General features: G+C 42.5%; 12 protein-coding genes and 1 long non-coding RNA gene across 42 annotated transcripts; 8 read left to right on the top strand and 5 right to left on the bottom strand.

Moving 5' to 3' along the window:
* The first annotated feature begins 1,451 nt into the window (after positions 1-1,451).
* LOC129202636 (uncharacterized) lies at positions 1,452-7,500 on the top strand. The gene is made up of 2 exons (XR_008575776.1): positions 1,452-1,586; positions 7,234-7,500. It is a non-coding gene; the product is annotated as an uncharacterized LOC129202636 (long non-coding RNA).
* IMPG2 (interphotoreceptor matrix proteoglycan 2) lies at positions 2,889-64,814 on the bottom strand. Its single transcript, XM_054815613.1, has 20 exons — positions 63,227-64,814; positions 61,833-62,096; positions 51,664-51,830; positions 41,226-41,257; positions 41,108-41,131; positions 31,680-31,732; positions 31,122-31,213; positions 26,919-27,080; positions 23,930-23,988; positions 22,536-22,553; positions 20,254-20,498; positions 19,592-19,674; positions 15,470-15,794; positions 12,054-13,792; positions 10,943-11,162; positions 9,544-9,754; positions 7,190-7,378; positions 6,804-7,002; positions 5,913-5,992; positions 2,889-5,037 (listed from the first exon to the last, which is right to left on the bottom strand). The coding sequence occupies exons 1-20, from the start codon at positions 63,303-63,305 to the stop codon at positions 5,025-5,027; spliced, it is 4,254 nt and encodes a 1,417-aa protein (XP_054671588.1). The 5' UTR covers positions 63,306-64,814; the 3' UTR covers positions 2,889-5,024.
* A 1,974-nt stretch (positions 64,815-66,788) lies between these two features.
* SENP7 (SUMO specific peptidase 7) lies at positions 66,789-115,271 on the bottom strand. Of its 12 annotated transcripts, none has more exons than XM_054815636.1 (24): positions 115,151-115,271; positions 113,678-113,724; positions 111,014-111,121; positions 108,634-108,728; positions 99,240-99,437; positions 95,982-96,179; positions 92,592-92,704; positions 91,667-91,836; positions 90,352-90,712; positions 89,612-89,769; positions 88,499-88,645; positions 86,994-87,027; positions 85,990-86,163; positions 83,810-84,072; positions 82,611-82,744; positions 81,274-81,390; positions 79,640-79,759; positions 77,327-77,419; positions 76,291-76,499; positions 75,805-75,857; positions 75,426-75,463; positions 75,129-75,197; positions 73,632-73,782; positions 66,789-70,028 (listed from the first exon to the last, which is right to left on the bottom strand). In XM_054815636.1, the coding sequence occupies exons 2-24, from the start codon at positions 113,711-113,713 to the stop codon at positions 69,891-69,893; spliced, it is 3,177 nt and encodes a 1,058-aa protein (XP_054671611.1). In that variant the 5' UTR covers positions 113,714-113,724; positions 115,151-115,271; the 3' UTR covers positions 66,789-69,890. The 12 variants fall into 12 exon arrangements, with proteins under 12 accessions (XP_054671611.1, XP_054671621.1, XP_054671630.1 ...); XM_054815646.1 differs by having other exon boundaries at positions 113,678-113,721; positions 115,151-115,223; XM_054815655.1 differs by lacking the exon at positions 115,151-115,271 and adding an exon at positions 114,970-115,088 and having other exon boundaries at positions 90,382-90,712.
* Positions 115,272-116,351: 1,080 nt separating this feature from the next.
* Positions 116,352-118,523, top strand: LOC129202630 (putative protein FAM172B). The gene is made up of 2 exons (XM_054815819.1): positions 116,352-116,405; positions 117,462-118,523. Exons 1-2 carry the CDS (start codon positions 116,373-116,375, stop codon positions 118,521-118,523), a joined length of 1,095 nt encoding a protein of 364 aa, XP_054671794.1. The 5' UTR covers positions 116,352-116,372.
* Positions 118,524-119,840: 1,317 nt separating this feature from the next.
* Positions 119,841-121,707, bottom strand: TXNL4B (thioredoxin like 4B). The gene is made up of 4 exons (XM_054815832.1): positions 121,566-121,707; positions 121,144-121,309; positions 120,654-120,805; positions 119,841-120,211 (listed from the first exon to the last, which is right to left on the bottom strand). Exons 2-4 carry the CDS (start codon positions 121,273-121,275, stop codon positions 120,046-120,048), a joined length of 450 nt encoding a protein of 149 aa, XP_054671807.1. The 5' UTR covers positions 121,276-121,309; positions 121,566-121,707; the 3' UTR covers positions 119,841-120,045.
* Positions 121,708-121,712: 5 nt separating this feature from the next.
* TRMT10C (tRNA methyltransferase 10C, mitochondrial RNase P subunit) lies at positions 121,713-126,078 on the top strand. Of its 7 annotated transcripts, none has more exons than XM_054815805.1 (3): positions 121,782-121,908; positions 122,549-122,619; positions 124,185-126,078. In XM_054815805.1, the coding sequence occupies exon 3, from the start codon at positions 124,210-124,212 to the stop codon at positions 125,455-125,457; it is 1,248 nt and encodes a 415-aa protein (XP_054671780.1). In that variant the 5' UTR covers positions 121,782-121,908; positions 122,549-122,619; positions 124,185-124,209; the 3' UTR covers positions 125,458-126,078. The 7 variants fall into 7 exon arrangements, with proteins under 7 accessions (XP_054671740.1, XP_054671780.1, XP_054671770.1 ...); XM_054815795.1 differs by having other exon boundaries at positions 121,793-121,940; XM_054815765.1 differs by lacking the exon at positions 122,549-122,619 and having other exon boundaries at positions 121,713-121,788.
* A 931-nt stretch (positions 126,079-127,009) lies between these two features.
* PCNP (PEST proteolytic signal containing nuclear protein) lies at positions 127,010-139,455 on the top strand. The gene is made up of 5 exons (XM_054812641.1): positions 127,010-127,107; positions 130,637-130,857; positions 132,842-132,916; positions 133,423-133,478; positions 134,406-139,455. Exons 1-5 carry the CDS (start codon positions 127,053-127,055, stop codon positions 134,533-134,535), a joined length of 537 nt encoding a protein of 178 aa, XP_054668616.1. The 5' UTR covers positions 127,010-127,052; the 3' UTR covers positions 134,536-139,455.
* A 52-nt stretch (positions 139,456-139,507) lies between these two features.
* Positions 139,508-159,904, bottom strand: ZBTB11 (zinc finger and BTB domain containing 11). Its single transcript, XM_054812638.1, has 11 exons — positions 159,040-159,904; positions 156,431-156,666; positions 155,499-155,730; positions 153,524-154,338; positions 150,942-151,121; positions 150,192-150,428; positions 149,657-149,801; positions 148,465-148,582; positions 145,654-145,812; positions 144,994-145,169; positions 139,508-143,633 (listed from the first exon to the last, which is right to left on the bottom strand). Exons 1-11 carry the CDS (start codon positions 159,347-159,349, stop codon positions 143,107-143,109), a joined length of 3,135 nt encoding a protein of 1,044 aa, XP_054668613.1. The 5' UTR covers positions 159,350-159,904; the 3' UTR covers positions 139,508-143,106.
* A 2,983-nt stretch (positions 159,905-162,887) lies between these two features.
* Positions 162,888-167,033, bottom strand: RPL24 (ribosomal protein L24). The gene is made up of 6 exons (XM_054812642.1): positions 166,804-167,033; positions 166,604-166,679; positions 165,209-165,319; positions 164,058-164,194; positions 163,589-163,652; positions 162,888-163,018 (listed from the first exon to the last, which is right to left on the bottom strand). Exons 1-6 carry the CDS (start codon positions 166,806-166,808, stop codon positions 162,938-162,940), a joined length of 474 nt encoding a protein of 157 aa, XP_054668617.1. The 5' UTR covers positions 166,809-167,033; the 3' UTR covers positions 162,888-162,937.
* An 18-nt stretch (positions 167,034-167,051) lies between these two features.
* CEP97 (centrosomal protein 97) lies at positions 167,052-187,184 on the top strand. Of its 2 annotated transcripts, none has more exons than XM_054812640.1 (11): positions 167,052-167,233; positions 170,671-170,813; positions 172,152-172,310; positions 172,716-172,817; positions 173,391-173,504; positions 174,477-174,643; positions 175,909-176,073; positions 177,865-177,998; positions 178,514-179,252; positions 180,321-180,396; positions 181,127-187,184. In XM_054812640.1, the coding sequence occupies exons 1-11, from the start codon at positions 167,179-167,181 to the stop codon at positions 181,835-181,837; spliced, it is 2,565 nt and encodes an 854-aa protein (XP_054668615.1). In that variant the 5' UTR covers positions 167,052-167,178; the 3' UTR covers positions 181,838-187,184. The 2 variants fall into 2 exon arrangements, with proteins under 2 accessions (XP_054668615.1, XP_054668614.1); XM_054812639.1 differs by lacking the exon at positions 167,052-167,233 and adding an exon at positions 168,342-168,934.
* A 2,571-nt stretch (positions 187,185-189,755) lies between these two features.
* Positions 189,756-222,793, top strand: NXPE3 (neurexophilin and PC-esterase domain family member 3). 3 transcript variants are annotated; one of them, XM_054801657.1, is made up of 8 exons: positions 189,756-189,836; positions 191,211-191,262; positions 194,231-194,443; positions 202,745-202,825; positions 205,621-206,381; positions 208,687-208,760; positions 218,157-218,363; positions 219,292-222,793. In XM_054801657.1, the coding sequence occupies exons 3-8, from the start codon at positions 194,351-194,353 to the stop codon at positions 219,840-219,842; spliced, it is 1,767 nt and encodes a 588-aa protein (XP_054657632.1). In that variant the 5' UTR covers positions 189,756-189,836; positions 191,211-191,262; positions 194,231-194,350; the 3' UTR covers positions 219,843-222,793. The 3 variants fall into 3 exon arrangements, with proteins under 3 accessions (XP_054657632.1, XP_054657651.1, XP_054657641.1); XM_054801676.1 differs by lacking the exon at positions 218,157-218,363; XM_054801666.1 differs by lacking the exon at positions 202,745-202,825.
* Positions 222,794-230,636: 7,843 nt separating this feature from the next.
* On the top strand, positions 230,637-248,621 carry NFKBIZ (NFKB inhibitor zeta). 6 transcript variants are annotated; one of them, XM_054810871.1, is made up of 12 exons: positions 240,198-240,543; positions 241,002-241,141; positions 242,036-242,072; positions 242,166-242,269; positions 242,399-243,162; positions 243,607-243,712; positions 244,012-244,158; positions 244,511-244,574; positions 245,222-245,391; positions 246,033-246,143; positions 246,260-246,427; positions 247,085-248,621. In XM_054810871.1, the coding sequence occupies exons 1-12, from the start codon at positions 240,312-240,314 to the stop codon at positions 247,136-247,138; spliced, it is 2,097 nt and encodes a 698-aa protein (XP_054666846.1). In that variant the 5' UTR covers positions 240,198-240,311; the 3' UTR covers positions 247,139-248,621. The 6 variants fall into 6 exon arrangements, with proteins under 6 accessions (XP_054666860.1, XP_054666846.1, XP_054666841.1 ...); XM_054810866.1 differs by having other exon boundaries at positions 240,209-240,543; positions 242,163-242,269; XM_054810885.1 differs by lacking the exon at positions 240,198-240,543 and adding an exon at positions 230,637-230,705 and having other exon boundaries at positions 242,163-242,269; positions 246,260-248,621.
* A 73,851-nt stretch (positions 248,622-322,472) lies between these two features.
* ZPLD1 (zona pellucida like domain containing 1) lies at positions 322,473-427,706 on the top strand. Of its 5 annotated transcripts, none has more exons than XM_054813602.1 (12): positions 322,473-322,562; positions 394,358-394,471; positions 405,216-405,329; positions 410,506-410,726; positions 414,088-414,269; positions 414,956-415,028; positions 418,314-418,411; positions 419,052-419,132; positions 419,953-420,124; positions 421,515-421,623; positions 424,607-424,636; positions 425,845-427,706. In XM_054813602.1, exons 3-12 carry the CDS (start codon positions 405,224-405,226, stop codon positions 426,018-426,020), a joined length of 1,248 nt encoding a protein of 415 aa, XP_054669577.1. In that variant the 5' UTR covers positions 322,473-322,562; positions 394,358-394,471; positions 405,216-405,223; the 3' UTR covers positions 426,021-427,706. The 5 variants fall into 5 exon arrangements, with proteins under 5 accessions (XP_054669577.1, XP_054669576.1, XP_054669574.1 ...); XM_054813601.1 differs by lacking the exon at positions 322,473-322,562 and adding an exon at positions 324,443-324,520; XM_054813599.1 differs by lacking the exon at positions 322,473-322,562 and adding an exon at positions 327,030-327,197.
* Positions 427,707-576,716: the final 149,010 nt, after the last annotated feature.

Genomic DNA, 576,716 nt, shown 5'->3' on the forward strand with positions numbered 1-576,716 from the left:
TCTGAAAAGAGGGACAGGAACAACAGCCACTCCCTTACTGAGCAGATGACTGGAAATGTGAACAGTGACCTGTATCCAGCAGTTACCTGTACGTCATGCTAGGAGACTCGAGCTCTGCGCTGGTGCTAGAAGTGCTTTGCATCCCCCTCCCTTTATGGGATGAGAGATGGTGTAATCACTGTGTAATCCCCTTTAGGCAGAGCTGAGTGAATTTCCTTGTAGCTGTCTCCTGTGAGTAGAGGTCTTTCACTCTTGGGACTGCTTGTATGCTCACCACCGAGAGTCTGCCTCTTCCCTTGTCCTCTTTTATCCAGCCACATGCCTGCATTACTGCGTGAAGTTTTGATGTATGGCCATATCCATTATTGTTCCTGCTTTCATTTCTGTTCAAGCTATGTCAGCCTTTCCAGAAAGGCATAGTTTCCCCATCTGGTAATCAGCTGTGGAGATGCAATCACAACGCCAGTTAACGCTAACTCTTATTTGTGTTTAATATGAGACTTTTGAATAACATTTCAACCTCCAATGATTCAAGACAGATAGTATTTTTTTTGTCATTTTGGTTGTGTAAATGAGAGCTGGGGGGGGGGTGGGGTGAGCCTTATAAAAGGTCAGGCTTTAAGTGTAGTTTACTCCAACTTACATACTTAATCCATAAACATAGTCCTTAGATGTGCCGATGGCAGAGCTGATTAAAAAAAAAAAAAAATCAGCATGCGTCCCACAGAATTCCAGTACTGAGGGTATTTTTCATCCTGAAGCAAAGAGTCAAAATCTGGTTTTGTGTTGAATTGGAAACACAAGAAAGCTAAAAGGACAGGTTTTGAGGTACTGTTCAGCTGGCTCCTCCCGAATGGCTGTAGCGCCTCAGGCAAGCTGTCATTTTAGTCCTGCCACCTGCTGTCATCCTCCAAGCAGAGCTGCCTGCCCTGAGTGTGCTAAGTGCAGTGGATGACCCAGCAGGAAGGGTGAGAGGCAGCATGGCCCAGAGTCCAAGAGGACAGGAACTCAACTAAAATTCCTGGGGATCATTAATAATCTGGAGTAGGAGACCCAGCTCATGTTGAATGTGGCAAAAAAAAAAAAAAAAAAAAATTTCCTGCTTAGACTGAGAAATGAAAAAAATTGCCTTTTCTGATCCAGAAATAGCTTTGGATTTTTTTTTTTTCAGTTGAGAAATGAAAGCAAATGGAGGGATGTTATGTAGAATATAAAGCATCTGTTCCCATACTGGACAGGTGAGACAGAAGTGCTGCTGGTGCTATAGTACACTCCAGTAAAAAGTGCCATGAAATTTCTGTTTGCTTTCTACTAATATTTAAATAGTAGCAATGCCCCATGACATTTCCTATGCTGTAGAAGGTCAGCCTGCGTCTGTCGGACAGTGCTGACAGATAAATTGGTGTTGGTGAATATTTTTGCTTTGTGTTTTAATACGATGAGATGACTGTCCCTGCTCTGGAGCTCTAGCACCTTGGCATGCCTGCTCTCCACGGACTTCGTGTGGAAGAGTGCTCAGGGTCTTCCCGTGCTCCTTTTGCAGCCTTTCACAACAAGGACTGATTCCAGCAGGTCTGATGAGGCATGTGAGTGAAATTCTTGATTGTTAAATGCTTTTTCCATTTTAGCAATTAAGCTGTAAGTTCTTAAAAATCTAAACTTTATCCATGCTTCCTTATTTTGGAGGAGATGATAGGAGAAAATTACAGTTTCAGGTGTCTCTGAGGACCTGAAGAAATCTGATGTCTGGAACCAAATTGTTACCCAGTGGTACCTGAAGCCCACAGACTGGACCTTAACAGAATAGCTAAAAGATATGGAATAACTGAGTATTTTTTTTGCTGTGTAAGGCTCTATCCTTCACTAAAAAGCTACCACAAAAAGGCAAGCGCACAGTTCCTGAAAAGCTGTCAGTCTTGCAGCTCTGAATGCTTGTTCTCTGTTGGAATTGCCAGCCATGGTGGAATTCTACCACTGTGGACTGGTGCCTTGAGGTGTAAAAGGGAAAAAAAAAAGCCTTGAAAGACCCCAAAAATATTATAGGCAGAACTTAACCTGTGGTTTTTGCAGTACATGGCAGTGTGGTCCGAAACAGATTGCTGTATGTTTGAGATACTCTGTTAAGGGGGCAGCTGACAGTGTCATGCAGGGCCTCTTTTCTGCAGTGTTTCAAGCCTCCAGGGCTGATAGGCCTGTCAGTGTTCAGTAAACAATAACGGCTTTTGTCCATGTTCTTAAAGTCATTCAAACCTGCACTTGTTACTTTTAGCAAGTGAAAACCTGCATGTTAACTGATAACAAGTAGTGGTAGATTAGTACACAGAGCTGGTGTGGGTTGTTTTTTGTGGGTTTTTTTTTTTTGGTTTGGTTTTTTTGGTAGGATATTTAGAGTTCTTTGCTTTGGATTGGGAAAGTATCAAAGAAAGTAAGTTCATTAAGTCCTTCTTGGCATGCTGTCACATGTATCATCAAACAGTTTAGATGAAGAGGTTTGAAGGAGAGGGGGTGTTTGCTTTTGTGTTTAAGACTTCAAGATCACCTAAGTAAGTAACAACATATTTTGCCTCTTTGATTAGAGCCTAAACATCTTCAAAATGGGCAAAGAGCTTAACTGAAAGCAGAGCACTCAATTATGTACTTCTCAGCATGAATTTTCAGAATATCACCTTGCAAGTGATAATGAATCACATTTGGCACTTTTGTTAGCAAAGGAGTTTAACAGCTTAACCAATTCTGTTTAAAAAAAACAAACAAAACAACAAACTTTCTGATCCTACATGCACAAGTCATCACAGCTAAGATCCCTTCTCTCTTCATATCAAACTCATTGTCTCTACATGAACTTTATAGAAAAAATATTTTGGAAATAATTTTTTATTGTAGTGAAATTAAGATACCATTATGTTCATATGTATACACACACACAAAAAGAAAAGATTCACCATATATACACTGAAATACTTCATACCCAGTGTAACCAAGACTCTCCTCAGCTTGTGCACAGCAAATACAAGAATACCTTTAAACCATGCCTGATCCCAGCCACCACCCACAGCTGCACTTAGCAGGAGCAGCACTGAAGCTGGCTCCCAGGGCTAGCAGCCCAGCTGCACAGAAAGAAGTCACAAGGTGATGCCAACCCTGAGCCCAGTACTCCTCTATGCTGTGTAGTTACCGTGATCACAAGGCCTTGGTGTAGCAGGATGGCTCAGCCGTGCTGCTGCAAGGGCAGGAGGGAGTGGGCTGTGCCTCAGACCCTCTGGACCAGCTGCTCTGAGAGCCCGTAACATCTGGTCACAGCAGTGTTCAGCAGCACCATATTACTTCCTGCTGGCTTGCATTATTTGGGCTTACAGTGGTTTATCTAAGCATTTGACAGCTGTGTGGCTCTGGTACCCATTCCCTGCCACTCAAGGCAAGAAGATGCTACGCAAGCAATCCAGTGAGGTTCTCCAGAACACAAAGAGGAATTGCGTTGAAATCTTCACTTGTTTAGCTAAGCTGCCTATGGACAAGTAAGTAATTCTTACTATCACTTAACTCTAAAAAGTATCAGGTGGCTGTTGGCACATGTGGGCCAAGAACTACAGACGTTGTAGAAATAACAAATGACTTGGCCTTGTTTGCTAGCAGAAGCTAATGTGAGACTATCAGTGCCCTAACCCTGACAGCCAGGTTAATGCCTTAAACAAGAGACACTGGGTGACTGAACAGAGCTCCGACACACCTCAACACGTAGTCAGAACTCTCTTCCTAACTTCAAGATAAAACTCCATTTCTGTACCAAGGGAGGTCCCCACCTCAATTTAGCTACTTTAAAATGTCTCAGGCTGATGACTTCTGTTTAAAGACTTCTACACTGACTTCCACTAAGCCAAGGATAATCTCTTTTCTTCCCTTCCCCATAGGAAATTGCTGCCATCCCAAATATGCACGCACTGAAATAGCACAGCCTGATTTTGAAACAGAGCTCTTGGCAGGCTATTGCCAAGTTCAGTAAAGAAAAGTCAAATGTTAGTTGGCTGAATTCAACATTGAGTAAACACTAAATACCTTTTTAAAAAGGATGGGCACAAATGCCACTGTAGTATTTCATCATTAACCTATTCATCTTTCAACAGTTAAATCTATTATGAAAAATAAGCTGGTAGGGAAATACACAACAAATAAATAATACATATTAACTTGTAAAATATCAAACCATTTGTCTACATACAAAAAAGTCAATGTTAGTCACTTCAGCTTCACAGAACATTGGTGTGATAGAAGCCCTTCTGTGCCCCAGCTGGTGTGTCTGTCAGGAGAAGCTGGCTTTAAAACCAGGGTGCTGTACTGCAGCAGCACTGCCCTGCCTTGCTGAGGCTCCCGGTGGGGTCACTGACAGGCGCCGGGGAGAGCCTTTCGGAGGCCAGCATGCTCGGTGCTGTGTCCTGTTTTGCTAGTGCCAGGTGACAAAATGTACATCGGGCATCTGTACAAAAGAACAATTTTTCCAGCGAGGTTATGTTTGTGTTTATAGTGGGAATGCTCTAAAATAATGCTAATGTCATTCTAGCACAATAGTTCTCCCCTACAAATTGTTCCTGTGCAAACCAAATATTTCTTTCCACTAGTGCTTTATACCTGTGAAATCGCTACAGTAGTCTCCAGTAAGGGGATAACTGCCAGACGGGGGTTTTAAATGTGCCTTTTATTTTGGTTGTGCATATATCTTCTCTTACCCAAGGAGATTTTTTGCCTCAGTATACAAACTTACACTGTCCATTTCAGAGTTAAAGAAAAATGAACTCTCATAACCTCTGCCACTTCAGATCACCTCTTAAAAATGTCACTTTACACAGAAAAGCCAGAAGTAATTGAGATAAACAGACATCTGTACATTCTAGCCATTCATTTAGAAAACATCTGTATCCGTCCATGCAATGTTAAGACTATAAGTAACTTTGTAGTTACATCTGAGCCCATTGCTATGGCAACAAGGTAGTCTTTATCTCCCACGTGCATTCTACTGATTTCTTTTTTTCTTAAAGCAGCTTCCTGAAATGAAAAACAGAGAAGCAATGATTAAGTTAGTCACTTTCAAACATTGGATTTGAGGCTTATATAAGGCAGCCCTTACTACTTTCCAGCTGTGGAAAATTTAGACGCTGATCCTTTTCAAGATGAAAAATGAACAACTGACATGGAAAAAAGTGAACTGCTGTTATTTTCAATTAAAAAAAAGTATAGTTGATGATCTTGGAGCACAAGATTTTTGCTACTGTAGCTATTTTTAATAGGATCCCAAGGACTTGTGTTACGGTATCTTTCAAACTAACACAGCTAGCTGTAATTTGCTGCTTGCTACAGCGAGAGTACAGTTCATAAGAACATGTATGCGAATAATTAATTCCTTGATGGCCTTTTTCATGGTTAGCTCTCATCAAAGCAGACAGCTCAGCTTGGTTAATTGTTTGGAAGTGTAAGCTTTCTATTATGGTAGGTGCTAACCATACCAGACTGGATTGTGCAAGTGAGCTGTTGGTTTTTGGTTAGTTGCCAAGTCTTAAGAACTCAAGATAAACTAACATGCTTTTAAAATTCCTATTTTAAATAGAACACCAGGCAATAGTAAGTACACTAGAAGAGTTAAGGTTCTTTCAAGGACCTAAATTGGTGTCAGTGCTTCTCTGACACCCATTAACTTTGGGATTCCTCTTCACTGTTTTTAACATACCTTCTGGGGCTATCTACTTTTGACACTGATTATTTTAAGTACTTTAAAAGGGTTGAGCCTCTTCAGAAATAATGTTGAAATCTTAACTTCTAATGTCCCAGCAGTTCTAGACCCTTTATATGAAAAATACAGTAATGCAGTCAAGGCCACATGAGAAAACATCAAAGAAGTTATCCAGACAAGACATTTCACTCACATTTGATGCTGCCTAACAAATTCTGCAAACTGACGGTCTTTAGCGTAGAGCTCTATAATTCGAATTCTGTCCTGAATTTCCTAGAAGACAAGAAACACAATTGTAAGTACATAATAGAAATTAGAATACTACTGAAATAACTGTTTTCTGTTTTTGAAAATTAAGCTCCTATGCTTTGCCATTTCAAGAAGTAGAGCTTGAAATTGGGCACTCCAATACTAAAATTCTTCTTTACTGCGGGGTTTTTTTTTTTTTTTTTTTTGAAGTGAAGCAGTTCATTGGAATTCAGTAATACTTTACTTTTAAATACACATACTTTGCCTACAAGCCCAGCTACAGGCTGGATTCGCACCTCTCACAGTTGCTTAAGGATCTGTGGTTACTTCCTGGATGTAAATCCCTTCTCTTTAGCCTTCTAGAGTAAATCCGGGATATTGTGTATACAGGAAGAAAGGAGAAAAATGTGATCTAACCTGCAGGTTACAGAAAGATCTAAACTTTAAAAAAAAATCCCAAACCTGTAAAAAGGCCTGGATGCGCCAGCTTTTCACTGCATAACTACTCTTACAGAAGGTAGTTGGCATTAAAAGCTCAAGGCTGTGTCGAGCAGTACAGCAGCAAACCTCTCCAGCTCCCGTGAAGTTGCTTAAGCAGTCAGCTCCTCTATTGTGTGACATTCATTACAGGTCAGAACACACCCATTCCTTTCTCTATACCTAATAGCCAGCAGGGAAAGAAATCTTTTCTCTCTTCTCTCCAGTAGTTGCAACTTGTGTATCTAGAGCACAGACATGGGGGACAGGTTTGGCCCAGCTCTCAGGTTACAAGTGTGTAATAAGCTTATTGTTCACGTGATCTTTTCCATGCCGCTATGAAAACAAGGTAATTTACCTCCTTAGTAAGCTCACTGTTTTCATAAATGTGCCTGATCTCTTCACTGCTGTAGTCTGTGGATGTCTCTGCACTGGTAGAACTGTAGGACGTTAGCTGAGGGTATCTCCGGTAATAATGGCTGTAGCCAGTCGTATCACTTTCATACATGGGGTTGTATTTAACTGCGTTCTCAATGGATGAGAGGCTGTCACCCTGCCTGGGGGAGCAATAAACAAACTGTGAGCTTCTCTGCAGCCTGGAAGGGCGGCAAATAGATTAAGGAAGCCTGGCAGTTGGAGGCACCTGTACATCCTGTTGCTTCTCAACTGTGTGATATAAGACTTACAACAGAATTATCCTTATTGTAGAAGATGTGTTTTAAAATATTAGATGGTGTCACTTACCCCTGTGAGTCCTCGGTGTCACTCTTTGTGTACTGGTCTCGAAGGGTCCTGGCCAAGAAGAAGATGACAGCAGATGCCACAAGAAGGAATCCTGCCACAGAAGCAATTGCAATACCCACAACCAGCGGCTCGGAGACATATTCTTCACAGTGCTCCCCTCTGTACCACCAGTTCTCCCCCACACGACACCTGCGACAAAGAAATGGGGAAATTGAACACCAGCAAAAGCTTTGCTTAATGTAAATGTATTTAACTTCCTGGGATGACATATCCTCAGTTAACTCACCTCAATAAATACCTTTGCATGTTCAAGCACCAACTTTATTATTATTATTATTATTGTGAACAGCCTTTTTGGTATAGAATCATGGAATGGTTTGGGTTGGAGGGGCCCTTTAAAGGTCATCTGTCATCTGGTCCATCCCCCCTGCAATGAGCAGGGACATCTTCAACTAGATTAGGCTCTGAGACAGCCCCATCCAACTTGACCTTGGATGCTTCCAGGGATGAGGCATGTACCACCTCTCTGGGCAACCTGCTCCAGTGCCTCACCACCCTCATTGTCAAAAATGTCTTCCTTTAACTAGTCTGAATCTACCCTCTTTATAGTTTAAAACCATTACCCCTTGTCCTAGCACAACAGGCCCTGCTAAAAAGCCTGTCCCCATCTTTCTTATAAGCCCCCTTTAAGTATTGAAAGGCCACAATAAGGTCTGGCCAGAGCCTTCTCTTCTCCAAGCTGAATGGCCCCAGTTACTGAATTGAGCGAAGATAGGTAAAATAATGAAAGGATAATGCATTTGTGATGGAAAAAGCCTGTGGGTTTTGCAATTTAGAGTATCCTCTCTAGACTGGAAGGTGCCTAGACTTAAGTAAAAAGTTACGCCTTGATTGAGCCTTGCACGTGACATAGCAAACACTGTAAAGGTAGTAAGCAGTTGTCTTAATCACCTTGTAATGTAAATACAAATGAAGGTGTCTTAAATGAGCAGAAAGTTTCTAGTATAGTGAACTCCACAATGGTTAGTTAAATACTTAAAATAAATTACTAGAAAGAAGTGTGCGTTCAAGATGTAGCATTGAAATGGTTGCCCAAACCAGCAGTCAGTATTTCTGCCTTGCTGTGGTTTTGAACATAAGAACTTTAATGTTAATACTGACTTTAAATATACCAGTAAAAATAATATATTTGCACTATGTATGTTTGGGAGTTTTTGCTGTAAAAACTCAAGGAATTGTAAGGTATTATGAGCACTCACAGTAATGAACCTCATTAATAAGAAACATCAGTAAAATAAGTCTTCTAACTATCTCAAATCGTTTCTGAAAGTAGTAAGCAATACTTTTAAGTTTTTCAACAATTTCTTAATAAATACTGGCTGGAGCATGCCTGAGTTCAGATGCTTACCTATTTCTAATTAACACCATTACACGACTATGATAAAATGTATACTGCATCTGTGATAGTACCCATTTTGGTAGCTTTAAAAACATTTTTTTTTCTCCGGTTAACTGCTAGGACTTTCAGATTGACTTTAGAGACATTCTAGGTAAGCTTTTAAAAAAAAAAAAAAATCACCTGAAGTAACATAAATAATAACCACTAGTAGTAATATTCTTTTTTCAATGTCTCCTGTTGATAGGTATGTTTTGTTTTTAAAAATAGACTTGTTACATTGCTTGAAAAGGAAAGAATTAAGTGCAATGTCAGAGGGAGCATCAATTTGTCTACATCTTGTAGTAAGTCTTTTCCATTACCTGTAAAATAGAGAGATCCTGTTCAAATGCATCTGTATCTTTTTAAAAGCAAATATTTGAGCCAGGAGGCCTGTGCCTTGATCGTTTTATGAACCACACATGATTTTGCCCAAATGGCCAATTATTTACTTTTATGACTTTTTTTTTTTAACCAAGAGCACTATTTTTAATAGATTTATGCTTTATGAATATGCCTTTCAGATACAAATTTTTGGGATGTAATTAACTCTCTATGTGTTATGGCATTATCAACCAACACTTTGCTAATTGAGAAAACCTCTGGAGATAAATTCTGTCCCCAAAGGTCAATGAGGGTGATTTGAACTACTGAGTACGTTCCATTACTACCGTTTTTCCTAGTTCATTTTATTTCCTGATGTTTCTATTCTATTAAAGAAATTTGTTTCCTATAGGAGGACTAACGTTAATATTGGGACCTCCATCCGGCAGCATAACATGAGTGATAATCATTACCATCTCACTTGTTACACATTATCTTACTGAATTCTGCACAAATCTTGTCAAATGCTACAACAGAGGAGACAATAAGGGTTGCCATACAGGAAGCACATACTTCAAACAGCAGGATGACCTACCTACAGATGGCCCCTTGCCCAGGGCTTATGTCGCACTTCCCGTCATTCAGGCAAAAGTTTGGTTGCAGATCACAAATGCTATTGCATGGCAGCCCGTCGATGCTTAGGTAGCCAGGATTGCAGACGCACTCAGCTTCCCCACTCCAGCGATTTACTAAGCACTCAGAGAACTCATTGCAGGCCTGGAACTTGCAGGGATCTGCTTGCTCACCTGAGAATGCACAAAGCAGAAAATATGAACAATAGAGGAGAACCTTAACTGAGGCAAAGCGCTGTCTGTCTGTCTGCTGCCATTTTCTCTAACAGTCTCTTAGTTAAAATAATCCACAAAAAAGCCAGCATGCATTTTTCCTGAGTAACAAAAGGTTCTGCTAAGGTGAACAAGCAGCGGGACGTGTTCCTCTGCCTGCACAGTGCATGTCAATGGTATGACTAAGACCGCCCAACAAGCCAATCAAAAAAGCAAGTATAAAATGTTCTTTTTCTTACTGGAATGTGCAGTACCTCAGATGTTCTGTGTCTGATGGAACTATATTTTGCAAATGAGTAAAACACTGCTGATCTCCAGTATTTCTTGTTACAGAGAACCTACGCAGTACACAGGGAACGGCAAGGGAACTTTGGGCACTCAGCAACTACCGTGAGGTGATTTGCCTTTGTCTGCAAGGAACACAAGCATGTAATATTTGAGGTAGCTCACTTGTATCAAGCTTAAGAGGGCTGACATACAGTTAAACAATCAATAGCAGAAGATTTGTCATGCTAATTAGACCATCTTTATAAGAGCTACCTCAGAAGAACAGCTACCATTTACCAACAGGTCAGCACTGTTGTTTTTCCTCTAACCTTAAAACAGGAAACATTTACAAGTTGCTTATGTGGTAAACTACTGTCTAACCTGGACAGGGAAAAGACTTCCTCCCTGGATCAGAGCAGTGAACTCAGAGGGCCTGTAACTTTTTAGTGCAACCAAGACCTTCCCAGAAGAGTGAGGCAGCAGCTGCCACCTATGCAGATGCCTACGTGGCAGCTAACCTGGCTGCCACCTCTGGGAATAACCATATGGAATAGGTTCAAACCACGCATGAAACTAAGCGTGGGAGAGAGCTGGGCGCCGCTGTTCTTGCTGACCAGCCTTCCCCCTCACTCCTGAGTGACCGTGCAGTGGCATTACATGGAGTATTACAGGAGTCGGTTTTGTCCCCAATACAGTTTGCTTAGTCTGGGTCCCCCTTTGATTTTCATCTCTTTAGTCCCTTAACAGATTTTTATTCATTTGTTTGAACTCTGTCTTTCTAAAGCCCAGCCTGTGAAAAGCCCCTGGGATCCTTAATAAGTTCTTAAAGTAGAAGTTGCTCTAAATCCCTTGCTCCCAACCGTGTTTCCCTGCCACCTTTACCAGATTCCACATCCAGGGAGTATTTATCGATGGCCAGGTTCATGGTGTGGTATGCAGTGTTGCAGAAGTCTTCCAGGATCATGTACACAGCGTTGGTGACGTTCCGAGGCACAGGTTTGGCAAACTTCATTCGACTGTTCACCACGATGCTGCCATTTCTGAAGTTGAGGATTTCCAGATTCTGGAAGCCTGTCAGGTTTGACTGAAGGTAGGGCACCAGCTGCAACGCAGGGGTGTGACAGAAAAGCTGAATCTTTGAATCTCTACTCAAGCCGGCTGCACTGTTATTGCATCAAACAGCAGGACTCAATTATTTTATCCAAATCCCACAGCAAGGGTATTAAAACTTTACCCAACAGAGGCTCATGCTGGCAGCTTGCCAGGAGTCCGCATACTTCAGACAGTTCTCAAGCATATACCGATTTGCAGATGCTTTCCAAAAATCTACGATTGAGAAATACAATTCTCGGGACATACATGGTGCTCTCCCTTGATCTGAGCACCAGGTATACTCATAGCTTCACAGGGTATTTCCTTCGGGCTTGTCCTCCTTCCCTCTCTCTCCTTTGCTCCCTCCATCTCCCACAGCAAAATGTTGATTACAGTCAGGAGAGGGGAATTTCCAGGTTAAAATTTGGCAGTTGTTGCTGTATTACACCTGCGACGCTTTGCTGGCCACCAGTCAGTTTAAGAACAGCTTAGTTCCCTAAACTACCTCTGAGGAGGAGTTGAACGTGTGTTGCAGAAAAGTTACCTCCCCACAGCACCAGCTTCCTTGTTTCTCTCTCCCTATAGACTAAATACAGAGCAGTGTGGAAGCAAGTAAGGTAAGCGTTGTAGTGACTTGAGCTACACCACTACATCTGTTGACATCAGCAGAGCATCTGGCCCATAGCGCTAAAAGGTTACACCTTAGAGGGACTACTGACTGAATAAAAACTGAACACCACACCCCACCCATTTCCAGACAGAATATTCCCATGGAGGGACACAAATAATATCTGTAAACACCAGTCTTGAGTTGCTCTCTGCAAGAGAGCCGACAAACTATTATTTACCAACAATTTTTGTCTATCTGGTAATGGATAGTCAGCACAGAAGTGATTCTTACCAGTTCCAAGAATCGTTGCTCCAACGCTTTGTATTCAGGGGAGTTTTTATTAAACAGGTCCTCTGAAAACATCATGTTGGTAACGCGAAGGCTGAAAAACACGACCAGAGCTCGCGATGAGACAGGTGTGCTGTTGCGATTTTCGTGTGTGGCCCAAGCCACACTGGCCATCTCTGTGGATTGGAGACGAGTCGTTAGCTCCACGTGACTTTCAGTCATGCTCCTTCCCTCCTCAGTTGGCTCAGGAGAAAAGCGAACAGTGCTCACACGATCCAGGTCTGCTGAAACATCCGGGACTCTCGTTATTTCATCTCCCAGCTTTGTTGAGGTAGCCACAGATGATGACATCGTGGATCCCACAGTAGGGAGATGGGATGGAAGCTCAACAGCGCTTGTTGTTACAGTCACCGTTACGTAAGAGTTCGTAACAGTGCTGAAGCTCATGGAAACATGCGCGTCGTCGTCTGTACCACCCTGTCCAGTGAAGCCCTCTAGAACAGTGGTCTGATCTATTACAGAAGGAACTGCAGCTGAAACTTGAGTGGCAGTTGGCATTGCTGATTGCACTGTCTGATCTAATGAGTTTTCTAGTGCTTTGTCAGTAGGCCAGACATCAGCTGGTTTCTTCACTGCTGATCCAGTAGTGTCTTGGCCTGCCAGCGATGAATCTAAGGTTTGCTGCTCTTCTGTGGAAGCATCAGGGTTTACTGTGGAAGGATCTGCAGTCAGAATAGTTTCTGAAGAGCTTGTGTCCAAGTGGCCAATTGTAGCAGCTTCAGTTACATCTGACACTGTGAATAGTTCTACCACCATTGTCCTGTCTTCATTTTGGTGTTCAACTGCTTCAGAAATGATGTTCTGACCTACACCGGACTCTTTGGGTTGGTCCATACTGACAGTCCCTGCAGATGTAAGGAGACTATCTTCCACAGACAGGCCTGTGTTGTGCAGTGGGACAGGGGCCTCTCCAGTTGGCATGTCTACAAAGGAACGGTCCACTGAAGGCTCCAAAACTAAGGATGGTCTAACAAAAGGATCATACATGCCCAATGTTTCTGTCTGTGTAGATGGTTCCACAGATGATGGCTCTTCTGTCTGTAACAGAGGTACCTGCTGAGTTGTAGTCTCTGGAAATACAAATATTTCAGATTCATCCAGGAAATCTTCTTTTACATTGGCCATAGCTTCATTCTCATCTTTGGAAGGATCATCTAATTTATTCCCAGAGTTAAGAATATAGTCTAAGATGATGCCTTCAGGAATATCCTCAGTTCTGATTAACAAAGACTCATTGTCATCTTCAAGCCAGCTATCAGGACCAGGGTAGAAAATTGGTTCCAGTGTTGCTTCGTCCCAAGGCCAAATACTTGATTCCATTTCTTTTCCCGAACCATCAAGAGCTGACCCAGACCCATCATCATATATAACTCTATCACCAAGATATATATCAGTTTCATCTTCCATAGGGTGTACTTCTAAGGGAAAATTAAGTTCTTCTACAGACTCATGCAACACAGAGTCTGCATTGTTACTGCCTGCAGTACCCTGAGTTACTTCTTCCTTCTCCACAGATACTGTTTCTTTAATATCAGTCTCTATGACTGATGAAGAGGCCACTGTTGGTGCAGAAAGCAGAGGAACTGCATGATCATCTGTAGACGGAGGTTCTTTAGGCACAAGGTGAGGAAGAGGACTTGAAGGCAAAGGAAGGTCTTCAGATAGTCCAGTATCTTCAAACGCTAAAAATAAAAATAAATTTCCAATTAGAATCATAGAATTGTTTTTGTTAGAAAAGACCTTTAAGATCGAGTCCAACCGTTAACCAAGCACTGCCAAGTCCACCACTAAACCACGTCCCTAAGCACCACATCTACGCGTCTTTTAAATACCTGCAGGGATGGTGACTCAACCACGTCCCTGGGCAGGCTGTTCCAGTGCTTGACAACCCTTTTGGTGAAGAAATTTTTCCTAATATCCAATCTAAACCTCCCCTGGCACAACTTGAGGCCATTTCCTCATGTCCTAGTGCTTGTTACTTGGGAGAAGAGACCAACACCCACCTGGCTACAACCTCCTGTCAGGGAGTTGCAGGGAGTGATTAGGTCTCCCCTCAGCCTCCTTTTCTCCAGGCACTAAACAACCCCGGTTCCCTCAGCCATTCCTCATAAGACTTGTGCTCTAGACCCTTCACCAGCTTCGCTGCCCTTCTTTGGACACGCTCCAGCACCTCAATGTCTTTCTTGTCACGAGGGGCCCAAAACCAAACAGTGTTCAAGGTGCGGCCTCCCCAGTGCCGAGTAAAGGGGACAATCACTTCCCTCGTCCTGCCGGCTATGCTAGTTCTGATACCAGCCAGGTGCTCTTGGCCTTCTTGGCCACCTGGGCACACTGTCAGCTCATGTTCAGCCAGCTGTCGACCAACACCCTCAGGTCCTTTACCGCCGGGCAGCTTTCCAGCCACTCTCCCTTGAGCCTGTAGCGTTGCACAAGGTTGTTGTGACCCAAGTGCAGGACCTGGCACTTGGCCTTGTTGAACCTCAGGCACTTGGTCCCGGCCTATCGATCCAGCCTGTCCAGATCCCTCTGTAGACCCTTCCTACCCTCAAGCCCATCAACACTCCCGCACAACTTGGTGTCATTTGCAAACTGACTGAGGGTGCACTCGATCCCCTTGTCCAGATCATTGGTAAAGATATTATAGAGCACTGGCCCCAGTACAGAGCCCTGGGGAACACCACTTGTGACTGGCCGCCAACTGGATTTAACTCCATTCACCACAACTCTTTGGGCCCAGCCATCCAGCCAGATTTTTACCCAGTGAAAAGTACGCCCGTCCAAGCTGTGAGCAGCCAGTTTCTCCAGAAGAATGCTGTGGGAGTTGTTGTTTATAATAAAAAGTGTCAAAGTCCATGCATTTTATTGTCTACAGATCTCTGTTCAGCATGTTCCCATGATATATCCTGGCCTTTGTATGCCGAAGTCAGAAGGACCCCTGCTCGCTTCTCCCACTTTTCATTCAGATACTCTATGGGCCAAGTCATGACTGCAGAGTAAGCAATAAAGGCAGTAACTGTGCGGCACGTCCTTAGGCTAGTCAGTCTACTTCAGAGATCAGTTATCTCTGGCATCAACTAAACAAGCCCTATACGAAAATACTTCTGTGCAATTAAGCAAGTATCAAGGGCATACATTTCCTGAAGGTACAAACAGTCATTATTAGCTGTTACAAACATTTAACCTTAGCATATTGTTCTTGGATACATGCATACAGGAAAGGTAAAAACTATCAGAGAAAGATATCCAATTTTTTAGACCTTTCTGAAAAGTAATTTAGGTGAACTACACCTTTGGTGAGTATCAGGAAGCACTGGCATCCAAATTTAAGCTTCAGTCAATGGCTTAATCAATTAACTTACCATCTAAAGAACTGGGGGCTGAAAGCCATTCCAGAGAGTCCACAGAATCACGCCCTAACACTGGCGCAGTGACCAAATGAGGAGTCTGATTCTCATCCTCTAAATTCAGCCCATCAGGCAAAGAAGTGATGTCAGCCTCTGAGGAGAGCGGAGCTTCAGGTGCCAAACTGGCCTCAGGGTCCAGGTTTTCTGGTCTTGGCCAGATTTCATTGTCATTGGACTGTTCACTATCTGAAGCGGAATCTGGTTTGGCGAAATCAAAGGGCAAGGTATTGCTGACAGTTGATTCATCTGCTGAAGGCCGTTCAGCTAAAAAGGTGCTGTCCTGGAACATAAACCCACTATTAATATTTCCACTATTACAGGGGAAGCATTGGCTGTCCACGTCGGGCTGAACACATAGAGGGTGTTAACAGCAGCCAACAGCAAAATCTGGTACTACTGCCTCTGTGAGAAAGTAACACACAGCAGCAGGAGGGGCCAAACTGGGAGGACTGGCAAATATATACCCTTTGCTAATCATGTGCAATGTACACGTAAAGTGCACATCCTTGTGACATGCATTTCATGTCCAGTCGTGACCACTACAAAGGGAAACAAGCCATTCAGATTGTTTGGAGTGCAGCTTCAGTTCTGATATTAAGAGATTTACCATCTATACCCATCCCATCTCCTCTCCTTTTCTTTACTGAAAAAATGGATCGGTCTGTTTCTAATTAAAACAAAGCTAAATGCGCACAGTACTGTCTGCCTTCCTAAAGCATGAAGAGGTCTTACCAGCTATTATTCATCACCTACATAATCAATACAGTAATTATAATATTATAGTCACTATGATACATAAAAGTTTAGAAACTGAACTAGTATGCATGTCCTGTGGTCATTTCTTGCTATCTTTCAGTATGTGGGTCTGAGAACCCAGGAGGGAAACAAAGACCATAATGTAAAGAAGAGTGTTTAGAACCTGGAATAATTTTAGTCTCAAAGCCGAGGTGCAGAAAAAAAAGAAATCTATCAGCGGTAGTGATGAACAACAAAGAGTATGCACAATGAATTTGTGAATTGTTTGAAATATGAAAAAAGAATGTGTTTTTAAATCTCCAATTTTCACACTGCTTACTTCTCCATACCCCAATCGTTGTTTGGTTTACAGTTAAAATACTTAGCACATTTCATCTCTGAATATTAATCTACTACCTCAGTGTTTCATGAGATAATTATATTGAATGAAAAGATTAAGTTATTTGGTCAAGGCTACAAAAGCACACTGACTGCTAAACCTCAGGAATTTCACATGGATACCTGCGCACACATCAATGCTGTGCAATAGTCTGATATGGGCAAAAAAAACCCCTTGGGGTACGAAAAACTGCCAAACAATTTCAAGAAGCAGCAATTTACTAAGAACTAACCAGTTGCTGATGGTGACTAGTGAAGTTAAGTGGGCAGTGGACACAGGCTTCTGTAATACATATTACAGTTCAAAATCATTTTAACCATTTCTGTAGCTCACCATTCCTGACTCATCTCTTTCTTTTACTTGATCAGCATGAATAACAGAAAGAGTCCAAATACTTTTCAATTGGAAATATTACTCCTGGTTGAAACATCAGTGAACTAAATTTTCAACTTCATTCAAACTGCATTTGAGCGCTTTGGAAACAAGCCAGTTCAGGTATTTCTATTAAATTATTTGTCTACTTGTATTGATCACATTTTTATAGCCAGTTGTTATGCCACCACAGTCTCGTCACATTTTTTATTTTATACAGTAACAATCAGTTGAAAAGTATATATACCGTATAGACATGTGCTCCAGCAATTGTCTTTTTTGGCAAAATTGACCACTATAAATAAAGCTGTAAAAAAAGTTACTGTGCAAGATTAGAAACAAATTATACATATAAATTCCACAAAGAAAGAATAAGGACTACCAGCAATAGCTTCTCAATACATTTCTTTTTTATGTGAGCATTTAGTTGCCAGGGATTGCACTTCATTTATTTGAATGTGGATAGATGTTCCTATGACAACTAACATTATTCAAAGATTCTTGTTACAGTGCAATATATTATATTAACAAGTTTAATATCACATTGGCAAGTTCTGCTTTTCGCTAATGTCTTTTGAAAGGCTTACAAATATGACAGATGACTGCAAACACAGAATCCCCTCCCTCATTTTCCATTTGCTCCTGCCAGAAAGGCATTGTATTCAGAAAGCCAGAGCATTCTACCTGTTACAACTCAACAGAAATAACAAGAAAATACAGATTTCAAAAACTAGACTTGATTTTTTCTTCACTTTTTAAGAGTGCTGTAGAACTCAAACAAAAGAATTAATGATTTGTTGGTACCATCTGCTTCCAATTAGATGGTGAAGTCATGATAGTCCTACATTATGTCATGAGTATGTATGATAATACAAATCCAACTTATTCTCAAATCAGCTAAGAAAAATAACAGCAAAATTCTTTTTCATAGGCAACAGTTCTACTTAACAGTATCTACTTGAATCATAAAGGTTTGATATCTGTGGAAGTAATTGACTAATTGTTTCAGCCTTGTTTACTGTTCAAGCATGTTTATGATTTCTTTCAATTTATCTGAAGTTACTTCCTAAATTTTCTGTGTATTGCAGATTGTACACAGCTGATTTTTGGGTATACTCAGTATCTTTTACATAATTAGAGTTTTTGATGGAAGACATAGATGACATTATTAATATTCATAGTCCATGATTAGAAAAATGTAACTTCCAGAAATTTTTCTTGTACATACTATTCCCTAAACATGGCTTAAAATTTATTATTGCAAAGCTACCTCTACTTTAAAATCTTCTTGCCTGCACATCTGTCAGAGTATCCACAGACAGAATGTAAAGATGGCAGAATTCTTTGTCTTACTAAAATAAAAAAAAAAATCTGCAATATTTTAATCTAGTTAGGTAGCTCTAGTAAAGAGAAAGCCCTTTCCTGAAAGTTAACTTAAATTCATGTTTATCCACACCATATTTAAGCCATTTATGGCAAATCCACATGAATTTGCATTTTAGACATCAATGATTAGTTTTTAAAATTCAGGGAAAACTGGCATGAAATTAAGGATATAATTTTTATACCTGTGACCACTGTAGCAAGAATATTTCAGTTCTGTGAAGTGACTATGAATTTTGCTTCCCTAAAGATTAGAAGTTGGCCTGAAATTAAATGTGTCTGTGTTCACAATATTATCTCACAATGAACTTAGTGAGAACCTACCATCAAGCATAGGTGGACCGGGATTTTGTGGCACAAACTGAGCTCATTTCTTCTTGGAAGGTGCATCGGTGGTACACAACAGACTGCAGAGCAGAAACCTACTGGATAAATCCTTAAGCCTAGACAACGCTCCACTATTGAGAAATTCTAGCTGTCAGCAGAACTAATTGACTTGATCTCAGTGTTGCTGGCACCTGACTTGGCATCTCTGCTTAAAGCCCCTTTGTATTGTACAGACATGGTCGGGGATACTACATCTCCTGTCCAATGGGGAACTTCAGTCCATGTCCTGGGTTGTTCCAGAGGTAATCAGAGGAGATAATTATGATTTTGAGGGAAAAAAAAAAAAAAAGAAACCGCTAGCTATTATTTCTGTGTGTTTCCTTTGCTGGCATTAAGGAGATGGGCATCATTTTAAAACTGAACTGAGGACTTTCAGTGAAAGCAATACGGTAACAAAAGGAGCATACGAAACTTACCATTTTATCTCTTCTAGCAGCCAGCTTTAGTGCTTACATCTATTTCTCACTTTCCAAAGATAGATAGTATTGTGGGAAGAATAATTTCTTTAGAGCAATTTACAGTCTAAACGTTATGAAAAAACAGACAAAGGAAGCCTAAGAAGCAAGGCCTGGCTGTACAGCCAGGAACACGGTACTACCATTAACAGAAGATGATCACAGAAAACTGTTGTGCAACAGATATCAAATTATCAGATGAGAGATTTCACCAGGTGTGCCTTCATTACTACTTATTCTGCATGAACAACAGGACAGAGAAGGTCTGGCTGCTGGCTGCAATTTTGCCTTGCTGAGTTAAGTGTTAAAATGTGTCCAAAGGCCACCACTCAGAACCATACTCACATCGAACTCCGGGTGCTCCAGCACAACTGGATGCTCAGTAATCCAGGCTAGGTCTTCTGGTGTAGGGTGCAGTATTTCTTTCACTGCGGAAATATAAATACTTGGGATCTAAAGGCTGCAGTAGCAGTGTGAGGAAGTTGTTTTTGAGGACTCACTGAAAAACCCTCCCTCATCTCAGATTTACGAGTAAAACCTTTTCGAAAAGTTTGCCAGATTTTGTTTCTGGAAATGCCCCTAGATCTCTGACAGGAAGTACAGAGGAAAGATGAGAACAGAGGGGTGGACAGCACTCCTCCGCCACCTCCAGCAGGATCACTGAATATTCAGCAATAAACCAGGTATTTCCTTTGTGCGGCTCAAGGCCAACACAGGGCTACTAAGCTGAAGGTCGTCTTGGTGCAACGTGCATCATGTCTACCACATTCCCCCTCAATTCCTGTTAATTTTGGGAAGTATTACTGAAATTGCATACCACAAACCTCGGTGTCAAAAAAAGAGGCTAATCTAATGGATTAAGAATTGGATACTACTGTTAATGACTTGCCCTGGTTAAGATCAGAGCAAAACAAGCTACAACACAGCTGAATAATTCACTCATCTGAGATTTATTTTTATAAAACTTCAGATGTGTGGCCCACCAATGCATCGTAAGTAATACCCACCATTAGTAAGTTGGAGAGAGTTAGGGTCTAAAGATAAGGAAGTGTTTTCAAGCAAGGCATTTTTCTGGAGGATTTCAGCAATATAATCCCGGAAATCACTGATGGTGTACACAACTGTTGGATTATCCTCAATGCCCATAAAGGAGTTGTCCTCCACCTTGTTGGAATGAAGGTTAATCAGGTCCCAGGTGGCATTGCTGATGGCTTTTCCATCAAATGTAACAGCATAGTGAACTTCCACCCCACTTCAGTTGTACAAAGAAAAAGAGAATACAGATGAGAGACGCAACGTTTTCCAATGTGTAGCAAACACTATGATTCTTTTTCCCCAAGAACTTGTGTCAATAACCTTTTTTAATATAAAAATATATTGCTTTAAAGGATTCTAAATAAAAACAATTTAATTCTTTTCACACTCTTGTCTGCCTGCCTGTGCTTTCCACCACTGCAAAGTTCTTGAGGAAAAGGCTACCAGAACCTGACATCTGGTCTGGTCCCAGCCCTGTATTTCTACTAGCGAATGGCAGACAGACCACAACCAGACCAAAACATTGGCTTTCTGTCAGCATTATGAATGGGCCCACCAGCATGCAGTGATGTGAGCGATGATTTTAAGATCATGCCAATGATGGGAATGGCTCTGAGGTATGAAAACAGCAAGGAAAACCAGGCTGTATATAGTAGCAATCAACAGTAGCAAGAGGGAGCCCTGATCACTCACCGTGCAGTGTCAATCTGCTTGAAATAATGTCTTTAATAGCAATAAAATAGTATTTAATACAGCTTATAATTGGCATAATTTTTGAGACTCATTTGATCACTTCTTCTTGAACTAAGATTTGTCTGTGTGTGCAGCTTAGCTTTTTTCATATTAACTCTCCTCCATGTTCTTAATTTTCTTTTCCTGAATGCACGTGGATGTCCTTTCCCACATGACAGCATAGGCAGCAATCAGATTTACCATACACTGGGCATAAGCACAAGGGAGCTTTAGAAAATATAACATATTTTGGCTGTACACAGGGCACAGCAAAAAAATGAAGTAATCTATGAAGTGTTAGAAAAATGTGCTCCAAAGACAGGTTTTCCTCATTCCACAGAGGTGAACTGGATTGCTAAAGTAATGCTTCTGTTCAGAGAAGTCTCTAAAGACCCAGATACAGCAGAGACATAATCAGCAAAGACACTGACCAAAACCAGGAGCCTGCGGAAGTTTTGCTGCTGGCTCTATCATTGAAATGAGCCCGCCATAGGCTCACCATGGGCACTGACGGTCAGCACAGGAAATAAAAAAGGGCAGCAGTAGTGAAAAGGCACAGCAAAGATGGAATACAGTATGCTCCTCAAAAGTAACATTTAGATTTAATACAACTGTGCTGTCAGTTGCAGTTAATAATTCCTAACTAATAACTATGACACCATCATCTGTCCGGGAAGGGCTAAAACATCTGGCGCTTGGAACATAGTCTTTGTGAATAGTTGCATGCATCTTAGCCTGCAGAAGTGCAGAAGAGTAGAGGATGGCTTTAAGTCGCTATTGTTTGTGAAGAGATTTGTGTTTTCTAACCTTTATTCTAAAATTAAAATGCTCATTCTCTGTAAAACTGTTTGTGGAAACTGGTTACACCTTTGCTGAGAAATACACAAAAGAAAATAATACATCTAGTATGTAAAAGGCTGCAGTTCATTTTCTGTCTTGTGAAATTCTTAAAATACTAAAGGAGGAAAATTTTGGATGCTTAACCTGCATATGTCTGATGAAAACCAAGTCCAGACTGATCCCATCTTCTGCTAAGGAATGTTTATAAAACTACTACTAAGATGTGCAGCACCTCTGGCCTTGAAGTAGCTAAGCCAACTGCTTTGCTGGACAACTGTAGTTTTCCTTATGTACTTCAGTTTCTATAATAATCATCCTGTATCTATTCAAGACTTTGCTGCAAAGTATAAAGACCTTGAGTCATCATCAAGCAATCTTGTTTTCTTCACAAAAGAGACCCCTATACCCAAGTTAGCCCTGTAGCTGACTTGTGTTTAGAACATTTTCCCCACGTAATTTTTTTATGATTAGGACTTAAATAAGCAAATAAGGTTTATCCATACATAATCCAAACAGAGTTTGAGTTACTTGCAGTTTCTGGTAGAATCCCCTCACATAATATTTATGCTGGATAACTATCTTGCTCTGGTGCCAACACTACAAATCCCCAAAACAGTGTCCTCCAGCTAAACATGTTTTTCCATCTGTATTATGACAATAGCTATAAAAAAGTTGTCTTTACCTGTCCTCCTCAGGAGAGCTGAATATAGAAACAAAACAAAACACAACAAAACCTGTTAAATCAATGTTATAATTTCCTTTAAGTCTTCTATCTTTAGCAAATCTGCTTTGGTATTCTAGAGGGCACACAAATTTGAAAAAGCATAAAGCAAAACGGTTATAAGTCGCATAGGTATTCTGCTACATCATAAACTGTTCTGCTTTGACTGAACTGAGATATTTCCTATTAATTGCAAGGAATTAGCAGAGCAGAGCCATCTCACCTTATTGCAAATAATGCAGTCAAATTGCTGTCAGCACCAAGAAAATCAAGGCTCACTAATTCTACCTAAACGTTTAGTTTACAAACACGTTTTTTGTCATGCACAGCAGAGCACAGAGCTCTGGTGCTTTGTCAGAAATATCGACCTTTTATCTGTCTTCTCAAATCAACCAAGAGCTTGCAAACGTATTAGAGTGCAGATACCAAGATGGAAGGTTTTGCTACCTTCCAGGCTGGAAACTGAACACAGGCCAGGGTTCAACCATAAAACCTTTCTCACCATAGCTGCTTTGTTACCTGCATGTATTCTAGCTACAATACTACAGCCAATAAATTCTAAGAAACACAGCTTACAAAGTCTCAAAGAAAACACAATTTAAATTAACTCATGAACAGCCTCATTAGATTCTGAAAGTTATATTGTAATCTGTCATCCATGTACCCCCAAACTCAGATATCAGGTGTTCAACGAATAATGCACAGGATACCCTTTTCCCTCAAATTAATTTAAAATGTCATTCCGAAGCACAAATTGATCTGAGGAAACTAGTCTTTAAAAAAAATATTTGTAAGAATAGAGTTAAAACATTGCATATCATTTATCAAACTATTCACCCACCTTTGCTTAGATCAAAGGGAGAAAGACCTTTACATATCTCAAACATCAACCTTTAGAGTAATCCCAAATTAACATTAAGTAGTTTAAAAAAATTTAAATACACCACGTTTTTCCAAAAAGGTTTCTGTGCTCTTCCTCGTTTAATACTAGGACATGTCAACATTACTGAACAAGTATCAGATACTAATTTTGAATTAGAAAAGATCTCTCTTAATTTTAGGATAGAATCTTGAGTAAGAATGCCTTGTCTTAAAATCAAGGCAAGCATATCATGTGAGATTCTCTGGTGGATGCCAGGAGCCAAGAAGAGATGATTACATTTACATACAGTTCTGTATTTCTATTTCAACCTCTCTATATAGAGAGATACCAAATATGAAAGAACTTGTGCTTTGGTTAACACATCCTAGGAACTCCCACACACGCCTGACATTCTTCCAAGTATGGTGCTAGCACATCGCACCATCGTACATGATCGGTTTCAATCACCACGTATGCATCACTATCTTTTTACCTGTAATCCAGGACATGGATGCTTTTGTATCCAGGTAGTCCTTCAAATACACTTTCGATCTATTTTGAGGAGAAAACAAAAAATTAACACAGATTTCCTTCACCCTATTCATTTAGTGAAAAAATCAGGAAGAATTTTCAACATTTTCTAAAAATGTATCTGAGCTGTTATATCTAATAGGAGAAAAATGGTTGAATATTCTCTCTCTTTATGGAAGAAGAGTTTTGGTGACATTGTTTCATTATTAGAAAAGAAAAAGTATGAAGAACAACATCCAGCGTTCCCCAAGAACTGTAAGAAACATTCAAAGGAGGGGAAATTGAAACAGACTCTGCAGAGATCTGCACTGCCCTTAGCAGACTACATTCTTTCTCCTATTTATGCAGCACAAACCCTACTCTACCCAAAAGGTTTCCATTACCTCCCAAACCTCTTTGGATTAAAAAGAATTCAGGAAAATGCTTTGTACCTTAGCAACTTAAAGAAGAGGAGCAGCAGACACTGGAGGAACAGGAACCTCTTAGACTTCAAAGAGGCGCAAATGCATTACATAGTGCAAAACATGGCTCATCTCCACTGCTCTAAACATACAAAGGGCTCAGGAGTGACTGGCAGTGCTACTCACAAAAGACAAGTGTGGGCAGCAAAATGGCAGGACATCCAGGCCTAATTCAATAGTCAACTGCGTTACACGAGACAAAACCAAGAAATAATAGTATTGACAGTTCGTGCTGGTTTGTTGCATTTTTTTCCTCCCAGAAGATCCTTGCCAGCTGAGGATTATTTTTTACTCCTCAAATTCTTCTTCCCTTCCCCAATCTCCCTATTTTTAAACTGTCTCTGGTGAGACTTAAACAATCGAAGTGCTGCCGACTTTCTTTTTTTCAAGAGCTTCTTTGTCCAAGCACAGAGAAAACCAGGCAAGGGATCAAAGGAGTGGAACATCCGTGTGCCAGGTGGACTCTGTCCCATCTGACATTTCTTCCACACACACAGTATGGCCTTGCTACTTGGCCACACAACTAGGAAAATTAAGATGTCTAGCCTACGCTAGCAACTTGTGACAGTTGTGGTGATGCTTTTTGGCTGCAGTGAAGGGTACATCTCTTTCCCACCTGGCCCAGGATCTGGCACAGGCTTAACCCCAGTAAAAGGGGCTGAACAGAAAACCCCAACTAAATGGGACTAAGAAGGAAGCAAAGCTGGAGAAAAGATAAGCCTCATGATGCGCTGCTGTATGGTACCCTAGATGCCTCTCCCAAGAGAAAGGAAAGACAAACTCCCTGCTCCAAGAAAATGATGGTAATAAAATTACCATCATTATAGAAAAAAAAAAAAAATTTGGAAACAATAGGGAGAGGAAAGTTAGGAGATAGCAGTATGATCATATTTTAAATATGCATTTGTATATTGGTGGGCCAGTAACTTTATTTGTAGCATACAAATGAAAACATTAAATTTTAATTAAAATTAAATTAACTTGAAATCAAGTTTTAATAAATCATGCATATATGTGTATTTGTATATATTTATATGTATACACACATATGTATATTTTCTTTGAAGTAGCTGCCTAACAGCCTAAATCATGGTTCGTTCCCACTGACGCCAATGGAATTTAAGCACGTGTTTAAGAACTGGCTGGAGGGTTTTAAAATGTGCTCACATGCACTGCCGATCCTGGGCATGAATGAGAAGCAGGAGTTCTCTCAGCAGCCTAGATTTCGGAGAGTATCTTACTGCAGTGCACAATGATTCATTTGAAGACATGTTGCTCCTGAGCAGAAATAATGAGTGAGTTCTGCTATTTGCGACTTCTTCTGATTTCCTCATCTATCACCTACTCTGTATAGACAGATTCTCTAGATTGATGCCAGAGTTTCTTCTGCACTCCAAAATCTGGACATTGTGTAATCATGGGGATATCCTATATCCCATTTCAGTGCTCAGCTTCTGTATGAGACCCAGAGCATGCCTACATAGGCAGATGCTGATGGACCTGTACGCCTTCTGCCTGCACTCCACGTTAATGCGGTGCTACACCTGAATTACTCGAGCTGAACTTCCAGCACTGCCTCAGCACAGGTTGATGGTTCTGACCTGCAGTTGATTCATGTCCTGCCATTTGAGAGTGTGGGCAGGGTGGTTTGCTAAGACCCTCAAACTGCATTTTTCACTCCCCAGTTTCAAACCAACTACATTGCAGAAGAACTTGAACTGGACAACAAGATTAGAAAGCACTGAAATAAACTCCAGGCAGACTGGTCACTAGAGAGATGTTAAATGTATCTTTAAAATTTAAGATTTTCAAGTCCTAATATTTTAAGAACTAATGAAGTTGCATCAAGAGGCAAACAAGAATCTTGTCACTTCTCTGTGAGTTTAAAAGCTCTACTGCAGTAACACTGACAGGGAGACGTACTGAAAATTCTGAAAGGATTGTAAGGCCAAAGTTAGCCCTGGTAGAAATAGGTCCACTAAAATAAGTGGAAATGTTTTTCATTTATTAGTAACATCTGGCTCAGTTTCTTTTGCTAACACGAGGCAAAGTAAATTAAGAAAATCAGAAAATGGGGGAGAGAGAGCGAACAGTCCCTCAGAAGGGTCCTATTTAGAGTATGTCCCCATTCAGGTGTTCAGCATAATTTTCTGATCCTCCCAAAAGCATACTTTTACCTGTTTTGCCTGCAAAAATGACAGCAGTCTATTTTATGAGAAACACAAAAAGAAAACTAGAGTAATTGGTTTTTGGCAACTGGTATGCTACACACAACATATGGCACTCTGCTACTTCAAAAAGGCAGCATGTCAGACAGAACGGTGTACTCTCATAGTGGGGGAATATTTTCCAGCCTGCCTCAGGCAACAAAAGCCCTAAGCTGGATCTGCAGAGCCCATGAGAAAAAGGCAGTCCTAACACAGGTTCTGTGTGCTGCTATTGCTTTGCAGAGCCAGCAAAAAGAAAAAGGAAGCCAGGGAAGGAAATTACCTGAGAAATGAATTGTTCCGAGAGCAGTTGACGCTTCACAGCGGCTGGGTCCCTCAGCTCCTCACTGTACTTTTCACCAACAATCAAAATGCTGAACTCAATCATCTGTTCAGTTACAGGTCTCACTAGCTTCTCATCCTGCTTCTTTATCTCATTATTGATCTGGAAGGGAAGGAAGAAGGGATAAAACAAGAGGTGATTTAACGCCTTTTTTTGTTTTGCCAGTTGTTTTTTTCCAAGAAATAAATCCTCGTTACTCACCACAGACCAGATTCCTACCTATCCTGGATTTACTCCATGTAAAAAGCATCCCTAGATATGTATACGTACATACGGTCTGGCATCTGTCAACAGCACATGACATTCCTAAGCTTGGGTCCAAACATCTTTCTCATGTGGGCCAGAAACTTCCCCAGCTGCTGCAAACCTGGAGGTTTCTCTGGCTTGCGAAGGAGCAGAAAGCCTAAGCCCTCTCCATAAATGCTGTATGGACAGGAATACCTCGGGGCACTATTGGTGAGCCACACTGATGGTCACGGATATACTTAATGACATGTGAGAACCGCAGTCCAAAGCACAGCATGCTTACTTGAGCCATCAGCATACCTGCTTGCCTTGCACTGTAACGGGGTGCTCATGAAGCCTCAGGGACGGAAGTGGCAACTAATCAGGCAATCTAAGCAAGAACATTTTTTGAGAATTCTTGTTTTGCAGATAATTCTATTTTCCATTTGCACATCTTTACTCTAGTGCAAGGCCATCTAGTTGACCTCAGCTACAAAAAGAAATCCAGTTGTGTGGAACGTTCCTGAGGCAATTTAAAGTGCAACTATGGATATATGAACAGCTCACTTGAGCCCAGTCAGCAATAGGCTGATTTACCCCAAATTTACTCATTTATCACAAGGCTCCTACTTACTATTCCACCTGGAAGACAAGTTACCTTTGCCAAGTTCTACATTCAGAACAACACCCTGTATTGTTCAGCCTCAGTAAGTGAAGGATCCCCCCAGATACACAATGGGCATTGGGAGATCTGCATGGACCTCTGCTGAGCTAAAGTGGTGGGCTTCAACTGGTAGGTCTACAGTTGCCCAAGAAGCCCCACAGCAGTGGCTGTGCAATGCATCAGGGACATGTGTAGCTATCATGGCTGCCAGGGGCAGCAGTGAATTCCAAGTTTTAATCTAATTTGAATGACTGAGCAACACAGGAAGAACACTTTCTGCTTAGTTCTCTAGTATTTTACAACAAGCATATTATTCCTTGTGATATACTGAAAGACATGAGAAAAAACAGATATTGTTTTACTAGTTTGTTCTAAAACAAAAAATTGAGATTTGTAGGGGAGGGAAGGGAAGGCTGGCTTAAGTTAACTTTAGCCAAATAGCCAAATGTCTTCAGCTATTTACACGCAGTTGTTGCTTTTTCCCCCATTAAAAAGGAAAAAAGAGAGCCAACAAAACAGACCTTTTCAGCAACACTGCAGCCTGTGTTATGTATGGTGCAGGAAATGGAAAAACCTTTCTCCAGAAAGTTTAGCTGTCACCAGTGAGCAACTTATACATTGTTTAGGGACCCTCTAAAAATTTTTAGTTAAATTCTCTTCCTCCTCCCATCCCTTTTTTAGTAAATAACTTTGTTAAGGACCATAATGACTGGTACACTGCTTAAAGGTAGTTAGCATTTGAGAGATACATACCTAGCAGGTATATATGTGCTGCTACTATATGGCTGTTTGCAACGTCATGTAGTTTCAATCGTTTATCAGTCCCTCAAAACCAAAAGTGCAGTCAACATATGAGTGCAGAAGATGAGCTTTGCTGACTCTTGGTCTTGTAATCTGCAATGCATTTTGGCTGCACAGAGCAATGATGAGGTGTGATGTAACTGTATAGAGTGAAAACACTGTAGCAGCAGCAGCAATCTAATTCTGGTTTCTTTCTGATTTACTGAGTGGTCCTATTCCCTGCTCAGACAGAAATACTTCAGGCAGTTGTGTCTCAAAAAAGAATAATGGTATACATGGGACCAAACCACAAGTCTTCATACGTAATATAAAGTCAGACCCTGGACTTGAGTCAGAAGCTGTCTGCCTGTTTCATATTCAGTATTTATTCTTGGAAGCACAGTATCAGAGCTCCACAGTCAGCCTTGAAAGCTCTAGAAGAAAGCACAGTTTGGCCCAGCTTTGTTTCATGGCCATACTAGGTTACAGAACAGCGCAGTTAAACCCAGTACCATAAATCAGTTTCTACTTATATGCAGCATGTGCAACTTTGTAAGCTTCTCAGTAAATCCACTGAGAGTTTCACATTTATAAGAAAACAAAAGCCAGCTGATTCATATCACTGGTTTGCAAAATTTTCTTCAGTCATGTAAGCCCATGAATACTGCATTTGGAATCTAGAGTTTAGGCTTACATTTTAACGCAGAGGAGCTGTTTCCTGGAAGTGAATACTTCCCTGGGACCTATGTGGTGGTCGGCACTTCTGAAAGCCAGCTCACTTCTACAGAGACGTTTTAGATACTTGATGTAGGATTCCCTGTGTTGGGAGTTTTGTTTCAGTATTGAGGTCGGGTGACTGTAAGATGATAAATAAAAGTTCAGGAAAAGGAGCAGAGAATTGGAAGGCATCTTCAAGGCTATCTAGGCCATCTCTCTGCTGTCCTACACAATTGTACCACATGGACCCTTGAATTTAAGCAATTTAAGGTTGTATTGGGTTTGCGTGGCAAGGTTTTGGTAGTGGAGGGTGGCTTCTGTGAGAAGCCGCTAGAAGCTCCCCCCATGTCCGACAGAACCAGTTCCAGCTGGCTCCAAGACAGACCCACCGCTGGCCAAGGCCGAGCCCATCAGCCACAGGGGTAGCACCTCTGGGATAACAGAGTTAAGAAGGGGAAAAAGTTGCTGCGCAATGGCAATTGCAGCCAGAGAGAGGAGTGAGAATATGTGAGAGAAACAACTCTGCAGACACCAAAATCAGTGAAGGAGGGGAGGAGGTGCTCCAGGCACAGGAGCAGAGATTCCCCTGCAGCCCATGGAGAAGACCATGGTGAGGCAGGCTGTCCCCCTGCAGCTCATGGAGGTCCATGGTGGATCAGATATCCACCTGCAGCCCATGGAGGACCCCACGCCAGAGCAGGTGGATGCCCAAAGGAGGCTGTGACCCTGTGGGAAGCCTGTGCTGGAGCAAGCTCCTGGCAGGACCTGTGGCCCCATGGAGAGAGGAGCCCAGGCTGGAGCAGGTTTGCTGGCAGGACTTGTGACCACGTGGGGGACCCACACTGGAGCAGTCTGGTCCTGAGGGACTGCACTCAGTGAAAGGGACCCATGCTGGAGCAGTTCATGAAGAACTGCAGCCCGTTGGAAGGACTCAGACTGGAGAAGTTCGTGGAGGACTGTCTCCCGTGGGAGGGACCCCATGTTGGAGCAGGGGCAGAGGGTGAAGAGTCTTCCTCCTGAGGAGGAAGAGCGGCAGAGACAACACGTGATAAACTGACTGCAACCCCTGTTCTCTGTCCCTCTGTGCCGCTTGGCAGGAGGAAGTAGAGAAAACTGGGAGAAGAGTTAAGCCCAGGAAGAAGGGAGAGGTGGGGGGGAAGTGTTTTTAAGATTTAGTTTTTATTTCTCATTATCGTTCTCTGATTTGATTGGTAATGAATTAAACTAATTTCCCCAAGTCTAGTCTGTTTTGCCCATGACACTAATCGGTGAGTGATCTCTCCCCTTGTCCTTATCTCAACCCACGAGCCTTTCGTTACATTTCCTCTCCCCTGTCCAGCTGAGGAGGGGAGTGATAGAGCAGCTTCGGTGGGCACCTGGCCTCCTGCCAGGGTCAACCCACCACAAAGATGTATTGTGTTTCCATAGGAATAATAATGCTCCATATTCTTCTTGGAGGTCTCAGAAGCCCTAGGCATTCCCTGTCCAGTCCTATGTCACCAGCAAAATCCTTACCTGATAGCTCAACTGACCCATTCTCTCCCACTGTGGGAGAAGCGGCATTGCAAATCCTCTGCAAATGAAAAAAATACCTGCCCAGGAAATTATTTTAAAACTTTCTAAAGTTCATGCCCTGTTTTTATGAAATCTTAATTTGCTAACAACTTTAAGTACTAGGAAATGCAAATGACCACAACAATATTATTTAGAAAAGGCAACAGAATGCTGAACCAAATGAAAAAAAACCCAACACTCACAGTAGTGTCTGCATCTTCAATCTCATGGATGGTACCACCCGCAGGACTCTCAACAGAGATCTCATGAGCGGGAGGAACATTGGCAGCCGCATCTGAGATTGAAAAAGAGCAGTATTATTTTAAGGTTTTTTATACCCACGTACACGTAGATACACATAGCAGTAGATCAACAAGCATAAAGCAAGAGTAACATTTGATTCCTATTCCTATCATCATGACAGAAACAACACAGGAAACACCTGAAGAGCTTGAGGAAAAGTATCAAATACGCTAATCAGAATAAAATGCTAATGTTCTGTCTAAGCAGATGTATTTTTGGGAACATTAAGTTAAGTGCAATAAAAAGTACACAGAACTAATTTCTCAATAGGATTTTCATGATTCATACAATAACAAAATAACGTCAGCATATAACATGATCTCCAGATCACAAACAGCATTATTTGAGATACAAAAATTCATAGCTCTTTTGCTCTTTCTCAAATCCAACCACCACCGAATTTCTCAATTTTCTAGTAATTCAGAATCAGCCTTGACAGGAATTAGATGAAAACTGACCTCTCAATGTGGTAACATAAGCATCCGAAGCTGGAGTTGGAGTCTCACTACTGCTAAATAAAAATAAAATCAGAAATTAAAGTTGGACACGGTGAGATAGATTTATTAGTTTTTGATTTATCTGTGATTCTGCTGCCACACCAAAAAGCATGTTCGCAGAATAAATTTGTTATAGTACTACTATGCTGGTAACTTCATAAAAATTAGGCTTTGCAATATTTCAGTTATCTTTTGCAACCCAGACATTGGGTCACTTGCATCACACAACACACCATATGCCTCTCTGGGTTGCTAACCTCCTTATATTCCAACTGACTTGGAGTGCCCCCCCCCCAATACATTTTGCATTCTAGCAGTTCTGTAAAGGAAGCAAATGCAAAGACCAGAGATAAAACACAAAGATAACGTGTAATATTCTATAAAATGGTCAGTTTTTAAAATACTCTCCAGTGCACTAAAACATTGTAACTGTACTGAAATCACTGCAAGAAGATGGGTTCTTCTCATCATGACTTTTACCCTGCTTATTTGGAAATCATATCTTCAGATCAAAATCATATCTTCAAAAGGCATCAGTTTCCAAATCCAATTATTGTATTCACACACACATAAAACAACTCTAGGCCAAATATGGAAAAGAAAAACATTTCAGATAAAAATCACATGAAGACTGTCAGCCTCGAAGAAAAACTAACAGCTTTGACATGGCTCTTACAGTAAACCCAGGCTCCTTGGGGCCAATCCTGTTAGCCCTGAGCAACTGACAAGTTACCAAGAGTGGGAGACATGCTCTGACAGAAACAAGTCTTTCTTGAATGAAGAAAAAAATATTTTTCAGGTTTGTCATTATTTTTAATATATTCAGCCCAATCTGTAAGATTGGAAGTTTAAGTGCTGGAGAGAAACTGAACTGCAGACTTCAGAAAATCATTGAAGTCAATTGCATTGACATATTTCTCTCACTTCTAAAGGAATTCATTTTGTATTGGTGTCGTACTTGTGCCATAAAATAAGCATTGCAGCAAAGAGCCTTCACTGTAATATACACAAGTGCTGATATTACGTGAGCCATGCTTCCTAGCCTTGCCAGGTCTGATTTTTGATTCACATTACTGGTCTTGCAGACTGTCCTCAAGCAAAACTCCAGTCAAAGTTGATGGATATTTTGCTTCCTTCAGGACTTCAAATCAGTCTCTGCATCACTCCAAAAATCAAAGGCTTCCAGTACCACCCAGACAACCAGATCCAAAGTTACATACTAAAGTTACCAGGGCACAAGCATACAATCAAAGATATGACAGTTTCACTGAGTTAACATCCCAAACCCTGTTTCTCCCCCTGCCTCTCACAGGCACATAACACTTGCCAATAAACAGACCTGAAGAGAAATTTGATGAATTTTCTATTTAAGCCAAGAATCTTTTCACTCATGTTTCCCTCAGAGGCACAGGCTAGTCCTGCACATAATGATTAACTATACCAAAATATAGTAAGTTCAGGGAATGTTAAACTGACAGACTGAGATCTACATAACAATTATAAAATATTAATGAAAAATAAAATAATCTCCAGATGAACAAAGCAGAAAATACTTATTCAAGAGTTTAAACAAAACCTTCATGTATTTTCCTGAACAACTAAAGCCGATGAGCTATATGCAAGCTTTGAAATGTACAGTTATTTGTGTCTGCTTCCATCTCGTGGACACTGGTACCTGTCTTCAGCCAGCACAGTGCAAGGTAACTCTCTACCAATTCTTTGACAACCTCAGTAAATCTTGCAATGATTTCCAAGACTGGAAAGCCACATTTTTACTAGCAAGCATAATTTCGACAAGATATCCTCTTTTATCCTCTCTGCCACTGTCATCACATGTACAAAGAGTTCCAAGTTACTCATTCAAAAAACACCAACTTCTTTCTGCTACAAACCCCCCAAAAATTTCCATATTAAAAGCATTTAGATTTTTTTAAGAATGCTGGTTATATTTTAGAGGTATTCAGTTTCCTTACTTGTTTATGATCTTAGAACTGAAATTAAAACTATTGCTTAATTATTAATTAGTCAGATGAAATATTTTCCAATTAAATTCACTTAACTCCAAGGATGGATTCCTCTTACCCATTTCAATAGGCATTAGATTACATCTATACCAGAGCCTCACCAAATTACAGCATCCAGAAATAAAGCATCATATCTAATGACGGTATGTTCAGAAGCTAATATGATTCTACTTTTCAGGAGAGGTGAAACAATCTGGGATTTTACTTATTACAAACTGTTTAGTGTAACTAAGGTCAGAATAAAAACTCAACAAAAGCAAAGCAATGTGCTGTGAAACAGCTCTGCTACAGGATTTGTTTGAACTGAAGTGCTCAAACTCATACAATAAACATTAGCTAAGCCCTGTATCAACCCCCTTTTCTTGAGAAGGCAACAGCAAGAAATGTGATTTGCTTTAGTAGAATAATTTAGGCTCTGAGCTCAACCTGAGACTCACAGGACTCGGCCCAGCTACCCACGGGTCAAAGCCCAGTATACTTCAAGGGGCCTCAAGGCACTCCTGACCTCCAGCTGCTGCCCTGGAAGGCACTGGCCACCCATGGATCCCACGTCATCCCTGCCAGCCTTCTGCAGATGTCTGCTGTAACTTAAGGCATCTCAAAAGGACCTAAAAGGCTATCTGACCACCTGAGCAGTGGGTTAGCCTTGCCTAAAGCCCAGATGCCCACCCAGCTGCTCTCTCGCTCCTCCTTCTCAATGAGCCAGGGGAGAAAATACAACAAAAAAGTTCATGGGTTGAGATAAAGACAGGAAGATTGCTTACCAATAACCTCCATGGGCAAAACAGACTCACCTTGGGGAAAGTTAAGTTATCGCATGTAAATAGATTTGGGTAGTGAGAAACAAACACTAAAACACCACCTTTCCTCCACCCTTTCCCAGGCTCAGCTTCACTCCTGACTCCTCTACCTGGTGTGGGCTCTGCGGGGGCGGCAGTTCCTTCGGGAAATATCTACCTGCTCCAGCATGACTCCTCCACAGCCTGCAGGGAATACCTGCTCCGCCACGGAGCCTCTCCTCCTCTGACCTGGGTGTTCCCTATGCTGCCATTTCTCATTCTTTCCGTTCCCTCCTCTTCTCTCTGTGAAGTGTTTTTGCCTTTGTTAAACATGTTTTCCCTGAGGTACCACTAGCTCGGCTGCGGGGCTCAGCCACGCCCTGCGGCGGGTCTCTCAGAGCCGGCTGGAACCGGCTGTGTCCGGCGTGGGGCAGCCCCGGCCGCTCCTCACAGGGCCCGCACTGCAGCTCCCCCGCCAGCGCCTGGGCACCCACACCCAGTACCACAAGATCAATTTTAACTAAGTTGCTTCAGTTTTTAAAGGAAAAATCCTCAAAGTAGGCAAGAAAAAACAAGGAGAATGCTATGGTGTGGTATAAATCACACTTTTAAAAGAGGAGCAGTGTACAAATGGAAAAGTCTAAAGTTAGTTTTCCAGAGTAGAGTACTACTTCTAGATTAGATCACTGGTTATAGACGTTCAAAATAAAATTCTCCAATTTTTCAAACGTCCCGAAGCACTCTCACTGTCACTGACTTGTCCGACAGGGCGCTTTGGTTGGTAACAACAACTTCGGCATGGGGTTAGCCACCTGGTGCCAACCACAGACCAAACCACGCCACGGGGCAACTGTGTGAGTGCTGAAAAGCAAGGTGAGAATAAGGCCGTTGTCGTTTACAGCACAGCAAACCCATCACCTTAAGCACTAACAGGCTTGTCAAGGCCGGATAATACGTTCTTACTGGTACTGAGAAGCTTTTAAATACAAGGCCCCAAGAGCTAGCCAATTTTCTGACAAAATTCTGGCTCACAGCTGGCTGAAAATTAAAAGCCAAGGGCTTAAATAACACCTAGTAAAACCCTAATCAATCTAACAAAGCAAGACCAGTCAAGTACCGAATTTGGCCAAATTAACAGTTACCAGTTTTTCTCAGGAGGATAAAAATACTGTTTTAAGAAAGTGTGCTATAAGTGACCTCACTTTGTGCACAACATTGTTTTTTCATTACTTTACTGGAACGGTGAGGTTTGCTTTCTTTTTGCATCCATTTCTTTTTGCCTTCTACTTCCCCTTAGCATTTTAATTTTTCAAATGCCCACTTTATTAATCTCCTAAAAAAGCAGCAATAGTACTAGGTATCTCTAAAGAAGCCACTCAAAATGCACATGACAATGCATATACTGATTTGCCTGAACACATTGATCTTCAAGGTAAATACAGATTCCCCTTCAGTGACACCATTTAAAATATCGGGGATCCTTTTTTTGCCCCAGGCTTAATCCAGGGCCCAGGCTTTATTTTTAACTATACCTACACAAGCAAGCCATTCCAGGTGAAGGGACTATATTCCAGCAAGAGCTTATTGTGAATTTGAGACACGTACACATGAAACGTAATTTCTATTGTCCTACCTGCATGAGTGATGCCCTGGACCACCTTGGCTGAGCAGTAAGCAAAATATAAAAACATACACATATGTATGGAGAGGCAGGAAGGAATTTGCACAAGCAGATGTCTACGCAGCAGAATGAACAACACTGCACTGTGTTTCCTTGGCGGAAACAACCGGTTTCAGATCACACAGCTCTGTTAGACACAGGGATCCAGGCAGGTGCAAGGGAAGACCCATAAGGGCCTCAGAAGTTGATCTGAAGCAAAAAGTGCTTATAGAGAGCCTATATATATTATACAGCAAACACAGCTCACAAATACAGCCTATATTCCTGTTTTTCAAGCCCCATGGTAAGTACTTCTGTGTGACATCAGTCATGTCAGGAAAAGACTCGATAGGTTCCAGTCCACCAAAGCACAGAGTGTCCCATTGACTCAGGGGCAACTGTAGAGCCTAAACAAGTTCTTTACGTGCAACCATACTGTGTTATTAAGGAAAAATACCACTCTGGATCTGGCAATGTGGTATCGGTGATACCATTTCACCCCCCGCTATGACCTTTTCAAAGGTATTAGTTACATTCTTCTCTACATAACTCCTCAAGGTTTAACACCAACTTAAGTCTGTGGTTGAAGAAGGTAACATCTTCAGATTTGTACTACATGTTCTGGACATCCATCAGTTTGTTTATCAATTTGAATGTCCTAAACTCTAATTTGCTATGTCAAGCATTTATTGTTCTTCAACATTATTATTTCAATGCTTATATTGCACAATCATTTTATGGTCTGATTTTCTCCTTTTGAAATGTTTTAATCACATGTCCTTGAGCTAAGTATGTGATTTCAGAAGTATTTTTATCCAAATACAGAATGCGAAACTGAGCCTTGTATTCAGATTCTTTTCCTTTTAAATTGGAATTGCATTTATCTTAATTTTCATTTAGGTAATTCTTGAATTTTGATCTCTTTTGGTTTTAATTAAAGCAGGACACACCTTTCATACCTGACTGTAGGGACCACAAAAGAAAATATACAACTGAAGAGGAGCAGCGTGGAACTCTTCACATGGGGTAAAGCTGTGCAGATGCTCAAAAATTTCTGAAACGAGCAATATCGTTGCCAAGTCCACATGCAGACAATAAAGGAACTCAGGTATGTTTCTACTTCATTGCAGGCAGAACTGCTGAACTGTTGAAATGATCCCAACATGGAAGACAAATTCTTTTTCTTTCATAACGCACATTTAGATAAATGGTACAAAATTTGAGTTGATACATCATCAACCCTTGCTGCCACCACTGATGAAATGTGGATCCTAAATTTGCCAATGCATTTCAAAGCAGAGAACATGGACAGAACAAAGGAGGTCCAGACATGATTTATTGCAACTAATTTCAGTAAGCCCAGAATCAGCAAGTACCACTCAGAAAAGACACATGCTTCTATTTCATTTGACATTAATAGCCACTTCTGAAGAAGTGAAAAAGTAGTGCACTATAGTTATCCTTTTCACCTATCCCATTCTCCTTTTCTTTTCTTCAGTATGTTATTGTGTATACAGCATTCAAGCAAGGCTCTGACATAAAAGGTATATTTTTCTATTGCAGCAGTTTTGTGCTACTCGTTTGCTTTATGTTGATTCTCAAGATCTGGCTTTTGACTCCCCCACAGGAATTAGACAAAACAACTGTCCTATTGTCATGAGACATACTCCAAAATTAAGAGAGCAAAATTCATTATGCAAAGTCCCAATAACCTAAGGTTTAAAGCTATTATTAAAAGTCTTGAGCTGATGTAGTGCTCCCACACTTCCCACTGGGGCTAAAAGTCCACGATATCCACTGGGCTGCTCTATACACATCTAGATTGTGTCCCATATATTACTTTTCCTTTGAGGTTTTCTCCTCAGTGGTACTTAATTTAATCCCTCCGTTCCTTAAAAGGCCAGGCTAGCTAAGCATTTAACCTACGTGAATGCATGCACTAGCCTTAGAGGAACAAACTTTCATCCTGCTGTTACGCAATTGACAGTAATGCCGGATTGTGAGTTATTCTGGGAAGTAAATTACACAAGTACAAGCCACCTTTCTGTAGGCTACACTAAAACTATCCTAGCGTTTAACTAGCTGAAGCCAGCTTTTTCCAGCTGGAGACACAATATTGACATCTAGGTGGGATTATGAGACGTATTCAATGATTTAAATCACAGCTTCAATTCTACAGCTCTTTATAGCTTTCAGCACAGTTTTGCTTTAATCTAGAAAGGTAGCATGGTTAAAATGACCAACAGATATCCAGGGTCTGTCTTCTGTGCCAGATCAGCCCCAAAATAAGGAAACGGACCCCCAACTGTCTCACAGAAAAAACAGATTGGTCGAAGCTCATAAAAAGAAAACATTCTTTTAGTTTCTTGTGCCTGGGCTATGCTCTAGAAAACAAACCTACTGCAAAAATTCCTATGTCCTCATCAGTGGGAAAACGGACTTAGAAATATGCCTAATGCTAGGCCTCCAAACTGAAATGACTGCTTCTGCACAGTCATCAGAGAAACTGGAGCTCCTCAGAGGACAAATCAGAACACCTCTGTTAGACCCTTGCTTCGAGGCATTCTCTGGAGAAGCCTGTCCTTCCCGGGCAATGTGAGAGCCTCACCCAAACATCTCAGCTAGGTACCCAACGCAGGTGCTTTAGGATAGTCCTGCCATCCCTTGAGACATGAAACCAGGTCAATTCCCCATTCTGACACAGATGGCACAGCCAGGTGGCAATACAGCCATGCTCAAATCACTGCATTGCCCTGCACTGGACCAGCCTCTCTCTGCACATGTGGGTCAGCTGGTGGCTACAGCACTGCTCAGGAAATGCCAGAAGCACACTCACATCTCCTCCTGTGCAGGAGGGACTTGACGCTGGATTTCCCACACTGTGCCCTAAGGACTTGAGGTGATCCTGGTTTAGGTCCTTACACCGATTTCTTACAGAACATTTTTGAAAGGTCTTAATTTTATTCTGATGTGTAGTGGGAAGTCTGGTGTATTTTTTCAGGAAATAATAATGTTGGCTGTTGGCAATACTGAGATGGCTCGCTCACTCTTGATGTAGGATGTCTGAAGTTAGCTAAGACATATTCTACCCATGACAGCCAATGTTTTTACATGACCCTGGCTTTCAAACTTCACTGCTTAAACTTTGTGGTGCAGAGATGCCCAGAACACTCTTAGAATAAGGGTTGTGTGGGGGGGTTAATTTTGCAAAAATAAATTATTTTAATTTCTTCCCAATGCTTCATTATCCAGAGCAAATCTACTTGTGTCTATCTCTCTGCTTCAGTCTTGTATCACTCTCTTTATGCACTATCATATCCAAGCACAAAACAAACAATAACTTTTAGAGGAAAAGACATAGTAAACCCAAAGTTTAAACTGACGGTCATAACAAAGATCCCATCCTAAAGGTAGAAACACTCTGAAATAATATATACTGGGATAAAAGCAATGTGGTTTTGCGAGCAATGCAGTAAAGGCCCACAGTGAATTCAGTTGGGTAAAGCTTGTCATTTGTCTACTGGAGCCCCTTTAATGCCTGTCACAAAACACTTGATAAGATGGCTTTTGTACGAGTACAACATTAATCACTCTGATCCACCTTTCAATCAAATGTTGGGCTTTTTGCATTGTTAGGTTGCTTAGCCCAGTGCACGTAGGGAGTCTAGATTAATTAGTGTTGACTCTAATTCCTCTCATCTATCTCCACATTTACTAGATTTCCGGAATCATGTAGAGGGATACAGTAGGTTTTCAAACGCAAACAACTTCAGAAAGATGAATTGTTTTCAGAGTTGTCAACATTCAAACGGAGATAACTGTATCTCTGAATTCACATTTTCTGATAAATAAGATGTGGTTGCATTCGCATAAAGAGCCAGTCTAGAGAATGACTGATGCTAATGAGAAAGAATTGGACCCACAGAGTTGACAAGATTATTTTTTTTTTTTAATTTATTTTCTCTTGAAAAGTTTGGTCAATGTTGCATTCTCAACAGAGAAAGTTCTGAACAGATGTACGCTACCCAATTGACCTGGAGGCTTCAGGGAGTGCTCGTGTCAGAGGAGCGTTCAGCTCAACAGGACAGAGAGTAACCAGTTTCTTAGGAATCGCTTTTGTCCTTATCATCTCATGTTATTAATTTTAATATATAAAGTTGTGGTTATGAAATCATGATGAGGATACCTAATTTGAGAAGCTGGGCTTTTTTTAAAGACTGTTAATACCATTCCCAGTAAACAAATTACTCATTTATTGTAGCTTTATACGGCCAGTAAAGCAGGGAATTGAACCTGCCAATTTTTCAGATAAGTTCAGCACCAGGTTGTTTGAGTTTGAATTGCTCTAAAAGTAACAGCTTAAAGTTCTAAGTAGGAATGGAGTAATAATAATTTGAACAGATTTTCCTTTCAGTTTGAAAAAGACATGAAAATAACAGGTCAAGTTCAGGTTTGCTTTGGTAAAAAGCAGCCACAATTCAGACTAGCTTTCATTTTTATTGCCTTGTTAAAAGTGTGAGGAGCCCAAGCAGCCAATTCCCTTGTAACTGTTTTTAGAGCACATCTCTTAAAAGTGGGGTGTTTTTTTAAAGCATTTCAGAAACATTCCACTTTTTTTTTTTTGCTTTTTGTAATGATGACCAGGACTACGTTAAAGCCTTTGGGAAATGTTCTCAGGGTAACCGGAACTCTAACACAAGTAACTAAGGTCACATCTCTTTCCCAAAGTACATTTCCCCCCACTAAACCTCTTCAGGTAAATAGCCTGCATCTGTGCCCAAAGGCCAACAAGGTGATGACATACTTAAGCAGAAGTACAAACCCCAGATTGGCTAAGGTATTTTGAGCATGCCGAGCGTGCCAGGACAGCCAGCCAGTGCTTCGCGTGGGAGAACCACAAGGCTTTAAAAAGGGAAAATTACTTACCCACACGACCAATCAGTGCAGGAACTGACAAGAAAAAGAGAGAAAAGGTTACAAAATGTCACAACTCAGCCCTGCTGTTATTTCCAGAGTAAAATAAAAGGTAAACACAGGTACTCACCCGCCCATTGCTTCCTTTATATAGGACAGTTTCTGGAAAACAAACAAACAAACCCTAAGTATATTTGAGTATCATAATTTGAAAGGAACTGAAATGCAGTTTATACCACTTTGTTTCCTCCCTTGTGCCAAAATAATTCTCTTTTCTTTGTTCTGTGTTCATTTTTTAAGTTCAAAATTTATTAACAAAGTCCCCGCTGAAAAGAAAACAAGTCTTACATTTCCAAAATACAACTGAAACTGAACAACAGATACTGTAAGGAGCACTAGATTTGTCAGAAGATGCACTGCATTTCTGCATTGTTCTGCAGGAACAACGTTCCCTCACCTTAGAGGAGGCTAGCAATAAGACCACTTGCTTAAAAGGATCTTAAGATTGACACTCTTACTTCCGCTACTTGCCTATAGATTTAAAACCGTCTTTTTGAAAGTACAGTTACAGCTTAAAAATAAGGTAGTAGGATTAGTCTGATGACTTTGTTTAGGGTTATACAAGTGACAAGGATGACATTTTTTTCATTATTGGTGTATGAAGACTAAGGCAGAGCTACACAGTTCATGATTTTTCATCAAAATTCTCCTGGTGTTAGTGACATTGGTTCTACAGGGGAGTCACAGGAGTGTCTGTGGGGAACCCCACAAGAAGTGGAGGAGATGCTGAGCAGTTTGCAGCGTGATAGCTGTTGAAGAATAATGCTGTTTCCTGCTGCTGTACCAACGTGAACAGAATACAAAGTACTTACAGAAGTTTATTGTCCAGCCATGTATTTTCTGTTTGCCTCTGGTTTTAGGGGAAAGGGTATTGTTTGGTGGTTTGTTTATTGGGCTGGCTTTCTTTACATAATCAGTGCAGATACATTTTCCAGTAAAAACTCAACCCAAAGTGGATCAACTCAAATAGCTACTTTAAAGTTAAATTACAATGAACTTAACACATAGTATTTCCACTTTGAAAACTTCCCTACAAAACACCCATATGTATTTAGTGACCTAAGGACTGACACTCCAAGCTAGACTGATGATTCTTTTTGTGAAGGAGGAGTGGAAAGGCAAAAGAGACTTTTTGAACAGGTTAGCCTGCTCATTCTCTTCACCTGTGTTTCTAAGGAAGTCTAGAACTTCAGGTTTTATTGATTCGGAGCCACACCAGTGACTACCTTTCTCTTCTTTCCAGGACATCTGTGGACAGTAAGTGTGATCACAGCTAGAATGGCAGGCAGCCTGGATATCAGCCTGAGGAGGGCTTGCCAAAATACTAATTTCAGTCAGTTTGCTTTTCAGCATGTCCTTTGGCCAACCTTTATTGTACAAGTCCATTAAATTAAGTATTTGGAGATACTAAAGTATGAAAAAATTAAGACACAGCTAGACCAGTTTTAAGTGACAAACCAAGACACTAGGAAGACTAGGTAGTCTAAAGTGAAAAGTCTAACTTGGGGCCAAGAAAACTGTACTGGACTTTGGGTATTTTTTTTTAAGGGGTCATTATGCTGCTCTATACAGTGTTTGTACTCAGCTTTAGTGTACTGGGATCTGCAAGGAATAGAGAAACAGATTCCTTCTCTACAAGCTTTTAGGAAGTTATATGTAAGTAGTAGCCCTTTTAGTAAAAGGTGTTTGTTCATTAGAAAGAGAGACTTTCTTCCATAGTCAGTCAGTCAAGGCAGTTTGTAGGTGCTATTGAAACCAAACCTGGTTATTAGGGGCCCCACACATTTTTTTATACCACCTGGTAGTCTGTACCCAGCAGCTTTACTCACTAGTCCGCAAAGGCCATTGACAGCAGAGGTCAGTATAGCCCTGATCATTTCATAGAGCAAGGAAACAGAGATGCCCCAATGAGGGGCGCCTTGGCCAAAGCTCTGTTGCAGGACAGCCCGAGGAGCTGGTGGCACCCAGCTTTCCTGAGTCTGGGTCCCAGGACTTGACTAAGATGTCTTGTTATTTCCAAGTCTTCTATTCAATAAATTATAAAAAGAACTTGTAAGAACCACTTGAAATGCCAAATTATTATTTTACTGGCCAAGATCTAGAATAACAAACATGACACGCTATCTCTACATCTACCTTTTAAAAGAGGCATAAAATTACTAAGTTGTCATAAATTATTGAGTTGTCATCTAATTTTGTAGTAAACTAGCAAAGCCTAATACTGTGTGATTGGCTTTCAATGACAGCCTCTGCATGGGGCAGCTGGATTATGCCTTAATTCACCTAGTTCAAGACAGAATATTCTCTTTTCATTGTGAATCACATCTTTTGTGAAATAAAATAACTTTAAAGAATTATATGCTTTAAATGACTGTTTAAATGAGCTGATTTTTCACAAATCTTTCTCAGACAAAATATCCCCCTAGATTCAATGGTAGCTTTGAGAAATAACGATAAAGACTGTCACCCTTACATTTGGTTGCTATATAATGCTGTGAAGCCATCGTGAAAACAACAACAAAAAATGCATGAACTGTAAATTACAAATGAGTTGATAAAAGAATTATCAGTCATCCATTAAAACCCATCTGCCAATGCAAAGCTTGCACAGAGATTATTATCCTCTTGCAGCTTTATGTCACAGGTAAAATCTCAGGGTTTACAGGAAATTCAAAAGGAAAGTATGATCTCAATACCCAGTCTTCAGTTTCTTACAGTCTACAGAGGGCTGAAAAACAGATTCACACATTTTTGGATCAGTCCTACAGACTGAAATATAAGACTTTTTTTTTATTATATTAAATGTGGTTTGGGTTTTTTGCAACTGAGGATGTGAAAATGAAGCATCCACCATTGCTAAGCTGGCATGGTCTGCAATAGTTTGTAGTGCGATTGCCTTCCTCTCTCTTAAATGTCTAACTTGCGTTCCAGTCTGGGATGTGGGCAAGCACTGACATATTTTAGTTTCATGGCAAACAGGGACCTTCACCCCCTAATTAGAAGCCAAGGGCTCTAGAGTTCTAATACTGGCTTGGTTTCTCCTTCAGTACAGAATAGCATTTGCCAAATCACCTCACCTCTCTGGCTTAGTTTCTTCATTTAAAAGATGGAGTTATAAACATACCTACCACACAAGGATCTGCAAGGATTAATTAACATCTTTACCCTTTGAATACTTGAAGTGATCTATAAATAGTTCTACATAGCAGCAGCAGCCACACCAAGGCTTGAGGGGACAGCTTTTACTCAGTGAAGCTACCTCTGAGAGATGCTTTGTATAAAATTAGTTCTCTTGAAGCAAGACCTTCATAACATTATTATACTAATTCTTCTAAAGCTGGGAGCTGAGTTTTGTGTCAGTTGCACTAGTGCTTCCCTTTCTCAACAGGCCACAGGTAGTTTATCTAATGCAAAATTATCATGAATTAATAAAAGTCCATAGAATTAAATACCGGCTACCACAATACGACGAATCACATACAGTACCGACTGGATGGATGAGCTGTCAACTCGTGAACTTACAGAAAAGCAGTTACACAGGATAGTCTTGTCCGATCCTAAGAGACGATTGTTAGGCACAGAAGACAAAATATCTCAGAGAGAATTCCAGGCAGGAGAAAAAGGTAGAAGCAATGTCAAGGAGATCTTAAATAATCTCATATTAGTTAATCCCATCTGTGCAGGACTGTACCAAGCACGTTTGATTTAACCCACCTGAACACATAATTTGCAACAGGAAAGTAATACCAAGAAATGATTCTCTCTTTGCCTGTCCTGATTCCCCACCACAGTGCGTGGCAGAACCACGCTGTCGTGGAGGCAAGGCCAAAGCACTGGAGGGAATCCAAGGAGATGGATGACAATGTTCAGAACTGAAGCTGGAGGGAAAGGCCAGGATGGAGAGCAGTGCCCTGAAGCACAGCCCTGACAGGTAAGGTGAAAATATGGTTTACAGTGAGCAAGAGGAGAGACAGCAGGGAAAACTTAGTGGAACAGAAATTGTTTTAGCCATGTTCAACTTGAAGGCTGGAGATCCATGGTAAGGTGACAGAAACAAGCCAAGGGTCCAGTCTGCCCAGGAGGAGTCAGTTCCATAGCAGAGGGGAACTCTCAACATAGAAGCGATTCTTCAGCGTGTGTTAGGCAGTGCTATCTAGAAATGAGGTGAAAAACAGGGAAAACAAGGAAGAACTACAGATTTGCAGAGTAAAGGAACTGATCAGACAAGGATGACGAGGATGAAGTATCGGTTCTGAGCTCAGGCTTCCTGGCTGACAGTTTCTGTGCTGTGCCAGGTGTCAGAGAGACTGAAAAGGAAGATTTAGGCTGGAACTGGAGGAGAGTGACCAAAGAGAGAATTAACACAGAAAGAGCTTAAGAGATGAAAGGGAGATAAGGCAAGATCTGGAGAAGCAACTGGAGCTACTTAATCTATTTGCATATATGTGGTGAAGGTTTGGGGGTTTTCTTTTTAAGTTAGAGGAGGCTAAAACTTGCAATGCAAAAAGAAAGAGCCAGTCAATAGGAGAATAGTAAGTGTGGGGATAAGAACGGGGGTGAAGGAATCTGACATAATGGCTCAAAGGAGGACAACAGAAGACAATTTTTTTGCATCTGTAAGAGGAGGTAGAGGGTGTGAAAGAGCAGATGAAATCTGCTTTTTTCCAGATTTAGAAGAAACTGGAGATGTTCTATGCAAAGAAAAATATGTTAAAGTATCTAAGACAGCAATCAAAAAGATACTGGAAACTGTGAATAGGACATTTGATTAAATAAAGACAATGGTTAGCAAGGAAGATCACAGAACAGGAAAAGGAGAAACAGCAGAAGAGGTCTTTCTGCCTCAGAGGAACTTTAGGAAGACAAAATCATCTACTGCATGAGGTGATCAGAAGCTACAGCACTGAGACTAAGTGGTTACAAACAACTCACACCATTGGGGTGCTACATCCCACCTTTGAACACAGCTCAGAATTCAGGAGAAATCATGTATTTTACATTGCTGAGTGCCCGTTTCAGCATGCTAAGAAGGTGTTTTGTTATGCTATGCCATTAAGACATCCCAAGGTGGGGCTGCCTTCTGCCCCTGTCACCCTAGTCTCCTTCACTGGGCAGTTAGTCTGTGCTCCAAACACACTGAAATAGAGCGAGCTGCTGATGGGCTTAAAAGTCAATACTAAACAAAAGTACTGCTGAGCAAACACAATTGCAGGTTTTGTTTCTTGGCCCAGGAGCTTTTTGAGTTGACTTTTGGTAGGTGAGCACCTCCTGTGACTGTTTTGGGGATTCCTGGGGAAACTCTCTGCTTTTGGTTCTCAAAGCTGTACTACAAACTCCTTTCCACGGCTACCTCTCAGCTTAACTCTTGGATCTCGGCCCCACCAAAAGGTGCACACAAGACAAATCTCCCTCTCACCAGCATCCAGAAATCACACAGCCCTGCTTCCTTTGGAAAGGATTCATGACCTAATCCATACTGTCACGTGTCTCATTTGCCCAACACTGTTCAGATATGCTTTGTTATACCTTGTTTTCTGTGATACAATGTCAGGCTAATGAAAAAATTGAAAAGTAAAAAAAATTATAAGCATGACTTGGTAAAGATTGCTTTTTATTCACTAGGCAGGAATTGTAATTTTTCCATCCTCTTCTAATCACAGTACATTTATGAATTATATTCATAACAAGGCCTGACATTGTTTCTTGCTATATAAGCACATATATTACTAGTCAATGTGAAATCACCTGAGGCTCCATCAAAAAATGTAAACAATCAAGGTATCTGCAGGGTAAAAGGGACTCCCCAGTATCTTTTAACAGAAACTGAGTTTTTACAGTGTATCCTGCACATTGTGGTTTCGGTTTTGATTTCAAAGAACCACAAACTATATAAGGATGTGCTTGATTTCACATCTACTTTTTTCAACCTCTTAAAAAAAATCTTTGTTCTTACTAGCACTGCACATTTTTCACACCTTCAGTTCTTTTAACTTTGTTCTTTCACACTTGAATATTCAGTGCAGCATCTTCTGATGCAATTTGTACAAAAGATTGCTTGTAACTTCTTATATTAATTGCTCTGTTTATGCTACAGATTGGTGAGCCTCAAGGTGTGCAAGATTTTGTTTAGGCACCACAAAGCCACCAATTTTCTGAACTTTCCTCATCTCTTCAACAAAAAAAGGCTTTGGAAGAGCATCTGGTTGGTGTGGTACACTTTTTCCAGTTGCATTCTGGCTGAAACAGCAGCAAAGCTTTGTGTTGTTGAAACTAGAAGGATTAAAAAAGGGGGGAAAAAAAAGAAAAGGAAAAAAACCTGACATGAGTTGAGGCTTTAGTTCACCTAGCTTGATTTCTTCCTAATCACTGTCAGGAGCAGATGCCTCTATGGAAGTTGTATGAATCTCCAAAGACTGGACAGGAACCTTATGATATCTCTCAGCATGCTAAGGAGACATGGTAGACAATCAGTCTACAAAAAAGTTCCTTTGACTGTTACAGTATTTGATTCTCAATGTGAAATAAGTCCATTGTCTAGAAATACTACAAATAGAAGAGAAAACCACAAACTCTGTCCCCAAAACCATTGCTCAGCCCCAACAGGTTGCAGGGGAAGCAGAAGTTTGTATTGCTCTGATGAAGCTCTTGGATGCAAGGATGAAGAACTGGTGGTCTAGCTTGGGAGCTCACCAAATACCCAAACCACCTCCTGACCGCATGCCTGGTGAGCGGGTCCCAGCAGTTCAAGGAAGAAACAAGGGAAACACTGGCAACTGATTCTCCTTTAATCTTCTTATTTACTATAAGAACAGGCTGCATATGAAAATGTTATACTTCCCTGAGACACAGCAACACAGTAAAGAACACAAGCAGAGTTAATTTATATGAAGGAAGGTTTATGTGAAGAAATATACTGCAAACAAAACTTCCCTTTAGATTAGAATTACCTTCTCCTTTTCCAGTTCTGCCAAGATTTCAAAAGAGATGGAGGGATAACATAATCCCACACTTTGCAAATCTACTTAATATCCAGAGAAATTAGTCAGGCTTATAATCATCCTATGTAAAGTACTTTAACATGATCACACAGAAAGTAAAATGAAAGAATTTGAGGAAAAGAAAAAGAATATTTTAAATAATTTTTTAAGCTTGGCATAAATCTGTAAAGCTGTTCATCTGCTCCTTCTGAAAATCTGTCAGGTGAATTGCTTTAAGAACCTGACGAAAACATAGTGTATATATATAATATATTATTGTATAACTTGTATATATACACACACGTGTGTATCGGCAATCGCACAGAGTCAGGCCTCGATTCTCCAAGACAACACATGGCACATAGCTTGCTTATTAAAGAGCAGCACCAGCAGTGCCTTCTGGGGCACACCTCCCCACCAGTAGAAGCCATCTGATGGCAAAAGAGCAAATTCCAGCTACGTATGCTTTCACCTCCACCAAATTAGTCAAGTCTTCTTGACAGACTATTAGGGACTGAACAACATTTTTCCTGAAGGAAAAAGTGTGAAAACTGGGACCAGAGCTCGTCTAAGCTCCAGCTGACAGTCAGTAAGAAAGCGTGTCGAAAGCAAGAGAAATAGAATTTTCCTGTACGTGAACTAAGCCACACTGGAGCAGACATTGCAACATCTGTAGTTGTGTGACAGTGATTACCAGTGATTAGAGGAAAGGGTAAGAAATAAAACCAGGAAGGAAGGCTAATAAAGTGTCATTTAACTACACTGCTCAAAACAGAAACTCCACAGCAAAAATAGCATGAAAGCAATAATTTTGCTGAATTATTGTTTGCTCAGAGCAAACCCCACAGATTTATTTTGCCTGATTTTCAGATATGCTGAACTCCTTTTGAGAGAGAGAGGGAAGAGTCATGGCATGCAGCACTTCTAAAAACTGAATTTCACATTGCCATTTAGCAAAAAGTAATACAGAAAGACACTTTAAGACTACCAGAAACTGCCAACATGAACAATACAAAAGAGGAAGCAGATCAATGCTATGGCAGTAATAGCCAATATATACCAAAAGAAAAGCAGAAAAATTTTGATCAGCTGCAGACTCTAAACTAAACTCTTGAAATTAACCACAGATGATTCACAGACACTGGAGAGCAGAGGAAGATTAGAAACAAGTGGTATTTAATGAGGCATGTGATGGCTGAAGAAATACCACCAACCACATATGCTGCTTTTCTACAGTGCTGGGCAGAAGTTAGTCTTCCTTTCAAGCAGTTGAGAGTGTGGACTATTCACATGTATCACGCGTGCACACTACAGACTACTGTGCATGCTGTGAAATAATGGCGGCCCTTTGGTGAGAAGTGCTCAGCACTTTATCCATCGAACCTCAGGAATGAAATAGAAATATATTACAACAGCTGACCATGAACAAACGAATGAACATGCTGTAACGAGAGAAAAAAAATCCCACAAGTAAGGGAAAGGCTTAGCCTTGCAACTTGGTCAACTTAGCTGGTGAAAGTGGAAAGAACGAGATGGTAGGACACAGTGCTTTAGTAAGTACGCTTGGTCCCACAGGCTGAGCCCCAGCTCTTACCACCACATTAGACTGGAGCAAGCAACTAGCAGGAGAAAGGATGCTCTTAAAAGCAGAGTCGTAACTGCTGCATCTGTTTGGACTTAAAGAGGTTTCACACTCTGACAAGCATTTTGTGCATGAGCCCATCTGAGAACGAGTGAGTCGGTACTAGAGTTAGTAATTAAATCCACACTCTGACCTATGTGTTCAAAAATACACCATCAGACCTTTTGAAGCTGGCTGATCAGAGATAGGATAGAGTGCTCTCACCTTCAGTCTTTGGTTCAAGTTTAAATTGAGTTCAGGCTTTTATTTTAAAAAAGTCACCTGATAGATTCATGACATTCTATGTGAAACACAGTGGTGACAGGACTCAATCCCCCTTCAAGCAGACCAGTCTCCCATCAAATCAGCCCAAAACCCGTCACCTTCTAACAACTGTGCTGAAAGCAAATAGAAAGATGAACAGTCCTTTTCCAGAATATTGCAATGCTGAAGAGAATATATCCATCTACAGGAGAAAGAAAACCTAAATTACACATAAACCATCTGAATAAATCAAACACAGAGCACTTTATCTGACTACGCTGTAATGCTGAAGGGCCGTACCCCAAAAAGTACAGCAGCAGCTGAGAAGTTAGATGCATCATCCTGCTTCCAAGAATCATCCCGATTTCTTTTAATAAGCTCCCACTACAGATCATCTCATTACCAAAATCTTCCATAAAGCAATGATACATTCACTATGCACAGAAAAGGTTCACATGAATTCTATTTGTCTCCATCTTTTTGCAAAGTCTTCTAAGGACAACAGTACCATCAGACGTTGCAGAAGCAAACTTGGGCTAGCATCTACCTGTGAAGACTAACATGCAGGCTCAGAAAAAACCCCTCTCTCCATTATCCACAACTGTTTTCATATTCACATTCCCTAGTGCACATTCCTAGCATAGGAGTCCATAAAAAAGCAGAAAGGAAAAATGTCAGCACATTCATATTAGCAAAATATTACTGATTCTATGAGACCATACATTTAAGTTTCATAAAACTACTCATCCATTAGATTGCAAAAATAGAAGAAATTGTAATCTTAAAGATCCACAAACCACCATACATTTTAAGACAGCCTTTTACCCAGAGAAATTAAGGTATCTACTGTATCTTAGATGCGTACAAAGTTAAGCACTTAATTCTGTAGTAAGGACTTAATTTTAAAATTCACAAACTCCTGAATAGACATCTTCATATTTCATTTGAGATAGGCTGCTTTAGTTTGGCTTAATACTCCTTTTATTTGCTTTAAACTAAAATAAGCTTGCTTCAACTGAAATAGCAGACTATACCAAGATATTCAGCAATTTTTAATTAAATTGTTTTACACTCGTACTCTGATTTTAACCTCTGCAACTTCCCATGGTGACAATGTCATCAATTGCCATCATAGGACACCAAAGCTTTTTATATTTATAGCCACGCTCATTTCAGTCAGGCTGCAGTGCAGAGATGTCAGAAACCTACAGCAATGCAGAACATCAAACAGGTAATTTTGCCATACGTCTCGGCATCATCAGAAACACAGCTCAGAACTTGCCGGTTCAAAGTGCTTTTTGAACTGAAGTTCAGTCCAGAGCAGGAAGGCTGCTACACGCCACAGTGGGTAATGTGCCACAGCCTGCCCCATGTCATGCTGCCTTTTCGGACAAGAGGTCTAGACATCATCCACTTGTCAGGAACATTACCTATCGAAGACAACATTCTCTTCACTATTGTTGCTTTCTCCTCCATCAAATCAGATACAACTTTACTTTTGGAACTATGGATCCAAGAGCTGGGATACTCAAGCCTGTCCATTTATGTGCTCCGCATGTTACCACCTGCCACATACCAAGCTGCATGTTGCAGCGGGACATTATGCCCTTGCTTATGAGAAAACACCAACCAGGAGCTGCACCCACCTTCACAATCAGACTCCGGTGCTCCTCAGACTGACTGAAGTTCATGCCCATTTCAAAGATACTCATTGTTCCTTCCTCACACAGGCTCATCCAGGTGTGATATTCTTCACGCTCTGGCAGTCTATCCCAGAATGTCTTGAAGACCTCCCAGACTGTTTCCTGACACACTGAAGGCACAAGAAAGGTCTAGTGTTAGTACAACAAGAGTGCTTCCATGGCATGGGTGGCCAGGATGGTATTGTCCAAATGCTATATGCTTTTCAGTATATTAATATATAGAATACAGTGACTGTACACCTACATGTAAATGTGTAAGGTGTTAGAGGTTCTGACAAGGAAGATCTGGTGGATCTTCCACACTCATGCTACTTCCCTCCCTGATTTTTTTTACTGAAGTAATTAATTACTTCACTAAAGAAAAAGAAGCAAGAGAGAGCACACTTGTCTCCTAACAACCATCAAGAAAAACAGTATTTTCACTGAGTGAAGCTGCCCTTGATCAATGGGTCAAATTTTTAGAAAATTTAGAACACCAGAACAGTATGGCAAATGTCCTCACAGAAAGTAGAGGTGGAGCTTAATTTGCAAGAATGATAGTTGCACTGATCAAAGCTGTAGAGGCTCAATTAGTAACAATTCCTTTCGACTCATCTTTACATGGAATTTAAAATAAGTTTCAGAAATTATAATTGCATTAATAATTTGAAAAACAAGGCAGGATGATGACACAATAACACAGTATGCTAAGAAATAAGTCAACCTCTAACCCTACTGCATGTATGCACTGCGAAAGAACCAGGCATCTCTAACTGAATGGTCCGTGAAGTAAGGGTTAAATTATCTTGTACCACACCAGCTGCTTTAACCTCCCTATCTCTCAGTGTGCTCTTTGCCCATCAGAGCAGTTGGTCACATAACGCTCAAGCAAAAACCTCTCTGTGACCCAGGATAACTGGAAGAGAGGAAGATTTATAAGATGTTCCTTGTGTCCTGGAAGAGAACAACATTAGAAGGAGAACAACTCTAAAAATCACTTGCAGCAGATGCCAGCTTGGAGTAGTAGCAGACAAACCTGCTTTTTGGTCTTAATCGGATTTCACTACTTATATATACCCACTTCAGCAGAGGAATGCTTTGCATTCAGGGAAAGTCTTGACATCATAAGCAAGACCCTACAGGACACTGACAATGAATCTATCTTCGGAAAGTCATTTTCTTCAATCAGCTTAAAAATACACTCCAGGCTGCCAAAACCAGTACCTTACTGCTATTTCTTCTTGATACTCTGTATTCTGAATTCCAAAATCGATTACATGTACTTGTGTAAAACTTAACACATAGATCACATATGGAAGCATACCTTCATTCAACCAAGAGATGGACATTTTTCTTAAATGCAAAGGCTTTATAAATAACAACCTTAAGAAGCTGTTTCACATACAGTAGCCCCCTTAAAGCTTAGCTGATTCTGTCACCCTGGATGGCAACATGCAGAAAAGCTCTTTTCTGCACCCCAAATTTCAGTTTATCAGAGCAGTTGAGAACATTTCTCCATTGCGGAACTCTACAGATACACAGATATCTCTCATTTCCATGCCACATTCCTGACAGCTTTCCTACATGGCGATTAGCCTTGTAGCTCATTTGACATGTATGACTGGAGAGGAATACAGTCTTCAAACTCTGCATTATTAACTGTCAGTAGTATATTACTGCTCTAGCACCCCTTCAGCTGCTAGGTAGCTACCTTTCTATGTAAGACACAGTAATTAGGTAAGGACTATTTGAGATGCTTCCAATCAGTTTTGCTTATGCATCTTTATTATTCAGAAATAAATAGCCAAATTTACAAGCATCTACGCACCCACTCACACTCCCCCTCAAGATAAGCTTGTTTCCTCAGTTGCTGAGGAAGCAAGCTCTTTGAGGCAGGGACCACATTTCTGTATGACCGCTACACAGACCTCAGGCAATGAAGCCATAATCCTGCTCTGGGATTTCTGGATCCTGCTGGAGTACTAATAAGCTTCCTGAAGCACAATGACATCTGTAGTATCCTCTCTGCCATCTGACTCCTAAGAGCTGGTCATCCAGGAGAAGACCAAGGTCAAATTTCAAATCCAGAAGCCTACACTAAGGAATCCTGCACTCTCTGGTTTCTTTGGTAGGTATTTGTATCCTGCATTCTGACTAATGGATCTTTCATTCCAGGTGCAACATTGTACAGCAACAATCCTGCAATGAGATCATTCCCCGTGGCCAGGATAAATCTTCAGCAGGCTATCAGTAAGAGTTGGAGCTATGGCAATAGCTTGCAGATACATTGCAGTGGCACTGTCTAAGTCCTACAGCTTTCAAATGGCAACAGGCAAAGGACTGGCTTTCCAGTTGCAAGTAATAATTGGCAGTAATAATTTAAGGCAGTTTTCCTTAATAGTCTTAAATAAGTTTAATCTCTTTTTTAAAATAAAGGTGATGAAGACAGTGCCTTGCCTGAATACAAGCTGCTGCTGCATGAACAGTTGTCCCGATCAGCTCCCAACAGATTAAGGATTTGTTCTGTGTCCTTTCATTTGGAATTAGACACCTCACTGAATTCCAGTCCCAAAGGCTTTGTGCCATCTGTGGGCTCTGAGCCCATTAATCAGACCTAAGCTGTCAGAACAGGGTCATATTTTCCGTGGAAAAAAGAAAGGGGATGCGGATAAGGAGCTACATTCTGTCCTCTCTAGCCTGTTTCCTATCTAGCCATTTCCACTGCGGCGAACAGTAACAAGTTGGACCACATGGCAGCAATGGTTTCCATATTCAGAAGGAAAAGGCTGGCCCATTTCTTCCTCCTGAGTAGTCTGAGAGTTTGTTAGTTCTGACACACAGGGAGGAATTAAAAACCCCAGGCAAACATCTACTACAAATGCCATTTCAACACTTCTGTTAGCCTTGCCCAGGAAACTGCATCCTCACCCACGGTGAGCTGCTTGCCACACACAGTCTCCTCGCAACCTTGCTGACATGCAGTCCATCTTGTCATTGTCCTGTTTATTCCCACCGGCCAGTTTGTAAAGCAGGGAATTGCTTTGCAGGATAACACATCCAGGCCGTAAGGGCTCAACCCAAGACCCAGCCCCTGGCACGCTTACCTATATGGTGTTCAAGAGCAAATCTGTAGCCTGGCTAAGAAAAGGAACAATTTTATTTCAGTCTGCCTTTCTCATACACTTTTTTCAATGCTTTGTAGTTAGATGAGAGTTGTCACTCCAAGCACAGAAAAAGAACAGCACAGTTTCTTCAAGGTGGTTCAAATCATGCTCATGTAAAGAAAGAAACAAGCATGATTCTATCTCCCATCTCGTTCAGGTATGTCAAAGAAGGAGCCAGTTCTTATCATGGCTTCATTGACGTGGCCACCCAGGGAACTGAAGAGACACCACCCTCACAGCGCATTCCATTAACCTTCTTTTAACTTGAAGGTGGAGCCCATCCCTGGGGTGAGTTTTTGACTATCTCCTGGCAAGGGAGGCTTTTCAAAATTTCTTATCAACAAATTCTTGAGAACTCCCTTATAAGAAACCCATGTTTTTCATAACTAGGTTATAAGCATTCTGAGATATTATAGACAAAACTTGGAGACATAAAAAGGTAAACAAAGTTAAATAGGGCTTGACTGGAAGCTTCAGTAAATAACTATATTTTACTCTATAAAAATAATTCACTATATTCCCTTTCTGACCTTCCAGCAACTTGCCAGTGTCTGTGCTACATAGACTATCTACATATGCTGACAATAAATGAAGCAACTTTTGACTGATATTTAAAACAGCATCTCCTTGAAACCAAAATAGAAAATAAAAGAAAATGAGAGTCAGGAAAATAAAAGAAAACGAGAGTCAGAGGCCTGATGGCAACCCCAACAGATTTACCAGTAAGCTTTTTGACTAGCAATGTAACTTTGAATTTTAATTATAAAACATTTAAAGCAAATAAAGAATGGAAAATAATTTCAGCATCAGAGCTTACAATAAATTGACAGGAGCCCAACAGTTCAGTGCTATGACTGAAGCTGTTTGCTTAATACAATATGATATGTTAACATACCCCAACTATTAAATAAAATAAATGTGCTGCACAGGCTTTGAGTTATGATCTTTCCAGGCATTAGGTTTCCAAGACTAGCTGCAAAACCCTTAAAAACCAACCGACCAAGCAGCCAGCCCTGCCAGGATCAGGAAGGAACTGCTGAGCCGACCCAGCAGTGCTGCCACATGCCACCTGAAGAGCATATCAGCGCTCGAGGCATGTGAGAAGAGCCAGTCTTTATGGCTAGATCTCATGCCAAACTTTCACTAGCCTGCTACCGGGATAGCCACAGGCATAGATATGTGGGACAGCATTAGCAACACCAGGCCCTGGAGGAGACAGGATTTGCAATGAGGCCTCTAATCCCTAGCAAACAATACTGATTAAAAGCATCAGAAAATCGAGATCAATCTTTTAAGGCAGTGAGCTAAGAGCCTTGAAGCTACACGTGGGTGGGAAGGTAAGCTTCTCTAGAAAATTACTTCCTTCATCCCACGGGTGCGGTAATAAATAACTTGTATTTTAGTGTTAACTGATCTTTCGGGTACTTTGCAATTTTCCTCTGAAGAATTCAAATGCTAAAAAAATGAAGACTTGTGAGACAGACAAAGGCTCCCTGCCACAGAGATGTGATCACACCAGCTGTCTACAAGGAAGGAAGCAAGTATGCAGAAGACGTGTAACTGATTGACATGACAAACCAGAATTCAAACCAAGAATGTAAACCAAACTGCTTGTTCTGCGATTTTTCTCCAAAGTACATTTTGCACGCACATACTACATTTTGCCTGTAGTCCATCCTGAAATGCCTCAGAAATTCAAGTCCCTTAACTCATTACTGAGATAATCATCTTCAATGTGAGAGAGAGCACCAAGGCAGTAACAATGGAAAGGACAGCATGTCCGGCCCATGCCCTTGTGCAAACTTCCATTTGAGCAAAGTGTCATAGGCACTTAAAGTAGGCAAAGCCTTGACATTTAAAGGCTGTAACAGGTTTCAAAGGCTGCTTCAGAAAGCCAGACATATCGTAAGACCATGTGAATCCTAGCATATCTACTCCGGCAGCCAAAAAGCCCAGCCCTTGGGAGCTTATCTGCTTCAAATGCAGTGTTTACGCTCAAGTAATACTTACAAATAATAGAGAATATCCTGAAAAGCTTAAGATAAATTGTGTTTCAGCCAAAAAAATTCCACATAGTCAGGCACAACCTCTTTTCAATCCTATAAATCTGTAGGAAGGGGTGGAAAAAAGTCTATTTGAAGTTTCCTTTGCTAAAGACTTTTATCGTTCTTTTAAAAACCTCCAGCTAAGATCTGTGATGAGATGATCTCTCTCTCTGAAATTGCTACCTCTCATGCACCTGGGTAGGATACATCATCTCTATGGCTCCAGCTTTACCATTCAGGATGCATTTATCTCTCAAATGAGAGACCATTAGCCTATTACACTCAGTTTGTGCTCAGGGATTTCTGAGGTTAACAGAAGGGGCACCACATGACAGCACTGGGCACCTAGTAGGGGGCAGGGTGGCTTTCTGGCCATTTGTGTAAGTGGGCAGTGCTGGAGTTAAATCCCAGTTAAATCCCATTAGTGCTTCTTAAGAGTTGAATCATGTACAGTGGCTAGGAGCACCGAATCAGGCTGAATATTCTATTTTGAGGCAACATGAGGCCAACTCCTCCTCTCTAACAATTGCTGCACAACTGAATGGCTTAATTTCGGTGGGTTTGGATAAGGACTACAGTGACAGGGAGACTGACAGACACCTCCTAAGACATCTTTCCTGCAAAGACTTAGCACTCGCTAAACAAATTAATATACACACATGCAGAGAAATCACTTCATCTGTTGCTGAAATACTGCTGTGTATGGCCTATAACCTAGCAACCCTTAAACAATATACACAACAAACCAGGATTTTAAATGAAAATAGTTGAACGTGAATTAGCTAATCCACACAAAAGATTTTTTTCTTTGAATGCTAACATACTAAACTCCGGCACAGAAATTATTCTCATCAGTAATATTTCAGTAACTACAAAGGATTGTCTTTCATGGGAAAAGGCAAGCTTTTTAGAAGCATATGTTGACATCTAATAATTCAAATGTAGAGAGAGACAGAACTACACCTTCTACAAATAAACTTCAGAAATTTATTGGCTGAGCATGAGCTATGCATAATACGGGCCAGGGATGAGGGGGAAACAAGGAGAAAAGGCTGACTCAGCCAGACACTTTATTTAACATCTTTGTTGGCAACATGGACAGTGGCATTGAGTACAGCCTCAGCAAGTTTCCCAAGAAAGGGGAAAAATGAGAACGCTCAGTGCTATGCCCAAGATTACAAATCTAGGGATTATAATAATGCATAGAACTTCATTCCTGATAAATATCTTTTATTCTTTCCAAAGGACCAAAATGTCCTTGTCTCTCATCAGCTGTGACACACTAGAATATCAACTGCTTCCTTCTTTGGTCAGTATCTTTAAACACTATCTTTCGATTTTCAGCTTTATCTGAAGCTCTGGCTGACAAAAATGGTTCTGGCAGAGAGACTCTCTGATCTACTCTTGTGAAAATAAGACGTACTCACTCACAAGCATACACTGAACTGTTTAAAACAGTGGATTACAGTAGGAAAAAATGCAAACAGAATTCAGGAGAGGTAGCCACCACAGTAATTATCTCTCAGAGGTGGCAAAGAGCAGCAGTATTAACCCTGAACCTTGGAGTCAAAATCCAGCAGCCTTTGTTTTACCCAGTTAACAGGCATAGGATAGGGAAAACAGTGCAAGCCATGCTCCCTTGCAAACCTTATCTTGTTTCTGTTTTACTGGGTAATTCAGCTTCCAAGTCTATTGTGATCCTCAGGTATCTACTGGCAATTTACACCAAAGGAAATGGACAGATTCGCTGAATTGTCTACGTAAGGTGACTGGTCATGACAGACTTTTGGTCTGAGCAGGTATGGCTATTTTTCATATAAGAATTTTTATTTAACAGGGGCTTGGGCTACCATCTCCCTGTCAGCAGTAAAGAACATCATTATTCATAATCAACATTACCATATACAGTGCACACTATCTGAAATCACGCTATTAGATTTCCACAAAATCTGTTTTGTGAAACCTCCAGTTGCCCATTGGACACACTTTGTGTTCATCACGACAGTCCAGCTATGAACCAGCACTAGGTTTATGTGACTCTTCCACCAGCAACCGTAACATTACTACCATTTAAAAGGACATGTGTTAAAAATACTCTGTAAGACCCAACCCATAGGCCTACACTATCCAATCTGTAAGCATCTATGACTGATTTCCGTCTTTATATTCTAAGAAATGAAATACAAAGCCAGCCAACAGCAGCGACCTCCATATACAGCTGCAAGAGATGCATAGACTGTATCATACTGGGGAGCACAGAGACAATCATCATCCAAGATTCATCTCAAAAGAGACTGAAAATAATATCTTCTGCTAATACAAAACTCTGTTCTGCAATGTGATGGACTGTAGGAATAAATCAGCACTTGAGAAATCTGTTTTCTAGACTGCAGGTGTAGAGAAACAAGTACAAAACCACCCCTATTCTTGGCTGGTGCTTCTGACTACTACAGTAATAACAACCACCACCAGTGAACAATCATATCATTACTTAGACTTTCATATGCTGAAGGGTGCTACTGCTGTTTTAGAAAATACTGATTTTTCTCCAGATCCCTGTATTTTGCCATCCTTTGATTTTTTTAATGATTTATAATATGTTTGCCATATCTCTTTATCTTGTATCTTTTTAAGGCTGAAAAAATCCAGATGTTTTAGTCTGGGAAAAAAACTGCCAAACCCACCAAAAAACCAAAACCCCACCAACGCTGTATACTGTTAAGCCTACAGCTATATGACATAAGCACTTGCTTAAAGCCTATGGTGGAAATGTTCGTCAGTCAGTCTCTGACACTAATAGAGGCTTTAGCAAGCTAGCAAAAGTAAATAAAGCTTGGGGCTACAGACAGATAATTATATTCCCACCTGTTTCCTTCTAAAGTAGGTATAGATTGAACAAACGTAACCTGGATAATCAGCACATGCAAAAGTTTTCTTTTTTTTCTAACAAGGTCTTATATCAAAACAACAATCAACCTTTCCTTCCATGGTAGTGGCACTGTAATGTAAAACCAAAGGAAAGACTTGACTGTATTGAAATCATCCTTTCCAGAGAAAGTATGGGATATTAAAGTCATTCCTTACTTCAACAGATACAGAATACAAAGAAGATTCTAAAAATGCAAAGATTGAAAAATCAGCAGACTCTGCGTACCTTCATATTTATTCCCTTGTGGGGTGTTATTTTTCTAATCACTGACAGTACCTGGTCTCCAAGTGCTAAACAGTGACCACGTTCTTTCCTAGGACTATTTTGTTGACAGTGCAGACAAGAAAGTCCATCTCACTATTTTATCACTGCACTGATTCAGCTAGCTAGTGAAAACATGGTTTCAAGAAAAAGCTGGTATATAACTCAGTAACATTCAAGGGACAGCTTTACTATGAATGAAAGTAACAGCATCATCAACTCTCATTTACCTCGGGTGCATTTACTCAGGATGTGATTAACTAGACATCACCAAGTACTTGTGATGCAGCACATTGCTGCTAAATTGCTTGAACCAGACCTTGCTTGACTTGCTGCTAAAAAGTCACCTCTGCTTCTTGCAGAGATCTTTTGAAAAAGTTTTAAGCTAAATGTGCTAAGGGTGGTCATAGCAACTCTGCTCAAGAAGTCCTTGTGGATTGTGAAAGCCCTAAGTCCAGTAGGAAAGCAGATGGACTAGGTGGATTTTTGATTTAACCTGGGACTGTTAAGTTCTAAATAAGCTTTTACAACCTAATTTACAGATTTTGCTTCTTTATTATCACTCACACTTTTGCTTACTTGCTATTGCCCTTACATACCCCTATCACAGATAATTGAGAGGCGACTGCAGTTAAAGCACATGGTATGGATTCATTTTGAGCAAAACAAAGAACAGTTGACTCTAACTGGGTGGACACAAACAAGAAGCTTGCAAAGCCTGTCAAACTCTGTGTGGTCATCGGTGTTGACATCCCTTGCAAGCTGGGCACAATTCATATTTGAATGAGGCTCTGATCCTGTATAATTCCAGTTTGTTCTCCAAATACATTCTTTATGTTTACTTTTCGGCAGACACTCAGCAGCTCCCAGTTTGAATTGTTTTTCACTGCTCTAAGTGAATAAATCGAGTTACCAGTGGGACTCTCTTCTAGAGGCAATCAAAAAAGTCTCATTAAACATGCGTCTGTGACAGCAGCTCTTTCCCATTTCACCAATTACATGCAAACATGTTAAGACATTATGAATTGTTTCAATGCTACAATACAGACACGCACAAATACCAGAAAGCACTGAATGACCTTGACACCCCATTCCAACGTTGTCAGACAGAAGGGTTTAAAATACATCATATCGCTGTAATATTTCATCACATGAAAGAAGCTGTTACTGGGAGTATTTCAGCTTTTCAGAGAAAGCTCTGTCACACCAACTTCTACATCTTAAAAGAAAGGCTTCATCTCTGTTATACTACAACCTGATACACAGAGATTGGCTTTCTAGACAAGAGAATATACTACACTTTGCACAACCAGCCACCATCAAAGGTGACATGGCTGAGACACTGATGTCTCAGACTTGACTCTTTTCCGAAAGATCCCTCAGTGAATTCTACTAGCACTTAAAGAACAGTAAATAAAACCAACGAGCTCTGCCATTTAGCTAACCTGTACATAATGTCTATTTTTTCTTAGCATTCAAATTGTTCTATGAGAAAGGATGAGTAATTATTAAACATTAAGTGTGGTTTCAGGGACTGAGGTTTTATGAGTATAACCAAAAGGTGTTTTTTAGCTCAGAACAGCTCTCAAAGAAAATTATCACAGAAAACTAAGATTCTTGGGTAGCAGTGTATTTCTTATTGCATGGTATTTATGATGTTTAAAAGCTTCATGTATTATTTTTTTATAAGTAAATGTTCTTCATCAATTACCCATGAGACATATAATCACTTACCTCTGAGCCTGAAGTATTTCAGATGGTTGGCAATAGCCTGCTCAACAGATTCATCAGGGCAGATCTTCACTCCACTGGGAAACAGAATGGACCGCTTCCTTCGTAACAGCAAATGCTTGTTGACCTGTTCAGCCTCCACAATGCCATTAAGCTTTTTCAACTCAGGAGGCCGAGAAGGGTTTGCCAACTGCCAGCCACTGAGCTGAGGGGCTGGTGAACCATCTTTAGCCTGTCCTCCTCCTCCTGTAGCTGAATAACTTTCTGCTGTAAAATTAAAATCACACACGAATTTCTCAGATGAGGTAGTGATGCAGTCGTATGTATCTTAATGCCATTGTTCTGGTCTCTCAAGGTCATAACTGCTTTTTTCTGTTAACAAAACCTGTCTGTATGACCGCACTGTTATAAATAACCGTAAGCTCTTTACAAGCATCCCATCAAATGATAATGTAACTTAAAGGCCTAACCTTTGAATACTAATGTTTTGTGTCTAACTTCCCTTCTGTGATTTGGCTTAAGTCAATGGGACTATATTTGTGAACAAACATTTACTTAGAAGCTTTCAGGACCAGGAACGAAATAATGAAATAATTAACAAGCGTCCTTATTCCCTACTTTCTTTCCACAAGAAACATTTATATCCCTTGCCTCAAGAAAGCTGTCTATTTGGTTTTAGTCTGACAGTCTAATTCTCTGTCCTCCACAGTCAGCTGATCTGAATTAGTTAATTCAACTTTCTTCTTTCACTTTTTCCCCAGAAAACATGACTGAAGAAGAATCACAATGAATCCTTTATTAGAGAAAGAACAGTAATGAGCGTATAGCATTTTTCATCCCACAGATTATGAGCTTATTCTGCACCTTCAAAGTCAATAGCACCTTTGACTTGATGGCTGAAAGATGAAGAATGTGGTTATTTTGATGATATATTAACAGTCAGCTCCAGTGCAGAACACCACCATCAGATAGTACCTCAGAGAGAGAAGGGAACATCAAAAAAGGTCACTAAGGCAAAAGCCCAGTCTTCACCCAAACTGACACATCTTTCGTGTGCATAAGCAGAAGAGAACCTCACTTTTTAAAATTTAATACAAAATTATTAAAGAAAAAAGGACCAAGTAAAACATCAGTATTTAATGTCTCTCAAAGTTGGAAAAACTTACCTCCTGTAGCTATATTCTACACTCAAACCAACTCAAATGTACAGTAACACCTCCTGGAAATCACTCTAGTTATTCTATATTTACACTGATATCATGGCATAGATTTGATCAAACAGTTCTCCTTTAACATAGTCGCCTTTGTTATAATTAAAGCAGAGAGGTATTTTTATTTCTACACACTGCCATAGGTAGACTTTGAAAACAAGAATATGAATAAGATTTCTGCATTACCTGCAACTATTTGAAGATCACCTTTAATCATTCCCAAAAATGGAAGGCAAAGAAAGATTTTCCAAATGATGCCAAACATACTTATTTGTGTCAAAAAAAAAAAAAAAAAAAAAGGAAAAAAAAATCCCTTTTAGCAAAAGAGCTGTTGTCTTTAATGTATCCTTGAACTAACCAAGAGCATTTCCCTTCTTGAAAATGTCTTGACGTCACTTATAATTATCTTTGGAAAAAACATTAGGTAAAAAAAGTCAACCAAGACATCCTGGGAATATTCTTTTCAATGACAGTATTCCGCTTTAGTGAAGAAACAAGAAAAGGTGACGGAAGTAAACTCCTTGGAGCTAGCAGATGGACTGAGACAATTTTTTAATTTTAATCTGGCCAGCTAAGCTCTTTACCAGAGCTTGTCATACCATTAACAGACAGTCCAAACAAGGACAGCACCTTTCACATTTAATTAACCACGTTTTTTCACTGGCCCTTCAATTTCTGCCCTTTTTTAAAATCATGCTGACCACAAAACATCAGAGGGAGCACATTCGTCTTCAGCGGAAGGTCTCAGTGTGCTTTGTGATCTGCTTGTACAAATATATGCATCTAAAAATGCACTGACGCGCTTAAATGCTGATGCATGCATAGATAACACCGAAGCAATCCTTCTGAAGGACTGCTTCTTCTGGTGACAGAGCTAACGCAGCCCTGCTGCCCCAGTCTGCACTAAAGCAGAAAACGTTGTGATGCTACACCTCTGTCCCTTGCATCCCAGAAGAGGTTTTTCCCCCAAAGATAACACCAGGGCAAGCTGTGATTCTGTCATCTCTGTTCAGGTATTATCTGACATGAGCAGCAGGAACAAATTAGCACAGATACCTGAAGAGATGATCAGCTAAGAACTGCAGAAAGGACAGAGTGCAGGACACCAGCAGCAATCTCAGCTCCCCTCCTGTCCAGGGGCAGCTCATTGTGGAAACGTGTATGGAAGCAGTCCTGCAATGGCAGACGGCATTCGGACCACTAGAAAAACCCCGTCAGAGCTGTCTCTGGGTGGCGTTAACTCAGGGCTTGCTGGTTACTGCGTTCAGATCAATCTGAGCAAACTGCTGGTTTCTCCGAAATGACTATTTTTGGTAGTGGTTTTGCATAAATATTTCAAAGCTTCCCAGATGACAATCTGCAGAGCATTTACACAGAGCTCCTTAGGTATACAGTGCTGGCTCTCTTCTAGCTGCTCTACTGAACTCCAATAATTCAGATAACACTGATAATTCCTGATATTACACACAGGACACTCACAGGAATCAAATAAATCCACCTTTGTTTTTAGGCTCTGTCTTCTGACATCTAACAGACTCTTGTAGATATTTTTCAAAAGAACAACGTATTTGCCTTGATTTTTTCCACAAAACTACTAAATTGCTACTACTGACTTTAAGTTAAACCACTGAGCTGCTCTAATACTCCCAAACAGTTTTCTTAGAATCAGACATTTTGGATCTATCAAACCAGCACTGTTCACCTAGGCTCGCTCTGCCAGGCTAACTACAATACTGACAGCAGCACCAAGTGCAATACACCACACTGGAGCTGTAAATTGAACGGTCCCGATGATACGAGGCACAGGAGCATTGCACTGGTGCTCACAAACTGTTTCAAAGTCCTTTTCAGCATCTCTAGGTAGACAGGGCAATTTTTGAGGCTGACTTGGGTACCTTTATTACAATCCTGGATTCAACAACACAGACCAGATTTTTTTTTAATCTCCTGCAGAGACTGGTGCTTTCAATGTCATGACTGCTTTTGCTTGCATTACCCTGCAAAAATGCGACTGAATCAAGATTACAAATACTATACATGCCTATAAAGGCAAAGGCTAACTTACCTCAAGAATGCATGACAACTAATCCTTTTAGAGAAAATTCTCAGAATACACGTGCTTCAGTAACAGTATGAAACTCAATTAAAAGTCTTCCTGGAGAATCTTCAGATTTACAGCATTGCTGTTTTTTCACCAGCAAAGTACGCAAAGGCACTCAGAATATAAATACTATAAAAACTACCCACTTTATATCTGCAAAAATTTGTTTTCTATAGTATGGCTATGTCAGCTTCTGTGTGACAAAATATTTTAAATATTTAAATTCCATTTTATTAATATTAGTTCAAGCTATCAATTTTAAATTCAACACTGAGTTCAGCACCAAAATTCAGATTTGCAGCAGCTGAAAGTCTCCTACATTTATGATAGCAAAAGGCATAACTAAAAGCATAATCATCATTTAAAATTTCTTAAAACAAGCAAAACAACTCTGGCAACAGAATGCCAAAATAACCATGGAAAATTAACTCCTCCCTTGATCTGACTAAAGCCTTTACAGTAATCATTGAATCACAGAATGGCTTGAAGAGCAGAAGATGCATAATTCTTCATTTCCAGCAGCCAAACTGTACCTGTTGAAAAGTATATTCTTGCTGGGGGTGGGGGGAAGTATAAACCTGGTGATGTAACACACTGAGGTCACATCAGTACCCCCAAAAATAAAAAGACAATTTTCTGACAATTTGTATTTCTGAAAAGAAAGGACATGCACTTTCATATAGCAGATGTGCTTAGCTGAATTACAGTTCTCTACAAGGTAATGGTCACTGAAATTCTGCTACTGTGCACATACTGTTCTAAATAATTTAATTGTTTTTCAAAACCAATTTATTAAAAAAGCTTAGTCCACTCTTCTGTAGCTAAATATTGCAAAATAGAGGTATACCTTAATGGAAATACCTCTACTGAAGAGCCATATGATGACAGACACTCCTTATCTCCAAGCTCACACAGCTTTATACCAAGATTATAAATTGTCTCCTGTGACTGGACTACAGCAACTGATTTTATGGCATTTGACAGGATTCACCAACAAAATTCCCCATCAGTTTAAATGAGAAAATTAGATCAGACAAAACCTTTTCACTTGTTCAGTTTCTGTGGTTGCTGTTGCCAAGCATTTTGCCATTACCACTTTTTGCTTCAGCTCCTGGAGAGTTCTCTGGTGAACTCTGTCTCAAGAATAAGCAAGGTGTAAGGCTGTTTAGCCTTCCAGCTGACCAAATTCAGCCCACCACAGCCTGTCGTACCACCACCTCTTCCATCACATAGTACTGTAAAGTATTTGGAGCAGAAAAATCAGGAAGTGAGGTCAACCAAATTAATCTAACACTTCACTGATCTACATTGTCCTTGTAATGTAAGCCTATTCTCAGCACTCCTCTTTTCCTGAACTGTTGATCAGGTAAGTATCTCTTACCTTGCTCAACAGTCAAAGATGATCCAGGTGCCTGTGCTTCATCTTTGAACAGTGTTTCCAACTTCAGTTTGGACAGAATTATTGCTGTTGGTCTTGGTTTTATTCAACCATTAATGGAAACATTTTCAATCCTGAGACCTTTCAAGTGTCATTCTACAATTCCTGCTTTTCCATCTAGAAACCAGTCTTTTTTTTGGGGGGGGGTTGCCAGAAGCAACGTTCTGCTTCCCTGTCATAATCAAGATAAAAGTGTTACTACTCTGGCTTTTAAGTCTTTATTATTTTGTAAGGTGTAGTACTTACTGAGTACTGCAAGCTCATTTCAGGGTCAAATTCTAGGAGGTGAGTCCCAGAAAGTACAGATGGAGTCCAATGAAATCTATGCCTGCAATTTCAGAGGAAAAACAGCAGTCCACAGATACTTTTCTGAAAAGCACACTTGCAGTTTCATCATTCACTTCTTCAGCTCTTGATGAAAACTATGGGGGATTTTATGTTTTCCCAGAAGATTTACTTCCTACAAGTTACTTCTCTTCCACCTTGTTTCTTGTGTCATGCTTGCCAAGAGTACCTTAAACAGATCTCCATGACTCAGATTTCTTCATGGAAACCAGAATGTAGCTGTTTCTCTTACAGAAAATATACCTACATTTAACACTTTGAGGACAATTCCTTGTCTTGAAATCAAAATTACACAGTGTAGTTAAAGAGCCTCGCAAAGATTGGTTTGCTTTGAAGTATCACGCCACTCCCTCATTTCAGTTAAACAGGGATTAATACAGGAAATGGAGATGCAGGAAATGAGCAAAAAGGTCCCTGAGTGACACTGGTGTCTTATACGTGCTAAAAGTTATCTTTAGGAAGTTCTAGCAACTAAAAAGGAAAGAGAAAAGTACCTGGAGTGTAACTTTTTCCACAGACACTTCCTCGCATTCACCATGTATCTGTTACACGCAAATGGCTGGAATGGGGTGGGTTGCGGCTGGGGGACCCGGGCATTTCCCAGGCTAGCCATTCAGGCTGTCAAGACTGTTAGCCTAACTACAGAAAACTACTGTAAGGCTCTTGAGTCAAAAAGCAGCCTTGCTTGCCACAAGAAGCTGTGAACTAGCTGCATGTCTTTATAAAGACTGAAGATCAAATAATCGCTGTGATACAAATTGAGTTAAGATACACATATCGTGTATATACCCTAAAAGCAGTCAGATGGCCTAGCTTATGCTTAGGCTCATTGGCTATTTGTGGCAGCTAGGAAAAGAATGGTAACAATCACATTCAGCAACTTCTGGAGATAATTTTAATATCAAATGTATTGGCATTCTCATAGCACATATCTAACAAAACTACAAAGGCAATCCTTTAACGTTATAAAACCAATTTAGAAAAATGTATACATCACTTTTGCTTTTAAATAGCTATAAACCAGTTAATCTAAAAAAGAACAAATTACTTTATGATAAAAACTAACTTTACCATAAGAAAAAGCCCAAACTATTTGTCATAAGGGAACACTGAAAATATGCATCAATTAAAAAGCTGTAGAGAAAGGGCACATATTTTTGCATTTTATCCTTTATCTGCCTTACAATAAATACACAGATTATCCCTGTAAGTAATGCCGACGTTGTGATTTAGGTGATGAAAGCCAAAAAGCTCTGGGATGAGGGGGACAGATGTTGGTGGACGGTAGTGACAAACTACAGAATTAAAGTAGAAACAAAGACAAAAATCACACAGTAATTGCACTAGGCTGCTCACAGCTATACAGAAGGTAACTGCGCTCAGCAAATTATTTTGTTTTAAAATTGCCTCTCTTCTCCAGAAAGAATGCTTCCTGGTTTGAGAAACAATGGTGGGGGATTTTTTTGGATGACTGTACAGAACCTGAAGTAATAACTGGATTTTCCAAATGCTAGGTTTCAGAGTTGTCTTGAGGGAAAGGGCCCTGAGAATTCTGCAATGCCACAAAAATGTTCACATCTTTGGGTTGCCCTCCATTTTTATTTTAACTCTCTAGCTTACTTCCAGCTTTAAAAGCTCTGGTTTTGCAGATACTTTTGAGACACAGGTTATTTTGGTGGTTATCTGACACATGGTGCTTCCGATGAGTGAGATGACACTTAAGTTTACTTACAGTGGGGAACAGGAGAAAGCATCCTCTTAAAACAGCCACCTTCTATCATGCAGTAACTACAGAAAAAGTGTGCACATGTCAAAATATTATTGAAGTTTTATGTGATCACTGTTTGAGGAAAAACTACATAAACATATTAAGACAAGAATCAACTTATGCTAGTTTATCAAATCAATTCTGAGTTGAAACACTCGGATATTCGGACATCTTTACTCAATTCTCCTGAGCAAAGTATAAATCCTGTTTGTCTTATATGTAAAGTACATATCTTAAAGAGGTATATGACATAATGACTATTTGAATGAAAATGGCCTTATTTTTCAGTAAACACCTCAAACCTTTGAGGTTCTTGAGCCACAACCTGCTTGCCTTTCTAATGCAAGTGATGCCATAAGATTTGCAGGTATAACTCCCAAAAATAAGGCAAATAGGATTAAAAAATCTACTGCCTACATGTATTGTATTGGCATGTACTTTGAGAGTAAGATTTCTTCTAAAATCTGATAAGAAAAAAAATTCATAAAAAATACTTAAAAAAATCCACTCTTGACTTTAAGAGATTTCAATGACCAACTCTCAAGTAAATGTCTTCCACTCATGGAAATAAATTTTTATGAGGAAAATTCTAGGGAGGGAAAAAAATAAAAATAAAATCAAAACTCAGCAGCCTCAAATCTTGGCAGAATTTTCTGACACGTGCAGACTACTTCTGTATAGAATCTGAAACAAAACAAAAGATACATCTCTAAAAAGAGTCAATATTAGATCCTTAAATTAAAACAATATATAGTATTCATTCTACATGTATGAGCTGCAAAATCAAGAGAGACACAGTATAGGGTCAAAATCCTCTCTTCAGGCTTGACTCCTAAATGATCACCCATGTTTATACAGAATTGTAAAGAATAGGCTCCAAATGATGAAAATATTTTACATCCTTGTGGTACATACCTGTACACAGCTTTCATATTGCAAGCAAAGAATCAATTAGCAATCCATTTACACTTTTATCTACAACCTTCTCCTTTCCCCCCCACGACTGCATTCTGACAACACAACCCAAATGAAAAGAAAATATTTAAATAAATACACACTGAACAGACAAAATACTTCTTGTGGTTCTTTGTTATTTTTTTTCTTCCTAGCAAGGCAGAAAGAGCCCAAGTGCTGATAAGCAGAGTTCCAGTTACTTTATACAGCAATGTTCTTTGCTGGGTTTGGCTTATTAGATTTATTAGCTGCTGCTGCCACTATGCTGTTGAAAGTGCAGTTGCAAGATCAGGTCTCGAATTTCTTCTCTTTTGCTTCTGATCAGCTGGCGAGGGAACCACTTCTCCAGATGCAGTGGCTGTTCAAAGTTAACTATGGGATTCTGGTAACAAAAAAAGGAGTATTTACAGCATGAATTTCCTAAAGCAACCTTCAGAAAGAATTTCAAACCCTTCCATTACTGCTGAGACCAAGAAGGCACAAACAAGTTTCCCTAAGACAGTGGCAGGCCTCAAAGTCAAATTCCAGTTCCTCTGTGGTAATGACATATATACAGACCCTTACCACAAGCTACTCATGGTAAACACCAAACAGGTTATCACCACTTAGAATCACAGAATGGTTTGGGTTGGAAGGGACCTCAAAGCCCATCTAGTTCCAACCCCCCTGCCATGGGCAGGGACACCCTCCACTAGACCACGTTGCCCAAAGCCCCATCCAACCTGGCCTTGAACACTGCCAGGGAGGAGGCAACCACAACTTCTCTTAAAGATACATCAGTATAAGCACATATTCAAGGCAGATTCCACGTACTATGATACAATTAGGCATACTCTTGATATCTAACGGGACAGACACACTTTGGTCACAGAACACACATGTACAATCACACTATAGGGAAGGATCAAACATACAGCAGTTAAGCATGATGAGGTTTTGTTGCCTCAGGCATATGTTTTTCTGTCATGACATGGTCAGTCTGATGGAAGACAGCAAAGAAGCAAGAACACTGCTAGCAATTTTAGCAGGACATGAGAGGAGGAGAATTCGGAACAAAAGAGGATAGCAAATTGAAATGGCTGAGAGACACTGGTAGGTTCAGCAGTAAGACCACACCACCACATCTGATCTGTGAAAGTCAATTTTTTTTTTCCTCTTTCCCTCTTCATTCTTTTGCCATACTTATATTTCACCTTCTCCTTCCTTCGAATAAAGTAGTATGTGATAAATTGAAAAAGCAAAGTGAAAAACACATCATGATTTGCTGTCTAAGAGCCCTGGTATGTTTAGGACAAATTACAACCACCTTGTCCTGGCCTTGCTTCTGCACGCAGAACATGACCCCACTGTTAAGAGAATAGGCAGTTCAAAAGCATTGGTAAAGAATTTCATTTTACACCTACACAAGAGCTCAACTCATCTATCGCAGAATGGTTGAGGATTGAAGGAACTTCTGGAGGTCATCTGGTCCAACCTCCCTGCTCAAGCCAGGCCACCTAGAGACGGTTGCCAGGACCATGTCCAGATGACTTTTGAGTATCTCCAAGGACAGAGACTCCACAACTTCTCTGGGCAAACCAGAGCACTTGGTCACCCTCACAGTAAAAAAGAGCATTTCTTCACATTCAGAGGGAACCTCCTGTGTTTCAGTTTGCATCCATTGCCTCTTGTCCTGTCACTGGGCACCACTGAAAAGAGATGGCTCTGTCCAATTTGCACCCTGCCTTCAGATATTTGTACACATTGATAGGATCCCCCCGAGCCTTCTCTGAGTCACAGCTCTCTCAACCTTTCCTCACAGGAGAGATGCTCCAGTACCTTAATCATCTTTGTGACCCTTAACTGGACTTGCTCCAATAGCACCATCTCTCTCTTGTACTGGGGAGACCAGAACTGGACACAACACTGAGGAGAGGGGAAGGATCCTCCCTCCAACTGCTGGCAACATTCCTCCTAACATAGACCAGGATACCGCTATCCTTCTTCACTGCAAGGACACACTGCTGGCACATGTTCAACTTGGTGTCCACCAGAACCCTTAGGTCCTTTTCAGCAAAGCTTCTTTCCAGCTGGGTGACCCCCAGGATATAGTGGTGCCTGAGGTTGTTACTCCCTGGGCACAGGACTCTACACTTCTTGTTGAGCTTCATGAGATTCCTGTCAGCCCATTCTCCAGCACTTTGAGATCCCTCTGGATGGCAGCACAATGCGCTAGTGCTATCAGCCACTCCTCCCAGTTTTGTGTCATCTGTGAACTTGCTGAGGGTGCACTATGCCCCAACATCCAGATCATTAATGAAGATGTTAAGCAGGACTTGACCCAGTATTGACTCCTGGGGTACAGTGCTAATTACTGGCCTCCAATTAGACCGCCTGCCACTGATCACCACCCTTGGGATCTATCCAGTCAGCCAGTTTTCAATCAAACTCACTGTCTGCTCATCCAGCCCATACTCCATCAGCTTCTCTATGAGGATCTTATGGGAGACAGTATCAAAGGCCTCACTGAAGACCAGGTCGACAATATCCACTGCTCTCCCCTCATCTTCCCTACTCTTCCTTTTGCTGCTTACACAATTATAGAAGCCCTTCTTGTTGCCTTTGATGTCCCTCACCAGATTAAACTCCAGTTGGGTTTGGCTTTCCGGATTAAGTCTCTGCATGCTTGGACAGTGTCTCTATATTCCTCTCAGGTTACTTGTCCCTGCTTCTGTCTTCTGTATGCTTCCTTTCTGAGTTTTGCTAGGAGCTGGTCTCCTCCATCCATGGATGCCTGCTGGTATCTTTGCTTGACTTCCTGCTTGTTTGGACGAACTTGGAGGTGAAGGAGCTGCTTTACTTGGGTCATCTGCCATTGATGCTCTCCAGGAACCTCCCGGATTGCTTATATCCTTCTGTGTTGTCCCTCCAGCAGATGTCAGGGTGGTTAAAGTCCCCCACAGGGACCAGGGCTTGTGAATGTGAAGCTGCTTCTAGTTGTCTGTAGAAGGCCTGATCCACCTGTTCTTCCTAATCAGGTAGCATACAGCAGATGCCCACTACTACATCACCCAGATTAGTCTGCTCTTTAATCACTACCCATGAGTTCTCAGTTGGCTCCTTATCCAACCCTAGGCAGAGCTCCATGCATTCCAGATGCTCTCTCACATAAAGGGCAACTCTACCTCCTCGTCTTCTCAGCCTGTCCTTCCTAAAGAGCCTGTATCCATCTATCACAGCACTCCAGTTATGTGAGCTATCCTACAACATCCCCATGATCTGGCAATCTGTTCTACTACAGAAGAAAAAACTGTCGACTGGCCAAGGCCCCACACAAGGCTTTCCATGCACAGGACTCTCAGACAGAATGTGGACCACATGTTTAAGTATCAAACAAGCAGAGCCATTCAAAGGATGGAGCAAGAGGGGAGTGCACTGATCAGAGGGAGGAAGAGTTGAGGACACCCTAAAAGACAGTGCCTGAAGCTCAGCATCTGCAGATGTTTAAAGGTATGCGCTGAACAGGAAAGAGAGGATCCCTTAGCTCTCTGCTTTCCTTTTTAAGGATTCCTCCCTCCCTCTCTCTGCAGAAGCTGCTGCCTGCAGAGCCACTCAAAGGCCACTGCACAAGCTTACCAAAGTTTTAGAGGCTACAAAAAGAGATTGACAGTAAAGATGCCATCTGTAGGTCAGAAATGTGTAAACTAAATAGACTCCAAATACACCCAAATAGTTTGGGATATTGAATGTGTCAATGTAAAAGCAACATTAAACTAGAAGGTCAGAAATGTTTGCAACATACACAGATGAGAAACTGTCCGTGCTCCAGACACAAAGACCCCAGCCATTACTTGAAGAATGGGTTTTATTGCCTCTTCCTCAAATAGCTTTGACACTCTTGATGCTGAGCATCACAGGCTTTTGTGTCTGGCTATTTCGTGCAGAAATAGGTTTTGGGGGTTTAAGGTGATTTTGGTAGAAAGGGGAAGGTAGTTTCTATTTGTACCTGGAAGAAGCTTTCCACATATTGCAGCAAATAGACCCCACAATCACTGCTGTTATCTTGTTTAGGCACTCTGGGACACAGGTCAATCATAGTTGATTTATTGAATTCTCGATGTGTTTTTCGTTTAGCTTCCCATTCCACTTCAAGGTACCTACAAAAGAAAGCAAACAGATTAAATACTTGAGAAATAACTCCCAAGCTCAATGCATTTTTGGGATACTACTCAATATTGTTCTGGAGCTGGCCAAAATCTAAAATAGCTTTAACCAATTTCTTTCACAGAATCTGTCAAAGAAATTCACACAAGGAACAGCACAATTTCCACTATCCAATATTCTATCACACTCAGAGGCATCTCTACCATATAATATACAATATACGAAACAGAAAGATGCATGACATTATTTAAAAACAAACAGGAGATTTTTAAACCTTTACTAAAGGAAGAACTCAAGCCACTTTTCCTGGCTATCACACAGGGTATCCTGGGTTCATCCTAAGAGGCCAGCAGTGGTTTTCTAACCTAAGCTAACTATTTTAAAAAACCTTAGAATTCACTTATAAACAACTTCAGTTACAATTACACCAATATAACCCTTGCAACCCGCTAGTGTACAAGGTATATAAAGACTTGTTTAAAATGTTAAGGTAGCACTTCTTCAATGATTATGACTTATTTGTTATCAGGCTTTTCTAGTGTTCTTGTGCTTCAGTAGCAACTCACTGACCCCACATTCTGGGCAGGCCACTGATTTTGAAGATGAGATTGAAAGCATAAGGGTCTGATTTTCAAAGGCTAGAGTTATCTATACTTTTCTGCTGACTTTAGTCAGAGTTGCAAAGGCTCAGGGCCTGTGAAAATCAAACATAAGGTCTGACTTTAGGGAATAAAAAAAATATATACATTAAGTCAGAACATGTGCTTGATTTCAAAAAGTCCCAAGTCCTTGCAATTCTGAGAATAAAAACAAATAATAGCATTCCAATATAATTATACTGACACATCAAGCTTTTAGACAGCTTCAGTCTAGTTTCTATTTTTTGGCAAATAGATAGGAGTGGACTTAACACTATAATTCTGTAAGCTCTATCCAAAAAAATGAAGATAAGCCCTTTGGAAAAATAATAATTTAAACTGCAAAGTATTCATTTTAAAGAATCTGTTTTTTCTACCATTAAAACCACTCTCCATTAATGAACTGGAGGGGATTAAAAAAAACAAACAACAAACTCCTCTCTACTTTTAGTTGGTTGGTTTTTTTTTTTCAATTTCAAAAAGACTGTCCACTTTACAACTTTTTCATTACATGTGCGCTGCAGAACAGACAGGCTTTTCACACAAGCCTCTGTATCGCTATTAAAATTTTATTTATTGTGGCTCTTTGTGTTTTTTCCTTTAGCATTAGAAATGTACACTTTTATAGAGAAAAGGATTTTGAACTTAGAAATATTACCAGCAGCATCTCTTTCTAATAAATAGAAACTGCAGTTACTTACTCTCTCAAAACCTGAACTGTTTTCTGCACGGAACCAGCTTTCAAAGAATCTAAGATGAGTATACAAGGCCTGTACACAACAGAAATAAGCAAAAATGATTGTAGTCTTTCATTACCAACACTACTGAAACAAATATTTCCTTTGAATACAGCTTAACAAAAGCATCAATATCTGAACAAACACAGAAAAAAATGGACAAGTTCCTACAGTTGTGGCTTTATGACAAATAACTGAATGACTGTAGAATTTCTTAATATAATGTAATGCTACAATATTAGTGTGAAAACAGAAACGTACCTTTTACAAATCTGCCTTTTGGAGTTACTTAAGGAGATCTGGGAGAAGAGAAAATAAAAACAACCTTAAAAAAACTACAACAATTATAAACTCTATACAATGTCTTCACAGATCTAAAGGTAAAGCCAGAGATGCTCCCATTTCAGAAAGGGAGAAACTGACAGATAATTTTTAAAACCACGTGAAACCATAGCATAGGCAACAAAGGTAGGCAAAGGAGGACTGTAGGCTAATTCAAAGTGCCTTGCACATGCTGCAGGCCATGCAAACAGCAACAGCTGCTGCAAAAAAAGATGATGCAACATCACTTGGTCCAGTCTCAGAGCTTTCAGAAATAGAGTAATACGTGTTTCCTCTGTCAGCACACAAAGGCACTTACCTTAGAAATACCTGAATCCAGGACTGAAGAAGCAGCAGCAATTTCACTGCCACCTAGTACAAAATAACAAATTTAAAAGTCTTAAGAAAATATTTCCTAAATGAAATATTTTAATTTTCAAATTCATGATTATTAGTATTAAAAATACCATAGTGAAGCATAAACTAATTTTGCTTCCCTTCCAAATGTTCAAATAGCAGAGTTACTGAGGGGCTTCCCTCCTGATAAAATTGCTACTGAAATCCAAGAACTTTCCACTCATGATGGGATCTGAGCCACTGATTTTACATGTCCCTTCCAGTATTTTCTAGAGTTGGGGACAAGAAGAATACACTGCAGTCCTTGCTATGCATGGTAATACAAAAATCATATTATATCAATCTTGACATGAAAGATACTTTTTAAGACATCGTATCTCTCCTTCAAGGATTAAGACACTATTAGAATTGTATATGGCTTGACATAATTTTCTTCTAGATTACCTACCTTTTGAGAATAAACTTCTGTTAGCATCCATTTCTTCATCCTTGCAGTTACTGGGAAAGGCCAGCTCTGAACCAGTTTTAGTGTTCTCACTCTCTGACCGAAGTGGAGACTGTTGAGGCTGGTGATATAATGAATTCTGATGGTGACACTCCTCATACACAGCTTCTTCTAACCAAGGAAAACAGATAACTGCAATGTACCAATGAGACCTGCCCAGCAGTGGGGAGAGGGGGGAAAATCCGTCAAAACTGTATAACATTTGGTTCTGAAAAGGATATGAATAGTTTTTATAACATTGAGAGCTCATGGACAACTGTTCTGTGATGCATCACCATCATTGCCGTGTTCCTCCATGGCACCTCATACTAATCCTCTCATTTTTTTACTTTGCATTGTTGGCATAACAACAAAAATAAGTATTAATTCCTTTTAAAAATCCCAGCAAACCCACCACAGCAATTTATCAGTGCCTCACCACCCATCCCACATTGTAAAAAAAAAAAAAATTAAAAAAAAAAATCTGTGATTGTGATCCCAGTTTTGAATATAGCTAAGGGTATGGCATGCCTGTAGCCTTATCTCTTTCTGCAGCTGTTTTGCACATGTAACTCTCAATGACTATTCAGTTTTACTGGAGTTTCCATGTGCAGGTCAGTTATTCAATGAGGCCAAGGCACAGACCATGCAAATACGATTCCTGATCCATTAACAGTCTGAGTTGCTGTGATTTCTTTACAGAAATACTACTTAAGTGCATATGTACCATCATAATGACACAAAAACTATTTTGAAAAATACGTAAAAGCAATTTTCAGTAAAACAAAAAATAAAGATGCAAAGATTACTGAAGACAATAAAAAGTTTAACTTTTGAGGAGACTTCAGAATTACTCATTCCACACCTGTTACTTCTTCAAAATTTAATGTGTTCATTTCCAATGATCCAAGCTTACAGCCATAAATCTTTTTATCCCCATAACATTCAAATATTTAAATCTTTAAATACCAGAAAAGGTGTCTAAAACACATAGACTTACTCCTCGTTCACAGGCACAAAGATATAATCTTTACTGAAGATGTTTATATGACGAGTCCATGTTCTTACTCTTCTATGTCTTCTCTGTGCCGCTCTGCAGAAACCAAATGACAATTGCTGTTCAGATTTGTTCTTTCTACTTCAAGCAAGGTATAGGGATTAATACTCCTACATCTTCCCAATCTCCCTCAATGCGTTTTTCATTTACTCTTGAAATTTCCCCGACAGAGAAAAAGTAAATCAGCACACCATTAAGCCCAAGTGACTAACAAGCCATTTCCAAGCCATCTTAAACTCTTCTGGAAAAAAGTCATCTATAGATTTCAAAGGATTTCTTGCAGTTATTTATCTAGTAATTATTATTTACTACACTAAATGCAAAAGTCTTATCTAAACACCAGCCAGTGTAAAAACAGATCTACAGCCATTTACAAATGTCCATGAATTAAACTTCGCAATACCACTTTTAAAGGCCTGTCTAAAAAACCTTATCTTTTGAAGAAAAAGGCTAAATGCCTTGCATAGGGTCACGCAACACACTTGTAGCAAAGCCAGAACTGAAATAGATTCCCTCCAGTCCTGAGTTTTAATTTCTGGAGCACATTTCATTTTTAGTCCTACAGACATAAAGCATGAGGGCAGGATACTACAAGAATAGGAAAAATTTGAGAAGAAACTTAAATTTAGATTTTCAACTGTCTTAGTTTGCACAAGTTGAAATAGAAACCAATGGTTCATAGAACTTTGCTCCAATATGATCTGAAAGCAAAATTCAGTCTGCTCAGGAGACATCCCTACTACCACTCTGGTTCCTTCCTGATCTGTGATCGAGAAACGTAACTTCAGTGTAGGAGGAATGGAAAAACAAGCTGCTGTGGGACTCTGCATGGGCCAGCATTCAGTGAAGACTTGCTGCAAACTTGCTCTGCTATACGACTCCAGAAGCACTGGGAACTTAAGAGGAACGCATGTTTGCAGCCTGGGAAAGCTCCTATAGAAGGAGCTTTCTCAGTCTACTGCCTAAGCAGTGTAAAGAAAGAGAAGCAATGGGTCTTGAAGTTCAGTAGCTACATCAGTTGAGATTAATTTAATTTACAACAGTACAGAGCCAAATTTTCCACTATCCATTTATCAAAAAAAAACCCCCCACAGAAACAAAACCCAAACTACCTGTAATCACCAGGTAAGCATCCAAGCCCAAACCCAAAAGTAGAATTTCTAAAGCTATCTCCTGATCTGGAGCAGCTACAGTCCTTGAAATATGGTGAATTAAGAGTGCTATTCTAGTTCCTCAAGAAGGTTATGGACAGTCAAGCCTTGCAAAAAGGAATCAGATCAAGGCACAACAGCATTCTTAACGTGGATAATTTTGTCTCCACGTCAGAACATTCAGGGTCAGTAAAATGATGGAAGAAATTCTCTCAAGCACAGCTCCTTGAATTTTTGAGACATCTTTAAAAATATTACAGGAGTTGCTTTTTTTCCCTTTAATATAGCTTTAACCCAGCAGTGACCATAACACAATAAAGATGGCACACCTCTTTGTGCAGGTGGCCTCGTTTCCCAGAATGAAAAACCTGGGGACTTCATGGATAACAGAAGAAAAACACACTTCAGAGAAACAGAAAAAACCCTTTAAATAAGCTGAATGATGAAAACAGAAAAAAAGTTGCTGGCAGATCATCACTGTAAGTGGCAGGGCAAGCTCCACTCTCAAACATCAGTGTTGAAAGGGAACAGAAAGTGTGGTAGAGAGGGATGGTCCTACCCTTTATACAGTCTTAGCTGGAAACACAAAGTGATACAGAGTTCTTGAGCTCTTAATGATACCTTTTTGTGAAACTCTCCAATTCCAGAGTGCTTCAGTGTTAAAAACAAAATGTATAAACTTGGTGTGTAAGAAAATTTTCTTACTAAAAATCTGGACAATAATTTATTACCAATATGTAAAATGAAATGTGGTAAATCTAAAAATATTTTGAGAAGTGAAATTTCTTAAAATGATGCATACCTTGCAAAAGTCTGAATTTATAATAAAAAGATCAATATACACAAATAAATGTCTGAAGTAAAGATTCAGATAAAGTTGGAGAAAGGTGATAACATTTTCATTCATATTCAGTATGAATCACATGTAGGTTTTAATGAAAAACACCAGTATGCTTAAATTGCGAGATACAACGTTTAACTATGAATTCTTCGGAGAACACTGATTACTATTTTATGTGCTAATTAGGAGATAATCTGCAGAACTTCCAAGTGGCATCAATAGATAGCTTATTTCTGGTCACAATGGCATCTAAAATGAACTTACGAAACTTTGAGATCCCCTTCAGAGTTTTTTTCTGTCCTGGTCAGGCACTTATAGAAGAAACTGCTAAAAACGTGTGTACGATCAGCAAGATGTTTTGGCACCTTCTCCAACAACAGATATCTACCGAAGAAAAAAGGAAGTTATTAAATTCTTTTTCTAGAAAGTACCATTACCGCTAAAGAAGGACAACTATTTTAATGACTTGTCATACTCAGGTTACACTTGCTATCAGTTGTCTTCACAGCTGCTAATCACGTCAAACTTTTCTCTATTTTCAATATGCACATGGGTGGACATCATGAGTGTGTAACAGCCAAGCAACTACTAAGAATACAGGTTTTTTTAATCTCAGATTTGCGGTCTGGTATTAATGCTTCTGAATTTATTTTTAGAGTTAGGTTTCTAGCCCTTGCAATTAAGACAGGCTTGAAAACCTAGCCAAGTATAAGCCCGTGGAGTGTTATACTCCTGCATATACAAAAAGCATAGAACAGTTCAGCACTATAAATTGTCCATTTTGCTTCTACAGGTTATGCATGTGAAAGTTAAGACAAATATTCTACAGGTACTCATTCTGTATGATTTTACTGTTGATCATTTTACTATAAACATCAGTTTGAGTGTTTATTCTGTCATCTTAGAAGGCCAAAGCTCTCATGATTGCAGTCATCCTAGACAAGGCACCTTCAGCTTCACTCAGTGACGTGGGCAACACAGTCATACATGACACAGCTTGCAACACAACAAAAACTGAGAATGTGGGAAGTCTAACAAATTTTAAAAGCAGAGTGGTTTCTGCAATGATTGCATTAAATTCCTTTATTCAAATCTTCCTCTTCTGGCGAGATGAAGCTACAGCTATTGAGAGGACCACACTGTATGATTTATTTCTAGTTTATAGCAAAATACAGGTGGCTTTGCTGCAAAACCATGCTGAAACACTCTGGTACACATTTCCTTTCCCACTCCTCTAGACAAGAAGTTTTAACTGGCTTCCTATTGCTCACAGTTACCGCAGCCATGCTGGATGCCAAGCAAAATGGAATTCTTGCAGGTAACCTTCAAAAAAGCCAGAATTCTGCTTAGGTTTAAGTCAGCACAGGGAAAATAAACCTCACCTTTAGGGAATGGTGGCCCACAATGCTGGTTCTGGAAAGCTTGCTTTCACAAGCAACTTTAGCAGGATGGTATGAAGCAGGTAAGACAAGCACAACTTCCTCAAGAAATGTTAGCTGTGTTCCTTTGTGTAGGAGCTGCGCATCAGAAGAATTCCTAAACTCTTGCACTGAATAGCAGAGGATGCTCCACTTCATGCAAACTTAGTAAATAAACTACCTAGTACAGACTGCCTACTTTGTTCAACTGCCGGTTTAAAACAGCACTTTCTGTTCTGTGAGGTTGCCAAGAGGTTTTTTTCCCCCCAGTTATTCTGTCTGGATTACATCACAGCCCTTTAGAGGGACATTAAACTGCTGAGAACACATAAAAGCTTTAAAAAAAGCCCAACTTACATATTCATCATACTGTTACTTCTAAAATTGTTGTATCGTATTTAGTGACCAACATTTACAGTAACATTCAAGTCCAGATCAGGTCCCAGAAAGAAGGGTACAATTAAGGCTGTGATTACTTACTTAAGATAGAAATCAATGATGACATCATTAAGAAACTCTCCATATTCTAAGCACTCTAGGTCTTCTCTAGTAACTCCCAGTCCTCCTTTTGCAGGTGGGGGTGGATAAACAATTAAACTAGAAAACACAAATCACATTGTAACAGTGACAAACTATGGTTTACATGACATTCTTTTTAGTATGGCTGTTCCACATGTAGAAGATTTTCTAGAAAACCTGTTAAAAGAGGTAGTTCTCAAAACTATTGACTAACTCAAAAATCCTTTACCATTTCTTCCTCAATAGTTGTGTTACAAAGGAAATATGCACCCCACTGCACACTGAGATTTTGAGAAAACTTTTGAAAAGGAGATTATTTTTTACTTTCATCTTGTTTTTCTATTTTTGATAAAAGTAATTGACAAAAAGCTATATAAAATGGGAATAAATACTAGAGGGCATATTCTCAAATGGTATGAATGAACTGCGATTTTTTATTCATTAAAACTCCCACAAGGACTCCCACATTTTCAAGCAGGAAACTTGAGTTTACGCACCATGTAGCATATGTACTGTAAGTGGTTTGAAACTGCCGAAGTTACTTCTAACGCTAGTATTTAAAGTATGTTTTAAAAGCTCTAGATTAACAACCATATTACTTAACTGGAACCATGAACTGAGCGGTTTTTGCTGTTGCAGAAACAAAACCAACTGCTATGCTGTCAGTAAAAACAGTGACGGTAAAGGACAAGAGTTCTTAAGAGCAATTTACTTCACTAATGTTTACCATACTAGAAGTATGAGGACTAACAGGCTAGCGCAGACAAAACTGAGGCATGTCAGCGCTCTCATAGTATCTTGCTGCATTACACATTTGTGTGTTCTCATTTTCTAACATCTTCTGTTAACCAAGCGCCTGTGCCAACTAGTAAACTGTATGACAAACTAGTTATAAATAGATTGTGAGAGAACAATGAAATAAAACATTGTTCAGATGAAAAAAAAAAAAGGCTCAGCTTAGGTTAGCAATAGTTTTGCTGTGATAAGGACTTAGATGGACACTCAGAGAGGTCGTGAGGTCCCTACCCTCCTATTGATGCATCCATGACATGATCTTGTCGTCACAATTCAGATATTCTCTAATTTCTGTGAGATTTTCTGTCATCCTGTAACACATCCATTTTGTCTGTTAATTATTGGGATGAAAACAGGAGTAACTACATTCATACTTGGTGATATTTTAGATTTCTAGAGCATCTTTCACATAACACTTCCAAATTAACTAGAGAATGCTTTTATTCCAGCAATTTGTTTATTCAGTTTATTTTCACCTTCTCACTTACATGAAATATACTTACTTTTTAACTGATCCAGTTTCTCTTACTTCTTTCCATTCTTCATTCAGCGCAGAGGACAGAGAGATAGAATAGCAACCACTGTTCTGCTTATTTGCAAGGGCATAACTGGGCCTGGCCACTTTTGGGGTTGATTCCTACCAGAAAAAATCCAAACAATAATAATAGTAAAAAGCATTACACAGCTTGATATGTAAAACAGAACATACAAAAACCAAGCCTGAAGCCTGCAAGAATACCCTGTATCACTGAAGAGGAATCTTGCTGGAAAGCAGAAGTGTAAACATCAGTATTTAGGCAAATGTGCCACTGCTCAGACAGTAAAAAAAGTTATGTCCCTTTTAAAATGATGACAGGTCTTCATCTGTTCATAACCTCTCTCTAAAACTGTTTAAGCATTATTCAGCCAACTGACGCAGAATTGGTTTTGGAGAAGAAACAGGACCTGAAAGGATGGAGACAAGTATCAGACTAGGAGCTGTGTATGCTTGGAAGGTTTGAAAATCTAGTTCTTAACAATTTGCCTAAAAATGATACAGATTTTAACTGGTTGGCTCAATTTTTAAGTTCCCAGTTTCATAGCCAGATTGATCTGTTGTCTCTGTGCTTCCTAGTGATGAGAACAAACATATGTAATTTCTGAAGTGACAATGATGTGAAGTTGGGTTGAGACACATACTCCTCAGAGGGAGGTGTATTAACACATTAACTTGCACAGCCCCATGTCCCCAGGAGCCTTAGGAATCATTCAGCATTTCAAGCTGTGGAACCCCCCCAAAAATGTCTAGAGGTGTCTGGAATGAGCAAGATACACAGCTACTCCTGTGCTGCACCCCTTCACTTCCAAATCAACTGAGAAATGGCTCCATCACTCATTACTTGATTAAATCCCAACTTGCTGCTCTGGAGACACCACAAGGGCAGGAAATCCCTGTGGTTTTAGGCATACGCAACCATGAGTCTACCTAAAGCTTCAGCATTTGCCACTTACTGATGAGGTCTATACACTATCCCTCCGTGGGCAGAATCTAGTTTACTGCAAATCTTGTCCCACTGTGAGAGAGAAATAACAAACTTGACTGATTTTTTTTGAGCTATGGATTAAGAAAGAATTTATTTTCTGCAACTGGCTGATCTAAAATTTACTAGAATATGTGGATGCCAACAGGTGGTGACAAATCAAGCAACAGCTACTCACTAACCTGAACTGCTGGCTCATGAGCATCTGAGGTATTGTCTTCTGGCATACATTGCTTTAGTAGATCCTTACTGTAACTCATAAAAGCACTCTCTTCAGGAGAAAGATCCTTAAACAAGGGTAATGCTTGCTTCAAAGACAAAAAGTCAGGGAGATCTGGTGCTCTGTTCTTCCTGCTCACATTTGTAATCAGTTCAGTCAGTCTGTCTTCTTCCCATTCTGTGAGTGCTTGGGACAGTTCAAGAAATACGAATCTAGTAGACTTGGCTGGAAAAAGGAGAGAATCGATAATATTAACTATTAGGTTACGTGATAAAAACTTGTCTGCACACCCACAAAGGAGCATAGAGAGACAATGGTGGGGGGGAGCCCAAACAATACCCTGCCACCATCAGCCCACCAAAGGCCCACCTCCACAAGCCCAGAGGAGCACAGGGGCCCAATGGCAGGCAGGAAACTGAATTAAGGACTGGGAGGAAGGGACACCTGGTCTGGGCCCTTCCCAAGGCTGTTCCAGGAGAGCCTCAGCCCCAGGGTCTAGACCTGAAACCCATCAAGATGAGTCAAGGCCAGAGCACCTTTTGGACTGCTGAAGTGTATGGCACGCATGATGGGATGCAAAGGAAGAGCATTTTGGGGTTGCACAGGACTATTTATGGGATGTTTAGGGGAAGAACCAAAGGCAGGAAAAGGGAGGTGTTTAGGTGATTTGGGGAGGAACAAGTGTGGGAAAACAGAGAGCTAATGGCATTAAAAGGACCAGTCCCATCTAAATACTTTGCTGGTCAGTACACTTGTCTGGCCATGCCCTGTGCATTGATCAGTGTAGTCTGTCCTGTTGTCTTATTAAATTCTTTTCTAACTCTCTCCTGGGTGAGGGACTCTCTATTCAACATGTGTGCATGGCGGTCTGAGCTCAGCAAGTGGAGTGAGTGCGCATGTGCAAGTGAGCATGTGATTGCTAGTGAAGATCAAGCCAAACTAGGTGAAGAGGTGAAGTGCCCTGGGAGCCAGAGGGCTGAGCAGGTCCCTAAGGGACAGCTCTGGCTGTGAGACTGCCTGTGTATCTCTAAGAATGAGAGAGGGGGGTTAGCTATTGGGAGGTCAGCAGGCGGTCAGCTACTGGGACCAGGGGAGTCCTGGCCAGCTGGCCTGTGGGCGCATGACGGTCTCTACCAGCAACTGGCAGTTGTATGTCCAGCAACTGAGTATCTGAGCCCAGCTGACAGAAGGAGCCACTTTGTACATATGTGTGTATGTACAGATATGTATTTTCTTAGTAGTGGGCCTCCATCCTGCTCAGCCAGACAGGGGAGCAGGATGAGGCTGTCGGGGCTGTGTTCATGTGAGTGCTGTGTGTCCGTTATCTGTGTGGCCAGGTATGTATATATGTGGTGTCTGTGTGTGCTCTACCTATTAGGAATACATCTTCAGCCTTGCTACTGGTTGGACCTGGGGACATGGAGCTGCAGCAGCCTCACGCCTCTCAGATCTGGCATGATACATTTTCCTCTAATATTAATACACTAAGAAGGCAGAGCAGAATCATAGCAACCATTTCCACAATCTGTAAAACCACCACTGATTTGTTTCAACAGTCTCTACACACATTTCAAAATATTTACACTACTACATATTTAATCTTGTGTGATTGTGTCACTCTGAATATTCCCTCAAAAGTTACATTCAGTTTTACAGAGCTTCATGCTAGAAAAACAAATAGAGCCAGTCCATAAGACATACAGACTAAATAGTCCATTTGGCCTTTAGTGGAAATTTTCTTCAGTAATAATGCAATGGCCCAACACAGTCTTGTCAAAATCAACCTTCATCTGCCAAGTCTTTCATCTAGCATATACATTACTCAAGACAGTAATTAATTTTAAAGAGAGAGGTACTTTATACACAAGCCTAGTTTCAGAAGGCCTCCCTCACACAGATTACAATTGACCTGTGTTACAAGGTCCTTTTAATAAGTAGCAGTGGTTTTGAATCACATTTTGTTAGAATTTTCTTCCAAATACAAGTATAGCGAGGCATTTTAGAAAGCAAAACTGATCAACTTATCTTTAAAAAGCTATAGGCTTTCCTCTGTATTCCAGAAGCACAACTGTAAAATAACTGCTTTATTGACATGCCACATATTAGACCCTTTCATTGCATTTAAGGGAAGAGATTACTCACATGGCTTACTGATAACTAACTTTCCTAATTGGGTTTCAATTTTTTCTACATAATCCACAGACAACCAAAGGAAAATGATCATTGTTGAAGAACAGCCACCATCACTTCTCCACAAGCCAAACCTTCTCAGATCCAGAGTGTCCACTGTCAGCTTAATATTCTTATTAAGAGCCACTGTAGAAATAGAATTTAAAATAGTCGTATCTTTCACAGCCATGGCTAATTATAAAGTCATACATGTTATAGTAATTACATACTAAGATGTAAGTATGATCAGAGTGTATTAAAACAGTACTGGTACATTTTATTCCTGGCATTGCATAAAACGTGTTGAGAATTTAATACTTAAATCAGTTATATCAAACTATGTAAAACAAAGTTACCAAACTGTAAAACCGAAAGCTAAACATCTGCATGCAGGATTCTTCAAGAAAAAGTTGTATTTTTGCTCAGAATAACCACAGTTATCTACAAATATAGAAAAAATATTGCAAATATTTTTCCTCCTATTTGCTTTTAGCCAATCCAATTCAAAAGTGCTCACAAACCTTCTCCTATAACATACAGAAACCATGCATCATCATTGGAAAATGGAATGAATGCAAATTTACAGTTATATTCCTCTTAGCTTAAGTCAACTCATATATTTTTCTTTAATAAACCTAAGGGTCTAAAATCCTAATCTGAAAAGATTAATGTTTCACCTCAAAAGCACACATAGTCATATTTACTATAGTTCAACACTTAATATAGGCAGGAATGCGGGAGGCAAGGCCATTAAAACTACAAGTTCAACTTAAAAGTGTAAGAAGCTGCTAAGTTATTAATGCTTACACTACAGACACTGATACTTTTATTTATTGAAAAATGTAAATTTAAAAAATTATTTAATGTCTTTGCGAAAGCAAACAAGATTATAAATTATTCAGAATATATACCGAGTATTTTAATGCAATACTTTAAAGATATAGTTAAGAGAAGGCTAAAGAAAAAAAATCTCTTACCCTGAATTGGGATCGTAATATACTTGATTGTAAACTGAAATAAGATTAAAAAAAATAAATTAGTTTGCTTTTTACAAATTGATTACAACAAAGTAAGATTTTTTTTTTTAATTGCCTGCACATCTTTGCTTATAGCCAAATAAATTGAAAATAATATCATAGAATCATTTAGGTTGGAAAAGACCCCTAAGATCACAGAGTCCAACCATTAACCTAATTTGAGACTTAATATTGCCTATTTCACCTAAAACAACACTTCTAAATACATATTGCAGAATCTAAATGACAGCAAACTGACTTCCAGAGGTGCTCAGCACTGAGAAATAGGCAGAAAGTTCCAGAGCTGCCTACAGGCTCTTTAAGAAGAAAAAAAAAAATTATGAACACTTGGGACAAAAGGAGCTTCTTTGTAAGCACCCCATGATAAAGGCTGTCAGCTGCACTATTTGAATTAAGGACACTATATAAACGGTCCAACACTGGGGTATTACTTTGCTGTTTACATTAACCTTTGAATTAAAGTTTCCACTTACACTGCTGCTATGCTAAAAAGACTCAGCTAACTTAAGAATCCTTTATTGTCCCTTTGACAGAAGGTTGTCATATACATTGAGTGAAGACGTTTCTCTTATGTTACCACAGTAAGCACAAAGTCGTTTTTTCCAAAGAAAAATTTCACTGTCCGCTTAAAAGTATTGATTCTAAAAATATTTCAACTCATCCCTCAAATGATTTTGGCCTATTATTCAGGAAATTTCCATGAAATGTTTTTATTACTGCATGAGAACTGCTGCACAAAACTGTTTTGTGAAAAGTTGAAATTATTACTACAGTCCAAGATTTCAAAACATCTTACTGTCAGCAAAAAGAGATGTACATGTTCAAACATTTATTTTTCAATTCCAATATAAAGAATGAGCCTGGTCAAAGACCTCTTTAACCTCCTACAGCTGGTATTACTCCATTTGAAGTACACCTTCACTTATATTTCTATACACTGTGAATAGCATATGCCTATGCGCTAATGCTTATAGTGTTATTTTTATGCTCTTTAAAACTATAAACCAAGCAATTTTCTGTTTAAAAGGAAAGATTAGCACATAGTATATATCTGAACTCTGATCACTATGGATTACTTTATTCTAATATCTGTACTATTTCTGAGAAAAGTGGTGTTTATTTCAAGTGACATTAACTCTAACGTGGCCGTTATTTTCTGTTAGGATTCATTAAAAGCTTCCTTAGTATGATTTCTGTTCCAGTACAGAATTTATACAGAACCTTTACCTCTCAAAACTGGTGCCGCAGAAAATCCCAGTTAGCTTTTCTACCGAAAACAATACAAACATACAAGGTAATGGACTACACACTCCATTGTTTAGCCAAAGCAATTTGATGAACAATAATCAAAACTCAGTGCTTCTACACTAAGTACCAGTAGCTTTGCTTAACCAGAATTTTAATTTTTAAATATTCTCAAAATATCACATAGTAAACCAACTTACCCTAGCAGGGCCTGTTGATAACCATTTAAATTTCCCAATGTATAGACAATTAAATTCAACGTCCAGTGCCGGGTTCATCTGTTTTCTAGGTCTGCTTCCTGAAGGTAAGCTGATGGGACATTTATCTTCAATTGACTCTGTTAAAAACTGGGAGAAAAAGTATATTTACTACAGGGATTTAAATGAGATACTTCCCTCCTGTAACCGTAGGAATTTTCTCTATGTTTGTAAGACTTTATTCTCAAAGCCAACTTCCATATAAGAACTCCATATTAAAAAGCTGTAAATGTTATTACAATCATTACAATGTCCTTAAGGACAGTATCTTACTCCACCTCTAAAGTTCCCATTGCCAAGACATAACCTGTGCTCTTTACTAATCTAGAGCCAAGAAAAACCTCAAACAAAAGAGCAACAAAAAAATACTCTTCTGATATCAAAGGTACAGAATCCAATTCAAGGCTTATGATCAAAATGATACATCTGTGAGAAGAGGCAGCAATGGCTCTTCTGACTTGTTTCAGGATTACAGAGATAACCCAAATCCAGGTCAGAGCAAGCAGCACAAGGCTAATCAAGTCCAAAACGGGGCAACAACCTTTATGGCTAGTTTTAGATTCAAATTCCACTGCTAGCCACACAGGAAACGGAACTTTACCCTATCTCCCTCTGCTTTCTACAAAAATCCTTGATCTCCTCCATGCACTGAATTACAACAGAGGACTGGATGACAAGAAGAAACTACTGACTTGAACTATGATCAGTATAAAACATTGTGTGAAAAAACACTTTTCACAGATGTACCTTCATCATGTTCACCTTTAGTTCAGATAACTATTTGATCCTTCCTGTTTGTAATATTAAACATTTCCAAATATTTCTTTTCAAAATGTGAAATACACTGTATGTTGCAAAAACACTCAAGCTTCGGAGTCAGAGAACTTCTCTGAAGACTGTACAGAATTCTATCTGTGAAATAAATTACTGCAGCTATGGCTTGTTGCTGGGACTAATCATATCTGCTCTAAGCATTTCACTTTTGTTCTAACATGCAAGAAAAAATAAACATTGGAGAAATAAATTAAAGGGTTGGCATAACAAAAACTGGACCACCTGCTCTGTGTGACTTTCCGTCTTATCTTCCAATTGCTTTGCTAAGAAACCTAAGTCAGACTGTTGATCTGTTTCTTTATTGTCAGTGATTTTATCGTGCAGCAGCTCTGTGTGTTTTGGTTCAGAAGGTTCATCTTCATCGTCACTGGAAAGGACAACTAAAGAGGAAAAAAGAAGTATACATTTACTACAAGATGCAGACTTGAGAATGTTTCATTCATTGTGGATTTCAGATGAGCAAAGAATTCTCTCTTGCAGTATGTAACATCAAAGTACATTGCCCAAACCAGTCAAGGTCTATGTGCATGAAAGTGTACACAACAAGTACTGCTCTGTATCTTTATTAATACTTTTTACCCAAGATCCTCAAACTTATTTGACTATTAAAGGAAACAGGCCACAACATAGCTGCTTCAAAGAAGAGAGAATATTTTTTCTCAGTTTAAGCATCATTGAAAAGTACAAGCTTGATTTTCCATAGCCACAAAATCAGCTGCAAAATAAGGATTGGAATTTGAAAATCCTGCTGTCTATCCTGTTTCTCAAGTATAAGACCCTCTACACTCCAGTAGAGGACACTGGCACTACGCACTGTTCTCTAACCTGCACAATGCATTACAAACAGCATAATCTCTGTCTTCAATCTTTTGTTCCATATGTTTCAACTAGTCAGTCATGCACGACTTCTCCTAGGACCTCAGCATACCAATAATGGTCAGCAGCACAGATACAGTACATACTTGGGTCAACTGAAACAAGTTGCCGATTACCCCTGCAGATTCTGTTCCGCAGCTTGCTCAGGTACTCTGATGTGTCCATCTTTAATTTCCTGATGGTGCTAACTCGTGGTGAAATCACGTCCTCACTGGTGGCAGAAAGCTGTTTCTCTGACAAATTTCTGGGAGGAGACTCTGAGCCAGGTTCCTCTGTGCAGCTGTGAGCAGGCCTTACGTGGTTGTGGGTGGAAGTGTCTTTATAGTCTCTCTCTAATGGCTGCGGAATACAATCTGGCACCAGAATTGTATTAGATCTGCGACTTTGTCCACCCTCACAGGGTGTTCTGCGGCCAGGAGACTGAGTTGAACTCAATCTTTTCTCTTGCTAGAAAACAGGAGTCAGAGACAGGATATATGTTTATTTCTTGACATTTCTATGATGGTTCAGATCAGTGATCACTGAGACTTAGCTATGTGCTAAACAAATAATTATAGCTTAATGCAGCTGCATTTAGAGCTCAAGTCAGGGTAATTTCTCCCTCCTCCTATTCCAAAGGTTATTACATAAAGGTATGAGGGACAACCTTTTAAAAGTCTAGTATGAACCCCATTCAAACTGAACAAGAAACCATTTCTGAATTTTAGCAGTTCTCTGACTGACACTGAAAGACCAAGCACCGGTCACGTTCGTTACTTTGCAAATGTGTGGCTTAGTCAACTGGGTGAACAGGACTCAGCAACTACCTACTTCTGTGGGGTTTTAATCAGAAGATTACAGAGATGCCTTTATTATATTCAAATGCTTGAATATAATATCACAGTTTGTACTTGACTGACTGATTCCCTCAGTCTTTTTTCTTTTTTTTTCTCCAAATCTTAATGACAGATAAGAATAAAACTTGAGGGAAGGGTACGATAGACTGAGGAGGATGGAGAAACATGACATCTGCAAGATTTCAATAACCCCAGGTATACTTTGTAATTTTTGTATCTAAGTCCCTAATTAGTTCTATGCCATTTGTGAAAGAAGCTTCACTTAAGTAGCTAGATGCGTTATTTCCAAAATTGTTTTACTCCATGCTCCTGTCTGAAGGAAACACTTGTCATTCATCTCTCACACACTTTCTGCTACAGCAAGCATATTCTGATGTAGATAGAAATACATATACTCACCCTTCTTGATGTATCACTGAACTACTTTCCCTCAACAGGTGTAACAGTATCCCTAGATATCTTACTTATTAGGATAAATCTTTTATTTTGGATGTTGCTACTGCTGCTACTGCAGTGTGTGCATGTGTGTACACAAACACATACATTAAAATTAAGTCCAACTTACAGACAGTAGAAGTGATTTTTCTGGAATGTGTGCATTACAATCATCAGATGTATGGCCACTAGATCTTCTTTTCCTTTTCTCAGAATCAATAGAGCCCGATTCCTTCTGATTAAGAGTGGTGCTATTCATGTTTCTGCTTCTCTTTTCCTGTTCAGTATAGTTCTTATTTTCTGTGTCAGAAAAAAAAAATGAATGATTTAATGGGTTATCCTTAAAAACCTATGTATTTCTTCACATCTGTTATGTCTTAAATAAAATGCATGGAAGCAGATAACTTCCACAATAGTTCTTTCCTTTTTCAATTATGTGTGGCTGCCAGAATATATTCCCTAAAATAATTAAGGAAAGATTATTATTGCACAATTAGTTAAGATAAGGGTATAACCAAATTCAGAGCTCCCTTCCAAGTAAGAATTAGCACTCCATATTCCACAGTCTTTCTTTTACGTTCTGCTGGATACAATATTCTCCACTTCCTGCTCTAATCTGCAAATATTACTAACCAGTATTAAAAAGATAGTACATTCTCCCTGGAGACTCAGAACAGAGCTTATCGTTTTTCAGCAGTAAATACAAATATTGTCATATAATATAAACATTTTAGCAGGTTTCATAAACCATTTGAGCATTCTTAATGTATTACATTCTTGAGAATAAAAGACTTTTTATAAAATCAGGATTATTATGGTGCAGTGAGGCTTCTCTCAGTTTCCTTTTTTTCCCCCCACAGATTTGATTCACCATTCCTACTTAAAAATAGCTATTTGATATATTTTACCATATCTGTAAAATAACGCATTTTGAGGAAACACATATACTGTGTGCAATGCCTATTTTATTTCTGTGCTCCCCTCATAACACTAGACTAAAAAAAGAAAATTTCCAAAATTCATATTTAAATGCCAGGTTGTTGCTCACTACAAACCTTTCTTCTGCAGCTCCCGTCTTCTAAAAGTGAAGACATTTTTTTCTGGTTCCTTAGCAGCCTTGGTCAATTTACACAGATCATCATTTGTCTTTCTCAGGCAACGCTCAGACCTGTAAAGAGTATTAACTATGACTTATCTTTAATTTTGAAAGAATACTGAATAAAAATCCCAACAGAAAAAAGGAGTTGGTTAGACCACAAACTTCTGCTTCTCTCGTAAGCATGTGGAGCTTGGCAAATGAAACACACACTAATTCAGTTCCCGTTATGGAAATACACAGATATTCTGACATTGTTAATGAAATGGATGCTTCTAAAAGGTGCAAAGAATGGAAATCTGACATGCTTGACACCAGACACTGAAATATTATTTTGCTGTAACGCATGACTGTAACAAGAACACATAACAAGAAAAAAACCCAAAGAACAACAGTCAGTTCTGTGTATTCTTGCCTTTGTCATGAATGCGGTGGGAATGAGGCAAGGTAGTATATTTTTAATTTACATTTAGAACTCCTAATAGAATCCACTGAGTAAGTTCCTGCAACGAGAAAAGATTTGCAATAGAACATCCTGCTCAAAAGGGCCTGAAACATTAACTTTGAAGGAGGTGGTGGGGACAGAACACATGAATGAGGGAGAAACAGAAAAGAAACAGAAAAGGATTACGGTAAGAGAAACTAGGCAACCTACAGATGTTCAAATGAGTTTGTAGTTTCATTCTAAAAAGAAGGACATGCAAGAAATGGTTTCTTGACATCTCTAACTAGATAGTCAAAACTGTTGGACACTTTCTAAACAGATGCCTGTTCTTCAGTGCCATATCTGTAGACTGGAGTATCGCTGCTCTTTGGGAATACTGCAAAAACAAATAAAGATTTCCAGACTGCTCTGATACTACAGTGGTGAACATTATATAAGCACTATGAAGAAGTTACTGATTATCTTTCCATTCACAAAGAATCATTAATTGGATCATATACAGAAAAAGTGTTCGGAAAGTGCTATTATTCATTCTGTGTATTGAACAAGAAAGAGTCTTCCACAGATCAGGCAGCTCTAGTTCTGGAATAACCTCACTACAGAAAACTTGATTTTGGAACCCACATCTGTCTCTCAAATATTTATATGCATAACAGCTATATAGATTCAACTGCCTTAGAAGACCATACAAAACCATTAAGTGTTTTTTTAGCATTTGTTCTACGCCAACATCACAATTCAGGCATTTCAACAATAGGAAACATTTCAATAGGAATGTTTCAGCTAACAGACTTCCCTAAATATATTTGCTCTATACACAAATTCCGCACATTTTATTTTCACTTCCAATCTTCGCTGATAACTCAGTTTAAAATGCACCTCTTAACAGCTATATATAGACTAAGAAGCTATGGCAGTATATATTTAAGTGTTCTCAAGAGCCATGAGAAACAAGTAGGAAACACACTGAAACCCTAAGTTTCTTTACATTTAAAACCTACCTCAAATTTGTTAATGATACTGACAGGTCAGTGGTGACTTAAGCAAATGCATTTCACGCTGGGTTGCAGTGAACAGGCAATGCAAAATCCCTTAATTCTGTAATACCAACAGCAAGAAAGGAAAAGGGAACTCGCAGCAAGTTCTAGCTGATAGAGAAAGGTTAACTTATTACTACCCTGTTCTGATCACACACAATTCTTTGACTTAATCTGAAATTTCCATACTACAAAACTGGCACAATTTTCAGTAAAACAGAGCATGCATTCTAGCCACTCTGACAATACAAAAGAATCTCTGTATGGCCATGTGCGCATATGCACCTAACCAGTATAAGGGGGGAGCTTTTACTCTCCTCTGAAAGAAGAGACCCCATAAGAATCAGTGCCAAGTGTATCTTATGCACAGATATTAGTTACAGAGAGGTGACCAGGATCAAACCACATCTTTGTTGAAATAATTCCTAAATTCTCCATTTCCCATGTGATATCTATTACAACTTGCACTAATGTGCTAGTTACTGTGGAGGGTTGGAAAATCCTCCTAATGTTGGTTCCTGCTAACAATGAGCCTTTTACTTAATACATTAGATATCACAGGAACAGAATATTAATCCTTCAAGCAACGAAATGCTCCAAATCTAAAGCAAGTTGTGTACACCAACTACTAAAAAACTTGATTAGTTCAAACCATTCTTATGCTTAACACAAAACTCAACAGCCACCCTTCAGATATGAGCTTGAAAAAATATGCAAGATGTTTCCTCAGATTTAGAGTTACATACAAGACTTCATGTTTTCCTCTCTATGAACCCACTACCTTCCATCATCCAAAACAAGACCAAGTGGAAAAATCGGATACTAAAAATTATAGATCTTAAATATTTTGTAGTAAAGCAAAACAACAACAATAAAAAAAGAACTCTAACAATCCAAACAAAGTCCCCACACTTTAGTCAGCATAAAGTTATGGAAAATTACTAGCAACAAATGTAATATTTCTAAAATGAGAAAGTCTAATAAACTGTTGTAAATTTCTAATTTAAATTGCAGCTTTGTCAGATTAATTGAAGCAGCAATAGGAATCTCAACAGAAAAAGAGAAAGGAATTACTAATTTAGGTTCTCTAAGATGTTCATGTATCAGAATGAGGACTATAACTTACTTTTTTTCAAGAATTTTTAAGATTTCTTTAACCTGGGAACTGTTGATTATTCCTACCCTCACAAGTCATTCTTCTCTTCCTTCCTCTTTCTATTTTCTTCCCCCAAATTTCTTGCTATTTGTTCCTGTGGATACTTTGCTGTTCAGCAAATAGGTGGCCATAAAAGACAAGAGGAAACAGCTTACTCTGAACTCAACTGCCATTTTAGACTAAAACAAATGTTATATAATTCTAATATCAGATTTCTGCTAGTTTTATATGTCAAGTGTTAGTGTGATGCTCAGTCAACCTAAACGTAGGAAGAGGAAAAGTAGATGTTAAGCAATGAGAGGACACACATACAGTCCTTAAACAATGGCACTCTTTTGGAATTGAGACTACTGGTGGATTAATGTGAAAAGAAATGAACTATCACAATGAGGAATTTGGAGAAATGTTGCAAAAGAAGTTACTTGAAATCATGCTAGAACACATTAACATCAACAGGAAAGCAAGATTTTGGTTCTGGACACAAAGCCAACTTAAATGTGTTTGAATTAGCCTATTAACATCAGGTACAGCAAATCAGAATAAATGCAATATTAAAATGGCTCATTGGAGCAGTGTGTTAGTTTGCACTCAGGAAATTGATCTCCTGTTTCAACACAAGAGTATAACAAAAATTGTTTCAGGGAAATTCTTTTCCATTGTGAAGTTATGTCATTTCAGGAAGACTGGCAAAATCAGCTGTAAGTAACATACCTTTCAGACAGAAAAGAACTTTCATGATGAGAACTTAATATTTGACATGTCTGTAGGCTGGCAACAGATGATGAGGGTAGTTGACCCGACTGTAATTTGTCAGCATCAGATAAATTTGCATCAATCATTATGTGGCTGTCTATGTATTTTCTTCCAATTTTCGTCCTCAGGACATTCGTCAAGATAACTTTGGGTTGCCTGCCATATATATAACAGTAAATCACAAATACTGCACTGAAATCTAGAGAAAGAAACTTTTTGTTAAATTCATGTATCTTGGAGATTTGATAATCACCAAACATTGTTACTTTCAGTCCCTTAGAGACAAAACAAAATGTTAAGGAACTTAAAAACAAAGGTAAGCAGATAAACACAAAAGAGCAACAAGACACTAGGGTAAGAAACGCTAGCTATCTAATTTCACCTTAGCGAGACACAACTCACACTGCATTACCTCTAACGTCATCTAAGTATCGGTTAAAAACTGGTAAATGTTTATCTCTAAATAGTTTTCATGCAATATCTGTACACGTTTCTCAGAACTATGGAGCGAACAATCTTGATTTTCCTGTGAACAAGAAGCCTCCAGTAAAATAGACTGAATTTTCTCAAGCACTTAATCAACAGGTAGAAAAGTAGCAAATACACAAAGAGGCAGCATTAGATTTTGTTCCCCTCCTCAACTTCCAGGTGGCAGTCTATAGAATAGCAATAACACGGTTCAGAAAAACATCTGCAAGCATTAGAAGAGACAAGCATCCAAAATAAGCTAACTGTAAATATGAAGATGCAACTGCCCACTTGAACACAGATGTGTAAGAGCAGCACAATTTATTTCATACAATGCCACTGCAGCCAGCTTGGTGTATAGCCCTTGTTTTACCCACTTAGTTTCTCAAACTGGGATTTAAATTATACTGCTTTCATTGCAATTTATTTTGGATTAGGATGTAATGTCATAGCCTTTTTTGAATCTGTTATGAACAACGTTGTCTTTTGGGTATCGACTGCATAATTCTCCTGTTACATTCATCCACAAAGCACACTCCAGCACAGACTGCACAATGTCTGGGGAGCACTCAAATCTCTTCTTGCACTGAGATGTAAATTTGCTTTTAATCAGGAGACTATCTTACAGACAAGATGCTGCAGAGGCACACAGTTGATAAGCAATGAGAATGTGATTTAGAGGAAAAGTCTGATACAGAAGAACACTGTAGTCTGGATGTAACCTCCAATAAAGCAAGTCCCTAAGCTGTTCATCATCAGAAGCTCAGAGAAAAAAGCATTCACTTTAGTCATGTTTTTCCTTGAGTATCTGCAACTGACCACTGCTTGGGGAGGGAGGAGGATACTGGACTTAATATGCTTTTCTTCTGACCCTTTATTATTTTTCAACAGTCTTGGGAATCTGGAGAGATCCCAGTTGACTGGAAGCTGGCAAACGTTGTTCCAATCTTCAGAAAGGGCAAGAAAGAAGACCCTGGTAATTACAGGCCTGTCAGTCTCACTTCAGCACCTGGTAAAATTATGGAGAAAATTATGCTGGGAGTTATTGAAAAACACCTGAAGGACAAACGCAGTTGTTGGTCACAGCCAACATGGGTTCATGAGAGGAAGGGCCTGTTTAACAAACTTAGTTTCCTTTTATTGACAAGGTCACCCCTCTAGTTGACCAAGGGAAACCAGTTGATGTCATTTTTTCAGATTTCAGTAAAGCTTTTGATACTGTCTCTCACAGTATCCTTCTGGACAAAACGTCCAGCATACAGTTTGACAAAAACATAGTGCGATAGGTAAGCAACTGGCTGATGGGTTGGGCCCAAAGAGTTATGGTAAATGGAGTTACATTAGGCTGGTGGCCAGTCACTAGTGGGATTCCCCAGGGCTCCATTTTAGGGCCAGTTCTTTTTAAAGTTTTCATAAATGACTTGGATGTAGGACTAGAAAGTGTTGTGAGCAAGTTTGCAGATGACACCAAATTGGGAGGAGCTATTGATTCCGTCGAGGGTGGAGAGGCCTTGCAGAGAGATCCGGACAGATTGGAGAACTGGGCAATCACCAACCACATGAGGTTTAACAAGGGCAAGTGCCAGATTCTGCACCTGGGAGGGGGCAACCTTGGCTATACATACAGACTGGGCGATGAGATGCTGGAGACCAGCCACGCTGAAAGGGACTTGGGGGTCTTGGTCAACAGCAAGTTGAACATGAGCCAACAGTGTGCCCAGGCTGCCAGGAAGGCCAACCATATCCTGGGGTGCATCAAGCATGGCATTGCTAGCCGGTCTAGGGGAGTGATTGTCCCACTCTACACTGCGTTTGTGCAGCCTCACCTCAAGTATTGCATGCAGTTTTGGGTGCCACAGTTCAAAAAGGACATAAAACTATTGGAGAGTGTCCAAAGGACGGCAACAAAGGCAGTGAAGGGTCCAGAGGGGAAGATGTATGAGGAGAGGCTGAAGTCCCTTGGTTTGTTCAGCCTAGAGAAGAGGAGACTGAGGGGAGACCTCATGGGGGCCTACAGCTTCCTTATGAGGGGGAGCAAAGGGCCAGGCACTGATCTCCTCCCTCTGGTGACCAGTGATAGAACCCAAGAGAACAGAATGAAGCTGTGACAGGAGAAGTTTAGGTTGGATATTAGGAAAAGGTTCTTCACCGAGAGGGTGGTTGGGCACTGGAACAGGCTCCCCAGGGAAGTGGTCACAGCAGCGAGCTTGACCGAGTTCAAGAAGCATCTGACAACGCTCTCAGGCGTATGGTCTGATTCAGCTAGTCCCGTGTGGAGCCAGGAGTTGCACTCTATGATCCTTATGGGTCCCTTCCAACTCAGGATATTCTACAATTCTATGATTTATTCCAGTTCCTATATTTTCATGAGTAGTCTGAAATGGCAGCAGTGAAAATACATCTTGATACCTCCTTTGAGAAAAGAGGGCAGTTAAATACAAGTGTACTCTTCACAAGAATAAAACTCAAACATTTTGATTGTTCAGTGACTGAATCAGAATTAATTGGTCCTGTCACTACAGGACCATCTAGAAGCCATCTGATCAGAAAACATACCACAGCATGCCTGGCACCATCTCTCTATGATTATCAAAAGGAACCAGGTACAAAGGAATTCAATCAAGTCAGATGACATGAGAATGAGACATTTCATGAACAAGACAGCTGTGGTACACAAAGAATACTTTGTTAGGAAAAAACAACTGAAAGGAAAATTTTGTTTAGTAACATGAGGCAAAGACAACATACCTTTTAGACAGAAAAAGGCTTTGGAGAGTAGGGTTTAAAATTTGCCATATCTTTAGGCTGGCAGCAGATGATGAGGGTGGTTGATCTGACTGCAGCTTGCCAGCATCAGAAAAAATAGCACCAGTTTCAGGTTGTGCCTGTGTGTATTTTCTTCCTATTTTCGTCCTCAGGACATTCGTCAAAATAACTTTGGGTTGCCTGCCATACATACAATAATAAATTAATAATAGGGTGCTGAGAACTTCTTAAATTACATGAATTCAACAAAGCTTTTCTATGAGCTTACTGTCTCTGCATTATACCTTATATCTTCAGTAGAATTAAGTTCATTTCCCTGACAATTTACAAAGCAGTTTTCTTTGGAAAAGAGGAATCACAAACACATCTCTTGATTAGGACAGCCTTTCAAGGTTTATTCTTCTGGCATCAGTGACTAACACATCCATATGTGATTCTGAAAAGGTAAACTTTCAGTGCCGAAGCATGGAAGCTTTGGTGCAACTTTTTATTGCAAAATGTTGGGAGTGGTGTCGCTGTGGCCTTACAAGCTATTCTGAAAGTGTGCACTTAAGCACTTATGTTGTAACATTTTATTTTAGAACCATTAATATTATTGGTTCCCATATCACAAATTAGATTATGATCTTGCTAGAGAAAAAAAATTAAGCTAGTACAATCTCTGTTTTGAAGCTCCAACTGATTTCTATTCGATTTCACTAAAGAAATTACCTACAATTATGAATTATAAAGTTAGTAAAAATTCCCTATTGAAGTTCTTTAAACAAGTATCTATACTGATTCTGCTAGATTGGTATGGAAGTCTTCACACAGAATTAATTCTGCAGCATGGTCAGTAATTTGGACAGTTTCCTTATCAGCTTAGAAGTACTATATATCATAGATGATCTGTCAGGATTGACTTTATTTTCAAACAGATGAGAATCGGACTTGTTTTCCCAGGGCTGGTCCTAACAGGACACTAAAGTTTAGGCTCATTTGTTGGTTTTAAAAGATTACAGAGGCAAGAATTCCTTTTTCTATTGCATATATTGTGTAACAAACTGAATTGTCCACATTGTAGAGCAAGAATCCTTCTTTTTAGCTACAGAAAACTACTTGCATAGATGTTACATGCATGCTGCAGTGACATTTAAGCAAACGGGTTCTGCTCCTCAGTGGGTTGACAACTGCACAAACAACTTTTAGGAAATTACACTCTTCCCATTGACATGCTGCATTCAGCAGGTTACATGGTACCTAGTGGTAAACAGATCTAGGCATGGCATGAAAACTACTAAGGAATAAATATGCTTGAACCTAAAAAAAAAAAAATTACTTGGAACTGCCATGCCAGTGAAACACATGAAACTTTCACATAATCCCTATATTTTGCTACTATTTTCAGTAGTTGCTGCATGTAGCAGCAACTGGTTACTTACCATGTTAACGAGACACATGACCCCTTACTGAACCTGAAGACAGTAAGGTTCCTATGCACAGCTTTGAGAACCTGCACATAAGCTAAGACGACCGGTCAATCTTATCAGATTTCTGCAACACTGAATGCCATAATGTGGATGCAATGAGCTGCTTTCTCTTACAAACTGCTATGCATTTCCCAGACCACTCATCTCCAAACTACTTTTGATCATGCACCCCATCAATAGAAGTATTCTGAGCATGCACCCTCAACATATTTAATTATAATTTATATAGATGTACTAATATATGTACATCATAAAACACAAATAGAAATTTAAAAAAGGATGCAATAAAGAAGAAATAAATAAAAGTTTAGTTGTACAAAAAATATTTCCTTCTTGCACCCCAATGGATTGTCTTGCACACACCACACCTTGGAGACCACTATCTAGACAGACAATAAACCTAAACGGCTCCCATTCAAAGCTAAGTAAGGAAGTTCAAGTGAAGGTACTTTCCTCCACTCTCTGGGCTTCTCTTAGAAGTTTCCCAAAGAAAAACTAAGTGGCAAAGAGCTAAAGCTTTGTCTCAAAAATAAAATATGCTGAGGGATTAGAAAAAATCCTGAATTAAAGCACTCTAATGCCAAGAATCAGGACAGAGGGGAAGAGCATTATGTAACAGATGGATGCTAACTAGCAGTTGGAAAAACAATCCAGGGTTTCTGAAGTGAGAGATTGACTATGTGAAGGCAATGAGAAGTCATATGTACAGAGACGGCCTCATCAGAAGACTGACCTAAACCACAGGAGTGCTCCAGAATGTTTTGGGCAGAGTCAGGAAGAGGTAGGTATACATTTGTTCTTTTACCTAGACCTGTATACACTCTGACTACTAGTGCAAAGAACTGTTGTTTTTAAGAACCTATTTCAGAGTCTGAGCATGCTCTTTGAATACTGGACACAAAAAAAAGAGGTTTGTTCTACACTCCAAGGATCCAGAGACTGGAGTTTCATTTAAAGATATGCTTTAACTACTGAAAAGCTTGGAAAATTAATACAGGCCATGAGGGACAGTTTAGTAACACTGTCTTACATGGTGGAGCCCAACTGTAGCAGCCTAGCAAGCATATATCAAGCCTGCACAGTGTTCTTGATCTAGCATAGGAAGCAAGAGACTTTTTTCCCCCCTATGGAAGTCCCCACTAAGTCAGAAGTTCTAGCTTTTTTCTGGGCTTCTCAAATGTTCAGAGTTGATACATTAACCATAGTTTAATAAGTCAGAAGAGCTTACAGTGACTGGACTTCATTTGTTGTTTGTCCAACTGTAAGATATATTAGAAATAAGGAATATATAAGCAACATCTAAGGAAATAAAGATTATACATTTAAGAAATGTGAGGAAGATTCAAAGATTCAGCTACACAAGAACCTATTGGACTGTAAAAAAAATTTATAACTACTAAAGCTGTTAAAGGCAATTTCAAGGTAAAAGTCATCAAGCAATTCATGCAAATTCATCTTACAGACCCACACATTTATTCCTGTGCTTTAACCTCCTCCTTAATAAGGGAGACTCAAACTACTTCAGAGGTCCAGTTACTAAAGAACTGTAACAGAAAGACATTTAATCTTTTGGGGTGCCAGAAGTGATGAAGCAATGAAAGACTAAGCCAGATACTTCCCCTCTTCCCTTAGCGGGACTTGAAATTACAAATCAAACCCTGAAGTATCTAAATGGCATTCTTCCTACAAATACAAAAACAGTTGCAGAAGTGGGCCCTAGCAATATGAAGATGTGAATCAGAAATTGTTTCTCCTTAAAAAAGTAAATACTGTAGAGCACCATGAGACAACATAAACGTGTTATTCTCTACGGAACACTTCAGTTCTCCTGACTAGAATCATGCGAAACTTAAATCTATTTCCCAGATCTAAATTTTTTCTGTTTTCATTGTTCTACCTTGTAGAAATGCCAGGGTTGTTTTTTTTTTTTTCTATTTGTCAAGTGCAAGATACCATAATGAAATTTTACTAAATTTAGCCTGAACTTGCAAGGTTAGTCCAGTGGGAACATACATGGTCACTGAGTCTTTTAGTTGTATGATCAGGATTTGTAAAGATAACAGAAAAGATTCCAACCTTTAGGGTCCTTAACAATACCATCATGACAGAGAAAGCCCACAGCAGGAGGTAAAGGACTGAGAAGCAGAATTTCCAGTGAAACTGGATTTCATATACCTATAGTTTGCTGGCCACCTTATAAACTCAGATCAGACATCCTTTGTTCACATTCATGTCAGGATAAAACTTTAGAGACTCCAGGTCTCTCCGTGATTTGGTTTACTGCTATTAGGTACAGCATTTGCAATGTTTCCCACTCTATTTTAATGATGTTTTTAAATTTTAAGTGAATATCTTTGCAAAAATGATACAAGTTAAAGCACACACACCTGTTCAACTAGCTTTGCACTGGAAAGCTGTGCAAAGGAGAATAACCTCCAAACAAGGAAAAAGAAAACAGTATACATGTGGCTATTCTTAAAAATGTTAGTGCCAGGCTAACGCATCACTTCTTATGTGGCACCAGTTTTTGACTGAAGACCTTGATAGGACAGCTGGTTCTGACCTGATCTTCAGAGCTGTACAGTGGCTTCAGAGCTTTCAGTGGCTTCCCTTTCTAAAGGAAGAATGGCATCTGGCAGCATTTCTTAAAAAAAAAATCTTAAAAAATGTTAACAACACTGAGCATAAAACAGATTCAGGAGAAGCATCTACACTTAAACCAGCCTTTATATCTGTAAACAATAGTTGGGATACACATCCCTAAATTACCTGTTAAATTGTCCACAGAATAAAGCAAGCAAGTCATGCAAAAGATATTTCAAAAGATAAAAATTAATGTCAAGCAGGAAAAAAGTAAGCAAAGTATACATTAAAAGCAAGTCCCACCAGCAGACCCAGCAAGTAACCTGCACAACAGTAAGACTGGAGGCATCTTGGTGAAGGAAAACCAAAGCCAATTATTTTTTTCTAAAGCAAGCACCTATCGTACTCCCTCTTCTCCATCTCCACAAAAGAGAAAATATACATAAGCAAAGGTAACAAAAACATACTTACACATGTAAGGATGGAACAGACAAAATATGTATTATGAAAAATTATGTTAGCTGCTCCTGACAAATCTCAAATCACTTTTCACAGGCAAAAAGGGATTATCCTACCTTACAAAGTGCAGGACCAAAGCTACTAATTGTTTGTACCCCTTTGGATAAAATGTTTGACCTCTAGTTGACTCAATTGTCAGAGCTGCTAGATCCAGCTCCTTTATCAATTATTATAATTTGTGTACACACCAGTGTTGTAACCACTGGCTCAAATTTTTCCAAATTTGTATTACAAAGTGTGATCAAAATGAGACCTGGAGGCTACAAACTCCTTTTGGAGTAAATTATTATTAATTGTCTACACCACCATCTTCATTCCTACATTATTCTACTAGTAAACTCAAGTTCTGGGGAATAAATATTTTGACAGTGGGATGCCACATACCATGCAAGGGTCACCCTCTCAGTTCCCATAAAAGTTGAACACTTGTCCTGGGTTTACAGAATAAAGCCACTGACAGATTTGATGTGTATTCATCTACCCAGGCTTCTGTAGCATGTTCACAGCTCAGGAGGTCCTTGGCCTTTCAGAGCCCAAAAGAATAACATGATGCACTATCATTAACAGGAAACTCCAGTTGCCACATTCATTGACTACACCCTGGTAAGAAAGCCTCTATCTGTTCTTCTCCTTGGCCGTGACCTCTCATGAACTGATCAGAAGTCAATGTTTTAACAGCAAACGGGAACATCCCTACTAACCTCCTTGCTTTGCTGGATCAGGAAGTTACTACTGCCAAAATGCGCTTGTCAGGGCAAGGGGAACCAGTACGTAAATGACTGCCACAAAAACCTGACTGCTATGGGGTCAGTACTTCATAGAGTACCAGGTTGGCAGAGACCTCAAGGACCATCTGATCCAACCTTTCTTGGTAAAAGTTCTATCTAGACAAGATGGCCCAGGATCCTGTCCAGCTGAATCTTAACAGTGTCCAATGTTGGGGAATCCACCACTTCCCTGGGGAGATTATTCCAAAGGCTGATTGTTCTCATTGGGAAAAATTTTCCTCTAGAGTCCAATCAGAATCTCCCCAGGAATAACTTGCACCCGTTACCCCTTGTCTTTTCCACGCGACTCCTTGTAAGAAGGGAGTCTCCATCTTCTTCATAGCCACCCTTCAAGTACTGGAACATGGTGATGAGGTCTCCACTAGGCCTTCTTTTCTCAAGGCTGAACAAACCCAATTCTCCCAGCCTTTCCTCATATGACAGGCTTCCCAGTCCTTTGACCATCCCGGTGGCCCTTCTATGGACCCTCTCCAGCCTGTCCACATCTTTCTTGTATAGTGAGGACCAAAACTGAACCCAGTATTCCAGGTGTGGCCTAGCAAGCACTGAGTAGAGTGGGATAATGACTTATCTCTACAGGTGATGCCCTTGTTGATGCAACCCAGTATCCTGTTGGCTTTCTTTGCCACTGCAGCACACTGGTCACTCATATTGAGCTTGCTGTCCACCAGGATCCCCAGGTCCCTCTCCACAGAGCTGCTCTCCAGCCAGGTGGATCCCAGTCTGTGTCACACTCCTGGATTATGTTTTCCCAGGTGCAAGACCTTACACTTGTCCTTGTTGAACTTCATATGATTCTTGTTAGCCCACTCTTCCAGCCTATCCAGGTCTTCCTGCAGGGTGGCTCTCCCTTCTGAAGTGTCTGCTTCCCCACTCTGGTATCATCCACCAACTTCATCAGGGTGCACTTGATCCCATCATCCAGATCACTTATGAAGTTATTAAGCAGTGTTGGCCTCACTTGTGACAGGTTGCCAGTTTGAAAAAGAGCTATTTACCACCGCCCTTTGGGTGCAACCTAGCAGCTTCACCCCCCACCCACCGCACAGACCACTTGTCTAGACCATAATGCATCCACTTCTGTAGGAGGAGGCTGTAGGGAACCATATCAAAAGCCTTGGAGAAATCCAGGTAGACAGCATCCACTGCTCGTCCCACATCAACCAAGCAGGTTACTTTGTCAAGCATGATTTGCCCTTGGTGAATCCATGCTGGCTTTTCCCAATCATGTGCTTCACTTGACTTGTGATAGCCCCCAGGAGGATTAGTTCCATAACTTTTCCAGGGACTGAAGTAAGACTGATGGGCCTATAATTTCCTGGATCCTCCTTTAAGCCCTTCTTGTAAGGGCTTGATTCAGCCATGACAAGTATTTCAATTAACATTTAAAATACTGAGCTGAAATAATCACACACCTTACTGAAAGTACTCCTCCCTCCTGTAGAAAACTTGACAGACCAGGATGAGAAGCTTAAATTTCAAAACAGTGTTCTATTTTGTTTCTATTTCCCTCTTGGGAGAATGCAGGAGTAATACAGCTGAAGTAAGTGGATGCCTTTAAGCTCTATGTCCAGGTGGTGGTAGCCACCCTTGAAATAGCATTATCTGCTTTGACAAAAAAGTTTCATAAGTGGGATACAAAACATTGACCAATTACATATAATACAATACCTAACTTGCTGTAATAACACTAATAAATTGCACTATTCACATTTTATGACAGTTCTAATCTGTTTTGTGACACAATCATAGGAACATGTAAGAGACCTCCAGTGTATGAGGACTAGAGAAGTAACCTGCCCTGAGCACCCTGTCTGGGATGGCAAACAAGTGACCTGACAGTGACCTTTCACAAGGCTATGAGCAGAGGTGTTAAAGTGAGAGCAGCTGCGACTGCTGCTTCCAGCCCCTGTGGTCTCACATCACAGCAGGACTGAGAAGCAATCAATTACCACGTTGTGTAATTCAGAACTTCAGTTAAAAACACAAGTAAAGGTGGGTTTTTGCTAAAACATCCACTTTGTCCTTTCTGACTAAATTAAGTGGCAATAACAGCGCTTAAGCAACACTTTACACGAAAGCATTTTTAGATACAGCTCCCTAAATATTTGAGTTTACCTCCTATCAATAAAGTGGTTTTAAAACATCAGGAGCTAACAGGAGTTTGTCATTAAGATTTATTTCCTGCTTCTCAATGCAAATGAAAAATTCATTATCAGGAAAAAGAAACAGAAAATCTTTTGCATTAGAAAGATTCTCAACATGCCATTTCACACTTTCTTCTTCCGAGTTTTGTCAGTTCTCAGACTTCTCAAACACCACCTCTTCAGAACCTGTGTGCTCTTTCTACTTATTATGCAATGAAGTCAGTGTGTTGATTTTGACTTACTGATAAACACTGGGTATCCAAGTGGAATATCTGGAACAAACTTTATTGCAGTCAGTAGATTAAGTTTATTTTACAGAGAGCCTCCAGCTAGTCTCTAGACACACTTCTTTGAGGGAGTGAAAAATGCACGGGTTTAATATCTGAATATTTACTATATCTTTACAATTTAAATCATGTCTTACTAATGTGCTGGTAAGAATTTTGGTAAAAATGTTGGAACACCTACAAATGCCACTTGAAAGTCTCTCACATAAAATTAACGTATGTAACAGATCCAAAGATCCGTGGTGTTTTATTTTTTTAAAGCTCGTCAACACTGAAAGGTCAGTTCAAAGCTTACTGAAAGACCTTTAGATATTGGTATCAGATATCAGCCATTTCACAGCATAATTAAAACTAAGGAAACTGCAATTGACATAGCTTTTAAATTCTGCCAGGTTGACCCTGTGAGCCACTCCCTCAAAGTTACTGAGAGAAGCATTTTGAGGTAACTACATGTAAACTGACAGCTATGCCTCTGAGGAGGTATGAAAAATAAATTAAAAATCTCTTATAAGTTCAGCTCTTCCCTGCAACAGTTTGAAGCAGTCTGAACATAAAGACCAGGCTAAATGATAACTATTCATAGGTGACAAAACCACTGAATTAAGTGTCAAAATCACCTGCTGTCATTAAGCACTTTCATTACCTGTGCACTTTGTTTTTAAGAGCCTCTTCTGACAAGAAATCACTTATGGTCAAGTTAAATTCCAGCTAGAAAATGGGGCAGAGAATGCATACTCTTATTTGTTTAGACTTGAAGGATTTGTGGAATAACAATTGCTTCATTAAGATAAATATAATTCATCTTGAAGTCATTATGCTTCCTAGCTGCTGTTAATGAATCTAATTCTACATTTTCATTTCCATTTGTCAACTATGGTTCTTACAGCTTCAAAATTTTCTTGGATAAACAATTATCTAGCTGACAGCTTCACAGAAGCTGATTTTAAATAATTTGCCACAATCTCAAAGAAACCAAGATTATGCTTTGTTGCCAAAAGCAAATAAGAAGTGGCACATTGGCAGTCTTATTTACTCACTTAGGTGCCTTGACTGCAACATAACAAATATTACTTAACTATAACAAAAACTTCTAGGTTTTTTACTGCCTTCCCATACTAATCATCATATTGCTTGGGTTTTGAGGTTTGTTGTTGTTGTTGTTGTTAAGAGCTGATAAAGCCAGCTTAATGATCGCTGACTACTGAGCAAAAAGCAACAAGCAAAAGATAAGAGAAACTTCTCAAATATCTAAAATATCTAGAGCTAGAATGATAATTTACACTTAAATAATGAACACCTTTCAGTCTTCCAAGCAGGTCAACAAGCAGTAATTCCTCTAGTAAGTCTGATGTCACAGTCTTGTGTTGTGTTAAAACAAAGAAAGTTACAATTGCTTCATAATTCCCAAAGCCCTTAAATCACTTGAAACATGATTCTCTGAAGGTGAGCTACGTCACAGCTTGAAAGTCATCTCTGCATGACACAAATAATTAGCTAGAGACCAGAGATACTTGTCTTCAAGAAAGATTATGAAACTCTGCATACACAAACACAGAAGAAGTAATTTTGAGATGACTTCTTACCCAACTGATCCTTCATCATTAGAGCTGTGTCTGTCACAGACTTTTTGCCTTTTTCCTTTTGTGGAAGGCTCTCTGTTGTTGGCACTTAATTTCCACTGAAATAAAACAAATAAAATAGGCAGATTTCAAAAGATTTAATGATGCCATAATGGGTATTACGCTAAAAAAGGAAACAATGCCAGACATTGAAACAACGCAACTGATCAAACAAAGCAGAGCCACAGAGTACATACAACAATTTTGCAAAGAACAAATCTGCTTAATTTAAAGCACCCATGTACCACCTGATCTTGAATGGAATTTTTTTTTCTCCTAAAGTGTGACAATACAGCACAATTCAATTATTTCCCTATTTAATGGAGGACTATCCCAAACAGAGACTTAAATATCAGGCCTGTTTTACATAATCTCTACTTTATTTCACTGCATGCATTTAACCAAATTACATTCCACCCAAAGATATAAAATTCTGAGAAGGAAAAAGAATTTGATGGTTTTGTATTCAGGTAGCAAACCCCACAACAGCAAAACTTCATTTTTTCCAAATTCTCTTACCTTACCAGAATGCACTTTTATTTTCAAATTAAATAAATGAAGCCCCACCAAAACATATAATTTCAGAAATTCATCTCCCTCTGCCATTACCTCCTCCTAATCTCTCCTCACTTTTTTTTTTAATGTAAAAGATAATACACCAAATATATGTTTGATAATTATGCCAGTCAGGCTGAAAACAGACAAACTTATCTTCATTTCTGTTTAAGTGTGGAGTGAAAGGGCATCTGAAAAATTCATACCCATGCATATTGTGTACTTCAGTGAAGTCTGAATTTACACCTCAAGTCAATCTTTTCCCTGCCACAGGGGTCAATTCTGTAATGGAAAATACCCTCATTTTTAAAAAAGCTGGCAGCAAGAAACTGCCTTGAAGGTGCTCTCCCCTCAAACATCATCCAGTTCACCTCATAGCACTGGTCTGCAAGCATGTTAGATACCTATATGCCCACATTACTGAAAGCTGCACAAAATTTCTCAAACAACATGGAGCAAACTCTGGCAACACTAAATACAACCCGGACAGACCTTTGTATGGATAAACCAGTAACATTTCTTTTAATTATGATACCTTATAAGCAATCTTTTCTTTTAAAGTAAAATATAAAGACTAGTCAGTGTTTAAAACATACAAAACCCTCTACCACATGGAAAAGCCTGAAATATATAGACACAGGTAAGAAAAATAAGAAATGGAAAATTAGACAATATACAGGAAATAACAAGGAATAAAGAAAGATTTTTCAATTCCATCAGTCTAATCATCATTTTTATAGAGGCAGAGAGAAAGACAGGAAGAATTCCATACAAGCCCTGTCTGGCTTTGCCTAAAAGACTGCTGCTTGTAACCACAGGAGACATTACTTCTGACTTTAAAACCTGACTGTAACCGAATGCTCTGCTCACATTAAGTATTAACAGTATAGAACACAACCACACAGTGAGTTTGTATTGCAGCATGCTCAAATGACCAGGCCTACCAGGAGACCTGGGTCACATTATCACCACTACTGCAAGTCAAAAAAAGTTTCTAACTTCCCTCACTAGGTTTTTAAAACTCCTCTGTGGAGGAGCCTCTTTGTCTAGTCCCATGATTCTGAAATCACTAAAACCAGCAACAAACTCTCAATGCTGAGCTGAAGGAGTTGAGAGTAGCAGAATATGTTTCTAAAACTTGGCATTTTAAAAATGCTTACTGAATTTTAAACAGATTTATAGAAGCCAGTAGTTGCTTCTGTATGTGACTGAGATGATCAAGACAGTCATTTATGATAAATGCCATATGAGTACTCTTACAATCTTTTGGTCTTAATACTGAAAACAGTTATTTCTGTATTAGCACCTAAAATTCTGTCAAAAGTCATACAGTACTTAATATATTCTCTTAAAGTTTAAGCTCTTGGATATAATTGAACTAACGGACTAATTGAAAACTCAATGTAAAAATTATTTCCATGTCATAACAAAAAGTTTGGTAAGTGGCCTGAATATAAAACTTCATGAATCAGAAGATAATTAACTAAAAATAATATTATATTTGCATTTAAATGAATTATTTTCAAGATAATATCAAACTACACCCGAAGACCAACTCTGCTTTTAAGTTATTTAGACTGGCAACATAGCATTGAGATTTCCATTTCTGTAACTGTATGCTTGTAGGTAGATTTCAGACCTACACACTCATTTCTTTCCAAGACAATCTGAGCCAGATATTGGTCACAAGGCAGCACTCAGTACTGAAAAAATCCAGCCTCCAAAACAAAATCAAAACCCCACATAACATTCTCCTATGCACTTTACACTCCGAAGAACTTCTCTTTACCTCTTTTAAAGGGTAGTCCCAATGGTGGGAGCCTGGGAGCCTTGCCAAAGGGGACTGAACTTGGACATCCTCTGACTTGGTGTTTGTTTTCTTCTTTGGTATATGAAACTGAAAATAGATGATGTTACACACATAATAAAACTAAATGATCCGCCCATGCTGTGAGCTGACATACTGCCACTTACAAAGTTTTCTTAATTGCCAGACAAAATAACAAAGTTGCAAGGGAAGCACTGACCTGTGACTTTAATTTAAATGCATTCCTCACTGATGCTTGATCCTAATTCATGTGTCATACCACATATGAACTGTCTCAAAAAGCAAGGAAAAGCTCTATTTCATTAACTTTACAACAACTTCAAACATGTACCCAAAAGTGAGAACCAATCTAATGGCACTTAGTTTTCTTACTTCCCTGCAATTTGTTTACACCCTAGTTTAATTATCCCCTTTTAGAGAATGATAAAGGGCAAACAAAACAGCTGGGTGCATTATGAATGCCACACCAGGTTTGTGTGCTCTCAAAAAAATCAGGATTAAGAGCAATTATATCTTAGAATAGTAAGTATTTTGGTATGATAATTTAGCATCAATACGCTATAATGTACTGAAAGCAGTATCAGCTATTGTCTTTGCCAACCTTTGCAAAAATGGAACCAGCATTTAAAAAGTAATCATTGAAAGATAAAGCGGTTAGTAATTCATAGAAATTTGCTAATTCAGAAAATTATGTAGGAAATAATGTTTATTCATTGAAATTCAAACCAAAAATGGTCAAACTAAACTCCTATCAGTTCATCAAGACAAGGAAAGAAGGTGACATTTCCTATCAGTTAATTAAACCAGTTAAAATAATATCAAATGAAAGAATAAAAGTGCAAGTCTTGGCATTTCTCCAGGTATCCTGAGAAGCAAAAGCTTATACTGCAAATATGGTCAGATTAGAATACAGAGAGAGAATGCAACATTTACATCATTCAGACAACTGAGCCTTTCTCATCCAGGAAAAATCCAAAGCTACTCTATATGATGGCTACTGTCAAGTGCATTATTAACTTAATTTGCAAGCTGCCAGATGCCCTACCTTGTAGCATGAAATTACAAGCAAGGACTTTAGAACAGCAATGCTAACAATAATTAACACAGAAACTGCATTCATTAGCTCTGTAGGTAGTCCTTCAGACAGACCACAACTGAAGTATACTGTAACATAATGAGATAATCCTTCAATTCTTCCTTCTGAATTGTGAGCGCTCTTATTCCTTCTCTACGTTTCTTTGAAACAAAGATCTATTTTTTTAGTAATTAGACTTGAATTTCTATACAGTACCTCAAACTGCTTTTGCTGGTCAAACATTGTAATAACAAATATGATGCCTTTAATAACATATTCCTCAAGTTATAAAGGATGTAAATGTTACACACAGGCAACAACTTCTAATATAAGTACTTCCCTTATCTTTCAATCAACATTTAAGGATTGAAATAAACATTTTCTTATTCAAGAACATCTGCAATTAGATTGATTTTTTTAATTTCTTTTTGAGAAGTGGCCTACAAATACAGTTTATCAGTCAGAAGGCATTTTTCTGATCTGCACCTTAATGGCCAGGTACAAATTTCTTATTTCAGAACTCCACCTGCTGCCTGACCAGTGGTTTCTGTTATGAGCTTCCTAAGAATACATATTTAAATGCATATTCAAATTTTAGATAAAGTTACAGAGGTTCAGATAAACTCTGTAAAAATATAACAGATAACATTGAGAACAGGTAAAGTCAGACTCAGAAAACAGAAAGAGACAGATGGACAGACAGAAAGGGATAAAAAGCAGAAGATACATTCATCAGCAAAATTTCCACCTCACAGTAGAATAACTTCCCAATGCTTGCATTCATTAAGATGATATTGGTTTGTAGTGCCCACAATCAACTCCCAGAACAAGCGCAAACTCAAGAGGTAACCAACAGGAGCCCGTATCTACAGTGCAATGTATGTAGTTGCCTCAGCTTTTCTCTAATAGTGACTAACTCAACACATACATGTGCATACGCACTTAGCAGAATCCTCATCTAAACAAGCAGTACTTTTCTGAAGGTTCCCACCTGTAGAAGCAACTGTCAGAGAAGGTGCATAAACAAGGTGCTGGAAACAGCTTATTTTAAAACACTAGACAGTCCAGATGTTACCAGATCAAACCAGCAACTGTGGCTACGATTTGTTTTCACCAGTACTTCCATTGCTAGAAACTACTATTAATAGGGATAATTTAGAAGAAATAAACACTAGCATAAGTAGTTTCTGAACACATCTCTGCAGATAACTAAATATTATGCAGTTACACAGTTGCTCTACTTACTTCAGCTTTACTCTTAACATTTTAGACGTTAACTTAGATCTTAACATATCCTTGAAAACACGCTGTTTATGTGAAATTAAATAAGCCTATCATGTATTAATACACATTGAACAGCAGACATTACTATTGACTGCTATCAGAATAAACTGTTTCTCAGGAAAGTGTGTTCCAACATAGCGAAAGGTGGACCACTGGAGAACAAACGTGGACCACTGGAGAACAAACGTGGATGTGCAAATACATCAGAACACCCTAGGATACCCACAACCTCAAAATAAATTGTTGCATATTGTAGGAAGACTTACACTGCCATGACTTGAAAATGATGTTCTTCCTTCCATTATTTTCTCTGCTGAAAAAAAAGATACAAAATAAGCTTAGCAATTTGGATGTTATTTATTCAGAGGGAAGCAGAACCACTGCAGTAGATACTGAATAAGAAAATAATTTTTGAGCAAGCCAGCACAAATAAAACACATTCATTGCATGGTTTGGGTTGGAAGGGACCTTTAAAGATCATCTAATCCACCCCCCCCCACCATGGGCAGGGACACCCTCCACTAGACCAGGTTGCCCAAAGCCCCATCCAATCTGGCCTTGAACAATTCTAGGGAGGGGGCACCCACAACCTTTCTGGGCACCCTGTTCCAGTGCCTCACCACCCTCACTATAAAGAATTTCTTCCTTATATCCAACCTAATCTTTCAGTTTAAAAGAATTGCCCCTTGTCCTGTCACTACAGGCCTTGGCAAAAAGTCATTGACAGCAACATCAGAAGAGATGCATGCTTGTGCACCTTGCTGGGTTGTCAGCATGGACAGAACTGTTAAAGTTTTCACTAGAATTTATCCTTAGTGATGGCACTTACTGCTTAACTGCACCCCCTTGCAAGCAACAACTAATAAGCAATTCAGGCTTTGATTATAAAGTGAAAAAAGGAATCACAGAAGACATCTGTAAGACTACAGGCTCTTCAAGAATAAATAAAGTTCAAGGATTCCTGTTAACAGATAAACTTCTTCCTCAGTGGAAGATCAGAGCTTCCAGCATTCAAATGGATTTATTCTCTTTAGAAATACTTTGTATGAGTCTGGTGTCAGACCTTCAAACTTTACAGCTAGTTTGAAGTCTCTCAAAAAGACCTTTAAGGTCATGCACTTTCATTTAGCTCGCTAGTTTTTCAACTTACAGCCCCAGTTCCCTGGTGTGGGGAACGGCAACATCTATAGGAAAGCCGAACTACTATCTATCCCGGCGCCTGCCCAGAGGAAAAGCTGACAGACGACGGCTGTCAAAAGGCAGCTCTGGGGGGGAAAGAGAGGCACCTCCCAGGGGTGGCACCGCAGAAGCCCGCCCCTGCCACGCCGGTGACCGCTGCCAAGCAGGGCGGCGGGGCAGAGCAGGGTCGCCCCGCACCCCCAGCTCCTAACCCAGCCGCCGGCTCCTCTCACTAGGAAGGGAGCGGGCTTCTCACTGACAAACGGACAAGTGCGTAGGGTCAGCAATTCCGCATTCCCAAACTCTCCTTAGCCTCCTCGTAACGGAGCAACAACGCCGCTGACACCACCTCTCCCTCCCCCGGTGTCCGGCCGCTTACCCATCCTCCCCTACCGGCTTCACTCCTGGCAATAGATACTCCATCCAGCACAGAGCAGACAACAACTACACGGAACCCACCGGGGCACTGTCAGCCAGCTTTATCTCAGCTTTAGTCCCCTCTTCAGGGCTAAAAGGCGGGGGAAGCGAAGGGGGAACAAACGCTACCCCACAACACTCACCGCCACAACTGCGCTGCCGCCGCTGTTATTGTTTACTGAGGCCCCACCGCCGTCTTGCGCGGCTTCCCCAGGTACTTCCGGGATTGGCACCGCCTCTGCCCGGCCCGGGAGGGCCGCCCGCGCCCCGCCCCGTAACGGCGGTAACCGTTTCTCCGCCCTCTCTCTCGCGTGCCCCGCCGCCCCGTCCCCGAGGCGCTGCCTCGCAACTGCGCGCGCTCCCCTCAGCCCCGCCGCTGTGTCCCGCGGGCTCCCCCTCCCCAACCGCGTACCGCCTGCGCGAGCGTCAGCCCCCCAAACCGGCCCCTCCGGATTTTAACTTCCTTGCGATTAGCCTCATACTGAACCGCTGAGGGGAAAAAACCGTAAATGGTGTAGAGCAAATGATAGTGTCACAGGTGTGACAGCTTACAGGTTGCGTAGCTGCGCCTGACAAACTGACGAGTAGAAACAAAATTAGTAGTTCTGCGAACGCACTAAAATATAGTTAAAGGAAGCACAGGCTAGCAAACGTCAAGAAAACGGGAGAAATATTAAAATTTGTGGAAGGACTCAAGAAAACCTCGGCATTTAAGTACCACACAACCCAACCGAATCAGGTTTAAATTGTACCCGGCTACTGGCATTTTCCTCGCTGAGTTGAGCCCTCGCCTCGGTCAGCGCCCAGAGGATGGGTTAACCCCCCCTCTCCCCGCGGCGGGCAGCTCACAGGTACAGCGCGCTGCTGCCCAGGCCGGGGGGAGCTTGGGCCGCCCAGCGCCCTCACAGCCCCTGCCGTCGCCGCGGTTGTCAGCCGGTGGCCTCGGGAAATCTCCCGCAGCCGAGTGGAGACAAAGATTTGGTTGTTGGTTTTCGGGGTTTTGCTGTTCAGGGCAGCTTCAGAATTGTAGGTTTTGTGTGTAGCTTTTCTGTTTTGTCCTCTTGTAGTGCCTTTATATCAAGTAACGGGAAGCTGTGCAACACTAGTTGTGACAACTTTTTAGTTTCACACCGAAGACGCTTAGCTTTAACTTATGGTCAGGTGTAAATTACAACCATGAGATGTTGGCTTGTAACTTGGAACTATCAAACATTTTAGTTGGCCTTAACTATCAGCAACTGATCCATTTTATAGATATGCCCCAGAGTAAAGTACATAAAGTAATGAAACCTGAACTAAGATGGATTTATTTTCTTTCATGCAGAGAAATTGTCTACAGTCCCAGAGTGAAAAAGATTTTCATCTATGATGATGACAGATTTTACAGGAGAGCATATGGTAATGTTGGGCTTTATTAAAAGACACTGGTTTTAAATGGAAAATCTGATAAAGAGAAATGCTTATACTGTAGTAGTGTTTCAAATATGCCACCTGCTGTAATGACCTCAGCTAGTGTTTACAGCTGAAGAATCTTATAATCCAAACAGAAAAGCGGGAGGAAGGGAAAGAGGAATTTCCCCCTTCTCCCTCCAACAGTAACTTTTTAAAATCAAAATAGCAATTGTAAAGGCTTCCAGAATAAACACCCTTGTAGAGTGAGTTTTAACATAGAATGTGATTTCCTGTGTTCTAAAAACCTCCATTAGTTCAGCAAGAAGAACTTAAAGGTATACAGTAGCTTGTACCAATGTATTTGCCAAATATAACTTCATTTAAACCATTTGCCAAAACAAAATTACTGTGTTAAGATGATAAATTCATTTTAAAAATACTAATAATTGTGGGAATTTAATGCTTGCAAATCTCTACTGTTAGGACAAGAATCCTATAAAAGCAGGCTTCTAACCACACCAAAGATTACCCCCATATTTACCATTCTACAGTCAGTGACAATCAGTAGTAGACTGAAGAGTTATTAGGAAAATAGAAGGTTATGATAAGTTTAACTTTTCAGTTGCATGGAAGCCACTTCCTGGGATAATTCTTATCAGTTGATCAGTCATAATCAGTTGAGAAATGATCTTAGCTGAAACTGGAGGCCTCAATCTAATCTCATGAAAGTTTGCTGCATGGACTTTCTTTTCTCCTGTTCCTGGGTCACAGTGGCTAGCTTATTCTGTCATCCATTCCACAATTTCCATGTGGCAAGTGCTTGTAAGGATGGACAAATAACTGGAGATACTACGATTAGTGTAGTGCTGTTGGAATTTAGCAACTGAAATCTGTGAGAGGCTTTACAAGCAGCTGGTGTACTACAAACCACCAAGAGATAGTCTGTATCAAGGAGTATTTTGTAACCACTTTTAAAACTGAATTCTAATACAGTAAGTTTTATTTAAGTAGGTGTTGTATGGAGGTCTATCACTGTATTTACATAATCTTCTTAATTTGTAGTGGTTACAAATAGAGCACGAACTAAGCTTGAGGAAACTACTAGAGGGTTCAGAGTATCAAGAGCAACTGAAGTACGACTTCAATATAAAAGGGGAACTGAGGCATCTGGATACAAATGAGTCCTTTGTTTTCAACTATTTCAAGAATGCACACGAGCAGAATCATAAACGCTATCAAGTTTTGGGACATTTGATTACCCAATATGTTTATGAGCTCCTGGAAAGAGTCTGCATGCTGCAGAAAGTTTATATTCCTACTGATGCTACAGAGGATGAACCAAGAAGTTTCTTTTTCATGAGTGAGAATGCACTAACGAGTTCCTCTAGCCTAATTGTCCTTCTTCAAGACCGTGGAGTTTTCCGTGCCGGACAGTGGGGGCAAAGGACGATTGTCAGCGAGGGCCTGGGCCATGGAACACAAATACCATTCATCAAAATGGCCCTTCAGAGCCACGGGGGAGTGATTGTACTGAATCCCAATGACAACTTCGTTGATCTGAAGACTGAAAAGGAGAGGTTAAGCTTTTATACTGGGGAAGAAGCACTGACTTCTGTGCAGTCTGTCTGGTGGATCCCCAAGAGGAGCAGCAGCAGCCCCGAGGAGCATACCATATATGTATGGGATCATTTCATTTCAAAGAGTGCAGCCAAGAATGTGGCCTTCATCGCCCATGGCTACGGTGGCTTGGTGTTCGTTGATCTGCTGGTGCAGAGAAAATGGGAGGTAATGAATAAAGTGTACGCTGTGGCATTCATCGACTCCATGCACAACACACAGCACCAGGCTAGAAGCGATCCACAAATACAAGAATGGATACAGAAATACTGCCGTGAATGGGTGTCAAACAGTAAGCCTCTAGATAAAGCTGTGGGTTCTCCCATGAACGTGAATTGTCCTACTGTCTCTGCTGGAACAGAGAAGTACAGTTTAGCACCTTCCTGCTGCTTATGTGCCATCTTTAAGTACCTGAAGAGCACACTGAAAGCCAAGACCACAACAGCCTTTAGGCATTCACCTGTTGCAACCAGAAGCAGCACAAGTAAGAAGAGAGGCAATAAATAAAGGAATACTGATTCGGTCTTGATAGTGGTCTATTCCTTTCATAACTGTCCCTGCACCTTTCAGTCATCTAAGGACCTTTCTCTCACTGTGGAGCAACTTACAGTTCTAAGTTTGAAGCTCGTTTGTTTGTTTTTGAGAAACCGACAAATGTAAGTTAACTATTAGGAAAGTGCATTGTTGAAAGCTTTAAGCCACAACCCTTCAGCTATCTGTGAAATTTAAAGTTGCACAAAATAAAGATATTAAGGTGTATCAACTCTCATCTGTATAATTTTTTAAATAAACATTCTGCAGTTATGGCTCTATAATCAGACTAAACTATCACGAAAACAATCGCTTAAGTGCATAGCTTTCATTAAAAGGACAAATCTGGAATACAAAAAGCATGTAAGGGATCTATTTCCTCCTCACTATACACCACATAGTGTTTAAAATCTTTCAAAGCTGGAACATCTACCTTCCTCCTTGAAATGTTTACTGTTCAGTTGAACAATACTTCAGGGAATACATACTACTACCTTCCCTCCAGTCAGACAGGGTATGCCCCAAACATGATGCAGTGAGCTAAAGTAGTTTCCATTTTAAAGCCAACTAAACCATGAGATTACTGGGCATGAGCTGCTATATAAATACAAATACTCTAGGAACCTGCAATTACCAAACTGATGCAAAAGAATGATGTTGCTGTTTTCTCTCAGCTGTTTAATTTTAGACAGAGGTGGGAAATAGAGACAATTTTTAAATGTCCATACTCAAGGTTTGCAATTTATACAAGCAGAAGGTCAAATAACCTTTAATAAACAAAATGGTTATTCTGAATTTCCAGTTTAATCATGTGACAATTAAAAGTGCTCAGTGGCTGCAAAAGACCTTTGGGGATGACAAAACCTTGTCCTACACCTTCGGTTCTTATCTCAGTCAAAAAAATTGTTGAACAGTAAAACTGGCTACCAGAGAAAAGAGGGTGTCAATTTCCCTTTTGTGTTTGTATCCATTTCAGAATTCAGTAATCTCTAATACTGTTTGAAAAAACTTTTGTCCTGTTACCCAGTAATGGGCAAAAGTGTAAAATTCCATTGGAAAGGCACGATCAGTTCAATGCTCTTGAGAGTAAGCATAGCTTTTTATATAGAGATAGGTTTACTGTTATTACAGATGAATGAAAGTGGTACTAAATAGTCAATTAATAGACTATATGGTGCTTTAGTTCACTTCAGAAAGTTGCACTAGAGATGTCATCGTTGAGGATGCATACAACCTGCCTGTTTCGTCAGTGCTGGTCAGCATGCAACTCAAAGAACAGTCACTTGCATGAATTGTACGCATGAAAATGTAGCTTTATTTATAAGAGAAGTACAAGGTGACAGAATGTCTGTCTTCAGAAGGAGACCAATATGATCCTTCAACATAAATGCTCAAACTGTCCCACGGTGTCAGAGGCAGCTAAAAATACTTAAAGAAAAAAAAAGGGATCTAGAACATTGGACATTGGCCATTTCCGTAACTATCTCAGGTCAACGCATTAAATGCCTTGGTAGAGAAGGTCATATTTAGGAATGTTATTGGGATCAATAGGACTTCTCACAATGAGCTTTCCACGCATTGCTCCACGGTAAATCACTTCAATCAGATCTATAAAGTCTTGCTTTGTTTTGAAGCTTCCTACAAATTTGGTATGATCTGGCGACCTAAATATAAGATAAAGGTAGAATTGTAATGTTAAAGTGTTCAAAGCACAAACACATAAAGACAAGAAAAGATGTGCAATGACATTATGGGTTCTCATTTGGTCATTCTGAAAGAATGAACTGCAATGGTAACGGCACAACTGAGTCAGGAATATGCTGTGACCTCCGAAGTTCAAAAAGGCGTAGTGTCACGTCTAAGACTTCAACCATGCTATTTTTTGCAGAGTCAGGCATGTTTCACCTGACACCTACTTATTGCATCAGAGCATATTTCAAAATACTTCTTAATTTTACGTCCTTCTGGCTTCCTACAGAGTTCTCCATGCAGATGCTGGTAACAACATTATAGTTTTCAAACGTTACCTCCCCCAGACATGGTAACATAGAGAAAGACTGCTAATTCTTACAGAAATTATAGATAATGCCAGGTAGGATGACATACCCATAATCAACCTTCATGTGTTGTCCATTGAAGAAAAATACCGTAGAGGGAATATAACTGATGTCAAAATACTGGGTGTACACTGGAACCTTGTTCACATCCACTAGGTAAATGACTGCCATTTTACTTAGGTCATGAGCTGTCTTTGCAAGCTGAAAAGAGTGAGAAATATGGATGACAAATGGATTGAGACACAAGAGGAAAAAAGGTGGCAAGCTTTATAAAGCTCATTTCCCTTATGTCTTATCGGTTTAAGCAGGGCTAAAATATAATGTTTTATCTACTTCAAGCACTTTGTACACCCACTACAATAACATAAACATTTTGCTTAATTTTCAAACTATATTTTATGAATATAGTATTATTTCATTTTACATTTAATTTTCACCAAAGTTTTCATGAGACACCATATTATCCAAAGGCAACATATGACATGCAACATGTATAGGAGTAGAGTTTATTAAAAAAAAAGAAAAAAAATTGCTCTTACAATATCATCGAGCTGCAGACAAACAGCATCGTTATCTCTTCCAAATCGGAGAACCAAAACCTTCTCGGCCACGCTTTTTATTGCCTGATCCACTTCCCTCTTACAGGTCAGTTTGGGCAGCAGAAAACTCATCCCGACAGACCACGGCTTCCACTACAATCCCTACCTGACAGTTAGGAAAAAAAAACCCTGCGTCAAAAAGCAGCGAAACTTCTCCATGCTATTTAAAAAAAAAAAAAAAGAGAGAGAAAGAAATCACCCGCCACCACACCGGGCTGACAAACCCCTCAGGCTCCAGCGCCTGCCTCACGCCCCAGCCCAGCAGGGCGGCAGGGCCCAGGCGCAACCGCCCCCCGTCACCCGTAATGGCCCTCCCCCCCCCGCAGGGCCTCGGTCCGCACAGGGCAGCAGCAGGGCCTCACCGACAAGCCGCCTCAGGGCCCGGAGACTCCCCGCGGGGCCCCGGAGCAGACCACCGCCACGGCCTGGGCTTGCCCCGGGGGGATCACCGTACCCCGCAGGGCCTTGCGGTGTCGGGAGAAGAGGGAGCCGGAACCTTCGCCGTGCAGCCGCGGCACCCAGGGGACAGCCAACGAGCGCCGCGCCGCACCCCTCCCTGCGCATGCGCAGGCCGCTCCCTCTGAGGTGAGCTCGGGGTGTCGGCCGCGTTGGTGCTGCTGTAGGGCAGTTCTTAGCTGCGTCCATCGCCCACAGCTGTCTCCCTGCCTGCCTGCCTTCCCCCTTCCCGGGTGGGATGAAACGGAGGTCAGGCGGGCTGGAGCGCGGCCGGAGCTCGGGCAAGTGTGGGCACAGCCGCTGGAGAGGGAGGCCTCTCCCGTCCCGTGTTTCCCGCCATTGGGGGCTACCGGCGAGAGACTCGCCCGCGGGCCTGGGGCGCCTGAGCTGTCCCGTCGCGCTCCCTTCCTCGTCCCGCCGGTGGCTCCCGGTGACCTTGGGAGCGCCTTTCGCCTCCCTGCCGTGCCGCTCAGCCCGGCTTTTCTCGGCGGGCGCGGGTCGGGCCTGCGGCGCGGTGCTCCAGAGGCCGCGCTGCCCCGCCGGTCCCCGCCGCAGCAGCGGGGAGCGAGGCGCGCTAGTATTCCCGGGAGGGCTGTGGGGCACAGCGCGGTGCTTTGAGGTGTTACCTAGTTTGTCGCGGCTCGGTTCAGTTGTGGGCCGCTTTAAAAGTTGTTAAGGAGCGCGTAGTGCCGGTCTCTCGGGAAGAGCCGCATCGCTGCTTGCCCTGGTCTGGTGCGCCCCCCGCCCCCCCCCTCCGCACGGCCTTTCGGCCCCCATCGCTGCATAGAGGGCAGGCCTGCGGACAGCCGTGTGTAGGCTTCTGTGCCGGGGGAAGGAACGACTTACTCGGTCTCTGAAATATCAGTGAAGGGCTTTTCTGTTCCTTTAGGTTCTTCAAAGAGACTTAGAGTAATTCTTGCAGTAATGACGTGGTAGAGTGCATGGTGGACACATTGAGAGGTAATTTGGCTTTTATCGGAAGCTGTCATCAAGTATTCAGATTGTGTAAATCTGCCTTTCAGCTATTGACTCAGTTGGAACTCCAGTAGTGTAAGTTAACTGAGGAACTGATCCCTTGATTTCTCCAAGCTGGACAACATACTTTTTTGCTTATTACTTTTGTCAGTATCTATACCACTTAAATGTAGAATTATGAACATCTCTATTGTAACACTTAGGAATTTTCTCTTAACTTCACACTATTAGGTTGTGGGGTTTTTTGTTTATTTTATCTTAATAACAAAAAATGCAAGTTCAGTCACCAACTTGCCCAGTTACAGTATTGTAAAATGCATGCCAGTTTATATAATGTTTCCTAATAATATGCTGCTCTTTCTGTGGCTTTTTGTCTGGGCAGGTGTATATATAACCCCAAAAATTAGATTTAACTCATTCTTGTGAATATCAAATTATTTTCCGGTGGTAAGATATTAGGGAGATTATGAATTTTGCTTTTAAAATTTGGAGCTAACTTTTATGTTTTGGTCAAATCATGTTTTCTCAAACACAAACTTCACTGATTTTTACTTCAGTGAGTTTGCATAGGACAAGGAAAATACTAAACATTCTTTGTTTTTTCTTTTTGTAGACTATTTATATTTAAATACAGATGCATATGAAATTAATGGGACTGCAAGTTTCACGCCCTTAGCTTTATGTGCCAGCATCAACTTCACAGGCATTTAGCAAAAAGAAGAAAAATGGTCTTTTCCTCTACTAATTCTTCCATCTCCTCTTTATAAGAGGTGGCCAGTGAATCTGACATGGCAGCTTATTTGGGTGGGATGCTAACTAGCTTTTTTTCCTTTCTCCACCTCCTTGTTAGCTGCTTAGCTGTCCCTGAGATCAGTTCTCTGATAGTGCAGCCATCTGAATTCTTGGACTGCTGACAGAGCAGGAACAAGGGGCTCAGGGGACATAGGAGTGCCTTCATTGGCAGTAGTTTTGGGTTAGCAAAACTATAGCATTGGTAGTTTGAGTAGTTCCAGTGACCTGCAACGTGGAAATGCATAGAAGAGGAAAAACTTCAGTACTAAAGTTTGCCAATAGAGCTTTCCCAAAATATAGTGGTAAAAGCAAAAATGTGATCATCTGTGATAGAGTTGCACAAGATGTTGAAGCATCCTGTCCATTTTGATGTTATAGGTAAATTAGGTATGTGTATAGAAATATTTTTGGTCCCATGCAGCGTTTTGCTTGCTTTGGTTGTGAAGGTTCTTATCTGTCATATGATACAGATAATTTAAATAGATCTCAGACAATACTTAAAGGTTGTTTGACCACATTTTGAATTGCAGTAAGTATAGCTGTTTTAAGCAGCAGAGCTAACCATGTCTATTCACAGCAGTGCCACATATGCTGTTTTTATTTAGAAAACAGTAGAAAAGTAATAGTGGAAACAGGAATTTCTAGTGTTCTCCAACAAGTAAGTTATTGTCTGTCAGTGTTACTAAGGATGAACATTTGTGTGTGTTTTCTTTGTGATTTCTGACAAGTTTTTTTCCACTCTAATTGGTGTTTTGCAGATAAGTGTTTGAACACAGCACAAGTATGCAGTCTGCTAATGTACTTCTGAAAAAAATTGTAAGAAGTTCTGTCCTTCCGTTTGCTGCACAGCATGGGATGAAAAAGGACTTGTTTCCACTCAGTAGAACTCTGAGTTTATCACTTTGCCTGAAGCAGGACAATTCATGCAATCCCCCCAAAAAACTAGATTTAGATGCATGGAAAAAGGTAATGAAGTCAGGGTTGCAAGAAGAAGTCAGTGAGACTGTCTCTGAGTGTAAGGAGCTTTCCACTTTGGCTGCTGCACGTGAGCTTTTGGAGATGTGGAGACTAGCTGGCAGATTGGTTCCAGAAAATATCAGTGATGAACAGCTAAAAACCTTTCTGGAATGTCCTTCCAAGTCAGCCAAAAAGAAGTATTTAAGATATTTGCATCTCAAAGAACTGTACAAGAAAAACGACAAAAGAAAGATGGATGAGAAAAGGGAAAGGAGGTTGGAATCACAAGAGCAAGCTTCAAAAACTGATGAGAACAAAAGGAATTCATTTATATGTTTGTGGGCCAACTGTATGGATAGAGCATACAGTTGGAGGGTTGCTCAGTCTATGATCTTTGGCCAACCTCTAATATTTGACATGTCTTACGAAAAAGATATGTCCGTCCGAGAAGTTGCAAATACAGTGCGACAGATAGTGTTAAGCGAAGGCTGCAATCGAAGATCTGTGGATCCGTTCCACATCCACTTCTGTAACTTCAAAGATGACAGCCTCTATCATAAGGAATTTATCAAGCATTATAGAGAGGCATGGGGCAAATTGCTTATCACTGTGACAGACCAGTGCTACACAGATGTCTTTCCGAAGGATAAGCTTATCTATCTGACTGCTGATTCTCCCAAAGTAATGAAAACATTCGATCATGATAAAATCTATATTGTTGGGTCAATGGTTGACAGGAGCATAAAAACAGGAGTCTCTTTAGCACGGGCAAAGCGATTGGGGTTGGAGACTGCAGCCCTTCCGTTGGAGAAGTACCTGCTTTGGAATACTGGTGCTAAAAATCTCACGCTGGATCAAATGATGCAAATTTTATTAACCTTGAAAGATACTGGAGACTGGAAGAAGGCTCTGGAATTTGTTCCAAAAAGGAAATACTGTGGCTTTGTAAGCAAGCCTGTACGTCAACTGCAAAAAACCTTAAACCTCATCAACACGCTTAAACTTGGAAAGAGACAGGAAGAAGTACAAAAGCAATTTGCCAAGAGCTACTCTAGGAAGCTAACACAAAAGTAGAGTGACGGGGAAGAGAATGATTTATCACGGGCAAGATGTGCCCTTGAATGCTCCAGTTTCTTGGGACTTCTAGAACTGTATTCAGCTATTTATCCCTAAAAATGCCTTGTTGGTCAAGTTTGAAAGGACTGTTGTTAGGGATTTTTAAAAAAAATTACCTTAGTATTCCAGCTGCTTGAACTTATTCACACATTATTGAAATTATGTAAGAGAAATGTGACAATCTGTTTTTAAAATTACTCTGTACAAAGAATACAAAACTGTTCAGTTGAATTGTGCTGGGACGAGGGTGACTGTAACTGAATGCAAAGGTTGCTCTTCAGAGAATGCCTCAGTGCTTTGAGTTTGCAAGGGGTGGAGGCCATCTTACTCTAAAAGGTTAGGTAAGGCAAAATAGAAGAGACCTTTCCCCGTTACTTCTCTCTTTTGATGTGTAGATGAATTGGCTTTTGATAACTGAACTAAAACCACATGGTTAAAACCTAGCATGAGTTTGGGGAGTTGCATGGTTTGTTTCTGGGTGTTCTATCTGGCACGAATCGACTCCCTGTTTGGAAGGAATAATTCAAATTTTCTTGACCCTGCCAAAAATACACCTTATGTACTTTTGTGTAAGACTTATCCCTGAGTGCCTGTTTTTTCAATCTGTGTAATGTAGATTTCCTAAAGTGCTGGAACTTTGATAAATAGTCCTGTTAGTAAATACTTAGAGGAGCACAGAGCCTTTCAGTATTTCTCAGAGCTGACAATGTATAGATCAGTCCCTCTGTGGAAGCCTGTGTTCAGGCTGCAGAGCTACCAGCGATGCGTTAAGTACAGTTCTTTCTGCTGTCTGTAGGATGAGGAGGGATTTCTTGGTGCCTTTATGGGTGCTTACATCTTTTTGATTTAATCATGTTGACTACCCCAGTGCTTAAACTCGATGGGGGGGGTTTGTCCTGGAAATTCAAAAACTAGGAGTGGGGAATGTAATTCCGAAGAGTAAGGCTCATTTACACTGGGGGCTGGTGGTGATCTGTTCCCTGTCTTGCCTTCTACTGCACGCCGTTGTGAGGAGGGGTTGGAGGACAGGGGACGCGCTGCCCCAACGCTGCCCTTCGCTGCCGGTGAAGCACCGGGGCCTCTGGGCAGGGAGATCCCCTGGCTTGGAGAACGACTTGCTTCTTTTCAGCTGCCTGTGCTTGGGTAGCACGCAAAACTTCACCCTAGGGCAGTGCTTTTGTGCGTGGATGTGGTTCTTCTGGACGCCAGTGATGTGAGAGTTCTGCGTGTGAGGTTGAGCCTCAAGGCTCCCCAGCGAGGGCAGGAAGGCGTCCCCTGGTGCTCAGCGCCGCGTCGTTTGCCCTTCGCGCTCGGGCCTATCCGCCGGAAGCGCGTTAGAGTAGCGTCACTCGAAGCTTTCCCGCCCTCCTAGCCGGCTCTGAGAACAAAGCTTCCTGCTGCGTCATTCCCGCTGCGCCGTTGAAGGCGGGGCCGGCCCGGCCGCTCTGGCCTCCGCCCGCGCTTTCTCTATGGTGGGGGGAAGGCCGAGGGGGGTGGAAGAGCCGCGGCGGGGCGGCGCGCATGCGTGGCGCGGGAGGCGGAGGCGGGGGAAAATGGCGGACGGCAGAGCTGAGGGGGAGAAGGCGAAGCGGCCGCAGCCCGGAGGAGGTGAACATGTAGCGCCTCTCGCCGCGTAGCTGTGGGGTGGGCAGGGGGCCTGGGCCGGTCCCCCAGGGGTTGAGGGGGTCCGGGAGTATCGCTTCCGGCCGGGTAGGCTGGGGCCGGGCCGAGAGATGCCCGGCCCTGCGGGGAGTGGGGGCGGTCCGGGCCTGAGGGGGCTGCGCTGGAAGAGAGGCCCAGGTCTGGGCCCGCTGCCCTCACGCCTGAGGGTTAGCCTCAGCCTTAGAGGAGTTTGTTTTTTTTTTTAAATCCAACAGCTTCTCCTTGTTCATGTAAATGCGTTATTTCTCTCTCTCTAAAAAGAATACGGAATAGTTCTGCCGTGTATTGAGAGAAATTTGACTGTTGCTGTTGGCAAGGATGAAGAAAACACCTTAAAGATTAGCTTTTAACAGCTGTGCTACCTTTTCAAGAATGGGTACTGTGAATATTCCTTATCTGCTGTTTTAATCATCCTGGGTTTTTTGCTTGACAGCAATTTGCTAGTTTTTTGTTTGGTTTTATATTATTTATATTATGACTTGGACATTCCTGTCATCTTCTGTACTACTTAATATCAGTTCTCCTAAATTTTTTAATCCTGTGTTTCTTTTCTTTTTTTTTCCTCCTGACTTAAATTTGAGATGATAGTGTCTTTGCAAATACAAAGCTTCCCTTTCCTGGTTTGGTTGGTTTTGGTTGGTTTTTTGGTTTTTTGTGGGGTTTTTTTTTTGTTTAAGTTTATCTATAGGCAGAGGGCGTTTATTTGATCTGTTGAAAGATTAAATCAAGCTTGTAAACCAGTTAGAATAACCTCAACGGTGAATGTTATTTCTGACAATCACTAAAATATGAACAGTAGTACATGATTTTATGTAGTTCCTTGACTCTTAGTTCTCTGTTGGTTTTGTTGGATTTTTGAGGTTGGGGTTTTTTTTAATTAGTAATACAGTAACTGGACAGCATCAGTATGTCAGTTATCCATACCGTCTTGTGTACTGGAACGTGATCTTAATGAGTTATGGTACATTGGCCCTAAGGAAGGTAATTAATCCCTGATGATTTTTGACAGCAATTTGGTCTTTAGCTTTTGCCAAGATCGGCGGGGCTTACCTTAAAGTTAACTTAGTTGTGAATGGTTTGTTCACACCACCACCGCCAATGGTCACGCCCCCATGGGCAAGAGATCCTGAAATGCTGTACAATTAGCACTGTCAGTCTCGTCATTTAAACCAACTAGTAGTGGAGGTTGTTCACTTATGTAGCTTATTGATACTCATGAGAAAAACTCATCTGGGAAGTAGGACAGCTTTTTATTACTATGATCCATGAAAAGAGCACTGGTCAGGCTAATTTTCAAAGTTGTATTGGTGCTTTCTGTAAGTGAAGTATGACCTCCTTAAGATCTCTGGGAAATAATAAAGAAGCCTTAATATCTTGAAAAATATATAAGCATTGGCATGGGAGATGGGACAGACCTGTTTAATGGATAATATATGTCTGTATTTCTAACTATTTCCTGCAGAAATAGAACAGCACAATGGCTCCCTCCCCATCTAGCCCAGTTGTCCTATGCCCTTTATAGCTCCTTCAGCAAGTGAGAGTATTTCTTTCAGCAGTCTACAGTTCATCCTAAGTGGAGCCTAGTAGAAGTAACATTCAGAATGCAGTGGTGATAGGAACTAATATTGAGAGAGAAGCTATTGAATATTTTGGTGAGAAAACAGATGTGGGTAGATTGTGTTAGGCTTCATCTTGTGCTTAGTCTAGAATAGACTAGAATTTGCAGTCAAAGAAGCAAGCTGTAGTGCAATTAGCTTCGAGCTAGCATTAGCTTAGGAACCTGGACTGGTCCAGCGTGCCCTGAGATTTGGGCTGCTGTGGATTTTGTATCTAATGAAAAAGATGACTTCAGGCCTACAGTTCCAATACTTCTAAGGCCAATGAATTTCCTACTTACCCTCGAACCACCTCAGAGTCTATAGTGTACCTAAACTGGACTTGAAATTGAATATTCTGCTTAATGTCATTTCATGAACTAGCTGTAAAGAGCTTCTCATAGCCTTGAAGACAGCTGTTTGGAAAACTGTGCTAAGACAGCAACCAGTACCCAAGGTCACTTGTGTAAATTTTGCTTGTTTCTCTTTCCTCCTTTATTTGTCACTCTTGTATCTATACTTTCTGGGTCAAATTTCTAGTAGTGCAGTTTAGTACCATTTTTTAATAGAGTGAAATTGATTAAAGTTATTAATTTTTTTTTTGTGATCTGCCATGTTTCCAAAGGTGAATAATAAATCCATTTTTATTCCAATCACTTCTTATCTTGATAGCTAGAAGAGTGGGGTAGAAAGGGTATGTTCTGCTGTTCATGATTTGGGAAATAGCAGAAAAATATATATAGATGGTGTCCCTAGTTTTTCTTTCTCCTGATGTTGTTCGCTTCCTTTTTTTTCTCAGAGCTACAATCTTGTTGACCTCCAGTTCAGACTAGCTTCTCTCCCACTGCTCTATTTTACTTAATAGCTTTTTTCTGTTAGAGAGCAGTGCAAAGAGGTTTCTTCCCTGATGGTCTGAATTTGCTGTGCATGGAGGATCCTGTTCTCCACTTGATATAATGAGGAACTGGTGCTAGCTCCAGTTTTTCTTAGACTGATAGTATAAGCACTTTCCTGTCCACTCTCCAATGCATGAGGTTTGTTGTCTGGGTTTTTTTTTTTTTTTCTCTCTGTTGCTGCAGTGATTTGCTTATTGCAGCAGCAGAGAAATGTATTTTTGCTGAAACATTTACTATGCTCAGTATGAGTTTTCCAAGGACACCTTTGTCTCTTGGTGTAGCTGAAGAAGCCGAGTGTATAGGAATGAAAATGTGATTTGAGTGGTTTTTCTCTGTGGATCATTGTTTGGCTGCTGTGTTTTCCATGACTTTATACAAAACCAGAAAATATGAAATTTATATATATGTTTTTCTAGTGCTGATTTCTTCCTCAAGCAGAGCTTGGCAGATTTATTACAGATGAGATGCGGACAAGCAGTGACTTGAAACGTGATTGAGACAGCTGTCCTCACTGTAGTCACTTCCATGATTTTAGAGTTGTGCCAGACAAGCCTAGAGACTGGCATGGACATGTTTTTATAGAAATTTAGTAGAATTAATTTTAACTTAGATTATCTACTCTAGATTTGGAATTGGGATTCCAATTATGAAAGCTTATCTATGGCAATTTAAACCCTAAAAAGATGTAGTGATCTACATTTAATTTACTACATGAACTTTGACTTCCATACTAAATAAAGAGATGGTGCTTCAAGATTGTTTTCCTGGCTCATACACAAGAAGTTCTTTACAAGTAGTGGAGTGCTTGCAGTTTCTTCTCCTCTTTGTGTTTTGCTGTCCACTAAACGTACATTGGTGGAAACTGCTGTCACTAAAAACACCTTACCTATTGCACCCAAAGTATAATGCTTTTTGAGGTTGCTGCTCCCATCAATCTGCTCAGTAAAAATAGCTCATCTTGGTAAGTTGTTTCGACTTCACCAGGACCTGAAGAAGAGGCAGAAAAACCTGTGAAAACTAAGACTGTTTCTTCCAGTAATGGAGGAGAAAGTTCGAGTCGCAGCGCAGAGAAACGGGCAGCTAATGAAGAAGCTGAAGACTTCACCACAAAGCCTGCTCCTGCCAAAATGTCCAAGTTTGGATTTTCCATAGGCAGTCAGACAGCAAAGAAGGCATCTGCAATATCCATCAAACTAGGAGCAAATGTAAGTTGTCTGAGGGCTTTTAATTTTAAGGAAAGTGAGGCAAAGGGGAAGTACTTTGGGGAGGTTTCCGTGCAGAAGGAAAACCTTGAATTAGATGTGGGGAACTTGGATAAAGTTTAAGAAAGCATTGCAGGGCCAGCTAGTCATGCAAGTCTAAGTACTTCAAGGTGATTAATACTAGGTCAATTGTCTCAGGAAGCACAAGACTCAATTGAAATGAGCTGTAGATCTTTGAACATACAGAATAATTTTGTAATGAGATTTGATAAGTCTGGAGTAATTTCCTGAGGGAAATGAGCAGACTTGTTAAACTGTTCAGGCTACTTTGAAATGAATGCTGGGAGCTTCATTGCATAGGATGCTTAAAGCTACAAAAAAGCAAGTACTCTCCTAGATGGCTTGATGGGTCGTCTTCCACTCCAAAGATCTTGTTTTAGCACAGGGAACTATAGTTTATTTTTCAGTGACTTTGCCTGTTCTTTGCAAGGTCGGTATGACTCATTTATACTATATGCTTTGTTACACAGGTTACTAAGAATTTTGATCCCCTTTATTGTCCAGTACAAGGTATCCTTGTGCTTGTTCAGATGTGAATCTGATGCTTCTCTTTACTACCAAAGTAATCCTCTACTAGCTTGGGCAAGGACAAGCTAGATGCTGCCTCTCTATTTAATGGGGTTCATTTACACTTCCCACTTCCCACTGTGGTGGATACATTATAAGTCCTTGTCTGGTTTAAATTCAAACTGTAATCATGAAAGGCTTGCACCTGCAATGCCAGCATTTTACAAATCTGCAGAAGATGAGAAGAGCGCTCTGTTATTTTGAGATTGGAGGGAGATGTGGGTTGGCAGCATTCTAGGGTATAAATGCAATCAAGTCAGCTCAGACTTTGGAAAAATTGACAAAGCTGCCTTCTCTGAGCCACTAGCAAGCCCCGATTTCTCATGTAGAAAGATACTTCCAGTGGCAATAAATTTGGCACAGGATTTCTGGCTCACTGAATTTAGTGGGTGACTGATAGTGTTCCAGATTGGACAGTGCTGCATCTTACCCTGTTTCTTTTTAGTCATTTTTACTCCCTTAGTATGTTACCTGTTCCTGTGGAGCTGATGCTTCAAAAAATGGCACAATATTTATACGTTGTACGCTATTGGTGAGAAATAGCTGTAGGCAATCACATAAAGACTCTGCTGCAGCATCAGCTTCAAAAACTATGAGTGTCTATGAAATAATCATCGATAAAGTCAAAATGGATGGAGCACTGTATACAATTGATTTAGATAATTGGTAGTACTGTAGAAGCAAACTGTTACTGCTGACTCAATGCTTTCTTAGTGGTCTTGACATTACTTTTGATATGTCTGCTGTATTACATGTAACAATCATGACTTTGATATCTTCTTATGCTTTAAATAGAGGAAGGTATTTATTGGAAATCAGAATAATACCTTTTAAAGGAGCCTGATATTAGTCAGACTGTGTCATGCACACTGATGCTAGTTATAAAGTATTGAATTATTTTAAGCCAGAGAGCTGTTATGCTGTTAAAAGACAAGAAAATAGATGGACTCATCTTCCTGGCACTGATGGATAAGAATACTCCAAAAAAAAAAAAAAAAAAAAAAAAAGGAAACAGTGACATAGTAAAATTTTGAATACAACTTATTCAGGTTCTGATTTAATTGTTCATTATGGCTGCATACCCCTGCAGTGTGCTAGAAAGTTAAGACTTGCTTGTGGGGAATTGTAATATGAGAGGGCTCAGCTTGCTTTTCAGTGTCTCTAGCGCAAATGAGCAGCCATTTCCGTTTTCATTAGAGAGAAACCTTTATCTGCTTGATTCAACCAAACCCACTTTTACCCCTTGTTGCCCATTTCGGTGAAGATCTTTGACTTCATTTTACTAAAATATTTAAAATATCAAGGGTAGCTTTTTTTGAGTTAGTAGACTTACCTTACTTGTCCATTTGGTCTTTTTCAGAAGCCTAAAGAGCCTGTTCCAACCCTTGCTCCAAAAACTCTTTCCGTAGCAGCAGCTTTCAATGAAGATGAAGATGTGAGTAATAAGCTAGCAATCAACATGACTTAAAGTACCATTGCGGGTTAGAATTAGGTAGAGTGGGTCGTTTAAGGTTCTTTATATAATGTCAGGATTTTTCAACCTAGAAACATCTCTTGTGTTTCTGTATCAGAATGTATAACTTTGTAGCTTTGTGTTGGTTCAAGAGATCATTGAAGTGTTGACAAATTTCCCTGAAAATGAGATGCACAACATAATTTAAATTAATGATTGTTTTCTCTGGGCTTGATAAAGGAGAGGCGAAGAAAAGTTGTGCTTCTTCCAGTTTGCTAAATATTTAATTGTTGTGTTGTTACTGCTCCATCTTACACAGAGGTGAACAAAGGAATTTGTATTTCTTTCTATAACCTTGTAGAACCTCTGTTTTGCCCTAAGTCACTTTGCTTTCCTGTAGGGCTGTAGTCCATACTATTTCAAATGCCTGACAAGATATATTCAAAAGATAGCAGCCAGCCATACTCTAACCTCCTTTCTTACTGTAGAGTGAACCAGAAGAAATGCCTCCAGAAGCCAAGATGCGCATGAAGAACATTGGAAGGTAGGTCAGCTTTTAACTATGGTTTGGAGAAGGGTGAGTGCATGAGAATACCTTCTCAAGCACAGGTCAGATCTTGCAGATGGTTTAGAAATATAGGAATATAGAATAGGTTCAAAAAGTTTTTCTCCTGAAACAAGAAAATTTTAATATATTTTCTAATGTTTCAGCTGTTCATTAATAATTCTTTTGCATTTTGAATCTTATTTTGCCACCTTCTGAGGAAGAAATTGATTCTATGTGAAACAGAAGCTAGCTAGCTTTTTCAGAACGTAGTAAGTGGGAGTTCCTGCTTGCTGCTAAACTCTCTTTCTAGTTCTCCATTTTATAAATTGCCCTGAAGTAGGGTAGTCTGCTCAGATTTTTAAACTTCCATGCAAGGGGAAGATGAGACAAAGAATAGCTTATTTACTTTTAAAACAAATACATGTAATTCTTTTGCTTGACACAAATTTGAGTATTGGGCCAATCCTGAAATAAATAGGGACATTTTCAAAGGAGGCTTCACTTAAGTTAGGGATCAGTTTTGAGCATATATATTTTAAAGATGTTTATCATGATAGACTGCTTTTAAAGTCAGTCCCCTGGAAGCTCCTTACTGTTCAGTGCAGTTTTTTCTCCAGTAGCAAATTTGAATCCTCAATTTTGTAGCCATTGCAACAAATTCTTCACAGCCAGCAGCTGTTACTGTCACTCCCACCTCCTCTGCTGCCCCAGCTCATGGCTCTGTCTTGACCTGCTGCGGAGACATCAGTTCTGTGGCCAACTTTCATTTGCAAATAGTGAGGACTCCTGATGTCATGGAAAGAAAAAAAGCGTGGTAGTTTCTGGCGATGTGTTGGACTTGAAATTGATGTTTTCAGTGTCATGTTGCACAAACTACTACAGTTGAACTGATTTTCTCAACTGATCTTGTTTTACTTTTCACAGGGATACACCAACCTCAGCAGGACCAAATTCCTTCAATAAAGGAAAGCATGGTTTTTCTGACAACCAGAAGCTCTGGGAACGAAATATAAAATCTCATCTTGGAAATGTCCATGACCAAGAAAATAACTAAATGATGTGGATTGAGAGTTGGGTGTTTGGGGGGAGGGGAGGGTGTAACGTTAAAGGAACAGTTTCCTTTTTTAAGAATGGTGTAAGACTATCTTTGGAGCCACTTTTTTAAGATTTTGAGTGGTACACTAATAACTGAGTTTGAAATTAGAGGTAATTTATGTTTTGTATACAGATTTCAAGGCATTTGCTAATTTTGTAGTTCCATGTGATTAGTTTCAAAAGGTTACAGATAATAAAGAAATTGGAGTGGTACCTTTTTAAGATTTTTTTTTTTTGGTCAGTGATTAATTAAGGTGGATGAAAAAGGTTACTGTCTCTTTAATCAGGTTAACATTGAATGCTCTCGCATTCTCACTTCTGGCTCCCTCTGTGTAACAGGAGAAACAGTTGACTCCTAGGAATACTGCTAAAGAAAATGAGCATTGTCTTGTGCTAGAAGTGTGACTGGACTATTCATTTGAATATAAACTTATGCAGGAAATAATAAGAACCTGGATATTTTTTTTTTCTCCCTGCAGTCATGTTTTGTTAAGTCTCTGCAAACTAGGAATTACACTGCTCTGAGTGGCTCTGGTAACTTAGCTCTGATTTTGTTTAAAACTTCATGTAGGATGTGTAACCTTCTGTGGCCTGTTTCATCCTAAGGAAATGGGCCTTGTCTGTATATTAGATACAGTCTGTAAAGAATATTCACTACAAAGGTAAATCAATATTTTCAGTGTGCTCCTCTTAAATCATTAGCCTTGAGTAGTGCTTGTTAGCATTTCCTTGTGGTACACAAAAGCCACCACCAAAAAGACAAGCTGATGTACATTAAGCTTCACATTTGGTTGAAATACTTTTCTTTACTATGCCTAGAAGGAATAAAAGCCACACCAAAAATCGGTAACTCACTGCTTAAGTGTGAAAAATGTAAGATGCACTTTCCCTGTCTTGTCATTTAAAACAAAATGCCTTGATGCCTGTGACCTCAGTGGACACTATCAGGTTAAAGAAGAATCCTATATTTTCAGTCCTAATGCTTCTAACAAGAGTCAACTTCAGAAATAAAACTCGACCTTTTCTTACCTGTCTGCCTCTTGCTGTAATTTTCAGCAAGGACATTAGTCAGGTCAGTTTAATTTCCTCACTTTCATACTGCAGAACAGTGCTGTAGGATTTCAAACCTAGTAAGGACTGTTTAAATTTCAGTCTAATTCAGATTGTATATTTTTAAAAGATTTTACTAGCAGAACTGGTTAAACAAAAAGTTATCATCAACAGTAACACACACCCCACACACCCTCAGACCAAACATAAGGTTCTTTTTAAACTCAGATACCTGATAGTGTCAACCACTAAATTAACTTCAGCCTGGAACAGGTTGTAGAATTCAGTATGTTAATTGTTTTCATCCTGCCTCTAAAACCTTTCTTTATGCTAAAGTTGAACCTGCAAGTGCAGAAAGGAAAGTGCATCTTTAAGTGTTTTTTTTTATTATTTTATTTTAGGAAAGCTCTGACCACTTAGACTTTTGAGTTTGTAAGTTCTAAGAAATATTTTTTTGTATTTTTGTATTGTATGTGTAATCTTTTTTCTTTTGAAGTCTGATGCAGTTGAATACCTGTAACTATTTTCTTTCAAAGCCTTGTTATAAACATAACATAAAAATGTATACATTATTTTTTTTCCATAGCAGAAATCTTTGGGTTATTTAAAACAAAACACACTTTCAAAACAGACATTCAGGACTTCCAAAACTGATTTGGGCATTACTGGAACTAGGCAAGGCAAAATGAAGCATTTACTTTTCACTTATTTTCATCACATGTGGTTATGTTTCTTGAAATAAATCCCTTTAAGATAGTGGTAATTCACAGTGAATAACTATTTTATCTTGCTCCTTAGTAGTTGATACTATCTTGGTCATTTGTATTAAGAAGAAGCAAAAGGGAACTTGGAGTAAGAGGATGACTTTGAGACCTATTCTTTTTTAGTTAACCTGCCACCAGCAATGTCTTCCACATCTTTGGCTCAAGTAGACAATCATTTCAACAGGATTTCCTGGTACTTGAAAATCCTTTAGGAAATTGCTAGGCAGAACAGCAGACACACTAGGATTTACCCTCCATGCAAGTCAGAGAGCAGAAGTTGTATTTCTCTAACACCTGTGGTCAGTAAATATAATCCTAGCTGTTATGAGAGACTGCAGCAGCTTCTAGCTCTCAGCTGAAGGTGAGCAGAGATCCTGCCTCACGAGATGTACGAGTTCTGTTCCTTCTCAGTGCTTCACAGAAGAAAATTGATCAGGATGGCCTAAATCCTCTCGGGACTGAGTGCCTAACAGGCTTGATCTTGTAGCTGCAAGGGTGTCTGCTGGTGTTTAGTGTCGCTTACAGGAAAGATCTGAAAAGCATCATCAAGGCAAATTGTATTGGGTCTGGCTGAGGCGGAGTTAATTTCCCCACAGCAGCCCTCGCAGCGCTGTGCTGCGTACGGGCACCAGCAAGGTGTTGGTAACACACCGGTGTTTTGGGTGCTGCCGAGCAGTGCTGGCACAGCACCACGGCTGTGTCTCTGCAACAGCCCCCTCACCAGCAGGCTGGGGGTGGACAAGGTCTTGGGAGGGGACACAGCCAGGAGAGCTGACCCCAGCTGACCACAGGGATATTCCATACCATAGGATGTCTGCTTAGCAATAAAAAGCTGAGAGGAAGGAAGAGGAAGTGGGGGTGTTTGTTATTTATGATGTTTGTCTTATGGGAAGTGGCTGGACATTGCCTACTGATGGGAAGTAGAGAATAAATATTTTGTTTTTCTTTGCTTCTGTGCACAACCTTTGCTTTTGCTTTATTAAACTGCCTTTACCTTGACCCATGAGGTTTTTTCCATCTTATTTTCTCCCCCTCCCTGTCCAGCTGAGGAGGTGAGCAGTAGAGCAGCCTGGTGGGCACCTGGTGTCCAGCCAGGGTCAACCCACCACAGAAATGTTAGCTGGAACTTCACTTGACGTTTTAGGCTTTTGTTAGAATAGTCATTGTCTTTGCTTGAAGGTAGTCCTGGTGTGTGTGTGTGTTATTTTTTTGTTCTTTTTCAGGAATCCTAAAGCTCCTGGTAAACTACCTGATTTAGCAATCTTAAGTGCTTCCAGGATATATGCTGAGACCTTTAGCTGCTTAGTATAGCAAGGTATGTATACCTATCAGTGCTTGGAATGTATCCATGTAACTCATGCAGTTTTATCTCAGAAGGCTTATGCTTGCTTAGCAGCAAAGCTTTACTTAGCATCTGAGCAGCCTGCAAAACATTCAAGACATTAGGTGAAGATGTAACTAGTTACCCCGTAACCTTCTCCGTGCCACGCTGCAGCTAGGCCCCTTTTGAGCCTGTTGGTTGTGAATGGATCCAAACTCATCTAATACTAACTATAGTCATAGTTAATATAAATATAAAATAGAAATAATTAAAAAGCCCCAAACAAACAAACAGCAAAACAGTCAGTTACTGGTGGAAGTGATTCAAGCACCACTGGTGTAGCCCCTTTCACACCTAATTCCATTCTATTAAAAGCATAGGCGGTGCGCTGTGCAAATGCACTGTGCAAATGCTCAGAATCTATTTTATCAGCAGCAAGAAGCAGCCTGTCTGTGAGGTAACTGATGGATGCTACTTTAAGTTCATGGGCTTACTCCCATGACCTAACTACAGTATTCAGCCAACTTTGACAAAACCTACTACTGTGTCCTAACGTGACTGCCACGGCAGGAGCCACAGCTGCATTCAGGCCTAATCTCTGTGTCTGCCAGAATTGTTGAGCACCTCCTTGTCAGAACTCGCGTGACTATGCCGACTTCTGTCTGCTGGGGGTGACTTTACCAAAGCTTTTGTGCTGAGACTTGGAGGAAAAGTCAGCTTGTGAGAAAACGGCTGCTTCTGCTTCTTGAAGAGACAAACTGAGGCTTTAAACTATTGGAAATCACAGGTGTAACTAGAACTTTTTCTAGGCTGCCATAAGATAAGAAATCTGTTTGGAGAAGCAACAGAACTTCAAGAAGGCTTTTTCTCTGTCTAGTTAGTAGCTTTAAAAGGTGTTCTGCAAAATGAGGTTGGGTTTTTTTAAATTCACTATAAAATTATAAATTGAGGAATGCTGAGTAGTTCTGCCCTTAAGCTACAGAAGGGAAGGTTACATTCTAAAGTCATCATGATCTGTCTAGTTCCTCTGCCAAGAGACACTGGAACACCATAAAAATTGGACAATTAACAATTTGCTTTTTACTTTATCCTGTTGATACCTTCATTATTTCTTTTGCTTTTATTAACAAAGGGATCTCCTACTGTTCTCTAATTTTGATATATTGGCATCTTAAAAGCTGCGTAGTGCTTACTTAGGAAAGCTGCTTGTGTTTAATGATGGGGAGCCATTGCCTCAGGGTAGATGCGTACTTATCCATTGACTTAAAAGCATGAAACGTGAACTGTTACACTTGAACTCTGTATAGAGCGTGTTAAATTTCTGTTTATGGACTTCCATTTATAAGTCTGGAGCGGTGGGAGTCCAAGTAAGATTTAGTTACCAAAGCAAGCCTTTAAACTCTACAGTGCACACTTTTTGTGGTGTAGATAGATACATGCCAGCTACCCTTTAGGCATGGTAGAGTAGGTAGGAGTGGCGGTGACTGTCACAGCGTGCAGGTAGAGTGTATATTTCTTCATCCAGTGGTATAGAGCAAGATCTTAAAAACCTTTGCTGATCTTGTGACTTAGTTCTTAAATGTGGTTTTTGGGATTGGGTTTCGTGATGAGACAGATGTGCAAATTGTGGTTCTGTAGCAGGAGCTCTACTGAAACTTCACGTCATGAGCCTATGCTTGTAGTACAAGTGTATTAACTTAAGGTAATGTAAGTCATAATAAAAATGTAATTATCTCTCCTTTTCTCCCCCAGTTTTCCGTAATTTGTAAACATAGCAGTTGCATATAAAGTGTTGGCTGATGCTCAGTAACTTGTTATAAAATTATAATTCTGCCTTTGTTTTTGTGAAAGAAGCAGACCTGTGGTAGCCCTTCATGTTTGTATGTACACCAGCCTCTGCTATATAGAATTGCAGGCACCAAATACAGCAGCGTAAAGAGAAATTGTGAAACTAGCAAGTATCATAGGCTGTGCTTTATTTTTGTTACTCAGATGTTTGTTTAACAGGGTCTTGTTCACATGTTAAATTTAAGGCCGACAAGAAGAACTTGGGCTACTACACATCTAAAAGCACTAAGTTAATGCTGATGTTACCACCTGTAAGGCAGGGCACTTTACCTAAGGCAAGAAACACTGCCCTCAGGACAAAACTTTTCTCAGGGGTGCAAGACAAACTTCCATTGTGAAAAGTCCCTGTGAAGCCACCCTAGACTTGTAAGCATATTGCCCTGCAGCTGGCAATGGGAGCTGGGGCCTCTCACCTTCAGTAGCTGGGACTCTTCTGCATGAGAACAGGTCTCAAAAGAACTGCTTGAGAGGTGCTAGGTTCCCACTGCCTTGTCAGCAGCAGCACCTGAATGTTGTTATATTAAATGTATACACAGTTGCAGTACTGTGTATACCTTGAGGGTCTGCGTGGGTGCCCCATCCACCCAGAGGTCTTGCAGCCAAAGTGATTTCAGTATAAATATACACTGTCCTTTGTTAATGTTGTACTCTTGTATCACAATGCTCTGACACAACTTAGGAGGGCAGGGGATTTCCTGTCCTCATACAAGTTAGTTTTTTGAGCCTTAAGCAAACATTAAAAAGTAGGCATTGTTAGAACAGATCAGACATCTGTCTATAAATTCATGGCAAAGCTCAGTTTATTTAATGACAGAAATAACCATAACTTTATACATCAAACACTAAATAAAAACAGCAGAATGTACAGATCAAATTCATTATGTACAGGAATTCACTAGGAATACTTTATAAATGGACACTTCTCATTAACTTTATTTAAAAAAAATCAAATTAAATAATATCAACTGCATATTTGCAGTCTGACTTCAAATAGATTGCAGAAGGGTAGCGAACGTCTTAATTTAAGAGCTGACATCTAAAGAAAAACATAAGGCAACTTCACGTATATGGGAACAGCAAAGCTAAGAGCGACGCTCCCTACTTACCTCATGTACACTACCCTTCTGAAAAGGTAAGGCACACTATGTTAGGAGAGGGGTGCCACAACATTCAGCTTTGACATTCCTGGCCGAGTCTCGTTTAGGAAACAACCTTTTGTGACTTTTTTGTTTGTCCGGTTGGTTGGTTTTTGTTTTTAAATGGCAGGCCATCAAGTCAGTTGAAGTGGTTTTACAGTGAGTAACATGGCTCTGAAATTCAGATTCACTTCTGTCTCTTCCATAGGCTGGGCAAATAAATAAATGCACCGAAGATTAAACTAAGGTGCTGGTAATATTCTTTTTGTAAGGTAACACACTAAATATACAAATAATGTTCTAGCACTATTTACAGCTATTTGCCTTGAACATTTCCTCACTTTAGCAATACATAATTAGTTGTAAGATACAAACATTGATGTAAATTTTAAAGTTCACCTAGCACTCTTTTAAATCTTTTCTGATCATAATGGTAGTACTTTAATTTTAAGCAGGATGGCTATCTCCAGATTCTTGACCATACAAAAATTCAAGAGTTACAGCTAGCAGTATTTATTTTTTAAGTATTCATTTTAGTTTTACTCCATTTGGTAATTAGAAAAGAATACAACTGTAAAGGGCTGCAGGGATATATAAATAAACTACATGACTTCTCTGCAGGAAGACCTTGACCTTTGAAATAGTCATCTACAGATTAATTCCCATCCAAGGCAGGAACTCAAACTACACATTGCTTAAAAAATTTTCAATGACCGCTTATCTACATGCTTGCCAAGTATAAAAAGAACAGTCCATTCTGTAGCTTAGCAGACAGATACTCAAACAGTTAAATAAGATAAAAGGTAGAAATATTCAAATCAGGCAGTTACTTTGTCACAGATTTTGCTTCAGTTTTGTTCAGTGGATTGGTTTCACAGGTAGCAGAGTTACAGGCATGTAACTTTATTGATGAAGTTTAGCCTGCAGTATTATAGGCTTTTGGCTCCTTGGATACCAAAGTTGGGAAATATTTGATAATACTATAGATTGAGAACAATGTAAAGAATACAGGTCTCATCATTGTTCCTGGGCATAGCACATTCAGTTATCCATTGGTAGACGTTTCTTGCTTAAAAAAACCCAACCAGCAATGAAAGAACCCACCTTGGACAGATAAAGACGTGCAGTGTTCATGGTGTTAAATCACAGGCATTTAAACTTGGGCCAAGCACGGCTGTGATTGATGCTTACCGCAGAAAAACCTAGTAAACATTTTTCCATCTATGTGGTGTAATGCCAGGAATTAGCTTGCCCTAGAAGTATTTTCTTACAGCAGCAGTAATAACGTCTTCTGAAGACTCCGGTATTTTGAGAGAAATTTAATTTTTGCCCCATACTAAGATTTTCATAGTTCTCTATTCTGACATTGCTTTGTGTCCCATTTGGGAATTAGCAGGGCTCCTCCTTTCAACAGGATACAAGACAAGATCAGATCGTAACTAGTTGGACTTCTTCAGTCCGCTTATATTCCTAGAGAAGCATGCCATTTGAGAGTTTCTACATCAAATGTAATGCAAAATTGGTAGCATCCATCATTGGATTGCCTGCTTTGGATACATACAACAATGCAGGCGGTAGCTTCCTTTACGCAACCATTGTTAAACGAAACATGGTTGCACGCAGAGGCTGAAGCGCAAGCTCCTCACTTACAGATAAAAAGTGGTTTACGTCTCTAAACAGTCTCCCTGCAGTGGGCTATCCTCTGGTCAACTTAAATTCAGAATCCGTCTCGGAGAATCACTTCCTCAGACTTCTGTGGACCCCCACCCGTTATCTGTAAAACATTTTACAGTGTTTTGCTGAACCTTGGACTTGCCACCCACCAACCTGGAATTTACATAAGTTCTTCAAAACTGGGATAAGCTATCTGCTGATAGTGTGTCTACCCGAAGAAAAAAGCCTCAGATTTTCTGTAGGTTGCAAGAAGCCCACGCTGCACGAAGCATTCTACCATCCCCTTGTTTTGGGGAGTAAACAGACAGAATATAGCACAGGTAATTTGTTCACAAATTTGATGAAATGCACATAAAAACAAAAGTCAAATAATGCTACTGATACCTGTACATTTCTAGTTTTTAGTGCAGCCTCTCTATATTTTTTCTTTTTGTTTTTCAGAAGTTACAGCATGATACTTACTCCATGACACAGAAAACATTATTCTTCCGACTTTTTTTTTTTTCCCCTCAGTTATGGTCAGTGCAGAAGTCTTTGCCTTCAAAGCCTTGGCCCACACTGAAGCATCTTAACTTTTTCCCCCTAATGCATGGTGCAGTATTTTCTCACCAAGACATTCAGTACTGGGGATTAACTGTTTGAAAATAGTTATTACTGTAAGCCTCAGATACCCAGTTAAATACCAGGCCCTCACAGATCGTAAGACCTCACCCTTCTTGCTCTCCTGTATACTATGTTCACTCTGTCTTTGTAACATGGGCCACTTCTACTTCTACAGTTTCAATGGCCTGTGCCACTTCAGCCATTTTCTGTCCTTGCTGTTGTGCCAATACATAATTTACCACCTGCATGATGCTTTGGTCAGAAAGAGTAGAGACTGATGTACATTCCTCAGTAGCTGCAACTGCTTCGATGGCTTCAAGCGTCTCTCCTGTCACTACCACAGTCTCAATCTCACCACCGCCAACGCTAATCTCTGTTTCTTGTTCCTGCACGTCTGCTGCTAAAATGCTGATGGCATGTTCCACCTGTGTCCCCTGGTTATGAAACTGAAGAGTATCTTTTTCCAGCATGATTTTGCAGGGTACGTAGTCCCTATGAAACTTGGTCATGTGCTTCCGTAGTGTCCGGGCATCTATGTAAGCTTCATTGCACACAGGACAGACATACGGTCGTTCACCAGTATGTGTCCTCACATGACGCTTCAATGAACGCGCATCGGCCCAGGCTACTCCGCAAGTTAGACATTCAAATGGCTTCACACCTGTTCTCAAAGGGAAGGCAAGGAAAAGGTGACTGTCAGCATTCATAAATACGCACAAGCAATGACGAGAAGTGACAGCGAAAACAGCAGTATAAAAGAACAAAAGAAATACTATAATTTTTGCCATGTAAGAAAGAGACCACCTTTACCATTTCTTTACTACAATATAATGCAAGCATAACACAATCAATGGTAAGACTGTCCACAAATGCTCTGCCCAATCTAATATTTTTTTTTTCAAAATTCCTTTAAATGCAGTTTCTCCCCTATTTTAAGAACGTGCTGCTTAATAAAATTCAAATTATTTTTTGCTGGTGATGCCTTTCTGAAACCATGCTTTACTTAATAGAATTTGTTGCTTACATTCTTAGTCACACTTTGTTTCTGTAAATCTTACTGTACACATCTCATCAAATCAGCACTTATTCTAGCTGAGCTTGTAACGCCATCTACAGCTTTTTCCCTCCTCCTCCACACCACAGGTGTTCAAATGCTGCATCTGCTGTTTGTATAATCTTATTCTCCCCTACAATGTCTGAGTTCTGCAGCCTCTAGTACCCAATGGGGCGTATGGGTGGCAACAAACACTATTTCAATACCGGCTTTTCCTCCGTAACAGTTACTGTAAGTTTAGGCTAGATACCTATTACAGGGCACGTTCTCTGTTTAGAAACAAACACAAAATCTCTATTTCAATAGTTATATTTAGTCATAACAGTTCTTTAAAAGAAGGCACGTTTCAAAGAAGTGTTTTTTTGCCCCGAGATAGAAGCATATATAGACTTCCAAGATAACTGGAACAACCAAATACTCAAAAATCAATATCATACTTCATGTCTAAAGTAAAAATGCACAGACCTTTTTTTTATTATTATAAAATATTTTCATATTTTCCTGAAACATCATATAATTTACTGCTTGTTACAAATCATGAGGTTGACCAATTTGCAGCAGTGGTCCTTTTTTTTAAATTCAGGCCAATCAGTCTCCTGGTTGAAGAGTATTTTGTTAACCGTGTGCACCTTTCAAACCGGAGAATGTTTGACATCCAATTCTTTGCCAGATATACATATTTTCATCACTTCTAAAAAAGTCCCTCTTCCATTAAAGTTCTGAGAAGCACAAACTGCCACTGTCCCTGTGTGTGACTGCTGTTTTAGAAAGATCCCAACAGCCGCTTCTGGGAAGGACTGGAAGGAAGTTAAACCAGAACTGGCATAAAACTAACTGGAGAGAATATGTAAGACCTTCTGTGCATCTTGCAACACAGGACATACACAGACTCAAAGAAACAATTACTCCTTTGTCCATCATGTTTTTAGGGGTTGAGGGACATCATGACTACTTGTGTTCTACATACCTTCATGATTGTTCATGTGTCTCCTGTATTCCCGGAGTTGTGTGAATTTTCTTCCGCAATGCTCACAAACTCGTTCCAGATTTTGTTTTGCTCTTCCTTTTTTACCATGTGTGGCTTTCTGCACATGTCTTCTGTACAAAGCTTTCTCATAAAATTCTTTACCACATATATTACACCTAAAAAGTGTTGAGAAATCTATTGAAACCACTATGCTACGCTTATGTTATGCTTTTCAAACCAAAATGCACTTTAATTAGAGCAGGCAAACTTTACTGGGAATACTGTCTCATATGACAAGTAGTTCCATAATTAGAAATAATATTCCTGGACTGAGCTATGTTTTCTCTTATTCACAGCCACAAATCTTCCACTTACCATTCTAGAGAAGTGAGATCACATACAAAGCATTTCTAACTTCATCAATTATATTTATCCTCTTAGAACTTTGTACGTATTAGTTGCAGGATTGCGCCAGCAGGTGAACAGTTGGACCACACTATCTGAAGTCATCCATCCATTCTTAAAAACTCAAGACCCCAGACAACATCGATCAATTGGTACTTCAACAATGGACTAAGCAGTTCCTTGGTGTCTGGCTGTGGATCTGCATAACCTCATATTGATAAGTACAGTTCAGTTGTTAAAGGAATTTCCTCTTACCTATAAGGATCTGTGACAGAATGAGACTTTACATGAGAATACCAGTCTTTCTTCCAACTGTAACATTTTCCACAGAACTGACATTGAAATGGCTTCACACCTAAATGTTTATTCATATGCTGCCGAAGATCTCGAGCTTCATAGAAACTCTTTTCACACCTGCAACGGTAAAGGTTTTAGCATCCTATATAAGAAAGATCTTGGTGATCCTGATTTCAAAGGCACTAGAACCCTCCCCTTTAATGGCAACTTGAGACTTTGAGAAGACAACACCTATTGTGCATCAATATCTATATAAAGCACAATCCCTTTGCAAAGTAGGGAAAATTAAAAGGAACAGCAGCTTATCTGAAAGTCTGGAATATAACTTGAGGACCTCTGACACACTTTTGTCTGTTATGGGTAACTATTCTTTCTGTTATTATTTGGGGGGAATAATCAAAGGCAAACTGACTGCAAGACATCAGAAATTTGTATTATACCATGTGAACTTATGAGGATAGTAACAACTGTTTCTTCCCTTACCCAAAGAGGATTCATTATTGATACAAAGATAACTGGGACTTGTTGTTTGTAATGCTCAAATGTTATTTTTTTAGAAATTAAAAAAATAAATTCAGAATCCTAAAAGAAAGCATCTGAAAGTAGTGATAGTCATTCCTTAGCTTGCTGTTTGTATATCTCTAAAACCAGGCAAATTCCTAGTTTTCCTTCATTTATACCTTGCCATAGTATGACTATGTAAAATTACAAATCACTAGCTCCTCTTGGTATGAAAACTACAGAGGTTAGTCTAATCAAAGACATGCTTTCTCCCTTTGAAACAAATTCTGCTCTTCAGACATATTTGCTTGATCATCTGCATCTCTTCCTCATGTAACATCATAACCTGTATGACTCAAGAAAGGACAGAGGCAGAGAAATGCCAGCAAGCAAACGTGGAAGATTCACGTTCTACAGCTGATCTACCTCTTGAATGAGGGAATGTCAGAATTCCCAACCTCCAGGGGAATCTGAAAAGAAAAAAGCTTCCATACAGGAACAAAACTTTTAATATTATATTTCCTGGAGAATGGGCATTCTGGAGAGGAAAAAGGCCTTCTTCACTTTCAAGAAGGGGGGGGGGGGGGCGGGGGGCGGGAAGTTAAAAAAAAAATAAAAAGGTGATGGTCCCTGAGCCACCCAAACAACCTCTTCCTCCTAGGCTGGAAAACCTGACAGCTCCAGTTCCAATGGGGCTCTCAAGGATCTTGGTTTGCAGATCCACATCAAAAAGTATCACAAAGACCCCTGAGGGTCTTGAATGGCGTTGGCACTTGGTGCTCTCCCCTCAAGGCCTGCATATTTGGAAAAGCCATTAGAGAAGTAAAAAACTCAAGCAACCACCACCACCCTCTGACACACTCACACTACTGCAATTTAATCCAACACCTACTTCACTGGAAACTTCCACGATCATTTTAGGAAAAAAAATCATCTTAAGCTTCGCTCAACTGGGCCAGAAGCTCAAACTGAAGCCTAGCAGGGAGATTTACATACCAACCCAGCAAACTAGGAAACTGAAGTCTGATTATTGCTTAGTGAAGCTCTCTAAACCATTTGTGACAACATGAATTATACTCTTAGTAGAGATCTTCACTGTAGAAGAAACAAGGACTGTGTCTGTTTTGAAGGAGCTGGGGAATCAAAATATCTTCTCTGTCAAGGTAATATTTTGCATCCATGACTGTACTGCCTTGAGTAAAAATAATTTATTTTAAAAATATATTTTTCTGTCAAAACCAAAATTGCCTTTCCTAGTATGTTTCATTAAACAGTTTGGTCCCCGTTAAGGACCCTGTTAGCTCTATTTGTTGTTTTTCTAAGATCACTATTTTTAGCATTACAAAGCATTAAATAAAAACATTGGTGACAGAATTAAAGTGAGTATTCAGCAGTTAGAAAGTATTATTTTTGCTAGCATGCAGCACACACTACCAGGGATACTTTAAATAATACTTTAGATGAAAACTTTCATTAAAACTATGAACTGCATACAGGCAATCATATAAACTGTACAACCCCTCTTAATACCTGAGAGAGTTTTCTAGAGACCTAACTGACAGTTTGGAAATTAAGTACCATTTGTGCTTTTGCAGGTCACTTGAAAAGTTCTCCTATAGGCTGCTCGGTCATGGAAAAAGTATCCATGTTTTGCTAACACACTAGGAGACACCCTCTTTCCAGTTACAGAGTTTCTGCTAAACTCAAGTCCATAATGCAAAGATACTTAGGTGGTCATGTAAGTTTTATAATCAAGTTAACTGCAATAGTCAGTGAATCTTAATTTATGATGTTCCTGCAGAGCTGTTTGCTAAACATAGTGTATACTGCAGCGCACACAAGTACATGACATCATAGACTGTATAGGAAATTTTCACCTTAAACTGAAATCGACTATCACAGTAAAAGAGGGCAAGAACAGGCTGAAGGCCCTTGGCTTCTGACAAGTTCACCACTCTTCTATCTGTCCTACAAGGGAGCTTTAAAACCACATTTAAAAACTACTGACTGCAGCTACAAGCGCACACACGCTCATTTAAAAACAACTGTATGAAACTAGAGCTAGGTAACAGTTAAAAATCAAGCTTTTGCTCTCCAATGCAGGTATTGACAAAAGTGCAATTTTACTTTTAAAGTGTAAATGTCTAATTCCAGGCCAGTGAACAGTTTTACACTACAATAAGGAGCTACTTTTAATCTTTAAAATTACTAAGACTATTAGTGTTAAGAGAAAAAGCCCACCAAAAAACTCCCCACCAACCAACTTACTGAGTGCACTGATATCCGCGAACTTCAGGCTTTGGCTGGTGTTTCTTTATGTGTTTACTGAGTCCTGATGCCCTATGGAAAGATTTTCCACAGATGGAGCAAAGATATTTGGATTCTCCTGGCAAAAAAAGAAAACAAAACATTACAAAGCCAGGCTTCTGCATCTCTAGAGTGCTTTGTGAGAGTGTTTTTTTTTCTTCTCATTTAATTTCTCTTAAGTAATCAGAGCAGCGGTACAAAGAGAAGTTGGTTTAATTACACACAGATGGAATTTTTAAGTGTATTTTGTATGTTCCAATGTAATGATACGCAGAGGGGGGAACAGCAACTCTAAATTACTTTATTGCATGTTTTCAAACACAGGTACAACATTGCAGCTACTAATTGGTCATGAAATGTAAACAGTCTAAAAAAAATTCACCTCTTGTGTGAGAAAAACCCAAACCAACCACAATTGCTTGTGTTCATATAATATGCAACTTCTCTAGCAATGCAGTATTGCTTATGGATGACTTAAATCTTGAATTTGTGGAATAACACCTTAAAATAAGTTTTCTGCTTGAATTCATCAATTTAGGAGTGCTGAGTACTAATATAAATTCCTTCATTTCTAGAACAAATTGTCTTAACAAAAACAGTCTCTTTACTTTTGATTCCGCCCAACTCAGGAAACAAGAAATAGACAATTTCTACACATTACAATTTTAAATCTCTGCTTGTATTAAATTATTGTCATCTTTCACATGCTAAGATCTTTAAAGATACCGAGTTTTATAAAATTTTAGTATTAGTACAGCAAGTCTTGTAAAACATATGCAGAGATTCTCAGAGATTTAACTTAGCACGGTTTCCTCTGAAAAGACAGGCTGGAAGTGTAAGTGCTCCAGAACCTGTTGCCTATCTTTGTTGAATTGATATGATACAGGCATAAATATGTACGTAAAAACATAGGAACAGACCAACCATGATTCCCTGTTCTTGTATAGAACATTTGGATAATAACATTAAACTACTGTAAAGTAAGCCCAGAAAATAAATGTAAAATGACTACCCACAGCTACATGATCAGTAGAACAAAAAGGAGAAACTACTATTTTTTTAAACAGTTCCTTTGATACTGAAGAACAATGTTAAAGTTCAGCAGCATACAACAACCAACCAAAGTAAAAGGAGTCTCTTTCTCATCACTTACCTGTATGAATGCTCATATGTTCCTGAAGACTTCTTTTTGTGACAAAAGACTTTTCACACAAGTCACACTTGAACTGTTTCTGTACTTCATGGAGAGCTAAGTGCATTTTTAATCCATGCTTATACGTAAAGGTCTTTCCACAAACCTAAAAAAATCCATATCCAGTGGAATAGGACAAATAAAACTCATTATGTAATAGGTGTTTAACTTCAAATAGAACAAAACCACCTGTATTTCTTGGGAACCCGGATGGCCAAGCCTGTGATTTTGCACCAGTGGCAGAACTGGTCTGTTAAAAAAAGAATATTCAAGGGGAAGGCATTCTTCTAGACACAGGAATATGAACTTTCATGATTCAACTTCATTCTAGTTTTCTCAGTCTTGGACTACAAGAATTTTCATCAGGAATGTTACAGTAGTTTTCCCCATTCTGAAGTGACCTAAATTAACCTGAATTTTAAGACAGAGTGTCAATACTAAAATATCAAGAAAACATTAATAATTTAATTACAGAGTAAAAGGACTTTCTCTTTACCTTGCATGCATGCGGTTTTACACCTGTATGTTTCAGCATATGTATTCTGAGAGAATAGAGCTTAGGTAGAGTTCTCCCGCATATATCACATATAAATTCCCGTTTAGTTCTCCCTTTCACTGACGATGTGCCTGTCTCTTCTACACCAGAGGCTGCAGCGTTCACTTCCGTCTTCCGAGTGTGCCGGACGAGATGGGCTCGCAGGGAGGCACCATACTGGAATTCTTTTTTACACAACTGGGAAAGGAAATATTACAACTTTACTTTGCATTTAATGCTCCAAAATTATTTAAAAAAAAAAAAAAAAAGGTAATCAAAGGTTTTAAGTATAGCAATATGATTAGCTGGGTCTATAGCCTGACTCCAATAGGCATTTTATCTCAGGTTAATTAATAGTTGTAAATTTTGAATTTTACAGCTACCAACAGAACCACTGATCACTTCCCAATGAGGCTAACTTCCAGGCTAATCTGAACGCAGTTGCAAATTTACTGTTAAGGTTAGAAGTAAAGCCCACTCCAGCACTGTCCTGAGCAGCAAGCACACTCCCATGTCACACGGTGCTGTCAGACCATGTGGCTTCACCACGTTTTACCCCACCCCATCCAGATCAGGGCTGCATCCGTCTCTGAAATCCGTAAGGAAAGTAAATACACGCATGGAAAGAGGCAAGAAAAATAATTACGAATGTAATTACTGAATGAATTTTCCTAAAGAGGGAGGTTTATGGATGAAGAAAACCAAACTTACTGGGCATTTATAATCTTTCGACCTTTCATGTTTCAGTGTGTGCATTATAAGTGCATAGCGCCGCTGGAACACCATTCCACACTCGGTGCATTTGTGCTGAGGTTCTACTTCATTATTTTCCGTGGTTTCTCTTTTGGGCTGTTTCATTTTTTTCCCTCTTTGTACCAGCTTCATGGCAACCTAAGTTGGAAAAACATAACCCTTGCATGAACTTTACTACACTGTGTATTTCCTTTGCAAGTTAGTACTAAAAGCTGATGCTTCTGTGTGTTACTATACCACCTAATTTTGCTCGGTTTACTCAGCTGCTAGAAAGTTACCCCCTTTCAGTTCACTGCAAAACTACCGATCTCATAGTGGGTGAAAAATTGGTCTTGTTTTAAAACCATAAACTGATTATCATTATAGGCAGACAATGACTTACCAGTTCAGAGACAACTAACTACTCAAACCTGAGTAACTGCCTAAGTGAGAGCTAAGGGATAGTTACAGAGGAACCACAAGGTACTGCCAGTCACAATTTCTATCAACTGTTTCCAACCCTTTCCTAGGCTCCAACTTCCCTTTTCAGGATTTACATTTGCTTTACTACAAAAGTCATCAGACTAAAAACAAACAAACAAAAAGCGGCCCAGTTAATTTTTACCAGCCAGCAAAAACTGAGTTATTAATAACCTGTGAAAAAATTTACAGTATTTAAGCAAAGTTCTTTCTGGTTAGGAGCATTCCAGCTTTACTACTGGTTTTTTTGTTAGGCGTTAATGTTTTCTGTTAGGCAGTATTGGCAGCACTACCTGGAGCTGATAATCTTGTTTTCCTTTGTAGAAATTTGCTGTCAAATTCTTTAAAAGCCAAGTTGTAAGTGATCAGGCTGAAATTCCCTGTATCAGGTATCTCCCCTTCAGGCTTCTGAGAATAAGGCAAGTGAAAAAAGTACAAGCATCCTCATTTCTTCTTCCTGTTCTCTCAAGTGAGGTATCTAACAGTTTTTGAAGACATGCTAGCCCTTCCATGTCTCTCAAAAACAAACTGAAACTCAACACAGGGACAATATTTTTTTTTTTTTAATTTTGCTGTTGTTCTGAAAACTTATGCAAACTTGGCTAAACTGTGAAGGCACAAAAATAATTTTGTTCAGTAGATGATTAGTAAGAGCTTGGAAAATAATCCATTCATACAAAGCACGCCTCATCCCTAATATCTCCGTGTCAGCTGCAATTACTGCAATTCCAAAGTCAGCAGCATTTTTCTTGCAACCTCTCTTTCCTGTTATTCTTCCAGCATCAAAACTGGGAACTCAGGAAGGAGCGTCCCCTTCCCAATGCTTATACAAAATCCAGTACCATGGCAGGGAGTTGAGGGATGCATGAGACAAAAATGCTAAAAGCTATGAAGCAAGTTAGGAAAGCAGAAACTTATTCCTGAGTCAAATTCTGAGCAATTATCTATACTAATTTCTTTTTTCCCCATAGGTGGCCACTGTCTATAGACCTCATCCGTCAAGGGACCAGATGTACAAACTGCAAAATAAAGTTAACAGGGGCTCTTCCTGAAGGTAGATATTCCCCCCTCCCAAAACAGAACAAAAACATGTCATTTTCCAACCATCATAAATAGGTTGCTCAAATATTTTGATTGTGCTAGTTTTAGCAACTGGGCTTGAATTTGTCCCTCTGTAAAAGGCGACTAATGCTACAATTTCTATCTACAATGGTGTTGTAATGATGACAAATTATCCCCGTCTGGGGGACTGGTGGCTCTAGTATGTAAACATCTCACGGAATGCTTCTGGAAATTAACAGTTCTTCATAAGATTTAGCCAACATACAATGAGCAAGGCAAAGTGTACTGTGTCACAAAAATGGATGTATTTATGCTCAGGGAGGTGAATGTCAGCTATCCACAGGCACTAAAAGAGCAAAGGCTCCTGAAGGGGAAAGAGTAGGAAGACTGTTTCATTAAAAAAAAAAAAAAAATTGAAACAACTAGTTCAATTACTAAACATTTAATATGTCCGAGTGCTAGAGTTTTTAATACCAGTTCTCTTTGAACCTTTTTTTTTCTAACTGACCCCAATCTGAAGGTAGTAGGACTGCATTATTGTAACTTATGACTGTATCTTAAGATCTACATCGGATGTCAAATTTTTCATCCCCAATGCTTTGTTTTCAAGTCTTAACAAATGTAGGGTCTCGCTTCTCTAACAGATAAATACATTTGTCTATGACTGACATACACACATGCTAGTTAAGCATTAAATTCCCAGATCATTAAGAATTTTAGGGAGAAGATACACCTTCTGTCCAACCATAAGAAGCTGTGAGAAGATACTCAAGCTGGGCTAAGGTCACCGAACATTCTAAATTTCTTCAATATGGAAGGAATTTTGACGCCAATGGTTGGGGTTTTTTTGCACCACAACTGTCACAACTCAGACGTTACTTTGGTTTGCAGTAATGTTAATCACTCAAAAAAAGAAAAACATTTGCCAGACAGTGCTTGGAATCGGGAAACAGTCTTTTCAGATTGGTCTCGAAACACTGGGCGATTACTGACAACAGGCCTAAAGACAGATAGAATACCTGCTGTATCGCAGATTTAGGATTTGTCTTTCTATTTTGCAGTTTTTTTTCAATTCCTTTATGCAATCTGATATATCCCCCTTCACTAACAGAACGCTGGCGAAGCTTGCTTTTGTAAGTATCATCTTGGCTGGAAGCTAAGCTTTCCGGTTGTGAAACTGAAACGCTCTGTTCTTTACTTTGCCTGCCACGCTTTTGCTTGAGCGTTTCTGAGGAGTCTTCAGAAGCAGTGTCCACATTTGCTTTACCACTTTCATTTTGGTCTGTCTTAATTTCCATTTTACTTTGCATGTCCATGGCTTCCACCGCCGACGGCTCAGCTTCTATGACAGACACAGAGCTATTTGAAACGCTCTCTAGCAGCTGCATCTTGATGTAATTTTCAGCTGTTTCACACTGTTCTGAAGGCTTCGAAAGATCATCTGGAGCAATGTCCATAGGCTCTGGAGGCAGGAGTTCAGGCTGGAGTGCTGCTGCTTCCTCTGGCCCAGCAGAGGAAGGAGCTCCATTCACAGCTACTGGCGCTTCGCTGGCTGCCAGCTCAGGTTGCTCAGTACCATCCACGGGCTGCGTCTCAACTTCAGTCTGCTCTGTTAAATTTTGTGTTGACTCTACTGTTTGAATATCTCCCTTTTGGTACACCGTAATTTGTTTCTCTTCCATCTGTTTGTGCACGTTTTCACAGATTTCAAGGACCTCTGACATGAAGAGATGCCGGGCAAGCATGGCCACTTCTGCCATACTACAGAAGTCAAAAGTTAATTCTGAAGTATAAGCAAATTCCAATAGAGGCAGGAAACTGGACTTGCAGAACCCTACCAGGAATAAAACAAGAGATTAGACCAAACACTGATGACCCCAAATTACAGCAAAATATCCCATGTGGGACACAACAGTTCACCTTTGACATAGTTAAGTCTGAAATTTAGAGCAAAACAACACACTTGCAAGAAACACTGAAGCCCCTCTGCTGGACTCAAATTAATTGTCATTTATGCAAAAGTGTCCTCATGTATTTTCTACATTGACGTAAGCTCAGACACCGTTTCCAATAAGTAAGGAAGGTATTTTCACAATGAAATTCTCTAGAAGAATGTTTCAAGATACTGGGAGAGTCACAATATTTTTGAAGCAGATTAACCAAAGTCTTTCTGGACCTGCTACAGTCAGAAAGTAGCCAGGACTTAAGTAACAACTGACGTGGCATAAAAATATGACAAGAAAGTGGCTAATGAAAAAAATAAAGGTACAGATATATAGATAGAAATGCTTAAAAAGAAGCATTTGGTATAATTTTCCACAGTTCTGTAAATCACAAATCAAATATTTAATTCAGGGGACCTTCTGGACCATCATACTAGAAATCTATTGTTCATGCATTTCTATTGTTCATGCAGAGACAGACACAGTTAAGAAACTCATGAGAAAGCAATGCAGTAGGCATATGTTCTGTACAATATTCTTCATCACTACAAAGCTATTTTTAGAACACTTATTTTAGGATTGTCTCCTATCTTTAAGGTACCAGAAGGTTTGAGAAATAAGTAGAAACACATATAACAGTGTTTCACAGACATAAGAAACAATTTAGGTTTTGTTCAGCAAAACAGCTCTCTGAGAAGCTAGTCAATATCCCCTCTTGATGTATTCAAGTATTTGATTATGTTCCCTTTTTTTATCCTTGTGATTAACACAAGGATAAAACATGCCTAAGCAAGGTAAAAATCAATCCAAAGCTTCTCAGAAATTTTAAGATGAAATCTGATAGTCCATTCAATATGGAAGAACAGATTATGCAAAACCAGAGCAATCACTTTAGCATTAAAATGCACACAAAATAATTTTAGATGAAAAGAGAGAAAAAAGCAAGATAAAATATGCAGTTGTCTTGAACACTCAAAAAAGACTGAATCAAATACTGTACACCTTACTTAGGATATTATGATTTCTAGCTTTGAAACCCACAACAATTCACCTGACAGATCCACTACAGCTTCATGACTAGACACAGCTCCCTTTTCAATGAAGAGCTCTCGGAAGTACTCGCTGTTGGCTGCCAAGACAGATTTGTGAGCTTTGTACTCCTCTCCTTCAATCAGCAGAGTCACATCACAGAACTGATTGGAAAGCCTCTGCTGATTCAGTTGGTTTAAGACTGACAGACAATGTTTGGAAGATGACTGCTTCACAAGGCCCTTACTGTCAACCTGTCATAAACAACATTACGAGAACTTCATTACATTTAGACTGTGCCTTTTTAAGCATTCACACTGAAACACAGAAAAGGATTATTTTCTGCAACCGTACAATCAGTTCAAGCCTGTATAATAATAAATAAGCTTAACTTCATTTATAATAATAAAGGTTAACTTTACTATTGGTTTCTTTCTTTAAATACATCAACTCTCACCCTCCCTTGAAACACAGTTAAAACAGACAACTGGAAAAATGGGAAGACATGGGTATTCAAACAGTTCCTTGAACGTATTTTTCAATGTTACAGTCTGAAACGGTTTCTAGATTCAAAAGTCTTTACACGCATACAAGCCTGCAGTTATCATCAATAATTTTATATATAAATATAGCATCATTTATTAAGGAACAGATGTAGATTCCATGAGAATCTTGTATGTGATGCTTTACTACTTATACTTTTGCCATTCATTTTCCCTTGGGTCCTATATACACAAAGAGGAATCAGAGTGATTTTACTTTCCAAATATGACGTACTATAGTTAATTTCATGTCATATACACCAGTAACCCATTTCCACATATTGAATATCTTTGGCAAAATTTATGTCGTCTTATTATTGCAAGACTATCACAACAATGGAAAATAAGTATGTGACTAAGGACACATTAACAAACATCTTAAATACATTCAGATGTAAACAATGGTACTTACAAATACAAGCTCATGCTTCGCTATTGGCTTCTTCTTCACAGGCTTTGGGGATGCAGCTGGGATTGATGTTGTATTACTCAATTCATCATCTGTTTCATTACCATCTTCGTGAGATTTTGCATCCAGTCCTAGTTCCTCCAGCATTTCAGAAGGATCTGTCAGAGATCTAGAGCGATCTAGCTTTTCCTGGCACTTGCTGCATTCTTTAATGTAATCTTTAACCTGCTTAAGAATACCTAAGAAAAATTAAAGGAGCTTAATTAGACTTCTAATCTTCACTCAATTTACCTTAAACATGTAATTAAATATGTAGGTGATTAGCAAAACAATATTACACGCTTATGGAGAAAAATGAAGTTGGTCACCTATACTTTCCTTCTCCGACTTCTTTTTACCAGTTTTGCTTCTCTCACACTATTGTATGATACTGTATGTCACTACTGTAATCCATCATTAATTTGAGATGGAACATTTAGAACATCACTATATCAAGCAGACCCTCCCAGAAAGATTTTTTAAGGCTAGAAAAAAATATTTGTATTTGTACATTCACCCTAAGAATGCCAAGACAAGGAAAGCTGTAACCTGATCCTGCATTTAGCACATGCAAGTGGATCTCTGCTTGTCCATACTGAGGGGGATGAGAATTGGAAGGCTCACCTAAGGGCTTTTTCAAAATCGGGATCAACTCTCTTATATGCCATGATGCTGATATGTATTATTAACACAGATTTAAATCAATTGCCTATGATTTTGGAATTTAAAGAAATTAATTTCCCACCATTACTTTAACCGGTGTAAGTAAATAGTTTTAGATACTCAACGGTTCCTAAGCTCAGGGTCCTCCTCTAGGTACCAAGGCATTTTCAGTGTATGGCTTTCAATAGAATTTCATTTTCTTCACTAGGACAATATAAAAGCATACATAACAACAGCCGTGTCTCTGTAGTTCAAAATCTAGCACAGATCAGAAACTTGTCTGACATAGATTTGCGCCGCTCACCCCTTTTCAGAGCACGAGATGCACTATCACAGCATACATATCTCTGTAAGGATGAGGAAAACACGGACTTCAGGCAACCCAAGACACTCTAACCCAGGACATTCATGCCCATTTCAAACATTTTTATGCTTCCTTGATTTCATGGCTGGTTCTCAGGACAGAAGATTTCTGGTCTTCAGATCCCATCTCTAACACCCTTCCTGGCTACTGGGCCACACTCCAGCCCATTGCTTCCCAGTTACAAAGCAGCAGACACAACAGACTGGCACCCATCTCAGGATGGTGACTGGGTCAAAGCTGCTGTCCACTAGCAGCAGAAGAGTATTATTATGGCAAGGGAAAACAATGTTTTCAAGGAGACACAGATATGAAATGAAATACTTGAACTGAAAGCAGGGCATGAGTTTTAGTATTCTCAGTGCAAGAGAAATAAGATAATATAGGTTGTGCAAATAAAGGTAACCAATAAGACCCAAAGATGCAGAATATAGAATGATCTCTTCTGATGAAGAGAAGATATACTGAGGTCCATTAAGGAAGTTTCCAGCATAGGATGACAGTAGATGCTAGAACAGTCCAATATTGGGTAGATGATGAGAACTCAGATAAAGGCAAGATGACCATCATCCAGAATGGATATATCAACTTTGAGACATCAAATTCTTTTTCGCATCAAAGATCTTCAAGTCAATGAGATCTGGACTGCAGCTAGACAAAAAAGCCTCCAAATTAAACTATGGAAAACTAAAGCTGAAATGACAGACGTGCTGACTGATGGACCAAAAAAGCAGAAGAGGAGAAAAAGTACAAACAGAAGGTGGGCCCTGGGCAACTGAAAAGCAGGATATTTGTTTAATGGATATGTAAAAGTAGAACACCAAATCCAAAGGGAACACAGATACCAAGCCACTCGCTCAGCCAAAAGAAGGCCCCGATTGGGAATTACTGCTGTTCATACACTACCATTTCTAACGGCTATGACATCACTCAGGACCCAACTGAGAATTAGTTTGGTCTTTACGGCTTCTCATTGGAAGAAAGAGACAAATATAACAATGAGTGCAAGGACTACGAACCATCACTGGCAGCTCTACTATTACGTGAACACCATCTACAGGATAGTTGGAAAAGGTATTATGAGGTTAAACGCTGAACTAGGTCATATGGATCGGATTATCGCCCTGTACAAAGTGTAGAAGTTGAGAAATTGCTACCTTAAGCAGGCTGCAAGCTACACTTGGGTGGGGATAGTGATGCTCTGTGTTTCTATACATGCAAGACAGCGCTACCCAACAAGAAGACACAGGACAATCTGCTGACTGAGGTGCAACCCGCGCAGCGAGGCCTGCCTCTTAAGGACTGACCCAGAGTCGCAGCCTACAGACCATGCGCGTTGAGAGGCAGCGTTTCAAGGCAGCAGTCAGTCAGCGAGCGACAGTCGCCTCCCGCTTTCTCCCGGCAGGGTACACAGCCACCTTCCTCACAAACCCGGACACTGACCCAGCGCCGCAGGGGTTGTAACCGCGGAGCGGCCTTCTACCCCCCAGCCCCCAGCTCGGTGGGGTTTCTCCCGCTGCCCGGCCGGACCCCCCCCGCCACGGCTCACCTCGCCACCAGTACTTCTGCGAGAGCCCCTGCCAGGTCTGCAGCCGGGTGCGGTGGGCGCCGTCGGGCGCCAGGTGGGCGGCGCGGATGAGGCGGGCGCGGCGCTCGGCCTGCAGCACCACCTCGAGCTCGGCGAAGCGCTGCTGGTCCCGTTGCCGCCGCTGGTAGTAGAGGGTGCCGCCGCGCACCACGTAGCAGGCGGCAGCTTTGCGGATCTTTCGCTTGGCGTTGCCTTCCGTCCCCGGCGCGTAAGGCTCCCGCTCGTTGGTCAGGTAGCGCAGGATGGCCAGGTAGCTCTCCTCGCTGGACATGGCGGGGCGGGGGGCAGAGGGGCAGGAGGAGAACGAGGGGGGGTGGGGATGAAGGGGCGGCCTCCGCGCGGCTCCCGCGAGCCCTCAGAGCCACGCCGGGCTTGCTCCCTCGCCGGCGGGCAAGGGCACGGTGCTGGGCACGCCGCTGTCGGAGGGCGGGCGGAAGGGGAGGAGGGTCAGGCTCTCGCCCCCGGGGCAGAGGCGGCTGCGGGGCAGCGTCTCCGCGCGGGACGGGGCCCGCCCGGGCCAGTCACATGCGGCGGGACCGTGGGGGGAGAGGCGCCCCGACCCTCGCCGCCGGGGTCCGTGGGGCTGCGGAGGCGCCTCCTGGGGCAGGGAAAGCATGCGCTGTCGAGGGAAGGAGGACCGGGGCCTCCCGCGCCTCCGCCGGCCCCTCGGCCGGGCGCGGGGAGCCTGGAGAGCGCGGGTGGCGGGTCCGGCGGGAGCCAGGCCCGGGGGGGAACTGGAGTTTCGCAGCCAGCGGCGGCGGGTGGGAGGGAGAAGCTCGGGCAGCAGCAGCAACGGAAAGACAAAATGGCTGCTACACAAGAGGAAGTGAGGTCAGAAGCCCGCGCGCATGGGAGGGGCGTCTGCTCAGGGAGGGCGCAGCTCATCGGAGGAGCAAAGCCGCCATCTTGGAGTCGGGCAAAGGAGAGGCCGGGCGGAAGGCTAGACGCGGCCATCTTAGAGCCGGTCAAAGCCTGTGAGGGCGGGCACAGCCATGGCGCTGGGAAGAGGGAACGCTCCTAAATCAGTACTTCTATAGCCCTACCTCCGAAACGAGCAGCCTCCGCTTCAAAATTGCCTCGGGAGTAGGAGCTACGAGGAAATTGGAAGTACGATTTCATGTTGCAGTGTGAGCATACCTATCAGGAGCAGCACAACTGGTGACAGCTGCACCAGCACGGACGGGGGGACATTGAGGCTACATCTGGGTGTGTTGAGTATGCTCTTTTTCGTTTATAAAAGGAAAGAAAGAAAATATTTTAAACGCCAACTTCTGTTTTATCTTGTCCAAGTTCTGACCTGATTTTTACACCCGTAACAGAGACATGAAACGTAGGAGCCCAGGGAGGAGCATAGCCAGCAGTGACCCTTCCTTTGTGCTTAGTACTTTCAAGACAGCGTCTGGAGTACCATCATCCCCCCAAATGCAGATACAGACTGGATGGAGCAAGTCTGGCAGAAGGCCACAAAGATGGTAATGGCTCACAGCATGAAGGGTGAAGCTGAGACAGGCGTTTTCAGCCTTAAAAAGGTGAAGGTTTTGTGAGGACCTTCTTGTCCACACCTACCTCACCAGAGGACACAGAGAAGATGGAGGCAAGCTCCCTCAGGGTTGCATAGCAATAGGCAACAGCCACAGGTTAGAACGCAGGAAATCCTAGTTACATATAAGGATTTTTAAATTTTTTTTTAAGCCATGGTGGTAGTCAAATACTGGAACTTAGGCTGTCCTAAGAGGTTATGGAACCTCTGTCTTTGGAGTTGTTTCAGACTCACCTGGATACACCTCTGAGCAACCTGATCTAAATAGACATGCTTTGGACTAGATGACTACTGGAAGTCCTTTTCAACCTAAATTATTCTATGGGTCTATGAAAAACTTAAGTGCTCTATTTTTAGTGATACTTATAAGGATCAATTATGTTGTATTAGGTAAACACAAGGACTTGAATTTATTAATTTCCATGTTAATTCATTGCATAATATCTTTGAGCTGAATAGCACATAATTACACCAGGTTAAGGCCCTGCTTTGAACAGCCTACCTCACTCACTTGAAGCATACCTTGTGAGAGGAGTAACCTGATGGGTTGTTACTCTACTCCATCTCACCGCATCAGTCAGAACTCATGAATAAACAGCAAGAGTAATCTTAAAGCATTTCTGTGCACCTCTGCTGTAACACCAGGCAGCCAAAGCCTGCAAACTTCAAAGCATTAACAAATATTGACTAATTAGTCATATCTGACAATCAATTCCTATATATAATTAACAGTATTTTAAGCAAATTTTAAATGCTCACCTTCACTTTCAGCTGTTTAGCTGAAAACTTTCACAAGCATGCATGCAGTGTACCAGATGCTTTCTACAAGACACTGATATAATCAGGATTTTATGTAGTCATCACTAGCATAGGTAACTTTCAGTGGTGTTTTCAGCCTTCAGTTTTAAATTATTAAAAATTCCTTTCCCTGTAGCAATAAGCAGTTTTCCTTCCCCTCTTTCCCCCTCTAGTTTCTGGCTCCTTTTTCAAGTGCGTTGACCAGTTTAAAAGCCTTCAATTTAATTCTAAACATGACTACCTCCTATGCTTTTTAACAGCAAAAAGCATAATTGTTTGGAAGATAATGGTGCAAATTCCCCTAATGTCATCAAGCTAGACCTATTTTAAATGGGTTGCAACCTTCATCCAGACCTGTATCTATTTTATTAATAAACCCAAACCAAAGTATGATATAATTCAAAATATAACCCAATTGCCTGTTACAGCCATAGTGTTTTTGAAGTCCAAAAGAACTGCAGGAAGCAAAACTGTGAAAAGACAGCTGCTTCTTGACTAGTGTAGAAGATAAAGCAAGCCCTCAAAACAAACAGGTATGAAGATGTGGCATCAATAAATTGAGAAGTATCTGATCCAGAAAATAGAAAAGGTTCGTATTCTGCTATGCTTCTAGTAAGTCAGAGGACAGTCTACACAGTATAATTACTGTGTAATTATTACTGAAGTAGCCAGATGAATACTTAACATAATTTAACAAATGGCCACTCCCTCTAGGGATGGGAAGGTGGGGAATTACTAAGGGAACCCCTATCTGCATTCCGGAAGTTAAATAGGAACCTAAATGGGCTTGAAGTAATTGTATACCATCAGCTGCATTTGAGGCTCATTCAACTTGTTACCAGCATTGCAAGTGCTGCTAACTGGATCGTAATTGCAGAAGAATGGCCATAGTGGGTCAAGAAATCCATTTAGCTTACTGAATGAGTGCAAGGCAGGACCTTTACAGCCATCCTTTTCCTGACAACAGCTTCCAGCAATCCATGGTTTTGTTACTTCCTGACCCAGGAGCTGCATTGAACCTTTGCGTGTAACAGCCATGCGATACATGAAGCCATCCGTTCCCTTTTTTCAACCTTTTATCCTCTCCAACAGTGCATTCCACAACACAAGTAGTGCATCATCCTTTTTAAGTGTCTTAGAGGGTACTGCTTCACGCACCCCTTTAATTTGCATCTCTGAACTTAGAAGCCTCTTTTTATGCCACCTGACATAAATGCAGAATAAACTTGTACTTGTGTGCTGTTTTGTCCTTCAGGAAAGAACAGCTTCTCAAACATCAGCTCCATCTTCCCTGCCACCTGGGTCATTCCTTAAAGACTTAGGAAATGTGTGCTAATACAGCAGATTATCTAAGAAACCAAATGTTTCATGGCAAGATGATGTTTATCAGTCTGCAAAACCAGACATGGTTATTTCATAGATTAACTCTCTTCAGTATATCTCCCAACAGTTGAAGAGAATATGGCACAAGTTATGGATATTAGTCAGATGTTTATTCAGCATGACTAACAGTTTTGAAAGTTAGCGCTTTCCACCAACACGGGGAGCAGAAACCTTCACTGGTTTCACAATCTTCTGCTTAGGTGCTGCTTTTGTAGGAGCCTGTGGAGAAATAATAAAGTATGAGCAAAGAGAAGCAATTTATCTGCAGTCCTGAAAGTGTCTATGTATTTAAGATTCTTGACAGAAATTGGGCAATTTAAATCAATTAGATTAGAATTACAATCTATCAGATTAGAATCATGTTAATAGATTCTTACACACATACCACTGTAAGCCTACAGCATGTATGACACCAACAGATGGGATTAATTCATAAGTAATAATTAAATAGATGCTAGCATTCATCAGTACATTGTTACCAAGTTCCTAGATAGTGAAGATGTCACATCCAGACAAGTTTTTAGTGATTAAGAGTCTCTGACATAAGGCCAGAAAGTTGTTTACTGTAATACTTATTTCTTCTGTAAAAAAAGGTTCATTCTATTCAGCTGTTTGGGTGCGTTTAGCTTTTGTACTAAAGTTTGGTCAAGGTGCTTCTAGATCAAAATAGATAAGCAAATGCTTCTTCCAAACACAAATGGGAATTTCCAATTAAGCGCTGCAATAGAATGTTGTCTTGCAACACTGTATATTCCATTTCATGATTTTTGTCCACCTATTGCAGCTTACCTTTGCAGCAGAAACAGCCGTTTTCTTGGTTGCCTGCTTAGCCTTCTTGGCTTCTTTTGCAGCCCTGTTAATTCACAGAAAAAGAGGAACAGTTATTTGTGTCTGCCATTCACTGTTTCTTTGTCTTGGCACTGTAAGAGCTCCCTAAGATCAAGAAAGGAATGTATTTCAGGTTTATCCTCTGCATTCAGTACCTTCTAGAGAGACTACGACAGAGACAGCAAAACTGTGTGCGACAAAAATGGAATTTTCACAAAGGGAGAGGGCAAGAAGAGACCCTTCTCTGCTGCTACTATCTCTTGCTCAGATTACTCAGTATTACCTCCAAATATACTGATTAAAAAAAACAAAGCACCAACAAAAAAGCTTATAAAACACAGAGCTCATCTAGAATTTAAGCTCGTGTATGAAAAGCATTATTAAACTTTGAAAAGCCTAGGATAGCTCCGTTTTATCTCTGATTTCTCACCTAATAGCTTGTTCCCTCTGCGCCTTTCGTACTTCGGGCTTCTGATTTCGTTTAGCCATAATCTCAGCTAAAGATGCGCCAGTGATAGCTCTCTGAAACTTAACAGCACGACGCGTGCGCTTCTTTTGTATCTCTTCCTAAAATGGCAGGAGATGGAGACAATTAGTATCACAAGACATTAAATAAAAGGCTAAAGACAATTATAGAAACAGGCTGCTATTAAGATTGAAGCTATTATAGAACTGTATGTAGAAGTAGAATTTTGCTCCTCACTTTGGAGGTACCTGATTTCCTGATTTGCCAAAGCAGATGAATAGCTAAAAAAGAACAATGTATTCTCCTTTGCAAAGCATAAAAAAAAATTTTGTAAGAATGTCAGAAGTTCAGCCTTCTGTAACTCCCAGAAAAAAAATGAGGGAGGGATAAAGTCTGCTTTGATGGAACATTCTGAAAGAAAGACACTTCCCAGCTGTTTCAAGCTGGATCATGGTGCTGGGCAGCAGTGTAAGCCATTGAGCATCAACTTTCCTTCTCCAAACTGGTAAAAACATTGACTTATAACAGATCTGTAAGCCTTTCTAAATGTTCTTTTGCTCTTTAAGTTTAAGCAAGAGCACTGAAAATACCTCATGCTATATTCCTTATTATCTTTTTCATGCAATGACAACTACATAGGAAAGACCTACTAAGTTACACCTCAAAGTTTTCAAGAAGGGTATATTAAAAGTTCCCCCACCCTTTAACGCCCAAATCATCTGTTTGGAACTATGACCCACTATATTTTCAGCTCTCTATGCTGTCATCATTCAGGAAGTTCACAAGTCTAAACTTTTAGAAAGTCTATATATTAAAGAGCATTACCCACTGTCTGTAAAACTAGTTTTTTAAAACATATGCTATTCACACAAGCATTGAAATCAACTGAACCTACTGTGATTCTGAGTGAACCCTCAAAGAAGTGATATAATACAAACGCAATGCTTTTGCTGAACTGGTTAGCTTTCAGACATAAAGCAACATTGGCCAGTCATCATCCTGGTTACATGGGTCATGCTTCTGTTAAGCACCAGCATACTGAAGTCACCTCTATTCTAACAGACTTTATCTTTTGATGGAAAACTTCAGAGCAGTGTTATTTGGTATATACTTACTGACTGCCCTTTCTTGTGTTTGCGCCTATACAGAACAGTCCAGTTGATTTGACGGGGGTTTCTCTTGGAAAGGAATGCAGACTCACATTTTGCATTCAAGAACTGAAAAACCTGGGAAGGTAAATTATTTTGTGTAAGCTTTGTTTCTATGAAAGGCATTATTACAGTTTACATTAACATACCAAGTAATTATTTGATTCAGTGTTTTTCAACAGTGATGCTTTTGTATTTCTTTACACAGCTCTGACAACCCAAAATCTTAGAACATAATTTATAAAATTTAAAGTTTGGAATTTTGTTCCATCAATTAAACTGATGTCTTGCAAGGCATTCCATTATAAGAAATTTTCCAGGCCTACTTTAGTTCTCTCACAATAAAGCCTACTGTTACAGTTTTTGTTTTCATAATACAACTAAGCAGCTTATTTTTACTGAGGAAAGCTCAAAGTACCACTTGCATCCACTGCTGCACTGCATTCTAGGTGCAGCATGAACAGCCATATCTAGCACCGTACTTTTCAAGTAACTACGTGCTTCCTGTAAGCGTGAGTCAAAAATTGGCATAAGGAACACACCAATATTCCACCCAACTCCTTCTTGTATAGTTACGCTAACCTTCTTGCCTAGAATAACAGGCAGAATTAGCAGGCTGATTTATTAAGAGCCATACAATTACATTTGAAGTATAAACAAATTCCCAGGAGAGCAACCGAGGATTCAGTCAGTCCATTTACTTTGCTATTATTTCACAGGAGATTCTGTACAGGAAGACTACTGTACTGGGATATCCAAAACCCAAACCCACTTTTTGTAGACAGCAATAGTGTATTTCTGACAGTCCTACCTGTTTGAGATATGACAGCCTGAAAAGGCTCCCCTCCCTATTTTATCCCAATGATCCATACACAAATTATTTGCAAATCCAGATGTTTGCTTGAGCAAATCCAAGCATTAGATACAGTATGTCTAAATAGTATTTTCTACACAACTTTGGTACTTTAGACCAGATGCTTTATGACACCCTTCCCAAATTACAACCTAAAACCCGACTCAAAATCCCAAAGCTACAGCGCAAGCACAGTTCTCCCGGGGACCGGGTCTGACGGTAGTCGCGACATCTGCACACCGACGGAAGCACCGCGATGCTATTCCCATACCGCTCAATAGGAACTGTTCAGGCAGACACTACCGCAACGCCACCGGAGACCCCGGGCAACACCGAGTTCCCCTCCGCGCCTCCAGTGCGAGGCCTTCGCTCCCCCCAGCGCCGCGCCAGCCTCTCTCTCAGGCCTACCGCCCCCTCCCTTCTGCAAGGCCCCCTCCTGCTCGTCCCTGCCGCTCAGCACCGCGGCTGCCCCCGCCCCGTTGAACTCGCCCTGGCCTCCCCGGCCTCACCTTGCCGTCGGTGCGGGCGTAGCGGCGCCCATGGCCCGGGTAGATCTTGTACCCGCTGAAGCTGCACAGCTCGACCCTGCGCGAGAGAGAAGAATTAGGGAAGAGAGCGCGTTAGCGAAGGAGGAAGGCGCGGCCCTCCGGCGGCATCCCCACAGCGGATGGCCCCGGATGAAGCGGCGGGGAGCCCCCAAGGCTCTTACTTCATGATGGCGGCAGCTCCGAAGCGGGCGGCGGCCGGGGTGAAGAGGAAGAGAGGATGACGGGAAACGGCGTTCTGTGCGCCGCGCGCAGCATGCCGGGACGGCTCCTCCCGCGCTGTGCCTGACGGGAGGGGATCGAGGCGGGGAGGGGAGCACAGCACAGCAGCTCCCCGGGTGGAAGGGTCTGCGGGGTCCCTGTGGGAGCGCTCACGCCGGCCGCGTTTTTCACTATTCGGTTAACATCCTACCGGGCGGTACCATATGTGGGACTTTCCTTCCTATCGGGAATAAAAGACACAATTTTCCCGTAGCGGAGCAAGGCAGCCAATCGGCGTTCGGCGCTTGGTTGCCTGGTGGCGACGGCAAGCGGGAAGCATGGCGGCGACGGGGGTTGCGGCTAGGACCGAGGCCGTCTCGCCGGCTGGAGGGGGTAAGGGGAGCACCGAAGGCCACGAGCCTACCAGGGGCTGCGCGGCCGGGTTGCAGGTGTTGGGGGCCGGCTGGGCGTTGCGCCGGCGGGGGTTTGTTTGGGTTTCCGCTGAGTGCCGGTGAGAGGCGAGGGCGCGCAGTGCACTGTGGGGGCTGTAGTACCCGGCCAGCTGTGTTCTTCCCGCGCCTGCGGGGTTCGGACTACAAGTCCCGAAAGCCCGTGCGGCCCTTGAGTGGGGCGCGGGGGTGCTCGGCTGAGGGGGCGCTGCGGCGGTGGGGGGGGGGGGGCGCAGGGTCGCGCCCCCTCCTTTTGAGGGCTCGGGGGCGGCTTGGCTGCTCCCCTCTTCGCACTCTGTGCTCTCCTCCTCGCCTGCGGCCGGCACCTGGGGTCCCCAAGCGGGGGTGGAAGCTGTCAGGATAACAGGGGGCGAGGAGAGCGTTGTCGATGCGGCTTCCCGCTCTGGGGCAGCCTGCCCTGAGGAGCGGGGGTCGCCGCCCAGCAGCGGGTTTGGCTCTGGGCATGGGAGGGAGGAAGGGGGCGCGGAGAGGGGTTGTCCATCCTGCTGAGGCCCGAGGCCCTAAGGAAGGATTTGCCCACTGCCTTGTAGAAGGTAGGGCAGGAGTTGAAGTAAGGCCTCTTTTTTCCAACAGTGGAGGGCAGAGAGGTCTTGGAAGGCAGGGCCCCCTCTGAGGGTGCACTTTCTTGCTTCCTGCCTCCGTCCAAAAGGATGGTGCGTTATAATAATGCAAGTCTGGCTTTGAAGGCTTAAGGGCCCAGTGAGTGAGCAGAGGCCTGAGCAAAAATTGTGAGCTTCTGAGGTCTAATAACGTACATAGCTGCCAAACGAGTAATCAGCAATTCTGAAACATTTTCCTGGGTACTGAGAGCCTGTTAGGAAAATCTCATTCCCAAAGTATTACACCAATGAGTCTTTATAGTATGAAATCATATTAACTTTGTTAAGATACATATATATAGTTCACGCTGTATACTGAATAGTCATGCTTAAGCAAGAAAACTAAAGTACCCCAGCTCATCACAAGGAGGAGAAGGACAGACCCCCTTGAAATAGGGACATTTGCTTCACTGAATCTTAAAGCTGCCCACAAAGGATAAAGGATAGCCCCAGATAACCAAGGTAGCGTCAGCATCCTAGTTTCTCTAACACCGCTGTGAAACCATCCCATTTTCTGGAATTGTAGATAAGTATCAAGACTGACTCCAGGGATGTCTAGGCCCATAGAGAAGCAGGTGGATGATGATGCCATAGAAATATAGTTTCTTTGTAAATGGTAGTGTGTGTGTGTGTTTTAAGTAGCAAATCACGTTGTACCTGAATGCTTGAAAAGTATAAGAACCGTGTGTAAAACCACATTCCAGGTGCCTCAGTTTGAATGAGACGCCTCATGTGCATGCATAAAAGGATTACTTTTGTAATTCTGTACTGTGGGTCCTAGCCTCCCTCCTTGGTCAGTGTGGGCTGTAACAAGCCCTTGCATAAATGGGCCGATGCAAAATTTCTCTGTTTAGTTAAAGTAACCAAGTGGTTGCAGAGGTGGTTACTTAAGTGAGAAACATGCAGTATCTTTTCCCTGAACATGCAAAGACAGGAGTTTGACAATTTCTGGTACTGCTGGCTCTGCATTGCCACTCTTCAGAGCTCTTCAGGTGGCTGTGGATTTGAGAAGCAATGGAAATGTAGTAAGTGACATCAGAGATGCTTCTTAGAAAAGCATATTGTCTTGTTGACAACATGGTACACAAAAAATGTTTGTCTCCATCCTTAGCATAACTACAGCCTAAAAACCTGCAAACTCTAAGAATATTAATACATAGTGCATGTTGGGGTAAGAATACTCTCCTGGAACATGCAGCTGAAAAAGGCAGCATTATTTACTGAGCAGATAGTAAGAGAAGAGGAAACACTAGAATGGTGTATGTATGTAAAACACACAGCAGAGGCTTAATGTCTGAACATTATTATTAGCAGGTGTCACAGTGAGTACCCAATGATTCAAGTTCCCTGTAGATGGCAAGTGTTTTCCTTTAAACTTTATATAATAACAGTTTTTGCATGAAACATTTTAGTTGTGTGTTCTATTAATTAAATGATATGCTAGGCTATTTACAATTTGCTCCTGCCCAAATGTCAGCAGTACTATAGTATGGCAATATGAATGGGTTCTTTGTTCTGACTTTTCACTAGGTACTTTGTTGGAGTATGGGACACTTAGCCTGTCAATACAGTTTGGGGACACCAGCACCAAAATCCCAAGGCAAGATGTACTCGGGGATTTGGCCAGTGAAGTCCTGGAGTGGAATCTTTGGCTCTGAATTAGACACATGCCCTACCCAATAAGTTAAGACAGTTAAATACTTAAGATTAGGTTTTGCAGTGGCCAAACTGCTAAAAGGGAGTATGTCTTAAAATATCTGAGGAAGTTTTGAAGGGAGGGTTGAATCTTAAGTTTGTTTCTTCTCTGAAATTTAAGCATCCAACTGCTGACAACAGAGAGGTGTCAGTTTTGGTTTCACAGGCTGAAACCGCTGCTTCAAGTTTGCACCTGGAGTGCACTTTTAAAAAAAAAAAAAGTGTACGCTAATAATATTTTTCCTTTGAAAAACAGAGAGGGAAAAAGGAAGAAAACTGCAGGCTTTTATTCAACGGTCTAGCTTTTTGAAGACTTGTTCATGATAAGGCTGTTTATTTTCCTCTGACTGAGGACTAATCACATGGGTATTTCACATTTGCGAGTTAAGTGCCCTAATCTTCAAGTACTGTAGTAAGGTGTTTGATGGAGCTCTACAGGAAGGTAAAGTTTGTAGGTTTGCATCATCAGGTTTCCCACACAAGGAAGGATGTTGCTTATCCTTTTTCCAGACTCCTCCCCTCTTTAAATTGTTTTTTAGTGACAGGTATGGTTGCTGTGAGTGTATAGAGTGTGATTCTACAGATGTGTGCTAGGCATGTTCTGGGTTTGTCTACACGCAGGAATTTAGATAGAGTGCCTACACATAGGTAGTTGTCAAGCTGCTCAAAACTTGAAATCTTTGAAGAATTTAAAAATTTAGGGGCTTTTGAAATTTGGGGTTTTGAGGATCACACCTTTAAATTTAGCTACTGATATTTTGCCCTGCTGCCCACTTCAGAGGCTCTGTTACTGACTTTACCAGAATTCTACCAGAATTCTTTATAGGATGGGGTCTGGAATCCTTATCTTCCAGTAACTGGATCAGTTACTCTAATGTGTTTGGTCTGAAGCAATGTGCTTCAGTTTTGCATGGAAAAGAAAGTTAATTTGTATTTGCAAATTAGCTGCATGCATTATAAAACAAATGTGTTTATCTTGCTTTGCTTTTTCAGTATATGTTCTCATATAGAAATTGTTGACTTGGGACTTTTTTTTCCCTTTTTTTCTTCTCCTTTTTCTTCTAAGGTTTGGTAGTGAACTGGTCAGGTCAAGGATTGCAAAAACTGGGTCCGACCTTACCCTGTGATGCTGATACTCACACTCTGATACTGGACAAAAACCAGATAATTAAATTGGAACACTTGGAGAAATGCAGGAATCTGATGCAGGTCAGTGTTACCTGACTTGAATTTGCTATGAAATAATGGTACTGTGATGCCAGTTAAAATACTTCTGCTTTAAGGCCATAGTATGTTATTGAAGTAAGTTAGCACTTACTGTCTTCACAGGAAGATAAGCAATGGCTAACTAAAATAGAAGGCTTTGTTTTCAGTGTAGCTCTACAGCTGACAGTGGGAGAGGCTGTTTTGCTGGTTACCTAGGTAACTAAAAATTAACTAAATAAATTCTAATGGAGGAAGGGGAGATCATAAGAACACTTAGAAAAGTCACTGGTAAGCCAAATTTTGATACTTGATAGCTTTTGAATTCTTGAGCTTTGTAACCTTAAAATTAACTTTGTTTTACCTTTCCTCTGTGTGATTGTAAACATGCAGACTTACATACGGGACTCTAGTCTCCATTTGGGTTTCAGAACTCTTCACAGAGGAAGCGGATTAGTAGCCTTAATTTACAAGAACAAAAAAAAGAAAGCCATGTGGATTAGCTTAAAATAGAAATAGCAGATAAAAAAAAAGTTAAGTGGGAGGGATCTATGTAGTCTTGTTAACATATCAATTCATGGAGGCCCTGATGGTGCTAGTGCTTATCCTTAATTTTAATACTAGCAGCAGTCCATTTAAGTTCATGAGGGTATTAGTGATAACAATGTTAAGCCTATGCATGGTGCTTGCAAAAATCAGAGTATTAATGCCTCCAGGACAAAGCTGTACAAGTCCATGTTAATTACTGCTGAAAGTGCCTCCAGATAGACTTGAAGTCACCAAATAGCTTCTAGAGACAGGCTAAACTGTGGCAGAAGAACTTGTTTCTACAACAAACCTTCACCAGTCTGCCAGCTTGGTAGTCATGTTATTAATGTGTATGTCTAATCAGGATTTATCCTTTAAAAAGCTTGTGACTTATGGGCCTGTTAGCATTGGACCTTTCTGAGAATTGTGAAATATATTTTGTCCTCTGCCATATTGATAGTAAGTATGATTTTTACACCAGGAATGGTGCAACAATTTGCACAATGATTTGGCAATTCTGATTTTAAAATCTTACTTTCATATGACACGATTCCTCATTCATTATCCTTTATTTAGCTGTTGCTAGGAGGATTTCCTCTTAAGTTTGCAGAGTGAGTTGTGAAGACTACTTTCTTTGATCAGTAACTTATTTCCTGGCTCTTGCAGTTTTTTGTGTCTGTGTTATTTGCTTGGAAATGGAATATGTAGATTGAAGAAGTTCCTGTTGGATTAGATTTTTAACCACTAAAAATAAAAGCCTATTATGTCTGTACAGTGTAATAGTTAAAACTGTTTCTTTTGTATGTCAATCTGCAGCTCTCTGTAGCCAACAATCGTTTGGTGCGAATGATGGGTGTAGCAAAACTGACTAAGCTCCGGGTGCTAAACTTGCCTCATAATAGTATTGGTTATGTGGAAGGGCTGAAGGATTTGGTGCACCTGGAATGGCTGAACTTGGCAGGAAATAACCTTAAGGTAAAGCATTTAGTCTTCATAAAATTTCCGGAATCTAGTGTTGTAGAAATTTGGAAAATGCTGCAAAGAAATCTGAATATGTTTCTGGTTTTGATTGGAACAAATGCTGAAGTTTTGCATCTACTGGTTTGTGAAATAGAAGAGGGCAATTCTTCTGGACAAGAATTTTCTAGGAAAAAAATAAAAGGTTTGATATCAAAATGTAACAACAATTGGGAAATAGTCCCCAAAATAGGAAAAGAATTATCATCTTTAAAATGAAACTGTGTAAAAACATGGGCTTTGTTTTGGGTTACTTATCCAGTGTTTTTTAGCTTTCAAAACAATTTATAATCATTGATACCTAGTTTTATTTAATGACTAAGGAAGAGTTACTGTGAGTAATTGACTTCTTTATTTTTGTAGGCCATTGAACAAATCAATTCCTGTCTATCTCTTCAGCATCTTGATTTGTCAGACAATAACATAGCTCAATTAGGCGATCTCTCCAAGCTTACGTCGCTGAAGGTAGATGCTATTTTATCTCTGGTTTTGTTACATTCTTTGCATAAAGAAATTTGCTTTGAAAATTGCTGCCTTTTAAAGCATTCATTATTCATACACTAGCTCTTAAAGTATTTTAATTAATCACTATAATTTCTGGAGGAAAACATGTAAGAATTCTTTTCCTTGTTTTCAAGTTGTAGGAACTGAGGCAGTGATTTTTCCATAACCATTCTAATGAGTTTGATAAAGATAACATGGTGAGATCTTGTTCATAGCTCTTGATTCTCTTGTCTCATGTCATGAATCAAAACAAAATATAGTGTTAACTCTTTCAGCATGAACACTGCAGAGAAAAGAATGTTTCTAAATATGTTTTTTCTAACCATGACTACAGTTCTGCATTTTAAAATGCAAAGATTTTGCTCTAAAATATAAAAATTAGTTTTCCCTTCTGCAATAAACAAAAATAATTTTGATGATATCAGAAAGCCTCAATTGTAGTTCTTTTGTGTATATTGTGCAGGTATTGCCTGAACAAAAAATATGAGGGTTTTGATCAAACGTACATTTCATCACTCTATTTTTATTTTATAGACTCTCTTGCTACATGGAAATATTATAACTTCACTTCGCACTGCCCCTGTTTGCCTACCTCAGAATCTGACTGTTTTTTCTTTGGCAGAAAATGAAATCAGAGACTTAAATGAGGTAAGATATAGAAGATACATCACCTTGTCTTTAGGTAGACTGAAAGCAGCTAATGGGATAATTCTTTTGAGGATGTGACTGAAAATGGGCTCTCTTCTTTAAAACAACCCATGTTGATAGAAGTAACTTTTAATAGTTTATATGTTATACCTATACTTGCATTAGTTGCACATGCTAGGTGATACCTTTTACAATTTGTCCTTGAAGGAAACTTTGCCTTTTTTATTTTATGTTTTTATATTATTCAAGGATGTCAGAAGTATACTTTAAGGACTAAAATTCATAGAGAGCTTTTCATGATTGAAGGTTGAAAGCTGAGCTGATTAGCTGCTGCAGAGGGCTTCTGCAGCTGCTGTGTTTAGAACAGAGGTTTGAATTGTGCTTCTTGTAACTAAACGCTTTTGGGCCCGTATCTTATTTTATCTATTTCTCAAATGATATATGAAAGAAATAAATATTCTACCTGTGACTTTTGTCTCTATTTTTGGTGTGGTTTTGTTTTGGGTTTTTTTTTTTTTTTTAGTATAAGTAGCAGCCAAAACTATCTGTTTGACTTCCATGTTGGAAGGAAAATCTTATTTTGGTAATACATTTTTCTTCAAAGCAGGACAGTGTTTCTCCAGCTTTTTGGCTTGCCTTTTTCTTTTTTTTTTTGGTCAAAATCTCAAAGCTTGTTGTAGTGAACTGGAATCTTAGAAATACCATACTTTTCTGTACGTAAAGCCTCATTCCCAGATTTCAAGAGAAGGTAATACTTTCTAAGGGCTGTAGTTCTTACAGGAGAATTAATGGGAAAATGGCAGCTGTTGATAGATCTTTTGCAGATGCTCATGTTCAAAAAACGAATGTGATTTTCATTGTACTTGTAATTATTTGTGTGAGATGTCTATCTGTAACTAGGAGAAATGTGGTACATTCTGTAAGCATTTAATGGGTTCTGTTCAGTTAACAAATATATCTTGTTTTCTCGAGGTTTCTTTCCTGGCCTCTCTTTGTCAATTGGAACAGTTGTCCATTATGAACAATCCTTGTGTGATGGCCACACCTTCCATCCCTGGCTTTGACTACAGGCCATATATTGTCAGCTGGTGTCTGAACCTTAAAGTTCTTGACGGATATGTGATTTCTCAGAAGGAGAGGTGACATAATAGTATTAAATCTCTGAAATTATTAAATAAAGTTTGGCTAAGCTGAAATTGCATTTTTATATAATAAAAAAATGGAAAAGTGTTAATGATCTGAAATTCTCTTTGTCTTGCTAATGGCCATATGAGATAGAGGCCAATTAACAGTGTTACTTTTGCTAAATTTTTCATCTGCTACACTGGAATTATTATGTAAGATCACAAGTTTATTTAAGTAGAAGTATAAAGTTAAGTTTCTGTTTTGTTACTCAACTCACAGTAGCACTTCTACAAAGCAAGACTGTGGTAGCAATTTATCAATCGTCTGTTATCCCTTCCAAGCTTACAGCCCGTTTGACTTTGCAGAATGAGACAATCGGCAGATATTAAAGCTATTGTCTTTGGGAAAGCTCAAACGTGCCCTTTTATAAAGGGCTTGACTTGCATGTGCATTTCTAGATCTGGCATTTTTTTGTATCAATTAGTCAAATATTATTTTGGTCAAATCACTTGTATCATTGTGGTCATTATATCACTATGATATCTGTATGACAGTAGAGATGTCTTCTTAAAGTACTTTATATCAGAGCAGTCCAAGCATAAATATTATCCAGTATAAACGCATTCTAGTCCAATATGTTAACATATTCCAGGACATTAATGCCTTTTTTTCCCTGTTACTAAAATAAAAAGCTGCCTTTTTGGTTAAAGGTAAACCAATCCTGTTTTCATTTCATCACAACATATTATGACTTTCCCAAAAAGTTGCCTGTAAGAATTCTAGATATTTTTTTTTCATGACGAATGGGTTTTTCTCTATTAACTGTATTATTATATATACACACATTATATTAAATATTCTCAGGTTGAAGATAATTTCATTTAAAAACAGATTTCCATTGTTGAATACTTTCAGCAAGATTAGCTCCCTATGGCTATTCTGCATGTTTGTGTGAACTTTTCTGTTTCTGTGAAAACTTTGCTGATAATTTCATTGACACAAATGTGTTTTCAGTGGTCAAAGACTACATGCAGATAAAGCAGAGACTGCACAGTGTTGGTCAGAGGTTTTTTTGTTTCATTGATGCTTATGTGACAGAATACTTTATTCATTATCCTGGTAATGAAATGCCCAGTTCCTCTGGGCACTGCTCATGTTCCAAGTTTTGATTAGATTTATAGATTAACTCTTAGGTACCCATTAGAACAACAGTAATCGAAGGAGAATTAGGGGGTTTATGCCATGCATTAATGGTGACCATTTTCCCCCTTCCTAACAGTTTGAAAGCAGAATGGCTCTACAGTCAAGGTAAAGGAAGATCGTATCGACCTGGGCAGCATGTTCAGCTGGTCCAGTACTTGGCTACTGTTTGTCCTCTTATATCTACATACGGTCTCCAGACTGAAGAGGATGCCAAACTAGAAAAAATACTGAGTAAGCAAAGGTGAGAACTTCTTGTTTCTCTGTTGTTAGAGAATGTGATTGAGAACATAATGATATATTGTCTTATGTGTTAGATATAATAACGTTTCCTTTTAAGTATTGCTAAGCAACAGTGAGTGCTGGAGATAGGAAGAGTCGTGGAGGTACAGGATGTGTTCTAGAGGGGAACGAGAGGCAAAACAGCAGCAGGAGTGTTTTCCTGCTTGCTGGGCCACCTAGGTGCAAATTTTCTGTATTTTTCAGTCTATGCTCTGTAGGACATTGAAGGTGATTTGTGTTAGGATTGTGATTAAAATAAACTACCCACTGAGATTTTTTTGCCACAGAGAAAGTGAGGAAAACCTCAAAAAGGAGCTTAGATTAACTTTTGTTCTAATTGTAAATGAAGAATATTGTGGTACACTGAATTAGCCACTGTGGTACAGTGAATTAGCCACTTTTTTTGTTGTTAGCGTGTCCTTTCTTGGCTTTAAAGTTAAGGTTGTCCTTTGAGGTACACTGTTCCCAGTGATGCACTTGGTGATCTCTGTATCTGGCACCTTGGGTCTGTCAGCAGAGGCCTCTGTAGAGCCTGCTGGTTCTGCCAGGGGTAGCCGGTTTGCTAAGTTCTATGCAAATAGATCAGGAGAGTTACTGTGGTGCACTTTCCTCCCATGAAAAGCTGAACTAATTGGGATTAAAAGCCAGAAAACGTTACAATACAGGTATTCCTGTTCCCCAGGACTTACTGACAAACTTTTTTTGCAGAAAGATCAGAGCAGAAGACTCAGCTCAAAGGAACAGGCTATGTTAGTGGCATAGTGTGGGTAGAAAGTTGGGCAACAAAAGCCTTGTGGTAAGCAGAAGGACGGCATCTCATCAAAAGGGATGGAAACCTGGGAGCATCTGGAAGGAGCTACTGTATACTTTGTCAGTGTAGGTTGATCTGCAGGAGGAAATTACAGAAATGTTAGGGCCATTTCAGAGGAGAAGGTACAATAAAAGCATATTGACATTGGAATTTCCAGCTAAGTGCTCTGACATTCACGTGATGTTTCTGGGGAAAATTCAGGAAGTTGGCTTGCAAAACATAACTCTTTAAAAATTAAAAAAAAAAAACAAACCCGAACCAACAAACAAAACAAAACCTCACCAAAAAAAAGACCCCACCCATATATATACACACACGCACATATATAGATGATTTTTAAGGCAGTTTGACTTTCTGATGTCTACTTGATGATCTTTGAATTTAGCTGGGCTGAAACAACCTGTGTGTTTTCTCAGTTTGTAAAGGATGATTTTACATTTGTGACAATGTTTGTTGATTTGTATTAGGATTTTGTCCCTTTAGTAACACGGATACCTTTTCCTTGATTCAGTCATTTTCAAGTATAAAAGACACTCCCTCCATTCCTCAAACTCCTCTGTGCATACAAACATAATGTATCCTGCAGCAGACACTTAAGACATCTGCAGTCCTTCTTTGTGTGTAGAAATTCTTCATGGTTTTCAGTCTATAGGCAGAATTGCATGTTGGATTTTTTCCTTTTCTTTTTTTTTTTTTATACATGTACATGTAATGAAGAAAAAGAGGCAGGAGGAAGGGGAACAGGAGCAGTCTGTGCAATCCCCTACTTTGTGAGTAGTCCTGTTAGTGTCTTGTAGGTGTAGGGGTCTGCAGAACTAGGCTCTTGTTTTAGAATGGTTTGATCACTTTGATTACTTGAAAGTAGTTTATAGTTTCTTTTAGATGCCTTCTGTACCAAAAAAGCTTAAAAGAAATATAAAATCTGTTGAACTTTGTGCTTAGGCTCCACCAGAGGCAGTTGATGCATCAAAACCAAAACGAAGGACCACCTACATCTTCTACTCCCAACAAAATGCTGCCAGTTACTTATGAACACAGCAGTCCAGCCCAGCCACCGCAGATAGTTCTTGAAAGTGGTAAGAAGCTAATCTGCACCTGTGATCTACCCTGTGGAAATAAGTATATATTTTTTTTAACATGTTATCTTTGTGGAGAGAATTTCAGAACAAAGCTCTGTTATTATTTTATTCTATTGATTTATTTTGTTTTGTTTTTTGAGATTTACAACTGAAGTTATACTTTGTTTTCTAGAAATACATTCCATGCTTGTTCATGTCTTGAAATGCTAGTAAGATTGTTAGGTGAAAAGCACAGTCCAACAAACTGAAGAGTTATCTGATAAAAGTGTAACTTCTCCAAGAAGGGGCAGTTTGTGCAATTTACTGTACCCAGTATTTGCCAAGTTTGTGGATGTTACTGTGATGAGTAGTTATTGTTCTTATTGTTATATAGAAGTAATGCTTATCATTACTGGCATTTTAGATCTTCTTACACACCCAGGTTCTAACTATCTAAACCAAATTGTGAAATAAAAGAAGATACGTTACTGAAATATTATGACACTTTTGAATATGGCTTTCTGCCTGTCTAGAACCTATCATCCAGAAGAATTCTTGGGTTGGACCAAGTACAAACGATGATCATTCCTATGCAGTAAAGAACACTTTTCTTCTTGAAAGAAGTTTTCGCAAGGAGCTATACCTTGAAGATATACAGACAGATGAAGACAAACTAAACAGCAGCCTTTTATCCTCAGAGTCTACTTTCATGCCAGTTGCTTCAGGATTGTCTCCAGTGTCTCCTACTTCAGACCTGAAGCTACATGGAATCAATTTGGGCCTAGAAGATGATGATACAGTGATTGAATGTGTAAGCGATATTAATAGCAGAGAAACAGCTAACAAGCAAGAAGCTTCATGTATTACAGGAGAGCACTCCAGCAGAAGAGTGGGAAGCATGGAATCTCAAGAGGATATGCTGTTGACCTCTGATCCAGTAACAGCGAGCCTGATGGCTAATAATAGCAACTCTTCAGCATCTTCTGACGACCAAGTTCTGCATAGTCACCCCAGCACCTCAGTAGGTGCTGAATCGGGAGTTACAACTCTCTGTCTTGACCAGAGGGCAGGAGAAAGTTCTGATGCATTAGCTGTTGCTGATCAAGGCGCAGGTGAACTACAAAGAATGACTAAAGCAGCTACCAAGCTTCAAGCCTGCTGGAGAGGATTTTATACGAGGAACTACCATCCCAGAGCCAAGGAAGTGCGGTATGAAATTCGGCTAAACAGAATGCAGGAGCATATAATTTGCTTAACTGATGAAATAGAAAAGTAAGTTCAGGTCATGCTGCCTATTTTAAAATCTGAATGAATATAACTAGATATAACTGGGTCTTGATATAACTACTCACTGTAGAACCTAGCATCGGTAATAGAAAACTGTGATTACAGTAGAGGATTGCTTCCTTTAAGATAAGCACAGTTATGCACATCGCTGTTCATGTTCTCAAAGTGCCTTCTATGAGTGGGTTGGATTAGAATAAATTTTTCTGTTCCTTTATTAGCAGGACTTGCATGTTTCACTGCATAACCAAAATAGAAATTGCTAAGTGTGATATTTTTTTTTCGCTTGTCTCCTAGCAGTTACAGAGTCTGAAAATGAAGCGTCTGTATTGAGAGTCATTCCTCTGTTATTGATTTATTGATGAAAAGAAGGATTCTCTCTCTGTCTTGCATGATACAATTTTAAAATGCAGTTCTGTGCTTGATTCTGGGTTTTTGATCCTATGAATCCACGTTTTGGGGGAGATCATTATCAAAGTCTCTCAATTTGTAAGATATAGATTGCAGAGTTAGTTAATACCTTTCAGGATCAGCCTGGGAACTGGTGGTCTGACAGGCTCTTTTCTGTCACTATCACAAGTGACAAAAGTTCTGTGAATCAAGTTGAGCCCTCAGTGAACCCCTAGAAATTCTCAATTCTTACACATCTTGCCCGCATCCAAGTGATATCAGCGGGGAGAGCATAATTTGAAATGAAGAAGCACTATTTTGGGGTTTGCTTTTTTTTTGTGTGTGTGTGCAGGAAAAAGAAGCACATCTACTTAAAATGAAGAGCTCAGGTTCAGCTTACAAAAAGACACTTAAAGTATTAGCAAGTCAATAAATGTGCTGCAGCAAAAGGAAGAAGAATCTTTAATGTAACTCTGAAAAAGAAACTTGAAGTCAGCAGCTGGATATTGATCGCAAGCCAGACTGCAGTAATGTCTTAACATTAGGCTCTGTTGTATCTTTCAAGAGTGCTGCTATATAAATAGGCATTTTTATGTATTCTTGTTGATCTTGTTACCCAAATGTTCCTTATTTAAGCTGCATAAATTTGGATGTGTGTTCTTGCAGACTAAGAAAAGAAAGAGAGGAAGATAAGATTCAGAGGCTTGTACAGGAGGAAGCTGTCAGATTTCTTTGGAACCAGGTAAATAGTTTTAATTCTCTTATTTTTCTGCTTACATATGAATGTGAAAGGCATTATTTCATACTGTAGATCCTGAAGAGGTAGTCAATATGGTTCACTTTTTCCAATGATGATTTAGGTGGCTTATTAGAATCTGATTGCCATCTAGTTTGCTATGCTGGTATTCTGGTGGAAAGTAACATTCAGAAGTATTAGCACAATAACACTGGTTTTGTTACCAAAGGCTAAATTATGGGCTGATGAGAGAAGGAGGGCAAAATGCAAGGGAAGCTAAATAAATATAGCAGAAGTGCGAAACATGATGTGACAGCTTGACACCATTTCATTTGCCCTGAGCATCTCGCAGTGTTGCTTGTGAGCAACTCATTTCTAAAGCAGAAAAGTTTTATTAATACATCTTCTAATAAGGTATTCTTCAAAAACATAAGACCGATTGTTTTCTGAAGCGTAAGATAAAGGTTCCGTATCCTTTCTATTTTCAAGAGCAGGTTCCTTTTTCTTCAGGTATTTGAACTGGGAGGCTTGTGTGCTCTGTCAGTGTTGGGCATCTAGGTTTAAAACCCATTATTTAACAGTGGGAAGAACATATTTTCCCTAAAGGTATAGCAAACCTTTTGTTAGTTCACTTGGTCTTAAGTTTTATACTAAATTTTTGTTGCAAGAAATACTCTAGAAACCAAAGTACTTTCTTAATTGCATTTCATAATGAAATCCTCTCTATACTTTACAGGTTAAATCCCTTCAACAATGGCAGCTTTCAGTGACACAAAATGTAGGTGCCACTTGGCAACCTGGGATCCCTTCAGCTGGTACTTTCTGTCCATCCGAGCCATCTACTCGATCATCCGCGCTTGAGCAAGAAACCCCACCAGCTGTTAGTTCTGCTTGGTTAGTTCCAGCTAGTGATGTTCTTCAGGAAAAGTCTTTGTTGCAGTTCCCAGATTCTGGTTTTCATTCTTCCATGGCTGATCAGACTCATGCCAGTGACTTTTGTAGCTCTGAAAAGAGTTTAACAGAAGGGACTGAGAGCTCTCTTTCAATGGAAACTGTCAAACAATGTGGCCATTCTGTTTCATCATATTCCTCAGATGTAGAGGATGGCTGTGGGGAATGTGGGCAAAGTAAAGAGAGTAATGAGCAGGACAACGGACTAATACAGCAGTATTTGGAATCTGTTCAGCAGCTGGAAGAGGCTGATGAAGGAACACATTGCAATGATGAAACAGACGGTAGCTGGCCGCCGATCGCTGTTTCAGCAGAAAGCCAAGATTCTTCATTTGACGCTGTCTCTGTAGACCTCCCTCAAGATACATCTTCCCCTGCCCGCAGTGAAATCAGTCAGGCACCAGAAAGCTGCAAACTGAATTCAGGAATGGTAGAAGGGAAGCAAACGGACTGCGATTCTTCATTTCAGATGCTGCATGTTGGGATAGCTGTATAGTAGGCTCAGTTTCACAAAGGCCTAGGGATTCCATTTCACTTTCCTTTCTCTTTCTTTTTTCCATTTGTATAAAACTGATTTTTCATGTGTGCTGTTTTAGACTTTGACTCATGTTACCAATTATTGTTTTCATTATTATTTTATTGATGTTGCTGAGAACTGACACTAACTATGCTAATTTGAAATCAGCAAAATTCTCAGTGACAGTCATTATGCACTTTATTTTCAAACATAAAACCGATATCCTAATACCTGGCTTCCATTAAATTAATTCTGAAGATTGGGCATGTTGTTGGGGAGCATGTTTGCTGTAAATTCACTGTGGTGAATGTGTTAGTAAGTCTTTGAATTTTTTTCTAAAAAGCAGGATTGAGTTCTTACTTTGCAAAGAGAAGGAAACAATATGGGAAGAAACGGGGTCAATATAGGCAGCGTGTGCGTGTATGGATACAACCTAATGAGAAAGATGAAAGTAGTTGCCTTTCGGACTTCTTTTGACTTTAACAAGAGTAGTTTGGTTAGTGTTTCAAAGCTGCATTCCATGAAACCAGTGTCCAAGTCAGTAACTTCTTTTTGTCATTTACTTGAAGCTACTGGCTAGGAATTAGGTCATTTATATACACACTGAAACAAGGACTTACAGGATTCAGACCTTAGGGAGCTTCAAACAAACTTTGACCTTTGTTTGCCCTGGGGTTGAATTTCCCTGCTTTCTCAGGTAAGACTCAAAGTGTAACCAGTAGCAGCCTTTACTAAATAAGAATTTCAAAAGGGCATGTGAAATTCTTCAGCAGCAAACTTGGTGACGTGTGTTTTGCCTCCAAAAGGATGGTAATGTCATTTTGGGATTTGGATCTGCATGGCTTTCAAGACATTAGTGCGTTTGATGGATCACAACTACTTCTATCTACAGGTATAAATATTAAAAGCAAATGCCATGACTTAAAACTATTTCTTGACATCTCTGTTGGGTTTTTTGTTTATTTTTATTTTTTTCTCTGTATGCCTAGTATTTGACATTCTAATTAGATGTGGATAAAAAGCTGTATTTCTTCCCTGTTGGCAAATGTGCTAATTTACCTAGGCTATGCTTTCCACTTAAACACTGGGTAAGCAGTAGGGTTTCTATCTTGCCTAGCCGTCGCCATACTGGTTTTTTTAATGGAAAAAGATCAGGTATCTTAGTGTACTGCAAAAGTGGCAAGGGAAATCTGTTTTGCCATGTGATTTGTGATGGACACTAGTAAAATAAAAGTTGATGTTGTGACTTCTAGGGGTCAGTTCAGTTTGCTAATACTGCATTTTGCAATGTGTACTGGAAGGCCAGTGTTTCACTAGTTTGCTAATATTAATTTCTCAAATATAAAGACACATGCATATTATAATTCTGTGTAGCCATAGGTTAACTTCTGGTGCTATGGTGTCATTAAAATCAACTAGTACTGTTTTAAAGTGACTCTTATGGCCCTATTACCATGTAAAATAATTTAAATTTTGTAAACGCTTTGGTTGCTTGTCTACTTTTAGGTTCTGAGCTGAAATTTACCACTACTCAGGAGTTTGGCATGAGGCCAGTATCCGCTTGAGGCCTCAAAATAGCCTTTATTTAGGACATAAATGGTGTATTGGCCTTGTACCAGACATCTGCCCAGTGGTGAAGTTCACCTTGGAAGAATAAAGCTTGCCTCTGTGTAAAGAGTAGCCATCATCTCTTTTTCCCCACCCCCCAAAAGAATAAGTTCTAGGGCACTAACTTCTCCAAAGTGCCGTCATTGCAGTCAAGCTGACATTTGACTGTGCCTTGCATACATGACAGTGTTTTAAAAAAAAAAACCAAAACCAAACCAAAAAACAATGGAGGCGGTAGATTCTTAATGTGCTATCTTTCTAACTCAGTCTACTTACAGCATGTTTGTAGCATAACCATATTCATAATTAGATCTTAGAGCATGAGTGTGCTTGGGTATTGAAAGTGGTACAGGCGTATTAATGTATCACAGCATCTAATTAACTGTGCAAAGAAATGTGTAGTCTACGTGATCATACCCTTGTCATCTGAAGGTTCTCAACTTGGATTTAAATCTGCCATGCTTGGAGATCTCTGCAGTTCATAGGATTTGACGGTCAATCTGTTATAAAAAAAGATCTTGTGTAAACCTTTAAAGAGACTTTCTTTGAGGTTTGAGAGAGAAATTATTTCTGTCTGTGAAACAGTTGTTGGACTGTACACTCTGGAGGCAGTGGTTAGGTGTAATAAAACAATAAGTTCTCTTTTGTGGCAGGGTGCTGTATTAACGTACTTACTGAAGACACCGAGGGATCATATATATTTTGCTATTTTCTATTACTGTCACTTTTACTGCAGAATTAGAGGAGAAACAACTTTAATTTTGGAGGTGTCAAAGGGGGAAAACCTGGTGAAACTTTTTCATGGAAACCCTAGGTGTTTCTTGACATTTCCCCTGTTATTAGGGCTTGCAAACAGAAACACAAGATGACTTATTTTAACTAATGCCTAGGTTAATTGTTGGCTTTTTTAAACTTGTATATCCAAGAGTGATTTCATGAAGGTACAGCAAAGTGTGTACTGACACATAATCAGCTTTAACTTACTCTTTTGAGGAAGCTGAGAAATATGAAAGACTTTTTTTCTGATGTTCTGAAAAGTATCTTGCATGTGTAGAAGATGAGTTGCCTAAATATACAGAAATCATAAAGAATGGTGAAGTTTTGGATTAGTTTTTACAGGGTTAAATGTAATTAGTTTGTATATACACAAAATATTTTCATCCTGACTATTAAAATACATACAGAGAAAGACATAATGGGAGATAGAGTGGAAAAATAACAAATCAAACTGGATGCATATTTTAAAATGGTTTCTTTCAGTCTGTTTTGAGCTTTCAAAGAATCATGATATGGAAATACCGTAGTTTAATATATGGCTTAACATTTACTCTTCTTTGTGTAAGTTTTCTTAATCTAGGTATGTAATATTGTTTTCCCCAGATAGGGATGCACAGCTCCCTTCGGAGATGATGGGAATTTCATAAAGGAATCTGAAAGCCTAATATATGAAAATCCATGTCTGAAATTTTCCTGTATTAATATTTTATGTCTTACAGCATTTTCCTTTTGCAAGGCTTCATATTCACCAGAAGAATGTACTTTGCAGAAGGAAAAGCTTGCCTGTTGTATTTTATCCTGGACTGATCCTCCAGTGTTGATGGAAGAGATTACTAATGGTTATTTGTCAGGCAATGTTGTCAGCTCTGCCGTGAGTACAGTTTAAGTGCTTCTTTAATTTGCTTTAGCAAAATCAGTTAAATATAGCTCAGACTAACTATTTAAACTATGCCACACAGCTAGTTTTGCCCCAAATGAGATGGTTGGCACATGCAAACCTCTTTCAGCCAGTCTCTGGCAGAAATCATCCTTTTCCTCCTTTTCTGAAGATAGGGTACAAGGGGGAAGGTGGGAATGCATTTATCTGTGTTTTCAGGTTTGGTCTGTGATAGCAATCAGAAAAGAGTTGGTGTTACCACTTCAATTTTTTTCCAGTTGTTTCTATAGTTTACATGCTTCAATCTTTCATGTACTCAAGAATGTAATTTTTCTACTGTGTGTAATATTTGATAGACACTGTTCTAGATGGTATTTCGAAAGGGAGAATATCCTGAAAGCAGTCCTGTTCATATTTTATATTTCAAGGGGTTTTTTAAGATACTTGGATTGCGTTGATTTCTCTCTGTTAGATAACTTCTTTATAAAAGAAAACCACAAGGCAATGCCTCATTAATGAAAGTAAGTACACTTCTCTTTCTGCCACCTTCTATGAACTGACCTAATGGTCACAACTCTTTAGTACCTAAAGCTGTAATTTAAATGAATGGCAGATTTAGCTGCTGAGTGAAAGCAGCAACTCTAATGTGGGTTTTTTTGTGGTGACTATTCCTGTGTGGTGCTATTTCGTAAAAAAGGATGTGTTGCAAGGATGGAATTTTTAAAACGTGCTGAACATTGGCCTCACTCTGCTTTCACTTCCTTAAAAGAAGCAGGGTCATGCTTAAGTTGAGTCCTTGTGAACTGGCTGTCTAAATTGGGATTTTATCGTATTTACACCTCCAGAAGTGTTCTTATTGCCACAAAGCGAGAAGGCATTAAGACAGCAAATTTTATTTTGTTGCTTCTAAAACACAGATATCTTTCAGCAAATACTTGAGAAAGTCTTTGTTAAACTAAATTGCAGAAGCTTAACCATTTGTTTATAGTTAAGTTCCTTAAACTACCATAGATTCTACTATTTGCATGCAGCAAATTAAATAATGCACTTAGCAGCCAGTCTATCTGTATATAAAAACCAAGTTTGGTTCTTTTTCTGAATAATGTTGTATGTCATTGAGCTTGCAAATTGTTTCTGTTTTTTATGAATTTGTATATATTGTCTGAAGAACGCTAATCTTAATTTCTACTTGTAGTAGGTTGTTTGATGAACAAAAATGGAAGATAAATTCCTTTGAGACTACCTGGGTACTTTTTACTGGACTTGAAGTTACAGTGTGTCTCATACAGATACACTTTTTCCTGAGAGGATAGAAATGTAGCATTTAGTGGAGACTGACTGTACGACAATAAGAACTGGTCAGTTCCCCTGCTTTTAGCTACTGGAAAAGAGACTTTTTTTCTGTTGTATTAACTCCTCCCCCCCCCCCCCCCCCCCCCCCCCGAGGACTGTGCCACCCAAATAAGTAAGCATCAAATACACATGAAGTCTTTTAAAAAGTTTTCTTTCCTAGTTACTGTTTGGGTTTTTTTTCCCCCCAGTTTGGCTTTCTAGGACAAGTTACTGAAAGACACTTGCTTTCTATATGTCTGCTAAACAGTTGGGACTTTCTGTCTATTTTTAAATGCTTTCTTTATGTCAGCAATGCAAAAAAACACAGGATCCTTTTCTTGCAAAAGCATAAAACAGTATTTATCAAGAAAGGTGCTTTATCTCTTGGAAAGTGCCATGCCAAATTTTATTGTATAAAAGCTCTCAATAACAAACTTCTTTTCTGGCTTCATTACATTTATAAGTATATGGGCCAAATTAACTTGTAGCATAATTCTACTGAACTAAATTTTGTTGAGGCTTTCACAGTAATATTCTACCTCTAAACTAGAATTTGAAAAAAAAAACAAAACCAAAACCCAACAATTAGGCATTGATGTATCTTTCTACTTCTCACTATTTTCTGTGAAAAATGGTGGGTGGTTAAATTGGTACAGTTCGTATATTTTCTATAAGTGTTGACATTTCTGGATTTATTGTTTCTTAAATATTTTGTTTGTACCTCTGAGTTTTGACTTTTAAATAAATGATTTGTACATTTATTGAAAATGTTAATTTGTACTTGATCCTTCATCTTACAGCTAATAGTCATTGTCATACCATTGGAGGGCTATTTTGGAGATGAAAAGTTTAGCAATACAAAACAGTGATGGCAAGCTAACCATTTGCATTGATGACTTGGTACAGCTGAGGCATCTAATGGCCCGCTGTTTCAGTGGTAAAGACAGTAGGAGTGTGGTAGGGTACTCGAAACCTATGTACCAATTGATTAGTAGATGCCACTGAAATTGGTATTCATGCCCTGAATACCTTTGTTTCTGTCATTGGTCCTCACTTTCATGTTCTTAATTTCCTACTGTGTTTAAATTTAAAAGATGTGGCAGTATTCTGTACAGAGCTTTTGAGAAAGAGAATTAAGGCTATGGGCTTATCAAGAGAAACACAATTGCAAAGCATGTTGGTCCCTCTCCTACTATTTTGGTTTGGTCAGATACCTGCTGTGTGCTTAAATAAATGGAGACTAATTAAACATTTTTCAGGCTTTAACAGACAAACAGTTTAGGAGCTCAGACATACCTGAAAGTCATGTTTTACTGCAGAACAGTCATCCCAAAGGTAAAAAAACAAACCCCCCAAAACCCCAAATAACTTTGTTTTCCTTAACTCTCATTTGACACATGGAGGTTAATGGCATTTTTTAACTCTGTGTTTCCACTTTGTTACACTGAAGAAATTAGCTGAGGTTTATAAGTGCGACTCCTCCTCTTCTATGAAGATATTTGAAAGATGGAAATGGGCATAGCTAAAGTGACTTCACATCAAGTCTTAGAGAAGAGTAGTGCTATTTTCTCCTGGAGTAGTGAAGACATTAAAACTGTACTATTAAGTTTAAATGTTGTGTATTGTAGGGATAGTAACCATAACACTTCAGGAGCTCAGGTTGAAGGTCCCTCTTGTCCCTGTTTTTGATTCATATTTATATGGAGATCAGACATTAAAATATTTGGCTAGAGTTGGAAAATAAAGGGATAAACATATTTAGTGGATGAACCCACTTTTGTTCAAATGGAAATAGTTAGTATGAGTTCTATGGGCTGAAATCCTTACATATGCTAGGAGCTGAGTTTCTTTTGCATATGACAGCGTGGTTTGAAAAAGTCCTGTAAATTCTATATAACATTCCATCCAGATGGTAGGTGAGGCATTTTTCCCCTTCACTCAGGTGTTATGGTATGAAAACAATTTTTTCTCTACTGTATTAATACAGTTGCAAAAGCACAACCCACTATGTCCCAGTAGAGCTTGCATCAGTGCATCATTGATTTCAAGCCATAGTACTGCGTTTGTGAAGGATCTGTGGCAATATAAAGCATCAGTTTGGGGTCTAGGTAGAAGGAAGTATTACTTTGGCCTACATGGGACAGCACATGGAGATCTTGACAGACGTGGGCTTCTTCAACTTGATCCCTGCCGCTAATGGAGCTCATTCTCATTTTCTATAGCTCAGCACAGGTTTTGCCTATACATAAGGATATTTTCAGACCTTGTGACACTCCATCATAACTTCTTGTGGGTCTGGGAAGGTGCATGGGACTGCCACGAGTCCTGCAAGTGATCCAGCATGTTCCTTGGTTCTAGGAGCATCAAGACCAATGGCGTTAACATGCTACCCTGGGCAATTGTGCCTGTTGTCCCAGTGGGGAGTTCTTGAGGGTTGCTAGGACCTTTTCAGGTACAGCCCAAGTTGTTTCTGGCAGAATTTGTGAATGCAAGGGCTTTGGGATTGCTCAAGTCTATCCCCTTTTTCCTTGCCAAGATCCCATTTGCCTGCTCTTTCTGATATGTGCAAGACAACGTTAAACAAGGGAATAAATAGCAGGAACTGGTGTACAGGATGCTCGAATGAAACCAGTCACAGCCTTTGACTTCCAAGCCTTTTTAGTTTGTCAGTGAAAACTGGGAGGCCCATGATCATGAAGGATGCCCTGGAAAATGTAAAATCTGTGCACATTGTGTTGAAATTTTTCATGTGTGGGGCTGAAAGCAATAAACTGTTAAAAAGCCTAAACAATTCTTAAACAATGTGGGATTGTGAAAAACAGCAGTCTAACAGCTGGGGCAGTTTTGTTAGCATTGTGCTGAACTGCATTCATGCAGCAGCCTTGTTATTGCCTCTTCCTGTCCATTTTTGTTACACCAGCCGAAGTTCTCCAGTCCCTTGAGAACCTGCAGCACGTTTTCTGGTGTGGGAAGCGCATGGAAAATGGGCTGAGGAGGTTATCGCTGCTGTAGATAGAGGCTGTGGGACCTGAGGAGAAACAGGAGACACCGAGAAGCTCTACAGCCTGAACTCCCTCTTCTTTCCATCGTACAGCCCCCATGTGCCCCATGTCGGGGAATCCACCGTTTCCCTGGGGAGATTATTCCGATGGCTGATTGTTCTCATTGTGAAAAATTTTCCTCGTGTCGAACGGGAGCAAGCAGCCGCTGGAGGTGGCCGGGGGCGGTCGGTGGAGGCGGGACCGGGAGGCGGTACGATAGCCGCTGCCGTTCGTGTCGGGGCGGGGAGGAAGGAGGGGCGGCCGGGCCCATAGATATACGGCGAGCCGCCTCCGGGCCGGGGGTGACGCCGCTACCTGGCCCGGGGGAACGGCTGGGGCTGCGGTGAGGGGACGCGGGGTTCCCGCGGCTGCGGCGTGCGGGGCTTGTGTGAGGAGGTGGGGGGGAAACTCTGGCAGGGGAAGCCGGAGCGGCGCTGGGGAGGAGCGGCAGCGGGGCCGCGGCCGTTGTAGGGAGGCCCGGCGGCCTCGGGAGCGGGGCGCCGCTGCGGGGGCGGGTGCCCGGCTGAGGTGAGGGCTCCCGGGCGGGGCGGGTGTCCTGCTTAGGTGCCCCCCCATCCCCCAGGCTGCTGCGCCCCGCTGCCGGGCCCGCCTGCCTGCGTCGCTCGGGTTTTATCTCGGCGGCGGCTGAAGATGCTTCCTGCCGGTGCAGGGGCTGCCGAGTTTCCCCGGCAGCCTCTTGTGCCGCTCCCCCGAGGGGTGCGAGCCGCCGTGACAGCCGGAGGCCGGCCGGCTCCGCGGCGTGTGCCCGGGCTGCTGCGTGGGGCTGCCGAGCCGCGGGCGAGCGTGTGCTTCGGGTCGGAAGAGCGCGATAAAAAAAGTACCTTCGAAGCAGTGAAATACCGCTTTGCAATTTACATTGCTGGTGGCAGTGCTTCCTGCTTGCTTCCCCTCCCTCGTCCCTTACCTGTGGGCGCATATTCCTTCGCCGTGGAGTTAGGCAGCGCTCGTACCGCCGTGTGGGAGCGGGCTTGTTTTCCCAGAGCAGGGCTGCTGCAGGGAGCTGCAGCAAAGCCCAGCAGCTCCTGCGAGTGGTCTGTGCCGACCTCGGAATGTCAGCCTGCCGTAGGGGCTGTTATCCCCGCTCTTTTAGGGAGCGAGGCTGAATTTGGAAAAAAATGGTAGCAAATCTGATTTTCTGTGACTGCAGCAACGCGAACGTCTAGCCTACAAACGTCGTGCCTCAATGACATGGGTTTGTCATCACCGGAGTTAGGGGTTTGTCTGCCTTAGCGATTTGCCTGACGGTTCTCTGAAGCAGTTGCACCGATACGTGCTTTTGTAATGCTACTAAGACTTAAAAAACCCCAAACCAAACAAAAACCTAATCCTGTAATTAAGCATGACAGAACTTTAAGACTGCTTGTAAAAATGTAATTGTCTTTGTTTTTAACCTTGGGCAAAATTAGGCCTGTCACAACACGCAACAAAGCTGAGAGGAGTAATACTTCACAATAGATAGCAGAAAATTCAAAAGTATAGGACTGAAGTTACGAAAAAAACCTCCAAACAACCTTTAAAAAATCCCTGGATTACTGTAGATACAAAATTAATTTTATGGGTAAGGAGTCTTAACTCTCATGTCATTTTCTGTCACTGCAAGCAAACCACCAATATATGAAATTTTATTTAAAAATATTTGGGTGTATATATGTGTGTGTATATATATATAATTTTTTTCCCCTGTATTGTTTCCAAGGTTATTTTCGGCCTTTCGCGTGGACAGCTTCAGAGAATGCTCCAAGAATAGGGTAAGAATCTAAGGCTTTTTGGCATACTTATGTGCTTCCATTATATAAAAAATGAACTAGATCGATTATTCAGGGATGGTGAAACTGGAAGTATGTTAAGGCCTTTAGTATAAAGAAAGCTCTAAAACCGTACGTTTGAATGTTTTAGAACATGTGACATTTATAGAAATACAGAAACTTTTGAACAAAAATACATGGGAGTAGCCTCTGTGGCCTTTTTAGGTGTATGAAATTACATTCTATTCCTTTTCAGTGTGTCATGTTTTTCGGTGATATGAAGAGAATTCTCAGCAACAAAATTGGAAATTCCCTTCTTCTCTAATGTATTTGTTTCTGTTCCTCAAATCATCACATATGGCCTTAAATTAGCATTTTAATGTATTTAGGTGTATTCATTATCAGTTACCATTATACAAATTTAATACTTTATATTAGCACAGAACTGTTCCAACAAAGCTGCATTTTTGTTGCATTTTGTCAGTCTGATACTTTTACTTTAAGGGATGTCTTGTTCTTTCAATGCTTGTTCATCAGTCAGAAATACAATCTGTAATTCTCAGCAAAGCATTTGAAGTTATAATCCTTATAATTCTTGTAAAGCAATTTCATGTGCAGTCTATTTTGAGACTGCCCTGGTTATACCAATAATACATTTCAGTTTTCAAGTCTATATTCATTTAATGAATGATTTAATTAGCTAATTTTGATATTTAATGTATCATTATAACTTTTCTGTTATACTATTTATAGGAAGCTATACAAAATTTATCTAATCATTTGATGATGTTGTTGCACTTGGTGGATGGTTGTATGAGTAACGCTGCTTTCAGAAGATTAGGTTTGAAGAGACTGGTGTCTTTTGACTGTCTCTCCTTGCCATCTGTTATCTGTTTCCAAGTTTAGAGCTTCTCCTTCTGCAAGAATGGCACCCTTTTTGCTTGCAAAATGACTGTCTCAAAATTGTCCCTTTGAAAAAGAAGGAATGTAGAAGAGTCAAACTGAACAAGCATTAAGCTGTGAGAACTGTTTATCAACAGCTGTTAAGTCTGTGATTTTATAACGGATCAACTATCAAGCAACCTCAAAGAAACAATATATTTCATGAAAGTTAAGTTTTATTAAAAACATGACTATTATTATATTTTATTTAAAAAAAAATCACAACAAAACCACCCCCCCCCAAAATCACAACAAATCCAAAACCCAACACCTTGCATTCTTCTCGGAAGTTTACTTTTTTTACCATTAGAGCTGCATAAGGGTACACAATGTAAAAGGAATGATTAAAAAAAAAAAACACAACAGGGAGGATGTAGTCTAATGTTATAGAAGATTTTTGAAGTTCAATTTTAGTGCATTCAACCCTGTTAGATATCTCCTGTTTAACCGATAGGTGTTAAAGCTAATTTTTTCCCCTGCCCCCAGCAGAAAACTGAAGAAAGTATATTTTATCTTGCTTATCCAGACTTGTTTCAGACCTTAGGCTTTAATAAGACCTTATTGGAATCTCTAATCAGGTAAACAGGTGTGGTGGGTTGACCCTGTCTGGAGGCCAGGTGCCCACCAGAGCTGCTCTATCACTCCCCTTCCTTCAGTAGACAGGGGAGAGGAAATGTAACGAAGGAGATAAGGACAGGGAGAATCACTCACCAATTAGTGTCATGGGCAAAACAGACTCAACTTAAAGAAAAAGTTCATCTAATTTATTACCAAGCAAAATAGAGTAGAGCAATGAGAAATAAAATCAAATCTTAAAATGCTTCCCCCCCACCCCTCCCATCTTCCTGGGCTCAACTTCACTCCCGGCTTCAACCTTCCCCCCCTCAGCGGCACAGGGGGACGGGGAGTGGGGGTTACGGTCAGTTCATCTCACGGTGTTTCTGCTGCTTCTTCATCCTCAGGGGGAGGACTCCTCTCATCGTTCCCCTGCTCCAGCATGGAGCCCCTCTCACGGGGTGCAGACCTTCAGGAGCAAACTGCTCCAGCATGGGGTCCCCCACGGGGTCACAAGTCCTGCCAGCAAACCTGCCCTGGCGTGGGCTCCTCTCTCCACGGGGCCACAGGTCCTGCCAGGAACTTGCTCCAGCATGGGCTTACCACAGGGTCACAGCCTCTTTCGGGTGCCTCCACCTGCTCCGGCATGGGGTCCTCCACGGGCTGCAGGTGGAATCTCTGCACCCCCTCATCCTTCCTCCATGGGCTGCAGGGGGACAGCCTGCTTCACCATGGCCTTCACCACAGGCTGCAGGGGGATCTCTGCTCCGGCGCCTGGAGCTTCTCCTCCCCCTCCATCTGCACTGACCTTGGTGTCTGCAGAGTTTCTTACATCTTCTCACTCCTCTCTCCGGCTGAAAAAGCTCTCTCTAACTTGTTTTTTCCTTCTTAAATATGTTATCACAGAGCTGCTGATTGGCTTGGCCTTGGCCAGCGGCGGGTCCGTCTTGGAGCCGGCTGGCATTGGCTCTGTCAGACACAGGGGGAGCTTCTAGCAGCTTCTCACAGAAGCCACCCCTGTAGCCCCCCGCCCCCCGCTACCAAAACCTTGCCACGCAAACCCAATACAATAGGGAGATGTCTAAAACCACAAGGTTTTGCTAGAAGTCCTGGGCTCGTGATGGCTGGATGGTGATAGTGTGGCCTAATGGATGAATAGGGTAGTGGTTGTTTGTTTTGGTTTTTTGGTTGTAAGAAGGAAATCTTGCACTCTTCTTTTGGGTTTTTTTGGGGTTTTTTTTGGTATCAAATACGAGTGAGACTGGCTTTATGACAAGGTTTTTGCATTGACATGCCTGAGAGAATTAAGTAGCGTAATAGACAGTACTGATCAGATTAATGCCACAAAAATCTGTCTTAATGGTTCTATTGTATCAGTTGTTGCCGTGTGAGGTTCCACCATTTATATACTTTCAGTGTTAACTTGTAATAATACTGTGGTGTCTTAATATAATTTTTGTAAATGCATTTGCAGGAATGAAGTGGAAGTCAACTGAATTCTCTTGTGCACTACTGAGACGAAATGACATTCATGTTTATGGTGAATGGAAGTCATGGCAGCATCTAACATGGGCGGGAAAGACATGAATGGACAATGTGGCGTGACTCGTTCAGATTGCAAATCTTCTGCCTGCTTATGGCAGGACTGGCTATCGTGGTGCTGGTCCATAATTTTTTTCAGTTAGAGGTAAGTGGAGCCTGTTTCTTCTCCAAGATGGCTTGAGGAACACTATTCCTCTTTGAGCATAAGGTTAGAATTGTGACTGATAGCATTTAGCTACAACTTGGAATCACAGAAAATGCAGGCTGGAAGGGATGATTGAAGGTATTTAATCCAACACCCCCCTCAAAGGGCTTACTTCAAAGTTAGCTTGGGTGGCACAGGGTATTGTTGAGTTGAGTTTTGACAGTCTTAAGGACAGTCAGGTTTCACCACCTGCCTGGACAGCCTGTTGCAGTGCTGCACCCCTCTCGTAGGGAAGAATGTTTCTCTTATGTGCAGGTGGAAGAGTTGCCTCTTGTCCTTTTAGTGGGTACTTCTGACTCCAGTTCCTCTGTAACTCCCCTTTAGGTAGTGAAAGACTGCAGTTAGATCCCCTCTTGGTCTTCTCCAGACTTTTTTTCTTTTTTTTTAAAGAAAAAAAAAAAAAGTCCGGTTCCCATAGTGTCTCCTTTTGGTCATGTACTCCAGTCCCCTAATCATCTCGGGGTTCTTGCTGGTCTCTGCAGTCTGACACAGACACAGTATTCTAGATATGACTTCACCAAGGTCAAGTTGAGGAGAATTACCACCTCACTCAGTTCGCTGGTTATGCTCTTGTTAATTCATTGCCACAGTGCTATGCTGTTGACATGCAGTCGGTTTGCTGTCCACTGGAATCCCCAGGTCTCTTTCTGCAGAGCTGTTAGCTAGCTGGTTGATCTCCAGCCTGCACTTTGCCTTTTCCTTTTTCCCTCTGCTGTGCCTGACTTGCATATTTCTTCATTTTACTCACCGCTTTAGTGCAGAGGTACTATCAAACTGCATTAGTCCGTAACCCCAGTCTAAAGTCAAGACAGATCAAATCACTGAGGAGCCGTTCCAGGCAGCCTTGGAGGCTGAGCCTGACCGCTGGCTGCCTGCCTGGCCAGGCCATCCAGTGCGGCATTTGGTGGCTGAGCATAATAATGCTTAGCGTAATACCTCGTTAAATTCTAGCTATCTTGTGTGCATGTTAGCCAATCAATAATTGCTTTATGCTTGTGAGTTGGGTGTATCCTGCTTGCAGAGTGGTTGTGGGGTTTTGTTTTTTTTTTTTTCTCCTGGCTAGTGATACCCGAGTGAAATGGTCCAAAAGAGGGGCTGTAAAATCCCCTCTCACCCCCAAAAAGATATAGTTGAATTGGAAGAGGTTCAGATAAGGAAGATGTTCGAGTGTGGCGCAGGATCAATAACTAAAGAATGAATGTTTATTACCTATTCCAGTACTAGTGGAGACATTAAATTTAAACTGCAGATGCCGAATTCAAAGGAAGTAGGGGTGGTTTTTTATGGATTGCAGCAAAGCTGCAGAAGTCCTTGCAGTAAGACTGTGTAGCTGCTAAAACATATATTCAAAAAGTCTGGATGAATTCATAGAAGAAATATCCATTAGGGGATACTAGATCTTAAATATTTCAACTCTAGTGTTTAAGAAGCCTTTAAGCCATAAAGGGCTAGAAACTGGATTAAATCTTCAGGAGGAGGTGTCACAACTTGTTTGGCTTATATTCTTTTCCCACATACCTGGTGGTGGAAACTACTGGAAATCAACATATTGTGTTTGATGGACCTTTGGTTTGAGTTAGCATGATCATTTTTATGTAATGTAGAAGGTAGCTTTTTTTTTCTTGTCTCTTTCTGTGTTTTTTGGCCTAGGATGTTGCATGAAGAACAGTTTTGGTATTTTGAATCTTAGACTGTTTTCTTTCTTTTTTTTTTAAATTACTTTTCTTAGAGAAAAGGGCTCTGACAGATGAGAGTGAAATGAAAAATGCAGTATGAGTGTTCACTCTGGGCTTTTTCTTGCCACAATTCATGACAAGTGACTATGTGGCTTTGTTGACCTTTACATATCTGATATTCCAAACTCGTAAATGCATCAGACATGCTTCTCATCCTGAAATCATCCAATCTAGCTGACTAAAGCTAAAGAGCTAAGGCAGTTATCAGCTAGCTCCCAGCTAGCCTCCTTACTTTTTCTTTTTAGAATTTTATACTTTTTCATGTTGGAATCTTCCCTCTTGAATTCTTAAGCTACTGATGATACCCTCTCAACAGTCCTACCCATGTTGGAATTTTACTTTTCTTACTTTGTGTTTAAAAAAAAAAAAGAAATAATTAAAATAATCAAGCTGTCCGCAAAACATTTGATAGCCTGCTTATTGTTTAATTTGCTTTTTAGTACAGAGTCACTCCTCCCTTGAGGTCCACAGCTGCATTATAGTACCAGAAGAAATGTATTTTTCTTTTCCTTTTTTTTTTTTTTTTTTTTTTTGCAAACACAGGAACACAGAAAAAATGTTCAATAATTTTCCACAAAGTACCAGGTTGTTGCCAAGAAGCACCATCATGCCTTTAGGATACAAGAGAGTTTTGTGTGTGTGTACCAATTGCCTTTAGAGCGACAGAACCACTTCAGGATTGGTTGTGAGCATTCTTTTATTTAAAAGCACTTAGAAAAGAGAGTGTGTGGGGAGAAGGGAAGTTGCTTGCAAGGATGAAGGAATGGTATGTGGAATCAAACGGCTGAAATTGAACAAAAGACCAATGCAAAAAATTTTTTTATTCTCGCTGCTAAATTGCAGATGCCTACAAAAGATAACTGCATCATCTTATTTGGATTATTGCTGGAACATTTCTCTGTCAGGTGACGGCTTTTTAGGATTGGCTTTGACGTTTAGAGTAACTCAGTGCTGTGAGACAGTAAAGACAGGGAACTGATCTCACATCTGTGTTAGACAACAAATAGGGGTAAAGTACCTGGAGCGTAGAATTACTGAAAATAAGGCGACTGACCTTTCAGTAATTGGTATTTGTTCAGTTTCAAATATCTTCTGCTGCATAAGTTAAGACTTTCTATTGGGCAAACTGGAACTTGTTTTCCCCTCCACGCCTGTCACCTGGGAATCTCCTGTGATGTTTCCTGCTCTGATGTTAGTGACATGTGCAGGTTTACAGCAATTGTTCTGAATGTACTTGGCCAACCAAGCTCAGAAGTACAGCTGGTGGAAGATATTGGACTTTGAGATGGAGTCCCACCTTTTCAGCAGCAATTGAAATACTCAGAGGGGTTTTTTTGGCCACCAACATTATTGTGTTTAACTGAGGACAGGTGTTCGTTGCAGGTCTAACCAAGTACCCTGTGAACCCCTCTAGAATATCTTTATGAGCATGATTGCCTGGGTGGGGCTGTATCTAACCTTTGCTTAGTTGGTGGTGAGAATGCTTTTTTCCTTTTTACGACATCTCTCATGAACCAGGAACAGCTTGTATATTTGTTTGTTCGTGCTTAATTGACATGTAATCTGTTCTGTCCTGCCTGTGTTACTTGGCAGCCACCTATTAAACGGGTGAGTGAGCCAACTAGGGAAGACGCCCCGCTGGACCTGTTGTTTGTGACCAGAGGAGGACTTGTAGGTGATGTGGCAGTCGGAGGCCATCTTGGGCTGTTAATATACTTCTATTGGTATTTCTTAGAAATATTGCTTTGGTTTTGTCTAAGCTTAACAAGCAGTTTAGGAATATGACCCAGGCTCTGTGAGAATATACCAGACATGCTAGAACTCCAGTACGAACTGGAGCCAAAGGCAGCCAAGCGCTACGCCACAACTGATATCACGAATGCGTTTTTCTCAATCCCTTTGGTGGCAGAGCGCAGGCCACAGTTTGCTTTCACTTGGAGGGGCACCCAGTACACCTGGAATCGACTGCCCCAGGGGCGGAAACAGCCCCACCATTTGCCATGGACTGATCCAAACTGCACTGGAACAGGGTGAAACTCCTGAACACCTAAGTGTATTGATGACATCATTGGGTGGGGCAACACAGTGGAGGAAATGTTTGAGAAAGGAAGAAGAATAATCCAAATTCTTTTGAAAGTTGGTTTTGCTATAAAGCATAGTCAAGTCAAAGGACCTGCACAGGAGATCAAGGTTTTTGGAAAAAAATGGCAAGATTGGTGTCGTCATATCCTAATGGATGTGGTCAACAAAATAAGAGCTGTGTCTCCACCAGCTAACAAAAAACCCCCACAAGCTTTCTTAGGTGTTGCAGGGTTTTGGAGAATGCATATTCCAGGTTGAAGTCTTATCATAAGCCTTCTCTATCAGGTGACCTGGAAGCAGAATGATTTCAAACAGGCCCTGAGCAACGACAAGCCTTTGAACAAATTAAACAGGAAATAGTCCATGCAGTGGCCCTTGGGCCAGTCCGGGCAGGAGCAGATGTGAAAAATGTGCTCTACACCACAGCCGGGGATAACGGCACCACACGGAGCCTCTGGCAGAAAGTGCCTGGAGAGATTCAAGGCGACGCCTGGGGTTTTGGAGTAGGGGATATAGAGTATCTGAAGGTCATTGCACTCCAACTGAAAAAGAGATATTGGCAGCACGTGAAGGGGTTCGAGCTGCTTTGGAAGTGATTGGTGCTGAAGCACAGCTCCTCCTGGCACCCCAACTGCCGGTGCTGGCCTGGAGGTTCAAAGGGGGAGGGTCCCCTCTACACACCACGCAATGGATGCTACGTGGAGTAAGCGTGTCGCGCTGATCACGCAGCGGGCTCCAGTAGGAAACCCCGGTCACCCGGGAATCTTGGAAGTGATCACGGACTGGCCAGAAGGCAAAGATTTCGGAATGATGCCAGAGGAGGAGGTGACACCTGCTGAAGAGGCCCTACCATGTAAGAAACTGCCAGACAATGAGAAGCCATATGCCCCGTTCACTGACGGGTCCTGTCGCATCGTGGGAAAGCATCAGAGGTGGAAGGCTGCCCTATGGAGTCCTGCATGACAAGTCGCAGAAGCTGCTGAAGGAGAAGGTGAATCGAGCCAGTCTGCAGAGGTGAAAGCCATCCAGCTTTAGACATTGCTGAAGGAGAAAAGCGGCCGATGCTCTGTCTCTGGACTGACAGAGATGGACGGTGGCCAATGTCCTGTGGGGTGGTTACAGCAATGGCAGCAGAGCAACTGGCAGCGCAGAGGCAAACCCATCTGGGCTGCCCCAGTGTGGCAAGATACTGCTGCCCGGCTAGAGAAGCTGGTTGTAAAAGGACGTCACGTAGGTGCCCACGTACCCAAGAGTCGGCCACATCAAAACAACCAGCAGGTGGACCAGGCTTCTAGGACTGAAGTTGCTTGAGTGGATGTGGACTGGCAACAGAAGGGTGATTTATTTTAGCTGACTGGGCCCATGACACATGAGGGAAGGGATGCAACATGCAAATGGACTCGTGATGGACGGGTGGACCTCACCATGGACACTATTGCACAGGTTATCCATGAATGTGAAAGATGCGCTGAAGTCAAGCAAGCCAAGTGGTTAAAGTCTCTGTGGTGTGGAGGATGGTGGCTGAAATATCAATATGGGGAGGCCTGGCAGATTGATTACATCACAATCCCACAAACCCGCCAAGGCAAGTGCCATGTGCTTAGAATGGTGGAGGCAACCACCGGATGGCTGGAAACATGTCCCATGCCCCATGCCACCACCCGGAACACTATCCTGGGCTTTGAAAAGCAAGTCCTGTGGTGACATGGCACCCCAGAAAGAACTGAGTCAGACAATGGGACTCATTTCTGAAACAACCTCATAGACACCTGGGCCAAAGAGCATGGCATGGAGTGGTGTATCACATCCCCTGTCATGCACCAGCCTCTGGGAAAATCGAACGATACAATGGACTGCTAAAGACTGCACTGAGAGCAGTGGGTGGTGGGACTCTCAAACATTGGGATACACATTTAGCAAAGGTCACCTGGCTAGTTTAACACCAGGGGATCTACTAATTGATCTGGCCCAATAAAAACCACTGCACGCTGTGGAAGGAGATAAGATCCTCATAGTACATATAAGGAACTTGCTGGGAAAAACAGTCTGGGTTATTCCTTCCTTGGGTAAGGGTAAACCTATTCATGGGTTTGTTTTTGCTCAAGGACCTGGGTGTGCTTGGTGGGTAATGCAGAAGGATGGTGGAGTCCAATGTGTATGTCAAGGGGATTTAATCCTGGGTGAAAATAACCCATGGTTTGAGTTGCATGTTCTGGGAATTACTTTAGCAGGAACACCTTGTGGCTAACCAGGCTAGGAGCAAGGGGAGGAGTTCATTGCAATGGTAAACCCTACAACCTGGCCCAAAGGGACCAAGGGTGGAGATTGTAATGGAAATACCTTGAAATTGTTTTAACCCGGGATTTGAGTTCCGTTTTATAGAAATTACTATAGTAGGAACCTTCTGAACCAATGGAGGACAAACCTTACAAGAAGCAGTGCAAGTGCAGCAGTGACCTGACCTGAGCTGGCTTTGGTGCCCAGTAACTCTACACAACACACCACTTCTGTCCTGAGTGACCACCATAACAGATGGAGCCCAGAGTCATGGGCTAAATAAATTCAATGGACTTTTCATGGACATTTACGGATGTTTTACAGACATTTCACAGGAGTGGTCCATAGACTAAGGGAATGATATCTCTGTAATCTGTCAAAGGATGGGAAGGGTGGTGGGGGTTAATGAGGATGTATTGGATAGTGTGGGACCTGAGCATGATGTAAATGGTATGGAATAAGGGGTGGAGAATGTGCTGGTTTTGGCTGGAGTGGAGTTAATTTTCTTCATAGTAGCTAGTATGGAGCTATGGTTTGTATTTGTGCTGGAAACAGTGTTGATAACACAGAGATGTTTTTGTTACTGTTGAGCGGTGCTTACACAGAGCCAAGGCCTTTGCTGCTTCTCACATCACCCCACCAGCAAGGGGGCTGGGGGTGCACAAGCAGTTGGGAGGGGATGCAGCTGGCACAGCTGATTCCCACTGACCAAAGGGATATTCCATACCATATGACGTCATGCTCAGTGTATGCTCAGCTGGGAGAAGAAGAAGGAGGAAGCGGGGGGGGATGTTTGGAGTGATGGCGTTTGTCTTCCCAAGTAACCGTTACACGTGATGGAGCCCTGCTGTCCTGGAGATGGCTGAACACCTGCCTGCCCCTGGGCAGTGGGGAATGAATTCCTTGCTTTGCTTGTGCGTGTGGCTTTTGCTTTACCTGTTAAACTGTCTGTATCTCAACCCATGAGTTTTCCCACTTTTACTCTTCTGATTCACTCCCCCATCCTGCGGGGCGGGGGGGGCGGTGAGCGAGCAGCTGCCAGTGGGGCTGAGCTGCCAGCTGGGGTAAAACCATGACAAAGAAGAGTACTCTGGAGAGATCTTGAGAAATGCTCTTTATCTGCCTTACTTAAAGGAAATTTTATTTTATTTTGGCTGCTAGCTAGAGTAGAGAGCCTGCAGTTCTGCACGGTCTCAGTATGACTTCTTAATGTACAGGAGCCAGAGAGATTTAGAAATGCCAGTGAAAGAGAGAGTAGGGAATAGAGTGGGGACAGACTAAGCTATTAATCTGCCTCAGGGCAAGCCATGTGTATCCATAGGGGTAGGAGAGCTTGAGCACTTTTTTGGAGATGAGCCTGGGAAGCACTTAAAGGGAGATGGTTTGGAAAGCTTTTCTATTCCAGTCAAGGATCTTTGGTATATGAATTGACTCTGAAGCTTTCCCTGCCTTAACTGGAAAATGGAACCTCTGTGATATTTTCTCCTGTGAATAGCATACATGGTGTAGTTTACTTTCACACGTAAGCTTATAATTCTGCAATAATACATGGTCCTGTTTGGGGTTGGGAGAGGGCTGTAAAGATGAACAAGGATGTGACAGAAAGAATGGTCCTTCAGGACGTTGAAGAAGCTCTGGTTTTACCTTCATAGAGGTCGTTTGTTTTTTTTCCCCCTTGAAGATTGACTGAGGAAACATTTGTAGTATGATCTATTCTGCTTAATGGGTCATAACCTAGAGATGCTGGCGTTGAAGTGACAGTGCTTGTCCAGGACTTGAGCTGCATACAAGTGAAGAGCTTTGACCTGGGCCTTTGCTAAAAAGGCTGCGTAGGTGGACTGCTTTAGAGACATTGAACTATGTTCTCTGCTCTGTTTTCTGAAGGTATGAGTTTGTTGGCTTAGTGTTCTCTACACCCTTTTCCACAGAAATATATAGGTATGTCCTTGGAAAGACTTCAGCAAGGCTAGCTAGGCCATAAACGACATCATCTAGATCTCTGACAAAAAGACTGGGTTAAGAACCCTGAAGAAATTTATAGAAGGTTAAAAATAGTGATGGGTCTGTTTTTAAGTCCTTAGATAGCCATCTCTCTTCTTTATTTGAAAGAATTTTTTTTTTCCATGCACCCCTCCCCACCTTGAAGTACCAACCATTGAAGAACCAACTGAAATACAGAAACTTGATCTTGGGAGCTGACACTGAACACAAGAGTGTTCAAACACAGGTACTCTCCCTCTCCACCCCTCCTTAGGAAAATGCTTAAATATTTTTACTGACTGAGACGTAGTTACCAGCTTGTTGGATTCATCAAAATACATAGCTATCTTTTAAAAATGTTTCCATGCAGTATTTTCTGTGTTATATATATATATATATATATGCATGAGCAAGTGAAAGGAAGAAGTTGTGAAAGTATCCAAAAATAGAAACTTGGCTTAATTCCAGAATGCACGTAAGCAAGATTTAAACTAGAACTGTGCCTGAGATTCATTCTCAGCTTTGCCTGAAATTTATTGGATTAATAAAAGCAACATGCAGCGATGTTTGCATTTTTGCCTGCTGTGATGGGAAATAGAAATAATTACGAATTACCTCAGATGGCCTTCAGGGAAAATTTGTTAAATCCTGGGTGGAAATGTAAAAGAGAAGCAAAAACTTCTGTTGTGATAATAACATTTTCTGTATCTGTGGATACCTGTAATTTACATTTTATGGTTAAAATGTAACAATTTACAGTTTCAGATTTTATAGTTAACATGGATATCAAAGAGAAGATTCTGCGTATCCATCCTACATCCTAGTGTGCTCATTATCCTCTTACTCTTAAGCTGATCAAAACCAACTTCTTATGTAACAGCCTTCAAAAGCCTGTGTGTTTCAATTGCTTGTTAGCTTTACCTTTCTTCGAAAAAAACCTATACTGAATCTCTGTGTTGTTCAAATGACTGTAATATACTGGCAAATTAAAATAAAATGTAGCGGGGGCGGGGGGAACTACTTGGTATGTACATGTACTCTAGGTGATATTTCAATGAACTAAGAAAGGTTTATAACAATAAGTAAGGCTTTAATGTAAGTGCTGGGAATTTTAGTACATTACTGGGCAGTTAATTATGGAGGAAGTGAACAGAAAACACTAGGATATTGGTAAATACAATGATCTTTTAGCAAATGTCAAATAGCGTGACGCGCGGAAAACAGACTCCACAACCTGTGAAGTTGTAAAGTAGGTATGTTTATTCAGCGCTGGGCAGCACGGGGGGTCGTCCCACCAAAATCGTGCGCGCCTTGCAGCACTTCCCTTTGAATTTTATACGATAGAATGTTACATATTCAAAAAGCACCTATACATATTCATGATCTTTCCGCGGAAAGTTGGTCTTATTACAATGAGTTCATTTCCATTGTCTCCGCCTTTAACTCCTCTCAGCTGCACACGCGCACTGCCTCTTGGTGGTCGTGGGCCGGGGTCTCGGGGATGAAGGCCGTATGTCTTCCTCACTGTGCACTTTTCACCTTCACCACAAAACTTACTCAGACCGGTTCCTAATTAGCAGAGAATCCTCCGTGTTCATTCCCTTCTGATTTACTACCTCCTTATCTTGTGATTGGTTACAAAAATGCAAGCAGAGCGAAGGGTCATCTTGACCCTTCCTTACACTAGTTCTTGTTAAAACATCTTTTACGTAAGGGTTAAGATTACTAGATATGTGGCTTAAGCTAGTTAATGATCCTGCCATTTCCTTTAAGTGTTAGTTCTCTCTATCAAGCGTAGTTTTAATTTTTTAGCAATCTTTCAAATCTAAGCTAGCATATTCTCTGATGCCATGTGAATGGTACATTGTATAATTTTAATCTTTGCTTAAAAAATGATTTGACGTATTTTGCTTCTCTATGAAATACAAGTATGGATAAGTTCTACTATATACACCTGATAATTAAGTACTCATTAACTGCTTATTTTGTGCCTATTAGAGGTGTAAGTTTGGATTTGCTGATTAGGAATCTCACAGGTAGCTCTGGGGTCTTAGACTGTGCTATTTTTTAAATTTCCCTAATGCAATCCTGCAAAATTGTGCTATCTCATGAAGAAGATGGTATCTCTGTGGTCATTTGCATAAAAATACAGTGTTGGGCAGACTCAAATCACAACAGAAGCCCCCTCTCTAGCACTGTATTTAACTGTTTGAATTTTTAAACTCTTGTGTGGATTAGGGGATGCTTTGCTTGTGTTTCATTTGGCTCTAGAAGAAGCTGCATATAGATTTTAAAATCTTAAAAGTAAAGAGATTTTTTTTTTTGCCTGTTTAGTCTTAGCTTGTCCTAGACTATTTTACTTGCCCACCAGTTCATAAATTCATTGCCCTTCCAAAGCATTCAAATGCAAAGGAAACATTCCTTCCTTCTCCTCCATTTCTTTCATCTGTACATTACAGAGAAACCCACATTTCAGGTAATTAGATAAGAAGCAACGTGAGTGCGACCAGATACATGACTGCAGCTGCTACATGCAGCAGACTTCTCCAGAAAGCACATGCAGGTGGTACATCAGATCCATCTGCAGTGTAATGTCTCAAAGAAACCCATTTTTCTTGCATTATGTCGGACAGCTACTAGACTTGATTGTGCTCGAAGACTAAAATGTTCCTACAGTAAGAAAATTAATCAGGAGTTACAATTTACTGTGTAACCATACGACCTTTTGTAATTATTTTTTTTTCACATTGCTGATATTTGCAGAATAAACTGGTAGCCAGAATACTGCCATAGAAAATATTTGGCCTGCTTTATATAAAAGCTTTGCCAGAGCAGGGTAACCACAGGTTCCTTACGTGTCTCCTTAGGAAGTCCACAATCAAGGTAATAGACTTGTGTCTTCTGGTGAAGTTGCTTCATTTGGTCAGCTTCATAACTGTGTAAAGCAAAACCCAGTTCTTGGGATCATTTCCTGACAAAGCATCTGTTATTCATAGTGTGTCATTTAATAGCATGGTTTCAGGTAATCTTTTTCCTCCCCAGCACCTGGATGATGACACAATTTCGGGATCAAATTGGATAACAGAAAACAATGTCCAGCATTCTCTATCCCAGACAACCAAAACTACCAGGAAGCCTTACTGCAGTTACAAGCAGCAGACTTTGTCCAAAAGAGAACAAGCAGAACAGGAATCGTTGCTTGCTGCAATACTGTGGCCAAAACCCCCTGATGGCAAAATTGCCTTCGTAGAAAGCACTGATCCTGCACATAGTGACTTTGTGATTGTGAAACCCAGCAGGTTCTTCAAGGTGGGGGATGAGTTAGAGGTGCTTGTTCGCGTGAAGGATTTCCAAGGCAAACCCAAGCAGTATGGTGGAGACTATCTACAGGCACGAATTCACTCTCCTCTGCTGAAAGCTGGAGCAACAGGAAGGATTGTAGATTGCCGTAACGGCCTTTACAAAGTCTTCTTTACCTTGCTTTGGCCAGGAGAGGTCAAAGTTTCTGTGTCACTTGTCCATCCGAGTGAAGCAATCCAAGTCCTCCTGCGTTTACGAGAAGAAAAGCCGGACAGGGTCTATTTCAAAAGCTCGTTCAAGTCTGGGAGGTATTCGGAAACTACCGAGTGCAATGTTTGCTTGCCTGGAGATCTCCCGGTCTGTAACTTCACAGATCTTTACACGGGTGAGCCATGGTTTTGTTACAAGCCTCGAAAACTGTCCTGTGCCAGCCGAATCAGCCATGCCAAGGGTGGATATCAAAAAGGGCTTCTGACACAAGAGGAAAGCCTCTTTTTCCAAAGGTATGTATGTTGTTGAATTTATATCTACTCAGTTCAGGGTTGGGTTTTTTTTGTTTTTTTTTTGTTTTTTTTAAACCTCACAAGCTCTGGGTTATTGGTGAAATATGATAGATTGCCTTACCGAAGGTGTGTATCTGCAGGAGCAGGTGTTTGATGTGAGTTGTTGAATATTCTCTTCCCCTCCTTTCAGCCATGCAAGAACACAGTCATCTTAAACTAAAGAAACTTAGAGTGTAGTTCTCTGTGCTCTGAATTCAACCCTGGTACACCTGCTAAATTTCACAAGACCGTGCTGTCTAAATCTGGTGGCTTTTTATTGCTGAGCAGACGTGATATGGTATGGAATATCCCTGTGGTCAGCTGGGGTCAGCTGTCCCGGCTGTGTCCCCTCCCAAGACCTTGTCCACCCCCAGCCTGCTGGTGAGGGGGCTGTTGGAGAGACACAGCCGTGGTGCTGTGCCAGCGCTGCTCGGCAGCACCCAAAACACCGGTGTGTTACCACCACCTTGCTGGTGCCCGTACGCAGCACAGCACTGTGAGGAAAATTAACTCCACCTCAGCCAGACCCAATGCAGGTGTTAGTCTGGGGACTGTTTCCTTATTTTTTGTTTCCACACCTACGCTTGCAATACCAGTAACAATGCTTTGAGATGTAGTTTTGGCCAAGTCTGAACTACCTAAGAAAGGTCTAGGTTTTAGACTTATTTTTACGCAAAATACCAATTGCTTTTATCCTCAGCAAAAGTCATCTTACATGTAATGCAATGTGTTCCTTGTTGCTCAGTATGACTTTCAAATCTTAGGAATAATTTTAAGTCATTCATGAAGAAAACACCTGGTACAACAAACTGCTGAGCAATACCTGTGCAAGTGGAAATCATCTGTGCATGTTATATAAGTGTCAAGTTAAATTAGTTTCACAGTCATCTTTTTCTTCTGCATTCAGCATTTTAAAAAGATACATCTCTTAGTGGATGGCTAAATGTGACAGGACTGCTTCTGTGTGTGCCCTCAGCTGAAATTAGACAAAGTTAGCTACTGTGTAGTGTCAGAACTACAGTAGTTGTAGGCTACTGCCTTGCTCTCCAAAAAAGGTGCTGAAGGAAAGTGTTTTAGCAGTATGTCCACTTGAGGCTTAAATTGGGAAAGATTTTAGAGCAGCAGCTCCAGATATTTAATTAGGAAAGTATGTATGCATGTTTGTAAGTGAAGACCAGAAATCAAAATCAGCGGCGTTGTTTTTTTGCTATTCCTTATCAAGTTTGTAAGTAGGTCTTTTGACTTTCTGTGCCTCGGGCAGTTCATCTGTAAAATATGGCTGATACTGATTGATGATGTTTCCAAATGGGAGTGGGAATTTTTTTTCAGCTTGTTTTGTTTGTTTCGTTCAGCTCTGAGATTCTTGACTGAAATGGCTTATAGAAATTCCAAATAATTTATCTCTTAAATAGAGAAAAACATTAGAGAGGGATTCTCATTAAAACAGCAACAAAAGACAGAACAAGAACCTAGTATGAAATCTCCTCACCTGTCACAGCTGTACCACAGTGATGTGTCCAACACAACATGATCAGAATTCATTGCGGTCCACAAACGCATGCTTCTGAAGTTTGTTGGTGTTTAGGGGGACGAGCTTTGTTTCCGTATTCAGCAAATCGCTGCCCTACTGGCAGACTTTATTCCTAGGGATCTCTGAAGTTGGTTGGACGTTGGCTGGTGCTACCGTCTGCCCCAGAGGCAGGACAGACCTCTGCTCTAGTCTAGAGCTGGAACTGCAGGCGGTGGTGATGCTGGACCGCCACAAGCTCCGCGGTCTGCTGGGGACCAGGCTGTGGGATTACGGGGGCTGAAAGCGTTAATTACCTCGACAGAGGGATTCACTGCGGGAAGCGCCTATGGAAGAGACCTGGGAGCTGCTGCTGCTGCAGCACGCCCCTTCGGTGGCTTGTCTCCTGGCAGTGGTATACGTACCGCGAGCTGGGAACTTCCCATCCTTGTAGTAAATCCCCCAAACTTTCTTGCAGACCTCTGATAGCTTGATCTAGGTTTGTGCTAGTGAAAACGTGCACGAGATTTGTGTCCTAGTGCTATGAAATTTTGAATTCTGATTCAGAATAGTGATAGCGGTCTCGAGGAAATGAATACAGAATGAATTCAGCTATCGGAAGCAGACTAAACTTAAAGTAAAAAATTCTTAGTGTGAGTCCTATGTGCTTATTTGAAGTGGATTAAGAAAAAATGAGATTAATACTACCTTCAAATTTTATGGTAAATTTTACAACTATTATTATTGTTTTTGTTCAAGTGATGTGAATATCAAAAGGCCAATACTCTCCAGTGGACCCGATTCAGTGATTGTAAAGCCCAAGGCATTTACAGGTAAAGTGAACTTTAAAAGATTCTTGTTTGTAATTCATAATTAAATTTATAAAAAGAACACCAGGCATGAGACAGTAACTGATTTGTTTTCATAGCATGCAATAGAAATTAACTTTTAAATTCATATTGAGAACATGAAGGCTTTTAGGTATCACTGTAATATGTTCAGTGCAAATAACAAAATTTTCTAAAATTATATACATAAATGGGATTTTTAGCAAAAAGAATTTAAAAAAAAAAGTTTGTTCGCTTGCCAGAAGTATCTTTTTTCTAGCATTTACTCAGAGATATAAAATGTCTTACAGTAACTGCTCACCAAACTCTCAAGTTGATCTAGCAAAAGCAGCTGTGTGGTGTTTCTTAATTCCTGGCTTTGTTAAGAATTTTATCTAACAGATTTTGACAATTTGCATTTAAGTATTACTACCGTTTGTGTTACCACAGGATGTCAGAACCTACAGTTGTGGACCAGAACGTAATTGTTCTGTACCTTGTCTAAAAACAGAACAAAGGGACTGTCCGTACTAAGTTGAACTTAGAGGTTTTATCTCACTCATATCCATGTGCATGCTTTTTATGCCTCTAAAAAGCCTGCATAAAATGTGATACACAGTGAATTACTTCTTAATTCAAAGCTGACGTGGTTTAGCCCCAGCCGGCAGCTGAGCACCACGCAGCTGCTCGCTCACTCCTCGCCCCCAGCGGGATGGGGAGGAGAATGGGAAGGAAAAGGTAAAACCCATGGTTTGGGATAAGGACAGTTTACTAGGACAGCAAAGGGAGAGGGAAATAACAACAACAATACTTAAAATATATAATGTGGGTGATACACAATGCAATTTGCTCACTGCCTGGAACCCAATGCCCAGCCTGTCCCCAACTCCTCCCTGGCCAGCTCCCCACTTTATATGCTGAGCATGACATCACATGGTATGGAATATCCCTTTGGCCAGTTTGGGTCAGCTGTCCTGGCTGTGTCCCCTCACAGCTTCTGGTGAAAATTAACTCTATCCCAGATGAAAAGCAGGACAAAAGCTTTTCAGATTATTTTTTTTTTTTAATAAGGTTGTAGGAGACAATAAGGGTAGAGTTCCTTACCTGAGCGTTAAAGTCTTAACAGAAAACAGCCTACTGCATTTTTTGCTTTTAGTTTTGCTGTTCACTAAAAGAACCAGAGTGCTGCTATTAGGCCAGCAGCACTTTCTCCCCTTCCTTTCCTTCCTTTCCTTCCTTTCCTTCCTTTCCTTCCTTTCCTTCCTTTCCTTCCTTTCCTTCCTTTCCTTCCTTTCCTTCCTTTCCTTCCTTTCCTTCCTTTCCTTCCTTTCCTTCCTTTCCTTCCTTTCCTTCCTTTCCTTCCTTTCCTTCCTTTCCTTCCTTTCCTTCCTTTCCTTCCTTTCCTTCTTTCTTTAGATCCTTTAGATGACATGTTTTTGGTTGCTTTTTTAATCTTATATATTTCCTCACAGAAACTGCTGGAAATCTGATTATATTGCCCATCTTTCAGGAGTTACAGATGATCAAAGCTTGTCTACATGTCCTGACGATTAATGCTGGGTTAGAAAGGGTCGATAGGAGTAGCAAGGTATTCCTCAGGGAAATTCCTTCTAATAAGAATAGTCTCTGAATAAACAAACTTAATACATTGGTATAATGATCATGGATGTTTAGATTTGTTAGGATTGACAGCACACTTAAATTACTGTTCTGCTGTTGTTGTTTTTGCACATACCTTTCTGTTTGGGGCTAAATGTAGATCAAGTTGGTTTAAAAAACTTTACTTTTCTGAAATACAAGCTTTTATTTCTATTGGTTTGTAACTATTCAGATTGGAGCTTTTACTCTCTTCTATAAAATCCAAGAGTAATAGTTTTCAGAATTCAGGAGCAAAAACTGGTATGATACTATACACAGATTTGAAATGCTGGTGTTGTAGTGTGAGGTACCAAAAAGTTGTTCTAGTACCATTTTTTAATATATATATATATATATATAAATGTGTAGTGTAAGAATCAATTCTAAAGGTAAAAAATGGAAATGTTTTTACATCAAAACTTAAGAAAAATGATCTGAAGTTATGAATTCATATTATGAATTAGTCTTTAATTATACGAGCATATGAAGAGGGTTTTTTTCCTTTTCTTTTAGGATTCCTGTTTCATATGTATTAGATGAGTCAACATTACTAGTTGGGTTTTTATTCTCTTCCTTCATTGTCCCTGTTGTCTGATTTAAAGAATCATCCAAAGATAAAATTTTTTAATGGCTTTTCTTCTGTGGTACTCATGATTATAGTTTTTGTATTATTGTCGTGGTTTAACCTGGCAGGTAGCTAAAACAACCACACATCTGTTTGCTCGCTCCCCTCCCTCCCCAGTGGGAGGGGGGAGAGAATTGAAAAGGGAAAAAAAAAAGATAAAACTCGTGGGCTGAGATAAAGACAGCTTAATAGGACAGAAAAGGAAGTTAATAATAACGATAAAAGAATATACAAAACAAGTGATGCGCAGCACAATTGCTCACCACCCAAAGCCGATTGCTCAGCTAGTTCCTGAGCTGCGCCGCCTCCTGGCCCACCCCCCTCCCCCCAGTTATATACGGAGCATGACATCGTATGGTATGGAATATCCCTTTGGCCAGTTTGGGTCAGCTGTCCTGGCTGTGTCCCCTCTGAGCTTCTTGGGCACCCCCAGCCTTCTTGTTGGCAGGCAGTATGAGAAGCTGAAAAGTCCTTGACTGCTTGGCAACAACTACAGTATCAGTGTGTTATCAACATTATTCTCACCCTAAATCCAAAACACAGCACTACACCAGCTGCTAGGAAGAAAATTAACTCGATCTCAGCAGAAACCAGGACAGTATCCACCTCTTATTCTATACCATCTACGTCATGCCCGGGTCCCACACCTTGCAATACATTGCAATTAATCACCACCACTTTTCCTGTCTTTTGTTATATACACACAGAATGTCATTCCCTTAGTCAATGGACCACTGCTTTGAAATGTCTGTAAAATGGTCATAAATGTCCACGAAACATCCATTGGGTTCCTTTAGTCCATGACTTTGGCCTCCATCTGTTGTAACAGTCTCTCAGGGTGGGGGAGATGCTATGTGGTGTATTGTTGCACGCTGCATCTGGAGCTTGTAGCTGATGTATCTGACGTGGCCCATGCTCACAGTCTATGGGTCGAAGATGTCAATTTTGAGGAAGTTGCTGGGCACCAGTTGCTGAAGCCAGTTTTGGTTTCATCATTGCTGCACTTTGCTCGGTTTCATCAAAGTTCATTCTTCATTAATATGGGTGATTCTTACTGTAATACTGTTGTTATGGCATATAGCAATCAAAGTAGTGATGACATGCATTATTATGTAGCAATTAACGTCATACAATTTAAATCATTGACTATTCTCACTCAAAATCAAATCCCCTTGAGGTATATATTGGACTGCCTCATCCTTTCGCATCACCCACCAAATGCATCCAGGCCCTTGAGCAAAAGCAATCCTGCAGATGGGTTTACTTTTGCATGAAGCATGAGTAACCTAGACTGGCTTCATGTGCACTGCAGGGACATTATCCGTTCCTACAGTATGTAAAAGTCGTGATTGGGTAGGGCCAGCTCAATTGGCATACCCCCTGGTGTTAACTAGCCAGGTGGCCTTTGCTAAATGTGTATCCCAATGCTTGAGGGTCCCACCACCCACTGCTCTCAGTGTAGTCTTTAGCAGTCCATTGTATTGTTCGATTTTTCTGGAGGCTGGTGCGTGACAGGGGATGTGATACACCACTCCATGCCATGCTCTTTGGCCCAGGTGTCTATGAGGTCCTCCACATCACAGAGGCTTTAACCACTTGGCTTGCTTGACTTCAGCGCATCTTTCACATTCATGGATAACCTGTGCAATAGTGTCCATGGTGAGGTCCACCCGTCCATCACGAGTCCATTTGCATGTTTCATCCCTTCCTTGATGGCCTTATGTGTCCTGGGCCCAGCGAGCTATAAATAAATCACCCTTATGTTGCCAGTCCAGATCAACTCAAGCCACTTCAGTTCTAGAAGCCTGGTCCACCTGCTGGTTGTTTTGATGTAGCCGACTCTTGGGTACGTGGGCACCTACGTGACGTCCTTTTACAACCAGCTTCTCTAGCCGGGCAGCAGTATCTTGCCACACTGGGGCAGCCCAGATGGGTTTGCCTCTGCGCTGCCAGTTGCTCTGCTGCCATTGCTGTAACCACCCCACAGGACATTGGCCACCGTCCATCTCTGTCAGTCCAGAGACAGAGCATCGGCCGCTTTTCTCCTTCAGCAATGTCTAAAGCTGGATGGCTTTCACCTCTGCAGACTGGCTCGATTCACCTTCTCCTTCAGCAGCTTCTGCGACTTGTCATGCAGGACTCCATAGGGCAGCCTTCCACCTCTGATGCTTTCCCACGATGCGACAGGACCCGTCAGTGAACGGGGCATATGGCTTCTCATTGTCTGGCAGTTTCTTACATGGTGGGGCCTCTTCAGCAGGTGTCACCTCCTCCTCTGGCATCATTCCGAAATCTTTGCCTTCTGGCCAGTCCGTGATCACTTCCAAGATTCCCGGGTGAACGGGGTTTCCTACTGGAGCCCGCTGCGTGATCAGCGCGACACGCTTACTCCACGTAGCATCCATTGTGTGGTGTGTAGAGGGGACCCTCCCTTTGAACCTCCAGGCCAGCACCGGCAGTTGGGGTGCCAGGAGGAGCTGTGCTTCAGCACCAATCACTTCCAAAGCAGCTCGAACCCCTTCACGTGCTGCCAATATCTCTTTTTCAGTTGGAGCGTAGCGGCCTTGGATCCTCAGTATTCTCGACCTCAAGTCTTCCCTGGTACTTTCTACCAGGGACTCCAGCTAGGGCCATTCTCCCTGGCTACAGTGTAGAGCACGTTCTTTACATCTGCTCCTGCCTGGACTGGCCCAAGGGCCACTGCATGGACTATTTCCTGTTTAATTTGTTCAAAGGCTTGTCGTTGCTCAGGGCCCTGTTTGAAATCGTTCTGCTTCCAGGTCACCTGATAGAGAGGGCTTACAATCAGACTGTAATTGGAGACACGCATCCTCCAGAATCCAACAACACCCAAGAAAGCTTGTGTTTCCTTTTTGCGAGTCGGCGGAGACATGGCTGCTATTTTATTGATCACATCCACTGGGATCTGTCGACACCAATCTTGCCATTTTTTTTCCTAAAAACTGAATCTCCTGTGCAGGTCCCTTGACCTTACTTAGATTTATGGCAAAACCTGCTTTCAGAAGGATTTGGACTATTGTCTTCCCTTTCTCAGAAACAACTTCTGCTGTGTTGCCCCATATAATGGTGTCATCGATGTATCACAGGTGCTCTGAGCTTCACCCTGTTCCAGCGCAGTCTGGATCAGTCCATGGCAAATGGTGGGGCTGTTTCTGCCCCTGGGGCAGTCGATTCCAGGTGTACTGGGTGCCCCTCCAAGTGAAAGCAAACTGTGGCCTGTGCTCTGCCACCAAAGGGATTGAGAAAAAACGCATTCCTGATATCAGTTGTGGCGTAGCGCTTGGCTGCCTTTGGCTCCAGTTCGTATTGAAGTTCTAGCATGTCCGGCACGGCAGCGCTCAGCGGTGGCATGACTTCATTCAGGCCACGATAGTCTACCGTCAGTCTCCACTCCCCATTCTGCACTGGCCACAGGGGAGCGTTAAAGGGTGAGCGGGTTCTGCTCATCACTCCCTGGCTCTCCAGCTGACGAACCAGCTTATGGATGGGAATCGGGGAGTCTTGGTTGGTGTGATAGTGCCACTGGTGCACCATCGTGGTAGCGATTGGCACCTGTTGGTCTTGGACCCTCAGTAACCCCACACCAGAAGGGTCCTCTGAGAGACTGGGCAAGGTAGACAGCTGTTCAGTTTCCTCTGTCTCCAAGGCAGCTATGCCAAGAGCCCACCGGTACCCTTTTGGGTCCCTGAAATACCCTCTCTGGAGGCAGTCTGTGCCCGGGATGCGTGGAGCCTCTGGGCCAGTCACAATGCGGGGCTTTTGCCACTCATTCCCGGTTAGACTCACTTTGGCCTCCAGCAGTACAGTCAGCTGTTGGGATCCCCCTGTCGCTCCAGAAATACAGGTGGGTTCTGCCCCTTCATGGCTGGATGGCGTTAGGGTACACTGTGCAGCGGTGCCCACTAGAGCCTTATACTCCTGTGGATCTGACGTGCCAGGCCATCGAATCCACACAGTCCTGGTTGTCCTTTTCCTCTGCCTGACAAGAGTTGCCTCCAGAGGCTGAGGGCTTGTGTCTTTTTTCTGAATCGCCCTTGTCAACGCCCCCTTCCCTGGACAGGGATCCCAGCTGCTTGGCTTCCCTGCCCTCTAATTCCAGGCTACTGGCCCCGTTATCCCAGCATCGGAGCAGCCAGATGACAATGTGCTCGCCTGGAGGGCAGCTGAAATCGTTTCTCATGTCTCGCAGCTCACTCAGGGAGAGGGATCGGGTGATTACCTCTGGCTCTGCCTCCTCCTCCTGTTCTTGTGATGGTCCTGGTTCATCGTCATCCCCTACTAAGGGAACTGATTTTTTTGTGTATTTCTTCTTGTGTATAGGGTGACTGATAGTGGCATGGGTGGGTTCTCTGGTTCAGCTGCAGTGGTTGTTGCTGGGGTTGGAATGTCTGCAGTGCCTGTCATTTTGTCCTCAGATCCAGAGACCTTCTCTTCCCTCTGAGGGTACTGGATAGTGTTGAACAGAGCTCGGTAGGCATGGGCCAGGCCCCAGCACATTGCAGTGATTTGTGTCTCTCTAGAATTGCCAGGGTGACAGTATACTTCTTCCAAATATTCTATTAGCTTTTCAGGATTCTGCACTTGCTCAGGGGTGAAGTTCCAAAGCAGTGGAGGTGCCTACTGTCCTAGGCATTTGCCCATGCTATCCCACATACCCTGCCACTCAGAACTATCCAGCCTCGGGGCAGATCTCTGGGCAATACTTTTAAATAGTTGTTGAACCCTAAAGAAGACTTGAAACACATTCAGGAGACATAGCAATAGCAGCGTGCTGGTCTGAACATCCTAAGGATATTCAACATTCTCAAGAGCTGTTGTAACCACCCTGAAGGAAAAAGGGGAGGTGAAGCTGAAAGTATTTCCACGGTCTCCCCCGTAGATTGGTTCTCTGGGGAAATAAAGGTAGAGAGTGTGATTATTAATAATTCCCAGGAGATGGCGCCCGAGGTACGGAAATGACAGCAATGCTGTCTACACAGACCAAATCATTCTCATGGTCAATAACATTATCATAAGCGAGTAGCACACAGTGCAGCAAAAGGAAAGTTCTCATCCAGCTCCCAGAGGTGATAAGCAGCACCATAGGGAATACATAACGCAAGTAAGGAATTACTTTACACAACCATATAAACAAATAATACAACATTGTGACCAGTGACTATTAAACTAATGTAACGAATGCTTATAAGGAATTTGTTTTAACACGCTCTGGTCAGATCTGTCATTATCTCAACCCTTTGTGCCCCATCTTGGGTGCCAAAAGATCTGTCGGGGTTTAACCGAGCTGGCAGCTAAGCCAACCACACAGCCATTCGCTCACTCCCCCTCACCCCACTGGGATGGGGGAAGAGAATTGAAAAGAAAAAAAAGGTAGAACCTGTGGGCTGAGATAAAGACAGTTTAATAGGACAGAAAAGGAAGTTAATAATGACGATAAAAGAATATACAAAACAAGTGATGCACAGCACAATTGCTCACCACCCAAAGCCGATTGCTCAGCTAGTTCCTGAGCTGCGCCGCCTCCTGGCCCACCCCCCTCCCCCCAGTTATATACGGAGCATGACATCGTATGGTATGGAATATCCCTTTGGCCAGTTTGGGTCAGCTGTCCTGGCTGTGTCCCCTCTGAGCTTCTTGGGCACCCCCAGCCTTCTTGTTGGCAGGCAGTATGAGAAGCTGAAAAGTCCTTGACTGCTTGGCAACAACTACAGTATCAGTGTGTTATCAACATTATTCTCATCCTAAATCCAAACCACAGCACTACACCAGCTGCTAGGAAGAAAATTAACTTGATCTCAGTTGAAACCAGGACAGTTATACAAACATAATAGTAGTTTGCTTTTTACAGTGTCTCTGTGAGGTCTAGGGAGGTTAACATCTACTAATGCAAGACACAGAGAATATTGTATAGAAACAGAGAGACCAAAAATGCCTGTTAGGAATGGGTGTTTGTAGATGCTTATAGTCTGATTTTTTTGAGTGTTTAGAGTTTGGCTATACCTGTGTTATAATGAAGCATCTACCAGAGGATGCTTCTGGGCCTTGGAATTCCACTGCCTGTACTTTTACATAGTTAGAATGGTCCCTGACATGATTTTGGCCATGGCAATGTGTGCTTTCGCAAACAGCTGCAAGTTAGGACAGGGCAGGGGCTGTTCTTAACAGGTAGTCTCCACGCCAAGGTCGGTAAAAGTGTTTAAACAGCTGGATGTGTCTGCGCCACGCAGCTGGTGTTTGTGCCAGGGAGCAGCTCCATGCTTGTTTAGTTTAGGTATTTGAATATGCATGTGGTAAAGGAGGAACCTGTAATGACCTCATGGAAGTTCAATGTACTAGTATCACACTGGATACTAAGAGAAATATGGCAACATTTGACTGATGTAACCATGAGATGGCAGCTTCTCTTCCTGTAATCGCTGGCCCTTGCTTGCAAGGTGTCATCCAACTTCTGCAAGTGAAATGGGCATCCTACTGGACAAAGCTCTCCTGGTGTAGTCCAGTTACTCCTCAGGAGGCCACCTGTCCCAGGCAGTAAAAGGGGAAAGGGGCTAGATGGCAGAGAGAAAGAATGAAATCCGTGGAATTAGAGTCTCATAATTCATACGTGCAAAGGGCACAGGCAAGACTCTTGGTCACTAGAGGGGAGCAGTGCGCTTTGGCACAGGGGCTGCAGGTGTCCCCAGCCAAGGGACAGTGGGACTGGGCGTTCTGGCACCTGGCCCAGGCTGGGAGAAGAAGGTGTTCTGCTGATCTTTCTGCCTGTGCTCTTCTGTACCCTTTGCAAGCATCCACGATTGAGCACTTCGGTCTAAGTGTGAAAGATGTCAGACACTTACTATTTTTGACTTATCATCAGAGATACCATTTAATTTAAACCAAGTTAAACTGTAATTGTTCAACCAACTCTGTCAGTAATTGCAGGTTTTGCTGCAGAAATAGGGGGTGAAATACTTGCGCTTACAGAAGTGTGATGCATCGAGCTTTTTAATCTACACAGTACATCATACTATTTGGCTTTAAACTAGGGAAGATGTTCATCCATCACTGGCTATATGTCCACAAAGGCTATGGTGGCTAGTTTTGTTGTATGTTAATTTCGAAGATTTTTTCTCTTCCAGATGCCAGCAGTATGGACAAAGCTGAAGATCCCACAGTTTCTCCTTCTGGGTTTTATTATGAAGACCAGTGGAGGTCCAGAACACACTGGATCCATCATTTTAACAAGTCAGATGATATAACCAAGTGCTTACAAGGAAAAGTAATCCACTTGTTTGGCGACTCTACAATAAGGCAGTGGTTTGAATATCTGACAGCATTTGTTCCAGGTTATTTTTTTTTAATTTAGTTTTGTCCTTAAAGACCTCTGCAAAGCCTTATTTCTTGCATCTCAGATACAGAGTCAATCTTACTGAATGACAATGACAAAACAAAGGAAAGAGGAAAGTCAAAACATCATCACAAGTTCTGGCAGAAAGGCAGTTAGTCAAATGCTTGGGCAGACACAGGAAATATGCAGGCCTTGGAAATGGGGCCACAAGGTGTCTGCAAAATTGCCCTTGTAAAACATTTCACCAATGAGGACTGATGCTGTGGCTGTGAGTTAAGGTGGCCACCCGGGGGGCATGGCAGAAGTCACTTAGGGCACCTGCGTAAGGCCTTGCAGCATCCCAGTCGCACCAGTGACTTTGGAATGAAGTAGCCAATTACTTCCATTACTGTAGATTGGGTTTGGGCCCTTTCTTGTATTTCCCTTATTTTAACTTAAATAACAGAATTTCAGTAGCCAATTAGATATTCCTCCCTCACCCCTTACCCTCAAAGCAGCTAAGTTGTGTTGGAGCACAGACTTTGAGGCTCCTTAATGCCTACAAGTTGAAGTCATCTTTAAATTTAATGGAGTCCTAAAGTTGCCAGAAGGGTTCCCATGAGCACTGGATTCATAGGGCAACAATGACTGAAGGAGTCTATTTGGAAAATGTCCTTTATGAGAGAGAGAAGAAAATAGTTTGGGAAACTTGGAAAAGGCATTGACAGCCTTGGAAGTTGAAATGTGCTGTCCTGCAAATTTCAACACCCAGAAACTCCACTCTGAAATATGCTGCTAGCACATGTATGACATTCATCTTCTGTTTCATTTTAGAGTTCTTAGAATTATGTTCAGATTTCCTTATCTCCTGCTATTTTTGCCCTGTGGTCCTAGCATCTTGTTGATCTTATGCCGTCTCTCACTAATGCTTGTTCTTGGGTTTTCAGATCTAGTGGAATTTAACCTGGGGAGTCCTAAGAACGTGGGCCCTTTCATGTCTGTGGACCTGAAGCACAATATCCTACTGAAGTTCCGCTGTCACGGGCCACCCATTCGCTTTTCAACAGTCTTTAGCAGTGAACTGCGCTACATTGCCAATGAACTGAATGGCATAGTGGGTGGGAGAAACACGGTGATAGCCATCACTATATGGTCCCACTTCAGCACTTTCCCTGTGGAAGTGTATATCCGGCGGCTGAGGAACATTCGGAGATCAATTATTCAACTGCTGGATCGCAGCCCCAAGACTTTAATCGTCATCAGAACCGCTAACGTTCAGGAGCTTGGACCGGAAGTGAGCCTCTTTAACAGTGACTGGTATTCCTTTCAGCTTGATTCTGTCATGAGGAAAATGTTCTCAGGAATTGCTGTGCACTTTGTGGATGCTTGGGAGATGTCTCTGGCTCATTACTTGCCACATAACTTGCACCCAAAAGAAGTCATTGTTAAGAATCAAATAGATGCGTTTTTATCTTACGTGTGCCCTCTGCAAACTTAGCACAAGTGGGTATCCCTATGTCATCTTTTGCTATAGCCGAAGTAAAGTTGCTCTTTGCTGGAGCTATCGAACGATGTTGGATGGTATGGAAGAACTCTGGTTATTGTACTTGCATGCAGTACAAGCGGGGTGGCCTTAACTCTGGGTAGCTGTGAAGGGTGGTAAAGAGGAGTCGACTGTTCTTCCTGCAAGGTTGATTCCTTTCAACCTTATCAGTCATATCTGAGATTATTAGAGAGCACCTTAAATTAAATTGACAGGATTCAATACGAAATTATGTGGGTTATTAGCTTTACTAGTTGTCTGCACCGTATGCTTGATTTAATCCATATGATACTGATTCCGTTGCCAGGGTCTTGCTGCTCAGAACTGTGTGTGAAACCTGGGAAGGATTTTGGGAGGGGTCTTTCCCTCAGTGTTCTGGAGTTAGAGGGACATCCCCTCCAGTTGTATGTCAGAGAAGCACAGTGTCTATTCTTGTTTCAAAGTCCTGATTAGCAACATGAAGGGAGTGTACCAAAATCGCTAATATCAATCAAGGAAGCACAATCAAAATATCTGTAGTAATAAGTTACCAAGAATTTGCTGAAATTTAATAGAGCACACTAGTTAGGCACCCTTGGTGTTTACAGATGGCTGCTAAATAATGCAAATAGCCAGTATTTTAGTTTGGTTTCCTGTACTACTGAGTCTCTTCTGAGCTTTGATACACTGTCTACTTCTTCATTTATCTGTAATGAAGAAATGCATATATTATGACCTCAATGAAGACACCGTCTCAGGCAGTTTCTGCAAGTTCAAGTTGCAGGCTCGCCTACTTGAAGCTTGAAGCATTTGCTACTTAAAAGTGTTTCCCTTCCCTGTAAGACAAAGCTATTCCGTTATGCTCCTGCAAAGCTGGACTTCTGGTAATTACTCTTGTACATCATTTATACGTTGTGCCTGCATGGAGAAGCCAAGTGACCTGAATGCACTTGACGATGTTTGGCAATGGGTAACAGTAACTGGCACTCACTGGTGTCAAGGCCATGCGATGATGCCCCTTCTGTGTTTGGCAGTTTTATCATTTATTCATGAGCTTCACTGCTGCCAGTATGAAAGGCCAAAAAACCCACACCCAAAAGCCAAACACACAGAGGGTTGCCCTTCAAACAGATGCTTGGTAGGTATTTGCGGTTTTGCTGATGTGAAAGCTGGTGGCTCTCGGGCCTCTGGGCGTGGTGTTTGCTGCTGCCGATTTGACTGAGCCCGTGTATAGTTTTAACAAGTAGCGTTTTGTAAAGAAAGTTTTGATTAAATTCTACCCCCAAATTAAACAGCAGTGTTCCATGTTTCTGGTCCCAGTCAGGCCAGAGGTAGTCTCTACCAGCGGCCTCACTGAGAAAGGACATGAGGAAATGGCCTCAAGTTGCACCAGGGGAGGTTTAGGTTGGATATTAGGAAAAATTTCTTCACCGAAAGGGTTGTCAAGCACTGGAACAGGCTGCCCAGGGAAGTGGTTGAGTCGCCATCCCTGGAGATATTTGAGACACGTAGACGTGGCACTTAGGGACATGGTTTAGTGGTGGACTTGGCAGTGCTTGGTTAACGGTTGGACTTGATGATCATAAAGGTCTTTTCCAACCAAAAGAATTCTCTATGTCTCAAAACAGTAGTGGAGTGCTTCTGAAGCAGCTCATCATGCTTAAGTAGAATATGAAAGTTGAGTCTTTGTGAGCTAACTGACAAGATTAGTAAGGCAAATTGGTAGGTTGCAGAGAGTGGAATGATTGAAATATCTTCGTATTAGAGATGTTTTACTCTTTGCCAGGTTTGCTGCTATGTTAGGAAGATTGTACTCTTACTGCTGGAGCCCCAAGAGAGCTAATGCTACCAGCTACAGGAACGGTATTTTTGTTTTCTTCATTTTAAAAGACAACTGAGAACTGTTTTAAAAACATGTAAATGCTTTTAGCATGTAAAAGTTGTCAGTAGCATCCATCTATACACATACCAATTTTAAAATGTTTTAAAATGACTGGAGGAGTGGCATACACTGGAATAGCATTTATTTATTTCAAATCAGAATTAAGGAGGTCCAATTTGCCGGTTCCTATCGACAACCGCCTGACATAGCATCTGTCCATACATTAGCTTTAGGTAACTATTTCTTACTTTAATATGTTAATGGCAATTTATTCTCTGCTAAAAAGAGATCAGACCAATTCAGGTCTGGGAAAGTAAACCACCACAATGCAAAATGACCTTTCATCTTTTCCAGGTATGTTTTTTTAAAATAGGTAGAGTATAAGGCTTTCATCCTGAATAACAAATCTATCCAAATAATGTTAATGAAAATAAGACTTCAGACTTTTACTTTGAAGGAAACTACTTAATTTGTGGACTAACCATTTGGTTTTCCTCATAAAGTCATATCATGTGTGAAAGTGTTGTGGTGGCATGTTTCTTCTCCAAATGTTGTAGTGCTCACCACTGCCCTTTCTTCCACAGCAACTTTATATCGCTTTTAGCAGCCAAGAACAGATAGAGAAGAGCATATTTTTTTTAATGTTTTGACAATTGAGGGAAAGAGAACAAGACTGCTATTAGCAAAGATGTTTAATCACGTTCTAGTAGAACCTCTCCCTTTTAGATTAATTAGATTAATTTTTTAGTAACAGATTAACTTTTAGGCAATGAACTTGAGGGAAATTGCCAGTTGATTTGGAATGAGGACCAATATTTCGTTTCTTTGGGCTCTGGAATAGACAGGAAGGAGAAAGGGGGAAACTAAGGATTTACTCATATTTTAAGATGAAGTCTGGGGACACTATGTTTTTATATGTCATTCAGTTGAACTATAAATGATTTTTCATTTCTAGTCTTGTCTTTTTACCAGTTGCAGCAGTTGTGTATGTACTGTATATGGAAACATAGAAGCAATAAAATATTTTTAATTTGGTTTCTTTAAACCTTTAAGCCTCTAAATGTATTTTAATAAGGACTTAGGTTAAGAGGTTGGTTATTTTGCAAGATACTTAATATGAAACAGAACTGGAAAGGAATTTCTCAGTTATCAGTTAAGTATCTTCCTTTACACGTAGAGATTTATTTCATGAGATTTTTCAAAGCCCTGTCTTCCTTTTCTTTCTATTTTCTTCACTTGAAGGGAAGAAATTATATTATTTTTGATATTTTCATTCTTGTTCTGAGTCTTTTAATTGTTAATCTTTCAATACAGATTTTTTTTCCTTTTTAATTTCTTTATTCAAAATCTAGCTCACTCAAATCCCAGTGAAGACTGTATTTTTATGGTGTTTATCAGAAGATTTCAGAGCAGTTTATTTATAAAATAAGTAAACTCCATTTTACATATTAGACTGTTACATGGTGATTTTCTGCACCTGATATTTTAAGAATCTTGTGTCTCATATGTATCATGCTAGGCTGATTTCTTCATTCTAGAAATTTAGTAGAAATGTTAGTTGAATTGTTGATGAAAAGAGAGAATAAAAAGCAGAAGTTTTCCCTTTTTTCAAGTTTTCAATTGCTTCTAATTTCATCTGCTATGCAGCCCTATTGCAGCTCAGCTTTACAAGATTCAAATCATCGTTTTTTATTGTTTTACTTGTTAGAGGTAAGCATTTAAAAATGGCAACTTTGCTTACGACTGTAAGGGTCTGCACGACATTTAATGTACTACAGGTGACAATTCCATGTATGCATTACAAAAACAAAGATTTGACGTTGTCTCCTGGGAAGGGTTGAGGGTACTGGTGTTTTGCGTTGTTTTGGTTGCAGAAGTGTTGGTTGAAACATTTTTCCATTCATGACAGTTCAAGTAACAGCAAAAAACTTCAATCACAAAAGCGTATTTAATTTATAAAGCACTTGCTCAGTCCAGATCACTTCATGCTTAGGTTCTACTCATATATATTTCGACTATTTGGAAGACTCTTGTTATCTGTTGGTAGAAGCGAAGGACTCGGTATCTCTGTGTTAGAGGAAGAACTTGTTTTCAAAGAGGGTTTTTTCCTATTACATGTGTATCATTGAAATGCTTACAATACAAAGAAGGCTCTAATGTCTTTTATTTCCTGTGATCAGAAAAACAATTTTAATAGCCAAAAAACTCAAAGAATAAAAAGTTCCTAATAAAGAGGGCAAGTTTACTTAAACTGTTTCATCTGATTTTAGTCTCAGTTTATCTCGTTTGCCGTAACCCCACATACTTTATATTTTTATAGTTGCGTAGTAGTTCCCTTAGTTTTACCTATTATGTTTTTGTGCTGTGTGTCGGGTAGAAGTTTCATGCTATGGTTTATAGCTTAAAATCTCTTTAAAAAGTTTTTTTTCTGATGATGTGTATTTGGAGGGGAGCGATCTGTGCAAGCAGCACGAGCCTGACATGAGATCTAGCGCTGCCGCACACTGATGTTTCCTGTTGTCAGTGTATCAGGCCTGACACATAATAAAAGCTTGTACAGAGTCCAGGCTTCTTTCTTTGGGGGCTTTTGCAACCCAACAAGCCAACAGGCTTCTGTAAGCTACTTCATTTAAAAAAGCAGTGTGAAGAACAGAGGAGATGGCAGTGTGGTCATTGCTTCTCTAGCTTATAAACAGTTTTTACTTTAAGTAATGGAAGAAAAATCGAGGTGAGATCTGTCCTGTAAGTCAGTCAGTGCGTTCGAGGGCCGTGGGGCATCCTATGCTGCCCAGCTGCCATGGGAACCCAAGAGCCGTGTTGGCAGGGCCGTGGCGGGAGGGAGAGAGTGGCTGCGCGGCACAGGCCGGGGAGCCTCCGGGGTGGCTGGAGAGCCAGCGTGGAGGAGTTGGGGGACGGCTACAGGGTTGTCTCAGCGTTAGTTTGCAGCCAGGATTCACAGCTGGAAAAGAAGTAAGCAGGATGCGTTGCCCTGTTTGCTGATTTCCTACCCATATAGCCAAAAATAGCCTGTTTGACTGGGAAAAATCCCTGAACTACAAATTCCTGGAAACTAGAAGAGAGTACATTGAGGCAGCGTGGCTAAGTGTTTGCTCTGTTTCTCTGCTCCCCCTCTCGTTTGATGGTGACCACTGAAGGAGGCAGGGTAGGGGGCAATGGCCGGTGGAGTGATCTAGGGTGCTGCTCTTACATTCCTCCAAAACAAAGAGCTGGTTCCCGCCCCAGCCTGCTCTCGCCGATGCCACCCAACAGCCACTACCTAACAGGGCAAAGGCAAAGTACCTTATTCCCAGCGTTTTGCTCTGGAAACTCAAAGTGAAGTGTACTGCCATCATGTGCCACCTATGTCAGCCTTCGCTTAGCCAAAAGTGGAGGAGAAGGGCTGCAAAAGATGAGCTGCTCTTCAGTGGGGTGTGAGGTCAGGCCCCAGGCACGCTTAGAGGGGAAATGGGAGTGAGGGGTAGGAAAGAGACAGGGAGCAAAAAGGGTAGGGTGGGACGGAAGGAAGGACAGTGTGTAAAGGTCTTGCTCTGTGACACCGAGGAGAGGAAGAAGGTTGGGGATTCGGTCATGTGGAGGTTTCCAAAGGCAATATCAATTCTGTGGGACAAAGTCACTCCTCTGATACAGCAGACTGATATATACGTACATGTATTTCTCCAAATGTGTCAAAAAAGGAGCAGTTCTTCCCACCCAGGCTGCTCACCCATGTCTTCCTCTACTCCCTCCGGACAGCAAGGTCACAGCAATCGTATGTTAGGTACTGTTCCAAACATTCTGCTTACCGTTGGTTTGAACCCATGTATATTGGGTTTTCACATGTGTATAGATGTGACAGATATCATAGGTGGGGAACTTTTTAAAACAAAACCAAAGCATTTATAACCAGAATGAGGAGTGCACAGGCAGGCTTTCGTCGTATGTTGTGTGCTCTTCAGAGCCTGTGGTGAGTCAGGGAAGACATGTAACTCTCCTGAGATGGCACAGGTGCTTGGCAGGGAAGGGGCTTGAGCATCATACCACGAGACAGAGGGATGGGAGGCTCACTGGGGCTGGCAAAGAGCCGAGACCACATGGCTTCTGATCTGGCTGGGATGGGGCTTGACACCTGGACCTGAACTCTCACATAAGGTAACCTAGCTCGTATCTGGGCAGTGACTCCCAAATCATAGAATCACAGAATGGTTTGGGTTGGAAGGGACCTTAAAGATCATCTAGTTCCAACCCCCCTGCTGTGGACAGGGACACCCTCCACTAGACCACGTTGCCCAAAGCCCCATCCAACCTGGTCTTAAACACTTCCAGGGATGGGGCCTCCACAACCTCTCTGGGCAACCTGTTCCAGTACCTCACCACTCTAACAGCAAAGAATTTCTTTCTAACATCTAAATCGACCCTCCTTCAGCTTAAACCCATTACCCCTTGTCCTGTCACTACACTCCCTGATAAACAGTCCCTCACCAGCTTTCCTGTAGGTCCCTTCAGGTACTGGAAAGCCACAATTAGATCTCCCTGGAGCCTTCTCTTCCCCAGGCTGAACCCCAACTCTCTCAGCCTGTCCTCATAGGAGAGGTGCTCCAGCCCTCTGATCAGCTTCGTGGCCCTCCTCTGGACTCGCTCCAACAGCTCCATGTCCCTCCTGTACTGGGGCCCCCACAGCTGGATGCAGTACTCCAGGTGGGGTCTCACAAGAGCCGAGTAGAGGGGCAGGATCACCTCCCCCGACCTGCTGGTCACACCTCTTTTGATGCAGCCCAGGACACGGGTGGCTTTCTGGGCTGCAAGCGCACACTGCCGGCTCATGCTGAGCTTCCCATCAATCAATACCCCCAAGTCCTTCTCCTCAGGGCTGCTTTCAATCCATTCTTTGCCCAGCCTGTAGTCGTGCTTGGGGTTGCGCCAACCCACGTGCAGGACCTTGCACTTGGCCTTGTTGAACTTCATGCAGTTTGCATGGGCCCACCTCTCCAGCCTGTCAAGGTCCCTCTGGATGGCATCCCTTCCCTCCAGCGTGTTGACCACACCACACAGCTTGGTGTCGTCGGCAAACTTGCTGAGGGTGCACTCGATCCCGTTGTTCATGTTGCCAACAAAGATGTTGAACAGTGCCGGTCCCAGTACCGACCCCTGAGGAATGCCACTCGTCACTGATCTCCACTTGGACATTGAGCTGTTGACCACAACTCTTTGAGTGTGACCATCCAGCCAAATCCTGTCCAAATTACTGTGTCCTCCTTCACTGTTGGTGTTACTAGCCTCTTGTGGCCATATTCAATAGCCTTTTGGGGTGCAATAAACTGGTCTGCTCTGTGGGTCTGTCATGGTGAATTGCACTGGAGCTTCTCTGTCTGGAATGGGAGAGAGGGATTTTGTGGGAGGACGCTAGATAATTAAGAGCATGTGAGTTATTTTGTATGAGCCCCAGACATGGAGTGAGCACATGGCTAAACCCAAGTGAAAGTACAACGTGCCCTCCCCCACATCCTGACTGTCAGCTGGCGTGGGTTTAGTAGATTAGTGAATTCTTAATGAATGTGGCCAGAAGAGGGCTTTGAGGCACTGAAAAACAGCCTGGGATGACTCTCAAATGAAGAACATAAGCCACAATATAATAGTCTTCATGGTGGTTTGTTTTCTAACTCCTGGGTAGTTATGTTTTGAAAACAAATGGCACAAACACCACTGGATGAAGCTCTTTTACTTGGAGTTCATTTTCGAATGAAATTCAGTTGATGGCATAGAAGTTGTAACTCTTAAATTGGCTTACGACTGTCATTCAGAGGATGATTTTTTTCACCCTAAATATTCTCTTAAATCTGATTTTTTTTTTCCCTAAGTCACAAAAGGATCCAGAGGAGTAAACTTTACTGGGATAGAACAGTCCATCCCAAGTCAGTTCTTCCTGCAACATGGAAGATTTAACAGACTGTGTGATCGGACAGCAAGCCCAGGCTATGGCAGTCAGCATTCCCTGGTTCAGCCATCCATTAAAGATTTTGTCCTGCCCCTCTTCTTGGTCTTCTCTCCCTTCCCTGGCCAGCTCTGAAAATAGACAACTGCTTTTCACCCTTGGGCCCTCTGTATGGACCTGTTATTTTTTGGTTCAGCTTGATACGAGGCTCTCGCTTTTCACTCTAAATCTCTGCTGCAGGTTGTTTGCGACGATCAGGACTAGGTACATGACGAGCTCTCTGCTGCGGCATGGCAGCCCGCTCTGAAAGCTCTCTCACAAAAGAGCTTCCAGGTGGGACGTGCCTGTTGGAGTTCAGCAGGTGAGAGGCACGGCAAAAGTACCTGCGGTGAAAGAACCATGACAAATTCACTGGGTTTTTTTTTTTTTTTTTCCCTCTCGCCATCCTGTGCTCAGTTCTTTCCACTCCTTCCTACCCTCTGGTTTTCCCTGGGCTGGTGAGTCACGCTTTCCAGTCCTGCCTGCCCTCTCTCTCTGCCTGAATCCGCTTCTCTCAGGGAATTGTCGCTTGCCTCTGGCAAGGCAGCTATTTCTGTCTTTAGCTGTTTCTTCCTTCTGATGGTTTCTTCTCTTTCTGGTCCACCTTTATGATTGTCGCCTTGTGTATTTGTGTTATTATTATTTGCTTCTGCTGCGTCTGGGTTTTGCCTTTGCTTTGATAAGGTAAAATAGAAAAAAATAGTTACTTTACAGAAAAAAGTTACTGTCTTAAAAATCCAATGAAAAAAAACTTCAAGGTCTCCAGTAACAAGCAGATATTACAATTATTTTACATTGTTGTAAAATGTGTCCAATACATGTGTATCTTCTAATCCCAACAATTTAATATCCATTGTTTGAAACGCAGGTTCTCTACACGAACAAATTTCTTTCTGACGTCCCGTTGTCCCCATTCTTTTGTGCAACAAGTACTGCTACAATTAAGGCTGATAATGAGTGTCCACCATGGCTTTAGGAGCTAGAGCACGTTGAGCTGCCCTGATTCAAGAGGCAGTGAACCTGGGGAGAAAGGGATGGAGAAGCTGGATGAACTCAGTGGTGCTCCGGGTGCTGCTCCTTCCTCCCACGATACTGGACCATCCATCCCCCCCTGGGGCTGCAGCCTCCCCTCTTTGCAAAGAGAGATCCTGGTACCTTCTGAAGGCACCCAGAGGCCTCTCAGGTCCCCGACGGCAGGACGCTTTGCTCCCCAGCTGCTGCGGGAGAGAGCAGGGCAAGGGTCTGGCTGGGGCAATGCCCCGCCATGCATTACACAAGGCTGAGGGCACCGTGGGCCGTCTGTCGGAGAGCAAACAAATACCAGTCCTGGCTGGAACAAACTGCCCTTATTTCAAAGAAAAATATTGAGCCCATCAAGATTATCAGTTGAACATGTTCCAGTGATATAATACATCTGCGAACAGGAAGATGGAGCCCACGCAGCGTTTCCTGCCTGCAGGGGGAAGGTTTCAAAATTATCACCTTTGGGAAGGAGAAGTTCTCTCCTACCTCCCTCCTGCAGCTTGCTGAGGCAGGGCAAAGTCTGAGGGGGTTTTTTGGTTGGTTGGTTTGAACATCTACGTTCCAGTGCAGGAGGCACTGGGGATGCAACGGGCAGGGGATGAGTGGTTCAGTGCTTTTACCTTGTTGGTGCCAGCTGCCGGGAGTTGTATGTGTTAACTGCGCTTGGGAAGGGGTAATGAAGGGCATTGAAGCCAGGGCGTGTTTGCTCTGAGAAGATTTGGGTGTCCTGTCCTTACTCGCCATGTTTGATAAGCGTGGTGAATCCTGACCTGCGCCACTGCTGAAAGGAGAAGAGCAGGCAGCATGATTCAGATGGACCCGCTCACCTTTTAGGAAAATCCTGGAAAACTTCTTCCATGCTGAATGTTGTTGTATGTACTGGAGCAGGTGACTCTCTTACATCTGATACATCTGTGACGAAGGGGAGTACATTTTTCTTGGGTGGTTTTTTTGTTTGTTTTTTTTTTACAGCCCGTCCATTTTAATCAGGCTTCTGGCTCTATGGAGCTTCCCCGCTAAGTGACACTAGTCTCCGTGAAACTCATCCCGACCTTTCTGAGGGCAAAATCCCGCTGAAACCCAGGCAGTCGCCAAGGAGAGGTGTTTGCCCTGCTCTACCTCCCAAAGGCTGGAGCTGTTTTTTTTATCTGCGGGACACTGCATCTCTCTCGCTTCCTATACGACCGCTACGCAGGCACCTGCTTGTCCAGGTTACCCTGCAGTGCCAAGGCGGGGAAGGGCTACGAGACGCAGCTTGACTGCTTGCGGTCGTACAGGCAGCGGTGCGGGCAGGAGGTGGGCAAGGAGGAGAACCTGACCCTGTCAGGAAAGAAACCCCGGCATGTTGCACGCTGCAGGTTTCTCTTCGCCCCTTTGTTGTACAGCCCTTTTTTCATTGTTCTTGTCGTGAAATTTGCATCTTCTAGACCCTTTTTTGGCAGTGTTACGCCAGCCCGGGGTTTCCTGCCAGCCTCTTTGGCAGGGGAATGTCCCCGTCAGGGCTTACCCCGCCTGGGAAATTCCGACGCGCAGAAAAAGTCCAGGGAGCCACGCTCACACCGCCCTCCTCCTCCACCCTGCTGCTTCCTCTCACATGTCATAGCATCCCCCCGGGTTAACCAGGGCTCAAAGATAAGTGGTGTGTGATCCACTGCAATAAAAAAAGCCCCATGGGTACTCAGCCTGGAGCTGTAATAAACTTGGGGGGTGTGTTTACGGTGTCTTTTTTTTTTTTTTTCAATATTTTTTTTTCTGTGACCAGAAAGCCAGAGTAAGCAGGACTTTTTTGGGGGGGGGGGGAAGTTTCCTTGTTGCTGCTTCTCTGTTTCATACCGTTAAACCTCAGAGGAACTTTTCAATCATTCACACAGACGTGGCCATAAGGGACGATCAGCTGCCAGTGGGGTACAAAGAACTGGCTTGTTTTCCGTAGAGTTAATTCTAACTTCACTCCTCCGACATGAAGGTACACTATTATTATTTTATTTGCTTTATTGTTTAAAACCTGTAATTGATTGGAACAATATTGGCTTCTCGTTATTTTTTTACTTCTAATAGACTTGCACATGGCTGGTGCTATAATTATTCCTGTGTGTTTTGGGGTCAGGTATGGAAGAATGGCTGGCTTTTGGGAAGGTAATGGGTAATAACCAATATCAAAGAAACCACAATAAATGGTGGGATTTTTGAGAGCCCACAGTGGAGCTATGAGCAAAATACCCCTAAATAACTTAGATGTTTGGGGAAATTCTCTCTGAAACAATCTTTTTTTCAGAGAGGATGTAGTAGCTTTTCCGGGGATGGATGGATGGATGGATGGATGGGTGGATGAATGGGAAGTTAAGCTCTGAGGGCAATGAATGGAAGAAACATTGTTAGTGGGAGCAAGTATTTTGTATAATCTTGATTACAGTGTTTTTCCTGGCAGCTCATCAGTAATTTTGGAATAGCAGAGCATCATCAGCATACAAGCCTGCCAGCATCAGTAGGACAGGAGTAAACCATCATGGTACAGTGTGAGACAACACAGGGAAACATATATAAAAATTGGGATCTATGCTTACTTTCTTATAATTTAGCAAAAAATCTGTAGGAATGAAAAGAAGTAAGTTTAATGAACTTAAACTTCGCTTTAAATTTTGTTACGCTAAGGTGTTTATTAAACCAAACCATAAACTTCTTTTCATCACCTGGTGAGGGTTTCTGTAGCTTACCACATGAGGTGGATTGCACAGCACCCCAGGCCATTACCCGTCCTGTATCTGGCAGGCAGGGAAGGCAGCTCAGCACTAAGCTTCCTGCAGAGGATGAAATGAGGTCTGGATTTTAGACCCTCAAAATTTGGAGGCATGTTTGTACCGTGGTGTCATCGGAGTCTCGCGTGTGGCTGGGGACGGGTAGCTTGCAAGTACTGTAGATGGAAGCCAGGTATTTTCATCTGGGACATCGTGGTTTGCCTGGAGGCACACAGGGGGCAGAGGAAGGGGGATACCCTGGGCTCTCCCTCAGCCAGTCCGGGTGACCATCGGTCAGGGACAAATGGGAAGAAGGTGACATTTCTGCTCCAAACAAAACGCCAGCGTCAGCTTTGTTCCTGAGGCGAGTGGTTTCTTTTTGGCTATTTAGACCTTTTATTGACTTTCTTTACAGCAAGCCACGTGTTTCCCGTTGCGTTTAATGGCAGTGGATAGGAGGAGGGGGCGTGTGGGGAGGAAGTGCCCTCTTCCTCCGGCAGAGCCCAGGGCTGCCTGGGGCAGCCGAGCAGCCGAGCAGCCGCAGCCCTGCCCCCTGCCTCTGCCAGAGCCCCGCTGCCGCCCCGGAGGCAATGGTTGGGGTACCACCACCACCAGCAGCAACCAGCTGCTGGAAATGGGCTTCCAGCAGCTCTCCTGGGCGCTGGGAAGCGTCCCTTCCCGCCCCGGGCTGCCCGGAGCAGCGGTGTGGCGGGCACAGCCCCATCCCTCCCTTCGGCTCTGCCTCCCGCCGCAGCCGGGGCGGCCTGACCTGGCTTCGCTTCCACCCCCGGCCTTCCAGGAGCAGCAGAACTCAATCCCGACGGTGCTGCTGAGAAACCCCTGTGCGATTTTGGGTTTTTTTTTTTTTTTTTCATGTTCCCAGTCACAAGCTCCTGAGATGAAATGTGCAAGGTAGAAACAAGAGCTGCCTTTACTCTTCCTTTCTTGTTAAGAAATTGGCAGGAAATTAAAAGGAAACTTAAACATCCATGAGCTAGCTTCTGTGAAGAGCAGCGTCCTGTAAGACAGGATGTGTCTGGCTTTGGTCGGTGTCTTTTCCCAGCTGAGAATCGGAGGAGGGAGCCAACGCCTGGGAACAGAGCTTTGCACCGTGCCCCACCAAATCAAAGGGTTTATTTCCAACTTTCTTGGTGTTTTATGCTAACTCGAGCACGATTTACATATTACTGTAAATTTGTCATTACTGCCATGGATTTCTAAATATGTAGCAACTGGCTATTAAGTCAGCGGAAGCAAGAAAGAATGTGGTATTAGTATCCTTTTCCACGATATTAATTTATCAGATATAGGACACCTATGGTTCAGACATATGTGGCAGCAAATTCTGACCCACAGGTGGAGCGACCTTGTTCCAGATGAAGATGACTGCACACATTTAACTAAAGATAAAACCTACCCTAGTATATGCAATTCTTCCCAAGCACCAACAAAGTTTTTATACCGCTGCTTGGAAGCAACCTAAGATTTTCCCTACCATAATAAAATTTTATTTGGCTGCCTTGTTTTAGGCGCTTTTTTAAATGAGAAAATTTCCTGTTTATTGAATTTTTGTCTGACTAATGGAGAAGAGCTCTACAGCTGAGTTTCAGGACTTTCCCAAGGTCAGATAGCCATTTGTTTTGAAAGCTGGGATTTCTCTAGTGAATGGAAGTCTGAACAGAAGGCATTCATAAGCTGGAAAACACAGTGAAATAAGATCAGGACATAAGAGGATTGATGATCTTTGCAGTGTTAACATGCTACAAGTCTCTTTCTTTTACTGGGATGGTCTTGTTTCTGCCTGGGCTTTCCTCCACGCTGATGTGCACCCTAGAGCTGAGGGTATGCTCACGGGCTGTGTAGGATTGTGCAAATCAGTGCTGAGGCTTCCTGCAGGTGTTGATCCTGCCACGCAACCGCAGCACGCCTGATCTGCACGCATGCTGCCAGTGTGCCTGGGATTTCTGGACTGATCAGCCTGGTTGGATCTGCTGTCCAGTAGATGTGACTGGTTTGCCATGTCCAAGAAGTGGGTAAATTTTCAAAATCTGCCTGGACAACGTTTTTGAGTGGAAAAACACGTGTTTGGGAAGCCTGGATGTATGGCAACCTTAACCTTAGAGAGGTTACCCATTGCTACACATAAATTAGAGATTAGACAAGTGGGGCCCTGGGTAGATTGCAGTTTGAAAAAATCATATTTTTCTGGGTTAGTCTGACTGAGATACAGCAGCTTTTCCTCCTGTTCCTGTACGAAAGAGTTGAATGGCGATGCTGCATTGGGACAGCTCCGCAGTCCCTGCTAGAAAGTGATTTTGGTTTACAGGTGGTTGAAGTGGTCCTTGTTTGTGGAAGGTAAGAAGACTGAAACGGAAGTCCACCAGAGCCTAACACACCTGCTGTGGTTACAGCACAGGCTCCTGCATCTGAGAGCAGAAAATAAAATTGATACGGGCTCAGAATGACAGGTTTTGGCCCAGGTTGGTTGCACAAGTTAAGAGGAAAAAGGTCTTCAGCATGAGTCACGAGGAAAACTGATGCTTACTCCTTTAGACCTATGCTGAGAGTCCTTCACAGCACTGAGAAACTGCGCTAACCTCCCTTTCTAAACCGGAATATCATAACGAGCGAAATAATTTGAGACAAGAACATGCACTACTTACCTCATCTAGGTATACACAGCATCCTTTACGGGTTGCCCTTTGCTATGGGGAAATGGCCTTCTGCTCCTTGTTTACACGCTGTGACATCAGTTGTGCGTGTCTTTTTTAGCCATGCATTCCTACTGCAAGGTGCTAATGAACTAATGAGATACGTAAGCTTACGAGAAAACATGACTAACCAGGGCAGTGAGTACGTTGAGAGGAATGTCTACAAACACAAGGTGTATGTACAGGGAAACTGTTTACTTGTACAGAAATCAGATCCACTTAGCCAGCTTCGTAACACTTGCTAGGTTTGGGCTTTCTTTTCCTCCATACTGATTTCAGCTGCTTTATATAGCCAGTGTGAAAGGATCTACTTAAGAGCAACCCAATTTTTTTATTCTTTTTTCTTTTTAAATATCAAACAACCTGCGAGAAAAAAGCAGAATTGAGGGCATTCTTCGGATCAAAGGAGCAAGCCCCAAAAGACCTATGTTAAATAAATAGTCTGAGTTTTCCTTTAATATGAAGAATTATACATGTCCCCTTTTGAAGTTCAGGCTAATCCCAGAATGTCAGTCTTGGAGACCAACGTCTAGGAAAAATGTGGCAATACAAGTATAGCAAAGAAGGAGGAAACACTGACTCCTGTGTACTGGCTTTTAGAGGAAAATCATGTCACGGACCATTTCCAACCTGCTGACATGTGGTCTCCTAAACCGTTAAAGCAAACACACGTATCGATCCTGAATGGTCTCTAGGAGGGGAATAGTAACTAAGCTTTTACCTCTGGTTTTCTTGATGCTATTCTGAAAGCAAACGGAGCGTTACGCTGGATGGCTTGGGGCTTGCGCGCTGTGTGGAAATGCTGCAAGCATACAGAGGCGTGGTGGTGGTGGTGTTCGCACGTCTCCGCTCACAGTCTGCAGCAGGAGGCTAATTGGAAAATAAGGAGCATTTGACATCCATATAACAAATATTCGCTTGCATTAAGCAACTGGATTGTGAACTACCAGTTTGATTTCCAGTTTAAAAATGCCACAAAGGTTATACTGCTCCAGAAACGTGTTGCAAAACCGAGTTCTTGTTACCAGTAGTTTGTGCCCTGCCACTTTACTGGAGGCTGACCCTTGTCCTGCGCTGCTGCTTAGGAGACGGTCCAAAGAGAGATGTTTATTCTGCTCCCATGCCCGCTGAACCATGGGCTGCTCTGAAAGCTGGCACGCTCCTCCCTCGCAGTCGGGAGGGACTGCGTGCCTGGCAGAGCGACTATGTGCTGCTCTACAGGGAAGGCAAAGCTCCACTTTCTGGGCTTGGTTTATTTCTTTATGTATTTATTTATTTAAAGCCTACATCCTCTATAGCATTCATGCGCCAGGGACCAAGCAGTGCAGGCACACTGATGCTGTAAAGGCTAGCCCTTTCCTTACAGCCCACCGGCCACATCCATACAGCGTAACAACCCTTTTGCAGCCTTGGTCTCTCCTGAGCCCCATTTGGCCTCCCCGGGACACATCTTCTGTTCGTTTGGGTTTTTTTTCCTTTTCAACTGTTGCATGTGGGACTTGGAGCTACGTCTTCAAGGGGATTTTCTGAGGGGGAAGAGGAGGTAAGATGCCTTTTTGGAGAGTAAGCTAACATAGAGGAAGACAACTGGCAGTCTTGCTCATGCCATCTCTAGGGAGCAGTCTTGGAGCAAACCATGCCCAGGCTTCACCCACAAGGAGCTAGTTTCTCTCACCAGCGACCCCAGAATTGAGCTCACGTAAGAGCAATCCTGAGACCAGGACGTGAGGGGAAACTGTGGGGCCACATCGTTTGACCATATAGAGGTTGGGACTAGTTACATCAGAGATTAGATCAGCGGTGATCACTTACACACAAAGCTATAGGGGATGGCATAGGGTGTTGGGAGGATGTCTTTGCAAGCACGCACAAATCTCTGCCTGAGCTTTGCAGCCCAGATTTTTCCAAGCTGAGAGTCCTCAACCCGTCTGCCTGGTACCCGTTCTGCTGCCTTGTGCTGTGTGGGGGCTTTGCTGGGCTGATCACAGGCAGTTCTGCTGGACGTTTCCTTTTGGCTGCCTTGCTACCGCTTTGCAGGATGACCCAGAGGTCCCCTGCCCTGCAGTGTCACAGCTCGGACTGCAAAGCTCACGTCTGAAAGGATAAACCAGAGACGGCTGAAAGCTGGGCAGCAAAATCTCTCCCTCAGTCTGAATTCATGCAATCTTTATTGAAATGCTGTCCTCAGCATGAGGGCCCAGACACGAGAGAAAAACTCATGGTTAACGTTAAAAAGGATATTGAAAACACGGAAGTCTGTTTTAACAGAAAAACCCCAAAACACTAAGCAGGGTCCTTGATTTTGCTTTGACTTAGGACAGTGGCTCAGCTGCTTCCATGTAACAAGGACACAGTTACTGGAGGCCCTAATGCATGGGAAATCCAGCACAGCGGGTCCAGTGCATCCTTCCTCTGCGCTGGCTCTGAATAGGATAGCAGAAGGGAGGTATATGACCGTGATTAGCCTAGATGTTTAGTTGGTGGTGAAAGTCTAAGGTGTTGGCTTTCAACCTTTCTGACTTTTGCAATGATATCCCTACCCAGTGAGTGCAAGCTTTGACACAACAGGATTTTTTTCTGTTCTTATCAGAATTTTCAGATCCCTTCAAAGTAGCTCATGGGTATGCACAAGTCACACTCTCAAAAGCTGTTTCGGTAATCGCATATATCGGTATAACCTAAACCAAGACCGATTAGCTTTGATTCCACAATACTTGTCCAGGCTGTGTTCTGAAGTGAGGGAAGAAGCAGAGTTTTCAGAAACAAATGCATTTTGTTGCCTATTTTTACAGTGGTCTGAGATACCAAGATAAGCACATCTCACTGTTTGCAGGTGTCTATAAGACAGGTTTCAGGACAAACACGGCTAATACTGGCCGCTAGTTGGCATTATTGATGCATCCCAGTAAATGGAAGTGGTGTGATAAAACCCCGGGAGGGCATCGCTGGGGGAGCTGAGGCGTCCTCCTCCCTGCTCGCCTTGCAGTCTGCTCCAGCTCTGGAGGTTGATGGGTTGCGCTGTGGCACAGCCTGGCCAAAGGAAGCTGAAACCAGCCGGACACCGCAGTGCTGCGGTGCCTTCCCAGCTGACCCTCCTTTTCCCCAGTCTGTTGCCGTCTGTACTGGCTGAGCCAGGTTTTCCGTCAGGAGAAGAGCTGACAAGTGCTTTTGGTCACCACCTCACCCAGGAGGAACTTTCTTAGACTGAAGATGCCTCACGGGGTTTGGGTCACCAGAGATGTTACGTAGTGTTTGGTCCAAAAACCAGATGCTCGCAGTCCAGAGTATAAATAAATATGATTTGTAGATGTAGCAATAATTTACCAGTAACTTGCATGGAAGCACTTTGAAAGCACAAGGCTGCTGGGAGCCAGCTCATCTTGTGCAACCGATGGGTGTGTGTATTTTTGAAAGAGCCTTTTGTTACAGAGCTTGGTGAAATTAGACTTGTCTTAATCTGCTTTGACTGGGAGTCGATTTATGCCAGAAGACCTGATAAATAAGGTGTTGCTGATGAAGCAAGTATAAGTTGAGGTATCAGAGTGTTGCCCGAAGTGGATTTTGCTTGGTAAGATGACAGCAAGTCAGCAATTAGGCCTTCAGTAGAGTAGAAACTTTGGAATAGAAGAGAAAGAGAAATTCCACACCCTCTTCAAGAAAAAAACCTCATTAAATTGTTTTATAGGATAGTTTTCATTCATATGCAGAGACTAATCTTCAGTTAAATCCATTCCAGAATAATTACTGAATAGCAAGGATAAAGGTGCTGTCTGTCCCTGCCTGCGTGTGCTTTAAGACCTTCCAGGACACAGTAGGACTACCAAGAGAGAAATCCACTTTTGGTTTGAAAACTACTTTTAAGCTTGATATTTTGAAGGGAATTACGTGCCAAATCTGATTTTCTGGATTCATGCTACCATTTGCACGTTAAAAGACAAGACCGACTTGCTGCTGTAGTTGGAGACCCTCCTGGCTAGATTAAAATGGCTCGCTTTCCTGGCTACCTGGCAGGGATGTGAATGCAAAGGTTGATCGGTCGGATCTGCTTTCGGAAAGCTGGGTTGCGGATCCTCCCATCAGCCACCGAGCCTACGAAGAGCGTTCGGGGGCTAAAGGGTCTCTGAGCAGCAAACATTTTTTGACAGGAAAACGCTTAAAGTGTCTACCTAAGCCTAAGGTATTGTAACTGAGATCTAAGGCTTGAAGAACAACAGAGAACCGTCTCCTTGCATGTTTAAAACATACAGCCTGATTTCACAAATCCTCACGTGCATAAAGAGGTTCACTGAAATCGGTGAGAACGCGTGCTTGGGAGATAGCTGCCGATTAGGGAGCAAGCGAATTTTTACCTTTCTTGGATGACGCTATTTCTGGTACTACTTGGTGTCTGATTTCATTTTATGGGTTACATTTGCAAATTTTACTGTGACTGCATAAATTCAATCTATGGCATAAACCAACAGTCTTTGGAACAGAAAACTGACTAGCTAATTCCCAGTAAAACCCTTCATCCATCTGGCAGCAGAAGAAATATTTGAATAATATAAAGTAATTCCCTCCTGCCTCCTCGTGGGTCGATTAATATAATTTCATGTTGCACCTGTCCCATGTTTTTTAATACAATTAAAACATGTATAATAATCGAAATTATAGAACTGCATTTTGCATAATATACTTTAGAAATACTGTGTTGTTTTACTACATGTTTTTTGGGGCATCTGCAGCGCTAAAAACATCCTAATCGCAGCCTTGCATGGAGATAAATGCATGCTCGGTTTTTAGAAGATGGTGACCTCAGTGGAAACAAGGAAAGCAGAAATATTCGTTTGAAAAGTAGAAATCTGAGAAGTCTCCCCTGTCAGTATTGGTAATAACTCGGTAGTGTTGTTAACAGTAATCGCAGGCACATGGTTTTGCCCACTTTTTGTTTTGATATTGGTTACCTGCTTCTCCCTGCCAGCCTCGACCGAGAGGCTTTGCCACCGCAGTATGTTGCAACCTAAAACCAAAATAACTTCTGTGCCTGCTCCCTGCCTCCTACATGCTCCGATAACAGAGGAAAAGAGATGACTCATCTCTGTTGTGAGTAACCACTCACGTTCCCCTTCTCTCTGGATGCTGCCCACTTGATGCACATGACCAAAAAATCCCCGTACTCCCAAGACCGTGTCTCCGGAGCTGAAGTCTGGCAGGAGCGGGGCGGACGGTCCCACACCATCGCACTTGGGGCGAGGGGTACGTGCGTGTGGGGACGTGAGCCTGCATCAGCAGCGGTGGGAGGCTGAAGGCGATGCTCGTGGTTTCCATCTCTGCAGCTGCACAAGAGGCTGGAAATTTGGGGTTGCGTGCCTTGTGAGCAGGGCCTGCAAAAGCTGTGGGAGGCCTCCAGGGGCAATCTTGGAGGACGAGGTGTGAGGTGACATCCATCACCATCCCCATCATTAGATGTTAGGAAGAAATTCTTTACTGTGAGGGTGGTGAGGCACTGGAACAGGTTGCCCAGAGAGGCTGTGGATGCCCCATCCCTGGAAGTGTTCAAGGCCAGGTTGGATGGGGCTTTGGGAAATGTGGTCTAGTGGGGGGTGTCCCTGCCTATGCCGGGGGGGTTGGAACTGGATGATCTTTGAGGTCCCTTCCAACCCAACCCAAACCATTCTGTGATTCTATGGTCTCCATCCCACCCCAACCCCATCCCCATCATCTCCATCCCCATCATCCCCACCCCACCACCCCCATCCCCTCCCCGGCGGGGCCGCGGCGGCGCTGCGGGGTGCCCGGCCTGGGGGAGCGGGACGCCGCCGCCGGCCCCTCCCTCCCGTGCCCGCTCCCGGGGGCGGTGGGGCCCCGGGCGGGGCGGGGCGGGCACCGAGCCCCGCCCACTTCGCCCCGCCCCGCCCCGGGCGCGGCCCCCTCCCTTACGGGAAGCGCGGCCCCGCCCTGCCTCGGCCCCGCCCCCGCGGGGGGGCGGAGCCCCTATAACCGGCGGCGCCAGGGCCGCCGCCCCCCACTCGCCGCCGCGCCGCCCGCACAGCCCTGGATCTGGCCGTGCCCGTGCCCGTGCCCGCGCCCGCTCCGCCGCCCGCCGTCCTCCGCCGCCGCCGCCGCCCGCCGCCCCGCGGCACCGCCATGATTGTGGAGAGCAGCCGGGACGCGGCGCCCGATGGCGGTGACGGCAGCGCCCTCAGCAGCCCCATCAACCTCGCCTACTTCTACGGGGCCTCGCCCCACTCCAGCGAGGGCAGCTGCTCGCCGGCGCACTCCGCCCCGGGCTCTCCGGGCTCCGACTCGGACCTCTCGGTGAGCAGCCGCGGCGGCGGCCGGAGGGACCCCCGGGGCGGTGCCCGCCCCGCGCTGCAAGGTACGGCGTGCCCCGGCGGCGGTCCGGCCCCCTGCGCCCGGGGGAGCGGCGGCGGCGGCGGGGGACGGCGCGAAGCCGCGGTTCCCGCTCCGTCCGCACCGGGAGTGAAGCCGGTCGCGGTCCCTTTCGGGCCTCAGAGCCCCCGAAGCGGTGAAAAGCGGGAGCTCCGCGTCGGGCGGGAGCGTTTCGGCGGCGCTGCGTGCCCAGCGCCGGGATATTTCCAGCCTTGCGGGAGCGGCCGGGGGGGTCCCCGGGTGAGGAGGCGGCGGCGGGGGGAGCCGCACGGCTGGGAGGGTGCGGTGGGCACCGCCTCGGCTCCTCTCTGCTAAACCGTGGATTTCAGTTGTTTTCCCCGAGCGTTTCCGCTTTTATGTTTGGGGTTTTTTTTTTCTTTTATTTTTTTAAGCAAAAGCGGAGTCAGTGGCTTAAATTCGGGTTTCGTTTTCATGTCTCAACAGTTGAACAACACATGGCGGGGGGAAAGCAGCACAGGGGACCTTTCCAGGGGGTCCGTGTGAAGAACTCGGTGAAGGAGCTCCTGCTGCACTTCAGGAGCAGCAAACAGATGTCCTCGGGCTCCGCCACGGAGGAAAGCAAGGTAACCAGCATTTTTCAGCACTGACATAACTGCTGTTAATGAAGCTGGCAAAAACAGGCACACGATAACGCTAGAAACGCGCTTGCTGCTTTATCTGATGTGGATGGAGTCAGTGTTTTTCCCTTTCAATACGTAATGGAAGAACAGAGCTGGGAAGAAGTTAGTGGGAAGGTTTAGTGCGGGAGAAGGAGGCACTTAAAAATGTTCTTACTAAGCTTTGTTTTCGAAAAGGAGTTTGGATAAAAGTACGTTTGTGTTATGAAACCACAGAAACTCCCTGTTAACTCGAATGAGGTCATTCATTGTAAGAGTTGGGGAATCTTCTCAGAAGAGGATCGTTTGTCCATCGTCTGGAGCACACAGCATAAAGGCAGACCCCTCCAGTCTAGAAACTGAAAAAAATGTAGGAATTCTGGGAAGATTAAAGGGGATATTTTTTTAATAGTCTTTCTGGGTGTGTGTTTGCGAGCTTCCTAGATAAGTGTTGTCACAGGAACATTTTTGCATAGAAAAGTTCACGGCATTGAAGAAGTATAAAATCGGCCTGCTTATCTATGTTTAAAAAAAAAAAAAAGTCCTCAGACGTCAGTAAGGAACAGTATCTTTCTCTAGATTTTCTTGAGTTTTGTGGTATTGTAACAAATAGCTTAAAAAGCCTTAAGAAAAATGGTGGCTTTCATTTAAGTTCCATAAAAGTCTTTCCATTTTCTAACCTTAATTAAAAGCAATTAAATTAGGGTTAGACAATCATGTACTAAAATTATTCTAAGGTATATATATTCTATGTTTGCTTCTATTGAAGTTGCTGCCGCTTCCCTCTTGGTTTTGGTTTTTGTTGTTTTTTTTCCTGAAGTTGCATTATAATAATGGAATAATCTGGATTTTTCTCCAAAGGCACAAGGAGGATTGGTGAACTACGAGCAGTACACAGGTGAAAAAAACCCCCTTTTTTTAAAATACCCTGCAATAAGATTTTAAAAGTTGATTGTGAGAGTAACCCCCAAATTTATTTTCTTTTCAGCAGAGCTGAAAAGCATACTAGGTCACAGTGGCAAAAGGAAGGCTCCTGAGCTCCTTTCTGATGGACCTTCTTTCAAACGCCAAGCTACTATTCACCCACACCTCCTGGTAAGCTTGTAGTATGTTTTTCTGTGCCTTTATTTTTTAGTTTGCTTTATGTGATCAGAAACTACCAGACACAACTACATTTCTAACTTTCTGGGGCTTGTTTTGATTTTCCTTTATTTTTCCTGACAGACGCCACCCCAGACACCAACTTCTATGGATAACATGGAAGAGACTCATAAAAATGACCCAAAGCATGACAACAATTCTGATCTGCTTCAGAGCATTATAAACATCAAGAATGAGTCGAGCCCCGTTTCTCTGAACACAGTGCAGGTTAGCTGGTTGCACACTGTCTCCACTCACAGCTCGCCCGGCGAGCAGTACCAGGACAGCCCGGGAACCCAGGCTTTTTCCCCGTCCCAGAAGTACCAAGCATTCCAAGATCACACCTCCCAGCATATGCTTGATCCGCCGCAGCATTACCAGTTCCCGCCGTCCCAGAACCAAGATTTGTCACAGAGCTATCCTTCGGACACCTCCCTGGAGTACAGGCCGTTTGCTGCCAATGACCAGTCTCCTGGCTACCAGCAGAATACCTTTGAGAGCCATGAACTGCAGTACTGCCCCTCGCAGAGCTTCTCCTCCCTCTTGAACGACTCTGAAGGCTCGGAGGGCATCTCCGCTCCCCTCCAGCCGCTCACCAGTGCCCACCCACAGGCTGATGTCGGCCCCCACGCTCCGAACTTCAGCTTGCTTTCCGGTAACATCTGTGGTCATCTGGAGCGCAGTGTCTCTTTGGCTACTTTGAATGTCTCTCTACCTGACCAAAACATTGCCAGAAGCACAACGCAGCTGGGCAAGTCATTTTTTCAATGGCAAGTGGAGCAGGAGGAAAACAAACTGGCAAACATCTCTCAAGACCAGTTCCTTGCAAAAGACTCGGATGGAGACACGTGAGTGCTGTTTATCTTGGTGTTTCTGATGTGGAAGGTTGGGGAATATTTCTATTTGGGTTCTGGTGGACCATGGGGTTTGATGGAAGCTGTTCATTAGCAGTGCTTGTATCAGGGGTGCAGTAGTTCTGCTAATCAAATGACACGTGGTCTTGCTGGTGGACTGTGACGCACAGAGTTGCAGCACATTGAATAGATGAGGCGTTTGTATCCTCTAACGATAAGTATAAGAAATTAGACTTTCATCAAGTAAATGGGGAGAAAAAGATTCTAATTTAGATGCTTTGAATTGGCCTGTGAAGAAGGTACCTGTATTCCTGTCTTAGTCACCCAGACAGGTCTGAAGCTGGCAGTGTAACACCACCCCTGTACGTTTGGATCTCTGCAATGTCTCAAGCCCCGGGTTGTATGGTGGCGTAACTCTGTTTCCCCTCATTCCTGCAGCTTCCTTCACATTGCGGTTGCCCAGGGCCGACGAGCTCTCTCCTATGTTCTTGCGAGGAAGATGGCTGCCTTGCACATGCTGGATATTAAAGAGCACAATGGCCAGGTGAGGTTCTCAAAATCTTTGCACCTGAGTGCTCTGTGTGTCTGGACCTTGAAATGCTTATTTAATATTAACCCTGAGATTTAGCCTGCATACTAATATTAACCTTGAGCTATTAATACTTCTTGGGATCACCTTGAGCTGGTAAAACTATGCGCTCTGCTTCATTGTCCTGGCTTCCTGGTATTCATAATCGCTGTTTAAATAATGCCAGGTAGCTAGACTTTTTATTTGTTTTAGTTGCTCTTTCCTGTTAGCGATCAGATGACTGATAGTTTAAATTTTCTTCTCGATGTTTGCAGAGTGCTTTCCAGGTTGCCGTGGCTGCCAATCAGCATCTCATTGTGCAGGACTTGGTTAGCTTGGGGGCTCAAGTCAACACCACCGACTGCTGGGGTAGAACGCCGTTGCATGTTTGCGCGGAGAAGGGGCATGCCCAGGTCCTTCAGGTAAGAACCAGGCAGGCGTAGCTCTGCCCTGTCCATAAGATTTGTTTCGTATGTGTTGTCTTGGAAAACTCTGAAAATGCCACTCCTCCCCTTGTCTTTCTCTGTAGCCTTGTGAGTATGTCTGAGGGCTCCACAGTAATGGCTTAAAGTGAGGCTGAGTTTCATGTTAAGGTTCTCACCAATGTTTTAAAGTAATTTGGTTGAATCCTCCAGTATACAAAAACAATAAACAGATCTCCTCTTCATGCTGTTGTTTATTGCAACTTTGTTGCACTAAGACTGTATACGAGCTTGAGGAAGCAATATGTGGTTTGAATAAGACCGAAATGCATACCTGTTCCCACTTTTGTAGGCGATCCAAAAGGGAGCCATGGGAAGCAATCAGTATGTGGACCTTGAGGCAACAAACTATGATGGTGAGTAGTTAAGAGTTTATAATTTACAGAGTTACTGGATGTTGTAATGTTTTATGGCTGCTGATGTGAATGTTATCCTGGGTTGAGAAGCAATAAAATGGAATATATCTTTGCCAGGTTGAAATTTACAATTACAATTGAAATTACATTACAATTGGCATATCTGTCAGATAAAAACATGGTTAGTCTGTGCCTGTCAGGACCTCTTCCCTCTTATGCGTGATCGCAGTGTTTGACGTGGAGAGCGTAGGTGGTAACAGGCTGTTAAAAATGTGTCAGTGCCAGGGATACATTGGTGGATACAGAAGCCAGGATCTCTGACACCAGAGAGCTGTTTTAGTTGAACCACTTTCCACACAATAGCTCATTCTAAAGTATATTTTGTAAAAAAAAAAAAAACCATCAGAAATTGATTCTTTTATTATCTGCTGGCTCAAAGGTCACAGTAGGTTGCTGCTTAACTCCTCTGGCAATGGACAACCCACATCCTGAGCCATTCAAGAGCAATCACTGTCACTTAAAAATGTGGAACCGTCCCTGGACTTGACAGGGAGAGAACCTCCTTTATCCATCCTTCAAACCAAGCAGCTGTTCAATACTTCTGTATTGCATTTGGTCATTAATGATGATTTGTTTTTAATGTTAAGGTTTGACAGCGTTGCACTGTGCTGTCCTGGCCCATAATGCCGTGCTGCATGAACTGCAAAACAGTCAACCACCTCACTCCCCTGAGGTCCAGGAGCTTCTGCTGAGGAACAAGAGCCTGGTAGAAACCATCAAGACTCTAATACAAATGGGAGCATCCGTTGAAGCGAAAGTAAGTACAGCGGCTTTGTGCAAAGTTACAGATCCAAAGAGAAGCAGAACATGTCCCTTTCTCCCACGCCACATCTTAGCTTTATTACAAAGGAAGTAGACTAATTAGAAAGCTTCCCTACAGCTTAACTTACCCAAGTGGAATGAGAATATTGCACATATTCAGAACAGGGGATTATCAATGCAAATGAAGCATAGGAAAAGAGGGAGGTGACAGTCTAATTTTTGGATTAAGAATGATGCTATGTTGGCTGTAGCTGGCTGTGTCTTGAAAGTAAGAATATGTTTGGAGCACTCTGAGGTATCTGTAGTAATAGGGCGTTGATGATACCTTGTTCTTGAACTGCAAATTTTAATTAAAAACTGCTTCCCTGTCCAGTTTAGGTCTGTGCTGGGCCAGATCATTACTTGGTATAACATTTGATATTTTGGCTATGTAAGCTTACTGCCAAAAGAGATCTGGTCCATCATTCATTAATATTCATATTAAAATAGATACCCAGATTGACTTTCAGTGAGCTGTAGTGCAAATGTTTGTTCAACACTCTGCAGTTATTCTGCTTTCTGTTTTATTTGTCTGCATGTTTACCCTGGATAGGTGAAGCACCTGCAGGGAAGGCTAACAGTTCCTTTTTTTGATAGGATCGCAAAAGTGGTCGCTCTGCTTTACATTTGGCAGCAGAAGAAGCGAACCTGGAGCTCATTCGTCTCTTTTTGGAGCTGCCCAACTGCCTCTCTTTTGTTAACGCAAAGGTACGTTGGTTGTTCCAGAATGCAGGTATAATCCGGGATGTTCGTGTGTGGCACCGCGAGTGTCCTGAGGCTCGCGCCCCTGCCTTTCCTTCACGGCGTTACTTTGTCTTCTGCAGGCTTACAACGGCAACACAGCTCTCCACGTGGCTGCCAGCCTGCAGTATCGGGTGAGTCAGTTGGATGCTGTGCGCCTGCTAATGCGGAAGGGAGCTGATCCGAGTGCCAGAAACTTGGAGAATGAGCAGCCAGTTCATCTGGTTCCTGATGGCCTTATAGGAGACCAGGTAAAAAGCAAAACAAAACAAGCAACCCTCTCCTTTGCTCCCATCTGTCCCCACACAAAAGCCTTATTCCTCTCCAAAAGATTCTTTTGGTTTTTGAGTTGCAGCTTTTAAGGAAAAAAACTTAGCAAATGCCATTTTATTCAGGGATCTTTGGTTTTAATATCAGGATCAGACAGACTATACGAATACCTGAAATTACAGGTTTTACTTGTAGTTTTTAGTTTGTCGATCTCAAAAGCTTTTTCCTGTCAAACTAAGGTTTTTTTCTTTGTAACCTTGTAATATCCCTTCTCTTGTTCATCTCGGTATTGCCTGAGATCATGCTTTTGTTGCTCTTGTCATAATTAGTAATGGCAGTTCTTAGGCCTCAATAACAATTGAAGAAAATCCCTTTTTCCTAGGAGCTATACAAATACATGATGAAAAAGGTGACTCTTGACCGAAGAAGCTAATAACTTAAGCAACTGAGTAATTCTGTTGCCTTTCCTTCATCCAAATGCTGTAAAATTGGATCAATTCTGGTGTAACTGAACTCTGAACATAGGCTCAGATAAATAAGGAATGCAGAGCTGGGTCTAGGTGTTCTTTTTTTTTTTCAGATGATGACTCACTTTGGTATGATAAATACTAATGCTTTGTCTTTTTTCTCTTCTGCAGATAAGACGTATCCTAAAAGGGAAGGCGATTCAGCAGAGAGTGTCGCCATTTTAAGCTCCATGTTTCTTGGAGTTCAGCAACTCACACTCACTGTCAGTCAGGCAGTCCTAATGTATCTGTAAATAGACCATTTGCCCAGTGTGGGCAAATGTTAGTTGTTTCTATGAAACAAAAGTATTTTGTTCACTATCATATAGTGGGTTATATAAGAGTAAAAAAAAAAAAAACGCAAACAATCAAATTCCTCCGAGCAAACGGGAATATTTCATTCCTAAGTATGTAGAACATTCACCTGGATACCTGGATTTCATAGCTACGGCAAGACTGATGTTATTTAAACAGCCATGCAGATAAATTCTGGACAAGAACAATTCTACAGGAAATCTTCTTAGAGAGGGCTGATACACGTCAACATTGCAGAGTTGGTTTTTTTTGTTGTGCTATTAAAAACACTTAAGTATTAAGTGCTAGAGACAGCAAGTATTTTTGAAGTTGAACGTTTATTTATGTAACTTTGTAGCTTTCTTCCAGTATCTCATGCAGGATTGTATATAGTCACTGGCATTATTGTACAGCTGTATAGTTCTAAGAATCTATTGATCGCTTGGGGAATGAACTGAAGAAACAAGTTCCTTGATCTTGAACTTGCAAATTGCATGTAGAGTTTTAATACTATACTGGTGCAAATTGGGTAAATTCTGTTGTTTTGGAAGACTGAAGACTGAAAGTACAGTTAAGATAGATTGTCCCTAGCACTGATTTGTGCGTGCTTTTGGAGTTGTTAATAAAACATGAAAAACCATGCTTCTTCAGGGGACTGTATCAGTTTTTCTTGTACCCAGTAGAGGTTTTTCTTTTGATGGGACAATACATTAAGGGAGAAAGATCATGACTTCTATAGCGTATATAACTTTGTACTTTAAGGAATATGATCCTGATTCAGTGAAAATATTTAGCATGTGCTTAACTGTGGATGCATACTGAAATTGTTCCATGTTAATTATAATACTTCAACATGTGTAAGCCCCACTAGTCTCAGCAGGGCTTAAGCACGTGCATAAGAAGTTTGCTGAATTGGGCTCTAGTTAATACTAGAGTCTTAGTGTTTTTCACCTCCTAAGCAGAGTTAGTCCATTTATGGTTTTACCTTATAGGTATAGTGGCTAGCCAAGTAATATTTGAAGTTAACATTTTTCTATTTTTTAATAATTATGGGTATTAATGCAAAATGTATACTAATGATGCTATATACTTGTGTTCTGTTGGAGAAAACTTCTTCCTCCTATCACTTTCTGAACGATCTGTGCTGGGATGTAATCCAGTAATATGTTCTCTGTTTGGTCTTTGCTCTTAAACTGTTTCTGCATCACGTGCAGTTTTCTGCCATAACCATTTAATTAGTCTGATCGTGCTATTTTGACAAAGTATGTCTTGTAGACAAGCTAAGTGAAAAAAATCTGATATGCGGAGGCCTAGTTGCAATGTATTTCTTGAGGGGTCTCATGTAACTTGTGTTTGAATAAACATGCTAGTTAAATTTTGGTGGTTAATGTCTGTGATACAAATAATTGTGATGAAATCAAGCTTGAGACAAAACTGACGTAGCACAGTAATGCTGTGAGACTGGTGAAGATCCATTTGTTAAGGATGAAATGAAGTATCTCCATCCTGCTGTTTATGCTTTCTCTTGTTTGATGCTGGTTTTGAAACTGGTGCTTGAGTGTTTTGGGTCATGTGCCATGCAGTCGTATTGCCTGTGTATTTAGTAGATGCTCCCCAAATAGAGTTAATAGTCACCAGGTTGTCCAAGTTGCAGGTTGTTACCTGAACACTTGTCCCTGTATACTTGGAGGAATGATAGCAGTTATGACAATGTCATGTCTTCCCCGTGGCTTCCTTGCCTTGGTCCTCAATTCTTACAGCTTAGGCACAAGCAGTCACCTTCGCACAGGTGGAAGTCTGTGTGAGCAAATGAGGCTATACCCATGGGGAAAGGCTCTCCTTGCTTCACAAATCAAAAAAGATGGGCTCTGAGCTGTCCGTGACCTTTGAGGAGGAAGAACTGTCATCAGACTGTCCTTGCTGAGCACTGAGCTGGGGAGATGGCAACAGCCAATAAAAGCAGATGAAGCATTAGGATCTGTAGGAAAGGAACTGAAGAAAAACAAGTGTGCTGCTTTGCTATTGTATAAACCTGTTGTCCGCCCCTGCCTCACTACTGTGTGTGGCTAGGGTGTCCCCTCAGATGGAAGTGTTTTAGGGTTGGAAGGGGCCCAGAGGTGTGGAGGAGCCTCTCTGCAGGGAGCAATGGAGCAGATGAGGGCTCTTCAGCTGCAAAAGCAATGGCTGACAGCAGGTATGACAGGCCTGCGGAGTCATGTCAGGCCAGAGAAACTGGATTGGGATGAACTGCTCGCTGTCCCTTCCAGCACAAGCTGGAGGCTACTAATGAAGATACCAAGTACATGACAGACAACAAGATACAATTCCTTGAGATAGTTGAAGAATATAGTAGAAACAAGATATTTGTTGATGTGGGGAGGGCTAGAAGAAGGACCTTTTAGTGGAGGGTTACTGAAGACATTAATCACGTGAGGCAGTCCTCTCTGTGTTGGAGGGTGAAGTGCTGTACCGCAGGCTTGCCCTGCTTCCAGCTCTCCCCTGGGGACACTGTCGTAGACCTGATACCAGACTAGATTATACCCTTCACCCAAATCATCGCAGTTAGGCTTAGTGGCTCGTGGCTTCAGTCTGGCTCCACTGATATTGGTTGCACCTTTCAAGAGAAGAAAATGTAGGAAAATCATCTTACAGCCTGAGTGCTTCAGGGGAGTGCTCATAGATCCTCTGCTCTGTGCAAAAACTTGTCCCTGGAAATCTCAAAAATGGTTTCTGGTGCTGAGGTAAGGTGACAGAGGAGGCTGTATGTTGTTTAGCAGATAAGAGTGGGAAATGATGGAGACTGGAAATGGAATTGAATTTCTAGTTAGGGTATACAAAGATTAAATGGCACCTCTTTGTGTCAACAGCTAATTGGGCCTAGATTGTGTTGAAGATGCAGTCATCTGCACCTCTCACTGCACATGAGCCTGCCTTAGGTCTTTTATTTTTTTGGTATAAGGAGCCTGATAGTAATGTTTTCGCTTCATTTCCATTTTCTTTATACGAGGTGATTACACAGAAAAAAGAATTACTGATGAGATATTCTGGCCCTTCAGATCAGCCCGATCTGACTGCCTGGCACTCCTTTCTGGGTGGTGTCGACTGAGTCATCTCACACAGGGATAAACTACCCTGGGCTTGTAAGGGTGGCGGAGCACGAGCATGTGCTCAGTCAGTGCTTGAGCACGAAGTCGGTGCTGCTGGTGAGGGGCACGTAGGAAGCGGCGCGGTGCTTTCAGCAGCATTTGTGCCCTTCTGGAAGGGGTGCTCCTGGCACTCCAAGTTAGAAAATTCCTGAGGGGAGACTGAAGTGTTTGAAAATGATCTGCCTAGAGCCTAATTTCATTGTCTCAAGAGCTCAGTAGGCAATTTCACAAGAAAGCATCCCTACTGGAGGTGTTTAAGAGACGTGGCACTTAGGGACATAGTTTAATAGTGGACTTGGCAGTGTTAGGTTTATGGTTGGACTCGATGATCTTGAAAGTCTTTTCCAGCCTAAATGATTCTATGATTCTACTCTGAGTATAACTGACTCATTTTTCTCCTCTATAATATTGGGAAGTTCTGGTGTATCTGACATGATATAACTAGTTATTAGAAACAATCCCTTTTTACTGAAGGGTAAGTGACACTAAATATTTAGCAGGCTAATAGTGTTTACCTGAAAACTTATGGTGCTGGGAAAGTGCTGAATAGCTTTTATTGACTGGGATGCAGGTGCACCATTTATTTCTCTGGTTGGAGTAGAGGCAGAAGAGACTCTGGCTTGGGTCCGAGTAGGGATATTAAGACACATGGAGTTTTGTTCCCAGGGTGTTTCTGATTTGTTTGTCTAAGTAAGCCAAACCTCAGGAAAGGGTTGCTTTTTGATTTTTGTGGGCAATTCATCTGGCTGGATTTGTGGAAGGTGGCAATCCACGATTTACAAGAAATGTGTTCTGCTTCTGGGGATGGAAAAAGTACATTTCCCACATTTATTGCTCATTTTATATTTTTATCAGAAAAAGAAAACATATCCAGGAAGTGCATTCTTAAAGAGGTTGGGTGTGGTAGAAGCGACTTCAAAGATATGACACGAACTGCTTGTTCTTCTCGCCTGACAGTTTGCTTATCTGGTTGCCTTTCTTTTAAAAATATATATGCTCTTGTGTGTAAGGGAAGAGCTGAGGATGATTAAAGTGCAGTGAACATGGGAAGCTAAAGAACAGGTTCCTGCAATTAAAGTATCTGACAAAAAATGACCTGGTCTTTCAGTGCATTCAGAACAAATTCTTTTATTGTTATCTATTACCTTTCTTGAGTGTTTGGTGGTGGTCTTGGTCTGAGATACTAATGGCTTGGGAGAGTCATACAACTGACTCCTCATTAAGCTGGCTAAGTGCCATCCAGCCTCCAATACTGCTACCTTCCATTTCTCATGATTAGGACACGGACCAGGATTGCTGGTGCAGACATTGACCTGTGCCTGGGTTTAGAAAGGCAAGTGGCACCCTCAGATGTCAGGGCATCTCTCAAGCAGCATCCTGCCCTCCTCGGGGCTGCAGTGAGGGCTCCCCTGGCAGCATTTTGCTGTTTTGAGAGGAAGCCTCTCATAGCAGATTTGAATTTCTTCTAGAAGATGAAATACTAATTTGAGAAAGGTTTAGTTTGCTCATGGGATGGACTGCTGATATTTCTGCCTCTAAATGAAATTGTTCATGACAGGTGGCCTTGCTATCTGGGAATGCTCATCCGTACACAAAGCCCATATGGGCAGCTCTGTTTCCTGGCAAAATTTAGCAAGTGTTGCTAGCTAATGGACCAGTGTCTAATCTGACAGTATTTCTTTAGATTCGATCACCATTAGTGAAAAACTCAACGCAGCACTAATGAAATTGGGAACCGCACTAGTGTGGAGATGCTACACAAGTGGTTGTCTTTTTTCAAATAGTGGGATTTGGGGATTGGTTTCTCTTTCAGGTGCCTATTTTGGCCTTGCTGGAGAAAGGTAATATATCTTGGGCTGTGTTTGTTTAGTGTGTATTTGTTTTCAGTGCTCGTGATTAAGAGGCTGACTCAATAAGTCTTTGTTTCACCTGGTAAACCTTACTCTTAGCTCTGAAAATGTGATCTAGGCTGTTTTGAGAAAGTGGTTGCTGCACTAACCAACCTATACTTCACATGTGGTTTTCATCTTAGTTTCTAGTGAAATTTCTCCTGTCCCCTCTGCTAGTCAGAAAGCCTGAGGGAAAGATGACTAAGGTGGTGCTTCAGATTTAGGAGGGGGAGCAGACAATTGAAAGAAGTTGCCCATTGCTTCTGTAAACTTGTCTGGGCTGCGAGTCAGACTGCGAAGAGTCTGAGTGAAATGACTTCACGTGGATGCAGTGCAGAGATGCTTTCGTATACATTTAATGAAAGCTTGTAGCTCTGTTCAGATAGTATTAGTCACATATATGACCTTGTGGTACCGTGGAAGGCACTGTTTAATACCATGGTAGGTCACGGCACCAAATGCTGCATGTTGGCTGCTGTGGCTGGTTTTTAGGCCCCAAATAAAAGATCTCTTGAGCAGTGCTGAGCTCTTTCCATCAACTTGACCTGGGAGAGAGGTAGAAGTTGGATCATTTCCATCCGTGGGTCCTTGGGACAGCCTTCAGTCATTGCTCATGTGGCTCTTGAGGTATTTCTGGGAAGGCCCAGAGCTTACAGCTCTGCCCTGTCAGCTTCAAACTCAGGCTTACTGTAAAAGACGACTGGGACTACATAAACACTGCTGGTCGTGGCCAGCCATTAAACCCTGTGGAGCTGAGCAGGTACATCTTGTTGTTATCCTCAGGCAGACCACTGGTCCTTGCCCAAGGACTTTCACACCACTAAAAACAGCCCAGTAAGTGATGCCAGTAAATTTGGGGTTTCTGTAAGAAGAATTGGCAATTTGAGGTCACAGCAATGAAAGATCTTGAGGCGTGATTACAGTGCTGCCTATGACCTTGTCCTTTACACTGCACTGCACTTGGGCCTACGGTGTAGGACTAAGAACTGGGTCACCAGTGGCAGCCCACGTATATTTTGAGGGGAAGTGTTTTAGGAGCAATTTGAGGAAAACCATTAGTAGTGTGCTGTTATCATTATTCATCAGTAGATTTCCAGGTGGCTTCAAAAGCCAGTAATAATCACTAATCCCATCAGCTAGATAAGAAACCAGAGGCAGGGAGAAAGCAGCTCATCTGAACATACTCAAGGAACCGCAGGAGCTTCATCCAAAGGCAGTGCAGGCTTACAATTGTCTTTCTAACTGCTTGCTCTTTCTAAATTTGCTGAATAGCACAGTGTGCAGTGACTGATCTGAAGGTCATTCATGCTTAGTTCATATCTTTTGGGCACTCACATTGATCACAGACCCTGCCTGTGATACTGCTTTTGCTCACTTCTAGGATTGCCAGACTGTTCAGATCAGCCATTGGACAAAAACTCAAAAATGAGCTGCAAACTATTTTTCCCCTGAAAATTTTCATCTTTCTAAGCCAAGATTGCTGGAACAGGAACAGAAAAAGCAGACCTGGACTAGGAAAAAATACACTGAAGCAAATTCAGTATGGTATGACTGCAGGGAACTCTGAGCTAGACCCATAGCTCTAGTCATTGCATTTTGTGAACATTTGAGGCAAAGGTATGAAAGCTTTTTTAAGTGACGTGAAATTGTATAAAGACATTTAAGAGCTGGTCATGAAACATCCTTAGTCATTAACGGTTTTCTCAAAAAAGAAGGAAGATGATTCAAACTGAGAAATAAACATTTGTCTTAGTGATATGGGCTTTTAATGGTGCTTAAGACATCACCATGAATGCTCTGGAGCTATATAAAATAAATCTTACTATTGGGATGGGGGTGGCAAGATTCAGCTCAGGACATGGATGACTCACCAGGATGTAACTATGCTATCGGGCTAGCTGCTCTGGTGCTCAGGATAGACAGACTTTTCTTAACAAAAATAATAGGGGAGGACAAAAAAAAGTCTTTAAAAGTGAGCAGATAGGAGAGGATGCTTTATTGCCTAGACTATACAGCTTTTATCCAGCTCTGTCCTTGCCCCTGGCCCTAGTAGCAGGCTGTTATGGTTTTTCATTTTCTCAAACTTTCTCACACACGTCTGTGAATAAGAAACATGCATATGTAGAGTACGTTTATAATATGGATCAATTTATTTTTGTACTCTGCAGGAGAATTGTATGTATATATGCATGCAAAATCTAAGTATGTAAAATGTATTGTGTGGGAGTACATAAGGCAGCAAAGCTCTTTCAAGAAGATTAATCTTTTTATCCAGTAGTTCATTACTTCAGAAGTTTTTACTTTCTTTTGTTAAAAATAGAAACTTTTCCCATATTATTCCCTTGGATTTGCAAATTGAATGCACTAGTAAAGACCTGTAGTAAAAACCAAAGCTCTATGGGGAATAAAAGTCAGGTTTCTAATGGTTTTCTGTCCTGAGAATGAACGCCCATGTAGACTCTCCCATGCCTAGTAAGGATGAAGCATAGTCCTTGGCGGTTGGTGAGGGCCCTGTTTTTCCTCGATAAATTCGTAAATCTGTAAGTCTGTGTGAATCAGTAAATCTTGCAGTGTCCTCTCTCTGTTCCTGTAAGGAGAAGGACCCCAGGAAAGGAGTTTTGCATGCACCTTGTGCCACAGAGGGCTGAGTTAGCCCTGCAAAGGGCTGATCTGCTGCCTGGAAAATGACATACAGAGCATAAGCAACTTTAGCCCTCACCCAGGGCTGAAACCTGCCTGTGCAACCAGTAGTGCAATGGCAGATACCTTTGTACTTTATTATAGACACAGTAAACAAAGAATTTTTGTTTCTTCTTCCTTAGATGTCATAATGAAATTTTATTATTGTAGTGGTTTTATCTGTCTCCTGATGAACATGAATGTCGTTAGCCTCTTTCCCACGCTTTCTGCATCAGTGTCTCAAGGTGCTTCTCTTGATTTCGCGGCAGCCCTTTCTTTCCACGCCTTGTGTCCCCAGCTGTAAGCGCAGGCTGGGCTGCGGTGGCTGCGGCTGAGCCTGGGGACAGCTGATGGGAGGGAGCGCTGGAGTGAACCTGACCGCCGGCGTGCGGTCGCTGGGCACTGACCTGCTTTGGAGTGGCCCCAGCTCAGGATCGGGATTTTCAAGGTTGGGTGCAGACAGCTATGGGGTGGGTGCGTACCTCTGGCTGCCTGGCTTTGGTCCTTGGGCATGAGTGACAGGTATCCTTGCTGCAGGGACAATGGCATTTATGTCCTGTTCATCTGGGCTAGAAGGAGCAGGAGCACCAGGAGCAGGGCTAGTGAGCTTTATGTGCTTTCTAGGAAGGTGCTGGAAAGCAAGAGCTATGGGGAAGGCAGCCTGCTCCTCCTGCCCTCCCCACTTGAAGCCTGGACTCCTGTTTCCCCGCTCCTGTGGGAGTATGGTCCTTTGCTTTCCAGGGAGGTGCCTGGTTGTTGCTCCTTAGTTGGGGCTGCAACTATTAAGCCCACTTGCCCCTTCCTTGGGCTGCCTGTGCTCCACAAGCCTGGCGATGGCAACTTCGGGGATCTACTGGTGGCTGCTGTCCCCTGGAAATGCCCCCCTTCCTTGCGGCTGTCCCCACCTTGTCCACCCCATGCATGGTGGGGATCTTACGATGGGCCTCTGGCCCAAAGAGCTCTTGGGCTAGATGCCAGGTGCAGAGATAAGTGCAATAGGGGCTTTACTTCAAAAAGGTACATCTTCCCTGGTCACTGGCTTGACATCTTCCTAAAGACCTCCCGGTGCAGGTGGGTATTTGGGGAAGATTTGAGTAAGGAGAGGGAGGAGGCCCGGCAGCTCCATCTGGGCTTCCATCAGCTGCTCTCCGTTTGTGTACAGAGCTTATATGCTGCTGCGTCGTTGTCCTTGTTATCATGCTGGTGGCTCTGGTTCTTGCTCTGCCTGTTTATTTTTATTCCATTGTTGAATTAACTGCTCCTGTACTCTTTACTCTTGTTGGCTCCTGATAAATTACTGCCTCTTATTAGCCTTAAATTACTGCCTCTTTCCAACCTTTAATTATTTGCTGCCATCATATCTTGGTGCCACATCCTCTTAATTATTGTTGCCATACTGCTGGGGACTCCTCTGCGCCTTTGTTAAATCCATTAGCTTTGCTTTCAGCTTGCTTTGGCCGTTCTCTCATCTCTCCCTGCCCCTCCTTCCCCATCTCTTTGTGTCTTGTGTTGATACTATGGAGCATCATCCCCATCCTTTCCTGTGAGCCTTTATGGTCTTACTGCAACCCTCCTCCTTTGTCCTAAGCCACCAGCTCCCTGCTGCCTCATTTCTCCACAGCCTGCATCCTCCTGCCTTTTCAGGGCTGGTGATGGATTTCTTTTGCTCTGTCTTCTCTCTTTCTGCATGCTCTGATGTCCTCTGCCTGTCCAATTTCCCCTATCTCTTTTACTTCCTGCTTCACTAGTGGTGTGGGTTTTTCTTCTGCTGATGTCCCAATTACTTTGGTGGGATACATTTTGCATCTCCTTCCTTTTCCTACCAAACTTAATTTTGAGACCTGCTTTCCTACTCAAGACTGGTGCTGATGGCTCTTTGGTGCCTCTTTTCTTGAGCAGTTTCCAAGAGCCTCTATCCTGTTGTATTCAGTTCACCATGTCTAGCTCTGCTGCTTGCTTTTCCCTGTCTCCTGCTCAGTCTCCTCCTTGGAGCACCGTGCCTGTGCTTGGGCAGTCAGATCCTGCCTCTCCCGGGGCCTTTGAGCGCTCCACCTCTGTGGAGCTCAGGCTTACCACAGTGTTACAGCATTTGGTTTCCCGTCACCACCCTCTCTGTCGTGCTCTGTGTTGCTGTTCCCAGAGTTGCATCTGTTCCCAGCCTTGCCATTGCAGCCATCTTCTCTCCTGGCCGTTTTCCCACTTGTGCAAATCCTACCAGCTTAAGCTTTCCTTTCTAGCACCACCGATGTGTTTCCTTTTGTGTCTGCTACTACTAAGTGTTGGATGTGGAGAGGGCAAAATGAAACTTAGGGAGACTAGGAGAGGGAGGAAAAGTGGTCAAATCTAGAAACAGGCGAACCTTGCTGATGTTCCTAGAATTAACCTATTCTACCATCTTAGCCTCCTCTTCAAAGTCCTGTGGTCATAACCCATTGCTGAAATGTTGAGTGCCTGCTTCTCTCCCTGATGTGCAGGTCCCAGTGCTCATGTGGTCCTACAGACCTTCTGACTTTTTGTTCACCCACGGTGTAGGCTGGCCACAGCCTGCAGCTCACCCTCCTGCCCACCCTGCATGTGGGACTTTATCTAGAATAGCCGCTCTGACTTGCTTTGCATCCTGCCTCTCGGTATGGGGGCCAGCAATTGCCTTGGCATTGCCATTTCTTTCCCCAAAATTTGGCTGTGAAAATTTCCCGCTGCTGTCTGTGTGCACCTAGAAGTATTTTCTTTGCTGTGCCAGGTCTTTGTGGCCTAGATCGTGTGCCTCATGGATGCTGCTGATGGAGGCTGGTGGGGCCGGGGGCTTTTGCTGCGACCAGGTAGTCCTCTGTGGTACAGCCCTCGTTCCCCTCGAGCAGCACTGTCAGTTCTCAGGACTTGTCTGCTTGCTCCAAGCATTCGGTGAGATTGCGGGAATGATTCTACCTATGTAAGTCATTAGTTTAATATTGTATCTCTTTATTGTAAAAATGCTCTTTGAGGTTGATTAATGAGGAGTGGGTGGAGATAAAATGAACTCTGGTTTTGCAGGTGAAACACCATTCCTTTAAAACAAAATACTTGTAATGTTAAAAAAATATAAACCCACTTAAAACAAACCTCTACTTCTTCCTGTGGGGAGACAGTCTCCCACAGAAAGTTATATTTTCTCTTTTTTTTTTTTTTTTTAAGCAATGTATTCCCTGCACATCCTTATCTGCCTGTCTTCAGTCTCCCTCTTAATAAAGTATTAACATCTTGGGTCACCAGGGTGAACCCTGGTGGCTTGTCCCTTTGAAACACATCAGGTGCATGACATAAGGTATAAAACTGCTGCGCTGTCTCAGAGTGGGGACACAGCTTTCTGACTCTCCTTTCATAGTGCCACGGCAGCTACCAGCTCTTGTTAGATCTCGCAGGGCCTCTTGCACAACGAGCTGTTGACTTAACGATAAATCTTAGCAAGCTCTCAAAACGCCCCTGTGGAAATCGCGCCCTCTGAAGAAACGCGTCCAAGAGCAAGCGCGGTGCCCGACTCTCCCTGTGCTGCCCTGGCCGTACCCCAGCAGACGGGAGGGTGCTGCTGCTGTTCCCTGGGGGTGTCCCAGTGGGCTGCTGCGGAGGGGATGGCGCAGCCCCTCTCTGCCTAATGGGCACCGTCCTCGGCCAGGGCTGGCAGAGATCTTGCAGACTGCAACAAGAGCCTCCCTAGGTGTGGTTCCTGACTGTCATGTCCTTATCAGAAAGCCAAGCCGTGGGGAAATCTGTGTTAGGCCTATTCTCTTGCTAAATAGAATGTTAGGCTTCTCTTCCAAGTCTGTCAGCCTGGCTGGAAAGCTTCTTTCCAAGTGGAGGTGCCTTGGGGAGAAGGCAACGTAGAGAAACACTGCGGCTCTTGCAGCCATCCTCATATCCAGTTTCTAATTCTACCAGCCTTTTGGTGCATAACTTGACAACACCTTGGCAATACCCATGGTCGTGAGGAGGAATTCCCGCTCTGCTCTTGCAGAGCTTGCAACTGCAGTGCTCTGTTCTCCAGTGGTGTTAAAGATCGCCTTTTGCTTTTTCTCCGCAAGACATGATAACCGTAAAAGAAGGCCTCACAAAACAGTTTTGGAAATACCTGGTCATTTTGATTGTATGATATACAATGCCCTTGGGAAAAAAAAATGGGGCATCAGTGTAGGGTGCCCTTTTCGGCAGATTCCTCATGCCCTGTGGGCTGGTTGGGGTGAGGATGGGCTGTGATGCCAAGATTGATGGTTAAGCTGCAAATGCGGAGACTGGGCTGCTGAGCAGAAGATGGATGAATTAAGTTTAAAAAAACCCTGTGCCTGGCCACAGCCCAATGCCTGTCTGCCTTGGCATGCTCTGTGCTGGGATGGGTGAGGAGCGGGAGGGGCACATGCGGGGGGATATGCCTTGGCACCATGAGCAGCATGGCCCCTGCCTGTGCCAGCGGAAGCGGGTGGGAGGTGATGTGAGCCTGGGAGGTGATGTGAGTCTGGGAGCTCTCGGTGGCATGGCTCAGCTTGCTCTCCCTTGCCCTGCCAGGCTGTGGCCGTGGCTCTCCCTGCTGTTCCTCTCTTGTTTCCCATTCTCCCTGTTGCTTTGCTTTGCTTTCCTTTGCTTTCTGATGAGCTAAACCTTATTTGGAGGAGGGGGGGTGAGGGGGATTCTGGTGCAAGTGAAAGCAATTCTCAGCAGCAGGGAGAGCAGAGGGTTATTCTTAAAACCTTCTCTTGCCTCTCCCTTTTCTGCTCTCAGAGGAGCAGCAAAGCACCTCCTGTGTCCCATGGCCATGCAGAAGCTTGCCTGGGATGCTGGCACCAGGAGGATGCTCTCAGCCCCCAAGGTGCTCTCTGGTGACCCCACTCCCAGAGCTGTCTGTAGAAATGCATGTGTGAGTGCATGGGAAGGGCTGGGGCTGAAGGGCAAACGTGTGCTCTCTGTCCTGTGAGGGAAAGTGAATTGCCACACACAGCCTGTCCTGGAGCTGTGTGCCAGCTCATGAGGCATGCACAGGGATGGAGGTCTGTGTGATGGGGACAGAGTTTGGTATTAATCATCAGAACACCACATTAGACTCCCGGTGTCTCTAGTGCAAGGATTTTGGAAGAGCGACTCTCTGGGTGCTATCAGAAGACATGCAAATGCATGCAGAGCCAGCTCATGCACCCGGCAGGGAACAAGCCTTCCCTTGAGGCAGGAGTGGGTGGGCCTGCTAGTTGTCTGGGCCTGAGAGGTAGGAAACACCCCAGCATCAGTCCTGGCTCCAGAAGTAGGCAACACAACTGTGTTGGTAACTGCAAGCTGTATGGGGACTTTTGACAGCCCTACCCTGCACTGGTTCATCCCTGTCTGGAAGGAAAAGGATGTTTTTCTGCAGCAGAGGAAGGGGATCTGTGATCTCCTCTCCATTTCGGTCCTCATCCAGTTTACAGCATGAGGAGTGGTGCTGGCACAACTGGGTGGGGGGATGGTCATGCCTTAAACCCATTCTTGACATTTCTTAATACATCAGCCATCACCTTAGTGGCATGAATCGCACATAGCAGGGGTAGCTCAGCACCAGGCAGAGCAGGGGGCGCAGGGGCTCTGCCAGGTCCCCTCTGCCTCCGTGGGAAAGGCTGCCGAGGCGCTGGGTGCCAGCAGCACCCTCTTCCTTGGGCGCTGGGCCCTCGGGCTTGTCTGCTTCCCTTGGCAGCAGTCCGAGTGAGTCCTCCAGTGCTGTCCCCGTATCAGTCACACAGAGCTTCTCGTGGGTGCTGGCGGAGGGTGGGGGTCAATAATGCTAAATGGGGTTGTTTCGGGGAGGGACACTGTGGCAAGCTGCCAGCTTCTGGTTGGGAAAAAAAAAATCTTGTTTCTCTGAACAGAGCACCCTGCTCTTAAGGAAAGACCTGTGTCCATCAAGGAGGGCTTGGCACTGACCCCTCCAGGGTTTCAAGCATCTTGCTTTTGCAGGACGAGGAACATCAGAAAGTGGTGGGAATGGACCCCAGCTCTGCCTCCTCCAGGGATATGGGTGGAGATGCTGGATTTTGGCCCATCCTTCCTCATGCCCATTCCCACTGATTGCGACCCCCCCCTTGGCTCTGCCAGCTGTTGCATGGCCTCAGCAACTCTTCCCACATGCTTTTATTTTTTTTTTAAGGGGTTATTTTTAACTTGGACCCCTTCATTGTGTGCTCATAGGTTTGGTCCCATGGACAACTCCTGCCATTAAGAGACACGAGTCCTGCAGTGCTGGGGTGGATGAGCGGCAGCATGGGTAGGAAGGTGACAGGAGGAGAAAGCCAGCTGCTGTCCTGCAGTCACCTTCTCCCCAAATTGCATGTGCTGGAGACTGCTTGACCTGTCGAGGCAAAGTGATTCTGGCTTGAGGAGCCCTGCAGCCCGCTGGATCCACAGGATGATCTGAGATCTGCTCCCAATGTGGTGAAATCCTGAGGAAGTCTTGTGGCTCATCTGGGATGCGGAGGGAGGTGAAGTTTTGGACTGCCTGTTTTTACACCTTTTTAGGTGTGTGGGTGCTTCTGAGGGGTTACGCCAAGTGCAGAGGGTGAGCAAAGCTAGTCATTTGGTGAGATGAGCCTATATTCAAAGCCTTCCAACCTCCTCACCTTACCTAATTTCTCTTAAATCGAACCTTAAATCTACTTTGCTTTTCCTTACCCAAGGATAAATGCAAAGTAACGCAATTAGGTTCAATCTAAAAACAAATAATAGAAAAGTGATCGGAGATAAGAACCTGATTTCATCTCCTGTCAAATGGTGGTCTTTCTGCTACGTCCTCGCTCTGGCAAAACCTCAATTGCCAAGGGGACCTTTGCCTCATCTATCATTCAAAAATATCGTTCCTCTTTAATTTTAATGCCCAAAACCTCCAGCCAAGCAAATATTTAGCGTGCGCAAATCTTGCACCAAATAAACCGGGACAAATTCCCCACCACTGTAATTATCCTCCAACACTATTCCTTGCTCTCAAATAGCCGGGATACCCTTGTAGGGAGGCTGTGGCTCGCTGGAGCCCCGAGGCGTTGTGCAGGGCTATTCTGGCCTCTTTTCCCATAGCAAACCCTTCCTTTCACCTCCAGGAAAGTGCTCCGGTTTTAGCGCGGGCACATGGTTCCCTGAGCAGCGAGGGCTCGCCTGTGCCGGTGGAGAGAGGCACACGGCTCTCCTCCATGCCCACGTGTGGAGGCTTGCCCGAAGTCTGCCCGGGCCATAGCTCTGACAGCAATTGCTGCCTACGAAGGTTAGGCACCTGATGGAGACTGAGGAGTCTCTGCAGCGTGCCTACAAATCCTAAAAAACCAAGGCACTGGGGCCTCAGCTTCACATCTGTGAAATGGCCGTGGTCCTTCCCTGGGGGCTTTGGGAGGGAGAGGAAAGAGGCTGTGTGATTGCTTGAGTCCTGTCTCAGTGTGCAGTGTCCAAATTAGCTTTACACACGCAGATAAGAGTTATGTTATTCCCTGATTTCATGCATCTGGTTGTGCAGGGGAAACTTACCAGCATGTTCTACTGGAGATGTTCATAGGGAGATGACATAGGACAATAAAAATCAGCAGGGTATGACTTTTGCCACCTGTGCGTGGAAAGAGAAATGAGACACTGTTTTGTGCAAGGATATTGCAGTTTTCTTGTAAGGCAATTTTTGGCACACTTGCTAGAATGCCCCCTTGGTTTTTGCTTCCATTTTCCCATTAAGCAATTCAATTCAGTTTTGGAAAATGTTCAACCTGCCACTTGAATCTTTTCAAAGTAGTGTAAATAACTAGAGTTTGTTCTGTTTAAAGCAGCACTGCTTGGCTCCAGCCCTTTGTGGATGCACATAGGTTGCTGGAAATAGCGTGTTGCTGTGGGTTAGCCCTGGGGGGCAGTTCAGCACACCTCCCCCCCCCGCTGCTTGCTCACTCCCCTCAGCACAATGGAGGAGAGAATCAGAAGGGTAAAAGTGAGAAAACTTGTGGGTTGAAATAAAAACAGTTTAACAGGTAAAGCAGAAGCTGTGTGCGCAAGCAAAGCAAAGCAAGGAATTCATTCGCCACTTCCCATGGGCAGGCAGGGGTTCAGCCATCTCCAGGAAAGCAGGGCTCCATCACGCGTAACCTGGGAAGACAAACGCCATAGTTCCGAACATCCTCCCTTCCTCCTTCTTCCCCAGCTTTTATTGCTGAGCACAACACCATATGGTATAGAATATCTCTTAGGTTGGTTGGGGTCAGCTGTCCCGGCTGTGTCCCCTCTCAACTGCTTGTGCACCCCCAGCCTCCTCATGGGCAGGGCAGCCTGAGAAGTTGAAAAGCCCTTGATGCTGTGGAAGCACTGCTCAGCAGTAACTAAAACATTAGTGTGTTATCAACACAGTTTTGGTCACAAATCCAAACCAGAGCACTGTAGGAGTTGCTACGAGGAAAATTAACTCTATCCCAGCCAAAAACTGCACACCTGTTATTCGTAGTGAGGAGGAGTTAATAAGTCAGAGCTTTTATCCTGGAATTTTGTTACAAGTGCGTTGTTCAAAGGACATTGGATGGACGAGATTTGTAGGTAAAGGTAAAAATCTTTTATTAGACCAACTGTTATAACTGCAAAAAATTAAGACGCTCTTTTAGGAACAGAGTCATTCTTTGCTTTGGGGCTGTAGGCATGAAACCTACCTGGTTTTCCCCACCTGTAGCAATTAGTTAAATAACAGACACAGGCTTGCAATTGTGTGCTCATAGCAGGTGACTGCCTCTGTACTGTTGAGACTACAACAGGGCAAGAAGTATAAAAGTAGCACCTGAACAGGAGGAGTTCTGCAAGTATACAGTGAATGTGTAAATCAGGTCAAAGAAATGAACAAATTAACCTGTCAAATTCAATAACACAGCATGTAATCCAAAGTTCAACTTTGTTTAGACTTTTATTGCTCGTTCAGGACCAACTGTTCCAGTAATTTGCTGCTGTTTGGATTTTTTTGAGTGTGCGTGTTAGCACTGTTGTTTCAAAGTAATAAAACTTCAAAAAGTGGACTTTGAGTTTATACTGTTTGTGCTCAGGAATTGCAATTTTTTTAAGTGGAATTTGTCTTTATCACTTGGAGACAGTGTGTGTATGAGAGAGAGGAGAGTGAGCAAGAGGGAGATCTTTACATATCTACATCATCTTGAATTTCAAAGGGCTTTACAAATCTTAGTCTTCCAAAATCTACTAAAATGCTGTGCTTTGCATATAATTATATGAAGCTCATTAGTAAGGGTACTAATGAGCCTCTACACACCCGAGGCAGATAAATGAGGTTCCAGAGTAAAATGATTTGCTTAAGGTCAGACTCCTGTAAGTTGACAGCAGAGCTGGAAATAGAAACCATTGTTTCCCAGTCCCTTGTACCATATTCCCACGGACGGAATGTGTTGGGTTTGTTGTTTTGGTTTTTTTTTTTTTAGATGAAAACACTGCTGTTTGTTCATGCTCTTTTGCTTCTTATGCTTTCAGTGTAATCTTCACAAATGCAAATGTCCTGACCTAGAGCTATATAAGGCTTTCATTAAAAACCTCTCCACAATATTGGTCTTCATGCAATTGTACGAAGCAGAAGGGATAGCCCAATTTAACAATTCCCACGGCTCATAAAATGATTGGCCTAGTTTCTTTAAAGTGGGTTTAAGCCGTAGCCCCCAATGTGATTTAACGTGGAAGCCACACTATTAATTGTCTATCTTCTGCTATTAAGGTAGTGAGTTACTGGAAAGCGAGGGAAACAGCGTTTGTCTTTCATGCACTAACAGCCAATTTTGCATGGGTTTTTTACCTTTATTTTCAGGCTGCAATGGAGCACACTGACCTTTCTCCTCCCTTCGGCTTTGAGGAGCTGTAATTGGGATGGGGATGAGTGCAGGGAGGTGCAGAACTGGTGCTGCACAAGAGAAGCCCCAGTATTGGTGTCAGGGCTCTGCCCAGGACACGCGCAGCCACTGAAACACCCCGTGTCCACGTCCTGGAGAGAAACTGGGGAATGGAGACATGCTGCCTTAGGAAGATGCCTAGAAACTCCCGGTTACACCCTATCAAGGGTACTGCACCTCCATGACGGTGTGCCTCATCTGTGAAGGGTAAAACCTCCTCCGTGCTTTTCCTTCCCCCTGTATGTACAGCATGCCTTTCCTCGCTTCCCTGTTATTGCTGGAGCAGAACAGCTGTTGGTATTGTCAACAATTTGGAGCAAGGCCAGTGAAAGGGATTTTTGGCAATTCTAGGCTTGCAGGGAAGACTTGTGGCCCAGAAAAAAAGAAAAGGTATATATACACACACATATCTATGTATATATACACATATATATATATGCATATATACATATACATATGAGAAAGAAAGCAAGGGAGAGTTTGCCAACAAGCCTACCATGTAAGTGCGTGTGTGTATTTTTTTGGCAAGGCACATGTGACTTTGTGGCTGCACATTTTACACCTTTTCTACGTATTCTTCTCATGCTGAGTCTGTTTTAAGCTTGAATGGCTGGGGACATGAAATCGTTGCCTGGGATGGCCGTGCCGAGGAAGCCATCAGTACCCACAGTTGTGGTTTACCCACGACCGGCCTCTGCGGCACACGTGGCAGAGATCATCCATCCCTGGGCAGATGGTGTTTTCTCCACCAGCGTTTGAGCCGGCGTGGGTAATGCTGGCAAGCGGAGCGTGGTAAATGAAAGCAAACAGTTTCCTTTTACTTCTTGTATAAACCAAACAGATGAATACTTGTTCTCCTACTTATCTCGGCAGGGCTGAATCAAATGATGGCCACAGAGCTCGAATACCTCACGTTGATTGAATTCGGGGGGGTTTTTTGTAGGTTACCTGAAAACAGACTCCTTTTTCAATGCACTGAGACAATAGCAATAAAAGCTGTAAAACTGTGTTCTTCTTTTGGCACTAGCCCATTGTAAACAGCAAGCTACCGGGCTTAATGAGGCAATTCTGTACCATCACTTTTAATAACTGAATGTTTGTCTCCCGGCTATTCAGGTGGGCTATTACTGGTATTTAATATTACTGGCAATGCAGTTATATCTTCTGTGCCAGCACTGGCAAAGAGCAAGGTGATTCTTCCAGATAACAGCCCTGCAATAGCATTTTTCTGGATTTAACTGAGAGAAAGGCCAGGCACAGCCACTGCACGCTTGTATTTAGCTTTCCCTTTTCCTTGCAAACGTTTTATTCAAACACTGAAAGAGTTAAGAGAAATAATTACAGGCGTAAGCATGTTGATTCTAGCTTCTGTTATGGCAAACATAAAAATGTATTGACCTAAAAGGTAAATGTTGATTGAAGCAAAAAACTGACGTCAATATAAACTCCAAAGCACTCTGTATCTTGATGTTTGGCACATGAACACCATACTGTATATATAGTGTGAAATACTTAGGTTTGTTTTAATTAGATGGATGATAATCTGGTGATTGTGATTCTCATTTCAAGTGTAACAATTTACGGCATGACTAATTCTGCTGAAAAAAACCAAAATTGTCAGCAACAATCTGGAGGGCTGAGCAAACTGTTAAATGACAGCAATTTATTCTGTCAATGACATCGATGGAGTTTTCAGAGAAAAAGATTCATATACTCTGCTTAGCCTGCCCAAATTCTCGAGGTAATTTTTTTTCTGACCAGTATGTTTTGTACCAGTATTTTGTCCCCACCCAGAAATGTGCTGATGGAGATCATTTTGTGGCCAAAGCTGCAGATGTTTGGTCCCAGTACCATCCCACCCTCCCCTGTAGATGTGCTGGTGCTGGTTTGGACTTCCCCCCCACTCCTCTCACCTCCCACAGCCCAGGCTGGGCCCCTTGTGCGGGTCACCCCACTGTCATGAGCCTTTCTTTGCATAAATCAGTGGACCTGAGCTCATATTTTTCTCTGTCCCCAGTTTTGCATGGCACCGAATTATCTCCCAAGAGTTAAGCAGCTCTGGGCAAGCTGGCCTGCTGAGGAGAGGGTGGCAGCGAGGTTAAGTCCTGTCGAAGCATCGTGGGAGCTTCAGAGAGGTCCACCAGCGTGCTGGCTGGTGGATCCAACAATAAGACTTCCACGATGTGCAAAAGGAGGGTAAATTTTATTTGGCCTTTCCAGTAAAAGCCCTATTTGCAGACTGTGGAAATGGGTCACGGTTGATGGTGAAGGGGAGGTGTGGGCAGCTCCCAGCTCCCAAAAGTGAGAGACAAGGCCGAGTCCCAGACAGTGGAGGTGGATACTGGGGTTGGGTTGGAGCCTGGGGACATGGGTGTACGGGGCCAGGGATGGCCAGGAGCTGGGATGTTTGCCTGGGGGCTGCGAGGGTGGAGCAGGAGGGGGTGGTGTGCCTGCAGCTCTGCTAGTGGCCATGCTTGAGTAAACTATGATTAGGATTAGACTTGTAAATCTCCTGAGAAGCCCTTGGGAAAGTGCCCATCGTGATTCACAGGGCTTCCCCCCACCCTGCACCCCACTATGTGCAAACCCCAACCGAAGCCCTTGCTGCCGCGCCGGCGGGGACGTTTCTCCAGCCATGAAATCTGCGTGTTCAGCAGCTGCGTCTGGCTCTGCCACGCAGCCCGCTGTCGAATCGCAGCGTTATCAAAGCCCTCATGCATGGGCTTCAGCCTTCCTCCGCTTCCGTGAATTGCCTTCAGCTGGCATTCATTTTTGTGAGTCCCCAGTGTGCACCATAAGTGTGGATAACGTAAATGTGTATATGTCCTCCAAAGCAGCACCCAAGAAAAGAAAGGCGAGATGGAAGATGAAAAAAATCAGGTGTTTCTTGGTTTCTTAAGACAGATCTGACCTCATACATAGGTTCCTGTTTTTTCCCACTCCTTTTTCCTCACTCTGATATGTAAGTGGACACTGACTAGTTTCATAGAGGGTGGTGATCTTAACCCAGTATTAACCCAGGCTTAGCTTGAACCAAGGGACTGTAGGATAATGACTTGATCCGAAGGCAATTTGGAGTGGTGCTTTTTTTTCCTCCGTTTTTAGGGTATCCTCATGTCCCACTTTCAACCTTTTTTTTTTTTCCCTTTCAGAAATTCTAAAGGGGAGAAACTTTAATTAGCACTTTTAAATTAAATATAAAAGATGACATTCTCAAGCTACAGCCTGATTCTGGCAGTTTATGTGTTAAGATAGAGATTACTGACTTGAGACCTGAAGTATTCCCCATTTTCATAACTTGGCTACATTAAAAACACATAGTGTGTGTCTGTAGATTTCCCTGGAAAATGCTCAGGGACTTGACGAAGAATTAAGCACGTTGATTAGTTTTCCCTGAGACTTGATGGATAGTCTGCAGGTCTTTCTTTTAAAATAAGAATACTTTTTCCCCTAAGTATTTTCAGGTATTTGAGCTACGCGGTAAAACAAGGCCTCCAACAAACATTTTTTTCTGTTTTGCAGGGTTTTCTTCTGTGTTAGCTCTGCTGCCTTCAGGGAAAATTGTGGCATACAAGGCTGGTGCTTAACAGCAAAAATCAGCTGGAGAATCCCACCACTGCTTCTTCTGGGGAAGAGGGAGAAGGACATCCAAGTCAAAAAGAAGCAAACTAGAGAACTTGCGTTTTCCCTCCTCTTCCAGGTGACTTTAACACATGTTTTTATGATAGTAATATGTTGTTTCAGGCCACTGCCCATGTATGTGGGTCTGGAGGAGACCAAAACCTGATGCTTCAGAGAAAATTTTGTAATCCACGGTAACCCGGTTATGTGATGTGGCACGCACAGGGTAAAGAAAATGGGAGACCTTGTTTCCACACCTGTCGCATCTCTCATTTGAGGACTGAGCATCCAGTTTATTAAGAAATTGTGGTGACGTATGATTATAATTTCCTAGTGTTGTGCAAAGCAAAAATTGGGTCTCCTGCATTTTAATGGTGTGCTTTTTGTGACTGCTTTTGTGTTTAATATTGCGAGGTAAAAAGCATCTGGAGGCAATAGAAGGAGGCACTCTAAATACAAAGCAGTTGAAAATGAAAGGCTCTTTACATGAGGTGTAGCTTTTGCTGTGTCACCCAGATCATCAGGCGTGAGCCCGTCTGGAGGGTGGTGGTCTTGCCCCCCAGCCGTGGCTGGGCTCTGAGCTCAGGATGCAGAGTACAGTACAGATCTGGCCATGCAAACCTATCTTGGTTACCAAAGGCATCTATTAAACTCTGACTCACCCTGCAGAGACACAGCCCACGGAGGGAAGCTAGCTCTTCAAGGCAGTCACTCTTCAGAGTAAAACCGCACTTGAAGAAACGGGGTCATTCCCGCTGATGAGCTCAGAAGCTCTGTGCCGGCACTTCTTCATATTGCAAATGATGTCAGGGGCATTCACCTGAACAGCAGAGCGTGTTAGGAGACGAACCACCCAACCCGCTTGTCGCAATTTACCAATAAATCAAGGTTTCATGTAGTTTGTGAACTACCACTAGGTGATTCATCTTTCTCTTGGTAGGTGGGTGATGTTCCTGCTGCTAGACTGGGTATTTCCCTGCCTTCACTACTGACGCTGTGTGAAATGCAGCCCTTTCTCAGGGCTCCTCTTTCTGTCGGCTCCTGGCAGGCAGAGGCTGAGAGTTTGGATGTCTCCAGCTACGTCACTGCGTCACCAGGGAGGTTGGCAGGGAGCAGCGTGGCAGTGCGCTGTGCATCCTATCTGACTTGGCTTTCTGAGGGTTCAGGGATTTCCTGCTCTAGTTTTTACACAGAGTCCAGGTGTCAGCCTGCCTTCCTCTTCCCTGCTTTTTCAAGGAAAAACTCAGCGAAGCTGCCGCTTACAGGTCAGGTAGAGGCTTCAGAAAGATGCATCAGAAATCATGGCTGGCTGGCCAGTGCAACGGCAGGCCATTTCGTCATGTTGCAATGTTGGCTCTGCCACTGGCTGCACATCACAGCTGTGTTTGGTGCGCCGCGATAATTTGGAAGGAGACGAAATTCTGCATAGCTGAGTGGAATCACGGGCTGCATGAGCTCCAGCTGTATCTGGCAGGGTGAGCTTGCATTTTGAGCGACTCAGATGTTATCTTGTCCAAGGTTCTTTCCACGCTGTCAAAATCAGTGCTTCTGGATGATCATGTGGATGTCAGAGAGCAGATGGTTTGACCTTTTTCTCATTTTTTAAAGCAAATTAGTGCCTTTTATGAATTCTCCTCCTGGTGTAAATCTAGCTAATTTCTGCCTATTCAGAAGAAATCCTTAGTAGCCTTACGAGTTTATACGCTGTTGACTTGCTATACAACCATTTACAAAACTGATATCCAGGGTCTGCGTTTGCAGCTGGACAGCATGTGGGATCCGGCCAGGGTTAAAAAAAAAAACCAACTTCTTACGAATTGTGAATAAACCCTCTCTGTGCTCTATGGTGGATGCTTCTATCAGCTGAAATAACATGCAATTGGTTAAATGTTTGGATTCTGCATAACAACTGGAATGGCAAAGAAACAGAGAGCAGGTAACATTATTATACAATATATAAATCCAAGCTACACCCATATCTTGGGTAATGTGTTTATATATACTTACACACACATATCTGTGTATCTATATAGTTAATTCTTGAGGTGGAGCTGCTACTGTCTGTGACGTTGCTTGATACACTTTTTGGACTGAAGTCGAAGAAACTGCTCTTTTATTTGCTGAATAAAAATGTAGTTATTTAAACTTAGCTCTTTGCATTTGCTTCCCTGAAGACATAGTGTGCTACTTTTGGTTATCTTTTGTATTGACGTATCTTTTTCCATATAAGCATATAAACTTCTGGCATAGCCATGCTTCTGGTTTTCTTGGGAAATAAGGAGTGCTAGCAAATATGCAACTTCAACTCCATCAACAAGTCAGTCGACATTGTTAGAGAAAAGGTGGTGGTCATCGCTGCTTGGGGAGGCAAAGCGCGGCTTCAGCTGGGCACCAACGTGCAGCCTGGCCATGGCGAGCCCAGCTTTTGGCAGAGCTCAGCCTGGGGGCATGTGGCCATACACAGGGAGGGTTTGGGCAGCCAGGGTGCATTTCACGTCCTGCCAAAGGAGTGCTGGGTGGGCTCCTGTTCCCACTCCTGGACATCACACTGCTCCTTGTTTCTTGCTGGAGGAGCCCCGAGGTTTTTGCTATCCAGCGAGGAGAGACCGGGTGCAGGCGGTGGGGACTTCCAGCAGCCTCCACCCTCCTGTCCCTGCACCAACACGGGAAACTGAAATGAGAAATGATGGATCACAAATATGTTCAAAACTCTGCTGCCCTCTTTCACTCCCACCGCTTCTTGAGGCCAGAAGTTATGAAAATTAAATTGGTGAGAAGCAATTTTTAAATTTTTAACAGGTTATTTCTCTGGTAGGCAACCTTATCTAGCAGAAGAGGAGGCATCAAATGCTCGCTGGTACTCCAGTTTGTTTAAGCTAACCAGTTCCTCTGCATTCCCTCCCCCCCCCCCCCCCCGGCCCCGGCTTTTGGGTTTTTTTTAGATTTTCTTGTGATTAGAGACTTCCTTTTCCCAGCATTTCATGCACGTCTTCATTTCCGGCAGGGCTTAATTCCCAACTAAGACATGGTTTGCTAACGGCTTATAACCCTAGAATGGAGAAAAATTTTCTCAGATGGAAAAATATTTGCCCAGAATGACCTTAGCTTTAGGCTTAGAGCAAGCAGTGAAAGTACACAAAAGCATTGGGAACGCATGAAGATCATCCATCTCCCTTGATAATTTGCTTGAACTGAGTAAAAAAGGACTTGTTCCTTATGGAAAAATAGAAATGTTGGATACTTGAAGAGGCAAAGTGCACATACTGCTGCTTATGAGACCAAACCACTCTGTGCATAAAAAGACAAGATGCTGAGGATGACTTGACTAGTAAAATCCAGACAGCTGAAAACCTCTTCTGGAAATCTGCAGGGATATGCAAAATTAAAGTAAAAATACCTATGCTGGTTTGGAAATGCACATGCAATCTCTGGTTTGCATTTCTTCATAGGGGCTTACATTTCTTTCAAATGGATTTCATTACTTGCTACTGAAGAGATCTTCCTAATAGGCATGCATTTTCCTGTTACTAGCTCTGGTTAAGTCTTCCTGTTAAGTATAGATGTCTCCACACTTGGACAGATATTCCCTGATTCCGGTATATGCCTTGATTCATGACCCCAAGGATGTGTACAGTGGTCCCCAGTGTAACGGCAGGGCTGCCGTGGACTTCAGTCCTGCTGCTTGCTTTGGATTAGCTTTTATTATGTTACTTTACTACAAGGGGTGTAGGGGTTATAGCTGATGTTTGGACACGTGGTGTCTTGTGAGACTGGGTTTGCAGGTGAGTGTTACCATTAACCTGCAAAGAGATTTTCTTTTGATGGTAAGTTACATAGATATATACTCTGAGTTCCCCAAACAAAGGCTTTTGTGGTGGGAAAAGAACAGCAGTGATAGAAGGTCCTTTCAAGAAAGCCACTAATAGCTTAGCCCAACAGTTCCCTACTCTATTCCGTTCCCCTACTCTCTTCCTCTCCTCTGCTCTCTCTAAAACTTCCGTAAGTGGCATAGAAATATTTTTTGCACCCTTTCTATCTGTTAAAGCAAATATGGACTTGCACATGTACCCTATGGATCACCAGGCCTGCTTGGCACAGTCCTCTATCCTGGCTATTTGCTACGGTTTTGCTGTCTTTTGGAACAGTGTCTGGATGTTATGACAATACAACTTAGCGATGGCAAAGCAATGCAAACAAAGAGTTTGTCTTCGTGTTCTGGCTCTTGGAAGATGGATACGCCTAACAGCGGGAAGTCAGGGTTTACCTAAAAACAAGTGGAACCCAAACCACGGTAGGTGTGAGCTCCGCTCAGCTCCAGACTATTACATCAGCAATGGACTTAATCCACAGAAAACATCTAAGGGTTATAAGTATGAGGGATCTAGAATTAATATGTGCACATTAGTAACAATTATTCTTGGAAAATGGTGGTGTTACTGTGTAATTGGTCTCCCTTCCAGCTCTGTAGTACTTGTGTGTCTTTGCCTTTCTTATTTTATGAGCATTATTTTTTTTCTGGTTTTGTTTGTAAACAAGGCAGCAGATGCCAGGGCCTAAACCCTATTAAAGATCTAATCCAAAAGCCATGAAAGTCGGTGATTATCTTGCCTATGAGCTCAACTGACTAACAAGCTAATAGTTGGACTAGACTAACAAGCTAGTAATAGGATTATTTTAAGACCTGAAACAGAGATTGACTAACTCTTCCACACATTTACAGCAGTAATTCTGGATATTCTTTTTATCCATATAGTTGATCCTTTGCTCTCTCTCTTTCACCAAAGTGGTTTTGAATGGTAATGTTATATAATTTTTAATGGAAACTGGATTTGGAGTGAAAGAAATTTGACATGAACTGTAGTTGGTCTCCCAGTCAACTTTTGATGTTTTGTTGTTGGGGGGGGGGGGGAAATAATCAGTATCTGAAAAGCTGCTGTCCTTAGCCTGCCTCACCTGCTCGTGCTCCTCGTGTGTCCTTGATGCACAGTGATGCCTCCGCATCTGGGGTGGTGACTCACTGCCACGCTAAAAGTCTAAAATCTTCTGAATGTCTCCTCCCTACACCTCTCCCTATCACCTATCCCTATCCTGTCTGGCTGTGGGGATTCTCTGATACCCCAGAAAAGTGCAAAGTTAGTTGAAAACTTGACCCAGCAAAAACGTTACAAATGTTTGGCGCTAGCAGAGATGGTGACTTCTGTTTTGGTCTATCCAAGTCTATGCAAAAGGACATTTGGTGGAGATGGCAGTAATGTTATCTTTTCCTTCTTTGTTCTTGAAAATAGACCAAAATTTGCCTATGTACGTGATTTAAAAAATACTTGCCTCTTTGGCAGGGCAAAACCTGGGGTAGCAGTTTTCTTTGAGAGGGCAACAGACTTTTCTGGTTGTTGGCACATTTACCCGATGATGGAGAAAGGAAGAACTGAGAGCTGCTGAGCCAGACAGAGAGGAACCATGTCCCACAGAAGTTATTTGGATAGGCCAACTTGCAACACGTAATAAAAATGTTTCCTTTTGGATGTAAGGTGAATCATGAAAATGCCTTGTTATAAAAAAAAAAGTCAAAGTATTTCCCATAACGGCCCCAATTTTGCTACATTATTGCTCTTCCCACTTCAAGAAATGGCTTTTCAGTGGGTTGGATTAGGAGAGCGCTAAAAATTAGCCTGGCTGCGGGAGCGTCTTCTGTGTCACGATTTCTGACCAACGTGAGCATCATCAAGCTGTGGGCACTTCATCTGCGAATGTGGTTAGCTGTCTTTATAAGCCTTTAACCGTGGAAATCCCCGCCGCAGCCCGACCTTCACACGCTGGCGGGAAGCGAGTTGGCCCGGCGTCTCCTTCCGCGCGGTCCCAAATCCGTCCTGCCACTACCCGGAGCGGCTCTTTGCCTTGGGAGGCGTTTTTCTCCGCCAGCCTGGCCGCCCTTACGTGACCACGCAGAGTTCACTGCAAAGCCTCGGTGTTGACATCAGGAATATGACAGCCCTTATCCGGCCACAGATGTTTTCAAAAGCACTGGCTGGTGGCCCAAGTTACCTGAAGCGGTTACTAATTGTTTGGTGATGACGCAAATGCTGGGGTCCAATTTCAGCCCTGCTGCCGGCTCCCGGGCAGGAATGACCTGCTCGGCTATTATTGCTCTCCATATCCTGGTGGCAGGTAGGCCTGCAAATTCCCCAGGTGCTGCACTCCTGCCCTAGGTAGGTTATATTGAAAGGTGCATTTCATTTATTTTGGAATGAAATAGTCTTTCCTGTGGCCTTTGCTCTGATTTAAACAATTTAAGCCTGTGGTTTCCCCACCCTCCCCACCCCTATTATGTGTAGAAACTGTTCCTGGTGCCCGTCTGAGCATCATTTCACGTATGTTTACACTACACGCTTTTGTTATTATCCAAAACTGTTAAAAATCATATTCCATGGCTTAAAGACTCTCCTTTTCATCCAGGTACCTGGCCTAACTCTCCTATAGCAGGCACATCCTACAAAGTTGTTTCACCATGACTTGTGCGCTACCTCATTGAACTGGAATTGTCCTCCGCACCACTGGCAACGCTTGTGGAAAACTGCTGTAACAGCTGCTCAGTAGCACTTCAGGCAGTTTTATATGTTTTTATAAATGTTTTCACTTCTGATTTGGTCATTTATAGCAAATGCCATCTGATGATTTTATGCAACGGTCAAAGCGTAAGACGTATCTGGAGATTAGAGATGTGAAGTGCTAGACCACAGCCTTGGCCTCCTACCCAGCCTGATTCGGCGGAGTGAGTCAGCCACTGCGCCCCAGTCTCCCTGTGTAAGACGGGACAATAACATACGTCGATTGCAAAGCTTACGGGGTCTGTCAGCCTGGTATCGCGGGCCACTCAATTTCTGTGATTAGTGGGAGAGAAGCGAGGCAGAAACACAGAGCAGGGGCTACTGAGGTCCCCTGGGAGCACACCCACACAACAGCAGTGGTGCAGCTTCTGCGGAGGGTGACTTGCTTGGGGCTGGTCCCGAGAGGCAAGCGGCTGGGCGAAAGGGCCTTGGGTGAGAGGCTGAGGCTGGGTGAAGTATCCTGAACAACTGCGGTAGATATTTTTCTGCGCACAACTCTGAGAATATTTTCTGTATGGCTTTGTCACCTGTATGGTTATTCAGTTCTGTCTAAGCTTTTTGCAAAGTGGAGGGAAAAGAGAAAAAAAGCTCCTTGTTTTTAATGGTAATGTTTAAAAATAATGTAAAACCATCTTCAGTGGCCAAACCACAGAAATTGCCATGCAGATCCAAGAGCAGGTGTGCCTCCTGGAGCTACTGGAACAGCATCAGAAACCCGCTGGATCCTCAGTAGAAAGTGTCCTCTTAATTCTGGGTCAAATTCTGCTCCAAATGTGGTTGAGAGCAAAACTCCTATTTACTTTAATGCTCGCTGGCTTTCATCTGTTGTTTTTGGAATAAACTGAGATCAGACATGAGAAGTGCAAAGTATGTCTGTTAGGGCAGGAGGAAGCCAGCGATGTGCTGGGAGAGGTTGGGAATGAACCGGTCGGTGCATCCAGGTCCTTGAGATGAGGCCTTTTAGGAGCATAACGTGGTGAAGGATACTCTTGGTCTTTTGGCATGAAGCTGAGGGTATTGCTTTCCATTCTCACTTCTCACTGTCCTTAATTTCACCCACAGGACCCCCTGGGTGGCTGCAGCCAAACGCCCGTATGGTACTCAGCTGTGGCCCAGCTCAGCAGGTCATTTCTGTGGGGTCTTGTGTTGCTCCCTCCTGCCAAATCAGTGGCTCTGGGGGAGCCATCCCTGCGCCTGCCGCTGTGAACGTGAGCTACCCAGCAAAACAGCTCCGTGCCTGGCACCAGGTATTGAGCTGTACCCTGGCATTACAGGTGTCCCCCCATGTGCGTGGGTAGGTGTTTTTGCTTAGCTGGCTTCATGGACCATCATGGACTTTAAGCTTCATCCAAAAAAAGTATCTACCTTCTTCAGCTTGGGACATGCAGAATTTCAGCCACTTTTTGTGCCATGGAGGTCATCCCATCCCTTCAAGAACAGCAGGCTGGCTGAATACGTTCTTGTATTGTGATGGAAATAGGGAGAGAAAGCAGGTAAGTTGTGTGTGTAGGCTACTACAGGATGTATTTCTTAACTCAGTTGCCTAACCATATCGCCAGTCCAGTTTCTGGGTCAGTGTGGGTATGAGGCAGTAAGTCATGACTAGCACAAATATCCAAACAGATTTAAGCCTTCCACCATTCTACTTCTCTCTATTCATATCCATCACAAACTTCAGTAATAATTGACCTATTATTCAGTGGAAGAAGTCCTTTCCCGCCCACTTTCCTCCCCCCTATTTCCCAAACCATTCCCTCTCACTTAAAGCCTTCCAAAACATTTAAGACTTGATACTCCAGAGTGCCGAGCACCCTGGCCCCGATTCAGTAGAGCACTTAAACATAGGAATAATTTCATTTGAAGTCAATGCAATTATTTGCATGCTTTAGTTGCTTTGGAGTGAATTGCTCCATATTCAATAGGGTGGAGCCCATCGAGTCCTTTCCTGGCTGCGCCGCTCAAGTTTGCTAGATGGGGAGAAAAGCTAAAGTAGCTCTTTTCAGTGCTTGTGCTGCTGGAGAACAAAAGGAAGCGGTGCCTAGAAAGGGTATTTCTGGGCTGGATGGGGTTGTGGTTCACTAATGCTGTATTGTAAAAGGCTTGTTCTCATTGTATTCTTATCAGAGCCTGGAAGATTATTCTTATCAGAGCCTGTAACATTATTTTTATCAGCTTGAAAGATGATTCTTTTATACCAGGGCAGATGTGAGCCTCTTAAGGCCTTTCCCTTTATTTACCTCTCTGCCGCACTTCTCTCCCATTGGCATTTGCCCATTGATATGAGAGCTCAGAGCAGACTGACGTTTAAACATTTAACACTGGGCTAGAGGTGTTTTACACTGTAAAATGCCTGGATGTGTGATTTAGACCACTGTCTCTCAGTTCCCAAGTAAAAGTATGGCTCAAGTAGGGCTCCAGTGCCTGTTTTAGGAGATTTAGCCCAGCAACGCTCATTCCCGACAGCCCAGGCTGATGGTAGAACATAAAAGCATGCAGCCGTTGATTTTATCTGTGCTACCTCGGGCTGCTAGTTTGTGGTCTGGGATGAGCTGAGCCGCTCTTCGGGACAGGAACATCCTTCTGTTATGTGTGGAGTCCAGAGTAAAATGCGCTCCTGAATCCTCCTGGAAACAGGTAATTTTTAAGTAATAACAATAATCATCATCATCCTTCTGTTCCACCTTCTGCATCAAAACCCCCAACTTAGGCAATATGCACATACTTGTAATTTGGTATCCTAGTTTGGAAACCTCAGCAGACTCCCTGCCCAATCCTCATCAGGGGAGCGGTGATAGGGTGGCATCAGCAGATGCTCCAGGCCTCTTATGAAGTCTGTTTGTGTTGCCGGGAGATTACCTTTGGTGTTAGCAATGCAAGGGGCTTTATAGGATAGTTTTTGCTGTGCCCGTGAGTATCAGAGGTATGTGTGCATCATCCCAAAGGTGAGACCTCAGCCCCAGACAGGGATTTGGGCTGCAAAGGGCTCCCAAAGTGGTCCCCGGAGGCCCCCATGTAAAATGCCTAGCGCAAGCACGGGAAGAACCATTACATGTGCACCAGCCACCGGCGCTGGGCCACAGCGGGCTCAGGAGCATGTCCCCCGGGGAAGCCACCCTGCCTTGCTGCCAGTGCGGTGCCTTGGTGAGCACAGCCCTGGCCCCCGGGGCGGGCAGGGGCAGCACCTCCATGGGGGGTGTACCCCAGGGCAGCGCGGACGGGTCCCAGTCTCCTGGCTGGGGGGAGAGAGGCTGGCCACAGGGGAGCAAGCCGTGCTGTGACACATGGCCTCCGGACCTGGCCCCTTTTGTTTCCTGGCTTAACAACAGTCAAAGAGACCGGCTTCGGCTGTTCATGTTTGCAGTGTAAATGAGGCCCAAGAAAATTGTGTGAATGCTCGATGGTTTTTATTTTATCACGCTCACGCTCCTCTATTTGCTTTCCTGCAAATAGCCTGTGCATGGGGATTTGTCTGGTTTTGTTGGTGCTGCAGAGATAGCAAGGGCAGCTGTGCACAGAGTGATCACCCATGCACCGAGCACATACCCATCTCCACATGCCATGGCTGCCAGGGAGGGTCTGAAATGTCTCTGTCAGCAGTGAAACCCACTGCTGTTCCTTCCCTCTCACTCCATGTCTTATTGTGCTGCAACCAGAAAAGCAGCAGAAAAAGTGCCATGGTGAAGTGACTGGCCAGGAAAAGGATGGGAAATGCCAGAAAACAACCGAAGGGAATTGTCTGGAAGCAACCAGTCGTGTTCCTGTCTGGCATTTTCAGCAGAGATGTAAAAATTGGAACTTGTTTCATACCAGAGATGGGATAAGTGAAGTGAATGCAAGGCATACGTGTAAGGGACCATGCCAAAGCTCTGTCCGGCTCAGGGTCCTGCCCCTGCCCCACAGCAGCGGCCGCAGGACCAGGATGGCGAGGGCGAGCTTTCCCCGCCCCCCCAGCATACTCAGCTCGAGGGGAGCAACCTGTGCCCCACCACTGCCACCCCCTTTCCCTGTGTTCCCGGTGCTGTGTCCGGGCACCAGTGCAGAGCATCCCGTTGGGATGCGTGTGGAGAAGGATCGTGCCCCAAGGGTGGGGAGCACCGACCCTGGCGCTGCCCTGGGTGCAGGCAGGGGGGCAGATGCGTGAGCACGTCTCTTTCGGCTCGGGCCAGCTGTAGCCTCCTTGGCAGCAAGGCCCTGCACGTGTTTTTGGAAGTGCTTTGAGACTGTTTCTCCGGAGGGCTGTTGCTGTCTGGGTGCAGTGCAGGCAATAAAACCCAACGGCAGCAGTGCCGGTGGGGCCTGAACACCACGGCTCCCCCTCCATTGGCAGTACCATATAGAGGGTTGTGCTGCAGCTGCTGGGCTATGCAGCCTGAATTTAAGTTGCCTAACCCTCCCCATTTTTTTCCCCTGTCTTTGGCAATTTTTAACTCCACCAACCTCCACTGAGGAAAGATGCCCGATGGGTCCCCTCTCCCTCCCTCTCCCCGCAGGGCTCCCTGTCCGCAGATGGCGAAAACACGCCGGTGAGTCCCTGCACAGCCATGCCAGCTTCTGCAAATCGGGTCACGGTTCATGGCGGCTGCACTGGGCTGGTTTCGCTCATCTTCGCTCCCTTGCACCCCGCAGCCCAGGGTTTCAGCTGCCGAGGAGGCTCTGCTGACTCCCCAGCCACCTGCCCCACTGTGCCTCTCGAGAAGGAGCTGCGTTGGCCCCTCGGGGTTGCGGTGAGAACATTTGGGGTTGTGGCTGGAAAACTCCCCTCTCTCAGGCACCTGAAGGGAAACCGCCCAGATGTTTGGTTTTTTGGTTTTGTTATTATTTTTTTTTTCTTAAAGTCTTGAATTTACAAGCTAGCCTTGTGGGGATTTTTTTCAATGGTATGGGAAAGGTCTATGTGGGGGAGAGGGAAGGGGCTAGCCCCTAATTTCTGAATACTTAAAGCTGGTGAAATTGGCAACAGGGCTGTGTCATTCACCATGATTGCATTGCCCCCTTCTTCTGCTGTGGGTCTCTTCTCCACAAAATCATGGGCCTGAGCTCCTGGGGAAAAGGCTGAACCTTCCAGAAAACTCTTTTGCAGTGGACTTCAGGAAGATCTGGATCAAGCTTTTAAGGTAGCTGGTAGAGACTTTTAACAAATATTTAGTCTAATCTAGAAATGATATTGCAGATTTATATTATCAAAAATGCATGACAAAATATTGTGAAAATACCCCATACTTCTCCAGTCTCCAGCCCTAACCTAAAACCTTCCATTCTCCTGGAGTTTTGATGGGACTGTGGTACCAGCTGTGCCGTGCTCTGCCAGCAGAAGTCACATTGTTTAGCTATCACAACCCCTGACCGACAACTTCCCTGGCGAAAGCCAAGAAAGCTTGCGATGTATACCTGGCCTATGTGATGTAGCCACGAGGCGTCTTGTCAGCAGTGGTTTATGCAGATGCTTAGATTTGTATGAGTTTCACAATTGCATTTGAAGGCCCCCGGGGTTCCTGGAGCGCTCCCTGGGTGCTGGGGCCCTCAGCAGTTTGCAGGGTGGAGCTGGTTGTCCTGCTTTAGAGCAGATCCTCGTGAATGCTGTAGACTGGGAGCAGAGGGACAGTGGCGCTTCCCACTGCTTGTACCCAGGGGAATAAAGGGAAGTGGGACTAGTGGGAGTTTTCAAAAGCCTCTAACTTACCGGAGGAGCATAAATATCTTCAAGGGATTGCCCTGAGGTGCTTCTTAAAAAAGCAGCCGGGTTAAAGTGGCTTCGCTAAGTTTGTTCCCATGAATATGATTTTCCCCAGGCACTCTTTTTACATATACCTATTAGATAAAAGCTACCACACAGTAAAAGAAAAACAACACACAACCCTCTTAATTAAAGATATCAGGGGAAGGAGATTCCTCATACAAACAAAAAAGAGGTGAGGTGGCTCTAGCTTAAAAAGCCCTAAGAAATAAAGCTGCCCATGATTGCTATGGTGGTCTGCCCGGGTTCCCGCACAGAGCCTGGGCTCAGCAAGTGCTGGTGGCTGGGATGCTTACAGGCTCTCTTCTCCTCCTCCACCCAGCACCAACCCCTCACTGCCTGGTGATGGCAGGCATTGGAAAACCCAACTTAAAAGCAGCTCCTGTCAGCCTGCTTTCCGGGCTGGTCGCCCTGGGTGTGCTCTGCCCCTGACCTCGTAGCTCCCTGCCTAACTCATCTGCCCCCCTGTCCAGCCCGTGCTGGGATCCCACCGTCTCCAGACTCCCAGGGGGTGTCCCAAATGTGTGATATGTTTTGGAGGATAGACTCCTTCCACACCAGTGACAGCAGGATGACCCTGTTTATGTGGCTGTGGTCCTGGGTCGCCCTGCCCGGTCCCTGCTCTCCGCAGGGCTCCCCTGCTTTTCGTTTCCCTGATGCCTGGTGAGGGCGGGTTGTCCAACTCCCCTTCTGCGGAGGCGTGATCCCCAGTGTGGGATGCGGCGATTTTAACGTGGCTTTTTGCAGCTAGCCTGTCACATGCTGTGGAAACAATCCCACGGTTCTCAGGGCCTGGGAGCAGCGAGTAGGTTACTTTGCCCACAGCGCTGAGAGCGTAACACGGAGGAAATGGAAGTAATGACAGATGCCGATAGAAAAGCCAACTCTTAGATGTGCCTATTTTGTGCCAGTTAACACAATTATGCTGACAACTCGCTTTGATGTAAACTCACTCTTGTGAGCAAGTCTGTGATGTTATATTTGAAAGCCAGGAATCTTCTGTTGTTGAAGATTTGGAAGCTGCAAAGGCTTTTGTTGGTGTGATGACAGTATGGATCCATGGGATATGCCTTTTCAAATACATTGGTCTGGGACAATGTGGAGGGAGGGAAAAGGTGGAAAGTAGGTGGGGGGTGCCTTCACAATAGGGGTAGGGGCTGTTGAGCATTGGGTCTGAAAAGCCCATCTGGCTCGATGGATGTCTATCTATTGTCTAATGAGAAGGGGTTTCACTCTGCTATCCTGTCAGCCCCACCACAGCTTGTGCCCACGTGGACATTTTGGGAGCTTAGCGATGTACAGCTATGAACAAAAGAAGTGGTCTGGTGCCTCAGCAGTGAAGCAGTGGACCTGACCAAAATGACTTACGCTGATAAAAAATGAGGCTACAAGAGCTGTGTGTGAGATCTGGAAGATAGTCCAGACCTAGCAAACCCCTGTGAGAGCGACAGCAAAAGCTTATCTTGCTCTCCCATCAGTCTGCTGCTCATGGGAACCCGTGCAGCAAAGTATTTATTCAGAGGGCTAGTTGTGTAGGTGGCCGAGCGTGTTATCGCAGAAACGAAATGTTAGTCATGAGAGCGTACTCGCTAGACATGCCTTCTGCATGCGCCTTCTCGCGCGGCAGCCGGCTTTATCTCCTGGTGGGGCGCGGGCCCTTGCCAGCTTGGCATGGGAACGTGGCAGGACGGGACTTGATGCGAGGAGTCTGGAAGGGAACGCTGCTCCGCCAGCACTGAGCGCTTCGGCTGCATTTCCATGTCTAATCGGTCTAATTCACGTTTGAATTAATGCAGCGTATATGAAGGCGCTTACAGCTAACAAGTGGTTGTGGTTTTGTTTTGTAAATCGTTATCTCGCTTTCAGATCAATGAAACTAACTCCGTGGCCGACAAACAAAGTTAACGCACTAAGGCTTTCAAGCGTACGTAACTTTTAGGTTGGCTGAGGTTTTGGGTGCCCAACTTTAACTGAACTTTCAGCGGCTTTTGGAAATGCAGATCCTCTTAAGGACAATGAAAGCAGGCACAGCAAAACAGAGGGTTCGAAATTAGAAATCCCTTGGGTTTAAATCCTTAGATCTGGTCTTTCCTTGTGTGTAGGAGAAGGTACTATTAATGAAGAGTCATGTAGTTACACCACGGCAAGCCCTGTTTTTTACAAGTGTGACAGAACTTAAAAACTTATTCCCCTGTAAGAAATAACAAGTGATGTTACGTCAGTACGGTTGCACGGTTGCTAAGGTCACTTTCCCTTCTTTTGGTTGTTCCAGTAGAGTTAAAGGAAATAACTGTTAGCACAGACTTTTCTCTGAAGGAGGGGGCTGTAGGACCCCGTTGCAGGGAGCCGCGAGGCCATACCAAGGGAAGCAGAGGAGGCTTTGGCGGGTGACACGCTTCTGCAGCCCAGTTTCACCAGCACCCTGATTTTCGAAGGCATTCCCATCTGCCACGCTGCTAATTAACCTACAAGCTGCCAAGGTTTTTTAACTATCATTTTCTTGAGACATATTGATTTTACTCTGTTGCCTAAAGGTATAGAAATAATTAGCAGAAGAGTCTTCCCATCACATTTACCATATAGTTAATTAGAAGTTTTATCATAGAGTAGTCATGTGAGAAAAACAGTGTGTAACTCAAGTTGCTCTTCCAGCTGATGTGCAACAGATTTTCACTGACTCCTGCCAGTCCTCATCACTTTACAACAGCAGCAGGAACATTGTCCCGAGTGGTAGGGGAAACACCAGTGGCTTTTGTTTCATAAACACTCGGAGGCCCAGCACGTGCTCCAGGGAAACTCTCGCTGTTTAAGCAGCTTGTCGAGGAATTAAACTGACTTGTTGCAAATCAGTGCACCATTCCCCCACAGTTTCCTTCCCGTCACCGTGGGAGGGACCTGGCAGCTCTGCAGCATTTCCACACTCCTCACATTGACCTAGTGTTTAGACAGTCCAGGATATTCAGAATAACAGTTTGCCTCTGAGCACAGGGACTCTGGGGCTCACCATGGTGATACCAAATGCTGAGCCTTTCATTGCCTTTCTGCTAGGGTTTTTCCTGTGGCAGGATTGCCCTCCATGCGTTAACCAGCTTTGCTATGGCAAGAAAGCCTTTCTTGGCTTACTGCGCCAAGTGTCTGGGTCAGATCATTCAAGCACCTTTCTTCTGCCGTTCTCTTTCACCTACGCGGAGTCTCCCACAGCCAGCTGACAGTGGGTGCTGTGTCCAGCTCAGGAGGTGGCCAGCTGACCACCTGCACCGACATCTCTGAAATGGCCTCCCTGCAGAGCGTGGCGGTGTCTGTTCATGGCTCTTTGAGGGGCAGAGACAGTGGGGTTGCCCCTTTGCATGCCATATTTGACGGTGACGATGACAGATCAGCTTGTGGGTGCCTTGAGCATTACTTATTGTGAGTGCTGCCTGCGAACCACGCTTGCGGGTGCTGCCGGGAGTGGTGGAAATGAGCTGTCACTGTGTGTGTCCATGTGTATGTAGCAGACATGAAAAAGAAACTTGCACGTGCCAGTAGGTAATTTGGGCATTGATAATGAATTTCTCCCTTGTAACTGGGTGGCTTAAATCCAGCTCATGGCCTAGACAGAATAAAGTTTATGCCTGAAAAGAAGGCTCTTTGGCATGCCTTTCTGGCTGCAGTCCAACATACGTGTGCATCCTGGCGAGGAGCTGAGACTGGTGGCTGGATGAAGTTCTGGCTCAGTCTCACCTCCTCCCAAAAAGTGGCTCCTGTAAAGCTGGGAGAAAGCATATGCCAGCCCACGTAGAGCTCCACCCCTAGACCCTCACCTTTCTGGAAGAGGTGTTGTGCCAGGTAGCTGGTGGTCCTCTGAAGCTGCCCGCGTTTGTTCCAGCATGTGACGCGCAGAGAGCAGCTGTGCTTTGACAGGGAAGGCAAGGCTGGCCGGGAGCCGCTTTCGAGTCAAGTAGCGCTGCTGCCTGCTGAGGAGACAGGGTCTCAGCACTCAGAAGAGCAACTGAGTAACCGGGCTGGCGGCATGTATTTAGAGAGGTCCCCAGTCAGCAAAATAAGCGTGGGTGGAGGTGTAGAGCAGAACATCTCCCAGCGGCACCCCAGGGAGGGCGTCTGAGCAGAGACCAGGGTTTCTGCAGCTCCAGTTTCTGCTTTCAGACCCTCCGCCATAATTGACGTGCCTTTTATTTCTGCAACCGCTAGTCTACTTACATGGCAAGCTCTTTGGGCCTGGGTGCTATATATTTTCCTGTTGTTCCCTGCAGCCTTGGTTTGATTTCATGCCCTTCTAGGGGGTGGGAGCTCCTCGCTGCAGAACCGTGGGCACCTGAGGTGGCTGCTGTGCCCGGGGAGGCACAGCCGAAACTTGGGCTCTGGGGATCGGAGTCACCTTCTGGATACTCTGCTGACTACCTAGGGCTGGTATAAGCATCTAAGTTAGATGCCTAAAATTAACCTAAGATGGTGTGATGATCCTTCTCATCCCTTCTCCACACGCACTGTTTTTTACCCCCATTCATGTTTCTGTATGGCTGATGTCTGATTTATGTCCATTCATTTCCACCTGAAGGCCTTTTTACATACAGTCAGTATTGTGAAGTGGCCTGTTCCTGTAACACGCTGAATGTTTTTCTTCAAATCTTTGTTGGAGCCTGAAATGAGGGCTCATCTATTCTTTGTGTGCCTCAAGACTGTGGTCTGAGATGCATGTTCTGTTTGGTTGACATTGGACAATATTTAAAAATATAATTTCTGTTGCATCAGTGGAAAAAGAGATATTCTGCTTGCCGAAAGCCCCTTCCACTTAGATATCTATCAATGCCTTGCCTAGCTTAGATAAAATATCGCATCATGGCTGAAAGCTATTATCGTGTTAGAAGTGAACTTCCCATCTGAATCTTGCATGAAAGAGTCTATAACCTCAAAATTAATAACCTCAAAATTAAGGGGTAATTGTATAAGCAACAGCTGGACTATAAATTGGTTGCTTCTTCAGAGAAGGCTTCTTTGTTTTTTCTTTAAATACCTGGGTAAGCAATATTGCTTGCTCAGTTGTAATTTAAGGTTAGCTCACTCTAAACCTGCTAAGGGAAGACGTTACCATTGCCTGCCTGACGGTTACGGCTTCTGTGCCAGAGGCAGGCAGCTGCAAGAGTGACAGCCCTCTCCGGTGCGTCGTGGCGGGATCCCTGAGAGCGTTTCCCAGGCACGATCCCCCCGCCTGGAGCAAGCAGCTGGCTCTGGTGGTTTGAGGGTTTGCCCTCAGCACGAGGGCACAGGGCAAGCTACCGGGCAGGAAGACAACATGAAGCCCTGACTCGATCTGCCAGCAAAACCACTCGTTATCTGTAACCCACCGGAGATGAAAGGAGCCCTGTTTACCTATTTTAAACTCTTTGAATGAGAGCATTGTGGCTGCAGTACATTAAGGAGGAAAGCAGGCTACGGGCAAGTCGGGATGCCAAGCTGTTGAGCTGACACAGCAAGATGTGGAAGTCCTGTCCATCCACTGACTCCAGAGTTAGAGGGAGCTGCGGTGCATAGCAGCGAAACAAACTCCAAGTAGTTTTGGGCTGGAAACAGGAGAGGCTGCTTGTATCCCCAGCAATGGGAAGGTTCCCAATGGTATTTCTAAATGGTGGAGGAGGGAAAGGGCAGCAAATCTTAGAGTGTCTGTTGTGGCTAAAGTAGATCCTGAGATCTCAGATACTTAAAATTGCAGAATGATGTTGCATATGATGAGAGCAACGCTGGTGCCCGTGTTTGGATTTCCATGGGCTGTGTGACAAGGCTTTGCAGAACCAAAGAGCCAACCAAAGCCGTTTCAAGTCTTGCTCGTGATCTTTATGTATTAGTGTGATTCCCTGTTTCAGCATCAAAGACGACATTTCACAGCTCAGAGAGCTGCTTATCTTGTGACGAAAGCAGCGATTCTGTTGCTGGAGAGCAGGGAATCTGTAGTTTCTCGTTATCAGATTTATCATTTCTGGGGTTGATCTTTGAGACTCTGACTCTAAAGCACTCAGGAGCTACCAAAGCTGAAGCTAGCATTTTTCCCCCTAACTGATGTTCTTGGTGAGGCTTCTGCAGTTAGGTTTTCACAGAAAGAAAAGAGAGGAAAACACTGGATTTTCCCTCTGCAAGTAATCGTGGTCAGGAGCCAGTGGTCTCCTTGCACGCCTGCAACTAACCTTCAGGTGAGAGGCTCCCTTGGTCCCTTCCAACTAGCAGGAGATGTCATGGTTGGGGTCTGTTGCCTTCTACTTAAAATTCATGTGTCAAGGGGCTTCCTTTTCAGCAGTTGCCTGGCATGCAAACTTTTGAAGCATACTTTGATGAAAGCTAATCATTATCACTGCAGAAAAATATCCTGCTTGATAACAGAATTAAAATCGAAACTCTTCATGCCTGACTGCATCCAGGGGAGAGGATGAGCTGGCCAAAGCAGATCACTATTGTCCTAACTAGCTCGACAGTGCCCTAATGAATTTCTGGCTTGAAGATGTACTTTCCTCTCAAAACACGCATATCCGCAAACACAACTGCAAACGTGGCAGGTGGAGAGGCTGCAGTTCAGCATGCTGCTCCAGACACAGGTCTGCCTTGAAACAGCAATCGGGACTCGATTCCCTGCACCAGCCCTTTCAGCGGCTTTAACGTGCGTGTGAGGTGCAGGGCTGTGCCGAAACACTCCCGGTGCGGCGGGGACAGAGAAGCGGGATCCGGCAGCAGCAGGGGATGGAAAGAGAAGGGGGAGCCTGGTGGGAAACCAAGCTCATGTCTCCACCATTTCTGACAGGGACATAATTTGCAAGGTTGTTGAGGGACACCGTGTCTCCCTCTGGATGTGTGTAACATGATTTGCAGGAGCTGCTGGTCAAAGCAAGGCTGGAGGATTTTGCCCTGACTTGAGGAATTGTTTCTGTAAATGTTCTGCTGACCTCCGGAGGTGGTTAAAACTGCTCTCATCTAAACCAGATTTACACAGAAACAGGATCAGGTCTTGCAAAATATTTAATTATTACGTCTGATACATCCGTGTAGTTCGGCAGACAATAGCTGTTTTCACACTCTAACAGGAGCTTTGCTAATTGCGTAACTGGAGAGGGAAGAGAGACATGGAGCAGCAGCTCCTGGCGGTGTGCAGGGGAGGGGAGGCATCTGCAACACGAAGCAAAAACCCAAAGCCAGGAACCAAAGCGTTGCAGGCAGCTTCTATTTGCTTTTCTTTCAGATTTGCTTTAGTAGCAGCCAAGTGAGCCCCACGTGTGCCTGGTGTTTCTCCGGGAGCCCTGGGTCCCTGCTCAGCGTGCTGACCCCCTTCACCGGCTGGCTCTTTGCCTGGCGTGGGAGCTGCCCCTGGACTGGGGGTGCTGGGGACTCCCTTTGGGTCCTGCTTCAACCCACCAGCTCGTCCTGAGGCTTCTCCCTTCCTCTTTTCTTACATGGGAAGTTTTTTCCCCCCCTCTTAGAAAGAGCATTGGCAGGGCGCATCACGGGCAGCAAGCAGGAGCTTACAGCCTTGATCAGAGGTGGCAAATCCTCCCTCAGAGCTCATGTTCCTGCACCGGGGCTGGAGGTGGTGGCTGCTGACTCACGAGAGGAGCTTCTTTATTTGCAACGTGGAGATGAGCGAGGTGCTGAGCTGAGGACAGCGAGAGATGGGATTTGGCGACTGCGAGAGATGGGATTTGGCAACAGCGTGAACCTCACTGTCTTCTTGTGTGGGTGTGCAGAGCAGTTCCCGCAGATCTGTTGAGTCAGTCCCATTTGCAGTGCTTGGCTGCCTCTGCTTGAGGGCAGGAGACTGGCATGACACACAGACGGGCGCAGGGAGGAGGAATAGGCTGGGCGTGAGGTGCCAGCATGGGCATTGCCAGGCATTAAAGGGCTCGGTGGAGCTCCTGCATGAGAAGGATGGGGCTCAGACCCTGCAGCCTCTTACCCATACACCAGCTGCCTTGCTTTGGACGCTGTGCATTAAACCCTGAAGCAGGCTGGTTTGAGGATATTTGTTTAGAATTGCCCTTTCATCTCACTTTTACTCTTGTGTTTCTCTCTGATGAGCCAGAGAAGCACCGTGTGTACAGGCAGGTTGCACTTATTTCTGGGTGTTTTGGTCACCTGAAGATGCTTCTGTTCCCCCAGCTCCAGCTGGCTTCTCCAACTCCGGTATCCACTGGCAGCCGCTTTGGTTTCAAAAAAAGGGAAAGAAAAATACAAATCCATGTGGGTTTTTTACCTTTTAAAATAGGAATTATGCCACACTTTTAAAATGAATAAATGGCACCAAAAGAGGAAGTGACAAGAGCGAAGGGGAAACCAGTGATGCTTGGCTCAGTTGAGTCACCCAGCCTGCCTTTCTGAAGTTAGCTTCCTACACTGCTGAAAACACTTAGAATAAATGTATCTTAGAAAAATAAGAATGAACTTCTCAGTTTCTCTCCTTCTCTAAAACCAGAAAGTGCTGTTCGATAAAGGGGATCACTACACACTATTACATGACGTGGGAGGCCCCATTGAGCCATCTTGCTGTAAACTAATTACTCCACAAAAGCTCCCTTGAAATAGGTTGAGATATATGTACATTTTGGCCGCTTCCTAAAAGCAAAGCGAGTCTGCACAGTGATTTAAAAAGAGCTGGTATATTAATCAAGGTTTTCCTAGAATTGAGTTACTGTGATTCTCGGGGCTGCTGCTGGAAGGCTGCTTGCTTTGCCCAGACCTTGCTCTGCGGCAGCCGGGTTGAGCTGCCATGGCTGTAATCTTGCACAGAGGTTGTGCTCACTGTTTTAAAGGCAGTAATACCTCTGCCGTCCGATGAATGCAAAGAAGCTGATAGTGCTTCAGTGCTGGCTAGGGTGCAAATGCAGCAAAGAGGGATCCTTTGACAGAAAAATCCCGCGGCGTGTGGGCAGGCTGCAGTTGGTACTGACACCACCCCAGCCTGGCAGGGAGAAGGACTCTCCGGGAACAAGCCTGTGGGACTGCAGGTCATGGGGCCTGATCCATCCCCTCTTCTGCTCTTCAAAAAGTGAACCTGGGCAGAGTTTGGGTTTTGTTTTCAGGGTAGAGGCTAGTTTGGGGTATGAGTCCTTTGAAGCCATTAGGGACAAACTGGTCCCTAACCTGGTGCACCAAGAACAGCATACAGGGAGCAAGATGCTGCTGGATATTTACCCCAAGCTGCTGCCTCCTGTGTAGCGCCAGATATCTACATGCAAAACCTGATTTGTGGGACTTAATCATCAGTGTAACCATTTTTGTACCTGTCCTTTCCACTGGTTGTCAGCGTGAGCGCTTGGTGCATACTGGCTGTGGGACTGAGGTTGAGCAGAGTGGAAGAATTCAGATTATCTCTGGTTTCTGGTAGCATATGTCACAATCTTAGCTATCCACAAGATGTTCGTATCCTGCATCTTAATGCCGAAATGATGTTTCTTAATATTAGCTCTAAGATCCAGTGGGATTGGAATATCCCTGAGAAGCAAGTCTGTGAAACAGAACTTTTCCAGGAGTTGCTGCTCGATGTGAAATGCTGGGAATGAGTCCGCCTCTGATTCACTGCCTGCCATCCCCAAGGCCGGATCCTTCCTACCCAGAGGGCTCTGCTCCTTCTCTCAGCACCTCAGTACAGAGTACAGAGGGCTCACCAGGACTGTACAAACTGCCTTTAAAGGAGCAGAGTTGAAATGATACTCGGGAATACATTAAATTGGAGCGAAAAGAAAGAGAAGCCACCCAAGGCTGAATCAGAAACCGAAGAGAAATAAAGGAGCAGAAATGAATAACATTGCCTTTGCTTGCACCAAGCCTGCTAAATTGGATAGGAACACTTTAAAGCAGTGAAGGACCTTTGAAAGGTGCCACCAGGTCCAGCAGTGTAGGAAGTGATCTACATGCAGGAAGACAGGGGGAATGGATTATGTAAGGAAAAACAACTTTAAAAAAAAATATTTTCATGCTCTTACTGGAGAAAGTAATTTCTATGCACTGGGCCCTGTCACTTGTTTTCTCTTAGTGAAGTCTTTATGAAGAGATAACAGACTTTAATTTGAAGTAACCTGTGGTTTTAACCCATGTGAATATTTTCCTGCCCAGTTGCTGAACAGTTTGTAGTGATGTACTCTGAATGTCAGGTAACATTGAAATTATTTTGGCAAAACTGCAGATGTAGAAATAAGAACTTTGCCTTTATGCAAAGGAAAGCACAGGAAAAACTAAAAAAAGGACTTTCCCAGGCTTTTTCCACCTCTTCTTTGATGTCATTTCATCCAACATTTATTTGAAAAACTAAACATAAGATCATGTGTACTTCCCATGCCTGACACTTTGTTGCTATTTCTGAAGGAAAGGAAATTATTATTTTCCTATTAATTTCATTCTTTTGTACTGATTCAGCCACAAATTTTAGCTGACCTCAACTGGATGCAGATCTGTCCAGGCATTTCTCTTCTGCTCCTTGTGAAATCTTGTATCTATGCATGCATGGATTCTCTCCCACCTTTTCGGTTTCCCAACCTGTATTTTGGTCTATGATCTGTAGCAGGCAGACTACTGCTGCGTGCCCAGAAACCACAGGCAGTGTGAGTGCAGAAGAGCAACAGACCACACACAAGCGTGCTGGTGTTTTTATGAAGTCAGGTTGGTCATTTTCAATCACCCTTGTCAGCACAGGAAGATGACGTCTTGTGTTGTGATAATACCAAAAAATCCCTTGTCGCTTTTAGCATGAATCAGCTCAGAACCGTTCCTGTTTGTGATGCAAAACCAGAATCCAAATGTCCGTGTGCTGCAGTGAGATGAAATTGGTTGGGCAACCCTGCTGCCCCCAAACACACAAGCCAAAAATCTCCATCTGATAGTTAAAGCTTATTCTGACGCTCCTGCTCATGCAAGATCGGGAAGTATGCAAGGCGAATGTGAGCGGACTGATGGTGGCACGCAGTGCATAGCTGATCCTTTGGCTTCCCAACTCAGTATTTCTACAGACATGCTGTAGCCCTCAGAGATGCATCTGTTCTCAATGGTGTATTCTGAAACTTAAGTATTTATAAAACATATAATTGTTCAAATTACTTTCCTGATTCTATTGTTTAGCTTGAACTAATAGTTTCACTTTTGGTAATAAATCTTCAAGGCCTGTCTTAGAAGTGTAGGTTTGAAACAAGAACCTATCCTGTTGCTTGTTCTCTGCCAAAAGATAAACTGCAGGCCCATTTCTTCAGATATCTTGTTGAAGCACATGTTTCTGGCTAACAGGTTACTATGGGTCCGCCTACCAAAAGTGTATACGTATGTCTTATTGCGTATCCGTGGGAACCGTTCCTCCTTCCGCAGAAACCCATCTGTTCCTGCTGACTCACAGGAGTAAGGAAATGTCCCGTAATTTTGGCAGAAGGGCTGCAAGACTGGGTCCAAATCAAAGGGAGCATGCCATGCCATTTGTTAAGGTTCAGCAAGGGCTTTTCCTCTTCTGGTCTACTTTGCTGTGGGTCAGATGGGTTGGGAATACTTACAACGTCTTGTAGCAGCGGTACCAGTCTCCTCTCTTGTCTGTTACTTTAGGATTGGGAGGATGGTGAAGAACAGTTTGATTTCTGGAAGAAGGCTCCTAGGTCTTTTCAGAGCTGACTACAGTCCTCTTGAAGGCAACATGTTCTAGGAGGCTGGGGTGTTTCTTGTCTTGTAAAGCATTGCAAACAGAAAGCGTCTCTGCCTGTGGCTCTGCTCAGGCCAGGGCTCCCCTCCATGTCCCTGTGGCTCTGTGTCATCCCTAGCATGGCTGATGGGGACCAGGTGGGCAGGCAGCTCCTCTGCCAGGGTGCTGAACCCTGGCTCTTCCAGCGCATGTGGAAAACACTCAAAACTTCTGCAAAGATTATGGCAGGTCACATTACGGTGACACAGAAGGTCAGGCAAAAAAAAGAGAAGTAAATCTAGATCTCAGTGTGCTACACTGGTTTTCTATCTACCAGACCTACCTTCCTCCTCTCTCTCCTCTGCTCAAGGAAGCCCCCTTCCTCTGCATTTCAAGAAGTCCTCCCTTGCAGCTGGCAGAGAGCATTTCCTACTGCACGGATGCTTCTGAAACCACGGGATCACTGATGCAGGTCACTAAGCAGTGTCTATCCCCCACCAGGAGAGGCTACCCATCACCTCCCTCTTCTCTCCCTGTGATGGCCAGAAGGTTGGGCAACCTCCCAATTTTGCTTCATGTCCCTTTTATGGTGAAATTGCTGCCAGCTGAATTCTGGCTGTTTCCCCATCTGCATGAGCTTTGTTTTACTAAATCCCCTGAATATCTACACATGGGAGAAGTCACAGCTGGATCTTTTCAGGAGGTCTTGGAGAGCAAGTGGGATGAAACCCCACGCTGCCTACCCACAGTGCACGTTGGGAAAAACTACTGATGGGCTGAAACAAAACTCGAGCTCAGGGAGGAAGCAGCAGCTTCTTCCCTGAAGGCCGATGGAGGATTAGGAGTGCATACATGACCCACAGAAAAAGACACTGGTTGCCCATCTCTGTCTTACCTGTGACGCAAACCCAGTGGGGCTAAGTCTGCACGGGGTGAAATTAAGCTGAGTGATATGTGCTCAGGATGCCTCCTCAACAGCCACAGAGCTGCTGGAGGCTGGTGCTGTGGTTTCAAATCTAAATATTCTCTGCAGTGATGTGGTTGATCAGAAAAGAGAAATGGGATGGCTTGTGGCTGGCAGGAAGCCATGTCTGCTCAAGAGCATCCCAAGAAGCTGATGGTGTTTGGCGATGCCAGGTCAGCTCTCCTGGAGCTACTCCTCACAGCCAGCGGGATTGCGCAGTGCCCGGACGGAGCAATGCTACGCCATGCCTGGGGCCTCTAGACGTTGTTGTCCTACAGATAAATAACAGGGTTCGAGCTGCTGACGTTGTTTGTAACGTTGTGAGTCAGGTTTTCCAAAGAGCACGGTGCCTGATGTGCTGAGCTGTGGGAAAAACCAGCCCCATGTTCAGGTGTCTGCTGGAGCACTGAGGTCCCAAGAAATTTTGGTACCCTGCTGCAGGAGCTGCATTTCCTTTGGTACCATGGCTCATGTCTTCTGCTCAGGCTTGAGCCTAGTCTCCCTGGCCCCGTGCTGCTTCCCTTGGTACAATGCCCCAGCTCTGGGTGGGTTCATGTGCTCCCAGCATGTCGTCTTTGATGACCTCCAGCCACCCTCATTCCTGGAGAGGCAAAGTGCTGGCCCTTGGCTCTTGCTGGTCTTTGCAGCTCTCTGGGGCTCTTCCAAGAGGAGATGAGGCTGATTCTGCACCCTGCAAAGCCTGGGAAGAGCCCAACACCACCAGTGGTGTTTTTAAAATTAATAGAAAAAGGCGAGTCTTTGCACAATGTTCTGTTCAGCTGTGGAGCAAAAAAAAAAAAAAATCCAGTGGAGGTTATTAAATGCAGAGAAACTACTTCTGGCTCAGGAAGTCCCCGAGCCGTACATTGCTGGAGATTGGGAATGGATTCAGGGGAGACGTCACTGTAAATCTGCACTGCTTTTGCGCTCTTCCCAAACTGGTGCCTAGCCCGTTTCAGAGAGTGGAGATGAAGCGGGATGGACTTCAGTACCCCATGCATCTGCTCTGGGGCTGTGCAATGACGTGTGGCTCTCCTGGGGTGAATGCAGCGCCTCTGGGGAAGTTCCTGCCTGTGTAACTAGGTGAGATCAGACAGAATAGTCTCCCTTGCGTATTGAACGATTTCTGCTTAGGACTGTGTATTTATTTTTAAAAAGGGAAATACAGCTGTACGCTTTCCTCACTGCATCGATACCAAGAAAAACCACAGAGATGAAGCTGTCACAGAACAAACCCCAAATCTTCTCAAAATGATTCCAGCTGTGCTTCTCTTTTTGCATAACGTTGAGGCATAACATTTTCACTGCTTTTCTGATTTGCTTTTTGTTTGTTTTTCGGTTTTGCTTTAGGACATGGACAAGATGCAGTGGCAGAGGCAAATTTCAGAGCAAGTACTGTAAGTCCAGTCGGCTGTTTGCAGTGTTCTCCGCACCTACAACCAGTGAGCAAGCGAGTGAGACTCTGCTTCGTGCGTGCAGCCACACGGTGGGGATCAGCTACCCTTTGGGTCGTGCCTTTGGCCAACCGTGTCTTCCCTTTCCCTGTATCACTTTTAATTTCCCATTTTCCCCTTTATTTTTTGCTGTGACTTCTAGAAGTTGTCGGTGGATGGATAATGCAAGGATTCCTTCTTCCTGCTTTTTCTTCTCTCTTTTTTTTTTTTTTTTAAATATAGCTGAAAGATTTTCTCCACCCTCTCCCTCTTATTTCATTTAACGCTGCTAAGATGACCTACAGTGAAGCTGAGATCTGGATGGTGGCTTTCATGGTGATGGCTCCTAGAAACTCTGTGAAACCAGCAGAGATGCTGCCAGAACCAGCCTCTCGCTACCCTGTGGTAATGGGTTTAATGGTCATGCAGTTTCTGAAGCTGTCGTTCCGTTATGACTGCAGCTACGAGACTTTCCTCACGGTCCCCCCTCCACCCCTTGATGCAGCAGTAACCCTAACATAGACCTGCAGGGAGAGAAATGCCTGCAGCGGTGCCTGTGCCACCTTGCAAGCTGCCCGTGGACCCAGGGAGAGGTGCTTGACTTTTCGGGCAGCTTGTTATTTCTCTTCTCTGAGGAGAAGGCTGGAGTCCACGTGGAAGCTGTTTAAATGAAATTCCTGTTTGTCTGGCTGCCGCAGCAACTGGTCCTTTGAAGCTGATGCTTCTTTTAAAAACAAACAAAAAAAGGTGACTGTAAAAGGGTCAGTAACCCTACAAGGCACTGAGCTGTTTGGGATGCCGAAAGCCAGGGATGGAGAGCTGCCTGCTCCTGCCTCCTGCCTGCTCTGCAGTCCCTGCCCAGGGCCAGGCTGGGCACTCAAATCCTGCTTACGGAAGGTGTAAGAATTTGGATCGTTTGGGGTTTCTTTCTGAAACTGCTCCCCAAAGATCCAAGCTGTCTTAAAAACAGGACTTCACACTACCCCCTGCAACCTTTTCTGTCAAGAGAGAAAATTAAACTCTTTAGTTTTGTTTAGATGGACTACATTGTTGTGGTTTGGGTTTTGGTTTGCATCTTAAGATTGTATATTTTACTAGAGCCTATTTCTATGAAATTAAATGAAAACATTTTGAATCATCATCATTTGGAAAGAAGAAGATCCTTCAGTAGTTTGGTTGGCTGCAACTGGGGTATGGGAACTTTTGCCCCTCAGCCATTTTTACCCTGACCCAGGGTATTGGCAAAATTGAGACTGAGCTGTCAGATGGCAAAGCAGCCCCACTACGATTTTCCAAACAAACCTGGTAGTTATCTTTGCAATGCAGGAGTGCGGGATGAAGTATTTGTCTTCATATCTAATAGATGAAGCACAGAGACTGTTTGGCCCAGCCCGTAAGCCTGCTTAAGTACTTAACCCCTGCTGATTTCAGTAGAAATGGTCTGACTAAGCGTGCTTTGAATGCCAGGGCCTGATCTTAGCTAACAGGATGCAGAAAGCTTTTGAGGTTGCAAGGAACTATTCGTCCTCTCCGATGAAGGACTGCAGCCAAGGCATGGCTGCAGGACGCAGTAGCACTTGTGATGGACTCTCAAACAGAAGACGTGGCTAGGGCAAGAGTCTGTGCTGTGAGGACAGGCCAAACCAATGGGAAGTTGTTTAAATTGCAAAAGATGCTGCTGAAAGGGTGAGAAGAGTAAATGGATTAAGAGCTTAAATGAGCTTAAGATACTGCATGAAAAGAAACTGTGAGAGTGGGAAATGCTGGTGCAAGATGAAATTCAGATGCTAAAATACTGATTTATGCTATTCTGCAAACCATGGGTAGAAAATGTGCGGATGCTGGAAATGCCACTGGCTGATCTGCAGTGATGCTGCATGAGAATGCCAGCGGGGAGCGTCACAGCTCCCCAGTGTGTACTCCTGGGAGGATAACATAGCATTCAAGTAGCACTCCAAGTTCATGTGAATTCAAGTGAATGCTGAAGCAATGGGAAACCATCTGATTTTCTTTGGCAAGATGAATCATTGAGCAGATGTGAAACTAAATAACCTGTTGACGGGGGGGGGGACACGACCATCAGTGTTTCAGCCAAATTTATATTTTCCCCTGTCAGTCTTTTTTGAGAAAAGGCATAAAGAAGGGACCAAAAGTTTAATTTGCAGATTAGATTTACAATTTTTTGCATGGTTAGGAGGCAAAATGCTCTCAAAGCAAGATACTAATGAGTTTCTCAGTTTTTGCTTACGTTGTTCTTAACATTTTCTATCCACATTATGTCAGTCATGACGTGATATTATTGCTTTTAAGACACTCAGTTGCTCAACCAGGAGGCTAAATCTCAAGTAATCAATGAGTGCCTACTCAGGAAGTTGTCTCCTCTGCATCCTGTCAATGTAAATTATGTTAACGTAAAGAGTGTAATCAAATGAGATGTATAGACTGTTAATGGAAAGAAAAGTTAATTTCTCAAATTTATTCTAGTGTTTGCATCTTTTCAGGTGAGCTGCTAAACTGACTTGTCACTCTCAAGTGTTTATTTTTATGTCAGGAAAAAAATGCAATAAGAATACACATAGAGCATATGAAATTAAAAGAACTCTTTTAAAAAATAGATCAAAGCCAGAATTTAAAATATTTGATGTTGGGACAGGTTTATAGATGTTAACCAGAGAGCATAAAACTGGGATATTTTTCTTTTCTTCTGTTTTCCTACCTCATGTGTGGCTGGAGTACTGTGGGAAGGGGGATACTTAAAAGGTGACAAGACTCCCATGAAAACGAGAGTTTTGGAGCATTGGTGCTTCTCAGGGTATGCATTACGTGATGCAGTGGTAAGGACGTTCAACATATGGGAAGAAGGGTATGTGGCATTATTATGGTTGGACTTTCCTCCAGATGGCTGTATGCCTATTCAGGTCCTGATCCTCTGAAAGAGGCCCTATCTTGTAGCACCTAAATGTGACCTGTGTCCTCTTAGTTCCTAATATGCGGTGTTCAGCACTTGAAAATCTGGTTTAGGAGATTTTCTTAAATTTTTCCCCCCCCCCATGTGGTTCTTGTTCTCATAGCTTCTTAATCAGTCTTCTCTGCCTTGGCTTCCTGAAAGGAGCCCATCTGCTCTCTTGCGCTGGTTTCAGTCTGCACTGAAACCACAAAACTCAGATTAGACTCTTCAAAAGCTTTACCAGGCTTCAGGAACTCCTGAAGCAAATCTGGGCCCGTTTTCATGCAAATCCAAATACCTTTTATGGTTTCGTTTCAACTTGACATTTTGATTTTGAGATTTTGAGTCGCTCAGACCCTACGGCTTTATGTGAAACCCAAAGGGTGTGAACTTACATGAACTGAAATGGAAAAATATTCAGATGAACCCACTGAAGACTGAAACTATGTTCCCACAACCGTGCTTAATAAACCGCTCTGTTTTTCTCTTAATTGGAGAAGTGGCAGCTACTGTTCCACAGCTAGGAGCTGCAGCAAGGCAGAGTTTCCAGTTTATGTATACTGGGTATATTAAACAGGGATCCTGGTAAGTCATGGATGGTTTATACTCTTCCAACTGGGAAGTCAGTAAATATGGCACATTCTCCATCTCAGCATGACCTCAGCAGTGAGAAAATCAATGTTTTCCCCTCCCAGGGCGAGCCAGTGCAGGGGTGATGCAGGGTTTCTCATCACGGTGGGTCACTCGCTCTGTCACTTCCAGGAAAACCGTGGCGTGTCCTCTACCTCGTCATGGCTGAGAGCCGTGCCGGGTTGGCCCAGCCCCAGTCATGGTGGGGAAGTCCTGGCACTGCTCTGGCTGAACGCCTCCAGCATCACTTCTGGGGTTTTTTCCAGCACGTGGTGGCTGTGCTGACCAGCCATAGGTGGCCCGGCAGTGCCCACCGACCCTCTGCCGAATCCCCCGCCTGGCCAGGTCACCACCTCCAACCCTGACAGCCCTGGGACACGTGTTGCATCAAGGCACTCATGGGTCGGTGCCATCCCTTGCTGCCCACCTTGCCAAGGGCCAGGAGCCCGTAGGATTGCTCCATTGGGATGGGAACAGGAGGAGAGAGGAGGAGGAACTGCTTGACTCAGGTACAGGCAGGACAACTGATGGGAGAGGGAGCAGTGTGTGTGGTCCAGGCAAGCTTTAGCAAATAATCAGGGACCTGACTCTCATGGTATTAGCCAGTTTGGCCCAAACAGACCCAAACTTGGCTACTCTATGCAAAGAGCAGTACCCCCAGCAAAGCTTCCTTCTCGGCTGTGATTACAGGCTACACACAGTGTTTCCAAATCTGTTGGGGTCTTAACACGAGCTTGTTCTCCTGGAGCTTCCCAGCCTGAGCGGCCAAGCACAGCGCTGGGGAGCTGTGTGAGATGCAGGTCATGGAGGGAAATGCAGCTTGCAGGGCTCTGGTGCCCTGTGCTGTCACGGTGTCTCACTTGACATCAGAAGCAGCGTCAGGATCTGTGATGCAAATCACATGTCCCGTGTTACCGGTCCCGCGACTCAAAAATTGCAAGGACCTAGTACCACAAAATATTTTAGAAATTATGACTGCTCTTATGGCATTCTTGTTCCTGAGTTTTTCTCTGCAACTCTGAACGATAGCCACTTCTTTCCACTTGCTTTCGATTCAGCTTTTCAGCCTGGTATATCCATTGAGGTCTAGGGTATGGCTCTCCAAGGAAGGCCCCATAGACAAGGGCAGCTGGAGGCTCTTGGCACCCCAAACTTCTGCTCTGTCCTTTTGTCAAACCCGTTGTGGGACAGGAAAGTCCACCCTGGGTGCTGCAGTGCACAGAGCTCCTTCCCCACCCATGCTGAAAGGCAGTGGGCTTTTGAAAGGTTTCTTAATGCTTGAAAAAAAGTTGTGATGAACCTCTTTTTTCTCATTGCCTGAGTGGTCCAGACCGCTTTCCTTGCCAGAAGGGACAAAGCCAGGTGCTGCCTGCAGGAGAGGAAGGAGCAGAGGCAGAGCTGTGGGGAGTGCAAGCCGAGCCTGGGTGGCTGTCTTCACTTCTGGGCTCGGTCCTGCCCAGGGACACTGGTCTGCTGCTGTCCCTCAGGTTTCAAGCACAAGAGGATACGGTAGGCCCCATTAAATCAAACAACTGGTAGTGGTGGGCTTTACTCTTTTTTTTTTTTAATAATTTAAAAAGAAAACCCAACCAAACTCTTATTGGCACAGCTGTTCTCAAGGCCCGACAGGGAAACCCCATAGCCTGTGACACTTCCATATACAGGCAGATGGTGGTATATGACCTTTTGGCACTATGTTCCCCGTGAGACATTACTGACTAAAGAGCGTGCGCAAAAACTGCTGTGGAGCCGTGGCTGTGAACGACCATGCTCAGCCCCTGGTTTTCATTTTTTTTAAGAAAGGGTGTGTGTAGAAGTGAAGTCTGACATTTCAAAGGCTGGCTCTGATTTTGTATGTCTGTGTCTATGGGAGAAGCGAGCCAATCCACACCTAGGAAAATGAATCCTTTTGACATGAAGCTTTCAAAACCATCAGTTAAGACTTTTTATGTTAATTAAAAGATTAATATAATTGATTTAAAGAGCATGCACATTGTGGCAGCCTATTAGGGATGTGCTATCTGCAGTTTACATATGGTTTACTCACTGCAAATACCATATGTACAGTGAAGCCAAGAAGGTGGTGAGCTTAGTCATGGGTGGAGTGCAGCAAGTTGTCCTTGTTTGTTATCTTGTGGTAAAAAACACAGCCACCTTATCTCCTCTAGGATTTTACTATGGGCTTGCTAACGCTTGGTAACTACCTTGTTTTTGTGTTCTCTTTCAATCCTCCCCTACCAACTCCTCCTGCACTAGAGGCTTTGTTTCTGAGAGCTACCTGACTTCCACAACCATAATTTCTCCACACTAGGTTATTGCTGGGACTTGCTGCTTCAGAGCTCATACTGCTGGCAAGGACACAAGGACTAAGTAACTTTCACAGAGTGTCAAGGGAAACCAAGCTGGAAACTGAACCCAGGCATTCCCAGTTAAAGTTTCTTAGAAGATTTTATTTTTATTTTTTTTCCAGTCTCTCCACATCACACTCTGAGGCTGTTTTCCCTGAGTCAAGCAGTTAGTTAATCCACCAGCCCTTTCTTTGGGCTGTCATCACTCTAACAGCAAAATTTACATAGTTCCGTAGCAAACCAGCACTTTCTTTTCTTTCTTTTTTTTTTTTTTTTAATAGACAGGGGTTAAAAAAAACCCCAAAACAGTCTTCCATGGGGTGTGGACAAAACTACCGACCAGTGTCTCTCCAGGAATTTCTTAGATTTACTTGAACAGATCTGAGCAATGATTGTGGCCTTCCTGCCTTTTTCTAAAAGATTTACAGCCTCCTCATAGATGAAGAGGACAGGGAGGGCTGTGCTTGCTTTACTTCCTGGCAGACATATGAGAGAGAGCGAGCTTCCATAAGAATATTTGCCAGTCTTTCCCTCCTATTTCTACGTTCAACTCCTATGCTGAAAATGTTTTGCGTCAAGAATTATTTGTCTGTGAGAAAGCATACAGAGAATTTATTGGATGATCGTGGGTGGGTTTTTTTTTACTGTTCAAAGCTTCCTCTAGACAAGAGGGCCATTAACCCTGACTGCTCCTCCTTTTATAAATATCGGTCTGTTCCTTAAAGTTGCATTGATTCCTGTAAGCTCAGTGAAACATCGAGCCCCTCTGAACAGTTACGACCAAACCATGGCAAGTAGCAGAAACTAGGAGCATTTTAGATGTGCCTGATTGCCATTAGTAATGCCACAGTGATTGCCTTTAGTCATAGCCAGGCTGGCTACACCTTGGAAGTGACCGAGGTGATTTCTGGCAGAGGAGTGTCTGTTGAGGATCAGCCCATCTGTTGGGTTCAATTTAAACAGGTCAGCAGAACAGATAACTCAATTTTTCTTTTCCTTTACCCAGAACTTACGGAGTTTCATACAGGGTCCTCAGCTTCAACATGCTATGGTTTTACTCATGGAAAACATGGTGCTTAGCAGTTTTGGGTGAGTCTCATGCTTTTCTTTGGGTGGCTGAGCCTTATGGGGTTAAAACTTCTTAAATCAAAGTCACTAATAATGTTTCCCAACTTCTCTTACCATCCAAATTGCAGGGGTGCTTTTCTGTGTAGTTGTTTAAAAAAAAAACAAACTAAAAAAGTTGTTTAAAGTGCTGTGCATGTAAAACATCATCTAATAATTTTGCATTGGCGTGAATGGTTGCAAAAAGGTGGAAAAGAGTGCGACGTTGGTCCATTTGCAGTGGTTTGCTTTTTTTATGAAGCCTTTTATTAACATTTGGCTGGAGCTTTGTATCTGCTTGGTAATGACAGATAATTTGTGTAATGAGAAGTCTGCTGGACATCAGAGTGACAAGTCAGGGTGGGTTCTGCTGCTGGGAGTGGGTGACTCCCAGGAGAGAGGCCAGAGGGGACGGCTGCCTAGGGCGGTTTCAGGAGGACGTGTGATGAGCTGATGAATACGGCTTCGGTGTTTCTTTCTGCGGATTTAGAAATAATGATGGATAAGTGTTGAAAAACAAAGCCCATGCACCCTTCTTAAAAATAGAATACACAATTTGTACTCTAGGTTCATCATAACTTTGTTTGGAGAGGCAAGACCTCATCCTTTGAAGGCTTCAGTCATCTCAAACAATGCTATACCTCTGAGTGACATTTTATCCCTAGAAGAGGCCACCTGATGTACTTTTCAACAGTGCTCAGAAAGCTTAAGGGATGTTTAGATTTGAAGTCAGATCTTGCCTGCACACAGCAGACTGGTTTCTGTTTAACGTTTCATTGTGATTTTGTTGTTGTGGGTGCAACAAGAGGCTGGAGATGTTTTTCTTGTGTAGATTTTGCACATCCTGTGACAGTTTATTATAGCTGGCCGTTCTGTATTTTCTGAGCAAATCAGAAGGGGCTGGAAAAATAATAAACCACTGAAACAGTTGCTAGGGTAAGAGATGGAAATCTATAGCCTTTGAAAATGGAAAATGAAAACTTTCAGACAGCAGTGGAAAGCATGTATCAGCTGAAACAGAGAAGAACATTTGGCTTCACATCAGGTTGACAAAAACTGCTTACTTGATACACCTACTGAGTCTCGTTTCTTCTCCCCCTCCAGCCAGAGCACTTCAGTTTTCGCTAACCGGCTAGTTGCAAAGGAATGGAGCTCCCTTAGCTTTATGTGGCAGATACCCAGGCCTCTTTATCTGCCAAGGGCTGTCCCGTGTTACCAGGGAACCCAGTCTTTTATTGCAACACAAGTGTTAGCACAGGTTTGAAAAACCATATGGATGGTGTGGTCTAAACATAGACATTAATTTTTCAGGAAAGTTTTGGGGTTTGTTTGTTTGTTTTTTAAGGTTCAACACTGGATGCAATTTCTTTTGCCTGACTTATGTAAGTACCTCTGGCTCAAGTTTCCAGCCATTATTTTTCTAGGCGATGGATGTGGTGGAGAGGAGAGAAATCATGTGGTTCCTGCATAAAGACTGAACGTTGTGCTGCAGCTGCTGGGCATGACGTGGGATGGTGTTAGTCTGAGGTAAGCTCTGACACTCAGGCATATCCCCTCTGTGATCTACAACACCCACGCACCCCTCAGCATCCTGGTGGTAGCAATGGCCTCTTCAGAATTAACGTTCTTCAAAGAAAACTGATCTGAAAGCAGATCAGTTCCCTGCAAGGTAGAAGGACCGCCTGTGGCTTCAGACCCTGCCTATAGATTCAATGCGTTCAGGAGCATGTTCAGGTCCTTCCACTGTCTTGGTTATATCTTTGGCCCTCCCTGTTAGATACCTCTGCTCCCAGGCGTGGATGCAGAAGCTCAGCCATCACTGGGTTGTAGCCCTCAAACCTCTGGTAACAAAAAAGCTCCTGCAGAACAAACCTTTTCCTGCTTTTCTTTATAACCCAATGCAACTCCATAGTATCCCACTGCCAAAGTCACTCAGATCCATAAAAATTACTGGGAAATGGCTCCATCTGCTACTCTAAGCACCTCTTAGGACATCTTAACAAGTAATTAGGGATTTTTTTCACATAGCTCAATGCAGCATTGTACTGTGTATGGCAGTCACTGACCCTCCTCCAAAACCTTTTCCAAAGTAACTTTCCTCTGTGCAGGACTGTCTGTTCGCAGGAGCGTTCGCCCTGGCCTGCCGTTCCCTGGGCTGGCTCTTCACGTCTGATGTGCCTGAAGAGCAGCAGGCTGGCAGTGGCTGTTTAATAAGTGCTAGGCACTTGCCAGCTTTTGCTGTGCTGCTTCTCGGTGAGTACTTCTCCTCCTTCCCCCCATCCCTGTGCCTTTTCTTCTCGCTAAAATGACTGGGCACCACATGGCATAGATACAGCTGGGTGGTTTTGTTTTCAAAAGCACCCTGGCATCCCTATCCTCTGAGCGTTTGGTCAGCAGCAGTAGGAAACTAAGCCCCCTGCCCATGAAGCAGACCTCTGCTGCGGTGGAAACCCAGGCGGTGCGTGCCTTCAGCAGTTCCTGCCGCTGACCTGTTCTGCCGTGTAGGCATGTCCCTACTGCGCGCTTGCAACCGGGTCACGATGCGCTTCTCCGTAACCCACTTCCAGAGCGGGTGAAACCCAGTTTCCTACAGCGCTGCGTCTTGTGGTTTGCTGCGCTGGGGCCTGGGACGGAGCAGGCGCCGGCTGACGTGGCTCCTGCGCTGGAGAGAAGCATCCTGGAGACCTGCTGCCTGGCCAGGGACTGCTCCGTGCTGCTTCCCCTGGGCCAGGGGCACCTGGGGGACACTGCTCTCCCCCCGTCACCAGTTGCCTTCTTGAGAAACTTCTAGGAAATTGCCATCTTTGAAAGCTTGGTGTCGGTGAAATTTGGCTGCGTTTGGTGATGGGGCGGTAAGAGGATGAATGGGAACGGATAGCTGAAGAGGTCTAGAGACAGCTCATGATTACATACACCTCATTTCCTTAGAAAACTAAGTGAAAAATGGGCTAAATGCAATAGGAATGTTTTCTGGGGTTTGTATTTTGTTGCTTTTGGTGGTGGGTCTTTTTTTTTTTTTGTTCTATGTAGGTCATCTCCATTTGTAAGAGCACCTGATTCTGTCCCTAGCAGCACAATCTGAATTTGTAAGCTGCTAATCAGGAACTTCTCAATGATGACAGTCAGTCCAGGGGGCCACCTTCAGCAGGCAGGTGGCCACCACCTGGGTTTCAGAGAGGGGAGACATAGCAGCCTCACAAGCCAGGGCTGGCTCCCCTCCATGCTGCAGAAAGTCCTCGTATTTTGATAGCAAAGCACGTGCCGCTGGGGTGATGGCAAGACGACGCTGAAAAGTCAGCGGGGAGTCAGCCATGGCGTCCCCACGTGCTGCCGCGCTGCTGTGATCCCCGTGGTGCCCCTGGGTAGGGGTGCAGAAGAGGCCAGGCTTACAGGGAGAGGTAATTGCTCCAGGCAGGTCGAGTTCTGGTTGCCTGCGTGTTCAGCAAGCTGTCTTTCATTCAGACAAATGCCTGGATCTGTGCATGGCTGCAAGCATTTATTTCCATAGTCGGTGTGCTATTATTTATTGATCATTATTCACATTTTTCCTTTCAGAACACCTCAGTGAGAGATTACAAAAGCAGAAATAATGCCGGCATGACAAAACAATTTTAATGAATTATAAAAAGTTGAACAAAACTGTTTGCAAGTAACTGTAGGGCTAAAAGCTGTTTTGACACCCCTGTGGTAGAAGAAACAGAATGGCTAACACATTCTTGGGAATCAGGACTGTTCCACAAATGAACTTCAGACAGCAAAATATTTGCAAAATATTTCCTTTCATTCTTTTTAATAATTCATTTCAAAAGCCTCTAGTTCCCCACTTTATACAACAGCGGTGAGCTGAACTCCATTAACACTTTTAAAGAATTTTTTTTAAGGACAGAAGTGGCTTGGGAGCTTATGATGTTAATTTAGCAACAGAACCAAAAGGTGTATTTCATGTGGCTTGGTCACTTAGCATGGGTGCCTAGGGCTCATGTAACGGTGCTTTTACCACCACAACAGCTCCTACACCAGCTGTAGTTTAACTGTATCCATAAAGCTACAGTCCTCAGCCGGTGGTTACCTACACCATAGACTCTGCTGCACCATGTGAAGTTTGCTGCTGGAGCCAGGGAAATAGTTCAGCAAAATGCTTTCAGCAAGGAAATAGATCTTTGCACCTTTATTTCCTTGTTTCCAGAAAAATATCTGAAGGACTATTCTCATTTCTCTGTCTTAGGAGACAGGTTCAAGTAGAACAAAATAATATTTTCTGATAAAAAAATTTTGTTCTTCTGTGGCCCAGGTTCACTCATCCTCTTGAGCACGTCGTTGACAGTTTACATGCTTTCATTCAAAGCTCTTGCTTGAAAGCCTTTGCTGAATGACCGAGGCTGCACACAATGTGATGTTAGCAAGCTTTTCTGTGCTGTGGATGCTGCTGGAAGGCCTGCCTGCCGCCACATTTCAGCTACCAAACCCCCACCAGTGCACAGACTAACTGTCACCAGCTGCGGCTCACCGGCGGTGGGTAGGAAACGTGCAAATTTTATGTATCGAGAGTTGTAAGCTATTTCACAACGCCTCATCTGGTTGCAAACTGTCCTTGCCCCTTTTCCCTCTGGAAGGCAGCTGTCCAGGCTGTCGGGCTGTATAATAAAGACTGCCTTGCCCAGCTCTCCCTGACTTAATTCATGGAAGTAGGACTGGCATGGGGTGGAACAGAGTAGGCTGGAACAACGTTAGTAGCTTGCTCCAAATGCAGTGTTTTTTCTTGTAAAGTAGAAAAAGGTTGATGGAGCTGGGATCGCCAGCACTGCCTATCAGATATGATTCTTTTGATGTACACGGAGCAGCACTAATCTAGCTGAGGATCAGGCACAGGGGTCTTTCTCCAGTGGAACAACGGTCTCATTAATTCACGCTGCTGATACCTATGTTGTGGGCTAATCTCACTTCCTGTGAGATACTCAATGCTATGAATATCTTGTTGTGGTTCTTTCCCCCCAGCTCATTAGCTTTTAATGGGGGATAATGGCGTAGGTTAAATACTTTTGTATGAGATTTGCCCGTGTGCACCATTAAACTTCTATAGTGGTTGATTTGAGGTTTTTAGCTTTGCATTATCCACATCTATTTTATTTTCCTCATATGAAAACTCAAGTGGATTTTGGCTGGAGCACAGTAAGAAAAAATATTTGGATATTACTTAGGAAAACAAATGACATTGAAAAATTCCTGCAGTTATAACTGGAATGAAATACTTTTGGTTTTCACGCTTCTGTTCCCCTTTATAAAAAACCCAGCAACTTCCATTCACATCACCGTGAGTTGTGTCAAGAACTGGTGAACATGCTCCTCAGCCTAAAACCTGAAAATGCTAACCACATTTTTCTACAGAGTTATAAAACCAGATGGTTTTGGGGAAAACAGTTGGAAAAGCCTCTCAGACCCTCTTTTTCCTTTCTCCTGATGAGAATCCAGGCCATAACCCAAAAGTACTACTTGTTCTCAGGCTAAATAGAAGTCCTCAGAGGGCATCTGGTTTTGGATATTATAACTGTACATTCGTCTTTATCACATCCTGGTGGAAACATGGGTATAAAAGAAATTAATAACTGAAACTGGAGAAAGTTTATTGGGGTGAGAGCTGCTTCATCAAAAGACTTTACAGCCTGGGAGCCATGATGCGAAACACAGCCTAGACAGCACCTCATCTTTCCCTCTGTCTGCCTGCCTGTCTGAAGGGCGTTTGGGACCCGGTCCGGCTGGACCCTTGTGCTGCCCTCCATGTCTGAGCCCGTTCAGCACGTGCTGCCGTTGGTGGGTGATGCAGATCAAGAGAACCTTTTTGGTTCCCCTTTTTGGGGAAGAGCCGGATACCCCGGCAGCATTTCTGTGCAGGGCTGAGGGCAGGAGGTGCCCTGCCTCCAGCATCGCAGGAGGAGCAGACATGTTGGAGAGGCCAAGCCATGCCCTGTGCTTTCCTTGTTCATCGCTGAGGAGAGAAAGGTCTCTCAACCTGCAAAATAAACAAGGTGCTGAGGGCTGAATCAGACTGACTTGCAAGGAAACAAGGGGGCAGCGAGGCTCTTTTAAACGTGTGTGTGTTTAACGTATCCCAACACATGCTAACTTTATCCTTTTTCCCGGGGAAACCCACAGGAAGGCATGACAGGAGGTGGCATGAGGTCATGTCTCCTCCAGGCGCGGTGCCTGTCTGCCCGGGAGGAAGGCATGGCACAGCTGGAGCACTTGCTGCCTGCCCTCACGCCTCCGTGATGTCCACCTGGGGAGCAGAGGATCAACTCAGCTGTAGCCGTGACTTTTTTTAGGGAGAAAACCGGGCTGGGAAGTGGGGAGTGAGAGGAGTGTGGGGCTGCATGGGGCTGGCAGAGGGAAGCGTGCTTCTGGAGCACCAGATCTGGCAGCACCGCTCCCAGCAGCTAATGCGGGCATCGCCTCCAGTGTCCAACCTGTCGGGCCTTTCAGTCTCTTTTTGTCCCGGCTTTGCAATCAGTGCTCAGCAGTGAGAGTGTTCTAGGTTCGGCTTTCCTTTCATGGTAGTTGCTCTTGTGAAGGCATGAGCTGAAGGAAGAAAGAGGCTTAGGTTTATTGATCAGCAAGAGGATGCCATAACCACTGCTGTACCACTGAACTGGGAAAAAAAAGACAATGATAAACTTGATTACCAGGTGAGGGGGTTTTCTGAATAGAGGGAAGTATTGGTACCTTTCTACAGGCACTCCTCAATGAAATATTTTATATAGCTTCGGTTACCCATGCTCCAGACAGATTAATTAATACAATGAGAACAAATGCTACTCGTGTGAGAAAAATAGCACGTCTTCTGTTGGAAGAACTATGAAAAGAAGCTGGCTTCTGGAACTGGAGACATTAATGATGGTTCTTTATAAATACATTTTTAGGAACAGGGAGAGGACAAAAATCGCAGAGGGAGAAGTATTTAAGTTAAATGACACTACTGGCACAAACCCAATTGGCTAGGCATTGGTCACGAGGGAGTTTAGGCTTGAAATTAGTAAAACTGTTCAAAGACTGCAGTTCTTGATCAGTGTCTCAAGCAGTGTAATGAGTGCAAGGACCTAAATCCTTTTTAAAATGGAACGTATGAAGTTATTGAAGTGGTTGTGCAGCAGAGGAAGAAAATCCTTAGTAAGAAACAAGACATGTCCTCAGATAACCAAGAACTAGCATGTCCAAAGGGATTGGAAAGGGGACTAGATCACTGTTCACGTTGCCCTGTATTAAACCCATGCTCGGGTGCCTCTGCAGCACGGATGTGGGAGTCAGGGAGGAAACCCCTTCCTCTCCCCATGACAGTACCCTGGAGGTTGGCTATGAATAGATAGTGGTGGGATGTAGAGTGAAGTAAAAAACCAGTCCTGCTTAGTTCTCTGGTGGAGGGATGGTGCACCCTGTTTGTGTCCTGAGGTTTAGTCTCTGGATTTAGAGATGAACAGGAGATTTCCTACAAGCCAAGTGAGCTACCCCCATGGGGGTAGGCCACGGTCCACTTCCAAGGTCTGCATGGGAGCTCATCGTGGTAGCCTCCTTCTACCATCAGTAGAGAAAGATGTATTTTTAGGGAGTGACTCATCTGACCTATTTTACACATTTACTTTGGCATGAGACAAAAAGTGCCCCAAAACTACATATCCCTTTTTGTTGCCCATACTGGGAGTCGAGATGGGTAGTTACACGCCAGCAGGATCCCTTTGTCCTGAGGACAGGGTATGGCAAGGAGAAGAAAGGAGTTTTTTTCTCAGAATAGCTGCTCTGACGGGTTTTCCCAGGGAAACAAGCATTTGTTTAAGATGGGAGGAATTCTTTGAATCACCAGTTTCCTTGGCTGTTCAAAACTTTCATCAGCTCTCACCTCATCAGTCCCTGACTTTGATGGACATCAGGGAGGGCTTTACCACCAACCTTTATGGAAGGAGAACTGAGCTAACATAAAAGTAGTTTGCTCTGTGTGTCTGCATGTGGTTAGCATTGCAAAACAAGACAACAAGGCTCACAGCTTTCCTGAGATAAACTCATTTACATCATGATGCGCTGCCCTATTACTACAGGGTCCTTTTACGGCACTTTCCTTTTTAGATTGTGGTGGATCTTACACATGTGAATGTTTATTTGTGTGTACGTGACATGCATGTGTAAGCCTTTACTGTGGTATGGGAAGAGGAAATGTATTTTGTTTGCCCATTTAAAGAAGAGAACGTTGGGTTTTTTTTCTCATAGGAAGTAATCATGCTTGGCAAGCATATTTCTTGTAAGTATGTATGCTGGAAATGTTTATACTTCGCTTCCAAAAAGTAAGCTACTAAGAATGTAATATCAGTTATACAACACCCGCATGACTATGTTATCACTTAAACTGATGTGGAAATTATTTTTAAAAACATCTTTGTCTTCTGGTGCAATAACTTTCTTTCTGAGGTACTTGAGAGATGTAAGACTGTATTCTGGCATCAGCAAGGTTGAAAGTAACTGGAGTGGGAACAAAGAGATTATTTATATCTCAATTACATCACTGAGATGGAATTATGAATTAAAGCAACCTGGAAGCCTCCCGAGGTTCTTTCATTGCCTCTTTGTGTTAGTCTCCTATCTCTTCTAGAATAGCAGTAAGCTGTATTATTAGGAAGCTGGCAGAAAGTGGCCTCTGTCAGCCATTTAGGTGAGATGTGAACTTGTGAATCGGAGGCACAGAGTGGCACATCACTCACTCTTGTTTGGAGGCAAGGCAGCGAATGCCGAATAATGTCCTGAGTGACACTGTGTGTGGGCTTGTATGGGCAAGTGTGGGAGATAGCGCTTCTGCCCAGCTGTAGAGGTGTTCTCTTCTACCAGAAAACATTTCCTTATTTTAGTACGCTTGTTTTATGTAACACAGCCTGCAGAGGTAGGAAGGAGTAACCTGCCTTCATAAACAATCTACAACTGTGAATGAACTCCATCCATAAGCTGTTGATGTGCCAATCATTTCCCCAGATAAATTACTCTCCTGGCTTTGCTGAATGACAGCTCCATCCATAGTGTCTGCATGTGTTTGAACTCGATCATGGGGAAGGGCGGGTGGAGGGGGAGAAAAGCAAAGTTTCCACCCCAGCTCAACTGTTATGTTAAACCAAAAACTCAGCCTTGATTTATAGCCACAGCCACCACTGGTTACAGCTGCTGTTGTTAGCAGAAGAACTACATTCAGCCCCTACAATTTGAAGTTAGGATCAAATCCATTCCTTCAGCTGATTTTTGTGTGGAATTAACATGGAAAACCATGCATGTCTCCAAGAAGCAGCTGTGGCATGGTCTTTGGGACAGCACGGCTGAGCCATCCCACCTGGAGCACACATCAGCCATTCTCAAACCGTGTGGCCTTTCACCTGTCAGGGAGATGTGGTCTGCTGTGCCAGCTTTGCCTTCAGCCACCCTGGGCACCGGTGGCAGTGCCACCCCTTTCCCCGGCCTCCTGCCTAGGATACTTCCCCCCAAAAAGTGCACTTGGCTGGGGAAAGTCTGGGCTCCTGCTCAACTCTTCAGCAACGCGGTGGAAGAAAGGAGGGGGACGCAGGCTTAGAACAGAGCTTCCGGAGAGTTAAGCAGCCAGGAGAAACAAATCTGGAACGTCAACCAGGGCAGGATGCTGCTGCTCTTCAGGGGTGTGATGTTGCCTGGTGCCCCCGCAGCTCCTCAGCCCATCCAGACCCGTGTCAAGGTCCTTCTGCCTGGGGTGAGTCTCTCGTGTCAGGAAACTGCTCGCCTTCAAAACCCCTCCTCCCTCTTCTTTGAATTAGGATTCAGATGAGAAAACACCTCCCTTTCCTCCAGAGAGATCTTTACTGAGAGTTTATTCTTTTCTGTTATCTCAGTCTGTCTGGCCTCTCTCATAGTTGGCTCGGCTAAGGCAGCCTGCGCTCTGCCATTGGCATCCTCAGAATAAAACACTGTTATCAGGATTAAGTTGTTTTATGCCCTTACTGGATTTTTACAACCGGAAGTTATATTGCAATGCGAACATTGCAGTGAAGGTTATAATAACACGGTGGAGACTTCAGTTTGACACAGGCCTGTCTCTGCTGTTCGTCACAAGATCATCTAATCTTCCAACTTCCACCTATAATCGCATCAAATTGATTTCACTGTTTTGATTGCTTTTGAAACAACACAGCCGTTGTGTAATAATCTGGGTGTGTGTGAACTAACACTTCTTGAGCTCTTGAAGCAGGGAGCAGAAAAAGAGAAGGCAGTTGGAAACTACCTTGATGAAGCCTTCTGTGGTGTAAGCAGGAGAGCTGCCTGTGGAGGACAATGAGACAGATTGTGAGCGCTGGAAAGCTCAGTAAAATACTGTTTAGCAAACTATCATCACTGTCACTTCATGCCCTATTAGCTCCTGTCCTGCTGGTTCAAAAGGGCATGAAAGCAGAAGGGCTGCTCCCACCTGGAATGTTTTTGGGGTGCCGGTCACCCCGCGCGGGGAGGGTGGGTATGGGGGGCCTGGCTGCAGGTATGCCCTGCTCATAGGCTGCTCCTGGGGCTCGGGCCTGCTGCAGGAGATGGGACCCCAGTGTGGCCGCCTGTGCCCTTGTAAGCCCTGCACGGGCTGCATTTACAGCAAGTCAGCCAGCAGGCCCATGCACCCGCACAGTGCCGGGCTGCCTCTGTGCCGGCAGCTCGCACCCCTGGAGTCAGTGACCCGGATGGAGGAGGGCGAGCCAGCGAGCAGCCACCCTCTGCTGCCCTCACAGGAGACTCCAGCACCATTCCGGCGGGGCCGATCTGACCAGGTTGTGACCCGCTGACTCTTGATTTCAGTTAATTACAACTCCTGTAAAACTTGCAGCCCTCCTCTTTGCTTCTCACTGCTAACAGGTGAAGCAAGTTTCTATTTATAACTGTTTTCATGGACTTCCTTGCCCAGGGCTTTCTGTGTTTGTTGCAAATGCAGACTGGACAGTGAGGGTAAAAGTTACACTTGTTCTGCCGTGTTTTTAGCCACGGCTTCTCACCTTTCTTCCTATTGAGCCATTGCACAATGCACTTTTTGCACTAAAGTACACATGGGGTGAGGAATTAATCAGCCCAGCCTCTTGCCTCTGTTATCTTGTGTGCCAGGTAAATAGATATATAGGCTCTGCAATCTAGTTCAAGTCAGAAAGATCTGCTTTAAAAACAAACCCAAGTGTAACAGCAGTTCTTCTGGACTATTATGGTAGCAGTGGGTTAGGAGCTGGCTGGCTCCATGGGCTGTCGCGTTGGCAGGGTAGAGGAGACACGCTCTGCTCTCGGCTCAGCTGTGGCTGGAGCAGCGTGTCCCCTGCTCTGTTAGCTCCGACAGCTGGCCTGCAGCAAACCTTGCTGCATGACATACGCTGATGTAAGAGATAGGAAGAGGTTGGAACAAACGTTTGAATGATCTCATAGGCACTGATGGTATCTAGTTGTCTGACAAGCCACTTTTACACTCCTCAGGTGCATTTCAGAGGGAAAAGGGAGAGCTCTGCTTTGTTTGAGGCATGTTCAGTGGTAAACCTGCCAGCTCTGGGAAAGGTGGTAAGAAGACAGAATGTACCTTGTTAGGGAAAACCTGCCTGATGATGGGCCATAGACTCCTCGAAGCACCATGCTCCCAGTTACTGTGCCACTGGGGGGGGACTGGACCCAGCCTTTCCAAACCCCCACCTGCCCCATCTCCTCAGCATGGTGCCTCTGCCAGTGCTCCCACATTGCTTTGCATGAACCTCCCCCTCAAAACTTGCCACATTTGGGGCTAATATCACTGCCAGCTCCTGTGAGAGGGTGAATAAATGGCCACGTGCTAGCAATCAGCAGCCCTGGTGCAATTAGGAAACCCTGCTGCCTGAGAGCCTTCAGGCACTCCCCCCCCAGGTTTTTCAGCTTGCAGGTATGTCATTTTCTTAGCAGAGCTGCAGACCTTTACCTGAACAGCTGATGGTGGCCAAACTGCCTAAACTGGGGCTTTAGCAGTCTGGGGCAGTGGGTGTTTTCCAGCCTGGCACCCCAACAGGGTGGGAGAGCTGCAGGCAGGTACTTGTACTGAGCCTTTGAGATCTGCAAAACTGGGTCAGCTCCCAAGTCTGTGCCCGAGCTCCAGCTTTGGAAACACCACCATGTGCTTGGGCATAGGACAGGCAGGTTCCCTACAGACTCTGGGTTTGGGATGGCCACTGGTGATCATGACAGAGCCAAAATTCCCTACTGACTCCTAAAGGGGACCTCCTGTTCAAGTTCAGGGGTTAGAGGTGCTGATACAGCAGACAGGATTGTTTTGGTTGGTTGGTTGGTTTGTTTGTTTTATACTCACTTTTGCAAAGCTGTAGTTTCCCCTTTGCAATAGTTGGGTGGATAGCATTCATGGTTTTGACCAACAGAAAAAACTCTTTATTGCACTCAAGCATAAATAAAGAAGAGCTTACCCAAGGCATGATCAGACCTGTGACTGTGAATAATGTAAGTTAGAATGTTATCTATATAGGTTAGAGTTATAAACAACGCAAACCAAAGACAACCAAAGTATCTGATAAACTAAATAAACAGAACGTCCAGATAACATTTTTGAGTCCCAGACAGTGCCTTTGGTCCTGGACCCTTTTGTCTTTTCTCCTTTAGCTGCAGATGTGGTGCGACGCAGTTCTGTTTGAGAAAGGGAAGGAGGGAAGGAAGGAAGGAAGGAAGGAAGGAAGGAAGGAAGGAAGGAAGACCTGTGTCCCCTCCCTTCAAAGCCCTTTAACCACCCCGAGATGGAGGAGTGCTTCCATCTCCCACTGCCCGCGGGGAATGGTGGCCGGAGCAGGGTGGTGTCGACGTGGGGCAGGACAGGGTGAGGAGGCAGGGCAGCTGTGGGGCTGTGTTGCCTGGTGCCAGCGCTGGCTCTCAGAGAGCTGGAGGCAAGGGGGGAGCCGAAACCTGCTGCTTTCCCCCTTGCTGAGTCCCTGCTGGGTTTTGTGGAGAGCGTGGTGTGGTGAGGAGGCTGGGGTGTCTCCCTGTGTGACTGTCCCCTTGCAAGCATGGATGTGTGCTGGCACCACGCGCGACAGCCCACGTCTCTGTCACAGCCCTGTTCGCACCAGCATCTTAAAGCCCTGCCAGCCTCTGACCTGCTCGGCTGCCCCATACACGGGCACCACTGCCGTCCTGGTCCCAGTGTCCCTCACTGGTTGCTTTCTCCCTTAAACTCTTCTCCTCTGTCCTGTGGTAGGTGTACGCTCATCTTGCACATCTGTTTTTCCTGGTCGCTTCAAGACTTTGTGCAATTTGGCCCCTCTGCAAAGGATTTTGAAAGGCTGTGGGTGCGCAAATACCTCCTGCTGTCCCTCAGCTACAGCCTCTGCGTGCAGCAACCGTGTGCTGGGTGCAGCTGCTGTCTTTAAAAAATAAACCGGCTACCTGCAGGTGAACAGTTATGCTGGCACGTAGAAGATACCAGTGAGATCTTCATACGCTGCGGGATCCTCTGCCTTGCCCTCTTGTAAAGATACTTCTTTGTTTGTGCATATTTGGGTAACTGTCCTGTACCAGTGGCGGTGCCTCGCAGCCTGTTTACGAACGCCTCCCATTCACATGAGTGGCATGCAATCAGGAAACAGAAGCGATACTGGGCAATTTAGATAAGTCACGATGTGAATTGTCTGTATGCCATTAAGAAAAAATTATAAACAGCCCAAACACTGTAAATATTTTTATTATTACTTTATATTTCTGGGTAACAATTATGCAGCAAGAAATTTGTCAATAAGGCCAGCATAAGGAAAATGGAATAATGTGCAAAATTTTCTCATAACAGATAATAAAAACGTGTCTGAGTCCACAATGTGGTGATTAGTGAGGATACAGACAATAGACATACCAAGGTGATCTGTGGCATGACCATAGTATTTGGGAAATCCAGGACAAACCCAGGATAATGTACACCGTCTGCATCTGAGCAGGGAGACCATGGAACAGGAAGAGGGGAATAAGGGCAATAACGACCATTAAACCTTAACCCAGGTTTCATTTGGCTTTGGATGAAAGTGCTGGTATCAACAGTGTGTAAGATGGTCTACTCAGATTTTTATTTTTGCTTTCACAAAGTTTAGGTAAGCCTTTGATTTTGAGGAAGGTGGTAAGTTGTCAGCGTACCGTTCCACATGTAGTAAGGACCACAGTTCAGTCAGCCCTACCATGAAATAAACAGAGGCTCAGAAATTAAAAGGAAGAGGATTGAGCGTATTGGACGAAGATGACTTTTTTTTGTTTCTGTTAATTTGCCACCTTTATCACAATATAGCATTTTATATTTGAGTTTCTATTGTTGCTTATTGCTATCAGCAATGGAAAGTAATGTATTCATAGAATTATAGAATCATAGAATCAATCACAGAATGGTTTGGGTTGGAAGGGACCTCAAAGATCCTCTAGTTCCAACCCCCCTGCCATGGGCAGGGACACCCTCCACTAGACCAGGTTGCCCAAAGCCCCATCCAACCTGGCCTTGAACACTTCCAGGGAGGGGGCATCCACAACCTCTCTGGGCAACCTGTTCCAGTGCCTCACCATCCTCACAGTAAAGAATTTCTTCCTAATATCTAATCTAAATCAGTTTCAGTTTAAAACCATTACCCCTTCGCCTATCACCACATGCCCTTGTAAACAGTCTCATCCATTTAATCCCCTTTACAAAAGCTATCCAGACCACAATGAAGTCATTTTGGTAACATGTCACAGATGTTTATAAACAAGCCATTGTTATGCTGGTATCTGTAACTATCTCCTATCACTGATTCAGCATTTATTAACATGACAGAAATTATTTATTAACCTGCTGTAAATGTATATGCAAGTCCAATGTTTGGCTTAGAATATTATTTCTTTGAATTTACCAAAATGATGTGAAGTTACAGCAGGGATGACGTCCTTAACTGTGCATTTCCCAGCCTCTCGGCATGTGGATTTTATCCATGATGTGTGAAGAAAACGCACTGTCTCATGTAGCAACTCCAAGTGGTGTTTATTCATTTTGGGCTGAGGGAGTGGGGGTGGAAAAAATGGTCTGAGTCATAAAATCCCAAGCTTTCTCAAAATTTGGGTGTGTTCAGAAGCAGTTTTCATCCCTGTGACTGTTTGTAAGACCACTAACATGCTTTCTTCATTTACCTCTGGAGAGAAGCTTGAAAAACATCAATATTTTGAACCCAGTTTCTCACAGGGCGAGATGATAAAATCTTTTTTTTCATAAGCCCTAGCTTACTAGCACAATCCCTCTCCCTGGGCATTGTGCCTTTTATTACTAAGACACACAGAGAAAATAATTGTCCCACACCTCTCTCTCTCTCTCTTAGCCTGGGATTGCCCTTGTGGGATTTGTCAGGCTGGGTAATTAAGCCTGCTGCTCACCGCTGAAGTTCGCTTGCAGCTGCTGTTGCATAGAACACAGCTGGTGCTCTCCCTGGGCGAGAGAGCTCTGGCTGGGGATGGTCTCAGACCTCCCTGAGGAATCTCATCCAAAATACAGCTCTGACTGACTCGGCAGTGCTGACCTGGCAGTCCCTGCGGATGGAGAAGGCATTGCTGGTGTTAAGGACCGGGGCCACGGACCGCACGTGCCGCCGGTCCTCGGTTGCACAAGAAGGGCCGCTTCTCTGCGTCAGGCCGGGCGCCTGGGGAGGTGGGCTTGGCGGGCAGGAGGTGTGGGTGCCCGCAGCCGGCGGCGGGGCTGGATGCCGCTTCCCGTCTGCACTTGGCCAAGGAAAAGGCTCGGCGCTGTTGCCTCACAAATATGTCATTATTCTGGAGGAGATTGAGCTAGAGGCTTGGAAAACACTGTCCCATTTTGGCATGGCTTGTCCCTGTGCTGGGACTTGTCAGCGTTATGGGGGAATGAAATGAAAACAAACTTTGAACCTCGGTCACTCCCGTCCAAAATAAATAGGGATGTGGGGGTGGTGATGCCGCTTGGTTTTTCGCTGCATCCTCCAGTCGTGGCTGGGAGGGATGAATTAACCCCGCTCCTGCTGCGGCATCCCTGCCAGCTGTGGGCGTGAGGAAGGGAGATGCCCCCGGGGTTGGGTTCCTGCGCTGCTGCCTTGCCGTGCGAGGCCATGCCAGCCGGCGCTGTGGCCTACTGCGCCCCGTGGGGCTGAGCTCTGTGCACTGCCCACCATGGCGCACGTGCTTAAATTCCAGGAAAAGCAGGGTGAGCTGCACGCTAAATCCCACTCCAGTCCTACCAAGGCCATGTGGGGTCCTCTTCTCCCCCCACTTTGTGTTACCTGCGGGTGCTGCGACTCCTGCACACCCCGTCTCTCCTTCAGCCCTCTCCTGGGACACTGGCATAGCGCTGTATGGGACATAAGGATGATGCTATGGGTTTTGTAAAATGATGGCAGTCTTATCAGGTAGAGGTGTGTTACTCCCACAGTGTGTCTTTGCTGCAGTCGCCCCAAGGAGTGACGACTGTGTTTCCTCCAAGTGGATTGGCTGGCAGATCCAAACTGCCACCCTAAAATACTTCTCATCTGCGGTGCCCTTCTGAAACAAGAACAGGGCATGTTGCTGTTGACTCCCTGAAATGTGGTAAGTTTGTACCTCTGCCATGGGTTTCCTGATATCTGGCAGTGCAGCAGCGGGAGGAGTTGCAGCTGCCAGAACCTCCAGGTGTCCCGAAATCCCAGAGGTGCCCACCTGGCCTGCACAGAGCAGCTTGGACCGAGATGTCTAGGCTGACCAGCGCTATTGCTGATGCTCTCTCACAGCTGAGATCTCCCATGCAGAAATAGGACCGTTTGAACTCTGCGTCTCCAACATTTTTTTTCTTTCTTTTTTGGCAAAGGTAGGTTACTATTCTAAACATAATAGGTTTACGAGTTGCATTATCTGTTGTTCTGCTTTATCTGGGTTATTCCATTTCCTCTGGTCCAGGTAACCAAAAGCTACTGACGGCAGCAGCTCTGACACAGAAGGCAGAGCTCAGAGGTGCTTGAGAGCTTAGCAGATTATATACAAAGACAAGTAACCCTCACCACCCCAAACCACACAATTTTAGTTTAGGAAGGTGTCTACTGAAGTCATGGTTCATTGGTAAATGATTACCATTGAGAAGCAATTGAGTGTGTGTGGTGGGTTGACCCTGGCTGGAGGCCAGGTGCCCACCAGAGCCGCTCTCTCACTCCCCTCATTCACTAAACAGGGGAGAAAAGGCATAATGAAATGCTTGTAGGTCGAGATAAGGACAGGGAGAGATCACTCACTAATTATCGTCACGAGCAAAACAGACCAAACTTAGAGAGGGAATTCATCTAATTTATTACTAGGCAAAACAGAGTAGAGGAATGAGAAAATAAAATCAACTCTTAAAACACTTCCCCCCACCCCTCCCATCTTCCCGGGCTCAACTTCACTCCCAGCTTCAACCTTCCCCCCCTCAGCGGCACAGGGGGACAGGGAATGGGGGTTACGGTCAGTTCATCTCACGGTGTTTCTGCCGCTTCTTCATCCTCAGGGGGAGGACTCCTCTCATCGTTCCCCTGCTCCAGCATGGAGTCCCTCTCACGGGGTGCAGACCTTCAGGAGCAAACTGCTCCAGCGTGGGGTCCCCCACGGGGTCACAAGTCCTGCCAGCAAACCTGCCCTGGCGTGGGCTCCCCTCTTCACGAGTCCACCGGTCCAGCCTGGAACTTGCTCCAGCGTGGGCTTCCCACGGGCCACAGCCTCCTTCAGGTGCCTCCACCTGCTCCGGCGTGGGGTCCTCCACGGGCTGCAGGTGGAATCGCTACACCCCCTCATCCTTCCTCCATGGGCTGCAGGGGGACAGCCTGCTTCACCATGGCCTTCACCACGGGCTGCAGGGGGATCTCTGCTCCGGCGCCTGGAGCTCCTCCTCCCCCTCCATCTGCACTGACCTGGGTGTCTGCAGAGTTTCTTACATCTTCTCACTCCTCTCTCTGGCTGCAAAAGCTCACCCTCTCTAACTGTCTTTCTACTTCTTAAATATGTTATCACAGAGGCGCTGATTGGCTTGGCCTTGGCCAGCGGCGGGCCCGTCTTAGAGCCGGCTGGCATTGGCTCTGTCAGACACAGGGGGAGCTTCTAGCAGCTTCTCACACAAGCCCCCCCTGTAGCCCCCCCGCCACCAAAACCTTGCCACACAAACCCAACACAGTGTGCAACTGAGAATAAATAATTGGAGGAAATCTTAGAGTATGAGGCAACTGCAGGCAGCCTGGAGAGCAAAGTCCCAGAGAAAGAGCTCCCTTTCGTCTGGAGTTTCACAGAAGACTGCACAAATGATTAGAGAAAGTATTAACAGAGCCAATTTGGCATTGCGTATTGGTTGATTGATTCTCCTTGAAAGTTTATTTTAAAATAATGTAAATAAATAAATATCTGAGAGCCATGCAACAACCGTTAGATGAGCAGTGCCCTCCTTCTCTGAGCTGGCTCTTAGGAGAGTGGACAGGATGACCCAAGACGGAGTTTCCACTTCTGTGCTTTTAATGACTGTTGTGAGTGTTTGAGCTGAACTGAAGAAATTCATCCTGGAAGCAAAATCAAAGCGTCCTTGGCTTTTTGTCAACCACCGCTATGTGCGTCTGCTTCCCTGTTCCCAGACCTTCCCCGGGTTTCAGGGTTTCACTGTCCGGGCTGTGCGAGCGGACGTGTGCCAGGAGCTCGGTGGTGAGGAGCTGACGTGGGGACGGGGCCGTGCAGTGGAGAACCTGCCCATGTGGCAGGCAGGGCATGCCACGCAGCTCTCTGGCAGTGGCCAGGGAGCCTTTGGCTTTCGCACCACCAGCGATTCACGCTGCTGAGAGGGAAGAGACAGCGTGGGTAGATGTTCTGCTCCTACTGACTGCGTGGCTGAGGTCTTAGAAAAGTGGATGGACCTTTTGTGACAAGGAGTACTGGAAAACGCTTGCACACGATGGCTTGTTCCAGTTAATATCAGAGCTTTTTAGTATCGTGGCAAGCATGAGCACTTAGTAGCATCAAACCTAAGATTAAAGAGTGGATTTAGCTGTCCTGTGCTAGGGCTTGTGCTTCTGTGCATGTACTGATTAATACCAGTTTTTATGCTGGCTGACTCACAGCTCCTAAACCAGTATATTGTGGGCTTGGTTATTTTTTCTAGTATTCCTCTACCCACACCTAGGATGTCCATACAGTAGTGTGGGAGCACATCTGGCCTCTCAGTATTATGCTTCTTGGGGCAGTTTTCTTGCAATTGGGCAATTCTTATGGGCTAGAAAAACAAACTCCATATTTGTAATGATTTTAGGCCTTGGTGTTTGGCAGGGTTATATACCCTTTCTCATTCATGTCCGTGTTTAGGTCTGGGCTTTGTCAGTGATGAGTGTGTATCCCACAATGCTATATAGTCCAGTATTTCCAACACCAACACCAACACACACACACACACACACAAGCAGTTGAGCTTCTAAAACTCTGAGACTGATTTGAACATAAAAGTTTTTACACACTTGGGTTTCACTTGCCTTTGATTTTGAGTCTTAAATGATACCTGCTTTGAAGCACTTCTGAGCTCCAGGTACTTAATTTCATTTTAATGAGAGTCCAGGTTGTCTTAATTGCATGATACTTGGCAGTGGTAAGAAAAATAGCAAAAATCATGAGACCTTTGATACTTGCCAGAGGTGTACCAGAACCCGTGGGTAATTTTTAATGTCTTATTCTCCAGTCCAGTTTTCAGGTGTGGCTGACTAATACTGCTTTCCAGTTAGTGGACATGAACTTTAGTCATGAATACCTTTGTTTTCTACATCTGATATGACACACAGTGCCTTAAAGCTCTGTTTATTTTTTAAGGAAGATATGAAAAACTGCTTTGTCATAGCTGATTGTCTCGGTATTTATCATTATGATGCTGAGCCCTGACACTTCATTCAATGTGTGTGCATGAGCACGTGTGTTTGTGGGTACACAGCACTGCTAGCAGATTTCTCTTTCCCAAGCTGCACTAGTTACTCGGACCATTAATTCAAAGCCCCAGAGATGGGAGAAGGCAGAACTGATAGTTAACGCTGGACTGGAGAGCTTGTGCTGTTTGGATTATAACAGTATGTGTCAAGAAACGGGCTCATTTTTGGTTATGCTTCCTTGGAGCTGGATTCTCTGTCCACTGGAGTCAATGGGCTTGGTTTTGTTGACTCCAGCAAAACAGGATACAGCTTGTGGAGGCTGACCTACCTCCAGCTCAGACAAAATGTCACCATCTTTAATAGCATGAAATTTTTCTGGAGGGTTGAGCATCTCCAGGCTCTCTTTCCTATTATTCCACTGTTATTCCCATTTGCTTGTAAGTCACCAGTAAACTCTGCTGCTTCTTTAAATGAAGTGGGGTGAAGGATGCCAAGTGGACCAGCTGGGCTTCATCAGGAGGGGGAGGCAGCAGTGGGGCTGAGGAAGTTGGAAGAGGCTGCAGGTATTTGCATGAATGCCTTCCAGAAGTGAGAATCACCTGTGAAGAAGAGTTAACTGGGCTCTGAGGTGCCTTCTTTGGGGTATAAAAGGCCTGGAAAAGCTTTGCCTCGTCTTTGCTTTCTTGTCTTGAGGGGCAGAACAGAGGTAGAAAGCTGTGATGGGACCTGTCCTCTATGGCTATGGCCGAGAGCCTGCATGTACGGTGATTCTCTCCTTGACTCTGAGAGCAGATGTCAATAAAAGCAACAAAACCAAAAGGTATGGTTATTCTTTATTTTTGCAAATGTTCTCCAGGAAGCCAGTGCCTTTTCTTCTGCTGATGCTGTGCTTACTGATGCGTGCAATAACTCAGTGAGGTTTTGTTTAGTTTTTCCTGAGTTTTTGTGAATTGTTTGAGCCAACTTAACTGTAGCTTCTTCAATGCCCTTGTTTTTTCTAAACCCTCCATGAAGAGGTAAATTAATTTATATCAGTGTGCCTTCTAAAGGAATATTTGCTAATTAATTTGAGCTGCCTCTACTGTTTGCCTGTACCCATTGAACTGGTAGTAGCTATGAACGGAGATAACTGCTGTCACTGGGCAATTATGGTTTTATTTCCTTCTGACAAAAAGTGCTGCTTCAAGAGGTGTTTGAAGCCTGGGCCTTGTTTTTATTATAAAAAAGGTATAATCTCAATATGCCTTGGTTAACACTTAGTAGGAGCCTAGGGAATACAAAGCGTTTTTGTAGTTGTGATTCAAGACAGTGATTTGAGCTAGTCAGCCTGTTAACTTATGGACAGGAGCAGGGATGGGACTGGCCCCCCAAAATCCCTTTGATTTGCAGACTTGTTAGGTCTGCAGATCTGCAAAGAAATCTTTCAGGCCGAGGCACTGAATATCTGTGTCAGATAAACCTGTTTGAGTGCTGCTTGGCTACAGTTAGGAGGAAGTTCTGTGCCTCCCTTGCGAGCAGATGAGGATTGATTTGGCTTTCAGTTACCCTGTCTCCCATCAAGTGCACGTAACCCTGGTATGCAAGACTTGCCATAGCTTAAGAGAAGAGTTTTTGGTGCCTGTGCTTACAATAGTGACTGTTCCTTCCTCTCTCCCAGGTGCTCTTCCCCCCCTTCTCCAGTGTAAACTCTCTCCTGCTGCTGTTTGTTTGCCTGAGGCTTTCTACATTATCCTATGAATATGATCTCAGCCTAAAATCCAAACCAACATATAAATACAACAGCAAGCAGCAGAACAGTTGTTGGTTTTTGTTTTTGCCTGTGTTGTCTGTTTCTGGAGAAGTCACCCTTGTTTTCAGCATCTTGTTTAAATTACTGAGGTATTCCCATGTCTTTGAAGGGTTACTCTGCGCTTGCCTGTGGTATGCTGCTTCTAATCACCTCCATTTATTGCTGACACATACTTGGCTCGTTTTACCTGTCTGTGATCTGGAGATGGGGGGCAGGAGGAGGAGGAGGAAGCGTCTTGCTTTCTTAACCTTGGGATGGCAGGTAGCAGTGCAGAGCCCTGCCAGGGTGGGCTAACACCGTGAAAGAGGGGAAGAGGAGGGTTACTAATCACAGCTTTCCTGTTAAAGCCCCTCTTGGGAGTAACAGCCCACCGCAGAAGGGTCTGGATACGCGCGTACGCCGCTGCTCAGCAGTGGGGACAGGATGCATTAGTGCAAGGTGTGTTGGTGCCCCATGCTAGCGCTGGAAGAGAGGGAGGTTCCCCCTGTGCCAGGCTCCTGACGGTGGTGCCGGTGTGAGCACAGCGACTGTGCTCCTTTGGGAGCCCCTTGGTCCCTGTTCTCCCTCCCTCCTCACCTCTTCATGGAGCACAGGCTGGAAGTTGGTTGCACCACCCCTGACCGATACTCGTGAAAGAGTCGCTGTGGTGCACGCAGGAGCTGTTTGGGAGCGAGGGCAAGCCTGGGGCACTGAAATGAGTGAGCTTGTTGTTGCAACACCTCCTGCGTGGCCGTGGTTTCAGTTCTTGCACTCCTCCCCTCCTTGCTGATGAATGCTGTAGGAATGCGCCAAGCCAAAGTCTCTGGGTTTCTGTTTAAATTTTCACTTTTCTTGACCCTCTGAATAAAAGAAGCTAAAAAGGGACGCAAAATATTCTGGGCTCCAAAACAAGGTGATGCTGTGGTGCTGGAGCACTTTAAAAAACGACCCATGGACTTTTAGGTTTTCCATGAGAGCCTGGTTAAAGGGAGCTCCTCCCCAGAGAGCAGGTATGTGGCTCCTACAACTTGTGTCCCTCTAAGACGCATTCAGGAGAGGAGCAAAATCATTAACTGTTCCCAAAAGCTTGGCTTAAGAATTTAAAATATGCTGTCCAAGAGGATAGGAAAATTGAAAACATGACAACTATATTGTGGCTCATGATGAGGTCTGCTAGGCAGAACAGAAGTACAAAAAACATATGTTAGTGGAAGCTCTACTGGAAAAAACAAGTGCAATTCACATGCACTCATCTTTCTGGCAATGTCTTCCAAAATTATTCCAGTGTTAGTCTGATTTGTTACTAAGTTTGCAAAGCAGTAGTGTGAAATGCTACTGTGGGTTTTCTTCCTGCCCTACAATTGGCTGATCAGTGATTTAAAGTCAAGTGAAGGCTGGGATTTCAAAATCTGTAAGGTATTTTTGTGCTTGGGAATGTCTTCAGCCATCCCTTCTAACTTGAATACTTGTTTTCTATAACTTGGCTGTAATGTTTTCTTGCCTCAGTCAACATCATCATTGAAGTAATGATATTAAATTAGTCATGATCCTGTAACTTGCAGCAGGTTTTGTTCCCAAATGGGATGCTGTGTCAGCACAGCACATTGTGTGTTGTAGACTGCAGGGCTGGAGCCTTCTCACTCACTTTCTACTTTTTTTTTTTTAATAAATAGCACAAGTTGAGATGCTTTCTAAAACAAAAATAGAGAAAGCAAATATGATTATTTTTAGGCTTTCAGCTCAAGGGGGTGAAGGTCAAAAACATGCAATTGAGCAAAGTTATTAATTAATAACTAGTTACCGGATTCTTCCCAATTTATGACTTCATGTATCGTAACTCTTTGGTAAGACCTCCTTGCCAGTTATAAACATGCCCGCTGAGTAATCATACAGTACGTACAGCCAAAAAATAAAGCTGAGTACTCAGCAGCTACCAATTAGTAGAGCCTGTTCCTGACTACAGCAGGTCAGAGAAGTTATTCAGCAAAACAGTTTGTTGAAGGAAAGATTTCTCAGTTTTATTAAAACATAGAGGAAGCCTCGTTTGTGCTGCAGAGGAGCCAGCTCTGCTGGAGTGCGCTGCCCGTGCTGGGAGCAGGGACTGGCTGAGGTGCTGGGCGTTGAAGGGCAGCCCTGCAGTTCGCTCGGAAATGGGCCACATCTCTGGGGAGACTTCTTGCCTCTGCCTGAAAAGCGGTGCCCTCTGTGACTGAGCTCTGGGTTTGGGCGAGGGCTGCAGTGCCATAGCTGTGCTGAACTAACAATGGAATGCTGCTGGGCAAGGTGGGGGCCCTCATGAGAAAGCCCCAGGAGACCTCCAATGATGGCCACTTCTCTGTGCTGCTTTTTGAAAGTGCTGTGCAGTTTGAGCAGAAGATTAAACCTGAAAATGGCTTGGAGAGCATCTGCTTCCCTACTAGCCTTCAGACTTTAATGCTTAACCATCCTTTATAATCAGGACATTATGGATGTTTGTGTTTCTTCTAGCAGTGGGGGGAGTGGAGAGGGAGAGAGGCGGGTATGAAAAGTGAGTGTGAAGTCAGGAAGGTGAGGACCAAAGAGCTGGACAAGATCTTTTCTCTTCCCAGCTGCTGGAGAACTTCTTTTGTGTAGGGAGGAACCCACAGTCCATCTTATTCCAATTTAAGCATATTTCAATAATAAATGCAGTTTCAGTGTGAGAGGCTGAAACACCACTAGAAATCACTGCTCATTAGGCAGTGGCCGCTTTATTTGTGGAAGGCTTGATCTCAGAATCCCCAAGGGATCAGGATCCTGCAGGAGGTGGATCTCCCTATCTCCCTGATCACCTCTCTGCCTCCTATCATCATGGCTATTTGCAGTCACTAATAACCTCATCACTTGCCCGTAAGGCATTTTCTTTGCCTTATGGATTAGAGGCTGAAGTGCAGTACAGACTAAATGACTTGCCCAAGGTCACGCAGGAAGTTGGTGTCTGAGCCAAGAAGTTCAGAACCAGTATTTCTGAATCACGACTTTGACATCCCTGTACTAACTTTGATTTGGTTAAGGTTGGGTCCCTGGGGAGAAGGAAAGAGTTAAAAAAACCCCAAACCCATGATGATGATCTTTAGTGAGAAACAGTGCCTCCAATTCAAATGTTTCTCTCTTGCTCTGACCCTTCATATCTCCCGAGCTGTCAATTATTCTAAAAAGCCTTATCCGATGTGTTTGTCACATTCCCCATGAATAGCCTTTCAGGATCACAAATCCTTCTTGCTTGCAGCCTCTTGGGTTTTTCTTTATTTTCTTTTTTCTTTTGGTGGTGGTTTTTTTTCTTCATGTGCTGTTGGATGGCAGGCGAAGGGAGGAACCTCAGAGGCAGCCAGCCAAGGGTGTGAGTGGTACAGGGTTAAGTAATGGCTTTGCTGACATGGATTCCCGTAATTGCTGCCTACTCCTGCCCTGCCAGGAACAACCCATCAGGCGGGAGGTTTTGAAAGTCAAAACAGTCCAGGCCAGTAATCTATTGACCTGTGCAGGGCTGCAGGAGAAAGCCTGTGCCTATGTGTGTGCTCTGTGAGGGAGCTTATTAATTAAATGTAATAATATTTAATTATCTAAGTAATAAGTGGCTTGGAGCTACAAGAGATTGATGAAGCACACATCAGAGGCTTGGGGAGGTCGGTGTGCTCAGGGTGCAGGAGGGAGAGAGGACCCTGTAAGGTGAGCTCTGGGGGGCTGCAAGGCAGCGGCTGCCTGGGTGCAGGATGCTGGTCATCCATGGTAAAAGCTGCCTCACTCCTGTCTTAGCTGCTCAGTAAAGGGCATGATTTCCCCCCCTACCTTTTTTGTCTATATCCCCTTTTATTTATTCTAGATCCAGCAGAAATGGACTATGAGGGCGGAGTTATGGATTTCTTGTAATGTCCAAGCAAATACTCCATATTGGTTGCAGCTCTAAAGCAATCTGAAGAGGCTGAATACACGTTCTGATGTCCATAGGATCAGAAGCTTTCTCTGTTTTTCACTAATAGCTTAAAAAAAGGGATGTAACTCTAAATTTGCTTCATTAAACCCTGCCTCCCAGTCTATCTCTTTAACTGACCAATGAAGCAAACTCCAGGACCTCATTTTTCCACTGGTTATTTCCTGCTCACTTTGAGTTCATGAATTTATCCATGCCTCCTCCTTGTCACAACACCAGAGATGCATTTCAAAGCCTAGTGCTCTGAAGGTGACTGTTCAAAGTAACAGTTTGATGGACAAACTGATGTTTAGATTTATTTTGAAGTCTTCTACCAAAAAATCCACATTAGGCTCTCAAGAATGTCCTCTTTGTCAGAGGAAGCATTGCTTTATCTTGTGTGTTACTGCTGTGTCCTGCTTCATCAAAAGGAGATGTTGTCCTGGAAATCTGCTAACACCAGGTGATAGAGATATGAAACATCAGTGGACAGGGAGAGGGAAGTGCAGGTTATCCAGAATCACCACAGAGTAAAGGTCTGCCTGACCTGTGTCAGATTGTCTTCTGCAGCTAGGCAATGAAACCATAACTTCTGTCAGCTCTTCAGAAGGTAAAGAGCATTTAACCTCTCTTCCTTGAGCAAAACTTAGTTATCCTGACTCTGCTTGTTGACTGGAGTCCAAATGCTCTTCTGCTCCCCTTTCTCATTAAACAGACTGACCTATTTATTCATGTTGCTTAACTCTCCTTTGACCTAAGATGCTGTACATATACAGTACTATTGATTTTTCCATGGTGCGGGTATGGGAACCATAGCCTAAATGTGTTCTTTCCTCAACAGCATATTTTTAAAAACAAAATCAACAAACTTCTGTCTTCTCTTTAAGTATTACTTAAAAGATCTGGATGCCAAAGTATCATGATGGAAAGATTTTGGAGAAAAGTAAAAGCTTGTTCATGGACTTATTTTTGAATTATCAGATCTGTTGCGATTTGTAGCGTGTGGGTTTTTTTGTGATGTTTGCAGTGATTGTTTTTCCTGACTGGGATTCTTTTAGAGGCTTTAACATTCAGTGTGTCTGTGTACATTTTTGCATGCTGTTCCTTGGCTTTAGGAAACTTGCGGTCTCAGGTTTTGGGCCATAAAATGTGGCTGCTTTCATAAGGCTGATGTTGAAGAGTGGGTGATTGCTTGTGAAATGCTCTTGACCAATGCTTTGCTAGGGTGTGGGCCTTCGCACAAAATCTGGAGCGGAGCTGGGAGGAAGAGGGGACAGAAGTAGAGATGCTCAGGGAGGCTCTTGGAGCTCCTTCCTCTGCTGGGGCAGGCATGAACTGCTGTGTCACTAATGCAGAGGGGTTCACCTAGGCCTTTGGTGTTTTAGCTAGTCATGCTGTTGACACATGGGTGAAGCAGCTTTGCTTAACTGCCTTATTTGAGGCAACACTTCAGCTTGTGGGGAATCTCTCTGAAATGACGTCGTGGTTTCAAACATCTGTTTTTGCCTTTCTGTGGACTGCATGCATAGCCACGTTGTCCATTCCTTCTTGGTGTGAGAGTGTGCAAGCGTGCCAAAATCCAGCCCTCTACAGATACCAAACACAGCTGTTATGTAGCACTTGCAGAGAGTACCACAAATCTTCATTTTTGCAGGCTTATGTCAACCAACTCATACCAGTAAAACCAGCAAGAATGGTTTGCTGTTCTTGAGAACTTTTACTTAATCCATTTTAAAAAGCTAAGAATCTTCTATAGTGATGACTTTGATGTTTATCAGAAGAGATATTAGAAAGGGGAGGCACAAAATAACTACTTTGCACAAAAGAGGAATGAGTTACGTTCTTGGTTCAAACACCATCTGGAGTTTGCTTTGGCTTTAGTTATGTGGAAAGAGCTCCACTCACTGGTAGACCAAATTTCTACACTGTTATTTGTGATTACTTGGTCCTGGGCTAAAAAGATATCAACTGGAGCAGCTATTCCAAAAGATAATGTGACTACCTTACTGGGAAATCCTAGTGTATATATTGGGTTAGAGAAAGTATATTTTTATGGATGTGAATGGAGTAGGTCTAGAAGGTCTTCAGAAGAGTTTGCTATTTGGCTCACTCACACATGAGTGGCTGATGGACACAGCATGCTTTGTTCCTGCTATGATTAAAACAAAAAAATTCCGGCTTTGACCAGGCAGTGAGCAACATTTTTTTTTTTTCCCCTGACCAAGTCAGCACTTTTGCTTCCTCCTTTGCTGTCCACAAGGAGCAGGCCCCTCTGCAAATGCCGGACTATCGTAGAATGGTTTGGGTTGGAAGGCACCTTTAAGGTCATCAAGTTCCAACCCCCCTGCCATGGGCAGGGACACCCTCCACTAGACCAGGTTGCCCAAAGCCTTATCCAACCTGGCCTTGAACACTTCCTGTTCCAGTGCCTCACCACCTTCATAGAGAATTTCTTCTTAATATCTAATCTAAATCTACCCTCTTTCACTTCCAAACTGTTACCCTTCATCCTATCACTACAATCCCTGATAAAGTCCCTCCTCATCTTGTCTTTAGGCCTGCTACATGCTGAAAGGCTACAATAAGGTCTCCCCAGAGCCTTCTCTTCTCCAGGCTGAACAACCCCAACTCTCTCAGCCTGTCCTCATAGGAGAGGTGCTCCAACCCTCTGATCAGCTTCGTGGCCCTCCTCTGGACTCGCTCCAACAGCTCCATGTCTCTCCTGTACTGGGGCCCCCAGAGCTGGATGCAGTACTCCAGGTGGGGTCTCATGAGAGCTGAGAAGGGAGGTAGAATCACCTCCTCTGACCTGCTAGCCACACTTGATGCAGCCCAGGACACAATTGGCTTTCTGGGCCGCAAGTGCACATTGCTGGCTTATGTCCAGTTTTTTGTTCACCTGGTGGTGTGCTGCGTGGCTGCCTGCCTGAGGGCTGCTTAGTGGGAGGCTCTTGGGAGTTTGCTGTTCCAACAGGTACCAATGAACTGTTTAACACAGGGTTCATCAATGATGGTTTGGAGGCCCTCCTGACAGTTAAATATTGTAGGCTTATCCATGACTATATCCTTCAGAGAGAGATCATGGTTTGTGAGTTGCTGTGTCATACTTCGAATGCAGGACAAGGCTTGCCTAGTTACAAGCATGATGGGGCCATGTATGCAGAGATGAGTTGGTGCTGGCCCTGGAGGCACTGTTGTTGCAACAGCAAGGCACTGCTGGGGTGTGGGTCTAAGCACATGAGGCTGGATGGCTTTCAGATCCCAGCCAGGCATGAGCCTTGTGGATGACCGGGGCTGTCTTCGCTCAGGGATTGCTTCGTGTTGGTCCTAGCCAAGTAGTAAGAGAGATGTTTCTAGAAACAAGGAATGCTTTGTGCCCACATAAAATGGTTACAGCTTGATTTGTCATCCATGTTACACCATCTGGGCTACTCCACTGCCATTGACTATGACCAAAGTCCTTCTTGGTTGTCTCTGAGGCTGGCCAGCTTACCTGCTGCCTGGCTAGTGGGTTGGAGGGTGTATGAGTAAGTGGTGTGTATATACGATGCTGTGCTAATATGGCCCTGGGGATCTTGTGCCTTTTTGGGGCACTTAGGACAGCAGCTCTGGCTATGTGGGCACGGCAGCCAGCACAGCCACAAAAATGGTGGATACGTGTTGTAAATGATAGAAACAAATTCTGTCTGAGCCTGCAATGACTGGGTCATGCTTCAGGGTTTTCAAGTCACGATTTGAAACTGATTTGATTTACTGCCAGTCACGAGAATTGATTCTGGCAGGAATAATCAATACTGCCTCTTAATTGTCTTGAACAGTGTTAATACATTCATGCCTGAACAGACACATTCCCTGTGTTAACGCATGACATGCAAAATGCTTCAGTGCTGAATGAAGATGCTGAGGGACCTAAAAAGGCAAATCAATGTGTGCTTGCTCAACCATGATTAGAATGTTGTCTGATTTTTAGTTCTGAAGTGAAAAAGCACCCTTTTCAGTGGCAGCTGAGCTTGTCAGTCCAGGTAGCTCTAGGCAGAGCAGGAGATGTGCTGTGTGCATGGTTGTGCTATCTAGCACATGGTGTGGGGGAGAAATTGTGGTGGTACACTGTGGCCTGGTTATATCTGGGAGAGATGGAGCCCTTTTAACTGTGGGGCTTCATGTAACTGTACTCATATCTTTTTAAACCTTCCATGTGTTGTATGCAAGGTGGTTGTAGGGAGCTCACTTGAAGATCAGGATTGGAAACTCTTCTGGGCAAGTATCTCCATTAATGCCACAGTGAGCATACCTGAACTGTACTGGCTTGCCTGGCCCCTTTCCTGTCTCCAGGAGTGGCTGTATAAATGGGAATCCTGGTGGAAGGAAGAGTGAGGCAAGTGTGCATGTTCCTGCTCTCCAATATTCTTGTAAGGGGTTGTCCACAATAACCTGACTTCCTGAAAGTCACCCAGGAATTTGTTGTGTGCTTATTAAGGGTTTTTACGATCTTATGATGGTGTGGTTTTACAGTCTTCTCTGCGTTAACAGGGAACTCCCCATGAGTCAAGATTTTAAGCAGCAAATAACATCTATGAACAATGCAGCATTTCCCCACTTCCCTTCACCCTCACCTTTGTGATCCCCAGCCCTGTACTGCTGGGCTGGCTGTGACACAGGAGGCTTGGCTCCTGGCCCTGATACAGGGTGGCCACCAGCTGCACACGTGGCTCAGTCAAGCCCACTGTTGCATCGCAGGCGATGCACAGCGCCTCCAGGACGGGCTTTGGGCAGGATAAAGTGGAAACCTCTGCTCTTAGACGTTGCTACTGCTCTGCACTATGGATCTGGGACCTCGCTGTGCCAAGTGATGTACGAACAAAACGTGGTCCTAGCTCCTGGCATCCTGTAAGCTAAATGAATGCTGATGTGAACTCACATAGAAATCCAAACAGACATATCTACATTCCTCTGGCCTTACTAGCAAAGATTTGCAAAGTCACTTATGAGAGCAAAGTAGTTTCTAGAGACTCTGCAAAGCTGCTTTGGCAGATGATATTTTATCAGGCTGCTTTGCCAGGAAACTGAAGCAATACTGTGATATGGTAAGGGACACTTAACTCTCTTCCAGTGCCAGCATAGTCACGTTTAATGAACAAATAACCAGCTGACACATAGCTGTATGAAAACATACACGTTTAATAAATGCTTGTGTGTAATAGATGACAGACACTTGTCATAACCTTGAGCATAACAATATGTAGCTATCTGGACCAGCATAATTGTTAGAAAAACAATTCAATTTCATTTCAAGTGTTCTCCATTTCAATCTTGTCGAAAGCCATAGTGTAGCCAAGATATGAATATTTGAAATTAAGTGTTATGGATGAGAAAAATCTCAGCTGTAAACTGAAACCTTTGTTATTTTCCCCAATCTTGAAGTAAGAGTGAACCCCTTAGTACTGAACATCAACATTTCTTCTGCTTGTGGAGTTCTATCCAGCATCCAATGAAGACTGGAAATTCTGCATGTAGCTCCTTTTTTGAGGAGTAGATTGGTAAATTAAAAGAAAAACAGAAGTGTAGAGCTATATATGTTTCAACAGTTGAGGTTAGTAAATATGATGAACAAAAAAATTACCTGAAATTTCTTGCACTACTTTGTATTTCTGAGTTTTTTAGAATAGATTGAACGAAGATTCATACTGTGTAACTTAATTTCAGTTCCTGCCAAGAATAGGAGTGAGATGACTTTTTTGTATTGTGACTGTTAATCAAATTTTCTTTTTTATGACAAAAGCATACAACATACATACTTGATAGGCCAGACTTGAGTGTTGTGTATTTATCCTCTAAAACATGTGACATTTGAAATGCTGCTGTTCTTTGATTACTGATTTGCCAGTGTTTCTTCCTGGAAAGAGCAGGTGTTGGATGTACTGCTGCTTTGTTTCAGTATGCCATGGTGAGAAGTGAAGGTAGGCAAAGCAAGGAAGGCCCTAGTGAGGGGACACAAGAGTGATTATGTCTAGAGTTCAGGTGACAGCTCAGACCCTGGAGGGAGGTTTTATTTGCATAGGGCAAGCTGGTCTGCAAAGCAATGGGTATCTCAAATGCACTTATACAAAAATGTGAGAGAGAACTCTTCCACCTAGAAATTGTATGTATAGAAGTGTGGGCATATGCACACACAGATGAAATGCTTTTTGGGGAAAAAGATCTTTAACTTCAAAGGACAGGTGTGTGTCTGGTCTCTTTCATTTTTATAAAAGAAAAAAAGACCTTAAATCATCTGATTGCAAGTGTAACAAGCCTTCCTAAATTCTTCAGGTCGTGGTCTCAGAGCAGGGAGACCAAATTGCTGGCGCTGAAAGACTGAACTTTGCTAGAAGCTGAGACCGTGGTGGCTCAGCCAGCGGGGTATTGAAGCAGAACGCTGTGCTGGTTGTAACCCAGGCAGCCCACTGATTCCTGAAAACGCCACGCTGTGTATGCAATTGTATCTGCTGAATTGTGCATCGAAGGCCTGCAGATCACATTTTCCACATGGCTTTTCTAAATGCTTTGATCATGGCTGGAGCTTTTCCTGATATTCCTTCGTCGCTACTTGTCTCTTGCTCTTTCTGAAGGTTTTCAACACTGAAGGAAATACTATGGAAGTAAGTGTGTTTACGTGTCTCAGACAAATAGAAGATCTTATGGAAAGGAGTAAGGATATATTTTGGATGTTCTTTCCAAGATAGCTTTGAAGTGAGAAATAGAGTGTTGGGGAAGGACTCTCTATTTTTGGAGGAATAAACATCCTTATTCTCTCCTTTCCTGTGATCCAGATCAAAATTTGTAACTGCCTGCAGTAACATACTGAACATTCAATTACACTTGTGCTAAAAGCAAACTCGAGCAATGACGTGGCAATGCCACCTCTCTGTGGGATTTCCTTGTGTGTAAAAGTCTGAGCTGATGCTTGTTATGTAAAGCAGAAAGGAGAAACAAGCTGTGGCGTGGATAGGAGCTGCAATATGGCGAAGCATAGGCTTGCTGGGACTCTGTAGTAGTTGAAATGTAAAAAGGGGGGCTTCACGCTCTTCAGGAAGTGGACTAAAGCTGTAAAGAAGCTGGATGAAAAGGTTGCAGCAAAATGAGAAGTGAGGGGGCAGATGTGTGCATGCTAAAGAAAATACACACCTCACCTCACAGATCAGAATGAAAAAGAAACTAACCCACACACGCTTTTATTTGGACTGGAATCTTCTCCCATTTCCCAGACAATGCTGGCATCATGTGGCCACTTTATTTAGCTTGCCTTGTACTAAAATATTTCCAAAAAGTCTTTACTCCTCCTCAGCATCTTTGATTGGAATCCCAGAAAAAGCTCACAAACACCACTAACTCAGCTGTTTCACTTGCCTGGATGCCCTGGGACACTGTCTCCGCTTTGCAGAAGACATAAGGAGTCTTAATTGGTGGTTTGGGGTCTTTTACTTTCTGACCAAACATCGCTGATCATATTTTTTCAAATGATCAGACTGCCTCTTCTAACATGCGGAAGAGTTTTTAGCTGTGTTTTGTTTTTGAGTCTAAATGAGAGAAGGAAATTGTCACCTGCATGGCAGGCTGGGGTGGGAGTGTTTTCCCGCTGTGGGGACATGCTTGTAAGGAGGGGGAGCAAGGTTAGGGGTCAGTGGGTTTGCAGGGAGGGAAAAGAAACTGAGGCAGCAATTCTTCCTAGAGAGGAATAGTGTGGGCTGCAAGAGGAAAGGCAAAGCTCATTTTGGAAAGAGCTGGAGAGAGAGAGATCTTGCAGCGGCCAGGAGATATGCACACAAGGAACGGGAGTGGGAACAAGGAGGAAATGGAGCTGTAGCAGCGCTTTTCATCGGTACCCCGTAGAAGATATTAGTAAAACAGACCTCAGTGCCTGCTGGGCTATGGAGAAGAAAACTGCATATCTCATTCTATATTTAGCTGATTGGCTTAAACCAGGCGATAGAAAATAAGGGTAATTTTAAAGCAATACTGCTGGTATTCTGGAAGAAAGGAAACTTGGTTAGAGATTGTATCTAATACTAGTTGAAGTGGGATCCTGTTACACAGGCCAGATTTAAAGAATTTTGCAGAAATGCCCCTGAAGCTCAAGTAAATAAAGCTTAGGTGGTGTAGCTTTAATCAATGATACTAATAGCTTATTAACCTCCATCCAAATTAACCTGCCAAGAACAGAATCTGTTCAGGGGAGTTCCTCTTTGAAGTTCTGTACTTCCAGATAAAATGGAAAACTTGGCAAGAAACATAAAACAGTCAGAAAGGGAAGGTATTTCTCCCAGCTATGTTTCAGATTGTGAAAGAGATGATACAGCATTCTTAAATATTAAGACAGAGCATGTGTATAATTGCATGCTTGCACAAATGTACAGAGGAGCTGTGCATGCTTGTATACATTACTGTACGTACAAACACTTGTGTATATGTACAGATGCATGGCAAAGATTGTCTATAGCTTTAAAAAAATCTCATACAGGTGCAAAAATGTTGAAAGTATGAAATCTAAAATGAATGAGAAAACTGTTAAACCTTCTTCAAACATTGTAAAGCCAAATAAATCTCAGGTTTCTGCTGATACTGGGTATCCAATCAGGTAGTCAATTAGTAGGAAACACATGCCTCATTCTAAAGTATGCAGTGCTAGCTGTATAAATGTATGAATATTTACTAAAACACATGCCTAATAATTATGGCTCTGATTTTATGGCTTTTATGAACTTTTTATTATTTTGTGTTTAGGTGACAGGGAACCTTTAATACAACTCATGTTGTTCAGATTGGTTGCTCTTGGTTAAAATGTCTAACTTGGATCATGTCAAAGCTTCGACAGGGGATAAGGTACAAAATTCTATCACAATAAAGAGATACTTGGGCTTCTGCATTGCATTGTAGAAAATAGATATTAAAATTTTTTTGCATCTAGGTGAAAATCCAGAGCTGATCACTAAATTTCTTCTCCATGATAACTTAAATTCCAAGTGCGGTTTCCTGGGAAAGCTTTCTATCTCTAGCACAGACCCAGCTGAATCAGACTGATTGAAGGTAGTACTGCAGAGACAGGAGTGCAGGCCCTTTGCCTTTCTATGGTAGAATCTTTCCTACAGCTTCAATCCAAAAAGGAGATACTTCTATTTCACTATATATGATTAAATATAAAGATTAATATATGCACATACCAACTGTGTGAGGTCTGCTATGCCATTTGTTCCCAAAGACTGTTTTTTTCCCCACATTTATCAATGCATCTCTAAGAACCAAAAGGAAGCAAAAATGCTATGTGTACTGTTTTATATGTGTTCTTCCTGTGTAGTTTTAAATGGGAGGCTGCCTGCATCATTGAAAGTTGTTGGGCTGGATACACATTGAACTTGCATTGCCGTTACCTAGGGAGTTCACTGTTGGAATAGGACTTGTTAAAAACTATTGAATAGATATTTGTTTTCCTGAGTGTTTTGGAAGGGGATGTATGGATGGAAAAGGAAAATGAGAAAGTAGATAATGTGACTGAGGTGAAGAGAACAGGTTCTTCCACTTAACTGTGGAGTGAGGGAAAAGGTGAGATTTTAGGTGGGTTACCCTTTCTCTAACTGTAGCTCTGCCTTCTCATTTCTCCTGACTGGAAGAATGAGAAGTTCTTTCTTTAATGTTTTTAGAAGCTTTTGCATAGTTCTATGGGTGAAGGATGGGACCTGTCATTAGTGGTGATCTTAATAATTTTGGGCCGTGATGGCAGATAATCTTCCTGATGCTTATGTACCTTTACCAGAGCCATGGAGAACAAGCATTGGCAGATAGAAGTGCGTCTTTACAAGGCAAATGGGGCCTACATTTCTTGCTGCTGCAGGACAAAATTTACTTTGGATGTGAAAGAAAAATGAGCTGGCTGAGGTGGTGTGGCTTTTTTTTTCCGAAACTGCTACTTCACCCTTTCACTCTGATTTCTCAATGGAGTCAGGTATCGCTAGTCACAGCTATTTACCACTAAACATGCCAGCAAGGCATACTTCATGCTCTCTGGAACATTGTCTATGAATCTGATGCATTGCAGGAAAGACTGGGATATCAAATGCAATGTGAGAGATTTAAAATGTGAAGAAAATGCCTAAGAAAGCTTGTGTTTCCTTTTTGCTAGTTGGTGGAGACATGGCTGCTATTTTATTGATCACATCCACTGGGATCTGTCGACACCAATCTTGCCATTTTTTTCCTAAAAACTGAATCTCCTGTGCAGGTCCCTTGACCTTATGTCATTTGATGGCAAAACCGGCTTTCAGAAGGATTTGAACTATTTTCTTCCCTTTCTCAGAAACAACTTCTGCTGTGTTGCCCCATATAATGGTGTCATCGATGTATCACAGGTGCTCTGAGCTTCACCCTGTTCCAGCGCAGTCTGGATCAGTCCATGGCAAATGGTGGGGCTGTTTCTGCCCCTGGGGCAGTCAATTCCAGGTGTACTGGGTGCCCCTCCAAGTGAAAGCAAACTGTGGCCTGTGCTCTGCCACCAAAGGGATTGAGAAAAAACGCATTCCTGATATCAATTGTGGCATAGCGCTTGGCTGCCTTTGGCTCCAGTTCGTATTGAAGTTCTAGCATGTCCGGCACGGCAGTGCTCAGCGGTGGCATGACTTCATTCAGGCCACGATAGTCTACCGTCAGTCTCCACTCCCCATTCTGCACTGGCCACAGGGGAGCGTTAAAGGGTGAGCGGGTTCTGCTCATCACTCCCTGGCTCTCCAGCTGACGAACCAGCTTATGGATGGGAATCGGGGAGTCTTGGTTGGTGTGATAGTGCCACTGGTGCACCATCGTGGTAGCGATTGGCACCTGTTGGTCTTGGACCCTCAGTAACCCCACACCAGAAGGGTCCTCTGAGAGACTGGGCAAGGTAGACAGCTGTTCAGTTTCCTCTGTCTCCAAGGCAGCTATGCCAAGAGCCCACTGGTACCCTTTTGGGTCCCTGAAATACCTTCTCTGGAGGCAGTCTGTGCCCGGGATGCGTGGAGCCTCTGGGCCAGTCACAATGCGGGGCTTTTGCCACTCATTCCCGGTTAGACTCACTTTGGCCTCCAGCAGTACAGTCAGCTGTTGGGATCCCCCTGTCGCTCCAGAAATACAGGTGGGTTCTGCCCCTTCATGGTTGGATGGCATTAGGGTACACTGTGCAGCGGTGTCCACTAGAGCCTTATACTCCTGTGGATCTGACGTGCCAGGCCATCGAATCCACACAGTCCTGTTTGTCCCTGTCCTCTGCCTGGCTGGAGGGAGGGCCCCTCTAGTCATGGTCACAGTATTCATTACTGACAAATGGATTTGTGTGGCGCACGTGGATTCAAATCTCATCCTTGTTACTCACTACTTGTAAATATGAATCAGAAGCTCCTTCCATCAGATCAGAAGTAAGATCAGCCCTCCTACTGTAGGAAACTGAGATTGTCTCGCCTGGCGACTCTCATATCCGTGCCTCTAGGGTAGAGGTAGGTTTTCCATTCCACTTCCTCATGTCCTCTCCATGGTCACTGTAGAAAATATAGAAGCTTAGCTGTAAGAAAACTCATGTTAACCAGAAAGCTACTCAAGGCCTAGAAGTATTTCAAAGCCTGTCCCCTGTATAGACCCACCCAGGGCTGGTTTAAAACCCAGTCAAGCTAATCACATAGAGACAATCTTGACAAAGGATGATTAATTAGTTAATGCAGGTGTATAGCAAGATAAAAGGAAAATCATAGTGTGTGGGAATTGCTTGCTCTAACTAAACTTTAATAAAACAGCTTGAAGGTCTGTAGGTAATTCTCAGAACTGTGTAAAGATCAACTCAGAAGAGGAAGACAAAGGAAACAGCAACCCTGAGACGACCTTAAGAGAAGACAAGGATCTGAAACCAATCGGGATACCAGAGGGGAAGGAAACTGCTAAGACAGAAGAATACCTGGGACTTAGTAAATGGCAGACTTGGGGAGCTGAAAAGGTTGACTGGAAAATTACAAAGACTCTAAAGTGTTGAAACTGGGTTTAGAATGGCATAAAAAGTAGACTTGTGAGAAGAACCATTTGCCATTCACTGAGGTGGTAGCCCAACTTTGAGTTGCATGAATAAAGCAAACCTAGGATAACTCACGTCTGGTAAATTTCTTATACCCTTTTACAGTCATGCAGGTAAAACCACAGGGTGCCTTGTGGTGCATACCCTCTATATCCTCTCTCTTGGGCAGAGGAACGCTTACTCCTAATAGCTGAGATACTGATCCATACAAGCAGGGAATTGGGCATACTGAGTTGCCAGACCTCCCGGGACAGATTTTCAAACAGATTTTTGGATTTTTTGCACAGTCTTTCTATAGCTGAGGTGCAGGTCTATAGGGAGGAAGAGAGACTTTCCTTGTATGGCCAGAGCTGGCCAGCTGCTTCAACCACCATTGGTGCCTCTTTGTCTTTCCAGTCTGTTACTGCCAATGAGTTGGCATACGCTGGTGGTGTGCTCCATACAAACTTCTACCCTGTGGGTCAGGTATGTTGGACTTCATCTGGATCTGTGGGTAGCTGTGTGTTGTTTGGGTCATAATAAACCATTTCCCACATACCTAACTCCCTCAGGTACTGGATACCTCTCTCCATGGTGGTCCAATTTCCTGGGTGACACATAATATCTTCTTTGAAGGCATGCTTTCCTTCATGCCTGACAAAAGTTGTCTCCAGAGGATGAGGGCTTGTGCCCCTTTTCTAATTGCCTTGTCAATGCCCCCTTCCCTGGACAGGGATCCCAGCTGCTTGGCTTTCCTGCCCTCTAATTCCAGGCTACTGGCTCTGTTATCACAACATCAGAGCAGACAGGTGACAATGTGCTTGCCTGGATGGTGGCTGAAATCTTTTTGGGTATCTTGCAAGATCCAAGTATCTTTGACAGAACTCATATAGGGAAGTTTCAGCCCTGTTTTTGGGAAGGAGAAACAGAAGTAGAGTACGGACTGAGTAATCAGCTCAAATGCCCCAGGGAAAATTTATGACCGAACTAGAAATGATGTCAAAATCCCCTGTTAACTAATTTAAGGAAAAAATTTTAAAGGGGTTGGCACTCTGGTAATGGTAGGAGAGTGAAGTTGCTCTCGCTACAAAAACAAACAAACAAAAACCCTACAGAAATCAGGACTGGTAAGACTATTGCTGCAGGAATTGGTGGGTTTTACTTCTTGGGGAAGAATGGTTAAAGCGTTAGAACTTCAAGATCAAAGTGCTCTTTAAAGATACCTTTACAGCTATTAAATTCAGGCTGCATGTCCCTACTTTCCTGGGTTGTACCCACTACAACCCAGTTCTAGGACAGGCAGGGAGGAATGCAATGCTTAAAGTGTAATAAGAATATAACAGCCCTGATCCAATACATGTGAGGATCAACAGGAAGGAGGATCACACTTGACTCAGATGGCACTAGGCTGGCAGAATGATATCTTCTGGGAAGGAGATGGGGTATAGTGGGATACTACCCCAGTTCTTGAATGTGCGGAAGGAGAGGAGCATTGAAGAAACTGTGTGACCTTCAGCAGCCATTTAGGCTCTAGGTTTTATATCTCACATGGAAGGTAGGGATTGGCAGAGCCACAGTGCTTGTCTGTTCATTGCGTGTGTCCAGAGCAGAAGAGCAAGCAGATGTTGGGGCTTGGGCCGAGTGCTTTCAGTAGTCCTTCTGGTTGCCTTGCTACAGGCATGACTCTGGCCTTGCCACATGGATCGTGTCTGTGGGACTGGAGACTGAAGAAAAAGCTTGCAGGGCCACTCTGTAGAATGTAAAATATGTATCTACCCGAGGGAAAGAATGCGGGAACTGTGCCTTACTGGTAAGACTTGGGAATAACCCGAAAACAGGTAACACTGCAAAGGGCAACACATGTGTTATGGATCCTGGCTGTGCACTGACTTAGTGCTGTTGGAAAGCATTTGAGGGAGAGTTTAACGTAAAAAAAAAAAAAACAAACTGGTTTGGTGGTGGAGGCATGCAGGATTCTGCCTGCTCTTTTCCCAGCCACTAGCTGTGTTTCTATCTCATTCCCCCCTGGTAGTATTTATTTTTTTTTTAACTTTCCTTTTGTGTCCTTGCCATGTTAGATGAGAGGCTGTTTTCATGGCAGGTGCTCTTTTGAGAAAGTCGCCATGAGCTTTGTAGGCAGTGTTCCTTGTTCCCATCACAATTGCTCTGTTGCAATCCAGCCTGTAAAACTGAATTTGAGTTTGCTGCTGTTGTTCCCTTGCCCCAAATATTTATCATAAGGTATATCAAAGCAGTCATGGGGTTTTTTTAAACTTATGAGGTGGAGTGGGTAATTGTGTTAAATGAAGGCATGAGACATGGAACTCTTTCAGCCTCTCTAAAAGAAATCCGGAAATTTTGCATCTCTAACATTTTCCTTGGTGTGCTTGAGTTCTCTGTAATTTATAGATTAATCAATTCAACTGTTCCAACATTTTTAATGAGAAAACTACCCATAATATATAGCAATAGCTTAAATATAGTGTGTCTTACCCTGGTAATAAAAGCATGCTACAAGATTTTAATCTAGTATTGTGGAATACTCTTGGGTATTTTTTTAAATTAACATAAGGGCTGACTGCTGGAAGATACTACATGAAAACAAATTATATTATTAATCAAACCAAAGCACAGAATTCTCCACATAGTGGTTTTAAAATGCCCAAGATGGTCTTTAATTGAAATGTTACAGAAAATAACAGAATGAGAAACTGTGTACTTGGTGCTTAATTAACTTTACAATGTATGTTCAGCAGTTTATATTAGATGGTGGGACCAAAAATGTAACTATGTAAGATGTTGCCAACACACTGAGTCCATTTATCTATTGTCTAATAATAAATTTCAACTTAGATTAATAAGCACCCTCTTAATTAAAACAGTGTCATTCCTTGTTGCATGCTGAAATGGCTGATGCTAAAAGCCATTTCCATGCATTGCCTTCTATTAACTTTACTCACCTTTCCTTATAAGGATTATCTGTCACGCAGAGAAACCAGGTCTTAACAATGCTTTTTCTCCCAGCAGTTGATTGTTGTCATTTTTTTGCATTCTTTTCTCTAAACCTAGGCTGTGTTTTAGCCTTCTGTGGCTGTGAAAAGGATGAAGGCGATCTAAAAACTTTATATTTTGCACAGAAGGCCTAGTCTGGTCGGTCCTTATGTGATTTCTGTTTGCTCCCTGGACCAGGCATGGAGGTGACTGTGCCTCCCTGGAGACAGGCACCAGCATGGGCCTTGTCCACTTCATGTTCTTGCTCTGGGGCCTGTTTAAAATAGCTAGAGGACGACACTGAGATTTTGACAAAAGTTCCAGCTAGTCTTGCAGCAGTGATGAATAGTGGATGACTGGTGAGGAGGACAAGGACAGGACAAACGTATGATGATGTATTCCTCTTATAGTCTGCCCAAGCCACATTGCTGTGACTTTGTTCAAGCTGTGCATCTTCATGCTGCCAAAAGCTACTTCCATAACTGGTCAGCGCTTGGGTGCTCAGGACTTCCTCCTGTGCCCGCTGTCCTCTTAGGTTAGCAGATGTGCTCCCTTTTACCAGCACAGCGGTTCTGGCCCTGCAGAGCCCCAGCTCTGCCCTGACATTGCTGTCTTTGGTCTTGTTGCCACCACCTTAGCACTGGCTGGTGAAGCCCCTGGCTATGGCTGGTGGGGCTATAGGATCAGTCAAACATCAGTAGTTTCTCTGCACCTGACAAGAGATTCATCCCTCTTTTTTTTTTTTTTTTTTTTTAACTTTATGGCAGGTTGTATGGGATTGATTGTAGTACAGCGCTGGCATCCCTCTAAATATCCAAGCAATATTCTGGGCTTGAGCATGTCCCCAAAAGAGCAGGGGAAGATGGTGAGCAATAATATTGGTCTTAAGTACCTTTTGATGTCTGAAGAAAGTGTTCAGCTTTATTGGGGAAGGGCTCCTCTCTGCAAGGAAAGAGTGTCTTACCTACATGATCTATGTCAGAGCTCTCCCAGAGCCCCTGCTATGGGCAGTGGGTGGCTGGAGGAGGGGACAGGGTCTCTGGGGGGTTTGCTGAGCTGAGGGAAGTGGGATGACATCAGGGTGGTGGTGTAGGCTAGGACCTGGGGTGGGATGATAGCAGCGAGGTTTTCGTCTTTGCTCAGTTGAGCTCCCACTCACCTGACTTAGGTGATACCCGAGTAAAATCCAGTGTCAGTAAAATCCAGATACCTTGTAATATCCAGAGTTGCCTCCTCTGCTTTGTATCTGGTACTGGTCAATAAATCCTGCCTCTGATGGGAAGGGGTTTGTGTGTCTCTGTGCAAAGGTGCTGAGTGTGGCCTCTAGTGGCCTGGTAATATCAGATACTGGGAGTCAGGGCTTGCTGGGCTGCACATCTGCTGGGATCCTTGATGCTCTTTGTAAATTGAGACCTGCAAATCTGTGAAAGAAAAGAAAATGACCACCAGCAAGATGGGATAACTAGGTTGCTTGCTATCAAGCACCTGCTCTGGTGAGCTCAAACAGCACTGTGGGCATCTGTTTGTTGCACTAGAAGAGCTGTTACTAAGGACTGTACAATTTTTTTTAATGGATCCATAATTAGATATCGTTGCCAAAGCATTGGTACTTTTATTAAGTATAGAGTAGAAGCTTTCAGTAAACTATAAGCTCCAACAGGTGAGATCTTTCAAGTAAGGACAAAGTAAATATTAGATCACAGTAGCTTTAATTTATTAACGTTTACTTCTCTAACTTGCAAAGGTCTGTTGTAGGGTCTTTGGCCCCCTGTGTGTCTGAGATGTTCTCCTATCATCTGGGTTGTAGTTTCTTAGCAGCAGCCCAGGTTGGGTATCAGAGGACATAGTTTCAAAAGCTCCAGCCCATCTCACTTAGGTTATAGCAGAATCTACTGCCTTCCACAAGAGAACTTGTAGAAGCAAATCTGCTCATCCTGAGCACGTTGGTATGAAAGTAAGCCCTAGTCCAACAGAGCCTGTGGACACTGAAGAGCGTCCATTCCTTGAAGTACAGACTTAAGTGACAAGCAATAACAGTGCTAACAATCAGCTTATCCATTTATCTGCTAGCTTCCATTTTAATCCCAAGCAGTATAAGTGTCTAGCAGGTAAGGTGGAGCAAGTGGCATTTTTGTCTTGCTTTTTGTTTCTGGGGGATGTGTGCATGGGGAATATTGCTTCTCATCTTCCATAGCATCCTTACATAGATGTGTTCACATCTGTGCTTGCCTGTAACTGAGGTGCTTATATACTTTCATATTGAAAAAAGTTATTACTAGTGCTCACTAAGTGCGAAACATTCTTTGCAATAAGAAAGTTTCCTAATTCTGTACTTCTGATCTGTGGTGCTGACTCAGACATGAGTAAACTGTAAAATTGCGCTGGTGCAGAGCGTGCCTTTCACAGCCCTCCATCGTGCCCCTGACTCAGAGGTTATTTCCCTTGGAGGTATCTGGCCCTGCTTCAGCAGTGACTCAACTGTTTGTGGTGCTGAACACCACAAAAGACAGCCTGGCATATTGAAGAAGGCTGAAACTGGCACTGATTATATATTAATACGCTGCAGCTAAGCAGTGACTGTGAGCATCTGAGTCATGCCTGCAGCTGGCCCAGAGAAGGCTGAGGTAATTGGGAATAAGGTCTGCTGCAACTCATGCTCTTCCATTCTCTAGCCAGAGCCCTGTGTTGCTTCAGTTACCTCAGTGGCTAGGGAGAGCCTGCCTTACCCTGGGAGAGAGAGAAACCTGGGAAATAAAGCAGAGCTTAACTCCCCTTCTGTCTCTGCCTAGCGTCTGCCATGGCGACTTAGCTTTGAGCATGAGACAAGCTCCTGGTCTGCTGCTTGCAGTGGTTTCTCTCGTGATCGTGCTCAACAACATACGCCTGCAAGTGCGTTGTGAGGATCAGTTAGGGTCCACTTGCGTTTTCAGAAGTGTGTAATGCACACTCCATAACACTTAGTGTTTCTGGAAATTGCCTCTTGAGTCTCCCAAGGCTTTTTTCCCAGGTCAATTGACTTTTTATTCATGTAACATGATTCATTTTTTTAAATCAGTTTTTTTCCTTGTCTAATATGGACATAGATTCTCTCTGTGGTGAGGTTAGTCACCCTTGGAGAAAGGTGATGTGAGAATGCTCTGAGATGGTAGAGAAGATGAAAAAGCATACTTCTTGCTCTTTTGTTCTTTCCTGCTGTTTAAGGGCACAGGAAAGACTTCAGCAGCTGCTTTCTTTTTAGACAGAATCACCCTCATCCCTGCTTTTTAAAGTTGTGTTGAAAAAAAAGGAGAACTTTTTTGGGTTTTGCCTGCACAGTACAGTAGAAGCTATTTTAATGTTAACATCTGCAGACTGTTATTTTTATTTGTAATGAGATTGGGAAATAGTAATGTCTCATAGATCCCTAAAAAGCTATGGCTGGCAAAAGCTGGCTTGGGTGAAATTACTAAATTGTATTTTAGCCACAAGAATATTCCCCAGCTGATTCTTAGAGAGCTTAGGATGTTGCCTGGAAAGAAGCAGGTTGTCTTCACGTGTGGAAAAAGCAACAGCTTTTGGAACAAAAAAGTATTCAAATGGCAGACTGAAAACAGGGAAAGCTGCCTCCTTGTCTGGGCTTCCAGATGGAGCTGCTTTTCCCGGTGAATAGGCAGTGTGCTCTCACCATCTTTTGCATGCGGATGGATGCTCACCAGAGGCAGGATGGAGTCAGCTTTGCTGGTGTATGTGCGTAACAACACCTATTGGTCTGGGGCTAGGAAAAGGACCTGTGCAAGGGAAAGGATGGGGAAATAGTATATAATATATGAAAACAGACCCTTGTCTGAGCAGTGTTTTCCAGCATATCTGTTCCTCTTCACAGGCATAAACTCAATATCCAATTTATTTTATAGCAACAAACTAGTGCCTTTGAAGTCCTTTAACTGAACAAAGATTTGTTACATTGGCCTTTTCTCTACTAGCTCAGATATTTTTTTTTTTGTTCTCATCTGGTATTCTGATTTCTGTATTAGTTGATGCTTCAGGGAAAGGCAAAGAAACAAAATGAACACCTTAAAATGTAGTACATCTGTATAAAGTGGAGAACTATACGTGAGAAACGCTTCCTTGTCTGCAAGGGTGATCTGCCTGTGCAGTGAGGCAAGAAATTTGATTATTATCTTATTCCAACCTTTATTGTAGCTTGTGGAGCTGAAAACATTATTAATGTAAATAAAATGATTCAACCTTTCCTAGGTAACATAGTCATCTTTTAATTTTCAGAGGCGGTGAGTCCTGCAGGTTGGTTCTGTGCAGCCCAAGCTGGCGACCGTTCTTTGCCTCACGACTTACTTCCACTGTAGCTGTGGGACGAGGGACCCACAGAAGTCTCTGCTTTCCAACCCAATGCAATGTAAAACTGAACACTTTGCAGGGACTCAGATTTGTGTTGTATGCTGGTGTTTTTAGAAACAAAATCGCTTGCGTGTCAGGTCAGAAGCATCCCTGTTATCAAGGTGGGTCAGGAGCGCGTTGTGTGGCTGTCGGCATATTTTTGGCGTATGCCTCAGGTCCAAGCTAGCCTTTACCCCGGGCTGGCTCTGCTGGGTGGCAGGAGGAAGGAGTAAGCTCAGGGAGCTGCATCCCAGGCAGGCCCTGCAGATGGCAGCAGAACAGCACCGAAGGCAGAGCCCGGTCCACCCGGCGCAGCAGCATCCCCAGCTCTGCTTCAGCTGGAAAACTTCGGGCATTTTCCACTGAATCCCTCTGCGAGGTTGAGGGGTGAGGGCAGTTAATTCAGATATTCAAGCCATGTGCGAAGGTCCCATGTTGGAGTTCAACACTTTGCATTCAGGCACGGCAAAAAATAATGCTTTTGAAGAAAGTGAACCATGAAGAAGAAGAAGAAAAAAATGCCTGAAACACAGAGTAGGTACTAATAGTGCATTATAAGGTGACGTCCTCTCAGTATGTCCTGTTATTGCCCTACCGTGTAAATACTGGTGAAAGGAACTCAAATTGCGGTGTTGTTTCCCATGAGCGGGGCTTAACTACAGGTATGATGAATGCTCTTGTTCTCAGCCTGAGCCGAGGGATGCTTTCTGCAGAGCAAAACAGGTTCAGTGATACAGACTGGGAGAAACCTACTCCCAAAGTAGCTCTAGCCTCACAGTTAGCACTTTCTCCCTTGAGACATAAATTCAGAAGCCCTCAGACAGGAAAGAAGTTGAAGTAACATTACGAGTGGTCCTTTGACTGTGGAGTAGCGGGGGCTGTTGCTGCTGGGGCTAAAGGATGAACTGCCAAGAGCTGTAGGGCTCTCAACGTACCTTGTCCTGATCACTGTCCTCCCACACGTGTTATAAGGTAGGAGGCAGGCATCAGCTCTGAATTTCCATCGCTTCCAGAGTACTTGGTTTATTCTGGGAAAATCTTCAGCCAGCTGCCGAAGCTAGTTATGAGCCTGTTTTGCACGGTTAGCTTATGTGCCAGGATTTAGCTCTGGGTGTCTGTTATGATTATTTATTATTGTGGGTGAATGTAATCATTATAGCAGTCTGAAGAGGCCATTTACTGTATATAATAACTGCTGATTTTATTTGTTGGTATATTTTACTGTTAGTAGAAGCACCCACAGCAATGGATCTGGTGTTCTGATATCAATCAAAATAAGACTGCTATGAGAAAAGGCTATCGCCCATGCAAAACAACTCCTCTTCAGCAGCATTTTTATTATGTATTTTTAATACACATGCAGGTGGTAGTACATAACCTCTGGAAGGTGTGCAATTAAAGAGTGTACTTGCACTCTTTTCAGAACTCATGCCAGTATACCAATTTTATGTCTGCAGTCATGTTTCTGCTAGTGGTTTCTCACAAGCGCCATAAAAATTAAACAAAAGGCAGTGTTCTATATAATGTGGTTTATTAGGCATATTGAGCAGTAATACACAGATCAATGAACCTGTGTGTAGCTAAATATCTCTAAGTCATGGCTGTAGTACTTGCTGGCTTGAAAATGAGCTCAAAATTGAGTTTGCTTTTAACATAAGGGTCAGCAGGATGAGTGCTTTGCTTTATAATTACAGCCACCCTGTTGACCTCTACAGCACTAGATGGCCAGCTGGGGCAGTCGTTTCCCCCATTTATTTGCTTTAAATAACAAAAAGCTTCATCTGGCTCCTAATATTTCTGCAGTACTGTCAAGTCAAAATAGTAGTTTTAGCCAAATGAAAAATGATGAATCTTGGAAGTGCCATTGTGTTATCAATTTCCCAACCCAAGCTTGTTTGATACTTAAGACCACCACAGGACCGGGGTGTAAGAGTAAAAGGAGTGGATTGCAACCCAAAACCTCAGCTGTAATAATGAGAAATGTAGAGTTTAAACATCTAGGTTTGACTTGGAAACACAGACTCTGTCTCAGAAGAGTACCTGTTGGTTAAAGAATATTGCAAGATGTCACCCACAGTCTTGTATGGTTGGTCTTGATCTCTTTTGATTAAAATATTTATGAGTTTGAGAGAATGTCTTCAGAGGTGACGGCACTTCTTGGCACAAGAAATATCTGGATTTGAATCCTACTTCCAATAAAGGAGTCCAAAATTTTGTACATAAGACAGAAGGCAGATCCCACTTAGCACTATACATTAGCTGGTAGTTGGGAATTTCTCTTGGAAGGTGATCCAGCTTTGAGGGTCCTTCTGCAGAGGAAGATTGGCTGTGTTTTGCATCCAGTGATTGTCCTAAGCACTGGGCCATCCTAGGCTATGCAGGTGGAATCACACAAACTGTTGCTTAGTCACAAAAATATTAAGACTTTAATTCTTTGAGCTCAGCCCTTTGCCTCTCTTAAAAGTGGCCATCAGCTGGGAAGGAGGGGGAAGCGGATGACTTGCCATGGACTGAATGGAGCATTAAGTGACCAAACTTTGAGATTGTTTTGGAAGCACTTCTGAAACAATATTCACATCTTTCTTGCCCTCATTTTAGTCATGGGCCTTGAAATGCATTCCTTGAATGCTGTCAGAAGTTTAGCTAGTTTTCATATTGGAGCCTTGGTGCTCATGGAGATTGCTTGGGTTCTGCTTGTGTGGTCAGCTGTGTGTCTGTAGTGCTCGTGTGCTGCATTAGCTTGACTCAAGCTACTTCTCATCCAGTAACCATTTTCCATGTTAGCTTGGCTTGAGAAAACAAGCTAATATGGTATCTTGCAAAGATGCAGGTGATGCCAGGTGTGCCATAGTACACACATAACATACAGATAAAATATCTGTATCCTGGCACACAATGCAAGAATCCTGGCTTATGTGGGGGTTTGTTTGCATAGTACTCTGTAATATAGGCATTTTGTAAGTTCAGGCACTGGCAACTGGAAAGAACAATACTGACAATTTCTAACAAAGTATGGACCACTAGGAGAGGTTGATAGTGATACAAGGAAAAAGGAGCATCGGTGTTATTTCCATTAAAGTTTTTAAGACAATGGGACTTCTCTGAGTATTCATCATTTCCAGACCTCAGGGTAACTCCCTTGCATCACCTCTCCCTGAGCAGCATTCATGTATAGGGCCATCATAGAACTGTACTATGCAGGGTGGATAAGGACCTCAAGAGATCATGTTGGCCATCTTTGAGTCAAGCCAATCAACTTTGAAAGCCAGAGAAGTGTGTCTTAGATGAAGACAGCAATACAACAGGTGCAGAGATAAACAGTGACAGATATTCTGAATTCTGTTTGTGGTTTGCCACCAAAATGGGAGGACTTCTGGAGCCTGTACTGCTAAGAAGATAGACAAGATGGTTGTTAAATCTACTGCTGTTGGATGTTAAATTTCCTGAGCTCAAAAGAACAACCGGAGGTAGGTTAGAAATGAAAAATAGCTTGAGAAATCAGGAAAATGATGTGTGTAATGAAGAGAAATAGCAGAAGATGGAAGGAAAGAAGCAAAATACAGCTCACCAGAACAAGTACTTCACTTGAGCAGAAACAATGAATTGCACAGAAGCAGGACAGGGGAGTAACTCAATGCGTATAACTCAGGGATGGGAATAACTCCAGTCTCTTCTACAAAAGAGGATGTAGGGAATGGTAATGTATCACAAGCAGCTTACAAGTAAGTAGTGCTGTGCCACCAGGAAAACAGGCAAATATGTTACTAGAGTGCATAGTAGAAGGGATTACAGTCCATCAGACATGTGAAGCAGTCTTCACTGCTCCCGGAGTGCTCCAGGAAAGATGTGATCTGGGGAGAGCTCAGCAGAGAGTACCAAAGAAGGCTCAGACATCTGGAAAGCATGTCCTATGACAGGATGGTGCGAACTGATGGTGTTTAGCTCAGAAAATGGCATTCCTCTGTTGAAGACATGTCTTTAAATCTGCAAGATGCTGTTGTAGAAGAGGGAAATGATCTGTTCTCTGTCTCTGTGGTGGGTAAGATGAGACCTAATGGAGCTGAATTGCTGCAGCAGAGATTTAGGTTAGGCGTTAGGAGGAATCTGCAGTGATTAAGATGGAAAGGATGGGAAGAGGCACTCTGTGTGCCCTCTGAGCAATTGCACTGTCTGCAACTGGAAGCCTTCAAGAATAGGCTAAACACCTGTCAAGAGTGACACCAGAAACCTATGATCCTCCTGTTGCAGTGCTTCTGTGGGCTGCCTCCATTTTTTATTTGAGCACAATCTCCATCTTTCCTAATTTTTAAACCTTGTGGGATTCCGCCCCCCCCCCCCCCCATTTTGCAAGTACACCTTTGCACTACTGAAATCCATCCCTGCCTGTCCGTTTCCTACACAGCTGCCTAGTGCTGCCCGCTGAATTTCCTCAGCTGCTCGGCCTGTGAACGCTTCTATCAGGGAAGGGCAAGTAAGGGCTACTTGCTCTAGGTGCACTCGGGCTGATTTGCAGCGCACGGACACACGCTCACCCCTGTTAACCCTATTGAGAATAATCTTGGGGGCGTCTATATGTTGCCGCGGACCGACGGATGTTGGCGGGCCTGTAGAGCGGCATTTCCGCGGTGCGTTTGGCGGCCTCCCCCAGGGGCGCCGCCGGGCCGGTGGGGCTGACAGGCGGGGAGGGGCGGGGCAGCGGCCAACCGAAAACAACGCTTTCGGCGCGGCGGGCGGGGCGGCCGCCAGGGGGCGCTGCCCGACAAGGAACGCGGCGCTGGCAGCCCCGGTGTGCGTGAGCGGGGTGACGGGAGCGGCGGTGCCCCCGGTCGCTGTCGAAATCTACGGGAGGAGGGATGTCACGCTAGGCCGAGCACCGGCGGTGGGGCGGCGAAGCGAGATCGAGCCCGAGGGCATCGAAAAGAGGCGGCTGGAGCAGCAGCGCTCCCGCCGGCCTGACCGGTTGAGGCTGCCTGAGGTGGTTGCTGCCGCCCGGCGCGGAGGGGCCCGCGGAGTTTGGTGTCGCTTGAGACCAAAATGGCGGGCGGCGGTGCATGACCCTGCCTGGGGGCGGCTCCACCCTGGGCACGGCCGTGCTCCCACCGCTGTTGCTAGTGAAGGCTAGCGGTGCTCTTGTTTGCTGTTTGATGTTAAGGCAGGAGACGGGGCCGTTCGGTTTGAAGAAAAGAAAGCTGGGGCGGGGGAAAATGAGTTGTTCTTTGGAGACCTCTGGAAGAGAGGAGGGGAACAATCTGCCGTCTGTAGTGATCAGCCAGGAAGCTGTTGCTCAACTCGCAGCAGAGGGTGTGTCGGGCACTTGTGGGAAAATCATTTTGGTGCCTGAGAAGAGCAAAGTGCTGGAAGCTTCCCAAGATGGGGTATGCACGCTGTATCAACAGGCCTATTTAATAAAAGATTTGCTAATTTCTGTCAGGATGTGTGCAGTTATTGCTCACTTTCCAAACCTCGGAAAGGGCATGCACTAAACGATCTCGTGGTGGTCCCTTCCTTCTCTTGAACATCTGAAATTCCTTATATATGCTAGTCCAATTTTTCTAATTAGCTGCATCCAGATTTCTGAGGAGCTTATTACACAGCTGTCACTCTGAGTACTTGAGTACTTTTCCATGCCTTTAGGTTTCAGATACTTTGTCCTCTTTGGAATGAGGTTTAGAGTATCCATTAGGTGAATTGGAGAACTTGGTTTTTGACAGAGCAAACCTGCCCTGTTTACCCACCACCTCTGCTCCAAATTCTTAATGCTGAGCCCTTGAGTAGTTTAGCATGTGACAATCTGAAATGCAATATGACATGGTTAATTCTATTGCTCAATATTAAGAGAAGATGTAATCTTTTCTTCTATGAGCTCTTCCAAGTACTGTCACCTTCTCAGGGGGCTGGGAGCAAAGCCTCAAGGTTTTTGTTGTTTTTCTTTGTTAGGTTGTTTTGTCTTGGGAAAAATATTTCGGATGTACTGCATGCCCCTTAAAGCAGGAGTCTGCAGGGCTGGAAGACCTTTAGGTTTGTCTGCAAACTGATCCCAAACTGCAAACTTATCTGCAAACAGTGTCTTGCTTCTTGTTCCCTGGAAATGAAGGGAAGCATTTTGCTATTAATGCATTTTCAACTATACTTAATATGAATAATAACGATCTCATTAAGGGCTGACAAACCTGTCCTTTTTAGAAACTTTATTTTAACATGGGATGATTTGAATTTCCATAGATAAATTAAGCGCTAGCCTTGAGTAAGTACAAATTTGTAGATAATTAAAATCAGGATTAGTGAGAGAAAAGGTGAAGAATGGGGGTCAGACGCAAACCACCATGGGTCAGGCACCATCAGTTTTGCTCTTGCATTTTTGTGCTGCTCAGAAGAAAGTTTTTGATTCTGCTGGTTAGAACAAGGTTTCTAATAGTTTGGTGCACCAAGCCACTCATTTTTAAGCACAGCCTTATCTCGGTGACAGTGATAAATTCTCTCACTTAACTACAAGGTTTAAATATATACTGAGCGTCCTGCTAACTTTATGGGAATGTTCCACAGACACCTAAAATAGGTGTGAGGGGTTCAACTTAGTTTAGAAAATTTATTCTTTGTGTTTTGTTTTAAGGGGTATGTATATATTCTTCTAAATTTATTTGGAGATTCCTTAGGTAGTGATTTAAGTATTATTTTTATATCTGTTTCCTCTCTCCTGCTCATTACCTATCTAATCTTCTGGCACCCATTTTGTATGGGTGATAAAAAGGGGGATTCAGCTTAATGTGGTTTGAAATGGAACTGTTATTCTTGGACTAAAGTAAAATGCTTGAGGAAACATGCAAAATTCATGCAGCTTCATTGTTCAAGAAATGAGATAATCGTTTATGAGAAGTCCAGGACTTAGAAGTTGTTTCAACCTCTGGCAGATTGCAGCAGTCCCCAGCTTGAGACCTTTCTGTGATAAAGTCAAGGGGAAGTGCTAGAAAATGTAAGCTTGCACACTTCTGGTTCGGGCAATAAAGAATTTTACTTCTTGCTACTGGTGTGGAACACTGTTCACACAAGTTTATCCCTTTTTAATGCACCGTTATAGTCCTACTGCCAGTGTAATTGTTTTAAAATTCTGAACAGGCCTAATCTTTCTTGCGGATATTTTTCTGGTTAAATCAAAAACTATGCAACTTGTGTTTCAACAGGAGTTATTTAGTAACGCGCAGAAGTGGTAGGATTTGCACAGAGGTCCGGTATAGGGACTCCCTTGAGTTTTAAGCAAGCAGCTTTTGGGGCTAGACATCAGAACTTAGAAGAAACTATATCTTATGCTTTGGGTAAAACAGTTTCTAAGCATTGCTGAAATTGTGCGTGATGGATCACTTTTACCTGCTGGATCAACAACAATGTAACCTGGCAAGAAGCCTTATAAGTAATGAAAAAGCCTAAGGCCGGATATCAGGGCTTCCCAGAAGGTGAAGTAGTCTGATGACCAGCAGTTTAGTTGTGTTCTCTGGGTAGAAGCGAGGAACGCCTTTGTTCCTCGATGGTTCCTACAGACTAACACAGACTTCAGCATTTGTGGTCAGAGTAGGTATACAGCTTTGAGACCTTGGCTCTTGACCAACTTAGTACTCTTTTGGTCCCCATAATTATGGCATCCATATGCTGTCAGTGACTCTTCTGGTAATGGAAGATCAGTGAAATGAAGCGCCATTTTGGCTGTTTCCCTTTTCTTTAGCTGTCTCAGAGGTGCAGAAAGGTGTTTATTGCAAAAGTGTGGTCTTGTGCCACTGAAGAGTTCAGGAACGCTGCTGGAATCTGGCTATTCTGCGAGGTTCCTTTGGTCATTTTTAGAAATAGGACACCCATCTCCCAAGGTACTGAGGCTTTACCCTGTAACTTGAAGGGAGAAGGGGGCATGTTAGGCTCCAGTGAGTTTCATAAACCCCTGGGGGAGTCAAAAAATGGAACTACTGTCTTTCTTTGTTTCTGATATCTACGGTCCCTGTGGTGAAAAGTTTTTTCAGTTCTGTTGGAAGGAGCTGAACCTTTCCTTTAATTGGCAGTTTAAAAAAAAATGGTAGTGCATTTTGTCACTGTGGTAACTTACAGTAGGTTGAAGATAATTGGGGTGGAGAGGGAAAAAAAAATGCAGAGCTTCTTCCCACCTACTTGCAGTTCCTTGAATTTTGCGGTACAAAGTGAAAAGTATCCCAGACAAGGTATAGAGGGTGTAAGTTAAAGTCAGTGCTCCCTGCATGTTTCCCAGATGTGTCAATGGACAGGTCCCCATCTCCTGCATCACTTCAGGGCTTCATGGTGAGAATTGTCTCTGAGTCTCCTTCAGTTCCCAGTCCATCAGGGTAACATCTGTAGCTGCCAAGTTTCTGCTCTGATCTGTCATCGTTACTTGGCTGTTCAGAAGGAGAGAACTCTTGAGTATTACTGGGTGGCATTTGTGCAGACATGAGCTGAATTCCCTTCCTCCAAAAGTCAGGAGCAGAAGCTGGCAAGTAGTGGGCATATACTGAGGGACATGAAGCTTGTGAGAAGCCCTTGTGAGAGGTGTCTTGTCAGGGTGAAGCAAGACAAGCATTTGAAAGTGGGTAGTTGCCATTATCATAGCACTGTTTGTGGGCGTTAGTAACCAGTTTCCACATCTTGCCCCCCGAGAATGAGAAGGCTGCAGGGATGGCAGTAAAGAGTGGAAGAACTGCTCTTACAGGAGTGATGCTTCAAACAGGACAGGCTTTTTAGGAGGTACATCAATTCTCTCCGGTTTCGCAGGTTTTTAAGACTACCTCCCCCTGATGCTTTGTAGAGGTGTTCTGCAGAAAGAAGCTGGATTCCTTTCAGATTAGCTGTGCATTTATGCCCTTGTGATGACTTCCATGTTTACATCTTTGGTGGAAAATAACTAATTATGATTAGCTGCTTTATGTATTTAGAGTTATTGGACATCATATGTGGATATTGGCCTTTTAAGATGTAGCTGAAATGAAGCCAGGGTATAAAAACAGTAAAGTAGGACACTTACTTTTCATAGCTTGTCTGGAGTTTCCATGTATTATGCTGTTTACAGCAGTGTGTGCTTACGACTTATGAGAAAATGAGAGTTAGAAACTAAAGATACTTCTCTGTGGTGATACAGTTTGCAATAATTCCAGCACAGCCAAAGTTCCCTGCAAATGAAGAAGAGGTTGAGTCCTATGAATTTACTACTTTTATTTTAAAATTGCTACTGCAATTGTAAGTGCTTGGAAAGCAAGATTACAACATTATTAGATATTTGTCCCCTGGGGCATGTCTTTTATAGTACTACCAGTGGGAAAGAGGTGGTTGGGGAGGGAAGCATTTATACTGAAACAGCAAGGTTGGAAAATATATTTTTAAAGTAATACACTACTGAATGTATGACCTGGTGCCCCTTCACTGTCACAGGAAATGAATGGCACTCTGCCTAGTGAAGCATTTCTTTAAGTGTCCTCTCACCTCCCTTATTTGTGCACTGGCAGTATTTTTTTTGCCTCTAATAATTCTTAAGGCATTAGGCATAATAGAGTCTCCAGCTGAACCTATTAAAACATGGCAAATATTTATGGATGTTCTGGTGAACTAGGGTGTATTTTTTGGCTTTTCAGCATTCTCTCCCCTGGCAGTTTATTGTTGCATGACACCTACAGAGAACTTTCTTCATCTCACTGAGAGTCCATACAAAACAAACTTTTCTTTCTCTTAGTTTTTAGCTGCCACAAAGTGAGTTCACAGCAGCATTCCAGCTGTGAAAGTCTCTAATAGTCTGTAGAATTGAAGAGGAAAGCAGGGGAAAAACTAGGCTGAGGGGAGAAAAGGAGGAAGAAGGTGGTGGGACCTGTCCTGTGGTCTCTTTGGTTCTTTCTTAGCTAAGTTTGATCTTGTAACTATTTTTTGAGTGTTGACTTTACGTTAAATCTACACAAGAGGTGACTGGAGTCCTGCAGAGCTCGTGTTACTGCCTGCCCATGGGTATGGGCATGGGGATCTGCCTTCTGGCGCCAAGCAGATTCTGTTATGTGGCTAAGTAAAACCTTTTAAGAGCTGTGTGGTGGTTGTCATCCTCATTCCTTGTTTTCCGGTAAAGCAGTGCTTTCCAAGATGAAAACCTTTCCTGCCCCACTATTTTGTTTTAAATCTATTTCCATGTATTCTCCAGAAATTTATTTCTTGAGGGCTGAAAAGTCTATTTAAAGAAGTGTTTGATTACTTTGCTCATTTAGTTAGTGAATCTGCAGCCCTAGTCTAGGTGCTGCACAGAAAGAGGTACGCTCTCATCAAGTTCTTTCAAATCTTCAATCTGCAAGGAAGTGTTTTTTGCATGCTTTTTCCTTTTGAAAAGGTGACCTTCCTGATACTGAGATGGTAGAAGAGGCTAGCACCCCAGAAATCTCAAAATACACACAGACTGGCTGGGATAGCTCTGGGTTTTCTCTCCATCTCCTCAGTGAAAATATTTGCCAGTTTTAATTATGAGCTCTGGATGTGCATCTTGAGATTTGCAGCATCTGGAGCACGATGCAATGATTTCTGTTCTGTGTGAGGTATGCAAATAAGTAGCAGCTTGAGCTTGTTCCCTATTCCTAATGGTCTCTGTGTCTCTTCTGCATGTGCACCTCCTCATCAGCCCATACAAATATGTGCCTCCTTGTCTCAACATGACAGACACATTTTAAGACTCCCTTAGCTTTTAAGGCAGAGGGATAGATTCTCTTAGGGGTGAACTCTACATGGCTTCAGTGGTTGACTTCTTGAATTAAATCAATATGTTCTAATTGGATAAACCCAAGTGAGTCAAGCAGCTACATACAATAGGGGAGAGAAGATTGGAGGCAAAATGGTTTGCTTATTGCTAATATCCATGGATGATGTTCTTCATAGTACCAAGTTTTCACTCCCACTTCCCCGTCCCGTCCATCACTTCATATATTGCTGAGGATAGCTCTCTAAATGGAGCAGCTGTGCCATCTGCCTCCAATATTATTTCAGTCCTCACTGTTTTGGGATAAATTTCATAAAGTGTATTGCACATACAAACATTTAATTGAACAAATGGGAAGCCTCTCCAGTTAAGAAAGCTTTGCAAATGGCAAGTAGTGTCCAATTTCCATTCTAATGGTTACTCTGGGGCTTTAAAATATGTGTGAATTCATCTAGCAGGGGCTGATGGTATATTTGAGGCAGATGGCTTGGTTCTGCAAAGAAGAAATGTAAGTGGCTTTTACTATAAATCTTTTTTTTTTTTGGCAAAGGGTTGACATAATAAAGATGTGAGTATTACTGAGAGTGCTCTTTAATAATTATACTACCTTATGTTTTCCCTCAAGAATATGGTTAACTGACTAGAAAAATCTATTCTGAATTTTTATGCTTAACTACAACAAACAGTTTAGAAACACTCCTTTCTCCCTCTAGTAAAAAGACTGAAGAGTGGGCAGGTTATTAAGCAAAAAGGTGAATGCCAGTCCTTAGAGAAACACTGCAACTTCTGGAAGGGTGTTGGACCTCTTGAGAAATGCAGCTCAGCCACATACAATGTCCTTGCCTATAAGAGGACCTTAAGACTAAGTGTAGACCTAACTCCCCCTATAGATTCTCAAATTTTTATGGCAGTTAGGAGGTGGGCAATTGGAAAATATTTAAAATGTTTCTCTTAAAGCTATGCTGGTGACTTTTGCTCAAAGCTTCAATGCCTTATACATCTTAATGCTTGTGAAAGCTCAGCTGTGAAGCAGATTATTCCTCAGTCATTTGACTGAGAGCCATTACCACAAACAGTGGGCAAAGAGGCAAATGTTACTGAATGCGCTGGAGATGAATGTGCCTATGGGACGAGTAAGCTGGGAAGATCTTAAGAATTTTGATAGTGTTTGTCTGAATCTGCATTCAACTAATGCATGGAAGTAGGATGTCTAACATAGGTTTAGCTGTTGTCTATGGCTTTCGACACTTATGATATCTTACTAGTGGAATAAAACATGAATAAGTATAAATTTGTCAGTGTGCTTTATCTGCGCAGTGAAGACCGATCTTGCTGGCAGGATGGGCAGCGCAGATCTGCAAACTGAGAGTGTCTGCTTGTTTCCAACAAATTTGGTCAAAGCTGCATGCTCATCACACCTTTTTTCTCAAGGTTTACTGAGCTATACTCCTTCCCTGATACTTTCCCTCCACAATATATTCTTACAATTTTGTTTCCTCCTACCTCAGGATTTGGGTGTACGGATGGATTTTGTGGATTTTGTTGTTCTTAGCACTGTAAAGATGTTACCTTGCTAATCTTCTGGGCATTCTAATTAGAAACTTGTGAACAACTGACCTCAGGAGCTCATTTTTTAGTCTATCATAAAAATAAATAGGAACAGAGGACTAAATATACTGCTTTCCTCGGGGACTTGCTCTTGACATTAAATATAAGGAGACTTGAATTAAGTCCTAAAAGTTGCAGTAATGATGAAGAAAAAACACAATTCTACCCCCCTCAATAATTAAAAAAATAGAGTAATCTGATATGAAATGTGGCTTATGCATTTGAATTTGTATACTTCTGAATACTTGCATATGTCTTAAATTTTAAAATATGCTTGTCAGACCTCATTTTACAAGAACAGACTTGATTATTGAGTCTTCAAACAGCATTTTTTGTTGTTCCTTGGGACAAATTTTACTAGAAAAGACAGACATGATGAAAACCTTGACAGATTCCTTCACTATGGTACTGTTGGTAGGCACCAACCTAGTCCTCATAACCCTTCTCAGTAATTCTTGCTCTAACTGTAATAAGCAGGTATTGACTTCTGTTGTATTCGGCATCAAGATTCATTGACCTGAGAGGTAAATATTGGTGAGAGCTAAGCTAGGGTCAATATAACCCTCAAGGGATGGTTAATCTTCTGTAGACTGAAAAGGAAGTCAATATTAGTATTATTACATGATTCCAGTGTAAAAATTTCTATTATATGCGTACACAAAGGAAAAAAGAAAAAAGCTACTAAAAATGTAATGTAGCTATTTTGCTGGGCTCTGTGTGTAGCATTTAAGTCACAAAAGTTGATTATTTAAAAAAAAAAAAAATCTGAAAGTAATTTTGTCTTGTGATGCAGTCTGGGTTTGGACCAAAAGCAAAGGAAGGCTCTGAGATCTGGTGAGTGGGAAATGGCACTGCCCAAGTATTGTTTTTTTCTTCCTGGTGGGCATAAGCCTGCCAAGTGCTAAATGTTGTCATCTTAATGCAGCAGGCTGTTGGAGTTGCTGTCGTTGCTCGCATCAGAACAACTAACTGCTTTTTGCTTCCCAGGCTTAAGGGCCACGGTGCTCACAGCAAGGCAGGACCCTGCCTTAAATGTAGCTGGTAAACTGGTCAGTGCAGTGTCTCCCGGTCAGTCTTCCTGAACAGTTACCTGAATTTTAATTGAATCCCATTTTTGAACAGTGCACGTTCTTTGTGTCACCTTGCTCCTCACTTGTCCATCCCGAGGCCTCTACTGAGTTCTTCTACTTTGATCGCTCTCTATCTCAGCTTAGGTAGAAATCTTAGAAACTAGCTTACTTTATGAATATTGCATAGTTCTGTCTGCAATGCCTTTTGAACAGTGATGAGTTTTGAAGAAAGCGACGCACTTATTTTGGATGGGCTCTTCGATTCATGATTTGTACAGTACAGCAGTAATAGAGCACAAAAGAACCGTTGAGTCATGGTGATGCCAAATAACTGCTTAATGAATGTACGCAAAATGTGTAGTCTTGCCACTACCACAGAGAGGTCGGTGATCTGGAAGGTGATTCTGGGCTTTGGAAACAAAAGAAAAGCCATTTGAGAGCCTCATGTGGCATTGTTCCTGCTGTATGTGTCTGAAATGAGATTTGCCTTTTGATGAAGCACGCTGCTAACCCCGCTGCTGTGGTGAGTGAGTTTGGTCACACTCCTTGTTGTGCTTTCTGGGGGAATATTGTCAGCTCCTAAACAGCTAGGCAAAGATCGCTTTTCACTAGAAAACACTGGCTGTTCCTGATTCATTATTTGTTATTCCTCTTGTATGTGTATAGCAGCTTAAGGTTTTGCTCATTCACTTAGGGAGCAGAAATAATGTTGTGTGACTTGGGAACCTGCTGAAACACATTGGATAATAGGTAAGGAACAGTAAAAGCAAACAAGCTTGCAGGCCAAACCCTTAGGGTGAATTTCCTTCATATAAATTATTCAGTGAACAATTTGCAAACAGCAAATACATTGGGAAAGAATGGGTTCGGTTCGTGACTCACAAAGAAAAAATAGATTTGAAATCACCAGACCATTTACTCACAAAAAGTAATTGGTCTGACTCTTGTTCTCCTTAGGATAATTTGTAACTTTAAAAATTCACATGTGTTCAGAGATACATAAAACTCCAGTTTTTACAGTTGGTAACATCTCCTTATTTATATGTCGCTCTACACACACACACACACACACATGCTCTGTGATTGCTATTTGCATAAGAATTTTTAATTCAACTAAATTAGGAATATAACACTTAAAATATCTATATTCGTAACATTTACAGGTGCCGGTATTCAGAAATATGCACGTATACAACACAAAATACTGAGGTCATTGTACAAAATACATTTTTAAAAGTGGCTGTTGATAATAAAAAAGGAAATAATCTCTTTTCCATTGTTAATCATCTTTGCAGTTCATCTTCAAATAGATTTTCTGTAGGCATAGCATCCTAGAAAGAAATGCTTTGAATAGTCAAATTGGCTTCAAGTTTGAATCTTACTTGGCATTATTTCAGGTCTATCATGGTACAGGGATGGAATTAGATCAATATAAAACTAGTTTAATGTGGTGGTACTGTGGTTCTAGGCATCGTAAGCTTTGGCAGCTTCTCCTGCCCCTTTTATCCCACCCCATACTGTGTCTCTATCTGATTTTTCAAGAGAGAACTTTTACCTAGAAAAACTTGCTTTATTGGCTTTTTAAATGTTAAACCAATATTTCTGTGCAATACCTTTCAAACCCTCTATGTTATATTCCACCAAATGTGAATCAGACTACCAAGAGGTAGTTTTCCATGATTGTCTACAAATTAGTTTCCTTATCTCAATGTTCAGCTCCAGACTTCAAGGTAGTTTTCCTGTATGGGAGATTATTTTCAACCCAGCCTTCTTATCGGAAGTTGATTAGAGCTCAGAAAGACAAACGGGCTGTTTTGCCTATTTAATGCTGTCCCAACCCAGAGGGCTTCCTAGAATGAAATGTTTCATTCAGTGTTGAGGAGTGCAAAGAGGGTGCTACTATTTATATAGATGTATGTTAGAAAGAGCTATAGATGGTTAGAAAACAAGGAACACTTGAATGTTTTCTGTCTGGAATTACTAGAGCTCAAAAATAGAAACTACATAATTGTGATTAACTTTACTAAACCTTGAGTTTCAATAAATCAGTGTTTTGTGGAAATTTTGGAGAAGGAAGGATACTTCTGTAAAATATTCTGTTGTTGAGTGTGGTTTTTCGAGAGGGAGGGAATTGCTTGTTTTCATCTAGCTCTTTCAAGTAGTTTCCTGACACACTGTAGTCATGGGATTATGTCCCAAAATGCAAAAAAAAAAAAAAAAAAAAGGGTATGCATTGTTTCTATGATTGTGGCAGGGTTCTACTGTCTGACATCCTTATTTAACAGTACTAACGATAAACACTGTTACAATTTTTACAGGATTGGGGCGATTCCTCTTTTCTGAGTTAAAATTACTTGTATTTTAGGCAAGGAAAACTTGAACATAATGGTGATCTGCTGAAACATTCACTTTTAGATCAATCCTACCTTGAGGAGGTAGACATATTAGTGACAAGAAAATATTTAAAAAGGTTTTTGTACAAAAGCTTCCTAGGCAGGAAACTCTACCCCAAGTGTTTATTGCTATGTATGCATTTGCATGTGTCTTTCAGCACTATAAATTGTGAAATGTATGCTCTGTTAATCTGTCACGAGAATATCAGTTTGTCAAAAATTGATCAGCAGCCCATTACGGATTCATGCATTTACCTTTCACTGCGGAATGGTAGCACAGTTTTGTTTGAAAGATTGTTGCACAATCCAGGTTTCTTTCTTCTTAAATACAAATGAGACTGAGATACAAATAACCTGGTAAAAGGGAAGAAGTGCTTTTTCTAAAAGCCCAATATTTCAGTGCAAAGTGTTCATTTGTCCCAGGAGCTTCTTGCTGGAAATGTTGTCGCTGTTAGTGCTAAATGGATGTTCAATTTCTAGGCTCGCAGCAATGGAGCTAAAGAATGTTGCACCAGTATGACAGCGTGAGTCAGACATGCGGCACTGGACTAACAAAATGATGTGCTGAGCTCAATGTTAATCAGCTTCTACCCTGTGGATTCCTCAAATTTGCTTTTAAAGTATGTACTATCCATTTTGTATAAAGAGCAGATGTGCATTTCCAACATATGGTGTAATCAGAAAAGTCCAGAAGATAGTAGAGTAGACGTTGCCCATATTTTATTAGGGTTTGCAGCGTGTTGATAGCACATACAGCACCTCTCTCCACTTTTCTGTCTGTTGCTTTGGAATGCCCCATCTCTTTTCTTGCACATTACAGTGAGCAATCTGTAACAGTTTGATTTTTGCTTCCATTTGTCAGAGACTCTGTTCGTCTCAGTTTTCACCTTCTCATGTTCTTCGTGACACTAATAGAGAAGCTGTAGATATCTCCACACCTGTCTCCTGTCCCTTGTTTTAACTTTTGAAGCAACATAAGGTCTTTTACTTTTCTTGTATGAAAGCCAGAAATAGCTTTATTCTGTTAAGGTCCATTTGAAGGGATGGACTTTTTTCACTGGTGAGTTTGCTCTAGGGACTGAGGGCCAGCTGAGGGTATTGTCATTCTCATTAGAGCCCGGTTGTGTGAATTCGGTTTACCCATACTTTGGTGACAGCAGTCAGTACCAAAGTTGGTAAGACATGTTGCCCACATGGTAGGCTGTGTTTATAGTGTGTGTTAAATCTAGGTCTGGATCCTTTGGCCATATAAAGCCTTCTGTTCTACCTACAGAAACCACAACCTCAGGCTAAAATATTATCCAAGTCTTTATTTTTTGTAGGTTATCCATATCAGAGGTGGATTGGGCTTTTCCCCTTGCTATGCTGTCTTTGTGGCTTCCTCCTGTGCACTGTCTGTCTTGGACATGGAGAAAAGCAGCATAAGTTTGTGTGCGTCCTGAGACAACGTTCACCTGGGTACCCCTTCCTTCTCCTGATCCAAGATCTTGGAATAAGGCTTAAGAACTCCTCATTAAGACCTTGGGGTTGGAGAAGGTTTTCATTGCAGAACTCCCTTGTTGTTCAATAAAATTAAGTGGCCAGAAATCAGAAAAAACTTAGTTAAGGTTGAAAAGTAATCCTTATTTCTGTAGCATTTTGATTGTACCTTGTATCTGTTCTTCACAGATACTGAGCACTCCAAATACTGTTGGCAAATGATGTAACTTCTATTGCTGTCTGACCAGAAAGCTGCTGAATAATGTGTCAGTAACACATGGAAACACTGAGTGAAAAGATTATTTCCACAGCCTCACATGTGGGCATTGCCAAATGATGGGGTTAAATGGAAATTGCTGGCAGCTGCATGCAGAGCTGTTTCCTCCTCATAAAGCTATGGACAGAGTTCCCTGAGGAGAGTTTGGCAGGGCTCAAGATCACCTTGCTGACTTCCACTTGGAACGTGGATCTGGTTGGGCTTCTCTGCCCCTCTTCTACTTTGTTCCTATTTGCCTCAGCGTGTTAAGCTGAGAGGACCAGAGAATTGAAGTATCATGACTTCTTGCTCTCTTGGTGTGACTGTAGGAGGTAAAGGAGATAAGACCTTCTGCAAAGCTGCTTCTGCAGTGTGTGTGCACTACTGTCCGTGCTCGGTGTGCTCCCGCACTCAGCTCTTGCAAGCAGCTAACTAGTTGTGACAGACTGGCAAACAACTAGAAGGGTTAACCCATGGGTAAATGCTGGTAACTTGAAGTCCTACCCCTGGGGCTTCTGCTTGTACAAGATCGGAAAGAGAGGAGTAAGGGCAGAGACTCCGGGCTCCTGTACCTCCTCCCCCCATGCTTGTGCATTGTTTCTGAAACACTAAAAAAGGAATTCTGGGGCCTTGTCTGAAACATGTTTTCCTTCCTGTCCATTACCCAGGTACGGCTATTACATGTGTATCAATTTTTATCTCTCTCTTTCTTTTTTGTAAACACCCTTTTATCATAGGACACTTGTGCCTGTCTCATCTTATAGATGTGTGCTGGGAACCAACTGGCCTTTTGTTCCCTACAAATGGAAGGAATATGACACCAATGTACTTTTCTGGTTTGTTACCAAAATTAACATATTTCCTTCCCTGTGCCTCTCCCACAGTCTTAGCGCAGCGATGGCAGTGATTTGCCTTGGTTCTTTAAATCTGCAGCAGGAGGCGTCAGGGAGAAGTATATAACTAGATGTTCTGCAGTGGCACAAAGCTGAGAGAAAAGCTTCAAGGGTAATGTTCTGTCCTTAATCTAATAATGTTCCTTGTTCAGTATTAGTAGAAAATGACTCTTTCTGCATTCCTTCATATTGCTATATAATAAACAATGGCATAATACTGAAAATATGAAGTAATTTAATAAGTTCAGGCTTTGTTACAGATAATGGATAACTGTGCACAGGAGTATAGTAAATCTTGAATGACAGTTTTATTTGATTACCGAGCCTGAATGCAATGTTCCACAGCACTGCTTTACCGTAACGCTGCGTCATGCTGTAGGAAGTCTGATTACCCTCAGATCTGATTGAGCAGTTCTACTTCTGTGGCCTCCTGCCTCATCAAATCTGACAGACAGTGCTTGGTCAGTGCCTAGGTGGAAGACCTCCGGAGAAGATTTATGTTTGGTAGGAAGAAGTCCTGGTTACTCAAACCTGTCATTTCCCACCTAGTCCAAGCTGAACCGAAGTCTCTGAGGTAGTGCTAAATATGGTAAGGTTTGATGGAGTTTCCACTTTCAGATGTAATGTACTGCTGAGACTCAGGCCAAATATTGAGACTTTAAAATAGATTCTGTGGTTTCACTTAACTTTTGGGTTTTTTTGCCAAAGTAAGGTTTTCAGATATTAGCATGGTGTCCCATGGCTGCATTTTAATGATCGCTGAAATGTTTTCTGATGGAGTATAAAGAAGGCAAAGAGCTTTGCTGTATTACGCATATTATATCTTTCTGTTAGAAAATCACAATGATTAAATGAAGTAGGAGATCAATTTTTATCAGACACTGCCAGGCAGACAGAATATGTTTCTTCCTTCCCACGTGCCCATTTTTCCATTCAGCCTCTTACCCCCATGCTACTTTGGCAGGGTGACTTTGAGCAAAACAAGAAAAAACATTTGCCAGTTCTCTAACGAAGCACTGACACTGTCCTTTAATACTGCCCTGAGAGAAGTCATGGTATTTTGCTCTTGCTTGATAGGAGGCAGCCAAATGTTGTGACATTTTGTAACGTGCAGGAGCTGGGAATGAGGTTTTGTCCTTAGGCACTGAATTAGTTAACTGTTAGGTTTCTTTCGTACCCAGTGAAGTTCACTCCTGATTTACTGAACACCCAAGCCTCATGCTTCTAGTTTTATTTCTCACAGGCACACCCTACGGGTGCGAAAGGGATTGCACTTCAGGCAGTTTGCAGTTTTCTTTGTGATAAACGTGGAGGTTGCCAATTTTAGCAAAGATTGTGCTGCACTTTTGCTACTTTGTCTGGTTTCTGCACAATTTGCTGGTTTCAATTTTTAGAGGTTTCGGTAAACTGTTTTTCCAGTTTCCTACATTTCCCCATAACCTTAAGGAAGTATAATATTAAAGTGGGTTTTGAATGATGCTTCTTTCCTTGTCATACCTCTTGTTCCTCCTGTCCCAGGATCTCTAGGAGCTAATTCTCAATTAAATTATAAATTGCTGGGATGTATTAAGCTAAAGATTGGAGAGAGATCTAGCTACATACTGCTCCTGTGCTGGGACACCGCAATGACAAAGAACTTGCTCATTACTAGAGATAGATTTGAGGCTGTAGAGCTTACTTGAATATGCTTCTAATACCACTGTTAAGTTATAAGACTGCAGTAAGCAACATTGCATCAGCATCAAGACTTTCAAAGTGTGCTGCAAGTGGTCGGAATAAGAGCTTCTCTACATTCCAACCAGTGGCAATAATTTATTTTGACTTTCAAAAGGATTTTGTTATACACATTGATAAAAGACTACTGAGGATTCTTGGGTAAAGAGAGGAGGAGCCCTTTGAGAGAGGGAACAAAGGCTGAGAATAAATAGCTAATTCTCAGTGTGGAGGGAGGTTAATAGTGGGGCAGGCCGGCAAAGAACTTGAAAGGAGTGCCGGTAGAGTGAGGGAGATCAGAGAAGCTGTTTTAAAGAGTCCATCACCTACTCTTTTAACATCTTATTCACCACTGAAGCTAACTTAAACATCTAAGGAAACTTCTTTTGTCTCCCTAATTAAGACTGAATGTTAAAAGCAGCTAAAACTTCTGCAGCTAAACTGAGGTCAAGTAGATGAGTATTGAGGTGTCAGGGTCCTATGAAGGCTGTATAGAGATACAGTGTGATGAGGACACTTGTAAGACAGAGCTCCCACCTTCTCTCAATGCTTGCAAAGAGAATGCAGGTTGGCAGGATTTGATTCCATGTTTTATAATTCTAGATAAGGCACTTAAATAGGGCAAAATCAGCCAAACTCTTTATTTCTCTTTGAAGTAGATATTTCTGTATTCTTAGGCCTGGTAACATCTCTTGACAGAGACCAGCAGAACTTCAGACAGCCACTGTTCCCCACCATTGCATGATGTGTTTTACTAGCTGCTTTATTTAGATTACATCAGTGCATGGAGCTGCCAGTAAGGGGACCAGTCATACGCAACCTGTGGATACAAAACTCATATGTGATTGTTGCTCTAAGGAGCTGTAAGCCAACCTGAAAAAAGGATGAGTGTCACCTTTTTTATCCACTTCTGTGGATTTCTCTAATGTGGCTGGTTTCATACATAATGAGGCTAATTTTTGCAGAATGCCGTAATGTTTGGATTGTGCGTGTTGTGTGTATGGGGAAAGGAGATAAGGAGTGGAACGAAGTAAGGAATAGAACCTGGTTTACCTCTCATCCCACTAGATTTGAATGATACTTCCCTATTAAGTTAAGCATTTGGCCCCAATCCACTTAGCAGAATGATCCCTTTATACTAAGGCTCTGTGCTTATATACCTCAATGTCCTTATTTGCAACTAGCTATTATAGTACTAGAGCTGAGTAAATAATGCACAATCAATGATTTATCCTGCAAATAGCATCTTGCTTTTTTGCTTGTGGAAAATCCATGAGGAAGTCTTGATTTCTTGTAGAGGTTACTCAGTAAATATTTTGTATTAATAGATTGAACATAAACCCAGTTCTGCTGGCATTTGTGTGCTGTTTGAATTAGGAAGATGAGTTGTGTTTGGGTAAATCATTTGGTATTGCTTTTGTTACATGGATGGATGTGCATGAAGCTTAAATAATTTTGTACAGTCATCTTGGCACCAAGAACTGTGTTTAAGTGTAATACTTGCTTTTAGCAAATAAGCACCTTAAATTCTTTGTTTCAAACATTTCTGCTAGTGTAACTCAGCAGCGTAAACATATTGGAAAGTAAATACAAAAGAGGCTTGTGGTCAAAGCAAGTCTGCATATTTTCAGGCTTAAATATATATATAGAGAGTATTCCATCAGATCTTATCTTTCTTTTACTGAAGAGAGTTGGAGAAGTTATTGCACATCTGCAAGGTGCTTGGTATTATGCTGCCTCAATTAAAGCATACTTTTGGAATGGCATATTTTTATCTAACCCATATATTTTGGGTCAGAAACTGAATCCAGAATATAGCCAATTAGAGACTGCCCTGATGATGTAATGATTTTCCTGTAAAGTGCCACTGGTTGCCTGGGGAGAAAGTGGGTGGAGGTGACAGAGCACTGCAGATACTCCTCTCTATTGCATGCATTTCATCATGGCTTTTAATCAAGTCTCTCTCTCCCCCTTTCCTCACAGCATCAAACTGGTTTGGAAAGAGGTGTTAAGCCAGCAAGACAGACCCATTCTTCATTCTTGAGAGGGTGGTAGCAAGCACAGACATGATCTCCTGTGCAAGTGCAGGTAGAATTTCTCTAACACAGCCAGGTTTGTCTATAAATAGTTAATAATGTGAGGGGGGGTAGGTCACGGCTAAATCTTGCTCGTTTCGCTTCAAGTGATTGAATTTTGCCCACTGAAACAAACTGTACAACTTTCCTAAAGGAGGCAGGATATGGCCCTGAGTGATGGAGGAGCTGCAATATTGCACATGATAACGTCAGCCAGAAAGCCACTAGACCTATACGTGTTGATTTTTACAGCTAGATCTAAGGAGTTAAGTCCTGTGTCTGGGAGCTGTGTAATGGACTTTTTAATCCTTTGTGTGTTGGGTGCGTAAGGTGGATGCGTAACATGCACAAACAGTAGCTCGCACTTGCACAGAGGTAAAGATGGCAGGCTTTTGTTGGTTTAAGTCCATCCTTATGCAAGTGGGTTACATTCCATGGAGAGAAAACTTGTGAGATATTCAGCTAATACTGTATTTGCAATTAAGCAACAGGCTGCGTTTTAGCTTCATTTTTAAGTTTCCTTATGACTGTAGCTTCAAGTCACTTCTGTTATTTTCCCTTATTTTTCTGGTTTGGTTGTATACAGATACAGCATCTTATGCTAGAATGGCTGAGATAAGACTGCTAAGACCATCTGATCTGTATTATAGAGAGCTGACACACATCAGAATACTAAGTTGCATCATCTTTGGTGCCAGTAATCTACACAACCAAACAGCCTGCAACTGCGTTAAATTGCTATGATTTTTGACAGAAGAGACCTTGTTTGCATAAATCCCTTGAATACCGATGGGAGTGTGATTACAGCTTTAACAAAGGGAGAGGTTGAATACAAATTTGGGAGGGCCAGAAAGTGTTTAGTATCTCTTATTGTTTTCACCAGAATTCTAAATCTTATTCATGCAGATGACTCTGATCTTTATACCAATGCACAAAAAAGAAAAGAACAGAGGAGCAGAAAGACTCTTCTCTTTTGACTGAAACACTGATTTTGTTATCGTGTTACCAGCAAGGGTCCATTTGGGATATTGTTCAAGCACAGAGATCAGTGCTGGCCTTTTGTAAGAGCCCTTAAACATTTAGAATACATTTGCCCTTGAGGGAGATAATCTACTGCAAAAAAGTTAGATTCAGATCAGGAGATAGAGAAGGTAGGATTGTGCTTAGCACATTGATGCTTGCTGGCAGAGCAGTTCTGCCTTAAGCTTGATACTACCTGCATTCTTTTGTAACCCTCTATACTTAATAGCTGGATTCTGTTTTCTGTGTCAGGTTTTGTTCATGAAACAAATTGGCAATTAGCCACTGGCTGAGGGAACAAAGGGTATTTGTTTGGAATAAATGCAGTGATCAGGATGTGTCTTGCTATTTGGTTTCTGTTGAGATCAAAAATACCAGGTATGTGTTTTTTGAATCAAATAATTTAAACAGACTGCTTATTATACTTAGAATAGACATTCAATTTTATTTTATTTTCTATAGCCATATTGTTTCTTGTCTCTTCAAGGCGGGTAGTTTTGCACTGAGTGGACAGTTAAGTTGACTTCTACATGGACTCACAGGGCAGATAAAAATCATGAGCCTTTTTCCTGTCTTGTGCCCCATATAACTTGGCCAGCCTTCTGCTTGGAAGCACAGTTGCTCTTCCGTGTTCATATCCTGGACGTCTCCTTCCTGAAAAGAGACGTGGTGTTTGAGGCCTGGTCTGAAAAACCCACCAACATCCCTAAGGCTGGGGGATCTCATCAATCTATACCAATATGTGAAGGGACAGTGCAAAGAGGATAGACCCAGCTTACTTCAGTGGTGCCCAGTGACAGAACAAGAGGCAACGGACACAAACCGAAACACAGGAGGTTCCCTCTGAACATCAGAATTTTTTTTTTTTTTTAAAGTGAGGGTGACTGAGACTGGGAGAGTGGGAATGAGTCAAAGGTGGAATGACTAGGGCAATCCTGACTGAATTCAGAACCCTCAGATTCAGGCCTGCAGTGATACAGCCATTGGTTTCATACTATTCTAAATGTATTGGTTCATTGTAATTGTGAATACCAAACTAGTTCAGGATTGCTTTGGTTTTAAGCTTATGCCTAAATGGATCTCCTGGCAGATCTGAACATAACTGAGAGAAAGGCCCTGTGCGTGGGGAGATATCCATGTGAAACCTGAGGTTTGGGCTAGGTTATACTTACATATGGTAAGTTAAGTGAATCTGTGTATTTGTTGTGGCTAAAGATTTGAAAACTAGGCCCAGATGCCCTGACAGAGTCCTGGTTCACGGCAATATTCTGCTCCTGCTGCCCGGTGCCTGGAAGACTATCTAGCGTTCTGTGCAAGTTTAACCTTCTAGGAACGTCAGCTCCCATTGAAATTTGGAAGAACTGGGAATTTTTTAGGCTTTTTAGAAAACTGTAACCTGAGGCCTTGTCTTCCTATGGAATTTTAATAGCACAGTTGCGTTGGTGTAGTGTTGCTTTAGCTATACTAATACTGTTTTTCCTATATAGATGCGGGATTTAGATGCCCCTTCCTAGTTCTGACCACTGTTTGTTTAAAGTTGTTTAAGAATTGCCTGGATTCCTAGAAGTGATCTGAATCCAAAATTAGTCTCTATATAGGCAATATAACGGTATACTTAATCATATATTGTACTGACATAGGTTTTTTCCCATAGACTTCCACAAATGGACCAGGTTTATTTCTGTCTTTTTCCCTGCCTATCTTCCTTCCCCACCTTTCCAAGCTAGAAGAGCTGCCAAAATGGACATTTCTTCTTCCAGGAATAAGATCAGAATAATTCGAATAACCTTTTTAAGCATTAGCATGGGTCGTCAGATAGCATTGTAGAGAAAATCCACTCTAAATTGTATTATTGGTTTATGCTTTTATCAATACATAATGTCTCGGAAGTGAGCACTTTAGGTCATCAGTTTCGACAGTCCCAAAGAAACTGTTGTTAAACAAATGTTCCTCATCAATAATGCAGAGTTTCTAGGAATACCTATTTATTTTACTTAGGTTTTTTGTGCCAAGTGGCTGGACCACCATAGGTAGCAGCAAGAGCAACTAACGTACTACAAAGGAGGTACAAGTATTATCTGTCTTGTCCAGTTCCTCCGGTGAACATGCTGCTCTGTACCTTCACATTTTCTCTGGCATTGTTGTTCCCATCAATACTACGAGGGGATCGCAAGCATAGGAACAAGAATAACGGCAAAGTCAGCCATCAGTCTAACAGCAGGGTGCAGTTACGTGTTATGTAGTCCAGCATTATTTTTGACATAACACTGACAGAGATGAATCCTTTAGCAGAGCTCCTGTAGGTTGAAGCTAACGCAGATGTGCCTACACGAGTACAGGCAATGTAAAGGATTGGACTGCAGGTGTGTGTGGTGGTGACTGAGGGCCGTATGAGTGGGGGAAGCTGAGAAGAAAAGCCCTGCATCTGTCTGTCTTCCCATTTCCTTAGTGCCAAAATCCTGTGATCTTCAGGTGCTCTTATAGCTGTGCAAGACATTGGACTGCAGCACTTTATTGTGACCACTCTTTGTGGTTGTATAGGCTACGTGGCAGCTATCAGTTTGACACAACAGCAATTTCTTTCTCTGGTCATGGGGAGATGATAGATTACTGTCTAAATATTTCACTGCGTTATTCCAAAGGCACTGCAAGAGTTGTTCTGTGTTATAATTCAAATCTGAATGACCTATAAAACTTCTATTCTTTTGCTTTCAAATAGCTTGATGTTCCTAACTCAAATGGTATTGGTGTCCTCAATTATATTTAAAGAACTTAAAAATATTAGGAATATTGAAGTAACTCAATCTCCTATGGGTCAGTTAGTGCTGTCTTTTGTCAGAATACTTCAGAATTAAGATGAGGCTGGTACCTTTCTTGTTACTTGAGCAAATCATAAAATATGTTCCTAAATTATGCTCTAGTTTACTGGAGTTACTAAAACTGGAGTTTTAGTGACATTTAAGCTGAATACCAGCTATTCGCAAGTTTCTAGTTGTGACTTTGTTGCTATACAGTGACATGGATAACATGGAAATATGTTGGGTTCATTCTGATTCCCAGTAGAGCACTTATGTCATGACATACTGTTACCTGTTTCATCTCTCAGATCTTGTCTGGGGCTCTCTAAGCAATTAAATAGGAACCATTTAAAGGAGGTCCATGAGGACTTGCCGCACTCCTTTAACGTCATACAGATAGGCTTGAGTAACGCTCATTTGTTTGTGAAGGGAATTCTCCTCTTTATAACATTTGATTTCTTTTCATAGGAATTACAGCCATGCATAGCACATGAAGCCTAGATCCTAGTGCAAAGAAAGAATTGAAGGCCCTATGGCCAGCATTCATTCCTCTCACCTTCTTCCATCTTTGTAGTTGGTAACGTTGCACTTTCTACACATCTGATTAATACCCTGATTTTGGAAGTTGAGGGGTCTTGCAGATCTTCCTGGCTCCTACAGTATCAGCCTGTAGTCTGTGGGGTTTGTTTTGGTTTGTGTGAGGTATTTTTGTTGTGTGGGTGTGGTTTATTCTGGGTTTTGTTGTTTGTTTTTTTTTTTTTTCTGAGTAAAAGAAACTACAAAATCAATTGTCAAACTATTCCCTTCTTTTAGAATCAGTTCTGCAGTTTGGATTTTTAAATATGTTGGCTTTGCTTTTGTGTGAGTGAAACTATTTGGTCTTGAGGCTTATCATTTCCCATGTAACTTGCTGGTCCAGTAACACCCACCCTGTTCTGGCATTAGTTAAACCTCAGGTCTGCTGATGCCTAAAGTAGTACACCTCTCAGTGTCTTAAGCAGAGGCATGTCTATGTACTCAAGGGCAGAATTTAGCTCTTAATTAGCTTGCTGTGGCTTTTTTCAGCTCTTTACCCAGCAGAAAAAAATTCGGAGCAAATGAAGCATCTAGAAATTCCAAAGCATTGCTCTCAGTAGCCAAAAGTAGCCAAATGATGAGCATCAATATTTAGCTTGCCGGGGAGACTGATATTGTCTGTAGTCCGAATGTAATTGGTGATGAATGTATTTTTCTTGTGCAGAGAGATTGGGACTGCCTGAACATATGGAAGTTAATCACAGGAGATGTTCAAATCTGGGCTAGGCAAAGGATTGTGTACAATCATCAGCACTGGTTCAGGGAATGGATGGGACAATGATGTGTTGGATTCTTTCAAATTTAAAATGGTTGATTATTAAATTTAATGACATTTCACCTTGTAACTACGTTTTATGGAGGAATAATTTTAATAGGGAATAATTATATAGCAGACATGCTACAACTTGAATTTATCCAGTTGTGCTTTGAAATGTTGCTTGTGTAAGCCCTTCTCGGTAGGCATGAAGGCAGATTCATTTTTTTTTCCCCCAAATGTTTGCTGAAATCAATGTACCTGAGGAATGTGCTTCAAGCTGAAGCTTGACCATCACATCCTAGCCAAGTGCCAAACATGGGTATGCCTTGAAAATCAGCAGTGGAGTGAAAACATGGTGGGGGGGTTGCTTACAGGGTCCTTACTACATTAATCTTGGAGATACGATATCGCTCATATCTTCATATTACACGTGAGACCTTGCACAGGGGCCCATCTTTCCAGCTTGCTTCTTGACAGGGCTCTTGCAGGGAGCCTCTGTGCATTGAAGCTAACCCTAAGCTAACGGGAAACTAGACACTGGTGTGAGCCTCAGCCCTGATAATTCAGGGCCTGAGTGCCTGTCTGAGAGGGGTAAGCCCAGTAGTTACCTTCCCAGTTCTGATTCTGGGGCTAGGATCTTTCCATGAAAGCAATATGTTGTCTGCATCTGCTTTGGCTTGCTCTCAACTTGAACTGAATTGCAGTGAGACAAGGGGGAGTGGGATAGCTGTGAAAACCTACTTATGGTGGAGCTCCGTGAAGGAAATATTGTCTTTTTTTTTTTTTTCCCCCCCAAGCATTTTTTGCAGAAAACAGGGCCTTAAAGCCCTTGGGAAAAGCCTTGTAAGGCCTTTGTCTTCTGTGTTTTGGAGTAGGAAAAAGGAGAGGAAGCAAGCTGTTCATTGCTCTGACTGTTGTAGGGGAAATGCGACCTATAGTGAAACACTGAGCACCCAGATGAGGTGTTACATCAACACCTCTTGCTGCCTGTCTAGCAAACAGCATTGTGGGTTTTTGGTTTTACTCCTAAGGGAGAAAGAGGAGAAAAAACCCCTAGCAGTGCAAGTACAATAGTAGCAGCCTTCACACCTTGCAACAAGTAGTTATGGCTGCAGGCATGTTAGATTACAGAAGGGCTGTGTCATTGCTTGCTGGCATGTGGCACAGCTGTCATTTTCCTGCTTGGATAGGGCTGTCTCATCAGTCTCAGTGCCTGTGCTGCTTGTCCAGGCTGGGAGAAAGGTACTGTAATAATAACAGTAATAATAGCAATCATAATAAAAGGGCTGTTAGAGGAGTATGATGGAGCCTCTTGTTCAGAATGCATTGTAAGCATATTGACATATGGAAATATACTTCAGTCCATTTAGTGCTTTGTTTCCTGGAATACATTTTGATGATATAGGATGGTCATTTTTTGTGCGGGGTGGGCAGTTGCTTCATGTTTTGTTCCATAGCTGTGTGCTGTAATTACGAAGTGGGAATGGAATTTCGAGTTGTCTTTCGCCTGGGATATGAATCTTCTGCTCAGCGTAGCTGAGTGCACACATGCTTGTTTTCACAGCACCAACAAACTACTACGTTAAAAACCCAACTACATTAAAAAAAGTGTTAAAGCTGTGAAATAAGTGTGGAGAGGCAGAGATGAGGAGTGAATCTCCAGCCTAGTGATGTGGGGCTCAGAGGAATGTCAGACTACTGAACCACACTCTTCTGCTACTCAGCAGAAGGTTAGTACTTGGGTGTATGTTTCTGTGCTCATTTCACTACTTGAATGGTATTTTCCCTGTCACTTGAAGTCCTTTGTCAGCTGATGGTGGCAGGCTGATGCTTCTTTGGGTAGTCTATATTTTCTTATTCATTGAAATAACAGAAAGCAATACCCTTATAAAATAGCAAGTGTGCGTGAGCAGTGGCTGTCATGCATAAGAAACCACGTAGTGTGTAAATTTATTCATATAAATTTTTAATAGGTGTGTATATACATTGTGTAATTATATGCAACTAACCCATTTCTGTAATTAGCTATTTACAACTACATTATTGAAAGTTAAGAAATGCACGCTCTTTACTGACCACAGTTTGGTGGTTCATTTTCAATACAGTATATTGTGCAAGGAACCTGCATATGCAGGACTTGGCCTTCAAAATATCTCAGCTGCTTGAAAATGTGGTGATTCTTGTTCAAGGAATTTAAACTTAAAATAATAGTACTTTTCTAGTTAGTGCAGCTGCTAGAATTCTGTCCAGAGTTGATGCTGTTCATGGTACATGCAGTATTGTGTGTGCAACTCTAATGGTGTTTGGAAGATCCTGTTTTACAAAACTGGATTAAGTATATCTGCTTTCTCTTGTGAGGTGTTCCTAGTGCAAATTGCTGTATTTCTATCACATGGAAGTCTTTTAAATCCGGTTTTACAAATAGACAAATGGTACAGCACTGTAAATTAGGCATGTTTCTACAACTACTTTTGGGTTTACAGAATTAATTTTGAGGCTTGGAAGGGCTTTGCTTTATTTTGTAAACGTATCCTTTCTGTGTAGTCTGCGTGGTTGAGAGCACAATTGTTCCTAGAAGTTAATGGAGTTTAAACAGGAACAGAAAGATTTTGTTGTTCATTTTTCAAATCCTGTTCCTAGATAAAGGAAAGTGTATCAAAATTCAGGATATTTCTTCATAATATATTTAGGTTGTCTGAGCCTCAGATGTCTTGGTATTCCATAATGAAGTACAAGGGGTTTTTTAAGTCAGATTTCTTTATCGTGAATTTCTTTGATCTCTAAGCACCCTAAATTTGCTTTCTTTTTGTATTTATTTCCTTTCTTTTTGTGTCTGAACTCTTTTTGCTTCCATGGAGCTGAAGTGTTTAGCTGGTGCCTAAAAAAATTTGGAATAAGTGGGTGCTACTAGTTCCAGCAGATAATGTTTGATCCCCATTTTATTACTGTAAAGACAAATCAGTTTTGTAATCAGTTCAACTGTTGAAAACTTGATGCTGTAATTTGCACAATAAATTTAAATAAAGCTGTACATTAAATGCTTGTATAATGCTTCTGAGTTAGTCTCGGATTCTAGGGGCAGAAACGAAAACTGTAGGGAGAGATTCCTGCTTAACCCTCTCCTTCTCTCAAAAGAAAGCTGCTCCAAACAGGACATGGCACTTCTGGAGTCATACTTGTTACTGAAGTCTGAGCTTGGTTGTGCTAACTTTTGCCTTGAAATCACTTACTTGATGCCAACTGATTTTACTTTTTTTTAACTTATTGGCCAGTGTCCGGTTCAGGCCCTCCAAAACAGAGAGTTTTATTATGCTCAAATGTGCTGTGTTCTACCACTTCAGTATCTTCTTCTGTTACATTCAGCTTCTCTGCTGCTTTGGTCCTTGCACCAGAGATGTACTTACACCACTAATAAGGTATGAATAAGCATTGTGTGCCTTACACTACTAATAACATATGAGTAAGCATTGTGTGTTTGTCAGTGTTCATCTAATTACAAATTCTACGTTGATCATTGGAGTATTTGTATCAACATTGTACTGATTGGGGTAGCTGTTTTAGGAGACTAGTTCTCAAAGCAGATTGTGAAAGATTAAATGAATGTAAGGACACTTGTTTCTGTACACATCCCAAATCTGTAATGTGAATAAATTCCCAAATGCTACAGGAAATGCATAGATCAAAGCTGCTTTTGGCTGTTGACCCAGGACTCTGATTATCGATTTTTTTTTTTTCCACCAGCACTAAGATTACTGTTTGAAAACAACCTAACAGTCTCAAGGAAATATTTTTTCCCTCTTTCAATCTGCCTTTTAAATATACTATGTCTTCCAACTACAGAGTACACTTTTGTCTACATTTTTAATTTTATTTTATTCTATTTTATTTTAATACCTGGAAATGGCAATATTCAGTCCTGTGTTACTGACAAGCCTAGTCACAGATGACTGATTAGGGTTAGAAACAGCATTTATTGCTTCCAAATCAAGACCGGATATGATTCTTAAAAAAATCATAACAAAACAAAAAAAAAAACCCAAACCAACAACTGCTCAAGCAGGAGTTAGAGCGTGATACAGAAAGAGTTTGGGAGGCTTTCTGGTCTGTGTCATCAGAGGGTCAGGCTAGAACATTACAGAAGTCTATCTGGCCTTCAATATTGATTTGAAGTTAGAAGTAAGATTTATGCTGTTCTGAGGCTGAATCGCAGCCTAGAGAGGGAACATACAAATGTTTCTGATTGCAGTGGAGATACTGGTAATTGAATTCATGCTATGGAGCATGATACAGAGAACTCAGAAGTTTGTTTTTGACGTTTGTAAAAAGTGATGGTGGTAGTCTTCCTCTCTGCCACTGCCCTACTTTGTAGGGTTTTGAACAATACCTATTTTCACGTGAGTCATTTTTGGTGTCCCCCCCTGCCAGTGCCTTTGCTTCACCTGTGTCGACTGTTTTTCCTGGAGTCATTTAGTAACTACTCCAGCAAAGAGACTTCTTGACATGGACACGGCTCAATGTCCCTGTGAGTGCATTTCCAGGGCCCTGGCATGGGTACCTTGTAGCTGGAAATGAACAGATGATGGGGTAGAGAATTCATCTGGAGGCTGGTAACTAGGGTAATAAATCAGCATGACAAGGGGTCCCTGGCGTTGACATGTTTATATCCTTCTGGTATAAAATAATGACAAGTAAGGATATTTCTAATTATTCAATAATCTGCCTTAAGAAATCTAAATAAGAGTAGCTAATTCTTAAGCCAAACTTTTAGATAATTGATGAAACCAAACATTAATCACAATCTTAAAGTGGTGCATTTTTACGTGTCTACTTGCTGAGAGAAATAAGTGGCTTAATGTTGGGAGCAGGCTGTGCTCAGTCTGCGGGGTGGTGGGCCCCTGCATCTCCCACGGGTGAGCGGCAGGCCGTGCACCTCGGGCGTGTGAGGCCGGCTGCCCTCGGGGGAGGCAGTGGTAGCAGCTGCTATGAATGGCAGTGGGAAAACGTTCCTGTCATTTCCTTGGGTGCTGCTGGACAGGCAGGTCCAGACCTGTGGTGGACGTGAGGGAAACCGATGCCCTGTCCCACCCATGACAGCCCAGCCCCACCGCTGCACTGCACCCTCACCCCACCTCCGCTCAGCCAGGCGAGCACCATGGCGTCGCTGCCTGATCAAAGCAGAGTGCCCGGAGAGAGCTGACATCGCACAAAGCTGCTTGATAATGAGCGCCTGCCTTTTGTCCCAGTACTGCAGAGTCCTGAGGGCACCGCCAGCCCTGACTGGCCCTGCCCAGGCCCCATTTCAGCCCCCAGGGCTGCTGATGCCCCAGCGGGGCTGCAGAATGCCCATGCCCCGTCCTGCCCCTGGCCTGTCTGCTGGCTGGACCCCAGGCCTCCATGGTTGGCAGCCCCTCTCCGATGGACCCCTCAGATGCCGTCTCTGGCTTGTCGCCAGCCCTGCTGGTGGCCCTGCCCCCTGGATGGGCTCTGTGTGGCCCTGCCTATGGCTCCCAGCTGCGTTCCCCAGGCGAGCTCTGCATCTGGTTCCTTGCTTGCCTTGTCCAGGGCCATTGATGGATCCTGTGTGGCTGAGGTATGCCTGTTATCCCCAGACCCTGGGGGACAGTGCCTGCTGGTGAGGGCCACCAGGGCTTGCCTTGCCCTCGGGAGCAGGTGTCTGAAGACACCTTGCATCTTTGTTGGTGCTTTCTTGAGGAATCAGGTCTTGAAACCACAGTGTTTGACTTGCCTAATTGTTTAGGGTGTTAGCTCTACAGGGAAAATAATATTGGTGTTTATGGTAGCTTGTGACAGAAAATAGCTCTTTGATATCTTTGTTGCAGAGCATAATGAAACAATACCGTGATAGCCTAAGATTTTTAGAAATATATAACCGTGGTTTTCTTCTGGGTGGGGTCTGAAACCTGGGGTGCATTTGCCATTCCTTTTGACAGACGTGCCACGTTTGAGAGATGAGTCCTGCAAGACTAGCAGAACAGAAAAAGCTGAGATTTCAATTACTGAATGCTTCTTCATAAACCTAAAATGTGCTGGTGGTATGGTAAATCGTGCTACGAATCCTGGTGCAATATGATGAATTTGGATACCAGCCAGGCCAGCCAGCAAGGTATCTGAAACAGTTCTACATTGGGAAACCCATGAAGCATGTGCCATGTCCTCCTTTGTGACAGGAGGAGAGGAGGAGACAGTGAGCTCTTGCTGCAGAGGCACTGGAACCAGTGGTTTGGCTTGGATCATCATGTTGCAGGACTGTTTCAGAGGTGCTGGAAGAAGGCTGGGAATGGTTTAGAATTGCTCAGCTGTATGAAGGTGCAGAAAAACTATGATCTTGCAAAATATTCCAGCTGGTGAAAAGCTTTTTAGTTTTCTTTTTCCATGGTAATTTTAAAATTAGGGAGGAATTTTTGGAATTAATTTTATTCACATTGCCCATGTTAACACAATGTCTCAGACTTCAAAGCCTGATCAAAGCATTGATTGTATGCATCTCCTGAATGGAGAAGAGAAGGAAAGGTTACATGAAGTGTGTTGCAGAAAAAAGGGGAACTAAACTGATGGAAGTCAACTGGTATACGCTTTTGTGTACCAGAGAGGCATACAAACCATGCAAATTCTGAAGTTCTGTGAACAACTCAACTTGATTCCTAGATGGATGTTCTTTAGAGTTTGATGATTCTTTTTTCTTTTTTTTTTTTTTTTTTTTTTTTTTGGCTGGGGGGGAGGTTTGGTTTTTGGGGGGGTTGTTGGGGTTTTGTTTTTTGGTTTGTTTCGTGTTGTCTTGTGGAAGTAGGAAGATGCTTGTTCTCATAGGAGCACAGATAAAGAAGTCAGCAGTATCTAGTCCTGCTGTCTCACATTAGTCTTGGCTGCACCCTTAAATGAGACTCAGCTTCTCTGCTTTGAATTCTATGGGGTCTTACCCATGTATTTACCCAGTGCCGAATTTCTGTCTGAGTTGTGGTACAAATTTGACACTAAAAAGCAGAGGGCTGGAGAGGTGCAGCGTTCTGAAGAAAAGGGTGTGAACAGAGGACTTCAAATTGATGATTTGGGGGATGTGGAACATAGAAGTAGTGACCTGAGCTGGCCCTGGTTTGCTTAGGAGAGCAGGGGAACTTGTGGTAGTTGGTGCATGAAAACCGAAGGAAGATGGTCTACCTTGGTGTACATATTTAAGTCAAGTCTGTCATAGACAGGAACAGCACTTGAAAGCTATGGGCTGGAGAAGAGATGAAATTGGTTTATCTCCCCCCACTGCCCCAAGAGAAGGGCCTGAGGAACCACAGCCAAAGATCACAACAACTTATGCTGCCTAGTGGGATCTCATTGTTTTACTGGCTTTCCTGTCTATATCCCTATGTTCTTGAGGACTGCAAACGTAATTACGAAGTCTTTGGGACAGATACTATCATCTTGGTGTTTACACAGTCTCTGGCACAAGTGTAGTATTATTGTGATAGGAACAGTATATAATAATCAATGGATTTTACAGAGAGCGCTTTAACTAGATAAATCTTTTTAACCAGAGCTTTAGATGAAAGAAAATAGAAATACAAAGCTGGAGGAGAATTGGAAAGGTTGATATTTATTTAACAAAAAAGGAATTTAAGATTTTTTTGGTACAACTTGTGCATGATGTTGCATATTATATTATAGCAGCCTTCCAGTACCTAAAGGGGACCTACAAGACAGCTGGAGAGGGACTGTTTACAAGGGCATGTAGTGATAGGACAAAGGGTAATGGCTTTAAACTGAAAGAGGGTAGAGTTAGATTAGATATTAGGAAGTAATTCTTCACTGTGGGGGGTGGTGAGGCACTGGAACAGGTTGCCCAGAGAGGTTGTGGATGCCCCCTCCCTGGAAGTGTTCAAGGCCAGGCTGGATGAGGCTTTGGGCAACGTGGTCTAGTGGAGGGTGTCCCTGCCCGCGGCAGGGGGGTTGGGACTAGGTGATCTTTGAGGTCCCTTCCAACCCAAACCATTCTATGATTCTAAGATATTAATTCCATATATTATTTTTATCCCTGCTTATAGTGTTCGGTATTAAACTAGACAGTAAACTCTACAAAGCACAATTGTTTTCCCGAATGTATTTATATTGGAAGTAGGATGTCCTCATCTAGAGAGAGGAGCTTTTTGCATATAACAATAAAAAACAATAGCAGTTACTCGTTTGGAAGTAAAACTGAAAATGATTTGGAATATGTGGAAAAAGTGTTTTCTTACACGAAGTGTAAAAACAGTAGGCCTTGTTTATGATCTTCCTTCCTGTGCGCTAGCTTAAACTACAAGTATAGTTGTGGTGTGGACATACTGCCTTAAAACAGACACAAGCTCTCATCCTGATGCATTTGTTCAGAGACTATTATAATCATTAGCGATTAGAGTTGTACTTTGTTTTAGCAAGAGTTTTCATCTACTTTCTTTGGATTCCATTTTTTTCTATTGGTAATGTTTTTGCCATGAGCTTACACCTATTTTGATGTCAAGAGTGATTCTTTCTCAAGTGTGACTGTCTCCGAGGTTGTACACCGGTCCTGTTGAGGAAAGAGTAATATATTTTTATGTATAAAAAAATTTATTACACAAGGCTAAAGTTTTATTTTAGAGAGCTTTTATGTATGTCTGTTGCATTTCTAAAACATACGATCTTCAGTTTCTGTACCTCTGCAATATGATATGAGCTTTCTAGCTGTCTCCAGTATTTCTTTTAAGTTCATAGTAGGTCTGCAGCTCTCCTTTGTTACAAGGACGCTCTTGAACCTGTCACTTGTATTTTATTCGGGAATAACGTTGCTAAAGTTCTCGCTGCTTCTGTGTTTTGTGACCCATTGTTATTCATACATTCTTTTCTCTGTTCTAATTTTAAATCTGTCTGTATTCCAATTTAGCTGGAGTGTTCAATGTATTCCTTTTTATGTTACTTACAAGTTTTTATCTCTCTTAGTGGCTTGATTTCAGAGAGATGTAATGGAGCCAGCTGGCTGAGAAACAGATTTCTCCATTTCACAGGAGAAAAAAACCCACCTCACCCTTATTTTAGGAAAATGATTTCTTTATTTCTCCAACACCCTGATTTGAAATGGTCATGAAGTTCAAAATTTTCTATGGAATTCAGGTTCTGAAAAATCTTTAAGATGTATCAAGCTTAAAAAAACAAACAAAACAAACACCAACAAAAAACCCCAATCCACCAAAACAAACCCTGATGCCCTTTTAATGATTTATTTAACATTTTGAGATATTCTCCACAACGAACATATTGATGTTTTGGTCCCTTTTAATCTGATTTTGTTTTCACTGCTGAAAAAAGTGGAGAGAAAAGAATAGGTACCTTCTGACACGATAAAGTACAGGAGACTTTCTGGCCACAATGTGAGAACATGTAGAGAGAGAAATAAAACTCCTGTTGAACATGGTTTTACCAACACTTCTTTTGACTTAAATTTAAGTTTTAAATAAAGCTAAAAATGGCTTGAAAAATGCAACAAAAGCACTTACCTGGCAATATTTATTTCAGCCAAATAGATTTAAAAACAATCTTGATATTCTTTCCACCTGATGAAATAGCCTGCCATTGACTGTATTTCAGCCTGTCAAGACTATTTCAAACAATGTACGTAACCTCACTAGTTCTGACATGTTACTTTAGTATATAGCATTCATTGTGCACTTTATGACAACATGCATAGTTTGACTCAGATATGTTTTATAAGGAATATCATACTACTCTTCATTGTAGTGTCCAGGCACCTCACAAATCCAAGAGTTTACCTAAAAGGCCTTGTTTCGGGAAGAATTCTTATCCTGGTGTGGCTGGTAATGAATGTGAGAGAGTCTGTGGCTAGCCCCTGCATTGCATTGGCCACCGCTGCTCTGCACTCAGAAGCGTGACAGCACTTGTGCAAATTGTGTAGCCACAACAAGAGTTGTGTTTTGCATGTAATATGACACATCTTTACCCGGTTCTTGGATAGGCTTTTCAGAATTCTTGGGGTCCCCTGCTGCTGCAGCCTGGCTCCCCACAGCTAGGGCTGCATGCTTGAAACGTGCCTAAGTTAGTGTCTTGTATTGCAGAATAAGCCTTCAAACTGTGGTTGGTGGTGTGGCGTGGTTGCTGTGGGTTCTGGGGTCAAGCCGAAGGGGAACAGCTGGCTCTCACAACACTATTTCTTTAGAAAAATAAATAAATAAAAATTTCTTCTTTTTATACCACAGAGTGACTTTCTCAACTGTAACCATGTAATGTGTCCTCAACGCAGCTAGTTTTTTGTGCTGCTTTACATTACTGTGGACTGCAAATTGCTGTGATCTGTTACCGCTACATTTAGCACTGCATTCTTTTAAATCAAATGACTTCTGAGCGGTTATCTTGATTAAAGCACTCGAATGAATAAATAATGCAGTGGACTTAATAGTGAGGGAAGAAATAGATCAAGTGGAGCTGTAATTCTTGAGAGGATACATTTTTCTCACTTTTTGATTTTATGGATTATATAAAAGAGGTAGCTCTAATCACAATGGTTTTTTTGTAATGTTTTCATTTAGTATAGTAGCATTTACTTTGATCCGTTGCTAGCTATCGTACTTAACAGGCAAGCCTGATATTTAGCATACAGTATCTTTCCATAATGTACAGACTAACGAAGATGTTGCAAGCATTAATTTCCTCCATGTTTTCTCCAGAAAAAGAGTGTGAAGTTCAGAACTTCAACTTTTTAGCTTTTTGCACAGGTTTTGCATGGAGGAAAAGATAAAAATTCAGGTCTTTAAACGCTGTACCACCAGTATGTTTTCATCTTCAGTCATGAGGTGGTGTTTTACAGACACTCATAATGTAACAACAAAGACAGGACAAAATCACGAGTATTTCTGAGAATGGCAGTTCAAAGGGGGAAGCAGTCATACCAATTCAGACACATCTGCTAAGGTCTGGGGATGGGCATGTTCAGCTAATGAACAAAGGAAGAAAGCTACAGCTTCTCTGACTTCTCTCGATGCAGAACTTGGAGTAGGCTGGTTCTTGTTGTGCGTGATTGATAGACTGTGCTATTAAAAATACATGTTCAAACAATACAAGGAAGAGTGAGTAACAGGATTTATTGTAGGTTTGAGGGTTTTTTCCCCAGTCATGTAGTCCTCCCTATCTGCTCTTATTTTGCCAACTACTAAGGCAAGGGTTCTCATCCTCATTCTCCCCTGAAATGAGCAACATAGAAAATGTCTGACTTCTGCAGACATGTGACAGAATGGATGAAAAAAAGGATATATGTGAAGACAGAACCCTCACCCTGATAAGTCTGTTCCTTTTGCTAGAGGAAAAAAAAAGGGATTTTTATGTGATAATGGACTTTTGAGTGCAACACTAAATTAAAATAAAAAAAAAAAAACAACAATGCCCCAACCTGTTCAGCTGCCCCAAACTGTACCATTTGTTAATTACTCCCTAGCAGAAGACAAATAGCTCCTAAAGGTAAACAACTTTTTTGTAATTGAATTTTGCCCTGGCAAATAAAATAGCTCAGTTGGAATGCAACCAGGTCTTGGGATGAGGATAACTTGTAACAAGAGAAAATTTTACCTGCTACACAGTACACAAGTGAGATAACAGGACATTAGACAATTAGTACCCAGTCAGTCTAACTCACTGACAAGAGCAGAGTGCAACCAAGTAAGATGAAAGCACTAGAGGGTGAAACGAGTGAGAAGGGGTTAACATTGAATTTTGTACATATCAGTGTAAACTGTAAAGAAGATATATAGAGGAATGAAAAGAACATCAGGGATAGAGGTGTCAGATGACAGGACTGTTCCCGCAGATTCCAACCTTTCTCCTTCTGGAAAAAAAAAAATCTAGTCCGTCCTGTCAGCATAGGGCATTTGTGGATTGGTGATGTTGGGGGGAGGATGGGAAACCAAGCCTGATTCACTGTAGCAAGAATGCAGATGTGTATGTTGACTGTGTGCTGTCATAAAAGAAATCAAATGTAAACTTGAATGAAAAGACACCTTTTTTTAACTCATGTCATTCTTGTGATGTAGTGTATAACAAATTTTGGATGCTGTAATAGAAACCTACCTCTGCAGTAGCTTCTCTCTGTTAGTCCAGTGATCTGGAGACTTGACTAAGATGTACAAGACAGGTTTAATGCCCCTCTAATCTGAGGGCTTTATTTCAACTTTGTGCTGTTTCTCAGGACAGTGCTTTAGACACTCATCTAGAGCATATGCTAAACTGGATTTTCTCTCATTTGCTAGAATTGATATTAGAGAGTCTTTGTATCAGCAGTTCAGTATGAGTTGATGGGGACAAAAACTGTTGTCACTAGCCCAGGAATAGGTTTCATCCTTTGACCTCATGGAGTGATCCCCAAGGGGAGATGTGCTCCCTTGAGCTGGAGGAGGGACCTTCAGCCTGCTCTCCCACGTACTGGATAAATGCCACAATCGTTCCTGGGGATGGAAGGTAATGAAGGCAGCGACTGTGGGGTTGGTAAAACCGTCGTGGTGGCAGCATGACCAATTTTGTGATTAACTATTATGATTAGCCCTTTGCTATCTCTGTGAAGATGCCCAAGAGGGGAAGAAAAATGTTTATTCAACAGGACACGAAAATGCTTTCCTTCTCAGCTTTGGTAACAACCATGAAATGTTCATCTTGAGCAGATCCAAATTCACTATCTTTTTTTCTGATGCAACCATCACAAGTGGTGACTCCTCCTTGTGTAGGTGGAGCCTGTTCTGGTACATGCCTCTACTTGGGGCGCCTGGGGCAGAAGGGTGTTCTTGTGCTGGATGCTCATAAATGATCTGAAGATCAGTGAAAATCGATGCACCCTTGGCAAATTATGATTTGGGAGCTCATTATCTCTTTGTGAAACTCATTTTCCAGCCTACTGATTAAGCTTATAAAAGCACGGTTTTAATATGCCTCCTGCTCTGTTTTTAATTCCCCAGCTGACAGTAAAGAAAATTCTGACCGACTCTCAGGACAATTTATACTCTTCTTTTATCTTGATGGCATATTGATCTTGCTGAACATTCCTTCTGCAAAATAATGAACATGCATCGTAAATCCAGTTCATAGAGGTCGTGTAGTGAGCTTTTATCTTCCTGGGGGCAGTTTGTTGTTTTTGTATTCTGATAGCAGGTACAACCTAGGAGGAACGGGTCAAAGCTCTTCTGTGGAAAAGTCTTCCTGATCTCTGTCACTCTCTGTCTCTCTTTGATTAATATTTCCTGACACCTGTCATCTTATTATTTTGAAATTTTAATTTCACATTAAATTATAGAAAATGGTCCTAGTAACCAAAGCAGCAGCTGTGTTTACCTAGGAAAAAACTCATGGAAAATAGTCTTAGAGATCTCTCTGTGGCCTGAATAAACATGGAAGGCTCTGTGTTTATTGCACTAGCTCTGCCCTTGCTTACTTTTTATTTCTTGAATAAAAGTAGCTGTAAAAGACCCCCAAACTCTCAAAGGAAGCTTCTGGCGCAATGTAAACCAAACTCTACCCAAAAACCCTAAATAAATAAATAAATAAATAAATCCCTCTTTAAACCAAAGGATGCGTGAAGGAACGCAGTTGGTTTGAGGAACTTCTCTCGCTGGTGTATTTAAAGTATATTAAACTACATCCTACCTTAGGCAGAGATCACTTTCCTCCTTGGAGAAGCCCCAGGGTGTGGGCGCGCAGTCTGCGGCAGGCAGCGCTTGCTCAGGCAGTCAGCCCTTTGCTGCGGTTCCCTCCGGGCTCCTGCTGAATGTGAGCGGCACCTGGGACTCTCCGCATGTAATTTTTCACCATTGTGAGCCAGGCCCGAGTTTCTGAAAAGGAAATAAAGGCTTCAGGATTCGTCCCTGGAATAATGGCAAATTCAGGCATATTTCTTTGCAATGCAAGCTAAACTACCTGTATTTTTCAAACAAATAATGATTGCCTCACCCTAGCTCTGGAGGCTAACAGGCTCCCAATCATATGAATGAGGTAATCTTTCAGCAACTTAACACTAAACTTGAGAACAAGTGAAAGAAGGAAACCACTTAGAGGAAAATAACCTCTCTGTGATGGCCCTCTCTCAGAAATAGAAGATTTGCTGTTCAGCACCAGCAAGTGTGTAGGGAACCAGCTGAATGGGAGAATCTGTCCACTCCTCTAAGTACTTAATGGGACACTTATTTCCCTTTGCTAAAGAAAGGCTGGTGACATCTGCATTTAGTTGAAGAAGCTAATGGCAGAGGGAGACAAGGAAAGGCTATGCTGTAAAGCAAGAGGACCAGATCAATGTTCCTTTCGGGTCCAAAACATCTTCTCTTTCTCATCTGAAAATTTGCAGATCTGAGTAGAAGAAAAATGCTGGAAGTACCGAAAGGTTAAATATAATCTAGTTGTTAGAGGAAAGAAATAGGGGCTGTGGGTTTGGCTAGGAGGTGGGAATGGGTTAAAAAAGGAGTGTGTCTCAGACATAGGAGTGTGTAATGCTTAGGACTCATCTAATCCTAATAAAGTATGTATATTTGGAAGTGGTGGGCTTAAAAACAAACTTTGCATCTTGTGTTCGGACAGTGTAACTTTCTGTGAAGATAAGATGACAAGTGGTAACAAATTGATTTTGCTTTTTTTAGATTTGGGGGGAAACAAAAATTCTCTATATAATCTAAGAGGAAGTTTAATTTTAGATTTATTTTCACAGCAGGTTGTCAGGTCTGTTGTGGGCAACACAGACTCTTTTTCAGAACACCCCCAGGTGAGCTGAAGCTCATCTATGATAGTAGATGTAGACTCTGCCAGTAGCAGCTTAAACATCTAAAATCAAAAAGCAGACAAATTGTGAATCAAAGAGGAATTTTAAAACAAGAAATGAGCTCGTTTTAATGCTGTTCTAAAGCACTGGGAGAATATATTTGTTGTCACCGAGCAGGCAGATTTCCATAAAGCCAGAGAAGCTGAAGGAGTCTTGTGTGTGTTTTTAATCCAATTCACAATTCGTTACCACAGCCATTTCTCATTCAAGTTTACCTCTGCTAATACTGGAACATGTTGGTCCTTTGATATATGTTGTTGTGTGCTAGTATGACTAACGGATTTATATATCCCAGTTCTATGGTCTGTACCCAGATGAAACTGATGCCAGGGTTATTTACAATCTGTTCAGGTCACATTTTTGCCTTTGGTAAAACTCCGCATAAACTGGATTTGGGTTCTGTGCGATGTTTCAGTGCAAGTATAATGTCATGACCATTTTTCTCACTTGTACTCCCTGTTCTGCTAACAGTTTGCATTACGGAGATTTAAATTGCAATTGCTTTGGCAAGATAGAAAGTGAACTAGTTGGTTCTGAGGTTGAATACTGTTCAGTTATTTAAAACTGGTGCACACTCTCTCTAGATGCCAATAATGAAAATAGCCGTGACAATTTTTAAGCCATGTGTTTGTGTGAGTATATTTGATTATAACTAGGGAGGAATTTTTCATGCAGTATTGATTTTTTTAATTTTTTTTTTCCTTGTCGCTACAGCACACATTGACTAGGTATAGTAGGAATGGTATAAATTGTTAATCTACATTAGCTGGGTTCTGAATTACATCTGATCTTTCAGAAAAGAAACCTGGGTAATAGTGTGAATTGCTTATACCAAGGGGCTTAAAGTGGGCTTAATATTGAGAAATGACTAGAAAAGCAAAAGTGCGGGGTTTTTTAAATACAGATAAATACAGGTATGAGGAACACAGAGCAACTGGAGGAGGGGTGGGGAGTGTTTGGAGGCTTCCAAAATTTCATTGTAAGAAGAACTGAAAGTCCTAGTGTAGGCCTGGTTGGAAAAGAGGCAGGTAAGATGGTACATAATAGCTGTATATGGATGATAATAATGTCTAGAGAGGAAATCCATGCAATCCCTCCCAAATATATGCCAATATATATCCTAAATGTAAGCCAACTTCTGTCAGATTATTGTGTGGGAATGGTTTTCTTGTTTGTGTTTTGTCATCTAAGGTTGCACTTTTAAGCATCCTTTTTCTTTCCCCTGAACTTTTTTGAAACATTTGGTGTTGGGGTATATTCTAGACAAGGTACATGGCTAGATAAGCTACTTGTTTAATGACGTATAAGGCTTTCTCTGTTCCTAAACAATGGAAAGGTGCTTAGGTTGAATTGTTCCCTTAGAAGGCTGTTTAGGCTGCAGAATTTGTTTCACAGACTCTCCGGCAATCACTGTGCACCTTCAGAACTCATTCCCAAAAAGGCAGAGTCCCTCTTAAGAGAGCAAAGTGTTTCACTTTTGAACTGAGCATGGGAATTTCACATGACTTTTAAAACTGAAGAATATTTTGTTTTGAAATAACCTTATTTCTCCTCTGTGCTTAAAAAAGTTAGCAATCCAGCTGAGCTTTAAGAAATTTCACATTAATGGTGAAGCTCTGATATTGGCTTAAATTTGATAAAAGCAAGTCTAGGATATCTCCAGAGCTCTATGCAAGAGGATAATAGTGATAAAAACATAAGGAAAAATGCTTTTTTTTTTTTTCCTGGTTAATAATAAATTATAATCTTGTCTATATTTTTTTTTTTTTAATTAAGAGAAATGCAAATCTAGCAAACTCTGAAGTTATATCCTGGGCAAATCAGCAGCAGAGTTTGGCTTGCATAATGACTGGTTAATAGTCTTCGGACTTGCCCTTTTATTTGGAATTTGTTCTTTTCTACTGAGTTTTTCTATCATCTTGCAGGCACTCTGTCTTCTCAAAGGTATTTAGATATCGGCAGCAAATTGTGGGTGAGTTGGGGCTTTCCAAGTCCTGGAGGAAAAATAGTTTTGCTCATGTATTGTGTCTTTCTATATGAAAAGAGAAAGCTCCTTAGATGCAAAGCTCCTTTTAGCAAATTGCTAAAACTTATAATCAGACTGTGTCCAAAACTCCTCTAAAATTAGCCTTTAGAAGAATCAGCTTGTCTGATCTCAATACACAAAATAGCGAGACAGGCAGAGGGATTTGTGAGATAGAGACAGATTTTGAATTTGGAAATGAGTGAGATGTCTTTTAGTCATAATGAGGTACATTTGGAAAGCTCTTTATGTGATATATTCATAGTACTGTGTTCTTATATTTGTTCTGGCTAGAATAGCTGTTTGAAATCATACTGAAAGCTTGCTAAACTATTGAATATTATACAGAGTGAAAATAATTTCTTTACAAATAAACTGTGTAAGATTAGAGAATCAAATAGTCGGGGGCACATTCCTTCAAGGATTAATGGTGAAATACTCAGGTTTGTTTTATTTTTCCATGTTAATGAATTCAGGGATTTCTTTTTATTTTAAATTTAAAGTGTAGATAAATAACACATTATGTAGCAGTGGAATTACAGAATTTTCTATTATTTATAGAGAACTTTAAACAAACCTTGGATTTTATGGGTCCATGCAGCATATCCTTCAGATCACTTATAAGTACAGTATGATAGCAGTGAGGTGCCTGTTTCTTCTATGTACAGAGATTTGTTGATTGATTGCTTTCTCTAAATAAGACCAGTTAATTACTGATAGAACATGTTGGGGCTGTTTTCCCCCTTGCCTATGGGTTTTTAATAGATTGAGGGGGGAACCGCTGCGCTCCTGGGTTATGAAAGCTCTTTGGGGTTGGGAACCTCTAGCTAATTGCCCGAGAAGCACATGGTGAGAGAGGGGCACGTCAGCAATAATTTTCACGGGGGTGCATGATGAGACCTGCCGGGATAAAGGCTGGTCTTGCAGGTAACCGAGGGCTGCGATGCAGCCACCGTGAGCTGTGCTGCCCGGCCAGGTTTTCACCTGCTTCTGCTCACACGTGTGTGCGGGTGGAAGGGCATCCACCTCAGCCAAGCTGCTCCTACAGCTTGTGGGGAGAGCTGGGTCTCCCAAAAGTGCATGGCCACCACCCTTCTGTGCGTAGCTGCTGAGATGGCCAGCTTCTTGAGTCAGTCTCAGGTTATAAAGACCTGTCCTGCAGCCTGGTGCTTTGTCTCCTTTATTTACTGAAAAGCATAGTCTGCAGCGGGAGAAAGATGGGATGACAGCTGTGATGCTGGGCCAGGATTTCACTGTGTGTATATCTCTATGGAGGAAGAAACCCAAATGTTGCAGAAGCTGTACTTGCTGCCAGTGGAAACAGAGATAAATTGCACACAGTGTCTTAAGATGATTTGATGTTTTTAATAATCTCATTTGAAGACCAAAAAGCAAGGGATGGCTTTTGATATTGTAAGTGTCTTAAATAATAAAATAAAATAAATCAAGATTCCCATTTTGGAAACCTACTCAAGGGTAGACCATGCTTTAAACACTCTTGTTTGGGAAACTGGTATTATGCTGAGATATTTCATTGTGGATTTGTGTGATGAGCTATCAAACCTGTCTAAACACTTAATATGAAGTAAAAGACTGGAATGTGTCATTGCTGCATATCTCTTGGCTTATCTTTTTATTAGTTCAAGGCTCCCCTAGTCCAGACTGTATTACATTCTTCATATTTTAAGGTTGGACTTAGGTTTTGAGTCCTTACCTAGCCAAAGCAGCATTAATATTATAGGGTGTGTGCCTGAATAAAGGACTAAAAAATTGCAGAGGTAAAGAGCCCTTTGGTGCCTGATGACTTCAAAGTTACAACTCTAATAGGCTGGGTCTTTTCTAGAGCAAAACTCCTGCTGGGAACAGCAAAAGCTCTGGCTGCCTGAGTACGGGCTCAGCGCTGGGCTCTCCTTGCTGGCTCTGGAGTGGCCAGGTGGGGTCTGCCGTTCCCTGGGGCAGAGCACAAGGTCTGAGTGTGCAGGGGCTACCCCCTTTCAGGACTGGAAGGAAGGTGAAACGGTTCTTCCCCAGCCCTGGAGGAGCTGTGCCTGGGGGAGGAGGCTGCTGGCCTCCCATGTGCGGAGGTGACTGGAGGGGGGTAGCGCAGGAAATGGCAGGGGAGCATCCCACTGCCTCTGGAGAAACTGAGAGCTGGCAGGGGACATGCAGACCTGTGAGCTCTCTGGGGCTCCTCTAGGAGCTCCTTCACCAAGGCCTGTGCTTCTGTAGGATGCTTCAGCATTAAAAGGGAAATCTGCTTTCTTCTGTCAGTGCCCTGACATGGTAGGACCAGGAGGAGGAGGGGGAGTCAGTGCATCATGTTGCTGCCAGTTCTGCCATGGCTGCTCTTCAGGGCCTGCCTGGGTTACCATGAATGTGCACAGTGTGCTCTGCAGAACTTTGATGTTTAAGAAGAGCTGGCCAAAGTGAAGGCATGGCAGAGGCAGGGCTTTTCTGTTCTAAAAACCGCCCTAAGTCCCAACAAATCCAAGCACCTCAAAGCTTTCTCTATGGTGCCAAAGCCTGTGAACTCCTGTTTTCCCTGGCCAAAGGGGTAACAAAAGCTTCCAGGCATAGATGGCTGCAATAGAAACTGAAGGGAGGGGGCAAAAGGAGGCAGGAGGAAGCAAAAAATAATGCAACAAAAGGGAGTTAAACACCTCCCTCCCACCCCTCTCCAAGTCCCAGAGATGGAGGAGTAGATATTATGAAGCAGGTTTGGTTTCTAGCAGCTTGATCTTTGCCTTTGTGTGCACTTGGCTTTGTGTGCATTGATGTCCTGTTTGTAATTATCATTCTGTTGACACCTGTATTCATGATGACACCCCTATATCACATTTTCATCGCAGTGTGAAATGTCGCTCTTTTTTGCCTTTGTTTTGTTTAGTACTATGAATTTAGCCCAGAATTGAAAAAAATAGATACTTCTCACAACACACAATGGGACATTGATAACCTTGCAGCTTAGTTACTGATCCTATCTCAGTGCTTCCATTTCTCTCCTTCCTCCCCACCCCTCTTTTTAAGCAGACAAGGTTTTCCCTCAACAAGCTGATGACAGAATAATTTCTCCAGGTTGATTGTTTGCCCCACATGGTCCTCTGGAGATGTTCATACAAGTAGAGACAAGCAGATCAAAAGGCTGCAAGAAAAAAAGAAGCAGAGGATTGAAAAAAGCCACCATAAAGATCCTGCTCAGGTTTCAGTGATGATAAACAGACTTGTAAAGTATTCTGAGACCTGTCAAATCTTCCCATCTAAAATCCAGACCTATTTTAAAAAGAATTTTCATAATGAGTGTTTCTTTTCCCCCATCCACAGGCTCAGAGTATTTTGTGAAAAAGTTCTGCAGGGCAGAGGAGTCAAACACTTGATCACATGCAGGAGCACAGGATAGATGGAGTACAGCTGACTCAACAGCTACAGGGGATTTGGGTAAGTGCCCACCATGTCAGCCAACTAGAACTTACTAAAATCTTGGTAAATGTCAAATTATTCATTACTTTTTAAAGAAAATTCTTACTTTATCACCTGTCAGACAAATTTAACCTCACTGGGAAATCTCAGTGGGAGTTTGTCGGGGAAGAACTATGCAGGGAATGGCTAATGAAAACATGAAGGCAAATTAGCATCCAACTGTGAAAAGAGGTGATTTTTTTTTTCTTTTTCCACAGCTTAGCTTTTACCTAAAAGTTCCTAGGCCAGACCTGCGCTATTAGCGTGAGATGAGGAAGGTTACAAACCCCTTGCAGTACTGAGGCTGTCAATGTATGTTCAAGCCACTCATGTTACTTTCAGGAGGGAAACAACCAATTGCTCGAAGGAGACAATGTTATCCAACTTGCGGTGTCAGTCAGCCTGTTCCCACAATCATTGCATTGATGGAGGAAAATTTTGATAAGCGAGACTTCTTATCTGGCTCCACTGCAATCGAATGACATGGGTTCGCTGATTGGAAATTACATTGTCTCCGGTCACAAAGGTGACTGGACATGATAATTGCACCACCTTTGTTTATTTTTAAAGTAATAATAATGACAATATATTCTTGAATGAAGATAGTGAGGATTTGAAATCAAGTCTTCAGTTAAGCTGATAAACTGATACAGTTCAAATTGACATAGTTACTATAATTGCTTTGTTTACTGTGAGGGGAAACTTTATCACGGTCTAAGAGCAGCAGAAGATAGGAGTGTTGGCCCTGCTTGTATGCTTTTGATTAAAGAATGTTTTTATCAATGCATGATGTTTTGTTTTCTTTCAGTTAGGTCTTGAGCAGTACCCTCAGGCTTGTTTTAGAGGTTGGCTTGCAAATGACTTCAAACCTTGTTTTAAGTCCAAAATGGCTATGAGAGGGACTTGAAACATGGTGAAAGAAATATTCATAAGTGAATCTTTTCTATTTCATGATAGAAATATTTTTTCTTTATAAATTTGGGAACAGTGTAAGTGCACTCTGATTTCACAGCATTTATGAAATCTGTGGTATTAGATACTTTCTTAGACCAAGATATTAGCAGTATTATTTACTACAAATTTGTTTAACTTTTAAGGTCTAGATAAGGCTGTACTGTACTGCAGCAGTATTCTACAACTTTACTGCTTAATTTCTGTTCCTAAAAGTAAGGAAATTGAAGTCATCATGATGGCATAAACTGTTACCGCTTTTTGTCAGGGAAGTCTTATTTTACTGGTAACTTTTCAAGCTGCAAACAGATGGCTGCAGTATAATCTACTTGCTAGTGACATCAAGCATTATTTACTGAAGATTTATATTTATATTGCTCTCTTCAAAAGCGTAAAAAGAGTAATTAAGTGGAATGATACTCATTTAGATCTTTATCTGCCCATGTGACTGCAGGGCTCTGGGGGCAGGCAATAGGATTAAGAGCGTCTCACCACTAATCAGTGTGTTTGAATCCAGACCATGGTTAGAGGCAACTGAAGACCGTTAGCATGTGATGACTCTTCAGTGGCCTATTTCATATGATTTGATGGTCTCTGTAAATTTGCTAGCTGATGGAACCCCCATAATGATCAGTGGTCTGAGAAGGAAATCTGTAGACTGAATGTGCATGTGTTGAGAATGTATTTCAGCCTAGGAACAACCTATTCGTTCCAGGATTTAGGGACGCTCTTTGTACACTCCCCACACAGGGGACTCAACAGGACTGTTGCTTTTGTGCTTCAGTCCAACATGATCCTGGACTTGCTTTAGTCTCAGTGATTTTCAAATTCCAATGTCTCTGCTAAAAGTGAAAGAGGAACACAGTGTAAAACAGCTGCAAAAGAGCAAAATCAGCCTGTTTTTTCTCAGTATTGGATTAATTACCCAATGTCTTAAAAAGGCCGTAGTAGTGTTTATTACAGGTACTTCTATATGTAATAGCCAGTCTGTAGGTGGGTGCGGCACGGCTGGTGGTTACCTGATGGTCCTTGTTTTGTAATCAGGCAGTTTTAACTGTTAACTATAGAATTTTTTTTCTTGTTTGTAGTATTTTGTAGCTGAAGTGAGAAGTAGAAAATTGAAAATTATTTTTCAGTTTTATGATGCAAGTCAGATATGGAGTGACTTTAATATGAAGTCTATCTGTTTTCAGTAGGCTTATATTCTTGGTGTTTCATGCTGAATCCACCGAAGTTGTGCTAAAGAATCTAACACACAAGACAAAAGAAATGCAGAGCTAAGTGCAAAAAGTAAAATTATGTGGATTTTAATGATTAAAAGGAGGTCTTGCTTTGTGAAGAACCTCCAAATTTGGGCTAAACCAATCTTTTTCAGTTCACTGCAATAGTCTCCAAATCTTATACTGAATTTCCTTTCTTTTTTCTCAGGTCTTTTGCTGGTGTCAAAGTTTTTCTGATGCAGTAGACAGTATGAAGAGTGTGAAAGTGAGAGGAAAATTTGTCCAAAATTCTTTAATTTGGGTCAGAGCTTTGACCATAAATCACTTCCTTGAGACCTGTTTTCCTCTCAAATCTGCTCTCACTCACAACATTCTGCACTTCATATCTGCGTGAATGTCCTGTGGGAAACAGTGGTTAATTCATGCAGGTTGGAAGAACAGAATAGAAATCAGTCTTTCCTGTGAGGATCACGAGATGTGATTTTTTTGTTTGTTTGTTTTTGTACATTTTTCTATCTGGAACTTTAAGCTGATTTGTATTTTCACATTTTATTGAGGTATCTGTGAACCATGGAGCAGAAACATTATTTCAAACATAAACTTAAAATTTTTAGCTTATCTGTCAGATACGTATTTAGTTACTTTCATTGTATGATATGATGGGCATGATTTGAAAAACACTAGCATTTCCTTAGGTTGATAAAATAAATGTCTGGAAGAGTTTGGACAATATTTTCTGTGAAATGCAGGAAGAAAGATCTAAATAACCTATTGAAGTCATCTTTGTAGGACAGCAAAATAAGTATTCTGGTAATATTTAAAGTAAAATCCAACTATTCCATCACTAAGCATAACCACAGTAAAAATAATATGGAACAGGGTGGGGAGAAGGTAGCACATTTGAAGAAGGTTAGTATTTCATTAGTGGATGTAGGAAAAGCTAGAATAACTGGTGTTTAGCACAGAATGGCAGGTAAACAGTTTACTCCATGACTTCAACAGTCTTAAGTGAATAAGTTTAAATAGATCTAGTAAGTCAAGATCTCTGGCTTGTTCAACAAACAGGTTTTTTGGTTTTGTTTTTTCCTTTTTTATGCTTTAATAACTGTATTTCCCTAATAGTCTGTTTCCTTGGAAGAGGGTATTATGCTACTTTGTATAAGTATCGTGGAAATTTTCATATAGTCATATTCTTAATTTGATCACTGTTTCTCTTCTTACCTTGTAACTATGCAGTTAACTTAGTTTCTTTTCAGACCAGATTAAAAAAATGTTAGTGCATTGAAGGTTTTGTTGTAACAATGAAGACAGACATGTATACTATAGTGCAGTGTTTAAAAGATTATTATGAATGCTTTGAAGTCTTAAAATGCAGAATTCTTTTTTTACTTATTGGCAGTATGGTACACTGATTAGATTTCCCTAGTCTTTAGGCAGGCAAAAGAACAGTCTCAGCTGGAGTTTGGCTATCCAAGGTGATGAGATGAAGCTTTCTTTAAGCACACCTTTTGCTGATTTTATAGGTTGAAGAGCACCGCATGGCTGTAAGGCTTCTATTATTTACCCAACATACACATTTAATGGTCACTAGCAGTAATGAGATTCACAAAAATAAAGACCAAGCTGTGTCTTTGGGAACCAGATCTACGTCTTCAGCCTTTTGGTATTCAGCAGGGTTTAGAATGTTATTTCATTTCAATATGTAAGCTATGGATTGCTTCCATATAAATATGTTACGGTCTTGAATTCTAGTTGCCCATGTAGTGTGCTGGTCAAAATTTGAAGTCTTTCAGATTAAAGTCTAGTGACTTTAGTGTGACTTCCTTTTGTGGAAAACTAATGTCTTTCTCAGTCCCTTTGGCTTTTTTTTTATCCTGTGAAAAAGATTATTGTAAAAGGACTGGAAAATAAACCAGATTTTTTTAAACTTTAGAACCAAAGCAAAAGCTTTCTATATTGTTTTTAAAAAACCTTGTTCCCCAGTCTCATTTTCCTTGGACACTGCAGGCACCTGTTTGATTCACACACATCTTGACATTTGAGACTTTAGCTATGATTTAATCTTCGTCAGGTAAAGCTCCTGTTTGGTTCTGGAGGAAGTTTGATTAAAAAGTGGTTCCAAGCTTTGACCCAACATTTATTTACAAAGCTGATGTAGTATGGGGCTAATCCAGTACACTTTTTTTTTTTTAAAAAAATCTCAAGAATTGAGTGGAAATATATAACTAGCAAATAAACACGGGTCATTCTAGGTCCAAATAAGTGATGCTGAAGGCAACTCCATGCCTGACTATGTGTGTGTGTTTAATGCATGGTCGATCTTGCATGGTCCACAACTGTTCTTTGTGTTCTGAATAGCTACGAGAGATTAGTTTACCTATTTAAAACAAAACTATTTTCCCATTTTGTGTGTGTGGGGAAAATTAGCTGGTTTTGTACATTCTGGGGTGTACTGATCTCTGATGTTTTTAGTTTTATTGTTTCATCATATATGTTAAATTATGTTATTATATGTTAAATTTGTATTTTTGTGCTGCGTACCTTCAAATACTGTCATTTGGGGAACATACAGTCTGTTCACAGGTTTATCTCTGTCATCAGCTTTAGTCTTCTGTTTAGGAAACTGCTGGCATTCAGGATATATGTATGCCTCTGCGTATAAATTTGTTGTGTGTGTGTGTACATGTCTGTATATATTTTTTCAGCTTTGCAGGTTTTTCTTGGTGTCAGAAATGGGATGGAACTATGGAGTCTGAAATCAGAAAAATCTGTAAAAAAAGAAATTCTGTGTTTCAAAGTCTCAGCACCAAAGATTATCCAGAAGCAGAGGGAAATTTTATAATTGAAATGTGTCTTAAAGTTCTTCACATCATGTGCCCCTTTTTCTGTAACAGTCCTCTTGAAAAAAGAGAATTATCACTGTTTGGTAGACTTGTCTTCAAAACAGATACTGTAAATATCCAAGTCCTATTTTATCTGCATCTGAAGAGCCAAGGAGATAGTGGAAAGCAATAGTGAAAATGTGATCTGAATGACTTGTCACAATAGGATGTACAAGTTAAAGGAGAAAATTCCACTGAAGAACTTGAGATAGAGAGGTATTCTTTTTCTTTTTTTTTCATTGGGTTACTTTTAAATGATGACAAATGATCTAATACATGTCTAGAAGCAAAGCAGTTCTGGAAGACCTGACAGCAGTGTACAGTTAATGTGCTTCATAACTAGTCACAACTTGAGTGCAGATGCAGAAGCAAGTGTGGCAGTGAGACGAATGTAAACCAATAAGACAAGGAACTATTTTGTCATGATATGACTGAGAAGTACTTATTAAACTATAAGTAATGATAATTTGAAAATATTTTTGTGAGTAAAAGCAGTAATGTTTCTATTCCATTACTTGTAGAGACCTAATGTGCAATGCTATAGAGCATTTAGGCAGTTACTAGATAGGTAAGAAAACACTTAAAAATGTTCCACCAGCTTTATTATGTGCTTATCACATCTGTAATTTTCTTTCAGAAGTTTTCATTATCACTATTAACTCTTTTTTGAAAGACTTACCCAGTCAGAAGGCATTAAGATAACCATATTATCTTGTAGAACTGCCACACCCTGTGAATGAAAAATAGAGAACAAGAAGTAGATTATAGGATGTTCTCATAAAATACATGATGAATATTTGAAATAATATACTCAGAAGTTGGAACTGGCTCACAAATGGATTTCAATAAAAATGTAGGGCTGAATCAGTGAATGCTGTTCACAATGGTAAATTTTTGAAGATCTTTTTAGAGTGGATGGGTGAAGAAGAGAAATGTATGTTGAGTGATAAGAGAGGAAAGAAGAGGGAATCTAGATAGGTCAAACCACTGCTTCTCCATGAAACTAAATTCCTAAATTGACTACAAAATGGTTTTTCTTTAAATCATAAACACCTTTACATTGAAATTTTGTGCGGGTTTTCTGACATGAAGAAGTGTATGAAAGCAGGGATAAAGGCTTTGTAAAATGGTAACAAATTCAGGACTGCACGTTGCAACTCTGACCTCTTTGTACTCTTCAATGATATGCAGCACAGAACAGTAAGACCTTCAGTTGTGACTCAGTGCTGAATATAAAGACAACTCTGGTTTCAGCAAAGATTCGTGCCCTGACTATTTCAGCATTTTGGAAGTTTACTGTAATTTTATTACATTGAAACCTGGGTGTGTTGAGCTGTTTTCCTTTGAATCGATTGTTTTAAAAAATCTACATGGACCATGGTCTCTGAAATGATTTAATTAACCGTGTTTGGTAGATCTTTAAATCCTTGTCTGTCTCTTTGTCCATACCTGGCATTTAAAACTCTATTGTTCTAGTAGTGCTTGAGATAGCTGTTATGTGAACTTCTTTTTGTGTTAATGGAAGTCCTGCACATGGATTTTTACCTCCACCCCCAAGTTAAGGGAAAGAACAGTTCCGTTGCTAAATAGAAAATACCAGACCTTGTTTGGAAGAGATCCCATGGTACATGGATGGAGGTAGAAACATTTGGAAGTAAAATTATTTGACTATGACAGGATTTTTTGAGGTGATTTGGCCATTTCAGTGAGACTGAGGACTACACTGTGAATGTCATAAGCAAACCATGGTAAATCATGTAAACATTAAGATCCTTGAAGATGCTCAGCAGAGAAAACCAGAAACGAAGTCTGAAGAATACAGAAGAGAACTCTTGGTACATCAGTGAAACGTGGTGTGGGTTTGTCAAGAGTTTCATAGGTAAAGGTTCACATCTCCCTTTCGGTATGTGTTGGCATCTTTGGAATCATGAAAGACATCTTAACAGCCAACTATCTTTGCAATTAGACCAAAGAAGCACTTTTTTTGGAAAGCACCAAGAGCTGTATTCCTCTAAAAAGGCTTAAAGAATTATATACTAAGTTGAAGAAAGAAGGCAAATATCTTCCACATGAATTTGTTTACTCCTGGATTATAAATCACCCTATTCCTGACACTTGCATATTACCTTCCTTTTTTTGTACCTGGAATATTCATTTCATATTCATGTATAGGCAATAAGATCATGATGTTCCTGTTACTATTTTGATAAAACTTTTACGCTTCTTTGATTGGATGAAATCTTCAGCTGTATCAGTATGGTACAAATCTTTCGGTTAGGTTGCCTTATACATTTGGGGGACTGAAGTTTTAGAAATTTCTGTTGACAAATAAATTGCCAGAGGCCTTTAAGAACAGGCTGGAAAAGCAGGAATGGCTGCCTTGATTCTTGCTAGGATGGGCAGATAGGTGAGGTTGGCCTCTGAGGGTGCTTTCTAGCCCTGCAATTCTCTTGAGAAATGGAAAATAATGCATGTTCCTAACTTATTTAACTGAAGTCAGCAGTAGTCTGCTCAACTGGTGTTGTGGATCTGCATGCTGATCCATATGCAGATGAGTCAATAGCCAGAAATCAAGTAGAACATTATTGGTTGTGTTAAAATCTGACTTGTTCTAGAGAACTAAAGCTATAAATACTTAATGTCTTAATTCAGCTTTGTTCCTTAGCAATCATCTCTCCTTCCTCTGAAACACAGCAGCAGAAGTTAAGTTTAATAATTAAAATTTTAGAATTTATTGTAAGTTCTACTTTTCATCTAAAATAATAGCTACTGCTTTGTCAGTGTCATCTTTCATTAAATTCTTTTCAAACAGTGTTGTTTTTTTTTTTTTTTTGTAGCAAAAAATACTGTGGCAGTTAGAAAATTGAAGTCAGATTTAGATCTTGGTAAATTGCCCTTGATTTATAACATTGTAATGGACATCAGAAACCAGCTTATATACAACAGAACAGTAACAGCCACTTTATTGATGTAACTGTTGTACAAGCAGAGGTAAGGTTCCAATATGCTGGAGAAGTGCCAATTTTCCAAAGGAAAAAATGTTTCTTGGCTGACACACGAGAAGGCTGTGCTGCCATTCAGTGAGACCTGGACAGGTTAGAGAGTTGGTCGGAGAGGAACCTAATGAAGTTCACAAAGGCAAGTGTAGGGTCCTGCACCTAGGGAGAAATAACCCTGAGCAGCAGTTCAGGTTAGGGGTTGACCTGCTGGGAAAGCAGTGCTGTGGAGAAGGACCTGGGAGTCCCGGTGGACAACAGGCTCTCCATGAGCCAGCAGTGTGCCCTTATGGCCAAGAAGGCCAATGGTATCCTGGGGTGCATAAAGAAGAGTGTGGCCAGCAGGGTGAGGAAGATTATCCTCCCCCTCTGCTCTGCCCTGGTGAGGCCACATCTGGAGTTCTGTGTCCAGTTCTGGGCTCTCCAGTTCAAGAAAGACAGAGAACTACTGGAGAGAGTCCAGCAGAGGGCTACAAGGATGATGAGGGGACTGGAGCATCTCTCATATGAGGAAGGGCTGAGAGAGCTGGGTCTGTTTAGCCTGGAGAAGACTGAGAGGGGGTCTCTAAATAAATATCTAAAGGATGGGTGTCAAGAGGATGGGGCCAGACTCTTTTCAGTGGTGCCCAACAACAGGAGACAAGGGGCAATGGGCACAAGCTGGAACACAGGAGGTTCCATCTGAACATGAGGAAAAACTTCTTCACTTTGAGGGTGACAGAGCACTGGAACAGGCTGCCCAGAGAGGCTGTGGAGTCTCCTTCTGTGGAGATACTCAAAACCGACCTGGACGTGATCCTGTGCAACCCGCTCTAGGTGATCCTGCTCTATCCAGGGGGGTTGGACTAGATGATCTCTAGAGGTCCCTTCTAACCCCTACTATTCTGTGATTCTTTCAAAGTAAAGTATGAATTTTCCTGGTAAACAAACAAACCACCACCTTCTCTGTCTGAGAGTAATGAAGAGGGTGAGGAGATCATGAAAATACAGAGGTTTCATAGCAACCCAGTTAGGAATTTTATTTTCTTTCTTATGTTTTCACAGTTCATCATCAGCATTAGCTGCAAGTGCTGTCAACCTCCACAGGAATCTAATGGAAAAGGAGTAGAGGGTCAAAAAGTGCTTTCATTTAGAGTTTTGTATCCACCTGAAACTAAAAGGAGGTTGCATTGTTGCTATAGGTCACACTTTGAGTAAGTTATGCAGAACTTGCTCGCAAAACTGCTTTTGGATATGATAGCAAAAGTTTTATACTTGACTTACAAAACATGTATGCTTAGCTGGAAGCTGGTGTTTCCAATTCTCCATTTTTATTCCATGTATTTCCAAGCAGAATTACACAGGAGTGAAAGGCTGGACATTTGGACATGCCTTGACTTTTTAGTAGAGTTTGGTTCAGTGTTTTGTTGTAGTTGGTTTGTTTGCTGACGAAGAGCACTTGGGATTGTTCTCTATGGGTCTGTCTTTTAACGCAAGGCTTTAAATCCCGTGTTTGTGTACTCTGTGAGCCTGGGTTGAAAACTAGTGGAAGCCTTTCTATTAATTTGAGCAGACTTTAACTCAGACTGCTGTGTAGCCATGAAAGATCCAGTTAAGAGTGAGGGTTTGTCTCAAATGTCCTCTCCGTGTGTTGTTGCCAGCTCTTCTCAGCAATGCATGACAAACACTCGCCGTGCCAGATATGGCTGCGTTTAGGTGTGCTGCATCTATGGGGTTTACAAATGTTCTTTGTCCACCCGGAGAAAGGTGCTGATCCGCATCTGTATCTATAGTCTTAGAGAAAGCAAACCTCCTAAATCTTAGGATTGCTCAGTTCTTGTCTAGGCAAAGGGGAGAGCATTGCTGTATTTGAGATCCACGTCAGCAGAGATATTTTCAGGGCTTACAAAATCTTGTAAATAATAAAAAACCCTTAACCAATAACACTTGGATTCATGGACAAAAATCTTAATATTTTGGGACATTTTTGATAAAAGGCTGAATCAGATTTTTTTTTTGGTTTTGCTAAATACCACAGGTATTACACCTTGGAGTTTTCCTCTTAAGCGGAATAATTACTCAAGGCACTAGAAATTCATGTGTTCTGATCTCTTGATCTGGTTGCCAGATACCATTCAAGTAGATGCAAGTGTCTGTGCCAACTCTGTACATAAGCTCAATGCAACTGCATGCATGCTTCAAAGAACAGATTTTTGGCAAATAGATACAAACTGATTTTTATTCTAGGATCTTGAGCCTGAGAATTGCTCAGCAAGCCATTTATCTGCATGGTTTTCAAGGACTTGGCTAAAATAAAACTTTTTCTAAGATGTCTTTCTCAAAGAATTTTTACACCGAAATGTCAAAAAAACTGCTGGAGTTTAAATATTTAAGCAATCCTAATCTATCAATATATATTAGGGATTTTTTTCCTTTTCTTTTACATCATCCTTGAGTATCTTTTTTTTTTTTCCACAAGTTATGATTAAAAGCTGTAGAAGTTAATAGAAATTACACATTACTCAGAAATAGAGAAATAGGCCCTTCTGCCTCTGGCCTCTTTCCCATAAACTTGTGAGCTTTATCCCCAATTCCTTTGCTGGAGACCTTCACCTCCCGAGTGGTTAAATGTCTGCAGTAAGCACCTTTAAGGCAATGAACAGATGTGTGTAATAACCACCTAATGTTTCGCTAGGTTTTGCAATGGAACAGGTATGGTTACTGCTCCTGCTGACGATTAAAGTGCTTTCAGTGACTGCTCAGTTCAACGGATACAACTGTGATGCTAACCTCCATAGCAGGTTTCCTGGTAAGTGTTTAATAGACTTTTTTCTAATGGCTTCTTTATTGTCTTGGTTCAAAGCAGTGCTTATTTTTAAATACAGAACTTTAAATCTGTCTGAAGCCTGCCTGTGGGTAGGACTCCACATTAAGTGAGCAGTAACTATCTCAGTGACAATGAAACTCCTCTAATGTTGCATTTTACTTTCTTCTTAATTGCACAATGGGTCAAATTCAGCCTAGTAGTAATGAATACAACTCCCCTCTAATCAGTGGGGTTTGACCTGCTTTTGCCAGAGCTCTATCCTGTCCAAGAAGTTCACCAGAGGTTGTGTTGTTCCAAATGTTCTCTATAGATTTAAGAGTCTGAAACTTCTAACTGGGTTTTCTTTCATGTTTTATCTGAGTAAAAGAATATAATTATGTCCTTTTAATGAAATAGAGATATATATCTATTATTGAGCAAAATGAAGTTGATGGCAAAATTCAGTGCCTCACTTCAATCTAAGCACTTGGTTAGAGACAGATGAAGCAATGGGACGTATCTGTGTATGATGTACACTCGTGCCTCTGTGCAAATTAAGTTGTTTTGGGGACATCAGATGTCCAGAGCTCTTAATACAATGAGAAATAGAAATGAAATTTTAGTCTTAATGACATGTGTATCAGGCTTTACTCAGCTAAAGAATGTTTTTAGTCTCTGTTACCTTGCGTATCTTTCCTGCCTCAGTTGTTTCTTGGACAGAATAATAATAAAAAAGGCTGTGAATACTGGCGCGCTCACATCTTGTGTTTCTGAGGTAGCAATTGAATTGAACAGTATAGTGATGAACTCTCAGTATAGTATTATGCTGTAATACCTTTCAGTGTTGGTGCTTTCTGAATAATAATAGCTTTGATTTTTTTTTTCAGGAAGGATCAAGTCTTTTATTAAACTTAAGTCAGCAGAAAGCCTACATTCTGTTTATTGTTTCCTGTGTTACCCCCACACTGCTAGGTGCTTTGTTGATACAAAGACCAACAATGGGTTTGATCCTTTTTCACTTAATTGATGTGAATGTGAAGAGCAGAGAAATAAGACATGCAAAGAAGATCAAATATGTTGCCTCTATCCCTGACAAAATCACTGTTTAAGTGAATATTTCACAAACTACTTCTATATTCACCTTCTTAAGTAAAAGTTTTACAGGCTTGCCTCAAAAGTGTGGCTGAATTGTGCCCACCTGCCTCAGATCTACCTTTCATAATTTCTCATGTTTTTCTGTTTCAGGCTTCTTGAGAGGATTGCAGCAGCTAGAGGAAAGTTTAGATTCCTCTTTCTGTGCTTTTAAAATTTTTCTCTGGTCATTTTTTGCAGCAGTCCTGTGCCAAGGTTTTATATTTGCAATGTGATACCTGAGAATTGAATCCAGCTATTGTTGTGGGTATTTAGGGGCCACTTGCAGTTCTGCCTCATAAAAAAGGGTCATCTCAGATTCCATGTCTGCCAAATTTCAGGCGCTAGGGAGAAAACTTGTTTAGGTTACAAGTAAACAGATTTTTTTTTAAGTAAATGCTAATCACCCCGCACTGCCTGTAGGAGCTGAAAGTCAAGTCCCGCTTTTTCTTGTTTGTGATCTCAGGCAGTAAAGATTCAAAGGTTGGAATTTAATCAACAGTCTTAGTGCTGATTTTGAGAACTGGGAAAGAAAAATAATTCTGCTTGTTAGCTATGCATCTGAGAGAGAGGTGGAAGACAGAAAACCGTTTTGTCCCAAAATTTGCAGGCATTATTTTCAGTGGACTGCTATGTAACGGGCTGGGGCTAGTGGAGCTGAGTGAGGCTGCTGGAGCTCTGTTTTCCGAGTTCAAGAACCCCAGAAGATGGGCGAGAGAGCCTCTGTGGGGAGAAGGGGGCCTGCTCTCGCTGCGCTTGTTTCCTCAGTGCTTGGCTCAGGCTGTGGCTTTGAGGCTGCTGGCCTCACGGCCTTCAGAGTTCAAATGTAAGGGGAGTGCCGAGAGAGGGGTCAAAAAGGAGAGTGTTTCAAAACAAGGATCCTCCAGGCTGAGATACTGCTCACAGAGCCTGGTTATGGATAGGACTTTCTTCCTGTTCCTTATTTAGCTGAAATTCTGAACCTGGAGTGAAAATGGACTTTCTTGCTGAGGTCTGTGGTGTGCAGATACCAAAGAAGCCCCATTGGGTTTTGAAGTTGTCTGCTCTTTTTCTTTAAATGCTGTGAAGAACAGAAATTGTCCTCAGCAAAGATGAGAAATTAAGCCTTCCTGAAGGAACCTTGGAGCTCATCCATTTTTCATTTGTTTGTGCTTTTATCATTCATTGCTTAGGTGACTCTCGCATAGAGATGGTGCTGCATAAATAAGATGATAAATAATCAGGCAGGACTTTTGTTTCTGCAGTTTGTGGGTTTGTTTTAGAGTGTAGGTATGCAATAGTCAGCAGGGATGAAAAAAACCCTCACATTTGGTAGACTGAAAATTCTGTGACGTTTTATACCAAAAGCAAGATGTGCTCTAGAGAGTATGTAATAAGGTCAGATCCTGCTGTCCTTCAGAGAGTTGCCTGGAGAAAAAAGCTTTAGTTCTGCATTGCAGTAAAGCATAGCTTTTAGAAAGCTTCTTGGGGGATGGAGCCATAGCAGTCTGGCTGTCTTCAGATGGGAAATGCACAATTTTGATTCAGGGGGCTTTTGCTGTAAGTGCGTACTGAGAACTCAGTAGAAGCTAAGCAAATATTGCAGCTTTTTCACATACACTGTGAATTTCAATTCAGTATCAAAACAGTGATTTGATCAAAGAGGAGGCTCCTGCAGAGAAGCTGCTTTTGAACTATAAATGTCTTTGTATGCCTCTTCTGCCAGAATGACTTTTGCCAGTGGTGTTCTGTGGCAAACTCTTGTCCTCTGCAGGTCTTTTGCTGTCTGCTCAGGGGCAATGCGTGGAAGGGTACCAGAGCAGAAGCGGGCAGTGGGGCTGTCAGCATTTGGCTCCTGTTGCCATGGGTCCATCTTTGATTCAAGATGGTCTCTGTTACTGTAGTATCTACGTACCTCTTGAGCTTTACTCTGTTTTGTGCGCGACATCCCTCTGAGCACTGTTGGCTGTAGGTACTTTATGTGATTTGAGTCAGAAAGAGGCCAAGTGCTTTGCCCGTATGGAAACTCTGTGACAAAGAGGTCATTATATTTAAGGCCCCACTAGCTGGATGACCTAACCTTCAAACCATTGCTCCTCTCTTGCTCAGACAACCAGAAGCTTTTACTGAAGGAATGCAAATATTTTTTTTTGTTTAAACTTATTCCTATATAGGAATAATATTTACCTTTCTAAATTAATGAGCTAGATGTGTAACATCTAACGGAACATTAGATCTGTTTGCACCTGGTTTTGGATTAATTTCTGAACAAATAATGTTATTTTAATTCCAGAATGGACTAATTTGGCAACACTACTTCCTTGTAAACTAGGGGCCAGAAAAGGTTCAGTCTGGAAAGGTTGTTTGTCCTCCTGTATTAGCACAAAGGTTGTTTTTGTGCTGTATGGTCTCATTTTCCTTACTGTCAAATGAGAATTTTGCAAGTGGTAATGGTACCTTAACAGGTAAAGTAATATCCTGCTTTTTAAAAGGCTTGAAGTGAGTTATAAAATTAACTGAGCTGCTTTATATAACATCCTGCAATTTGTTACAATCTGACTGTTTGTGCATTGGTCCAAATAAGCATAAAGACACACTATGCTATTTGCCTTTTGGTACTGTTCCCTCTACCTTAGTATACCCATTAAATGGATCATAACAGTCCTCATGCAGTAAATACCAAGGCATACTTCCTCTTGATCTTTGTGTGTTATGTTAGTGGAATTACGTATATGTACAAACCAGGAGAATTCCATGCCAAATCACTTCAACTCCTCTCTTGCCTCCAATACCTTTCTGCTCAAATTTACACCCAGTGAGTAACATTTATCACCACATTAGCTCAGGACTGAGTTTAGCCCGTTATTTCCTGGACTTGATTGTTTTGGCTTTAAAGCCGCCATTAAAGCTGTCTAAATTAAACTGCTTGTGCTCCTGTACCATGGGGGAAGAGCTAGTTCATTGTAATGGAGATTTCATTTCCTCTCTGTTGTGACAATGCAGTGAAACAATTCATTTCAGCAGGCTTAATGGTATAGTATTGACTGAAGTTGTTCTGCAATTTTTAATAGCCCTTAATCTTTAAGCAGATGTAATAAATGAGTTGTTATATAAAGGAGTAATGTCTGTGTTTAGCACAATGCCGTATGTCTTTTTGTAAAAACCAAAATAGCCCCCCAATCATCTACTGCCAAAGAAGAATTTATAGAAAAGCTATGTTACAGCTCTAAAGCAAAGCAAACTGTTGCTTTTGCCTATACCCTAACCTGATGCTTTTCTCTTCAACTACATAAAAATCTTCAGAACTTTTGAATAAAAGGTCAAATTCATCCAAGAAGTTTTTTTGCTGTTCAAAAACTGATCAGTTGTAACAACTGATGTTTTCTGGATTTTTTGTATCGTCGTACTGTACAAAATGAAAGATTGCGAGATGCTTTGTAGTATCGATCATTGTCTTTCAAGAGCCAACTGATTTTCCATTAAAGCTGAATTTGATAGTTCTTAAAAAACCCCCAACTTTAAAGATACCATAATAAATTGCCCTGATATGCTGCTGATTGTACTTCAACGTCTGCACAGCCTGAGACTGCAGTCTTGTACAATATGGGCTTCAGACAAACACACCCGACTTCCATGCTGGAGTGGGCTGGAAGGCAGAGCCCGGCCTCCTGAGTTTCTCAAAATCACTGGAAATTTCTGTTCCAGAAGGGGGCTGTTTAATCACATTCCAAATATTTAACTATTTGCTGTTTTTCACACCACCATTGTGGTGCTTCAGTTTGTGAATACGCTGCTGAATGATTTGCTGAGGAATTTTGGAATAATGGTTTTGTTGCATGGTAGACTACGTTACCGTATTAGTTCTTGTTTTCTCTTTAGTGAAGTTAGTCAAATCTGTTCCTCAGAATAATGCAATTCTGACCTTTATATTCCAATATTTTGCTGTGACTGTGGTCTAAAAGTTGATTTGATCAGAGGTTACAACACTAGACTAACTGCTACAATAATTATATGGAGATTAGTGGAAACGCATCTTCTTACAATGTCTTTCCCTGTATTTTTCTTGCAGCTGAACGAGATATCAATGTTTTCTGTGGAGTGCAGACAATTACTATGAAGATAAATTTTTGCACAGTTCTTTTCTCTGGTTATTCTGAGACAGATCTGGCACTGAATGGGAAACATGGGGATGCCCACTGCAGGGGTTTCATCAATAACAACACCTTTCCAGCAGTGGTCATTTTCATCATCAATCTGAGTACTTTGGAATCCTGTGGAAACACTTTAGTGGTAAGACAAGGTCAAAGTGAAATTGTAGCGTGGTTGTTTATGCATAGGATCAAGTGAATGGCCTTGACAGCATTGTGTCTTTTACAGATAATGTTTACATCATCTTGCGTGCATCAAAGAAAACCAGATGAAGTCAGTAATTTACAATCTTAATTACTAATGAGAAAATGTGGTGGTACACATATTTGTCCTCTGATTAGAAAGTATATTTTTCATTTTAATTTTTTTTTTTTCAGTGGAAAAATGAGATTTTTCTATGCCATTTTTAAAACTCTTGCTGAATATGCTTTAAATTTTGCTCAAACTTTTCAAATACCCACTTGGAAAATGAAAGTACAATATTTTTAAAAGTGGGTTAGATGAGGATTATAGTCTGGGTACCTACTTCTGTGCTCTCATATGAGGGAGGCTTGCTGACAGATTGATTCATCTTATATGTTCCGTGATAAGGCAGTGACTGAATATCCCGGGGAGATAGTCTGGCTAGAGGGCCCAACCCACAGTAAACACCCCTGCTAGCAGTGCCTGGAGGTCTTGTACCTCCTTGGAAGATCTCAGCTCAATATGGAACTGCCTGGCAACAAACTGAAATTTTCAAGGAAATTTTGAATGTTTGACATGCACACAAAAGGCTGTTTAATCTATGCACTCAATTAATGACAGAAGAGTCAAGATGTGGGACTGAAGCTCAGGTTTGTCTGTTCAGCTCTGATCTCTTAGTGCACAGCCAGTCTGTGCTATGGTGATTTGCCTGGTGGTGGGGCTTCAGTGTCTACATTTTATGTTGCTGTTTCATGCATGGATAACGCACATATTTGTAGAGCTAATGACTAAATCTAATCTTTAGCAGTGGGTGAAATTTTGGAACTGGATTCTCATCCAGAAGCTGACTTTGAAGTCTGTTTTATACCAGTATAATTTCATTTTCTTTAATGAAGCTGTCTCACTCTGACTGGTGGGAGGGACGTGATGTCAGATCTCAAACCTTCTAAACCAAGGGAGAGGAGAGTTGTACAGTTTGTGTGTATATCACACACTGTGCAAGCAGCGATGACTTGTATCAAAGTATCTATGAATAACTTACAAAAACAAGTGTAAAAATGTATTATTTTAAAGGCTTATATTCTATCTGGAATTCATACTTGCACTTGATGGTACCTGCCAGTTTTTATAACAAACCCCATTTTCTGTTGCTAATAATTTTGCGAAACTAGGCTGAAATGTTTGATGTGCTCTGTGACCTGTTTGCCTCAGTCTGAGTTTTCTTTTAAAATTTCCACAAAAAACAGTTCAGCAAGTTCAAGATTCTCTTTTCCCATTTCCCTGAAAAGCTGTAGCACCTCCATGACTTGTAGTAGAAGAATTTGCCAGAAAGCAACTTTTTCCTGTTCCTGTGGAGTCAGTCACATTGTAAACTCCCTGAACCTGCTATTTGATTATAATTGTAAGAGGTTGATGTTTTTTTAAAAAAACCAACAAAACAACCAAACAAAAACTGGTCTGCTAAGTCCAAATAATTGGAGTTCCCCATGAAACCCCCCACAAAGTTGTACAGGATACAAAGACAAAGTAGCAGCTGCTAAAAATATAATCAAAAATTCCCCTTGTCTTCTCTCAGCTATGCATGCTGTGCCACAAACAAAGACGATAAAGGAGCGGGGAGCATTTCTTATGTTCCCCACACTGGAGTAGTACAATCCCACGCATTTTTTGGCTGTGTTTCACAATAAAGACTTTCAAACTCATTTTCAATTAAAGACAACAGTTCAGGCAGAACTCAGGTAAAAGCTGGGTCTGTCCGTACTATGGCAGACACAACTTTTTGGTTTTTGGGGGTGGGGTGGTGAGGAAGCTAAACAGAACTATAGCTTGCTATACTACCTTAGTGCTCTAGCCTGTGTTTTAGGCAAGAAATAGATCCTAGGAAATTTGATTTTCATAATCTTCCTTCCATTTAGCAAATTATTAGGTATACTACTGGCAAAGTGTATGGCCGCATCTGTCTTCTAGCTGTTTTTTCTGTAGCCAAAGGAATCAAAATACCTGCCGTATATCCTGTGCTACTTAATGCAAAATGTTATGACTCATGCACACCTCAGGATGACTCTTCCATAATGAAATGTCTTTTTAAGAAGCTGTGTATTCTAAAGTTATTGAGAGCATCTGTTTTGCTAATGCAGTTATACAAAAGAAACGCTACAGTGGAAGTCCAGTGCCATGTTAATTGGCCTTACTGTGTAAGTGCCTACTGAGAAAGTAATTTGTGACCTTTATCTGCTGTTTTCAAACCACCCCCTTATTCAGATCAGTAGTTACAGATGGAGCGGGGCTGGGCTGCTACTGGGAGGAAAGGGTGTCCTTCAGCGTTCTGAAGAGCTGCGTGTTATTGCTGGCTCTGCACCCTCTGTGAGGCTGAGCAGCACCGGGTAGCGTGTGTCCAGGGACTGAAGTAAGGTTGCATTGGCGTTAAGGTTGTATTGCTCTTCAGCTCTTGCATTTCTGACAGCATTTCTTTGCACGTAGTTTATGATTTAGATTGAGATGTATAATGTAGACAGAAACACAGACTCAAAGTTCAGTTCTTTGGTTTGTATAGAATCACAGAACGGTTTGGGTTGGAAGGGACCTCAAAGATCATCTAGTTCCAACCCCCCTGCCATGGGCAGGGACACCCTCCACTAGACCACATTGCCCAAAGCCCCATCCAGCCTGGCCTTGAACACTTCCAAGGATGGGGCATCCACAACTTCTCTGGGCAACCTGTTCCAGTGCCTCACCACCCTCACAGTAAAGAATTTCTTTCTAACATCTAATCTAAATCGACCCTCCTTCAGCTTAAACCCATTACCCCTTATCGGTCAATCTTATCTGCTTATAAAGTATGTTGGTTTTCATGTGTCAAAAAGAAAGCTCAAAAGTGACAAAGTATTGTTTCTATGAATGAAATTACTTGTGTATTGACTTTATTACTGCATATGGAAGATCATTTTAAGCTAATATTTTTTAACTATAGCAGAAAAGTTCCTTCAACTTTTCCCAGTAAGTCACGTGAATTCACTGGGAATGCTCCAAAAACAAGTACCTACCAAGAAAAATGCTTCCAGGATTTATCAGTTTTTTTCAAATGTTGCTAAAGTTTGTATTTTAAGAACAGGGATGTCACATGTGAACTGTATATGCATGATTTCAGAGAGGTGAAAAACAGAACACAGGGAACAAGTTATTAAACTAAATAAATTTTTGAAGGATTTCCTGAAGATATCTCTGGGTAAGTGATGGGCTAAAGCATCAGTGTCCTTGGATATCTTTTGTTCCACAGTTAACTTTCTGATTAATAGTTGTTTTCTGTCTCCCTCAATAGGTATCCTCAGCTCGAGGTATCAATGCTTATGGAAATACCTCAGTGGTACAGATAGGTAATGTTTCAGGCTATATTGATACACCGGACCCACCAACGATTATCAGCTATTTGCCTGGGCTTCTGTACAAATTTAGCTGTAGCTATCCACTGGAGTACTTGGTTAACAATACCCAGCTTGCTTCGTAAGTGTGCTTTTCATTTCGATGTGTTTCATACCCTTATCTATGTAAGCCCATATATATGTGTATATATGCATACACACCTAAATATATGCATAACATAGTAGTATTGTCAAGATAGCAATTTTTAGCTGTACAAGAGTAAAGGGAAACGAAGAAGCACTGAAAGGAGAGGTGATGCAAAGGAAAAGAAAATTCTGTAGCATCATTATATGAGATAACAGTTTATGAAGAGGGCCTTAGATAATGTAAAACTTCCCTTAAAATTCAGATGTTCTGATGACAAAACAGTAGCAGCAAAAAAAAAAAAGGTAATTCTCATGAAATAGTTTGTAAGCATGTGAATATAGAGTGTGAGAGAAAATACTTCAATGAGTAAACCTTGTACATCATGAAAAGTGGGTTCCTTTTTGTCACTTTGCCTCTCTGCTAATTATTTTTCTGATTCATGTTTTCAACAGTGTCCTTTACTTTCTGCATAGTTAAGGTTCTGTCAGTGTTTCCACTATAAATTCCTATTTCTGAAGTTTATAACCCAAATGCATAAATTAACTCCTTGTGACATGACTCGAGTGTTTTTTTTTGTTTTGTTTTATTTTTTTTTTATTGATAAAAACCACTGAAGTATGTAAACACAAAAATAAGATACCTATCTTCATGATGTTTTTTGGTTTCTGGTTCTGTTGTAGGTCATCAGCTGCTATTTCTGTAAGAGAGAATAATGGTACATTTATCAGCACTTTGAATTTGTTGCTTTACAATGTGAGTATAAAACACAGTAGTATGAGCTGGACTAAATCCACCTCTGCACTATGTGGGTGCAAACTGGATTAGCAGAGCAAAGTATAGATTCCTCTTCATTGTTTGCTATTCCCTTCTCACTCCTCCTATGAAGAACCAGGCCTTTCATCTGAGCCTCTTTCATCTCTGACTTCCCTTGTCCTTTTCATTCGCATGTACCTGTTGTCTTGTATTTATATGGCTGGCCTTTGAGGACACACAGAGTCTTTTTGTCCTGTATTTATACAGTTCCTCAATTTACAGCTCTGGCTTTCAGGTTTTAGTGCCACAAGAATAATCAATTGTAGTAATAATAATAATCATACTCCAGAGTGCATACTTGTGTTTGCATTTATTACATGTGCGTATGTGTGCGTGCACATATTTCTCTCTATATGTGTGGGTATGTGTATAGGTACATTGTACTGAAACAGAGTACTCTGTAGAATTCTGTAAAAATATTCTAGACCCGTTCACTTAGCAAAAAACTGTGGCACTTTTTCTGGGGTATTTTTATGTTCAAGTCTCATCAGAGTGTTTTAATCATCTGTAATTGTAGTCAGGGATGTGGGATTCGTTCCAAATCTATATCCCACTGTACTTGCTGTCTCATTGTGTGGACTTTCAAGATGTTAAGGGTTTCAACTCACACTTCTTCCATATGCTTTAGATAATTTAACTTGAATATGCATTATTGTATAAGCTTTTACTATGTAAATACGGATGGTGACAGTAAAATGTGAAAAATGCACGGACCTCTACTTAACAACATTAATCCTTGAAATGATATTTTCATGTTGATTAAAATTTTTATTCATACATTTTAAATACCTGATTTAAATATCAATTTTTCAATCTATCGAGCAACATTTTTGTAAATTATGAATATGATTTTTTTGCATTATTATTCATGCCATCATGACGCTGAATTATAATTCATGCGACTGATTTAAAAGTCAATGCTTTATGCTTTGAACATAATGAGCTATAAATATTGTAACAGGACATTTTCCAAAGGCATGCTTAAAAAAAAAAAAAAATCGTGTTTGTTTGACAGAGCAGAGCTTCAAATAACAACCTATAATCTGTTAAAATGAAGATTCTACTTCTCTCACTTTTGAAGAAACCTGTGACCAGTAAGATAGGGCAGGGTGAGGGTAGCCAGAGTTCTTAGGACAAGCATTGACCACCACGTTTGCTGCCTTTCAGGGCCCAGTTCTGCACACAGTCAGGTATAAATGCTGTTGGTGCTTGTACTGAGCACACTTTTTCCTCAAATATCACATGCCAAGCTGGACTTTCATCCTCCCTCCTCCACTGAGTTTAGAAGTCAACCATGAACAGTGGTGTCTTATCCTTCTGATTTCAGTCGTATTACCCTAGTGAGTAGCGCTAGCGTGAACAGTACTGCTAAGGCTGCAGGTTCCGGTGCTGGGTGTGCTCTTCTGCTTCACGTCCTAGGGCTGGGTGTACACACAGAGAGCTTGTGCGTTGCCTGCCAGGTGGGGAGTGCCTCTTGGGACACCCGTGGTCCTGTGAGCTCTGATCCTCTGGGCTCACTTGGTGCCTGTTCGAGAGTCCTGGCTTTGGGAGGGGCCTCGGCGCTCCTGCGCACCCATGGTATTGGCGAGGAGTTCTGTACAGGTGTGGCTCTTGGCTGCGAGCAGCCGTACTTTCAAACTTGAGCTGTAGTGTTACTTCCTAACGTTGACTCTTCATCTTCTCAGCTCGCTTCTATCTTCCCTCACACGGTGATGTTTACATTTACTTTGTGGTGTTAGTGTTAGGAAAGACAAGAGGAGCCATTATGATACACTCAGAGTTTAATAGCAAAACGTTTCATGGGCTTTCACAGAGCCTAAGTGGCTATGTGCTGTTAGGCCTTCCTGTAAATATCTGTCTAAACGCATAAAAACTACTCTTTAAGAAGAAAAAAAGCACAACTATGAAATGTAATAGTGAGGGACTTGCTGTAGACTTTCAAATCGCTTTACAAAATGTGACAGAGCTATGTATTGGAGAAATGTATAATTAATTTTAAGGATGGCAAACTTACCTGATCTCACTTGAATGGATCTGCAATGACTTGCTCTGTGTGTGTCGCAGAGCTGGTCGGTGTGTGCACGTGTACCTCCCAAGGCCTCCGATGCTGCGGAGATTGAATATTGGGCATGCTGTGAATTTTGGCATTGTTCCCTCTGAAAAAATACTTATGTGCTTAATCTTTCTTGTTGCTGTCAGCTGCTGCTCTTGGTCTTGCCTGCCACACTGAACCTGGTCAAAATTCTGTTTAACAAAATTTTTCTTATGTATTGAGTGTTTTGACCTCTCACAAGAGGTCTCAACATGCCGAGTCCCTGTGCTTTCTGGATTAACAACCTATTTGACATAGGTGCCGTTACCAGTAAGTGCGTTTTGATATGCTGAATTAACATCTGTCACTCAGATCTGTTTCGTGGCATTGTTGCTAAAGTGACATTAATGGTTCAGCCTTTGAACAAGAAACCAATAAAATAGCTGTATCTATGTAGTAGCATATGGGGAATTCCCAACTTTTGTGGAGTAGGGGTGCATTTTGTAGGAATGCATTTCAGCACAGGACCTTACAGCCTAGCAGGCAGATTGCGGCTGCCCATGTTGGACGTTAGGGTACTGGGTTCTTTTCCAAGGAGCTAAAATGCTTTCTTGAAACAGCATTTTTAAAATATTAGAATTTAAATGAAAGTGTTTGTTACTTGAAGCCTTCAACAAGCCAACTTCTATAGAAACTACATTTTGGATAATAGAATGTGTCTGTTTTCCCAGACTACAGCTTAAGATATGTAAAACTTGCTGGCATTGCTATCTCCACTAAATGAAATACCCTTAACAACCTTTCCTTGGAAAGGATGCGCTGTGACAACCCAGTTAAGCTCCTCCTCTAGGAAACCACAGTAACTGCTGTGTTTGCTTGGAGGCGCTGGGAGACATGCCGAGGTGTCAGTGAATGATACCTTTTCTTTAACTGATCCAGCCATTTCATAAAATCATAAATAGATTCCCCAAAATAGTTGCACAGGATAAGGCCAGTCAAGTGTTATTGATCTTTACAGACAAACTTGTAGGAAAATGCTCTGGCACTGCTTTTTGCTTCTTGCCTTATAGAGGACAAAGTCAATGACTGTCCTACATAAAGGTCAGAAAAATTAGATGGGAGGTCAGTCTGTGAATGCAGATGAGTTGTTACAGTGGGATTTCTGGTACACTGAGGCAATGTTTGTTTTTCAGGATTCAACCTACAGCCAGCAGCTCCTTATTCCAAGTACAGGTTTACCTTTGAAAACCAAAATATATGCAGCTGTAAGAGCAACCAACCTTGATGGCAGGTACCATAAAGGATGTTATTTCTTGTCTTGCTATTCAGCTCTTGGTGTTGCAAATTTTTCTGATTTAGAAGCAACTGTCTTTCCTTTTTCTTTTGTATGTGAAAATACTGGTTGGTGTTTGATAATCACTGCCCTCAGCTGGAGGGTATCAGGTCCTTGATGGGGAATGCATATCTTGCTGCTGTCCTCATTATGAAAGTTTTCCTGAATTATACTTTAAATTCTATATTGCTGTTATTTAAGAAGGGGCCACTGTGAGATCAAGTGAGGAACTCCTGGGCTTTTAGAAGTAGGATGTTTTTGATTTCTAGTACTATGTGGCCATGACTTCTAAGAAGGAGGTACACAGCACGTGTGTTGGTATGGTGGTTGGCTTGCATGAAACCAAATGATTTGTTTTATACAATTCTGCCGCTGTGGTGTGCTGTTTAGTTCTGTAAGTTGTGGGAAGAAGCAGGCGATATATTGGGAATGCAGGATGACTTGTACATGACCTGCTAAATACAGTAACTCAGCTTCAATGTAACAGCCTGCATTATCAGTTTGTACACTTGCCTGTACTGTCTTTTATCTCACTCACTCTCCACCCCTACTCGAACGTTGCCAGTTCCCCTCATCTATCACTTTGCTCCCTGTGCAGGTGGAATGTTTTGATGGACTACTGTTACACCACACCATCTGGCAATCCTAGTGATGATCTTCGATATGATCTTTTTTTCAGGTAGGTCCTGTGCAAACCCAGTGTTTTGTGGGTCCTTCCTTCAAAAAACAGTTATAAATCTCTCCAGTAGTGGTGTTCTAAACTGCCTGGAAAGTCTAAGCAATATTAGCAGGGAGGACTGAGGGCTGGGCTTACAGATAACGTGTCAGGACTTATCTTGTTTGTGAACATAAACATAGAAGCAAGTGCAAAGTCTAAGAATTATGAAGGTAGAGAAGCATATATCTAGAACGACTCTACCAGAGATACCATGAACACCCAAAATGAATGGCTAAACTGGCCTTTGTTTTACCAAAGGTAGCCTTGTGGTGAATGACAGTGATATAAAATATCGTAGATTCCAGTTCAGGAAAGCAGTTAAGCAAATGATTAAAGATAAATAGATGCTCCTGCTGCTGCTCCCAGTAATAACATTTATTTGAATCGGAACTTTGAAAATCATCTTGGCAGTATCTGAGATTAAATTTTATTGGTGCCAGTTGCTGGAGAGATGCTGTCTTCATTTGGAGTTACCTGTCTATACTGGTTAGCATACCTGATTACTTTTTGCTTCAGATCTCAAGCTTCTTTGGGCACTAGAATTAAATGATACCTTGGTTATAGCTGTGATGATGCAAAACAAAACATCATGTTTTTATAGGAATGCATTTCAGCACAGGACCGTACAGCCTAGCAAGGCAGATTGCAGCTGCCCATGTTAGACATTAGGGTACTGTGCTAAAGCGCTGAACTTGCTGCTCAAGTTATTCTCAGCTAACAGCTTCAAAATGCTAATCATACAGCTGCTCATCCTAGTTTTCATCTTCTCTACAAAAACTAGCTGTGACAAGGACCCGCAGACAACTATAATTGAAAATGGCAAGAGCCAAATGGGCCGGTTTTCTTTTGAGGTGTTTCGCTTTGTGAAGCACAAGAACCAGAAGATGTCTACGGTCTTCCTTCACTGCGTGACAAAGCTGTGCAGAGCAGATGACTGTCCCTTTCTTGTGCCAGTAAGTTTCAGTGGACAGAAGTTGCTGTTAATTATCTGGATAGAAAATAGGCACGCTGGAGTTATTCTGCATCCAAATGCTATGGAAGTTTGGATGGCACTGAATGAAGGTGACTTGTAGAGTCCAAAGTGAGAATGTTTTTGTGTCTGAAGGAATGTAAAACTGATAAAGAATAGCACAACGAATATTGTCATCCGGAGACCGAATAATACTAGAGCTGTGCAAAACACAGGTTGTTGAAAATGTAAGAAATTACTTCTTTGCCTTTTGGTCCTTAATTAATTTTTAAAAGTAACAACTCTGAGACAGCTTCAGAGCTAATATTCTTAGTATAGCATCTAAGAAACAAAGTACCCATAATCACAGTGGATGAACATAAATATCTTAGAATGGAATTTATGGAAAACTTAAAGCTATAATAAGTGCAGTTATTGACAAGGAAAATTTGAAAGAGTTTCTGACAGTAAAAAACCCCAACTTACTACATGCCCTATAGTTTATTACTATCTCCCTTATAATTGGGAAACTGCTGTTTTGAAGTTCATGAAGTTGTGTCAATTAAAAAATTATTTAATTTTAGGAGCATCAGGAACAACTATATTTTGGAAATTGAAACAAATAAACATATAAACTCAGAATATTCTGTGTTGATGTCTTCAGAATGCAGTATTGTTTCCTATTGAATGACTTTCCACTTAGACTTTTAAAATGCTATCAGTTCAGTATACTTCTGACATTTTGTACGTTGTTTTATATGTTTTTGTTACACTTTTAAATAATTCATTGTTTCTATTGAGAATTTATGTTCTGAGGCTTTTGAAGTTCTTTCACAAGAAGATGAAATTAAAGAAATGCTCTTGGTTGAAGCATACTTGAGTACCCAAGATTAAGGTAGATGATAAGTTAGAGATGTTAAAGGTGGATTCCAGATGAGAGTGCTGGGGATTGTTTTAACGTGGGTCATTGCTATTTAGAACTCCATGGAAAATGTACAAACTGAACTTGAGAAGCTTGCTAGAATAGGGGTTGTAGCATGTTGTCTATCCCTAGTCAAGCAAAACACATTTGTTGGGGAAAACTGTCTGTAAACAAAGCTCTGGGAAATTAACTACTGAAAATTTAATATACTATAAGATGGATCTTGTACACAACAGCAATGTAGTTCTGTAAACGAAATGAGGCAAAATACAACAGGAAGCCAGGCGTTTATAAGATACACTTCTAGGGAATATTGCAGCTGTTTTTATTGCAAAGTAATTTAATGCATACTAAGAAATAAAATCAAAGTTGTAGTATTGCTTATAAAAGAGTTTACATTAAAGCAGAAAGCACAGAAGGGCAATAATTCTGTTCTACTCTGAAACTGTGATTGTTTTGATTAACCACTCAGATTTGCAGTAACAGAGAAAGAAGAGACGCTGGTGGGCGGACAACTTGGAGCCCTCAGAGCACATCTGGCAATGCTGTAATCTCTGCTGGCCCCATCATTACAAGAAGTGGTAGGAATGAGCAAACTTTTTCTATGGACTGCTGGAATTTCAGATACATGGGGAAATGTTTTGCAGTTTAATATAAATTTGCAGTGACTTAGAGAAAGGGTGAATTCTCCATGAGTTTTATGGGTATTTTTTCCCCTACTGTTGGAGTCTTTGGTAGAAATTTTGAGCTAATATTTCTGTTTGGCTCACGTGCTTCCTCCCTACCCCAGTAAAATCACTGTGGGATACTGTTATGTATATAAGGCCATTATAAAAGCCCACAGTCAGTGGGTTGACTTCTTTTTTTTCTTTGTCAGATTTCACTGATGATAATGGGATTTAAGGTATGGAGTTCAGTGTTGCAGTTTAATTTGGACAGCTAATGAATATTCACTGTCACTTTCTATTCACCATCTCTTCCAGCTTCACCTGTGGGTTTTTGTCTAAGTGTTGCATAAAATTAATACACGCTATGCTTAGCCTTCAGCTATAAGAAGGAAATAGGACAAACACATTGCAAATTCTAAACAGAGCGGGCCCAAATCTACTCTTTTAAATCTAGGGTGTAATTCCATGATTTTCATTTTTATTGCCAAAGTTAAAAAAAAGAAAGGTATCTCCAAATGCAGCCTGCAGTGTCTGAAAGGAATTAGTGACTGCTGTTGACAAAATAATATTAACAAAACATTTGAAAAATGTTTAAGAAACCCCATTTACATATACTTATAAGTAGTTGCAGTTAAGCAACCAATTTCAGCAGTCTTAGATTTAGGAAGATGAGAGCAGGACTGAATCCTGTCTAGGAAAAATAATTGAAACACTTGAGAATAAAAGCCTTCTTCATGTGCAAAGTGGTTGTACCCACATATACAAAGAGAACAACTGACCCTCCAGAATAGGGGAGCCATCTAGCAAGATACCATTTTTAGAACAAATACTCTGTTATAAGCAACATTTCCACAATGAAAATGAGTATTTTTGTTCTGCATTATACATAGCAGCAACTCAGTTGGGACTATCTGATTAGTGAAGAAAAAGTGAAAAGAACTACTTCAAAGTTGCATGCATGACTACTTACGGTAAATGAGGGAAATTAGACAAACATGTATGCTAGAGAAGTGCTGCCTTAGGCAAGGAATGGAAACTACGTAAAGCTTGTTATATGAGCAACCACTACTAGGTAATACAGCTTATGATTCACATGCTGTGAATGCTATTTTTACAATTAAAAACCCCAAACTCATCAATTATCTTTAAATACTGCATAACTTCAAGCAAACAAAGATCTGTCCACCAGTGTTTAATAATCCTAAAGAAAGGATAAATGATTTAATAATTTCTTGACAACTGTGAGGTGGTTTTTTTTTTAAATGAAAACATGAATAAGACTGGAAAAGGAAAATAATAATTTTTTAGGTGTCTTCTACTTGAGATATGTGGCTAAAGCTTTTTACATTAGACATATTTCTGCATCTCCATAGTATGCTTTAGAAGCATCCCACTCTTGCTGACAGAAGGATGGTTTGATGGGAAGTACTCTCAAAACAATGGGATTCAGTTCTGAACTCTGCCATGAATTTCCTGAGTGGTGTTGGGCAAGTCACTTAATCTGACTTGCACTTCACTTTTCCTTCTGGAGCAGAAAGAGAGAACTAGTATTTCCTCCTGCTGTCCCTTCCCATTGTGAAGAATGCAAAGTTCACGAATACTCTACTCAAGGAAAGAAAAGAGGGAAGGTCATGAGAGAACTTGAACAGAACTATCTGGTTTTGGATGAGGAGTGCTGGGGTGCAGTGCTGGCTTACTCTGGTGTGATGCTGCATGGAGGCGCTTTATACTGTTTTTAAAGCCAACTGTGGTCCAGCTTTAGTACAGATACATTTGTACAGAGCCCATCAAACTGGCCGCACCTGACTCACCGTAGTACGTACCCCAGTTCTAGGTCTGTGGTTGCACGGATGTGCAACCTCTCACTTCCCTCATTTAGGCTGGTGCTGTATCTGTCCCGGGGCTAGTCCTGTGCACATCGGTGTTTGCAGAGGCACCTTGAGTTAGCCAGGCCTCCCCATTACTCTAGTCACCAGTTGCGCTGGTGACAGAGCTGTTTGTGCAGTTACCTTGATAGGGCCTGAATAGTGCTACTGCAAATGAGTAATGGCCCTTCTCCTTCTATTCTTTTCAGAGAAACTTTATTCTTGTTTGTTAATCTAAAATAAGTCATTACAGGAGACGTACACAGAAGAAAATGTTTTAGTCTCTGTGTATAGAAACAAAGCAGGTACCTACTTGTGAAGGTGAAATTGTGTAGCTTTTGATGGATGTCTCACTTAGACTTAGAGGACAGCTGCTCAAAACAAATGTATACGTGAGCTGTGCTTACAAGTTGCACAAAAAAACAAAAACAGTGACAAGAAATGTAGTTCTGAGATGGACAATGGTAAGTAAAGTACAAACTGAAGGCAAAATACAAATGTTTCCCTGACTATAATGCCACTGTGTAACTGTCAAGAGAAAAGTGGGCATGGGGAAGGGGCGTTTTGTAGTCATTTATGGTCACTGATGTATTTTTCCTTGAAAAATTCAGGTTAATTTTTTTCCTATACAGATCTTCTTGTAATGTGATTACCAGTGAAGGGACTTGCATATACTACCATACTTATGACTGTGTTTTTATTGAGGGACAGAATAGAACTGGTCACATTTTCAATTAAGAGGTTCATGCATTAAGGTGTGTATTTGGTTTTGAGGTTTTTTTGGCCACAGAATACCAAGTACCTTCAGATCGGTGTACTCGCATTAAAAATGAAGCAATGTCATGTAATTAATATTGTTGTCCTTATTGTACCAGAGATGTTAAAAGCTGCTATTCAATGTTGGAAGTATAGCAGCCGTGCTTTGAAAATAAAGCTAGGACTATTGGCTTTTGTGTTGCAAGGGATAGGGGAGGAGGAGGTAGGCAGAGGTGTTTGTAAAATATAATGCATCCCGGTTTTGTTTTATACAGATGAGACGCCAACCAACAATTCACAGCTTGGTAAGTTAATCAGAATTCCCAGAAACATAAAAGATGATTTGAGTGAAACAGAACTGAGGAGATGAACCATTTTGATTGAGCTCTATGCACTGAGTTGGAATGCTTTTTCTTTTTGACTTGTTTTTGTCATTTAAATGAGTCAATACTGACATGCTATAAAGAAAGCAATGGATGAATATGGAATGCTCAGTTTAATTTGTGCACCCAGCCCCACCAACATAGCAACTTCTAATTCCTATGATGGGATTGAAATGAAAATCTGCTGCTATGACATACGATACTGAGGGAACATTGCAACTGCTAGATGCAAAATCAGACTTAAGCAGTAAAATCTACTCATGCCATGCAGAGGTAGAGCAGCAAAATGTTTATGTTGGTGCAGTCCAGCTCAGTTCACAGCTCAAAGTCAGAAGAGCTCTGCTTCAGCTCCTGTTCTCCTGGCATTTCACCACACACAAGAGCCTCTGGAGAAGCTGGGATAGAACTTGTGGTCTGTCAGGGCAATGAAGGAAATAGGCTGCAGGGGAGATCAGGTCTCACAAGTTTTAGGTTGCTTCTCCTTTGGGCACTTGGAGGACTTGTTTCAGCCTGTCTGTTACTGTTTTCTGCTGGTAACAAGGAGTAGCTAATGACTAAGACCAGGAATTGGTCCATGAACAGCCTATTGAGCTACACTAAGCAGTAAATACATATGTTACCTCTTCTCTCTGAGAATTGATAAACATGTTAAGAAGCCTCCTGCGAAGGCATACAGACAAGCTTGGAGTAGCTCAGATAACTGGTACCAGATATGCCTGCTAAGAATTTATATACCCTTTGAATTGAGATGAGGATAATGATATCAGGGAAGAAATCCTTTTGTTAACTTGGTTAGGCCACAAATCCTTATACCTCTGCCTTGATAATTTTTGGACAGTCTTAAATAGCACAGGTCAAGGTTGGTCACTAGCATATGAGGGGTTAGGCCTTAGAAGTATCCTTACTGTCTTTATCCCCCAGCATGATGGGTATTGAAAGAACAAATAACTGTTTTCAAAGTATACTTAGATAAGCTTTATCCAAGTAGACAGGTGCTTGTTCTGAAATACAATTTTAGTCCTTTCATTGTCATCATTCTGTATATAGGATGTTGTAATGGAAAGGCAGAAGTGTTTGGCGCTGCTGAGAGATTCTAACCAGAACTTACCTGTGCATTTTTGTTCTTGCAGCTCATACAAACGGACCTCCTTTCCAGCTGAACTCAGTCACCAGCACACTGATTTCAGGCGTCGTCATCCTAGGAATCACAAGCATTTTCTTTTTTGTGTGTTCCCTAACTCTTCTGCACAGAAGGTGGCCCAACAGTTCAGTTTTGAGTGGCATCCGAAACCCAGTTTTCAACTGAAAGTGATGATTTACTTGCACTTTTTCTTTGGGGTTGCCTTTCTTGTCCATGAAACATGATTCCATTTAAAAAATAATATTAAGGCAACACTCCAGCTGTATGCAGCTTCCATTCCAGCTATTCTAGATTTGTAGATTTGCTAGATGATGTTATGTAGGTAAGCAGCAGTGATATTTGTAGCAATCCTAGAAAATTATGAGAATCTCAATTGTGTTTGTGATCAGACTGTATGATGTTATACCCATGGGTGTGCTGACAATAGAGTTTGTGTCTCCAGCTTCCCAGTAAGGTCTCAAAGCTGAAGATGCTGAAGGTGAGAACCTTTCCAAGTATGCCATTCTTATACGAAACCTGACACATTCAGAAACATTCATAAGTTCATAAATGCCTACTAATGTTAGGATCACTTCTATTTTGTCGTGGTGTTTTTCAGAAATTTGAAAAAAACAATTGTGTCTCAGGAGGAACTTGTTTTCATTTATCTTGGCTAAAAATAACCCCAGAGAGACTTAGAATAAGTGACTTTGGCTTATTATTCATTTGGAAATGTTTTCTTAGATATATCTTACATTGAATTGTGGTATCACGTGAAGCACATAATTTGGCTAGGTATCTTTGAGTCAACTAGTTTAGGGCAAACTGCAGCTGATCCCAGGGAACAATGCTGCAGTTCTTGGGGTGGAAAAAACTTTTTCCAACAAAATTATTGAGTGAGAATCAGAGAGCACTTTAAATCTAACCAATGTTCAGCAGAAAGTTAATTCTGCACAGAGTTGCCACGTCTGCAGCCTTCAGTCACATTCTAACCCCGGGAACTGCTCCAACGGGAAAAAGTATTCCTTTCCCCTGGCTCCTTGAACAGGCAAGCTAATACAAGAAAGCAATGCCCAAACTTTCCGCATACAAAATTATTTTTGGAACATAATTTGGCAGCTGAGTAAAGCTCTCATTAATATCCAAATTTGTAAGGGCCAGTTTTGCCCCATAAGTTTTGCAGTTCTCAGATAAGGCTTTCCTTTCTACGTGGAGAGTTGTAGATCAACGCTTATTTCTTTAGCAGATTTTCTGCATGGATTAGACTACTTCACTGCATGGATGAGGGGAAGAGGGCAACTAGAAGGGTAACAGGCCACAAGCAGTACTGTACTGTTTTTGACTCGAGTTAATCTGATAAACATCAGACTTATCTGAAGTGAGTGTGAGTGACCAGGTGCCCTCAAACAGGAGCACAGGGCAGTGGCATAGCTGTGTAGGCTAGACAAAAATGCTGGTACTACAGAGGCCACTGTAGACACAACATATATTAAGCTGAACTGGATAGACATTTGGGATTTTGGTCATACATACAGCAGTTAAATGTCATTTTTCATGTACTGCACATACTGGCCTAGAAACATCTCACTGATATTTATCACCATCCTCTGTTAACCATGTCTATGTTTTCATTGATGTGACACAACTGGCTAATAGCGATCGGGGCTCTTTGGCTTTCAAGACTAAAGACAAATACAGACTTGTTCTCAGTTTTCTCTGATCCTGCAAATGCTGTATAAAGGCCCGTCATTCGCAAAGTCCACTGTGCTGCAGTGTGGTATCCCTAACAACCAATACTGTGCCTGTTTTCCTCCGGTCTTAATACCTCAGAAACATTTTTGCACTTCAGGGGTTAGGTCTGATGACATGTAAAACGTGATCATTTAATAAAATTATTTGAAACTTTTCAGAACGGATGCTTTGTCTGAACTGTATTCCCAGCCCTGTCAAATTGTTACAGATCTGTATGTGCTTTCAATGACCTCATCCTACAAAGATGAAAACTGGACGTGTTTTTTTTAAGTCACTTTGGTAAGAGTTTTCAATGTATAGGATAAATTAATGTAAGTATAGCTTTACTGGCCTTTAAAGGATGGCAGTAAACTCTGGAGATTTATATCCCAGTCCAGGGATAAATAAATTCAGATAATCTATTTTAATTTACTCATAAAGACAACCACAGAAATTCCATTAATGTAACTACTACTTCATAACCAGCAGCTTTAGCTGGAAGTTTCCAGTGATAGAGAGTCGTTACCATCCTTAGTAAGTTGTTCCAACAGTTGTTGTCTTGAGTACTTTTAAAAGACGATTTCTAATGTGAATGTGCCCAGCTTAACTTGCCAGCCATTAGAAACTGTTGTGCTTTCTTTGCTAGACTGAGGGAGGGAGACCCTTTTTCTAACGCGAGTCTCACATAATTTGGTTAAGACCACAGGGGGGGAAAAAAAGTTAATGTTGCTGGGGGTAGGGGGGAAAAAAGTCCTTATATAATATCATACTTGTCCTATTTCAATTTCTCTGTATTTCTGGAAAGACAGTTTATTTCTTTTATGTAGAGAAAAGTAATTTACTATAATTAACAAAGACTTGACCAAACTTTTTGAAGGTTGGGTAGCCTATTTAAAAAAATGGAAGTTCTTATCCATTAATGTAATATGCATAAACGTTTTTCTTAGTTAAAATTTCTGGGGTGGTTTGTTTTTGTGAAGAACCAGATAAGATGATCTTCTCTGAGGAACTTTTCCTCATGAGAAAATTATTAGGTACCAAAGGGTGATCCCACACCAGCTAAGTTAGTGAACAGAGTTCCCACAATCATCTGTAGGAGTCATTACAGAGCTTGCCATGGGTTCAATGTATTTGCCTCCATCATTCATTAAATGAGATGAATACCTGTTCCTCCTTGCTAAAGCAACATGGAGAGTCACAGGTGGAAAATTATGTCTAAAACCAGGCTTATTCATTTGCAGATCTCACGTGGGAATGCTTTATGAATGCTTTTTAGGGGAGGTGAAAACTTGAGCCAGGCTGCCCAAACGCTTCTAGCAGGGAGACGACTGACGGTGTATGTAAAAACATCCCCATCCCAGTTTGAAGGAAATACGCAGGTATTTAGGAACGCATCGAGGCCAGAAGTCGTGGCCTCACAAGTTTCAAGACACAGGTCAGGTAGAAGTTGGGAGAATGTGCGTGAATGTTACACCCTGCTTTTTGAAGTGCAGGATGTTAGGTGAGAGGGAAGGGGGAATGGATTGAAAACATAAATTATGTACAGTGGGCAGGGACTTCTGGCACTCGAGACACCAAGTTTTAAATGGAGCAGTGAATTAAGAAGACACTTTGTGCTTTGGATGAAGAAACTCTGGCCAGATACGTAATGGGGGGGTCTCAAGTGTTAAACGAAACTGAATTGCTAAAAGAATAGTGGCTCTGCTAATAAAATAATTTCTATTAGAGGTGCCCATTACATGTGTTTAAATGCTCTTTTTTTGTACAGAGGTCAGGTTTTGCAGGTAAGCACAGTGTACTTGAAATGCTCTCGGGTCTGTGACCCAGATCGGGGGCGCAGACAGGAAAGAAACTGAGCGAGGCTTTAAGCTTAGGTCTAAATCTAGTAGAATTTAATAAATCTATAAAGGGGTGAAAACACTTCCTAGGTTCCTGTCTTTGGAAGAAAATGGCATATCCAACTGGAGCTATGCACGCTGGCGCTTGGGATAAATTCAGCTGATATTTGAGAAACAGACCTTGGCAAGGGAACCTGGAAGTAAATCACATTTCCCACTTCATTTGGCAGGCAGTATTTCTTACTCTTGGTATCTCTTTGGCTCCACAAATATGCCAGAAGCAGCAGCCTTGCCCTGTTAAGCTACTCATCTCTTCATCTGGAGGAGACATAGGCAGGAGTATCGTGATAAACTAGGAAATGTTCCAAGTGTGGCAAATTGGTCCTTCCTTAGGTTACTCCCAGGGTTTATTTCAGTGCCACTGGGACCTTTCCCATGCCTCTCAGGAAGCCAGAGGTAAGATGGAGGTGGAAGAGACAGCAGGGAGTAGCTCTGCAGAGTCATTAGGGGCTGGACCAGCTGATTGATACACAGCTGGATTGTGTCATGGCTCTCTGCCATAATGGCTCTTTTGAAATTTTTTTTTATAACTTTTCTGCTATTCACTTGTGAATTAACTCTTTCCTAGTCTTTAAAAGAATATCTTGGTACAATTAGGAAGCACATCCTTGAGATAGTGAAATTGAAAATGTAAGGAAGAAAAGCTGTTCACCGAAGTGACTGACTTTGTGAAGAAGGTAAACTAATTACTGTTGGCAAACTGAGGAGGATTTTTGGCCAGCCAGAAGATTTCAAATGCTGATACAACATTTATGATCTCTACTTAAGGACTTCATGATGTAGTGTGAAAAGTACTTTGCACTAAAGCAAGATCCACACCAGTCCTTGTAACCAAGAAACACCATTTAGCAATAGCTCAAATGTTCTGCAAGTTCACTTGCAATCCCCTGCTAAAAGGGGAAATCTTCTGTGCTTTGGGCTGGTGAGATGGTGGTTGTCAGACGTACAGCATCCCAGCCTGTGCAGGCATCATGTTCTCTGTTTACATCCTGAACTGGCTTGTTTATGTTTAGACTCTAGTCCTCTGAGGTGTGTTTATCAAACTTGCTTGTTTTGCATGAACAAAATAAAAAATTAAAAAAAGGCTTGCTTCAGCATGTTTTCAGTTCCTTTCCCTGGGCTGGAGAATAAATCAGGAGAGGCCCTGTGTTCCTGCCAGCCGTGCACTTTGTTTCCCATCAAGGTGGAGAGGCTGAACGATGGCTGTTCCAGGTACTGTGCAGAGTGGGTGAGGCAATATCTGCTCCTGCGACTGCTTTCCCCTCCGTGCTTTAATACCTCGTCTCTTGATTCAAGCTGAGGTCTGCCTCAGGTTTATTATTCCTAGCAGGTGGTAACATCTGTCTGCTCAGCAACTGTTTTGAGGGACAGGCATAGTTTTAGTGGATTTTTTAAACTGTTTTTTAGAACATGGATTTTATTTTATTTACCTTATGAAGGGGAATTAGTGAACTGGATTGATCAGTGCGATCACTTTATATAGCAGCTATTCCTGATTTATTTTTTCTTCTCCGGATTGTAGTGAATAAAAATAATGATCCTGTTAACTCAAATGTTAATTGCAAATGAACGTAAGGGCAAAAGTTCAGTGTGGGATCTGTACTGGATGATTCATTTGGCGCGTATGAGCATGCATGTTCGCCAGGTGTGCATTCTGCACAGGCTTGCATTGATTCTGGAGCTGGTGCCCTGTCAGGAGGTGAAGTACTTGCCCTGTCCTCACAGTTACTGTCTCCTTGCTGCTGGATGTCAGGGGCTGCACAGCTGAGTCAATGCCATGTGATGGAGTAATGCCTGTGGGGCTTCCCTCCCTCCCTCCCCAAACATGGACCAGCAGGTTGCACATTGTCATCGTAGTGCTGTGACTACTACGGCCAGAGCCATGAAATGGGTGGCCAGGACAGCTGCTCCCAGTCAGCCTCATGGTTGTTTCCTGGTGCCTCCTGGGCTGCGGGTCGGGCTCTGCCCACGCTTTGTAACTTGGCAAAGCAAGAGCGTAGCCTTGGCAATGCTTTTGCTGTTTGTCTATGTTGCTGCACATTGATGTTGCTGAGTAGCTTGTTCTTCTACACATGAACTCCGCACAGATTTGCTCTGGTGGGAACGCTGATTAAATACGCTAACAGAAGCGTATGAGTTAGTGGGAAATCACAGAGCAACCCCCTCGCTGGATAATTGCGTTTGCTCCCACAAGCGAATGCAGAGCAGGGCGAGGGGGAGGTGGCAGCGCTATGGGCTCGGGCGCGAGAGCGGCAGCGCCTGTAGAATGAGCGGTCGGGATGTCAGGTTGCAAGGAAGAGACACAGCTGTATTCCCTGTCTGCAGTCAGCCAGGCTCCAAAGGCCAGTGAATGCGGTATGTGGTAGGAACTGATAACTTTCTGTGGTATTTATGGGGCAACCGCATGTCTATTCTTGGCCTGGTACACTCCGGGGCAGTTAGTGCGTGATGTAGGCTCTGCAGCGTAAACTAGGAAGGACTGTGTCATCCTAGGGAAATCTGCTTTGATACTGAGCCTGCAGCAAGATCACAAGTGGACAGAGTGAAAGCTTAAGGACTCGTATGCTTTCCTCTTGTACAGATCACTTCTGCAGCAGGAGCCGGCTTTTTGCTTCGGTGACACTTGGACGTTCTCAACAGAGTCAGCTGGGGAAATCTTTTACCAGTGCTTGCAGAGGACTGCGCTGGTACACTGCTCAGATAAGAACCTCTCTCTGTGAGCCTTAATTAAATTAATTGCACTTAATAAAGGTGTTCCTGGTCTCTCAGGTCAAATCTGTGGGTGTGGCTTGTGCCTCAGCTCTTAAATTAGTTACTGTTTAACTCGGACATGCTTTGAGCGTGGTTCTGTTTCAGTTGCTACTCTAATTTTAATCCTTTAGAGTGGGAATTGTTATGAGCTCATGATGGTGCTTCATCTTTTTTGTAGCATTTTTCAGATCTGCAAGTTCTTTAAGCGTATTAAGTTCTCCCCAGGCTGAACAAACTCCATTCCCTCAGACTTTCCCACAGGGCAAGTGCTCCAGCCCCTTACCGTCTTGGTGGTCCTCCCCCAGACTTGCTCCAGTTTATTGATGTCTTCCTTCTATTGGGGGGACCAAAAAAGGACACGGTATCTAGATGTGGTGCAAAAAGTGGTAAGTAGTGAGGGACAGTTACTTCTCTCAGCCTGCTGGCCATGCTGCTGTTCGTACAGCCCAGGACACTGTTAAACTAACTGCCTTGCTGCCAGGGCCCACTGCTGGCCCCTGGGCCGCTTGCTGTCCACCAAGAGATCCCCAAGTCCTTTTCAGCAGAGCTGCTCCCCAACCAGTCAGTCTCCAGCCTGTATCATTGCCAGGGTTATTCCCACCCAGATACAGGACTTTGTAGTTGTCCTTGTTGAAGTTCATGAGGTTCCTGTCAGCCCATTCCTCCAGCCTGCCTACATCCCTCTGAATGGCAGCCCTGCTCTTGAGTGTATCAACTGATCCCGTTAATTTGCTGTCATCTGCATACTTGACAAGACTGCATTCTGTCACGTTCTCCAGGTCATTGGTAAAGTCATTAAACAGGACAGGTCCCAAGTAGACTCCTGCAGTACTCCCTTTTTTGCTGGTATCCAGGTAGACAATGACCCATTAGCCACTAATCTCTGAACTTGATCATCCAACAAATTTTTACTACCTAGCTGTTGATCCATCCAGACCATAATGTTGTAACTGGGGTAGAAGAATGCTGTGGAGACCGTGTGGAAACCTTGTCAAAGGTGAGGTGAATGATGCACGCTGTGCTCTTGATCATAGATTCAGTCATTTTATCAGGTTGGTCAAGCACCTTTTTACCCTTGGTAAATCCATGCTTGCTTTTCCCAATCACCACCGCCGCCTCTATGGTGGGCAGAAATGTGTTCCAAGAGCAATTGCTGCATGACTTCTGCAAATACTGAAGAGTACTTTGGATTCAACCCAAGAAGCCGAGTGTTGCCACCTGCAAGTAGCTATGAAGCTCATGGTTGAAGTCTGTTTCCCATTCACCAGTCATCACACTGGCCTGCAGTCGCTACCATTCCTCCATTTGTTTGACTGAGAGAGATTGTTGCTGTCACTTTGAGGTTCATGTTCTGCTGATCATGTATCATAGAGACAATGATGATGCTAGTCAATGAATGTTATGTTCGTTTATTTTTAACCAGGAAATTACATCAGCAATCCAATCCCGACAGAAGGCTTGTTACAAAGTAAAGCACCAAGAAGCTATGCTCAAGCATGGTGTGTTTTCTTATTTTCCATGGAGCCTTGTTTTGAAAGGCACAGTGAACTAGATTAGTTTCAAGCAATGCATGACAAGGAGTTTACTGCCTAGTGGAGCCCTGTCTCCTTTACCGAAGAAGTTACAGTTTCCAGTCAATGAGGCAAGGAAGTGGTTTAAGAGATGATGGTTGCATGATTAAATCACGTGATTCTAGTCTGCCAACTTAGTGCTCCTCAGTCAGTGTTTTGCTGGACATGTCTGGGTTGAATTGACATATTTAATTGAGATCATGCTCTGTACCTTAATTCTTAATCTCGTCCCTGAATCCTGTCTACTCAAGCCAAAGCCTTAATCCTTGGCATCATTCCTAGTACAGCTTTCCACCGCTCTGGGTGTCTGACGTTATCCTGACCTTGCCTGCTTCTTTAGGACTCCTTGGCACTGTAACCTCTGTGTTGTCTCAAGACCATAATTCTTGCTGCTCCCTGGGTGGGTGGGTGCCCACCTCCTCTCGTTCCTGACCTCAGCCTGCCTTGACCGCAACTCTTCTACTTCTGGCTTAACCCTCAGCTGTGACCGTGTGGGAGCTGTGTCAGCGCTACCCCTGCTGCGCTTCTGGTTCTGGGTGCCAGTGCCCTCCCTCCTGGGGTGGGGGTGGGTAAGCCAAACTTCTCTTCTTGATTTCTGTTTACCTGAGATAGGGCATTTGGGACCTGTGGTTACAGTAATGAAAGTATACAGTGACTAACGTCTAGAAAATGAGTTCTTGTTTTGGTAAATGTCAAACTCACTGTTCCTCTGGGCAAATCTTAAGCAAATAAATCTTGATGCTCAATATATTGAGCATGCTCTGCTGCTGTCATCATACTGGAGAGAAGAAATACTAGCGTTAAGAGGAAGCACAAAATGTTAAGCAACAGCAAAACCTTATGCTAATATTTTTGCACTTAACTTATGATTAAAAATAAACTGAAATCTATGTGCTTCAGTAGTTTTTCTGGTCTATTCTGTTTTGGACTGGAGTTGTGCAAAAATGTCACTGATACGCTCTGATTTACATGGATAGCATGAGGACACTCTACGGTTAATAAAATAAAGCAAGCCAGATACTTGTGTTCTCAGAGGGCATCCCTCTTATGTACTTCCTCAACTGTTTGTTCATATGATTTGCACAGGTTTGGTCTGATGCTGCAGAGGCTATTTGCTATTTTCGTTGTTTTATGAGTGTTGCGGTGGAAGAAATCTGGAGAGAGACTTGTATCTTGCTTCTTGTTTCTGTGATTGACCGGGCTAATTCTGCTTATAGGTGTGTTGGGGCTGCCAATAATCTCTTTTAAGGTGGGTATGGAGATCACTTGTTTTTGCCTGCCTGCAGACAAAGAAGCTGAGCTTTGCTGCTGTTTGTGTTGTCTGGAAACAGCTTCCCCCTGTGAGAAATACCTCTGTACTGATTACCAGGCAGCGAATATACAACAGAATAGCTAATGGTATCTGCATCTGTTGATTCAGTGTGGTAAAAAACAGTCCAGCCTCTCATAGAGTTGCCTCACAAACAGTTCCTACTTGAATGGCTGAAAAAAACATTGAAATGGGTGTATTTTATAGAGATGTAAATTCTGTGGTGTAAGCTATGTGCTGCTTTTTCCTCATTTGTTTCATTCCGTACATGGTTCCCTTTCCTTTGAAATTTTAGTGTCCTACCTCAGAAGCTCTCTGAAACCTCTTGCCTTCTCTAATATTCACCTTTCAGTACATTCCTCTGCATTGCTAGAGCCGAGTCCTTCGCCCTCAAACTTCTGCTATAACTCACTGGTGTCTGGTACAGTTATAGTGCTTCTGTGTCTCTGATATTTTTAAAGCTGCTAGGGGCAGTAGGAAAGGTATCTATGGGTGAAAAGAATAAACAGCAATTTGATTTTTTTTTTCCTCTGTTTATTTTTGTAAGATATCCTTGACTAAGTATTCGCTAAGGTGTAGCAATGAAATCCAGGATTAGCAAAGTAGACTTTAGGTAGGTTTTTTCTTTTAAAAACATCTGTGTATCCTTCCAGGTTGGCTGAAACATCTCTTCTGTCTTCCTAGACTTTAGAGCAGGCTTTACCTGTGTTTTATTGTAATTGAGTGACTTGGCTGGCCAGGGTTTCTTCCAGTGAAATATAAATATTAGTGCACAGAGAACGCATGGACTGCGAAGGTTGTGAGGAGAGCTTAGAAAACGAGTTCACTCTCATTTTCTTCAGTCATTTGAAGAGTTTTGCTACATCAAAATCAAGGAGATGGAGAGATGTTCCTGTGAGATAAAGCATACCTCTAACATCACGTGTCTGCTCGTTTTGAGGTGGCAGAAGCTGTTCAGATGTGGTGGTGGTGTCCAGGTTTGGTTGATATCCAGACAGGGAGGTTGGGAAGATGAGTTAGCTGGGACTCGTGCACCTCCTCGACAGCAGGATCTGGCGTCTGGTTGCGTGCCGAGTCCCACTCACTCGAGACAAGCCTGTGCAATCCTCAACTGAAGGATTATTTACTGATATTGTAGCATCTGCCTTGAGTAAATGACTGTGAGAAAAGCCGAGGTACGAAGTTGCAGTTTGTGAACTACGCTGGTAACTGCCCACCTTCACCTGCTTCCAAGGCTGGGTAGGAGACCTGACATGGGGTAGCTGCCAAAAGATAGCTAAAATGTAAATCCGTGCCCAGCTTACTGCGTAACTTCGTCCTGAAGCATCGGGAGGAGAACAGCCCGCTTTTCAGAGTGCAGAGTGCGCGTCTCCTGCTACGCTGGAACGACACCCGCGCGTCTTGTAGAGCATCTTCCTCACGGTGCATCCCGGAGGGAGGAAATGTTTAACGTTGTGGGTCGGATAATGACAGAAAAGCAGGAAGGAGGCAAAATTAAGATCAACAAGAAAGAATGAAAAGAGATTTTGCAGGCGAAAGCTGTAAATGTGTCAAGCCTAGATAATTTTCCTGACTCGAGACTGGACTTGTCTTGAGGATGAGTTGCAGCACCTTCCCTGTACAGACCCATCAGCTAGGTGGATTATAGCCCTGGACAACAACGCTTTGAAGTTTATTTTACTGACTAGGGAGTAAGGTGTAACACCAGTAAGCTAGCAAATATTATGATTGATGTGCAGCTATAATCAGATTTTAAGTCATGCTATTTTGTTTCTGAACCAGCATGTTTCCAAATCAATACAAACCAGCATGAGGGACTTAGGAGCCGCTGCTGTTAGTTTATGGTAACATTAGTAAATTTACTGAGGTGTAACATAATGGGAATTGTTCAGGTTAGCATACTTAATGCTGTGGTGTCAGCGGTGTTGGTGTAAGCTCAGAAACTGCTCATGATAGCACCGTTGATAGCACTGGCTGTATTTCTTGGAGTAGCGTTGGGGAAAATAATTCTTTTGCGGTTGTCACACTTTGATCTAGCAGTAGGGAGAAGACGCATAGTGATATTAAAGATCAACATTAAAAAATAAAAATGTATGGCATATCAGGAATTTATATATTTGTACATAAAAAGATGACCTAAAATTCTTGACCTTATCTCTTGCCTTCTGTTAAAAGATGTGAAGCTGCTCTCCTGCAGTTTCTGATGACAGCTCAATACCCCTCTCCTATTGGGACTGGCCCATCCCATGAATGGTGGGAGAAATCAGAGCCCTGCAGCTCTTATTATCCATCTTGGTATATTATATCATGTCTGTCAATCATTAGAGTATTGAACAAGTCCATTTCACATCACCCAGATGAGTTCCGAGAAAATGGCTTTGTGCTGCAGAGTAGTATCATGTTTTGCTTTTATAATGCTGTACATTGTACTGCAATATGATGAGATTCTTTTTTCTTATAATATGGTACCATTATTTGCTTTTTACATGGACATAAGCCAAGCAAATGCCCTTTGTTGCCTGTGTAATAAACTCCTTGGTGGTGGTAAGAAGGAATAAGTTGCTTTTTCAGGGATACTGACTGAGCAGTTAAAAAGCCAGCAGCAAGTGCAAATAAATGTGTTTCCTTTTATGTGAAATAATTTTGTTCTCTGTAGAAGAGAGGCAAACAAACTTAGGAAGCAGCTTGCAGTTTTGAAGCGAACAGAACTTTTTGACTACAAATCCTTATCTGTCTGTACATAGAAAGTCCTCATGCTCAGACCTGTCCTTCCAAAATTAGCCCTGGAGTAAACTGCTTTCAAGGTGGGGATCCCTGCCCGGCTTGGAGGAAAGGCATGAAAGCCGCTGCTGGAGTCGGAGCTGTTGAGAGCAACTGTCAAATACCAGCAAGTGACAAGAAAAGAAAAAAAATCACTTTTGCTTCAGTGACCTCCTGGTCTGGGATCCTCAGGGTGTGGATCCCTTCTTCTCGCAGGCAGGTATGGGTAATAAGTAAGTCGTACATCGCAGCGAATGCTTTATGGTACTGAGGGTGTTACAAGGCAGTGACGCCCAAACAGTCTTCTACACTGTCATCTGAAGGGATGCATTTAAAGGCTGTAATTTCAGACTTCATAATATCCCTATCAGTCAAGGCAGCCATGGGTTCCTTGACAGACCTCACTTGGTGAATACTGATTTATGGTTAATTAGATATTCCATTTAGATTTTTGACCATCTGCTATCCATTATCTGCCAGATACGTGCTTTGTATCTTTATAAATAGTTGACATGCTTGTGTGCAGGAGGGGCTGTGGTCTGCCTGGGCTCGTCTCGCGCCCTCCGTGGCGGCCTTGGGAGTTGCTGCTGCTCTTGCTGTGCTCGTTCCACAGGGAAGCAGGTGGCTCCAGGTGCTGCCTTGCATCCATCTCACGGAGCTCAGGCCTGGCCGTGGCCTTTCAGGTCAGGTATCCTGCCCGAGGGCAAGCGGGATGTAGCGTCACCATTAAGTTAGTGCCGTGCCATAGGTTCAAAACAAAACTGCTGGAAGTCTAGCAGCTCTAGTAGGTTTTCTGACTCTTCTGTTTCAGATTGAATTCCTGTAACTGTCTCTTGTCCCTGCTGGTTTTGTCTATGTTCTTACGGCTCACGCCCTGTGAAGTTAACAAAAGAAGCAAAGAAAGTTCTTTCATTCTCAAAAGGCACCTCTGTGTCCATTAGAAAGTTCAGTTTACTGTTTACATATGAGATTTAAGCAGTTTTGCTTTGTGCTGGCCTGATTTCTCAAATGATTTACCGAGCACCTAAGCTCCCTTAACTTTAGAGGAAGCTGGGGAAGATGACATCTCAAAACTGCCAAACCAGTTACCCCCTTGTACTCAGATTAAAGAGGTAGTCGCTGATGGTGACCTTCAGGTGCCGAAACACAGACCCTTAGTGACATTTTAGCCACGTTGTAATATTCTGCCTGGTCTCTGACTTCCACTCCAGGAAGACGAATGTCTCCTGTAGGTCGTGTGGCAGATGTCTTGCTCACACCAGTGTGCTGTAAGTCTGTGCTGAAGTGCCTGAACTGCTCACCAGCTCTTCACCCATATGATTTTGGTTCAGTGGCTGCAGGGCAGCGTGTGCAGATACTGGGAGTGCTGAGTTCAGCTCAGTGAAGGGTACTGATGCCATAAATATATTCGTCCCTGCAAGGTCATGAAGGCTGGCAGTATAGGAAGGGTTATGTACAATAATGTCAGAGGACACGGAAAGCACTCATTTACCTTGGAACAGAGAATGGGAGATAATTCAGGGCAAAGCACTGATGACATGAAAAGGCATGAAGAGCATTCCCGCACTCTTCTTGTTCTCCCCTCTCACATTTATTTATCCATTTCAGGGCCAATTAGCATGCCTTTGGCCTCTTCAACCTGCAAGTCTGCAGTGTGTGGTGCAGCACCTCCAGCAGCAAGGAGATACTTAAAGCAGAATGGCAACAAATTTTTGGCTGATAAAGAGTTATTGCACGTGCCCTGACACAGGGAGCCAACTCACAGAAATCTCTACTGCGTTACCGGGTGCGGTTGTAGCAAAGGAGCTCGGTGGAGTCGCCGTTGGACTACGCAGAGCAAGTAACTGCTGAACCCCGGGCTCCTTAGAATGTAAGCAGAGAGCCTCAGGGACTTTGGGTATTCACCTCTGGTTTGGTTTGGTTTCTTGCGTTAGTCTGCCCTACCTAGAAAGGCAGTGGATGACATGTGTGAGCTTATTGCATTTCACATTTTTCTCATGCGTATTCTTGGTGTCCTCTGTGAGAATGGCAGGGGGGAAACAGCACGGTGCAGAGACCCGTTAATATCATCAGATGTCCTCTGCAAAGCAGGGAGCAACCTCTCTCTACACACAAGAGGAGACAGGAATATTGTTTTATTTGTGAGATAGTGGGAGGTGAAGGCTTGGAGAACAAAAAGCCTCAGTGTGATAGCATGGACTTAATCCATGCTCAGGAATAAAAGTGAGGGTATTATACAAGGAAAAAGAAAAACATCTTAGGGATAGCTGGCTCAAGCCAAAAAACCTCCGTGAACATTAAATGATGTATGAGAAACTCAGAAGTGTTATTTGAAGAAAGATATCTTCCCAGTTACACTCCTCCTGCTTCTTATAACAATTATCTATCAGCAGATACCGCAAAGTCAGTACCGCTTTCGTGAGGAGCCATTGATGTTTTAGGAAATTGCTTCTCTCTGTTTTTCCCCTTTGCTGGAGAGTTGCCTTTTATTAGCCAAGACCTAGCAGTGATTGATTCTTGGAAGGAAGGAGTGACATTTGAATAGTTGGAGCTGCAGTGACCTACTTCTCGTAATAGCTTGATAAGAAGCTCCACAATGGGTTGTGCTTCTGAACAGCTGTATCTTTCAAAAACATTTGCTTTGTGGGATTTTTAATCTCATCTCTGCCCCTTTGTAGCTAACTAAATGTTTGAAAATATAAAGGTTTCCCAATGAGTGAGTTTGCAAAACGGCGCTTGAAACGAGTTAAATGGTACAGAAAGTGGGTCCTTATGTCAAAACGTGAGAAATACTGTAATGTCGCAGCAAGTTGCCTCTCATTAGGAACACGGTGTAGAGGTGGCGGCGGTGTGTCTCTGGGCCTTGACGCACCGTTTTTGCTTGTTTACCTCCATCTTCTGCCTCTGGTTTGGAAAAGTACCTTAGCTGCCGGCACCGCTCCTCCTGCCCTCCCTGCTCCTCCCTGTGCTTCCTTCCATCCCCGCACCCTTCTCCCCACTCCCTAGTTTTCTTCTTTTTCCTTCTCTCTTAATCATTATGACTTTCCTGCTAATTGAAACCCAGAGTAAAGATTAATCTATATACCTTTACTGATAACTTTAAATCATGTCTTTATTTTGAGATGAAAACTGTGTTCTAGCATTGGCTCCGATTAAACACGCAGCATAGAAACATAATATATTAAATAGTTTATGGGGAAATTAAAAAAGGAAAAGCTAAGTATATAAAATCTTGACCTTCCCAATTTCATGATTTTTTTGGGGTCAAAGAATGCTCAATAGATCTTCCTAGAGTTAACTTTTTAGTAGTTTAATATTTGAGGCTGTTTATGTCAATAACTTACTGCTGTATAGCAAATTTGCAAAAGGTTCAAGATGATGATCTTTTGGCTGCTTTTCAAATCAATAAGAACAAATGAGGCATTTCAATAGTTATTTTTCCATTGAAATAAAACTGCATTTCACTCTGGAATAACTTAACGGAAATAGGCTGCTACAATTAGAAGTAACTTAGGTTAGCGATGATCCATTTCACAAAATCTTTCCCCAAAACAGAACAGACAAAAATCCCTCTCCCTAATAAAACTACTCCCACAAAAAAAAAAAATCTTTCTGTTTGTGCTTGTTCATTTGAACAGAGAAAGAAATCAATTTGGTGTTAAAGCTTTTCTGTTTAGAAAAAAATCCACCCTCAACAGAATCAAGTTAACTAATGGAAAAGCTATTTTTCTGCCAAGAGGCTGCATCATTAAACTGGGAATTAGACAAATGAGATCCTAATGCGTTTTAATAAAAACAATATATTTCTCCCCTCACTCTAAAACCCTGTGGTCTTGCATATTTTTTGTACTTTGGCTACCGGCTATGTGGAGCTCAGTTATAATTGCTCACCTTATAACTCCTTCTGACACTTATACCTAGAGCAGACTGCATTACAAGAATGTAGATGTATTCTGAGTGCATGAAATATTTTGTAGTTATTCTAGAACTCTGTTCAGGAGAAATGAAGATAATTTTGAATGGTTCTTCAACCACTGAAAATATGAATCTGTTATGCGTTTTATGCATATTATGCATATCTTGCTTTTCTGCATTGTTCCATTAAAAACGTGTATTTTGAAAAGTAATGGCAATGTGTAGAAATAGCATTTCTCTCTGTAACAGTTCTGTTCTTTGAGCGTACCGAGCCATATTTATTTCCTTTTGTGAGTAAGACTGAACATTATGACTTTAATTTCTTTTACTGGCAGCTAACTTTGCAGCAAAAAAACACTGAATGCCAAGCCAGATTCTTGCCTCAGCCCTGCACGTTTTGCCTGAGCCATTTCACTGGATTCTGTGCCCAGGATCCTTCCTGATGATGCACTAGCCCAGGACAGCTTGCTCGCCTTTGGGCCCGGAGCTGGGCTTGGATGCCTACCGGCAGGAAAACAGTGAAAAAGGAACTCTCCCAGCTTGCGAATAAGTCATATTTCATTTGTGAATCATGTTCAGACATGAATGCCTCCTACATAATTTTTACAAAAGTAGTTTTTCAGTTTTTCTGTCTGCATGAGAGGTTCTAAGCCACTCTTCCTAGTTGTGTGGATCCATACACACCATCCCCTTTCACTTCTTTGAAATTTCTTCCCATTTGTCTTCTGTTGTCTAAGCAAATCAGTTGTTTGATATCCCTGCTGCATTTTTGGCTTCCTTATTTAATGTGTTATGGTTTGGGGTTTTGTTGTGTTTTTGGTTTTGGTTTTTTTTTTCCTAATACTCACAGCTCATGTAAACTCCTTGGGATTTGCTTCCTTCTGTAACTTTACTAGGCTTTCATGCAGGATGAAACTGGAAAGCTTTCAAATAGAAAACAAGTCCACGTACTGACAGAGTAACGTGGGTATTAAACACCGTACAAGAAATGCGAGTGAATTTTTTAACTCCTCTGCATGGAGTTGGCTTTCCAGTGGGAGGAAGGATTTAAAAAGCTGTTGCTGAGTGTGAAGTGAGCAAATGTGCAGGGGAAGCTTTGTCGCTGCTGTTTCCCATTTCTTGTTCATGGTTTTCACCTTCAGAGCACTTTACGCGTGGTAGATTAAACACACCGTGGCTCCTTGCCCTGTGTCTTTCCCTACCGTGTCCGCTACGGGCAGTCCTCCAGCAGAAACTGCAGCCACGAGTTCCTGGCTGTCAGAGCGTTTCTCTGAGCTATGGTGGGGTGTGGATGCGGCCTGCTGCTCCTCTCCTCAGCAGGTTTGTGCTTTTCTGGTAGCTGCTCTGAGGAAAAGCACCAAGATGGTGCTTTCCAAAAACCCTGCTGCTCTACTGATGAAGCCTTGGCTGTGCACAATGGAGCATGCTCTTCTTTGCAAATACGGTCAGAGTTTGGGCCACGAAGGTAAGCAAAGTGTGCCAGTGGAGAGCATATTGAGTGCGTTGATTAGCCATGTTGGCAGGCTTAGTCACATACGGTCGGGTGGTAAATGTGGTGCTGGACTTTCAAATATTTGTCTGAGCTTCCTATATTTTCATTTGGATGGTCGTGTTAGTCTATATGGTGATGAGAGAAGGTGATGAATTAAATCTGAGTAGGACTGGAAGGAAAAAGGAAAACGCCAGTGTTTTGCCTGTGGTTGTACTGGTAGTATTCATGGATTTGAGTTCATGTAGTACTGGTAGGCAAGGGAGTCCGCTGAGGAGAAGTATTTCCCTTTATTCATTGGGAGGCAAAAGCCAAAGATCAAATGTGCACTCAAACCGCTGCCTGTCAGTGTAATCGAGACACCGAGCATCGCCTTCAGCTGTGTCTGGGGTGCCTATGCAAGTGCAGGCAAAATGCAAAGGTGAATTTTAAACTTCCCCCCCACCCTCCGACTTCGCTCTGCTCGTGGGGGCGGTGAAGGTCAAAACCAACCTCAGACTTAAGGTTGGGTTGCCACCCTTTTGGGCTGCTCACCCTTTTCCTACTCATCCAGACTACAAGTGCTGCAGATTTGATACATCACTGCTAAAAGAGGTGAGGCTTGGTGTACCAATGTCTCACTGGGTGTTGGTGGGCAGGTGGACTCCTCCCACCTGATTTGTACTTTCTGTGCTTTTTTAGAATCTTAGAATTCCTTATTCCCCAAAGCTGCCGAGTTGTATAAAATACAACATACTTTGCGCAGTGAATTGTAGAACTTGTGTCCCTTTTTACGCTGAGTCAGAGGCGAAGCTCTTGACTTGCTTTGTCTGTCATGCTTCATCTGTCACAATAGGAACAAAAAATTGTTTCATGGTCTTGATTCAAACCAAATATAAGCATGGAAAGTGCCCGCTAATTACCATCAATGTCAAGTAATTTTCTCCTGTACAGTATTTATATTTGTTTATTATGCATCTTTATTGCAGTCTTCTGGCCAGTGCTCATGATCAATACCCATAAAGGAAGAGGACGTAGAAATTCAGGGTTTGACCAGCAAAGCCCAGTCAGAAGCACTATAGTTTAGTTCAGTCTGGGAAATACAAGATGATAGTATTGTTATCCTGTCCTAGGTTCTCAGATACAAAACTGTCTTGAGTATCTGAAGGCCTTTAATTTGTGAAATAGTGTAAATATATAAAATTGGTATGGTTCTTGGGATAGTGTTGTAATTCCTATTTAACTCGCTGTCTTCTGGTGTGGGTCTGAACATGAAGCTCCCTGTTCACTCCCAGTCTTTCTACCTATGGATGGTTTTGCCAGCTCTGTGTCGCTCTATGTCCATTGATTCTTGTTGTTATAAAAAAAAAAAAAAGTCTCATTTTCTGGAGTTGTATGATTAGCTGAGATTCTCGGGCTTTGTTTAGAAAGTTCCTGATCTTTTTTAGTGTCAGAGAGGATTTTGAAAATGTGATCCCTAAGGGCTCAAAGGCTGAATGAAAGAATGTCAGAGGTATTATTTTCAAATTGTATGCATTCTGATATCTGATGTGGCCTTTCATGGCTTGAAGAAGGCATTACAGCCTTAAAGTGCCTGACCCGGTTCCCATTATGAGGAAAAGGCAATTATTTTGCTGCATTAGCAAAAAAGACAGGTTGGCACTGAGACACCTGAATCTGCATTTTTGGTGCGAAATGGGTGTCTGCTGCTGCTGTTGCGGAACCAGACAGCCCTGCACCAGTGTGGAAGGCTTTTCCTCCCCGCTCTGCCGGTTGCTGTGCCCAAACTGTGCTGGCTTTGTGGAACAGCGTCTTCACACAGGTGAACCCCAGGAGTGAGACAAGGAGCCTTCTGTTCTACTTAAGACCTCATGCTGTAATAGATATGGTGAGATATAGGTGTTTAATTGCTAATTTGGTGAATCTTTATTATATTGTTCGCGTCTCAGTAACCCAATAATTTCCATTCCCAGTGCCCTCCAAACCTGGTCCGGGAGAGTGTCCCACACCAAGTGAAATTCTGACCTTCGGCCACTGAATCAATGGGCAGTGTTTGTGGCAACTGACTGGCGCTAGCAGAAGTGATTCAGGGCCCTGCCTGACTCTTTGGGAGAAGGCTTGATTTGGAGAAGAGGTCAGATGTGGGCTTTGCTTTTTGTTTACCCACATGTGTAATGGGGTCAGCAATGGTTCCCCATAGTTCAATGTGTGGTTCCTACTCTTTTCCATGAGGTGGTTCTTCTATGGCTAGAGTCTGTTTTGTTTAAGAAGATTTCATGTGCAAAGCAGTTCATAACCTGAATTGGTCTAATCTATGACATTCAGAAAAAACGTTACTGAAGTCCCCTGGAATTTAAGAGTCCTTACTGAAGGTCAAGTCCCTACAGCTATTGAAAGCTGGCTTAACTTGCCCCTTGAGGTGGTAGAAAGAGGGACAGTCTGGAAACCATTTAGACACAGGGGTATAGCAAATAAGTTCTGCTTAAAGACTTCTCACTTGGACGCAATTGCAGAGCAAGCCATCTAAACAGTTTCCAGAGCACGGTGTTGTACCAGAGCCTTGGAGCTCAGGCAAAGCCACCCCTGAGCACTGTGCAGCTGCTGAGGGTACGTATGCCCTCCAGTTCCTTTGAAATACCAACTTTCTGCTTTATTAAATCCCTTGGTGATCCTTGTGAGAAAATGCCTATGTCAGAGCAAATTATTATTACTACTGACATGATAATAAAAGGTGAAATCAGACATTGCTTAGAAAATTGAATTCTTGCTATAAAATGCCACTGTCAGGGCTATGCATTACACAGTACCTGCATTTGCTCATTTAAAGTAGTACGTCATCTTCAGCTCTACAGCTGGCTTTCGGCTCTTCTTCCCCCCCCCCCCCCATAATTGGCAAATGACGGGATGTGATTACATGGCCATTTACAGTACTTATTAGCATTTCATTTATAACATTATCATCTAAAACTGCCTTAATTGCCCTCTGGGTGTAAACATTCAAATTTTGTAAATGGCAGCTCCGTTCACTTCTCTGCCACTGAGGAATACAGTATATTACTTCTCAGAAAAGAAAACACAAATTTGTCACGGACGGCTACATCCACTGTACGTGAAGAAGAAAGAGCTTAAAAGATGCTATGGCTCCTTGGGAGTATAGACAAGGATAACAACATAATTTGCATTCAGATATTTGCATATATGGTACAGTAATTTGGCATGGCTTCTTTGTTTTTTATCTCATAGGAGGGAAAGATTGTCATTTTTCTATTTAGTTTCCTAAAAATCACAAAGTCTAGTGCTGAGAAAAGTCTTTGTAAGAGCATCCATAGCCTTGTTACTGTAGAATTGTCCCCCATAGAATATTTATTGGTGCTTTGCCAAATCTGTGTTTAAATATACCAATTGATAGCTTGGCATTAATTTCCGTTGGTGAGTATTCCAGAAGCTAAGCAACAGTCTGTCTGGGGATTTTTTTGTCTTGGTGTTTAGTCCTAAATTTCATTTTGGTTCTCCCTGTGTCCTTACCTGGTCTGTCACCTATGTGCTTATTCAGCCAAGCTGGATGTATTTTTAGCTATGCTATCCACATTTAAATCTCCTTGCAAGGCACGTCCGAACCACTTCAGGGAGCTGTTGCTTTCTACCTCATGGTGCTTTTAAAATTCCCACTGCTGATCTCTTCCATAACACTCTGCCCCTGCCCTCAAATGTTATTGGCCATTTTCTTCTGAACTCCCTTTGAATAACAGCTTGCTCAAGCTGCTGAGCAATGTGTCAGGTGCTGCCATGCTGGCCTGTGGGTCTGATCCGGAAGGTGCTGCAGCCAGAAGAAAGCCTCCATTGATTTTTGGATCAGGACCACAATGAAGAACCAGGGAATAAGATAACAGTTCATAACTTAAATCACTGAAATATGAGCCTGCATCACAGTGCAAAGAGGGAGAAGTTGAAGGCTGAGGGTCTTTCACAGCCATGACCAAGAGGCAACAGCAATGAGCCAAGAATCTGAAAATAAATAAACATCCAGAGTAATTTTTGCAGTCAGAGGAGGCTGGAGGCATTTTGGCAGAGTGGGCAGAGCTCAGCTTGGCAGCGATGGGCTGGGAGCAACGCAGCAGGTGATGTTCCTCGTGGACTCCAGGGTGAGGGGAGGGCTGTGGGGCAGGGTGGGGGATCGGGGGGTCTCCCTAGAGGGCTGGGAGGATTTGGTCACAGCCTGTGGCACAGTACGACATCAGTTTGCTTTGTTGGAGTTCAGGTGGGAGCAAGGGGAGAGGAGGTCTGCAGGGCTGGTGGGATCTCAGCAGCTTTGGGAGGGTTGTGACTGTGACTGGGGGTCAGTGTGGGTTTTCTCTGTGCCTGAAGCCAGCCTCCACTCCTGCCCTGAGTATGGGGAGGAAGAAGCTGTGTCTGGAAGGGTGGATGGTCAGGGCTAGGCCAGTGGCAGCAGCACACCTGGAAAACAAGTGTTTTTGCTCCTGGGGTGTTGAGGGTGCGAGTCACCCATCAGACTCTTTCAACAAAAGGCCGTACAGATGAGAGATGGGGAGACACTGCCTGCGGTAGAGGAGCCGTGCCTGTCCTGCCTGCTCCCTCGCTGGCACACCACTGTCCTAAGCAGTTGTCCGTCATGCCGGCTTGTCTGTCTGCAGGCTCAGCATCCAGTGGAGGAGGCGGTGGCTTCCTTTGTGGGGTTGCAGGTTCCTCTTCTGGTCTCACCTCTCCATCTGGACACCCCTCTGCTCTCACCATGTGGTAGTGTGCTATTTCTGCTCCTGTTTGTGCCTCACTTGCTTCTAGCACCTTCGCGTTCGGGCCCAATCCCACTGGATTCCTCCACCCCCCAAAAGCCAGCCCTTGACCTCTCTCATCCTGACCTGCTGCCCCATCTCCTTTTGCCCTTTCAAGTCATCATCCAGTGCTCGAGCACTCGCTTCCTACGCTGTAGTCAGGATGGGGTAGGTGAGGAGTGAGATGACTTCAGCCTGCACAGGAGTTTTTTCGGGGATCACTGCAGTCATGTTGGGGGGCAGTGCCGGAAGCTGCTCAGTCCTCTGCTCTCCCACAGCCCTCCCGGGCGGGACGGAGGGCAGCAGCGGTGCCCTGGCTCTGCAGCCCTTCCCATAACTTGCCTTTCCGCTGACAGTCTAACTCTTCCTTGTCCCACCACCCCGCGCCGGGGCTGGGATCGAAGCTGAAAATGTCCTGCAGTGCACGGAACGGTCTCTGCTTCAGGAGATACTGCTGGGATGCCCCGTCATCCTCCCTGAGAAGCTGTCCTCCTTGCCCGAAACACAGACTGCCCGCCCTGCCTGAGGGGAGACAGCACACGAATGGTATCAGCGCTATTTTTCTCCTCTCCCACCGCGTATTCAGTCTCATCTGGGCTTCCTGCAGAAGCCAGATAAGTTTTTACTTTTTTTATCAGACCAGCAGTGCATATTTCCACGGCAGACTGAGCTAGCTGGCTGATATCCTCTGCATCAGCAAGATTGTTAATTCAGATTTCCTGTCCTTTCAGCTTTTGTCCAAAATAGTTTGATTCATTTCGGTGTCTCTTTTACTGACCTTGCAGGTTAAATTTTTCAAATGACCATGAGGAGAGAACAACTTTAGGAAAAAACTGAAAAATGTCATTATACCTGAGTATGCCCAGTCAGGATCTGAAACACATTTTTTGTTGTTTTCCATGATTGAATGAAGGAATGTTAAAAAAAAAATAAAATTCTTTGAGCTTAGGAAAGGAAAATGTAAGGAAAGAAAAAGATCAAAGGGAAGAAATGTGAAAAGAAAGAGAAAGGAGAAAAGAAAAAGGGACCCCTCCCTTCAAGAAATGATAAATAGCAATTGCAGTGGCTACGTTTTCTTAGCTCATTCCTAAGGATGCAGTGCCACCTGCCAGCCTTTAAGCAAAATGCATCGGAAGAAAAAGGGGATTTAATTCCTAATTGTACGGTTCTTTAACCGCCTGAATCGCCACGTGGCCTATATGTCCATTTTAAAAATAAATTTGCACTCAAGGATTTACATATGTACTTATACCTTTGCATTGCACGTTGTGCAAAGAAATGGAATACATTTGCAAGGTGAAGACCCCCCGGCTGGAGATGGCTGCAGCTGGGCAGGGCAGGCAGCACTCGGCTAAGGGCTACGAACCTTTTAGGGGGAGAGGCACAAGTAGGGGAGGTGTTGAGAGGAGTCGATTTATGCTACTAGAAGGGATTAAAACCACTACGTGTTGAGGGATTATTAAAAGGGAGCAGGAGGAGTGGGTTGCTGAAACTTGAAGGTGACAAATAACTGAAGGAAAAGAAATATTGATTTAGGGCGGGTGCCCAGGAGTAATGGGATGAAATTTCAAAGGGAAACATGAGTGTCGTGTATTAGGAAATGCTTCCTCATACTGAGATCTATCAAGCTGTGAATAATATCCTAGGGGACGTTTCTTCACCCCAGGCATTTTTAAACTAGACTAGAATAAATGATACAAAATTATTCTAGAGTGAAATCTTATAGTGATAAGGGGATGAAATAGATAATCTAAGAGGTTTTTATTTCATCTCAGATTTCTTCCTCTCCGTTGTCTTTCGTTGTGCAGCATGCACGAGCTGTTCAGGTTTGCGCATCAAGCAGTATGCTACTATTGCTGTGTACACAGGTGTCCGCTAAGCGTTGCGTCCATCGTACAACCCCTGGGAAAGGGTGTGTGGAGTACAGCTTTGTCTTGAACTTGTTGCAAGTCACAATGTAAATGGCATTTTTGATCTCTCAGCCTCTTAGTCCTGTTTCAGATTAAACTTTTCTTCTGCACTGCATAGGGTCAATTACTGTGAAGAACCTCATATATGCTTTGTTCAGTATATTTTCTTAGAGGGGAAAAAAAAAAATCCTCCTGTCATTTGAGGCAGTACATCACCTGAAACCTTACAAAGTCAAAAGCAATTTAGTAAGCACAATCCAGTTACCTCCTCCTAAAGTGTCATTGTCTTTTCTTGGTAGGGTTGTGTGGGATGTAAAAATTCAGAAATGCCTCTGAAGATTAAGCAAGCCTTACATCTCCCTGTTAAACTTTGAATGCTCTTCTCCGGGTTGGCACTGAGATCAAAATAACTGTCTTGTGTTCATGACTGACTGAATACCTGTCATGCTTATTCTTAACAGAGACCTTGTGACAAATGGCAAACAATTAAATGATTACTCTTGAGAGCTTAATTGTCTTTTTGTGTAAAAAGGTGAAAATTAGAGAAAATGATGAAAGCACACAGGTGGAAAAGCCTGTTGAGAGCAGTTTAAACCCCTGATCTTTATTACCTGGTTAATTAAGTTCACTCCAAAACATTGGCCAAAAAAAGTCTTTTCTTTCTTTTGTGTATGTACGTATCCTGAAATACGATTTAAAAAGAACATCTCTGACTTTTGTCAAGTGATCTGAGTTCATATAACAGCCATTTAATAATGCATCCCATAAAGGCACCGTGCAGTTGAGCACGGTGTTATGAGCCTCATGCATTAGCTGCCGTCATTACGCTGCGAGTTCAACGTGCCTCTTTCCTTGTGGAATTGACTGTATTTGTTTTTCTTTTTCTTCTCTCTGGGAATCATTTCAAAACAAGTTGTGCTTACACATACTAAGAGAAGTCTTAGTTTAGGAAAGCAGTTACCATATGCTTGAAACTAGGCATCTACCAAGCCCTGTTTACTTCAAATAAGTATTAAGAACATGTGCATGTTTCTAAAAAGCAGCGTGCTTGTCTGTCATTGAACTTTGGGAACTGAGTTGGTGGATTTATTCTTGGGAAATGTGAAGTTTCTTCTGCACTGAATATAAAAAGAAAAATAGTTGCTGTTATCTACATAGTGATGCCCAGGGCTACATCACTCTGAAGACCACAGTTGGCTGATTGCATGCGGTAGTGCCTGCACGAAGAAGTTGCTTTATCTCCGGTAAGACCAGCAAAATATTCAGTGCTTTAGCTCTCAGTCCTCTCCTCTGCCTGGACCAGAGGGCGAGTTAGCGTGGGCATGTGATGGTCTCTCCCACGAGAAACTCTCTTGAGCTTGGCTTTTCTCAAGCACAGCATGGAGACCTCAAGCCCCTTGCTGAGTCCCCACTACAGATATGTTAAAAGTCAGCTGTGAAAGTCAGAAGAGCACCAGTCCACAGCGTTCAGTGTGGAAGCTCACGCTTCACCTTTTGCAGTTCAGAAATAACCAGTGACCAATCCAGAGGAGAGTTCAAGGGTACAACATTCAAAGTGTGGTCTTCCGAACCGGTGGGTCTCAACACATGGTGTCATGGCAGAGTGCGTGAGGATTTAAGCTGGGCCTGAGCAGCTATTCCTTGCAGTCTGCCTTACAATCTGTTTCGAGAATGGAGCGGGTGGGAAACGAGGTGGTCCCTGCTGCAAAACCAGTTTCCATCAGCTTCCTTTCGGGACAGAGGGACTGGGTGAGGAGTGGTTTGGCGGGGGAGGGTGAAGCTAGTGCCTTGTGGAATAAGGGACAAAGGTGCTGCAAAGTGGGTGGGGAGAAGGAGATGGGTGAAAAGCAAAGCAGCTGTAGGGGTTGGATGATATCCTAGAAGATAGAACAAACCATATGGACTTATTTGTCTTCATTATTTTGCCTTCTGGTCAGAGTATGCTATGGATTGGGACACCAGGATAATGAATCCTTGATAAATACAGAGTATTTGGTAGGACTTTCTTCTGACTTGGTTATGCCAGTGTCAATTTATGCAGGAGATTGGTTTATTTTTAGTCTCTACAGGATGGGAACAAAAATGAACACCTACCTTATTATTCCCTCTTAAAGTAATGTATGGATGGACTAAACAAACTTGTATGGTTCTATTTCTTAATAAACAAGGAAATCATTATGAAAAGTTTATCAGACTTATGTTGGTTAATCATCTCCATTGTTTCACTTCTATTGCATAGTCTGCAAGAATAAATTAAACTAAATGAGCCTTTATGAAAGTCCTTTTTAACAATGTTTTTGTTTAGAATTTCCCCACCAGCTCTGTAAAGCTCTTTATATTTCCAGGTTCTCAAACTGATCTTCCACCATCTATTGTGTCTGCCTAAATGTAGAGATGAAAAGGAAAACCTAGTTCTCTTAGATATGCCCTCTGGGACTAATTACACTCATTTGACTAGACTAGCAGTCAGATCTGAATTATAGTCATGAATAAGTTAGTTCTTAATTAAAGTCATGTTTGGGTGCAAAAGGCAATGTCATACATGCAAAGAAGCTGCTTTGTAATATGCGGAAATTAGTGTTAATAATAATTTGTGTATGAGATTTGGATTTCAATTTATTCTTCATATTGCCCTCTCTGGTGGTTTACCCATATAATAGTACATCCTGCTCCTGTTTCCATATTTGAGTACTCTCAAAGTAATAAAATGTAAAATATTGTTAAACCAAAAATTAAAATGACCTATTCAATTCACATCAATATTTAAGGAGCTTTGTAATTGTTAAGGCCTTATCAGGTGTTTAACAGCGTCTTGCTTCTATTTGGAATATGCTGAAAAATTAACAATATTATAGTGTAAAATAATTACTTTCTTCTAAAGACTATCAGAGTTTCTCAGGAGGACAGCCTGGTCTCACATTTTTTTCCTGTTCCGGTCTGTGCTGATCTCTGCCGTAAACTTATGTACATACATAAATAGCAATACAGCACACTTTAAAACACCATTGCATTTGGGTAACCATCAGCCCTCGCTTTGCTTTGGACGATGGCATAAAGCTTCTTGGGGAGGTATCTGCTCCACGCAGGAGACGGAGGCCCCTAAAGCACGGAGAGCTGGTGTAAGGCCAGTTGACTACAAGGGCTGAAAGATCAACGTGGAAATACCGTCTAGACCACAGGACGTCTACGTGGAGTAACCAGGCAACCCCAGAGCAGCAGCAGCTGCGGCTCGTAAGTGGCTTTATGGTCTGTTCTTCTTGCTGCTCGGTGATCTACGTCTCGAAAAGCGAAGCGTCACTCCTGTTTAGCACGGGCAGGTAGCCTGAGCCACAGCGTGGAAGCTTGGCAGACTTATTTCTTATGACGCGTTTTCTGCCAAATGCTGCGTCTGAATACGTTTGGTGACAAAGGGTCTTCTACGCTTTTCGTGACCATTTTGTCATTCCTTTTTATTTCTCAACAAAACGTTCTGAGAAAGTCAAAGTACTTTCTTTTGATATTCTCTAAGGAACATGTTGTTTCTTGAAAGAAGATGTTATCTTTTTTTAATCCCAAGCAACTTCTTTTTTTTCACGCCTTGATCCATTCATTTAAAAAAATAAGGAGGAGCTGGAGAGACAGGAAACTTAAAATAGAAATAAACCTTTTTGACGTCATCCGGAATGAACTATTTTTGCCTTAAGCTGAGATTATTTTTTGCCCCAACAACTCTGCTCTTTGCATTAGATACACTATATCCAGGCAGGCGGGATGTACTCGGTCGCAGAGGAGGAGAGGCAACGTGAATTTTGTATGTGTTTCACTGCTCAGGTTGATGGTTGAGTCTGGCTTTCCACTGCATAGCACTGAAGATCCTGGGTTTGGCCCTCGCAAATACAGTGTCCAGAGGGTGTGGATCTCAGGAGATCATCTTAGAAGGTGGATCTGGATTTAAGATGTAAAGTATCTCAGGAAAGTAGTAGAAATTTTAGGGCTTGATCAAATAAATAGTAATGAAAAATAAAAGTATATAAAGTAAGGAAATATTTAAAAGGATAATTTGGACCTTTTGCCTTTTATTTTTATTTCAGAAATGAAGAAAACTTGGCAAAGTGAAGAAGGAAATTGTGCAAATTTATATGAATTTTTTTTTTTTTTCACTGCCTCTTTTTAACCTGTGAAACTCACTGCTTCTGGACACTATTACTGAGGTACTGAATTTGACCGGAGAGGATTCCACTGAGGTGAATGTCTGTAGCTGCACTAGCTGGGATAAACTAAAATATTAAAGATCTGAGCCTTTCCGCTTCAAGATATTAACTAATCTTAAGTGCCTTAGTTTTGGAAGAAACATCCTCTATGGGAACATTACTGTGTGACTGTTTATGAGGATTTGAAGCACCTGTTGTTGGTACCTGTCAGAGACAAGATGTGGACATACCAGACCTATTGCCTGATTCAGTCCAGCAATTAATTTCCTCTGTAGGAATTATTATCCAGTGAAACGCAGCGCAGCGAAGTCCTGCCACTTTTCTTTTGTCTTAGATGTCGCTTTTTTTCTTCTGGGAGAAAAGTAATAATTGCAACTGGAGAACTTGAATTACAAATGCAGGTACCATTCCTGTAAGTGAATGGACTTATTCAAGTTATTCTTTAAGTAGTCTAAGAACTACTCAAACATATAGAATCTCCATAATTTAGAAATTAATTACAGGGCATAGGTGCTCTGAGATGCAAAAGGAGTCCTGAGCGTTTGCATGGATGCATTGTGCTGTGAGGGAAGTGCAGCTGACCCTTCTCCTTGTCCTTGCATGTGATGATGTTTACATGAGTTACTCAAATTTGTTTCAAATTTTCTTTTTGTGCTTATTTGTGGATTGTCACACAGTCAGTATCAGTAATATATTTACTCTTATTTAGCTAGATATATCCGTGTCTAGTTCAAGGTGCTTTGTTCCTGTTGGCAAAGGCAGAAGCATTGTAATTCCCGTTCATGTGAATAAACCCAAAACACAACTCAGGGGCTGATATAATTAGAACACATTTATGCTTGTTTTCCAGCCTTGGTCTGCTGAACAGCAATTACTTTGAAAGATAGGTCCTATGTCTGATTTTTTTTATATTTTATTTTTACATTTCTTTTCCAGTGCTCCTTTTATTCGGCCATGGGCTTGCAGCAGAAGGATGGAAGGAGCTGAGAGGTACATAGCTCTTTGCGTATTTCTCAGTGAAACAAAAAAGAATACAATGGACTTCATACAATAATCTTCAAGTATACAAAGATAGCTGCAAAGAGTAAGAGCCTTGAATGGAAAAAATTCTTTATGAAAGAAGACTAGAAATAATGGGCATATATTTCACCAAGGAAAATCAAGATTGGATATTAGAAAAACTCATATTTAGTACAAAATAACACTTCTCGAGGAAGACATGGGCTTCTGTCACTGAAATTCTTTAAAACAGGTTAGACTATCTGGTTGGGAAATGCTTACGAGACTTGATCCTGCTCGGTGCAGAGCAATGCACAAGATGGCCTCTCAGGGTCTCCTCCAGCCCTCATTAGTTGATGGACACCTTCGTTGCATTGTGTTTCAACCATATACGCACAATACTCTTAAAAGGTAGTTTTACATTTTAAGAAGTGTAAGTATATGCCACCAAGATACCGTTGCTCCTGTGGAAATGCCAGCCCCTACCAAATGCTGTCAAACAGCAGAGCTTGCAGTGGAGCAGGAGATGACTCTTAGCTAATTATAACAGCGATGACTACAGGGTTCACACACAAACAAGCGTACCGCATGCCATCTGCTTCATTGATGAAGGTATAAATGTTTCACGCTGGGACAGAGCTTTCATCTGAGGATCTCAAAGTATTTTACAAAGTGGAAATAGAAAGTGACATTATCCTAATTGCACAGTTAGATGAGCCGGATTACCACCTTTCTTAATTTTATACCCATATTGTAGCATGGCATCTTCCTGAGGAGATGTTCCTTGCTTAGGGCTTGTCCATGCACAAAGGTTATTTTGCTTGACCCTTCTGGGGATACTTGGAGGCGAAATTGTTCTGTTGTACCATAGGCCACATACATGTGTGTGTGTGTATAAGCACATATTTATTTTACTAGCGGAAATTCTTTACGTAGTGGATGTGATGTAGCTTTGCTGTTGTGAGATCTTCTTTATAGAAGAACATGCGCATCCAGTATAGCTGGTTTTGTACGTCTGCACCACTAGTAATGCCACTGAACTGACATATTTACATTGATGCAGGTTAGTTTATGCCCTCAAGAATGAGTTTTACTCTCAGCCAATAATACCTGGAGGTAATTATGTGAATAGTTCTGCGTAAAGCACCACCATTACCTAACTAGTGTATTTTCACTCATTTTACAATGAAGCAAATGACTGATGATGCTAGGAAGGGAGAAACAGGCTTTCTGCTTTGCAGCATGATTTCTGCCAACACAGATGTAGTATACTTGGGATTAGACACCTATGCACCTTGTCCTCGCCCCAAATACTTATAGAAATAATTTCTTAGCCAATTCACTGTATGTTTAGGACCCTAATGTGGAGAGAAGTTACCATTTTACTGGGCACCGAGTAAACATGTAGCAGAGACGTCACGACTGAACGTGTGTCAGCGATGAACTCATATCCACTCCAGTTCCTTTTCAATATCTGTCTAAGCCAGTGCATGTAAGGTATCAGAGTCCTGCATGGAGGCCGCATAAATCCGTATTTGGACCCTAATAACATCCTCCAAAACTTCCTTTCAGCAAGTCATTTCTCTTCCTGCTCTCATTTTTTAAATCCACTCTGCAGGTGAGATAAGAGGATTCTTTTTGCCCTTAAATTATGGCAGTTACAAGTAATCTTTGCCGTCTCTGTACATATGGGGCTTTTTGTTGTTTTTTTGTCTTTATTTTTTTTCCCCAAGGAAAGCAAGTATTTTGTGTTCATGGAAAAACAGGAGATTAGCTCCACCAGAACATGAAGTACGAGTTAACCTGAGGCGAACGCAGCTGAACAGTAGCAATACAAACTTCCCCTCGGCTCTGATGCCAAATGTCTCCAATGATAAACCCTCCGGGGCCATTAAACGGAAACCAAGTTTCCTTTTTTTATTAAAACCAGTAAATATAGCTGAACATCTGATAGTAAATAGTTTCCCCCCACCCCTCTGCAGATAAAGGAAGGTTTTGAAGGGCAGCAGGTACTTGCTCTAAGAAGAAACAATTTCAAGATGGTTTGAGGCAGCAGCTGCACTTGTGATCAGACAGGTCAGTGACATTAATATTGTTTCAATGCATATTTAAAGACTCTCTGACCTACATACAAATATTTTCAGGATGTGCACATTCTTATTCTAGCCAGCATCTTTTATGTGACTGGAGTGGCCCACACCTTTCTCTGCAGACACAGGTGCTACCTCCCCTGTTTGTGACTATGGAGAGGATTTGGAAGATGCTTGGACAAATTATTTTGTGGTGGATTTTAAGCGGGAAACACCAGTTCAATTGTCTTGAAGCCAGGCACAAGCTGGAGTTAGGGTCACCAAATACAAGAATCTGTATTAAAAAAGAGAATATCTTAGAAGAGAGATGCCATTCAGAGAAAGGCAATAATGGTGGCAGTGTGTACTCTTCTTTGTTTTGGCAGTGCAGGCAGAGACACTTGGGGACACAGCAGAGAGACGGTCAAATTGCATCTGCCTGGTTTAGATCAGAGGCTATAGGGGAGTCTGGGAGAAGCGTCCCTGTTGCAGCTGTTCTGCTTGTATGGATGCCAGACAAATATGAGCAGTAATTAGACTGTTCACTAGGACACCTTTGTTATAGCCTATGCTCTGCATTGAACAGAGACAAGCTGCTGAGACATCTCCAGCAAGTGTCAATTACTAAGCTACGTGGGCAGGGCCATACAGCCGTTTTCTCAGGCAATCTGTGTCGCTCAAGTCTTTGTCTTATTAAACAGGCAGGAGAACTGTTGTGACTTGCTGAAAATTTTGAAAAGAATGGAAGATTTCCAATTCAAGAGGCTTGTTTTTTCCTTCCTCAGGGGAGTGGTATCTTTAACTGTGGTGGGAGGATTTGGGTTTGTCTGGAGCTTGTAGGGCGGCAGGGGTGGGTAAAGGGGCCTGTCTATCTCTGGGGCTAAGTGGCAGTGCCAGTAACCCTATAATGACCATCCTTCTTCAGGTTTTTGGGGTTGTGTGGGAGGGATGTATGTGCTTGTTCAGACGAAATGGGAACTTCTCTTTGAAGTTTGTCTCTGAACTATGTCAGTGTCAGTGTTTTTCCAGGGACTGCGAAAGAGTTGTCCTTTGCTTTATGACAGAGCTGAGAAGGAGAATGGGTGGTCACAGAATCACTTATTCAGAAGAAAACTGGAGAGACAAGGATGGGAGAACTTGAAGAATGATGAAGGTAAGATGAAAAACATCTTCAAGGGTATGCAGTAACAGCTTAAGGAAAGACAAGCAGTTTCTTTCTTTTAGTTGTTTGACCCCAAGGAAAATTTTACTTATTGTTTATATGTAGGGCTGTTGATAGAGACAAGGCTGGAAATGAGAAGACTCTCCTCCCTAGAAAGAAAGGAAACAATCATTGCAGTCATTCACACTTCAAGCAAAGCAGGAGTTGTGCTTCTGATGCCCACTGAAGGGAAGTTGGCAGTCGTAAGCACAGGAGGAATGCATTCCCCTATTGCTCTGGAGCAGGTCACGAGATTGCATTGCAAAATAGCCAGGAAAATGCTAATTTTAAAGTATATGCTGTGTTGTGGGAAGAGCAAGTGGGAAATAACAACACGTGAGCAGCATCGATCAAACATCAGCATGTGCTTTGATTACCAAGGGCTCAGGCAGATCTCTTTACTGCTTAGGGAAGTTCCTCTGCCTCCCCAAGAATCACCTGAGAGGCTTTCCTGTTAGGCAAAAATAATACTGTAGGAACTTGTGAAGTGTTCATTAAGTACAGTAAATGCAGGAACTTTGTAAGCGACTGGGTGTCACTTTGATGGATAGACTACAGTAGGTTATACTCAATAAATCCTCATGATCTCTATGTGCATTGTCATTCAAAATGAATTATTATTCCTAGCTAAAGAGCTACTGAAAGTCTAAAAGGTCTGCGTGTTGTGCACTGTCATGTCCTGGGTTACCAGACCATGTAACTGATGCCACGTAAGCCAGTGTGGAGATGGGGAATTAGCAAGCTTATTGGACCTTCACAGGCACGGAGCTGGGCCAGATGCACTGGAAGTGCTTGCCCTGTACATGGGGTCCAGAGAGAGCTGGATCGCTGTGAGTGGTATCTGACCCCTAGGACTTCCTAAGGACTCCTCAAACATTAGTTTCTAGACCAATGTACACTCATTTTAACGTGCAAAGAGAAGAGGGAGAAATAGAGAGAAACGACACTTTTTTTTAAAAAATGAAGGATTGAAAATGCTATGGGATTAAAGCAGAGCCCAGTTCAAATTTTTAAATTCACTTGGCTTTCACCATATTAAAGCTTAGGCACAGTTACAAAGGACTTTGAAGAACTGGGGGATTCTTCAGTAGTTGTGAAAAGGTAGGAGAATATCAAGGCAAACATGCTGTCTGCATTCATTTCTAAGTGGATCTGAACTTCTATAGCTTGCTGATGTCTGAGAACAAAGCTAACTTTTTTCAGCTTTTGACCAAGATATTGGGAGTCATGTATGATCTCATTTAAACTTTGTCATTAGATTTCATACCTCATCTGTGCCCGTGGGTATGACTAGGATACAAATGGGCTTACTCATTTTCTAATTGCTTTCATTGGACTATGGGTGGAAAACAAGCAGGACAGACGTGGGTGCAATATTCCAGGACCAGAAAGAGATGTTTGATCGTGTCACTGTATAATATCACAGCATATAAAAGCATACAGTATTGAAAAAATCTAGCCACCTAATTTCCTGGAATCAGTACTAATTAAAAAGCAAATTGGAGTGGGGAGCAGCTGAAGAATATCCAACTATTTCTACAATCATAACCGCTTGCAGTAAAGGACAGCTGAATAAATGTTGTGTTTGAATTGGCAAACATTTATTGTACAGCTTCAAGGCTGCTGAGAAAAAGAGATTCAATTTTTTTTTTTTAAACAAAGATGTATTTGTTATTCTTCCTGCTATTTAGTACGCAATAGCCTTCATAGTTACAATACAATAATAAGGCTGCTGGATCAGGTCCAAAATAAACCTACAATGACCGGGTGCTATAACTTGAATATCTGAGTGTGACATTTTAGTTCACTGAATTGCCCTCCTTGCTCCATTTTCCAATGTCTATAGGCAGTGGCCCTGCAAAGTGCCCACATTTAGATTGGCATCAGCAGAAAGTGGGGAAGCAGGGCTCTCGATCGAGGGGAGGCTGGGTTCCTGTCTCCAATGCCGTGTGTGCTGCAAGAGGTTTGGCAAGGAGCGGAGTGGGAGCCCTGAGTTAGAAGCAACGTGCAGATATTGTGGAACTATTGTAGGTACTACTCTGAAACCTGTGCTTTTCTGGCATCGCCACGTGCTTTGGTTGATGCTAAAACTGTGTGGAGAAATATTACCCACCTCTTAATATTTGTCTCTGCTGGGGTGAACAGTGATGGAGAGTGTATGCTACAATAGCTATTTAACCTGGATCTTTGACTATGGCTCTGCAGAACTGATTATGTTGTCTTCCTTAATCTGCTTCACATTATTTTTCAGATTGTGACTGTGAAAAAGCTAGCAGTTTGCTGGAGTCAATTTTCGAGAAAAGCCAGTGACAGAGTAAGAATTTCTGCCAATCTTCTTAACTTGCACTGAAAGCCTACAGTTTCTCAGGTGGCAAGAGCATGATATTGAGGAAGAAATGGCAGCCATCAAAGCATGCTCTTAAGACAAATATTCTGCTTGCTTTTGTGACTCCTTGTTTCACACAGAAATGTCCAGATTTAGGAGGAATGACTTGGGCATAGTCCTATACTTTACACTGTCGATTTAAACCCCCTTCTCCCTTGATCGCTTGTCCCAGCCACTGATTTTGTGAAAAATATTTTTCTTTTGGTGGGTGTCTTGGCACGGTTCTTTATCTGGTACTGCTGCTTGTTGCTCCGTATTGCTGAAGAGGTGGAGAAATGAAATGACTGGTCATTGTGTTTGGGCTCCTTCCTGAAGAACCGCCTTCCGTCTGGCTTTAACATGCAGACAGAAGAAATTGGAGGAGGAACCTGTGACCCTGCACTTTTGGTAGCTTTGCCCAAAAAGGGGATGAGGGAGGTCTCTAGATTTCTTTCCTGAAAAACTCTTCTACTCATAGCCCTCCTGAGAAGAAAGAACAGAAAGGTGCTGGTCCTACAACCATGGAATGCTTGTCCCAGGAAAAGCAAGCTTCCTGTAGTTTCAAAAGTACTTTCTCATCCTCTTGCCTTACTAGGCGTTTGTGTAAGGTGTACTGTGAACTGTAAGCAAAATGTAGTGCTTCTGTGCCCTTAAACATGTCCTATGGGTACTTGTTACATGATTGGTATGCAGTACGTGTGGAGGATCAGAAAAAAGGGGCATGTGTGTGAGAAGTAACAGTTCTTCAGTAGGATGTGACAGCGTGGGGTCAGGTTTTGCCTTCCTTTACAGACAAATCTTTACTGAATTTGTACGGGCTGACAAGCATTGCTGGTGCTGGGAATTGGCCTTGACTAGCTGTGAGGCTGCAATGACTCCCGTGGCGCAGTGATTTAGCCCTCTAGTAGCAGCACACGGCAGCAGGGGTCTGTGCTATGAGGGTTCTTGCATAGTGGACTTGCTGGTCTTGGAAAAGCTTGCTCAATAACTCAGGACTTGCTTCTCAAGTTACTACAGCTTCTGCAAGAACTTGTCTGCAGTGTGCACAAGCTCCATGCTCAAAACATAAAAAATTGGGTGCCATTTTACTGGATTCCAGTTGTTTTTGATGCTGTGGAAATTAGATGCCTAGAAATAAATAAACTGGCTGTTAATGCTGTTTTTTCTTTGGTTTTAATGGCTTGTACTAATTAACCAGGTCCTGTCTAGTCCTACTTGAGTGGGAGTGACATGGGCGCAAAGATCACAGGATGGCATTTACATTACTCTGTTTCATTTAACAGAAAAAGATTCTGTTTAGCAAGAGACGCTTCTGAGGAAAACAATGCCAGAGGAAACAAAAGTATTTCTGTGCTTGCTGAGAACAGGGCTTCAATTCAGTAGTCTAATTAAGATGGTTATCTGCTGGTAAACAAACACAGCTGACTTCTGTACAGTGGACAGGGGAACTTAAGGAGAAAATATATCGATTGAGTCTGGAAGAAGAGCTACGGCTCAACAATGCACCAGATAAACACATATGCTTTCTCTGTCTCTTTCTTTCACATTGAGCAGATCTGATTGTGTTGGGGAGAAACTTTTTTTCCCTCATTTGTGGTTTTCTCTCTTTTTTTTTTTTTTTTTCCTATCAGGCTTCTCTGTGAAAGACTTTGCAGCAATGGATTGGCAACGTGGGTCAGCCAATTCAGCTCTTCAGTGAATCACTTTGTTTAATTCCTTATTCTTTGATTCTGTCAGCTCTGAAAATACACTGTTGGTGCTGCCTTGGTTGAAATTTGTCTGCAGATCCCTGCTGTATGAGTCAAGGCTTGTGCAGATGGTGGCAGTGCTGATCAAAATGACACTAAAGAGTTGTTTTCTCTTTTCTAAAGCCAAGAAAGAGCATTTTAAACAAGAAGCGGGCAGCTATTATGATTTGGTGGCTTTTATTGCTGCTCTGCAAAAAGGTATAAAAGCCCTTTGGCAGCCTCTTCCACTTGTCTAATTTGAAAAATATGAGTAAAACCTCCCGAAAAACTGGTGGGTAGGACTGTTGCCTTGCTTCAAAATCTCTTAGAAATCATAACTTTATGAAGGGACAGATGTTTTTTGGTGTGAAGCCCTATTTGGACCAAAGACACTCGGGAGCGTGAGGACCGAGGAGGCTTCACTGAGCGCTGCCGGAGTCCAAACGAGCAGTGCCCGGGCAACCCTGAGGAAAGCCTGGACATGGATGTTGCAGAGGGCATCTACGGAAATCAGCTTTGTGCTGTGCACCGGGAAACTGTCCCTGGTGGGGACAAGTATGTTGTCTGTTCTTTTGTAAATGATCAAAGCATCCCACCTATCTCTTTCTCATGTTTGGAATAAACTGTAGATGTATCTTCATCGTTCATGTAGAGGTATCCAAGGTAGCTCTAAACAAGGTGAGGTAGGCTACAAAGAAACAGGGCAATAGGGTAAAAAGCAATAAACCTTTGTTTTTCAGGTCTGACTCTACCTGTAATTTGTGTTATTGACTTGTAAGTTATGGAACAAGTCATCTGGGAAGCTGCAGGGAACACCTCTGGTCTGTGAACACAGGTAAGACAGGGAATTAGATTTTGCTCAAGTCCTGAAGGGGGTAACATCAACGACCTCTACTTTCTACTGCTCTGGTTTCTGTAAGTTTCTCGCAGTTGATACACCAAATGTGAAGCTGATTCAATGAGATGTGTTGGACAAAGCTGAATGGCATTTCTGTGTGAGAGAGAGTCTCAATGGTTTGGCCCAAACATCCAGCCAAGGTGTGGGGAATGCCATGTTGTTTAACTGACAACTCGCAGGCTATAAATAATAGGTAGTCAAGGAGGTAGCTGAAGTGACTAGCCCACAGAGAGAATCCATATGTTGAAATATGTTTGCATTAATTTTTTGCCAAAGAGCCTTGAATAATGAGCAGATTAGTAAAAATCAAAGTCCTTTGTGGATAATTTATGAACAGGAACAAAACGAGGTAAGTGGAATTCAATCAATGCCTAATATTTTAGAGCTTTTTTAAAAAAAGGTAATTTAAATGAATTCAGTTCATTGGGCAGAGTGGACACAGTCAAAGAGACCAGATGGTTAAGGAAATGCTATGCAATAGCTGGACAAAGGGATATAGTTGTTGTACGTAAAGCGCTCTTTGATTATGCCTTTTTGTGTATATGGTATCACTTTTCTGCAGAGGCTTTTGGACAACATCCAGCAAGCATACAGGAATGCCACGGGGACAAGCACTGTCCATAATTTGGTCTAGAGTGGCAGATCAGACTCTATGAGCAAGAGATACAGCCGTAAACTTGATCACATCCGGCAGAGAAACCTGAAGCGCCAAAAGTTTAAAGACAGATGTTTAAAACCCGGGCTGAGAATTGGCAGTGGGGAGGGAATACAGGACTGCCAGCTAAAAAGGGCTTAAAAGATGTGATTTTGGGAACACTTGTTAAATATGTGTTTTTCCCCAAAGCAGCCATCCCGGTGGATTGTAGAAAGGCAACTTGTGAAATTGTATCCCTTGGTCCGTAGAAGAGGAGAGGAATTACTGTTCTGAGTTTCTTCCAGAGCCGCCTCTAGCAGCTTTTTCTCCTCCCTGCTGCTTCAGCTCCGGCTGCACATGCCTCCAGTCCACGTGCCAAGCGACCTGCCAGCCTCACGTTGACTCTCCCTCTGCTTGTCATGAGCGCTGACCCCTAGCACTTGCATTAAAAAAGCTTGTCCTGCAGCTAAGATCATTAGGTTGCTTTAAGCATGAAGTGGCCAAAAACCATTGCAGAGCACGGGGTGATTGGTAAGCGTGTTACAGACGCAGGGAATGTCTACTCCGAGTTTCTAAGGGCCAGCAGTTTTTAAAAGGCTTACAAACCAGCTCTTGTTAAGGACTCTTTCAGCATTTTCTCAGCAGAGATGGAGTCGTCTCTAAAGTACTGCAATCTACTACGTGAACGCAATGAGCAATTTGCTAATGCTACTTGAAAAACTTGTGTGAATCTCTTCCTTTGCTTTCTAGGCTTTGCCATGCAGAGCTTTTGTGTTCAAGTTTCTTCTCTTCTTGCTCCACTGCTTGACAGTCTGAGTTCTCCTTCCCAAAGCAAGCTGCTTCATATACGAGACCTTCTGCCGGACTGTGCTGGGCATGGCATGGATGTCAGGTAGGCCCTTTGTGCAGGTGGTGCAACGTTGCTTTCGGATCAAGCATGCAGTGTTTCTTGCAAACAATATCTTCAGGCATTTTAGTGTTTTGGTGGTTGATAGCCATGTCAAATTGACCTGAACATCTCCTAACCCTTTTTCTTTTTCCATCAAATGGCAACCGTTCAGTGCTTCAGGCCTTGAAACCTCCTCCTTCGCTTTGGAGTATAGGGGGCTGAAAAGCCCATTTTCGTTTAGCTGACAGGCGTGCAATCCCAGCCTCTCAGCCCACCTCACGGGCAGAGCCGGGCCATGGGTTCACTCTCTAGCAGCGCATGTGGGTGAAGCAGACCAGTCTGATGGCGCTGGGTGAGAGCACGGTCAGTTTAACGTGGTCGCCTGGCATCAGCAGGAGGTCCGAGCTGTGTGCTGGTCACAGGGTTGTAACATCATTTCAACTAGAGAAGGGACGGAATAAAAGAACTGTTTCTGAGAAGAACATCAGAGGCTTCCTCGACCTCAGTTTAAGCAATAACATGCAACTCCATGGCTCCTAAGCCTCATTGGAATTTTTGAGAAAAGACAGTTTCAGGGGTGAGCATGCACTTTCACGTTTAGGAAAAACCATATTGTAAATGTTGTTTCTCTTTCATGTTCCCTTGGGGCTTTAGCTTTTACCCATTGCCAGAAGTTGAGCTTCCTACTCTAACCCTTTGTTGATAGCGAAGTGCCACAATATTATGCTGATCTGTTTCATCACTCATGACAGCAACAACGGCTCAGTTAATATGCTGCGACACGGTAACCTCTGCACGTGGAAGACCACAGTCCTGCTCTCAGGCAAACCCCCCAGAACTGGTATGCCCAGTGCTCTCTGCTCTAGGAGAACAGCTCTGTCCAGAAGGGTCACAAATCATCTGTAATATTTTGCAGACTTGTGTATGTGTCTCTGTGGGGAAATCAGATTCTTCCTCAAGCCTCCAGGAGAGCTACACGTACATAAAAGGAAGAGAAAATGCTAAAAACATACAGGTCCTCCTTTTAATATTTCACTAAACATACCATGCACTTTCAAGTCTGCTGTGCTCCAGGCTATATTGCTCTGGCACTGTGATGAAAAGCAGTTTCTTTGATTCATCCTCAGCCTTCTTTTCAATAATACCTGAGTAACATTAATTCAGAGAAGAACAAATCAGTATGAATCCAGGATCAAGTCCTCCTGAATGGCTTCAGCATTTACTTTAAGAGAAGCCTCCTGAAAATGTAGACATCTAACTTACCTCTTAATTCAGTGCCAGTTAGTCTGACAGTGCTTGTCAGAGTTCAGCTGCTTTGGGAACAGGCACTGTGAGTTTGAAAGCTGTTGAGATACATTGGCCTGATCTTCTGATCTTCTGCTGACTCCTCACACCAGGAGCAGACATGTATTTATTGTGCATCTCAATCTGAAAGAAAAACATACAGACTGCAGTACAATGTTGTCCACCTGTGTGCCCTTTTTCATTGCACTACATTGTCCTCCTTGGAAAGAAGGAGAAAGAATCAACCATGATAGACAATGGCATTTACACACGTTGACTTTCTAAAGTAAATATATATATATATTTATTCATTTGAGGAAGACCAAAGGGGATACTCTTCAGGAAGAGAGGCACGTGGCTGAATCGCAGTGTAAAAGGCAGGCTGAAAAAGAAATACAGGCATGCGTGCAAGAAGAAAAAAAGTAGTGTTTTCAAGTTTGTAGTCCTTGAATTGGCATTCTTCACCTTTGAATGCCAGCGCCTGGAGCAGCGTGAATTGCGCTGGGTGCCTGAAAAAGCAGTTTTGTCTGGTCTTGAGTGTGGTGGTGGGGAACCATGCGGGAGCTGCTGTGTGTTTCATTCGCAGCTGTGTGCCTGAAATGACCTCAGATTTAATCAAATGCTTGTCTGCTAGTCACTGGCTGCACACATGAAATAAGCAAAAGAGATTTTACTGTGACATTGAACAGGGGCTAAAATCAGGCTCAGAGAACCTCCTCTGTTCTGTCCTATAGTGGTGGTCTGGTTCAGAGAGGTCCTGCTATGGGAGCTGGATCTCAGTTTTGGGACTCCATGGTCTGGGATGGAGGCAGAAGGGGGTCAGGATTTGGCTGGGCGCTCTCTGTCCTCCCTGTAGTCGGTGGAGAGAAATGCATGTAGCAGACCAAATCCAGATCAAAGGTGTAACAGTCTGCTGGCCTCTGGGACATCATAGGCTAACAATAATTTTGTGGACTTGAGTGGAAATCCTGTGCTGCTCCCAAAGCCTGGGAAAAGGGAGGAGAGACAGGAGGGAGAGATACAGGTTAAAAGATAAGGGATGGGACTAGTTCCTGCAGACCTTGCTGGAAACTACCATGTCCATGTGAATGACACTGCTCATTAAAACAAATTAACCCCAAAGAATTAGAAAATGGATCATTTCCCTCCAAAACACTCATGTTTTACATGAATGGCTGGAATCTAGAGGGAAGGGCAGGGACAAGGTTTAGTTCATCACGGAGGCTGTGAGATCTTGCTATAGCTCTGACTCAGGGAGGAGCGAGGGAGGTTTGTCTAGGAAGAGCTGTTCAGCTGTGCTAGCCAGTAATTTTTTTTTAATTTCCCCTCCTTTGTCCTTCAATGTGTTACATAACACAAATCTGAGGACAAATAAACCAACATAGTTTCCAGCAACTATTAAACTAATGTAACGAATGCTTAGAACAAATTGGTTTTAACACGCTCTGGTCAGATCTGTTGTTATCTCAACCCTTTGTGTCCCACCTTGGGCACCAAAAAGGACTGTTGGGGTTTACCCCGGCAAGCAGCTAAACACCACGCAACCGCTTACTCACTCTTCTCCCCTGCAGTAGGATGGGGGAGAGAATCAGAAAAAACCTAAAATTTGTGGGTTGAGATAAAAATAATTTAATAGAACAGCAAAGGAAGAGAAAATAATAACGATAAAAGAATATACAAAACAAGTGATGCACAATGCAATTGCTCACCATCTGCAGACTGATGCCCAGCCTGTTCCTGAGCAGCGATCACCCCCCTCCCCGCCCGCCGCCAACTCCTCCCAGCTTGTATAAGAACATGACATCATATGGTATGGAATATCCCTTTGGCCAGTTTGGGTCAGCTGTCCCGGCTGTGCCCCCTCCCAGCTTCCTGCACTCCTCCTGCGGAAGGCTCATGCCTCCTCGCTGGCAGGACCCGGGAAACTGAAAAATCCTTGACTTAATTATAAACACCGCTCAGCAACAACTAAAACATCAGTGTGTTATCAACATGATTTTCATACTAAATCCAAAACATAGCACTATACCAGCTGCTAGGAAGAAAATTAACTCCATCCCAGCCGAAACCAGGACAATGCCCCAGAATCTGTCTGGTTGAAACAGTGTGAGGGAGCATAGCCTGATCTGTTTCCAGCTACATGAAGACAAAGCGGTGTGCATGTGTGGGAGAGGGAGCGTGTGTGTGTTGTCCTGGGATATGGGACACCACCCCCCACACACACCTCATGTTTGCAAGGGGAGAGGTAGATATGAATATTTGGTTCAGTTTGTTTCACGTGGTAATGTTATTGGTAGCTGTTGGTCTTTGTTTCTGGTCTCTCTTCAGTCAGAGGCATTTGGGGCTGGCTAATGGTTTGCTTGTGTGTTTTTAGGGCAACAAGCATCTGACCTCGTAACAGAGGCTCTAGTCATAGCCCTAAAAATACTGATACTGTCCATGTGAGTGAAGCTAAAGGCCTGCCTATGCTCTAGGAAATGAAAAGAGATAATAGTAGGCTCACAGGCAGCTTGTGGAGTGTGAACAGGGCACTCGACCTTTCTGTCATTTGCCCATTTTGTAAGTGCACACAATTTGTTTCTGGATGAATAACTAGATTATTCGCCGTATCTTTTCCCCTAAAAGCTTCGGCTTGCCAATCTGGCCTAAGAGACTAATTGGTAGCACCAGCTGAACAGTCCGTCATTCCCGCTCCTGTGGTACCGTTCTCAGCGCGGCGTTTGATGCTAGGCTCAGCGCTGCCGAGAGGCATCCTCAGGTTGCTGCAGGCTCCTGCCCAGCTCCTTTTCCCCAGTGTCGGTAACAGAGCAGCTGCGGTTTGAGATTTGCTCCATTTAATGTCTCCCTTTCCATGTTCTTACGGCCTTGAAAAGTGTTGGTTTGGCCCTCAGCAGGTATTCTAGGGATCAAGAGTGCCTCTTGTTTCAAAAAGTTGACAACTACTGACCTCCGTCCAGAATTGCAAGGTTTTAATTTCTTGGTTTGCTTAATACCATGTTTTAGCTCTAAAAATAGTTTGGAATTAGTGAGAGAATTCTAAGTACCTCATTTTTTAAGGCCAAAATATAGTAAAATTACAGACAGATTGATTGAACACAGTGTTCGATCAGGTATCTCTGGAATGCTTGCTTGAGATATGGACACTCAGGAGCATTCCTCATATATTAAACGGGAAAAAAGCAATGGGGAAGTTAAAATGGGATAGTCTTAACAAACTTGTGTGGAAACAGGGAAGAAAAAATAAATCTGGACAGGAATGGCAGCCTCTGAGAAGAACAGTAATCAAGAACAAGGGGCAAGCACAGCAACCCCTTAAATTTTCCAGCAGCTAAAGCAATGTGTGTTTGGTTGTTGTTGCTGCTGCTGTTGTTTTTTTTTTTTTTTTTTCTTCTCGCCAGCTGCTGGTTTTCTTTTGATAAAGTCTTTTCTTGTAAGGAACTGAAGAAAGACCAGCAGCTTTTCTGGAAATTCTGCTACAACCAACCAGAGGCAGGACTGCGGACAAAGATAAATTTCTACTATTTTAAAGTGGTGTGAACTCTGAAGAAGCTGGAATAAACCTAAACAAGAGGCAGAAAAGTGTAAGAGGCAGTCAGGGGTAGGACTGGCCTCAAATGCAAACTCAGAGCGTAGGTGAAAATGCAGGGCTGTCCTTTCATAGCAAGTAGATGTCAACTTAGATGATGTGGCACTACTGAATGCAGGAGACCCCAACAGAAAGGCTGAATATATCACGTGCCTAGAATAAAGCTTCTCCAGATTTCTAGTCAAGCCAAACACTTCTGAGTTCTTAAGCAGCTAATGGGTCTCATATGACAGCTCTTGGACACGTCCTCTGTTATCGCTTCTTCCTTTCCCTCACCCCTTCCCATACAATAGCTATATAGCATATAAAAGTGCCTATTTTCCTCCTCTCTTGTCATGCTCCTAAGTAAAGGCTGCATCATTGTGAGAAAAGGAAACTTTACCGTTGCTCTCTATTGCTGCAGACTGCCATGAGCAAAAGCCTTTTGTCTGGGTGCCTCAGGGGAACAGCCGTCTCCGTCTGAGCTGAGGGACTTGCCTCTGCATCAGTCTCACCTACCTTTCCTTTTTTCCAAGTGACAGTTAGATTATTCTAAATCAAACCCTGATGAGGAAGCACATATCGTAGTTAAAAAAAGAAAATCTGTAAATGATCTAAATGTTTGCTGCTTATAATGTGCTCCATTAACGCGCTTTATCATAGATAGCTTAAAATAATTTTTGAGTCAGTAAATGAAAAGGGGTCTTCGTCTGATAAATGCATTGCGTTAATTCTGTGCTATAACAGACTGACATGTTACATACAAGAAAGAGATTGACAGCTTCATAGTGAAAGCAAATTGTCTGCAACTATTAGACTGAGTTAATGAAAGAGGAAAAAAGAGGGGGAAAAGCTTGTATTAAGCATGATATGATCATTAAACTAATGAGAGGAGCATTATTTCACCATTAGCTTAAAGACTAGGAATTTATAGTAAACTAACGTTAGAATTGCACTGAGTTATGTTTCCATTTCCTGGTGAAGTAGAAAAAAAATCCCAAACTGAAGGAGTTGGTATGTTATGGGCATGCCCATGTGTTTGTATGGGTGCATGACATTTTACAGATGCAATATATACCTTATACCTGGGAAGGAGGTTGAATTTTCTTGCTTGTTCTGAATAGTGAAAACATGCCTGAAGGCAGCATTCAGCCAACATAATGTTTAAACTTTACAGCATGGATATCTTCATCTGGGCTCACCAGCCTGTTCCCTCCATACTGGAAAAAAAAAAATAATAGGGACTTTAGGACATGGTTTGTTTGATTTAATTTATTCATGCATATTAAGTTGATAGGGGTGACCTCTACAAGTGCCCATTTTTCTCCATTGACTACAAATGGTGTCCACACTGACTGCCTGACACTTGAACGTAAACACATTTAGTCAGATGGATGCTGCACTAGAGCTGGAATTCAGTTCATGTATGATTACACTTCAACGTTGGTATCTGGGTGTAGACGAGGTGTTTAAGCTCCCATTATAGCTGATGAAGAGATTAATCGATAATCTAGCGAACTGTTCTTCCAAACGTATGTTGGGTATCTGCACCTGCTGCGTATGGCTAGGTATGCTCAGCATAAAAATGTCAGTGGAACTATCTAAATTAAAGGTGAATAACAACAACAAAAAATGTGTTTAAGATGTGATACTTGCTTGGTATATTGAGGCTAAACCAACAATTTTGGGTGATCAGGAGAGGAAGAAAGAAATGATTGTCTTTTTAGGTAAAAATGGAGATTCAAACATCAAAAACGTGATAATCAAGATGGGCAAGGTTAGCTGTTTACATCTTGAAAAGGTATTAATAAACATTTTCCCTGGTGTTTTGTCCCAGCTTCTGACAATCAGTGGTTTAAGGACTGTTTGAACCAGAGCCTGCATTAAAAATACCAGGTGAATAGCCACTTAAGGACTTATCTTCACGAACTTGGATAATCTGTGCGAATTCATTTCACCACCCCACCATCCTACGGCTCTGAGTTCCACCATGTAATAATGCATTGTCCCCCAAAATTAACAAATCCCCTTGGTTTAAGTTGGTAGCTTGACAATCTTGGGAAAACTTGGGTACTGTGGAGAATGATTGTTCCTTACGTACTTTTCTGGACACAAGTCAGCATGATTTTTTTTTTCTTTTAGTCATATTCCTTCTAAGAAGGGTGCCTTTTCCATGCTGGAGTTTAATCTACATGGATTTCTTTCCAGCTGAACCTATTTAATGTCTTAGATAATCTCTGTCATCCTTCTCTCTATACAGTTTTTAGTTCTTCCAGGTCTTTTGTTTGACATTGGTCTGATTGTGGCTACATGCTGTCTGTGGAAAGAACGTGTTGTGGCTTAGGGCAATAGCAAAATTCTTCTCAAATGCTTTTACAGAGAGAGTTGATACTTGTCTTTCCTCGTGACCCCCTAGATCGCTTTGCTGGTGTTTTCTGAAAAGTATCCACAATGACTTTGGTTTTGCTCATAGCTAATGCAAACCCATGCATTATCTACATATAGTTCAGGGAGCATTTTTTTCTCACATAGGTTACTTTGCTTTTAAGAACCCTGAGCTTCACCTGCCACTTTATTTTTTGGGTCACTTGCAGCATGGTGAGATTCTTCTGCAACTCTTCACTGAAGGTTTTGAGTTTTACTACCAGGAATTACTTGTTACTGGCAAATATCAACACGGTTACACCTCTTATTTTCTGGATTGTTTCTGGATGTGTTGAGTAACACAGAATCCACCTTGTGGATGGTGTGGGGACCTGGTGGTGGGAAGCAGGTGGTAACTTCAGGAATTCTCACCTGCTTTACTAAGAGATATAGCAAATATGATGAAAGAATTGAAGAAAAGCACCATTAATAGAGGTACCAGAACCTTAGCAATGCTTTCCATATAAGTGTTAGCCCCTCAACCTTTGGGTAATGTAAGCAACTGCATATCTTGAAGGAGACCGTTCTCTTGAGGCTCTTACACAGTAATGCTTAAACCAGGCAAAGATCTGCAACAACGCTTTAGGTTCTGCAAAGCTAAATATCTCCTCGAAATGCTGGGTACAAGATCAAATAAAATAATAGATGATATCTACCATCCTAATTAGATGCATTTAATAAATAATGATCAAGCATTGATAGTACAAGATTACTGACCGAATTAATGAGTGTCTGTCAATACTCAGATAAATCCTTGCTGCAGTGCTGCCCTGATACAGAAAAGGCATTTGACAAGATTAGGTTGACTTGGACCTTTATGTAGATTTGGCTTATGTGATCATTTCTCATCTGGATTTTGTTGCTTTATTATAGTCCACAATCACTCTGACTCAAAAGGAGACTAATAGCTTAATTCTTAAAAGCTGTGAAAGAGAATAGGGCATCCCCTTTCACTCCTTTTGTTTAACAGTGCCCTTGAATGGTTGGAAATACAAATTAGGGCTAATCATAAACTGCAATGTATGGAATCAGGAACATGTGAGGTTAAACTGTTACTTTATGCTGATGATATACTTTTATTTATATCAGATCAACAAAAATATTTTCTTAATACGTTGGACATGGTAGTCAACTTTGGGAAACATTCCTGGTATAAAATCAATTGGACTAAACCTGAGGTGATGGCAATCTCCCAAAGTGTAAGAGAAAGAAAACTAATCGATAGCCCATTTCAATGGCAATAGACTAGTTTTAAGTATTTGGATGTTCAGTTTCCTAGGAAAAGTAATGAAATTGTTAGAGCTAATCTTAATCCTTTAATTATGGAACAGACTAATGACTTAAACAGATGGAAGGCTTTCCCCCTCTCATTATGGGGGAAGGTTAATACAATTAGAATGAATATATTACCCAGCCTTCTTTCCATCCTGAGTATGTTAGCAGTTTCTGTTCCCTCTCTCTTACTTTTTTTTTTTTTGAAATTTAATATGTTTCAAGTTCTTGGGGATTAGGAAAGAAACAAACAAAAGAAGTCATTAAGGAAATTTAGGGGCCTTATACTACCCAATATTATGTTGCATTATATGCCTGCTATCTTGGGGGGCAGGTGGCTTGATTGCTAAATCATTATTTTTTAAGGTCCTTAGTGTGGCAATAGAGAGAAGAGAATTAGTATCTACCCTGTATTTATGGGCATTTTGAATTCCGATAACTTGTCTCCTCCAGGACACTTGCCGTGGTTGGAGGAGGCTGGAAACGTCCTCTCTCATAGGCAGAACGTTCGGCATGGTTACGCTGCAAATATCTGCTGCTCAGCCACCTCTGCTGCGGGAGAACTGGCACAGGAAGTCCCAGAAGTCTTGTGGGAAATGATGGGTGTATGACTTTCGTACATCTCGAGGAGAAACGTACGTTAGAGCACAGGAGGCAATTGATATATAAAAGAAAGCAAAACTTAAGCATGCAATTACAGGACAAGTTGGGACCCGATATTGTCACAGCATTGAATCCTCCACAACCCTTTTTGTTGGAGTGCTGTGGCCCTTTCGGCAGGATTAGAAATGCTCTCCATGAGCAGATAGAGCCTATGTAAAAAAAATCCAGTTACTGGAGTAAGTACCAACCACTGGCATCTCGTTGTTCAATCTAAAACCGCGTAAGATATAGCTCTTCTGACTTAGACATCTGATTCCTTTCGCAGAAAATTACCAAGAGTATGCATTATGCCCATGTAAATCGTTTGAACCTGGTTCTGTATGTAGCACTAATCACTGGTGCTGTCTGTGAGGATACTGGGGTAACTTGTGGGACTGTGTTTTGAATCCTTCTCTCAGTGATTCCTTCCTCCTCTCTACTTCCTGGCTGTTTATTTCCCCTGCTTTATCTCCCCTTCGTTTTTATTACTCTTTCTGCCAGCTAAATTTTATGTGATGTGTTTAAGTTAATATGATTGGTAGTTTTACTCATTATATGGTAATTTCTGTTGCCATAAAAAAATTCAAGAAAAAGCAGAGGAATTAAAAATAATATTGGCCTTATTTCTGAAAATGTCTGCATGATGTGGAGAAAAATTTGGGAAAAAGACAGCAGTGTCAGCAAACCACCAAATGACAGCCTTCATACTGTATTTCTGTCTTCCTGTCTGGAGATTATGCACTATCTTTTTATTACAGACCATATTTTAATAGGCAGTTCTGATAATCTCATTTACAAATTTACCCATTATAAAGGGACATTGATTTTTACATTAGCCATACTTCCAAAATATTGCTGTTGTGTATAAGTAAGCGCTGCATATATTCTACAACCAACCATTGGGAACATCTTGCGCTATAGCTGTTTAGAACTTGTAAAATACATTTGTGCATACTTGCCTGGTATCTAGCCATACAGGCATAGCAATAGCATTCCTATTTTTACTCCAGCTTGAGTGCAGATGTGAAGAGAAGTGTTTTGCTGGATGGGCACAATATTTGGTATGCATCTTGTCTCTTTTATGCCTTAGTACTTTGGTCATCATGTTTCTTTGTTTTCTTCTGTTTCTTTTTCTAATTACCCTGAAGTCAGTTTTGAGAACACATCTCCAACCTTTTCTAGTGTAATAAGAACTAAGGTGACCCTTTTCTGCCACAACTCTGATTATATGCTCTATGGAAACAGAGATTAAAGAAGAAATATCAAAGGACAAGTATAGCATTCTTCATGAGAAGGAGATATTGTTTTTTCTCATGTGGGCAAGGCAGGGAAAATTTTTCAGGAGAGAAGGAAACTCTCAAGGAAGGGAATCTGATAAATCAAGTGAGACGTGATGAATATTTCTTGGGTAGATAGACCATTGCAGCCCCACTGAAACCCACTGATTTCAGCAGTTCCCCTCTGTCAGACAGAGAAATCCTTGCAAAAGGCTTTGAAACGTAGGTGAAATCTCTAGATTATTTTTTAAAATGGAATAAATAATAACAAAAAGAGATGCACACTTCAGAAAGAATTATTAGACAGAATGTGAACCCACAACTTTTAAGATGGAAAGTATGTCTTTTAAAGATGGTTTTATACGTGTGTTTGTGGAGAAGGACACATGGAAAAGAAGTAAGGATTCATAGCTCAGTGGGCAGAATCGCTGAATATTGATAAATCATATTCTTCTATCACACCAGGATAAGATTAGTGAAAATACTATGTGGGAGACAGGTATTTATAGATAAAAATGAATATTTTTTTTTTCTTTTTTTAGTGAATGTATTGAATTGAAGCCTACATTAAAAATGTAGTCTTGGAGTGATAAACATTGCTTTGCAAGTTTGGGTCATATTCAGGTCATGTGGAAAAGAAGTGGAAGAAGCACTTGAAAAAGCTATAAATTTTTGTGATAACTTTCTTCTTTTAATGATAGAAGAAATGAGCTCAAGAATTCAGCTGCAAATGTAAATGACTTTTTCTTTTGAATTTAACCCCCTAAATCTTTCTCCTACACATATATATTTTAATCTGGTGAAAACTGACAAATATTGTTGTTTCTGCAGTGTCATAGCAAATGGATACAGCTTGTACCTGGGCAGATGGAAAAGCTATCAATGTCAGAGGTTCAAAAAAAGGTAAACAAGCTTTAAAAGGCTTAAACAGGAAGATTTTCTCCACATCCAGTGCTCTGTACACTTCATGGCCAACCTGGAGAAGGCAGTCCTGGATCAATGGGAAAGGCCACAGACCACTGTCAGAACAAAGGATTATTATCTTCGATTTGGATTTCTGTTGCTGGATTATCCTGGCCATTTTTTGGCCGAAGAAAGCAGCACAGGTAGGTGGGCTTAACTCTATAATCCTCACAACTTCACACTTTTCCCAAGAGAAAAATGTGAGGTGCCATCTGTGTTCAGTGCTTGCTTTTTCCTTCAGGTGTGCGAGCTTTAACTAGAGGAAAAAGGAATTATCCTCTTTTTGGTAGCAGATGTTTCCCTATGAGAGGCAAGGTCTGGGTGCTTACAAAATGACTTGCTGGTGAGGAGAGTTCCTTCCTGTGCTACTTACGAGGTTGTTTATGCTCTGACACCCGAGGGTTTATATCCTTTCCAGACTTCTGCATTTTCTGGTGTTTATATGCAATGTTTATCCAATAAAGAAAGAATCAGGCTATAAAATTATAAGTGACAAGAGTGAAAGGAACCTCCTAGGTTATCGTGTCCAGCCTTTCTCTTTCTCCTAGGTGATATGATGGAAACATATTTCTGACATGAATTTGCATTCCTCTTTCTTAACTCTATAATGCAACATGTGTTTGCCTTTACTACCCATCTTCCATCTTTTGGAGTTCAGTAATATTTTTAAATGTCAGTATTATTTACCTGAAGTATATAAAATGTGTATGTTTGCAAAGCATTTTATGAAAGATGCTAGGATGATGACAGAGATTGCATGACCTTGGTACATTTTTATTTATTGTAGAGCTGCTTTAATTCAGTGTTTGGAGCCAAACACCTAGAATTTGTTTTTGCTTGCACTTTTCAATTTTATAATGTATTAGACTGCATATTATATTACATACATCTCTTGAGATTGTAATGGAGAGTTAAGGAAGTGCTTAGTCTTCCCTCAAAAATTTGTTTTAGTTCCCTGTTTAACACGTAAATCTCAAAACCCAGCCTTGTGATTATTTGGCTGTCGAGACTATTACAGCTTTGTTTTGGGTGTCAATAGATGTCAGGAGTCAGCAGCAGCCATTTTATGCTTTGTTCAGATGCTACTCATAGGCCTATTTATAAGGATGGTGATATTTTTCTTTTATGAACTTTTAATGAATATTCCTTAAACAATTGAGATACAGGGAACTCTCATATCGTCACTGTTGCATGTCCTTTATTTAGTCTCTTAAATCTAAAAGTATAGTCTTCATACTTAAAAGCACACCACCCAAGACATGAAAACAGCAGAAATTTATCATATATCTTTAAAAAAAACATTAAATGAGAGTACCCATTATTATCACTTATTATCACTTTTTAAGTTTTTTTAAAGCAGGTTAAAATGTCAGTGAAAAATGATGCAAAAACTGTAAATGGAAATGAAATGCAAGGGTACAGGCAGTTACACAACTGTTCAAAATTTCAGGATGAGACACTGAGCTGAAAATTTTATAGCTGCTTATTGCAGGTGTTTTTTTTTTTTTAAATTGTGTTTATCTTGCAGACTAGAAAAGCAGTTCTTATTTTGAGTTGAAAAACTCAATGAAGGGGTCAAAAAGCTATTCTTGTCAAGGACATTAGTAATAATAATCAAGAATATGCAAAGGACCACAACAAGAGCTGAAAGAATTTGTTGTACTCTGTCAAATGAGGAGCAAGGTTGTTAGTCCTTTCATAATCTCCATATGGTGCTTTTGCATCTCCTTGTCCTTAACCATAGGCTAAGTCGCTACAAGGAATTTTTTTGCTACAAAGATTGACTGGACAATGTTTGGACTAGCACGCTCCCTCTGTGCCCTCAGCAGCATCTTCCAATTCAGCAATCCTGGTTAACACTGGAGGATGTTTTTCTCCTCTCCTCAGATTTTTCATTGCAAGATGTGTAATGATAGTATTCTGAAAAAGCAGTTTTTTCTCAACATGAATATAGTTAAAGTATGTGTCATGGAAATGGGATGCAAGGACAGGGACTATACAGGACAGGCTAGTTCTGAAGGAATAAAGTTAGAAGGTGCACGAGCACCTCCATACCTCCTTATATTGCAAGTTTTATTGCTGAGCAGTGGGTGCACGAAGTATGGAAGGGTTTTAGAAAGGCTGATGATAACTCCAGCAAAATGTGTTTTGATGCAATGTACAGAATCAGTCATGCCTTTGTTGCGTGCATCTAGAAAGGGCATAGTTGTCTGTTCTGGTATCAGAGTCAAAGCCTCTCTTTACAGAGCAGCTACAGAGTTTTAGCCAATACAAGCAATACCATGTAATTTAAAAATGCTAGACCTTGGAATGAAAGGGTTATTGTATGGATGGAGACTTGAGCAAAGGAACAGAGTTACATACTACCTCAGCTTAATTCTGCAGCTAAGACATTATTTTCCTACCTTTCTTTAGTCAGTCTTTCTTTCAGTCTTTCTGAAGATAAGTGGTTTTCTGTCAGGTCTTAGAAAGAAATTAAAGAAAAAAAGTAATTTTGATGTCATGTTAGTGATTAGAGCCAAGAAACTAAAAAAGGAGAGGTGTCCTTGGAGAAAATGTGTTACAGTAGAAAATCTACTGAGAACTTTATTATGGGTGTCTATCTCCCCATGTATACAACAGAGGGGAAAATCCCCCACTATCAGGGCTCAGATGGGCAATAGGCTACAGACCAAGTTGCATGTGGAAAACAGCTTTAGCCCAAGTTACTGCAGTTTAAAATTACTGAAAAAAATGACCAAACCCATGGCTAAAGATAACCAGAGTTTTCTCTTGAGATATAAAGGCATTGTTACATGAGTGTGTAAGAGGCTGAGAATTTCAGAGCAAAGATACAAAAACATGTTAGATGGAAATTGTTTCTTGAGGAAAGGGAAAACATTTGTTGGAAAGAGCTCCAGATCTAACTGAATGAATAAGCGCTTCAGTGGAGATATCTGGCATATGCAGAAAGTCCATAAGGAATGGAAAAACTTGTTGATCAATAAGAACTGCAGGACTGCCTTGAGAATTGATGAGCTCAAGTGGAGCTTGCACAGGGTCAAAACCAGGAAGCAGTCTTCAACCACTAAAACAAAAAAAAAAAGCATGAGAGAAAGAAAAAGACCATGGTGTATCATATGTCCCCCACGAAATACGGGATGAAACAGACTTTAAAGAAAATATCAGAAGTGCCCTACTCCTCCTTTCCTCCCCAAATACATTGCTGCAATTTTTAAGGAGGGTAATGTTAAGGGTATAAGGGCAAAAGGCAAAAGTTCCCGGTCTCAAGTAAACTTTTCTCCCACCCTGAAAGAACAGCACAAGAGGAAGGTTATAGCTCTGCAGAATGTGTAATACCTCTATTTAAAAAAGGACTAAAAGGAATCTGAACAACTATTCATCCTGTAGTGTGACCTCAAATATGGGCAAGACTTTTTAGACTGTGTTTGGAAAACTTGTTAGACCAAGTTTGGAAGAAAATTCAATGGGAAAAGGGAGGATGGGGGACAGAGGGGGAAAGTCAGCCTGGGTTCACTCACTAGTAAATTGCACCAGTTGGTGAATTTCTGATAAGATGTCCAGAAAATAAGTAGAAAGAATGCAGTAGATCTAGTCTCTTGGACATTAAAAAAAAAAAAAAAAATTGTTACTGTCCATTTGTTGGGGAAAAAACCTCACCTGTATTTGGAGAGATGTGGATTATTCCAAGAACCATATGGCTTGTAAGCAGCTAATTGAAAGAAAAACCACAGTGGTTAGGACTAAAGTTCCTCTAGCTTCAGCACTTCCCTTTTAATGAATAATCTGTCCTGGAACAGATATATTTTAATATTTTTCATTAGGCCTCTGATTAAAAAAGGTTGGAGTATGCCATTAAAGCCAACAAAATTTGGATGTGGAAAACCTGAATGATCTTGAAGGTCTAGGGGAACAAAGGTGGGGTGAGTCTTAGTAGCACAGTGTATAAGACATTTAGCACTTCAGACTAAATAAGATGATAAACTGGAGTCTCATCAGCCAGAAGTGACAAGGATTAAAATAGGTAGAGAGGTTACCTGTGACCCATAGTCTGCCAGAAGAGAGAAGGAGGGCTTCCACAGTAGATCAACAAATCTTGATGCCACTGTAGGAGGCGCCAGCAGTAGCTGGGGCCGCCTGAAATAGTTGTGGTTCATATTTGAAAGAATAACTCAGGCTGGAGCACTTGTGAAGAACGGCCACCAGCCTTGATCAAAGGAAACGATGTGATGCGCTAGCGTGACATGTGGTAATGGGGGATCACGGAGCAAGCCTTCCGAAAGAAATAGTAAAGGCAAGGCATCTGCTGGTTCTTAGCTGGATCTCGGTACATTTATGAGTGTGATTATGATGTGGCTGCCTGCAATAGCAGGTGACAGACTTGATTTCTCAAAGGCCGCTCCAGCTGTATGTTTCTAAGCAACCCAGCCGATTGGGATGGGAGAGGCCACTGTTTATTGTTATTGGTGCACAATCAAAGGCAGGGCCTAAATGCACCCTTATTTCACAGAGAAATGTTCCAAAGGTATTAAAGCCCACAAACTTGTTGCCACAGATAAAGGTCGTCACCACACATTTCCATCACAGACAGTGAAGCTGTAGGCATTAGACACTGCGTGATCTAATCTGCAGTTGAAGGCTGGATAGTTGTCGGTGTCTTTTCCTTTTATGTTCCAGTTTCTGATTCTTCAAAATAAAAAGTTCAAACAGACTAGTTTCTTAGCCAGCAAAAAAAACCCAAACACCCAAAGAGCAACCTTCTCTGAGGATGTGTCAGAACTTTAAATGATAAACCAGAGAGGAACAAGTGCATAAATACTTAAAATAAGTTTGAACTGCAGCCAAGTAATGTTCTCCTATAGGTAAGCACGTGTTGTACTGTACCAGGACTTCAGCATTTTGTGTTCAGTAGGTGCCAGTGTTGTTGAATCTTATAAATTGTAATGATGCTTTCAGAAAGTCAAATTGTGAATGAATGTAATTGCAGAATGATAAGAACTATTTGGCATTTCCATGTGCTCTTGAAGGTAAGTTTTTGTTGCTACTGCCCTAGATCGCAGGTATTAAAAAGCAGGTTTAGTGGAGGTTGTGACCATCCAATTGAAAAGTTTTTCGATTTGCTAGTACAAAAGGTATGAATGATGAGCCTTTTTATTGTGGCAGCCCAGCTTGGAAATTTCCAAGTAAAGCAATTAACAAACTTTATCAATAGCTTTAGATCACCTCTTTTTCCAGATACGAAGACTAGAGGCAAAGCTTCTCTCCAACACCATCTTCCTCTCTCCATCTCAACCAGCCATCTGTCCAACTCAAGACTGAGTTTTCATGTTTTTGTTCCTCAAATAGTGCAATTAATTGATTTTGTTACCTCTTTTTTTTTTGGCCTCCACTTATCTTTTTCCAGAAAATTGTTGGTTAGGATCATACAGCTTCATTTTTCAAAGTACTCTGAAAGACTTGTCATGGTGGATTTATTATAAGTGTATCAAAAGTAGGTAGAAGCATTTGAGAAAGTTCAACATTACTATACAAAACTTTGTGGTCAGCCATTGTAAGGAATGTGTCTTCTGACATCTGCACTCTAAGAAATTGTAATGGAGAATCAAATTCAAGGGGAAAAAATAACATTAATGATGGTTTTGAAGCTTTCGTTGCTGTTGACATAGGTTTTTCAGATGATCGATATCTCCCTGTAGGGAAAGTCGTTTCATGCTTGAAGCAATACAGAGCAAATATTGCAGTCTGGGGGCTCAAAAATTCAGTATGGGATTGAATGACCTCAGAAAGAAGCAAGAATCTGTTTCTGACATAACTAAACAGTCTGTGAAATAAAGGGACTGGAATGTAAAAGACAAGAAATGGGCAATCCTTACTCTCTCATTTCGACCTTAGATTTCTCACTGATGCCATTTGCACCATTCACTGCCTGGTATTCTTTGCTGGGTACAGCAGCATCTTTCCTTCTAGCCATCCCTGCCAGTAACTGCTCTGCGCTCAGTTATATTCATTCTTAAATCCCTGCAGTGAGAAATTCTGGAGAATAAAATTCTGAGACAATTTGTGTCCTTTACAGTAATGATTATCAGTATTGTGTCTCCCTCTCAAGCAACATCTTCTTTAAAGTCACTCTCCTTTTGGAGCAGTATGATCAAAGCTTTTCCCCAGCATCATTAAGTAGCACTCAAAAACCTACTTCTTCCCTCCTGAAGAAGTACTGGTGTAGTCCTGGTTGAATCCTGTGTTTTTCCTGGGCTCCTGCTGTGTACTTTTTTTTTTCCTTAGCTAGGATATCTGCATGCAGGTCTGTTTCTCTTATGGCTTTGCTGCCCTTTATTCCCTTTATGGTGCCTCTCTCCCAGATAATCTTTTCTATCTCTGCTAGGGATGTCCTCTTTTATTAGGGGGTCTTGACAACTACATTTCCTCATTCATTTGCAGTATCTATACGTTCTTGTTCTTAACAATCCATTTTTGCCAGCATAGGAGTTGACCAAGCCCATCACAATGCAATAAAATACATGAGCAAAGGCCACCACTCTTCTGTTTGTAAGTGCTGTGTGATTTGGCGTGCTCTTAATAACAAACGCATGCTCTCCTGCTAGCTTTTATGCATCTTCATTGTACTACTTCATACCTACACCAGAGACTAGCTGACACTGTTGTTCTGCTTTGCTATGTTCTCCTGCTTGTCTCTTACCCACGGTAGGATATTTTTCAGGTCTGCGTAATTTCACAAGATGTTTAACACATGCCTCCTGCACGTGTGCTCCAGGTGCCAGAAATGTTTCTTTCCCACCACAGCACTGCCTGCAACAGCGTGATGCCGTGGAGAGAAACTCAATGCTGGTAATATATTACTTATTTTTGCAGTGGAGTACCTTCAATTAACGAAGAGCCAGAACTTGGCTGAAGTGAATAAAAAAAGGATTTTTTTCTGAGGCTGAAGAACACAGACAGAATTCAATGTTTACTGTGGGGTGCCTTGGGCCCCAGGTCAACAAAAAGTTAATGAATTAGTGACAAAACTGCATAATGCACAGAGGTGTAAAATCAGGTACGTGATTGTGTCCTTGCTTGGTCTAAACACTACTAAAATTTGGATTGAGTATATAATTTGAATTCTGTTAGAATACTTTGATGCACATGAATTACCAAAGACAAGCATGTAGACAGCCAAGATTTATTACCAAAGTATGTTGAATCTTTACAACTTTGATAGCTTTGTTTTTTTCACAGTGTAGCAAGCTTTTTCTGAATCTTTATCCTTTTCAAAATTCAAGATTAAAAAGATTCAAGCCTTTAGGAAGTATATGAACTTTTTTTACAAACCATTCCTGATATTTTTCTTCCTGTATAAATCTTTAATTTCCATGAACATGTAAAAAGTGTTTGATAAGAAGATAATTGCTTCCAAAGACTTGGTCAAAAGTGATGAAAAGGATAACTGTATAATACAAGGGCATCTGAGATGTGTTAATATTGAGAGGGTATTTACATATTTTAACTGACACAGCGAAGTTGTCTGAAACATGAGTCAGAGATCAGACTCTATAGATTGAAGTCACAAATATTACTCAATAAATGCCAATTAGCACCTTAAGCTAGACCTCCTCCAAAGCAGATGTCACCTTTGACACTATGCAGTGCTCACAGTGACAAAGTCTAAATATTTCCTAACATTTTCAATAGTTCATAATGCCAACAGCTCACATTTATGACAATTACTATGTGATGAGCTCTCATTTCTATTCAGGGAGGCAAAGGGCAAGGTCATGAGAATGGTTAAAACGTGGAGGAGACAAAAAAAAAAAAATCCCCTGAACCCCTTTTACTTTCGTCTTGAGAGTGGTTTCTCTGAGGCCAGGTGGAGAGTCAGGGTTTAATGTAACAATACTGAACCCCAGACCTAGCAGAATTTTCCTCAGTTACCTTACGTGGGCAAGATCTCTGTGAAAGTATTTGTCCTAGATAGTATATAGCAAGGAATGCGGCCGATACCCCGAACCGAGGGCACGGGGTGAACCCCCGAGCCCTTGCAGATGAAGGTGAAACAGGACCCAGCGCTCTGCCAGCAGCCCCTGATGTTCCAGGTGAAGGGCACCTTCGTGGCAGGGACAGAAGAGATGGGGCTAGCATACAACCTCACACTTGAAGCTGCAATTTTATTTGCCTGTTCTTGTGTCTTGTGATACCTTGGAGTAGAGGCAAGCATTGTTTGTCCTTTGTTTGTTTGACAACAATTTATGTAAAGGCAGTTTCCCTCAATGTTTGTGCAGACCTTTAGCTCAGCAGTGGGGAAGATAATTTAGTGCAAAACAAAAAGGGAACAAAATAGAAGGTGATTGTAAAACCGAAAATATTGGCAGGGGACAGACTTGTATCTGAAAGTGCTCAGGCTTTTTAGGGTACAGAATTTCAGGCTGATAGTATCTGTACCAATGTCCCTCCAGTAAAACAAAACTGCATTATAGTTTTTCTGTGAAATAAAAAGCAAAGATAACTTCCGTGGAATACTATCCTAACAGGATGGAGTGGAGACCCTTTGGGAGGGCTTTGCATGAAACACAGGTTCTCTGAATGAGCAAGGTGAAGTTAAATGGATCTGAACCTGCACGAACACAGAAGTGACAGTGCTGCAGAAAAAGAAATGCATCCGGCAGCAAGCAAACTGCGCGCTTTTTTCTCCCTCCACACCTCTTTGTTTTGATGACACAGGGAGACTTTTTAGGCTGCCGATTGTCATTAGGCTCACAAAGAATTTTGCTACGTGGGAGTTGCAAACATGTCCTTGTGAGTGGCTAAAAGGAGGTCTGTGCAGCCACTTCAGTGGGACCTGGAGACAGGGAAAGCACCGTACCATGCCGTGCAGCCACGTGCACGTAACTGTGCTGTGCCCAGAGTGTGAAACAGCTGACAAGTAAACCAGAAGAGTTAAGAGAGGCCAGAGTGCAAGTCCCACACCTGAGCAAGCACCTTCAAATTGAGCAGATGTGAAGTAGTAGACCAAAGCTCTGCACTGGAATTTTGGGGAGTGGAGGTGCTCACCTGCAGTCAGTTGCTGCATTCTCCCTTGGCAAGAACAAGCTAACAGGTGAGAGATGGGAGCTTTCCAAACCACTGCCTGTCTGGGAGTGCCTCTGGGAACACCTCTGAAATGCAAAGGTAAACAGGTTAGTTTTTTGGCTCCCCTACTCAGGGGTATGTTGAAGGGTTACCCCAGTGAAGGTGGCTTGCCCTACGTTGTTTGACAGAAGCAAATTGGGAACATTCGTGCAATGACTTATGGCAGGGTTGTGCTTTAGGAAGCTACCAATATTTTGGGCATTTCTCCTCTCAGCTGAGGATTGGTGCCTGACTTGGGATAGTGTGGACCGAGCCAGTATGAACTAATGCAATAGGCATAAATGCTCATTAGGTTTGTTGGCAGGCTCCCTGTGAGTAAGCTTTGGGTTCAGAACGCAGTTGTGTGGACACAGAAACGTGGGATGCTGTCAGTGAGGCTCCAACAAAACTCCCTGGAAGACATGCTTGTAAAACCTTTAAAATCCTTTGACAATATATTGCTGGTGGGGATAATTTTTCATGTAATGTGATAAATTAAGCTTTGAGGAGAAGAGTGTAGACTCACCTTTATTTTATTTTTGAGATTGACAAAAATCTTAGTTTATTTTATACTTTTATATTTATATGTATGTAATTGGTGGCATGGCAGACTGCCATGTGCTGTTTTACCTTGAGCGCTGATAACAGAAAGCATGTTACATAGATTAACATTATCTTCTTAGTTCCAGGAAAGAATAGCAATAGCTTTCTTTTGTGTTTAGAGTCTGTACCAATGGCAGTATCTGCAGGAGGTAGGTAGGCTCTCAAACGCACTGCATGGTTATTCACAGTTTTCATGCTATAGTGGCCAAAAAGACTGTCCTCAAGACTGTGGGTCTTCTCACATTTAAGAATGTTTGCACCTGCTATTTCTGGCAACAAAGCCATGCTTCATTAACTGTTTGACTGTTTAGTTTTCTACTACTGTGAAGGAGGCTATGGGAAGGGGCTTGAACTGTGTAGCTGCTGTCATCTGAACATGAAAGTCTAACTGAGATAAATCACTGCTATGCACTTTTGGTTAGGGTAATTGAAAGGATGGTTCAGAAGCTCCTGATGTCGGCTGCAACATCTGTATTAAGTAGACTTTTAACCCAGTCTACCTCAATATCATTCAGATTTTTTAATGTGAAAAAGCCCATTATTTAATAAGCCAAATAATGACAATGCTATGGATGCTTCATGGTGTCATGACTAAACACGTTCATGTTCAAGACTGGGACTGCAGCTACTGCTTCCATGCTTAACAATGTCAAGAAACATAATTATACTGATAAGTGGACATGCTTCATCAAACATTTTAAGCTTGATGAGAAGTTTGCTTCTGAAGTGAAGCTGTCCATCCTCACTTATCATGCTTTGATCTGGCTAGTGGTGTGGTCTTGGGTTGCACAAAGCAGGCACCTTTCAGGTGAAAAAAACCCCAGAAGTATTGCTCCTGCAGCGCTGCAGAAGCTATGGGTATTCAGTCCATGGGACCAGACTGCAAATAGTTTGCATTAAACTCTTCACCCCCAAAAAGTATGAAGTGTTGGCACCAATTTTCTCTCTACAGATCTGCTCCTCAGTGAACGTGCAAATGCAGACACAGACTATATGATGCCTCCGTGGTTCTGGGTCCAGCTACATTCAAGTCATTACAAATCTTTTTGACTTCACTGAGGTCTGGATCAGGCACCTTTTACCCAACCTTCTCTAAGTGAGCTGTTTGAGAGGATTTGAAATATATATCGTGGGTTCAGAAAGAGAGGACAGAATTGCTGAAGCCTGAAAGGCTAGATCCATCAATATTTTGAAAGCTTTCTTTACCTTAAGATGAGCTATCAGCTGAAATGGCTACCTGAGATCTGTTAAATGAGAACTCTTAAATCACGTATAAGCAGGAAACTTCTTCCTGACAGCTGATCTGCTATGTTTTGGAGCATGAGTATTAGAAGGCCTCTAATATGTATGTGCCAGTATAACTTGGCAGTCCATCCTGAGGTGCTTTCAGAAGAAAGACTGCCATGTTAACTACAATCAATTTAGACTGATACACAGCAAATAAATGTGTTTACCTGGCATTTTTGGCACAAACATAAACTTTTTATTAAGTGCATTCAATATAATTGTATAATGGCACATAGCACGCAGTATCAATGACTTATTGGAAGTAATCCTAGTTCTATTTTTTGTCCTTAAAAATAGATATAATTTTGTAACTTTAAAGCAAAAGTCATCTGGGAGTTACTTTTGGTCTGTTGAGGATCTGTGATGAAAATTCTGAGAGCCTCAGAAATTGAATGTTGGCAGCTGTGAGATTTCATTTTACTCACTGACAATTGGATGCAAATGTGAGCCAAAGCAACTGACACAGTATTGCTCATATCTCACATGCCATTGCAGAAAAAGTGTCATAAAAATGAATCACCTCTGCCCTGACATTATTCATGTTGACTATAATCTCCATGCATACAAAAAGTAAGATCAAAATACGCAGAAAATGAAACCAAGGGAAAAAACAACAATTCCACTGCTCTGGACTGCTTATCTCTAACACTGGTGTGCAAGAAACGCCTAATAAATGTGATGGGGATTACCTGAGCCCTCAAGGGAGTTTTTATTAAGACTTTCCTTTTACTGAACTCATGCTAATGTTCCATGTTGTTTTCATCCATGTGCATCTGGAGTGACCTTCATTCCCCAGCAGGAATTTTTTAGCACTAGAGAGGGGACTTGGAAGGGATAAAGACTGCCCATGGACAGCTGAAGTTAAAATACTTCATATGGCCCAAGGTACTGGAACAGGCTGCCCGGGGAAATGGTTGAGTCGCCATCCCTGGAGGTATTTAAAACACGTAGATGTGGTGCTTAGGGACATGGCTTAGTGGTGGACTTGGCAATGCTGGGTTAACAGTTGGACTTTATGATCTTAAAGGTCTTTTCCAACCTAAATGATTCTATGATTCTACCCCGTGTTTGGATAGGTGTGAGCCTGGAGCCTGACAAAGGATAATTTTAGGAATAGGGTCTATTCTATGCCAGTAAAGTATTTTAACTTTGCCAGGGGTGACTGATCACTTGTGCTGGGTTTCTTCTCCAAATCACCCTAGGAGGACCCTGTTTTCCCATGATTACTGTGGGCACGTAGAGCTCAGCATCCCTAGACCAAAGTCATGCTTTGTGAACAAGCACTGCTGTGTTTATTCCGCAGCGGAGAGAAGGTGCGGTGCAGAAACTGTGAAGCACAGGGGAAGTAAAAGTGCGTGGTCAAGGGTGGCACTCACCCTGCCCCGATGCAATCACGCTATTATTCAGCATTATGAGGAACTCCTCACGAAACAGACCTCCAAATATAAAAGACCCTGTCTGCCTTATTTTTCAGTAGAATGGTTGGCTGATCAGTTCATGTGGATACTACGCTTTTACTCAAGAGATTAGTTCATGTCTAGAGGCATAATGCTACTCTGTGTGCCTCTCTTGGCCCTCAGACAAAATGCTCCCGAAATGCCGCTTGTGTCGTGGATGCAAAGTCGAGTCTTCCACAGCTGGTGGCAGCTCTGCCAGCTGCGGGTGGATGCGATAACAGAGACTTCCTTCTGAAGCTGGAACCAAACTGCTCAATTACTCTTTCTTCTGTTGTCTTGCTGTGGTTGAATACCCACTGATTTGCTCAGCATTGCTAGGAGCCTGGATGATTTAAGCCTGCAGGATAGTCTTCTAAGTTTCGATAAAATCATTTTGGTGTGTCAAACCTTATCTGTCAGGGACTTTCCTCAGTGCTGAAGGATGCTGTTCTTTGTGCTGACATGCTGCACAAACATTACTGTTCTTTTCATTGCTGGTAGTTTTAATATGCATTTCTTTAATCCTGCTATTTATCATGCCATTGCAAACAAAATCTACCACAATCTAACTAAAAATGGTTGAAGTTTTCCATTTTGAAGATATATTCATACTTTCTTCAACTGTATGTAGCTGTCATACAATGGAAGACCAATCCGTAGTATCATTACCACGACAGACCCCCATGTCAGTTCTTGTATATCAGTATAACTTTTTGAACACGCTGTCAGATTTGCTGTTGCAAATTCTGAGTTTATGGCAGCTGGTCCGAGCACTGTTGGTCTTACAGCATGCAGCCTGATTCATCCCCCTGCTGTACAAAAGCCCACTGCATCATTATTGATTTCAACCTCTGGCTGCCTAATAGTTTCCTCTCCTAAACTATCAGCATTCTCTTTGCGGACTTGATTGTGCGTTGGTAGCCGTTCAAGTATTACATCAGAGCCCTTAAATGTCGTTTCCAACACTAAGTGAACAACCTTGTCATACACAAACTCTTGGTGTAACTTGACCTTCCTGTGGTAATCCTCCAACGAATGCTGAAAAGTCTACTCAGGCATGCATTGTTAATTCATTAAAGAAATATAACATTTTAAATTATTTAAAATCCTATTTTAGAGCTCTGAATCTGGTGTTTCTCTGCAAATAATGTCATACTGGAGTTTTTCTTCTAATGTTCAGGATTTTAATCACAAAATTACTTCTCTCGTTAACTGTCATCAAATTGTAATGGGCTCATGCTTTTTAAATGCTTAACAGTAATGATAATTGTGGTGAATACAGTCCATCTTCATGTACATTTTTAATGCCAGTAGAGTAGATTTCTTTGCGATAACAGAAGTTATTACAATGCTGGCTGAATAAGAATGTATTTTCTCTATAGTATATGTGCTAATACATTCCTAAAATTAAATTGCAAGCATTTCAGTCTTTAAAAACTTTTCAAAGATTCAAATGTACTGGATAATACAATATCTCTTATGCATTATAGCACAGCAAAAATGCTCAAGCAGTCAGATTGCTCAATAAACTGAATTTACAGCCTTATAGAAAAGCGCTACAGAGTTTAATAGAAAACAGTAACCTTTTTACATGCTTTTGAACCTTTCTATATGATGTAGCAAAGAATGAATGCTTGTGGGAGGATGGCTTATAGCTACAGACAGGATGGGATGGTGCCTGGAGTTCTACTCAGCGAAGCATTTAAGCATGTGCTTGTACTGGAGTGCGAGTCATCCCGTTGAGCTTGAATGGGAGACGCAGATGTGCGCATTTCCTATTGACTTTCAGGAGAGAGCGTCACGATACGCAGCAGAGACTACTACTTCCTACACAGCAAAACTGAGAGAATAGAATATTCTGGCACTGTGATGGGTTTCATGTGGAAAAAATGGGATTTCGGAAGTTGTAGATTCTCTGCTGTGCCATTCCATGCCCTTTAATTTTCAAGCAGACTGAAGTTAGGCTGGTCCCCTTTCCTTGCATCGACAGCTGAGTGAGCAAGCCTGACTCAGTAGTTCTGTGACTGCAGATTCCTCTCCATCTGCATCTTACGGTCATAGAATAATTTAAGTTGGAAGGGATCTCCCTCCAGGAGTCACCTGGTCCAACCTTTGGCTCCAAGCAGGGCCAGCTTCAAAGCTGGATTAGATTGCTGGGGGACCTGGAGAACCAATACCAAGTGCAAAGCCAAGCTGACAGCATTTTTAGTTCACGGTAGTTGGTGCAATGGGAAAGTCATTGCCAGCGCTCACTCTCAGACAACTGGAAACTTGCATGAAGGCTGAAAATGATGGATCTAACAGTTTTTTCGGTTATTGAAATGGGTTACTAAAGCCTAAGCTTCATAGGCTACCACAGTCTATTTCAAAGGGAGGCTTTTCTTTCTAAGGAAGACTTGCAGTTCTGTTTGAATGCAATGTTTGAGGGAAGGCTTTTTGCCAAAATTAATTGCTAGAAAAATGTACTTCAGCAAAGGCTGCCTCCCTCTGAGACAACTGAATCCTCTGTGGAAATTACTCTGTGTGTGTGTGTGAATATTTGATCTAATGCTCCTTCTGCAGCCTTCTGGTCATGGGCCTGGCTGTCCTAAAGGTGTGTAAAAATGATGGGTGGATATAGAAATGTATACATTGAAAAATGGAGGAAAAGTCTAACCCTGCCTGCTCAGCTGTTTCTCTGGCCTCTCTCACCTTATAGTTCATCCCACGTGCATAACAGCAAAGGGCTCAGATGGCATCACGCAAAGTGCCCGCCCTTCCTGAAATTTCACTTTGGCTGAGGAAGCTGTCATCTGCCTTTGGAGGGACCTTCTCAGCTGCTTCGAGCCATGCAGGCTGCACAGCGGGACTGCGCTGGCAGGCCCGCTGAGGATACAAGAGCAAGCACGTGTTGCAAATGCCGCGCTGCGGGAAACATTGCACACACCTGCTTTGAGAGGTCAGTGGCCATTGCTGTGAGGAGCTGGCCTTCCTGCTTAATTATGGGACACAGTGTGGGAGGCAGGAGAGGGGAGAGAATACATTTTATCCAGGAAAAGTGCTGGACAAGTCAATTTCTGTATAAGTATTTCTGCACAGTTGTTTTCTTTCTCCAGTGCTGACCCAGTGTAGATGTCTGCCTTCACAATCTTCTATAGAGGCTCTACTGACTAATTTGCTAAAATGCAGGTTTAGCAATACTATAATGCAGAGTACACTGTTGTTTATTTATGAAAACAAAAAAAATTAAAAATTTCTGCAGCTGGTTGTGGAGATCCACAGCCCAGCAGGAAGGAAGGAAGAATGGAAACCCCAGTCTTGCTCAATGGGACAGCAAGTGGCAGGGAGGAGCAGCTCTGGAGCAGAGGGAAGGATTTTTGAAGCAGCCATCACGAAGGAAATCATGCTCCTTTGTCTCCCTAATTCCATGAATGCTTTTACTTATGGTTTCTCTTGCCGACTTCCTGATCAGATCAGCTCTGGAGCACGTCTGCCTCTGCCTCGGTGGAGTTTAGCCTCAGGCTTGAAGTTAAGTGCAGGTGCTTAAGTGCTTTCCTGAACTGCATCAGTAGCAAGGCTGGGCCAACCTCCGTTCAAGTCAACAGAAAGGTCTCAACTCAGCCCTGATGTAGCCGGAGCGGAGATGAATAGTAGTCTTAATGGATGCTGCTACCTAAACACGCAATGTTTCAGGCTTGTATCCTCACTCATAATGATGAAAATGTTATTCCCAGTGGGGAAAAAGGTAAACTCAAGATTTCTTCCTGTATTTTAGGCATTTGGCTTGCATTAGTTACTGGTAAAGATCATGTATTCTGATATAAATTCTTCAGAACAGTTTTAAAAAGATTTTTCTAAAGAACACAAACAACTATGTTCTTATCTGGCAGCATACCCTGTGTGCAGAAGCCAAAAATAATTGTATTGACTCCTCCTGGCTTCCCTTTTGAAACAAAAAGCAGCAGCCCATTGTCTGTTCTTTCTCAGAAGTCAGTGGGAAAATTCTTCGAGATGAGGAACACAGTATGCGCCAGCACACTGCTGCTCGCAGCTAAGAAATTATAGGAGTCCTGCTTTTCAATTTTGGTTTTGGGAGCAATTGCTTTTAGAAGTGCCTTATTTAAATGGGCCCATAGTGGTAAATACAGCATAGATAGCAAGATCTCATAGTCTTTTGATTTGTCCAACCCTGCAACAGGTAGTATAGATACTAGCCTAGGATTATATGTGAAGCAAGTGCACCTCTCGGAGTAACTTTCTTCTGCCACAGCTTCAATTATTTTTAGAGTAAACAGCTTTACTCAATCCTGCTTCCCAGCTAGTACATTTATGCTAAATACTCTGAGAAAACAGAAGCCTCTATCAGAGCTTTTCTAAGATGCCAAATATTTACAGTGTTTGTAAATACACTTACTGTGTAAGTATATATATACGGAGATGTGTGTGTGTGAATGGAGATGGCTTTTAAATAGTAGCCAGGGCATTGAGGTATATCAGCAAGAAAGCCCATTCCTGATTTCCTCACTGGCAAAGCGGAAAGTCTGTCAATTAGCCAGTGCAATGGAGCTGTGAAAAATACCCTTGTAAATGTAAGCTGCTGCTAATTACTAAGCTGCCTTCAGAGGCAAGTTTTTAAATGTTCAAAATCCATAATGAAAATGGTGCTCCTGCTCCTAGCCCTCCCCTTATCCTTCTTCTCCATTGCTCTCCCTGCAAAGGGAACTGCTTTCATGTTTTATTTGTTTGTCAAAGAGCTTTGCAGTAATGGGTCCTTTAAGTCCCCTCAACGCTGACATCCTTGCATCACTTCAAAATAGCACGGAAAAATGATAGTGTCCTCTTGGTGCTGAAGCTCAGCATGAAATTCCTGTCACAGCGTTTGTTGTTGCAGCGTTTGAGCTTAGGGATATTGGCTGGCAGGAGATTTCCTCTCTGAACAGAATTTTTAATTTTGGCTCGATGCAGAGGTATGCAGGCACTGGTGCCTGCATGGGGAGGAGGGCCCGGCTCAAACTCGAGGCCAGCTCAGCTGCCACCACCACAAACTTTTCAAGAAGCATTTGCTTGTTGGGAGAAAGGGGAGTGGGAAGGAGGAGGAAAGTATACTGGCGATCCAAAAAAAGTTGCTTCTCCTTCCACTGAAGCTTCTTGCCTGGCTGTCTCGTGGTTTATGGGAACTGCTGTGCCTCTGCTTTGGGTTTTCTCTCTTTCCCATCAGTGCTAGCTTCCTGTTGTTGTGCTTATTGGCGTTGGTGAGGAGCTAGCACAGGTAGTGTCATTTAACGGGGAATCCTCTTTGCAGTTGGTTTCCAGTGTGCTAAGTAACAGCACTCTACAACAGGCAGCAGGGGTAGGGATTCTCATTTACTTTTATTATGTGGAAGCTTTTCTCCATCACATCAGGCTGTCCTTCAGGGCTAATTAAGCAAATAAATTTCTTATTCTTCCTCTGTTAAAGGAGTAGCTTTGAATTTGCAGTCAGGCCTTCAGGGTAGGTTTTATGTATAGAGCCCAGATATTTTCAGCCATTATCAGAGACCTCCCTCGGTTACACTGGTGTAACACCATTGCACTGGATGCGGTTCCTGGTGACTTACCCAGCACGCGAGGAGTGTGTCCTGGGCTCTCCTCTCTCTGCTGATTTCCAAACCACGAATCAAACAAATGCTTCAAAGCTAAAGTAGTAGCCATTTGTTCATTGACAGTCCCTATCAAGTTTCTTGCAACAATGCACGAGTGTTGTTATTTTTTTCTTTCCCCTTTTTTTTTTCTTCTCTGAGCAGCCCCAGATCTTCCCATACCAATAAATGTGAGTTATACATCCATCTAGGTTTGAGAGAATATCAAAAGCACCTGCTTACTTATTTGTTGTATCTGGCTCTGTTCCAGGCTGCTGATTAATTTTGATGACTCAGAATTTTTGGCAATAGAGCACTGAAAATGTGAAAAAATATACAATAAAATATATAGAAAGCAACTTGAATTGTCAGGTAGAATTCAGTGGAAATAATGTACTCATCAAGGGAGATTAATGGCATTTCTACACAATACTTCACTTCTTTTGCAATCTAGATGGGCAAATAATCCATTACTCTCACAATTAATCATGGCTATAGATGTGGGTATTCTGTGTATCTGACAACCTCTGCTGTCATGTGTTTTCCACCAGGTGTGTGCTTCTCTTGCCTTTTAATTATTTCCTGGGGTCCTTCAAAATGCCCTTTTACCTTCGGGCATCTCCACCTTGCCAGTGCCTCTCTTTCACAGGTGACCATTTTCTTTCTTCAGTCCTTTCTTTCATGGTGTGGAAAATATTTATTTCTGAAATGATTTCTTGGTCAGGCAGGGTTATTCTCTTTGACCAGGATGGGAAAGGAATGGTGCTTTTTCCCTCACAGCTGAGGTTTTCAACTGGCCTTTATGCGAGGGGCACCTTTGCTGACAGAAGAGGAATCAGAGATGACTCCTCCCTGGTATGGCGAGGATGTCAGGCATGGGTGGTGGTGTCATGTCTTCATTTGGTCTATAAGAATGACCAGAAGAAAAGCAGGAGATTATCTCCTCCCCAGTTGGTGGGTTTTGGTAAAGAAACGTCTCATGCCAGTCTTGAATGTCTCTTCCAGCTGGTGAAAGTGGCCAAGAGAGCTGAGGACTGGCAGATTGGCGTTGGAATAAAGCGTAGGTGAATTTTGCTGTGGAGTTCCTTGAGAAACTGTAGCATTGTTGACAGCAAGTGGTTTTGTCAGAAAACACTTGAAGAATTTTGTGTTCTTTTCCCTCAGAGATGTGGAAAAAGGACCGTGGAAGTGTTTCAGACTTGCCATAATGCAAACATAATGACCCTCAACATAAGCTAAGATTACATCTGAAATGGCTCTCACGTAGGTGCTGGTGTAATAATCTTGCTTCATTGGGGAAATGTAGGTCATCAGTAAGAACTGAGCTTGTAGCCTTGAAATCAAAAAACAGGAGTTTCAGGTGAGGGACAAAACAATTTTGCCCTTTGCTTTACTGGCTGCTTGTTCAGAAACGCTGGCAGGCTCGTATGTGACTGGGGCGAGAAGAGACAGAGTGAGCACCTGCCAGCTGTGACACTGTGCTCTTCAGCAAATGCACCGGGAGAGCACCTCCCGCCTGCCTCACCAGTGCTCTCAAGGGAAATAGCAAACCCCGAAGAAGAGCTCTGCACTGCTTATACACCACTTTGCAGTGAAATGGGCTCCTCCCTTTCATTTAAGGTTCTGCTTTTAGCTTTAGCAGAAACTCGACCTCCTTTTGTGTTGCCTTTTCCTACTGCCTCTTGCCTCATGTGTTTTGGTTCACATTTGCCTCGCTTCCCTTTCCTGTATTTTCCCTTCCCTCACCTTTAAGTTTTGCTTTTTGCTCATTTCTTGCCCCTTTCCTTTGCTATGTATGTTACAATATGTATTTGTTGATTGGTGTCCTTTCCTTTTACATATGTTACTTTGAATTACTCTGGGGCTTTCCTTGGCTTAGCATTCTTCTGTTCCTTTCTCTCATCCCTCTTTTTACTTGCTCCTCCTGTTCTCACTGTTCTCAGCAACGTTCATGCTATCCTTTTGACATGCGCTTTTTTTCCCTTTTCCTTTTGGTCTCCCCAGGTCCCTTCATCCTCCCACCTACAGGTCTTTCTTCTAGTTTTCTTTACTGGAAACTTCACATGAATATCCCAGAGCCTCCTTTAATATTCAATTTCCAGGGGAATTTGAGGGTGCTGTCATGTCCCAGGATTTAATGCCGGTCTGAAGAGTTTCAAAGAGCAATATTGCTGGATTGTAGCCAAAGCATCAAACCCTTCATTGCTTTTATGCAGTGTGTGTAGATGAGGAGGCAAGTGTTACCACCAGCTCCATGTCTCAGTCATGAAGCTTGAGCCTGGATTTCCAAAAGCCCCCAGAGAAGGTTTTTAGCTCAAATTCAGCCAGAGATATGCACTGAAACTTGATAGAGCTGATAGTGCGGGAACACATCAGGCGTTGGTTCCTCATTCGTCTCTGTGTGAAATGTCGGGGGCAAGCAGCCACGCTGCTGTGACAGGTCACTGCATGGTGTGCTGCCGTTTCGTCTGGCTTCCCAGGGCTTGGCTGTGGGGAACGTGCTCTGCAGAGGAGGCTTGAACCAGGTCCATCCTGCTCCCTGGGTAGCTGCTGTACCAAGGAGGATGAGGGAGCTGCCTTTTTCCTTTCCCCCCTGTGAGCAGCCTGTAGTATACGCTCTCACGCAGGGGTCTCACTTGGAGAGTCAAGAGGAGTTTGTACGGGTGCTGATGTGCTAGCCAACAGATTTTGCAAGAGCAGAGCTCTGCCTGCAGCGAGCCCGAGAGGTGACGAGATGAGAGCTGAGCATTGCCATCCGGTGTGGTGTTTCATTAAATACCATGCAGGGGAGTGGAGGTGGGGGGGAGCATCCTTCCCCGGTTCCTCTGGGGATGCCAGGGGAAGCAAGGGCAGAGAGGACAGCCTGCTGCTGAGGGATGCTTCTTATTGAAAGAAGTGGCATTTGGGAAAGGTGGGGGGGAGAGTGGGTGGGGCGAGGGTTGTGGTGGTCAGTTGACTGCAGGTACAGGCAGCTGCTGGAGGGTTTGTGCAAGCACGTGTTGGGCTTGGGGCAAGCTACTGTGCTCCCTGGGTGCGTGGGCACCCTCCTCTGCCGAGCTGTGGCAGCCGGCAAGATCCGCTCGGTGTCTGCAGCTGCTGCCTTGATTTATCTCTGCTGAAGTCCTGTCAAGCAGCGTGGTTTTAATCGAGTGAGGGCTGGGGGTGGTGAGAGGAAGCTGTGGTGGGGAGGACAGAGGCACTTACCCAGCATGGACCTTTACTTCCCCCCCGGCTGCCTTCCCACCTTCTCCCACCACCAAGGCTGTCCCCGCACGGAGGGCACCGTGTCCCCTCCCCACAGTGCCCCTCTTGTTCCCTCCTGCTCCTGCGATGGGGGTCTTGTGTGTGGGGGAAGAGGAGCACTCACAACCATGTGTGTGTGCTGCCTGACGCGGGGGACAGCTCTCCTCAGGCTCCCTTCCCGGAGGCTTCCCTCCCCATTGCCCTCAGCAGGCTGGCGGCCCGTCTCCCTCCCTGCCTCTGCGGCCTGCTGAGCACTGTCTCCTGCGCCGCCTCTTTCCCTAATCTCCAAATTTCTTGCTTTCAGGCCTCCTCGCTCCCTCTCTGGGGTCCTTCCTTCAAATACGCTTCTTTCAGAAATCCTTCTGATAGCTTGTTCTCATTATCTTAATGAACAATTAGAGAGTGAATCCATCAAAGTAATTCCTGTGCTCTTTCTCCTTGTCTTCGAGCAGCATGAGTTATACCTCTGCTCTGCGACGAGCAGGGCCAATCTGCTGCTGCCAGCCCCGGGTTTCCACAGGATGGGGAACTATTCAAAGGCACAGGAAAACTTCTGCGCTTCTGGCTTTGAGACTATTTAATTTTTTAGAGGAGATTGTTAAGGCTGGCTGGAGGAGATGTGTAAAATAACAAATGCAAGGAGAAAAGAACAGAACTGAGGGCTGTATTTTTCTCTCGTAGGAGAAAAGCAACCAGAGTCGCTGCAAATGAAAATATTTCTGAATTGCCAGTTGGTATATGGAGCTCGCTGGACACAGCCTACCCCTGGCAAGGAAAGGATTTGCTGTCTGTAAGCTCCATCTCCAGCAGAGCTCTGCTTAACTGAGGCACCAAAACTACCTGTGATGCCAGCGTGCGTTGTACAAATGTTTAAAATAGGGTAATGCAGGCTCTGCTGATACCCATTGAGGTTCTGGCTGGGCTTCTTTCCAGTAAGGCTGAAAAGGATGCCACCTTGCACAAAAGGCATAAAACAAATATTTGTATGCAGAGTCTTGGATAGTTCTGCGATGATATTTGAATTTAAGCATTCATTAAAACTGAAATTGCTTCAAGTCAGTGGGTGAGCTGGGAGGGAAAGACAGATAATGCTATTGTGAATGGGGCCATATAGCGATGCTTTGCTCCCAGCAGGTTGTGCAGATCCTGGTAATGTTTTGTCTTTATGTGTTTCTCACCTTCTGTCTTACCTCTTTAACTTTCTGAAGGAGCAGGGAAATAATTGAACGCTGTGCTGACTTTCTAAGTTGTTCTAAATAGCCATGAGAGCCACTGTTTCAGGATGGTAAAGTCGATTTCTTGCTACTCCTAGAGCTGTTGACACAGGCTCTCAGGAGGCTGAAGCAGACAGCACCACGGGTCCTGTGCCTTGCTGCCTTGGCTCCCTCTTTCTGTTTTGAAGGTTAAGATCCTGGAGGTCAGGAGGACTACACTCACCACCCCAAAGCAGTCTGGGTCCATTCAAACCCCACAGCCACAGGAGCCCACTCGGGTTTCCAGCAGGATTCACCGTTTCATCGTTTGCCATCTTCTTGCCGTTTAATAATAGGCACCTGGTACCTGCCACTGTCAGCTAGAAGGTGCTATATTTAGATGGATCAGTATGGTGATCCCTATGTTCGTGTCGGTGGGCCACACTAGAAATAGCACTAAAATAACACACTAAATAAAGCGGCACTTATATTAACAGAGAATTTTATTCAGTTACTTACAATAATTACTCAAATTAGAACTTCTTTGCATTTTATGTTTTTAGACTGAATTGAATTTATTCTCTACCACCCCCACTCCATTTTTCAGTCTATCTTTTTTTTATTTTTCCCCATAGATATCACCTGTGGAAATTGCTGTAGGCGGTACGGTAAGAGGGAAATTTGGGTATCTGAAATGGAAACAATAGAGATAATTTTGTATCTGAAAAGGAGTAAAAGTAGCTTTCTGGAAGGGTGTCACAACCACAGTATTCAGATATTCCCGCTAAATACTGAAGAGTGCAATAACTCTTAGAAGAAACAAGAATATATCCTTGGTAGATTCGCAAACCTATGAAGAACTCACTCAGAGGAAGGTGGAGTTTGCAACTCAGAGCTCTGGTTTTCTTTCTTTTTTTTTTTCCTTTTCTAGAATACAAATAGAATGCAATGTATTAGTTGACATTTCATTTAGATTTCTGACATTTTTTAACAGCTAGGAGTGGTAAAGCAATTAATTAAAAATCATGAGTATCTGAATGACTGGAATCTGTGGCAAACTGCATTAAAAAAAAAATCACAAAATATGTAGTCCTCACTGAGCTAAGTAAAAAAAACCCAGAAAAACCAAACCCTATGAAAGTTGTTTAAAGTGTCAATATTTTGAAAAAAAATCTGTTTGGAGTGACCTGTTAAAAATATTTTTCAGCAAATTGGCAATGTGAAAAATGGCTCATTTGTCACATTGGATTGTAAAAATATCAAAAGATTTCTTTTCAGTGTTCAGTTTTTTTCATTTTTAAAAGGAAAATTTCATTTCAAAGCTGAAAGCCATTCCAAACTCAAGACCAAAATGTTCCATGAAAAATGTCACTGTTTTTAAGCACTTTTAATGAAAATTTTGCTAAGTTCATGGCTTCCCAGGACGTTTTGCTGTGTTCCGTTCTTCATTGTCCAGCAAGGCAAGTTAATGGTGAAAAGCTTTCACAGGAAGATATAACAGAGCAGGTTCCTACCCCAAACCTTCAGTAACCCATCATGACAGCCAGTATTTTTGTGATAGCTTTCAACAAAGGTTTCTCGTATTCTTTGCACACTTAATGAGCTTCTTTGCTTGACTTCAGAGGTTTTGCTTCCACTGCGCATTCCTGGGTAAGCTGCAGAGGAACCCCAGGTCATGCTGTTTTGTGCTTGGAGGACATGGAGACACGCTTTGGGTTTCCAGAGTACGTGGGATTGTGTTTCTCCTTGGTTCTCTTGGCAAGGAGAGAGCGTGCTTCTCACTCCCCAGGCGGAAAGGGGAGTCACCTTCCTCTGCTGTTGAATCAGGCAGAAATTGGGTGGGTTTCTGTTGGCTTTTTCAATGCTGCTGATATTCCTAACTCATAAAGGGAAAGAAAGAAAAGCAGTAAATCTCCCATGCATTTTCCAAGGAAAATACTCTGTGTCTCCTCCTGCTGATCCTCCTGGAGCTCTCACACTAGAGCATGTAAAATAAAACACCTTTTTTCCCCTTGGATCCAGTCCCCAGGTGAAGATGCTGGGCCACCACCCAAGGCAGGGAGCTATATGAGTTACCACCTCTGCACCTGGCACCCTCCTCCCCCTCAAAAAGGGCACCCTCACTTCCTCTAGTCCTCTGGCAGCTTTCTCTTGTTCTTCAAGCATTGGCTGCCCTCCTCTGTTCAGCTGCTTTGGTCCCTCAAGGTAAGTCTTGTCTGGAGCTCGGGGACAGCATTTCTGGCATCTCTGACCCTGTGCTCCGTCTGGTTGCCCCACATCTCCCAACAGGACCCCCTTTAGTCTCGAGCCTGGTGTCTCCAGGCGCTGGCAGAGGACAGCTGCCCAAGGCAAATATCCGATATGTTTTTCCAACTTCTGCTGGAGAGACAAGGTCACGGGTAATGGAGTGTGTATGAGGCTAATGTGACCTCAGAGCACTTTAAAGGGACGTATTCTTTCCCTCTATGCCAAAGGAAGAACTATTGCAGGCAATTTGGCAGGAACTAGCCGGCGATTAATTGAGCAACAATTTCAACTATTGTAAGGCTCTGTTGTGAGGATATTGATGGCAAAGTGACTGATGCCTCCTGGGCTGCAGGTAAATGTGATTCCTGGTGCTGGAGTCAGGCTGACTGAGGGAGAGTCAGTAATGACAGGGACTTCTGCTAGAGAAATAGGCTTTTGTAGCAATGAGTAACAGCAATATATACTATATTATATGTAATATTGCACATATCTCTATGTATTTCTTGATTTTCAATAAGAAACAGTCCAGTTCTAATCAGAAGGTAGAAGGCCATTGATTTTGGCTGCTAATGTTGCTAAAGGCAGCCCAGGTCGGCAACATCTGACCCTTTCCCCCTTCTGTGCCTTGGTCACTGTACCTGGAAGTGGCTATTAATGTGGTGACATGAGGAGTAACACTTCTGGGGAGGACCAAGGAGGGAAGCATCCCCTTTTGCTGTGCCATGCATCCCTGTACCTCAGGGCTCCTTTTCAGTCTTGCTTCTCAAGTAGGGTTTGGTCTTCCATGGCCAGTTGCTGGGAGAAAGACCCCCAAACATGGAAAAGCAGGCTGCAGCATCTGAGGAGGCTGCCAGGGTACACTGCTGTGCCTGTCCTCCGTGACAGCGTGGGATTTGTTCAGCTGTCAGTGCTTGTGTCTCTCCAGTCATGTTGCAAGCCCGGGAGGGGGAAACAGATACACCAAAGCAGACGATGAACATTATTCATTATCCTGATTTTGTGGGAGGGCTCAACAGTTCAAGTGCTGTGAGGGAGTAATTGAAGTGCTAAAAACAAAAAGCTGACTTGTCACGGCGCTTGAGAGAGGAATGAGAAAATAAATGGGGAGAAGGGAGTTCAAATGTGTGGGAGAATGGCGGTGGCTGAAATTTCAGCCTGCTTGAGAAATCGTCTCTCTTCTTGTACTACTGTCTCAGCTAGATATTTTGTGAGGGCAGTGCAGCTAACTTTCAAGCTGGATGAAGTTGACGGAAGCACGAAAGAGAGTTTTCCTTGCTCCCGCCCCAACATCTGAGGGGAAGGAATGCGAGAGGTGTTGCTCCCACTGGACATGGGAAGTTTCCTGCTGCCTCCAGGGACATTTTTGCTCTTCAGCAGTCCCCCCCTCGGCATGCAATGGGGGAGGCTGTTCTCAGTGTAGCCTCCTAAACTCTGGGATTCACCTCAGCCCTCTCTTCACCAGATCTAGATACAATGATTTTGAGGTCAAGAGGTAAAACCCGCTTGTTCTCTGGAGTTTTCTCTGGTGATGGGAGTTCACAGGGCACTGTAGTGCATGGCACTTTGCTTAACTTTCCCACTGTTGGAAGACATTAAGTAGTAAGTTATTCATCTTTCAAATGAGATATAAATCCTAAATCCTTGCTAATCCTTGTATCCATAGCACAAAACCATACAAATGACAAGATGTGCAGAGCCTCAGCTCATTAGGAACAGCAATTATGTAGCTAACTGCAGCGCTGGGCAGTGGTGGGTAAAACTCAGATGTTTAATTTGGTGTGGAAGAAAAGAGGTTCAGAACTTGTTTTGTCTAATTCCCAAATTTACAAGCCTGCCAAATGTATCAAGGTACTGCTAGAATGAATGAATTCTGGTTTTAGCCAGAAAGATAGTCTCTGTGTTAGTATAGGCCTCTCCTTTCCAGTTCTGGGTGGGTTTCAAGTGGGACAAAAGATAATTTTAAGATAAGTTTGAAAAATCATAGCAGAAAGGTGAGGAAATTGCATGATCTCTTCTGGCTTCATAAAACAGCCAGTTCCAGGTGGATCTGGGCTATGGGTATAATCTAATTCCCATACTCTGGTTTCCTCCTGCACAATTTCTCCATATCACAAAATACTTCTGTAGACCAAATGGCTGTACTGGATTGGGTGGCAAAGATTAAGCACAGGAGAAAAGCAAAGAAAAGCTTGATACATTCAAAGTATCTTTCATGATTTCAGAAGCCTTTCCCCATCCCTTCCCTTGGTATTGCTGATGGATGCAGCCTATCTGGAAAATGGACAAGCTTACGCTACTGCATAGAGTGGGTTTTGAGTGAGTCCTAAAAGATTTTAACTCATCCATCAATTGATTATATTGTCATTGCAACATAAGACTATTCAGCATAGAGCATCTATTACTGGGGCTCTGATTGAAACATTGCCCTTGTTGTGCAGAACTATTTAACTTTGTCTTTTTGAAATGAAATGTGAAATGTTTCTTATCTTGCAAAGAGACAGATGTATTCTCAGCTCCTTAAAAAACAGTTACGTGAATCTGAAAACATTTCTTTTAGCCGGGTACATCTACAGGTGCTGAGTTTTCACCAGAAAGGCTTAATTTCTCCATCAGCTCCAGTGAAGATATCACGCCATGAAGCCTGGTGCAATACAAAGAGTGAAATGCATGTGTCCTTTCCCCAGAAATTTCCCATTTTGTGACTTGCACAAGCATGCTTGTGGCTGTATGGAATGAAGTCAAGGCTTGGAAATTTTTTTCTTTTCTTTTCTTTTTTTTTTTTTTTTTTTTCCCTTGAAGGTCATTAGAAACTCACAGCTCCCTTAGTTTTCCAGAAGGGGCTCCCATATCTTTTGGAAGCTCATCCCTCGGGCCAGAGAGCTCCCCAGCGCTCCTCCTGCCCACCCGCCGGGGGTGCCCCGGGCGCCCGGCGTTCGCCCCGCCGCCGCTGGGTGACAGTGCAGCCCCGGCATACAGAGCCCGCTCCCGCCTCTCCCTTGCTCTCCGCAGCTTCTCCCTACTCGCCTTTCCCCCTTTCCCTGCTGCTTTTTCTTCTCCCCCCACCCCCCCTTCCCATTTAAATGCCAGGAAAGTCACTACTTCTGGGCAAGGCGTGCGGCTCCCTGCCCAGCCTCTGTGGCGGCGGCTGCGGGCTGTCACGGCGGTGCCTGTGCGGCTCTTTGGGTTGAAGCGGGGGCGAGGCAGAGCAAACAGTGAGGACACGGAGCCTGAGCTTCCTCTGCCGAACGGTTTGGCAGCCTCTGAATCCGTCTCTTCGTGTGTCTTTGACCTGGAAATCCTGGGGAGTGGAGTGGCACTGGCAGCAAGAAGGAAAGACCCCTGCTCCTGCGGGGCTCAGCGAAGCGGCTGCTCTTTTCCACATTGGGGTGCGGTTTTTCCACCCTTGCGAAGCACGGTCAGTGCTGACAGGCTGTGCTGAGCTCTCGCTGGATGCCCGAGGGAAGGATGGGCGTTCTGCACGGCGGCTCCTCGCCTCCCGGTGCAATTCACCTCAGTTCTCCTTTACTGCAAAGCTCCTGGGGCTGGAAACAGTGGAGGTTGGGGACATGGTTGAGGGGGATGACTTGGATGACTAGAAAAGGATTTAAGCTTTCCAAGTAACCTGGAGCGGTGGCTGTGGGAGCATGCTCCTACCCTTGGTGCTGATTTAGTGCAACACGTTTGGTTTCAGCAGAGGGAGAATGAGAAGCACCTCTTTCTGAAAACCAGCTCCCTTTAGGTTGTTTCAAGTTGGACAGTTCAGAAATATCAAAAGGCAAAATTAGGCTTGGTGGCTGTAGATAAGGATTCCTAGAGAGTTTGTGAGTCTCACTATGGTAGTTTATTGCTTCTCCAGCACTTTTGAGCCAGCAGCTTCACAGCTGCTGCACCAGACTCTGAGACAGAAAAGTCCCATCTTCGCCTCCAAAATAAAAGCAAATGAGCTACACGCACATAAACTGGCCTTCTCAAGTAGCACAGGAAATTCATAGCAGAATAGGAAAAAGAAGGCAGAACCCCTAAATCCTGCGTGCCACTGGCTGCATAGACAAATGCATAAAAAGAACCGTTAGTGCAGCTATGTCAAGACATTTAGCCAAGAGTCTAATGCTAGGTGGTCTTCTGAAAGTTATAGCCTCTAGCTAGTGCTATGATACCCCTGAAGCTAAGGGTCATGAAGCTGCTGTTCAAAAGCACCTCTGCGCTCCTGGAAAATTTTCCTGTATCAGATCGTATGGTTATTATTTTGTTTTAACCAAATCGTACAGCCTGAACAGAGGATAGTGCTTGATGCAAAGCTCTGTTTCTTCTGCAGACTCAAATCTTGGAGCCTGCCATCCCTGAAATGGCTGTAAACATCTAATAATGCTAAGGACCATAGATGGGCATCAGGAGGAGCCCAGGCTTTAAAAAGAAGCCTGTCACAGAGGCGTCATTTCTCCAGGAGCTGTCAGGAGCACTGTGTCTTTTCAATGATTCCCGTTCACAAAAGTAAAAAACATGTCATTATTTTGTATTCCCAGAGAGCCAAAAGGAGGCAGTCCCTCCCCAGGCCGCCTTCAAAAGCAAAGATCCTATGATCAGCAGTGGCAGCGCTGTGAGAGCTGGAGGGAGATGTGAGGGAGGAAGCAGAGAGCTGTGAATGATGGATGCCAGTCAAGTGTGGATTTTAAAAATGCCGGTGGAAATGCCCCTTGGCGGTGCCTGTATGACAGAAGCAGGTGAAATCGGGCATGTGCCTGACAGCTTGAAGTCGTCACCTCTGTCTCATGGACATCCTGGTCTAAAGAGTGAAGGCAAGAGGTGGAAGGGGAAAGCGTAAGCGGCAGAAAGAACAGAGTTTAGGCACAGTCCCCAGGCTGGTGTCCTTTCCACAAGGCCATGGGGGAGGGTGTGCGGGGAGGGAGGAACTCTTGCGGGCCTGTTCTATGGAGCCTCGAGTTTCAGCCCTCTCTGGAATAAACAAACAATGTTCAATCACCTTGGTCTGTTGAGATACTTTCCATTTTCCTTGCTTCTCCTTGAAGTAAAAGCCTTTGTGCAGAAAGCAATGCTCTCTCTACCTGTATTTTCCCCTCTGGAGCCCAAGCCTCTTTTCAGCCCTCCCTTTTCTTGCTTCACCCAGCCTGTCTCCAGCATGTCAGTGCGCAATAGCCTTTTCCAGGAAACGCCACACACACTCAGTGTTTAAAAGCATCACATTTCTTCCAGTTAGCATCCAAATAATGCTAATTCTATTTTCCTGCCTAATTTTATTTCCTTTGCTGGCCCTGCTGATTATGAAGACATTTGTGTGTAAATACAGGCGTCCTTCCCCCTTTATCATCTTGATTCCTTCAGCGGTGCTGTGATCTAGCACTAGTGACATCACAATTCATCACCAGTGACTGCATTACAGATGCAGCTGGCACCAGACAGTCTTTAAATCAGGTGGTGGTAGCGGCAGGCGTCTGATAACAAAACAGAAAGCAGAAGCTTGCATGTAGACAACGGTGGTGGCTGCTAATCTGTGACACTGGGAATGTGAAATATGTGGGGTGCCTAAAACGTAACACCAGGTGAAGTTTGCCCAACTAAGATGGAGGGTGTGGTAGAAGGTAACCTTGTTTGTCTTAAACAGGCAGCCTAGTTTCTGAAAGGGCCGTTGTGTGCCGCTCATCAGCTGTGGTCACTTCCCACGCAGGCCCTCTCCCCCGTCAGGTTTGCAGGACTGGGGTGGGTGTCCCCTGGGAGCCCAGGTAACCCAGTGCGGGGGAAAGGCTTGGCTCTGCAGCGCCCTGCTCTCAGGGTGAGCACAACGGTATGCTGGAGGCTGCTCCTCCTTGGCAGCTCTGTTAGGGAGAGAGAGGGAAGGATGGCGAGAGACAGCACCCCTAAGAGGCTGAACTGCGTTTCCATTTTGAACTCTCAAACGTGAATGCAAATTGCAAATAGTAAACATTGTTTCCCAGTAATGAATATGTTTTCCTTTTTTGCATCGCAGCCTACTACCGGTATCATCGGTGTGCCTAAGTAGCTGCAGTGAAGGGAAATAGTGTTTTCAGGGGAGGGGAAGTAGGGAGGGAGGGACCCCCATGTACATCACTGTGGTAACAGTGGCAGCCTTGGTTTATAGTTGCAGGTTGTCACGATCTGAGATGATGGTGACCGCTTCAGGCATAACTTGTCTGAGCACTTGTCTGGATGGAGGAGACTGGTGGGTGCTGACCCGGTGTAACGAACGACTGGTTTGCAGCAGCACCAGGCTGCTTGCTAAAGTATGTGCAAATGTGCACGTCTGACTGTGCTGCTTAAACACGCTGGTTGTGTGGTGGGCTGCCAGGATGCCTTGACCAGCCACCTGCGAGGTGGCCTCAGTGTAGCAATGGCAATTGCTGTGACAACTGCCACTGTCAGGAGAGAGGGACACCCTGTACCTCTCTGAAGGAAACGGCTTCAGGTGCCAGCTTGGTCCTCTCCCTTTTCTCCTTCTCCCTCTTTGCCACCAGTTAATTAATTACAGCCTCTGTGGCTGTTTTGGAGGCGAAGGCGGTGGCTCTGGGTGTAAGTGCATGGGCTGGGTGCTCTTGCTGGAGGACAGGGGCTATGAGAGCTGAGGGATATGGCCATCACTCTCACAGGGGCTCCTGCCACGCAGAGGTCTCCCTGACAGCTGGGGGTTGCCTTACCCTTTCATTTTGGTCAGGGTAAAAGAGAGGCAGAGGGAGAAGAGACCTGCATGAACATGTGCATGTGCTCCTACCCCGTCCTTCACCTGGTGCGTCTTTAGGAGTCTGTCTTTCCACATCCTAGGAGCACCGCAGTGCCAGGCAATGAGCTCTCCCCTCTGTTCCTCCCTTTCTTCCCTCTGCCTCTCAAGAACAGTAAATGGTAGCTGAAACTTTTTTTTTTTTTTAAACTTTTTATTTGGTCTCTGAGAATTTTGGTGGTACTTGGGCCGTGTTTCTCCAGGTTTGTCAGCAGCTAGAGATTTGTCTCCTTATTGTCAACTGAGGCTGTGCTTTCAGCTTGTGACTGTATGGTCCAGGCTGCCGGGAACAACATCATGTCTTGCTGTTGATGAGAATAGCACGGCTGTGGAGCCATCAGCCAAAACTAGAGATTTTGCCCCAAAGCATCCAGAATTTCAACTGGTGGGAAAGACAGTTGAAATATCCTGGGTATGTATGTCAGATAAACACGGATCTGGTAGTCTCTCATAAGGCCAGACTCGCTCATCACCAACGTTGTTTTACACATGGTGTGGACCTAGGTTTTATTTTTTCAGTCTGGGTAGATGGAGCAGGGCTGGGAATGAACCACCAGTTTGGCTTTGCTGCAGCACCATGGTGAAAGGGTGTGTGGCTCATGGGGCGCTCTGTTTCAGGGCGCACTCCTGGTCACGGGTTTCAACTTGAGGACTAGACATATCTGCAGAAAGAGATTGATTTTCCTCTGTTGTTTGTGCTGGAGTAAACCTCACGTTCCACCGAAGTCAATGCTGCTGATTCAGTGTAAAAATAATAATACTCCCCCCTCAAACCAAACCAAAACCCCCAAAAAGCACCCCCCCCAACAAATAAAAATCCAACACCACCACAAAATCGCAAAGAAAAGGAGGCAACGGTTTTGGTCTTTATTTTTCTGGAAGCTAAAACTCTCCCTTTTTTAATCTTTGAAAATTATAATAGTTCTGTTCATGAGCATTAAACCCAGGAGCATTACAGTGCCTTTTAGCAAAGCTTAGAGTTAAAATCAAACTTTTTTTTTTTTTTTTAATGGCAGTTTGTAGTAAAACAGCCTGCAGGGAGTGCGAAAAGGGAATGGCTGAAAATTTTTCTTTGCTGGTGACTGTTTTAAGTCACGTGGTGGTTTGGTTCTTATTTACTGCACTAGAATGTGCTCACTTTGTAAAATAGTGCAGAGGGGACAGACAAATGGTCAGAGTTGAGGGTATTAGTGCAATGTCAGTTTTCCAATAGAGATGTGAAAATATTAGCTATATCTGTGGATATGAAAAAATACATTATCGCCTAGTGCCTCTTAAAACTAGCCAGTTTATTTACATTCTTCATGAGTTAGATGTCTATTGCCAGGACTTATTGCAAACATCTGAACTAAAGGTAGTTGTAGGTTTGACAACAAAAGTGATAAAGAAGCTGTGGAGGGCAATGAAAATTGATGGAGAGAGAGAGTGATGAACAGCAAAAGTGCCATTACGGTCAAGTGATTGGGTAGAAGGTGGAAGAGAAAGAGAAATGGGCTGTTTGCAGTAATTTGGGTACCTTCAAACCACCTTGTTCAGCTGCCTGTGAACATCTGCTTACTTTATTTACTGTTGCACTTCTTGGTAATGTCACTGCAGTTGAGCAAAACATCTTAAGTGTCTATGCTGGTGTCTTTTCATTTGGGAGATGGAATTTTTATCTTTTTTTCTCACTTTCCAAGAATAAAAGAAAAATATCTCTGATGCAAACAGAGCAGGACTGTAACTGCTAGGACAAAGAGCTAAAAATTAATGCTGGCTTTTAACTGAAAAATACTTTCCTTAGTGAACAGGGCCAATGTGCAAAAAAGGATCTTGTTTTTATGGACAGAAGAGGGAAATGTATTTTTGGTGGGTAAGTGGATTGTTCCATAGAAGTAGGTTTTTTACCACGAACAAAACTCACAGGAAGGGTTTGCAAGTCTATTATTTTAACAGCAGAAGGGTGCAGGTGAATTGGTTTCTTGTGCAGTTTATTAAAAAAAAAAAAAAAAGCGGTAAATGTTGTGACCCCTTTACATACATAGTGCTTTTACTTGTGGCTGCCTCTGATGATAATGCAGTTACTTGTGAAGGCAGCTGGGCTTTGTCAGGCATAATGTAATCAAAATCCAGCCACTAATAAAAATGAAAGAAAAGGGTAAGAGAGAAAAATAAAGCAGCCTCTCATATCACTACTGAAATTTCGATGACTTAAAATGTCAAAAAAGAGTGGATGCAGCATCTAGAGTTTTTAAAAGCTCTTTTCCCTCCTCTATAGTTTCTGTGGCCCTGATACTGCTGCCTAGCACTGGTAGTTGTAATAAAAATGTGAACTGTATTCTGTTTTCTTTACCCAGATTAAAATATGGAGAGAAAGCAAAAATACATGATGCTGGAAAGCAAACTAGAGAAACTTCAGAGCAGGGAAAAGTTCAGACTGAAGAAATGTTATTAGATTTGGGAAATTCTGCTAGCTTAAATTCTGTTAAGCTCAAAGCTCTGGGTAGTGCCACAAGAAAACTCTCCTTTTTGCTCATTTCCCATTTTGTTTGTTTTGATTTAAAAATTGCCAGAGAGGTAGGAGGTGGACAGATGCGCTCTGTCAGACGTAGCGGGAGTGGGTTATGAAACTTACGTGAGTGCTCCTTGTCTACTTCAGCATAAAGTCAGCCAGCAAATTGAAATCTCCTCCAACAAGGATTTAAATTAAATTGACTGCCTTTGCATTGGGGCAAACCAGGAGCATTCATATAATCAATTAATGTGGCTCAGCTTTGGGGATGGCAATCTCCAGTTGAGACAATAATGAACAGATGGGGCTCGTAGCTTATTAAATTGCTACCTCTGTGGCATCTGCGCCATGGATGAAAATGCAGGTGGGGTCATGTTTTGCATAAATGTATTGTGTGACCTTGGGGGAGTCTTTCAATTGTTTTCTGCCTCAGTTTCCCTTCTTTGAGAAAGCGTTTAAAGCATGAACTCTTCAGTGCCTATTTAGGAAGACAATTCTCTCCCAGTGGCGCAGACCTACATTTGGAGTTGCTGACAGTAAAATAATGTTGTTAAGATGAGCTATTTTAGTAATGTTTTCATGATGATGTAAAGCCCTAGTTTGGATGCAGCTATATGGGCAAAAAAAAGTGTGGCTTTCTGCTGGTTATCTACTTTCTTTTGGGGAAGTGGTGTTTTTCCTGCAGAAATGAGGGAGTGGTATTACCTGAGTGCTGTGCTGAAAACAAATGTCAGTGTGCTCTGCCTCGAGCTCCGAAATGACCAGAAGTGACGTGGATAGATGAGTGCCTCACTAAACCTAAGGCAATAGATATTGCTGAGAGGAAGGGTGTATTAGCTAAAGTTTGGCTCTGCGGCCATTCAGCTTATAGATGGGTGGCTGGCAGAGTGAGCTCATATCTATGCCACGTACTGTGAGAAGATGTATCTCGGGTCTCAGCTAGAAGGGTTTGCCCATATAATCACACTTGAAAGCCTCTTCTAGCACAGGCTGGGCCTGAACAGATCCCTAACCCCAGCTGCAGTATGTTCCCAATCTCACTTGTGTCTTTTAACTGCTATAATGTAATTGCTACTATTAATAATAAACTGACAGATTCTCTTTAAATAACTGTAAAGTTGATAGACTAGTATCGGTTGGGTGCTTCAAAGTTTGACTAAAAGCAGGGATAAGGAGAACAGCTCCATTCTCAGCTCCTCACGCAGAGAAGGGCTGGCACCGGGATGAGGTGATGGAGGGCTGACACGTGGCACCGCGACACCCCAGGGACTTTCTGCAGAGCATTTGCTGAGCAATCTGCCTGGTTTCTTTAGAAAAAGACACACTTTCACACTGACAAGTGAAATTTTGGGCTGTACTAGAAGTCCTCTTGACTTGAAGAAGGATTTCAGCTGGTATAAGTTTCTGCTCTCCATAAGTGTGTGGCTGGTGGCTGGCACAGCCCGAGTGGGACAAGATGCCCAAGCCCAACCTGCCCCTCCATTCCCCCTCCTTGGGTAGCTGGGCCGCCACTCTGGTGATGAGGCAGACTGACCACAGAGATGTACTGGCAGGTTAAAGAGATGCTGTAACCCCATGGAGTGCCCCCAGGGAGCTGTGGTTTAGCCCAGGCCACTCAATGCCTGCTGTCGGGATGGTCTGTTTGTGTTGGTTTTACCTGTTTTATCCATAAACGAAGCATCTTGAAAGGGCACTTGGGCAGAAGGTTGTGACCCATGGGATCACCGAGGCCAGTGATCAGAGCAACAACCTTGGCAGGAGCAGAGTGGAGGGGTGCTGGGGGAAAGGTGAAGGCACCTGCGCTCTAACACCCTGTGGGTCTCTGATAGGCAAAATCCACCCACTTGAGAAGGTTATTATGAAGAGGGGAAACCCAAATCTGACATATCTCCAAGGCTGGGACCTAATGTCTTACTTGCAACGCTTTGGTGTGGAGCCATTGTTTGACCCCACAACACTGCCAGCTGTAGTGTGCGTCTGCAAACTTGAATTTTGTAATAGAAAGCATGGCAGCATCGGTGTGTGGATGCAGCGCTCTGATATTCTCTAGGCTCCCCCATCAAATGAGAGGGGGAGAGCAAGATAATGAGCCAAGGAGAGAAAAGCCTGGCACAGGTATAAGCCATAAAAGAGCTCAAGTGTTATCTGTACGTTTTGACCCAAGTAGCTGAATTACTTTTTGGATGATCTGGCATGTTTATACGAGAACAAAATGAGTTTCTAGCCAGTGTGGACATTTAGAGTAATTTTTGAATCCCTTTCAAAGCTTCATTAATATCTGCAATTACAGTCAGCTACAGTGCACTTGACCCAGCGTGCCAGTGTCACCAGGCTAAGCTGAATGAATCAAAAAACTTTTTATCACGGACTCTGACCCTGCCTTGGTTACAGACACAAGGGACGAGCAGAAGAATTTTCTACCTGGACTAGGCAATCAAATCCATGCAGCAGTGCTATATGTGTTCCTCTTAAAAACATTTCTGTTTGCTTATAGATGTCTCTAACACTTAAATGTGATTATGGCATTTCTGCCGTATTTAAACCGTTAAATAAAATGATGGTTTCCAGTGATGAAGACAATTAAGCACGCAGGATATAATGAAACTTGATAGAGCCTCGGCTGCCGTCCTCCCTATTAGCGTGCACAGCTGCGCATGTGTGTCAGCGTTCGCAGATTAAAGAAGCAATTAATCTGAGCAGGGTGAACGTGAAACTGTTACTTAAGCATGCCGGCAGATTGTGAGCCTCGGTCCCTGACTTTTTTGTTAAGGTCACAACTCAAATTGCAACCAGCTATGTAAGTCCGTTCTTCTCAAATCCCATATTTCTAATCAAATTTAAGAGCTGATACTGGTGAATTACGTCCTGGTGTCATAAATCCACATTGCCAGCGATTTATGCACCTAGTGTTAACTGACAGAGTGATTCATATCTGCTACGATTAAAAGCGGAATGGCTTTATAGATCTTGATATAGTTTCCAAGGGGTTAGATTACTAAAACAACAAAATGTCAAGGAGTAACACTGAATATTTTTGCTCACGAGCGAGCCTCGTGCATTTGGATGAGCTCATGAGCAACCAGCTCTCGAGCTTTTGGCGCAAACAGCCCTAACAGCTACAGCAGTCGGTGACAGTCATACTATATTGGGGCTACAAGATTTGCAGAGCGTGTTTGCAGGAACCGTGCCTCGTGCCGTGCAAGCAGGGGCTGCAAGGTCCTCCGAACACCCTTGTGCTCTGCGTGAGGTGGGAAGGAAGTGGGGCAGGGAGCTGCCTGTTTAATTTCGTTTGGAAAATTATATGTTAAAGATGGTGCTATTGATGATCTACTGAATGTACTGACACTCAGAAGGAATGGAGAAAGGCGGTTTATAAATCACCCAGTATCCACTTTAGTCTGCTTTTCAATTTTCATTTCTCAGAAACACAAATTGCAGCTGTTCCTTAAGGTGTCTGATCTATCCTCTCAAGAAGCCAATTTCTTTTTTAATTTCCTCTGATGAGACTCAGAAGATGCTGGATAAAATATGAGGTGAGTTCTTTTATTTCTTTATTTTTGAGGCAGCGTTCTGTGTGAAACACGTCATGGTTTGCTTCTTTGCTGCCAAGGAAAGTGCTCATCTCTTAAAGCATTCTTGATGGAAGTGGTGTCACTGAGGAGCGTAAAGCAAAGCAGGCCTCGGCTCTAGCTGGGATAAAGAAAATATAATCAGTAAAATGGGTAATTGAAACAGGTGCAAGGCTTGAAATTAACCAAAACATTTTGAAAGGGAAAGAAATAGTAAAAAGACCAGAGCTGCAAAGGTTCTGGCATATTTATTGCATCCTACTACCCTGCACTTAGAGAAGTTCCATGTCTAATTCCCAGTGGACTCTAAAGGTATTTTATTAAAATATTAGCAACTGGAAAGGAACTTTGCAAAATGCTGTAAGAAAAGCCTTTCTGCATAAATAGGATTATGTGCAAGTTTTCAGTATGCTAATTTAGCTGGGGTTTTTATTATTTTTTCAGTTACTACAGGACTTTAAAGCCAGGGATGTAAATAGAGAAATCAAATTTTTGGAACCAGTTGCTGACGTCATCAGTCACTGCTGTCATGCAAAGCTGTCCCGTCCACAGTAAAGACAAGGAACTAGAAAAGCAAAATGACAATGGCAAAAAGAGACATCATTTCCTAATAGCGTACTACAAAAACCGAGGAGGAAACAGAGAGGAATCTGATGGCGGCCTATATTTTTTCCCTTTTTTTGTGCAGAACTTAATATATGGTGCAGAATGTTGATGTTGTTATGTAGGTTAGTAACAGAACTGAATTTACAGAAAGCATGTATTTGATTTTTGTGTAATTTGTTAATTATCTGTACAAATACTCCTCACTCCAAATGTGTTTACTTGAAGCTATCTGAACAGGTTTTGAGGATACATTTCTATTAATAGGTTGTTGAGGAACTATTTGTTTAGGCTTTTCCCTGTCCAGGCACCTTCCTGCTTTTGGCCTGGTGCTTGCCTACAAAGCGACCTGCCGCTGTTTCCTCTCTCCAATGGAGGTTTGTCATTTGCTTAACAAGAAAGGCGTCTAAAATGGCCACCCAGACCCTTCCTGGGCAAACCTCCTACAACATGTTCTTGGACAAGTTTGCCACCCTTTCCCTCGCCAGGGATGGTCTTGTGAGTGCCATGTATCTCTTTTTGCCTAGAAAAGATGTGTAAAGGGGTATGTTTGTCGGTGTAGAAAGTTTGGGATTTTTTTATTTGGCCAAATGCTGCTGCAGAGCCTAAATTTTGTCTATACTAAATGTGTTGCCATCTCCCAGCTCTGGATGGTGGGAGAGCCCACATCAGAGCCCAGAAGCAACCTGTTGTCAGTGACCCTCTATTATTTTGCTCTTTGCCCATTCTTGCCACTGTTCTGCTTTAGGCTTCTTTTCATATACAGGGTGGTTTTGGCAGCAAGACCAAAGTTTTCAAACTCATTTTCAGAAGAGATGAGAGCAACCAATCTTGTTGTGCTCAGGTCGAAACATAAAATTTGCTGCTTTGACTTAGTTTCCCTGCAGACCACGATGAATTATAGAGCAGGAGGTGAAAAGGAGGACAAAAATGTAAAGGTGAGGAAATATAAATAAGTAAAGAGGACAGGGAAAGAGAGGGGAGAGGAAAGGGGGACGAGGAAATAAACTCAACTGCACAGACCAGCAGAAGAATACTTCTGAATGCCTTGGGAGGAAAATTAGTGAGGAAAATGAGCCTGTTGTGATTTTTTTGTTATTACTACTGGGAAGACTCCAGAAACCTTCTAACGATGGATGCTGTAAAATAAGCGATTTCTTCCTGTAAGCTCTTGAAGGGAAATATGCACTACTTGTTTTAGCACAGATACACAGGGCAGTGGACGTTAATGGAGAGCTGTAGATAACTGCTGGAAATAAAGTAATGCTTTCTCTAGCTGCTGGTGGTACCTAATCATGGTCCCTCGTCACTCTTGTATCTGAGCACCTTTTTTTAAAAGATTTGCCCTCTGAAGTGCCTGGAATAGGGTAATTCTGCAAAGTGAAGCCTGGAAAGAAAGGGAAAAAAGTGAAATTCTTACCTCCTTGCAGTCAATGGGACTTGTCCATTTTCCCAGAGGAAGTCTGTGGTGTAGCAGTTAAACCACAGTAGCAAAACCAGGTTTCCTAGGCTGGCAACTTGACTACGGGACTACCTACAGCACTACTTACCTATGCCTTGTGGGCTATCTTGGCACGAGTTCTTCAGTGTTACATGTGCCAAAAATTCACACAAAGCTCCTTAGCAAACATGATTAGCCAAATAATCTGATTTTGTGGTCATGTTATCAAGCCAATCTTCCAGGACTTTGAGTTTGATTTTGTGTTTGTTTCACTGTAATGGGAGTGAGTTGTGGGGAGGTAAGGCTTCAGCTGCAGAATTGATGACGTTTGACCCTATAAGTCTGTGCTCAATTGAGTTATATGCTTCTGTATATAGTAAAAAGGATAAATATATTGAAACGCAGCCATGGCAGCCTTGAGGCCAGAATGGCCATGAGTCTGGCATGGGGTCAAGCATTTGATATTGCATATAATCAGTCAAGAATATAGATCCATGGTGTGACTTTTCATATGGCAACAACACTTCATTGGCAAAAAAAAGCCAGTGAGAGAGAAAGAGGCAGAACATCTCAGTGAAGTGTCTGGTTAACCATATTAGAGTGTGTGTGGGGGGATTTTGATGTGGGTGGGAAGCAAAAAAAATTCAGTGCCCCAAAAGTTGGAGCCACTGCCGCAGACAGTTTTGTAACAAGTTCCACAGGAGGCAGGGTATTGCGTCTCCCCGTCTATCTATTTCCTCGCTTCCCTACTGGGACTGCCAATTAGATCCAGCTCTGATGGTGGCTTTTTGACACTTTTGCTCACTGGGAAATGGACTCAGACTAGTATTTCATTGCATTTAGGCTTTTAAACAACATCAGAGAGAAATGACTTTCAGCTACTCTGTCTGAACTGGATGTGAGCCAGCGCTCCGCACAGAAAAGGAGAGAAGGTCTGGGTTTGACACGACTATTCCCTAGTGTGTGACAGGCTTTCTGCAAATGTACTGGGCACCCTCATTTACCTATACCTAGTAGGAGCGTGTGTACCTCAGATTATTTTAGGTACTGTCTACACTTTTCAGCATTCATAGACAACACCTATTAGAAGGGAAAAGGAAAATCAGAGGGGGAAAGGATGTGAGATTTTAAGTGAAAAGAGTTTGGCATCCAGTTCTCCCTGAAAATGAACCAGGTTCAGCTGAATGCCCTTTGAACCTTGTAAATTTGACCTTTGGTCCTCACCAAAATAATGCTGCAATTGAGACTTTAGGCTAAGTGCTTTTTTTCAGACATCGGCTGATGCTTTATATACCTATTGTGTACCTATACCTATTTGTATATGCTATGTGTATGTATGTGTGTTTTACATTGTCTGTGCTCGCTGAATGGTGTAATTGTTGAAGTATACTGTAGCTAGCCCCAGGATAGGATGTACCTCAGAGGTGTTTGTCTTAAAGACTTCCTCTCAGGGTTTTCCAGTTGCTTATCTAGCTATTTTCCTTGCATGATTTAAATCCATTTCCTCTTGTCTGATCTCCTGTGGACATAGAAAACAGATTGTTCCCTTTCTCTTTGCTGCCTTGATGAACTTGAAGAATGCTGACACCCTTTCTTCCTCTACCACCATGTGTTTTCTTCCTCTGGGAAAACAGCCCCGCTTCAGTCAGCTTGCAACCTGCCGTCGAAGGGTGTGTTTTCTAGGCCACTCGTGGTGCTCTCCTATGTTATGCCCAGGTGGTCTGTATTTGCCTTCAGACCAGCAGTTCACAGCAATGCATACAGGAGTCCAACATAAGCTGAAGAAGAGAAAAAGAAAAAAGTCACTGTGCTTATATATTTTTGCATAATGTACACTGCTCTCGTGCCAGCCAGACATCATGGACTCATGCTCTGCTTGTGAGTGCCACGAGCACCAGCCCGTGCTCTGCTGCACTGCCACCCAGCAGCTCCTGCCCAGCCCGATGTGCTCCTGCCTACGTGTCGTGCTTTGTGTGTTTGTCCCTACTGTGTCCTTCTTCCTTTTGTCAGGACAATTCCGGGCTCTCCTATGCCGCCCTGGCTCCCTGCTGGGGAGGGTTGCGTGGTGCCCGTGCACTGAGGGCCAGCTCTGCTTTGGGACCACAGCTGGTTTTTTTTCAGCTGATACATGTGTGTGCACACCCACAATGGGCTGGTCTCAAAGTTTCTGCATTTATATGCAGACTTACTAATGGGATTTCAGCTGAAGTAAGAAAGAACCTCTTCTACTTACGTTTTTAGGATGTGTGCATGCGTGTGAGCTTCCCTCACTTCTTGACTTTCTTCTATTGACTTAGGATGATATATTAGTGAAAATTTTTTTTTAATTTCATCCTTTTTCAAGCTTTACTTTTCAAAAATTTCCAGCAGATGTAATGGAGCAAGTAAAACAAGTGATGTCAAGGGCAAGAAAGAGAAGAGTTGATGGTGTGTGTGAGGGGAAAGGACTTCGATATAGCTGTCTGTGTGCTGATTAGCAGGGTTTTTGAGACGCAGCAAGTAATACTGCTATTTGCTCAGCTTATAAACAAACACGGTTTAAATTTTAATTTCAAGATCTTTTCTCACCCTGTTATGTAATTTTTAAAGTCATTTGGCTGTAGCAAATGAGCTAAAATGATGCCTGTCATCAAAGGGACTTGGTTCCAGCCTTGACTGAGGTGGGGATGAGCTGGTCCTGCTGAGGCACTGCACTTCTTATCTTGATGTACTTAGGGACTATGTAATCTTCCAAAAACTTCAGGCTAGATCTGGGTGTTCACTGAAGAAATGAAGAACAGGGACTTTAGAAATGGGCTAGGAGGAGCAATGAGCTTACTGCTGTCCTGTGCCTCTGGGTGTGTATCTGGAAGCAGGGTAAGCAGAGGATTTCTAAACCAGGGTGCCAGGAGGAATAGAGAAACCATTTCTAAGTGAGGTGGCAGCTGTCCTTGGCAGTGGTTGTTTATACCAGTGCCACTAGCTCCAATGAGTGGTGATATGCACCAAATTAAACAAAAGAAAGATGTGTTCATGGGTTTACCAGGTATCATTCTGACTAGCTTGTGAGACCTCCAGAGTCCACGGTTCCTGAGAAGCCACGGGAGCATATCTACATCACCTGTAAGTGTAAACAGAGATGGGTTGCAAACAGGAGCAAGCATTTGGCTCCCACTTCCTTCTATCATACTATAATGGGCAAGACACAGGCTTTATGCACAGGATGGCCTATGGCTTTGAGAACATTATACTCCATGCCCGTAAAATAAATCTACGTCCTCTCTGGAACTGCTTATTTTGGCATTGGCTTAGAAGGTGGCATATTCTTGATGAGCAGGTCTCCATCCACAGTCATGTGCCATCCAAACCTCCCCACAGTGCGATGGTTCTGGATCTGGGCTGGAGGTTTGGTCTGGTCAGTAAGATGAAGGTACTAAGAATACCTTATCAGTAGGGAAATTCTTCAGGCTCCTCGATCTCTTGATAGCAGCCAAGTCTGAAAATTAGGCATGAACTTTGCTAAAGCTTATTTTGGCTCTCACAAGGGCTGCAATAGAATGACAAACAGCATGCTGCTTTCTTTATTGTTTCAGTTCAAGGACTGTCTACAAAGAGTCACAGCCTTGTGCTTAGCGTTACACAAAATTATTCCTTTCCTAGCTATACAGAAAAGTGATTGAATTGCAGATGATTAACATATGTTTTATTTCCTTCTCTAATGTCTTCCTGTCCTTTCATGGCATACCTTGGTAAATGACATCAGAACGCTTTGCTTTCAAGGGGATATCTCCCTCAGAAACCTATTATCAAGGCTATTTCAGAAAAGTTGCTCTTGCTTGGTACATCTGGTAGACTCTGTCTAGAAGCCAAACACATCGTTGCTGCAGCAACTTGACCTCTGCTAGTCAATTTATTCCAGCTCCTAGCTATATTCAAAGAAATTTTTTTTAAGGAATTCTCTGCAGAGTAAATGTGAACCTCTTCACTCTGAACAGTTGTGCTAGGACAAAGAACCCCGTAACACTTTTCGTCTAGAGATGCTTCAGTTTCTTATAATCAAATCTGGCTGCCACACTTGATCATGGTCAGGAGTATAGAGATTTCTATAGGCTGATAGAGATCAGCCTGTGTTTAGCATACAGATACTACTAATGATTAACACACAACTGAGGTAGGCTGGATACACCAAACTGTCATTTAAGCCACCAAATTCTTCTTTGTCTCATTTCTGGCTTGTGTTAGAGACAGTGTGTTGGGTTTGCATGGCAAGGTTTTGGTAGCGGGGGGCGGGGGGCTACAGGGGTGGCTTCTGTGAGAAGCTGCTAGAAGCTCCCCCTGTGTCTGACAGAGCCAATGCCAGCCGGCTCCAAGACGGACCCGCCGCTGGCCAAGGCCAAGCCCATCAGCACCTCTGTGACAACATAGTTAAGAAGAAGAAAAACAGTTAGAGAGAGCTTTTGCAGCAAGAGAGAGGAGTGAGAAGATGTAAGAAACTCTGCAGACACCAAGGTCAGTGAAGAAGGAGGGGGAGGAGGTGCTCCAGGCACCGGAGCAGAGATCCCCCTGCAGCCCGTGGTGAAGACCATGGTGAAGCAGGCTGTCCCCCTGCAGCCCATGGAGGAAGGATGAGGGGGTATAGAGATTCCACCTGCAGCCTGTGGAGGACCCCACGCCGGACCAGGTGGAGACACCTGAAGGAGGCTGTGGCCCGTGGGAAGCCCACGCTGGAGCAAGTTCCAGGCCGGACCGGTGGACCCGTGAAGAGGGGAGCCCACGCCAGGGCAGGTTTGCTGGCAGGACTTGTGACCCCGTGGGGGACCCACGCTGGAGCAGTTTGCTCCTGAGGGTCTGCACCCCGTGAGAGGGACTCCATGCTGGAGCAGGGGAACGATGAGAGGAGTCCTCCCCCTGAGGATGAAGAAGCAGCAGAAACACCGTGTGATGAACTGACCGTAACCCCCATTCCCCGTCCCCCTGTGCCGCTGAGGGGGGGAAGGTTGAAGCTGGGAGTGAAGTTGAGCCCAGGAAGATGGGAGGGGTGGGGGGAAGTGTTTTAAGAGTTGATTTTATTTTCTCATTCCTCTACTCTGTTTTGCCTAGTAATAAATTAGATGAATTCCCTCTCTAAGTTCGGTCTGTTTTGCTCGTGACAACAATTAGTGAGTGATCTCTCCCTGTCCTTATCTCAACCTACAAGCATTTCGTTATGCCTTTTCTCCCCTGTTTAGTGAATGAGGGGAGTGAGAGAGCGGCTCTGGTGGGCACCTGGCCTCCAGCCAGGGTCAACCCACCACAGACAGGTACAGTGCTGATTTTGTATTCAGAGTTCTGTTCTGAGATTGAGGCAAAGACTAACTCAAGGTGTTCAGCACTGCTGAATTTCAGGAATGTTCTGGTATTTTGCAATGTTAATTGCCTAATCATCAGAACAGCGAATATCATTTCATATAAAAGATAGAAATGATAGAGCCAGAAGGGACCATTGTGATAATTTTGTCTGACTTACTGCATGACACAGGCTCTAGGACTTATGTGAACTGGAACAAGATTTAAAGATGACAAAAAATCCGATCGTGATTTAATCACGAGCTACAGAGAATCAACCAGAACACTTGGTAAATTTTCCAGCAGCTAATTGCTGCCATTGTTAAACAAATAATTGCACTGCACTTTACTTCTCGTCTGTCCCCTTTCAAATTGGGTCATTTGGTCTTGTTACACTTTTGTCTGATGAATTGACAAGCACTTTAATAATGCTGTGTTCCCTATTTTGGTCCCTAAAAATTGTGATCAAGCTTCACCCTTATCTTTCTCCTTAGTAAACTAACCAGTAGACTCCTGAAGTGTCTAACTCTAAGGGAAGTTATTTTGTCTTTTATACATATCATGGCTTTTTTCTCAGGTATTCATAGATGTTCATCTAGTTCTGGGCTCTCCAGTGCAAGAGAGATGGTGCTACTGGAGAAAGTCCAGCGAAGAGCCACAAAAATGATTAAGGTGCTGGAGTATCTCTCCTATGAGGAAAGGCTGAGAGAGCTTGGGACTGTTCGGTCCAGAGAAGAGAAGGCTCAGAGGGATCTCATCAACATGTACAAATACCTGAAGGGAGGGTGGAAAGAGGACGTAGCCAGGCTCTTTTCAGTGGTGCCCAGTGACAGAACCAGAGGTGATGGGCACAAAGTGGAGCACAGGAGGTTCCCTCTGAGCATCAGGAAACACTTTTTTCCTGTGAGGGTAACTGAGCACTGGCACAAGTTGCCCATAGAGGTGGTGGAGTCTTCTTCCTTGGAGATATTCAGAACCCATCTGAACGTGATTCTTGGTGACCGGCTCTAGGTGGCCCTGCCTAAGCAGAGAGGGTGGACGAAATGGCTTCCAGAGGTCCCTTCCAACCTCAGCCCTTCTGTAATTCTCTGATTCAGAGTCTTCCTTACATGGTAGACAGCAAGATTTGGCACAGTATTCTGGTAGGTGGTGCATCAGGGCTAACAAATATGCAGTGAATACCACGTGAGACATAGGAAAGGAAGGCAAAGTGGGGTGAGCTGAGCTACAGAGGAAGGCGGTGTCAGAGCCAGGGTAGGACCTGCTGTACTACTCCTTGCTCTGGCCCCATGGCATATGCACAGGGCTATGTTTCTTTTTATGAAAATAATACCCAGCTATTTCAAGGATTTTGACCAGACAATTTCAAAGTGTTTTGGTCAGTTGATTTCCAGGCAGGTGGGAATCTGAAGCAGAGAAAGATGGAGTGACTTACATGATGTCATCCAGCAGCCCAGCCACATACCTGGCTGCAGAGCTTGGCTTTTTAGAAAACCAGAAGCAAAGATTCATTCATTCCCTGACCCCCACCATGCAGGAGCAGGCTTACTGCTCCATTTGCAGAAGTACTTTTGAGTTGGGTTGAAACCAACCTGAGCGTGGAAAATTTCCTCCTGTCCTGGTTTCAGCAGGGATAGAATTAGTTTTCTTTCTAATAGCTGGTATAGTGCTGTGTTTTGGATTTAATATACGAATAATGTTGATAACACACTGATGATTTTAGTTGTGGCCAAGCAGTCAAGGACTTTTCACCTTCGCATACTGCCCTGCCAATGAGAAGGCTGGGGATGCACAAGAAGCTGGAAGGGGACACAGCCAGGACAGATGACCCAGACTGGCCAAAGGGATATTCTATACCATATGACATCACACTCTGCATAAAACTGGGAGGTGGGCCGGGAGGCAGTTTGTCTCGAGAACTAGCTGAGCATTGGCTTTGATTGGCGAGCAATTGTACTGTGCTTCACTTGTTTCGTATATTCTTTTATCATTATTGTTATTATTATCTTCCTTTTCTGTCCTATTAAACTGTCTTTATCTCAACCCACAAGTTTTACCTTTTATTTTTCTTTTTGATTCTCTCCCCCATCCTGCTGAGGGGGAGTGAGCAAATAGCTCTGTGGCGGTTTTAGCTGCCTGCTGGGTTAAACCACGACACATTCAAACTTCAAAGGGCAATGACAGGAAACGAGAAAAAGAACCTTAAAGGGCTTTAGGGTTCGCATTTAACTGAGATACTTTCCTGTGCCCATCAGTTTATTGTGCTGCAGGTTACTTTTTAGTGAGATCAGTGGTTTGTGGGTATCTAGTCAAATGAGTCGCAAATTTTTGCTCTGAATGCATTGCTTCAACAAAGCTTCATAGATCTGCACTGATACAAACTTCTTGGAAATTGTGCTTTCTCTGCAGACCTAACAGAGGTTACGAACAGTACTTCTGAAATCAGCATTTAAATAACACTTCAAACCCACTAGAATCCTCATTATCCTGAATATATAGTTTTAGCAGTCATACAAGCAGTGGAAACACTGTGAAACAAATGTACAACTTGTAACTGGGAAAAAACCCAACAGTACTGCCTAAATACTGTGTTGATAAACATCTAACTAGCCACTAAGTACCTTTACACATCAGTACGTTTGTTGAAACTTGGTAAGGTAAGAGCAATCCAGAGGTAAGTATCCATCGTGTTGTATGGGGATTTATTTCCGAACTTGCCACAGATCGTGATCAATACAGTCTTTAACAATACAAGTGAAGATGTCTTTTGGTTACCCAGGTTTATCTACAAATGTAGAGCAAAACTGGTGACCATCATTAAATGGAGTCACATTTTCCCATTTTAATTCTGGAAATGTAATTCTCAGTCCCTACAAGACTGTATGTGCATGTACTCACGCACACGTGCATATATTGCTTTCCCAAATCCCCCCTGACCACAGGTATGCCAATCTACTGGAAAAACCAATTCTTTTTATGCATGTTTTAAATTTCTGCTGTCAGCCTATTCCTCATGAAGAAAAGCAAAGTGTGAGGAGCTGTAGCCTGGCCTGGGGCAGGAAAGGGACTTGTAGTCTCTCTTCCCCAAGAGACCTGTCCATCCCAGTGTGGGGACAACCTAAACCACATGGTAGGGATGTGGCCATGTCCCTGAAGAGCCTTTACCCTCTTCTCCCTGCCTTCACCATGTGATGGCATTATACCAGTGCATCTGCCATCTGTGAAACCTGTTCCTGGAAACACAGGAACACACAGTGCTCTGGTGGACCTAATGGTGATACATAATTGTGTGTACCCCCACATCTGCCAGGTACAGATGTTTGTTGGATGGCACTGTGCAGGGAGCAATGTAGACAGGGTGGAAAGCATGCCTCCACATCTCTAGTGAGTAGAGCAATGTGGTCTTTTAAACCAGTGAAGGCATGGAGCTAAGGTGTGAAGTGGGCTGGAGTTTGCATCGAGGTTGCTGAAGCACAGGCACACTTTCCCTTCTGCCATTGTATCTTGGGCAGATACCAAGGAGCTGGCAGGGGTGATGCTTTTTGCAGTGCTCACAGGTCCTGCCAGGAGCCTGCTCCAGTGCAGGCTTCCCATGGGGTCACAGCCTCCTTTAGGCATCCACCTGCTCCGGTGTGGGGTCCTCCACAAGCTGCACGTGGGTATCTGCTCCACCATCAACCTCCATGGGCTGCAGGGGGACAGCCTGCCTCACCATGGTCTTCTCCACGGGCTGCCGGGGAATCTCTGCTCCGGTGCCTGGAGCACCTCCTCCCCTCCTTCACTGATTTTGGTGTCTGCAGAGTTGTTCCTCTTACATGTTCTCACGCCTCTCTCTGACTGCAATTGCTCCTTTTTTTTTTTTTTTTTAATTTTTTTCCTCTCTCCTTAACTCTGTTATCCCAGAGGCACTACCACCATCACTAATGGCTCGGCCCTGGCCAGTGGCGGGTCTGTCTTGGAGCTGGCTGGCATTGGCTCCATTGGACATGGGGGAAGCTTCTAGCAGCTTCTCACAGAAGCCACCCCTGTAGCCCCCCCGCTACCAAAACCTTGCCACACAAACCCAGTACACCTTCCTATCTACCCCAGTGACTCTGTGGAATCAGCTTCTGCAAGAAGCTATTCGCTAAAGTCAATGAGCTCCCACAGACTTGGCGAAAGTGTTTATGTCGTCTTTGCTGTCCTTTTCATTTCTTTTCTCCCTCCTAGGTGTTTTACTAATTCTTTGTTTTCTCCATCTCCTTTACCAGTGATTTCTGCAGGCTGCATTTTTCTTTTGGGGTGGGTGGTTTGGGGTTTTTTTTGTTTTCTTTTCTTTTTTTTTTTTTTCCTTCTGTGTAAAGCAGCGTGATTCACTTTGTAGCTCCTGCTTAGTGACCTCTTCTGGTTCCTCACCTCATGTTCTCCACTGATCAGACCCATTGGTGATTAGATGCTCAGCAGAGGTGATTGCGCAGCCTTTGACACCTTGCATCCCCTGCTGCCTGGATTTCTAAGGGGTAATCATTCCCAGAGACCTGCTGCTGACCCTTTGCTCAAGCTTTTGTCATTCACCTTTTACTGTCTCTCTTATTAAAGAGCTTGAAGTATCTGGATTCTTCTGCTAGGGAAAAAAAGGACACATGCACTGAAATCTTAATGATTTTTACCATTCTTTCAGAGTACTTTCACCTGAAAAGATACCAGATAGTAGCTCTATCACATCTTTAATATCTTTTGGAGTGAAATCTTCAGCTCCTATTCCCTTTTTGTTCACTCAAAACCAAGGAGACAGTCAGTGAGATGGAGAGGTGATTCAGTTCAATACGTGTCCTTTTTAACTTGGTATGTACTGGCAGTGGCGAGTGGAGTGGACCTCATTGCCAGGCAATGTGACTTGTTCCGAAACTTCAGCAGGATTTCGAAAGGACCTGGATGCAGACAATGAAGCTATTCGCAGTGTTGGCCATGAACAACTGAAACAAACGTGAAGCTGAGAAGGAGATCTGAGCCCTCAGCCAACTTTTGACTTGGAGGTCAGGAAGAAACTTTTTTTTTCCCTGGGGCTTACTATACGGTTTCTTCAACCAAAATGTCTGAAGCTGACCATGAACGCTAGGCTGCTCTTTGGAGTCAGTCTAACTCTCTTTGCCATGAATTACAGGTAACATCCAGTGTCATAAAGACCAAGAAAATATTTTTGCATGTTTTATTTGAATTCTTATGAACAAAAAGAAAGCAGCTAAGACTAAGGAAACATATTAGTCCTATTTAGATTATTTATATGGCCATGCTTTCTCCAGAGAGTTAAAATTGTGCATCAAAAATCCTAAAGGCTATGTTAAATCAATTGCAACCACAGAGAAAATTGACTTTTAATAGTATAAAAACAAAAAGTCCTATAACTGCCCCCAAAGCCCCTTGATATGTCTTTGATGAATCCATCTGAGACAAGAGCTGAAAATTGATTTCCAAAAGCATAATGTGCTTTTTTTTTCATTTTTGCTTCAATAAGTGATACATTTGAAATATTTCCTTTGGGTTTCACAGTAAATAGATGAAGTAATGATGTTGCTTTTTTTTTTTTTTTTTTTTTTTAAAATGTCTCGGAGAAAAGCAACTTCTGGATTATCTCAAATGCACTGGCAACATAAATAGCAACAGTCTTCCAGATGAAGAAACCTATGTGGAATATGTTGAACGGTAAGAAAAAGTTGGATGCTGAGTCTTATGAAAGGTGTAAGAAGAGGAAATTCTGCTTCTTTGGTGACAACATGGATGTTTACATTTTAAATCTAAGGCTGGCTGCAGTATTTTTAATGAATTTAACATCTTCCCCCCCCCCCCCTTCAAAATGCTTCACAAATTGTGGTATTTGTGCCTTCATTCATTATTTGTAATTGTGCTGGGAATCATTTGTCTAAAAAGCTGCAGCTGTTGGATTTGCTATAAATCAAAGACTGTGTCTGTTGTTTTTTTCCGCCTGGTCACCTGAGTTATGTGGTGCTATTACTCTTTAGTTGGATGAAAAACTTTATAAACTGGTGACTAACTAACTGTAAGCTTCAGATAAATTCTCATGTTTGAGGTACAAATGTACATAGATCAGAAGAATAGATACAGGGCAGCTCTACAAGTGCAGTAGTCTCTGTGTCTGCTGAATAAAATGAGAGCGAGAGTCGACTAATGCGTTTATATAGACGTGATTTTATGTCAAGACTCCTTTACCTGCATTGAGAGGTTCTTGCAACAAGAAGCCTTTTCTGGTCGGTACACTGTATACACATCTGATGCAAGCGCTGTGCTCAAGCAATGCTGTTTCCCTGCCTCTCAGGCAGGGGAAAAAAACCCCAACATCTTATTTACACAGCGTGTGCCGTATTGTGCTTACAACTAGAAGACCCTTCAACACCACGTTGGTGCAATGGAATAGCGGTCTTAAGATACAACAGGCTTCTGTAGCTAGTGGTGCAAAAAGCAATGAAGCTGCTAACCAGGCGGCAGTTTGAGGAGCGCAGGAGGCTACAGCTCTGGTCCTGCGGTGGCCACCTGGTGCACACACAGCCGGGGCCACAGGACACCCTGGCAGCTGCACAGCCTCCTCCATCATGCTCTACCACAACTTGGGCAACGTGGGGCCTGTTTTTGACAGCTAGCGCTGGAGGAGGAGAAAGCCATGTTCACCTGTATGGAGCAGCAGCAAATTTTGGCCCAAGAGCGGAGCAGACTTTCATACTCACACCTCTGAAGCCATACAGAGGTGCTATAATTGCCGTGTCTCACTTTATTATACAACATCTGGCTTGTATTCTTTAAGCATGTGGCATAGAAATGAAGAGGTAGGGGAACAGAAAGTAAATACATTGAGGAATTTCGCGGGGGCGGGGGCGGTGAACACCTGTGAAGGGACTTGAAATACCAAGCTTTTGTGCTTGCACGCAGGCGCAAATCCTGGTGTTTCCTCAGACTGAGCAGAAGGTGCAAATGGAGCTGTGTAAGCCCGGTGGAAGGCAGAGCCTTCAGCTGGAAGTCTCTAAGCACTGGGTGGTTCTGGGACAGGCACACAGTTATGTATTGTAATGTAAGCTGGATAATACTATAATTTGAATTCGACAGAGTGCACATGGAAATGGAGAGGAAATTAGAAAAAAATCATATAATCCTTCCCTCATACAAAGCTCGACTCAAGGTAGATTTGGTGGAGCCCCTCTAGCCAGCTTCAATTAATGGTTCCTGGACTGCCCCTCACTTCCAAATCATGTAATGTTATAATAACTGTCTGCTATTTCAAGTCACAGAAAGAATATAAAACTACTGCTGTCTTTGAAGTTCGCAGCCAGGGAATCATGGTTACTAAAGACTATTAATTATCTCAGCAGTCAAACTATGCTCGGCAATACTCCAGTATAAACGGCAGGCAGCAAGTCTGATGTTATACTGCAACGTTTCCTCAGAATAATGTCTACAAACCAAGAGCAAAAACCATGTGTGAACTCTAATCTCATTGAAACAGCCTGCAGAGGTACAGGTATAAATCAAGGGTTAAGCAGGAATGTGTTTTTCTGAAGAAAGTAAAGGCACTTTCAGTGTTTAATTAACAGAATGCTAATTGGGTAAATGAGGGAGAATTAAAAGAGAAACACAGAGTGTCTGTAAGAGATTTGTGGTGAAGCTGTTAGAGCTGATTTGACCGGTGACTAGAAATTGTAAGTCAAGAGCAAACCCTAAATTTGAGAGTTGTAATGAACACAAAGATGTTCAGAAAAATCTAGGTTCCTGAGGATGAACATACTTGGACAAAAAAGGGCTATTTTAGCCAAGAATATGTGAATGCTTTGTACAGACTGACCTCCTTGCGCTGACTGCAGTTTTACACCTCATGACCCTGTGAGCAATACTGGCTTTTTTTTTTTTTTTTTCCATGTGGCTCTGATGCCTCAGGGCTAAGAGCAGGGAGGGAAAGGAAGTCAAAGAATAAGTTTTTGCTCATGGGTAGTCACATTATAAGATGTTTGGGGAAGGGCTTTATTCATAAGAAATGGGACCACGCATTTCACCATGGTTACCAGGAGTGTAATTTAAAAGCTTGCAGCCCTTGGGCACCACAGGCGGGGGTGTGATAAGTCTCAGAGTCCAGCCTGCAGAGAAGGAAAAAGCAAAAATCTCTGAGACCTCGTTCACATTTGGCACACTGCTGGCGAGATGATACTCTTTGGTGGTTTAAGCCCACTGCTAGGACAGCGATGAAAGCGCTTCAACCCCTTAGGGCAGTACCAGGCTCTCAGCGCTGTCTGCACGACCTGCTTTGAGCGTGCCCCTCTCGGCATTGGTAGCGCCGGGCTGGCGGAGAGGTTTTGCAGACTTAGAAGTCTGTCCTGCAGTGCTATGCTGACAACCCTTGCTCAATGGTCATAAAACCCAGAAGACCATGTCTCTTTTTGTGACTATGCAGAGGGAAACTGCTTGAGGCAGTCAAAGCAGCAGCCAAGCAGAGAAAAACAGTCAGTGTTACAAGAGGTCTTCCAAAGCACTTGGAAAGTTAAATAAGCGGTAAATGATTCCACTCATGTGCAAAACTCATTTAGGTTATAGCTGGAAACAAGGCTCTGTGAAGCACTTCTTTCAGTCTCCTCTTTTATATGTACATTATTTTAAGGACTGGAAAGAGGCAAACTGATAAACACTGAACATAGGTCCTCTGGCTCTTTAGAAGAGGAAAACAAACCGTACGTCATAGCAGTCCTTCATCCTACGATATTGACAGCAGACTCGAGGTGTGTTTATAGCGGTGTTCTGTCTGATATATACGTATACTTATATAAGAACATATATATCTTGTTTAAAAACACATTCTTCAAAATTAATCTCTCAGCCTATATTTTAGTTTTGGACCGCATATAATTTATTTCTCGGAGTATGCCAGACACTTCTCTGGCGTGCTCTGATTCAGTGGGCCTCCACCATCAGCGCTGAGAAACTTCGGGACTGAGCCAATGCCTCTGAAATTAATCGGTCTTATTCCATTGGCCTAGGGTGGCCCTGGCAGCAACGTCTGCGTTGTGAAGGCCAAGAGGCTGAGAAGCCTGGGACTGTAGCCCACATTTACCCATCTGAGCTCCATTGCTTCAGTCAGTCCCATGACAAAATCAGGATGTATTTTTTTTGGTGTGTAGTAATATATTATTTCCTCTCCTACAACTAGTGACAGCATTTTTTTTTTTTTTTCTGTGTCAAAGTCATGACTCTTGGACTAAAATTGAGTGCGTTCCTCAAGCTGCAATGAGTGGTCAGAACTGATTAATTGCATTGGCATCTAGTACATTTGATGAGTCTCAGGATCTTGGATTCATGCATTGTTTTGTCAGAGACTGAAGCTGATGTTTAGCATATTATTGACCAAATTTTCTCTGATGTGACTTGGGACAAATTAATTTTACCATATGACTTAGAAGCTTTGAGGACATGAAAAAATACCAGGTTTTGCACAAGGAAATTAAACAGGGTGTGAAATCTTGTTGGCGCTTGTGAGTGACTAATTGTGTGTTAGATTTGGGTATGATTGATTGGGTGGATTGTGCGTCTGTGCATATCTTGAAAATTCACTTAGATTTTATTCCAGATCATGCAATTTTATTTTATTTTGTTTCAGGAAAATTGATCAAGGGATTTCATTTTTTGAGGTGAATTAGGGTTATGAGTTGATTGAGCCGGCATATCACTGTTTTCACTCCAGAGATTACTATGATTTTCTTCAGTTGCAGAGGGAAAAAAGTAACCCTCAAAACAACCTAGGTTAAATACAGTTGCATTTATTTTAGATGTTGCATGATGATATTTTAAGAAGGTTATACAACCAGCCAGTGGTAATTGGAAAAATAACGTTTAACTGAATCAGGTAACATACTTGGTTACTGCGTCCTGCCTCCTGCAGCTGGCCGATGCTGGCGGGGTGTTTGCACCTGTAGAGAGCTGTGTTTTCAAGGGCTGTGTGCCAGCATAGCATCTGAATGCTTCTTCAATGGGCTTGTCTACCCTTAGGAAGAAAGACATCTAAGCTGGCCATGGCTGCACCCCATCTGGCTCTGTTTGTTTCATACTGTGCCACAGCAAAGGAGATTCCCCAAAGTCCTGTGAACCATTGTGTGGAGTCACCCAAGGTGGTCTGCGGGCACCAGTCCGGGGCCAGAGGTAATAAGCCTGGCTGGGCATGGGCTGATTCCAAGGGAAGCTAGAGGGATAACACTGCACTTTGCTCCCCGTTGTTTCCTGTTCCAGTTCAGCACTTAGCAAACAGACACTTGGGCTGGCTTTCCCTGGAGCAGCTCCAATCAGGCAAGGCTTCCTGAAACCTCTTCCATGTCTTTGCAGAGTGGGCAGGCTGTTTCCAGGGCTGGAGCTGGTCCTTATAAGCATGGTATTAGGCTAATGAGCCCTGTTGGGCTTGCACAAGTCAGTCTCTGCATGTATGGCATTGTCCATCCCCAAACAGAGGTTAAAGGGAGGACTGCGTTTGTATAGTTTCCCTTTACGAGAGGGAAGTGGAGGTACAGTGACAGAGAGAAGACAGCTTGACATTGAATGGAGGTACAAACCGCAACACATTCAAGAGGCTTTCACCACAGAGTTCAGCCTTGAGAGGAAATGTATTTTGTGTTGTGCCATTCGCGTTCAACTGAAAACCACAAACCTCTTCATTTTCAGGCAGACCCCTCTCTGCCTTGGAGTGTCCTTGGCTCTGGATGCTTAGTGATAACTAGAGGGAGAGCAATTGCATGACCCAGCTCCAGCGTGCGTGGTCCAACACTGCTGGCAGCAAAGCCCAGCAGTCAGGCTCAACTGTGCACAACCCCAGCTGAGACTGTGGCTTTACTGATGTCTATTTCCATGCAGCTTCAGTGGATTAAAGCTGATTCCAGTTCGCCTACATGTACTGAAACCATGTTTCTGATTGTAGCACAGGAGCACCCTGGGTGCTGTGTTCAGGTCCACACAGGAAACCTGTCCTAGGATAGGGAAATTGAGCTCACTTGTGTTCAAAGTACATGGCTCATCCTTTGTCTCTGCAGTAAGTTTTATATACAAACATATATACATAATTGTCAGAAACATGCATATAGAGACATTCTTGAAGCAAACCCCCTGTAATTCCATGAATGAGAATGTAGGAGATAAAATATTTTCTTCTTGAGGTCTCCTTTTGTTGCAGGACTGGAACTTGAGGACAATTGCTCTTTTCTGCTAAGCACCCTTGTTAGCTACATCAATATTAACATTAATTATTCAGGATGCTTACTGATAGTTTGGTTTATAGTTTTCCTTCAAAGAATATGGTGGACTTGCAGGCATTTTGGAGTCCCCTGAGGTCCTCAGGAGCTGCTGTTCTGGATGCCCTGCTCAATGGCAGGAACATTGACAGTATAGTGCTAATCACAGCATTTTTAATAAAAAAACTCAAACTGCAAGGAATGTTTTAAAATGCAGCTATAAAAACGTTGCTGGCAAGAATTTTGGCATGCCTTTATGTGTTGGCTTCAGTTTTTGGTTTCTTGCTGTTTTCTGTAAGGTCTAGATTTTCTCTGTAAATTTCTGACACAACAGGCAAGTCCCTGCAGACAAAGTCATTTGAGAAGCTGAGACATTTCCTGTGCAGTAGGTCAGGTAGTCTGGTTTCAAAATGCATCCTTGATTATCATATACGGTGGGTCTGAGGGAGCAATGCCCCTGAGATGAAGTGCCAGAGTCATCGATTTCAACACGGTTTAGATCCAGCCTGGGTGAAAGGCATGGGCAAAATTGTGAGATGCACTGACTTGCTCTGAGATCAGAGAGATTTGACTCTCCCAGAATCTAGATGTGGTGGAGAAACTCACATGGCTCTAATTTAAAATAAAATAAGATCTGAAATAGCAGCAAGAGGAATCCAAGGATGAGTCAGGCTACCAAGGCACTCCTCAGCTCCCTGCAGTCTTTCCTTTGGGACTGGCATACTTTTCATCTGATGGCCCTGGAACTTGTTTAATGTGAAATGTTCCAGGAAAATCATTAGAAAATGGGTCAAAACAGAACTCAAAGAAACTTGAGAGGTTAGAGAAAAATGCTGAATTTCCTGCAGTCCTTACCTTGAATTCATCAAACCTGTGAAGGCAGGTCATATGGGATAAGAAAGCCATATCAGGCCGCATCGATATGCATTTTGCCAGCATGCTGGTTTATCAAAGTCACCAAAAATCCTCCAGTGTTTTCCTCGATGGTGACGAGGAGGATTTTGAGATCCAGTGACTTCATTAGTAGTGCTGTGTCCCTTCTCTTGACTCAGTGAAGTTTCACCAGCATGCAGGCTCACTCGGTTAATGAGATATGACACTTGGCATGCTACTAATAAGACGGAGAATTGGGAAGAAATGTATGCATCACTTCTGAAATGTTGCTACAGGCCCCTTTTCTGTACATCTGGTACATATTTCTAATCTTTTGTTTTGCAGAGTAAGGTGCCGGAAATGTGGGAGTCATCAGCAGTTAGTTCTTTTCATAAAGGAAAAGATGCTGAAAATCTATGTAATTACAGACCCATTTCAATTTTATTCTCTGCAGTTAAATTATTTCAATGTCTCTTTTATAGTCAAAATGAACAAGTTTAGTTTACAAATATTTTATTACCATTAGGGTAACTTGATTTCCATTATCATCATTTTACAACTGTAGTATTATTAAAAGTGACAAATGACTCTGTAGTCAATTGCTCTTCTGAATAAATGTCGTTTTGTGTGGTGGTTTATCTCTGCTGCCAACCTTTGATCTAATGAGAGGCAGCAGATTTTATGTGGCCTTTTTTTTTTTCTTTGGCGTGCGACAGCTTTGCCTTAGTGACAGGAAACAATTCATTTTCAAGTGAGGCAGCTGGAAATTTTTCTGTAATGAAAGATTTGGCATTTGGCATGGCAACATTCGGGGATCCTACAGTAGGCTTTGACAGCGTCCTTATCTGTACATTTCTACATTTACGGCAGTCTTTAGCAACAACACAGAGTTGCAACAACTTTTTCCCCTTTTCTCCTGTAGGTCTGCGAGGGGCTGGCCTGAAGGTCTGGGGATTTCGGCACTTCACACTTTTGCTGATTCCTGACTACTGCTGTCTGGTGAAGGGAACTACAGTGGTTTCACTTTTAGGTACTGACCTCCCAACACGCTCCCCAAACTCTCCCAGCCACCTCTGGTACTCTTTCTCCCAGGGTCCATGCTGGTTGCTACCTCCATGGTGTTTCGGGCAGGTATTGATGTGTGTACCAGCTGGTCCATCTCCCAGAAGAGATGGTATGACTGGTGACGGTGGGTTCGTTTGCCAGCAGATCTCCCTGCTGCTGTGTAGGTGAAGATATGGTCTGCCCCTGCTTTTCTCGCCCTGAGGTGACCATGCTGGTGAGAGTCAGCTGGAAGCGCCCAGCTGGGGCAAACATCTCACCACTGTCTCATGTGTCGGCAGTAGAGATAGTTGTTGACACTGGTGTGGTGAGTTGACCTTGGCTGGATGCCAGGTGCTCACCAAGATGCTCTATCACTGCCCTCCTCAGCAGGATGTGAGGGGAGAAAATAAGATAGGAAAAACACCTCATGGGTCAAGATAAAGTCAGTTTAATAAAGCAAAAGCAAAGGAAAACCAAAAGATTTATCCTCTACTTCCCATCAGCAGGCGATGTCCGGCCACTTCCCGGGAAGCAGGGCTTCAGTACGTGTAGCAGTTGCTCAAGACGACAAACGTCATAGATGATGAATGCCCCCACTGCCTCTTCCTTTCTGTCAGCTCTTATTGAGCAGATGTGATATGGTATGGAACATCCCTGTGGTCAGCTGGGGTCAGCTCTCCTGGCTGTGTCCCCTCCCAAGCTCTTGCCCACCCCCAGCCTGCTGGTGAGGGGGCTGTTGCAGAGACACAGCCGTGGTGCTGTGCCAGCGCTGCTCGGCAGCACCCAAAACACCGGTGTGTTGCCAACACCTTGCTGGTGCCCGTACGCAGCACAGTGCTGCGAGGGCTGCTGTGGGGAAATTAACTCCGCCTCAGCCAGACCCAGTGCAATCTTTACCTCTTATTCCATATCATTTGCGTCATGTTCAGGTCCCACATAATTTAATACATACATATATATATATATGTCTTTTAACCATTACATTGTATTTAATTCTCATTACTGACATCCCTTCTTACCAACACTTACAGCTTAAACTACATACTTAAACCATCTTTATACCCAACATACAGATTTATACATTCTCATTAACTACTATCCCTGGTCCTTTAACAGGCAGATGTTACTCTCCCATTCCATGGGCTTCCTCCGCTCCTCCAGATGTTCACAAACGGGCTATGAATTGGGCCTCATCTATCAACATGGGTGTTGGGGACAGGAGAAGCAGTATGTTCAATTGTTGGGCACCAGCACCGGCTTGGTTTGGGTCATTGTTGCACTCGTCTGGTTCCTTGCAAAACTCACTCTTTGTTGGTTCAGGTCATTCCTGCTACATTACTTCCTACAGCATACAACTCACATCACAGATTATTTTTCCCACAAGGTTAAGTCTCCTTGAGGCACACACTAGGTCTCCCCATCCCTCCGCATTACCCACCAAGTACCCCCAGGTCCTTGAGCAAAGACAATCCCACAAATGGCTTTGCCTTTTCCCATGGGAGGAGCAATCCACCCCGCCTTCCCCACCCATTTCCCCAGGTGCACTACAGGGACCTTATCTCCTCCCACAGCATGTAGGAGGTTTTTTTGGGCAGGACCAGGACGGTTAGCAGATCCTTTGGTGTTAACCAGACAAGTGGCTTCTGCTAAATTTGTATCCCATGCTTCCATGCCCCATTGCCCAATGGTCTCAACATAGTCTTTAACAGTCCATTATATCTCTCAGTCTTTGCAGAGCCTTGTGGGTGATAGGGGATGTGACACATCCACTCAATGCTGTGTTTCTTTGCCCAGGAGTTTATGAAGTTGTCTCAGAAATGAGTCCCATTGTCTGATTCAATTCTTTCTGGGGTACCATATCGCCACAAAATTTGCCTTTCAAGGCATAAGATGGCGTTTCGGACAGTGGCATAGTTTACAGGGTATGTTTCTAACCGACTAGTAGCTGCTTCCACCACGCTGAGTATGTAGTGCTTGCCATGCCTTGCCATACTGAAAATCTACCACCCTCTATTCCAGGGAGATTTTACTTGTGTGGCTTGCTTGATTGCAGTACGTATTTCACATTCATGAGTGACTTGTGTGATGGCCTCTATGGTCAGGTCCACCCCTCGATCACGAGCCCATCTGTATGTTGCGTCTCTCCCTTGATGTCCTGATGTTTTGTGGGCCCATCGAGCTACAAATAGCTCACCCTTACGCTTCTAGTCCAGGTTCACCTGACCTACTTCAGGCAGCCTTTTCTAGCTGTTCATTGTTTTGACGTTCTTCAGCGACACAGCTTTTGGGCATGTGAGTATCTACATGACATACCTTTAGAGCTATGTTTTCTACCCAGGCAGTGATGTCCTGCCACAATGCAGCAGCCCAGATGGGTTCACCCCTGCACTGCCGATTGATCTTCTTCCACTGGTGTAGCCACCCCCATAGGGCATTAGCCACCATCCAGGAGTCAATATAGAGTACTGATCACTTTTCTCGTTCAGCAGTCTAGGGAGAGATGGATGGCTTTCACTGCTGCAAACTGACTTGACTCACTTTCTCCTTTGGTGGCCTCAGTGACCTGTTGTATGGGACTCCACACAGCACCTTTCCACTTCTGATGGTTTCCTACCATGTGACAGGATTCATCAGTAGTAAACAAAGCACGCCTTTCATATGCTGATAACTCATTGTACGGTGGTATGTCTTGGGCATGACCTGCCTCCTCAGGCAGTGCCCCAAAATCTCTGCCTTCTGGCCAGTCCAGGATCTCTTCCAGGATTCCTGGGTGGTTGGGTTTCCCCAGTCGAGCTTGTTGTGTGATGAATGCTACCCACTTACTCTGTGTAGCGCTGCTTGAGTGATGTGTAGAGGGAATGTTTCCTTTGAACTTACTGTGTAGCATGGGCAATCGAGGTGTCAAGAGGAGATATGCTTCTGTACCAACAACTTCTCAAGCTGCTCGAATCCTCTGATGTGCTGCTAGTATCTCTTTTTCAGTTGGGGTGTAGTGGGCTTCTGATCCTGGCTCCAAAACTGTCCTAGGAATCTACCCAAATCCTTCCACACACCCTGCCACCCAGGGAACCGCCATCTCAGGACACATTTCAGTATCGCCTCACCGAAAGGCATCTTCTCTTACACCAGTACAAGACCAGATTCCACAAACCCTATAATATGCCAACGGTATTAATTAGTAGTATTAAACAGCTCATGTAAGGGTGAACAAAGACCTCAGGGGCCTGCATAATAAAACCATCCACATCAACCCTGGGTAGGGAGAGGGAGATAGAGGAGGAAGCTGAAGGAGGGTTGATTTAGATTAGATATTAGGAAGAAATTCTTTACTGTGAGGATGGTGAGGCACTGGAACAGATTGCCCAGAGAGGCTGTGGATGCCCCATCCCTGGAAGTGTTCAAGGCCAGGTTGGATGGGGCTTTGGGCAATGTGGTCTAGTGGAGGGTGTCCCTCCTCATGGCAGGGGGTGTTGGGACTAGATGATCTTTGAGGTCCCTTCCAACCCAAATAATTTATGATGCTATGTATTCCCTCATCTCTTCAAGATAGCTTCCCCAGTGCAACAAGGTCATCGATGCCAGGGCAAAGCACATAGCCATTGTTTGTAGTAACATGTTCCCAAACTCAGCAAAATAAAGAGAGCAGCATGCAGCCAACAGACTCCGTGACCCGCACAGGAGCTTGCCACTTTATAACTACTATCGCTATAGCATGCTTTCTGGCATTTCAACGTTAATATTGTTACTCCATTAATTGAGCAATGCTGATTGTTATGTGCATCCCTGCTGAGAATGTAGTGGGAACTTGCTGAGTCAGAGCTCAAGAGGGTGAAAAGAGACTTGGTGGTTTTTACTTTTTAACCTTAATCGACACCAAGTTGAAGCTGGACTTGAAGAGCTGGCTGAGGTTGTCTGTCTGTCTGTTTTCCTCAGCCCGACTGCTCGCACGTGCTGGGGACAGCTGGAGTTTCCCACCTGAAGTCACTGGGAGCGAGACTGGCCCTGGACTCACTCCCTGGAGGGTGACATGACTTAATTGTCCTCAGCAGGCAGGTTGTCGCATGGGCTTTGCTCAGATGAACTGGTGGGGCTCCTGTTACAAGCCATACTTGTCATCTTTCTTTCTAACGTAAGTGGAATAATAGCAAAACCCTGGGATAACTGTTGCCCCATCAGTCAATGTCAGATAGCACTTTAAGATTATAAGGCCAATATAGATCTGAAATGCCAAAAACTTCATGTGGGAGAGAGGTGGTAAGACTTTGCTATTTGCTGCTCTAAATAGCTGACATCAATTACAAGCCTGGCTGAAGGGTGTATTCTGATTTTGGACAATTTACAGTTCAGGCTCTTTGACTATTTGTTCGTACAGACAGACAGCTGTGTTTACTCATTTCCCTCTCTTTTAAACATTAAATAGAAATGCTTGGAGACTTTTTTTTGTAAGAACTGGTGGCATTAATTTTCTAAAAATAAACTTACAAAACCATTTAATTCTACTTTTAAAATTTGCATTTCTTTAAAAAGTTTACTGCGAAGGCCAGTTAGTGGAAATGTTGGGAGTAAGTGACGATTCTTTTCAGTGTTTTAGTCATTCAGCTCAATCTATTTTTAAATCAGTTTATTTAGTTTGGTCTTTTTTTTTTTTTTTTAAATGTTGACTACCTGAAAATTATGTAGCTTAAAAACAGTGGAGAATAGAAAGCAGAAAGAGAATCATGAGTGGAGAGAGAGAATAGCAGTGTTTGCTGAAGTAGTCCCAGGCATCTTGCCACCATGGATCAGGCCGGAGGCAGTCGTGTCTCTGCCACAGTGGCAAACGTGCAGCGAGGTGTTTTGGGGATATGCCAAACCCATTGCACTTTCCTGATGTGAGGTGTTGGTCCTCTGTGAGTGTTTGCATGGAAGCTGTGATGGTCACCAGCTCTGGAGATGCTGGAAATCCCGGGCAGGGCGCTTTGCGTGGATAGGTGGTAGGGAGGAGGGTGGAGGCAGGCGGTGCCCCTGCCTGCTCGGGACCAGCGCTGCCCCGTGATGGACGCTGAGACGGGGCAGTGCATCACCGGCCAGCGGTGCAGTCCCACAGTACCTGAACACGGAGAGTCTCGGTCGGCCAAGAGCCCGAACCACCAGGTGAGTCCATAGCGTGGAGGCAGATGTGAGGTCAAGCCGGGAAGGCCAGTCCCCAGGCTGGGGTCCCGATGGGCACGGGACGCAGCCAGGCACGAGCTCAGCTGTAGCGTGGCTCAGGTGAGGAGCCGCGACAAGCGCCCGAGATTAAATGAGATAGATGAGCACCGGCAGGAGAAACACTTGCATGTGAGGTGTTGCACTTTGAGACCAGCGTGGGCTACGTGAGGATGTCCCGGTATGATTGAGGATAACAGTTTGGAAGCTTGGGCCATTATGTTATAGGTTTGGGGTTTTTTTTAATATTTCTTTCAATGAAGCACAATTTTTCCTCCCAGCCTCCTGAGAACTTCTTGTAAAGAAAACACTTTGTAACAAAGGGTAATTCCTTTGTCTCCCTCTGCAAAACAAAACCTGGTTTTCTGATTTTGGGATGGAAATGTGGCCATCACTGTTTGTTTTATGCTGACATTTTTATCCAGTTCCTGGAGTTAGAGATCCTCTCAGATGCAATCTGTGAGTCCCTTTGCTATTATAGACATACCCCTGATGCAGATTTACTGGAAGAGCTAAAGAGACTTCTACCTCCTCTTTTTAGCAGTGGATATACCGTGGGCACCAGCGTTATACAATGTGATTGTATGGCTGCGCAGCCATCCACTAGATCAGGACTCCGTTCACCCCTCTGCATGTTGCTCTGGCAGTAGACAGCTCTGAATGAATCCGTGTGAAAATAATTCCTTGATAACTTGGGCAGCTTACCTGCGGGGAGGGTGATTTGTGAGTCTAACCACCTCTGCCCCAGCCGCTCTTGACCCTGTACACGTCGCTGACGTGTGTGCTCCCACAGAGCTCAGCGGGTGTCACGAAAGCGATCATGCTTTTGCAAGAGCTTGGCTTTGGAGCTGGTTAATTGCATTGTGTTTAAGCGTTAAAATTTTGGCAGCAGGTTTTTTTTCCCGCCACCAAACAATTGTTCACAAATGTTTCTGTTATTCAGCCATCTGTAATGCATGCCTATCAAAGGAAGAGCAGTCCTATTAATAATTACTGTCAGCCGTGTGCAGTGATGCAGTCACTTTGCAGTGTTCGCTCTTGGTGTAATTCCAGTCAAATGGTGTATTTCAAATGTCAGCTTGATGCTCCTGTTGTAAAGACGAATGTTTTATTACAGGAAAATAAAATTTACTTGTAATCCAGGTCTAAGGTCTGAGGCGGTGCAGGATGGCTGGGATTTTCAATTCTGTCTTAGTGTTTGCTAGACTTCCTTTTTTTTTTTTTTTCTTTTCTTTTTTTTTTGAGGTCCCTGCATAGGCTGGGGTGGTTTCTCCATTTGTGGGACTAGCCCAGCGCAGCCATGTGATTTGAAAGTCACCCGAGTAAAGACAGAGTTTAGCTATCAGATTATTTGCCATAAGAGCAAATAAAAGCCAGCTGCTCCTCATTGTCCTGTTAGACAAAGGTGGTGAAAGCATGGGGTTTAATGTGGCCTTTTTCCTGCCTGTTCACGGTCTCGTGGGGAGCTGGCTGGTGGGAGAGCAGGTCCTTGGGACCACACGTGCACTTGGCAACACATCTGCGCAAGTCCGTAACCTCCAGCAGTGCTCTGATCCTCTCTGGGATTTTTTTCTTTTTTTTTTTTTTTTTTTCTCTTGGTAGCTCTCCTGTCCCTGTGACACAGGAGAATGATGAACTGGGATGTTCCTAGTGGGAGAAGCATCCCTCATGCTGGCACTCTCCAGGACTTCTGCCCCGTGAGATGCAGCCGCTCTCCTGCCCTCCCCAGGCTGCTGGAGGCTGCCCCTGCCCTGGGCAGGGAAGGGATGGGGCAGGGGCAGGGGGTGAGGGGCCCGGGGCAGCCTCCTGGCTGGGGGACGGGGCAGGGGTCTGCTGGTGCTGCTGCGGCTGGTGGGGGATCCAGCTTAGGGAGTTGTTCTAGAAAGCCTGGGAACACTGAACCCAGGAGAAGCTTGCTTGTGTTTTAGGGGCAGCGATGTTCAAATTTTATGTCAGGCTTTGCATTACCTTACTGATCCTCGCAGACCCCCAAGGACAGATGCTACAAGCTGAGGGATGGAAACTTGCTAGGAAAAGGTTAAGCACAGTTCTCTGCAGGCCAGAGGAGCCTTGTTCCCAAGCTGGGATCAACTTGTTGAAATTTCTAAGCCCCTTGTCCTGTGGTTGGGTTTACTGGCTTGAATAATTAACAGCATATTTGGGGTAGCATCTGCTGACACCCACACTGTTGATAGCAGGCAGTTACAAGGACTAATGTGTGCTAGCATCATGTTATTCACAGCTCAGATATTCGAATGCCAGAGCACGCTGCTATGATGACTTTTATTTAGCGCTCCCCTGAATAATATTGGCCACAGAGCCTCGCCAGTGCTTTTGTTTCTAAGCCTGAATAGCAGTAAAACCTATTGCTGCTAAAACTTAGTTATAACCACATCTGCAAGAAACAGTTTATTAAATCTTATGCTTTATTTGGGTTGAGCAATTCTGAATATTTCTTGCAGTGACAGGAGTGTCATTTTTGCATTTGGCATCATCTTTGTATTTTTCATTTGTTGGTTTATTTGCCTAATAAATATCACAGTTTTATCCAGCAATATCTCATATTACCATTCTGCGAACCAGGTAACAAAATTCACCTATTCTTGGATTTGTTTCCATAGTACATCTTGGTAAAACTCCAGGGTAGAGGGCATCCAGGCTGCTATGGAATGATCCTGAATAACTTTGACAGACCTTGAAATGTATCTGTATGGATTAGATTACCTCGGAAGTAAGAGAAAATTTATATTTATTGGAAGGTACTGGCCCTTTCTTACTACTTCTGCTAGCACTGAGAAAAATGTAAAGGGTAGCACTTTGGAAAGTATATAATTAATATTACAGGGACAGTCTCAGGGCTGAGAGATCACGAAACTGTCGTGCTGTATAACTTACAGTAAAATCCCACTTTGAGAAGTCACCATTTAAAAATGCTCTTACTCAACACATCTGCTGCCTCTGTGTGTAGTCGTATCTGCTGACTTCAGTCACAAAAATAAGTTCTTAGCTACTTTTTATCCCCATCAGTCCTGCAGAGCCGACGCAGCTATGGGACCGTGGGTCGGGTCTGGAGGACTGACAGCCGAATTAAATTCCCCCTGCGGGTGCCCTGCTGCAGGCTCACCAAAGCCAGAGGAGTCAAACTGGCAGGCAGTAGTTGAGAGCAGACCGGGTCTGCAGAAGTGGTGCTGGGCAGAAGAGGAGAGATTAAAGCAGCCACTTCAAATCTGAGGTTCCAGGCTAAGATACAAAAAGCCCAGAAACAGGGCAGGGGGGGGGAGTGTTGCTTCCAGGGCAAGACCATTTGTGTCTTGCAGTTCAGTTGTAAGTAGTTTTTTCCTTGATATTTAAATACTGTGGGGGTGTTATATGGAAGAAGAGTTAATGCTAAGTGATGTTAATGCTGGTCTTTCCTTATACTAACCTATTTAAGAAGTCTCATCTTAGCATATATTTTGATGCCTGCAATGCTCATTTATACTCCAATATTCCTGTAGCTTTTCCCATTTTTGAAGCTAAAACATATATAGTGTTTCTTGCTTTTATTTCTCTCATGAATATTTGTGAAATGTTGACATCAGCATTGTGGTTTTGGGCAATATTGTCAAACTGGGATGCTAAAAAATCATGAGCCAGACCTCCCTAAACCCACTGAGACTTGCTTAAAAATTTTAATGTATTTGTTCTTTTATTTCTGGTTTCTGAACTTTTGGGACACACTTATCTAGGTTTTTCAAGCCTTATCTCTATCACTAAAATATCAAGGTGGTTTGTTTTTAATTGATGTGTGCGTCAGCAGTACTCACTACTTTTAGCTGAAGGTTCAAGTTAACAAAAAGGAAAAGTTCAATGGGTGGCAACGGGGAACAGGCACGTGGAGATGCTTAGGCTCCTGGGTGCGCTCAGGACAGCAGGACTTGGCTTAGCACTGCCGAGGCCCCAGGACGGCAACCCATTGACTCGGTGCGCTGCTGACTTCAGTAATCCAGCATTTCGTTTGTGGTGTTTGGAGGGTTGCCTTCCAGCCAGCATTTAGGGGCTGGGCGTCAGTTTAAATGAATTTATGGCTGCCTGGGGTGCGGCATCTCATGAAGCATGGCTTTTCCCAAAGGAGGGGGCCCCAAGAGGGATGGGCTGGCCAGAAAGTAACACAGAGGCTTTCAAGGAAAGGTAGCAGATATTTGAAATAATTCCCATGCTTTTTTTTTTCTTTTCCTTTTTCTTCTTCTCATTCAGAGGACACCTCGGAAAGGATGGCGTGAGACAGCCATATGGGGCTCCTCTCAAACTGAGCTGAAGCACCACTGCTGACACAAGAGGAGAAAAAAACCCCTTCCCTGCACAGAGTAATTCCTACATTCCCAGCGGCTCCGTCCCCCCTTTCCTGGACCTGCTGGGGAACTCCCTGACTAGAGAGGGCTCCCATGAGAGAAAGGAAAATACCCCGGTCAGGGTAATGGTAGCCCAGGACTCGGGACACCGGGATGCAAATCTCTGCCGTAACCGTCCTGTGGTCCCAGGGCTTGTCGGATTCCTGAGTCCATAGATACATATATATGTGTGTGTATATATATGTATATTTATATTTGTGCATTTTTTTCTCAAGTGTGTTTGTTTTCGAAACCTCACCTGTTTCTGAAAATTGGCTGCAGTCGAGGCTGGACTTCGTGCTTCCAGCAGCAGCAGCAGCAGCGGCCAGCTCGGGGTGCCCAGCTCTCCTGCCGCTGTTCCCAGGCTGCCGTGGCGGCTGTCCCTCCTAAAGGCATGCACTTTTGGAAGCTGGATGATAAAAACGTGCACACACTGAGCTCCCATGCAAAGTAATTCCAGGGTATGATGAGCCTATTATATATATGAATAGACCCTTAAGGGATATGCGAACAAAACTGGTTTTGATCTCCTATCTCTTCAGAACACTTCATGCTGTTGCCTCTGTCTCTTCACTCAAATTCTGCTTTTTTTTTTTTTTTATTCACCTGCCATGTGCGTGGCATATTTAAAAAAAAAATAAAATATTGAAGAACAGTTTTCCAGACCAGATTAGTGATGAGGAGAGGTGGAGGAAGGAGCTATTGTAAAAGGCACATGTAGGTATGTGAGATAATGTTTTTATAGCAGGTCACGTAGTACCCAATTTTTCATGCACTGCCTCCAGATGTTGGAGGCAAGTACAAACGTAAGACTCTGAGTGTTGTCACAGAGAAAGTATGGTCGAACCACACTCAGAAAACAGAAGGCAAATAAAAAAAAAAAGAGATTCCCATAGGTATTACTTAGAAAGTGAGCCAATACCAAACTTATGATTGCATAGGTCACCACCTGCTTATTTTTCTTGCTTTTTTTTCTTTTCTCTGTTTTTAATTTTTCCATAAAGGTGAGATTAGTGAAAGCTGCAATTTCTCCCTGGCCCAGCAATAAAATGATGTTTTGATCTTTCATGTGATTCCAGGTAGAAATAGGAATCTGCCTAAGGGGGGCTCAGCAGGGCCAGCATCTCTGAAATGACTTTTTTTGAGCTCTCATCCCCATTTCTGCTCTGAATAGGATGGCACTCGTGTCCTGCAACATGTGCAAGCTGCAAAGTTCTGGAGCTCCCCTGTGTCTCAGCATAATTTTCAACCCATTTTTTCAGTAGATCTGGGAAAAGATTGTCACATTTCAGGAGGGCTCTCTTTTGATGAGGTGGAGGGAGGAGGACTGACCCTGGGTTATGATGTTTTTATTGTAGAGAGCAAAAATTAGGATATGCCCCCCAAATAGTCAATAATAAACAATTTATATTGTCTCTCCTTGCTATTTTGTAATAAATATGTTATTGTATACAATGCAGCCTTTCAGGGATCCCCTTTGTATGGCAGAGTGGGTAAACTTGAGTTGTACAGAGGAGAAATTGCCAGAAGCTGTATAAAAGCCCTTCTGGTTTGGCACTATACAGAGCAATAGTGCTGTGAGCATGGGAGCTAATGAAGCCTGGCTCCCTATGGGCACGCCTCTCATGGCTGACAGACTTTTTAATTGAATTTTGTCCTAAAGCAGCAATATGAGGTGACCCCTTTTGGACACTGGAGAGTCTGCTCAGGAGGACACTGTGAGGAGAGATGTTCAGACAGAGAGAGATGCCCATTTGGGAGCAAAACTGGGGCCGTGCAGCAGGTTTTCTGGTGCCCAGTAAGGCACAAACTGTGGCTGAAGGTGTTTGCAGAGTTGGGGTAGCTACAGCAGTTCTGTCTGTGGGCTCCTCACCTCGGCCTGCCCCTCAGGGAACATGAGTTGTGGCTCTCTCCGCAGCATTTTAGTGAACAGAGTATCTTTGAGACTTTGACCCAAGGTTAGTTTGGTAGCCATCAACTTCTGGGATCAAAAATCTTCATAATGAGATGCTAGATTCATATGCTAAAAGTTGGATGAAAACCAGGGGAGTTTTATGGGTTTGTCACTGCTTTGTGCTGTTTGTGCATCCTGTGATCCTCCTTCCTCTGGGGCTTATTGCCAGCAGGCAGTGGTAGTAAGAAGATCCTCGCAGCTGTGCAGTGAAGTGCTTAGCACTGGGGAACACCACGAGGACGGTAACTTTTAAAGTCATAAGCGCTATTGTTTCCCGTCACTTGTTCAAATTGCTCCTGGCTGGTGCATGCAACCTGTGGTGCTGTGGGTGAAGCTCAGGAGGCCACCGGGCTGTGGTCAGGCGGAAGGTGTGGGATCGTACGCCCGGCACCGGAGAGCCTGGGGCCCGAAAGGCAACGCGTGCCACGTGCGCCGCGGGGGAGACTTGCTGTGTTTGAGCAGGAGAGCCTGCTGGGAAGTGTGCTGGGCTCCAGCCACTCAAGAAGGCAGTGCAGTCCCATTCGGTGTCTGCAAAATTACATGTTTTGGAAACCTGTTCTGGCCATTTGGGTCTCTGCTCTTGCCCTGGTGAAGGTGGCTGCAATGAGCTTCAGCCACAGGAGGGTGATTTAAGGTGGGGAGCGGGAACCTTAACTCAAGAATTCCTTGCTCTTGTCAGCTTGCAACGCTGCCTTTAAGTTATTTTTATGCCATCCTTACGTACTTTATTATTCGCAGTAGCGTTCAGTTTAATGTAGGGTGACCAGATGCCCCAGCATGACTCAAGCAGTCTTTATCCGTAATTAAATGTCCTCTATGCGTCCATTTTTTCTTGCTGGTTTCTGAAGCCCCAGGATTCAATACAGTTTTCACTCTCCTGTTATTAGGAGACATTGTTTTGTATCTGGCTTTACAGTTTTATTATATAGTCAGCTGCAGAGCTTAAAATTGCATTATAAGGCTCCCTTGAATACTCTGGCTTTCAATATACACTCCCTTCTGTAGCAGTGTTTCTAAAGCTCATGCTATTACACAGTGATAATGCACAATTTTATATTTTACAATCATCAACTGTAAAAATAAGACAGTAAAAGTTTGTAATTTACAAGGCTATAAATGACATCTGCAGATCTTATGGGTTTAAAGATGTATTGGTTCAGTTTCACATATATATCAGTCTGAGACGGAATCTATTAGGTTCTGCGTATATATAGCATATTGCTTCCATTTACACTCGATGCTGTCATGTCTTTGAGGGAGAACATAAAAAAGAAAGAGGGGAAAAATAGGAGTATGGACTCTGTTAACTACAGCAGATGTTTTCTAAATATGCCAAGTCATAGGGGCTCAATAGACATGAAATGGCAGCAGAAACAGGCAAAAATCTTGCAAGCGCATATGGATGTGCTTTAAATTCATGCATCTGAATAGTTGTGTTGATTTTAATGGAAGTGTTCATGGATGTCATGTTAAGGATGTGCACAAGAGTTTGCAGGACTGGATGGTAAAGAATAGTTTATCTTAGGGCCAGAAATTAATTGCATTTGTATGTGGGCAGCCGTGGAAGATCATTCAGGCAGTCTTGCAAAAATCAGGTGTGTGATCAGAAGAGCAGGCTACCTTCAAAAACTTGCTTTTAACCAGCTGGAGAGGGGCAGGAAGCGGGCAGAAGATAAGCTGTGTCAGAGCCTGTGGCTGCCCATGCATGCAGTTGACCCTTTTTCTAGACTCAGTTGTGCCAATGGAGAAGGTTATTACACCCATGCAGTTAGCCAAAATCACTTGTGTACATGGTTCGTATCGAGCCAGCTGTTGTAGCCGCAGTGAACGGGGAGGACCTGAGCTGTCCGGCCGTGGGGGGGGTGAGCTGCTCTCCCCAGGGGGATCTGCAGAGGCTGGGCTCGGGCAAGAGTGCGGTGTGTGAGGGGGCAGTGCTGCCAGAGGGTGAGGGGTGCCCCTGCAAACTGAGGCAGCACCCACCGTATGAATAAGTGAGAAAGCACAGCATTTACTCTGGCAGCAATGTTTTCGGACAGGCAATCTCAAGGCAGCTACTTAGCAATAGCTTGCAGGGGACGACACGGGCTTCATCTCACAGAAATGGGTTTTTCTGAGAAGGGGGAAAGGAAGCATCCTGCGGTGTAGCCACCACAGTGTCTAGCTGCTGAATCCGGACCAGTAAAGCAGTCTTTCAAGGATAGCAGTGTATGTAAGTGTGAGCTTCCACGTTCAAGAAAATTATTTTTGAGAAGGTGAATATTTTTAATATTTCTTTAATCACGTAAGCAAGAACAAAGAAGAAAGGTGTTATGGGAGACACCTCTGACTCTTGCAGGTGAAAAAGATTGACCATATAATTTGTTCAGATCAACATTACTGCAGATACATTGTAATTTTAAAGGAAAAACCCCAACCCTCCTCTTGTTTTAAACCAGAGGTAAAGATGCTTTCAGAAAAGTGAATCTTGGTGTGCAAGAGCAAAACAGTCCTGTGTTGGTGGGAGAATGTTTGGAGAAAGATGCAGGGAAGTCTTGGGGTGTAAAGTCAATGAAGAATTGTGATTTCACTCAGCTTGTTTTGCACTCAGTCCTAAGTGCACATTTCCAGTCTGAAAAAAGGTCTGATATCTGATCAGCAAAAGTAGGGGAGTATTATTGATTTTCAAACATTCTCAGAAGAAATACCTTTTTCCAAATACCTATGGTAGTTCAAATAAAAATATTCTGGACAGAGCAAGTGTGTACTCACTTGATTAAAAAGGCATCAATTTTTCATTATTCCAGTTTTAGAAATCACCATATTTCCACAGTATCTCTGTGTACCAGGACAGTGTAATTGATTGGACACGTGGTCATCTAAGCCAGAGTAGTTCATTTCAAACCTATTTATTGTCCTGCAAAGCAACTGCATTGTACCATAATTTTTTTCTCTCCTGTGCTCTCCCAGGCTGTGGGTCATAGTGCTGTTGAAACAATAGACCCATTCATTTAACTGAGTAGGTGCTTGCAAGTAAATGTATGGCATCATTATCATTAGCTTCAGTTCCATCAACAGGGTGTCATTATCGCATTTAACTTAATTAGTATGGAAGCTCTCTTGAAAGAAAGCTTCATAGAGAGGGATGTTGTAAATATATTCTTGACTTCTAATAAATAAACCAATAGGCTACCTCACAGTGAAGAATTTATAAAATAGCTGCTGGAGCGGAAGGCAGGCGAAGTAACACGTGTGTTCATGCTTAGGGCAAGGAGCTAGCAGGAGAGCGGCAGAGACAAGCTCACCTAGCAGCTGCTTATCATGAATGTATTATGGCATGACATTATCTTTTCAGTTGTGCTCTGGAGGAGATGCGTAGCTTCAGGAGGACGGGCAGGGGTGGGCCAGGCAGTTGCACGTGCAGCTGTGAAATTTGGGTGCCTTTGCTCGTAAGCGCACTTGTCCTGTTGCGCTTCTCAGTGCGGGAAGGCAGTAGCTATTTCTGAATTGCTGCAGCACATGCAAAGGAGTTACTTGCACTGTTTACTCTTACTGGGTTTTTGTAATCTAAACAACTCATCTACAGTTATGGAAAACATAAAAAGATCTATTTCAGCATATTGGCCTCCCTGGTCGATCAATATACCCTGCTCCCTCCCCCGCCTCACTCCTGAGATCATGTCTCAGAGCTCCGTGAGGAGTTACTGCTGCACGGCACGCACATCTGCTTGTGGCATACTTTGGGTGATTTTTTTTTTTTTTTTTTCCCATTGCAAGTATACACAGATGAGCTGTCTAATGAGCAATTAAAAAGATAGCCGAAGACTAGACGTTAATTGTTTCGCTTACCCAGCTGAACAGACATGCATCCCCTTTCACCCACTATCCTCCTTTCTTACTCAGAGACAATAGAGGAGCCTTTGAATTTTCCCTTGTGTTTTTCAAAATGCCGCATTTGAATGCCAGCCTCATCCATTCCGAGTTAGGCACAGGCACCCGTAATGCTCAAAACAAATGGAGCAGCTCCCTTTTTCAGCTTGCTTTTCAAAGGAGAGGAAGGTATTATGGCCATGCTCTGGGTGAGTAAGAATTTGTATGGCTGTTTGTCCTTTCCTCCATAATAATCTATTGATCAGGTTTCACAGAGATGTTGGGATATTTAACTTCCTGCAACTTGCAAGGCAATGAGTAGATGGAAAGGCTCGGTCTGAGCTCAACCCTAATTAGACTCCAGGGAGTGAATGGACCAGGGGAAGAAGCAGGGAGAAATACTACAAGTGTCACAAATGTGGGAAAAGCTTCAACTGGAGTTTGTATGAGGGTACGTTTTTAGGAACCCTGGCTTTGTTAATTCAGCAGCTCAACTAACTAAACTGCCTTCTGTTGTCTGGGTGCTTACAGTTCACCTGAGTACCAGTTTTTCCAGCTTTTCCTTATAATTGTCTGGTCCAGAATTGTGGGTGGTTTGGTTTTTTCTTTTCTTTTTTCTTTTTTCTTTTTTTTTTTTCTTTTTTCTTTTTTTTTTTTTTTTTTCTTTTTTTTTTTTTTCTTTTTTCTTTTTTCTTTTTTTCTTTTTTCTTTTTTCTTTTTTTCTTTTTTCTTTTTTTCTTTTTTCTTTTTTCTTTTTTTCCTTTCTTCCCCCGCCCAGAGATCAGCTCTTCTTTCTTAATCATGAAAAGCCTAAAGAAAACAAATGAGAGCGCCATGGTAAAAATATGTGAGCTGACATCTCTGACAATGAAAAATTTCCCTGCAGGCCACCTCAGCTATGGGGCCCCCTCAAATTTGCTCTTTCCTCATCTTGTTGAATATCAATAGTTAAACATCTTCCAAAGGGGCCTTGAAATCACTTCAAAAGAATAGAAAGATTGCAATCTACCTTTCTTCCAACAGAGGCAGTTCTGTAATACGTGTTTGGTCACGGGGCTCAAATTAAGTCCAGCAGTGCTGCTGCGGGCAGCTGCTGCTGGTGGCTCTGCGTGGTGGGACCCAGCCCTTAGTGCTGGCTTCGGGTGCACGCCTGGGCACCTGCATCAGCGGCGTGGACAGAGCAGCTACAGGTACACCTTGAGAGGCGGCAGCAACTCCAGGAATGACAGCTCAGTCTGTTTGCCGCGGTGTGTTGAAGGCTTTCTGAAGGAGGTGAGCTCAAAGACAACTGAAGCTGGAGGAAAAGTAATTAAAATTAATCTGGATCCATTAAAGATTATTATTATTATTATCGCATTTCACATCATCCAGATGGCAGAAGATAACTTGTCAGCATTCGCAACAGTGGGGGGTCCAGGATTCACTGGATTTAACAGCAAAGCTATAAGCAAGCATTGGACACAGTTCATGTCTGATTGACTGTAACGGGCAAAATATCAGAATACTTCTTCTTGAGATTGCAAGAAGCTGGGAGAAAAATTGGGGACATTAGGTCAAACAATTGCTGGAGTAAAAGTCCAACAAGAAGCAGAAGGAACATCAGAAACACTTGAAACTAATTGTCTTAAACTTTTAAGACAGATGGGGAAACGCCTCAGAAGGTGCTGAAGTTTTCCCTTATCATTTTGATCAGGAGTAACAAGAGGGAACATTTTTACTTTGTCATCCTGATAGCTGGCTAAACTCACTGCTCCTAAGACAATTCTTTTTTACTGTTAAATTGTATTTTACAGATCACATGTTCACGGAAAGCAAACTGTCAAAGTGGGTATCGAACAAAACAGCTCCTCGGGTAAACCGGACTTGAACCTTTGGCATAGATAAAATACGTACAGCTGAAGTGTTTGAGATAGGAAGCCCCTGATGAGGCACAGGTGCACTGCAGAAGAACGACAAATACCTGAGGAACTTCAACAGTTTCTGCAAGAGTCTGTGGCTAAGCTACCTTCGCCACAGGTAAATGGCAATGCTTCTGTGAGATCGGTATGGATTTACTTTAGTGAGACTCATCCTGAATTCTTAATCCTAAATCATTTGCCCAAAGCCCTTACGTCCACTGAAATCAGGGGGAGATAGGTTAAACCAACTTGAAAAAGAAGGTGCATGCTGTTTCTGATGTGAAAATTAATGACATCTTTCTGAACACAACGTGAGCAAGTCTCAGTGTTTGTTTTTTCCTGATTGAATTTAGTGCCTTAGGAATCATGGATGAACACGCAGTCAGAATGCCGGGGAATAAATAGGGAGTGTATGTTTTTAAGCTTGTATCCAAATGCACTACTGGAACTTGATTTGGAGTCGGCATTTTGTCCATTGTGCAGCACTACACTGCAAGCCATGGAGTTCAGAGATGTTAAATTAGCCGTAGAAGGACACCTCCTTGTTTCTTAATTTCAAAAGAAGCACATTGAATGTGGTGAAGAGAAATAGTTTGTTTCCAGACTGTGTAAAAGAGAGTCACAGAGTTCGAAGAAATTATCTCCCCCTATTCCTGTTGAGATGTGCAGGCGTGCCGAATTCCTGGCAGATCTCAGTTAATCTGCTGCTGGTTTTTGCTGCTCTGAGGAGGAGAACCAGCCTGTGCGTTAGCTCGCAGTCACTCCTGCAGACAGACCCCTGGCTGGATAACAGCTCTGCGTGCGTGCGTTCATGTGTGCCTGCGTAATGGTGTGAAAACGGTGAGATTAGACGGTAATGGTGGGTCTTGTCAGGAGGTCCTTGATCCAGCGGTGCTCCCTTATGGAAAGTGACCATTTCTTGTCTTTATACATAATTGTCTGTTAATACAAATGTGAACCCTGTAAAGGAGTGTCAGCGTTTTCCAGCTCCGCTGACATTGTATCTATGACACGCAGCGAGGCACCTCCCTATGCTTAGAACAGTAAATAACTGCCAAGTGTTGCAATTTGGTGTTTAATGCTGATTTTTCTCTTTATTTCTGCAAAAGCAAAGGGCTCCTCTGGCTCTTCTTACTATTCCAAAAAGTATGTCTTGCTAGGTCAGCTGGATTAAGTTGGCATGCATCTGGACCAGACTGCATTAAAGCAATTTTTCCCTTCTCGTTACCTGAACTCATTCATTCACAGCTTGGTACTGAGAGTGCCGTTCTGAATATACGTTATTGGGGTCATCTTCCCCTCAGCCCTCTGAGGTAAGGATGGAAGAGTTTTAGATTTACAATTGAGCATCAGGTTTACCATTTCATAAAGTCAGAAATAAAATTCAAGGGAGAGTAAATGGCTAACGCAGAGGCACACATAAAGACAAAGAAAAGAAGCAAATAAGTCCCCTCGTTTGGGGAAACAATTAACAGCAATTCTTCCCTTCCACCGTGCAGAGCTCTATGCATCCTACCTCTCTCATTTTCAGTGGCAAAGGAGAAAACGTATTTGTCTCTACAGCCCAATAAGAAGGGTTCCTCAAGGGTGTTTACACTGATGTGGGCAATTGCTGCACCAGTTAGTCTTATAGGAACAGCAAGCGCTGCATTGACCAAAATTATGCAAACTGTGTGTGACATCCTCAGCTTCATTGCCAGTGAACTAACAAAATACCCAAGTTAAATCCACAGTATGTCCATTTTACAGACGCACAAAAGTCAAACCATTTAATAATAAATCAGAGCCTTGAACACATTGCGGGGGTGGGTGGGGATGGGTCTTAAACTATAATCAATTTTAATAACTAGTTCAATCAAGGAAACATACATGCCCTAAGGGAAAATGTATTAGCAAATTAAATCATTGTGATGAAGCAATCTTCCTTATGAAAAGAAAAATGAAAATGAGCATGATGTTATTCCTTATGCATGTGGTATCTTTCCTGTATTTATATTTGGGTTTGTAGAGTGCATGCAAATTATGGAGAAAAGTATACGTGGCAGCAGCGTGCAAAGTGGCTGGTCACCCAGCAGCACTGAGAGACTTATCCTCCCAGGCAAAAATGTACAGTAGACTTCTTAATATGCCTTGTGATCCAAAGAACAGCTGAAAGTTTTGTAAGAGAAAGCTCCAAATTGAACTCTTCCAGTAAGACCCCCACAGGCAACTTCCAGGCTCTCAAGTCTGATGACTGTCTCTGCTACGAAGGAGAGCTCACATGCAAACGTTCGAGAGCTTTATAGAGCAGCATCTACATCCTGACATGACTCCTGAGATGAGTAGAGAGCTAATGAAGATTTTGGAGGACTAATATAGTGTGCTCTCCACAGCTCCTGCCTCCCAGGAGGGAAGTGTGCACCGCACCTGCCTGAGCCTCAGAGCTGTGTGTAAGTGCTGCTGCGTGTGAGCTGTACTACAGCACTACTCCTGATGGCACTGCGAGAATAACTACCTGCCACTGTGCAAAGCTCTGCTAGACTTAAAGAGGTTTCCTCTGGCCAGCCATCCTAATGCTGTACTGAAGAAATGAGGTGATACGCGTGCGCAAGGATACTGATGGAGGCCCTTCTAGACAACTCGGTACATAGCTGAAAATGTAATAAAAAGATGGTCGTGGTACAAGATTTCCTTTCTGCGATTTCCCTTTGTTCCTCTTGCAGAACCTGGGTGAAACATTAGCTGTTTCTATACAGTGAAAAAGATCTTGCTTTAGCTAAAAGACCCTTGCTGTTACTTTCTGTATATTTTTTGAGGGAGAAAAAAACATTTCTTGCCAGGAATGAATAATACTGGCTACCGCAGGAACATAGGGACACTTCTTATGGCTATATTTGTTATTAATTTTTATGGAGCGACAAAGAGGTGACTTCACTAAATTGCATTAGAAGCATAATAGAGCCTTGCCCAACAAGACTTAAAAGTAGCTGGTCAGCTCTGTTAGAGACTAATGCATAGTCAATTTTAGGAGCAAATGTGTTTTAAGCATAGAAGAGCAACAACCACTCATATTATGGAACTACTGGAGATGAATTTTCTTGTCTGTAGATGCAGAGCTCCTTGTAGCAAGGAGTTAGAGTGACCCACTGTAGGTCAAGTATTAAATTTTTAGACCTAGCTATGAAATCTAGCAGAGTACTGTCCCAGCAAATATTGTTGTAGTTCATGTTTTTGCACAGGTATCCAGGTGTGTGGAAAATACACAATGCAGTAGAATATACAGCACATTTCTGGAAGCCTTGATCCAAAGGTGAAATATTCGTATATTTGTCCTTGAGTTGTCTTTTGTGCAAAATTGTTTGCCATTGAATTATGCAAAGACAATGAGCAAGGACTGTTCCTTGTCTGCCTTGAGCTCCAATTTGCAACCTTACTGGAAAGCAGGTTAAGCAGGTTATGGTACTGAATGTATCCCAGTTGCTACTGTGCTCTAGGTCAGAAGGTACTATCACTTAATAGTAGGGGAAAGAGACAGTATCTTTTGACGTATCACAGTGGGATTGGTTGGTAGATGTTTATGGTACTGATTGATAGCTGTGGAAGGCTGGTATATTTGCTAGTATGTGCTGGCAAGAGACTTTTTTCGCCATGTATCTGCAAAAGTGCTGATTAACCTTACTGTGTTAAGCAAGAAATGTCCATACTGCAACTGGCTGAGAACAGCTTGTTAATGCTACCAAGCTACAAGAGAGCTAGTGAAGAAGAACCAGTGGTGGAGATGGAGGAGCTTCTGCAATACGTCACCATCAGATTTTACCAAGCCGGGAGAGAAAACTGGCTGAACATCATGCTTGGTACGGTTGGACCTGAAGAAAGCAATACACCCACCACAGCTTTACCCAGCGCTGGCTCACAGGGAATGCAAACCCTGTGCTGCAAGGCAGGTGGAAGTTTTCCTGGTCAAAATGATTGCAGCCCTACTGATGTAGGGTGGGATTTGGTACCATCTCGGTGGAAGCACCATCCTTTAAGTGGGAGAGTGCAGGTAATGATGTATGGAGCCAGCAGCAGGCAGTGGTTGTGCTGCAGGCGAGGCTGGGAGCTGCACCTCTTGGCTTGGCTCTGTGGGACTCTCCGGTGACTGGCAGGGAAGCTGAGGCACCCATCCAGCTGTCCCTGCCATGGGCTTTCTTAGCCCTGGCACTGCTGTGCCTCACTGTGGTGGGACATGGGTTGGGGCTTTGTATTTTCCCTCCTCATTTTCCCTTCCTCCTGTCAGCCGATCCATTTCCTAAACCCAGGCAGACTTGGGCTGTTCCTTCACCTCTTCTTGGGCAACTTATTCCCTTGAAGAGAGGGAAATAGGATCTGGTGTTTCAGGTGTCTCAGCTGCACTTTAACATCTCTTACCTGGGCAGGAAAGAGGTGATGGTGTCTCACAGCACAGTGGCCTTTGGTTCCTGGCTTCTTAGGGCCTTCGCTTGACGTGGGCTGTCTTGCTGGCAATCTGCTTCTCTCTCCTCTGTGGCCACAGCAAAAGCAGAGAGGATGGCAATTCGGCGCTGACCGCTGTCATGGCTCCTGCGACGTCCTTGATGCCATGCAGGAGATGGAGACCTGACTGTCCGTGGTAGTCTGAGATACAGGTGACGTCTGCCCCTTTTGGAGCTAGCAGCAGCCTGGCATGGTGTTGATCAAGATCTGTTAATCTGATAGTGGGCCTCCCTTTTAGTCTGTCCTGTCAGGGATATTTGCCGGAGGATGTAGCTGGACAAAATGCTTGTCTTCCCCTGAAGGATGTCTCTCATCTCATCACAGGTTTCACTCCCCTTTCCAGCAGCTAGAGGGAATTCTTGTAGGACAGCAAGGGAATATGGCAAGCAAGCTTGCGGCCCGCAAAGGCTCTTGCACTGAGCTGGAGCAGAATGTAACAGCAAGGTGCTGTTGTACTTGACACAGTGACACTGTATCTGAAAATATTCCCCAGAAGACTTGTCCAGCAGAAAGCATATTAACCCCAACAGGTCGCTGTGCTCTCTCTGACTTGAGCATTACGCTCACCTGCTTTGCAAACAACTATTCCCTAGCACCCTGAGGAAAATTAAGGCAACCTGTAAAAAGCAGAGAGCAATCAAGGCACCCATTCTTTAGTGTAAAGTGGGCAAAAATATCCTCTCTAATGCTGCTTCTGCTCTTATGAGTTCGACAGTAACTTTTCTGTTCTGTACAACTTTGTCCTATTTCCATCAGGATATCGACCCGCACCCCCTGCCCTCGGTGCGCTTTACTGCGGAGCACAAAGCTACGTGGCTCCTTTTGTTTTTGTATCAACAGCACTCTTGCTGTAAACCGAAGCAGTGAACTAACGGGATTTAATTGACTAGTGCTGGATTTTCACAGCAGACCCCCTGGGGCACCCCAGCTCTGCTCCTGATGGCAGCCTTTTGTGCCATTGATTTTAAGCGTAAGACGGTGGCACAGCATGCGGGATATTGGAACAGCATTGACAGAGTTAATTCACACTCTGGTTGGTCTTGATCTCTTGCAAGCGGAAGGGTAAAATCATCGTGAGGCCGTGGATGTGTATGGAGGGGATCTATACTATTTGAGCCAGCGGTATCCCAAAAGTCTTTCAAATAAACATATGGGCTTCACGTTCCAATTAGGAAGTTTTAGACTGATAAATCACTCGATACATTAAATTTCAATAAGAAAGGTAAAACGTTCCTGTTGTTTGTGCTTGTACAAATCTGGAATATCTCCTGCGGCTGGGAAGGATTTACGCTTGTGTTACAATTCGGACTGAAAACTGACATGAGCAGCTGTACTGCAGGGAATAAATGAACGAGTGGGGCAAAACTGCTGTTTTGGAGCACTGGGAGGGGTGCAAAGTGACAGAACCGATGTCTATAGATATTTCCAGACTAACTTTTTATGACTTTGTTACGGGGTAGTGTGGGACCCGGGACTCGTCTGTGCCAGGTTTTTGCGTGCCATACGACCAGCCTGTAGCATTTTGGCAGTGGGTTAGCTGGCCCTGCTCTAGCAGTGCCACCAGTGTTTTTCGTGCATCTATGCTCGCACAGGTGGCCTGAAGTCTCCACCGTGATTTCCACCCCACCTTCTCTGCTCTGCCCCATGCCGGGGTGCAGTTGAGGAGTCCTGCTTGTCTTCTGCTGGTTCATGTGTGCCGCTTCACGTCTCTGTCCAGAGCCTTGACCTGAGATGTGGCTTCTCCCCATGTTTTGAGGAGGTTGTATCTGCATCCCCTGTCAATGCCCAGAGCGCAGCAGGCTGGACCACGTGCAGCACAGACCTGCCAGTGCATTTTGAGAGAAAGGCAAGAGAGAAGCGAAGCAGAGAAAAGAGGTTGAATGGAGAAAATAGTCACCCTGAGACAAATATGATATGATGGGCAAGATTAACTTACATAAAGGGACTGACTAAAGTAATAGAAGCGGGAGCCAAGCAAGATGTTTTTAATGTGGTGCACGAACCCATTAATCAGACTAAAATGTTGTTTGTGTAACATTCTGTGCCCTACACGGTACGCGAGGCCTATAAATCTATCTGGTCTATATGGAAAATTTGTGGGTCAGGATAAGCAGAGAATGCAGCATCAAATAAAATAAAACAACTGCCAGTGCAATCAGTGATTAAGAAGTATTGAAACAAACACACGAAGACTACTGGAAATGACAGCTTTGAAATGCTCGCACAGTGGGCCTCTTTTTGAGGCACTCACTTATAAAATATAATGTTTCCGTATCAAAGCCGTATAGCTGAGCAGCTTTGATAGTATGGATTGCAAGTTATTGTCTGTTTCCCAAGCTTGCTTCTTGTTGTTAGTTATGGAAGACCCTAAGCTAGAGGATAATTAAATGAAAGGACCATTTCAAGGAATTATCTGGATAATTAGTTGCGATAAATATGATTTTGCTTTAGAGCACTGAAAAAATAGAAGCCACTGAGTTGAGACAGGAAATCATATGGGACGCCTTTCATGTGAACATATTTATTATCTATTTTAATTAGCAAACTAAGTCATAAATGTGTAATGTAAAGTACTTGTCTGGGGTTTCTTTTTGTTAAACGACTTAATTTCTGAAAGTCCATTATGCTGCACTTTATATATACATCTTTTTATGGCTACATCAGTGGCGAGGTTTTACAAAAGGACAGCAAAGTGAATTATGGAGAGATATTAACATTTTGAACTAAGTTGGATTTTTTGGTCTGCCGAGTTCTGCATTTGAAAGGTTTTGTGTATATTTGACCTACTTCTAGTGGCTGGAGCCTTTAGACTATTAAAATACACAAAAGCTACTACAAACAACATTAATTCTGTGATTGAAACTCACCAAAGCAAGAAAAGTCTGCCTGGAGTTGAAATGCTTTACTTAACTTTCTCTTGCAGTAAAATATTCTATTTGCACCTGGAAATCAGTCTTGTAAAACTTGCTGTTTCTGGCTGCCTTCTGGGTATATCAGACATGCATTCTTTATTACTGTTGGAGAGGATATTTGGAGGCACTGGAGAAATTACTTGATTTAGTAATCAAGATTACGTGGGAAATCAGGATCCAAGGGAATCTCAGAGCTGAGGAATTTCTCAGTAATGCCCATTTTGCACATGGGTAGATAGTACCTGTCTCAAGAGGTTTAGGCATAATTTTCAGCAGTGAGGCACAAGGGAAAGTTTAAATGAACAATTAAACACTGTTTTTTACACAAGTTGCCTGGTACTGAGTGCCCATTACCTGTGTAAGCATAATGGTATAACAAAGAAAAAATTCCTAATTGTTATTTTCAAATTGTATTGGCAGCATTCATAAATCCTAAAGGAGATTGACATCCCGGTCTGTCAGGTGCTGACAGTTCATGGTAGGACACCGTCTTTAATTTTGAAAACTTACTGGCTGAGTCGACAGGACAGGGAAAGGGCAGAAGATGAAGCAGAGCCTCAGAGATAAATGAACTTGTGGCGCACCAGAAGCAAAGGGCTCTGCCAGATCTGACCAAAGGCTCAGTATGCAGCCACCAGCAGTGAATGCTGAAAGAAAATTTATTATGAACTGGGTAGATTCAGGGTGAATTAGTGGGTGAAAATTGTGGTATATCCTCATATTTTCACAGATTACAAACAGCTCAAACTGGACGTTGCACCATAGCAACTGATGAACCGATGCTCCATGAATTTCCATGAAATGGCATTGTAAATGTAATGTCATCATAACCTCCACAATTCAGTTGTTCTGAGTGAAGAAATGAATGTTTCCTTTCTTTTTTTTTTAAGACCTTCTGTCTTATTGTTCCTGTGGCTTCCTCCTAGCTTTGCCATGTGAGAGTGGTCCCTTTACTCCTCCTCCAAAGCATTCGTGATTTTGTAGGCGTCCCTCAGAGATCTTCCTCCTTTGCGCTGAGAACAGGATTAATATTTGTGTGCTGGCTTTTGTTTATTCCCAAGCCTATTCGGCTATCTGTACAATGTTTATCTACATTTTAGCGTGGGCATCCATGAATACAAGTGTCCGTGCTGCCACCAGTATGTTTGCTTATGGGAAAAACCTCTCTTAGAGTTGTAAGGCACTTCGTTAATGCAACATTCAGCCTCAGTCACTTTTAATGCTGTCCTCGTTGTTGGAAAATCTGACCTGGTCTCAGAAAGCCAAAGAGCCTTGTTATCCCTTCCAGGGCTTTTAAACGCGGGCCCGTCATGGCAGTAATGTAGCTCCAGTTTATGTACTGAAGGAACCTCCCTCCTGACTGGTAGGGGCATGAGTTGTTGACTCCATTTGATCCCCCCTATTGTAGACATCCTCAGATCTGCGGATGCCCGCTTCAGTCTCTTAAATAAAAGGTTTCCCTTTCTTGTGTGTTGGCTGTAACACGCTGGAGAATGGTTGTTTGATAGCTTAATTTGCTTTTCTTTTTTATGATAGCATTTAAAGGAAACAACATGCTGCCGACAAGTGCTATAGCATTAAAGCTCCCTTAAATCCCGGGTCCTACCACGGGCCCACCGAGATTTATTGTTTTTGCCATGTGAATGGCAATAAAGAAACCATACTAAATAAATATTAGAACTTCCATCAGCTGTGGATTTAAGTTTAATTATAAGCCACAAATTCAAACGAGGCTTTCTGATACTTTGGGATCTTCTAGCAGGCCAGAAGGACGTTTCAAACACACCTCAGCTAATTTCGGTGGAGAGCTGTGTGCTGTATGCTGACTCCTGTCTGAAATGGGGCAAAGCTTGGCTGCGTGTCACGCCGAGCTCGCCCCACTGAGGAGGGCCCACCCAGCAGCACATGGGCTGCATTTTGCAGCGAGAGTCTGCTCCCGTGGGCAGGCAGCCAGAAGTAAGCTCCCTTCCCACTCAAGTCTTACTTAGGCTGTATTTTGAGAACTTAAGTGATTCGTTGACCTTGTATCATACTTCTGCCCAGGACTAAATTTCACCTTTTAATGCAGAACTTGAATACGATTCTTGTAATTCCTGAAGCCTAGGACAGATCTACTGTGCAGACATGATTTTCATTGTGAATTTTGGGGTTTGCTTGAGTTCTGTCTCAAAGTGAAACTTGATTTCACAGCATTTCTTACAGTCATAACCAGGCCTATGTCGGTCCTTGGAAAATGCAGTTTATTCTTCAGGAAAGAGAACTTTCAAAAGCTATATAGTTATGCAAAATATATAATATATAGCATTTTTTCTGCACAGATAGAAAAAGCATTTTACTGTTGTTCATATATTTGCACATGTACTTTAAGAAATACATTATTTCTTAAAAAGAGGTGAGGTTCAAGGTCTGGAAGCTTGAGGTCCAATACTTTATTAATGCACTGTTTTCCCTTTGGGTGAATTATCTTCCTTTTCCCATGTCTCTGTTTGTAATGTCATGCAGGACTTGAAGTTATTCTCCTTGGCAAAGTGCTGAGTAGAAAATCTGTGACAGATATTGCTAGATTCTCACTCAAATATAATTTTTGTCAAAAAGATCATCTGGCAACTAATAAACCATTAACTTTAACAAAATTTATACTTCCAATGATTTGTACCTCAATCATTTTTCTTCAACTTTAATGGAATATTTCATCAAAATTTATCAAAACTATGTTTCAAATAAAAATAATTTATAAAGAGACTTCTTAGTAATTGAAATTTTTATAGCATTTCATAGATATTTAGCCAGAAACTTTCATAGTATTTTATTTAATTATAATCAATGTTTGTCTTGAAGTACCTTGAGGAGTAAAAAGGGGTCAAAAACCACAGCTTAAGAAACAGAAAAAAACGTAGAACTATTGCCTAATGGACTTGGTTTTAGATTTGACCAGTTCTAATTGTTGCAAAGTATGTTTGTGCGTGCTGTGGCTTCCTCTGGAAGTACTTGTGTATTTAAAGCACTGTAATGCAAGAGATCCCATTTTTGCAGATTTCTGTTTAGGTAGTAATAATGGAATAGGAATGGCAGGATTTAACCTGAAGAGATTATCAAAATCTTTTCTTCTCTTTTTAAAAAAAAAAAAAAAAAGTGCATAGCCACTTGCTTGATGCAGTTTGATAAGTTATTGCTGCATCAGACTGTATGTGCAGTGTCACCAATGTATGTGTTGCTACAGGTTTTTGGAAAGCTTACAGTGCAGAGGTCTTGGCAATTATTAGAGGAAAGTTCCACGTTACAGTTTTCTCATATTTGTCTTATTATCACAGCAGAGTCCTGAAGGTTCCCTCAGGATGGTCGTTTGTGCCCTGCACTGTGCATGTGAGAAGAGATGCTTCCGTGATGAGCACAACTGATTTATACATGCATGTTCAGCCTACTCTAGAGAGACCTCTCTATTTTTTATGAGGCACAGGATTGAAAGGATTTCTCTGTCTCATTGAATTAAGTCCCCCTGCAGTCCCAGGCAGCCACCTTACACGTTACCTCCACAAACCAATAAAACTTCGCTGTAAAATAGCTAGATTTCCTGTTCCTTAGTGCTTCTCTAGAATTTCGTTCCTCTGATGGTTAGAAATCATGCTCCCAACCTAACCTTATTTATGTCCAGCTTCTACCTTTTTGTTCTTGTGCCAATGCCGGCCTTTAGCTTAAATAGCTCTTCTCCTTCCCTGGTGTTTACCTCTTTGATATGTTTATAGAGAACAATTATATTCCCTCTCAGCCTTCATTTGTTAAACAGTTTATCTTCTTCTCAGATAAGCTTTCTATTTCCCTGATCATCCTAGAAGCTGTTCTGTGCACCTACTTCAGTTTAAATAGCTTAAATTCATCATTTTTTCGAATGTGGATCACCACAGTTGTCCACAGAGCTCCAAAGGACACTTAAGCAGTTCCTCATGCCCCGTGTCTTGTGCAATTACCTTTGCTCAATATCACTCGTGATACGATAGCTCACTCGTGTCTTCCTTCTCCTCAGACTGATGCCGTCCCTTCTTCTGCCTGCATTTCCCATCCACCCCTTACTACTGCTGCCCTCCTCTGCAGTATTTCATCCATTTTCACTAACCTCCTTATAATGATCAGTGCTTTATTGTATGGCAATGCTCACAAGATTTGTCTTATCAGCATACTACTTAACTGCCGCCTTCCTTTTTTTTGCTGAGGCCACTGACATAAATATTGCTGAATAAGATTGGCTATGAAATCAGTCTTTGAGAATACCCATATTTACCTCCTTTCAGCTCCTTGCTAAGTAGCTGGTACTAAGGCATATTGCCTAGGTAATTTCCCATGCAGTGCTATAACAGATGTTCTTCTAAAGCCCGAATATGCTGTAGAAAGTAAGTTGTTAGGTTAGTCCAAACTATTTCAGATTAATCTATTTTGAATTTTATGTTACCATTTTCCCTTATGTCTTTGTATCTTTGATTATTGCTTCTTTCAAAGTTGATTCAGATATGTCACTAGAATTTATTACTTTTTTTTTTAATTATTTCTTAAGTGCAGGTAGTATATTTGCTATTGCTATTGCAATATTTCATGTGACAGTTCTAGAGTTTTTTGGATAGATGTGGTTTGGACACATCAATTGCATGAGTTAAGATCCTTTGGCTTTTTGTTCCACCTCACTTTAGCCTCTCTTTTATAGTGAACCTATTTTTGTGCCTTTATTCTACATCGTCTCAGTATTCTGTATCGTCATCTTTAGTGAAAATATGCTAAAGTGCTTGTTTAGTTTATGGGCCCTACCAAGATTATGTTTAATATTGATCCTATCTTCAGTGTCTAATGACCTTGTTCTTTTCTTTACTATTTATGTATCAAGCTAAAAAAAAATGTTTACTGTGCATTTACTTTTCCTTTGAACACTTTCCACTTGCATTATGGCAGTTTGTGATTTATCCTTTATATATGCCTCCAATAACTGTTATCATGTCTTCTCTCCATCTTTTTTTTTTTTTTTTTTTTTGGGTTCATTCACTCTTTCTGTGGAGGTCAGATATTTTAAACCTCTGACGATTCCAGTTGTTGTTGTTTCTCCTTGGATTCTGATACATGTCTTTCTTAAAGTATCCAAAGTAGACACAATAATAAAGCAAAGACTTTATGCAGCACTGAGAAAGTACCGCTACATATATTTCACAAACTATCCTCCTGCTTATAGATTGTGGTAGTATGTGTGTTTGCGTCTTTTGTATCAGCCCCACATTGCTGAACTGTGCTTATTTTATAATCCCCTATAATCCTCACATCCTTTTATGCCAAATTGCTGCTTAACCAGTTGTTCCCTATCTTGTATTTGGGCAAACTGATTACTCCTGCCTAAGTGTTATGCCTCATGCTTGTCCTCCCAGTTGAATTGAATCCCATTTTTGCAAGCTATTTATCCAATTTGTGAACGCAATTTGAATTTCAGTCCTGTCCTCCATTGTTCTCACAACTTTAGTCAGTGTCTATAGACTTAATAAGCATATGCGGTACTCCATCATCTGCATCATTAGTGAAAATGTTCAATGGTCTTGAACTAAGGACAAAGTTGCAGGACTGCACTAAATATATTCTTCCATTGTTATAGCAACCTATTGATTGCTGTTGTCTTAGAATAAAGTTAAGAGATGGTTTTCTTTACTGGTCAATCTTCATCTCTTTCTTGTAGGCATCTTCACTGTCATTTTTAATGCAGATGTCTGTCCAGCGGGGCCTGTGAAGTCTTTCCTCTCTCTGCATTTGGAATGCATATACCAGACTGGATTTCGTCCATTTGACTTGGAGGGGTTTTTATGCCTTCTCTTAGGTCCTTGAGATCTTCAGTTCAATTGACTTTAATAAACAGGTCTTAAAGCTGACCTGCTCCAAAATAAACAGACTGTAATTATCTCACTTTTAATTTAAGTTGTTTTGAATCATACAGTTCTTTTCTATTATTTGTTGTTTGATAATGTCTTTATCATTTAATAGTCTATATTACATTGTCTTTTGCTGGTTCAATGACTGGTCAGTAAAGAAGTCTTCCTGCTACCAGTCTGGTAGGTCTAGGTCCTTCTGTTGACAACAAGATTTACTTTTTGGCCTGCTCTGGGGATTTTCTTGGTTGGTCTGCTGCTGCAACATGTATTTAGCTAATTGTTGATTTGTAACACCTTCTCTGGCATTCCCTGGTGAGAACGAGAGCATGCTATAGGTGCAGTCACTGGCTTGGCATTTGGGTTGATTTTTGCTGTGGATGGGTGTAAGGGAGTCCTGAGGATGTCCAGGCCTGGCTGCAGGGTTGAGTGTGCTGAGCTGGGTTGCTCCGGGGAGTGGGGAATAAAGCAGGGAGTGAGACCCCCTTTTTGGCCATGTGCTTGCTCTCGAAGCCCAGATAGATTTAAATGCAATTACCATATTCTGGCATTTAGCAGTCAGCTTGGGCTCACCTGTAACTGCTGGTGGGGCTCAGGGAGAGATGCAAATCTCAAGCGAGACAGTAACCTGTCAGGTCTTTGCTTTTAAAACTACACTAGAGTTTATATCAGGAATATTGTATCTTTTCCAGTTTAGAACCTTTGTCTCTCCTCCCCCACCAACTTTCATCACTGGGAAAAGAGGAAGGAGAAAGCATTAATATACCCATAGTAATGGTGATCAGCATTTTTGTTAACATAGCCAACTTTTTGTGCAGTTTTGCAGCGGTCACGAGGAGGCAATGAAACTTGCCTATTGGAAATCATCTGGAGTGTGAAATGGGACTTTGTTAGAAGAGAGACTCTTATGCATTGATTTAATTTGTCTTTGGTTGTGGTTTTTTTTAATCAGATACAAGGATACCCAGATATTTGAAATTCCCTTTTACTGAGCAATAGATGTCTAACACTGATTTTACTTGGACTCTTATTGAATGAAAACTCATTGGGTTGTATTTACATGAATTGGATAACTTTTCAAAAGAAAAGCTCAGCTTTCGTCTTTTGTGTGTATAAGATCTGATTCCTTGCTTTCTTTTTTCAGCTCTTTGAGCACTAAAGATTTACATGTTCCCTGCTATATATCTGAAAACTAGCCAGAGATCCTGCTAGATTTTCATGTAGGCTTTATGCTGTTTGCAAGATTTTCTTGGAAGCAATCACACATATCTCATTTCTTCATTACTTTTTAATATATGTTCTTTCAGTATCTCCAGATATATTCCTCTGCTTTTGGAGATATGAGGCCATTATCACCCCATTTAAAAATTTCTAAACATGAGTTCCTCCAAGATTTTCAGAACAAAGCATGCTCAGCTGTGACCCTTGGATTGGTGAGCAATAGTGTGGCCAGAGTATTGAAATGTCATAAAAAAAAAAAAATTGTAAGTTTATTTTCTTTTATGTGTTACTAGTAAATTTAATAACATTGTTCCTACTAAATGTCACTTATTTAATAGGTCAGATTATGGACTGTTATGAAGCACGTAATTTTAGGAGGAAGGGAAAGCTGATATAAAGCGAAACCAAGCTGAAACAGACCTTGGTCCAGGCTGTTTCCTGGGATGCTGTTTGGTGCTTGTGAATTCTGACTCTTCTCCTGGCTGTAATGTGATGCTTCTCTGTAGTGTGACAGCTTCAGCTTTCTGCCTGAATGATCTCATCACACACATGCACAAAGAGCCAAAAATGAAAAAATGAAAACTCATATTGCTTATCTGCCTATCTTCTTGGTGAGGAGAAACTCATAATGTCTGTGCAGAACTTCAGACATAAAAAATGCTATATAAATGCTTAGCATTATTACGACGAACAGAGAGAAGGCTGAGAATGGGGTATGATTGCTATCTATAAATACTTTAGGGAGGTAAACTCTACAAAGGAAAAGAGATATTTAAGGTAGAGGACAATGCTGGTGCAAGAGGAAACAGATGTAAGAGGGCCATGAATAAATATAGGGTGGAAATGGGAAGAAGGTTTCTATTCGAGCAATGCAGCAGCCTTCAAGACAGAGTCACAAGGTCAAAATCTTTCCTGGTGTTAAGATGGAGTTTCAGATTTTGGAATCGTATGCTGCAGTTGCTTGCCCAGAGGGAAACTGAAAGTTTAGGAAATCCTTTCTATCGCTCAGCCAGCTGACCAGAGAAATCTTGGGCTACAACCAGACATCCTTCAGAAGGTCTCACCCCTCCCAGTATGGTCACAGTCTGAACTTTTCCTGTCTCTGAAAGAAAACAAGGAAATAGAGTGTGAACCGGTTTTGTTTCCCCAAAGAAAACTTGTTCATCCTTGCTTTAACTGACTCATACCGTGTATCTGAGGATAATATGACTTTGCATCATCTTATCCATAAATATCCTGCAAGAGCAAGGTATAGCTTGCTGGAGGTGGCATAAAGAAGCATTAGGGAAGTATAATTTACACACCAGTGCAACTTATTGCTGCAGTTGCTAGCATTTGTTCCTGTGATCCTAAAACTCCTTGCAGGCAGGGAACCAGGGATGCGGGGTTCCGCAAAGGGTGGACAAATGTAGATGCGGTTTGGCTAAATATTCAAGTGAAAGCAGTTGCTATGCCTCCAAGTGCAAAGAGTGAGGATGCTGCTCTCTGTGTGAACCAGTTCAGATAACTTGGATTTTTGCACGGAAATTCGGGCTTCTCGAGACCTACAGGAGAAATACAATACATTGAACAAGAAGAGCCACATAACAGTCAGCAGGGTATTCCAGTTGGCTGACTTATCTCATGCAAGTAGCAGAGTGGAGGGGGTCTTTCTTTCATTGCTGGAAAGAAAAGCTTCTCCAGAGGCAGTTCACAGCAGGAACATAACTCCAGCTTCCACTGCGGTAAAAATAACCCCATGAGACTACCTAGCCAGGCTGGGAATATAATAGGGCAGGGGAAAAAAGCATCAGATTTGCCCTTTGGAAATCTACAACTTTGATGAAATGCAACTAAAAATAATTTCAGCATGTGGAAGTCTTTGTCATCTATCGTTAGGAACGGTCTTGAACATTAAAGTTGGGAGTCATCTGATACAAACTTCACAGGTAAGCACCATTCTGGGCAGTTGGATTAGGCTTGTGTGCTGCATAATATTTGTGCAGAAAGGAACCAGAATTGCTATTTGTGGAAATATAAGCTTGCTGATAATTGCACTCACTCTATGCTATTAATTAGAGGCTAAACAATGATATTGCTGTTGCCATTGACAACTGAGTCTACAACCTTGGTTTTTTTGGATAGTAGCATTAGGAGACAGAAGTCTGTTCCCCATTTGCCATGGTACAGCAATGGCAGAAAGACTCTGAGTCTTGCAGCTAAAAAAAAAAAAAAATAACGTGCAAAGAGCCGTGTGTTCAAGTTGGCTTCTAAATTTATATTCGCATATTAAGAAGGCCCCGATGGGGAATATGTGCCTCCAAAAGACAGTCGATGCTGTCACCTTGCACTAGAGAGGGATCAAAATGGCACTGCACTGATCCGTAGTGGCTGTAGGCTAGTGCTCATAGCTTGGTTTTGAGGCAAAAGCAGTTCTAAGATTCCAGTTCAAGGGTGATGAATTTCAACTGTTCTTGTGAGACTTGTGAAATAACTCAAAGAAAATATTTCTGGCTGTGATCTCCATTTTTGGCCATGAAAGTGGCAGGCTATCTTTGTTTCTTGGGTGATAAACCCAGCCTGATGCTTTGTGTTGCTAACATGGTGCAAAGCAGCTGCAAGGCTCTGCAGATTTGGGCTAGCACTTCATGATGGGAATGGGGCTACCTAGGGGAAGCCTGGGCCCTCACAGATCATTTAAAAAGCAGATAGCAGATGTCTGTTATCTACAGCCTGCTCTCCTGTGTTGCAGCATTTCCCTACAGGAAGCAGCTACTAAAGGTTATTTTGGAATTATATGCATGGGTTAGGGAAGAGTAGATTTTTTGGTAATATATGAGGAACATATTTGTAATTTTTGGTAATATATATGAGGAACATATATTTGTCATCCCAAATGAGTTTGATCTCTGTCAAACAAACCCATCTTCCACAAAATCATTTAATTTTGCAAAATAAAGGGTGCTGTATTAGTTCTCATATTCCATTCTGATCCTGAAAGCTTAAGCGTTTTCATTTACGGCCCTTCTGCTTCACGTGTTTTTTGACAAATTTCAGATCGCTGCTGAGTTACTGCTGCCTGCATCAGTAGCGGCAATGATTTCCGTGTAACAATACTTCCCAGATCTGCTAAACCTCCCTGAAGTATGTTTGCTGAAACACTTTTCTATGTTTATATAACCGATTGGGTCATTAAAGAATTGAGAGAGGATTAAAAAAGCGATAGGAAAAAAACACTCTTTCTGCATTCACAATTGCAGTGGCGCTTTGACTGGGAAGCACTTGAGCGCTGTCTCAATTGGGCAATCTCCTCTCAGTGCATCATAAACAGTCTTCGGCTAATATATTGCTCCTACCAGTTTCATGTATATGAATAATGCAGACCATCAGTGGACTGAGAAAGACCCCAATAAATTGCACAAAAGTAATGAAATGTGTCTATATTAGGATAGAGAAACCCAGAGAGGCTAGCACTCAGCTCCTCGCTTGTTTTCATACAGTATCAAGTACAAATTAAACTGCTGTGTATTTCTAGATGTTGAATCCTCCGGATAGTAAGGATTATTAGCTTTGGAGGATACGTCTACACAAAAAATGGCAGCGTGGGAAGCACACTTTGCTGGTGTTGATTAAACTGGAGTGCACGTACCCCCGATCCCTGGCAGGATTGATGCGGTCCTGCTGGAGTCCGCGCTGCCACATCTTCACACTTCCTGCGACTTACGCTACCTAGATTAAATCTACCACAGGACACGTTCGCAGCCTGCGCCTCGAGCCTGCTTTTGCCAGCTGCATAAAGATGCTGTGAATGTAAATCAGGAGGAAACCTCTTACCAGAAACAGATGCGTGTCCACCCCCACCGCTGCTCTCACAGACCCTCTCCTGGCAGGTTTAAGGGTTTGTGTACCAGGGTGGGTGGCAGCAACAGGTCACAGCACCGCCTCCCCCGCTCTGCACTGCTTACACAAGGGGGGGCCACTGCAAACAGAAAGTCACTGGCCTTTCCTGATGGTCAAGATTGTCTATCAGATTAAATTTTGTTGGTTAAAAAAACCCCAACAAACAACCTCCAGGGAATAAGCTTCTGCTCTGCAGAAATGTGTTCTCTAACTGTTCTTTTTATGTGGCAGGTTTGGATTACTGTTTCTGTTAAAGGTAACATGCAGGACTGGAAAGGAGATTTCACAGTTAATTGAGTGCCATCCCTGGCTAGTGCAAGCACTGTATTTCATGATCTCCATCACTGTAAGACTATGTGTTAAAACCAGTTCTCTTGTACCTCTTATTCCCACCAAAAAACACATCTAATTCTTGAGTCTATGTTTTTCAAGCCCAAGCAATCCCATTGAAAGCTTGTACTCATTCATTCCTGGGTAAACTCTGCTTTTAGCCTGAATAATTTTGTGTAGAACAATCATGCTCCTTCCAGTCTTCCTATCTCAAGTTTCTTCTAGACTTTACACCAAAAATAGTTTCTTCATTCCTTTGATTACTCCTGTAATTCTTCCTTGTACCTCTTTCCATTTATTTCTCCAAATAAGCATCCTTCCCCACCTCTGCAGAAATAGCTCTTGATTATGCGTGCTAGGATGGCATTTGCTTTTTTTCATAATGCCCTTGTATTAGTGGTTCATAGCCCTCCTACAAATCAGCAAGTGGAAAGAAGTCCTTCCTCTCCTTAGCCATTTCCAAGGGAGGAGCATTCAGTCTACAGGAGAATTTCTTGCTGTTAGTCCCAAGGATTGTGATTCTTCATTTTGTACTTTCAGGTTTCTTCCCATTTTATTAACCTAGTCTTCAATGTTATCCATTTCTTTGTGTACTGTAGTCCAGTTTTTCCCTGCACCAGAAACACTTTCCATTTGTGAGTTATTTTATTTTTTCATCAGTGTTTTTCTAATGGTTCTTCCCTGATCATTAGTGACTTTTATAAAATTATATAAAGTGGGGTCAAAGCTGACTCTTGAGAAACCTCATTTATTATCTCCTTTCAGCCATAAACCTTCCCTTTCAAAAAGTACACTTTGTCTCTGACTTGAGACGGCTTTTCATCCTCACAATTTCTCTTCTAATCCCCATCTCTTCCTGTTTTACTAATAATCCCTGTGTGTTATCATAGACTTCACTAAAGTTAAGACAGATGGGATCAATCACATGTCCTTTGTCTAGAATGTAGGTTATCTTGTCAAAGAAACGTATGAGGTTAATCTGGTTCTATCTGCTTTCGTTAAGCCTATGCTGTATTTTATGCCATTTTCATTTGACCTCCATGTCTTTAATTATCTTTTCCCTTAAAAGCTGTTCTGAAGCTTTGCATACCACTGAAGTCAGAATTCAAGGACTGTGGTTATCCACATCCCTTGTCTCCTGCTGGCTGACCCCTTCCTAAATACAGGCACTATATTTTCTAGTCATCAGTCTTATGGCACTTGGTAGATTTATTAAAAAGTATTGCTAGACAACCAAGAAGTTGCAGGTTACAGAGGTGCATTTCTGATTCAAGCCCTTTATCCATGGGCTTTAGCATGTGCTGATGTTTACTGGGAATTCTCACACAAATGAAAACAACCTATGGAAGTAAGACTTGCATATGTAAAAGTGTAGTGAACTGAGGACCAAAAGTAGGACAGTTTTCATGCCACTTTGGATGAGAAAGGAGGGGGGAAAAAAGTGGAAATGGTCCCTGTAAAGTGAATTACACTGATGCAGTTCGGCTAGGCCAGATCTCACTTTGTTGTTAATTATCTTAAGGAGATGGGAAGGAGAATGAAAAAAAACCAACCCTCATGGGTTGAGATAAAGACAGTTGAATAGGATAACAAAGGAAGAGAATAACAATAGTAACAATAGTAATAATAAATCAAGTGATGCACAAATACAATTGCTCACCACATGCACAAAACCCCCCTAAAACCTGATGCCCAGTCTGTTTCTGAGCAGTGATTCTGCCTCCCAGCTAGCTTCCCAGGTTATAACCGGAGCATGACGCTATATGGCAGGGAATATCCTTTTGGCCAGCCTGGGGCAGCTGTCCTGGCTGTGCTCTCCCAGCTTCTGCTGCACCCGGCAGGGCGTGAGAAGCTGAAAGGTCCTTGACTTAGTGTAGGCACTACAACTACTCAGCAACGGCTAAAAGCATCAGTGTGTTATCAACATTATTCTAAATCCAAAACACAGCACTACACTGGCTACTAGAAAGAAAATTAACTCTATCATCTCAACTGAAACCAGGACGCTGCCCAACCAAGGCGGAAGCTAAACCAATGTAAGCTTCCATCCATGACACTGTGGAGGACACCTTTCAGAAGGGATGTTGCTGGGCTGCTGGCACTGTTAATTAAAAGCACAGAAGAATATTTAAACTAGAACCTGGAGAAGATACCACAGATATGGGACTAATACAACCCCCAGTGCATCTCCAAAAAGATCAGCAAAATTGCAAAGAATAGGGAAAGTAAATCAGGCTGGTCGGACCTCAGCTGACTGATGGCAGATTCAGCAGTAACATCTCCAAATCTGCAGGTGATACTAGGGCTTTTTATTTTTTTGGTTAGTCAAATACTGTGCTTATGGTGAGGAACTCCAGAAAGTGATGCTCACAAAACTCAGTGGGTGAAAAAAGTAGCAGATGAGCCTCACTGTAGATAAATGTAGGGTAATGGGGTTAGAGGGAAATAATCTAAATCATGCTTATGCAATGCTGAGGATTTAACTGGTAGTTACAACTCACGAAAGAGATCTTGGAGTTGTCTTTGACAGTCCTCTAAAATCCCTGCTTGGATGTGGTGGCAGCCAAAAAGTCAGCACAATGTTGGGCATCATTAGGAACGTACTGAGAGCAAACCAGAAAGCACTATTTTGCTCTTGTATAAAACTCGATGCATCTTTTGGGTACTTTGTGTAATTCAGGTGTTTACAATTTAAGAAGTACATAGTGGATATAGAAAAGATACCGGGAAGGGCAACGAGCTAAGAGGTTGAAAATTGGCCCTATGAAGAGAAACTAAAAAGGCTGGGATTTCTCAGGCTGGAGTAAGGGCTGAGGGGAATATGATGGTTGTTTACGATATTGTGAATTGATGGATAAGGTAATAGAAAATCAGGACCACACCTAGGGGATCTACTCTGAGGTCTAGGTGTCTTGACTGCTAACCTAGACCAGCCCTTCTCTAGTGCAAGACTAGAACAAGGACTATGCATTAAAACTAGCAGAAAGTGGTTTAAAATAGATCTAAGGAACTATTTTTTACACCACAGAGAATTAATTTCTGAATCACTTGCAACAGGAGGCTGGCAGATTGCATCAGCTGACTCAGAAGGGAAATGCACAAATTCATGGACATTTAGTTAGGTCCATAAACTGATGCTAATGGAAACAGTCAGGGGTGTACCCCTTAATGTCTTCAGTCCAGGAGCTGTGGAAGCTGCAGGAGTATGAGGAGAACGAATAACTTCTTCTCTTGCTGCTTTTGGAGAGTACTGGGCTACTCCTTATCCAGCTTTTCAGACTGCATGGGCTATCCCTCTCACTAAGAAGATTAAAAAAAAAAATATATATATATACACACAAATATGCACACATAAGAAATGCTAGAAGTGTGTTTATCCAAACCAAATACTTTTGAGTGACTTTGGTTGAGAGTATGTATAAAGGCAGTTATTTATTTGATTGAAATCCTCATTAACTTCTTATAAGCCCTCCCTCTTAGTAAGTCGCTCACCTTATAAACTCCATTAGCTTTGTGTGTTTTGGGTAGTGTGGAATGTTTGCAGGGACAGAGAAATTATAGGTTATTTTCCATTTCCTTTCAATTTGTTTTTACCTGAGGAGGCAATCTACCATTATGTGGCCAATTAAGAAAAGATACAACTGTACCATGCAAGCCCTTTTCAAGACAACAAGATATTTTGTTTCTTAGTTTTGTCTGACCTCACTACTGGCCTTTTCTAGTTTGTCCTTTAAAAATATCTGTGCATATGGATGCAGAGGGCTGACGCAGTGTCAGTTATGAGGCAGCACACCATAGGGTCCTCTGGAGATTTCAGCTTTGCACACAGAGGCATTGTTTCTGAAAAAGGTGGTGTTGGGAGGGAAACTGAGAGAGACTGGACATGCCGATGCAATCAGACTGCAAGATTTTAGGGTTAGGGACCACATGTGTACTCCTGTGCTCGTTAAAAAAAAAAAAAAAAAGAGTTCACAAGTATTTGGTATTGGGAGGAGATGGAGCCTTTAAGGAGAAAGAAAAACAGACTGAACTAAACAAGGAGGGAGAAGGATACCTTTGAAGCTGTAACTCAGAATAAGTGTAAAAACAGAATGGGAATTCTAATAGACCTAGATAAATAAGATTTGGATCCAATTTAAATAACCCAAAACATTAAATACCAGCTAAAACATCCCCAGTGGTAAGAAGCAGAGGAATGCAAATGTACTAAATTGAGCAAGACGGTAAGGGACATTATACTACTCTCCCATGGAACGAGTCAACATCTGCTTTTCCAGGAAGAAGGTGGCTTTCAGTGGAACGTCCTGCTGAGACGTGTGCTCCCGCCTAGATGGGAGCTTGCGGCAGTCGCTCAGCCCCCTCCAGGCTTCATTGGCAGCCTAACGTGCTGAGAGAGCAGAGGCAAGAGGCGACGCGCCCCTCTCCGGAGTACAATAGTTGTGGATATTTGTCTTTTTAAAGTCAATTTTCTCGTAAGCCTCAGAGTATGGAAAATGTGCGAGGAGAATTGGGAAAGAGGAGTGCTTCCAGCTCAGCTGGTGACTGAATCCTGCCTCTGCCATCAAAAACACCCAACAAAGTGGCCCTGCTCCATCTTGCAAGTGGTGACCTAGAACTGAATGCCTCTCTGTCCTTTATTCAGTGCCTAGGCTAACACAGCCTGCAAAGCACCAAGCACTTCAAATTCAGGGATTTGCATTTATAAGAGTATTTGTGGGTTGCATACAGTATCTCTCTTTAAAGAAAGCACTTATTAAGACACTTTCCTCACCCCTTTGTAGTTACAAAATGTCCCCAACATCTTTAATACAAAGTAAGCAGAACACCTTGTAATTTAAGATCAAAACTTTTATATAAATGAGATGAGTAATTTACAAAACCAACTCCAAACTACCCAGCTTCACTATATTGCAAGTTGCAGTATTTGGCACCATTACTTCAGTGCTGTGTTAAAACGATGAAAGGCTTGGAAGATCAGAACATGGTGATTGATACAGAATTCCGTTTATCTGCCTTAGAAGATGTGATAAAAATAAAGATTTGTATGTGTGCAACTTATGATTTATCTTTGAAATTGGAGGCTCTCCTATGCATATAGGGGTTATGTGACAGATTGGTTTGAATGCAGCATTCTTAATTTCACCATTGGTCCAGTTGTCTTCTATGTCTGTGTTGAATTAGACTACAGAAAGTGGTGTGTGTGTGTGCATAAGTCTGCCAGTAAGACAGATTTTTCTCCCAGGAAACAGGCTTCCCATTTTTCCTCCTACCCCCTTGAGAAATTAGTTAGTAGATCCCTAAGAATATTGCTGAATAATAAGGACTCCTAGTAGGGATCTGTGCTCCCATGGTTCCCAATCAGTATGTCTTTGAGGAGGGGGCTGGAAGATGATTAAAAAAGATAGGAGTGATGTCATTCTGGAGACTCCTCCTTTTATAGCAAGGACAAGATGGAATTACTACATTTTGTGATGGTAGTGTGGCAGACAGGAATGCTGTTGTGTGTACCCCAAAAAAAGAAGTGAGCCGCAGAGAAATGTTTATGAGTTTCCCAGTGGTCTTTAGCCTTGCATGAAGCAAAGGTGCTGCAATGGCCTCTGTACAGCCCTTGGCACGCCTTTCGAATTCTCTCTGCGCTACACCTCTGATGCACCTTTGAAGAATAAAATTCTAGTTCAGAATATCCGTGCAGCCACAGATCTGGGAAAGAGGTACTTTTCAGGTTAGCACCGGGTCAGAGGGAGGGAGGGAGGGAGGGGGCTGCACACGGTGGGTAATACTCTTTCCCCTGCTGAAGCCACAGGGCTCAGTGCCGTGGTACTCTCTCTACCAGGGATCTGTGACACAAAGCCTTGCTTTTGTCCACTCCTCAGGATCTGAAGGTGGGTTTCCAGGATTTTGGGACTTTCCATCTGCAGTTTAGAATGAGTTGGCCCCTGATGATCAGATTTCCCTCTCTCTTCGAAGTGTGGGAAAAGGACACGTGAAGATAGGTCTGCATCCGAGCGCGGTGGGGTGCGGCAGGAGGAGCTGAGTGTGTCAGCAGAGCCAGACAGCTGCTCCCGGGTACCCAGGGCCGGCACCACGTGCCTGCTGGTGGCTTTAGCCTCGGACGAGCTCCGGGCTGCCTGTTGACCCAACGCACATTCATAGCTAGACCATGCCAGGTGCACCTCAGGGGTACATCTTCTGGTTTGGCCAGAATCCAAATCCAGTTTGCAGACCAGAGACCTCTGCAATGTGAACTCAAGCGCGGGAAGGGGAAGCATTAGGAAAGTAATTCAACGCCGCTTTCATGAGCTGAACTAAAACTCTCGTGAGGTCCACTCTGAGCAGAAAGCCCAGTGCCCATTCTGTTTTTCTCTGGAGGCTATGCGTGATCTTTGAACCGTGCAGTA

The sequence above is a fragment of the Grus americana genome, chromosome 1 (genome assembly GCF_028858705.1).
Source record: "Grus americana isolate bGruAme1 chromosome 1, bGruAme1.mat, whole genome shotgun sequence".
NCBI lineage: Eukaryota > Metazoa > Chordata > Aves > Gruiformes > Gruidae > Grus > Grus americana.

Coding starts and splice junctions, on each gene's coding strand:
- IMPG2 (XM_054815613.1), bottom strand. CDS start 63,305: ATGTTTGGCATCATTTGGAAAATCTTTCTTTGCCTTCCATTTTTGGGA. Junction 51,831..61,832: donor GAAATACTTCAGGCTCAGAG/GTAAGTGATTAT, acceptor TTGTGCCTTCAG/TGTGTCAGGAAACAGTCTGG. Junction 7,003..7,189: donor GACACCGAGGACTCACAGGG/GTAAGTGACACC, acceptor TTGCTCCCCCAG/GCAGGGTGACAGCCTCTCAT.
- SENP7 (XM_054815628.1), bottom strand. Junction 108,729..111,013: donor GGGACTACCCTTTAAAAGAG/GTAAAGAGAAGT, acceptor GTTTTATTTCAG/TGGAAATTAAGTGCCAACAA. Junction 81,391..82,610: donor GAAACTGGATCAGTTAAAAA/GTAAGTATATTT, acceptor TGTGTTTTCTAG/TTTAATTGTTTATCCACCCC.
- LOC129202630 (XM_054815819.1), top strand. CDS start 116,373: ATGATGATGACAGATTTTACAGGAGAGCATATG. Junction 116,406..117,461: donor ATTTTACAGGAGAGCATATG/GTAATGTTGGGC, acceptor CTTAATTTGTAG/TGGTTACAAATAGAGCACGA.
- TXNL4B (XM_054815832.1), bottom strand. CDS start 121,275: ATGAGTTTTCTGCTGCCCAAACTGACCTGTAAGAGGGAAGTGGATCAG. Junction 120,806..121,143: donor GTCTGCAGCTCGATGATATT/GTAAGAGCAATT, acceptor CACTCTTTTCAG/CTTGCAAAGACAGCTCATGA. Junction 120,212..120,653: donor CACATGAAGGTTGATTATGG/GTATGTCATCCT, acceptor TCTTATATTTAG/GTCGCCAGATCATACCAAAT.
- TRMT10C (XM_054815765.1), top strand. CDS start 124,210: ATGCAGTCTGCTAATGTACTTCTGAAAAAAATTGTAAGAAGTTCTGTC.
- PCNP (XM_054812641.1), top strand. CDS start 127,053: ATGGCGGACGGCAGAGCTGAGGGGGAGAAGGCGAAGCGGCCGCAGCCC. Junction 127,108..130,636: donor GCGGCCGCAGCCCGGAGGAG/GTGAACATGTAG, acceptor CGACTTCACCAG/GACCTGAAGAAGAGGCAGAA. Junction 133,479..134,405: donor CGCATGAAGAACATTGGAAG/GTAGGTCAGCTT, acceptor TACTTTTCACAG/GGATACACCAACCTCAGCAG.
- ZBTB11 (XM_054812638.1), bottom strand. CDS start 159,349: ATGTCCAGCGAGGAGAGCTACCTGGCCATCCTGCGCTACCTGACCAAC. Junction 156,667..159,039: donor GCAGAAGTACTGGTGGCGAG/GTGAGCCGTGGC, acceptor AATTTTTCTTAG/GTATTCTTAAGCAGGTTAAA. Junction 145,813..148,464: donor CGCGGATATCAGTGCACTCA/GTAAGTTGGTTG, acceptor TTACCGTTGCAG/GTGTGAAAAGAGTTTCTATG.
- RPL24 (XM_054812642.1), bottom strand. Junction 164,195..165,208: donor AACACAAGAAAGGGCAGTCA/GTAAGTATATAC, acceptor CTGCCATTTTAG/GAAGAGATACAAAAGAAGCG. Junction 163,019..163,588: donor CGGCTGTTTCTGCTGCAAAG/GTAAGCTGCAAT, acceptor ATTTCTCCACAG/GCTCCTACAAAAGCAGCACC.
- CEP97 (XM_054812639.1), top strand. CDS start 168,832: ATGCAAAGACAGGAGTTTGACAATTTCTGGTACTGCTGGCTCTGCATT. Junction 170,814..172,151: donor AATGCAGGAATCTGATGCAG/GTCAGTGTTACC, acceptor GTCAATCTGCAG/CTCTCTGTAGCCAACAATCG. Junction 174,644..175,908: donor GTGATTTCTCAGAAGGAGAG/GTGACATAATAG, acceptor CCTTCCTAACAG/TTTGAAAGCAGAATGGCTCT.
- NXPE3 (XM_054801657.1), top strand. CDS start 194,351: ATGTGGCGTGACTCGTTCAGATTGCAAATCTTCTGCCTGCTTATGGCA. Junction 194,444..202,744: donor ATAATTTTTTTCAGTTAGAG/GTAAGTGGAGCC, acceptor CCCACCTTGAAG/TACCAACCATTGAAGAACCA. Junction 206,382..208,686: donor GAAAGCCTCTTTTTCCAAAG/GTATGTATGTTG, acceptor TTTTTGTTCAAG/TGATGTGAATATCAAAAGGC.
- NFKBIZ (XM_054810853.1), top strand. CDS start 240,312: ATGATTGTGGAGAGCAGCCGGGACGCGGCGCCCGATGGCGGTGACGGC. Junction 244,159..244,510: donor GGCATGCCCAGGTCCTTCAG/GTAAGAACCAGG, acceptor CCACTTTTGTAG/GCGATCCAAAAGGGAGCCAT. Junction 244,575..245,221: donor TGAGGCAACAAACTATGATG/GTGAGTAGTTAA, acceptor TTTAATGTTAAG/GTTTGACAGCGTTGCACTGT.
- ZPLD1 (XM_054813602.1), top strand. CDS start 405,224: ATGGAACAGGTATGGTTACTGCTCCTGCTGACGATTAAAGTGCTTTCA. Junction 410,727..414,087: donor CCTGTGGAAACACTTTAGTG/GTAAGACAAGGT, acceptor CTCCCTCAATAG/GTATCCTCAGCTCGAGGTAT. Junction 414,270..414,955: donor AACAATACCCAGCTTGCTTC/GTAAGTGTGCTT, acceptor GTTCTGTTGTAG/GTCATCAGCTGCTATTTCTG.